The sequence below is a fragment of the Haliotis asinina genome, chromosome 2 (assembly GCF_037392515.1).
Source record: "Haliotis asinina isolate JCU_RB_2024 chromosome 2, JCU_Hal_asi_v2, whole genome shotgun sequence".
Lineage (NCBI taxonomy): Eukaryota > Metazoa > Mollusca > Gastropoda > Lepetellida > Haliotidae > Haliotis > Haliotis asinina.
Window position 1 is genome coordinate 92,878,818 of NC_090281.1, and position 576,716 is coordinate 93,455,533.

Here is a 576,716-nt window from a genome sequence, read left to right on the forward strand (position 1 = left end):
GCTTCCTATCGCATCGATTCTTTGTAATGAATTAGATATGTCGTGGGTATCTCCCCACATCCTTCATATGAAACACAGAAACTGTCAAATGAAAATTAATCCGTCGTATAACCAGTTTAAATTGACAGGGAAAACATTGTTCTTCCGAGTGTTATTACACAATGTATGTAATAAATGAATATTATATCCCCGACGTCGTCTTTATCAGACTGCAGGTGGATTGTGTTGTTCTGGAGTCAGGGCGATGAGTGCAGGGGATCAGTGAAGAGGGACTGACGATATGGACTTTAGATGAACTCGGGCGATTCATCATTACTCCACCAGACGGCGTTTCACGGATTCACCTCGTTTTATATCCTAGGTCCGAACAGGTCATCTTTGCTTTACGTATGACATAATGTGGCTATCGAGGGTCGAAAAGGATACCACGGACGGAATATTTAAGAATGGGTTCTACTGTCTCAGGTTTGACATCCCTCGGTGAAATGGATCTGTACGTTTTTTTTCCCTTTTTTTAGGATCTACAGTTTCAAGGATAACTGACCAGGTATGGGTCCTTGTGTGTCTCAGTCCTTGTTGTGACAGTCCTAGAGTGAACATGATCAAACATTGCTCTTTGTGTCTCTATGTTGTGACAGTCCTAGAGTGAACATGATCAATCATTGCTGTTTGTGTCTCTATGTTGTCACAGTCCTAGAGTGAACATGGTCAGTCATTGCTCTTTGTGCCTCTATGTTGTGACGGTCCTAGAGTGAACATGATCAATCATTGCTGTTTGTGTCTCTATGTTGTCACAGTCCTAGAGTGAACATGGTCAGTCATTGCTCTTTGTGCCTCTATTGTTGTGACAGTCCTAGAGTGAACATGATCAGTCATTGCTGTTTGTGCCTCTATGTTGTGACGGTCCTAGAGTGAACATGATCAATCATTGCTCTTTGTGTGTCTATGTTGTCACAGTCCTAGAGTGAACATGGTCAGTCATTGCTCTTTGTGCCTCTATTGTTGTGACAGTCTTAGAGTGAACATGATCAATCATTGCTGTTTGTGTGTCTATGTTGTCACAGTCCTAGAGTGAACACGATCAGTCATTGCTCATTGTGTGTCTGTGTTGTGACGGTCCTAGAGTGAACATGATCAATCAATGCTGTTTGTGTGTCTATGTTGTCACAATCCTAGAGTGAACATGGTCAGTCATTGCTCTTTGTGCCTCTATTGTTGTGACAGTCCTAGAGTGAACATGATCAATCATTGCTGTTTGTGTCTCTATCTTGTGACAGTCCTAGAGTGAACATGGTCAGTAATTGCTATGTTGTGACGGTCCTAGAGTGAACATGATCAATCATTGCTGTTTGTGTGTCTATGTTGTCACAGTCCTAGAGTGAACATGGTCAGTCATTGCTCTTTGTGCCTCTATTGTTGTGACAGTCCTAGAGTGAACATGATCAGTAATTGCTCTTTGTGTCTCTGTGTTGTGACAGTCCTAGAGTGAACATGATCAGCCATTGTTGTTTGTGTGTCTATGTTGTGACGGTCCTAGAGTGAACACGATCAGTCATTGCTCTTTGTGTGTCTATGTTGTGACGGTCCTAGAGTGAACACGATCAGTCATTGCTGTTTGTGTCTCTATTGTTGTGACAGTCCTAGAGTGAACACGATCAGTCATTGCTCTTTGTGTCTCTGTGTTGTGACAGTCCTAGAGTGAACATGATCAGCCATTGTTGTTTGTGTGTCTATGTTGTGACGGTCCTAGAGTGAACACGATCAGTCATTGCTCTTTGTGTGTCTATGTTGTGACAGTCCTAGAGTGAACATGGTCAGTCATTGCTCTTTGTGTCTCTATTGTTGTGACAGTCCTAGAGTGAACACGATCAGTCATTGCTGTTTGTGTGTCTGTGTTGTCACAGTCCTAGAGTGCACATGATCAAACATTGCTCTTTGTGTCTCTGTGTTGTGACAGTCCTAGAGTGAACATGATCAGCCATTGCTGTTTGTGTGTCTATGTTGTGACGGTCCTAGAGTGAACACGATCAGTCATTGCTGTTTCTGTGTCTGTGTTGTGACAGTCCTAGAGTGAACACGATCAGTCATTGCTCTTTGTGCCTCTATGTTGTGACAGTCCATATAGTGAACATGATCAGTTATTGCTCTTTGTGTCTCTATTGTTGTGACAGTCCTAGAGTGAACATGATCAATCATTGCTGTTTGTGTGTCTATGTTGTGACAGTCCTAGAGTGAACACGATCAGTCATTGCTCTTTGTGCCTCTATGTTGTGACAGTCCATATAGTGAACATGATCAGTCATTGCTCTTTGTGTCTCTATTGTTGTGACAGTCCTAGAGTGAACATGATCAATCATTGCTGTTTGTGTGTCTATGTTGTCACAGTCCTAGAGTGCACATGATCAGCCATTGCTCTTTGTGTCTCTGTGTTGTGACAGTCCTAGAGTGAACATGATCAGTCATTGCTCTTTGTGTCTCTGTGTTGTGACAGTCCTAGAGTGCACATGATCAGCCATTGCTCTTTGTGTCTCTGTGTTGTGACAGTCCTAGAGTGAACATGATCAATCATTGCTGTTTGTGTCTCTATGTTGTGACAGTCCTAGAGTGAACACGATCAGTCATTGCTCTTTGTGCCTCTATGTTGTGACAGTCCATATAGTGAACATGATCAGTTATTGCTCTTTGTGTCTCTATTGTTGTGACAGTCCTAGAGTGAACATGATCAATCATTGCTGTTTGTGTGTCTATGTTGTGACAGTCCTAGAGTGAACATGATCAGTCATTGCTCTTTGTGTCTCTGTGTTGTGACAGTCCTAGAGGGAACATGATCAGCCATTGCTCTTTGTGTCTCTGTGTTGTGACAGTCCTAGAGTGAACACGATCAGTCATTGCTCTTTGTGTTTCTGTGTTGTGACAGTCCTAGAGTGAACACGATCAGTCATTGCTCTTTGTGCCTCTATGTTGTGACAGTCCTAGAGTGAATATGATCAGCTATTGCTCTTTGTGTCTCTGTGTTGTGACAGTCCTAGAGTGAACATGATCAGCCATTGCTCTTTGTGTCTCGGTGTTGTGACAGTCCTAGAGTGCACATGACCAGCCATTGCTCTTTGTGTCTCTGTGTTTTGACAGTCCTAGAGTGAACACGATCAGTCATTGCTCTTTGTATGTCTATGTTGTGACGGTCTGTGAGTGAATATTATCAAACATGGGTCCATGTGTCTCACGTTTGACAGTTTGTAAGTGAAATATGATCACACATGGGCCCTTTTGGCCCTGGTGTTATAGTCCGTCTGTAAATATGATCAACATGAGACCATGTGTCTTTTGAGTCCTAGAGTTAACATGATCAAACATGGGTCCTTATGTCTCTGGTGTCACAGTCCGCGGGTGAAAATGATCAGGCAGGAGGCTATATTCTCTGGTGTGACAGTCCGTGACTGAATATGATCAAACATGAGTCCATGTGTCTCAGTTGTGACAGTCTGTGAGTGAATACGATCAAACATGGGTACATGTGTCTCCGGTTTGACAGTCTGTGACTGAACATGATCCAACACAAGTCCACGTGTCTTTGGTTTGACAGTCCGTGAGTGAATATTATCGGACATGGTTCAGTTGTCTCTGGTTTGACAGTCCGTGAGCGGGAAAGTCTAGATTACATAAGGTCCAAACTGAATTTAAGCTTTGTTCTAGGATGCATTTGGATTTAATTTTATAGCGTGTTCGTTCATTCAGTTTATCTTTCTGTCTGTCTACTAGCCACGCACAAAATTTAGCCACGCATAAAATGCTCTCTTTCATTTACTTAATTTTGTGCCTCGATCTCTTCAATTTAAATTACCGACCTGATGTCTAACATTGACATTGTCATACTTTATCCATAAAGTTTGGTCAGTTTTGTTCTTCCCAGCCTCTACAATGCCTCTCAAAGACGTGACATCACGTCTAGACAAAATAAACAATGATATTAGAAGTACAGAGAATATTAGTGTTGACTTGATTAGAAAATAAATCACAAACGCCATTAGTGGTTGTCGATGAATATCTAATTGGAAAGTGGAACTCCGGCATGGAAAAATTTAACGGAAGTAGCATTCACATATGGTAAGAATTTTTGTCTGTTTTAGGTATTGGGGAACTAGTCTTATTTTCTGTGGCCTTGTAGCAATCGAATGTTCATCTAAGCTCTGCTTTAAATTGTACAACTACAGACGCCAAGCAAGTCACCTCACAACCCCATCTTAACAGGTTCTGCTGGTATGCTTGTTATTGAAAGTGTCAGATTTTCCCATGGGGGAGACAATTTCATCTCTCTAATGGGGATCTATACATTCACATATAACCTCAAAATTCATCCATCTTTGAAAATGACAGCTTGGGCTTTTTATCATAAAAGTGTGTCTTTACTAAGATGTCACGACATGCCGCCATGTTGTCGCCAGCTTGCAGTAGCTAGGAACGTCTACCAAATGCCAACCCATTGTGTGTAAGGGTTGGCGATAGTAAACGGCCATAAGACCAGTATGTTACCCTAATGATGGAAGACCTAATTCAGAAGGCCAGTATCCCTATTCTTACATCGTTCGCTGACGTCTTTACGGCATTTAAGTTGCTTTCCTCTAAAATCTGACTGTCTCTCCATAACACCATTAACTTCAGTCTTCTTTGTCTTCCAACATGGTAGGAGGGCTTGTCGAACTATTTTGTACATACGTGTATTGATACCAACAATTTTGTCTAAATCTTTGAAACGTCTTCATTGACATCTGTGACAGTCGTGTCAGTTGTAGTGAATAATTCGGTGAAAATGACTGGACATGTCGCCTCGATGACTCCGTTACATACGTAAGCCGACAGAGCTCACATGGATGAGGGAGAAATGTCAGGTGACTGCTTCTTCACATGAGAAAGATGTTTCTCTGTTGGTTTGATGAAGCTGTGTAATTAGCCCTCAACACCGCCTCTGGCCAGGGCACGACCATCTTGGCGGCATGGACATTCTCCCTCCCTCTCTCTCTCTCTCTCTCTCTCTCTCTCTCTCCCTCTCTCTTTCTCCTCTCAATCTCCCTCTCTTTCTTTCTCTCTCCCTCTCCCCTTTCTTTCTCCCCTCTCTCTCTCCCTCTCCACCCTCTCTCTCTCCCTCTCCCCCTTTCTCCCCCCTCTCTCCCTCCCTCTCTCTCTTTCTCTCTCTCCACCTCTCTCTCCATCTCTCTCCACCTCTCTCTCCCTCTCTCTCCCTCTCTCCTCCCTCTCTCTCTCCCTCTCTCCCCCCCCCCCCCCCCCTCTCTCGCTCTCTCTCTTACCTAGATTAAATAGTGAAGAGGTCCTGGAGACTCTAGACATGTTTGTGTCCATTGTTTCGTTGAAAGCTGTCGGACGAGATCAAGGCTACGCGGGTCACCGCTTCTGATGCCTTATCATCAGGTATAGGTGGAACCTGTAAGGTTTTCATTTTAGGGAGGAAATTAGACCTGGATCTACCCTTGCCTGTTTCACTATTCTTAAACCACAATATTTTCACTTCTGTCTAGACCCTCCTGCAATGTTAAAGACCTAAAGGAAGCAAGTCTAGATTGTCCCAGGTTCAGGATCTCTGATCTCCCTGGTTCTCCTTTTCAGTTGAAATGGGTTTTATTATATGTTAAAATAAGAAATTATATATGTTCAGAGGCCTAGCGTTTGTCTTGGATCCATCAATGTGGTCCCGACAACAAAAAAGTACACGTAAAGAGGGAGCATGAGTTTTGCCTGACCAAGAAGTTAAAACCCTTACTCTTTGCCAAATTAGCATCAAAATCAGGCAATAGGATTAACCGTATCCCCACTGCTGTACATCTTGACTACAATGTATGTAGAACACTGGTGTTTGTCACACACACACACACACACACACACACACACACACACCACACACACCACACACACACCACACACACACCACACACACACACACACCACACACACCACACACACCACACACCACACACCACACACACCACACACACACCACACACACACCACACACACACACACACCACACACCACACACCACACACACCACACACACCACACACACCACACACCACACACCACACACCACACACCACACACCCTTTCTCATGAGATTACGTGGCTAATACTCATGCAGCTGGTCTATGGACATTTGGACACTGTTTCAACATTGGGTAAACCTTGTTTGGCTTTAGCAAACTGATATATTCTGTGGCTAGGCATCCAAGAACTTCTGCTGGGGTAGGACATGTCATACTAATTACTGGATAGCACTTTTACTGCTGCTGAGAGATCCTAAAAGACAGGGATTTGTCTAGCATTTGGCCTAGGATTTACCTGCCTGATCCACTTAAAAAGATATGACCATCTCGTGGATCAGCAAAGGCATTTACACCCATGTGTAGAATATTTTGTATTAAAACATCTTAATGGAAGAGTCTTTCAAGCTAAGGCAAGCTCCAATGTCGTGTCGTCGTCCGTTTCAGACAAAATAACTCCACACCAAACACTCGGTACTCCTCTCTGTAACGAAGACCACAGCACGGTTACTGGTTAAAAGTTGAGAAGGTTTAGAAGACCCACAAAAATACATGCTTTGGGGTTCACAATATGCTATGCTAATATCTGTTTCTCGTTTTCCGTACAACACTTTCATGTTGAAAATCATGTACTGTTCCTTGATGTAAATCCGTTGCGTCAGATCTATTTTCTGTTTCAGCTGATTCTGGCTTTACAGATAATATGGATCTGATACAGCGACCTTTCTTTGCTGACACGTGTAATCCTGGACACATAGACAGCTTCACGTACTGTTTACATGGAAATGCATGTTCAACAATAAGACATAAATCTCTATCAGTTTATTCCCCTGGTAGAGCCGACTGCTACCAATGATATATCGCCCTCTAGCACGAACGATGTGTAATACATGTGATAAAACTTCCATTCACCTTACGTGTATCGTATTAGTAGACTGTTGGGTGATTTGTGTATGAAGACAATGCGTCCAAGGTTGGACCATCATGTCCAGTATGTTAGACCTTGCTAATCTGTCATCATAAACAATATGTGAAAGACAATCAAGAACGTGAACCAGCTCTGTTCTATAACGGGGTAGGGGGTTGATGACGCCTAGGGTTAACCATTCGTATACTGGTTAAAATAGGCATAATACGAGAAAGCTCACTAGTCGAAGGACATTTTATACACCACATTTAAGTGCTGGATAATATCTTGACTAATATCTAGTCTAAAAAATGAACATATCTTTAAGAAAAAACCCGTTTTATGAATTATACATAAACTATCATAAACTATATTGAAAAGGTGACTTTCTAGACTTGCCACGCATTCTGTACTCGCACGTGTTGGCTATATCTGTTTCCGTTATCTGACCTACTGCCAAGCCCTCTTTGTACTGCTAGAGCACTAAATAAATTACATCAGTGTCCGATTTCCCATCTCACCGGGGCTCCCTTTCAGTTTAAATGGATTGAAACTATCACCATCAGATATCTTCAGAAACTAAGCGTTAGTCTATTCAGGGTCTGTATGACAGACTAGGCAGGACCGAACACGCTGCAATGTCAGAGCAAGCTGCCACCAGCATTACTTACTTCATGAGACCTTCTAACGTGTGTGGTATATTAATCACATTATCACATGATGCCATCACGTGAACGAGTGGATACCGTAGGTTCAAGAACCAAAATATCGATGAAACATTGTTCCAGTTCTAGTTTGTCTTAACACAACTCAAAACAAGATCGAACAATTCATATACGAAAAATGACTTGCGCACCTATGACACAGTCCCTGACAGCACTGTCGATGTAATTAAGCGTTCATACATGTGTTTAGTAGTTTGCAGTTTATACATGTTCGTACCATTCCTTACATCTCCTTATGAAGGAACCCGTCTCTCCCCTGTCATCCAATTTACGCTGTATCGGAGTGTGAGCGAAGCTGCTTCTGTACGGGGAGCTTTGGAAAGCGGTCCTTGAGGTACTTCAGCGATATTTAAAGATGATTAAACTGAATGGATTTCTTTAAAAACTTACGGGTCGTCTTTTCACATACTTTACAACGGATTATACTTTGGTATACGGAGAACCCTTTCTCCTTCTCCTTTCACGAGAACCAGGACTCAAGGCATTTTAGAATGGAACCTACGATGGACAAAATCACCGTTGTGTTTAAAGTCTTGAAAACCTGTGCGTGAGTGATGTGTTATGCCGCATTCGGCGATGTTACAGCTTTGTCTGTGTGGTCTGTAATGAATCAGGTTGGAATCAGCAGAACCAGTGGCTGACAGTCTGAGCAACAGTTCGGACAGTCCGAAACTAGAATGATACACATATTCCACCGGATCCTCGGTCTGATTCACTGTAGCGACACTCTGTACTGGAGACATCCTCTCATCCGGGGATCGGTGGGGTATATAGCCCAGCGGTTACGGTGTTCGCTTGTCTCGCTGAAGAACCGGGTTCGATTTGCAACAAGGTTAGAATGTGTGAAGCCCATTTTTGGTGTCCCCCTTTGTGATTGCTGGAATATTGCTGAAGCCGGCCTAAAACTAAACTGACTTCTGATCCGGAATTTCACCTGCAAACTGTCAAGACCTCCTGTAGCCTGGGAAGGGAGATGGATGATCACCCCGACAGGCTGGGGGAATGTGAATACACTCACACAGTGGGTTCATTGAGTGACATTTGACCACTGCAAAAACCAATGGAGCATACCGCATTCACTGTAATAAGCGAACGTCATAAACAAAAGCATAGACGAAGTCTGATTTATTGTTGGAGATCGAGCGGTAGGACATCGTCTGGTTAAAAAACCATGAAAATATGTGTCTTTGATTATTTTACGAGGTGTATGCTCTTTTCATTCTGCCAGTTATATGCGTAGATTGTCTAGTCAGTTATCAGGCTTAACACCATGGCCACTCACAGACTCCTCTATAAGTTGATCGTTTGCGCTTAATACGGTAAATTATGATCCATAATACCACAACTTGTCATTCATTAGTACACCGGTACTGCAGCATGAGGGAGCGAGTTTGATGTGAGGCCGTCCTAACAGTCTTACAGTTATAAAACGTTGTGTCCTTTTGGTGTTTGAAGTCCCGAAATGATGCAACTATCAGCTAAGTGAAACCCACGACACATGCACTGACAAACGTAAGAAACATATTAAAGACGAAGAAGGATCCGCGGCGAGCAGTACACAAGGGACGCAACTCTGCACAGTGAACTATGACGCCTCACAGACAAGCAGTTCCCTGGAGTCAGTACAAGAGTATAATAGTGAATAGATCATAATCATTATCAACAATCCATGACTATTGTCCGTAGCTCACTGATATATTGCCAACAGAGAATAATAATAGTCAACAGAACATCATTACTGTCATTAATAGGTGATAACATTGCGATATGAACTATATTCAGCGGCATATATTAATGGTCAAGACAGCTTATATGTACATGACGCGTTACTATAGCCCGGGGTTCACAATGACGATCTGTGGTTCACACCGTTGAGGGCAGTAAGATATCAATTGAACTTCACAATATCAGCTATGACCGCCCAGCGCATACCATCTACTGCCTAGACGAGAGGCTTAATGGCCGCATCTAAAGCGAACCCATCTCGGATAAAACTTCAAGTGTGTATAGTATATATTTCTTTTCGTTTCCCATGGCCCTTGTGCTTTTTATACTTTCTAATTTCCTGCCTTTGTCGTATGTGATGAAGAATTCACATATTCCATTACTCAGTCTGAAATAGCTTTTCTGTCGGGCTGGCCTGCCTACAACGGACGGAGCCGTGAGACACAACCGACGTGGTCAGCGGAGCGTGATCCAACGTTGTCTGCAGCTTCTGTGCAGGGCGAAAATGAAACTAAGATAGATTTATGAACGAGTTGGTCATAAATGATCATGTTTCGTCTATATGAGCCTTCACTAAGATAATATTGCTTTGCAGGCGCCCCGTGACGGGTTGTGGTCAAATCTTACGCTTCATTTCGGAATTTCAGGATCTTTTATTTTAGAACGCCCGGGTTTTGTAAAAACGTGACGTGTTTTGAACTATAGGCACGTCATATTGATTATTTTTGGGTAAATATGAAGTTGGAAGTTTCAAAATTATCAAGAAATGACTTGCTTTTATATAGGTTCAATTCTCCCGACTCGATTTTTATGTTAGTTTTTACAATCCGATTGAGGTTCTAGTGTCTCGGGTCGTATCCTTTTTAAAATTTATGTTGCCACGACGACCAGGGAACGACTCCCTGCGCTCTCATTGGTTGTCCTAAAGTTGATTCCGGGAGCGTGTGTGACGCCATTGCCAGAAATCGGCATCACGTTGCAGTTTATTGATAAAGATGATGTTTCATAAAAGCAATTTAACCATACCCTCGTGGACCATCCAAGGTGGTTACTATGGCACCGTAATGGGGATCAGTTGGTTACAATGTCCGACCTGAGTGATTGTGTGAAACTGTATATTCCCAAGTCGTGACTGATCCATTCTCATACTATCAACCAATGGATTATCTCGTTATCGCGAGGATTAACAAATTTCTGGAATGTCATCAACTAACTCACTCACTTCACCTCAACCTCACTAATTGAAGCCAGATATAAACTTCATGAGCTGAATCCTATTTGTTACTTCTCCCTCAACCGCTAAAAACAACATCTACCCTTTTCAAAGCATTGCGTAAAAACAATAGTTATCGGCAGTTTGGGTTACATCGAAAGTTAAACAGATGACAGTTATATCAAAACCCTTCAAAAGAAGTTGATATCGGTTAGGAAGAAAAATACCATGACCGCAAAGCGACTGACATATTTGTGATCACAAAAAAGTCCCAATTCGTCTAATCTTCGCAACATTCCGTAAGCAGTCAAAGTGAAATTTGATTGTTTTTTTTCTTTGAGATTGTCAAAGAACTATCAAGGGGGATAACTAAAAAGCTTAGATTCTGCGGAGAGCTCAATTGAAGTTGGGTTAGAAATTGAAACCAATGCATTTTAAGTGTAAAACTTATTTCTAAGAATAATCCCAAATGACAAAAATGATTAGGATAAAAGACACGGAAATATAAAAGACGAAATACTACGTAAAGCCATTAGTATATTGACCACGAGGTCGATATTTCATGACGTCAGTTGTTCCTTTACGTAATTCTAACAAATAATAGGATTGCATAAACAGAATCAGTCCGAATCATATTTCAAGACATAAATGGCTTTGACAAGCACTTGAATGATTGAAATAAAAAAATACCCAAGCGGTTTCAATGACAGTTCGATCGAAAAAAGAAAAGGATGTGGAAATTTGCGGTCTCAGGTGACAAGTATGCACTTGAACACAGATACGAAATTGAATATGAATTTCTTCCGTCAAAACGAAATTTATAAATCGAATCTGCATCCAGACAAGGTGCACGTGGTTACTTTCAGACCACAGACAACAAAGCCCAACGACTATCTGTCGCTGAGTTCAGATGATAGCTTTAGCAGATATTGCAGGACAAGGTTTAAGTCGATTACAGTCAAACACAACTGAACTCTGACGTGTCGAACATTGTCTCGAGGTAAAGCTTGATCCTTGTTTATTCCTTATGTAGTCATGGCTTTCGGTTTTGTCGAACTCCGGATAACTCGAAATATTGACGTGGATCATTTCAATGTCGACACAACGCTATTTGACTGAATTTGAAGCTGCCCAAAGTTTCGCTTCATGGTTCTTGTTCCTGGATTCCCACGACACGTGGTCTTTCACTTTCACCGACGCCAGCCATTTTCAAATCCCAGTTAAAGACACAATTGTTAAGAAAACCAAACATTTCTACTGATAGCTTTCCATTCCCATTGCTTCTATCGTGTGTGTCTCATGTAAATAATTCATACAGGATTTTGAGCAGATACTAAGTATTCGAGACTTTTACCGCAATAAAGATACACCTATTTATATCTGTTACCTTCCTACACATGACACAAAGTGTTGGTCCTTGACAAATAAGATAGCGTTTCTTTTTTCCTGGCCTGATAGTGTGCTTGATCTTAACCATCATTCAAGACCAAGGTAAGGTCTGTTAACTGTAGTCATGGTGCTCTCAAGAGTGTCTTTCATGACAGTCCTCACCCATATACTAGATGCCATCCTGTGTCTATTTAATTCTCAAAGTGGCATAAATCTCAACTCACTCACTCGCTCACTTACTAGACCCATATATGTACACCACACGCGCGCGTTCGCGCGTATTGCAGTATTCAGACAGAATAGAAGACTGTAGATTATCCCTGCTTTATTAGATGAGAAAAATAAAAATAATAGTTGTCTTGCATATTAACAAACAGTCATGGTATAGTTGTGAAAATAATGTTAACTTCTAACATTGTATTACTGGGCTTTGAATGTCATTTAGAAGTGAAAATACATAAGAATGAAGATTTTTATGGATATCAACTTCTTTATGAGAGAACACAACGTTTCGGAGTTAATGCTTACTCCTTCATCAGGTGATTGAGAAAGGGATACAGAGGTGTATTTATATGTACAGGTAAAACAATAACAAAGTAACAAGTGGAATGAGTTAACGAAAGCTAGTATAAACAAGCACTGATAGGAAGCCGATAGTTAAGATAACAATGATGGAAGCCAATGGTAATGCATTACAGTTGATTGGATATGTTTACATAACATGATTCTCAATCACCTGATGAAGGAGTAAGCATTAACTCCGAAACGTTGTGTTCTCTCATAAAGAAGTTGATATCCATAAAAATCTTCATTCTTATTGTATTACTGCCCGTAATGACGAAAGGTTTTCTTTTTATTTTATTCCGACAAAACCTCTGTGTACAGAGACAACGAGAGTACAAATAATACTGAGTCTAATTTAGTAGACTGGACAAAAAGTAAAAGCTAGTGTTCCACAATATCATCCTTAATGAAGTAGATTTGTTCTGATGGAACCATAGGGGTGGTGGGGTAGCGTAATGGTTAAGCGTCGACTTGTCACGCCGAAGACCAGGGTCCAATTCTCATGGGTACAAAGATGAAGCCCATTTCTGCTGTCCCTCACCGTGGTGTTGCTGGAACATTGATAAAAGCTGTGTAAAATCAAACTCACTCACCCACTAAATCGTATAATCATACACGAAATACGAGACAGGCTTTTGAAACTGTCCCTCGTCTCAATGTTACACGCATGGAACATGAGGGTCCTCATATTGATTTTATTCCAAGCGAGTCTATTAATATCACGGGTGTACATATTACACTATATGGCGCTCCACGTCACGTAATTGCTTCATTCCAGACATAAAGTAATCAATGATTATTATAATGACAGTGAATCGAATGAAACACGGATGTGGCCTGTAATTTCAACTAAAAATCTATATTTGAACAATGTACAGCCAAACACCCCTACAACAATAATAAACTCGTCCGTGCATGCTGTTTCTTGAAAGATTTCACAAGGTGAAATGTGCTCGAGAATTTGTGACGATTGTTTTCCTGTCATGTCAATATGACAGCTCATATTTGTGATGGGATATCTTTCCTAATTACCTGATTGAAGCCTCGCCGTGTTGCAAGTAAAATTTGATGTGTTCTCTACAATTTAAGGTAGGTTATGGAGCCGATTCCAAGTCCGCCATCAGCTCTTAACTCAGGATATTAACCATCGTCATTGTCACCACAGATTCCATAAGGAATAATTATTGGATGATTCTTGATAGTATTCTTGAAGACCAGTGGCATCTGTTCATTCATTGAAAATATATCTATAGTCCTCTGTCGATTATGAAATAATGGTGTATGATATGAAGCGTTCATGTTTTTAAATATTAAATGGTTGTCATCGGAAGTGGTATAAATCAAGGCCTGTCTACATCAGTGTGTTCGACGATGTGGGTAAGAAAGCAGAATAAATGTAATTGGATGGTTTGAGACACGATTTTAAGTTAATGCTCTGGTTCATGAAATCATGACCACAAAATGGCCTCCAGGGAATCTGGTTTAGAATTGGTGCTTAGGAACATGGGAATCAAGGCAGTGGATGTTGTGGGGAGGATCAGAGAGGTGGCAGATTGTGTGTCATTCATTAATTGTTGCTCCTAACATCAATCACTGACATGTCTGGCCTCGAGTTTGCTGCCATCATAAAACTGACCAGATATTACTGAATGTGGTATTAAACATATGAATAGAACAAATTACAGATGTGTTCTTATGAAAAACTATATAGTTAATACGGGAAAATTTAGCCAACAACAGTCGTATTTAAATCACTCTTTGCCTAAAAATAGGTAGGTTTTGTTTTTGATAGAAAGTGAACCCTAGCCTAACCTTAAGCCTACCATTATGTTGAATCTAAACCCTCAACCTATACCTGTACCCCTTAAATAATCCTAACAAATATAACACATTTCAAACGAGTTACAGGTGGAGCTCTTACCTTTAATATGCCCCCTTTTACATAATCTCCTTTGTTTTTGTTTAATGTTCCTGCCTCTGTTTTTGGGTGGTGGTGAGGTGGGTGTTTACTGATGCCATCAATGGCTAATCCACTCTCATTTTTCAATTAAACATGGTATTTCATACAATGTGCATTTGAATTTTAGTGTAAGTTAATAACAGTGTGACTTAATTCAAGTGGAAAAAGTCATTTTCAATTTGTGTCAGAACCTCACCTTAGCACATAGGTCTGAACCAAAATGAAATGGTCTATATTCATAAGTGTGTTTGTTGGACCAGTAGTGATTTGTTTGATTCGTTGATGGTCAAGTACTCACACTCCAACCCCAGCAACTCTAAGAGCTCTTTGGTTCTGGTATGTAGTCTTCTTGTTGAAGTGTTAGCTTGACCACAACCAGAGTTTATTTCTCAACAGTACTGCAACAAATAAACTTCATAAAACCTGTCTTTATCAGGTGAAGAGACAGGCAACCCCTGAAGATCAGGTTTAAAATTGGTCTTCAGCAACTCATGTTGTAAGAGGCAACTAACAAAATTGGGTGGTCAGGATTGCTGACTTAATGGACAGATATCATTGTATGCTAGGCTGCCCCATCTCCTCACATGCTGAAGGATGTCATATCCCCTTCAGCAGTTCCACCCACCAATGAAGATCCAGAACTTTAATCTTTTGCTTATCATGGAAGGTGACTGGCAGTATCAGTCAAACTCTCTGACTTGATTGATGCATGTCATTGCAGATCGATGCTCTTAATGTCAGTCATTGGATTGTTTGATCCGAATTGACTATTTGACAGAAACTCACTGATAGGATGAGTTGGAAATCAAAGCAAACCACCTCATTCATGTATTTTCATTGTGTGGAACCAATTCATGTTTTCCCCAAAATGCTGACATAAAAGATACAACTAATTTCCTTATAATTACTATCTGAGTGTAGAAAAGGGTTCCGTTCTGTTTTTCCCTAGGGTGTCTGTTGGTTATCTCCCTTTAGGTATAGCTTGATACACTCACTGTGTCAGGGTCCCAAGAAGACAGGGTAGCTGCTTATATATATATATATATAAGCAGACCAGACCAAGGATTAGATGGACACATGCATGCCCTTGATGACTTCTTATAACTCTGCCCTTCAGGGCTTGAGGTGGTGGCGTACCCAAGTCGTTGAATAGTTAGCTTTTCATGATGAAGGTCCAAGTTTGCTTCTCCTATGGGTACAGAGTATGAAGTCCTTATCTGTGTCCACTATTCTAAGCAGGATGAAACATCCCCACTTTCACAAGGGTCAGTAGTTTTACATGCCATGTCTGATGCAACTGGTTTGCTCGTTCTTCAAGTTTTGACCTGCTGAGGTATTCGTCCCGGATTTGGTGCCAACTTCTACTCAAGTGAATGCTCATGTTCTATTTTATTGTTAACCCAGTTAATGCATTAGTGTTTTATGTTCATCCTCGGGCCCACTGGGAGTTAAGTTAGTGCGGTATAAATGATCATGTTATGGCTTAGTAGAGGTGACTTGGATTTCACTGGACCAGGAAAGAGAAATCTTTAACTGAATTGAATGTAATCTTTAATGAAAATGTTGAAATACTTTGGAAGAGGAACAGTGAAAATCTTTTTGAGTGGGATATAAAGAAATTCTACTTAAGTGTAAGTGAAATTACTTTCGCCTATTTACTCACTGTGAACTCACTCACTCACTCACTCACTCACTCACTCACTCACTCACTCCAATTTTAGTCATAGTGCATTATTTGTAATGACATAAGCCCTCTGGTTTACATGCCTACCCAAAGTCCTTGCACCTTTACCATCAGAACATTAGTAAATAAATCAGTGTCTCAGGCTATCTGTAGTGCTGAATAATTCAATTCTGTATGACACTCGGATATTAAAAAGCCTAATATCGTCCAATAATTTAAGTCTTGGGACACCAGGAAATGTTCAGCCCTGATTGCTTGGCACATTGACTACATTGGCTGCGATATAAACCAATCAGCTAATTCAGTTTACTCAATCATCTAGTACTGATATATGCTCCTCATTCTAGCCATCGTTCATTGTGCGAAGATTCATATTTCTCTAACTCGATCGGAACTGACCAGTAGTGACCACTGTCTGGATTCGGATCTGATAAACGTGATTTAAGGAAACTTGATCAATGTTGATTCACAAAATCACAATCTTTGATCAGCTCAAATCTCACGAGACTTGGCCATAATCTCTCAGTCTGCTATAGATTGCTTGACCAGCACATGTTTCTTGATGACCATATTTGGAATCAAGAGATGTTGGTGATTGATAAATGGCAGCATCTTGTTTGATTGTACAGCCATGGTTTCAGAAAATGAAATCTTTATTCCACTTGCTGTAACTCCCACAGCTCTTGACTTGGCAATGTTCAATTCAGTTAATGATCAATAGTGTTGAACAAATGGCCAAATCAAATTACCACTTCTGCAAAACGTTATGCATTCATGTATGTTGAATGTCGCTGTACATAAAGCAAACTACATTTTCTTCCATCCTCATTCCCACTGATTGTATTGCCTAGGAATTTGAAAAACACAGAAATGGTTCATTCTCTTGATTTTTTCATTGAAAAGTTTGATAACTTGCCTGATTTTGTATTTTTTTAAGTTGTACATTTACAATAGGGCAAACGTTGAGGTAGTAAAGAATTCACTTCACTTCAACTTCGTTCCATGAAAGTTTTTTTGCCTGACAATTCAAGATTGTGTAAATCTGATCTTTTTTATGTTTGCTTGATTGTTGTGACATTGATTGATGCTGATGTTTTTATTGAAATCATTGTCAGTTTTCAATCCACACCTGTCTGTCTAGTTTTCTGCAAATAATTCTGTCATGAATAATAATGTCAGAACTCACTGTCTAAAATTGGAGGATGTCACAAGCATAACTTGAAGCATTGATTTATGAAATATAAATATCTTTGAGACACTATGTCTAAGTTCAAAACTGTTTGTCATGTTCTCAACTTATGGGCCTTTAACATTTCAAAGTTCATGGTTCAGAATATTCTTGTAGGTGATAGTGAATGGATGTTGTTAAGGAACTTATATTTATAAAGGATGTATTAGAAAATGTAAAACTTGTCTAATGGGAAATAAAAAATCTTATGTGAAATGTGTGTTTTAATGGCATTGATAAAGAAATAAGGACGAGTGTCTTTCAGTCAGTGTTTGCTGAAGGTTTTACAGTATGTAATGTGGGAATTGTTTGTGGAAAGAATGTGTGGGATGGTATCATTTGACAAATTATTTTGAAATCCTTCATCTCTCTGAGGATCAAGTTAGTATCTGTATTATGTGTTACAACTTTCGCAGTTATATTGACCCATGAAGGTCCCATGGTAGAATGGGCCTTTAGCAACCCAATGCTTGCCATAAAAGGTGACTATGCATGTGGTAAGAGGCGACTAACACGAGCAGATGGTCAGGCTCACTGACTTGATTGACATGTGTCATCGGTTCCCTATTGCTCATGTTGTTGGTCACTGGATTGTCTGTTCCAGACTCGATTATTTACAGACCGCCGCCATATAATTGGCATATTGCTGAGTGTGGCGTAAAATATTTTTTGCCATCTTGAAAATGTTTATTATACAGCAAAGGCTCCAGATAATAGTTGCTCTTGAACCTCCCTAATGTTCGACCGAGCTTCACCCTACTCCATTGTTCTGCCGACCTTTCTCTTCTCTAACCTTTCACAATGTTCTGGCCAGCTTCCCATCTATCAGGTGACCATCATTCCCACTCCTCTTCCTTTTCCTCTGTTCTGCTGTTCAGACTCCCCAGTGTTCTGGCCAGCTTCCCTTCTTCCATCTTTTGACCAGTATGTCCTGCTCTGGTGTTCAGCTGTTCAGACTCCCCAGTGTTCTGGCCAACTTCCCTTCTTCCATCTTTTGACCAGTATGTCCTGCTCTGGTGTTCAGCTGTTCAGACTCCCCAGTGTTCTGTCCAGCTTCCCTTCCTTCATCTCCTGTTCAGTATGTCCTGCTCTGGTGTTCTGCTGTTCAGACTCCCCAGTGTTCTGTCCAGCTTCCCTTCCCTCATCTCCTGTTCAGTATGTCCAGCTTCCCTTCTTCCATCGTCTGACCAGTATGTCCTGCTCTGGTGTTCTGTTCAGACTCCCCAATGTTCTGGCCAGCTTCCCTTCCCTCATCTCCTGTTCAGTATGTCCTGCTCTGGTATTCTGCTGTTCAGACTCCCCAGTGTTCTGTCCAGCTTCCCTTCCCTCATCTCCTGTTCAGTATGTCCCGCTCTGGTGTTCTGCTGTTCAGACTCCCCAGTGTTCTGGCCAGCTTCCCTTCCTTCATCTCCTGTTCAGTATGTCCTGCTCTGGTGTTCTGCTGTTCAGTCTCCCCAGTGTTCTGTCCAGCTTCCCTTCCCTCATCTCCTGTTCAGTATGTCCAGCTTCCCTTCTTCCATCGTCTGACCAGTATGTATTGCTCTGGTGTTCTGCTGTTCAGATTCTCCAGTGTTCTGTCCAGCTTCCCTTCCCTCATCTCCTGTTCAGTATGTCCTGCTCTGGTATTCTGCTGTTCAGACTCCCCAGTGTTCTGTCCAGCTTCCCTTCCCTCATCTCCTGTTCAGTATGTCCAGCTTTCCTTCTTCCATCGTCTGACCAGTATGTCCTGCTCTGGTGTTCTGCTGTTCAGACTCCCCAGTGTTCTGGCCAGCTTTCCTTCCCTTATCTCCTGTTCAGTATGTCCTGCTCTAGTGTACTGCTGCTGAGACTCCCCAGTGTTCTGTCCAGCTTCCCTTCCCTCATCTCCTGTTCAGTATGTCCAGCTTTCCTTCTTCCATCGTCTGACCAGTATGTCCTGCTCTGGTGTTCTGCTGTTCAGACTCCCCAGTGTTCTGGCCAGCTTTCCTTCCCTTATCTCCTGTTCAGTATGTCCTGCTCTAGTGTACTGCTGCTGAGACTCCCCAGTGTTCTGTCCAGCTTCCCTTCTTCCATCGTTTGACCAGTATTCCCTGCTCTGGTGTTCTGCTTTTCAGCCTCCCTAATGCTCTTACTAGTTTCCCTTCTCTGTGCTGCTGCCAGGCCATCATTCCCAAAGTTAGTGCTGTATCTGCCGTCCAGTAATCAGTCCTTACCAAACTAGATTATATGATGTAGGTGAAGATGACACAAGCCCCACTCAATCAGTATTTGTGAGAATACTTGTCGCCACCTTCATTACAATAAATCCCTTTTTTATGACGCATGTCGGTATGTTGTCAATTTCTATTTCTTCAATTTTCTCCACATGGCAGGCAAAGCATACAGTAGCCAATAACGGCATATTGGCCATTTCTCGATGTAAATATAGAGTGTATGTGATGTCAGTGAAGTGTTATGGGAACCAATCAGTAGACACTCAAATGGTAACCAAGCGCATAATGTTGTCAGTTTCAGTCTGTTCATATTGGCTTGATATGTCTCATTGATGCTGCAATAGACGACAGCGTCCAGGGGCAGAATAATGACTATTCCAACGAGGTTTGGTGGACTAGTCCCATCAGTAAATCGGGTGACCTCTTCAGTTCACTCACAGGTCATGTGCTCTCATATGCATTTGTAATCAGAAAGTTATGAATGATCATTGTGTGAGATTAACGTGATGGTATTATTTCAGCTGAGGCATTGCCATTACACCAGAATAACAACACATTGGTGGTTTATTTACACTTCTTTCAGCTCTCTGTGGTTCATCTAGGTTCCAAGGTTTCATTGTATCCTTTAAGCTTACACTTTTGACTAACCCTCTATAGGGTTTTGTTGGGGTTTTACTGCAAATGTTGATATTATACTGTTTGACTAACCTCTGTAGTTTGACTCACAAAATGACAGTTATATTTTTAGATGTTTTGGCTTCCTGTATGTGAGAGGTATTATAACTGAACTTGTATTGGTATTTATCTGAGTGCTCGGCTAATCCTATATTAATGCTATATTTGTTGCCATTAATTATTGTTACATTGAGAGGTGGGCTGCCCTCCTGTGGTGTTACATCGTGGGTTGGTCTGCTCCTTTATAGGGGTAACATGGTTTAGGTACCAGTAATCTGTCGTATATAGTGTTATATTGAGGGTTTGACTACTCTTGTATGTCATGTTGAGGGGTTCATTGTCAATGGGATTTTAGTTTCAGGGTAGCTAAGGCAATAATGTTCAGCATACATGTATTTAATAATCCATATGTTGTGCTGTTAACAGAACATTTACTAGGTGAAAAATTGTTGCAGAAATCCTGGAAGTTTGGTACATCATTCAAGGAGTCAAAAATTATTTTCCCTATGTATGGCCAGCTTGTCGTGGCTTGTAGAAGACAGGGATACAAACATTACACTGTGAACATTCTGTGTATCTCATTGTGTGTCAGGAAACCAATCAGCAGGGACCAGTTGTTTTCCCTCAATCATTAATTTCAGTGTAGTCATGACCTCTAGTCTAAAATGAGACATGGATCTTATTGTGTCTACCTTTGCAGACTGGAGTGTTTGAATAAAAGCATCAATAATCAATCTCTCATAGAACTGGAATGATCTAACATGGACCTCTTGTCTACAGATTCTTCATGTATCTTGTGGACAGATTCCATCCTTAAACCTGGCGTAACACATGTGTTTTTATATGTTTTCCCCAACCCCAGCACTGAAGAACCTTGGCTGTCCTCCGACAAGTCAGACAACTTACTTCAGGTTCTAATTGTATTTCACAGCAGATATAGCACTTGCTTTGAATTTTAAGAGAATCTATTTCATGGAAAAATCTGAAATGTGAATGTTGTGAACACATTTGACGATGATTGTCAGGACCACTAGAGAAATTTCAAAAGAAGATAATGAATGTGACAGTTGAATGCCAACAAGATCATAAAATAAATTGCGTCGTTAATTTCATTGTCAAATCATCTTTCTGCTTTCTGCGCTTACGCTTGTCACTTTAGCTATTTATTCATGACATGTTGCACGTGGTGTTTGGCTCTGGTCTGTTTCAGCCGCGACATGTGGGGGGTTTTCAGGAAAAATATAAAAAATTCATGTGCATAGGGAGTTGGCACAAATGTAGAGATTACTGTATAATGATAAAGGTAGCATATAGGACAGGACTCAAACATATGAAGTGCAGCAGGAATGTAATATTGTTGATTGTTGCAGGTCTCTGGTGGGATTCAGGGATTGACATGGTCAACTTCACCACTGAAGTGAATATGTAGACCGTGTGTCAGGGGAGTGTTTTATGCTGCTGCTCAATGTGTCCACCATGATTGTTAGAATGTTATGCTTGTACTTGGATGCAACTGTATCATATAAGGATCATGTTTGCTTTCCAATGTGATGTATTGAATAGAATTTCTCAAACATTTCATGTGTTGATCATTGTATTAGAATTTGATAATTTGTATTCACTGATGTACTCATGAAAGAATAAGAGTTTATGCAGGATTTCAAAGTGGTAGTGAGCTTTGTAGATAATTGGGAATCATACTCTTCAAAATTGGCTCATAAAAATGTGTATTGGTTTCATTAATTTTTATGAAGGTTTCATATAATGCAAAAAATACAGGAAATATGATCATCCTTTTTATACTGTTCTAATTATTCCTGTCATCAGTGAAATAATTGCTAGTCACTTTTGAAAAATTCATAACATTAGTTTGGTTTGACTGGCATTTTAGAAGTTGGTGGGTAACAAGAAAGGTAAGCTACTTCATGGATACCAAGTTTTTATTCTATTATGATGCATTATTTCAGTAGATGTTCTTAAACAAATGCCAAGCAAGAGTTCTTGCATAACTTTAGGTGTCAACATAATTTAAAAACTTTACCAGTTTTGGAGTTTTTGTTGCCAACATTATGCAGCTTGGCAGTTTATTGAATTTTTATTAGTCACTGCTTCCAACTGGAACAGCTACTCATCGTGTGAGCAGGTCTGGGTAAAACCCTGAAGAAGAATGGAAATCTGAAACATTTCAGTGGTTGTGTAGTTTTGGAAAGGGGCTGGTCTGATGGACATGACAGCTGGTGTCCTTGAAAAAAATGAAAATAGGGTTCATATCTCGTCGTCATAATGCAGTGTCAGGACACGGGTGCTCTGTACAAAGAAAACACATGAATCGTGTCATGAAGACCCTATTTGTATTCTGGGCTGGAGTATTGACCCAGCATACTGGTGGTCAAAAGATGTAACCAACTGGATTAGATGGTTTATCTTGGTGACATCATGCACTAAAGGCATGTATCATCGTTGAATCACTGGATTATCTAGTCCATCTTTGAAAGATTACAAGACTGAAATAATACTGGAATATGACAGTTTGTGCTGTTACAAAGCAAACACACAAAACACATGAAGTTTGAAGAAAGAACTTCGGTATTTTAGGTTTGGTGTTAATCTGTGTCAATTTGTTCACATACTGCCTGAAAGCTGCCACTCAGGAAAATGCACATCTAGTTGTTTTGGTTTTCAGCTGATTTGACAATTCTGTCCAGTGCTGATTGTGCCCAAAATACCATTGGTCATCATGGGACAAACATGGTATATTAGCCATGTTAGCAGAAAAGTAACAAGATGGATTGAATGATTTGTTTTTCCGTGCAATTTCTTGTGACTTAAGCCTGTGCTGCCCCAAAGCAGCCTCAAGCTATGGGACTGGGGTAAGTGTCAAATGCTATGTCACATTACTTTAACCTATCTCAAGTGTAAATATCCTCAGGATTTATTTCCATGTGGGCTGAGACAGAAAATATTCATCTCATCTCTTCTGTGTTTTTGTTCCTGGGAAATAATATTTCAACCTTTGCTTTCTTATTTGACAAATGTCATCAACATCTAAATTAGTCTTGCTCCAAGGGAGGTAACTCCAAATCACCAAATTCAATCAGAATATCCGAAAATGAACTTGCTCACCTCTCACAAATATCAAGGAGCAAGTACTTTCAAATGTATGAAAAACTCTTAACTCTACTCGGACCCCTGATAATAGGAAAACTATTTTCTAGATTGACTCACAGCCTCTGAGGGAAGGATGCCAAAAATGGTTAAAAACATCAATCTGTAAATCTTCCTATAACCACTATACCAGTGTTAGTCTAATTACTGTCAGATGTCATAGGTCTTTTTTCCTACAAATTGAATATAGTGAAATAGCGAGTATGTTATTAAGGTTGAAACATTGCAAAGAACCTCCAGAAGCTTTGAATGGTGATGTTCAGGACCACTACAAGTCACAAACTTTCAGTAAGCAAATCTGTTCTTTGCTTGTTTTCATGCAGCCATTTCTGATGTCACAGAGTCATGTTCATGATACACTAAAATATTGAAAAAAATTCATATGCACAGTTTTTAATTTTTTTAATGATTGTTTAAATGAAGTTTGGCTTTTAGATTTCTGATTTCTTCTTTTGCATTGTTTACGTTTGGAGTTATGTTTAAGTCTTTCTATGATATATAATGAAAGAATCATAATCGGTCCCCAGTTCATTCTGCCCTAGAACCCGTGAAAGTCCGGGTTAGACTATTGGTCTTCAGTAACCCATGGTTGTCGTAAGAGGCAACTGATGGGATCGGGTCAGGATTGCTGACTTGCTAGACACATTGTCATCGGTTCCCAATTGCACACATTGATGCTTATGCTGTTGTCTGGTCCAGACTCGATATTTTACAGATTGCCACCATATAGCTGGAATATTGCTGAGTGCTCACTCCCTCAGTTTCCCTAAACTTCAAGCATTGCATGTTGACTGAAAATGTCTTGAGACCATAGTAATTGTTCAGTGTGAGGAGCTGTCTGTACATCATTCCTTTCACAGTACAACAGATGTAGGGCACCAGGCAGGTTTCTTAAGGGATCAAGTTAATTCAGAGGCCCAGATAAGCTGTGTATACCAAAATACCCATAGGAAATTTGTAATTACACATTGAAAATTAATTGTTGTGTACCAGTTACACTTTTTTAATGCTAGGTATGTAAACAGTTTGAAACATATGCTTATGGAGTGAATTCATAACAATCTCTTGTATTGGAAAAGGCATGGACTGCTGTCATGTTGTACTGTTAGTTTCCTGTCAGTATAGGAGGAGTGAATGTTTGTGTATGAAATCATGTCCATTATACTTAGGGCAGTTTTGTTTAGGTATGACATAAGGCAGTACATGCCTGCATAGGAAACATACTCAAACATACACAATGACATTATCACTGACATACCCATATATTTGAAAGCAGTGGGTAACTGAAAATGAAATACCCACTCGACATTCATAATATCCACCTACAAAAGATACAGTGGGTACATGAGCTAAGTCTTATCTGGAGCTGTGTCAACTGATGGGTGATTTATTCAATGCATTCACCTTCCAATCAGTCTGACACTTGCTCAATTTTATTGTATTAATAAGAGGAATGTATTGTTAAGCTCACCTGACTGTCAAGTGAGCCTATGTCATGGTGTGTTTTCAGTCATAATATTTGCAGTTTAATCATCATTTCTAAATTTCAATGAAGCCCATTTTCTGGTGTCCCCAGCTGTGATATTGCTGGAATATTGCTGAAAGTGGCGTAAAACTTAACTCACTCTCTCTAAATTTCAAATACCTAAGACCAAAGGACTTTGTTTGAATTACTCTGGCAGTTCTGTTGAAGAAGGGCTCACAGGATTCACATCTCACTTTCAGCCTAATTAATGTGCAACTAATTAATGACCTGCCATTTCAGATGTTCATCATCTGTTTTGGTATGCCTACTGAATTGTAATCCGACTTTAAGCATTGTTTATTCTTGTCCAGGGCCCTTATTCTCGAAACTTTGATAGCCCTAAAAATTCTTGACTTCTTAACTCATAGCATGTGTGCTTAAGTTCGAAGGGCTACGAGCTAGGTGGACTGTACAGCCTCATTTCTCTATTTCAAGAGGTAGATTTCAGAATAAAGTGTTGACCATTGTTATGGCACAGGAATCAGAAAGACTTACTGTTAAATTTGGGACATGTTGCTGAAGTCTGAAACAAGACTAACCATTGAGGCATACATGCAATTTCACAGACACGATGCTTGGATTGAATTACAACAACATCCATGATTAGCTGTTGGGTTAGTGAGGGAACTAATGCTATTTTGAGGAAAGGTTCTATTATATATTCTGCTTATGTGTGGAAAGCCAGAAGAAAATGATTATATCTTGATAAGGGTGACTGTCTGTGGACAGATAGATTCAAACAAAGTTCATTGGAACACAGACATCATTGTCCTTTGTTTCCAAAGGTAAATGGCTGAAAAGGATAGTCATGAGACCTCTAGCATATTGGGTGTCTCGGGTTGTCCTTCTCTGGGTCCTGTCGGTGGAATTCTCAATGGTCGGTATCTCAACTCATCATGCAGGGCCACACACACTGACAGATTTCTGGATGGACCTTTAATGTAGATTCACCTGGGTTCATTTGATTGGCTGGCAGGTTGATGGAATTGTACCACTTAATATTTTTCCAAATGCTGGTGGTTGTTTGCCCCTACAGTGAATCTCCTCAAATGAATCACTATTTCTCTTTAAATTTTTAACTAAACATATTTTTTGTTTGTTTTGTTTTTCAAAGTCTTTACAATGGAAAGGCCATTCACCTTAGGCCTGGAAGCCAGGACAAAACCAGACCACAAAAAGAGTCACATTTAACCAAAAGGACATGAGAGACTTCTACTAACATATCTCGCACCTGCAAATAACGGGGAACATGACGCTAATTATAAAACTATTAAGATTAAACATCCATGATACTCTTGTCTTACTTTGCATGCCCACTAGCCTCCAACAATGGACAGTGATGGTGTTGATTACATGGATATGAATAAAACATAACACTGAAATGCCCAACAATGCTGTATGCACACGACCAATTTAAAATTATCCTATCTCATATGAAATATGCATGGCAAAAGTTTACCCAAGATCTCAGTTTATGATGATGTGATAACGGTGATTAATCGGTTTTCAGGTGATGTAATATATTATTAAGCTTGCAGTGGAGTCCCTGCTGTTACCAGGGTCTCTGAGGGCCTTGGCCTGTGTTTACCCAGAAAACAATAGCATATTGCAGGTTGATTGAATGAATAATGCAGGTTTATTGGGTCCACTTCGTACAGTGCAGAATCCCAATATCCTGGTGAATGTCTGTCGCCACTGCGCCTTGTGTGTATCATTGGTGGTGACTGATGCATGGTGTTAACAATGTAGGAGGTTCTGCACAGTGCAGTTGTGCATGGTAAACTACGTAATAACTTGATACTGGACCAGAACTGTATATCCGTCAGGGAACTGCCATGCAGTATGGCTAGGTTATATTGCCTTCATCACGTAAACTCATCAGGGGAGTTTTTGAATTGATTTACTCTTCATGTTCTCAACGATTAATGCTCTGAGCATATGCGTACTGAATGGTACATGGAAACTCTTTCCACTTTGTAAATACTGGCCTACTGTTACTATCGTGATGAAGGAGGCAGCATGCTGGCCCTGTGGGTAGTGTGTTTGTTACTGCTGGGATCAGTGTTTGATTCCCCGTGTGTTCAGTGAATGAAACTCTTGGATGTGGATATTTCCATGGTCACTTAAAACAGAAGGAATTTCAGGATCACTTTGTAATGAGATGCCTGAAGTGCCATACATAGTATCCCCTTTAGGTGAACTATTTCCTATTCTAGAAAAGTGAATGATATTCCAATAGTTAAAGTATTTCCCATATCATAACGCATTCAACATGGGGGGTCAAAGGTGGATAATTATAAAAATGAAATAGTAGGAACTAAAAACAAAACTCACTGAGATGGGTGCTCCTTCCATTGATGCCATGTATAGATGTACGAGTTTCAGAACGCGACCGACAAATCACAGAACAGAGCCGAGAAATCTCCGAAGATGACCAAGCGTGTTTCAAGTACTACCGACATTGCTTCCGATAGGGGCATTGTGTTTATGTTCTTACTGCTAAACTACCGATATCCTGCAGTTGTTTCGCGAGTGGGCTTACCCGTGAAGGTCCCGGGGTAGAATAGGCCTTCAGCAACCCATGCTTGCCATAAAAGGCGACTCAGCTTGTCGTAAGAGGTGACTAACGGGATCGGGTGGTCAGGCTCGCTGACTTGGTTGACGCGTGTCATCGGTTCCCAATTGCGCAGATCGATGCTCATGTTGTTGATCACTGGATTGTCTGGTCCAGACTCGATTATTTACAGACCGCCGCCATATAGCTGTAATATTGCTGAGGCGGCATAAAACTAAACTCACTCACTCACTCACTCGCGAGTGGGCTGCACTTGTTTACATTTGAGATGCAATTCCTTCAAATTTGCTGTAATTCCTTCAGTTACTTGGGGGGGCTTGAGTTGAACATCTTCAACTATGTTACATGTAAAGTATTTTCTTTATCATGTAGTTGAACATCTTCAACTATGTTACATTTAAAGTATTTCCACATCCTACAGTTGAACATCTTCAATTATATTACCTTTGAAGTATTTCCCATATAGTATAGTTGAATATCATTTACACTGTTACTTTTAAAGTATTTCTCATATCATACAGTTGGAAATCTATGTTACATTGGAGTATTTGTCATATCATGAAGTTGAAGATCATGTAGTTGAAGATCATGAAGTTGAAGATCATGTACACTGTTAGATCTGAAGTATTTCTGATATGATGTCTTTTAGTGACATTTAGAAGTTGTATAAATTACCAAGATCTTTATGGATAAATCTTCTTTTTAATTCTTTGAAACACAACATTTCAGCTGTCAGTTCAACTGATGAAAGAGTCTGAGATGACTCCGAAAGGTTGTGTTTCAAAGAATTGAAAAGATTTGTCCATAAAAGATCTTGGTCATATTTCTCATATGATGTAGTCATCACAGGCCCCCATAAGTAATTGAAGGAATTACAGCACATTTGAAGGAATTGCATCTCAAATGTAAACAAACGCAGCCCACTTGCGAAACAATTGCAGCGATATCGGTAGTTTAGTAATAATAGTAACACATCAGCACTATCGGAAGCAATGTCGGTAATACTGGAAACATGCTCGGCCATCTTCGGAGATTTTTCGGTCGCGAGCGGAAACTCACGCAGCAAAACATGGAGTTGTTGAAGAAACACCCGTCTCGGTGAGTTGTGTTTTTAGTTCCTACTATTACATTTTTTATACTTATCCATCTTTGACCACCCGTGTTGAATGCGTTTAGGTATGAGGTGTTGTCGGGACAATAGCTTATGTTTTTAGGAAAAGATTGTCACTGCAGAACAGTGTCACAAGTCATGCCCCTGGAGATTGTTTACATCTGAACATCGAAGTCGTGCCGATGATTACGAACATCATGAACGTGCGCCATGAAGAAGTTTATGAGCCATAATTGTTTTCTTTCTATGAAGTGCAATTGACAAATTTAAACACATTTTACCAAAAAAATGATGTTATATCTAGCGCACGTTCGTAATCATCGGCACGACTTCGATGTTCAGATGTAAACAATCTCCAGGGGCATGACTTGTGACACTCTTCTAGAGTGACTATCTTTTCCTAAAAACATAAGCTATTGCCCCGACAACACCTCATACCTAAACGCATTCAACACGGATGGTCAAAGATGGATAAGTATAAAAAATGTAATAGTAGGAACTAAAAACACAACTCACCGAGAAGGGTGTTTCTTCCAACGACTCCATGTTTTGCTGCGTGAGTTTCCGCTCGCGACCGAAAAATCTCCGAAGATGGCCGAGCATGTTTCCAGTATTACCGACATTGCTTCCGATAGTGCTGATGTGTTTCTGTTATTACCGCTAAACTACCGATATCGCTGCAATTGTTTCGCGAGTGGGCTGCGTTTGTTTACATTTGAGATGCAATTCCTTCAAATTTGCTGTAATTCCTTCAATTACTTAGGGGGGCCTGCATCATACACATCATCAGCTGTGTTACATTTGACGTGTTTCCCCATTCTTTAATATCACCTACTCTTACATTTGAAGTATTAATCATACAATATAACTGAAAATCATTTACTGTTACCTTTGAAGTATTTCCTATAATATGCGTCTTATATATTTTAATTATCTGTCATACATAACATTTCCCAGCAAGTTTACGTTTTTCTCTTTCTTCAACATGTTAAAGTAGAAAGTAGATGTTCAGATAACCACATCTTCTCCCAGCAGTGTTCAACCCTACCTCCAAATGCCAGAAATCCACATGGAGTGAGAATGTTCAGGAACATTTCTTCTGTTAGATCAGAGACCAGTTGTGATATGGTCTCTGGTTAGATCAACAATATTACAGATTTTGAAAGACATGAATGGTTTAAAGAAGGGTTATTTCCAAGCTGATTTTAATGTTATGTGCCATTCCAGAATTCTGATGTTTTTTAGCAACAAAAGAAAAATAATTAATGTCTTCATTTTTACATAATCCTTATGGCTTCGGCGATTAAATGTGAAAATGACTCATGCAACAGGGTTTCATTGACTCTGTTATGTCATAACATACCCTATTTGAAAATAGTGATGCAATTATTTCATTGGCAAGATCTATCGATTAACAGATTCAGCAAATACATGGAGTCTTTGCTCTGCTGAATCAGACCCCTCTGGAACTATTATCATAAAGTTTTGAACTATCGTTAAGCCTCGGAGTAGCACAACCAGTGATCTGCGTCCAACAAACCCGAGTTAGAGCTCCATAGCATAATAGCCAGCTGAGCCTCTGTTGAAACATATGTAATAAAATTGGAAAGAATTCTAGACGAGTGTTTTATTGTCCCAAGAGCTTTATTTACATAGTAAACACATAATGAGCATGATGTTTCAAGTAAAGCAAAGTACTTGTTTGTTGGTCGCGAGGGAGACTCAATGTCTCTTATACCTCTCAGTTAGAGGCTTCGGATTGTGAAATGTAATCCCCTTGATTTCATTATTCTTAATGCTTAACGTTCCTGTCAGTGAAATGTTATACACTCTACGCTGTGTGGCGTTTTTGAAATTTGAGTAAGATATATTCATTGCAGAACTTGTAATGCATTTTCAGATAAATTTAATTTTGTTTTCTGAAAATTGACCTGGCAACATGGCCTGCCCTTGCCATCTGGCTGATGAGGTAGTGGTCACTCACTGTGGTGATGTGGTCCTGGAAAGGTCAGTAAAGGGCACCTGCTATGTCAGCAGAGGGTACCTGCTGTCTCAGTTTACATGGGGTGGGTGGCTGGGGTAATTGAAAGGTTGACCACTTAGCTGACCTGCTCGTTTATCACAAGAGCTGTGAAACACAGCTCCATCTTGAGTGACCAGAAAATCTTGATACAACACATGGGGAGCCGATTTTAAATGGATCATGATCACATTGTTTTCTTTGATCTGAAATATTCAGTGATCGAAAAACGGAAATTGATTGCGGGTAACTTGACCTCATTATGTGTCCCACGTCCTTTGTTGTATAATCTGGTTAGATGGCATTGTTCCTTTACATTTGTCTGCAATTTTTACTTCAAACAATTTTCTCTGTTAAATATTCCACTGGGACATTGCTTCATACTGACATTTGTGTCTTGTATCAGAGACACAGAAAATACTTACTCATCCTCATTAATGCTCTACTCATAAAGTGACCCAGGTTCGACTTCCCCATATGGGCACACTTTGTGAAAACCATTCCTGGTGTCCTCTACCTTGATATTGCTGAAATATTACTAAAAGGGATGTGAAAACAAACTCACTCCCTAGTTATCCTCATTCGTGTACAATAGCAAGGATACTTTGACTAATTAGGTCTGACTTGGTTGGTTTTGACAGGATTAAGCTTCACTGGGTCTTTTTTGACAAGGTCCAGCTTAACAAGGTCCAGCTTCATTGGGTCTTTTTTGACAAGGTCCAGCTTCATTGGGTCTGTTTTGACAAGGTCCAGACTAAAGAGGTCCAGCTTCACTTGGTCTGTCTTGACAAGATTCGGTTTAACTGGTTCTAATTTGACAGGCTGTGGTTTCACTAGGTCTGTTTATACAAGGTTCAGCTTCACTGGGTGTTTTGACAAGATTCAGGTTCACTGGTTCTGATTTGACAGACTCTGGTTTCACTGGGTGTTTTGACAAGGTCCAGCTGCTCTGGATCTGTTTTGACAGAGTCCAACTTCACTAGATCTGTTTGTGACAAGGTCCAGCTTCAGGGGATGAGCAGACCAGATCCAGATTAAAGGGCCCCACAAAGAGGTCCATAGCCTGATGTAGGTGTGTTAGTGTATGACAATTTATTTCTGAATCATTTTTAGGCATTGTTTAAGTAACATTCTTAACAATTTTATTTCTCACAAATGCATGAACTGTATGCAACATACAACCTCTGAACTGGATGAGACTTGTTTGGGAATAAATTTACATGCATGCACTAGGATATATTCTCACTCAGATATGCACCAACAAATGTGAACACTCACTCACTCACTCACTCACTCACTCACTCACTCACTCACTCACTCACTCACTCACTCACTCACTCACTCACTCACTCACTCACTCCAGACTTGTCAAGATATGGGGTAGCCTTGTGGAAAAACTATTCGCTCATTACGCTGAAGAACCAGGTTCGATTTCCCATTGCTGGTGTCCCCTGCCTTGATATTGCTGGAATATTGCTAAAAGCAGTGAAAACTGAAGTCAGTTACTCAAACCACCAATCACACACACAGAACATGACTATTTCTCAAAGTCTTTTCACCATGATACATGATGGGTAATATTTTGCTGGTATTCTGAACAATTTGTTTCTTTCATCATGTGACCATCCCATCGATAGCTGCCTCTGGTGTCAAATACATGCATTGTGACATACATGCCACCAGATATTTTTTAACATCATCATGACAATTAATGTGACCTTTATTTTTAAGTTGTTGTCATGATTATTATAGAAATTCATGAAATAAGTGAACCATTTCTGTCATCAGCTGGTTTTGAAGCTCATTTCAAAGTTTGTTGGCAATAAAAAGTCGTGATTATAGTTATAATGAGTTATGAACCTCACACATGAAAAATTTAATAACATCTTCTTTGGGAAACACATTAAGATGACAGTGCTCATGTTTTTATGATCGGAGTAGAGATACTAATAGCCCAACAAAAAGCTAATTTAGAACATTGCCAGTGTGTTTGTAATTAGGCCTGGTAATCATGTCACCCAGTGCTAAGCATATATGTAAACAAGAAACAATGTGAGATGAAGGAGCCCTGATAATAGAGGTCAGGAGTTCTAGCTGCCTGATCATTCGCTGGAGTTTGCCGATGAATGCAAGAAAATAAATTCTTCAAGAAAAGAAATCCTGTTGGCAGTGTTAATTATTACTACACAGGGTGCATGTAAAATGAAATCATGGTGGAACTTACAGAAATAACAATACAATTAGGGATTGCTGCAAAACATATACATGCTGCTTGTTGTTTTCAGGTTCCTGATTTTGGGGTTTAAAGCAAACAATCTCCAGACTACCATTGGCTTGTTCAGTAGTTTCAGCAAATATTTATTTCACAAGATATTTCTTTTAAGAGGTTCTTTTCAAGTGCTGAATTCTTTCAGTAACTGGATCTGCCTGTATTTATGAATATATGCTGATATTCCACAGGACCTGTGAAGGTCCGAGGTAGAATAGACCTTCTGCAACCCATGCTTGCCATAAAAGGCTACTTTGCTCTTAAGAGGCTACTTACAGGGATCGGGTGGTCAGGCTCGCTGACTTAGTTGATACATGTCATTGGTTCCCATTTGCACACATCAGTACTCATACTGTTGAGCACAAGATTGTCTGGTCCAGACTCGATTATTTACAGACCGCCACCATATAGCTTGAATATTGCTAATATGTGAGTGAGTGAATTTAGTTTTACACAGCACTCTGCAATATTCCAGCTATATGGCGGCATTCTGTAAATAATTTAGTCTGGACCAGACAATCCAGTGATCAACATTAGCATTGATGACATGTGTCAACCAAGTCAGTGAGTCTGATTACCCGATCCCGTTAGACGCCTCTTACGACAAGCATAGTTGCCTTTCATGGCAAGCATGGGTTACAGAAGGCTTATTCTACCCCGGGACCTTCACAGGTAGCTATGGTGTGAAACAAGAGCAGCGAGCAAGTTTGGTTTAAATGGTCATGCCAAACTTCATGTTTATATTCATATTTCAGATATTTATCCAAATGTGTATTATGTATGTAAATATAAAATGTTAACATCAAAATAAGAACACAGTGTTATTTTTACCTGAAACAGGTTCCTTTAGAAGTAAGGGGCAAAGCCACAGTAATAATTGCAGAAATGGAGCAATGAAAATTAATCATGACACCATATTAGTTTTGCTCAAAGCGTTAGCGACGTGAGTAGCCCCACAAACTTCTTATGCACACTGTAAAAGATTGAATAAACTCACATTCTTTGTACCAATAACATGTGTCAACCAAGTCAGTGAGCCTGACCACCCAACCCTGCAAGTTGTCTCTTACCACATGCATGGGTTACTGGAGCTCAATTTTTAACACCAACCTTCAAGGGTGGTATACATTTGTAGCAGGGAGTGGAGTCATCCCACATATGACATCCTTACCTTGTCAGCTTGCTGACGGGGTTAACCTCTTTGGTCATGTGGACAAGGCGTCCGACTTCGGATCAGAAGGTCTGTCGTTCGAATCCCAGCACGGGACTCAGAAATTTTGTGGCCGCTACATTGGCGCCCAGCGTGGGGCTGAGCACATTCATATCAAATACAGTAGAACATGGATATAGCGAACAAACGGATATAGCAAACAAATTTAAAAGTCCCGTCAATGGTCCCTTTATAATATCATTAAAATTATACGTGAATAACAAACTTGTGAGTAGCGAATTAACGGTTATAGCGAACTGATTTCCTGACCCCAAGCCCAATTAATGACGTGAGAAGCGAACTCACTCAGTGTCAGCTCAGTGTCAACTCAGCGACTTAGCGGTATACATCAACCTTGTTGGCGGTGAATCAACATTGTTTAACCTTGTTGGCGGTGAATCAACATTGTTTGATAGTCATTAATTAATTAACAAAAGAAACACATCGTGTTTAAAAGCTTGACTGATACACAGATCTTCAGTTCGCTCTCGTCGCTATGGCAGGCAAACGTAAAGCTTTCACCTTTGACACAAAGCTTCAGATAATCCAGGCTGTAGGATCAGGAGTAAGATCGAAGACAAACATCGCTCTCGACTTTGGCATTCCGAAATCAACACTCAGTTCCATTATTAAGAATCGCGACTCGATACTGGCAAAATGTGTCTCTAGTGATTTCGGGCCCGCCCGCAAGAAGTTACGAACTGCAAATCACCAAGATGTGGAAGATGCGCTCTACAAATGGTTTCAAGGAGCGAGAAGTGAAAACATTCCCTTGAGTGGTCCCATGTTGCAGACTAAGGCAAATGAATTGGCATCCAAGTTAGGTCATTTAGATTTCAGTTGCAACAGTGCTTGGATTGACAGGTTCAAACAGAGGCGTGGTATCGTATGCAAATCAGCTCACGGGAAAAGTGCATCAGTTGACCCCAACCTAATCAATGATTGGCTGAAAGACCTACAGAAGACGAGATTGTGACGTCAGTCAGCCAACAGTTTGCCACGCCCACTGTCGCACCTGCTCCCGACTCGGAGACTGTGAAGATGATGAACCTCGTCCGAAGCCATCATTTGCTGAGGCCAATGCAGCATTAGAGACACTACGTCATCTGCTTGTGTGTGAAGGATCAGACAATTCTACTTTTGACTCTCTAGCAGATGTATGTGCAGCAGTCAACAAAATGAAATCGGCAGGACGTGACGTGCAGAGCAAAATTGTGGACTATGTTAAACGCAGTGAAGTGTTATATTGTTGAAATTGTTGTGATTGTTAAACATGTTCTAGATAATGTATTTGAACAATGAAATCAGAATTTTAATGTCAATGTACAAGAATAAAAATATGTAGCCCATGTATATACGTGTCTCCAATATGGCGGTCAAACGTGAATAACGAACAACGGATAAAGCGAACTAAATCCCTTGGTCCCTTGGAGTTCGTTATATCCGTGTTCTACTGTATGAGCAAAATAAGCCTCAGTACCCAACTATGCGGCCCGGGACGTGCCTTCTGATGATGGGGAGTATGTAGCAGGGTGTGGATTGAGTCATCCCAAAGATGACTATCCTTACCTTGTCAGCTTTCAAATCCCAGCAGACCCGGAAATTTTGTGGCCGCTACATTGGCGCGCAACGTGGGGCTGAGCACGTTCATATCAAATTTGAACAAAATAAAGCCTCAGTACCCAACTATGCGGCCCGGGACGTGCGTTCTGTTGACGGAGGAGTATGTAGCAGGGAGTGGAGTCATCGCACAGGTGACATCTTTACCTTGTCAGCTTGCTGATGGGGTTAACCTCTTTGGTCATGTGGACAAGGCGTCAGACTTTGGACCAGAAGGTCCGTCATTCGAATCCCAGCACGGGACTTGGAAATTTTGTGGACGCTACCCATTTATAAAAGACAAATACAGTAATTAGTGAATGAAATATCACTACCTAACAAACCACTGAATTTAAAGCAGACCTTACATTGATGATCACATGAAATACTGTAGGACAATGTATTACACATAATGACAATTAATCATGCCAGCTAGCTTCTAATATCCTGATTCAGTAAGTCATTGATTGTGCCTGGTTTGTCTGCTTCAGAAGAGTTTGTGGGTGGGTTGTCATGGGAAAACTGAAGACAGTGACGTTCACTCACTCAAGGTTTTTCTAATGGTGGTGTATTAAGTACAACTCAATTCATATCTCCTTATTAGGCATGAATGTATGTTTAACAAGTCATTCAAATGGTATGGGAATTATGACTGAATAGAAATTTTGTTAGCGCTAAAACAATTGATTTGAAATCTAGCCACCTCTTCATTCCTTTTCACTCAGTCTTGACATGATCTATTGCTGTGTTTCTTCAGACAGTGCAAAGAGCAAGTAAATGTCAAAATGACAATTTAATCTTTCAAATTATCTGATTATGAGATTATATCAATAATACTTATGCAGAAAAATGACTCTTTAAGGCCTGCCTGTTCAAGATCTTGCCGTCAAGGATATAATTAATCAAAGATGCAGTACATTTTTAATTTAATATTTTTTCATGTATTCCATCTTATGTCAGTGATAATTGTCTTTAAGCACATGGGTGAAAACCCTTGAGTTATAATGAATTGCACTTGTCATAAATAATTATTGCTGTTTTTGTTCCAGCCATGCATTATTGTCTAACTGCAGACACAGCTCTTCCTCTCACAGACATCCTTACTAACTGTCTCTCATTTTAAGTAGTATCCGAAAATGATACATTTGTGGTCAAGTACCAGTCTTCTCTAATGTTCGTGTGAAATTAGTGGTGTCACGCAAGAAGATGTAAGACGCCTTTTGTGTAAGAGGATTGGACTTGCATCAACATGCAGGATTCCATGTTTTGTAGTCAAGTTGCACATCAGCCTCTGTGGTGTGGTGGATAGACTGTCTGCCTAGGGACCTGCTCTCTGATCTGGTGGATAGATCATCAACCCTTCGACCTCCACTCTAGTCTAGTCGATAGAACATCTACCCAAAGACTGCATCTGTGGTGCTTTGGATATAACGTCTACCTTGAGACTGCCTCTGTGGTGTTTTAGATCGAACATCTTTCCAGAGACTGCTTCTGTGGTGTGGTAGACAGAACATCCACCCAGAGACTGCCTTTGTGGTTTTTTGGACAGAACATCTACCCAGAGACTGCCTCTGTGGTGTGGTAGATACAACATCTATCCTGAGACTGCCTCTGTGGTGTTTTGGACAGAATATCTACCCAGAGACTGCCTCTGTGGTGTGGTAGATAAAACATCTACCCAGAGACTGCCTCTGTGGTATGGTAAATAGAACATCTACCCAGAGACTGCCTCTGTGGTATGGTAAATAGAACATCTACCCAGAGACTGCCTCTGCATATGCCACACCACAGGGGCAGTCTCTGGGTAGATGTTCTATCTACCGCACCTCAGAGGCAGTCTCTGGGTAGATGTTCTATCTACCACACCACAGAGGTGTGTGCAAGTTGAAATTTCTCTCCAGCATGGCCAACCATCTTGACTGCACATTAGGAATATGGTACATACAAAATTCTTGGTTTGTTTTAGATTTGACACTGGAAATTATGATAAAACCTGATGTTTGTGTTGACTTTAAAAATGTCATGTTGGCAACATACTGATTGAGCTAATAATTGTTTTCTGTATCTGGTGTTATTCCCCTTGCATGAGCAATTATCTGGACTTTTTGTATGAATAACTGGTTGACTCAGGTTCCATTCCTAACATAACCAGTACTGCAACATATTGGTTACAAAATCCACAGCAACAATGCAGTTCAGTTGATACAGGAAGGATTACTTGTAAGTCTGTGCACACAAAAATAGATGCAACTTCTCCGACTGTGGAACTAATTGAGTTAATATTCACTAAATGTTCACAAAAACACTTGACGTGACATATGTTCTCAAGAGGCAGAGAGACAAGGGTTTTATGCTCTTCTTCGAACAGTTGTCTGTCTCTTATTTTCTCACCGACATTACAGTTTTATGATTAAACTAAATGAAGGGAAAGAAATCCAATTCAAAATTACGCTTTATGGCAGATACACGGTCATCCTAAAGCATTCACACCCTCAGCTCACACCCAAAACAATGCTCACTTACGCTTCGATGCACTTTCTAAAATTCACAGCTATGGGCATGTGCAAATCCACTTAGACTTGCCTTTGTCTGTGGAGTTTTCTGGTAAAGTTAGACGATGATGTCATAGCAGTTTTAAATTATAATGTGCCAGCTGCCAGTGTAGAGCTACATTCGTCAGGGAAACATACCCTCTATTGTAGGAGTCTGAATTAGTGATGACATGTCCGCTGTGCGTTTGGCCAAATGAATGCACATGGAATAACGTTCAGCAGTGCCTGCATACATCTACATCGAATTTCACCTTAGATGGAGGAATCTCCTGGAGGCAACACTGGAATACCCAATTAAAATTTGAATTTTTAATCCGTTTTTCTTTGATTAGGATCTTTTTTGTTAGCGCTTCTTTTAAGCTGCTGTTGATGAATGATCAAGTTAGGGACCCCAACCACAGTTCACGTTTTCTAATCTTCTGTTTCAGTGACCCGTCAAGATGGGCTCGAACGTTAACTTTTAATGAGTGTTTTTAAATGAATGTGAGACAAAATAAACATGCTGCATGCTGTTACTCATGCTATCCCATCCATGTTCAGCTGTTATTTTTTAAAATATTTTTCATATTTTTCATACCATTTTTATTCCAAAATGCTGGGTAGAGTTAAGGTCAATTTTGGTTCTACTGAGCATGTAGCAATGAAAATACGAAAGGAATAAGTTGTTGAACAGGTTGTAACATGCCAAAAGAATTTTTAGGAGGCATCAATTCTGGAGCTTATCATAGCTGCATATTTTGGGTAAATTGTAATACTGAGTAAGCTGTTTCAACATGAACTGAGAAGTTGACATATTGCTTGAAGATTAAGGTTAAGAATAATAGTTTTGATAAGGATGAGAATCACATTAATTGAGCCGTTATGTGTGCGACAGATTCCATGAAGAATTTGTTGTCTTGTGAAATTCAGACTGAAATCCAGTTTATCATTAAGCCTATGTTGGAGATTCTGCCATGTACGGGTAACCTTGCTACAAGCATGAAAGGTGAGGTGTTGTCTGAGCTATAGCTACACTGGTTATGGTCAATATAGTTCTTCTTAGTTCTTCTTAAGAGTCTACTTTATGTTGGCAGAATATGATGAAGTAGTTTGTATTGAAACCATTGGAGATGTGTATCCTTTGTACAGACGGGAATTATAGTTGTGTCAAGTATCTATATCCATTCCAATTTCATTTTCTAACATAACATTTTACTTTACGCGGTGTTGATTTGTTTTTGTTTCCAATAAAGCCCTGTAAAAAACTTAACTACCATTTTTGTGGTCCTGTCAGATGGTTGAAGATATATGGTTGCATTGGGTTTACTTTGTTGATGTTTTCAGAATTGATTTGTTTGCTTATAAAGAAAGCTGTAGCTGCACTAATGACTACGATAATCTATAAAATGAGGTTTTAGGTATTATCATTTAAAGGGTGATGGGGTAGGTGTGTGGTTGAAGTGTCAAACGTTGTACTGGGTTTGTTTCCAAGCATGTAGGTGCAGTGGCATAACCTTGGGGTTAAAGCATTGGCTTGTCACGCCAAAGACCTGGATTCGAATCCCCACATGGGTACAGTGTGTGAAGCCCTTTTGTGGTGTCCCTCACCATGATGTAGCTGGAATATTGCTAAAAGTGGCATAAAACCAAACTAAGTCAGTCCAAGCATCTGTATGCAAAAAGTAGCACTTCTTGCTACACTGCACAGTCATGTTTTAAGTGATGATAAGTCAGTTGTAACCACTAGTCTCTGATCATAACAAATTGTCTTGAGAATAGTGAGAAATGCTGCTTCATTTCTCCATAAATACTTAAACCTCCTATCCTCTCCCTGTCAGTGTGCTTACATGTCTATAAAAAGCTTAGGATATGTTTGTGATAAGTTCCTGAAAGAACAAAGTTCACAAACCATCGATACTGTGTAAAAACTAGGGAGGAAGCAGATCAGTCTGTGGTGGAAGAAAAACAATTATGTAGTAATATTCTATTTGGAAGTTTATGTCAGGAACACATCCTTCAATCTTGACGTGGGCATGAGTCACAAACTTAACCATGTCTTTTTCTTGCATTTTCTACAGGTTTGCAGAGTACAATAATATTTCGTTTGAAAAAAATCAGGTAATTTTTCTATGACAACAGCATAAAAAGTAGCCTTCACTTTTGATTCCCCTAATGGCATTTATTCTCGATTTGAAAATTTGGATTAGAATTTTTTGAAAGGATCACTTCAAGTGGTGTGATTGATAAAGGATTGTGTCAGACATATAAACAGTGTTTCATTGAAAATCCAGTTGTAAGTGGGGAGTCTTCAATCCCAAATGTAGTGTCCTTGGCTCCAGTGTTCAACATTATTCCAGGAACCATAGGTTCCTGGAAGCAATGGCGCCATGCAAGTTTGGTAATCAAGTCTGCCCTGACGCTCTCCACTGTCCTTCAAGGCTAACCAAGTGAGGTCTAAGTTAGTTTTGGACTCCTGATGGGACTTGGCAGTCTGATCATGTTGATAAGTATGATAGAATGGTACAATTAGATTATCTAGTAAACTACAGTGATGGAATCAGGCCACATAGGGTTCTGATGGTTTGGTCAGTGTGGAGACTGAGGTGTTTCCTCCTGGGATGTTTGGATGTGTACTGATGGAGGAAAGGTTGTATTGCAAGACATATCTTGACTGGCTGCCTTTGTCCTGACTGTACTGATAATGGTCTCTGCTCGTGATATTGAGTCACCTGCCAAATCTTGTGCAGCCACTTCAGAAGTTGCAATAATTGATCATGGCATGATTCTTTGAAATTGCTTCTTTCCTGTATTGGAAGGGGCTTGTCAGACGAACTGTTTGATACATACAGAAACATGCCACTGCAAGTAGTATCAGACTGGAAGAGATTTTTGGTTGTTTCAAGCAAGGGAAGCATTATCAGACTGTAGCAGATTGTTAAGGAAGTGCTTAGAGCCATGGTTTTGTGTTTGCTTGTTTTAAAACATTTGCTTTTTTAACCATTTTCAGGTTTCAGAAATAACCCATTGTTTACTCAAAATGTCATTTTTTAGTTGAAGAAGAATACGTAACCTTATTGCTTGAAATAAATCCAGAAGATTTTATAGGGTGTAGTTTATCTTCTTTACTAGAGATGCTGAACATAGAGTGCAATGAAAACCCAAAACATTTAAACATGAGTTTCATGTCTACCTTGTTATCCAATAAATCAAAATAATTTAAAATGAAAATAGCAGATACTGGACAAGGTACAATGCACAGCCAATCATAATGCTCACCACCTCCCTCCAACTACAAACATCTGAAAATGTGCTATAATGGATGGGAATGGCATCTTAAACATTGGTTGTAAGCTCTACTGCCATGAATTCTTGGTCATCTAATGCATATACAAGAAATTCCTTCAGTTAGATATTGAAGCATTGTCTGTTATGGAAATGATCAGTTTGAACTCAAGAAAGCTGTTCCGACTTGCTTCTGATTGTTTGTTGGTTGGTTAAAGTTCACTAAAGACTCTTCTGACTTGACCTGACCTATAATTGGATGTGTTCAGATCTTTGTTGTGAGAACTAAACAGAGGATATTATATGAGCGTCCATGTCACTCTATATATACGAGGACACAAGTACCTAAATGTATTTAGCAAGCAAGATCGAGGTATACTGCTGATTAGCCTCAAGCGTTGTAGACATATTGTGACATGGGATTTCATGTAATATTCTGTTAATCACCAGTGTTGTCAAATTAGGAAACAATACACCCAAATCTACTTTCAAATATGGACTGGCTAGCCATGCTCGGCACATATTGCAATTAGCATGCAACGTCATAGAAGGAATGTATGGGTGTGTTGTTTGAGAAGTTTACATCTTGAACAGTTTGACAATTCACATCTGAAGCTCCACATTTCCAGTTGCAAAAACATGATGAGATAAAACTGTGAAAGATTATCAAGTTTTCTGCAGCCATTCTCTTCCAAATAAGTATTTTTTTCATGATGAAATGTACAGAAATGAACAGGAGAGAATGTTTTTCTGGAAATAGTTTTTAAGTGTTTTTGTTTAACATGATATTGATCTTTTTGAAAATAGATATGGTGCATCTGTAAACCAAGAAATAAATACATAGTCGATGACAAGGATTTTAAAGAAATAGGAGCCAAATGAAGCCACTAGGAAGTACTGCAATGGCCACAACACTGACATGATTATTGCAGAACATCAGTGATGGTGGAAGTGGATGAGACACATACAGTTGTTTATTGGAACAAGGGGATTTCTTTTCTTCACGTTAGCCCTCATGAACAACTTTCTCACACCTTACATGCTTTAATTGTTTTAACGTTGATCATTAGGTGACAAACTGCGTATTTAGAAACAATGAAAGACATTTTGACAGACAGCAGGAAGATTGTATATTGTTACCTTTCCAGATTATCTGTGTTAGTGTAATGCTTAGTCTCAGAATATATATAGTTTTGATAGAAACAAACAGTTCCTTTTAAAACTTAAAAAGGAGCCCCACTGAGGAAGGAGATTCATAAGTGGGAGAAATACAGACTTGCCGTATTTAGGGCCCTATCATTGCAGAAAAGGAATGCAAAACAGCTATGTTCCTGAAATTGGGCAGCATGTACCTAAAATGTGATGAGGCGGTGGCTTTGTTTATTAGTACAAATATCGTATCTGTTAAACACCAAGGGCCTTTTTGTACATTGAACTGATACCCGAGTATGCTAGAAATGATGTTCAAATCAGTGTCTTAGCCAGCTGATTCTAAGTCAAATAGTGGTGGGACGGCCTAGTTGTTAAAGTGTTTCCTTGCCTACATTAAAGGTCCATGTTCAGTTCTTCACGTGGGTGCAGTTGGTACTAATGTGATATTGCTGACTGTGAGAAAATGATTTAGATACTGTTGTCTGTGACTGACCACCAGACTCAGGCTAGCCTGTATCAAACTTTTACAACATTAGTTATAAAACATAAAACTCTGTATACTTTAATGTATTTTATTTAGTGATGACTGAAAAACTTCACCACCATCTGAAACATTTCCGCATTGTTCCTATTAAGTGTTATTAAATGTAAGGTCATCCATAAATTGATGAGTTCCTTGTCTCCAGCCTCCAGACTTGGGTGTGCTTAAAAAATAAAGTACGGTTACAGTAATTGTGTAATTTATCTTTCATAATTCAAAATTTAGAACACTTTAAAATAGTCTTTAATTTTTTGTGTGATATAGATGAATTTGCTTGGAAAGTGAATTTTTGCAAAATTATAGATGAGGAAAGGTGAAACTAACTATATTTGTGGGTTTAGAGAGAAGGAGCATGTGATTTTATATCACATCATTGCATAACTTTCTACACTGAAACTTGGGTTCAGAATGCCATTGGTTAGTTATGTAGGATTGACGAAATAAGTAGATGGTAAACACAGAAATGAATATGAACCACCTTTTGGAAGAACACAGGAAAAGGGCAAGGTCGTCTTTCTTATGTCTTGATTCAAATGTGCTTAACTATGACGTAACTAAGAAGTTAATTTTCAGCCATGTTGCTTCCATTTGGTTTCCCCAAATGACGATATCAGTTGGATTTAACTTAGAGCAAAATAGATGTACAACTGATAGAAAGTACAAGTGAAACATATGGGTAACATTAGTTTGAACCAAGATTTAGAAAGGTTTATTTTGTCCATTTATATAGTCTGTTTACAGTGAAATTCTACTGATGAATTTCACTTTAAGCAAAAAAGTAAACCTGATAAAGTGAAATTAAGATTGTGAATCCTCCTGGTTTTACTTTGCCAGTTGAAAATTTAATTCTTAGAATTTTATTCAACTTAGAATAAAAGTTGTTTAACAAACAATCATGGCTTTGTTTCAAGTTTATCTCTCATGGCAAGTGAACAAGACTGCATGAAGATCTGATTGTGAATGACATTTTGATTTATGTTTCTTTCTGGTTAAATCAAAAGTAGTTTTGTGAGACAAAGAAAATTGGTTTCATTTATGACTTTGAGAACAGTAAGTCTGGTGCCATGTCCGATTCGTCTGTTAAGGACATCTGTGGTGTGCTGGAGTTGTATAATGTGCTTTGTTCTTACTTCCAATGCTTTTGTTGGATATGTGTGAATTCACTGAAGTGAAAAAAAACTGAAGAAACCATTGCCACAGCATCAATTACCACAATACATAAATCAAACATTTGTTGTCATGAAATTAGTTTTGTAACATTAAACAGTTCATTGTAAGAGTAATGGAACAAATTTGAAGGTTCCATGAACATGTCTGGGTCCAATTGTTTTTAGGACTATCACCAACAGATTCATAATTTACTTCTTTTTGATTAGTGATTAAATTACAGATGAGGTGAAGCGTAGATCGCTGGTCAGCTGGACAAGCTAATCACGTGTGTCTGTCGGGGTTGCCAATTCATGTTTGTCTGCCCAGGTTTATGATGCATTGATACGGAAGGTGGTGAGCGAGACTGATTCATCAGCAGGGGGCCCAAATACAAGGTCACATGCTTCAATGATTACCAGTTAACTGTTATTTTTAAATGTACTAATTACAGAGGCAATGAGGCTGTTAATTAAAGGTATGACATCAGTGTTTTGACTCGTATCCTTGGCAGAGTCCAGTGAGAATGAGTTGCTTGTGCTAATCCTGTATGGGACATTGTGGGATTTACTTCAGACTTGATGACCAGTTGATTGCCGTGGGATCCCGTAATGTATGGCTTAAGATTGACTGGCAGGTCACTGGCAATAATTATGACTAACGTAACTTTGATATAATGCTTGGTTAGAGATTAGAACGAGGAGTAAATGGATTCCAAGCACTAATCATCCTGTAATATTTCGTCATTATGTTCGACCAGTTAAGGGTTATTCTCCATGAAAATGTATTCAGACCAGATTGGTTTGAAGATTTGTGCGGAGATTTAGCGCTACCTTGATCGTAATTTCTGTTTCGGTTAGTATTTCCCCATCCCGGATCAACAGAGTGATTGTTTTTTTTCATGGCTGGTAAATGTTTCGTGAGGAGCAGAGTGGAGGCTATAATTACAATGGCAGGATGAAATGTGTTTAAGATCTGTTATCCATTTTAATGACAACATGGCTGGTGTAATTGAGCGTCAAATAGCCTGGTACTGTCAGTGAATTGTGACCTTTGAGGAAAATCATTAAAAGAGGTAAGCCGAAAAGGAGGGGTTGACTTTTCCTCGTGGTTGGGGCAGCAATTTAAGCAAGCAAAATGACTGTGATTAAATCAATTACTAAGTGGTCGTTGCATGTCTGGACTCCCAAATCAATTACCTTCATCATAACATGAAGTGTGTAGTCTTTTGAGTCTTGTGTTCACCATCCCAAAGACTGGTCACTCTCCTTGGAGGTCACACGTGGCTCCCAGAAACCCCAATACGATCCTGCCGCAGGCTGAATCCTTGCCGATCTAGACTTGTCTGCTTTGTTAAGCAGTGTTTGGTCATCGGCAGTTTTAATAAGCTCACATTGACTGGGTAATTAAACTGATTTCCCCCAGGGCAGGGATGGCAAACCCCTTTGCAACATGTTGTTGTTAAGCATGGACGACAAAATAACAGCGCTTACTCAACACGTTGGAAAAAAATCCAGGACAATTCGTCATGCTTTTGATGATCCCTGCAGGGCAGGTTCATCAGGATTTAATTTTGCTAAAAAGTTCCTGAGTAGCTCCTTAGGGACACAGGAGTCACTTTTGGACGCCTGTCTGTCGGTGTGTCCACTATGGTAACCATGGAGATGGCGAGTGCTGTCTGATGCCTCTGGTCATCTTGCCTCCCTGATTTAACAAGTTGCACAATGTCGCACCTGATAATGTTCACATGTGATTTGCTGCACATGGTGGTGGTTACAAAATTTGGCAAGATGACAAATTGGCAAGAAATGTTGATTTCTTTGGACCCTGAGTCTTGTTAAATCTTTCTCCTGCAGGATAGTCCATTTAGATGCACATTATGTGCAAATTTGGCAAACTTGAGGTTTGATGGGAAAATGTGGGGATAAAATCTAATAAGTTTACGACTTGCCATCCATATTGGAATTAAAGGAATAATTTGTTTCAGCCACGTGTTGATAAATTGATTTAGCCAGGATGGCTTTATTGCAAAGGTGCTGTGGTTGGATGGATCTTGCCTGGTACAGTGTCATCCTGGACCTAATTTACATGTGGAGAATTTTTGCGTGGCAGGATGCTGGTCACCTCCTGGTGTGCCCTACTAATCACCATCTTTATCGGTTCATGATTGCAGGAGGCTATGTCTATTTTCATGACCTCTGGCACAGAAGAGTAATGTTATGGTATCAACCACGATTTAGTGGCCATAGGGGAATACAGTGTTTCTTGTGTATTGTGCTCACTTGAATGTAACGTGCACCATCATTCTTTGGCAACAGTTTCATGAAAATTGCAGTTTTTGTGATCTGCTCTTCAGTTCTCTTACGATATTTGCCTAAATTAATGTACATTATATAGAGTAATATTCTGTATGAAATTAGTTTTGATGACAACTGCAAGTGAAGAAATACATTGTCCACTTCTTTCTGTTTTTGACCAGACAGTGCAATAACAGGATTGACATGCCTACTGAGAGTGTAATAATGGGATTGACATGCCTACTTTGGAAATGATTTGTTGACATGCTATTTCCTGTGTTGCATGCTCGCTCGCTGACAAAAAGCATAAGAATCTCCTTTAAACCAGAAAAATATAACACAGACAAGTCTGAAATGTTTCATAATATATTGAGCAAATGATGAGCAAGTTGCAATGAATCACAATACAGATTTCTAGCACTAAGCAATTGAGCACAACGCACAAATATCAAATATTAACTCACCTGAATCTTAGTTTTACAGAGAGACCTGATATACTGAATGGGGCTTGTTTACAATGAGAGAGTAGTCAGGAACAGAGTGTCAGTCTTGAATAATATAGAGATGTTGTTGATGGACAGACATTGATAGGCAGAGGCACACAACTCACCTATAATTCTGAATGTAAGTCCATGTGTGATCTCCCATCCACACAACAACCAGCCTTTATACATATATATACGTTACTGACACAGTGTAAGGAACATACCAGCAAAGCATAGCTTTATTGCCTTTTACTTAGAACTTTCTTGATAGCTGGAAGTCAACAAGACAAACCATTCAAGGGAGGCAACTCTGGAGCACCAGAAAATACTGTTGCCAAATACTGAACATGTATGATGCGAAATGTGACAAAGAAAAAAGAATGAAGAATGAAACACAAACCCTCTACGAATACGATAGGCTGTATTTGTCTTACATTTGATAGAATTGATGGGCATAAATTCAATAACAAATCCAGTGCTGTTAGTTTTTGGTTATTCAGAGGTCCTGAATAATAAACACCTCATGCACATTTGGTACACCTGTGAATGGACCATGCAATCTTTTATTGCATGGGGTTCAGTATATGTGACTTAACTACTATAGAGATTCCAAGTAGAGCATTTGAATAACAAACCCCGCTTCTAGCACATTATTTGTTATTCGAAAGATGAATACGGAAATACAAACCACTTACAAATACGACAGACATTTGATAGAATTGATGGGCATACATTGAATAACAAACCAAGTGCTGGTCAGTTTTTCATTATTCAGAGGTTCTGAATAATTAAACATCTCATTCACATTTGGTACACATGTGAATGGACCTCCAATCTTTTATCACACGATTTTCTTGGCATGACATCATTACTATGAAGATTACACCTAGAGCATTTGAATAATGAACCTGCTGTTAGTATGTTATTCGTTGTTTGAATAACGAGACACGAAGAACCTGCTGCTGACTTCAGGCTGCTAGTATTGTAAACTGGTATTGTGAGATGCACTCCAAGACTTACTGTATGCAGTATATTCCTCTCCGTTAAACTTTGTTTTTTTTAAATTCTGATTTCATAGACTCATTTTATTCTATTTCTATACGTATTGACCTCATACATTTTCTAGAGCACATTCAGTTACCTTTATCATCCAGTCCATGGAATACTGAGGGAGTGGAGGTTTCCCCTGCTTTTAGTAATATTCCAGCACAATTACAGCAGGGACACAAGACATGGGCTTCACAGATAGTAAACATGTGGGAAATCAACTTCAGGTCTTTGGCGTGACAACGAACCCTTTCGCAACAATGCCAAGCCATCGCCTCTATGTAGAGCAGCTGTCTGAACATGCTATTGTATAATCTAGATTGGTTTCTGTTTCATGAAATGCATCAATTTTTTGGTGTGAAACTAGAGCTCTCCCTCTCTTCATTGAGTCTAGTCTTTGCACTTTAAGATATTATTTTTATTACTTGTATAAAGATGTTTGATTAATAGCATATTTGGAAGTAGTTTGGTAAACTATATTTTAGTAATAGATTGAAAAATGCACATTTAAGTATAATCGATCCTTTCTATAATTCTGTTGACAATATACTGATGTCATAGTGCCATGAAAGACACAATATATGCTGTTGGGAAAAATGGGTTACTTCGAGCGAGAGTGAAACAGGCAATTTCTAATCCCTGACACCGAATTAACCACAAGTTTTTTAAAAATGAATTTGGTGATTGCATAAGATTAACCAGAAGTCTTTCATATGTAATGGTTGCAAGAGTGAAAGAAATGTTCATTCATTCCTTAAAACCATAATTCCAAAATAATTTTTGGGATACTATTTTTTAGGTAAAAGATTAAAACATGTACATTTACATAAAATGGATAACTACTTTAACTGTGACACTCTACTGATATCATAGTGTAAGGAAGTTGACGCAGTATATGCCGTAGCTCAAACAAGAAACTGTTTTATCAGACTTTCTCCACAAAGCAAACTATCTCCTACACCAGGCTTTATCCAGTGTCCTGACGTTTTACACCAGTCCTTCTCAATGATAGCCATTTTTTCCCATTAAATGAGAGCCTAATATTATATGACTCTGAAAATAGGGATAGATTTTGTTTAAAGTAATGTGAAATATTTAGAGTGCCCATGTAAATGGTGTAAATAACAGATGTTTACATCAAATTTGATGGCTTCATTGCCGGAGGTAAACCCACACCACAAAGAGAGATATCATACTTGAATGTTTCGTCCACACAAATCCATGATGATATGTGACACGCTTACTTTTGACTTGAAGCACAACCCATGAAAATGAGGCGCCAACATGTGCTTTAATTCTGATAACCCAGCAGAAACAAATCTAGGGACATTTTTTAAGGACTGAAGTGAAGACAATTTTTAGCTTCTGTGAACTCTTTCAACAGTGAAGTCTTTGTGGTGGAAACAATCAAACTTAGATGAAAAGAACCTTCATCTCAGATGTCCCTCAGTTTTCTGCGACTTTGATTTTGAGGTGGCTCGAGAGGTTAAGTGGGGCTTTGTGGTCACATGACCTAAAGCACCGCATGTTCCAGATGTGGTGAAGCTTGAGATGTGTATTTAACAGAGCGAAATTCTCAATTTAATTTTTTTACACAGTTTATGTGTTCTACATACCACCTATCTGACATGAGATATGATCTGTCTCTATTGGAGTCAAGACCACATAATCCAGTGATCAATAGCATGAGCATCGATCTGCACAACTGGGAACAGATGAGATGTGTCAAGCAAGTCAGTGAGCCAGACCACCTGATCCTGTAAGTATTCTCTCGTATGACAAGCATAGTGGCCTTTTGTGGCTATAGCATGGGTTGCTGAAGACCTATTCTACCCTGGGACCTTCACGGCTAGCATGGGTTGCTGAAGACCCATTCCAGCCCGGGACCTTCACGGCTAGCATGGGTTGCGGAAGACCTATTCTACCCCGGGACCTTCACGGCTAGCATGGGTTGCTGAAGACCTATTCTACCCCGGGACCTTCACGGCAAGCATGGGTTGTTGAAGACCTATTCTACCCGGGGACCTTCACGGCAAGCATGGGTTGCTGAAGACCTATTCTACCCGGGGACCTTCACGGCAAGCATGGGTTGCTGAAGACCTATTCTACCCCGGGACCTTCACGGCAAGCATGGGTTGCTGAAGACCTATTCTACCCGGGGACCTTCACGGCAAGCATGGGTTGTTGAAGACCTATTCTACCCGGGGACCTTCACGGCAAGCATGGGTTGCTGAAGACCTATTCTACCCGGGGACCTTCACGGCAAGCATGGGTTGCTGAAGACCTATTCTACCCCGGGACCTTCACGGCAAGCATGGGTTGCTGAAGACCTATTCTACCCCGGGACCTTCACGGCAAGCATGGGTTGCTGAAGACCTATTCTACCCGGGGACCTTCACGGCAAGCATGGGTTGCTGAAGACCTATTCTACCCGGGGACCTTCACGGCAAGCATGGGTTGCTGAAGACCTATTCTACCCGGGGACCTTCACGGCAAGCATGGGTTGCTGAAGACCTATTCTACCCCGGGACCTTCACGGCAAGCATGGGTTGCTGAAGACCTATTCTAGCTTGGATCTCCATGCTGAGTAAATGTGGCAGCAGTGGCACTGTAGAATTAACGTTGGAAAGAAATTATCATAAAAAGGTACAAATAAGTGAATATTGTGTTTCTTGGCATTTTGTAAAGGCTGAATTGCCAAAAGCTTATTTTTCTGGTCTTAAAAAGGTGAAACACTGCATCCGTGCTGAAATTAATTCCTTGGTACTCTTGCCATGCCTCTCAGGCCAGGGTTTTGTCAGTCACATCTTGAACATTTGTTACAATCAATGTTTCAACTTGATGACTTAAAATAGATGTTATGAACATGTTTCTCCAGCAAGCAGTTTCTCTTGAATTTGTTATGAAGTAGTATTCCTATGAAAATGTGGATTTTGATACATGTTCGGCAACCCCTGCTTGTCATGAGGGATGACTAATTGGATCATGTGGTCAGGCTCACTGACTTGGTTATCATGTCATTGTATTCTGATTGCTCATGATGAAAGTCGTTTGCTGGATTGTGTGGTCCTGATTATTTACAGACCACTGTTACAAAGCTGGATACCGGTAATATTGCTGAGTGTGGCATTAAACAACATACAACTATGAAAGTTTGATAGACAAAGGGTTTCAATGTAATTTCGTGTTTATATAAGAATTTCAATACATATCGTATCAGAAAACTGCAATTTGGAGCGATATTGACAGTGGTAATCATGAGTGTTTATCGTGCACACAAAATGAGTTTCATGCTGTCAGATATGATGACACCATCACAATATCATTCCTATGTCTCCATACAGTACCATGGTCATGCACGGCATCTACAGGTGCTCAAGAGAAGATGACCCATGCTTAGGTTCATGTATATGTTTACATGGATCGGGTTTATTTCCAAAATGTATTATTTCTGTTTCTGTTAGGTAATAACTTCTTGGGGAATAAATGAGGTTTGACTTTTGGAAATACAAGTCCTTCAAGACAAACAATGCCACAGACATCTTGTGTTGTTGTATTTGTTTAAGGTAATCATGTATTGTTGGAAGTGACTGCATGGCATGGAGGCAATGACTTGATGGCATCACCATCACTCCAGAAAGTATATATTTCAGAGTTAAGGAGGATGATAATGACTAGATGTGCCGTTCAGGAGCTCTGTTGCATCCAAAAGTATAAGACATAGGTAAGACGAGGGTTTGAAATTTGAGCACTGATGATCTTGTTAAAGTCATGATGTCCTTGTTATAGCAAGTTTTCAGTGCTGCTATTCTTTAGGGATCATTTGTAACATGAACATTAGACCTAGAGAATCTCACTTTCATGTCTGCTGTGATAAAACATAAAAGGAAGAATTGGTAAAATTTAGAATGTTAATGTAGGTTTTTATTATTTTATGCCACAACTGTTATATTGAGCTTGGGAAGACAAGGATGAGATTCTGTTGCTCATCCAGTGTCACTTTTTCTTTGTGTAGGAATAGACAGTATCTTGTGTGGAAAGTTACACAAGACTGTTCAGAAAGGTCTGTGATGTCATTTGATTGTGACATCATCTGATGATGTTGCAACTAGTATTGTCTACAAAGCATCACAATCAGTTTCAGTTTAGTAATAGCACCTGTAGGAGAACGCTTAATTGCAAATAAACATTGTTTTGAGGAAGATGGTGTTAGATGGAAAATTCACTTCTAAGAAGTGTTGGTTTATCAAATGTGCCACAGGGCACCTGTGAAGATATTTAGGTGTTCTTTGTGCAAATATAGTGTATATTCTAGAATGATAATCTTTATTCTCAGTAACTTGATATGACTAGATAATAAACATATATTTTGCCAGCTATTCTTGATTAATATTTTTTATTTCTGCATGCCCAAATATGTTGCTTTAATAATGTTATGCATCAGCTGTGTTCATATGTTCATCTGTTTCTGTCTGATTCTATTTATTTGTTTGTTTCTATAGGATGAATAATGGCACTAAGTATTGTTGTTAATGAAATATTATTTCAGAGTGTGCCCTTTGCGACCAGTAATTTTTAAACTATTCCAGTATGATCTTAACTTTGCCATAAATAATGCGTACATTTCAAACCCAGTTGGATCCGGTGCTGACAAGGTAAGGATGTGGTCTGTGGGATGACTCCATGTCCTGCTTCATACTCTCCTGTCAAGAGAAGGCACATCTCGAGAAGCAATGCACTGAGACTTATTTTGTTTAAATTTCATATGTACATGCATCACCCCACGTTGAGTGCCAATGTAGTGGCCATAAAATTTCCGACTCCAGTGCTGTGATTCAAACGAAGGACCACCTGTTCTAAAGCTTGATGCCTTGTCCATATGACCAAAGAGATAAAGCCTGTCAGCAGGCTGACAAGGTAAGGATGTAATCTGTGGGATGACTTCATGCCCAGCTACATGGACACAGAACCAGACGGTATAAAGACAGCATAAACCAAGAAACTAGGATTTCACAGTCTAAGTGCAAACAAGTTAGACAAACTTTCAAGACAGCAACTGTGTGTAATCTAGCTCATATTACAATTTGAAATGGATGAACATTCTTCTGTTTGAGGGTGGCCTTTGGTAGAATGGAAGTCTGTGTCTATCATTGAAATATGTGTGAGATGCTGGTAATGGTTTGTCTGTGCCGACTTGAACCTCAGAAGCAAAATCTAAACACCAAGAGTTTGGGAGTTGGGACCAAATCCACAAAGATTTGGTAGTTCAAAGACATTCGTAAGCCTATGATAAACTATAGACTTATGACCGGGGATATATACTTTTGGATCTGGGTCCTGTTGTGTATAATTATATATTCAGAGTTGTGCCCCTTGAGTATACCAGAATACTGTGATTGTGGGTTAGAGCGGCAGTATAATGTTCTTAGGTTCATCAATACAATACACCATGTGACAGTTCTATTCAAATTGTCTTAAAACCCACTAACTTTTTCTGTGTGCTGATAAAAAGATACTTTTGGTGTGCAAGCATTGGGCAGTTAGGTTTGTTACCTGAATATCTACTTACCAAACAGTTTGATGATAAAACAATGAAGCTGGCATCATGGCAGCCACATTTATTTCATCAGCCACTGAACCTTTATCCATGTATTGTTAATTTCAGGCCTGTCTTTCATTCATTTTCTGGTTCCCAGTGGGTTTGTTTTGACAGATGGATGAGACTGGTTGTTCTCAGGTGTTGATGTATTAGATTTACATTTACAGTGTTTTCATAATCTATGTTTCTTACACAATTTCCTTGAAAATGATTCCATGCCTGTTTTGTTAGTTCAGTTTGTATGACCAAGTATTTCCATTCAGTTAGAGTGACAGACAATTTTCAGATTATATTTTCATTCTTACTTTTATTTTGTGTGTGATCAGAATCCCTAACTATCTTCAGAAATACCTTGTGCATTGCCATACAAAAGGGACGAGGCAACAAAAAACTTTTCCATCTTTTTAGACTATTTAGCATTGTCAGTGATCTAAGTGAAAATATGCCTTAAATGAAAATGATTCAAGTGTTTGAGATTGTCCAAGAAGATTACATCAGTGTTTTTCAATCATGTTGGTATAAAAGAGCCAGCACTTGTGTCACAGTAATCATGGCATTCACCCTGGAAGGTGCTATTTTCCACACAACTGAATAATGTGAAGCCGGGGTAATTGCCAGTTGTCAGATGGATTGGGTAATATGTGAGGGTGGTTTACTGTTTGACATGATGGAGTCGACATCACTGCTCACCACAGCATCACAAGCTATTATACTTACCTGTAATTGACACACCTGTAATACACTTACGAGACACTGATAGACCGCCTTTGTCAAGCTTGCCTGGTGGGTACTCTTGACTGAAATTCAATGCCCTCAAATAAACTGATGTCACTTGCATCATGTCAGGCAGGAAATTCCACAGCAATAAACACGCCAGGTACATAATGTAGATTGCGGTGAAGTGTCTAATGTCTTTGTGCTGATGCTTCTCTCAAATGTTAAAGCATGCATGAGGAATGTGAAGGATAATCATGACCAGACTGGTGTCAGTCTTCTAGCGTATGTCTGCCTCTTATTAAACACATCTTGTTTGTCAACACTGACTTAGTTATGAGTTTGTTTGTTTGTTAATTTATGACTTGTTTAGTCAATCTACCTCTGTTCTTTCCTTCATTAGTTTGTTCATTTATTCATCAGCACATAAAGGGTGGTGCAGTAAAGCAGGTTTTAAAGTGTTCACTCGTCATGCTGAAGGTCTGGGTTGGATTCTCCGCATGGGTACAATGTGTGAAGCCTATTTCTGATGCAACCCTGGCTGAAATATTGCTAAAAGCAGTGAAAATCCGAATTTACTCACTTAACACATGAGTCTATCCATGTCATGTAACATTTAAACATTGATCCATCCACCCATGCAATTTTTTAGGACACCGTTTCAGATTTTGATCTAAGTTTTCATTACATATTTTGGAAATACAGGGACTTTCCAGAAGCAATTTTGCAATTCATCCATACAAACCTCTGTATGCAGGTTTAAGGCATTAAACAATGTGATTTTTTTTGTCCATCAATGTAGTGAAAGATAGTTGTGGTGATAGCTGTCGTGAAGATAACACTAAAGGTGTGTGTACCTTACACTGCTTAGTTACAGCATGGGGCAGAAACAGTTTCAAGCTGACTGACTCCCTCGCCAGCAATCCCCACCAAGTGTGTCTCAGGCCTCTTATTGTGATCGGTAGATACGACTAGGTGTTATATCTGTTGTTGATACCGACCAGTGGCGCCGGCTGTCATGGCGCCGACATCCCTGGCACCTGGCTGGCGACCACCTATCGTATAATGTGATGAACATGCCCCTTACAAGTTCTGGCAGTTTAAACAAAGGAGGAGAGTGTTTTTCAGTCATGACTTCTTGATCACCTTGCTGAAATGAATGACAATGAATCAATAATGTATGTATGATTCACACCTTGAATCAACCACCCACATGCTTTACTCTGTCAAAATGAAATTGTTACAGAGCTTTTAACATTGATGGATACCACATGTTTGTGGTCCCTGGTGTCCATTTAGGAGTGTCAGTTACATGTACCCAAATGACTGTGTTGTTTGTTGAGCAGAGCAAGACCTCGGGGTATGTCATATATGCTATCTTTGTGAATTTTACCATCTTTTCAAGGTATGTTTACCTACGTTAAAGTTTTGATTGGACAGATACATAAAAGCATTCTTTTGTTGTGCTGAAACGTTTTTCCGCTGAGGCAAGCTATTTTTTGAAAGGTCCTAGTCGTAATAAACAGAGCCTTCATACTCAGTGAATCAACTTTAACAAACTGTCTTTGTACCAGCTTCTTCTAACAATGCTTTGAGCATCAGCATAAAATATTGTACATTAAGGAATCCTGCTTGATTTAATTCTGGATAACTATTGATCAAAGAGGACCATTACATTTCTGATGACTGCTCTCACACTTGAAATATGAGATGCACTGGGGTAAATAGTACTTGCCTAAAGACTGATTCTAAGGCAATAATGATTTACATAGATTTTCAAAACTTGTATGATTTCAATTTTCCTACCCAGCGGGGTATGTCTATGATAATTTGACATCCATTGCAGCAGAGTTCACGGAGAGTCTAACCAGGATAATGATAGGATATTGTAGGCACTTGGACGTGTTCAGTAACGTTCAATTTCCTGTAATCATACTTGTCACACCACTTATTTTCATAATTAACTGTTAGAGGATTTCAACTGTGCTTCCCTTGGGGAACTGATCTCACTGTCTTTCAGTGTGGACATTTTGCCCAATTTGTAGACACATTATCATATAGTTTGTAAGGACAGGAGCTTTTAGATTAGCTGTCAGTAGGTCCTTTAGGACTGTTGTGTAGATGAACATCAGAATACCAGGATGTGAAGGATTGGCTTCAAAGCTGTGGCTGGTACAAATGACAGCACAAATCTGTTTTGTGTGATGGTATTGATGGGATGAAAGGGGCATTGAGATAGCCAATCAGTTGCGTGTTAATTTATAAAGTTGAAGCCCTGGAGTTCATTTCTCAACCTGGTTCAACATTAGAAACCTGCTTTCACACTCACTCACTCACTCACGAAGGTCTGGGTTAGAATATTGGCCTTCAATAACTCATTCTTGTGTAATAGGTGACTAATGGGATCTAATGATTTGGTTGACGCCTGTCATCGGTTCCCAAAGGCACAGATCAATGCTCATGCTGTTGATCACTGGATTTTCTGGCTGTGACTCCATTATTTACAGACTGCCGCAACATAGCCAGAAAAGCCCTGACCTACTACCTGTCCCCAGACTATTGAAAAGGGTTCATTGCCTCTATCTATTCCTTGGTAGTGATGTAAATATATACATATATAATCACCATGGGGCCTCCACCCTGGGTTCCGAGAAAATGGTTGTGATAAGATCAACCAATCACTCACTCATGGCCAGTCTCTAAAGTTTGGCACTGCTTACTTTTGATTTGTCATTTCCTTCATGTCCTCTAGGAGACCAAGGTCATATTGACTGAAGTGGAATGTTGTTTTACAAGAGGCTGTGTTTACATAAATCATGACTTACGATGATCCTTGCTCAAGTCCCCATGGTAAGGCATGATTGCATGTAGAGCCCTGATTTGTCAATGCATTTCTGCCACATAAGACAAACATCATAATTGTTTTGGCAGTAAAAGAACAGCATACGCCACCAGCGCTTTTATCTGATGTAGATTGTGGTTTTACCATGTTAACGTCAGTCGCCCATGCTAATATCCTCGGAGAAGCACATCACTGGCAACATATATCAGTATTGAATTGTACTTAGATGAGAGATTAACACAAAATCAATGAAGGGCGTATGGTCGTATATCGCAGTGTTCTGTGCAAATAGCACAGGGGCTTTGTTGATAGGACACTTCAAAGAGAAAAGGGCCTATCAGCATTGTTATCAGAAATGTATCAGGTTGTCGTTAGTGGCAGTTAAGCAGCGACTTTAATGATGCTTTCTTGTAGGTTAATGAAGGGATTTGGGGGAGTAATGTATGTAAACAGTTGTACATATATTGGGGATTGATCCAGTTTGTGGAATAACAAGTGTTAGAGCTAGTGCACATGGCTTTATATTTGAGAATATGGGTAACTTAATCAAGATGAATGCTATTGTATGAAGCTACTAGTTTTTTAGCAGCAATATGCTTCACTGGATGACGGAATAATATTGCTTTAGGCTACCACAGCATGCTGAGAATGTATCTGTCGCTTAGGAACTGCAGTTTCATTAGAGTGAGTGAGTTTTATACCACTGTTAGCAATATTCCTGCCATATTATGGCAGTGAATGAATACATGTGTACATACCTACGTATAGCTCCGATATCCAATACAACTAGTCAAAGGAGCTTTTGTTTACCTTTTAGCATTGGATGTCCATCACAACAGCACATCGTATTTTCAATGTCAACTCCCAGGGGATCATACAACACTTGCTGGTTGTGTACTCATAGGGGTTGTCACAACACTGAAAGAGTCTGTACAAAGTTGACTCAATGGTTTTTACACCCGTTCTCAGATGGGCTTGATTCCGGCACCTCCAAGGCTGCTGGATTACTAACCTGGCGCCTTATACAGCTCGCACACAGTGGACCAACAACCCATTTGGGGAATCGAACCTCTGTGTTCAGCATGAGGAGCACAAGCTATAACTGCTATGCTGCTCCCATTTCAATAAGAAATTATGTCTGAAATTGTTGTAACTTTATTGTATTTATCATGCCATGGTTGATTAACTATGTTCATATGAAATATCACATCTTTCGACTGCTTTTCTTTGTGACGTTTCAAATAGAAGTTATCTATTAATGTTTTGATGTATGCATATTTCATTTCTTGAATTTGATTATTATAATTTTGAATTTGTTTTGGGAAGCCTCTAACCATGGTTACAGATTGGAGCTTTCAAATTTGTGTTAGTTATATTTTTTGCTGTATATCAAATTGACATCATACTTTATGTTGCATGTCACATGTATTGATTACATTTTGTGTGGCAACCTGAGATTGTTTTGTGGTTTGTCATAAGTCAGTTTCATAAGTCAGAGGCCTGCATCACTTCCAGGAGGTGGGGTAGCCTAGTTGTTAAAGCATTGGCTTGTCGTGCTGAAGACCTGGGTTTGATTCCCCACATGGGTACAATGTATGATGCCTAGTTCTGATGTCAATGGGCATGATAGTGCCGAAATATTACTAAAAGAAACTCACTCCTTTCCATCACCTGATGTAGTGTTGATCCCATCTCCCTCCCTCACTCGGACGTTTTGTTATAGGTATGAAATATTTTCATATTCATGGTTCGAAATTAACGCTTTGACATAGCAAATTCACTATTTAAAATCCTATTTTGCTTCTTGATAGGAAAAGACAGTAGCAACAACTTGCTACCTGGTATTTTTTCAAGAAACCACTTACAATTATCAAATAGCTGTCATTTTCAAAGGATAGATCTCCACTTGACTGGAGATGTAGACTGCAGAAAGATAGCCTTGAAGATTTGATGAAAATCAATCTTGCAGACCCACAGAATTTTAGAGAATTTGATCCATTAGACCACAAGTGAACAGGTGACGGGGAAGTGGAGAGAGGATCAGGAGACAAGCTAAAAAAGTTGATTTCAAATACTGATATTGTTGTTCACTGTATGCATTGTCATTTGTATTGCAAACTGATATATGCAGTTGGCATGTTTAGTTTGTGATGTGAAGCTTATAGAAGGTCTACCTGAGATGGAGTAACTTATTTTTCTGTACACAGGACCGACATTTTTGCAAGAAGGAAAAAAAAGATACTGTGAAGATCAGAGTTAGAATTGATCTTTAATAACACATGGTTGCCATAACAGGAGGCTATCAGGATCAGGTGGTCATTCTCGCTAACTTGGTTGTTGCGTTGTATCCAAATTGTGTAGAATGATGCTCATGCTGTTGATCACAGAAGTGTCTGGTCCAGACTTGATTATTTACATACGGCTCTCATGTGAATGGAAGATTGCTGAGTGCAGGATAAAACTAATGTCAACTCTCTCATCATCATCATCATCATCATCATCATCATCATCCCTGTGAAGGTCTGGGGTAGCATAGGCCTTCAGCAGCCCATGCTTGCCATACAAGGTGACTAATGGGAACAGATGGTCAAGCTCGTTGACTCGGTTGACACATATCATCGGTTCCCAATTGCGCTTATACCGTTAATCACTGGATTGTCTAGTCCAGACTTTTTTATAGACTGCCGCCATATAGCTTGAAGATTGCTGAGTGTGGTGTAAATTAAACTCACTCACTCATTCACTCACTCATCATAGCCCATAGTGTAACTTCCCATTGACAAGAATGCACTTGTGGATGTTAAAATCAACTTGTAGAAGTATACTACATGGGTAAATTATACCATAAACAATGTAATCAGCACTGTCTGCTTAAAACTTATATACACACAAAGACAAAACAAATAGATATTACTTTTATTTTCTGACACCCTGAATTTTGCAGATGATCAGGCAGAAATTCTCCTCATGTAATTATAAACTTAAGCTCACTCACACTTTGTTCATGTATGCTCTTCATGTTATATTTATAAACACCATAGCTTTTGTAAGAAAGATTTGAAAATCATCAAAAGAAAACAATTCAAAATATAGCTGCGAGCAGCGATGAGGGCTTCTTGGATGTTATGCAATACAGCCACTTGCATCTGTGACGTACTTCCAATAGTAGTCATGGCTACAGATAATATAGACACATACTACTGGCAGTAATGGGAAATTCGTAATTCTTTATGTTTGAATTCATGTTGGGTTTGAAACAGATGCTACCTGCATTAGAACATCAAAAGAAAAAATAACTTGGTGGTTGTCCATTCAGTAATCAAAGAATGGATACGGCACAGCGATCTGTTCAAAATGTCCAAAACATAAAGCTATAGCCTACGCTGAATGTGATTCAATGCTGCTACATTCCAAGTCGGTTTACACAGTACAGACATACTTTGAAAAATACAATTTAGTCCACGTGCAATGAAAATATTTGTCAAAACGTCTTGAGAAAGAAGATATACACAGATATAGCACCCACATGATTGAATAACTCAACCTATTCATGGTATGTGATAAGTGAGTGGAAAGCTTTAATCTAACCTCTCCAAATGGACAAATACTAGTATATTACTCCAGGACCGGTGTTGTACAAAAGATATTAAAGCTATAGAATTCCACTAGAATTTCTACACCGCATCTATACTAAGAAGGAATTAATGTTTATGAACTAACGATGATATTTGCTCTTTATGTAAAACTGACCAGAAAGACTTGTCAATGTGAATATGTAAAACAATATGGGAGAGTTTGGAACTATTTTTGAATGCTCATATTCATATCGATATAACTTTGGATGCGAATCAGTTACTTTTGGCCATCCAGGCAAATATATCCTGCTGAATCACTTAATCCTACCGAACAAAAGGCATATTTTTGTATGCAATCTAATGGGCAGCACCTTATCAATGGTTAAAATTATAAATAACATAGACAATGTTATGCCATTGAAAAGTTGAAACAAACAACAACTATAATGCCTTTGAAAACAAATGGCCTCCAGTCACAAAAAGCTTACTTACAGATATTACATATCGTACTGTCTTTCGACAATAGTCGCTTGGTGTTAACAATGTACAATCCCTGAACTTTGCAGTTCACGCATACGTTACAACCTTAATCAGATGAATTATGTATGATTGTTGTAGACCAAACTGTCCCTGTGAAGACGTTATTAATTACAACGTGGAAAAGTTTATCACTCAATTTGAAATTAATGTATCTATGGAAAAGCAATTAATGAGCTTTGAGTTGAAAAGTACATGAACTTAGGCGCATTTATAGGAAGTCTGTTGTATTTAACCAAGTGAACATATTCATTTGTGATTTTGAAATAAATTTTTCAAGGTAAGACAGCAATCAGATTTTGTACCTAAAGGATAGATCTTTCGATCCATCTATCCTACACACACGATGCTCCGTTTTTCAGTGTCTCTTGAGTCAACAACCTTCCCGATAAAAAGCACCATGAAAGTGCTCCTCATAAAATAGGATTGAGACGCTAAACGTCGGTGTATGCCTTTCCGCATGTTGTGTGCCAGCTGAACTACTAACATCTGTAAACTCGTTAATAAAAAATATGAGTTTGAACTTGTAATAATACGAGCAAGTCAGCCTAACACACCGCTGCTTAGCCAGACGCTGAAGATTTGTTTACTCACGACTTGGAACGAATTTCACGTGCATTTCATGCTCATGCAGTGACAATGAGGGTGAAAAGGAGAGAGATGCAAGTAAACTGATTTTCAATAAGTCTTGATCTTGCAATTCATTCAAATGCACGTAAAAGTATTTAAAATATTGATAGAATACGGAAGCTCGACCGAAAATATTATATAAGTAATCATAAGTTACATTCATGGTTTCCTCGCTGCATCGTTAAATATCCACACTGTTTTAGGCAAGGAGACTCATCGGAGGCCCCACGCTTAGAACAGATGGGATATTGACCGATACGCGTCGGCCTTTGCTTGTTGATGAATTTACTTGTATGAATCCACGTATGCACTACAGAATACACAAAACCTTTATCTTTTTCGCATTTTCAGATAGTTTTCAGATATATTCATAAGCCTATAAAAGGAGTTTCAGCAAATAACTCTAACTGATTTCAATTGAAGCTCAGATCAAATGTATCTGCTAAGCGTTAGTACTTTTGACATACACAAAAGCAGGTTATACTTATATACACAGAACTCATACATATCGCCAACTTTGAACGAAACGACTGAACTTAGAGACAATAGTGAGTGCTGGTGTGCGGTCCTGTGAGACACATGTTTGAAGGAGCGGCCGTCATTGTCCTCCTGCTTTCCTTCAGATTTTCGTGCTCTTTCCAAGGGTTAAACGTTAAATGCTGCGCCAACTTTTGGCACATTCCGGCGCGTATTCATGGGCCGTCGGTGATAAAAAGAAGTGCGTATTTCTTTAATATGCAGAAATTAGGGGATTTTGATGGCTAGTATTGTTCAGGGTGATGTGTACATAGAAGCAAGCACTTTCGGTAGATATTAAAAGCGGTCTAAGCAGAAATATTAGTAAATTTGCTTCGCACTCTTTCCTTTCATTAGGGGGCACGTCTCAAACGCTGTGTCTTCGTTTTAGGTAATGCAGTGTGTATCACCGTCAAAACGGAGCATTTTAACAATGATGTCTTTGACGTTTTTGTAGTCAACTTTTGCCCCGAAGTAGCATCCAATATGGCGGCCATCGAATCCACATTGTCGCATTTGACGATGTCGTTGCGTAGGGAGGTGCCTAGAGACAAAGTATGGCAAGTTTGAAAGCGGTAGCTGTTGTAGTTGTAGTGCAGCAGATTTTGGGAGCAAAGTAGTCAGAATTGGGCTGAAAAACAGCAGCAAAAACTTCAATCGCAAATAGCGGCCAAACGGTGCATTTTAGCGACTCGACCCGTCCAGGCGAAATTGTAGCCATTTTGATTGCACATCTGCTCAAGAAGTTTGGTAGTCATTGCAGCAGTAGTTTTCGAGATATTTGCATTTCAAATTGAAAATTTCGAATTAATTTTGATTTATCTCCCCTTTGCTATTGGGCCCACAGCCTAGAGATTTTAATGGGGAATATCTACACCTCGGTGCGCATCTGCCTGATTTTTTTCAAGCGATTCTGTCCACTGGTGCTCTTTGTAGGGCTGGAACAAAATCCGGCGGAAAAATAAATAATAATAATAATAATAATAATAATAAAAACATCAGTAATTACAATAGGTCTTTTGCCTTATGGCAAGAAGCCCTAATAAGAAAATCGTTATTTTTGAGTTTTTCGGGGTTTTGACACTTGCATATGATAGCATGCCAAACAAACAATTTTTTTAGTCAAGGTCACCAAGGTCACGTGTCAAGGTCATTTAACTGGTTAGACACAAGAAAAAACACTTTTTTTCGCGAGCTAAGACGACATTGTTATGGCATCTAGGCTGAAAGAAATTAGTGTTTCTGTTTTGCCCGGACCCGCTGTATCATATGCGCTGGTTAGATTTTCTGACAAACTTGTCTGTTGTCTGTTCGTACGTCTGTCCGTCAAAATACTGTATCTCCATTATCTCGGAAACTATTCAACGTACAGAGCTGAGATTTTGCACACCGCATCCTCCTGACTGTGCGTAACAATGCTGTAAAAATCAAGTCATTCGGATTTCAACTTTCGTTGCTATGGATACCCCGATAAACGAAAAACTTCAATCCAAGATGGCGGCCAAACGGTTAGAGATATCGAATTTTGACCCCCGCCCAAAAATGTTCGCCTTCACATGACCAAGCCACATGCAAAATATGGAAGCGATTGGATCAATAGTAAGGGAGTTATATGCTGTTTTATGCCGTTTTAGACGCATATTAGATTTCTCCAATTTTCAAAGCCACATGGCCGCCAAACGATGCAACTTTTGATATACATGTAAGAATACGAAATGTTAAGCATCTCATGCTGATGCACTATGCCGATTTTCACGTCATTCTGTGTAAAACTCTAGTAGCTACAGCGTTTCAAATGTAGTGTCATGAGAATCTGAGGAAATCCAATATGGCGGCCAAACAATTCACATTTTGACATGCAGCAAAGAACAAAAAATGTTTAACACATCAAGTTACTGCACACTGCAAGATTGTAGCTGCGTAGCTGTAATAGTCATGGTGCTGCGATTTTTTGAAAATACATCTGAGTTGAAAATAAACAACAAAAGTAAACATCTCCATATGCGTAACTAAGCAAGATATCGCAACAAACGTTCACTTGCTACATATTTTAGGTAGGTATTCTATATCTGCAAAATTTCAATGTTCTGCTGGCAAAACTTTCAGAGTTATGGATTGCGGAAAATGCGTACTTCACAAAATCTGCAAATTTCCTTTCAACAGCTTCAATCCAATATGGCGGCCGCATCACGTGACTTTTGATATATGACTAAGAACAAAAAATGTTCACCAGCCAAAGGCAACTTCAGAACATGTATTTCTAGCGTTGTAGCTGCTAAGGTTGGCTTGCAAAAAAAATCACAGAGAAGCCTGTATACGTTTTTGAAGACAACTTTTGCCCCGAAGTAGCATCCAATATGGCGGCCATCGAATCCACATTGTCGCATTTGACGATGTCGTTGCGTAGGGAGGTGCCTAGAGACAAAGTATGGCAAGTTTGAAAGCGGTAGCTGTTGTAGTTGTAGTGCAGCAGATTTTGGGAGCAAAGTAGTCAGAATTGGGCTGAAAAACAGCAGCAAAAACTTCAATCGCAAATAGCGGCCAAACGGTGCATTTTAGCGACTCGACCCGTCCAGGCGAAATTGTAGCCATTTTGATTGCACATCTGCTCAAGAAGTTTGGTAGTCATTGCAGCAGTAGTTTTCGAGATATTTGCATTTCAAATTGAAAATTTCGAATTAATTTTGATTTATCTCCCCTTTGCTATTGGGCCCACAGCCTAGAGATTTTAATGGGGAATATCTACACCTCGGTGTGCATCTGCCTGATTTTTTTCAAGCGATTCTGTCCACTGGTGCTCTTTGTAGGGCTGGAACAAAATCCGGCGGAAAAATAAATAATAATAATAATAATAATAATAATAAAAACATCAGTAATTACAATAGGTCTTTTGCCTTATGGCAAGAAGCCCTAATTACTTGAAAGGTCGACAGAACAATGACAACTACAGTCTGGTTTCTGAGGGCTGCAGAACAAATGTCAGCCTGGATATGATGACAGTCAAGGTCCTTGTGGCTATGTAAGGCTTTTCTTACCATCTTCTGACAAGATCATACCTTTGCTGAGTGTGGGGAAAATGTCACAAAAAAAACCACAGACAAAATGTGTGAAATCAAAGTGACTTTGTGTGAAGTTGACAAATGTCAACATGTGGCTTATTAGCTGATCAGACTGACTTTGATAAGCAAACAGACAGTTTATATATACAACCTTGCTGTCATCCAGAAAAGTCTTTATGAAGTTCGACTATGTCTTATATATTTTCAGGTTTGCAGGTGATAGGGTGGCCTACTAATTATGGACTTCGCTCGTCAAACCCAAGGCCCGGGGTTCGATTCCCCACAAGGGTACAATGAGTTAAGCTTAGTTCTGTTGTCCCTCTGCTGTGATATTGCTATAATATTGGTAAAAGAAGGTAAAGCCCAGCTCACTCCTTGTCGACTTTTGGTGAAAACCGAGTAAACTCCGTTTCACAGCAATTTTGGTCACAATGGCAGTGTAAAACATTATACAATAAGAACCATTTTGCAAATATATAAATTTTATCAAAATATTTTTACACATTTATGTTCAGTGTAATAAAAGACTACCTCTTAATTAAGATTCTTAAATACATCACTGATTCTTTAATAGTGATCACTTTTGATGTATACAAGAAGTTAAACCTTACCTTCGACAGAGTTTTATTGTCACAGATGGCCATTTGTCTGAGAAATGCAGATATTTTCAGTATATTTTCAACATAATACCTATTATCTGAATTGAAATTTAAGATGTTTAATCTCTGATGGTGAGTCTTCATATTTAAATTACAAGCCCCAGTACAGACTGATAACAAGTTAATCCCTTGATGGTACATCATCTCAAGGATTCGACAGCCCTCTAGACGCGATCAATTTCAGTCGCAACAGACACATTTATCGCTAGTGTCTGTCTATATCACGTTGATTTCAAGAGTATGTACTATATATATATATCAGTTTCGCTGGTCTCCGGACAATATCACTGCAGAGTGACGTCGACTCACCAGGTAACACTTTTCTTATCACGCTATCTCTCTGAACAATGCCATTCTGTTTGCTATCTAACACTGACTAATGCTATCGAGTGGTTGTTGCAGCACCGTTGATATCGTTGTCAGTCTGTCAGTGATAGATTTCAATGCTTGACATCCCTTCTTCCTCACTTCCTAGATACTGTGTAGGTAGATTGCTGTGATAGTTGGTACGCCTCTCTTTATGTGTATGTGGGACAAATGTCGGTTTTGAAGTCATTCTATTGTCAGTAACCTATCTGTCCATGAGGTTTGTTATAGGGTTTGAATCATGAGAGAAAACTTCTTGGAGGTGATGGGGAATGGGTTTGAATTGTGTTTGTTGACTGTTCCAAAACTGGGTTGATGAAATGCATTGTGTCGATATGTATTGAAAGTATTTGTATTCATTTGGAGATCTGGGGTCTGGGTGTAAGTTCTGAAGCCCTGTACTGATGTGCCGTGATTGATGTAATTAGTGGACAACCTCCACTGACTGCCTTCTATGTGTTTCTACAGTTTGACCATCCATTTAGAATTGATCGATGAATTACTTTATTTGGTGTCAGAAGTGCTCAAGGTTTTTAGAAACATGACAGAGGGTGTTTATTAGACCACACACACACTGATTTAAGGTCTGTTTGCTGTGTGGTAGTGTGCATAGTGTTTCTGCAATAGTCATTTATTTACTCTTTGCTTTGTGCTTTCTGTAAAAAATCATTTCCATAGTATATGAAAGGCAAATATGGAACGTATACTTCTTTTTTTTCTAAAGTGCTCAAGTAAGGATAACTATCAGATTTGTCTGAACATTTTGTCTTCTTAGTTTCTTTTTTGGATGTTAACAATGTCTAGTGTGACAATGTTCACCAACCATTCTGACTGAAACAACTTGCATGGGAGGTGCAGAATTTTCTCTGGTATTTTGGTGTTGACACTCCCCACATTATTGTTTAGTGGGTGTTCAGATAAATGGGGTGTTGCTGTCCTTTGGAAGAGGCATATAACCCACCCACATTAGCGCCAGGGTTTAAGTGAGTTTCCTTTGTTAGATATTGTGTAATCAACAGTAAATGTGCATTGTCCAAAAAAGCCACAGCATTTCCTGCATCATGCTGCCCTGTCCATTACCATCTTTGTTTCAGCTCAGCCATGTATTCTCATCCCATGTCAGTATTGAGGGTTCCATTCCAGAATTTTGGTTTAACCTCAGAGATGTCTGTCTTTTTTAGGATCATTTTGTTAATGCCCCTTTGACTGGGTGAACTGTCCAGGTGCTGATTATTTCAGCTGCTGTTCTTCATCTTGTTAATAAGGCTTGTATATTCTTTACATTGTTCGTTGTACAAAGCGAACCTCATTCTGAGGGAGAAGTTACAAAATGGTGTAGAAGTACTGGGTATAATTCCATTTGTATGGTGATAATTTGATCTAGGATTCTCCTGTCACCAGTTAGGGTGGTAGTGTAGCCAAGTAAGGGGTTAAAGCATTTACTTGTAAGTGGCAATTTTTTGGTGTCTTTTCCCACCACCCCAACCCACACCCAACACCAGTTACAGCAACCAACATACACCAATTTACCCACAAGTATTTATATAACAACATAAAAACAAAGTTCAAACACAAAATAGTTACGTCAAAAAATGTAACATTTGTGGAAATATTAGTCACCAAACTATAATAGACAACATGTAGATTGTATTACAATGTCAGAAAAAATCATCCAATTTGTTTTTGTACATTATGATAAATGAATGTATTTTGTTATGATAACCTTTTGTTTACCAAGGTAAACACCTTCATTATTCATTCCCCACACAATGGTCATTGTATTGACTATCATTACTGAACGTCCCAGCTTATGTTTAACAATACAACATCTATTTCACCAATGTATTGATATTCATGTGAGGTAGGCTTGCTGAGCTCAGCCACCTCTGTGTAACCCTAGCCTCCAGACTCTCCAACACACACCCGTTAAAGTCCTACCCCAACAGCATGGGAGACCCAAACAGGCGGATTTTGTGTTACAAAGTGCTTTAACGCATGACCGTGTGGTGAACATTGGTCATATTATACTAAGCAAACAACGCAAGGGTTATCTACTTGAATCCCACTGGCTATCAAGGTGGCCGATGTTAAGAGTCCTTGAGACACCTATTGGACTAGGATGGACTCGAAACATGTGTCACCTGGGCCAGGGCTTTAGACGACAGCCAACACTCGACAGGTGTCGCGGGGTTAGGAAGGGCAGTGAATCGGAACAGCTGATGCTTCGAGCATTGATTGTATTGGCTATGAGGCAAATGGCTTTCGGATAGCTTGGCGGTCCATAGGGATAAATCGTGTTGCTGTGTGAGGATTGTGACTATTTATTGCTGTGGAATTGATAAGAATATCAAGGAAAGGTAGTAAAACCTTTATTTGATGGTTGTAAATATTGTGAAATGTGATTTATCCTGTTTGTGATCTTGGAGAAACATTGAACACATTTCTATTGCATGTGTCATCTTGGGATGGATCTTTATGATGTTTACAATACTGCTTCACTCAATACTGACAGACTCGTTCTTTGTGTGTGTCCTCTGCAGTATTTTCCATGTTAAAAATCATTGATTCTGGCTGTGTTTAATACTTTGCAAAGTCGTCCGCTCTACTTTTCAATTCATCTTTGTTATGTAATGCTGAACTGCATAATTTCATTTCACTGCATCCAGATACAAAATGACATATTGGAAATAAGCGCCTATACTCCTATTCTGGTTTTATTTAATTCCAATTCTCTGAGGCGTTGCTTGATTCAGATTTCCATCCTTGGAGACAGATTTGGTGAACAGTTTGGCTTTATCATGGATTGATAAAACCTGTTGCTGGAATACATTGTCAACACGCCAGGCTCTATTGTGTATTGGATGTTTTCGATAGCAATCTTGCTAACTCAATACAGTTACAGTGCTGTTTGAAGATTATGGAATATGATTGTGTTGGAAAATCAATACAATATGTTGCCAGCTTTGTTGGATGGGAGTTTCACCAATCACATGTTGTTATGCTATGTTGGTGGTATTCAATTGTTTGAGAGAGACTGGGATATTCTGCTTTGGAGAGCGAGTTTTTAAGGTAATGTGGCATAATGATCCTGACTATTTATTTACTTACTCTTGAATTTCATGTATGCTTGGTGGACAATGAAACACACTTCACAAGGCTACAATTAAGTGGTTATTTCTGAACTGGAATATGATGTTATGGACTGTTAAAATGCAGGAAACAATGAAATGAAAGAAAACTGTAATCTGTGATCATTAACAGATATGCTGCCAGGCTTGAATTTATGATGCTCAGCTGTTAAGGATGATGGTCAAAAGATGTGGTCCTTTACTAGATAGCTGATTCAGTGGTATTTTCCTTTGTGAGTTTATGATGTGTAAAATGTAAATGTCAAGTGGGTATGATATCAGTATTATACAGGATATTAGTCACAAGGTAGAAAGGTGTGGAGTTACAACTGATACTACACATGTGCATTTTAACAGTTATGATTGGTCAGCTGATGTGATGTATCATTGTTATTTTTGAGAACAGTATGACACTATATCATCCACTGTTGTGATGTTTCATTCCAAACATTTCATTTCTTTGTTCATATGGTTTGGGTATTGTATAGAACAAGCTGGAATCTGCAACCTTTTTTACAGCTTTACATGCTCCCTGCAAGAGCCTGAGGTAATCTGTTATTCTCAGTTTTTTTTCTCAGTGTTAATTGTCATTTTCTGGTTACTATGGCGAAAGTTGTCACATGTTTTTCAAAAACTTACCATGTTATTGTACTGTCATCTGTACAGTTGAACATGTTTGCCATTGTGCATAAAGAATGAGGTAGTGAAGCCCATTTTAAGAAGCCTTTGCCCTGAGTAGATATTTTTAAAAGTCATATAAATAAGCATCAAAAGCCTTTCAACATCCATAAACCATCTCTTCCGCTTGTGTTGTAAGCATGTGTTTATGAAGTACTAGTGATGGTGGTTTATCTCTGCACCTAGCAATGTTTCAGCTGGCAATATGCCTGCTGGCATCCAACACAAACACAAGGAAAGACTGGACAAATAGTGACATGATGGACTTGGTGAACATAGGTATTAGTTGGAATGAGGGTATTGCGCTAGACATCATTTTCGTCATTGATGCTTTAAACATCCTCTGCATGTCTTTCCTAAAATGTTTTGAAAACTTAACTTCTTTCTTGGAATTAAGTGTTGCTTAACTATGTTGTACGTAGGCAGGTAACTGTAATTACCCTTTATGTATCATGAAAACAGGTCTGCAGTGTTTGACTTTCTTTGCTGTAGTATGTCCAAATGGTCTACCTGTGAAAATTCACCTGAAACATTTACAAACCTTAAAGGTAGTATCATAGGGATTGTCATGGATGTCTGATTTGTATCTTTCTGTGTTCAACAGCTTGACACATGTATACTACCAGGCTACTGGGCTGAATTCTGCCTCCATGTGTCGCCATGCAAAAGTACATTCTTACTTTCACTTAGGAATCCTACTGATAATTCATTTATGCTGCCTGTTCAAAATGAAAACTGAAATGAGAAAAGAAGAAAGAAGTATAGGTATATATTTTTTTAACAAAACGATGAATAGCAGTATCTTGGCATTCTGCAACTTCTTTGTTGTTTATTCACTAGCTGAAGCACCAAGCTGGGAGCTGAATATTATTTATGCTATTTTCCAACAACTTGCATCAAATTTTAGACCAAGACTTCTACAAACAGATTTTTAAAATACTTCTGTAAATGTGTCATTGAGTAATATGATGAGTTCCGTGGTTGTCTCCAATAATTGTCTCACATTAATTGGTATCTTATTGCCATATCCTGAAGGTATTTCCTCTCTGTTTTAGCAGGAAAAAAGCATAAAATTTTGACCATTTTATGGTTTTGCAAAGATTGATGTTGGTGGTCCTTGCTGTTTATTGAAAATCATCTCCATGTCAGGCAGGAGCGAGTTTCAGAGTTGTTCGAAAGTGCTTGTAGTTAATAATACTAATTAAAATAGGTTGTAATTTCATCTTTTAGATGTTTGAGTATCATCCTTCAAAACTGCACATAATCATTAGATGTAAGAATTTGCCTGTCATGTGCTGGTGCTGTGCAGTGATGATCTATGCTCCATTATTGTGGTGTTTGTTGACTGCTGACGTTTATCGCTTCAGCTCTCCATCTTTGAAGTATGTGGCCAGTTTGACGATTTATCACTTCCAGATATGAGAGCTATTGAGCCATAGAATTGTGACTAGATGCCTGTTGGTCATAAGTCAAATTTAGACTTTATTATAATTTCTGTGATTTAACATGCCACCTTGTCGTTGTAGTTTAGTCAGACGTGAATATCCCTTGAGTGATGTTACCTCATTTAACATGATATATGTAGATAAGAGCCAAATGTACTCAAACACATTGCTTAGAAAATTCAAAGACTTGAGGCTGTCTAGCCTTGCCAAAGTATTCTAGACTTGACTTGGATTTAAGTTATATTATGTGTTTTAATGGGCATGGGAGAAGTCAGATGTCAAGATGTCAGGGTTTTTACCCTGTTGAACATTCGGATCTCCAGATAGATTTACCTAATGTGGGTACTGTACCTTATGCATTTTGTTGGAGTGGGTTTTATAAATGCTCTGTGGGGATTACCGTTACCCAGTCCTTTCAAATATGTGCCTTATGTCATACGTAATCAAAACCAACTTACATATAATGGAAATGATTTCAAAAGAAATCATTCATCCTATACTGACAGTACAACTCTAGTCCTATACTGACAGTACAACTCTAGTCTTATACTGACAGTACAACTCTAGTCCTATACTGACAGTACAACTCTAGTCCTGTACTGACAGTACAACACTAGTCCTATACTGACCGTACAACTCTAGTCCTATACTGACAGTACAACACTCATCCTATACTGACAGTACAACTCTAGTCCTATACTGACAGTACAACTCTAGTCCTGTACTGACAGTACAAGACTAATCCTATACTGACAGTACAACTCTAGTCCTATACTGACAGTACAACACTCATCCTATACTGACAGTACAACACTAGTCCTATACTGACAGTACAACTCTAGTCCTATACTGACAGTACAACACTAGTCCTATACTGACCGTACAACTCTAGTCCTATACTGACAGTACAACACTCATCCTATACTGACAGTACAACTCTAGTCCTATACTGACAGTACAACTCTAGTTCTGTACTGACAGTACAAGACTAATCCTATACTGACAGTACAACTCTAGTCCTATACTGACAGTACAACACTCATCCTATACTGACAGTACAACACTCATCCTATGCTGACAGTACAACTCTAGTCCTATGCTGACAGTACAACACTAGTCCTGTACTGACAGTACAACACTAGTCCTGTACTGACAGTACAACTCTAGTCCTATACTGACAGTACAACTCTAGTCCTGTACTGACAGTACAACACTAGTCCTATACTGGCAGTACAACTCTAGTCCTATACTGACAGTACAACACTAGTCCTATACTGACAGTACAACACTAGTCCTACACTGACAGTACAACGTGATAGCAGTCAGTGTCTTTATCATTACGCAAGTGTTTTTTGTAAATGTATTCCGTATGTATATGTTTTAAACTTTTTGTGTATATCTAACATTTTAAATGCATATTTGGTATGTAACAGTTATTTTTCAATGCGTGATTGGAAAATTTCTATGCATATTTTACTAGGATATACAGCTTTTCTGGGTCTCAGGCTCAATCAGTAATAGTAAGTGAGTGAATATGGTGTTAGGTCGTTTTTAGGTATAGCAATATTGTAACAATATCACAGCAGGGGAGTCTATCGCTTTGACCACACATTGTATCCACTTAGGGATTAGAACCCAGGTCTTTTGCTTGACAAGCAAACACTTTAACCACAAACCTATTCTGCCACTCTGAATCAGCAGTAAGTTTCATTCCTAGCTGAATGTGGTTTAGATATGATTTTAACTGACATTTTGGCCACTTGAGGGGTAATTACTGACAACAGCATAGCCAGTGGTCAGGCAAACCAGCCACTGACAGCTTGGGCAGGGTATTGCTTGTCAATGGCTGGTTTCTATCCATGAGTGAGTCCTTTCAGTTGTGTTTGTGAAGCTTGAAGATGATATCATACTGTCGGTCTGGACAATTGGTGATAAGCCTTGTCCAGAAGTGACCAGAAGTCAAAAATCCTCAACATATTGTTACAGTGGTTGCTGAAGCGTGAATCTGTGTACAGAACACTTCCATCTGATTGAAGCTCTTCTGTCTGGCTTTGAAAGCAGCAGTGTATGAACATGTTTTGTTTATTGAATTAAAGGACAGATTGGGGCTAGAAAGCATGATTTGTCTGATTAAGTATTGATCGTGATTTATATATTTTCTGTTTGGAGCTGTGAGTTTGTTGTATTGATCTCCAAGACTCTTATGATGGCTTTTGTGGATGGTGAAGTGAACGCATGTTGATTTCACAAAGTTAATGTTTTTCATGTCCATTGACCGAATTGACCGTGATACATTACTGTGTTTTTGTACATGTTTAATAACGTGTGCTTTGTGTGTGATCGGTTTGTTTAGGGCATCGACATGATTTAGCCATTTATCATTTCAAAGTAATACATCTCATCGCGCTGCTATTATTTTCACATCCGTAATGATATTTATGTGCTAATGATATTGCATAATCCTTTGATATTTGAATTTCCATATCCAAAATAGAATTTTTCAAATGGAATGCAAAAAATAGGAATTGATTGGACGGGAGGCTCATTCTGTTATAGTTGTGATGTCATCAGCTTGCAGTATTTCAGTCAACAATGTTACAATGGCACAATTCTCGTCTCTAAATCGAAATACACACAGAACATGAGACGATTTCGCTCAATTGAAATCATTCCAATGATGCAAAAAATTACCCAAATGGAAGAAACGAAGAGACGTGGAAATGGTGAAAAACCGACAAGCAGTCATTATTTTGGTTATTGATTGCATGGAAATCTGGTGAGGACCTTATTTTCCTTCTCAAAGGATTGGGCCATTACTGGGCAAGTGTAACATGTTGCTTGAGCAAGTGCCCAGAAACTAATGCAATTTCTCAGTTCAACTCCCTGGGACGAATCCTAGCCTACAGGGAATGAGTTGCTAGACTCCAGAAATAAATACAATTAAATATTGGTCTTCGGAAAGCTTGGTGTCACTGTCTCTCAGTCATGTTGCAGCTCTGATCTCAGCAATTGAATTAAAGAGTGGTCATCTCAGTGGCCAGCCACCACTTGAGTGAAGACACACGTGACAAGAAGGGAGACAATTAAGCAGGGGATGGACAGATCGACTGAGCAGGGGGATTACCATTGTGAGGAGTCTCTGTCTTCATATTTAGTAGAGCTTCACATTAATATCGGTAAATGGACATTTGTTACAGTGGACCTTTCTGATTTTGAGGTAAAGTGTTTTTTAGATATGATTCACACTGAAATATATAATTTTTAGCCAGCTCATTTCCTACTTACTTGTCTTTGTTTTGTCAGGATAATCTGATTTGGGGAATGTCCTATTCAAGCACTGATGTGGCTCCAAGGGCATGTTCTGGACAATGTCAACAGAGAACATCTCACTGTGTACATGTGCATGAGTCAGATAATTGGATTTCCAGTGGTGCTCCTTTAGAGAGTAAACCACTATAGTTGTTTATGGAGACTAATCAGGTGTACTTGTAACCTGTCAGCTCAAGTGCATTGTTCCCAGCAGCTAGAGGGTCATTGTTCCCCAACAACTAGCGGGTCATTGTTCCCCAACAACTAGAGGGTCATTGTTCCCCAACAACTAGAGGGTCATTATTCCCCAACTAGCAAGATAATAGTTATTCCCCAACAGCTAGATTGTCATCATTCCCCAACTAGCTAGATTGTCATCATTCCCCAACTAGCTAGATTGTCATCATTCCCTAACTAGCTAGATAGTAGTTATTCCCCAACTAGCTAGATAGTAGTTATTCCCCAACAGCTAGATTGTCATCATTCCCCAACAGCTAGATTGTCATCGAACCAACAGCTAGATTGTCATCGAACCAACAGCTAGATTGTCATCGTCCCCAACAGCTAGATTGTCATCGTCCCCAACAGCTAGATTGTCATCGTCCCCAACAGCCAGATTGTCATCGTCCCCAGCAGCTTGAGCATCATCAAATTTCGAGCGTGATCATTCTAACCAAGTGTTAATGTCACTGTTCATGTTCAGTTTGAACAAAATCATCCCATGGGTGTCAACTTCTTTTAGAATCCCATACTAATGAAGGAGTAAGCGTATACTCTGAAACATTGTGTTCCTCATAACAAACCACACTGACATTCGTAAAACTTTCCTCCTTACATGTGACAGTTCTAAATGTCACAGACCTAAAATCATCCCTGCTATCTTGATTGTCATGCACATTCACAGTGTACACAGACTCATGGTTCAAAATATTTCTGGAATACGGTGTAGATGAAAAGGCCCAGGGAGCCTTAAATCTTGAGGAACCAGTTACAGGCCACCGTAAGTAGTAGAAGGAATTACGACAAATTTGAAGGAATTGCATCTCAAATGTAAACAAACGCAGCCCACTCGCGAAACAATTGCAGCAATATCAGTAGTTTAGCGGTAACAACATAAACACAACGCCCCTATTGGAAGCAATGTTGGTAATACTTGAAAACGCTTGGCCATCTTCAGAGATTTTTCGGCTTCTTTCCATGATTTGTCAGTCGCGTCCTGAAACTCGCACATCAAAGCATGGCGTCACTGGAAGGAGCACCCGTCTCGGTGAATTTTGTTTTGGGTTTCTACTGTTTTCATTTTTATAATTATCCACCTTTTACCACCCGTGTTGAATACGTTTAGGTATGAGGTGCTGTCGGAGCTATAGATTATTTTTTTAGGAAAAGATTGTCACTGCAAAAGAACGTCATAAGTCATGCCCCTGGAGGTTATTTACGTATGTACCGAGAAATCTCCGAAGATGGCCAAGTGTGTTTCATGTATTACCGACATTGCTTCCGATAAGGGTGTTGTGTTTATGTTATTGCCGCTAAACTACCGATATTGCTGCAATTGTTTCGCAAGTGCGGTGTGTTTGTTTACATTTGAGATGCAATTCCTTCAAGTTTGCCCTAATTCCTTCAATTACTTAGGGGGGTCTGCAGTTACTGGGCTGATTTTCCATTCTTTGACCATTTTCCAAACATTTCTGAATCACTTTGTTTGGTGGAGATAGACATGTTGTTGCATGATGAATATATGCCTGACATTTTTTGGAATGACAGTTTAGAATATATAAAAAAAACAGTTTAAAATGTTTCAGAATAGTTATAAAAAGCACTAGCAAAAGACAAAATCGAAAGTTTTGTTTAGGGATCAAAGACCTAAGCATTTTTATATTTGCTATTATGGTGAGAGATGTTGGCTTTGTGCAGATTTGCGTTTTAATTTAAATATTTGTCATGATGGGAATTTGTAGTTTCATTGTTATATAAATCTGAATATATCTGATTTTGCCGATTAAAATAATATAGTTGTACATGCCCATTCGTTACGTGCTCATGTGTTGCCTTTGTTAAATTTCAAAATTTGGTTTCAAATAATGATTTTTGAGAATGACGTCCTTGTTTAAACACATGAATGATCGTAATGAGGTTTAATTATCCCAGGGAGAGATTTCACTCTACACTGAGTCCTTTGGGATCCTGCTTGAAACAATACATTGGAGTTCACCTGAAGGAAGTACAAAGTATTGTCACATGTATAATTGATTTCTACATCTGTGACTGTTATGCTTGCACTACCTGAACTAAATTGTGGGACAAAATGCCTCTAATTATGTGACCTTCTTTATGTGAAGCAAATAATAGCTTGGATATGAAAAATCTATCAGTCATTTCACTGATTTGTATAATGCTGTGTCCATATTGGAAGTATTTTTTTTACAGTTCATAATAATAATGATGGCTTTGAGACAATATCAGTCCCTGGTCAATATCAGTACCAGCCCCATTGTTGGTTTACTGAAAGCATGTGTTCCATGCTTGTTGGTTTCAGCACTTCAGCACTGGGTACTCACAGTCAGTCATGCATCTCTCACTTGAATCTCACATGCTTTGTTTTACCTGAAACAATTTATATACAAATATAGCTAACACTGCTATGAAACAGATTTCTTCCATGACTTATAGAAGAGAAGAAAGTCTCAGCTATGATGTTAATTGAGCGTTTTTGAACTGTACAATATGACCTCATGCAATAGAGGTGTCCTCCATGTTTCGGACATCATGTATAGGTGTCTGAAGGGATTTTTTGTCTGGCAGTATGTGTCAGACATACAGTAACAATTCCGTGAGTTTGGTTTGATGTAACTTGAGTGATTATTTTAATAAGGTAATGTGGTCGCTTAATATTGAAACTAAATTCCTAACAGGATGTCAATCTTAAAAAGTTTTCACTTTACGAAACAGAGGGGCATGGATGGCGTGGTCATCTAAGGTGCCACAATTGCTGTGCAGAGTCGCTTCCCTTGGGCCTGCCAGGATCCTCTGACAGTGGGTTTGAGCTTCAGTTTGCTCAACATATGATTCTTGGTGTGTCAGTAGGATACCTTTGCTCTTTCAGCAAAGTTCTAAATATCTGAAACAAGCATTGCAGAGCTGTCTGCTCACTTATTCAGCTGTTGTAATGAGATAAGTGTTAAACACAACCAATCGCCTCACTCAGCAGTGTCATGTCTTGGATTCATGTTTGATGGCAGTGAGCCCCGTGAAGGTCCCGGGGTAGAATAGGCCTTCAGCAACCCATGCTTGCCATAAAAGGCGACTCAGCTTGTCGTAAGAGGCGACTAACGGGATCGGTAGGTCAGACTCGCTGACTTGGTTGACACATGTCATCGGTTCCCAATTGCGCAGATCGATGCTCATGTTGTTGATCACTGGATTGTCTGGTCCAGACTCGATTATTTACAGACCGCCGCCATATAGCTGTAATATTGCTGAGTGCGGCGTAAAACTAAACTCACTCACTCACTCACTTGATGGCAGTGACTTCTGTGTTTCTTTATTCTGCTGGATATTTCATCGTGCTTCACTTCAAGGTTCAGTGAAGGCCTCTTCTCTAAAACAAAATGGCAGTTAAGTTCCCCAGTCTAGTGGTTGAGAGACAGATTATTGTAGTCATTGCCTGCTGTGATATTGATGTAATCCTGCCTGGAAGGTGCATTAAGCCTCACTAACTCTCTTCCTGACACACAGATGAACACACACCAGTAGCATGACCAGTTCCCCTGCTGTTTACAACTCAGATGGTGGCATTAATGTGGCTCACATCACAAAAACAGATGAAATAGCTCGTAGTTATGCTGACTAATTGATATTACAAAACTGACTAAAGCTGCTGCCGGATATGATTTTTGGTATTTTATCTCATGCCTAAATTTGGGCACAGTTTCAGAACCTGCTGCAATGTTGATGCTTTTGTATTGTATTTGTGACCACAACACAACACATGAAACCTCAACCCGCCACATCCCAACTGACAGCCACTACCTGCCATATGGCACTCTCTCACCACCTCTGTGGTAAGAGTGTCCTTCTAGATAGCAGAAAGTCATGGGTTCGATCCCCGGCAGGGTCATACCAAGAGATGTTAAGATAAGGTACGTGATGGTCCCTGCATGGTGCTTGGCATTAAGGGTTAAAACAAGGGCTGGTTGTCAGTATGATGTGTCTGAGTGGGGTATTGATACTGCTGTTTCATGGTATCTCAGTGATCAGCGTAAGTCTGGGCTAGTACAAGGAGCCACACCAGCATGCATGTCATCATAGGAGTGAAATATTCTTAAGTATCATGTGGAACCATATTTCGTTCAACTGACCTCACCTGACCTCACCTGACCTCACCTGACCTCACCAAAGACAGCCCTTGATTCCCTGATCTTGCCGTAACACCCCTTTAACCACCCCACCCCCACCCACCCACATCTTTGCTTTCTCTCAGACCCCCCCCCACCCCCCAACCCCAATGACATTTGGTCACATTCCAGTGGCACCATACACACTTTCACTTGGTTGCCTTCTGAAATACATAAATAAACCCCAAGCTTTCACAAAACAAAACAAGCTTTCAAAGTTGTCCAATTTGAGTGTTGTTTATGGGTATTATTAATTTGTAATGTGCTTTGTCAGTATTCCCTGGCAGTATAGCAAGCTAAGTTAATCATGCTGAGATTTAAGGCTGTACATTGCAGGAATATTTCATTCCCTACAATCAACCACGGTTGTTCTCCTGGAAGAATATGGCCCCTGGAAGTTAATTGCAATAGTGTGATCAAAATCTATTTGCATGAATTATGTTCTGTTATGCCAAATGTGTGGCGTAACCAACGTGACTAATTTGTACGTTTCTATAAATCTTGAGGATGTGTCTGTCCCTTTGTTCTGGTGTCTGTGGGGGTCATTAGCAAGCTGTTACAGTAATCCCAGACTCTGTAACGTCTTCATTCTGAAGCCCGGTGACATACCGCCACAGTGTCCCAAACCTTATTACTCTCAGGCTAGACAAAAGAAAACATTCATGCTTGAGGTAGCTGTGAAAAAATGACAAAAAAATAAGCATTGAAAGTGTGTCTGAAAAAACACTGGGAAGTCAACGACTCGAACATGAATCAGTTAGTGAAAAATGCGAGCATGAAAAATGAGCTTCCTCAGATGACATTTGGGCTGCAGAGACCGGGGAGGCGGCTCAGGTTCCTCTGTGACAGGCGCTGGGCAGGTCCATGATGGATGGGAGGATGGGAACAGAACAAGGAACCACTCAGGCATAGGAAATGTTGAGAGTGCCCACGTTCTGCAGGAGGGGGAGTGTGAACTGCAGTGCAGCTTGCACTTACTCCCCCAACATTGTGTTGTGATAGGGGCGGATAGGGAGGAGGACAGTCTGATGCCATGTATGAATTACCTCTACAGCTCCCACTTACTGTTCCAGCTCATTTACCCAAAACAAAAGTTTCCGTTGAGGCTACTTCGCAATTGCTTTATTTAAATTCACAGGAGCGTAAATTTGTCTAAATGACTCGAATGTTGGTGTAGAGACCCATCAAAAAATTAACATGGTTCCCCAAGAGACCTGTTTCTTGTGTACCTACCAATTTCGGATGCCTACAGCCTTCCTGGTTGATCTTGCCTCGGAGACAAAGCGATATGGTTCTGACTTTGAGAAATGACGTGATTCTAATGAGATTCAGTTGAGATTAGCCTTGATACTCAACTGAAAGTGCCCTCATAATACGTTAATGCAAAGGGGAAGAATGACTTTAATTCATTTTGAAAAACAATTGCAATAAATAGTAATTTTGCTGAAAGGGGATTTTATACTCATTCAGATAAAATGCCAGACAGGCACTTCATTGAATTAAAATTTAAGGAAATTTAATTGTTTTAGTCGTTACATTGACACTCAACTGAGGACAACCCACCAAAATCTCTTTACTGTAAGGCAAGTTTATGACTTTGCAGTGATAATATGTACGGGATTGTCTAGCATATTACCTGAACAGTTGGATCCAGTGACAAGCAACCGTCTTGTCTGTGATATAAACATGATTAATGATCCTTTAGCTTGATAGCAACCTTTCAGAAATTGATCTTTAATGCACATATACAGTTAGATCAGACCGATATTGGAAAACGGGGGATTTTTTCATCTATGAATGATGAGGTTCAATTAATTCTGGGAGATTTTTTCCTCATTTATTTTACCTTGCAATGTCTTCCCTATGTCTGAAGACATGGCGTCCATTAGTTGTAGATCATCACAGATGAGAGACGGTCAGACAGTAATCGGCATACAGAGATTTCACTTGTAGCCCTGATAAACATTGTTACGATTCATTTGTAATATTTCCCATGGGGAGTTCAAATAGTGAAATAGGACATGTTTTTTTTAGAAGCTGATATGAAAGGGGATTGGTTGTAATATTCCCCTTGGAAAGTTCAGGACAGAAGGGAAATACGACCTGTTTTCTTAGAAGTTGAAATGAAAGGGGATTGGTTGTAATATTTCCCTTGGAGAGTTCAGGACGGAAGGGTAATAGGACCTGGTTGTTTTAGAAGCTGATATGAAAGGGAATTGGTTGCAATATTTCCCTTGGAGAGTTCAGGACAGAAGGGAAATAGGAACTGTTTTTTTAGAAGATGATATGAAAGGGGACTAGTTGTAATATTTCCCTTGGAAAGTTTCGAGGAAGGGGGTAATATAGGGGCTGATTAGACATGAAATTGGTTGTAATTTTTTCTTTAGAGAGTTCAGGGTGGCAGGGATGCAGTATCAGAATAAGGGGATCAGAAAGAGGATGCACACATCACTTAACACATTGCTGCTGCATCACCCACTTCCTTGTCTTTTCTAAATTTTGTTGTCAAGCTGTCATCATTCATCTTGAATCTTTGTTGTAAAATTGCATAAACTTGCCAGCACAATGGACTAATTGAATAAATTCTGTTATCATTCCAGATAATTTGAAGACTACAAGATATTCCTTTCACTGTCCATTTGCACGGATTTCTGATTCCCAGGTAAGAATTTTGATGTTTGGATCATGTGAAGAATCTGGTTCACTGCAATGTCCCACTCTGTGGCCCTATGGCGTATGATTACATCCAATTTGGCGACAATTCATATTGGAAGTCTTCCGGAATTTTATGAAATGTTTCCTCTATAAGGGGTCAAAAGAGGGTGTTTTGGAAGGCATAAAATATTGTTGCAATCACCTGTATTTATTCTGAACTTAAAACTCACAATTTTATGCAAAGTTATGTTGGCGTCATTGGAGGCGCCACACTCCTACAGTCAAGTTATCCTAATTTTTGTCTCTGATGTCATTAAAAGAGAATGAAGATGGTTTTATAGTAATGTGGTGGAAATAATTGATTTGGTTATAAACCATGATAAATTATGGAAATTTTCATAATTCGATCATTTGTATCAAGCATGCAGCATTCATTGGCAAGGAGTAATGAGACAGCAGACTTTATTAATGGAACTCGTTACTCCGCAGCTAAAACACTTAAAGGAGACAGGTCGAAACACTGAATTCATTACTGTGAACCTTGAAAAAAATTGTACTACTCGCTTGGTGTCTGTGCACAAGTAGGTCACAAAGAGAGCTTCTATTGATGACCCCTGACCCTGATGATGTGAGAGTAAATAATGCGGTCACATTAGTACAAAAGAGAAGGGGGGTCGAGACTGTAATGATGACAATTTATGTGATTGGTGGTTCTCCCAACCTGTCCATAAGTCGTGTTAATTATCATATCTCCCGTTTGCATTGTTACGTTATCGGGACGTATTTGCGTGGTCCCAGATGTCCGTGTTTGCGAAGTGAATTAACATCACTACTCACAGTTGGATTTAAATTCCTGGCTACTGACAATTCTCATGATTAGTGTGCAAGTTGAACTTTCTTATTACCATGACTCCCACTGACTATTGTGAGCTCAGCTGTTTTGTCAGATTACAACTCCGATGAAGTCACCGACGACGCCGTGGTTTCAAGTCGGGCAAACACTATGTCTTTGATCGTCAGTTTGGTGTTAATATTGAAATGGACATTAGACTTAGGATTTTGTTAAAATCAGTAAAAGGAGATTTATATAGATGGATTATGTTGCTTGTGGGATAACCGTGATGCTATAAGTGATTGCTCAAAGTTTATTCTGTAAATGGTAATCAAGTGAAACTGGACATCTAATGAATTGAGTTAACACTGCCTTGAATGAATCGTAGAGATTACTTAAACAGGAATGACAACAATGAAAGTGTGTTTTGTCCTTACCTCACATCTCAGTTCACTGACAGGCAGTCCTGGATTACAGACACGAAACACCAAACAAGACTTGCCCAATCTTTCTGGGGTTTGTCATCTCAATCCCTCAGGAATGCTGTTCTGTTCAAGAGTAAAACTATAGCAATGAAAAAAATCAGGGTCAGTTCTTTAGTTTCAATGAAATTATTTCAAAGAATATAAAGAATAGACTGCTGTCCCAAGACTTACTTCTTTAAAGGATAGAATTACAGTACATCCATGGGCTCAGCAGTCATAAAGGATAGAATTACAGTACATCCATGGGCTCAGCAGTCAATGCAGTCTTGGAGCAAAGCTAACATGTGAAACCCATTTCTGGTGTTCTCTCTCTGGTCCCAAGCAAAACCATGAGATAGTACGTAGTCATACTCATTACATGTTAATTAAGTCCATATAAGGATCACAAACAATATTTGTATTTTGGAGACATTTCTTTGTAAGGCTGAAATGACAAGAAAATTGACATTTTCATGTCACTGCAAAGTTTCTCTGAACTCATGTTCACTTTAATTTCCTTGTCAAAAACAAACAATTAAGTGTTGCAGTAACTGAAAGCTGGTTATTCATAATGTCAATACTTGGGTGTTCATGACTGTGCATCAACTGCTTAAAATAAGGACATGTGTTCATGGAATTAGAGCTCGTAACTTGTGTACTTTTCCAGAGTTGGCAGAGAGGGGTTTAGTAATTGACCTGAATTGCCCATATGGTATGTTCATTTTCGAATACTTTTCCCATCTTGTTCTCTGGGTTAAAAATGTTAAAAACAGGACAAGATTGTAAGAGTTGACTTAAGGATGCTGATTGAAGTGAACAGCTGCCTTGTATGGCATCTGGTACATATCCCTGCAAACCTGGATGTTTTTAGCTGACAGAAGTGGGGAAAGCATAACCCTTTGAGGAAGGGAATGGTACAAGCTTTTTGCTTGACACATGACATGCTGAGTATTAATATACTGGAAGACAGCTTTAAATAACAGTGAGACTTTTTTACAAATTATTGTACACATTTTTGTTTTAAGTCAGAGATAATAAATAATCTGTGTGCATGAAGAGCATGTAGGATGATATATTTGATTATGATTTATGGTGGGCATTGTTAAAAATATTAAATATATGAAAAAAGGTTCAGTAGAATAACATGCTTTACTCCTGCTGTTTGTGAAGCACATGTGCTGTTTTTGAAGCACATTATATTTGCCATCATTCATGATTAGGAGGGGTCGCAGAGGTGATTTTATGTTTATTAGCCTCTTTTTGATAGGCTTCCTTTTTCTGTCATAAACATTACATGCATGGAGAAACTATTCTTGCATTGGTTTGAAAGTGTTTCTCCAGTAACTATGACAAATTATTCTCATTTAACTGTGACTTGTAGCTTTAAGGCTGCCAGATCTGTGCCCGATACCTGCCACTGCCCAACTTGAAATGAAAATTTATGGCAGATAAATTACCTGACAATAATGAACTTAAGTTCTATCTGTGTAATCACTGATGATGAAATACTAATTTGCCATAAAAAGTAATCACATGGGTTTTTTAAATCCTGACCCTAATTTCTTTCATGTCTGGCAATATTATGATAATTCCATGCTTTATGATTCATGTGATGATAGTTTTGTCGTAAAATTACCCATAGCTAACAGTGGCTAAAAAATTGGATGTCAGGACCTTCAAAAGTATGTAAATCATGGGAAAACATGGTTTGGAGTGATAACACTATTTTGTTCATTTTCTCGACTCAACAATGAGGATTCATGTCAGACGTAGTCATTCATTTTTACACGCTGTTGCATATTTCATTCCATAATAATTATTTTCATTCCACATTCCTGTTTTATCAAATTTTCTATGCAAGATGTGAATAATGTCTGGGAATTATTTAGGGGAGTCTTAAAAATTTCATGACACCAGTTAAAACAAAATTGGATCCTTAGTCATTTGTAAGTGCAGTCTGAGATCCTCTTAGACAAGTTGAGACAGTCCATGTGTTTGCAATGATCGTCTCAGTTCCTTGGCTCCTGGTTGATCTGACTCATGGCTTGCGTTATAAAACGATGGAGTTAAAAAGAAAGCCATTTTGATTTTTTAACTGGTGGTTTTGAAAATGACAAACCCCACTTGTGTTAATACCATCCTGTCACAGACACCGCGATTAGGATGGAGTAACAACATTTATGTTGCTGGAGTTGTCACATCAGCTTTCAAATGTTATTACTGCATGGGTATTGAGTAAATCGGATAGCTTTTTATTTTCTTTTAATTATGTTTTAGAACTGCTCAATTTGAAATGTGATCTGAGTTTGAAAATGAGAGGAGTCTTTGTCTCACCCTGTCTGCCTTTCACACAGGACATGCAACAAATAAATTGCAGCTATTCCCTTCTTGTCCTCTGCAACCCACAAGAAAGAGTAAGCCATTTTCTTCCTGGTTCCAGAGTCTTTAGCCTGTCCCAGTCTCTGCACTTGAGTCCCCACCCAAACCCCTGTTTGAAGCATCTCTCCATTCCACCAGTGTCTGCCAGTGTTGTGCTGCTGGGGTATCATAATGGCTGAAACATTCGGTCATCACACCGAGTAACAAGGTGTCAAGCCTGTTCTGGTGTCTTGTGATATTGCTGGAATGTTGCTACAAGTAGCGTGAAACAAAACGTGCTCACCACCAGTGTCCATCACTGGCATCCTTAAGTTTTTCCTTTATCTTCCCTGCTATCTTAAATCCCCAAGCAAGACCCTGATTAACTTTACTTTTCTATTGCTGCCTCCCCATTTCTATACATTGCTGGAATATCGCTCAAAGTGTCATAGAACCAACCATATGCATGCATTCATTCTCAGTAGTTACCCCAAATTACCACATCTATGAAATATGTTTTTATTTAAATCTGTTTGAAATAGATGACAGACCTCATTATAGAGGATATAATGGATGTGAATCACGTGCAGCGAACATACGTATGTGGGTCCCTGTTTCACAGGCTATGGAAAAAGCTGACATTAATGTGCAGGATGATTGGTATGCAAGAGTTCAATATTCCTACGTGGAATCAACATCAACCCCTCTCTTTTAAATCACCTTCCCCCAGGAAGTCATGGCATTTCAAGGACAGTGTATTGTCAATTAAAAAATATAAGTGCATCAGGCGCATTTAAAGAATCCAAATTTCTTCAAATTGAGAAAATATCAACACGTTTATTACTTGGTCCTCTCTACGGACTGGCGTATCACTGAAATGAACGCCTTGATGTATTTGGTTGTTTCTTGTACCATGTCACTCAGACACCAGTGTGGCTACAGCAGAGTATTTCTAACCCTTTTAGGAGTATCATCAATTGCCTTTATACCTCTGAGAGTCAACTAATTCAATCATCTCTTGAACGTTAAAAGACATATAGCTATTTTCACTTGTTTTTCCTTTCATTGGGAACTTTTTAACAGTGTTTGGCACGATTGATGCCCTGAAGTTTTTCCTGGTCCCAAGGGCTCTCACTAGGTGTGTTGCAGTGATTTCAGTCTTGCACAGAATGCAGCTATGTACACTTGCTTTTCCATGTGAGGTGGTACTGTGGTTGAGGTGTTTGCTTTCAAGCAAAAGACCATGGTTCACATCCCTCCACCATGAGGTGTGGAACAGATGTTAAGCTTACAGGACGTATTGCCCCAAAGACATTCACAATATGCAAGTTTGCTGAGTTTTGTTGCTATCTCAAGCCTAGTCATGCAGGCGTTCCAATGATTTACTTGACCACTGACTAGCCCACTTTGTGCACAAGCCTTCAAGACCACACCACCCTCCCATGCCACATACCGAGACACCTAGCTGTCCCTTATGGGGCACTCACTCATTCACTCACACACACTCTCATGCATTCACCAACCCAGCCAAAGTCTTGCACTCACCTACTCACTCACTCACCCTTATTTTACAGGAATATTTGTAGTTGCACCCCCGCACTTGTTAGGGGGGCACTTACTCACTCACTCACTCACACACACTCTCATGCATTCACCAACCCACCCAAAGTCTTGTACTACCCTTCACACTCACTCACACACACTCACACACACTCTCATGCACTCACCTTCTCACTCACTCACTCACCCTTATTTTACAAGAACATTTGTAGTTGCACCCCCTCTCTTGTTAGGGGGCACTTATTCACTCACTCACTCACACACACTCTCATGCACTCACCTCACTCACTCACTCACTCTCCCTTATTTTACAAGAACATTTGTAGTTGCACCCCCTCACTTGTTAGGGGGGCACTTACTCACTCACCTACTCACTCACTCTACAGGAATATTTGCAGTGTGACAAACATTCTTTGATGGATGGGTGTTTGATGTCCTTAGTCAAGAAAAGGTTCTGTGATGTATTATCACTTCTATGCCTTCAGATATCAGATTAGGCATGCCATTCCAAATCATTTTATCTGAAAAACAGGGATGATTATCATGTGATAAATATGTCTTCATGTCTTTTGAAATACAATACCTCAACATATAAAACAACACACACATTGCCTTACAGATTTACACCACTAAATTGATTTGTGTGCATATATTGGTCGTAAAAAAATGATGACCGCCTACATTGTGTCTGTATAAAGTATTGACCTTGTGAAGATCTCTGGATTGTAATCTGGATGTGTCACACTAAAAGATGGTTCTTCTCAGTGTGGTGTGTAAGCTGTCTAAGTCAGGTATCCTTGTTAAACTGTGGCATCGTAGCTCAGGGGGTCTGGGTTTGATTCCCACATGTATACAGTGTGTGAAGTCCATGTCTGGTGTTCCCAACTGGAATATTGCCAAAAGCAGTGTAAGACCATACTCACTTACTGATAGTTGTCTTACCCATGAAGGTCCCGGGGTAGAATAGGCCTTTAGCAACCCATGCTTGCCATAAAAGGTGACTCTGCTTGTAAGAGGCAACGAACGGGATCGGGTGGTCAGACACTCTGACTTGGGTGACACATGTCATCGGTTCCCAATTGCGCAAATCGATGCTCATGTTGTTGATCACTGGATTGTCTGGTCCAGACTTGATTGTTTACAGACCACTGCCATATAGCTGGAATATTGCTGAGTGCGGCGTAAAACTAAACTCACTCACTCACTACTAATAGTTCTCAGGGGGATGGCATAACAAAATCAGCTTTTATCCAAGCTTGGTCAGTGGAATAGCCTAGGCTAGTGGGTAAAGCATTCACTCATCACGTCAAAGGCATGTGTTCGATTCCACATGTCTCGCCTTTCCAGTTTATGGAACAAGGGTACACAACTTATTCTTTGCCATGCTTGAGAATCAGGGGCAGCAGTTGGTGCAGCAGGTGACATGATGTAGCCTTGTTCTGTTGGCCTTGAATGTTTCCAGTCATAAATATGATGTTATCCCCCACAGAAAGCTAGGAAATTGGCCACAAATCCTTATTGAAGTTTGGAGAGATTGGTCTGAGATAACCGTAAGCGATTCATCTGTGATTGGAGACATGGAGTCTCCGTTCCTTCGGCCCAATTTCTGTGGGATGTGTCACTGCAGGTTCACCCTAACACACCCACTGAGATGCATCGTTTGGGATGCACTGGCAGAGCCTAGGATTATGTCTAATAGCATGTTTAGAAACGGAATCAAGTTTTTTCAAATGTAACTTGATGGTTTAAAGTTTTTGAATTCAAGGAGTAATTTTCTCTTTGTGACAACTGTTTATTGCGTAGCGTAATTATTCTGTTCAGATGAACAAGAAGGATTTTTTCATTTTATTTTTTTTTTGTGCTTTTGATTAGAAAGTTCGCATAATGAAACCAGAAAAATTTTGAATGCAAACTAATGTGTGGCACTTTTTAAGAACTTGCAAGCTAGGTACAGAATATTTATTCAGTCAAGTCATAAAATTCTACAGTTTTTGTAGAACATTGAATTGGTGTCTAGCACTGCATTGTTGTCAAAATGATTAGATGGACAGTGATTAAGTGTAATGATAATGTTTGTGTCCTGTGACAATATTTTAGTCACATTGTTCGTATGTATTGTTCGCCTTTGGTTTTAAACATCTTTAACTCACATACACTGCTGTCAGTATTGTTATTTAAATGGGACTTGCAAATCCAAGACTGTCTTTAAAGGGGCTATAATCCATCATGCAGTGTTGGTTCCCTTGGTCTACCAGAGATCTATGATCTTAGGGTCGAAACCTAGAACTCCACAGATGAGGAGGTTATCCCCTGTCAAACTTTTGAAATTTGACAGAAATATATTTCAGATTGTGTGATGCAGCCTCTTGTTTATCCATCTCAGTTACTGAAGAAGAGTATCTCCAGTGGGACAAAAGAAACTGGTATAAAGTGTGCAGTACGTGAGGAAGCTGTTATGTATGTTTCATGGACCAAGAATTCAGTTCCACAATTCTACAACCTGATATGGGATGGTGGGATAGCCCAGTGGTTGAAGTGTTCACTTGTTACCCTGGTTCAATTCCCCACATAAGTAAAATTTGTGAAGCCCATTTCTGTTGTCCCCCACTGTGATTTTGCTGGAATATTGCGAAAAGCAGTATTAAACCAAACATTACCAATCACCTAACCTTGTCTCTCACATGTTCATACAATGTTATGATTAGTTACATGAACCATGTACCACTAGCATAGTGTGATTCTTGTCAGTGATTTACAATAACCAATAATTTATCAAAATACATTTTCTCTTTATTCAATTTTGCAGAAAAAATCTAAAAATCTTTAAGGAAATGAAAATTTGAAATGCAGCAGTCGTTGTGGGATACTCACCTAAGTTGATGGCGTCTTGTGTACCAGAAGCAAATCCAGACATTGTTCTTTCATTAGTGCACTAGCATGCATAATGTGTAATAGACAGAACTTGATTGCATGTTGATTTCCCAAAGACGTACTTCATTCCCTCGTCAGTTTCAGACATACACTAATTAGTGCCTTTGCTTGTTATCTGAGAACTTCTGAATCTGTCCTCCTTGCATGTTGATGGGACTTGATATATGTTTATTTTTCACTGACTTTAAATTATTGATTTGAAAAGTCTAGATGAGGGAAGATTAAAAAGACTGTCTACGAAGGGCATTAGTATACATTCCATAAATCCTTGAGGGCTTTAGGTTTTTTCCTTCTGACAGTTGCATAATGTTGATTTATGAGAATGTCGATACTGTTTAAGATGCCTAAGAAAATGTTGTTTCATGTAACATAAAGCTTACTTGCATATGTCATTTACAGAAGAATTTAATATATCTCTGATCATTGGTGTTTCTAGGGGATGAAGACCTTTCTACTTTGTCTCCTCTTTCACCATCAATCATGTGTCAGACAATTTCATGCAGTCCCTGGGGGTGATGGCTGTTGATGTCCTGTGGTATGGAGTCAGAGGGATGAGGTGTGGAGGGAGAGGGGTGGAGAGGCAGAGGGTAGGGGTTGAGGGAGAGGGGTGGAGAGACAGAGGGTAGGGGTGGAGGGAGAAGGGTAGAGAGACAGAGGGTAAGAATGGAGGGAGAGGGGTAGAGAGACTGGGTAGGGGTGGAGGGAGAGGGGTAGCGAGACAGGGTAGGAATGGAGGGAGAGGGGTAGAGAGACAGAGGGTAGGGTGGAGGGAGAGGGGTAGAGAGACAGAGGGTAGGGTGGAGGGAGAGGGGTAGAGAGACAGAGGGTAGGGTGGAGGGAGAGGGGTAGAGAGACAGAGGGTAGGAGTTGAGGGAGAGGGGTAGATAGACAGAGGGTAGGGGTGGAGGGAGAGGGGTAGATAGACAGAGGGTAGGAATGGAGGGAGAGGGGTAGAGAGACTGGGTAGGGGTGGAGGGAGAGGGGTAGAGAGACAGAGGGTAGGGTGGAGGCAGAGGGTAGAGAGACAGAGGGTAAGAATGGAAGGAAAGGGGTAGCGAGACAGGGTAGGAATGGAGGGAGAGGGGTAGAGAGACAGAGGGTAGGAATGGAGGGAGAGGGGTAGAGAGACAGGGTAGGGGTGGAGGAAGAGGGGTAGAGAGACAGAGGGTAGGAATGGAGAGAGAGGGGTAGAGAGACAGAGGGCAGGGGTGGAAGGAGAGGGGTAGAGAGACAGAGGGTAAGAATGGAGGGAGAGGGGTAGAGAGACTGAGGGTAGGGGTGGAGGGAGAGGGGTAGAGAGACAGAGGGTAAGAATGGAGGGAGAGGGGTAGAGAGACAGAGGGTAGGGGTGGAGGGAGAAGGGTAGAGAGGCAGAAGGTAAGGATGGAGGGAGAGGAAGGCAAGGCAGAGGGGTTGAGGGAGAGGGGTGGAGAGGCAGAGATACAAGGTGGATATAGGTGATGAGTGAGATATAGGGTAGGAAGATGAGATAAAGGATGGTTGTTGGGAGTGGAAGGTAAGATACAAGGTGGATATAGGTGATGAGTGAGATATACGGTAGGAAGATGAGATAAAGGATGGTTGTTGGGAGTGGAAGGTGAGATACAAGGTGGATGCAGGTGGTAGTTGGGAGTGGAAGGTGAGATACAAGGTGGATGCAGGTGGTAGTTGGGAGTGGAAGGTGAGATACAAGGTGGATGCAGGTGGTAGTTGGGAGTGGAAGGTGAGATACAAGGTGGATGCAGGTGGTAGTTGGGAGTGGAAGGTGAGATACAAGGTAGATGCAGGTGGTAGTTGCGAGTGGAAGGTGAGATACAAGGTGGATGCAGGTGGTAGTTGGGAATGGAGGAATGAAAGGAGTGACATTGAGTGTTTCAGTGTAGTTGATGGAGTAGCATGGATTTTACTGTTCATGGTGTATGTGTGATTCATTATCATTGGAGAAGGCTTTTACCCATTTGCTCATTGAAACTCAAACAAAATAAATGCTGTAGTTTGGTGGTAGATCTTATTGCATGACATAAAGTAAAGTTGTCTTTCTGGATGACTTCCACTGGCTTCATTGAAACCAATAATATTAAACTGTTCTATATTAAATGTAGAAATATTTAATTAAATATTAAGTCTACTTTGTCCTTTTTTAGAATTTATCAACTGAAAATGGTAACAGATGATGAAAATATTTTTCAATTGCTTACTTGAGCGTTGGACATGATTGTTCAGTAAATCACTACAAGCCATCATGGCACCTCTAAACAAGTGCTGAAAATATATCTCCTTTTATGCTATGTTTCTTTTTACTTATGTGGAATGATCTGTCTGGTTGGTATTCCTCCAGTGTAGACATATTTGTGTCAATAGTCACTTACTCACGGGGGAGATCTTGCGACTGTGCCGGGTGCATGACTCGCTCACCATTGAAATAGCTTTTATACACTGAATAGTGTCAATGGGACTGGAGATGGGATCTATTGGTGCCTATTGAAATATTCTGATGTGCAATGACAGTCGATATATGGTCATACATATCGACTGGCTCAATTACCGGCGTGTTCCTGATACTACAACCAGGGAAATTAGTTGGTAGAAATGATGGTCAAATACTGTCCTTCTAAGCAGGAAATTGGACTTTTAGCCAGAGTATACACGACAGATTTTTCCAATATAGATCTGTGCCAGATAGATTGAAATATTCGATCTGGCGGAGTACTGTTACTTGGAAATCAATTCGTAGTCAGGTACGATATCATTAGCAATGGATGTACTGTGCAAGAGGTTCGGTCACTGTCAACAGTTTGCAAATGAAACACGACCGATATGCAATATTCATGCAAATCTTAACAAATAAAACAAGATTCAAATCAAATTCTTTTAGGGGACAGGAAAGAGATTCCTGAGTTTTTATGATAATGGAGCCCTAAAGTGGAGTTCCTCGAATCTCAAGTTGGCCTCCTTGTGAATGGGGAAGAAGAGTCATTGTTCAAATGCTCCAAAAACCGACAAAAGCCATGGAAGATAGAGCCCTCAGCCGTGCCAAGTTTTACTTGTTTCATAATGAACTGGCCTGATTTCCTTGACATGCAAGTTTTAATTGCCTTGGTGCCAGACCCTCAGTAATCAATGCTCGTTCATTTCATCAAAGCTTTGTGTTGCTGATGATAAAGTATTGTGATTTGCAGGGAACAGAGGCAGCGATTGCCTGCCCCACACTAGTCTTAGAGAGCTTCCCCTTTGTAAGCCTATTTGAAAGCATTGTCTTGCTGAAGGACTGCCGATATCGCAATGAGTCCAAGACGGCGCTTCTCTGGCAAGGAAAACTGGCAATCTACTGGCTAATGAAATTTACCCAACTTGGGTGAAACTAACAGGATGAATTGCATGAAGCAGAGGTCTGATTGCAGCTAATGAATCCATTTATCCCTTCTCCGACTCCCCCATTCTTCTTCAATCGCTGTATATTGGGCCAGTATTTATTTTTTGCCCCATACTTAGTGCGGATCTCCATGACAAAGAGCCATATGGTGACATTGTCTGTGCTATGTGAATGCAGATTGTTGCATGGCTATATTGTACAGGCATTAGAGGCGAACAGCATCCTTTATGGCGATGTTTGCCCCCTGTCAGAAGAATACACAGTCTAATGTAGCGTGGATGATGTCAACAGACACACAATACAACACTCAACGACAAGTTTAAACTGCTCTGCTCCAAATTGCTCCCATTGTCACCTGATGAAACTACTAATTTCTTGTTTCTTGATTTGCAATCGAGCCCAATAACAGAGGGCAAATCAGGGGTGCTGTTTGAGGGCTAATTCTGCCCAATATTGAGTCTGCATGTTGCCCCCAGCCATCAGATGGCAATACACTTTCGGCTTCTTTCTGTATTGAGGAGTCTGGTCGAAGGGCAGACTGGAGGAGGTCAGATTACTTGGTCACCAGTACCACCACCTTGAGCCTTGCTTGACCTGAAGGTGTGGGTCAGTTTGGATGAGTAATGTCATCTCTATGACTTAATGCATGGGACTCTTCCGAGCATTATAGTGTTGTCTAGTACATGCAGCCACACATACACACACATGCATGTCATCATATTAGTGAAATATTCTTAAGTTTGACTGTAAGCATTTCACCTCACCTCATACCAAAAATGTGCTATTACAAAACCGCCTCCTCGGCATATTTGGATATATAGGATGAGTACAGAAAATGCCTGTTGTGCAGGACAGGAATTGGATGTCCATCTGTCTTTGCTGCTGTAGTCCTCTTTGTGAATTTGCATCCATATAACTTAAATTCATTTCAGAGCAGCTCTAAACTTAACTCACTTGCTCAATATTTAACTATATGTTAACCCTATCTCACCTCACGATGATGGAGAGGATGAACCTTTTACTCACTAGAGAGATGAAAACAGTGTCATTACTTTGATGAAGATATCAGGAGATATACTGCTCAGTGAATGATAGTTGTGCCTGACAGCACTTTAGTTTGCAATACCACTGTTGAGAGTTAAAATTTCTTTCATTACATTTGGCCCATTTGATGCATGTATATGAGCTTTGTGAAAGGTTTGGTTTTGCTATTAAAGATTAGAAGACAAGGGCTTAAAGTAATATTTCAGTAAATGTGCAAACTCTTAAAATGATGGTGATTCTGCTATTTTGGGGTTTTTTTTAATCAAGTCATTACAAACAAATTAATGAATAACAGAATCTGGCCTGTTTCAGAAATTAATTAGACAGTTATTTTGGTATTCTACCATGACTCAAGAAAATACTGGATTCTGATTGGTCATTCAGAAAAATCAGACGGCATCAATTCTGGATTGACGCTATCTGATTTTAGGCCGTTTCACCGTGCATTAACAAGTCTTATTGTGAGAACTACTTCCATTTGACCACAATGATGGCGGGTCACAACAACAACTCCATGGAATTTGACGCTAACTCTGGAATTTGCCACATATACAGTTCGAATTTTTGTATTGAACATGCGTCTGATTCTACTCATGCGGTGCTTCACTACGTATGTATATACAAGACTGCCGCACTACTTCAGCTTGATCACAAACATGACTGATATGAACACAACAGACGTGATGGAAATGCTGAAAAAAAACCCAAACCATTTATTCAAACTCAAAAAAATACAATTATATGATACTTCCTCCACAATTCTATGGGAATTTCACTATCATATTTCCTTCTATTATAAATACATTCAATTACAATACACAGCCCCTAACACAAAGAATATCTAACACATAAATCAGAATGCCTTGCCAAAATACACCCCTATCTGTACAAAATTGTGCAGCAAAAGGTTAGAAAACATTTACCTACCTGGAATATGGTATATTTGTTTCCATTTAGAATGGGAAATTCCCAAGATGACCAGATTTATACTGCTCATACTCCATGTCACAATAATATCTATATGTCAAAAATTGAACCACGAGAGTTCTGCTCTGCCACCATCCCCGCAAGGCAGTCACTGTCATGTTTGTACACTTTGAGAAAAGCTTGGCCTCAATCCATCCCCAAATGATGAAAACAAAGTTTCCAGGAATCCCAAGTTAGTCGCATGTACACACAATTTGACTAAACGGCACTGTCACTCTTTTGCCGCATGCCGGGGTGGAGGCAAGTACATGAAAGCTCAATCAACACTCGCCGAACGTGAAAATCAACAGTTTTTGATGAGATGCAGATCGTAGGTCTATCAGAAAAGAATTCTTTGATTCTGAAGGGTTCTGATTCGACATCCAGTCTAGTATTTTCCGCTTTCTCCTCAAATTTAAAACTTTCGCAAAATGTAAACACTGTCTCGTCCGCCATTTCAAACTGTTGCGCAACTCTTTTCCATGAAAATAAGTAGGTCAGACGATTCCATTATTGTGTAACCAAGGGGTAGAGTATCACGGCAAACAAAACAATAGGCTGGTTTCAGTTGTGTCGAGTTGGGATGATAAAAACAAGCTCTTGGGCATTACATTATTGCATTGAATTAACAGTTGTTTGTTTTCTTTAGACAGAATATTTTTTTATGTTGTTATGTTTAAATAATATGGAAGGCACCAACCACTCCCTTCACAGATGAGATTAACTCACCTCTCATCCCTTGCCGGATCACGCAGTGTCTTCCACAGAGCGCGGAAGTTCGATTTTAAATGGGTCATGGTAGAATGGAGATAAACCTACTGTGTTTGAAATTTAGTCGCCATAAATTCAGTACAGCATGTCTCTGATTTTCATACACAGTAGGTTTATCTCCTAAATATATTTTGTAAGAAAACCTGCTGTTATCACCGTGATTACGTAACAAACCCGAGTCAGTAGGTCATCTACGCCCATAGTTGTATTCTACCAGTGTTTTGACTGTTATGATTATGTGTACTCTAGGACTGTCAACAAAATAGTAATTTTGAAAGTTGCCATATATTTGATAATCTCACAGAGAGGCCACCTCATAAGATCGATAACGAAATGGCAAATCTCGTACATAATACAGTAATCATACAATGTCAAACTTAAAACAGGTGTGAAGTGAGTGAGTTAAGTGTTAATCCACTTTTAGCAATATTCCAGAAATAGCAGGACAGGGGACAACAGAAATCAGCTTCACACATTGTAGAGAATCGAACCCACAACATCATCGAATGCTTTTACCACTATGCAACCCCACTGCCAGGTGAGAAATAAAAGGTAATCATTTCTAGTAATCTTCAGTTGCGGATTTGACATATTTACTGTCGTTTTCTCTTCTTCATTCCTATGAAGCAATCACCACCAAAAAAAGCAAAAAAACAGTTTATTGAAATCATAACCATTTCAGGTCTTAACTTACAACCCACCTCTTTCACTCCGCACTCAGCTCGACTATCAGGATTGTGTGTTCATATTTGCATAGATTTGGTTTGTCATGACGCTATTGAGCACTTGTTGATGGATGCGAGGCACTTTAGAAATCAATATTTGTTGTTAATACTATTAATTATTAGATAAGCCGAACCCTTTTGGGGGATCCTTAAACTTTGTCATATATGATTTCATAGATAGTACTTCTAGAATAATCTTTGCAAGTAGTGGTGGTGAGGCAGCCAAATGGCTAAAGTAAAACTGAACCACTCACTCACTCATTTAATGCAAGGATGGTGATGTTCAGGTGTTATAGTTGTTTATATTTAGCTTCTGAAATTGGTTTGGGAGCTGTGCTCAGAGCTTTTTTTTCAGTGGCATAAAGACAAATAGATCCTGTCATATTCCACTGACGAATGCATTATGTCAAAACACTATAAATCTGATAAAATATCATCCCTATCAAGAGAAGTGTTATTACTTTTTTCTGTAATTGAAAGTCAGGATGACCTGTGAGATATTGAAATTCCCAAACTAAGTTGGCGTGATGTCTGCTGTCTAATCGGGACTCGCACAAAGCAGTCTTGCTGTATAACTGTGGTACAAGTCCTTAAGACTGCATTCTTAAACGCAAACCTTCACCTCCAACAGTGCTAGTGAGCATGTTTGGGCAATAGTTTGTGGCAAAGGAAATTGATTGCTTCCTTTGTGTAGTACATCTGTTGTGTAATAGCATCCCCAACAGCCACATTGTCTCTGATGGGTGTGCACACATAATATATACTGAGCAGAGCAAGTAAGGTATCGGGAATTAAAAAAAAAAATAGAATTTTCACATGAATTACTTCAGTATGTTTTTGAAAGAAGGGAAGTATCCAAGTGAGATGCAGATGCACACCTTGCCACAATCCATCATGGTTCGTTGATATAGTTATTCCTTATGATTCCATTTGGATTTTATGTCCAGTTTGGATTAGGGGTAAGTGTATGTGTAATACTTTCCAATCTGCCTTTGCCATAACGAAACCATTGAAGTTGCTAATGTCATAGCATGTTTTATGTTTTCAGTTTTCATACAAATGTATTCATTTCACAAAACAAATAGCGTTTTGGTATGAATTCCCCTGTAGGAATGTGATGAGGTTTTGTCATGTTTAATCATGCTTGTGAGATACAGGTGATGATTGTCTGAGAGCCTCATCCTTGTGATGCCTTTGTTCCTGGTTATGCAAATGAACTCACTGCAGATCATCAGAAGAACCATAATTATCATCAGAAAATCTCAGCTTGCAAGAACTAACGTCTAATTTTGATTTGAACAAAAAATAATTTCTTTGAATAATCCTTTGAAGCAACGATTACACTGATGATTCATCAATGGCCATGGCAGTGTGGTGACAGGACTCTTGGTGAAATAAAACTTCAATTTCTCCTCATATTAAAATTGTTGCAAAAGATGGCTCTTTCAGGATCAAGTGACCACAGGGGCTTTCTTAGACTGACATTTAAAAAATCTATGGTTAACAAAGAAGTGATGCTTCTTTCAATCCTACAGGTTGAGCCATGCGTTGGTATTTGGCTCTGAGGAATAATCAGATATTTGTCATCAAATCAGCAACTCTTTTATAGGTGGCAATTTGCTCTTTTTGAACTGCATAATCATATTTTCATTTCACTGAGCATTTTGAAATTCATTTCTGGCCAAAAGGGTGTTAGGAGCAGATTTGGAACCTGTTTGTTTCGAGTGCCCTCTTTTTTTCCTCTCTCTTGAGGATGGAGGTGCTGACATTAATTGTTATTCCTGATTGACTGTACGCTGACACAGGGTCAAGTTGATTAATGTAATAAAGTCCAAGACCTGGTTCCTGGAAGTCGGATATGGCCAGTGGTCAGGCCAGCTTGAAGGATTGTGTGTCTTTGTGGAAGTGCCATTGGTATAGAGCAAGGAAGAACACCCCCCCACCCTCCCAACTCCCCTCAGCTGTTTATCCTGACCCAGTCCTGTAGCTGAGTAGTTTAACCCAGCAATCAGGTGAACACCAGTTTATGGTTGGGATGTACAAGCTTTAGCAATCATGGTCAACAAGATTTGGCTAGGGAAATGAAATCAGGACTCAATTTGTGAAATAATGGAGATAAGCAGGTTGTTGAGAATCTTCATAATTGTACCAGTACTGTTTAGATCTGTGACTATCGATGTATCTGAGGTGTGATGGTACTGTTTGGATCTACAGAGAAGTGGTGTGTTAGAGACTGTACCATCTAGATCTTCGGCTATAGATGTATCTGTACATCTGAGGTGCAATGGTACTGTCTGGATCTACAAGGTATTGGTATGTTGGAGATGGTACTGTGTAGGTCCACAAATAAGGGTGGTGTGTATGTGGTGAGATGATACTGTCTGGATCTGTGATGTAGTACATGTATCTGATCAGATGTCTGGCGATACTACTGCGGTCCAGATCTGTAGAATGGTAGTCCACAGACAAGTGGTATATTTGAGGCAAGACAACACTATTGAGATTGAGAGACGAGTGATTTGTCTGAGGTGGGATGGTACTGTCTGGATCCACAGAAAAGTGAGTTATTTTGAGGTGAGATGGTACTGTCAAGATAGAGACAAGAGGTGTGTCGGTTGTGAGATGGTACTGTCTTGATCCACAGACAAATGGTGTAGCTGAATTGAGATAGTACTGTCTGGATTCATAGGCTCGTGTGTCTGAGGTGAGACAATACTGTTGAGATCGAGAAGCAAGTGATGTTTCGTTATGGAAGCAATATTGGATTATTATAAGACTATTGTGTGTGAAGACAAGCATATTGTGAAGTTGTGTGCGACAAGTCTGCTGTGGCATTGGGTGAGATAAGCCTGCTGTGGCATTGAATGAGATAAGCCTGTTGGGAAGTTGGGTGAGATAAGCCTACAGTGACATTAGGTGCGACAAGCCTGCTGTGGCATTGGGTGAGACAAGCCTGCTGTGGCATTGGGTGAGACAAGCCTGTTGGGAAGTTGGATGAGACAGGATTGTAGTAATTTGGGAGATGAGTGTATGTTTGGGAGAGTTAGGATTGTAATTACGTAGAATACGACTACAAGGCTGTAGAAAGACTGGTGAGACTAAAGTTTTATGACCTGTGTCCAGATGCCTTGTCTATCTTCCACCCATTCACGTTACCATTAGTACATGGACTTACTGTGATAATATTGGCACAGTTGAAACTTGTTAGTTTGTTTATCCAGTACTACCTTTTCAAGGAAAAGAATTTTCCCCGAATCTGTAGAATTGCATGTATTTGTTGGCACTTGTGTCATTCATGATGATTCAGCAGCATTAAACTCAACTCATTCATAAGCTGTGGTAAGGAACACAACTTACACTGACTTCAGCAGGTTTGCCAGGGGCAAGGTGGTGTTAAGCCAAAGTTTCACTATGGCTAGGTGTGGGTTTGGATCCTCGCTGTGGTCAACATTCATCATAAATTGTAATTGTCAATTAGGAGAACTTTTCGATTGTTCAAAGTCATGTTTTGTAGAAACTTAAGATATAATGAAAAAAAACAAAAACAAGTAGTTATGAATGATCACTCAGCTGGTAATAGAGGGAGTATTATACAGAGGCAAATGACAATGATTCATTCCAACTTTTCTTGAATTAAGCTTGATGAGCACACAATGAAGCCTTGAGCATGTTTCCTCTTTTCAACTGCTATGTTACATTATAAACAGTTTCTGGTCAGGGAAAAAATAATTGAATTTTTAAAATTAATTAACTATTTGAAAAGATGAATCATAATTAATACCTTAACCAACTTTTCAGCACTTAATTTCAGTGAGTCTAAGTCTTTTCATTAATGTGGGAAATTAATGCTTGAATCATTATCACCCCAGCATTGTTGCAGTGGCAATGGGTAAAGTTTGGCAGGAAGAGAACGTAGCAGGAGCAGTGCCGTCCAAACCAGTGATTCATCGTACAGGCAAAATTGCGAAATGATGACTCTGTTGTCGCTTGTAGGACAGAGCGCACAGGCAACCGTGAGGGGAATTATTTTCTTAAAATTCCATTTTGCAATTGTTTTCTCTTTCCTGAAAACTTCTAAAGGAATCAAATTTTGAAAAACATGACTCTGTGACTGGAATAGCAAATCTACCGGCGCTATTTGGCATCATTAATTCCAGACCACTAGCAATTATTGTGCTTCTGCTTTCTGTGGAATCTGGGGGAGGGTCAGAAGAGATGACCATCAATGAGTCCGTTTCAAGAAAATCTGCAGAATGAAAAAAAAAGGTTGTTTAATAATCTGATTGATAAGCTAATATTTACTTATGAAATTTCCTCTTGGTAATTTGGACGTCATGGTCGTAAAAATGAGTTTCATATTCAGTTAAGTATAAACCGTTTCTTGCAGCATGCTTCCAGAAGATCTATCCATGCATTCCACTCATCCTGCCTGGATCAGCATGCATAATTCATTGCCAAGCCTGTCCTGTGATGTAATCATTTCAAATGGATGTATTTCACAAATGCCATTGCATTGTCCGGAGTATCTAGCATCAAGACAATATCACTTGTCAAGGGATTTTTCATCATTTGTGTAATAGGTCTGATGCATTTGAAACAGCAAATAAATTTGACTTTTTAATGTTTTTTGGCATGGTAATTTCACGATTCTATTAGATGATTTTTCACACTCAAAAACAGTAATAGACTCTTACTTTTAATGGAATTGAAGCAAACGTGATACAGTATCAATAACGCAAAGATATTGATCTGATTTGTTCGTTATTATTTTGTGGACTTTTTATAGCGATTGTGATTCTCAATCTCTTTAAGGAAAGTCAGTCTGACAAATCTCGTAGCCCTCACATTAAAATAAATTGCTGTTTTTAATGGAATTGGATGATATGAGAAGATACATCCCTCCATTTGGAATAGAGCGTTATTGGAACCATGGAAAAAATATCTCTTGACACGGCACCATCATAATCTCTCTAATGAGCCCTTGTCCTCTCCACTCTATGGCGAAATCACGCATTACATGTTGTGTTCCGTCATGGGGTCCTGGACGAGAGTGGACCAGTAATGAAGACCCGGCTGCGAGAGCAATGTGTTTGATTCTGCAACATCCCTCCATCTGACATCCAGCTCACGTAACGTTGACTCGTCTATCATATTAGTTCTTGTTCTGTCATATGACTACATAGCACTCTTGTACTCAAGTGGATGTCAATTTGGCTGCTTGATATTGTAACTGGTTGAGGTTGCTGATGGCTGTGCTCCTATGAAGCTATGTGTTGACGCAGGAGCATCACACGGATGTATTGATCACCTCCTACGGCTGTTGTCGCCGTTGATGGTGCAGCCGTGCTACCAAACCTGATGCATAATTTAACATACATTTCCCCCTTGGCTGTCCAACTCCGTCTGCAGTGAATCAAATGTGTCTCTATAGGGTGTTTGGAAATCTTTGGACTTGTGAGATATTTGTCCATCTTTAACCCTTTGAAAAAGAAACAATGCTTGATGTGTATGTTGTGGTAAACTAAATTAGTGTGTGCTGGAGTGGGTGAGGAGGGGAGGGGACTTCATCATGATGACAGGAGATTGGGAACTTGAACACTTGAATCCTTGAAGATAAGAAAGGTCTTCTGTTGCAGGTTTGGACTCATTACATTAATTGCTCTGAAGGTTGTTCATAAGCAACATCATTTGACTCTAATGTGCTAATGTGAAGAAAACATCAAAATACGAAAATGTGCTGAACCCAAATGTCTTCAATGCAGAAATCTGTAATATGGGAAATCATTAACATCTTAATTTCTACATTGAAAATGTGCATGCTTTCAGATTTTTAACACCACCTTATTAGAGAGGTACATAAAATGACCAAGTGCTATCTTCATACTTGAAACATGGTCTGCCTGGTAGAGATCTGTGTAGAAGGAAATAACAGTGATATGAAAAGACATGCCATCATTCACACTTGCAGCAGTATCTGTGTCACCTGTGGAACAAAGAGGGACAGAAGATAATGTCATGGTAGGCAAGAACCATTGTTGGGAATGCACAGCCAGATAGGCGTATTTGACTGGCGTCCAGGAGGCTGCAAATACTATTTGTGTGTCCAGGATTTTTATTTTTTGTGACTACTACTTGTAGTACGTAAAGAGTACAGAGATTGGGACATTTCTTGTTTTTTGTCTGAAATTCACAACTGTCGTTGACAACTCACTTACACTGAATGTATGAGTAAAATTTCCCTGTGCATCTAATGTCAGTAGGCCGACAGTGTTGAAGAAGAGCTTTGGCCAGATGAAGTGGAGAGACTGCTGTGCTGACTAGCTGTGTGAAGTGGTGGTAGGTCGTCTAGTGGTTAAGGTGTTTACTCATCATCACCTAGACCTAGGTTTGACTCCACACATGGGAACAAGGTTTAAAGGTGCTATGATATTGCCAGAATAAATTTTTATTATTGTGAAGACCAGCTTTTATTGGGCGGAAGGGTTGATTTAGGCAAATAATTTAAGTATTCAATCATAATGACAAAGACCCAGGTTGTTGAGTTTCTTAGGCTTGGTCCTTTCCTACTTTTATGCATGTGCACATTGACACTTGCGGTCTTTCATTAGCCTTTTGACTTTGTGAGTCAGCTGTAAATGGGTACCTGGAAGGATGAAATCTTAACAGGACCTACTGGTTGCTCATAGGCAGCTTTAGTAAATACTTTCCTCAGAGATGAAGCAAAAATTCAAGCACATGTTCATCTGTTAACCAACTTTTGGCACGTATATGCCAGGGAAAGGGTCCACAAAAGGATTATTTTTGTTCTAAGTCTCTAAGAATTCCGTCAACACTTATGTTTATTGAATGATTACTAAATACGTGTTTGGAGTCAGTTAGAAACTCAGTGGACTCATTGCAAATCAGGCCACAGTAGAAGGTAAAGATTATACTCCATTGTCACCAGGAGTGAATTCTGAGTGTTACTTTTGTTAGAGATAGAACTGATTTTAGTGCATTGTTTTGTCAAGTTTTTGGAAGCATATGATTTAATAAGTACAACAAAATATTTTTCAAATCACTTATCACTTTCATGAATCGCTTTTATGTCACTACTCTCTTGTGCATGAATACAACCCTTGCATATTGGAGCAATACAAAATGTTTTCACATGCCAGACACTTTCTCCATGTTTGGGTCTCACAATAAACAAGGTGATTTATAGCCTTGTTTTAATGTGCTAGAATCACATGACACCAGATTAAGAAGAAAGAATTAAGATAAGGCTGGAGTCATGAGGGCTATATCATAGTGGGTCACTGCCAGGGTCATCTCCCTTGGATGAGAGACAATTTCAAGACTGAGCTCCATTTGCAAAAAAAACCATTACCATTTGTAACGGTCTTCCAAAATCTGTTTCTAAGCATGGGATGAATTTGAAGTACTCTCTGTGTCTCCTAGACTTAATCTAAACTGTTTTCTATAGCAATCGGCCGCCTACTACAATGATGGGTTGCATATCTAAACAGAAATTGATTGAAGTTGCAAGAAGTTATCTGACAATGCCATGGTTACACGATAGTAAATTATTGATCTTTTCCTCGCCACTGAATTAGCCCAGCAGGACTGGAGGGTAGATCAAGGTATCGTCCCGTTTAAGGTTTTAAGGAAGACACCATTATGCGTTTTATGACAGGCTCATGGTAAACATTTTTGCAATGGAAAGGTGGCATCTTGGGTCATAGCAAACCAGTACTTCACAGTATGGGTAACGATTTTCCGCTACCTTTAGAAAAACTCTAAACGGCTGCTGTTTTCTTGGAGTCTGGATTCTGTTGGTTGTGAGGACATATCCCCTGTTAGCTGGAAAATGGGTGCATACGCTTGTTTTGTATGTGCATGCATCTTTTATTGGATTTCCAGCTGCTGAGGTTAGTATTGTCAGCTTTGAAGAGTTTCATTGTGTTTGTTTTATCAAAGGGAGGTAATGAGTATTTGTTTCTGGCTTTTTGATGTTGCCAACAGTTACACCACTATGTACACTAACTGTTAAATAGGGAGAATAAAATATGTTATTGTTAGTACAGATACATCAATGATGATGAAGTGATTGATTGAATGATATTTTGAAGTTATGATTGATTCTCCTGAAGAAAACCTGTGACTACAACAGCAGGAATTTAAATTTGTGAGAAAAGTAAATCTTGATACAAATATGATGTAGATCGTGTACACTCTTGTTGCAGATAAGTGCTTCTGCTGCTGACCTTTTCTAAGGGAATTGTGCACTATTTCATGTGAATAGGGTGTTTTTCACTTGCGGCCTGAACGGTATGCTTGATCACTGTGGAAATTGCTTAAGAAGTGTTAACGAGACATTGATAATTTCCTGGGGTAACTTCAGGACACAAAGATTCACTGGCTGTGTGTGTTTCTTAGCGGACACGAAGCAGTGGGGTAGCCTAGTGGTTAAAGTGCTTACTCATCCCACCAAACACCTGGATTTGATTCCACACATATGTACAACGTGTGAAGCCCTTTTCTGGTGTTTCCTGACTTGATATTGCTGAAATATTGCTAAAAGCAGTTTCCTCTTTGTAGACATAAGTCATTCAAATTTGTTTCTTGGTCTTTGGTCGAGTTGACATCAAATTAAAAGTAGTCATTGGTTTCCAGCTTGTCCATGAAATTAGAACTTGATAGCCCAATGGTTGGTGTATTCACCTGCTGTGTGAGTTTGTTTCTGTGTTTGTAGAAACTGATAACACAGTCTTACCTATAGTCATGTGATTTCGTGGTTACATTGGGGCGGTGGGGTTACCTAGTGGTTAAAGCGTTTACTCGTCATGCCGAAGACCCGGGCTTGATTCCCCACATGGGTACAATGTGTGAGGCCCATTTTCTAGTGTCCCCCGCTGTGATATAGCTGGAATATTGCTAAAAGCGGCGTAAAACCAAACTCACTCACTCGTGGTTACATTGCTTTTATGATCTTATATGAATCTTTTTACACTTTTGCTAAAAGTGGTATAAAACTAAACTCACTCATGTCATATTTGCCATTTGAATTATTATAACCTTTAGCTTTGCACTTGGGTGTGCCATAGTTTTAGTCATGTACACATTCGAAACATGCACTGTATTTGACATTATGGCTAGAAAACTTTTAAATACTTATGATTGTGCGTGTTTGGAAATTTTGTCATTACTCATGTTCGTTTCAGTCATGTTTCTGCCTATGAATCTAAAATATTGCAATTATATAATCAATCCAGACAACTGCCATTATTTCTGTCTAGTCAACCCAGCGACTTGTCATTTCCAGCAAAATAGGTCAAATTTTATGCTTTTACATCCAACTAGAACGCTTCATATCTTTTTATTTTCAGAGACAATCTTGCATAATCAATAACATCATCGTGGTCGTTATCGCGAGTGCATGGTCAATAATGCATAACCCTCTTGGTCAGCTATTCTTGTCTCATCAGTGTCCTTGACAAGTTGACCTTGGAACCACTTGTGGTTTGATAACGATCCTAATTGAGATGACATCACCAAATGAGGCACAGTTTTACCCCTCAGGAGATCCACTTCATAGATACAGTTTCAGGATTTTTGACAGCGGTTTTAAATTTTCATCGATGACTGGAGAAAAATTAGCAGCAATTTGTGTCAGTTTGGGATTATTGTCCTCCCATTTTATGGTCAGCTGAAGCCAGCTATCAAGACAAAAAGATATTGGGATTATTCATTTTTTTGTGGAGATGGCAGGCCCCTGAATTTTGTGATCATTTAAGTGATTACAGAGAAAGATTGACTTGACAGCTGATGGTTGAAGATGGTTTAGACAATGAAGTCTGCAGAGCTGTATTGAAATATTTCTTTTTCCAGACATTCAGTTGGTCGTTTTAGAATTCTGATATTTTCTCGGGTTTTTTTATGTTATAAAAGTTTGTTGGTTGATGATGCACTCAGCAATATTCCAGCTTCAATTTAATCCCAGGCACCACCTTTTCACTCATGCCCTAGGTCAGCATGTAAAAGGAAATGTGTAAACCAACAAACAGAGCCTGTCCATAGGTCTCACTTGCCCACTCTCTCACTCAGCCCACACACTCACTCACTGATGATCAGATGTAGCCACACAAACCACTGATGCATCCCAACATCAGTTCACTCCTACACTGTCAGAATGGATGATAGATAAAAAACTGAAATATGATCACTTCAACATTCCAACACCAGTCTCAATGTATAATACCCTAATGTTTACAGATGAACTTGATTGGACATGTACAGGACCCCATCTTGCTTCAGCAGAGTATTCCATGACACCCCAGCATCACGGGGATCACTGTATGTTGTGTTATGTGCAGTTATTCCCCAGCCAAATCCCAAGGGATCTGGCAACAGTAAGACTTACAGGGAGCTGTCGGGAAATGTTTGACTTTCATGAAATGCTGAAGTTATTGGCTGACCTTCTGAGCATCAAGAATGTAGATATGATTTTATGGACTGTGAGGAGACATTAGGTCTGGTCAGTCAATTCTTTTTTGACTTTTTCCTCATTTGTCAGTCACTTTGACATTCTCCAGGGAAACGGTTGACTGAGGAAAGTTTAGAAGGTGTTAATGCTATTGTGTTGATGCAGAAGAAGGGGATGAGATTAGCCTGCTATTTGACAGAGAATTTAAGTCTGTTGTAATGTTTGCATTAGGGAATATAATAAAATCACCATTTTGAATAGATACTGAATTTTCACTGAATAACAGATCATGTTCCTTTACTTTATAAAATAGATTGCCGTGGACTCAAAGGGATTGTTCTTGAAAGTTTCTGAAATATTAAGAGCATGATTTGTCTTCGAAGAGAATTTGTTTAACAGCATTTCTGAAATAGATTTTGTTTGCATTTTCAGTCTGCTTTTATTTGTGGGTTTATGCTTTAAGAAGCTGTCAGTTTTTATCACTGATGACTAACACTTGAAACAGGATGGGGAGAAGGGTAATTATTGACAAGGTGACGAGTTGTAATGGCTGAATCATGATTTAGTTCAGTCTCACCTGGGTTATTATTTTTAAACCCAAAATCACCTGTCCTCCTTCTCATTTTACCTGGCCTCTAATTAACCTCCCTTAATTTCCCTCTTCCAAGTCTCCTTGACTGAAGCCTTAATTGTCATTGCCACGCTACTCGACAGGACCCCTATGGTGACAGCCACCGCTTTCCCCTGGCCATGTCTCTTTCCCCTGGCCATGTCTCGCTCTTCTCTTGTCCTCCCTCTCTTCTTTGTGCTATCCTGCTATATGAGTGATGATGCTCAAGGCTGGATGTTTTCTTTTCTTCCCTGCTCACTTGGTGTTGGTCTGATTCTGGTCTCTCTATGGTGGTGACGGTGATGTCTCTGTCTTAACATCCTAAACTGTACAGACTCTAGATTGTTGTAGGGACTCTTGTTGTGATGGTTTCAGCCTGTCATTATCACAGTGTTCTCATTTCAGCCCTCTTCACTACTGCTAACTCCAATGTTCTTGATGTCCTCTACGGTAGTTTAATGCTGAAACAGGCAACCACATGTAAATGTACAAAGTGCAGTGGTGAGAGGAGAGTTAAACCTGAAGAAAATGCTTCAATCAGACCTACTGCATGATAGTAGGCACTAAGGTAAGGCAGTTTAGTGGACAGGGACTGTGTAGTGGTTTAAGGATGGAGCAGGGTAAATGTATTGAGCATGTCTGAACTTTGGATGAGCGGTGGGGTAGCCTAGTGGTTAAAGCATTTGCTCACCATGCTGAAGACTTTAGTTTGATTCCCCATATGGGTACAATGTGTGATACCCTTTTCTGGTGTCCCCTGCCCTGATATTGCTGGATTATTGTTAAAAGTGGAATAAAACTTTGGATTGGATGAGTAGTCAGTAGTTGTATGAGAAATGTTTAACACCTTTACCACAACTACATGGATACCAATTGTTAATGTCACGTACATCACTGTTTTAAGATACACAGCATCCTTCTGCTCAAGACTACCAAGTTATGCTGGGGACAGGTAAAAGTCTGATTATGGTAGTCCCCGATGATGTTGCATTTTGCACAATGGAATTGAATGAAACGGACAGAATTTGTTAGCTGTAAAGACCAGTGAAATAACACTGAAACATGTCATTCTAGTTTGTTTAGCTCTGTGAATCTGTACCTCCCCAAATAGCCATGTTAAAGCAAAGGAAGAGTTATGCCCTTCTCCTTCCACCTGCTGTATGGCACTACAAGTAGTGTGGTTGAGTCGCCAACTCCTCCCTCCCACCCACAGTGAATCTGCACCTCCCAGAATAGCCATGTTAAACTAAAGGCAGCAGGACATTTGTTTGTATTTCCATTTCCTAGTTGTTAGTTCAGAGTATTGTTGACTAAGCCCTGTCATCAAGCCATTAACACTGACTCCAGTGAACTGAGCTGGTTAAAGCTGGCATATAATTTGCTGGGTGTCCTATCATTAGTCCACCAAGGCTCACCTGCTCTCATCCTCCAGGACTGGTGACTGTCCAGCTTCCCAGACACTTTGTGCTGGCGTTGCAGTTGTGGATGGCTTAGAGCTCACATGACACTCTACTAGAGAGGTAAGATGATGGATGTGTAGTCACAACAGTCTGGCTCTCAGACACAAATCAAAATTACAAAATGTTAAATGAAAATATCAGTCTAGTTCAAGTCTAAAATGCTGCAGCAAGGCCAGATGACGTCTCCTTCAGAAATTAAGTGTGTGGCTAGCAGTATTCGAGTATGAGGTGAAGGTCTGTAAATAATCAAGTCTCATCCATACAATCCAGTGATCAACAGCTTGAGCATCACTCTAATTTGGCATAAGATGACATGTGGGAACCGAGTCAGTGAGTCTGACCACCCAATCTGTTAGTCAGTTCTTAAGACAATCATGGGTTAAGAAATTAAGTAATGTATTTTTTTTGTTTTGCAGATATATAATGTAAAATATGATGACTATATTGTATGGTACTGCAGTACTCTAGAACTGCAAAGTCAGAGACTTCATCTGAAGGACACGTTAAAAATGTGGGTTCAAATTCCTTACTGTCTTTGCATTTGGGGACAATTTCATGTTTGAAATGAATTTGATATCTATCTGGCAGCTTGTGATATAGAACAGTTTTCATTCATTTGCCCAGCATTTCCATACCAGATTATGATGAGCATGGGTTTGAAGTTCACAACTGCCATGATGATGTTTGTAGGTTTATCAGAACCACATTTGTACTTAAAGAATTTCACCAAAGCAGATCACTGTAGGCTTTCCTCTTTCATGAATTGACATGCTGTGATATTGTTCCCACCTTCTACCCTGCACCTGTGTCCTTTCCACACCATCAACAATCAGCTGAACCAATATTCTGTCAATGTGAACTTCCATCTGTCTCCATGCAGCAGCAGCATCTGTAGATGTCAGGCTCTGCTGGTTCATCCCATATGTTCCTACCATTCCTTAAACTCCAAACTTTTCATGTATTAACTGTTGTCTTACAAAGAAGTTGAATGAACTTGTTCCACATCCTGAGGATGTCTGCATCAAATGGAATCCTTATCTCATCCTAGCTGCTCTTACAACTCTTGCAACTACTCCTCATGTACTGAATCTTGTAGATTGAGTTAAGCTAGTCATATACACAATGCCAAACTACCTCGCACTGCAGTGTAGTTCAGTAAATCGTACTCCTATCCTGTTTCTCCCTGCCGTACTGACATCAAGCAGTCCATCTAGACCCCATTATGTCCCAGTAGACTAAGTCCATGAAATCTTTCACAACACAATATATTTCTCTCATCATTTTTTCCAGTGCTGATTTTTTCTAATGCTGTCAAATGCAGTTGGCTAGGTTTACCTATTTTTATCATTATAATCTAGATTGGTTTTGATTATATTAGAAGCAAATATTCCACCGTTATGATACGTGAATTATCAAAATTAGATTAGAGTAGGTACCAACGGTTTCAGATCCTTCAAACCACTCACACAAAATTAAGTTTTTTCTCTCATTTGTCATCCTCATACAGCCAGACCCCAAATGTAATATCTTCTCTCATTCACTGTCCTCAAACTACAGACCTCAAATGTAGTATTTTCTCTCATTCACCATCTTCAAACAGCAGACCTCAAATGTAATATTTTCTCTCATTCACCATCCTCATACACCCACAGACAAAAAAAAATATGATGTATCTTGTCATTCACCATCCTCATTTACCCAGTTGTGTTGCTGCTGGAATACTGTTAACAATGATGTAGAACCTTTCTTCTACATTCTGTTCAGCTCTATGTTTCTCTTCCAAAAATTATTATTTCCTGACACCAGTTTCATAATATAAATATTATTAGTGCTTGCTGGACTTACTTGTTGTAATTTCTATCACTTTGGGTTAAAATAACGATGTTTAGATTCTGTAATCATGTCCAGTAAACTAGTAGTCTCCCTACTCACATCACCCCTCCCTGCCCAGCCACATCATCATGGCCTTTCCTCCATCCCCTCCACCATTCTCTCAGATGGCAAACTACCAGATGGTCGCTGTCCCGACTTAAGTTTACCCTCACACTCTTCACTTTCCTGCCTCACATAAATTCCACATCATAAACAAAGCTCAAAGGATCAGAACAGCCTATCCTTTGAAGACCAATATTGATGACAGTGTCACCCCAGCCACCCCTGACATCTCCGCTAGTCTGGGCTTTATCAGCGAGGTGGTTTTATGGCTCTTCATTGACTTTGGGAGCCTGTATACTGACTTTTCATTGGCCTTTCATGGGTTAAAGATACAATGGTATCTGTGGAATAGCTGTGTTACTATCAAAAGATAAGGTATCATGTGTTGTGTTTGTAATAGATTCTGTTCTTGTTCTGTGACATCCTGCACTTGTGATTTATCTTTGTAGAAGAATTAATCTGTTGGTCCCAGTTTTATAGAACATATCTTGTGGGTTGGGATGAAGTTCTTGGCACCCATCTTTAGACTTTAGGGCTTTGGAATAAATGTACAAGACCTCTGAGAGTTAGTAATCTTGTAGTGTGTCAAAATATAATAGATTATCTGATTTTATACATTATTCCCATGGCAACAAAATCAAATGATACCAAGTTGAGAAAGACTCCCCAGATAGCAATCAAATACAGTTTTCATAAACTTGCAGCTTGTCCTTTGTATGAATATAATCAGTGTCTTGTTCCCGATTCCCTGGATAGTATTTCTGGACAGAAACAATGTCACCAGAGATTGCAGCAATGCATGGAAATTTCCCTCGATGAAGAGTGTCTTGGCCATGCAATACAGTGGTATCCAGATTTGCACCAGCGAGTTGATTGGAACAACAACATTTGATAACAGTCGGGAAGTCTCTAAAAAAGCATCTGGCATTTGGAAATCTCTAATCACATTAGTTCAGCAGCTGGTGTTTCAGTTCTTCACAAGCTGTCTGGGTTTGACTCCAGTACACTGTGTGCTCAGCAGTATTTTCCTTGGAGAGGTGGGATAGCCCTGTGGTTAAAATGGTTTTTCGTCACCTCAAAGTCAACGGTTTGATTCCTCGCATGGGTACAGTGTGTGAAGCCCATTTCACTGTGTCCCCACCATGATGTTGCTGGAATATAGCTAATTATGGAAAATCATACTCACTCATTAGTTTTGTCAAAACGTTACTTCAAACAGTGAATGCCCCTAGTTCATAATATATGACAGTATGACATGGATAGTACAAAACCATATATTTATATAATATATGGATTAATGTATCTGATAAAATAATCCTTGACTTAGAGTGGGGCAGCCTTGTGGTTCATTTGTTGGCTCGTTACACTGAAGTCCCGAGTTCAATGCCCCGCATGTGTAAAATGTGTGAAACCCATTTCTGGTGTCTCCCTGCCATAATCTAGCTCTAATATTGATGAAAGCAGTGTTAAGTTATACTCACTCACTCACTTTACTTAGGGTCTTATTCAAGCATGCTTGCATTGCCTTAAGGGTCTATTTAAACATATATTATTTGTGTTTGGGACAGTTTACGTGGGAGGTAGAAAGAACTTTATAATGTGTTGATAACTGAAAATATATACCAGTTCTGGTGGCTACATGTTCTTCGTGACTGGCCATCTTGTACAGAGCATAATACTGTTGTATCGCAGCTCGTTGCAGCTAGTTTAAGCATAGACCATGGGGAATAAACATACATCTAACCATTGAGAGTACAACCATTGCTTGTCACAAGTCGAATTTGGAATATGTTGGAATAATTTTTTATGAACAATATTCATGCATCTCAAACCCAAATGTTTACAGTTCAATCACATGAAGAAACAGCTTATCATTTCATATTATAGTTTGGACTGTAAACTCTGTATCTTCAAAGAGAAAAAAGATTTGAGTCACAAGTTTCGGGAAAATGATAAAAAAAGGACACATCATGATGAAGGTGGTAGTTTTCCTGCCTTTGAGTGCATAGAACACCAATTCACTTGGTGCAGCTCTCTATTCTTCATCATGTAAAGTCAAAGTTACTGCATGGAACAAAGTAAAGTACATGGATTTGAGCAAGTGACTAATTACTTGTGTTGTTCTGATGTCTGTGTGTCCTGGTTTCAGGTATCTTGTGAAAGAAAGTGAACTCTGCGAGTGATTGTGATGTGAGTAATTAGCAGAGTATTTGAGTGGGAGATCTTCGGTTGTGATCAGGAGGCAGCCTAGCATGTCCCCACCCTTCCGTGTTGGCAGTGCTGAATATTTCATCATGCGCATGTTTCCCTGCACTCGGCATTGTGGGAAGGGATTTCTGACTGGGAAATTAGTCAGGGCTGTCATGAAATTTTAACTTGGTTAACTTTTTATTCATCATTGAACTTGTTAGCTTTCTTACATGGCGGTCATTTTGATTTGGATGGATTGGTTCAGTTTTTGGAGACTTTTCGTTACGAGTCTTGTGACTTTTTAGTTCTGCGAACAAGTGGAGTGTCAGATGCATGGTGTTTGTGTCAGATGGTATTACCCAGTATGCTGTGTTGCAAGTCTGCCATTAATGATAGATACAAGGAACTTCTCATTTCACTTTCAGATTGTCATGTAGGGTTGACTGTACAGAACATTCCTAACTGAAACAGTTTCATATATATTTATTTTCCAGTCTTCATTTATGAATATTCTTCTACATCCCAATGGTGAATTAAGTTATATTTTGGTATTTAGCTATATCATCCGATCATATACTGTGTTTATTGTGAGCCATCTGTTTAAACAAGCATCTGTCTCCATCAATGGACCCTTGGTGTGATAAGCAGGCTCATGATGTCAGCCATTGCTGTCTCTGGATTAGGCTGTGCTGCCATCATTTTTGTTGAATATTCAGAATGTGTCCTTTAACAATGAAGCCTATCTCATGTCATTTGGTCAAGCTGTGTCATTGCACAGTAAGTAGTTTGATGACTTCTTCAGTCTAATCTACTTACACATTCATCACCACTAATGTAGGTCAGCTGTAATCCTGCTATTTTTTATAAACAGTCCACCATTACTGTAACAACTGCAGTAACCATGGTAACATAATTGAATTCATTCCCGAACATCTCTTTCAAAATCACCTGTCCATGTGAAAGTTTGGACTGTTTTAACTCATTATCTTAAACTAACAAGACTTCTCGAATGACAATGAATATTGATTGTGGGATCAAACTACTCCCTCAAAGATACCTGAGGCTCATCTTTCATTTTCTTTTCAGTGATGCAATTTAAGCTTCATCTGTCTTGGTGTAACTATCCATGTTCTTTCCTCCAAGTCCTACCTGACAGGGACTCTCTTTGTTATGCAGATGATTAATGAACAGATGGTTTTATCTTCTGCATCAAATTAATTACGATGATTGCTTGGTTGGCGGCAATTAGCGACTGTTTACTGTGGGCACATATGCAGCATTGTTAGGGTGGGATGCTAATAGATCCAGCGGGTAGTTTAATGTGTCAGTTTATGACTGGTCAGAATGGATACACAGGGTAGACCATTAGAAGTACTAGGAAGCCAGTTTGTCTGTTAATCTTGAAATATTAGCGGTTGCTACTAGTTTATATTGTTTTGAAAAGTCTGCCATTTGGAAATGTTTTTGTTTTGCATTTAATCTATCCATAGTGTTTATGAAAACTGCTTCACTCTTTTTAAAACATTTAGTTTGTTTAAATGGTAAGTGCACAATGATCAAATGAAATTTTAACAAAACTTGAATTGGTATTATTTTGAAGGCCAGGTTGAGAGATGAATTTGTAAAATGACAATAAGATTTCATATTTTTGTGAACTGACGTACAGCTTGTTATTCAAAATGGGTTGGGAAGAAAGTAATATTTTTTGGTCTAAACAGAACACTTTTGATAACAGGCAGGGGTCTTGGTACTGGATGTTTTGGAAAATGTATCAATCAGAATGTGTCATTTTGTTGGATCCACTGGCACATCAGTCACATAGTAAATATTTCTCATGTCTCTGGGTAGTAGTGTATACAGGGCAGGCATCAGCTTCAAGCATACACTTGTCACTCTGAAAACTCACGTTTCATGTCCAGTGTGGTGTTGATCATTGCCCACAATATCAATGAGTGGATTCTCCTGTCCAGACATGACAATTTACAAACCACTCTCCTATAGCTTCGATTTGCTGAATGCATTGTCGATAGATAACAAGTGTTTGGAATTTTCTTATGCATATTTTGTGTCGAAGTCTAGCTACTGTAGACTGAGCACAGAGTGAAACTGACACATTGGCTATGTATATCTTGGTCATCATTAACTGGATTGATGAACATTGATGAGTCAGCAGAAAAAAATCAACATGATTTAATTGCTCGTCTGGCCAGTTGGACCAAGCCTGGTTCACCTGATAATGACTGATGGCTAGTTGGTGTTATACAACACAGGTATCTCATACTTTGTTTCAAGTTTGTATCTGGCAGTCTATACCTTGTTGCAGGACATGTTATTGCAGATTGCATCAAAACACAGATTGATTTGCTTTCTTGTTGTGGTTGGTGTTCTCTGTGAACCAGTAATTGCCCAGAGAATGAAGTGGAATGTCAATACAGTTTATTTCAAATTTGTGTCAGTGTTGTAGCCTAGTGGATAAGGTGATAACTTGTCGCTGAACACGGAGGTTTGACTCTCAGGATGACTACAACTTGAACCAGTGCTAGTCCTCATGCCTACAGTGAGTGTCAGAGTGAACGTGCATGGTGTTGTGTAACACCTGCCGCATAGTTAAGGGGCAAGGACCAGGTGGATAGTTGCTTGAGCAGCTACTCATTCTATCAAGGTAAAATGACTTGATCTCAGGTAAAGATGGTTCTGTGCTGAGAGAAGATGGTCAATCTGTGGTTGTGTACGGCTAAAAGCAGTAAAAAGTGGGATCCTTTCAGGATAAGAAATATAGATTCAACAAAGATATGTTTAGTTTTTCTTGAAGTTGTTACTAAGCTCGTGCCTCAGTAATATGTTGTTTCAAATGTGTATTTTAGTTGTATTCTATTTTATCAAAAGTTACATCAACAACCTGAATGTGCAACAGCAACTTAGTGCAACAAAGCGTAACATCACAACAGCAACTTGGCAAGTCAACAGCAGCTTGGCAAGTCAACAGCAATAGATACTAGAAATCACAACAGCAAACTTGACAGCTATAAGTGTTTTTCATATTGTAGCAGCACCCACTGTTTGAAATATGATTATGCATTTGCTTTTTGTTTTAGTTATAAAACAATTTGGACTGATTCAGTGATAAATTCTTCTTTGATGAGTACAGGACTTGTCCATGTATGTTTTGTCAGAGTAATGTATCGTGACCAGGTTGGTTGATATTGAGCCAGGAGTGAGATCTGTCCCATACAGCATTGATAATTTACAAAGTTGAAATTAATTGAAATAGACACTTTACCACCCACCGACCTACTGCTTAAAGTTTAATACGTTACATCAGTCTGCCATAATCATGTGACCATCGCGCGGCAGAAATCACCTAACAATTGACTAGATGATATTGGCATCAGTGGTTTGGGACAAAGGTGGGCAATGCCACTGCTTCTGTGATGATTTACAGCATTGTCTGCCCTGCGTCAGGTCTTTGATTAAACCAATATTGCCTAATTTAAAGCCTGTGAATTATTCACCTGAATTCCACCCGAATGGCCAGAAAGCTGTCTCCCAAGGAGAAAATGTCCCCAATCAATACAGTCGCTGTCTACCAAGTTGAGAGATGTCTTTCTTCCTTACCTATGCCCCTAACTGAGTCCAATATTGATCTGGAAAATGAGCCCTATATGCATCAAGGGGAGATAATTGCTGGCCAATTAGGGGATTATGTCACGAAGAGTCAGTGATGAGAGGTGTTCTTAGTGAAATGTTGGCGACTGTATACAAGATGGATGACTTGTGATCGCGCGAGAATCATTTTATTTTTTCATTGGCTATAGAATTGCAAATTGAGGATATTTTGCTGGATGGCATTAAGAATGCTGCCTCTTTTTGAATTAACCGTAGTAGACTGATGTTGCAGTGTGTGGTATCATATAAGTGCATTTTCTCATTTATTCATAATAGGTGGTGATGATGAATTTATTCTACTTAGTGCCTGTGTTGAATATTCCCTGTCTACTTGATATGGGTTATATACCCTAGGGTACCTTGTTGTATGAACAGGAGCTTATATTGATAGATTTTGGGTTTGACTCGAGTGCTGCTGTGTTCATACTACTTGTGATTATAGTTTCTGTCAGGATTTATTGATGTGGATTTGATTTTGACTGTTCTTGTCATTATGAACATTCAAGAAGTGGAAATGCATCATAAATGTGGTTTTCTTGAATGTAGTGGTCATTGTATGTTGATATTGCTGAACAGACTCAATTATTTACAGACTGCTACCACATGTAGGGGGATATTGCAGAGTGCAGCATGTGATTTAACTCACTCACTCACTCACTCACTCACTCACTCACTCACTCACTGATTCACTGATATTGCTGAAAGAGACTTAATACCAACAGGTGCTTGTGCTTTGTGTACCACAGGATCAATGGATTAGGAATCAAAAAAATAAAATAGGCTCCATACAAGCAACATGAAGCTTACCACACATTGTTTCAAGAAATTCAAGTTGTTTCTTTAGCCTTTTGTTTATGATGTCATATTTTCAGGAATCATTTCAATAGTATGCGTTGCCATAACTTCAACTAAACCTAAAACAGTCAAGTCCACCATGAGGATATTGGCGATAGGATTTTGAGTGTTGTATTGAATTATGTCTGGCTTTGACTCTCTGGACTAAAAGTCTATTTCTGACAGAATGAAAACATCACTTGTATGTACAGTTCAGACAGGACAGTAGCATCACAGTCATTTGAAGCTACAAAGTTTATTGAGATGCTAGGCGTTGTTATTGAGATGCTAGGCATGTTAATTTGTACTTACAGTGTTAATTATTTCTTATAATCTAAAGTTACTGGATTGTTTATTTTACCTGAGAGTTTGCTGCCGGAATATGGCCCTTCTGACACTCTAGTTGTGGCAGAAGGCTGTAGTGTTGGGGAATCTTCACATGCACTTCTAGATGGGTTTGCACTTCCTGGTACAAGTCCTCTTCTATCCTGGTTACATGTACTGTGGAATACATAGGGATGGCTGTAATAATCAGTGACTGGAAATATCACTGATAGGAAAAATTATTGATAATTATTGGTATGACAAGTTTGTTATTGATAATGTTGTACATTATCTTTGGTGAAAGAAAAAAAGTTGTAATTTTCTCACTCAGTATACAGATTTAGGACTGTATTGATGGCCTGCTTTAAATTGTGTTCAGAACATTGTTATGTTAGGATCAGTAAGCCATACATAATGATGTCACCACACTAACCACTGGCGGCATGCTGACATGCAACACTGACTCACCAACTTTGAAATATTGCCTACTAACACAGATGAAAGTGTGACAGAGGTCACAGGAAGTTCAACTAGATTGATGCCTCAAATTTGTGAAATATTGTCATTTATTGAATACTTGTTTGATTTGCCCTTTCTGTACAAATGATGATCTGTTTGGATGATTGCCATGTGACAAAAGCTGTGATTGCTATTAGGGCTAAATTTAAACCTATTTCAATACACATGGGCATTGCTTGTCCCACTGTGTCAATGTGGGACACTTGAAATAGTTTTATCAAAGACCACTTGATAGATATGAGGGTCAGAAATAAATATTTGGGATAGAAGCTAATTAGTAGCAGTGAATCTGTCATCTTTATCTGGGTGGGTGGTTGATGATAGGCTGCAGGAGAAAGGAGGGGTAGGTACCTTTTTCAAGAAGACTGAAGTTTATTCAGATATCTCCCAAGTAATCATTGTCACTTTTTATGTGCAGTGTATAAAGAGCGAACAAAATATAACAGTGATGCGACCCATGAAGGTCCAGGTTAGAATAGCTCTTAATCAACCCATGCTTGCCACAAAAGGCGACTACGCTTGTCATAAGAAGCAACTAACAGGATCAGGTGGTTAGGCTTCCTGACTTTCATAACACATGTCATCGGTTAGTAATTGCACATATTGATGCTCATGCTGTTGGCCACTGGATTGTCTGGTCCAGACTTGATTATTTACTGCTGCCATTCAGCTGGAATGTTGCTGAGTGTGGTACTAAACTCACTAGTAGTGGTGCACATGGTGTTTGGATCACATCAGGGACACATTAAGGACAAGCGTTTGACTGGAAATATTGTTTGATTGAGTTGATAATCTTCATTGTTGTAACTGACCCAAGCATTTTTGGGGTTTTTCTTTTTCTTATTTCTTGGAATTTGACAGTTAAAATTGTTATAGTATTGTTAAATATCATTACTCTTTTATGGCGATGATCATCTTCAGTGTAAATTTTGTTGTCAGCAGCAGCATACATCTTCACCATTTTCAATGTCATTGGCATCATCATCACCATCATGACATGTCATCGTTGTCGCCTTCATTGCACATCATCACCCTTCATCATACATTATCATCATCATCGTCATTACTGGAAGAATGGTAGGAAGCATGCCTGGAGGAGAGAAACTTGGCACCTTGTCTGACACGGGTAACAATGGCTGCGGTCAAGGGTAACAGCACCTTACACAGGAAGAAGGACCACTCTGCTCTATGTGGAAATAATTACTGACGTGGGAGGAGCTGTTTTTAGGGTAACATCGTTACAGGCAGGAAAAAATGTGTCTAGAGGGGATAAATGGTTAAAAGGAAAAGTTTGACTGTTGGCTACCCCAGCCTTGCTTGTGATAATTGCAGGCCCAGTTAGAGAGGAAATGAAGTGAGAAGCTCACGCTTTTGACCCTGCTTCGAGTTGTCAGGTTTGGGCTAAAAGCAATATTGGATTGTTTTGCCTTCCCCGTGAAGAGCATTGGCCCCGGAGAAGCTAACAATATCTTGTTTCAGTGAGACAGAACTCTATGCTAATTGCTCTGTGTTTGATGGAGGTCTCTGCTTTGGTCAGCAATGTAGTGCATCTCCATGATGACAAATCTTGACTCTCGCCACTTGAGAGAAATTCCTCGTGCAGATGTTAAGTTTTTGGGTATTTTGTTGCTAAAGTGTTGCTTTAATCAAGATAATTGTAGAATGAGGGATCCCATTGTTAGATGGGAGTGTAAAAGAGTTTGCTATCAGTTAATTAGCAAGCTTAATAAGATCATTGTAATATCGTTTTCATTGACAATGCTTGAGGGAAGGAGAGAATCGTTACTTTCACTGTAGCTTTTTCCTCAAAATTTGGATGATTTTGAAATTCATGGTTTGTTTCGTAGTTTCTGGACGGTTTCTTGTTTGCGTGTGTTTTGGATGATAATCTAGATGACCTGAAGATGTTTTTCCATTTGAGGAAGCATCTTTGATAGCTATTTTAGAAGAAATGTCTCAGAAAATCTGTGAAATTGTTCAGAAGTTGGACTTAATTTCCATTTCCTCAGTCTGCATGAAATTGCATTAGGCTAATTGACAGGCTTTGCTTTTCTTGCTGGGCCTGAATATGAAATTAAAATGTTTTGTAAAACACATTTAGCTTGTACTGAAGAATAAGGACCATGTGCTAAACTCTTTAGGATAAGTAACAAAAGTGACGAACATGCATTTTCAGGGGAACTATTTAACTTTTTCAAGATATTTTTAATCTGCATCAAGACATTATCATGTGAGATTTTCATGTTCTCTCAGCTTGACACATTTGATGGAATGATGGATCTGGTCTCACTTCAAGAGGTTAGTTCCTTGCGGAGAAGTGCGTATATTGCTGATACCTGTTGGGCACAACCAGGTACAGGTGCACACATAGTGAACTGATTCTCCTCAACAAGGGAGGTCAGCAAATGTACTCTCACTCACTTACTCACTCACTCACTCACTCACTCGCCTCACTCTGTTCAGCTGTTTCTGGGCTCAAAGATGTCAGTGTATTATTCACGCAGCTGAAAGAGACAAGTTTGATGTTTTACCTTTCTGACAAATTTGATATTTTAACTTTCTGTCATTGGTTGTCTGAACCAAACTGTAATTGAGGTTTCTGGACTGCTGCTGCTGCTGCTGCTGCTACTGCTACTACTACTACAACAACTACTACTACTAATGGGGGGTTGGTGGGGTAGGCTTGTGCTTAAAGAGTTCTCTCATCATCGATATATAACAATGCCCACACACTTATTTTTCTTCAGCAACCTGTACTTGCCATTTGAGATGAAACTTGGACCTGGTTGACACATCATATATGCTCATGATATTGATCTCTTGAATGATCACTGGATGCCTAAATTATTCACAGACCACTGCCATATGGCTTGAATGTTGCTGAGTCTGGCATCATGCAACAAAGTACTGTACTTATGCATTTCTAAAGTGCCGAAGTGAATGTCTTTCAGCAAGGCTATGTAGTATTATTTCCCCACTCAATGGATACATGTGTTATAACATCTTCCTGGGGAGTACACGACCTAAGGTACTTATGAGGCACAAGTAGGTTAACAGACACGATTACCATCTCATCCCACTTGGTACCCATTCATTGCAGGAGGTAAGTCATGTTGTGATGAAGTTGTCTGTGAAGAAAAAGCATGTATCACTGCTACTTCTCAGTATGGCAGGGCCAAACCCAAATATACTGGGCAATCAGCGTTACCTCACTTGGCCTGACCTCATGTCAGGCAGCACATGGAGAATATTACCAGTTTAAGGATCTTTCCAGGACTAACATCTAGTCTTGGAAATGAACATACATCACAGAAAAATGGTTCCTGAATTATATTCATAAATATATTAAACAGGAGCACGGAGACTTTCTTCATTTTCAGAAAGTGTTGAAATCAAAACTTATATATATCCTAGAGTTGTTGGTCTGTACTTGGTGTACTTGTTTCATTGTTTGTATGACTGACAAGGATGCCTCAAAGATGATGGATTCCTTCCATGCAACACCTCTGTGTTAGGACATAATTACACCTGAAAGTTCAAAAATGCAGTGCTGTGTGCTACTTTTAACACAATAGCTTGAAAAGCAACAATTTGCCAACAGCCAAGACTGAGTCCCAACAAACTGAAAAACATCTGTGAAGTGTACAGAATACATTCTGTTAATAAGTTTGAAGTTTTGGGTGTCCCTTCTATTGTGAATTCATTAAGTGAGTTTTGATGTTTTTGAAACTTGAGTGTAATTCATTTTTTTTTTGGCCATTTTTTGACTTGGCCAACCTTGCCATAATGAAACCCTCATGATATTTCAATAATACACTTTGACGTGATAACATTAACAACCACAACTTGATGCTGTGTGTGAATCTAATTGGACAAATTCTTGTAAGTATTCAATTAACCTTTTCTAAACTGTCTGAAATTATTGGCCCACTTTGATGTGAGTCTGAATTATGAAACATTTAAAGTTTGCTGTTCATTCGACCAGTGGGAGAGTATTTGAACCCAGTGTGAAATAGTGAAAGAGGGGATTAAGGAGAGATAATTGGTTTTGTTTCCATGCTGACCAGCCTCTCATTTGTTGATCCCAAGCTGTTATTACCACAGCACTCGTAGGACCCCTGTGATATAATCTAGACATGCTCACAACTCTGACGTAAGGTAGACTTGCTTTTGACCTCCATGACGTAAGATCCCACTCAAGGACAGTTCACCCTTGACCATTAGTGAGTGTGGCATTTATCTTTCCTCCCACTGAATAATGAAGAGTTTGAAGAAATTAAGGAAATGTCATTGTGCCTGTCTCAGTGTTAGAAGATAGTATCTATATCTACTTCAATAAGTAATGATACTATTTTTGCCAAATTTTTCATCACTAATCTGCTCATGGCTGCTTGACATTGTCAAATTTATGGTCTATTTTGTTTTTTGACCTTTTTGTAACTGTGTTACTTATTTACCATTGCTAATGTTTGTGACATTTTGAATATGAATTGATAAATATACTTACAAAATTAACATTTGTTTTTGAAGAGTGATCACTGCTTAATGTGGAGGATGTGTTTTCCATTTGGTGAAATATGATCAGGGCTGATGATGGATCAAAAGGCAATGTCAAACCAAGGTTAATTTATAAATCAGATAATACTAAAAGTACCATCCCATTTGTCCTTGATTGGAATTACAAACCTTTGGAAACATTCAGGATGAATGCCAGGATTTTGAGATGACAGTATCAATTTTATTGTGACATTAAGCTCTCTATAATGGTTTAATTGTGTCACCATGCACGTGCCAGACTGTTCCTGGTGGTACTGTTTTAGACACTGGTGTTCGTGTGTTGGTGTCAGTACAGTAATCCTCATAATCTACCCATTGTTTCGCCACCTGGTTTTATGTGCTGCTGGTATCGCCAGGAGCGATGTTGCACGAAACAGAAGCAATGCAAACGCTTTTTAGTAGCAGCCTCTCAAGTATAATGGGATCCCGTCATGCCTCATGCGTTAGTCAGATTACTACTAATTCCATTACGATGTTTGGAACACTAGACCAGCGTCCATTGCAGGTCCAGCATCCACTTACTGCATGGACGTGTGTCAAGTACTCACACAACCCTTCATTTGACCGTCCTAACGTCCATGTCAAAAATGCAAAACTTGAATGGCCCTTAATTCCATTACAACAGACACAAATGTAATGGGAAGGGTTGTTTGGTTTTGATTGACCACGCCAATGTTGATTTAGGCCAGTGACCCCTGCTTGTGGTGTAAAGAGCTGGTGGCAAGAGTTATGTAATGTGATATGACCCACTGATAGGCCTGGTCAGTGGTGGATAGTGACTCAGGGCAAGGGACTGGGTACACATGGCCTACTGATAAGATAGACAGGGTGTTCTCCTTGGACAGAGGATATACCACCACACAAGGACAGGTAGGACATGCTGTATTTCAAGGGAAATATTACAATGTGTCTTTCAACATCTTTTCCATGTTTTCCATACCAGGATGCAGTAAAAGGTTGCTTATTTCACAACAGATTCAAGTAATTGTGAAGTAACTTTATGGTCCTATATATTATTGCTTCACTGTTAGAGATAGGACAGATTTGCCCATGGAAAACAGTTGATGGTTTACTGTCATTACGGTGTCAAAGATGAAGGCCATGCTCTGCTTTAATCTCAACTTGATGACACTGTTCGGACTCTTGCTGCAGCAAGGAAAAACTAGAATATTATGCTGTCTCCAATACTTTCAAACTGAACTCTGTATGTCTTGACCAACTAGTTTGTTTTTATACCAGTCTTTAGAAGGTATCATGTGTATGTTTGTCAATAAGTTTGATCAGTATAGGTATTGTTTATTTAATGTATAATGTTAGTGTTCTTCAAACTGTGTTCAGTTGGGTGGATGGGTGGGGATTAGTTGAATTTTATGTTATTGTCAACTGCATATTTAAATCATGCATAGCTTTGAAATGTGTGGCTTGTATATTTCATTTCACACTGGACCCGTGAAGGTCCCGGGGTAGAATAGGCCTTCAGCAACCCAGGCTTGCCATAAAAGGCGACTCAGCTTGTCGTAAGAGGCGACTAACGGGATCGGGTGGTCAGGCTTGCTGACTTGGTGGACGCATGTCATTGGTTCCCAATTGCGCAGATCGATGCTCATGTTGTTGATCACTGGATTGTCTGGTCCAGACTCGATTATTTACAGACCGTTGCCACATAGCTGTAATATTGCTGAGTGTGGCGTAAAACTAAACTCACTCACTCATTTCACACTGTGCAGCTCCCTCATGTGTTAAGATTAGGTGAGACTTAAATAATATTGTCTGGTCATCGACCAGTGCTTTTAGCATTATGACTTGTTAAAATTTGTTTATATCTCAACACACTTATCACTGTGAAGGATTTGGGTCAATGTTTGTGATACCCAAATTTGATATCAGTGCACACAAGAAATATTGAAGTTTTTTTTTGTTTTTTTCAAGATGTACACTGCAATGGCTATCATGCTTTGTGATAGAGATCTGTAAATAACTGATTTTGGCACACACTGTTTTGTGATTGATGATATGAGCACTTATCTACACAGTGAAAATATGAAAACAAGCATCAACCATGTCAGTTTCCCCATCACATTAGTTCCTGTTACCACAAGTATGGGTTGCTGAAGATTTGTCAGAGATTACCCAGGTATCAATGTACCTCAACAGCGTGGCTAGTTGCTCGTGTTATTCGTCCCATGTCTGATTGTCCTAATCTCAATTACTTGTATATAGTTGTGGCACAGCAGGAATATTGCTGGCTGTGTCTTGAACAAAGAACACAGTCCCACCACATTTCAAAATGACATAAACATATGGCATATTTCAAGGATACTTGTCACTGTATGTTGCTGGTACTGTAACATCCCTGTGCCAAGTACATGTGTCCCTATCTCTCTCAGTCAATGCTTGTAGGTCTCAAGCTCTGGTCCCTGAATGAAACTGAACCTGCTGCTGTTTTAATTAAGGATTTTCTCGAATTGTGATCAGATTGATCTGAAGGAGGAAATTATACATTTTCTGTTTCTGTGTCAGATTTAGATTTGTTTAAGCAGGTCCTGCATGGAGCTGTTGCTGTACCAGCGAGAGTCTTTCTGTTGTCAGTTGTAGGTGGGTGGAGTTGAGAGGAATTGACTTGATCAAGTATTTATATTGGAGCATGGGACTCAGTGGTTCATGGTCTGTGGGGTAGCCAAGTGGTTAAAGTGTTGGCTCACGCTGAAGACTCAGGTTCAATTTTTCACATGAGTACAATATGTGAAGTCTATTTTTGGTTTCCCCTGCCATGGCATTGCCTTAATATTGCCAAAAGTGGTATGAAACCTCACTCACTCACTCACTCACTCACTCACTCACTCACTCACTCACTCACAGTTCATACATTACAAACAATGGAGCAGTTGAAAACAGATACAAGTGGTGGACAATGTTCATGATGATTATTTCATCAAAGGGTGTTAATTTCTTGTGTCTAAAAATTGAAACAAGCTATTTGGGTCCTAATGTATTTTCATAGGATCAATAGGGATTTTGTCTTAAAGTGTAAAAATTATTGGCAAGTTTGGACATTGTTAAAACAAAAAGGCACTAAGGTATTGATATTACTCATGTTCCTCTTTGCATGTTGGTACTGAGGTGGGTCATGAGGTAACAGCTAATGTGATATACATCTTCCATGTTTCACTATCACACGAAACGTCCATGGCTCCCCATAACTACTACTGTAAATGGCTGGACATACACATTTGGTGAGCAGTTCGAAGAGAGACTAAATTCCCTGGCCACAAACTCATTGCTAGGGTAGGTCCTACTGTGTGATTAAGTCAAGTAGTGAGCACTTTCACTCTTATGGCCCTGTTTGATTCATCTCTTTTGCATATTGTGAAAGCCCATTTCTGGTTGTCCTCCGCCAAGACGTTGCTGGATTTTTGCTAAAAAGTGTGTAAAAACTAACTCTTTGTATGTATGACACATTGTTGTATTGTGAGAAGAACAAAACTAATACTATTGCTTTTGTTTATCTCTCTATGAGACATTTTTGTACATCCTTTCTCACACTGCACAACCTCATGGTTGATTCTGCTTCAGGAGAATGTAGACATGACCATAAAATTCTGACATTGATTGATTTGTTTACTATTTACTGCAGAAATCCTAATGCTCTCAAGTGACTGAGACTCTGGCTATAAGAGTAAATGTCTTGGCTACACTGTCGTATTTTATTAGACCTATATATCAGCCACAATAAATAAATAACGTCCATGCAATCCTTCCTCCATTGTGTAGTGGGTGTTACGTAACTCCGATCTAAATCATCTTCTGGGAGAGATTAATTTGTCAATCCTCCCACCCAACCCCTTCATGCAGTGTCTTAGACTGTCTGTGATCTTTAATTGCTCTTGGTAGATACAAACCCAATATCATCCATAAACAAATTGAAATACACACGGAAAATGTCCATAGTTGCCATTCAGAGGCAAGGCTTTCATGTCCAGGAGTACTTCACAACTGATATTGACAATCTTTACGAGCAGAGCTGTCCGCTTAACTTGAATTCAAAGGTTAATTAGCTTGCCTTGAACACCTTATGACTGTTAAGCCCTTCTTTATGGCTCTCGCTAGATTGTTCCCAGTTCCTGCCCTGTAAATATTACAAAGCGAACTTCTTTAATGTTGTTGGTGGTGGGGTGTTGATTGAGAAGTAGACAGCATAGGCATTAGGAGGAAGATTAGTTAGTTGGTGATTGCACTGGTGAGGGAGTGGGGACATTGATGCCCCTGACAGAAGAAGATAGGGTGCACAGGGCATGGTTACATGGAGGCTTTATTAGAAAAACAGGCTTTCTTCCGAGACGTGTTTGTTTCCACTTGGGAGAATGTCTTTGTCTGGGAAATAACTTCCATTGCAGCAAACCATTTTTTAATGTCTTGCCTGACCTTTGTGTGTGAAACAGATGCGGAAGGTGCAGTGGAGACTTTGTGAGGGCCTAAATGTATGTGGACAGGTTCTTCAAAGTTCCACTGATGGAAGAACAACAGAAAACCCATTTTACTTGTGTGCATTTATGTCTGTAATATTCTTCATTTGTCCCTAATCTGTTGATTGAAAGGAACCGTTGATGGCACACTGGACATCCAGGGTTTTGGTCTGCCTGTGATCTGGAGGCTCGGTAATTCAATGGGAACAAGTGGCCTAGTAAGTTTGTGGACATGAGTGGCCCAGTCAGAGCACAGGAGAATTAAATGGAATTTCTATATGTTGACTTTATATGGATGGAATTTTGCCAAATAAACAGTAACAAATCACATCATCATACACCATTGTCACCCTTAAAGTCAGGTCTTCAGGATAAAGATCGATGCTTATGCCGTTAATAACTGGATTGTCTGGTCCAGACTCAATTATTTGCATACTGCCTTTATGTAGGTGGAATATTGCTGTAAGTGGCATAAAACTAAACTCACTCACTCTTCAGGATAAGTGTTGAGACTTCATTGAAAAGTTATACTAATCTCCAGTGTGTCCAATGCATCTTGCATTGTATTGATTTTGGTGAAACAATAAGTTCTGATACATTCCTTGTCTTAGATACATTGTAAAATGAAACCACATGGAAAATATGCAAGATGGTGATGTGCGAACTGTTTAATGGTTTTGCCTGCTCTGACCTAGCTGTATTTACCATCAGTGATGTATCTGTCACGTAAAGAGGCTGCAGTGGGGTATATTGCTGTCAATTCTCAACAGAGCAATTTTGAATAAAATATATGGATTTAATGTGTCTGGGAGAGAGTCTTATATTGAATGAAGCATTTCTGAAAAAAAAAATCTGCAAGTCATCAACTTCGGTAATGAAGTAATTTTTATGTTTTCCTTGAAAGACATGAATATTGAATAGAGCACAAACATGAATATTGAAAGATGGTTGACATGTCTGAAAACCACTTGACATTTTTACATTTTGTATTGAGTTATGCAGAAATAGAATCTCAAGTTTTGGATTCAACACTTTCAGATTTTCTTGAAAGCAGTTGTTCCTGTTATATGATCATCACCAGCAAAGAACTGGAAGTGAAGTAGCACCATGGTTAGTGTGTGTGTTTGCAGTCCATAACATCTGGGTTTGATTCTCTCTTGGATTTCTCATCTCGTGGTAGCTGGTATGAACAGAAACATGTTTGTTCTCAGCAGATCCTACATTCAGTCTGATCTTTGATCCAAAGTTACAAACATCTGTGATCTTCACGACTTTCTTTTCAATTTTTTGTGATTCGTGAATGATAATTATGTATTGTCTTCGTTCTTTTTCTGGATTATGGCATTTTCATAAAGTTATAATTCAATTCTACTCTTGAATGAAGTATCAGAAAATGTACTTGAGAAGGTAAAATAATTGCGAGTGTGAAGACAGTGAAATGTTTATGATTTTTTTCTGTATTATTGTGTACATATTACAAGCACATGTGTGATACTGCAAGAAAGCTTATTCCAGCTAGTTAGTGCTATATGTGAGTGTCATGTTCAGCCCATCGGGAGATGTAATGTGTCTGGGGCTTAATAATAGATGGTCCTCAAATGCCACCTAAAATCAGCGTGACACTGATCAGTGACAGTGACGTAGTGCAGAAAAAAGGTCAGTGATGTGAAATAAGATAGGCAGCTTGTAAGTGAAAGTGTGAGGCTATGTTACAGGACATCTTGACAGACTGTCACCACTGGACATGTCAGCCCCTTGGGGTGTGGACTTGATATAGTTTGTCAAGTTTGTAATCAGTGGACATTAGGACTGCACTGGTATTCAGGAAGTTAAAGTTTACCATATTAACTGAATTGAAGAATACATTTGGATGTTATCAAGTGTAATGACAAGGCAGATGTGTGTGAAGTTGTCAATATTTACATCTGCATTGTTATGTTGAGTTTGTGAGAAGTGATTCATTCCTGCATCCGGACTCAGTTTACAAATGGTCGTCATCAACCCAAGGACCTGATAAGAAGGATATTATACAGTTGTAAGTTACTTCAACATGGCATCAAGGTCACTACAAAGGTGTTGCTTGGATACGGTACGAACAAGTACCCAGTTACAACTTCGTTGAATATGACATCAAGGTCACTATTAGGATGGTGCTACTTGGATACATTCCCACCAGGTACCCAGTAACAACTTAGTCCAACATGTCATCAAGTTCACTACAAGGTACTTACCTGGATACAGTCCCACCAGGTACCCAGTAACAACTTAGTCCAACATGTCATCAAGTTCACTACAAGGTACTTTCCTGGATACAGTCCCACCAGGTACCCAGTAACAACTTAGTCCAACATGTCATCAAGTTCACTACAAGGTACTTACCTGGATACAGTCCCACCAGGTACCCAGTAACAACTTAGTCCAACATGTCATCAAGTTCACTACAAGGTACTTTCCTGGATACAGTCCCACCAGGTACCCAGTAACAACTTAGTCCAACATGTCATCAAGTTCACTACAAGGTACTTACCTGGATACAGTCCCACCAAGTATGCAATTACAACTTGAATTGGTTAAATATGACATTAACATGACTACAAGGATGTAACTTGGTTAAGTATGATGCTCTTAGGGGCAATTCAGTCCTACCAAAACTCAAGAGCAGTGATGGCGGTTTGTTACATATTACAGTTTCTCCAAGAAGATTGTATTGACCCTTGTCAGGTAGTCATTCTTCCACTGCCAGCATCCCATATGTTATTAATGACATACGTGCAGCTGTGCGTGTTGTGACCTACAAGACAAGTGACAGGTGCTCCCTAGGGATCCAAGTGTGGCTCACTAGGTCTGTTATTTTATGCAGTCACTTCTTGTAAGTACAATATTTTTTATGCTGATCTTTTGGATGTATGTTCTGAAAATTTATTTCCATTGGTAGTGAAGTGCATTAAAGTTTGATGCATATCGTATAAATTTTTCAGAGAGTTGTCTTTATATTTGTATCCTCCTCATTAGAGCATTGCACTGATGCTGTGGTTGAATAAGTAATTGCAACCTGGAGGGTGCACGAGTTGAGCAGATAAGAACTGCATTGAAAGTGGGTGGTTGATTGAGGGTCTTATGTTGGCATTGTTCATGTTAGACTTGAAGTTTGAAGATGCATGTTTAGAAGAAGGTTTTATGGATTCTATCCTAGGGACATAGTGGTTTTGGTGGTTGCTCTTGATGATACAGGAGGCTCCTCAGTGAGGCATTCTTGCTTTTTTGGGTCCTTGAATATCATTCACATTATGATCAGCACTCTGCCTTGACAGATGCCGTACCGGGGATGAATGTGTCATTTGACATTTCAAACTGTGAGCCAAGACAACATGGTTATGAACTGTGTGTCCCAAAGGGACACAGTCTGTTCATGTCCTTTCAAGTTGAGCAACCCAGTCTCTCCCTAATGTCCATAATGTGACTATGCTTGTCGTAAGGCGACTAACGGGATCGGATGGTCAGACTAGCTGACTTGGTTGACACATGTCATCGGTTCCCAATTGCGCAGATCAATGCTCATGTTGTTGATCACTGGATTGTCTGGTCCAGACTAAATTATTTACAGACCGTCGCCATATAGCTGTAATATTGCTAAGTGTGACGTAAAACTAAACTCACTCACTCACTCACTCTACATCTCAGTGTCTCTCTGATGTCCACCTTCTACAACCCAATGTCTGTCTGATGTCCTTTTTCTACACCCCAGTGTCTCCCTAATGTCCAGCCTCTACACCCCAGTCTTTCCCTGATGTCCAGCCTCTACACCCTAGTCTCTCCCTAATGTCCAGCCTCTTTGCCCCATTGTCTCACTGATGTCCAGCCTCTACGATCCAGTCTTTAAGTGATGTCAGTCTCTAAACCCCAGTGTCTCCCAGGTGTCTTCTCTCTACATCTCAATCTTTCTTTGAGTTAGTCCTCTTTCTCCACCCAGTCTCTTCACCCGTCTCTCCCCAATGTAATCATCTCTCTACACACCAGTGTCTGCCTGATGTCTTCTCTCTACACTGCAGTCTCACCATGGTGTCTTTCCATCTACACCACAATCTCTCCTTGATGTCATCTCTCTACAGCCCAATCTCACCTTGAAGTCTTCTCTTTATACCCAGGTTTCTTCCTGATGTCTTCTGTCTACAACCAAATCTCACCTTAATGTCTTCTCTCGACGGCCCAGTCTCAACCTTATGTCTTCTCTCTATACCCCAGTCTCACCTTGATGTCTTCTCTCTACACCTCAATCTCTACACCCAGTCTCTCCCTCACATAATCATCTCTCTACTCCCTGGTCTCTACTTCCCATCTCTCTACACCCCAGTGTCTGCCTGATATCATCTCTCTACATCCCAATCTCACCTAGAAGTTTTCTCTCTGTACCCCAGTCTCTTCCTCTCTCTACATCACAGTCTCACCTTGAAGACTTCTCCCTACACCCCAGTCTCACCCTGATGTCTTCTCTCTAAGGCCCAGTCTCTTCCTGATGTCTTCTATCTACACCCCATGCTCTACTTGATGTAGTCATCTCTCTACACCCCAGTCTTGGCCTGATGTCTTCTCTCTACACCCCAGTCTCTCCTTGATTTTTCTCTTCGCCCTAATCTTTGTGATGTCTTCTCTGTACACCTCAATCTCTCAGTGATGCAAACCTCTCTCAACACCCCAATTTCCCCAGCACTGCACAGATGCAGTGTCTACACCTGCTCTCCCAGCACTGCCTCTCATTGTCAGATTAACAGTAATGGAGTAGGAGCCTAAAATGCTGCAAAATACTTGATCTTTCTGAACTTTCTTTTTCTGTGCAGTGATGAAGACACAGAGCCTGTAGATGTACAATTAAAAGTGTGTGGTTCCCTAACATTATGATGGTTGAAGCTTACTTCTGTTGTTAGACCATCAATCAGCCATGATTCTTTGTTTGTGGTTGAACACATCTCGTGGGCGCAGTACTTGTGTAGCTGATTCAGTCAAGGGTTGTTTCCGTTCCTGCAGGTGCCAAAAGATTAAAGCTAGACATGCAGGTACACTGTGTAATTAGCCCACTATTTATGTTCCTTGATAATCCTCCTCGACCAACCTCTAAGAGTCATTGGATTGGACTTCCGCCCAATAAAGGCAGTTGTTAATCCAATGTAGTGAGAATTGTCTTTGACCTACCTCTCACCTGGTCCTTAATCACAATGCCAAAACAGACCTTTGAGTTGCAGCAATCTGGTTGAGGTCTATTTTTCTGTTAACCAAGTGGAAAAATGAATCTTTTGTAAAGGCATCTCGTGAAAGAGTGCAGAGACCCATGCCTTCCCTCACAGAGATTGCAAGTTGAAATCTGTCAATAAAACTGAGGAAGCAAGAGGCAAAAAATCAATGCGAATCGTTCTGTGGTTCAGCATAAGTATTTGGGGCAGGATATGGCCAGACGAACTACCATCGATAGCGGCTTGATTAAACCTTTATGGAGTGTTTGGTAAATCGTTGAATGTTGATCACAGAGAAATTTGACCCTGCAAAACGATAGTGGGCCTGCATTCCAGTGACGGAGGCACAGTACTCCCTCAGCGAAATTGCCTGCACAAGGCAAGTGACCCTTTTAATTACGAGAGCTACATTTTCCTCTAATATCCTACTGACCAAGACTGGCGTTTGATCCCTTACTCCCTATTGAAAGACAAGTGCAGGAGTAAACCTTTTGGCAGATTTAGCAACAAAATTAGCCCCACCAAAATCCAATTTGGTATGGCTAGAGTTGCCCTCGAGGTGTGGATCTTGTCAGGAAGGTACAGTTAGTGTTTTTCTAGCCTCACTTTAGATTTCAATGTAGTGTTCATTTTACATCATCTTGCTGTCTTACAGGCCTTTCCTTATCTCCGATCGTGTTTGACGTCTTTGACTTTGAAGTCTGAAGTATTTTAGTAAGACATGACAAGAAATTTGGTTTTGACACTTTCAGAAGTTTTGCCCAGTCTTATTTTAGGTTTTAGCCTGATATTGGATGTTGGGATAAAAGGCTATCATTGAGTCAGCATTTGGAGTTAGACTTTGCTTGGAGTGAATTCATTTCAAGTTGTAAATAATAGACTTAATTTACCAAGCCGTGGAAGCAAGTCAGTTTGATAGTTGTGAAGTTGTGACTGTCCTTGTCGGTGAGGATAAACTGAAGCCAGTAAGAACAGTCAGTAAATTCCCTTTGTATGCGTGTGTCAGGGAGAGAGAGAGAAATATTGAAAGCCTATTCTTGTATGTTGTCAAAGGGCACAGGTGCTTCAGTTCTGGGCAGTGCAGCACAGAGTTGCATCATTTGGGTACATACCTGGGTTGTGGGTTCAATTGTCACTTTTCCATGGTTTTGTTTTCAGGATTATAAGCACTGTACTGTAATTGTGGGAATCACCATGTGGATTCTCTGACATTACACTGACACACCGTGATATAACAGGAATACAGGTCTAGACAGGATTTATTCACTTATTCTTCAAGCCTCCCATTCATAGTCAGATGAAGTTACAGACAAATAGTTATTGTTGTAAGGACGTTCTTAAATAAACGTTATCTCAGACATCAAATTGTATGTGCGTTTTATTAGTCTTGTGCTTGTGACATCAGAGAACTGGCTCCACCGATTGTTGTGTCACTGTAATATGAGGCCACATGCAGCCCAGCTGTCAGATACACTGTAATTTAACATAGGTTGTCTCCCTTACGTGTACCAGACACCTATTATTAGGGTTCAGCATACCGGGTTATCCTTAATTGTTTCATGGTTTGTCAGCTCATGATCCCGGGCTTTACATCTGGTAACGTACAAAATAAATACATGATATTTATTGCACAAATGTTCCATGTAGAAACAGCAACAATAATGCTATGAACTAAAACATCTGGTAAGCATCTTGGGACTTCAGGCTCTCCTCCTGCATCAAGTAGACATGTTATGCTGTAAATGAAATGCTGTTCCATTGGGCATTAAACCCAGCTCACTCTGTGCCATTTTTCTTCATGGAAGTTTACTTATCCCAGCTGTTACCATGAGTTGGCCCTTCTCTTAATGTTATGTAATCATACTACCGGCAGTCAATAATAGCCTGTTACAGCCAGCAGAATGGGCCATCAAATATTGCAGCATTATTAGAATTCATATACTTAGTTGTTACAAGATAGGTGTCTGATTGCTAAGGTTTAAGTGTATCAGTGTGCCAGCCCATCTCCTCGGGTGACCTGGTGAGCCTAGGCTAATATCACTTGTAACCAAATATGATAAAAGAGTGCTTAGAAGTGACATACGCTATGCTTTGTGATTAATTGCGGCTGTCAGCTAATTGTGCATTTTGATAGCCTTCGGCAGGCTTTGTTAAAGACGCCTCATGCGAGTGCAGCCTTAAACCCCAGGCTTTATTAATTCATCATGCAATAGAGATGTATTTTTCCTTTATCCACGTCTATGGTGTGATGAGAGGGAATGCAATAAACGAGGGCTGGCTAGGAAGAGATCAAACTCTTGTCCATTCTGGTTTTCTCGAAATATGTGACATGCTTAGCACTGGGGGACTTGCTCTGTCTTCATCTTGTTTTCATGTGAGATGAGCTGGTTGAAGGATGACAAGAAACCTGCAGTGGCTGCTCACAGGGCTGGGTGCACTGAAGCTCAGGAGAAAGTGAACTGCCCCTTTTCTTATTAATCATTATGGCTGATTGTGTCAGTGTAGCAGCAGGGACATCTGACATGGTTTAATGCTATTTGTACAATGACTGATTCGCTGGTGCCATATCTCGCTGTGGGAATTGATCAATGAATTGGAGAAATTTCCTTTTAGTTTGATGCTTTTCGCTAGTGATCTTTGTTCAGATGACTTATTGTGAGAGGTTACCTTTGGGTAGAATAAAGGACTTGTTTTCAACATTTGATTTCAGGATGGGGGTGGTGAAACATAATCATTCAAATTTTGTCTTTAGTAGTTTTTAGGTAAATAGGATTTAGTCCATGTACAATTTAAGTTAATTTGTCAGCGTAGATTGTACTGATTGTAAATTATTATGTTCAGTGGCTGGGATTTGTTTAATTGCATAGTGACTTGTATGCATCAAAAGTCACCATTGACAATGGCTGTTCATCACAGGAAAAAGTAGATTTAGTGACTATGTGATTTTTATGCAAATCATTCTGGATTGTATTTTATTGAGCTTTAAAATGCAAATGACATCTTCATGGATTCTACAAAGCAATTGTCCGTTATTCTGCACTGTATGTTTCACTGTTCTCGAAGTAAGGTTACCACTTGAAAATAATAGGACCTCTTTTTCTCGTGCAAGGGCCATTGGCATATCTGAAAACCCATTCACTTCATCGATCGAGATACACAATGTGTAATGCAAATTCATGGGACCGATTAATCCATGATGACTCCAGCTTGCTGTAGGGGCGGAACTAACCCTCTCTCCATGTGTACGCATCTAGTACAAATGAGCAATGCCCCAAGGGCTCGACTTTTCACGACTGGACTTACGAGTTAAAATAAATTCAAATTTGCATTCCTGAACATTTGGTGTCCTTGAGCCATACATTGTATCTGGTTTGAGGCCATTCTTTAAACACTCATTTCAGGCTTAGTGACTTTTTCATCCTTTTTCTGAGAAACTTGAAATCGATTAGTTTCATATGATGATAGTTTAAATCTATCAGACGCTTGAACTTGATCAACAACATTGTATCGTCGACAACATTTAGGGCAACTTGGGAGTAATTGTTACGGTCATCTACATAAAACATAAAGGCAGTTTGGATTTGTTGGAATGTTCTTCCACACAATATTAAGATAATGTACAGAGAGAGATTGCTATAGTGTTGAGGTGTCAGGGAGAGATTGCTGTAGTATCCCACAGTGTTGAGGAACAGTCAGGGAGATATTGCTGTAGCACCTCACAGTGTTGAGGCATCAGGGAGAGATTGCTGTAGTATCCCACAGTGTTGAGGCATAGTCGAGGAGTGATTGCTGTAGTGTCCCACAGTGTTGAGGTGTCAGGGAGAGATTGCTGTAGTATCCCACAGTGTTGAGGTGTCAGGGAGAGATTGCTATAGTGTCCCACAGTGTTGAGGCATAGTCGAGGAGAGATTGCTATAGTATCCCACAGTGTTTAGGCATCAGGGAGAGATTGCTGTAGTATCCCACAGTGTTGAGGCATCAGGGAGAGATTGCTGTAGTATCCCACAGTGTTGAGGCATAGTCGAGGAGAGATTGCTGTAGTGTCCCACAGTGTTGAGGAACAGTCAGGGAGATATTGCTATAGTATCCCACAGTGTTGAGGTGTCAGGGAGAGATTGCTGTAGTATCCCACAGTGTTGAGGTGTGAGGGAGAGATTGCTCTAGTATCCCACAGTGTTGAGGTGTCAGGGAGAGATTGCTGTAGTATCCCACAGTGTTGAGGTGTCAGGGAGAGATTGCTGTAGTATCCCACAGTGTTGAGGTGTCAGGGAGAGATTGCTGTAGTATCCCACAGTGTCGAGGTGTGAGGGAGAGATTGCTGTAGTATCCCACAGTGTCGAGGTGTCAGGGAGAGATTGCTGTAGTATCCCACAGTGTTGAGGAACAGTCAGGGAGAGATTGCTGTAGTGTCCCATAGTGTTGAGGTGTCAGGGAGAGATTGCTGTAGTATCCCACAGTGTTGAGGCATAGTTGAGGAGAGATTGCTATCGTATCCCACAGTGTTGAGGTGTCAGGGAGAGATTGCTGTAGTATCCCACAGTGTTGAGGTGTGAGGGAGAGATTGCTATAGTATCCCACAGTGTTGAGGTGTCAGGGAGAGATTGCTGTAGTATCCCACAGTGTCGAGGTGTCAGGGAGAGATTGCTGTAGTATCCCACAGTGTTGAGGAACAGTCAGGGAGAGATTGCTGTAGTGTCCCATAGTGTTGAGGTGTCAGGGAGAGATTGCTGTAGTATCCCACAGTGTTGAGGCATAGTCGAGGAGAGATTGTTATCGTATCCCACAGTGTCGAGGTGTCAGGGAGAGATTGCTGTAGTATCCCACAGTGTTGAGGAACAGTCAGGGAGAGATTGCTGTAGTGTCCCATAGTGTTGAGGTGTCAGGGAGAGATTGCTGTAGTATCCCACAGTGTTGAGGCATAGTCGAGGAGAGATTGCTATCGTATCCCACAGTGTTGAGGTGTCAGGGAGAGATTGCTGTAGTATCCCACAGTGTTGAGGTGTGAGGGAGAGATTGCTATAGTATCCCACAGTGTTGAGGTGTCAGGGAGAGATTGCTGTAGTATCCCACAGTGTTGAGGAACAGTCAGGGAGAGATTGCTGTAGTGTCCCATAGTGTTGAGGTGTCAGGGAGAGATTGCTGTAGTATCCCACAGTGTTGAGGCATAGTCGAGGAGAGATTGCTATCGTATCCCACAGTGTTGAGGTGTCAGGGAGAGATTGCTGTAGTATCCCACAGTGTTGAGGTGTCAGGGAGAGATTGCTATAGTGTCCCACAGTGTTGAGGTGTCAGGGAGAGATTGCTGTAGTATCCCACAGTATTGACGAACATTCAGGGAGAGATGGCAATAGTATCCCACAGTGTTGAGGCATCAGGGAGAGATTGCTGTAGTATCCCACAGTGTTGAGGTGTGAGGGAGAGATTGCTATAGTATCCCACAGTGTTGAGGTGTCAGGGAGAGATTGCTGTGGTATCCCACAGTGTCGAGGTGTCAGGGAGAGATTGCTGTAGTATCCCACAGTGTTGAGGAACAGTCAGGGAGAGATTGCTGTAGTGTCCCATAGTGTTGAGGTGTCAGGGAGAGATTGCTGTAGTATCCCACAGTGTTGAGGCATAGTCGAGGAGAGATTGCTATCGTATCCCACAGTGTCGAGGTGTCAGGGAGAGATTGCTGTAGTATCCCACAGTGTTGAGGAACAGTCAGGGAGAGATTGCTGTAGTGTCCCATAGTGTTGAGGTGTCAGGGAGAGATTGCTGTAGTATCCCACAGTGTTGAGGCATAGTCGAGGAGAGATTGCTATCGTATCCCACAGTGTTGAGGTGTCAGGGAGAGATTGCTGTAGTATCCCACAGTGTTGAGGTGTGAGGGAGAGATTGCTATAGTATCCCACAGTGTTGAGGTGTCAGGGAGAGATTGCTGTAGTATCCCACAGTGTTGAGGAACAGTCAGGGAGAGATTGCTGTAGTGTCCCATAGTGTTGAGGTGTCAGGGAGAGATTGCTGTAGTATCCCACAGTGTTGAGGCATAGTCGAGGAGAGATTGCTATCGTATCCCACAGTGTTGAGGTGTCAGGGAGAGATTGCTGTAGTATCCCACAGTGTTGAGGTGTCAGGGAGAGATTGCTATAGTGTCCCACAGTGTTGAGGTGTCAGGGAGAGATTGCTGTAGTATCCCACAGTATTGAGGAACATTCAGGGAGAGATGGCAATAGTATCCCACAGTGTTGAGGCATCAGGGAGAGATTGCTGTAGTATCCCACAGTGTTGAGGTGTCAGGGAGAGATTGCTGTAGTATCCCACAGTGTTGAGGAACAGTCAGGGAGATATTGCTATTGTGTCCCACAGTGTTGAGGCACAGCTGGGAAGAGATTGGTATTGTCATCCACCCAGTTTTGAGACTAGTGTGGGAGAGTATATTGTCGAAAGAGACAACATGAGGTGGTCAGACTTGCTGACTTGATTGTCAGATGTCATTTAAACCGAACTAGGTTGATGCAGATGATGTTTATCACTAGATTCTGTGGTCCAGACTTGAATATTTACAGATTGCTGCGAAATATATAGAATATTGCTGATTACAGTATTACACAACAAACAAACCAAAGCAAAATCTCAAAATGGAACAGTTCCGTAACCACTTCAAGATAGAACGTATCTGTAAACCCCTCAAGATGGAACAGGTCTGTAACCACATCAAGGTGGAACTGATCTGTAACCACCTCAAGATGGAACGGGTCTGTAACTTCCTCGTGATAGAACAGATCTGTGACTGCAAAGTGAAATAGATCCATAACCGCCTTAATATGGAAAAGGTGGAGCAGGGCAGTTACCTCAGGGTGGAACAGATCTGTAATCCCAAGATTGAGTAGGTCTGTAACCTCCTCAAGATATAAACAGATCTGTAATCTGATGATAGAAAAGACCTGTCTGTGTACCCAAGATGTGCACGCTCCTTTATAACACTGCTTCCTGAATCTTCCTATCCTGACTGTTGTAACTGCATGATAATTTTAAGAATATCTTGTGAGACCTCTGGATTCCAGGCTTGTAATGATTTTAAATTCACCTATTAGCAGGAGAACAGTGTAATGCCTGAATAGAAATTAAAATTTAATTTGTTCATAAAATATCTCAGAACAAAGAAATGAGACCATTTTTTTTTCGACCTTGGTTTTACAACCTTGCTTTGGGCAGCAATTCCATTGCCCTAAGCATTAAACTTCCACATTCCCCTAGCATAAACACAATTAAAACAAAATTTCAAGGGATTTGTCTCAGGGTTTCAATTTTGTGGAGCATGACATTAACATGACAAAAGGGCAAAAGGATATGTAGAAATTACTATTGTATTGTGCTCTTTGGGTTCAAAGTTGGCACAACACTACTAAATCACACGATATTGCAGTGTTATCTTTTTGAACAATAGGATGATCACCAGCGCTAAAAAGTGGTCCCCTCCACAGAAGCAGCTGGTTAGAACACTGAAGGGGAATTTCTTTGATGGCCACTTTGAGTGCCTTGTTACTGCCTTTGTTAAATTTTATCTTGATCGGGGATGATCTTGGCTTATCCAGCATTGTCCGAGGTTTGTCTGTGGGACTGATTTATAGAACTGGTGAGTCGTTTCTCAGGTTTAGTGCATATCGTCACTGGCGGTTGTTTGTGTCGTTGGAACTGTAACTCAGGCTTACCCTCGTAATTTTGGTCAATCCACATATAAACAGGGTCCTCAGGGTATCTGGGTTGGTTTTTCTGACTCGCCTGATGTGTCTCTTGTTTCAAGCATTTGTGTTAAAGATTTAGTCAAATCTCCTGTTGGCTGACTCCAATTGGACAGATTGTAGTAGATTGTGCCTGACTGATATGAAGGGAATTCAACTGCAATTTCTTCAACATGGCTACTTGCAAATTTTAATGGCAACAGTTAAATTTGATTTATGAGTGTGGGGTGGCTTTAACGATGAAACCACTGGATATAATGTTCTTGTAACACTTCCTTTGGATGTAACTATGTCTTGGTTTAGAGGTTCAAAAATTTATGCTTTATTTAGAAAAATACCAACAAAATTAACAGGCTTTAAGTGACATTAACACTATCCTGTCAACATTAATCAAATGTAATGCAAGTAATTATGCTGCCTTGTGTAGGAAAAACGATACAATGAATTATAGCCTATGTGTTGGAGTTAGCTTCCATCACATCACAAATGTTTTTCACTGTGCAACTCTTTATAGCTTTCCTCGTATTTGGACCATGTTCTAGCATGCTTTGCCTTACGATGATTATTATTTTTACAGACTGCCAACATACACCTGGAATATTGCTCAGGGTGGCTTGAAGTAACACTCACTTGCTTAGAAAGCTTCATAGAACAGGGACCTGGTTGATAATTCTATTCTATATACATAGTGAACATAGATGATTGATAAGTATAGAACCAAACAGACTGGTCAGTTGGAGAATGGCTGACCACATGGTCATCAGAAGAAAGCGGATAGTTGAGACATTGTTGACCTTCTAGTTCATCATCAGGACAGCATAATATAAAATATTTATGTCACTTCCTCTTCTTGTAAAATTGATTTTCTTTTTCTATTAGCTGATAGTTTCTTGCTGAAATGGCAACTGAAATATGCTGATTTCTTCCATTGTTCCACAGTAACACACAGTGTCTTGCTTTTACCTGATGGACCCTATACCGTCATCAAACACCAATGACGGTCTGCTGACACTCAGAATATGCATTACAAGGCCTAATTGTTTGTGATCAAATACAAATAGGATTGGGAAGATGTCAACATTTAATTCTGTGGTATCACCCACATCAGTAGGCTTGCCAGTAGGCCTTCTGTCTCTAGACATCAGCACTGGTCACTTGTGTCCTTATCAAAGGGACATTAGTGTGATGAAGATCCCAGCCCACCTGACACCTGACTTGGGAGACTATTGACCAGTCTGTTCCCAGTTGGACATTATCAAACACAAGGAGAGCTTGTTATGATCTCAACACCTATCAAAATAGTCATTTAATTGGCTTGGCCTGTATGGTATTGCTGGGATATACATGGTCACGCGATGTGCTTTTGTTGGCAAGTGGTCAGGGCTTGAGTTGTCAGGTGTGAAGTGCTTCTCCGACATTGTCCAGCAACAACAGGTGAGGGATCAAGCCCAAGGGATTATCAAGTAATTACGCTGAGTGGTGTCAGTGGACTGACCAGCAATTATGCTGATCAACTACTTGTGCAAGTGAGTTCTTCTGTTGCAAGAACATGTAAATTCACTGAAGACTTGCTGGAATCTGAATGTAGATGGACTGTAGACTGGGAGTGTAGCCAGTAGTGTTGAGGATACTCAACCATATTTATTGTTTGAATTATTACAAATTCGATTTGATTAGTATGAGATAAATTGCTTATGATTGTACTGAATGGGCATATTATAAACTAAATGTTACTGCTCATAGACGAATAGCAATCGGGGCTATTATTCTGAACAGGTTCTTCATGCTTGAACTGCACAAAACTGACCTACAATAGATGCACAGGGAACAGTTTTCACCAGCTATACATACCGAGGAGCAGTGAAGTAAGGTTTTCACATTACCTCATCACTAGTATTTAAAAACAGCAGTTGGAATGTAGCTGTTTGGGTAATTCATTTAACTCTTTTGGTAGTTGTAAGCTACAGTTGAAGTATCGAGGAAGTAAACTGACAGTTGCTTCAATCAGCCTGAATGTGAATCTTGATGTCAAATTTGCTGTTGTAACTTCTTGGCAGTGAAGTTGATATATGTTAGGGTTGGGTATTGCCAAAATGTTCATATTGCGATATGTGTGTTGCAATGTGAACTGCAAGATGTTGTAAACATGTAACACATGGCTGAAGGTAATCACATCATCATTTCCTTTCTTTTGAAACAATGCAACTAGCTAGTGTCAGGTCTCAGGTGTCATTCAACAAGAGATCAGTTGAAAACGCTTCCAAATTGAAGACTTTGTTCTAAAGTCTGGAACTTAAGAAAAAGTGTCTGATGCAGCATCACCTGTTTTTGTTTGTTTATCCATGCAACAAACTTCAATGTACCTACAAGTACCAATGTCATTTTTTTATTCACATGGTTTGAAAGTGATGAAAATGCAACAAAATGACCAGTGAACATTCTCAAAACTGTTAATGTCAAATAATATAAAGGAATACATCATCAAGAAGGTTACATATCATGGTCAAGGAAATTGCCGAGTGTATTAAGTGAATTGCTTCCCAAGAAATATAACACAATGTATCGTAGTGTGAAGTTCAAATCGCAATATACGGATTAACCACCCCTTATATATGTAATACGGATTAACCACCCCTTATATATGTAATACGGATTAACCACCCCTTATATTTGTAATACGGATTAACCACCCCTTATATATGTAATACGGATTAACCACCCCTTATATATGTAATACGGATTAACCACCCCTTATATATGTAATGCTATTGGAAATTAGTATTCCTATATCATCAGCCATTTTATTCTGTCATTCATCCACCTGTTACCACGCCGACCTATTCACTCAGTCTCTCACATCACACATCACACTTAATTATCCAAGCACCCATCATGGCATCCACCATGTCTCAAACACACCCATCAAGGGATCTCCCATGTCATCCTGTATGTGACCAACCATGTGATCCAGAACATATCCACCATGGGATCCATCATGTGACCCATCAAGGAGTTCATCATGTGACCCAAATGAATAGACCTTGTGACCCAAAAAGAGATCCATCATATGACCCAGAAAAAGAGATCAACAGTGTGAACATCATGTGACTTACGAAGGAGTCCATTGTGTGATTCAGAAGAAGAGATACACCATGTGACCCAGAAGAAGAAATACACCATGTGACGAACCAAGGGATCAGTCCTGTGATCCATCAAGAGATTCACCATGTGACCCAGGAGAGGTCGTCCATCATGTGATCCATTAAGCGATCCAACTTGTGGCCCAGAAGAGATGCACCATGTGATCCATTAAGCGATCCAACTTGTGTCCCAGAAGAGATACACCATGTGACCCAGAAGAGATCCACCATGTGATCCATTAAGCGATCCAACTTGTGGCCCAGAAGAGATGCACCATGTGATCCATTAAGCGATCCAACTTGTGGCCCAGAAGAGATACACCATGTGACCCAGAAGAGATCCACCATGTGATCCATTAAGCGATCCAACTTGTGGCCCAGAAGAGATGCACCATGTGACCCAGAAGAGATCCACCATGTGATCCATTAAGCGATCCAACATGTGGCCCAGAAGAGATGCACCATGTGATCCAGAAGAGATCCACCATGTGATCCATTAAGCGATCCCACATGTGGCCCAGAAGAGATCCACCATGTGACCCAGAAGAGGTCGTCCATCATGTGATCCATTAAGCGATCCACCATGTGACCCAGAAGAGATCCACCATGTGATCCATTAAGCGATCCAACTTGTGGCCCAGAAGAGATACACCATGTGACCCAGAAGAGATCCACCATGTGATCCATTAAGCGATCCAACATGTGGCCCAGAAGAGATGCACCATGTGATCCAGAAGAGATCCACCATGTGATCCATTAAGCGATCCAACATGTGGCCCAGAAGAGATGCACCATGTGACCCAGGTGAGGTCCACCATGTGACCCAGAAGAGATCCACCATGTGATCCATTAAGCGATCCAACATGTGGCCCAGAAGAGATCCACCATGTGACCCAGAAGAGATCCACCATGTGATCCATTAAGCGATCCAACTTGTGGCCCAGAAGAGATACACCATGTGACCCAGAAGAGATCCACCATGTGATCCATTAAGCAATCCAACATGTGGCCCAGAAGAGATGCACCATGTGATCCAGAAGAGATCCACCATGTGATCCATTAAGCGATCCAACATGTGGCCCAGAAGAGATGCACCATGTGATCCAGGTGAGGTCCACCATGTGACCCAGAAGAGATCCACCATGTGACTCTGCAAGGGACCCATCATGTGACCCAGAACAAGAAATCCAACATGTGACCCACTGAATGATCCCAATTTAGGAAAATCTGTAAACCAATAAAACTAGATGTGAGGCTAAAGAAATAATTTGTGGATTATTGACCCGTCTCTGAATGACCTGAAGGTTATCCTGGCCACAGCCACTGGTAATGGGACCACTGTGAGAGGTCTTCCCCATTACTGTGGTCTGTTGAGATAGACCATGCCATTGATCATACGAACTGGTCACCTGCAGAAGGGGACGCTGGAACCATGGTGGTGTTTGGCTGTAGGGCTTAGCATCAACTGACCACCAGAGATCACCTCTCTTGACCCACATGCTGTCAAAGTGATTAGCGACTTTTGCTGATGGGACCTCTTCAAAGAAACAGACCCATTTGTCATGCTCTTAATTGTGTCATGAGGAATTCTATTTTGTTTTGGTTCATTGAATTGAATTGGTATTGTTTGAAATTTATGGCATTTTCACAGACAGAAGCAGTTATTTATGGCTTAGGGTTTTCTTTTGAAGGTTATATTTAGCTTGTCTGCTTACACAGCATAAAAGTGGGTGAGCTTTACTTTGAGGTAATGATCATAGAACTTGTCACTGTATTGTTTTGAAATTTTGTATTGGGAAAGGTGTTTGTTGGTCTGAATCATTTGATATTTATTGAAATTCATTGCAAGAAATGTTCTTTATTGAACAGAACACATTCCGACATTGTCACATGCAAATATTGAGGGTTGTCAGCTGTGGAAATACACAGTTATGACATTTCTTTGCCCACAGAGACGGAACAGTTTCTTGATAAAATTGTTTCAAGATGAAGAGTACAGTACATTATTAGCTGTGTGAGAAGTTATTGAAGAAGATTGCGAACCTTAGCGGAAGCACAGCAACGTTGGCGTCATGATATTGGAAATCTTACATCGCGAGAATCTGACTGTAGCCTCGGGTCACCCAAGCCAGACTATCAGAAGAAAAAAAATCCATTGGTAGTTGTGAATGTGTTGAGTTGTCAGAATTGGTAGACCTCTCTTAGTGTGCTTGATGGCAGGCCCAATCATGGTGCTTTGTACGATATCACAGGAAAGATGCTCTGGCGTAACTAGGTTACAGGAGGGAGTATTCAAACTTGATAGTGAAAACGCCAGTGTATAAAAACCTATTTCCATTAGGAAATTTCTAATTTAGCGTGTCCCAGATTGGCCTACCATATATTGAACGTAGTTTTATTGGCAGTTTGCCCCCACGCATCTTAAACACATGGTGAGGCGCTGTTGGTCCAGGGTAGATGGACCATCAGGAACTTTGTTTTCATCAGCAATTAGACCATGCACGGTAACATCAAATTGGCATAATGATAGCTTCATCATAAACCTGCAGAACGGTCCAGTGAATGACTACTTGTCACAAATTTCCATGATATTGATCTGCAAACCACCGACTCCCTCCCGTCATTTGCACCGACCAGTTTCCTAAGTTTCTCTCATTGACAAGAGGCAAGGAAAGCGTGGAGAATTGGAATGCTGTATACAAACAAGCCTACTGTGGCACAGGTTGTTTGATTTGCGTGGAGTGATTTAATATACCTCTGAGTGATAAGCTGTAATCAGGTTTAAAAATACAAGGATTTTGCTTGTGAGGGAGACACTCTCCCGCAGTGATTATCTTGGAAGAGGCCATTGAACAGGATTTTACTTTGGCGTCAGTGTCTGACACGTGGGGACTCACAAGGGACAGACCCTATTTTTGGCAGTATTAAGGTAGGCTACGGAAAACTCTTCAGTAAATTCTCTTTGAGCCCAATTCCAACATTGCAGTAATGTTTGGACATGGCACTTTCAGCCTAAAGACAACCTGGTAAATTGGAATAAATTTTTATTGCACCTTTTCGTGTAATTTGTCTAGAACGAATCTTTTTAGATGTAACTGACTTCAGTAATCTGTGCTCATTTCATTTGCATGGTGGTTCATCCATAATCACAGAAGATCTGTGTTTGTGAGGCAGGATGAGAACACCTTCCTTTAGGGTTAACTTGAGACTTGTCAACATTGTCATCGGTTAACACATATGTTGTCACTTTCATAATGGGATAATTCTGCTGGAACTTTCATGGACAAATTGTCTAAGTGTATAAACAAAGAAACCCTCAGTATACTTTTAACATGTAATACATTTGATAATTTTTATCCTAAAATTGTTTTGATGTGTAAGGTTAATTTGTGCAAAAAAATAATTGCCTTGATTGCCAAGGATGCAAAATATGCCATATTCATATGTCAGGTTGAATATAAATTTGCAACATTGTGATCAATGAAACTGTAATAGTCCATTGATCATGACATGTTCATTATACAATGGGAATTCATCTCCACCACCATGGAGGCTTGGTAAGGCCATCACCTCAGGGCTACAGTGAGTGGGAAGAGAGTATAGAGATTTACTGGAACATGTCAATGAAGAGGTCTATGATTACACTCTGTGTTTGTGGGATTTTCACCCTTCACTCTGTAAGCAATGATGACATGGGCCATGGCAGAAACTATTTAAAATAGACAATAAAACTCCAGGCCATATTGATTCTTCGGAGTCTTGAAGGCAGCAGCACCACCATGGAATTTGGTTTTATTGTCAAAATGGATAAGAAAAAGGGTTGTTTAGCATTGGTTAGAGCTCTTGACACTGTTTTGGAGACAATCATTTATTTGAGCTTGTAGTTTCAGTGTTAGGAGATAGTTGTTTTCAATAATACAAGCAATTGTTGTAAGGAATTTACAAATCAATTTCTGGATGTTCTTTGCGTGAGAGATTTGTGTTTTGTTTCTCGTTTATGGTCGTGATTTACCAGACTGGAATCGACTTGCATGCTGTGTTTTGGCTGGTATCGCACAAATGATTAAGATGTATTCCTCAAGACAGACATTACACCAGTGAGTTATAACCAAATGCAAGAGAGAGGGGGGAGAGGTGATGTAATAAATTACAGACAAATATCTCTTGACTGAGTTTTGTGTGGTGTTTATTTGAATTCCATCGTTTGAGTAATTCCAACATCTTGTTAATAGATGTTTTCAAGATCCAACTAAATCTTTAATGCAGGCTATGTTATGTTCATTTTTTTCAAAAGTTACGCATTCTATTGGTTCTTTCTTTTATATTTCACTTTTGTGGCCTACTTCAGAAAAGCTGCCGTTTTTCTGAAAACTGTTGCCATTTACTCACTTACTTAGATTTTTTTCCACTAACTTCCAAAAGATGTGGACTATAAATTTCTTTGCTTGTCAGCCGATCTGTAAAGAAACTGTACTAATCAAATCAGCTTCACTGAGGTGATCCGCGATCCATTATGCGTGGACAAATTCAAGGGAGGTAACTACTATACATCACAACTGGTAAAAAAATCCATCTCATCATGATGGGTAAAAAAATGTAATTGTACACAGACAAAGACTATTTCAGCAGGGCTTGTTCCATGCTTCATGCCTTCAGCAATGTTGACAGTAGTCGTTAATTACTGGAGTCGAGGTGACCCTCTACAGTCTCCACCTGAGCCAGTCATACCGAACCTGAAGAGTACCTGTATTCCGATCGAAGTTTAGCACTCGCCACCAATTTATTTCATCTTGTTTTCAGTGCAGTGTAAGTGGAAGCTTGCCACAGTCTTAGGCAGCATTGATCGAAGATAAATGATGTATGGCTGAGCTTGGGGGACCTCATCCTGCCACAATACCTTTACGCCTGATTGGCTACCACTGACAGACCTATTGCTCCGTGGGATGTACACATTAAATATTTCTGTATTTATACAGATTGCAGGGAATTAAATGCAGAGAGATCAATGTTGTTGTGTAGTGTTGTCAAAGTGTCATTTAACCATTATGAGTTTACTGCTCTATAATGAGAGGTTTTGTCAGGGAAGTAGTACATATTCGTGTAAGACCAGTCCATTTTATCCAGTTCCTTGTCATTGATCTGCCTAGAAATACTGCTTCTTTCTTACCTTGTGCCATTTGACACATTGGTATTGACAGAGCGGTGCTGATGTCAAGGTTAAAAAACAGTTTCATATCGCAGAAGTTGATATGGACAGCATGCAAGAACTGTATATTTTGATATTAGAGCTGCTGTATAAAATTTGAACCTTATGTTAATTTTCATTTAAGAAGACCCTGGTTTCTTACACAATGTGACAACCCAATTTGAAATAGAGGTCTTAATTATCTGGTATGTTTCATAACCACTTCATGTCAGTGGGGCTTTTATTTTGGACCCTGTAAGTTGCTTCCTGATTCGGGGTCTTGGGGACACATGAAACCTGTCATTATTTATTTACAGGATTATATAGGACAGAATGTATTGACGTATTATCCTGAAATAAGTAACTGGATTTATAATATCTGTTTTGGGATTTGGGTGAAGGTATTATTATGGGAAATAAATCTTTTGGTGGTATGCGTGTCCTTGGTGATGATACGAGAATTGATTATGATGAGATTTGAATATGCCTTCATTAGTACGGTGGAACAAACTGGATGTCGCATGTGCCTAATTTGAGCGTTCTTGTTGAAAATTGATAGTAAGGGAGGAGTTTTATGAGAGGGATCTATATCACTGACCTTGACTATTCCAGTGAAATTGATTTAAGAGATATGAAGCTGATTTAAACTGTATGTGTCTTGTACAGCATCTATGAAGCCAATTTCCATGGCTATGAAGTGAATTCAAGATATATATATATCAAACTAATACCAGCTCTATGACCTGAATCCTGTACTCTTGAAGCTGGTTCAACATTTATGAAGTTAATGCAGCATCTATGATCAAATGTCTTTGAAACAGAAGAGATTGGCCTGATGATAAGGAAATGAATAATATATGAGAAATAGAATATCAATGAAGTACAAAATGCTTCTCTGATGTATATTTCAGGCTAGAATTACACAGGACTTCGGCTGAAAATGTTTCAGGTTTTCGTATGTAGTAAATTATTGTGATCAGGAGGAGATTCATATACACATGGAGAAAATGATCCAAGATTAAAATTCAAAACCCAATCAAGTGGAAGCTAAATCAGATACACACATAGATTCCTGCGCGACGCAACATTCAGGCAGCCATTGTTCGTATTGATCTGCAAGAAATGGTAGCTGGAATTTGATGACTAGCTCATAGGATCTATCTTTCACTGTGACTCCAGTAGCTGAGAATAGAATTTGACTAGATTTATATGTTGTTAGCATTCAGTGTGTAAAGCAAGGGACCTGATTTGATGTATTAGTGACACTGCAAGTCTCATGTCCCAAATCAACTCCCTTGGTCTGTGCGTTAGAGTGGTAGGATATGTCCAACCTCAAGAGACAGTCAAGTTGGTGTATTATAGCAGATATTGCCTATTCACATGAACAATATTGTTCATTACCTGTGTCCAAGGGTTATGCTCTCTCATATCTGGCTGCATTTGATTTGGTTACATTGGGAGTTAAGTGGATCTGTATCACTGGGGTAGGTCTACTTACAAACAGTAGCATGACTTCCAAGATTCTAGAGTGAATTATGAGTGCATAGGTTTATGGAGTGCAGCGAATATTGGAAATGGGATTCTCTTAACACTTCAACAGCCATTGATTAAACTCTCAGCTTTCTTAGGGTAGCTTTGTAGGTAGAGTGTTTGCTGGTATGAGCTGAATGCATGAGTTTGAATTATAATCTAAATAGTCTGTAAAGCCATTGTTGGTATCTCTGGTTTTGGAGGCTTGGAATTTGAAGGAAAACATTACAACAGCATTGGCTGTTTTCTTTTCTTAATTTGGCTGGAGGACTGCAAAAACAACCCCCACTCGGTCTAACTCTTTATCTTTTGTGCATTGTAACATGGACTCTGCGTTTGTTGCATTTCCTTATCTTCCTTTCTTTCTGTTGCTTCTGAGATGAGTTTAGAACAAAAATATTTTTGGTAACTGCTAACATGGTAATAAACATTTGTCACTCAGTGAGACCATGAGAAGATCAGTCTGACGAGGGACCCAGTGCTTCAATGTCATAAAAAGCATTTTTAACGAGAATCATTTCACCAAGTCAGTTGTGAGAGTGCAGGAAAATGCTCAGATGGCTGTCCACAAGGGGAGACAACTCATAGACAACTTACATGCGCTTGGACAAGCATTCTGAAGGAGGCTTAAACTGTCTAGAAGATGGAGTATTTTGTGAACTGCTTGTGTATCATTCTCCTTTCCACTGAATGCTGGTATGGAATGGCAGAATGATACCATGCATGTAATTTATTTATCCAGTGTTGATTCTGTAAGAGTATGGGTCGCCAGTGCCACTTGCTTCTCTGTGAGATGTGTCTCAAGTGAGTCTGCTGGTCAGGCTGTAGGGCTTGTTGACTTGCATAGCTTTGCTACTAGTTCAATGCTGAGTCACTGCTGCAGGTTATTTACAGAGTTTTGATGCAAAAGGAACACATCATATCCCACTATTCAACGTCACTTATTCGCAAACTCGCTCCAAATTACTTGAAAGTCTTGCATGGTTGCTTCATCATCATTGTAGCCATATCGAGATGTAGCGTGTCGCTGGTGAACCAAGTACGGGTGTGACACATGTAGGTGCCCAGAACAGGCAGAGTTACATTGTTTGTACATGAAGGTTACATTATTATACCATGCTTGTGAATATTAATATACCACAGGGGTTGTTGACATGTTGCTTACATGGGTGCTTACATGGTTATTACGCAGTTGCTTACAGGTTATTACACTGTTGCTTAAATGGCTATTACACTGTTGTTATTGTTATATTGTTAATACTGCTTTGTCCCTTTTGGGCTGGTTCTAGTGATCTTTTGATAATGTTAGAAATTTCTGACTTTCAAAAGTAAATATTTTCTGTATTCAGAGAAATATGATCGTATCTGATACCTTTTTGTGAGAATTCATCAATGGAAGCAAGAAAGAAGGGTAAAAATTTATTCAAGAAATAATATCTAATCCACAGGAATGAGGGATGTTTTAGCCATGCACACCACCAGAGGTCAGTTTTTATTGAAAATAGTTGCTTCATTTGCATAAGAATGGCCCCACTGATATTGATGTTGTTCCAGTCAGGTGGTGGCAGAAGTGTTGACATGGTGCACATGCATATGAGATAATGTACCTCCATCACAGCGCGGGCTACTTCTCTTACAGCAAACACAAGAATTATGAATACACTTTATTATTTTGATTGGCTGACCATTGTCGGCAGACATTTATAATTGCTATTTAACACAGGCCATCAGAAACTTATTGATACTGTGTCGCAAGCCAAACTTAATAAAAGTCGCCGTTGATTATGTTTATTGAATCCTTGGTTATAATCGTCTCAACAAATTCAGTCTTGAAAAACAGTGTAATTGCATTATTGACTAGTTACATTGTAAAGAAGTCTCCTGAGTTGACACTGTCGACGGATTAAATCAAAACACGGTCCGTGTGAGTCATACCTAAAGAAATCCAGCGGAATTAGACTGCATTGATCCTTCGGTTAAGATTTTAAATTGAAAGGTGAAAATTTAATGTAATAATTGATAAGAATTAATCTGAGGTCTTAACGTGCTATTGACACCAGTCTCGTTTATTTCAGAGCCCCTAGCAGGAAGTGAAAGTATTAGCAGTGTTTGGCAGCATTGACAGCATACAGCCAACTCTTATATGGTAAGACATCCATGAGGCTCTACACAGGGGTGCTGAGGGAGGAGGCAAAGCTATTTTTTTAAGGTCATATTATTGTATCAGATCATATATTTCTGAATATTTTTATTAGCGGTTTTTACATACATCTCACATGGTGTCATTAGAAATATTATTTTTTCATTTTAAAAGTATTGATAAATTTTTTTTGTTAAAAACAAATAATTAGCATCCTCATCTGTATTGTTTTGCAGTATCCTAAGATGAAACCTGTTTGACATATATTTCATTATTCAGTGTGTTTTCAGGATTTTTTTTATTCCTGTGATGTCAGAGACATTTGTTATTTCCTGCAGTAGATATGGCATATTTTGTAACTGTGAAACTGGGTCATATTGATTTTTTGCATTGATCTTTCCTAAAGGTCACATGCTCTGTGTTCAGTAACATGGCAAACCAAATATAAATCTGGCATTAAACATTCTGTTTTTGTTAAAGTCTAAATACTCGGTAATTTCATACTTTTTTCAAAGGTAAAAGATGACCTTCACGTTATCTAGTGAAGGCAAGGTGTTGGGTAATACAAAGGAATGTGAGCTAATTAGTCAGGTGATGGAACTATGCAGTTCTCACAGTGCACCTGTCACTGAAATGCTCTCTAATAAACCAGCAGTGAACCAACCTCACTCACTCATGTAAATTGTATTCCTGAAGAAGGCAATGTGGAGCTTATTGTGTTTTATGTTTGTATAAGACTGTAGGGTAAAAGGTAGACAGGAAATGGGAGCCACAGGTCCCTTGTGTTTGCCCTTAAGTAGCAAATGATGTTTTTGACTTTACTGAAAACTGCAGCATATAAGGCAGGTTTTTCTACCTTGAATTAGATAGGTTTAATGTTGCCTCATATCCTGGGTAACAGAACATGCATTATTCTAGCTGAATCAGTCTCAAGTTCCAGTAACGGTGTCAGTTGTTGTCCAGCAGTCAGTGATGTTGTTTGACAAAAAACTTTCACATTTCATTTCTGGTAACTGTTCCAAATTACCAAGGTCACTTTACAGACATAGATCTATGGTAATGGCTGTCACCAAACAGGTGCCCCTGGTTTCACATTTATGGACTACATCTATCTGACTTTTCCTACCTAATTATGCTGATGACGACGATGATGATGTTCCGATACACCCTAAACACCCTCTAAACATGTTCCCCATTCATTGGGTCAGTTCTCAGCTCCCTTGGAATGATACAAACCAAGATGTCTGTGACATGGTGGAAGGTTAACAGTCATACTACTAAGTACCCATTTAACTTTTGAACTCTGAGGTGACACTACAAATGCTACATGTTTAGGTGGGGACAAAACTGCAGCCAAAAAACCTCCCAGGAGGTGTGCTACCATATGCAGTCACCCATGCACCTGCTTTCTGACTTCACCCATCTCCCTACTCTTCACAACCAAGACCCATGAAGGCTCAGGTTGTTGATCTTCAGTAACCCATAACAGTTTGTCATAACAGGTGACTGATGGGATCAGGTAATCAGGCTCACTGACTTGGTTGACACATGGCATTGTATCCCAGTTGTGTAGGTTGATGCTCATGCTGTTGCTAAGAGGATTGACTGTTCCAGACTCGATTATTTACCGACCACCACCAGATAGCTGTAATATTGCTGAGTACAGCGTTAGACAGCAAACAAACGACCACCACTACCAATTTTGAGGCCTACAAAAATGAAGAATCAGGAATATAACCTGTGCATCTCCAGTGACATAAATTCAACAAATGACTTCCTTACTCCACAGGGAGAATGTTGATGGGCTGGCATAAAACGAGATGCACTTACTTGCACTGTTTCATGTTGCAGAAGAACTTCCAGTGATATGATAATGACAAATCCCTTTATCTGTCCACCACACCATGATGTGGTAGATCTGCTGCTGGGTCATCCAAGTTGAATAAGAGTAACTTTCCAAGCAATTAACAACCAAGCACTATAATCTATGATAAGTCATCATTTCTGACGTAACTTGTTACTGAGATGAGACTTACGACAGACGTACGGTAACTGGCAACTTTTTTACGAGGCCTGTTGTCAGGGTAATGCCCGCCTTGTTCAGATGATCAATTTCATTAGACTTGATTGAATTCTTAGAATTTGGCAGCAACAGCGATAGATGTTTTTGGTCGATCGTGTAGATACTTTTTTGAGTAAGTCAGCAGACAGTTGGATGTAGAAAGGACACAGATGCATCAGGGGACTGTTTTTAGTGATGTCTAAACATCAATTTCCCCCGATTTGGCCACTTTGATGGTGAAGAAAGTGATGTATGGTGTTTGTGCCTGATCCACAGGAGGTCTTGAAACTCGCTAGTATGACAGAACACTCTCAGCTCCTGATGTATGCCAATCTCACACGCGTGAGAAAACATTTCTCACATTGGAGGACCTTCTCATATGAGAAGCTGAGGCATAAAAATCTTTGATCTCGCAATGTTTGAAAAGAGCACGACTTACTCCGTGGAACTTTCTCAGACGATTTAGTCCCCGAGTGATCCGTTGGCCATTGGTGCTGCTGCTTTATTATCCGATACCAATAACCTAAGTGTTGATCTCACTATCAGCCAAGTGTAAATCACACTGGTAATGATCCCAGCTTTCATTATGTGTTTACTGGTGATCTGCAAACGGCTTGTGCAAGTCTGCAAGCCTTGCTCTCAATATATGCTGGTCAGCCTGCCAGGAAGCCATTAACTTGCTGATTTACTAGTGTACATTCGTCCATCAGTGGCTAGGTGCTGTGTCCGTGGCGCACCAACATTAGCAAAGATGGTGGCAGGAAATTAGATTTTATTGGCCTATATTGATAGGTAGAGCAGGCAGACGGATTCAAGATTAATTCACTCATCTTTTCCAAGCTAATGTCTTCAGAAATAACAAATTGCTCAACTGGCTTGTGCGAGTTGCCATCTTGGACATCCAATTAGATAACATTATCTTCTGAATCTAGAATGATGAGGCTTCATGCTCTGAGAAGGGTATTTACTTACAATGAGCAGTGATATCATATGATATTGGTGGTCAGTTGGGGACACAGCATTAATATTGATTTCTCAAGCATTTTCGTGAAAAATTTCAGGTAGTGAATGGTTTCAGATGGGCAGTTTTGTAAGATAGTAAAAAGTGCAGGGATTGTATTATGGCAAAATGATTTGTTTGGGAGCTGTAATATATTCAATATCTTTTTACATGGAAAATTGGTGATTTGCATGATATTTTTCTTTGTTTTGATTTGATTTGATTCAGTTTGATTTGGAAATGGGATTTCTCAATCTCCTTCTTTCCCACTTTAGGAGTGGTTGCCTAGTGGGAATCATTAAGTGGTGTCAACATAATGTTCAACTTCTCAATGTGTTTTAAGTGCAAATTGAAAAGTTCAGATTTTTGCTGTGGTGATTTTACCAGATAATGACTGTTTTTATGAGAAAATAATTCATTTTATATCCTGTTGTGGTAAACATTTGTATTGTCCTGGTTTGAGTATTTATAATACGACTGGATGTAACAAAATCAAAAGCTATGAACACAATCATGGCTTTGACAGAGCTTCAAAAAGTGGGATGGAATTCAATTTCGCCTTTACAATTCAATTAAATGCAGTACAATTGCTTACATAAATTTGATGTGTATCTAGATAAGTTAATCCTTGTGTGATAAGGACAGTGCCAAATTGTCTAAGATGAGTTAAATCAAATAATGTTGAATTGCAGTGACTGTACTCTGATGACATTACAGTCTTGGAGAAGCAATTACAGCTGTCGGTGCAGGGGCCTTATCGCTTATTGGTTATTTCCCTCTCAATAAGTGAAGCTAGGCTTGGTGACTATGTCCACGACAACTCATTCATGTCCACACTTATACAACCTTCATTTTTGGATTCTGTAATAAAAGGAGTGGACTATACCTAAGTATATATACATTTATACAATTGACATGTCAGTTCCTTCATCATGTCGCACAGAAATGCTCGCTGCTCCTCTACAGAGTTCATTTGTACAAAGATGGGTAAAAAGAGTGAAATAGACAGAAAAGTGAAGTGGATGAGTATTATTATATTGTCAGTATACTGTCTATCTTGTATGATTGACACTAACTCAGTGGCTGAGAATTTAATGAGTCTCAGTTTCTTGAAAAGTACCATTGGCAAATCGGCACTTTCAAATAATTGCAATGAGTTTAAGTAGAGTCCTTATTCAAAGAGGCAATGCCGATGGCCTGTTAATGCAAATGCATAAGTGATCAATCAAATTCTAATTTTATGTATGGGGTAAACCCTTGTGCATTAAGTCATTCAAGGGACATAACTTTGCAGTGACCCGTAAAGTTTCCCATTTGAAACTAACGGCTCCATATTGTCTGGAGATGTCATGGTGTAATAGTTTGAGGAGATAAAGAAGCCAAGATTATCTATGTTTGTGAAATGAAGGGGCCATCAGTGAAGTAGAAATGATTAGTTTAAATATTCCCTATGTAAACCAACCACTGAGGCTTGAAAAATGCTCTTAAAGGGATTCAAACTGATACATTCCGTGGAAGTTTATTAGCAGAATCACTTCGTTTTATATTGCTGACATGAAATGGACACAGACGATGGGATTGTGAGAATTTATTCTACCCTTGTAATGTCCTTCTTGCTTCTAAGTCCTTACTGATCCTTCCAATAGGAAAGTCTTCAATTGTCTCGGAAACTTATTCAGGCATCTTGACTGATATTAAACAGTTTTATTTTTCTGATTTGAGAGTGTGTGAAAGTAAACAACAGCTCAGTTTTAAAGCTTTTAGGTTTATGTCAAAGATGCTTATACAGGAAATAAAGTCGAGAGACTTCCAGAAACTTGATCCATAGGTTAAGGAATTTTGGACAGGTCAGGAGAATATTATTCTGATTTCTAGTCTGGTATTCTCAAATTGGTGATCAGAGGATGGTTGTCAGGAAAGCAGCATGGAACTTGTATCCAGTTTCCAATTAAAGCACAGTGCTCAAGGGACAAAGGTTAGATTTGGAGATAGTAAATACAGACTCTAGGGCCTATCTCTGCTATGATAAAATCATGTTTTTGATTCCCCTGTTTTCAGTAAGTGTTCTGAGATTCTGGCACTGGTTTGTGGTCAGTGTTTGCCTAGGTTGCCTGACCACTACTGCCAGGCTGGTCATTTGGATTCCATCTGTGTTCCAAAGAAGGACCATCTCAGAAGTCTGCAGAGGCATTAATTACCATAAGTGAGGAATAAGGGAAAGCATTGAAAATGAATTGAAGGAGAAATAATAAGTTTGTGCTCGAGTGTGATAAAGATATTGTTTGTAGAATACATACTCATAGTTGTAGTTTATAGAATATTGCCACTGTTTCTTCATGGAATGCTATGCTGTAAAATATCTTATCTTATCTATATTACCATTCAAGTTTGTTGTGAAAGATTGTTGTTAATTTGTAATCCAAAGGTTGATGTTACGGATGTTGACTCAAACATTTCTGTTACGTGCACACATACTCCCAGTGGTAATAATGGGAGTTAGGCTGTAACTTGTTATTCCACTTCTGCAAGTTGGTTCTCATGGACCAGGAATGTTCTGGCTGGAATTCCAGGCTGGATAAGATCACAAACAGCTTGGTTGTGTTTGAGATAACCCCCAGATAATGACCACGGGGTGAAGGGGGTGCTGTCAAAACAACAGGCACAGTAGCACCAATAGTAAGCACCAATGGTAAGTGCCAGTAGCCAGAGTTAATGGTACTGAAGACATCCAGATGACACGACAGTGTTGACTTATCTCAACAGCAGCACAATACTGTGTTATGTTGGCAGAGTTCTCCAACACTCCTTTCCAGTCTCAACAGAGGACGTCTAGCTACCCTTGGTTGTGCCTTTTGACTGTGGAATACATGATGCTCTATTTGTCTATTTACCATACTAAAACAGAGGTTTTATGAAATCATCAGTGAACCTCTTTCGGGGGGGGGGGGGGGGGGGGGGAATTGAAAGTGATAAAATCTTTTTCATAATCATAACCTCAGTTAAGAGCTCTATCATAAGTTATGTACGTACTGGTGCCACCAATACCAAACATATTCAAATATAAAGTCAGTGGCTGACAGCCATCGTAGGTTACCAAGTTAGTAACAGCTAGTCTCAGAAATGAACATATCTTAGGGAAAAAAGGCTCATAGTAAAAAAATAATCTAAAATAAAAAGGAGCCATGAGACTTTCTTTTTCCTGAAGCTGTGGAAGTCTAGACTTAACACATTTTCTAGACTTGCATCAGCTTTCTTGGATATATTTGGTTCAGGGTTTGGGAACAATCACTGTAAGTCGGATTATGGAGTTCTGTGATATTTGTTACAAGAATGTATTAAGTAAGACAAGAATGTATTAAGTAAGACAAGAATGTATTAAGTGAGACAAGAATGTATTAAGTAAGACAAGAATGTATTTTCAGAACAGCATTATTGGTCTTGTCCAGTCCAAGTCTGCACTCCCTTGGTTGCCAGGGATCAGTGATTCTTGGTTGGTTGATAACTACCCACAGGTGTCTGTGAAGTCTTCTATTGCTCCATAATTCTGATTTCTTTAAAAAGAAGGATTTATTCATCAAGGTTCCAAGATTATAGCTTTAAATGGTAAATTATAGATGAATGCTAAGATATATTCAGATTATACAAAGAAGAATTTACTGATTTTTTTTAGTAGGATGTGTCACATCTAAAACACTGATATGGAACTATGCCTGACATCAATGTTGAGCATCTTTTATTCAACAGAACCTCCCTCAAGATATCTATTGGCAGACGGCATCTTTTATGTAGGAATGTGTCTTTCATGAAGACCTGTGTGGATGGAGGTTAAACAAGTTGTTGTGATTGTCCTCACTGGTCTTCCATACTGATGGAGGTTAAACAAATTGTTGTGATTGTCCTCACTGGTCTTCCTTACTGATGGAGGTTAAACAAGTTGTTGTGATTGTCCTCACTGGTCTTCCATACTGATGGAGGTTAAACAAGTTGTTGTGATTGTCCTCACTGGTCTTCCTTACTGATGGAGGTTAAACAAGTTGTTGTGATTGTCCTCACTGGTCTTCCTTACTGATGGAGGTTAAACAAGTTGTTGTGATTGTCCTCACTGGTCTTCCATACTGATGGAGGTTAAACAAATTGTTGTGATTGTCCTCACTGGTCTTCCTTACTGATGGAGGTTAAACAAGTTGTTGTGATTGTCCTCACTGGTCTTCCTTACTGATGGAGGTTAAACAAATTGTTGTGATTGTCCTCACTGGTCTTCCATACTGATGGAGGTTAAACAAGTTGTTGTGATTGTCCTCACTGGTCTTCCTTACTGATGGAGGTTAAACAAGTTGTTGTGATTGTCCTCACTGGTCTTCCATACTGATGGAGGTTAAACAAGTTGTTGTGATTGTCCTCACTGGTCTTCCATACTGATGGAGGTTAAACAAGTTGTTGTGATTGTCCTCACTGGTCTTCCTTACTGATGGAGGTTAAACAAGTTGTTGTGATTGTCCTCACTGGTCTTCCATACTGATGGAGGTTAAACAAATTGTTGTGATTGTCCTCACTGGTCTTCCATACTGATGGAGGTTAAACAAGTTGTTGTGATTGTCCTCACTGGTCTTCCATACTGATGGAGGTTAAACAAGTTGTTGTGATTGTCCTCACTGGTCTTCCTTACTGATGGAGGTTAAACAAGTTGTTGTGATTGTCCTCACTGGTCTTCCATACTGATGGAGGTTAAACAAATTGTTGTGATTGTCCTCACTGGTCTTCCTTACTGATGGAGGTTAAACAAGTTGTTGTGATTGTCCTCACTGGTCTTCCTTACTGATGGAGGTTAAACAAGTTGTTGTGATTGTCCTCACTGGTCTTCCTTACTGATGGAGGTTAAACAAGTTGTTGTGATTGTCCTCACTGGTCTTCCTTACTGATGGAGGTTAAACAAGTTGTTGTGATTGTCCTCACTGGTCTTCCATACTGATGGAGGTTAAACAAGTTGTTGTGATTGTCCTCACTGGTCTTCCATACTGATGGAGGTTAAACAAATTGTTGTGATTGTCCTCACTGGTCTTCCTTACTGATGGAGGTTAAACAAGTTGTTGTGATTGTCCTCACTGGTCTTCCTTACTGATGGAGGTTAAACAAGTTGTTGTGATTGTCCTCACTGGTCTTCCTTACTGATGGAGGTTAAACAAGTTGTTGTGATTGTCCTCACTGGTCTTCCTTACTGATGGAGGTTAAACAGGTTGTTGTGATTGTCCTCACTGGTCTTCCTTACTGATGGAGGTTAAACAAGTTGTTGTGATTGTCCTCACTGGTCTTCCTTACTGATGGAGGTTAAACAAATTGTTGTGATTGTCCTCACTGGTCTTCCATACTGATGGAGGTTAAACAAGTTGTTGTGATTGTCCTCACTGGTCTTCCTTACTGATGGAGGTTAAACAAATTGTTGTGATTGTCCTCACTGGTCTTCCATACTGATGGAGGTTAAACAAGTTGTTGTGATTGTCCTCACTGGTCTTCCTTACTGATGGAGGTTAAACAAGTTGTTGTGATTGTCCTCACTGGTCTTCCATACTGATGGAGGTTAAACAAGTTGTTGTGATTGTCCTCACTGGTCTTCCATACTGATGGAGGTTAAACAAGTTGTTGTGATTGTCCTCACTGGTCTTCCTTACTGATGGAGGTTAAACAAGTTGTTGTGATTGTCCTCACTGGTCTTCCATACTGATGGAGGTTAAACAAGTTGTTGTGATTGTCCTCACTGGTCTTCCATACTGATGGAGGTTAAACAAGTTGTTGTGATTGTCCTCACTGGTCTTCCATACTGATGGAGGTTAAACAAATTGTTGTGATTGTCCTCACTGGTCTTCCTTACTGATGGAGGTTAAACAAGTTGTTGTGATTGTCCTCACTGGTCTTCCTTACTGATGGAGGTTAAACAAGTTGTTGTGATTGTCCTCACTGGTCTTCCATACTGATGGAGGTTAAACAAGTTGTTGTGATTGTCCTCACTGGTCTTCCTTACTGATGGAGGTTAAACAAATTGTTGTGATTGTCCTCACTGGTCTTCCTTACTGATGGAGGTTAAACAAGTTGTTGTGATTGTCCTCACTGGTCTTCCATACTGATGGAGGTTAAACAAGTTGTTGTGATTGTCCTCACTGGTCTTCCATACTGATGGAGGTTAAACAAGTTGTTGTGATTGTCCTCACTGGTCTTCCTTACTGATGGAGGTTAAACAAATTGTTGTGATTGTCCTCACTGGTCTTCCATACTGATGGAGGTTAAACAAGTTGTTGTGATTGTCCTCACTGGTCTTCCATACTGATGGAGGTTAAACAAGTTGTTGTGATTGTCCTCACTGGTCTTCCATACTGATGGAGGTTAAACAAATTGTTGTGATTGTCCTCACTGGTCTTCCATACTGATGGAGGTTAAACAAGTTGTTGTGATTGTCCTCACTGGTCTTCCATACTGATGGAGGTTAAACAAGTTGTTGTGATTGTCCTCACTGGTCTTCCATACTGATGGAGGTTAAACAAGTTGTTGTGATTGTCCTCACTGGTCTTCCATACTGATGGAGGTTAAACAAGTTGTTGTGATTGTCCTCACTGGTCTTCCTTACTGATGGAGGTTAAACAAATTGTTGTGATTGTCCTCACTGGTCTTCCTTACTGATGGAGGTTAAACAAGTTGTTGTGATTGTCCTCACTGGTCTTCCATACTGATGGAGGTTAAACAAGTTCTTGTGATTGTCCTCACTGGTCTTCCTTACTGATGGAGGTTAAACAAGTTGTTGTGATTGTCCTCACTGGTCTTCCATACTGATGGAGGTTAAACAAGTTGTTGTGATTGTCCTCACTGGTCTTCCTTACTGATGGAGGTTAAACAAGTTGTTGTGATTGTCCTCACTGGTCTTCCTTACTGATGGAGGTTAAACAAGTTGTTGTGATTGTCCTCACTGGTCTTCCTTACTGATGGAGGTTAAACAAGTTGTTGTGATTGTCCTCACTGGTCTTCCATACTGATGGAGGTTAAACAAGTTGTTGTGATTGTCCTCACTGGTCTTCCATACTGATCCTGAACCAAGTATATCCAAGAAAACCCATGTAAGTCTAGAATATGTGGCAAGTTGTAAGGTATTTATGTATGACTACTTGTTAGTCTTTACTTATTTGTTCTTGGGACAATACAGTCTGTTACTAAGGTATTGCACAGTTGTGGTGGCGGTGTAGCACAGTAGTGAAAGTGTTAGCTTGTCTCCCTGTATGCCTGAGTTCCATTCCCCACATGGATACAATGTGTCAATCCCATTGTTGGTGTCCCTTGTTGTGATATTTGCATTAATATTGTTATTAGCGGAATAAAACCCAATCCACACACTGTGCAGTTGTCAGTATTAGCCAACAGTGTTAAGACATTAAGAAAGATGGACTTTAGATTATCGCATTCTATATCTGACCTTTCTTGCTTCTGAGTTGCTGCTTTAAAAATAATTTTTAAATTTTGGACATTTTAACATAGAATTATCTCAAACCATGAGATGGTGAGGATAACTTCATGTCAGCCATCAACAGCCATTCCCTATACTTTGCACTTCCTGATTCACATTGCTTTTCATGTAAATCTGACTGTTTTTGTAATAGCTCCTATTCATGTACAGATAAAATCGTTTACACTTGAGCCAACACAAGACTTTTTTCATGTCTGGATTGAAACAAGTCTCGTGTATCATAGAAAACTAGCATGAAGCCCTGCATGTAATACCCTCCATGTGTAGACATGTTCGGTGTTAACCCCACTTACGTGATGTCAGCCAGTAAATTGGTGAACATTTGATACGATTGATGAACACTAATAAATTCAAATAAGTTGCTGATCATAAGCACCTAGCATCACCTGCCAACACAGTGCATTCCATCTCCAGCTTGTATCAAGTTGTTTTCACATAAATAAGATTTCATTTGTTAATAGAATGATCATTATGAATAAAATTACCGTCTTTGTCATGAAAATTTGTTTCTGATTTCAATAAGTCTGCGACTACAGCCGTTCATTTAGGGTTTGATTTTCTTATGAAATATTTGAATATAATATTGTTTTCCCTTAAAACTAGCTGTAAAATTACAGATTTTGCTTTATTATTGCTACATGTGATAACTGACCAAATGAACTTTTACCAATGTATGTTTTTTTTTCCATTTTTTGTAAATATTTGTAAGTGTGATGAATTAATCAGTTGACCAATGAGATTGATGTACTGTATACTGTCGATAAACTGCTGATGTAGCAAATTTGTTATAAAATGTCTCAGTAGCACAAAGTGGGTGATTCTGTATTGTGATATTGCAGTGATTAATAACGTTAATGTAATTGTTTACCTGTTCCGATTTGAATGATGGATAGTTTATTTAGGAGACGTGTGTATGACTATAGTCATTATCTATGTGGATTGATCATTGATGTTTAATGTCGTAATCTGGTCTTTTCTGTCAGCATAAACACCTGTTTAGCTGTCTGGCTTTTATCATTATGAATTAACAGTATCAGATTGCTCTAAGTGTTTCTGGAGATCATGTTTCCGCAGCTTCATTTAGACATAATACAGCAAGCAGTAAATGAAGAACTCGTATTGATTTCCATTCATACATTAAGGGATTGTGTCATAAATATTTCCACTGTTTATGTTTTATTAATGAATAATTATGTCCATGAAGAAGGCAAATGCATTTGATTGTTTGGTGATTCATATGAGCCTGACAGTTAGGGACTAAATATAATATAACAGAATGGCGCTTTCCAATTTGTGGAATTATTACTGAATTAATTATTGAAATGACCACTGTACTGACATTCACCCAAATAGGAACATGGTAAGTTTTTTCACATCCCTGGAAACCAAAGCTAGATATTGCTGTATGAATAACATATTAGCATGTAGTAAGAATAAAGTGCATTTTGGAATTAAAAGTGGAAAACAAAGTACTTTCAACTTGTAACATAATGAGCATATGCAACCAACTAACTAAATGTAAAAAAACTGTCGGAAGATGTAATCTCGTTACTGTAATCTTATTTCTAGAGGTTACTTCATTTTGGCATGTGATGGTAATTATCTCCCTTGGGAGGACATTGGGAGAGCATTTTGTAGTTTTTACACCATACGATAATAGACAGATTCCGCAATCCGGGGATGAGATTATAGGAAGCTCCCTCGTTGCGTGATAATTTTGTAACCATTATGTGCGTGTAACGGATGTTGGCGTAGTTAGCAAACATCCTGCATCTACCCGGTATATGCAGCCTCATCAGTCATTCAATACTTAGTAGTACATATAGTTATATTGCTGTGTCATTGTTGATTGTGTTTTCTTTATATGCATGTTCCCAATTGTATTTTGTCAGGAAAATCAATGATATACAGTTGCTCTCAGAAATATGTAGTGACTGGAATTGGTATCACTGTGTGGATATAGTGCCAGAACACACCTGTATATATTACTGACTGACTGCAGCAAACCTTTTGTGTGCAGTTACAAGCTGCCTTCTTAAGGAAACTGTGTTCAGTCATGGGTAATGTAAGATATGGAAGAGAAGATAATACCCTTGCATGATTTACTGGATATGTGAATATCCTAAAATAAATATTGGCTAAATGATCAGAAAGTGGTATTAATTAGTTCTCGTTTTGCTTCTTCTTAGGCCTTGCTGAGATTAAGGTGGGAAAGAGAGATCAGGTGTTATTTAATGATACAAATAGCAGAAGAATGATACAAAGTAACTAGGGGTAGTAGATGTATCTCTTATTTTCTTTTTAATTTTTTTTTTAAAGTTGAAATCATAAGAATTCGCTACAAAATCTTCCCATGTTTGTGGTATTAAACATGTTTTCAAACAGTATTTTATCATTTTATCATGAAAATCGTATAATGATTATTTGAACAGTGGACTCGGTGATGAAAGTTAAGAGTATTTTGGCCTGGTGTTAGAATTTTTATATCTTTCAGCCTTCTTCAGTGAATTTTTGCCGTTTGTGAGTAATAAGTCTGATGAAGATGTGTCAGTGAGATAGCTTTCCCCAAGTTGTTGTTGCCATTTGGCTTGTTGAAATTATCAAGTGAATGCTCTCCTCATGACTGTGACACCGCACACAGTGGCAGTAACAGCACTTGGCCAACAGTGCAACAGCCATACATCTATAAACCAACCACTGCCTCTCCTGTGTTAACAATAGATGCCTCACTTAACTTCTCCAATATCCACATGAAGTAATTACACTGTATCCACGACACAGTAAGTGGCAGGTCCTGAGACTAAATTATCAAACTACCTACACAGCAGCTCATAAAAATGGCCAACCTACGATTAGCCTTGACAGTTTTGTATACCCATCTACCTCCAGACATTGGCCATTCCTGCCTAATGGAAGATTACCGAGAAGTAAGTCCCAATCCCACGTAGCTGATGGACTAGGAGATGTGACACAGTGATGAACAAGTTACACTGGCCTGTGTGTGTTACCTATTTTGTAGGATATCTTATGATAACTCAGACTCACTGTAATGTAGTTGTTCCAAAGGGATGTGATAGCTGACAATCCTGCGTTTGTTGCGGGGGCTTGGCATGGCTCGGGAGGGGAGGACAGATGAACGGGGGATAAGTTCCTCAAGAAATCCAAATCCAGTTTCGCCAAATTTCATCAAGGGAAAGACAGCTCTTGGTGCCTGAAATTTAATTTTCAAGTTTCTCTGTCAAAATATTTTCTCTTTGATCATTTGATAGGAAAAGTCCTCGAAAAGATAAACTGTGTCATGTTGACAGAACAAAATTAGATATTATAGGAAAAACTCTGATGTTGATCAGTGTAAGGTGTGTCATGTTTTTAAGGTTGGGGGATTGAGTTTTAAGTTGTATTGAGTAATATTCCAGCTTGATCACGATAGATGACTGAGTAACCGAATATCTGTGGAATAAGGTGATGAAGCACTGAGACAGTCTTTTCTCTTCAAGACAAATCCTGAAAGTTATAATATCAAGAGTGGAGGTGAAATGGACCTCATGTTTCCGATTACTCCACTTACATAGCTTCATGTCTCCCTCTCTCTCTCTCTCTATCCACAGTGCCAGTCCAGACAAAATACACACAATGCAGCAGTTTACCATGAATATCCACCTGCAATGTTGTATACTGAAAGCCTGTTCTTACTTCCCTCTAATACTGAGAATCCAACAAGGAAACAAGAAGTGATATCAACGTATTTAATAGAAACACATATGGTGATTGGACCTGCTTTTCACTCTACTGAATGACATTCTATCCATGAAACCTTAATTCATTTGTAATATCAAGGCGAAAACCCTCAAGTACAACACAGCCTTTACATCAGGATTTGTTTGTTGTTTCTTTGTCTGACATTGACAGATGTATGTTTTCATTGCACTCAGTGTTCAAAGAGGATTTTGAGAATGACAAAAATTGTCCTTCTTTTAAAAATCAAAAGTTTTGACTTTTTCAGTATTCAGTCTTTGAAAGTAACCTTTCCCAGGCACTGATGAAGGTTTGAAAAAGGTTGTTTGATGAATATTACTGAGTTACCTTTATAACAATCCCTTGAGGTAATTTCTGTAAGCCTAGTCGTGAAAGGTTTATAAAGAAATCAGTTTACTGATGGCCAGTATCAAGCCGCCATACCATCAGTTCTTGAATACATGATAAACAAACTCTGCGTGCTTGCAGATGCTTGTATACAAATCTCGAAGTGACATTTATTGAGAGTATACAATGGCGTAATGCATACCTAGACCTGTATACATGTGGTAATATTAGATAAGACCCAGGCTCAGATAACATTGAGCTGTTTGTTTATCCCCAATTTCACCCCTCCCGACATTGGCCGATCCTCTCACTGGTGTGCCATGATAATTCCCAAGTTTGACAGTGATAAATCTTGTACATTACAACGGTGTCTTTCGGCCCCTTCTGCCCCAGCCTTCATCTATTGTGAGGCAGGAGACCCACCTATCAGACTGGTGCTAATTGTCATCATCGCCTGTTTCACCTTCATCTCTGGTAGAGTCCAAAATGGCTAGTTTTATTTGTGGAACCAGCGAGGCCGGCTTCTGATGTATTGTTTACAATAGAAAATGCAGAACCAGGGGATTCTCCAGTTACTGATGCTGCTGATGATGCCTCAGTCGCCACTTCGTTTATCAACCTTCCTGCAAATGACTCTGCCAATAGGTGCCATCTCGGCCTCTGAGTAGTGTATCCTGTCCAAATTAAGGTCAGAGGTCATAATTGAAAGGACCGTTGTGATTGGCTGAATGTGGACTGAGTGGGAAAGCATCCCTTGGCATGGATAGAGATGAGGTTTATGACATTGTAGGCTAATGCTTCCATCACTTAGCTGTGAGCTGATTTTACTTGGTGACATTGATGACAATTTGCAGTCAGTAGAGTGATTGATATCTCCACCATCATCTCATGCGGACATTTTTTTGTAAACTTGATCCCAGGATCTGGTGTGTGGATTTTGTGATGCCATGTTTCTGGCTGTTAGAGGATTGTTTACCTTTGTGGCAATGTGAAGGCGCTACACCTATTTCCTCAGTAAATGCGTCTATTTCAAGCCAGTGACGCACATAACAGCTCGCTCATTTACCTTCGTTCGTGTAAGTACAGCTCCATCTCCCTTGCCCATTGCCCTGGGTAAGTGTAAAACCAATATTGCTTTAACAAATCATCCTTGCCATCTAATGTGTCAAAGCAATTATGCCTATAACCAAAATATGTTTCAATCCCAGCCAAGGTGCTATTTTGGCTCCAACAATAAGATTGGTGCCAATTTCCCTTTCACTGCTAATATATGACCCAGATTCTTTCTTTCAGTCATAATTAATCCCTGTTTGAAGACAGTGATAGGTAACTGATAAAGGCTGATCTTCTTCTAATCAAACTCATAATAGTGTGTAAGAAAAGGAAACACAATACAGTTCAAGGAAAACATTATGGTCTCTTAGGCTGTAATGATGAATGGAAGTAGACGGTTAGCTTGGATTTGAAAGATGAATTAGGGTTGTTAGGGAAATAGGTTCTTGCAATGTACATGCTATCAGCATGACTGATGATATGTATGAGATATTGACATTTCTAGATATGATATGTACATGGGTTACTGACAAATGCACGTAGTGAGTTAGAAATCCATGTAATTGAGGCTGTTTATGAGATACATGTGATGTGATGTTTCCAAGCTTTGGGGAATGAGTTACAGATCTCTGACACATTTGGGAAATACCTGAATGTTATCTTGAATCATCGCTTTGAGACAACAGGTATTTCAGTGTGTTATGTGGCCAGGGAAAAGATAAGACTGTTCCTTTGCATGATTTAATAGTTCATCCTTGGACATACTGATGATATGCAGACTAAGTTGTTTGTATTTGAGGGCTGTTTTGATGGTGATGACATATTGAAATATGTTGTTTTTTCTTGTTCTTTGTGGACAAAATTTTAGTCTCTCATGGATGTCTATTCTCGGCAAAACATTTTACCTGGGGCTATATTTATGGTATTATTTTTGATAAGCGATATGTTTATTTTTGTTTCTCCTTGAAAACCAAGACTTTTCATAACCTGGTCCTCACTGGAAATGTCAGCCTCGCTGTTCCATTCTTTTCCTTCCCCTTGGGTGGTGTCAAGTAACCTTCTTTCCCCCTGTCTCTTTCTGTTTCTCAAAACAACCCCCTTGTTTTGTAAAACTTCCCTGGTACCTGGCTATCATGCTGCCAATCTGCTCCAAGCAGGGTCCTCCTCCTGGAGAGGCTGGGACAGGCCAAAACACTGGCACTGGATGATGACAGGGGCACCATCTCTCCCTGGTCTGCATCAGCTACACTGTTTATTTAAGAAGTTTGGTTGTATATTGCCCTGTTGTTAGGGGAGTACTGGAGAGGGGTGGAGGGTGATATGGAGGGCAGGGATGATGAGTGGGGGTGATAATGAGGTGTGGGGACTGGGGGTGTTCAGCTTGGGCTTGTTAATGATGCATTAATAATGGGTGTATGTCATGGAGGATTTCATTTCAAAAACATTGTTTCGAATTTGCAGTATTTCTGAAAAGCATGAAAACAAAGGTTAACAGACACTGCCTTTGAGGCATGTTCTCTTTGTTTGTTGTTGACTGCTTAGCGCTCAGCTAAGCGCCAGGAATATGCTGCATTCAGGAAATGATTCAGCATGGACAACACTATCCAGTGATTAAGGTAATTTGGACCCAACGCAAACACCCAATCCTTAAGTAAGCGGACGTCATGATCACCTGTTTTGTACCATGTTTTCACTGGTAGCATGTTCTGTTAGCATGTTTGCTTTAGTTATGTCTCATATTTCACATCATCTCATGTTTATAATTTTTTCAACCATCTTCATGTTAGTGAAATTGTTACTGTATATAGAAACTAATTATGTAAAATGTGCGGTTACAAACATACGGCAATTGATTGTATAATAATGACTTTGGAAAGAGTTCATGAGTTTATGAACACTTATGTTTATTACGAGGGAAGGGTTAGTGAAGGGCTTATATAATGTATTCTGTCAGTGTTTTTGAAAGAAAAACTTCTCAGTATGATTTATGCAATGACAAACATCAGTTTTAGTTTTACAAAATCTGAATAAAGTACATGAATGTGTTATTTATATTTTCATGTGATTATGGACTTCCAGCAATGTATTTAGATGCATTTAGCAATACCTACAAATAAATATAGACTATTCTGATATCGTCAAAGAAACATTTGTCATTATATGAATTCTGTTGACTTAATACACAGACTCCTTTGAAGTCCATTAGAAGGAACGCTGGTTTCCTAATCCTAGAATATCAGACATATATACGCTTCTATCAAGCCAACAATTTTCTGATATTACTAAGATTAAAGGAAGCCTCTTAAGTATCTAATTGAATGTTTGAAAGTGTTAAGATGAAAGGAATGGAAATTAATTTTATTTTGTGCGTAGCATAAAAAAAGGATGCCATCAGCTGTTTCATGTATATTTTGTAGCTTGCATGTCTTATCGTGATCGGCATATACAGGGATCAGCTTGTGTGTTTCAGCTCTGTGTGGGCTCCTGTTGTGGTGCTTGAATGGGCCCTTTTATTAGATTGCAGTCATCATTAAAGTGTCAAACTTTCACATGTTTCTAAATAGGGTTTATGTACTGTGGAGCTGGTTTTTATAATTGGCCATTGTTTCAGCTACGCCCACAGAGCGTGGTACTGGTAATGTGTTGGTTCAGCAATTTGACATCAACTTAAAAGGCAAGGAATTACTTTTAAGGAATATGAATTATGCAATGATTTCTTGGGCCGTGGAAATATAGAGGTTTGTTTTTTAGACTTTTGTTCTGGGAATTGCTCAATCAGCAAGCTCATGTTCGGGGAATTTGTACAATTTATCCAATAAGAAAAATTGAAAAAATATAATAAATTTTGAAATTACAAATGTTTTTACAAAGTGCACAAAATAACAAAGTATTGGATTTAAGACACATGAATAAGGACATTTTGGGGATTTTCTGTCTTTACTTGAAATTGCAAATTCGTAACATTTTGTGAATTTATGGTACTAATTCTATTGATTGTGATATTGTGATTTCAGAGGATCTGTGTTATGAATGCCATATTTCGGAAAATTATTATTCCTTTTTTTTTTTTTTTTTTTTGAACTGACACATGGACAGTGACAGATATTATTGTTCCTGTTCTATCGTTCCTAAAACTGGAGGGGTATTAGGACGTTTACACGGATATTTAAGATTTAGGTACAGATACATCCTGCTGTACAAGTGTCATTGTTTACTGATGAATAATTACTAATATTTTACTCTGCAGTACATGGAACTTCAATAAGTAAATATTTTTCATCTTATTTTCATAAATGCTGAAACAGCTGTGTAATGGTATACCTAAATCCTGGTATTTCATATCTGAATATTGATCAAGTTTGTCATTATTGCTATGGATATTTAATGAACGCAGCACAGAAAATATCTGAATTTTAGGGATCATATTTCCCCTAACAATTTCACTTAAACTGTTTATCACTTACTTTTACCAAGCAACAGTTTGTAAAAAATACAATCTTATCAAAATATTACGTTTGTGATTATTTGTCCATGTTTTTTTCAATTGTCATTTAAAGTGTATTCCAAGATAGGTAAGTTGAGGTAACGAGAAAATAATATGCAAATTGTGTAACACGTGTTGACGTTGTATGTTTTGCATATGTTGCCAGCTCTAAGTCCACTTATCCCAAGGGCTCAAGAGCCAATTTCCTATATGAATGATAATGACATGCATATTTAGACGTCCGAAGCGCCCCAGGTGGAGTTGATGCAGCCCCAGACGGTGTTGCGAGGCCAGCTTGTTCCTAACATGGTTATTTCCGGTTTTTGAATAATATAACACAATTTTCTAGTGCTTGGCAATTAGCACAAGTTGTGAATGGGGCATGGAAACAGCTACTCAAGCAATTGTGTGAGTATGTTTTAATAATGTTAAGGTTTAGGTGGGTCATTTACATTGGATATTGCCATTATGGATGAGGGAGTATTTGTTTGTAGATGGGTAATGGGTCTATACTGTACTACTTGGTGAGGTAGGATGTTGTGTCTTGTGAAACATTGAGTACAACACCCAGTCACATATTAAGAATATATGCCTTTGGGGAGTATAATACACATTTCATATTTCTGCTGTATACATGAAATGCAATATCCCATGAGTGTTGTAATTTATTAAACTTTTGATCGATTTTTTAAAATAGTTCCAAGTTAAAGACATATTTTCTTTCACTAAGTCATTTTGGTAATAATATTGGACTACATTCCCGATGGGATGCCTGAAATTATCACTGCAAAGTTAATTGCAGCAATTTTTGCAATATAGCATCATTAAATCCAAACCTTCTTGAAGGTTTGCAAAGATTTTCAAGTGAAAAGGCATCACATAAACAGTACAGTGAAAGTATATCCTGCAAGTTGGTCAGCTTAGCACATGTACCAAATCTAATACCTAGTTTAACAGATTGGTTTCCAGCATCGACAACAATGAGGATTGTTTTGTTAGTGATGTTCGGCCTCTGCAAGATGTACACTGTGAAGCAAGTGGTTATTTCATGATGTTGATGATGCTGATGATAACGACTCTTAGTCATCATAATGATGAAGAGAGTGAAGACAAGTGATTAGATGATGATGATGATGATGATGATGATGATGATGATGATGATCAAATGATGATCGTATGAGAGGCCATTGTTTCTATGGCAAGTGGAAGTTTGTATGTCTGTAATGAATATAACAGCTTGATTCATGATGTTCTTGATAAAGATTGTAGTAATAAACAATATGCTTAATTGATACTTAAAACGGTAACAAACTAAACGGTGAAGTGTGATAGCTGTGCCGATAGCTGATTTGATGATGATCATTACAGGAGAGGGATGCCGACAATGGCAATAACTTTGTGAGGTTATGTATTTGAAGGAGGTCAGTAATAGGCTTCGACATACTCACAGTTGGGTTTAAGATGAGAGTAGTCCCTTTAAAAAGACAAATATCTCACATGGTCAGCAAGTTCATTGTGATACTGAAATGTGTGAGTCCTTTATACACAATTGCAAATACTTGCAGACCATTGTCATTCTCCCAGACTAAATGGTCCTTTGTTTATCCTGGGTTTGAAGTTGCTCTTGTAGACTGTGAGTGAAACGTCCACAGCTCAGATCTAAATGTGTGATAGATTGTCAGAATAATGGGATAATGGAGTGATAATTGGGCAAAGGTGTTAGAGGAATTAATCAAAGAAATGGATTGCCATGGTAATGAGGTGATAATGTGTTAATGGTAATTTGTTGGTATTACAAGACGGACAGCTGACCTCCACATAAGTCATCATGTGGTATTGTAAATGCAGGGAAGGTACTCGCAGACATATGGTCCATTGAATGATGTATGTCTGAAAAAATCTTAAAAAACTCTTTTCTTTCATAGTGATAATTATGCAGTTTCAGACTTGTGATCAAAACAAGAGACATTACTAAAGCATTGAAAAAGGTTGTTGTTTGTTTGAGTGAAGGCAGGGTAGGCATTTTTTTGGTCATTCATTCATCATAAAGAAAGGCAGGGTTTGTTTCCAATTACAGGTACATAGTGTCCCTCACCTTGGTATTGCTGGAATACTGCTGAAGGTGGCAGAAAATCATACTGTCATCTGTGTGGAGCTGATAAACAGCAGGAGAATCCTCTCCATGTTGAAGGTCTAGCTTCACTTCCTACCTAGCATAGGCAGCCAGGTAGTCCAGTGGTTAAAGTGTTTGCTCATCATGCCGAAAATCAGAAATCGATTTCCCGCATGGGTACAATATGTAAGGCCCATTTCTGGTGTCCCTGCCATGACTTTGTTGAAAGCAGCATAAAACTTACTCCCTCACTCCGACTGGCATATTTCTGGTGTTCAGGGGGTGATGTACGTGGACTTTTGCTGAAAGCGACATAAAATTATACTTGTGCAATCTTGAGGTTGCTTTCATTGTCATGATCAGGTCAACATTTCAGAAGTTATTATGGATAAGAAATGTACTTTGTGACAAATTGGATGAAAAAATGGCTCATGTAATCTATGGCGATTACAAGTTCCAGAGTATCATTTGCATTGGTTAAAGACACTGGACGGATGGGCAAGGTCTTCTTTTAAGAGCAGTCCAAGTGGATGCTGTGTCTGAACAGGACTCTTGAGATGACAGAAAGTGCTCCATGTTTCTATACTTGCAAAAAATAGTTTGCAATATATGTAAATTTTGAAGTTATGCATAATGATCTACTTAGTCCTTGACTATCTGATGAAATATCTATCATAGAAATACCAATATGCCGAAATTATTTTGTCTAATATACATAATGCCTTCATTTGTACAAGATGCCAAACAGTGGGGCATGGTTTCTCTTTAGATCTGTCTCACCAATCCCAGTAAGATCTCTGCCTAAACAGAACCAGAAGGTGACAGAACAGGTTCTGTAACAAGCCTCTCAAGTACTGACTGCATGTCTTTCATGTTCATCTCACATGAAGCCTCTACTTACAGATCATTGTTGTTGTGTAATGTACAGCAAGCATGTGCTTGTGATTTGTTTAGCTTTCCCCTCTGCAGGATGTTTTTAATGTGGATTGGCTCTGTAATGTGTTTTCTTGCAAGCCAAGTCTTCCTTGACTCTCATGGGTGATATTTATTTCCTCATGGGAGAGTTTAGGTAGTGCATCCTTCGCAGACTGGGAATAGATTCCCCATGCCTTTTCTATGGTGTTCAGGAATTACCTAGTCACTTGGAAAATTCCCCTTAGTCTGCGATGGATGAGATAAATGCGGAAAATTTGGACAATTTGGGCGAATCTGGTTTGTAAAGAATAATGTAATGTCTGGTCGTGTTATGTAGACGAGATGATGGATTTTTGGACAGGGCGGAATTGACGATTAGGGAGGATTGTACGGCTGGTAAACTTGTGTCTTGGAACAAATGTTTATTACGTATTGTCTGGTTTCCAGGAAATTCATGAACAGATGTGGTTGTAGTGTGTGATGTAGATGTTGTCTATATACTTCTGGTCACCATCACTGGAGACCACTGACAGACACGACTGAAACAAGAACACTGAAGTTTGACTGAAATTTCTGTTTGACAGTTTTGCTTCTGATGCAACACTGTTACTGTTGGTAACACATTTGAAATACATTCTGTTTAACTCTTAAACCATATAGGATTTTCATTTCAATATAGATAATTCTCAGTTAGTATCTCAATGACTTATTCAACTATGGGCAAGGTGATCCATGGCACTCAAAAAACAAATATTCTCAGCAGCCAGCAGACCTGCCATGACTTACTACATGATGTTGTACAGTTAGCTGTGAGGCAGACAAATAAAGCAGTCACAGAGGATTCAAAAAGTTGAAATGAAATCAGAACAGTACACTGTACTCTTCCATTGTTGACACTGTTTCAAGGTTACAGCTAGAACTTGCTGCTGCAAATATTTGGGTTGACTTTCAGTCATCAACATCAGCATTTTAGGGTCAGTGTTCTAGCTTCATGGTTAAAGTGTTCACCCATCATCTTGAAGACCTGTGTTCGATTCCCCACGTACATACAATGTGTGAAGCCTATTCATGTTGTCTCACACCATATTATTGCCAGAATATTGCTGAAAGCACTGTAAACTCGTATTCATACACTCACTCAATCAATCATTGTTTGGCGTTATCCTGTGTAAATGAAACTGATTTGTATTTGGGTCCAGGGGTATCACAAGTCAGGCATTATCATTGATTTTCCACACCCCTGATACTCTGTATCAGACTTTGCCATAGGAAGCTTTGTTGAAGTACCTCTATTAACCATCTACACCTGGTGCCAGATAAAAGACAACCTACATTGACTGTGTATATGATCACATGGTTTGTCTTCTTCCATCTTTGTTGGAACAGCCTCGCTGGGTTCTCATTGATTCCTGTCTTGTAGGAATTATACCACATTCCCTACTTGTAACATTTCATAGTATTGATAAATGTAAGGCCTGACATAGGTCATGGCAGTGTGTGATGATTTTTTTGGAAAAAACACTTGTCATAAGTGCATGGTAGTTTGTTTTGATGTGAATGTGTTAGCTTCATCTGATCTGCTTATATTGTGGAGCGTGTAAATTATTTCCACGATGTGATGAGGATCAGTAGGAGTGTAATGCAAAGTTGTCTCCCTTGTTGTGTATGTAATTTCAGGTCAGTGTTAAGTATTAGTATGCCATTTGTCACTTTAAAGTCACCCCCCTTCCCTTCCCTCCCCAAATGTGGAACCAAAACGTTTAAAATCTTTCTCTCTCTCTCTCTCACTCACTCACTCATTTGTCAGTCACACCTGCACGCTGCATAGTTTGCATGTGCACCATCAGATTGTGGTGCATGCAGCCATTGACATGATCGGGTCTCAAAGGATCTGATTTTTTTTTCAGAACCCTGCGTTGTCATGTTTTCTCAAAACACCTCTAAAATATTCATAACAAGAAAACCCTTTTTGTTTCACCTTCCTTTAATGCTGAACATGGGAGTTCACCATTCCCAGGAAAACCAGCTGAGCGTGAGAAAAAATATATTCACCACTGAAGGAAAACTTTTAAAGAAATAATTGCAATTGATGGCTGGCTCCCTGCGAGTAATGTCTTGGCACTTCTAAGGGTGTGACCTAGCTGTGTAACAGCTGATTAATCAAGCGAGCAACCTATGACAATGAGATCAGTGTTGACAACAATTCTACCGTTGTTGATGACAATGCATTCTTAACTGTTTAATAGCATCTTCATCGAGGGGAGGCATAAATGACGATAAATGAAACTTTCACACCACGCACTAACGCCTTTGTCCCATTTGCTTGTTACAACAGCAGCTTTGTTGTGATTGATTGAAATAAGCAATCAGTTGACATGCTGGTAGGAAAATGGATTAATTGTGCAGAATGTTGACTTTTCGTGGAATATTTATGGACTGTTGTTACCCAATTCGATACCGATCTCTATTTGAAACATATTCTTTGATTAGGAACTGTTGTAAGTCATGTTTTATTGTCAGAAGTGTTTTGTCTGAAATGATGCTTTGAGAGTGTTTTAATATTTAATGTAAACTGATGAGCTTTAGGAGGTCTTTTTGGAAGGGGAATAATGATATCACACGTATAGAAAACATCATTTATTTCATCATGTATAATACAATATTGACCTATGATACACTCTAGTTGTTTACAAAATTTACTTTGGTTCTAATTAAGGGGCAATATCTTGAATCAACAGAGGTAACTTCCTTTTACTATTATTGATGATTATCAACATTATTGCTGTTGAGCTTAATGGCATTGGAGGTGAGTTTTGATAACGAGATGTGTTTGAAATTTCTGCAGAAGACTGGTCATTCATATCATGAGCCAATCTTGTTCTGACTATTGACTTTCATGTAAATGCTTGAGTGCAAAGTTTCCAGGCCTTGCTTTTTTGAAACTCATGTTAGGGAGGAGAGGAGTATAACTGCTAATTGTTATCTGTTGTAGTTGTTCTTTTATCTTTTGTTTTATATGTATGTTGCTATCCCTAAGAGATGTAAATTGATTTGTTTCAGGGATTGCCAGACATGGTTGTATCAAGTTTTGAATGATTATGTGTGATGTGTTTATAAGTGGTGCTGAAATAAACTAATGCTGAAGAAATTTCATGAAACATCTGTAGGCTATGATGTCACGCAGATTTGATTAAAAAGCGAAACTCAAATATTCACTGCCATGATTGAAGTCATACTGGGACAGGTTACATATGGCTTTAGGATTTCCCCCAGTTGCGAGACAAGTAAAATTTTCATAACAGATTTCTTTATTTCCAGTTGGTTTTCGTTTTATCAGCACTGTGTATTATTCAGTTATTCCACATAAGCCACTGTGTGATCAATATACCAAGTGCTTTCTAAAATGTCAGATGTATAGAACACCCTGTCAGTGTAAATATGGCTGTGGAATGAAATATATATAAGATTATGATTGTTTTCAAGGGATATATTTGGTCTGCTTTTCACAGAGAGTATAGCTGTACAGAGTTGCTTCCCTTTGGCATGTCAGGATCAGGTGGCCTTTGGTTTGAATGACAGATTAATCATGGTTGTCATTAAATAGAGTTGCATAAACCAGTCCAGACTTGTTTCATATTCCTAGCCCCTCCAAAAAGCATCCTGCAGTTTAATGTGGACACCCAACCCAGTCGTAGTGTTCTGACTCTCTGCCAGTGTTTGACCCCTCATATAGAGAGAGGTGGGGTAGCCTTGTGGTTAAGGCATTGCTCATCACACTGAAGACCCTGGTTCCATTCCTCACATATGTAAAATATGTGAGGCCTATTTCCTATGTCCCTGCTGTAATATTACTGGAATATTGCAAAAAGCAGTGTAAAACTAAATTCACTCAATCACTCTCCCTCTCATGCTGGCTTGCAGACTGGGTAATACCAAGTACAGTCTTGGTTTTACACAGCCCATCTCTTTAGACACTCTGTTACCTTGATCATGGAGAAGGTCTGTTTGGAATGAAGTTGACCAGGATCAAACCACTGACCGTTCTGGCAAAAACGCTTTCTGCTTGACCACAGAGGCAGCTTTCTTGCCCTAACAGTTCAGAGGTTCTAGGTGCCATCAGTATGCCATATCTGGTTGATAGGTCCAACTATTGGCCTCCCTCCCTCCTGAAACAGATACACTGTAGCACTGAACTCCTGTACAGCGTGTGTCTGGAGAAATGGGGCTTGCATCCTTTCTTGTTCCAGTCTTATAAACAGCTCTTGCATGCATGGTTTCGTCCATTTGAGTTGGAGTAATCAAACTCTCCCTTTGCCCTTCCAATCAATGAACTTTTAATGTTTAAAGCTGGGTTATGACCATCACTCCTCGTTTAAACCCAGTTGACTGTGTCCTCCAGTCTACACTGTCGCCAGCCAGCACAGTTTATGTCCTCAGATAAGAGGGTTTACTTTAACAAGAGTTCACGGGCAGTGTTTATGGTCAGCTTGAAAGAGATCCAAGTCTGAGGTCTGAATCATGTCATGGTTGGACAGATTTGTGATCATGCATAAATAAACAGGAGCCATGTCCACTGTGGTCAACTGCTGTGATGTCATGACCAGATGGGGTGGTCTAAACATGGGTGTCTGGCTCACGCTGGTTTGTATATGGCTGTGTACGCCTCATAAACATCTGGAGTGGTCATCTAAGTGGGAGGGGACAAGGGGGATGGAGGGTGACCATTGGCCTTGAGTTGACCAGACAGCTCAATAAACCAACACTGTCATACGGACAAGTGGTCAGGCCTTCCAAAATTGTTATTAGATTGGATTCTAGAGGTTTTAATTATATGGATATTCATCTTGCAGATAGAGATTTGGAGAGTTCTGAGAGGTTGAATTATAAAGAATGTTTATCTGATTGAAACTGGATAGGTTTTGTTGAGTCTGTGTAATCACAGACTGTCGATTATTGAAGTTGATTGCTGGTATTTGAGACAAGGCAATATCAGCCTGATCTAGCATAAACAGGTAATTATAGTCAGTACCTATGACTATTCATGAGCCATACCTTCAATATTTGTGTCGACTGACCTTCCAAATATCACCTAGCCTTGCTCCTGTTCATGATATTTAATGTCTGCTGACATTTGCGTCTGACCACTTGGAGGATTGAAGAGTTCCCCTGACCAGCCGACCAATAGACTAGTCTGGACAGGTGAAGGAACAGGCGATGACCACATGTGTTGATGACAACTAGGTGCAACTGGAGCAAAAGGCTTGTAGAGGAAGCATCAGTCACGTCCAGTGCTGTCCAGTAAGTAGATATTACCAACATTGATGGAGCGGCTACAGACCAAGCGGATGGTCAGTGTAGGAAGTCGCCAAGTGGACATTGAATTAGCTTGTGTCTGGCTTAGATTGTAGAGGAAGTGGCCTGCAAACGCAACAGAGTGGTTCCAAACGGAAAGAGAGAGATTGGATTGATCACTAACTGACCAGACTAATCGGAGTAGAGGAGTGAGACTGGCCACAAGTAGATGCAGGCTGGTCAAGTCATGTGTGGTGTGTGTGACCAGTGAGAAGGATGCCCTAATTGGCAGCATTGTGGAGGCTGTTTGTTGGACTACATGCAGACATATCCACATCAGCTTAAGGATTACTTGACCTATTCTGTGAGTTAGGGATATTGAGTTGCCCATTTTTCTTCATTTGAATAAGCTGCCACATCAAATAATCTGAGAGTTTTATATGTAATTTTTATTTTTAATTTTCATGAGTGAATAATTTAGTGTGTATATTTTGGAGGCCATAGGAGACAAAGTTGTTGTTTTTGCTGTTCAGGACTACCCTGTGATCTAGAGGTTGGTTTGTTGTTTAAGGCTGCATTCAGCAGTATTACAGCTATATGACAGCAGTTTGTAAATAGTTGAGTCTGGACCAAACAATCTAGTGATCTACAGTATTGATCTACACAAATGGCACATAATGGTTTTTGTTAAACGACTGAGCAAGCCTGACCACCCGATGTGTGTGCGTGTGCATGCCAAGTAGCTGTGCAGTAAAAGTGTTTTCTCCTCAGCATTGAATCTCTGTACTAGTTAAAGTGTATAAGTGTGTCCCCACTGTTACTGCAATCTTTCTGAAAGTGCCATGATTTCTGACCTTTTGATGCTAAAATTTTGTCCAATACTGTTATTTGAAGAGCCTTTTCAATCATTATTGATTAATGATAATACCTTTGATGTAAATTGTATTGTTTTAGTTGTGTTATTCTGAGAATTCACTAACTTCCCATACCTACAACCTTACCCAACCTCCTGCTGTGGAAGACTGGAGCCAAATACTGAGTGTAATCAATGCACTATGAAGACCAGCCACCATTTAATGGTTAATGGTACCCTTGGGGAGAAAAGGGTGATTCCATTCAGGCCATATGCTTCTTTGCGTTTTTGTAACTTAATGATGCAAATTCTTTCCCATCAGATAAATGCAACATGTAACATTACATCGTCATGGCAATTCATTCGTTTTGAATTAATATCCTCAGTCTGTTGAACATTGTCCCAGACATGGCCAGCTGTGCCAGTGGGTTTTAATGAGTTTGTTCGGAAAATGTATGTATTATATTTGCAATTTTGAGGCAGTCATGCATGACAGGCAGACATTCTGACACAGGAGGGCATATTGGCAGCCATCCCACATGAATGGGTGCTCGTGTAAATGGCATCAAAATGCAGAACACATGGATGTACTGCCTAGAATATGATATAGATGGCACACTGATTCTGAGCACTGTATACCAGGAGATAAATGCAGTGGGATGAGGTAGGACATAGCTGAATTCTATTGGCATGGTGTAAAGGAATATCTAGGTGTTATATCACATGATGGTGATGTATGTAGATCATATATTAGAATGATTAATTCATATGAAGTATCCCGAAGTGTACCCTGAACATTTGACTGTTGAATCCTGATGTGGCTCAATGCATTTCATGGTTTGTGAGAACTGTACCTGTGTTTGTGGTTCCCATGTAAGGATTCATGTATGTTGTGTAATGAGTACAATTGTATGCAGTAAGGTAATTACGTGCTAGTACTACCATCTTGGGATGAGACTTGGTCCGTGGAAGACAATGTCAAGTGCATGTTACTGAGTATGACCAAGGTGATCAGGCCCCGATTTCTCGAAACAAACTTAAGTCTGAGTTTTGACTTAAGTCTGAGATTTTACTCAAATTTGAGAAAACGCATGTCTCAGTATGAACTGTAATCAGCACAAAACTCAAACTGTAGGAAACAATTTGAGTTTCGTGAATAGATTACTTAATTTGTTTGGGTTTTATATGTCAAAAATGCAGTTGAGTTAAAAATTCAGCTGTTTCAAATTGTGAAACTCAGTTTGAGATTTGAGTAAAAACTTAAGTTTGTTTCGAGAAATCGGGGCCAGGAGTACTTCTGTAGGAAAACAAATGTATCTTTGTGAATGATGAAGATGTATGTTACAGTACAATAGAGCAGACTGTCTCATGTTATGGATGAAGTTACCGGTACATCTGATATTGTATGTGAGTTAATGGTATGGCTAATGTGACAGCTGGAGCAGGAACCACAGCTCATGTTATGGCTGTACTTGATGGTATATGTCATGTCATATCTTGAGTTGATGGCGTATTGCATGTTGTGTTGTGTTATATCTAGTGGTATATCTAGTGGTATATCTAGTGGTATATCCTGGTGGAAGAATACACTTGCCCATCATTAATGCACTCAGTTGAAGTGATGATGTATGTCTCCAGTATAATACATTTGTGTCTCGTCATAATGACCAGATGATGACTCTAACTTTCAAATAAGAAGTATGGCCAAGTGATGTGTCTGTGATAGATTGACACCATCTTCATGCAGCCAGCACCATCCTCATCAAACCTGAAAGTTGTCTGGGAGTCATCAGCACCAGCTGTTAGGGAACAGAGTTGGGTTTTAATTATGTTTCTGCCATGGTTTACTATGGATGCAGTCAGGTTGTACAGACTGTTGTCTGGTTATACACTCAGTTGTGCACATTATTGTAAGGTTGTACATGCTCTTGTTAAGTTGTACATGCTAATATCAGGTTGTAGATGATCATCGAACTAATATCTGGTTGTTATGTTGATATCAGGTTGTACATGCTCTTGTCAGGTTGTAGATGCTCTTGTTAGGGTGTACATGCTCTTGTCAGGTTAAACATATGTTCTCCTTTCTCTGTGTATGCTTGTGTCACTTACAGCTTGGCATGACAGGGAGGTTTTTAATTGCAACCTTCCTGTTGTTCTGTTGACAAATCACCTGTCACTTGTTGAAATAGATCGCTCTGTGTGTTTTTGCTATGTCTAGGTAATGGATTCTATTCTTTGTAGCTCAGCTCAACAGTATGCCTGTGGCATTGTTGAAATTGGTTGAAGTTTTTGCGATATATGGACAGGTGTAAATGTGTTAGAAAAACACATGCATCTGCATGTACAATGTTGTGTAACATTGTCTCTTGATAAGCAAGTAATGGACTGGGAAGGAGATATGGAGAGTGTTGACATGATCTCTTTGCCAGAATCGTCAGGAATACAGACAGTTACACTGGACACACATCTTCCCATCAGGCAACATGGGTTGCCCAAACATTTTTGGATGCTGCTATTCACCATGATGGGATGCTTGTGATGGGCATACTGTACACCTGTAATTGTGGGTTCAAATCCTGGTTGCCCTGATGATGGTGCTAAGTTTGCCTGCACTGTAGCCATCTTCATGGGTTTGCCAAAAGTGGTGAGAGTTTTGTTTTATGCTGCACACCGCAATATTCCAGCAATAAGGCGATGGTCTGTAAATACTTGAGTTTGGACCAGACAACACAGTGATCAACAGCATGCACATCAATGGTCGTGTCTGAAACATGTATCATTTTGGAATTTTTTGCCAAATTTCTGACACATTGTTATATACCTGGAATACTGATTACAGGTGTTAGGCCAATATATTTACCTGTCTGATATATTTGTGAAGTCACTTTGTTTTACAGAGTAATGTAATGTTTGTTTCTCCAATGGATACCTCTTGGTATTTGTGGATCTTTCAAAAATATACCCTGCTACATCTTACAATGTATGATAAATGCAAATATATATTTTTAGAATGTCAGTCTGAAGCGTATCTGTCAAACATGAGTTCAGTGTGGAAATCCTAAACACAACACCTTCCATCCACTAGTGTTCCCTTAACTAATAGTGCTCTTTGAAATCAATATTTCTGTGATACATTACACTTTAGTCAATTTCATGCTGAACCACGAAATGCAATCAATCAAGATATACACCCTGTCCAGCATCTGTCTTGCAACACGCAATAAGTTCATACCTATTACCTTTAGTCCAGTGAACATGTGTCAAGATTGTCTAGGACAATTGGCCAGCTCCTGGATTACATGTCTGGTCACACTGAGTAGAGCAAATTGACAGACTACTTGCAACTGTTGGTCAGTTGTTACTGTGGCCTGGTAACTCTAATGACCAATGGAGACTACCCAGAATTTCATGGAATTATTAACATAGAATGTTTTTTAATGAAATGGTGTCACTGAACTGTTTCACAGTAGATCATGACTAAATTCTGGAAATTTATCAGATTATGTTGAAGAAAGATGATCATATTAATTTTTTTTTTTTTTTTTTTCATTCTGAATATCATCAGTTTTGTTGATCATGAATATTAACATATTAAACTCAGGGAGTTGAATGATAATTGTACATTCTGTGATCTGTCAGTGTTAACCTGGATGCTGGGACTATGTCAGTGAAGTAAGTTGTCAAGGTTCTCATTGTGATGTGTAGAACATGTCTGAAACTGGTGGTACCCATGCCTGTAGTGTGCTCATGAACACCTGGTATCATGAATCAAATAAAGGACACTGCTTTTAGAGATTCATTCTGATAAATTTGAGAATATTTTCTGTTTTATCCAATGATTACTAGGTTTACCAGTTGATAATGGAGGGATGATTAATTATTAATTGGTTTATATCTCATTGAATCTATTCTTACAGACTTTCTGCACAGGACACATCACAAGAATCTCTTTCAGTTTTAGGTTGTCTGACTGTAAGCGTCAGTGTACAATCTCAACATCTAACTCTTCCTCAGCACGTAATGGAGGTTACCCAAAAACTCTTGAGATTTGTTTTGCACTCTGTGATTAGTCTCTTATGAAATACGTTGTTGTAAGTTTACTGATCTAATGCAAAAACAGTTCATGCAAGGTCATGGTGAACCTTGGTGAAGATGATTCATGCACTCTGTAACCCATTCTTTCCTTCTGGTCAAACAATCAGCTCATCACATGTTCTGATGCAGTTCCCAGTGCCCACCAGATGCCATAATGTTACCTAGAAGAGATTCTCAGTCTCCATTAGATACGATGATGTTACCAGTTTGAGGTTCTCAGTCTTTATCAGGTATCATGATGTTACCTAGAAGAGATTCTCAGTCTCCATTAGATACGATGATGTTACCAGTTTGAGGTTCTCAGTCTTTATCAGGTATCATGATGTTACCTAGAAGAGATTCTCAGTCTCCATTAGATACGATGATGTTACCAGTATGAGGTTCTCAGTCTTTATCAGGTATCATGATGAAATTCTCAATGTCCAACAGATACCATGATGTGACCAAAAAGAGGTTCCCAATTCCTTCAAGATGTCATGATTTTACAAGAAAACATTCTCAATATCTGTTATGCTACCAAGAAGGTGTTCCCAATCCTCATTAGATGTCATCTTGTTCCTAATCCATATCAAATGCCAGAGTACTGATGAGAAGTGATTCTGACTGTCCCTTCAGTGCCATAATACAGCCTTGAAGAGGTTCAAAATCCTCATTAAGGTGCCATGATGCTTCCGACAAGACATACCCAATCCCGATAAAGGTGTCATGATGCCATGGAGAAGCACTTCCTCCCTAGAACTCATGGTGGTACAGAGGAAATTAGAATGTCCTGCTTGCTGTGTCATGGTGGAGGCCCCTGACAAGGCCTTACAGGGCTGCACAGACATATTAATCTAGTGTTTGCTGAGACAGATAGGTAATCATGGCCACTATAGACAGAGTGTAATTGACCAAGTAGGAGACAGCTTCAGTTTGTGCTAGACTAATTTTGAAGAGTGTTGGGTAAAACTGTCATAGTGTTATCATCTAACGTCGTTCATATCATGTCAGTTTGTACAGATGCAGCAAGACTTGATCCTATTTTCAGACATGTCTACTGCTATTGTAGTTTTATCTTCAAATAACTTTATCAATCTGATATTTAGCTTAATTGAATACAATCTTAAGACACTGTCTGATGAAGAATATATTCTTCTCCATCAGCTGGTTGAGCTTGTTTGAGACTTCTTGAGGTAGTTATGATCTTGACTACAGGCACCCTCTTATTGACATTTACTTCAGCATTTTTGACATATGTAATTGGTAAGACGATTAACGAGATGTTACTGTGAACTTTCTATATCCTAAATTCCCATGGCTTGGCATCCCAACAAACACTGAGATATAACGAATTAAAGGATACTACAGGGGCTATGTTGCATTGTTTCCAAGACTAGGTTTGACCTGTGTTCAACTTTATTTATCCGTTAATGGGGAGCATGTCCATATTAAACTCGTAATAAATGGTTATTGCCATTCTGGTGGCGCCCTGATGGGAATTTCTGGTGCTATTGCAGTGAAAAACCATGGCCACTCATTTTTTTCCTGTTTACTTTAAATTATGAACAGTGATGGTCTTGTGCCATGACTTGATAGTGTTGAAGACTGTGCCTGCATCCTGTCATGTGCTATTTGGTACATCCAGTCACCATGCTGCAGTGGTAGATATGATGTCATTGATCTCGAGAAACCTAGAGGTATGTTTAAATCCTTTTTTCCCAAATGTTTGTGGTGGAGGAACAAGTGTAGCTAAAAAAATCAGTGCTTGTCTACAGAAAAGTTCCCGATGGATGTTGGGTTCAGACATACTTCCTCTTGTATTGGTTTGAGATATTGACAAAACCATGGCTACAAAAGCCTTGGGATTTGCTTGAATTATGAAGCAACTGCTGTGAAGGGCTGAAGTACGTAACACACTTCTGGTGCAGCAGCAACTGTCCACTTTTATTGAGGTTTAATTCACAAGACATTCTCCATCTCACCTTTAGTGTTGAGATGGCTGTAGAAATTGAACATATAGTGTGGATTTATTTTCCTTAGCTAACAAAGACATATTGCAGGTTCTATCACCTTTCTGGAATTACTGGTTAACCCAGGAAACAGATCCCTACTCCAATTTGTTTGTGTCTGTTTTCCTGCGATAATGGACATGCAGGGTAGACATACCAGCGCATACATCTTGATATAGACAAGTGTCTATTACACTTGATGGAAGAGGCTATACGTAACGTGATATAGGATACTGTGATATAGGATACCGTATTCTCAGGATAAAGCACGGAGCATGAAATCTATCAAGGCATATTGAAGACTAACTGTTTAATTTTCTATCTTTTTTAACTTATCTTCTGAATATTTTATTGTGATATAAAGAACCTAAATGCCGTGGGAAGGTTTGTAGCTTGGAGCAGTGTTGGTCACATGTTTATGTGAGCAGAAGCAGGGCTTGCTCTTGTCTATTATGGTACTTCCTCCACAGATGTAGCTCAGTACTTTACTTTTATCATTGTAGTGTGAAATTCATTTCCATGATTACATGGAAATGGTTTTAAAAAATCAAAGATGTGATCCATCAAAAAGAAACTAAAACTATGAAAGATGCACAAAAAGTATTTCGTCCCTTTTATAACATACAAGGTAGCTGAAGACCAGTAATTTACCAAAGTGATTACATGTGTTGTCTTGAGAATCAAATATGTATGAGAATGGTACAGCTTACATGAAAGGCGGTTGGTGGATATTGACAACGTTTCTCCCCTTACAAGAGTGACAGTTGTATAAATATCATGAGTGTGGCTGAATCTGATTTTCCTTGAACCTTGAGAGTATCTTATGTCTTGCACTCTATAAACTCCCCAGACTGTGTATGAGCATACTGTATGAGAGGTGGGCGGCAGCTGGCAGCAGCCAGTGACACAGGTGCCCCTTCATCCAAGTACTATACTCTGGAGCCCCTTGTTGACAGTTGATTACCTTCTGAATGTCTTTCTCTATGACTAGGGATTGCCATAGGTCTTCTATTTGGCTATATCTACTATAGCTAGAACACTGTCTTCATGTTCCTGCTAGCGGAAGATAGTCCATCCTCTTTATTATATATTTTTGTTTGAGACATATTTTGAAAGTGATCATGTGTTGTAAGAGTTGTGTTTCATGAGTGGTAAATTTTAAACTTTCAATCTGGTTGGTTCATGTTTTATTGTGTAATGGTTAATTTATAAATGTTTAATTTACAGATGGCTAATTGTTGAATGTTTTAGTTTGCACACAATCTAGTGGTTAATTTGTTAATGTATTATTTCTGACAGTGTGATTGTTCAGTCATGAATGGTAAGGTATGTTGTTAACGGGATGTGTGAAGTGTGTATCACTTCCTTTGCCTCCTGTGACACTTATGTCAAGGTCATGCTGGTGATAAGACAAGGGACAATTAACCTACTTCCTGTTTATAAGAAACCAAGAGAAAATGTCTTTATGAGACTTGATGGTTTACCAGTAGAAAGTCGACAGTAGACAGTAGACAATATGCCATGTTATGAATACCCATTTGTTTCATGTGGGTTCTGTAGTGTTGTTGTTGCGGCCTGCATCAAGAAATATCTGTCTCATTCCGAGACTGTTTACTTTGTGGATTGCATACAATCCAGTTATTTATCCGATACAGTTATGTGTTCATAACTTACAAAAGTGGTATGTAATCCTGAAAGTGTGTAGTTGTAGTTTGCATGTGAAATACATCTCATGATTTCACGATAAGTTGTCATTATGACAGCGACATGGACACTGTTCATAAACATTCTCAGTCTTGCCAAATAATTGTATGTTTGAAATAATACTATTTCTTATATTTTTGTATCATAAAAACATTTATCAAAACATTAGAGCTTATTGGAACCACTGTCTAGAATTCTGCCACATGTCATATGTATAACTAGTAATTGATACTTATTTTCCATTGAAAAAAACCCAGCTGTGATTGGTTTTAAAAAGAATTGTACCAGCTAAAAAATGCAAGAAGTGAGCACCTGACATACATGGGAACAATCTAATTGCAGGCAAAGATGAATATGCTTTATCAGGAGGAGAAAATACAATCAGAGAGAATCATGGTGCAGGTTGCAATGTCCCCCTTGGTGTTATGTTCATTACAGAGGAAATGAAATGTACAATGTTAGACAGCATGTTTCCAGTTTCTGGTGGACAGCCACATAATGGCTAGAGGGCCCTGTCCAACAATGCAAGGATATACAACCTGTCATTTGCCATAGAATTTTCAATGGAAATGTAGGCATGTGGGACTGTTTTGGTTGCTAAGTAACAGAATAATGTCTTGGAGCTGGTGTGAGTAGCATATTTGTCCTCACTGCTGTATATGAATTGGTTTACATCAGAGATAATGTTTTGTTAATGTGTAATTCTTGAATTTAAAGTTGATGTTACTGGAGTGACATGTTTCATGAATGTGAAATCAGCTTGCTGTGTGTGAAATGAACAAAGCCCTTGCTTGTTCCCAACACAGTACATCAATGCTATAAACAGTGCTTATGTCATATATGTACATGAAGAAATATTACCTAAACATGTGATACGTAGAACTGTTACAACCCTTGCAACTCTTAAAGCACTTGCTGGGGACAATGACAGGACAGTACAAGTTTGGATCATTGAACCAATGAGATGTGATTATGACACATTGTTGATAGCAATTAGTTTTCTTGCATGGCAAGCTATAATTAGGCACACATGTGTATTTAAAGCAAGTTTCCCAATTAAGGCTTGGGCGTCTTTTATTGAAATACCTCCAGCCTGTCATATCTGCCAATGCTTTCCACAAACGTCAGCGACAGTGTCCTATTAAGTTGATAGGCTTTGTTTTAAAGCTGAACTTGCCAGCTGGTTATCAGCATATATTGATTTTTTAGAAAAAAAAAACATACATTATTTAGTATTTGTAGCATATTGGCAAGTAATGTAGTTCAGTGAACATTTAATTTGATATAAAGTTCTCAAAGCGTATATCTTATTTAGTATTGGAAACATTTTTTTTTGTATTTCAATTCCATGAACTTTTCTTGAGTTATTCAGGTTTTTAGATATTTGTATGTTAGTATAAGATAAAATAAGGGACAAGATAAGATATTTATTGCATAGCATTCCATCAAGAAACTATAAATATGAACGCAGTAATTACAAACATAGAAATATAGATACTTTAATGATGTACATAACAACAGTTTATCATAAGCAGTATAATCTCATGGAAGCAATATGAGGCAATACTCAGAATTCATTTAAGATTGTAAATATCATGACATATTTTAGTAACATATCATTAAGATACTGATATTTACGATGTTTCCCTTTCAACCAATTCCTGACTGTGGAGAATGACAATTGAAAGTCACCATACAGAACTGAATCCTGTATATCTGTATCCATATACAACCAATATACAACAAGTGCATCTCTACCTTAACAATGTGATCCAAATACACCCCCGTCCCCCTTAAGCTCTGCAGTAGGATAAAAAAACAAAACAGAAATAAAATTTAACCATTTTACTTAAAAGAAACTGGTGAAGGGATGTTTGTATGACAGTTCCAAAGGCACCATTGCCAAGATTACTTCATACATACAACTCTTGTCTTCCAAACATTAAACGCGCATCTTTGAACAGTTTCTTTTTGCTTATTGACTCCAAAGAGTTCCACACAAGGGAAGGTAACTGTTGACAGATGTATTGCTTAAATGTCTCTATTGAGGAAATTCTAGTGTCATGTTGATTTATTGGGTGGCATTTGGCATTATTCTGTAAGGGAGGGTGATTTATGGAGGCATACAGCTTTTTTTTAAAGTGAAAACTGTTATAGGTCTACATGTGCAAGTGTATTAGGAGTAACCCTGTTCTTTCATGCAGAAACCAGAAGGTTGATGACACATGTACTTTCACAGAATGTATAAATTTCTTTTCTTAATTGATATGATAAATATTTTGATGATGATGATTATGATGATGGTGATGATGATGATTCATAATGAAGGAACTTCGAAAAGAATAAAGGAACACATATACTGTCATATGTTCCCCTATTTGTTTGGGTCAGTGGACTGTGGGATGTAAGTGTGGCTAGTTAAGAGGTTCATTCTCACGCTTTAAGAACTATATAAACACTTGACAGGTATTGATTGCCCTCTGGAGTTAGGGTTTTAGTAGATCTGCTCACATGCTGAATAGAATCAACTGAGTTAGTGTCATGTGTTTTGCTAATGTCATAAATTCTGCTTATTTCATGTATTCTGGTAATTGTCATGTGTGTTATTCAAGGTCATGTAAAAAGTTAATGTCATATTCTGGTAATGTCTTTTTTTCTCATCAAGTCAAATTTTCTGGCTGTGTCAGGCTCTTGTATTTTTGAGTGTCGTGATAATATCATGTGTTCTGGCCACATCATGTGTTCTCACAGTGTCATATGTTTTGGTAATGTCATGTGTTATAATTCGTGCTATCCAAATGTCATGTGTTTGAGATAATGCCATGTGTTTGGGTAATATTATGAATTCTGGCAATGCTATGTCTTCTGATCATGTCATTTATCCTGATAAAGTTGTAACACTGTCATTGGGTTACAGCTAGTCCTAACACACTGCTTCTGCTTCAAGAGGACTTGTGGTTAAACTCTGTGGCAAGAAGATTGCTCATGATATCAATCACTGGTTCAGTTGGTCCTCACACCATCTGATACAGCTCACTGACATACAGCTGGATCACAGCTGAATGTGATCACCAGTGTCGTGACAAATGTCATGGCTTCAAATTATGTCATGGCTATGTGAGAGTCAAGTAATGAGTGGCCTGTTACCACTTCCATATCCACACCACTCACAAGTCCTGTATAAATTTGAACTTGACAACAACAAGACTCTTGTGCCAACAGTTCTGTTCCGGATGATTTAGTCATATAAAAAGAATCAGCTCCTGTGTTCTGTGACAGTGTCGATTTAGCAGATGGTCATGGAATCTTCAAAACCTGAAACTTTGCCTCTGTTTATGTATGTTGACTTATTATCAAACTTATCTTAAGAGAACCCAGAAACTATTTTCATAGTATCCTTTTCAGCTAATGAGACATCAGCCAGTGGATGCCGCCTTAAAGGTCAAAAGTGGCGAGCATCACAGCCAGTTTCTCCTTCCAGAGCCTGCCTTATCTAAGTGTGTGTGGTATTTAGTTAGACCGATCACATCAGGTTTGTTTGTTGGGCAGGTTAATCTTGGTACTACTCCGATATACGTTACAGTATCACACACCTCCAGTCACTGATGGCAAGAAGTGCAGCACTCGAGTAGCGGATGCAATAGAGCAGTGACCGGAACTTAGTAAGAGTACGATGGTCATCACCATGATTAAGACTGCTACTTATATGTAGATTTGTGGGAGAAATGGGAAGGGGATTCTTAAGGTGATTAGTTATTATGATGGTTTGGATCAAGTGTTTATGGCAATTGAAATTGATTAAGTGGGAATGTGCTGGATTTTCATGATGGAATCACATTCCTGGCATGGGTTCATTCTATCTCAAATTATGTAGTTTCTTTGTAATTCAGTAATTAGAATTTAATACTGTGAAGGATTTTTTTTTTCAACTGCTTGAAGTGTCACCTTGAATATTTTTTTTGCATGTGCACAAAATGGCTGAAAGAATTATTAAAGTTTAATATTTCAAACATCCCATAATCTTTGAAGAAAAAATTAGGTTAGCATTGTCAAGAGGAGAAATTAATCCGCTGCTAAGACTGTGGGCTGTCAACGTCTGCCTCTGCCGCCACCACGTCCCCTTCGGCTCTCTACCTGTGACAAGCTCCCTGATAGCTGCAGCGTGGGGTGATCTCTACAATAGGATTGTGGCATGACTGCTGCTCTCTGCTGAGGGTATCACGCGCCTTTAGCCACTTGCAATCCCTTGAAAGTATCTTCATGCAGTGTACACTCGCGTCCTGAGGTCTGGATAGCTTTGATGCTGCCGAAGGTAGAGCAAACCCTGATCTCGGGCCTTCTAGAGTTGGAGAAGATCGATGTGGCATCAAGGGGCTTAGTTTCTTCACATCAGTTAATTAGCTTGTTGCCCATTAGACAATTGCAAAGGTAGCCCCCATTTCCTTCAGGCATTTGTGCAGTGTTTTAAAGAAGACTTTTTGAAAATTGAAAATTTCAAGCCTGATCAAATACGCTTTTCTAAAATTCTTTCCAAGGCCTCTAGAACACTGAGGTGTTAAGAACGGAAGTCCTATCTTTTTCTCAAAATTTGAAAAAAACGTGTTAGTTGTGCCTTTGTAATTTTTAATACTATTTATCTTGTGAGTTAATAATTGTATTTCACACTATGGTGTAGTGTTTGTCAAGATATCTTTAGAAGTTTTGGAAAATTAGACAAGATTAATACACTTGGGTGTAATTTATGTGTGTAAGTTTGGTTTTATCTGATTAGCTTCTACTTAGCTACACAAAAACATGGGACACAAGTATGAAACTAAAGACACTATGCATCATGTAGAACTGAACCCAGGTCCTCTGCTATGAGCAGACATGTTACCCCACCAGCCAGACCTATATAGAGAGAGATAGATTGATAGTGGTATTGTTTGACTAGCTCTTCATTTACAGCAGACAGTCAATAAGGATCCAGTAATCATATTGTAGCTGATCCAGAGTACTCTCACATCCAGTTCCAGGATCCTGAATGTGCCTTATGTTTCAAGGGCTGTGTGTTTGTCACAACTAAGCCAGACATAAGGTGCAGAGAAGAGCACCACCTATTGTGAGGGTCACACCCGAGCTGTCGGCAATCTTTACAATGATGGGTACCATTGATGGCGGGGAAATTACAAAGACGTTTGGATAACCTTTTCCTGCTATCTACTCCGGAAAATTGGAAATGTACAGTGTTGTCCAAGCGCGTGATGGCTTGTTGTGACAGGCATGCTGGGAAAATTGGCCACGGCTGCACATCCTGGTGTTGTTTTGCTAGCACTCACCAAAATTGCCTGTTAGCCTGTGTTTTGACATGGGTCTGAAATGATGCAGGACCATTTAAGTATACAGGAGTCTGATGCCCCAATGCAACCGCTAGTTGTTGGTGCGTTTGTGTGTTGACTTTCTCTTGTGGACATTGATTACCGATTGTGACTCGATGGAGGACCTTCTGTGTCCTCCCGATGAGGTCGCCAGTCCCGCTAAGCTGGCCATTACGACAGCCAAATAATTGATTCTTTGTTGGAAGCACTACCTCTCCATCTTCATTGCTTGCTTTGCGCCAATAACCGGTCACCATACCTGACAACCTTCAATACTGCTCCACTTGCCCCTGAGCTTGGCCAGCATCAAGCTAGAACCATTATGTCAGATTAATACCTTTGTCCGGCTGTGTTAATGGGTTTCTACAGGTCTTACATCACCAGGTCTTGTTCCTAACCTGACTTTACCGTTCATCAAGTCCTGAAATAACACAGGCAGTCACGGACCTCTTCGAACCATTGTCGTTGGTTTTTATATGTCATTCCTTCTAAGGTGCATTCTTCGTTTTCTTTTGGCTTTTCGTCCCTGGCTTTGTTGTGTTTCAAAGTGTCTGAAAATAAACATATTGGAATGGTTATTGTGTAAGATGGTGTTGAGAAAAATACACGTTTGATCACACTAAGCCTGCATTACCGATGTTGGCATACAGGCTGATGACGTGTGCTGTGGATCTGACTTGTTTACTGTTTGCTGTGGATCCAGGCATAATTTGATGAGGGTCCTGATTATTTTGTGGGTGTTGGTGCCCAGTCTGGGCTCAGTTACCTGCTTGGACCACAAGTAGTTTACATTGAAGGAGGTTTTAGCTTGGCCTGTTTAGAGATAGTTGTCCATGTGTTGTCTTGTGATCATTACAGTTTGAATTACTATCAAAGTTTGTGAAGTTCATTCTTTCTATTCTGTGCTGCATTATAAGTTGTTCACTGGTCACGAGGGGGCCATGGGCTCATGTACCCTTGAGGTTTGTTCATGTTCCCCAAGCCCACATCAACAAACCTCAAGGGTACATGAGCTCATGGACCCCGAGGGACTAGTGAACAACATATTTATCTTACTGAACACCTGAATTTTAATTTTGAACTGTTTGAAGCACTTTTGTTGAATGCGAGGCGAATCGCTATTTTGCAGACAACGCAATGTAAACAGATTTAGAGTTATCTCCCTTCCATCAATTTTCAATCGCAAAACATCGGTAATTTCCATGCCTCATGGGTGATTCAATGGTATTTGAGGCAAAGAAGTATTACCATGAAGCACCAGAAGAGTTCTTAATTCCCAGCGGTGTGCATTGAAAATAATACATCACCTGTAAGCAGGTTACATTGAAAATAATAGAATAGCGCTTAGCCAATCAGAAAGTGACGTTCCTGTGTGAGGTAAGATAAAAGTTCATGTCTATTTACAAGCCCAGTAACTCCAAATTCCTCTGCAAGGAGAACATACAGAGTTACTCTGACTGGGGCAAGAAACTCTGAAACTTGTTGTTAAGAGTTGTGCTCCTTACCAGGATCTGGTGTTGATAGGTTTGAATCCAATTTGTCCTGTTAGAACCATGTCTGTGTTCAGCGTTTTAAGGCCTAATTTCCTTTTGGTAATTGTGAATTACAATTCAAGCAGCATTAGTTAACTAGTTAGACATAGACATCATGATGGATATAGATGTTGGTTAAAGTTGCTGCTCCATGATTCCTATGGTTAACTACAATCAGCGGTCAGTTTCGTGAGTGTCAGTAATTGTAGCCACAAGACATCACTATATCAGACCATGGAGATATAGCTTGACCTTGGTGGTTCTCACATCGTCCTTGGCCAGAGAAGTAATGTTGATATTGGCCATTCAGCAGACATGCCAGTGTTAATGATGCAGCATTATGGAATTCTTTCAGAGCCAACTTTGTTGAATAATTCACCAAAATGTCCACATCATGTTTCCTGTATTTTGTGAGGTACAAAGAGTGACCTTGATGAAAGCCTTGACTGACTTGTCAGTACAGCATAATGCTAGTGTGAACCTGGTTAGTGTAAACGATCATATTACCAATTTCATAGAGGGCACCTGACCAAATGAGGCATTAAATTAATATTGATTCACTTGTACCTACGGACTAGCCAAGCAATGCTTAGGCTGGAAGCACTTCCATATGCACTCGAGCCTCCTGGGTCCTTTGAGACTTCAGAAGGACTGTGGAACTAAGTAACCCTTCTTTGAATAACCAGGAACAGGTTTCAGACTAGATAAGGACTAGCCAGGGACAGAAGTAGGGTCCAGTAAGGTCACACTGCGCTGCAGCCTGATTAAAAGTCAGATGCAGGTCCTAAGGATGTGGCATTGGTGCTTAAGGTGTGTTAGGGATTGGAGGCAGATTTGGCTCTTTTAGAGCTTAGAGAATGGGCCATTATCATAGTCTTTGTGAGCAGGATCTTGTTATTTGATCAAGAAGTTTAAATTCTTTGACTTTGCTAGAGGGTGATAGGATTATTAGAGGTGTATTGGGTTAAAGGAAGGCCATTATATTAATACACAAATCAGGAGTGGGATTTTGGCTTGTTCAGTGTCACTGGAAATGTCTTGGTATAAAAGGATTCTCTTCATGTTTTACGGGGCTTTGGGCCTCTTTATATCATGTTATCTGCTAACATTGATGTTTTCATGTGGGTTAAGTAGCTTTAGCTTGTTTGCATGGCAGCTAGACTTGTATTTGCTCATCACATATGAGCAAGGTTTGAATCTCTCTGTGTACCTTTTGAACCTTCATTAGAGCTAGTAGTGGTCACTTAGTTAGAATGTTGGCTTGTCATGTTCAGTGCCCTGTTTCACAAAACCCGTGTAAGCCTAAAATCTCGTAACTTTTCTCGTAGCATTCGTTCCTAGGTGTTACAGTATAGGGGTCACAAATGCTACGAGGAAAGTTGAGATCTTAGACTTACAAGAGCTTTGTGATGCAGGCCCCGTGGTCTGTGTTCAATTCCCAACGAAATGAAGGCATTTTTATTATCATTCAGCTTTTTCCTTGTCAGTTGTCCAAAATAGTTGAAAACTGAATTCCTGAAACATGCATGCAGGTCATCAATTTTGTCTAATTATCTTAGCTAAGTCTAAATTGTATATTTTCATGTCATAAGGTGACATGAAACTATCTTTAGAAAACACGGTCAGATTCTTTGAAGTTGGTTTCTTAAATCGATATGTTGTGATTATGCAAAGTAAAGATTCTTGGTTAAGGATATTTTTATGGCTGAGTGTGAATCTCCTCTGCTGCAGCTGATCTCTCAAGATTTCCTTGACCAACCTCTGTTCTATTTTTATGAAAGCAGTTTTAACTGTAGTGATATTTCTCTCTCTCTGCTGACAGGGTTATTTAGCCCATTGATATAGTGGGGCCCTAGCAACCAAACAAGTTGGCTTCAGAAATCCTCTGGGAATCTTTTCGTTCTGATAAGGGTTTAGTTTATGAGTTTGGGTTAATTCTAGTAACAATTGTTTTCTGTTGTTGGGCTTGTTTTGTAAAATATGAACAGGTCTGCAGATAAAGGAACCCTGAGAGGACTTGAGTGCACACTGGGAGTGATATGGAGTCCAATTCATGCCATCAAATCGATCAGCAAGCTAATGGTTTCATACAGTTCCAACTCATGTTGATAAGATGATACGATTTTAGGGGGTAAATTTCATCAAGAGCAGTTTTAAATATAGAGTGTGGCATATTGTTTGAAAGGAAATTGGCAGGTTGTGTCAGTGAGTAGTTACAATTAGCAGTTTCTTATGAAAAATGACGTCTTTGACCATTGTCCAACTGTGAAATTGTGTGGACAGCAGGCATGAAGGATAAATCACAGATAATGGTCGTTGATGACATTGTGGAGCGGAAGCTTGCAGTCACTTTAATTAGTTTCTATGGTCGTGCTCCCATCACAGCCCTGATAATGAGACATTTTCCAACACGAATTGATGATTGTTCTCAGTTGCTGTTTTTCTTTGAACGATATTTTCATGAGAAGTGCTGGACTGTTTGGATTGCTATTGCATTCCTAGGATAATAGTATGACGTGAAGTAATATTTTATCATGAATGATTTTGAGTCCATATATGTCTTTGGAACTCTCAATTGCAGTGGTAGTTTCAGTTGTGCATTTGGGATTACAGGTACTGCACATAAAATCTTGGTTTTCATGAGGCAGGTTTTCACCTACTCAAGATTCAAATCTGTAGAAATGTCGTGAGAAACCTGAATTCATTGTAACTGAAGCATATTGTGTATTTGAGTTTCTTGAGGGTTAAGATTAATCTTCCCCATGTTGTTTTATCAGACATAATATAAATTCATCAATAGTGATATGTGCACAAATATATAATGTATGAAATGTTGATTTTCATGTTAAGAGAACAAAAACTTTTATCAGTGTACCGTTAAAAAATTATCTCAAAAAGAATATCAGGATCAGAATATCAAAATACATTTGTACTTAGACATATTTGACATCGATAGTTTACTGCTCTACGGTTCTTTAAATAAAGAATTAAACTGCTGTGTCCCTCTAAACATTAATAACCTTGGCGTATTGTTGAAAGATATATATATATATATATATATATATATATACTGAAGGTTCCATGGATTCCTGGTCCACTAGGAGTGATGGTTACTATCTGTGCAGCACTTTTCAGGAATTTTGCTGAAAGCAGTGTAAAATCATATTCACTTACTCACATACTTTTGGTCTGGTGGATAGAGTATTGACATTGAAGTTTGAAAATCTGTGGTTTGAACACAATGTACACACTTTTTTTTTAAATGTGGTTTTCTGTTACCCTGGATGGCACTAGGTATTGTGGGAATAAAAGGTGTATACCCTACTGTGGGTATTGAGTGAGTTTAATTTTATGCCACTTTTAGCAATATTCCAGTAGTATGACAAGGGACACCACAGATGGACTTCACACTTTGTATCCATGTGGAGAATCAAACCTGGATCTATAGTGATGAGCCACTAGTTAACCACTGGGCTACCCCACCACCCCTACACATCTTTAACTGAGGCATGTTATCTGTGGCCAGGCACAGCGTATTGCAGTGGTACAGTCTATTGAGTAGGGCCAGCTTCACATGAGTGCATTCATGTTTTAAATACAACATTAAACCCTGTTTCACCTCACTTTGATACTACAGTTAAACCATTCAGGATCGCTGATTCCCATCATTTATGTAGTGATAAATCCATGTCAGTATATATATTTGTTGTTTGTATTAACATAAATGGTGGGTTTGTCTGAACATACTGTCATGTCCATGAAGATATTTCAGTAAATCATGGCATGTACCATGACATGCACCATGACACATGACTCGCATTCCCATTGAGGGCATCACAGACATTACCATGTAGCCCTGATGACGGATAATGATAATGTTTGTAAATGACTGTTGGACAGGGACCATGCATGGCGTCTAGCTTATCAGCCCTAATGAAGGATACTTACCATTTTTAGGTTAAACTCCAGATATCATGGTGTCATATGTGTTATGAGTCTGTACATTTCAGTGAAATGTTCAAGCACATAAACATGATTAGTGTTACACCATTTCTGTGACATTACAAATGGCTGTAATTAGCTCTGAATTGCTTTTTAAAGATTTTCTTTCGTGGATAAATTTAACTAATGAAAATATTACTAGGAGGTATAGTTTTTGGTATGCCATCAATGAGGTCACATGTCCTGGAGAACATAATTAACAGACCCGCAATCCTCGTATACCACAATCTTTTCAGCCACTTCTTTCACGCATTGCTGTGTAGAGATCAGGTATTGACTGGTACAAAGCCAGTACGCCTCCATGGATAGTTTTCTCAGTGCGCACACGTTTTTTCACTAGGAGATACTTTTTCATGGCATTGAAGTGTAAAGTGAAGGGCGGATCTGACTGAGGATATGGCCCTAGCTTTCTATTTTTGAATTAAGGTGTATTCAGTACGATGTGTATCTCGGTATTGTGATTTTTTAGGGTTTTATGGTGTTTAGTTTGTTGTACATTGAGAGGAAGATCTGTGGTGAGTGATCAGCTGCAACATAATGGGATGAAGGAGGTGCATCTAATGTAGTCCACATATGTGACACTTGCAATGATGGTGGACTAGTATGCATGTCAAATGTTTGTCAGTGGTGTAGGTGTCAGCCTAGTGTTTAGGCTGTAAGTCTGCCTAGGCCTGTCCATGCTGTGAAGTAGGGACGTTTCCTTCATCCAATATCGTTGGTATGATCCTTCATGAAAGACACAGTCCATGTTTTGAAGTCTGTCAGGTCCTGATCCGTTTCCACAACCATCAACCTTCTATATCTACTGTAACTCTCTGGTTTTGGTTGTTTTGGGGAACATGGCCCTTGTGTGGCTGAGTTGAAAAGCCATCTGAAAAGTAAGGTTTGAATGAAAGGAACTCAATCTATTGTTCCAGCCAGTGGAACAGCATTTCCAGTCATGCTTCTGTTGTCTAAGGTGCAGGTGTTGGCATCCATGTGTAATTACTTCCAGAGTATCACAATGTGACAGCCCGTTACATTCACCGTCACTCTTCCCCCTAATGCAACACACACGCACAGACTGCTGTTTATATGGTGTTCCTGTAGTGGCAAGTGGATCCATCATGTTCCTGGTGACATTCCGCAGATACAGATACCTTGAAACAAGCCTGCATCAGTGCAGATAATGTCGCAACACTAATGCACATGAAATATACGTCACTGGAGGAGAGATGTACTTATGTAGCTGGTGATGTATGATCATCTAATGTCCTCACTCCCAGGAATGCTTTGTTCAGGCTGTCGCAACTTCTGTTTTGTTCCATGCCATTGTTTACATCGGAAATATGGTGATCACATTGTAGCTCTAATTGAAATGTGAGATCTGCTTTTTGATTAAAATTCACATCCTTATCATATGTGTCAACCCCATATGGTTCCAGTTGTTTAGCACAATTATTCCAAAGCTTGTCATGTTTGTGTTGTTATACATGAGTGATGTTCGTGTCTGACTGTGTATAGCTGTATTCCCAGTAAAACATTTCAGCAGCGTCCTGTGGTTGGACAGATACGTTGTAACACTGGAACAGCTAGTTTCTTAATTAATTCACAAGTTGAATTTACTGATGTATGGTTTTGTATAGTGGTGAAAGTGTTTGCTTATCACTCCAAGGCATGAATAGGTTTGATTCTTGGTAAAGAGATGGTTTTGTTGGAGTTGTGATGAAAGAATTTTCTTTGCTTAGTCTCATTAGTAATCAATTTACTGTTAGCATGGTCAATGGTGACCCAGCAACTGCAAACTCCTATCTGATAACTCATCTGTTCTGAGTTTGAATCTTAGTTTCTGATTCTGGGAATTTTTCCTCCATGTTTTCTTTGTTGGTTTCAGGTATTCACACCTGATAGTGTGTGCTTGACTTTCTGAATTCTTACAATGTGTGATTTCTTGAGTATTGTTACAGGTCACCTAGCACTATGCCATGAATGAATAGTGAACATCTTTGAACTGTGTTACTTTCAACTTGGTGTTAATAATCTTATCAAACTGAATCAGATAGATTAGTTTTATGCCACTTTTAGCAATATTCCAGCAATTTCATGTCAGGGAACACCAGAAATGGGCTTCACACATTGTAAATATGTAGGGAATCAAACCCAGGTCTTCGGCGTCATAAGTGAACGCAATCTCATGACAAGTAACTCTAGTCTTGATATAGGAAAATGTAGATAAATCAACTCACTCGCTCTTAAAGTATCTGTGATTTGTTAATGGAAGGCAGAGTGTTCATCAAGTTGATCCAGTGATTCTGAGCATTAAGTTATCGTTGTTGTTGAAGATCATAAGAATGTCTTCAATGATTAATATCTTATGATCAGTTTCATTAAATTTGTGAATGAATTGGATTTAGAATGCCATTAACATGTGTCATATCAAACCAGTGGTATTAACCCTACCTCCACAGCCATCCAACGTGGCCTGATTCTGAGACAGATAACTCCCACAGATGTGGGGAACTGTAGCAACAAAGGAATTACATCTGATAATGGTGGATATTATTTCAGAGACAGGAATTGCATTTGACTTGATATGGTTGTTGTGGGCTTGATTGTGTTTTTATGTAAAGCACATATCTAATGTTCATCCGTTCGAGATGATGATCTGATCAGATAAGAGCATCCATGAAATAGCTGTCTGTAACACTGGATGTTGATTAAAAATGGAATCTTTGATAGGCTTCAGTTACAAATAATTGCTTGGGTATTTTTTTCTTTTCGTTTTTCACAGAGTGGTAAAAATTATTACATCAAATGTCTGTTTTCATGTTGCAACTGTGAGACTTCGTTCAGCGTTCATGTAAAAAAACTGGATGGTTTTGGAAAGGAATTCTTTTGTGCATTCAGACTTGAATACCTCATCAAGGCATTTTGATGTTTTTATTTTGGTCGTTAGTAACTTTCCTCACATCAATAAAATGTTTTGATAAATTTCATTATTTTTGTATTCGACAAAATGAAGTTAAACATGTTGTTTATTTCTGATGAGGATAATGAAATTTCAGATGCATGACTTTGCAAATTTGAAAATTGCTTTCATCAACATGATGAACAGCTTTTCAGGTCTATTTTGTCTATGTGAAACATATTTTGTTTTCTAACTGAGAAGAATTTGAAGGTTTGATCAATGGTGTATCTGTGATCTCACGATAACTTTCCTAGTCCATATTTAAACTGAATATTACCTCCATCTGACTGGACAACGGGTCATTATGGAATAATGAAAGTTGTCCCACTTGTATGTAATATGATGCAAGATAATCGTTTCCCCTGGTAACTGACTTCACAATGGCCAAGATAGACAAGTACAACAATTTCCCCATTTTGTGTCACCAAGGCTGTAATCACCCCCAGCTGTATGTCATGTTTGGCCAGAACGTGCCAATAAGGACTGTACCATGGGATTCCATCTGGGTCTATCTTCACTGCTTGTGTCACTGATGAAGTGCTCCTTGATCAGGTAATTACGACAGTGTCACTTTCCTGGAAGAGTTTGGTCATTGTAGTGTCAAAAAGTACATGTCTCTATCTCTCATGTTTATCATCAGAATCAAGGTTATATGAAGATCAGGTGGTTACATTCTGTGCATGAGTGTGTTGGAATGTTGTTTGATGGTGACTGGTGATGGTTGCATTGGTTGTTTCGGTCGTGGTTGCAATATTGTGTGGTGGTCAGTCGGTTGGTCAATCTGTCGGTCAGTTAATCGAGTTTTACATTTTAGCTAAATTCCAGCAATATGATGGCAGTGGATAGCAGATATGGACTTTACACATTGTACTTATGTCAGGAATCAAACCTGGGCCTTTGGCAAGACAAACCAATGCTTGAACCACAAGGTTCACTTAAACTGAGCATACGAGACAGCAGCATTATTCCGTTTGAAAGCTTGAATTAAATGTCATAGTTTTCATGTTCATGTTTGGAAAGCAAGGAATGAGGAACTAAAGCTTTCAAATCAATGTCAAGTTACAGCTACAGGTGTTCATGGATGGACGAGCATGATGGATTGAGGAATTCCTGCAAAAATATCATTTGAATATGCTGAACTCTGAAACGAAGAAAAACATGTATTTTGTCATTTGGGATAGAGCAGAAGATTACCCCAGATCACCACCCAATGATAGGACCCGGACAGACCGTGTTCAATAGCGATGGGAAAGGGTTAATGGCTATTGTAAGGTATTAACAGTCAAGGGACATCTGAAAAGTTTAGATTTGGGAAAACTTAAGGTGGGTTTTCATTCTCTTCATGAGGCATGAAGGATGGCACGAAACATGCAATGATCAGCACGGCCAGGACAACACATACATCACTCTAATTTACTGCGGCTCCGCTTTGCATTTTTTCTCTTGGTTACATTATTCATTCATTTCTCTTTAGAATTTGTTTTTCACCTTTTGGGGACAAAAAACAGGGACATCAAACAGTTGTGTAGCTTTGATGATTGATTTGGCTTAAGTTTGTAGGGTTTTTAGGAGTCTAAAGTTCAGTGTGCCATTTAAAACGGCTCATTTTTCTTTAGTTGATTGTTTAGTCAATATTGAAGAAAGGGTATAGAAGGAAGCCCAAACCCTTGCATTTAACCTAGAAGGTCATGAAGTAAAAGTGCTTCAACTGGCCAACTGTTGCATTTGTGATCATGGCTTCAGTAATGCTGCTCTGACTTAATTTATTTGAAGATTTCAGTGAAGAAAAATTCCGTTGCTGATTATAAGATATTAGGTTTTGTTTTGTTTTTTTTTTGTTGTTTTTTTTCAATATGTTACAGACATTTTCCTGTCACTAGTTTAAAGTAATGCTCAAAAGAATTATATTGTTTATGATTACATTCCAAGCACAGATAAATGTTGTTATCAGCAATATGAAGATGCTTCATCCGTGTTTCATCACAAATAGATGACACAACTGTTTTCCAAACCATTCTTGCAGACAAATTTTAAGTGCACACATCAGCAAACTGGGAATGAGGATCAACAGTTCTCTCGGATATGGAATGCTTCATAAATCACAGGGGAGGAAATTGTATGGTTGGTATCTGTTTCCTTCTAGTTAACAACCTTGTGTCTGATCCTGCTCAGTCATGTGCTGTAATGTCTACTTGGATATCATCTTCAAAATACAAGTGAGATGGGTGGCTAGCCCTATGGTTAAAGTGTTTATTCTTCAGACTAAAGCCCAGTTTCGAGTCTGCAAATGGGAAAAGCAGAGTAAAACCATATTCACTCACTTATTCAAAATACAATTAACCTGCTTCAAACTTTTTATTGAATAAATGTTCAGCTGTCTTAAATGTTGGATGATTTCATCCAGTCACTTTAGTCTTCACAAAACAAAAGCTCTATAGCTGATTTCATTAGTTGTTATAGCAACAAGATCATTGTTAGACTGAGACAGTGGTCTCTTTGGATTTCAGGAGAGTGCTGCAATTATATTCCTGCTTGAGTTTGTTTTGAATTTTCATCAGAATGGCCTACTTCCCTGGTGAATAATTACCTGAACCATTGGTGACGTAAAAACATTTGGTTCAAATTATCTGCCTGGAAGGCAACAATTCTTTTTTACCATGATTTTTTCGATATCCAATTTTAAAATTCTTGTCGCTGGAATCACATTTTGTCCAGCCATACAGTACAGAAATGTGAATGCACAGTTAGGTGAGTGGACAACAGCACTGACTGATGTTACAAGCTGTGGCTGGAGGTCAGGCATGAAGATGCTCAGAGGAAGCAATTTGTCCTTGATGTACATTCACATGCACTGCCAGATCTACTCACTGTTGGCCATTCATAGAGACTAGCTCCATTGCATGACATGCTGGCCACAAGAGTGGGTTCATCTTGGGGGTGCTTTCTGTTAATGTGGGGCAGATTTAGTAGACACCAAGCTGCATGATTCCTTAAAGGAGAATTTGGAACTGGGGGTGAATCCTTATTGTTATGGGACATTTTAGTAGAGTTCAGGATACCTGATTCCTTAAGTGGGAAGCTGGAATTTGGGGTGAAAGCTCACAATCAAGTTGGAGAATGTTTGAACGTGTTTGGGGTGAAAGTGAAACCATATTGGAATGGTTGAGTTAATGGGGAGAAACCCTTCTGGAAGAAGATAGGTGATTGGGAACACAGGGGTAAGGTGTTGGTTACAGGATCAGGCCTGCCATACAAACGGTCAAAAAATCATCAAAACTGAACTCATATCCACCAAAACAGGACAAAAATCACCAGAAACTGCCACAATATCCTCTAAAACCAAAACAAACCCCCTGTAACGGAAAACTAATCGTTTAAAATGAAAACAAAACTCACAAATCAGCTACAACAATGCCCAAGAACGGTCCCTGATTGCACAAAACGGCAGTCACAGCATCCAAAAGCGCAACCATAGCATCCTGAAACGGCATAAATATCATCAAAGGTGGCGGTGAGGGGAGACGAACAGGCTGTAGTCAATCATGTTTTTCGTCACCATGAATCTAATCTTGAAAATTTGATATGGGGATGTAGCGCATCAACCCCCTATTGCAGTAAGCTTCAAATCTATGTTCATACTTCCCAGTGTCAGGCTTGCGATTCTGCTTAATTTGGTGCCCTGTTCGGCTGAAACGCTTTTATACTTTGTTGTCGACAATGTGTTGTGTTGATGTTTTTCTTTTTGCTTTTCTTATAAAGTATTCATAGAGTCACATTCAACGTTAATATATTTTGGTGATTTAAAACGTTGATCACTATCTGTGAATTGTATATTTAAGTGTCATTTTGACTTTCACAATAAAGTGATCGAGTGCAAACTTCTTCTGTTTCAAATCCACAGGAAGCAACATATTGAGACTTACAAGAACTAAGATGGACGAATGTTTGTACCACAATTTTAGTGTTATTTTATTGTATTTATTGTAAAATGATGTAAAAATATTTGGATGTATGAAAAATTTTGAAGAACATGGTGATGATAACATTGCAGAATGGAAAACCATCCTGACACACACTTCAGATTTGAAGTTATTAGGAAGTTTTTGTTACCTTCTCTGACTGTAAGACCCGTGAAGGTCCCGGGGAAGAATAGGCCTTACCATAAAAGGCCACTATGCTTATCATAGGAGGCGACTAACGGGATCGGGTGACTAACTGACTTGGTTGACACATGTCATCGGTTCCCAATTGCGCAGATCGATGCTCATGTTGTTGATCACTGGATTGTCTGGTCCAGACTCGATTGTATACAGATCGCTGCCAATATAGCTAGAATATTGCTGAGTGCGGAATAAAACTAAACTCTCACATTCACTCATTCTTGGATGGTAATGCAATGTTGTCTGAGTTTTACTTCTTTTTACACTAAATATACACTCAGACATTTTCAGAGCAAGCCCTACTCAGTCGAACGGTGGACCAAATTGTGCAGAATCGCAAGCCTGACTCTGAGAAGTCTGAACTTAGGTTTGAAGCTTACTACAATGGGGGGTTGCTGCGCTACATCTCAATGTCAGATATTCAAGATTAGACTCATGGTGACGAAAAACATTATTGACTACAGCCTGTTTGTCTCCCCTCACCGCCATCTTTGATGATATTTATGCCGTTTCAGGATGCTGTGGGTTTTGGATGCTGTGACTGCCGTTTTGTGTGCTTGGTGACCATCCTCAGGCGCTGTTGTAGCTGATTTGCGAGTTTTGTTTCCATTTTAAACGATTAGTTTTCCGTTACAGGGGTTTGTTTTGGTTTTAGAGGATATTGTGGCAGTTTCTGGTGATTTTTGTTCTGTTTTGGTGGATATGAGTTCAGTTTTGGTGTACATGAGTTCAGTTTTGGTGTACATGAGTTCAGTTTTGATGATTTGTTGACTGTTTGTATTTCAGGCCTGAGGATAATTCACCAGTATTTCCCATCCTCTTCACACACCAGTGATGCTGGTCAAGTGAGGCTCCAACTGGAGTAATTAAAGTCCAAGTGTAGCGAGGACATTTCAGTCTTGAACACTGCAAATGATGAGATAAGGTTTTAATTGCATATCATTCCATGGAGAAACAGTGTCAGTATTCTTCAAAATACAGATATAGGCACAGTGCACACCACGTACAGGTGGGGTACATCGTAATAATATTAATTTAAAACAAATGTAAAGTCTCAGTGAATATCATTGTTTCGATCCCAGTTTTCATAACCAATTTGGAGACAGAACATGTCTCACAACTGTAGTCAAGTTGTGTTTTGATGCTACTGAGAAAACTTAATGTGAGAATCTGTTAACTGTTCCTTTCTATCACTAGTACCAATAACTTCTAGGTTGGTCCTTAAATACGTGTCCAGTCAGTCCAGCAATTTGTTTATGCTGCACATTCCTCCAGTTAATTGCTGAAACCATATCAGGATCAATCCAGCATATGCTGTCTGTTTTGTCTGCCATAAAGTGTCCAAGGTAGCCTGGGGTGAAACAGCTGCCATGATAGCTCCAGGCAGCAAGTCAGGTCCCTCTTTACCTAGAACTAGTCACGGTCACCTGATGGCATCAAAACAACTGGCCCTATCAAAACATGTAGACTGGTGGGGTCAGTACCAGCAGCAAAGACTTGAATTAGCCTGAAGAACAGGAAGCGGTGATGACATGGACAGCTGCTTCTGCTGGAACATGGTGATGGCCATTTAAATTCAGTTTGAAGTTCATTGGCAAGGTTATAAATAAATAATATTGCTTTTTAAGGATCTACTGTCTATTTTATAAGCTTGTTGAGGACGGCCTTTCTTATTTGAACTCATTTCTTCTCTGAGTTGTATAAATTAGTTCTGCACTGCAGCACTAAACGCATTCAGAATGTGACTGGGGAAAATGCTTTTCCAAATGTAGCCATGACCAATATTGAGAGTATAGTTACACATTTTCTCACTTTTGAAGATGTTGAGGGATTTTTGGTATTGTATTTTGTGCATACTAGGTGCCTGTAAAAGAATGAGATGTTTTGTATTTATTGCCTAATGAAGGAAAGTAGAGATGAGGATGGCACTGTCATACTGTCATTGTATAGAAGGTGAGAACAAGAGTGAACAGGAGCATTTAGGGTATCTGTTGCTTTAATTTTAAGCTTGTGTCGTTAATATATACAACTGTGATGGCATAATACTGATCTATGTCACTCACTCACTTACCCACTCACTCACTCACAGACCACCCCACTCACTGACGGAAGACTCTAGAACACCCACAAGCTACATTTTATCATTAATGTATTCAGCAATCTTTCTACTTTTTTTACTTTTCATGAACTCAGGGTAATTGTTTCATGAGGCTGTCATCACTATTGCACATCAAATCATGTCAGCATAATCCATTCTTTTCTTGCTTAAAAGAACACAACAAAGTCACATATCCATGTTTCTACTTCCATCACATACAAATAACAGTTTACAGTACATTAGCACAACTGACGGGGCACGCAATGAAGCCAGGTTGGGATGACTGACCCCTTTAATCCCCCAGACTGTCCAGCAAGCACCTGCAGCCATATATAGATGGTGTGGTCAGCTGAGAGAGGTAATTACCCTGGCATCCCTCAAGGTATTGAACTGGACAAAGTTAGCATGGTCAGTGTTTGTGTGGAGAAAGGTGGACGTCCAGCGGACACTCACACATGGTAACCTTCTGTAGCCAGGGCAGATATTGTCTACTTCTCTGGTCAGCTGCTTGTAATGAGATTGGACTATATTTACAGTTTATTCAGATAGCCGGGGCTAAGTGTAATGGACTACTGTCATGACAAGCTTTTTTTGTTGATGTTGTGTTCCCCACCCCCACCCCCCCTCTCCCCGGCTACAAAGTATCCCTCACTCACTCTAGAGATTCAGGGTTAGGACATGTCCCTTCCCCTCACCTCTTCCCCCAATTCATCCTAGTTAGTATAGTTGTGGTAGTCTTGAAGGTGAACATTCCCACCAACTCCTCATCTCTGAGAATGTCATATTCCAGAGCTGTGACCACCACGCCAAACCATGAAACCACAAACATGTTCACATGTCACTCTTCCTCCAGGATAATCAGCACCAACAACCAATCCTGAAACCACAATCATGGCCTACCTCCTCAACACCCAGCTGATACATATCCTGATCACAGACTAGATAAACAGAAACCTGCCACACACACACACACCTTCGGTCACCTGCCACATACAAGCAGCACACTTTCACACACACCTTCTCAGGGCCCTTGCCCACTCCCTGAGCCACACCCACTCTAATCCAGACACCAACACCAACACTCACAAGTCTTATCATCACGCAGGTCTAAAGTTCAGTGTAATGTTGAGAATAATTCTTAGTCTCTTAAAATTTACAATTTTACAGTGAGTGAGTGAGTCAGTTTAGTTCAGTTTACAGTACATTATTATGGCAAGAACTGGGTGGACGTACTTCACTGAAGTAATGTAGTTGAGAAACATGGCTTTATGGAGCCTGAAAATCTTTGTATCTCTGCTGTTCCACATATAATTGCTGTACCGGATTTGATCGGCACACACTCGCACTCGCACTCTCACGCTCAGTCACTCACTCACTCATTCCTTCATGTGAAGTGAATCTGTATGTTTCTATATCCTTGTATCTACTGTATTGATATTTGTAGATTATATAATAAGATATTTTATTGCATAGCGTTCCTTGAAAAAACAGTGACAATATTCTATAGCCTACAAATGTATTGCTACTGTTCCTTCATGGAATGCTGTACAATAAATATCATATCTTACACTGGTGGAGTGTGCAGCCTGTTGATTGTTGTCCTGATTCATAGCCTGCCTATAAACACCTGCAATGGCCGCTATAGAACAACCATTTCTGTCAGTCATCCTGGTGTTTTCCTTCATTAAGCAGATCAAAGTGATATCTAAGGCCAACAGATGAACAATCCTGGGTAATGCATGGTTGTCATACCCAATATATTTGATATTTGTTAGCCATTTTGTCAGTTATTTTATATAAATTGTGTTGAATTAATACATAATTTAAGTTAATTGATATTTTCCCATCAAGATATTGATGTAAAGTCTTTGCATTGCTGCTGCTTTTTAACATTTTTATGTGGAATGTAGTCAGTCATTGTTGATATTTAATGTATTTCCACGTTCCCCACAAATAATTTTTGGAGTTTATATGTACCCTAAGAGTATTGTGATTCTATCACATTGACATGGAAGAAGTATTGGTGAGGTCAAGCACACTCATACTGTATCACAAATGGGTTGCGCAGCATAGAGAAAATCACCAGTCTTCTTCCATGCAAGTGAAACGAGCAAAGGTTGGCAATATACTTTCCTTTATTCGGTTCCAAAAATATTTGTCATATCAAAATAACATATCGCCACCATATTTACTGGGTTGTGCTCTCACATTTCCAACCCCATGTTGAACAACTTTTGTTTTTCCATGGAACATTTTGGTGTTAGTCTAATGGAGGGATGGGCTTTGTTTCCGGAGCAGAACTTAAAAACAGTTCAAGATTTTTCTGCAAAACTTGGTAGATATATCAATCATAACCTAAAGTGGTGCCTTTTGCTATGTACAGGTTTTTGTGATTTATTATTTTCTCAGTTTCCATCTAAGCATTTTTTACTCAGTATCAAAAGTGAGAGGTGTGTTTCATTTCCGGAGCAGAACTCAAAAACTTCTTAATATCTGTCGGTAAAACATGGCAGATATGTGTTGCAGATCCCAAAGTGGTGCGTTTTGGTTTTTAAAGGTTTTTGTGATGTATTATTTTCTTGGTTTCCATGGAAACGTTTGGGACTTAGTCTCAAGATGGAGGGATGGGCTTCGAGAGCACAACTCGAAAACCATTTCATATCTTTCAACAGATCTTGGCCGATATATAAGACAGATCTTGAAATTGTGACTTTGCCGATTCCAGATATGTGGGATTTATAATTTTCATGAATTCCATGGAAACAATTCAAACTTAGTCTAAAAAATAAATGAGTAACTGTCAGATGATTTGTCCTTTCAAACATGTGGGGGCCGGGGGTATATGTTCTGATGACTCTTGTTTATGAAGTGGTGTGGCTCTTATGCTTGGAAAGTGGCCTGATGTGAACACATTATTGAACAGTTTGCAGAAGTGATCTATTATTATGGGACTGATTGATTTCAGGAATTCATTACTAATATAGTCAAGGTCTGTGCTCTTGTTGCATTTAAGTTCATTTATGCAAGTCTTAACCTGATTGTCGTATTTAAGGGACTGTTGTTACGCTTAGTACAATATTCTGGAGTCGTGGTATTTAGGGCCGATTTTGAATTATAAAGTGTTTTAAAATTATCATATTCTCTATGCTGTGCAACCCCATTTGTGCTTAAGTTTGCCTGTGGGTCAAGTGAATCTGTCCATCACGGCTGGTTACACTGATGGTGAGCACCCATCTGGACTGGTCATTACCCTAAGTATGGCCACACCATGGTCCAGTCTCCAGATTCCTGGAGCAACCCATGGTAAATATCTGGTATCTTGACATCAGAAGACAGACCAGTCCATCTTGTTAGAATCTTGGGAAGCAGCCTCAGATTGAAGATAACATTCTCAGGACATAACTTCCTGTCAGGCCAAGTGTAGGTCTTTCAGTTGTTTATTGTGGAAGTGACACTTCCCACATACCAGAATGGCCAGTTAGAGACAAATGGACTTCTAGCAGTGAATCTTGTGCTTGACCTGTCCACTTTAAATCCATCTTGGTAAGTGTACATCTGTCAACTGGTGAGTTGAGCGTCCCATATGGACCTGATCTGGGTAGTTTGTGGGATGACTGATGGGCAACAATGACATGCAGTGTACACATACAAATTTCATAGATTAGATATCCAGTGTTAATTGGCATGACTTATGTTATGCTGTCTAAATGTGTTACAGGTGCAGATCCTTGCATATCTTTGTTGATCCAGAACACATTCTACCTAATCAGAACAATATGAAGCCAATGGTGAACAAAAATTATGACAATTGTATAAATTTATGAGGAATATATGGAAATTCCACTTGGTTGTATTAAGCGAAGACATTCTTTGTATTCTTGCATTATTTTAGTGATTGTTTGTGTTCTGATTTTAATTATTCAATAAATCTTGAAAAATAGCTATTTGCAAAACTTTTAAACACATTTTGACCAAATCCTTCCATTCCTACTGACGTATGAATTAAAAATCCATGAATTCAATTATGCTCTCATAAATAAACTTCTCTGGATTATTGTTTCTATGCAAAGTGGTGTTAATTGCAGGATATGCTTTATCATGAAATGAGACATGAAGCCTGTGTGGAGCAGTATTTTACAATTAATTTTAATGTCACCTTTATGAGAATGTTTATCTTTTTGTATCAGGACATAACTTTCAGTTCAATATTTGTATTAAACAGCAAGGTTTGGTGACACGTTGAGCATGAATTGTAGCTTTACATTTTATCATGAGATAGTGATTAACTGTTTCCTTGTTCAACAACATGAAGTTAGGATAAGCAGACTGATCTGCAACCTTCTTCTGATGATCATTCCCTCATTTGAATTCCAACTAATTATTACCCACAAACCCTCCACCATGTCAGGGTGTCATCCCCGCCCCAGAAGTATGGCATATTGTGCTTCCCAGATGTCGTCTGCTCCTCAACCAACAGACGGGACAGCAATGTTCATGCAGTAGCATCTACCGCTGTGTGCGGGATTTACAGCGACATTGGAAGAGAATCGTCTTTTGTCTCTGCATTGTAGCGTAAATGTCACAAGTGGGTTCTGGTCACATGGTAATCGTCAAGGCTTGTCTATCCTGGTGTTATATGGGGACCCTAATTATTGAAATTAATTTGCTGTTTGGATCATGATGTCTGTTTGATGGTGTTAGTGTCATGTGTCATGTGCAAACAATAGGCATGTGTTGGGACTGGAGAGTTTGGTTGCTGCTTATTGCTGGTATATGGTATGAAGTTTGAAATCTGATGATTACAGAGGTAATGTTTGTGATTATGATGTTGGTTTTTATCATTTTATGTTGGTGTTTATTATGATTGGATAAAAGTAGTTTTGGAACATGGGGTGGACATCATGTTCAGGGCAGTCAGGAAAAGGCATTATATAATCATATTACAAACTTGTAATGAACATTAAGTTTACTTTATTGGAACTATGATCTCTCTACACAGTTTAGTTACCTTTCTTGCATGAAATTTAGTGGTGACAACATGGCTGAAATAATGCTGATCTGGCGGAAAGCCCAACTGAACTGTTGAACTGTGCAAATTTCTTACACATCATTCATGACATATATTTTTCTTATGTAAAGTTTAATATTTTAAAAGATGATTTTCTGGGATGTATTTTGTGTATTATTTTATTTATTGAGAGTAGTTTTTTTAAAGTTAAGTGAGTGAGAGTGTGTACATCCAGGTACAGTTTCTGGTGATTTAACTGAAGTGTTTGTGATAATGGGCATCTTGCTCTCCCACATTGGGCTGTTAATGTTACAGGTTTTTCATCTGAACAAGCTGTAGACATACTATTTCATCTGAACAAGCTGTAGACATACTATTTCATCTGAACAAGCTGTAGACATACTATTTCATCTGAACAAGCTGTAGACATACTATTTCATCTGAACAAGCTATACTATTTCATCTGGACAAGCTGTAGACATACTATTTCATCTGACCAAGCTGTAGACATACTATGTCCACTCTCAGGTAATCTGACCACAGATTAAAAACCTGTCAGTTTTATTTGGAATTGAGTACTTTATATGTTATTAGTGGTGTTATGACATAGCTTTGATCGTATTTGATAGACTGCTGTGACAATGTGTTTGTTCAGAGTACTCATGAGGAAATTGTGTAAAGTGGTAATTGGTGGTTGTTATGTCTGTGCATTGATATGTGTGTTACTGACAGATTCATGTGTTCATATACATGTTTTTGTGAAAAGATTAGTAAATGTGGGGTTTCTTTTGGAATCAGATGTTTGTTTAAAGTCATCTTAGTAATCAGAATCAATACTTGTTGTGGCAGAATTTTCTAAGTCCCTCCCTATCCTGTCAATGTGGTATGCTTGCTGATAGCTTATTCTGTTAGTTATGAAATGAAATATAACAGATGTTCACAGTAGGGTATGGTGTCTTAGAACGAAACAGCCATCATGGATTTACATGATGCAATAATGTGAATGTTCAGAGAATCAAGAATATTTAGATTCCACGACTGAATTTACACTGGATATAGAAAATGAAGATTGGCCAGTTCAACAGCATCTCGGGACATTACTTCCTGTCATCTTTTGTGGTAGAATATATGACAACACACCTTCATAGGTATAAGACGTGACAACATGCCTTCATTGGTATAAGACATGACAACATGCCTTCTTTGGTATAAGACGTGACAACATGCCTTCATTGGTATAAGACGTGACAACATACCTTCATAGGTATAAGACGTGACAACATGCCTTCATAGGTATAAGACATGACAACATGCCTTCATAGGTATAAGATGTGACAACATGCCTTCATTGGCATAAGATGTGACAACATGCCTTCATAGGTATAAGACATGACAACATGCCTTCATTGGTATAAGACGTGACAACATGCTTTCATAGGTATCAGACATGACAACATGCCTTCATTGGTATAAGACATGTCAACACCTCTTCATTGGTATAACACATGACAACACAACTTCGGTCATAAAATACATGACAACATCTTTGGTGGTATAATGCATGATAATACATGGCACCACACCTTCAGAATACAGCCAAAAAGGTAATGAATGGCAGGTGTATTGTACAGATTTGCTTTGGCTGGGAGCCAGTGCTTATCCTCTGTAACATATAGTTGTACTGAGTGTGTAGGTGATGGGTGAGGTGTGCAGTTTAGAATAGTCGATAAGAAATCCATCACATGATGTTCAAGTCAGCTACTGGTGTTTGACATGGAGCATCTCCCCTTGCCTGCATGTATATAGCAAATATAGGTTCAGAGTATCACTGCTGATATTGTTGGCAAGCTAACTGTTGTTATACGTTATCTGATAGAATTGTTTCGTCTGTTGAAACATGGGAGCGCTGTATCTTACATCACCATATGTCAGCTGGAATGTGCTTTTCGATTGGTCAAGGCTGAGGTCATGTGACCCTGTGAATGATTCCTTTGGATCCTGTGCTTTGGGCAATGGGTCGTGTGGTTTTCAATCTGTATGAAATTGACAATAATTGACAGGTTGTCGGTTTCACCTTCCCATCATTGCTTGATATGTCTATCAGCCTCAGCTGAACCCCTTTGATCTAATTACAAAATATGTAACGGTAACCTGGAACTGTGGATAGAAGCGTGTGGGATTTCTGGTTCAGATTATCACAGACACAGGACACCAGAATAGCCAAGGGGATCCGTCTGCTGCCCAGACATGCCCACGGAGATTCAGACTGGGAATGAGGCTTAGGCATGGATGTCAAAGGTCATTTGGGCTAAGATGAAAGAACATCAATATGGAATATTTGCGCAGGTGTGATTCTTACCCCAGGAGGTTTCTTTGCCATGCAGGAAGCCAGAGCTCGACATTCCACGACCTACCTATTGTGTTGCTTCTCAAAGCACCCCCTAAGGGAATGATAAAACACTAGCTGGGGATAACCAATCGCTGGCATTTGATCTGTAGCAGTGTGTAGACATTGAGTGAATTCATTAAGCTTTGGCACCAATGGTCCCTCCAAACTTAGCTGATTGGGGTAATTGTGCTATGGGTGATATTTTGGTCAGACAAGTGACGTTCTTTGGATGGGACATGACCTGATGCCATTTTTTTTAAGTTGGCATCGTCTGATGACTTACTTATTTTGTTAGATTGAGTGATGTTGATTGTGATGTGATATTCTTGGTAATTATTGTTGATTTTGTTTCATTGCAGATTGCAGATATAAAGGATGAAGATATTGTTGAGTTCCAGGTCAGTTTTTAGTTTGTTTCTGTAGATAATGAAATAGGTGTACAGATATCCTGTTTACTGATCCTATCACTGATGTTATGTGACATGGCTTCTGATAAAATCTATACCATGTGAAACGTTCTCCAGATGCATATGATCGACATGGGATTGTCATAAACTGAAAAACAAAACTCAACAAAATGTTTCTTGTGTTATATGGAAGACCTCATTGTTTTTAGCCATTACTGACAGGAATTGTGAGCACTGAGTCTTTGGAGATCTTCGAGCCAAATTGTACAAATAATCAGCATTTTTGCAGCACAAGAAAGTGTATGAGACCAGGCGTAGTGCCATACCAGTGACATTCCTAGCTGGAAATTGTAATAATACATGCTTTTTTATGGTTATTGTTATTTACAGAAACAGTCCCCCATCTTGAACCATTATGGGATGGCTAGCATTGATTCATATGGGAGATTGCCCATAGAACAGTCTTTTTCTGTGACATAGAGACCACATTGGACCATTTCAATAGTCTCTCCTCAGACCATAATGCAAGAAATATTTGATATAAGAGTGACAATGACCATGCATTCAGATAAACAATGAAACCTGGGACATTATTTTGTCATCTACACCAATCATGACTATGATATGGACAATATCGAGAGCTTCACTGCTAAATGATGAGCATGCTTATCCTGATGTGATCACTAATGGACAGTGCATTGGGGATATTTGGTGTCTGAGACAACACAATCACTACATGGCCTGGAGACCTGGTGTCACATGTAGGTCTCTAACACTGCAAGGAATCAGAGTCAACTGCAGATCAAAGAAGACTATAGATATTAGTTCAAATGGCGTAGTGGAATCGTATCGTCTGTTTTCATAGTCGCACATCACAGATGGTTTTGCAGAGTATATCGATTCTGAAACGTTTTCGCAAGACATCTGCTGTTGGTATGAGATTCAGAGAAAACAATAACGTCATCTTGCTGGCTTCTTTTGCTCTTTTTCTCTCAGTGCACTGTTTTCTTTTGGAAGCAGACTGCTCTTGACTATCAGCTGTGAAAATGTTCTTCAGAATTGACCCAAAAGTTTTCGTTAGGTGACTAATTGCATGTTTGCCGTCATTATTTGGACAGACCTTTCTGAGTATTTCAATTAGAATCGTCAATCTAACTGTCAGCGATCTAAAGAAGATGCATCTAAATGGTTAGAGTTATTGTTTGATACTTCGATTTATGTTTTTCATTGTATCCGCTTGAAGGTTAAAGCTAATTGTTTACTTGTTCTTGAGAATTGCCCATCTCCTCTCTGAAATATTTTTCAATTTAGGGTTAATAGAGTGTGATGTTATAAACTTTTGGCATGACTATATCTTACATATAATACCCACAACATTCAGTGTGGCAAGCTTGTTAGAAAGAAAACAATAAATAGCTTATGTAATGGTTTTATACAGAATATCTTACATTAATGAATTACCCCAAAATTAAAGTATTTAAGATGTTTGATTCATGAAGGTTTAAGGCTGCTTACAATAAAAACATTTTCTGGGAACTCCCACTTTTGATGTGGCAGTGTAGCTAAGATAATGCTGCTTGATGTTAAATATTTACTTGATAGCTTGTTCGACTTGTGTAAATTGCGGTGAAATTGTTGATGCAGCAGAAAGCAGTGTTGGCTCATTCATTCAGTTTTGAACAATCAACAAGGTATGAAGTTCTTATCATTGACTTGATTAATGATGAAGAACTTGCTTTTGGATAGAGAGGCTGCATATGGCTACAAGTTATGGTGCCTATCTTAATGGATGAATAACATAGAAATCTGGTCTCATTCATGGTTCACATCGGTAAGTTGAAATTAGTTTTGGGGGCAACTCCTCCTCCAACCTTATGTGTATTTAATTGCATTCTGTGTTCTGTAAAATTTGAACCTCTAGTCTTTCAACCATCTGATGAATGTAGTTGTTGTTATGTTTATCTTCAAGCAAAATAGTGTGTTTCTGTTTTGATGTCTGTAAACATCCTATTATTTTCAAGGTCAGGCTGATATACGTCAGGTTAGCTCCGTTTAAGGTCATGTATAATCATTACACATAAAACTTACAAGAAAGATAAATAGCAAGAACTTTGCTGTGTATTTCGAATTCCTTGATATTTATAAACTTTTCACAATGTTTTTTTGTCAGTGAAATAAAATACCGGTAGCATGCCGTTAAACACCTGTTTCGCATACCTCTATTAATATGAAAGAATTGGTAGTTCAGTGTACACAATTTTTGAAAGTATTTAGTGTATAAGTATCACTGAAGGATGTAACTTTATGCATGACAGCGTCTTGTATTGTGTATAGAGCGACAATGCAGTGTAGTTTTACACCTTTATTAATGTCTGGATTGTAACAACTCTAAGTGTAAATGAAATTCAATATGACATTTATTTGTTTCAGTGGCTTGTATTAAGATCGTATTGTATGATGTTAGATGTCGTTATTCGGAGCACAAACTAGTGGTGTAGTGGTTAGGGAAGACACCAAATATATGTGACCTAGGTGTCATACTGTGTTGTGTCTATGGGCAGGGCGCTTTGTCTAGATGGCACTCACTCCACCCTGTTGTTTAAAATGGGTACCTGAGAAGTGGATATATGGACTTATATAGAAGCACTTAACAGTTTGTAGCAGCTTTGGAAGTACAATTCCGTAACAATGTAATGCCAGAGAGCAGCAGCATGTTGGATTCTAGATGCAAAAATTAGCATTATTATTATTTTTGTTATTTGTTAGTTTATCAGATAGCTTGATGTCTGGCATTTTCTGGTGTTAGACTAACAACTAGTCAATGAAATATGTAACAGAAAAAAGATTCATTGTCAAAATCATAAAATATGATGAAATGGAGACCTGAGATTTTCTTAATGTGAGAAGCTGTGGAAATCTTCACATACCAAATTTTCCAGACTTGTGTCAGCTTTCTTGGATATATTTGCTTCAGGGTCTGTATGACTGGTGTGTGAGAAACCTGTGATCAGGATCAAATGAGCTAGTATACCTGTATGGCTGGCATTGATTTCATCATGTTCACCATTGACCTAGTGCATTTATCAAAGCTCTGGCCCATCTGTAAGAGGTTTGACATTAGGTTGATTCATGCTCTGTCCTAGAAGGGAGTTGGTCTTGAAAGAACACTTCTTGCTTCATATTAAAAGTCCTTGACTTGATTCTTGTCAACCGTTTCTGTATCTTTTGTTCCTGAAAGAATTCCTCTGATCTCTAGTCTCAAGATAGGTTTAACATATCTTCCCTTGATGTGTACATTTGAAATGGAAATCCAAGCATCGCTTTGCTGTGCATAACCAAAAGTCCGACATGCCCTGTCAGGTGGTGACACGCCAGTACACACACCTTACTGCCTTGAGTGGCCTTAATGACATGTTAACTACAATGCAAGTTATGACAACATTGTTGTTCAACGGAAGAAGGCTCTACACAAGGACAATTCAGTGACCTTGACCCTAGTTGGTTGGTTCTGGTTTGTGTTATATGACATTCAGATTTGGAGATGATCTGAATATGAGAAGTTATTCCCGATTTTTTGCTGCACAGGAGCAGTATATAGATCATTATTCCTGATTATTTCTTCTTCATTTATATTCAACGTCTAATTTGACAGCAGTATTTATGTATCAACTGCTGTTGTGAGGATCTTGGGCAGTTCAGTTCACAGAAGTGAGTATGGATAAATGAAGGCATCAAAACCCTTCCAGAATCACAAAAACCTTAACCATGTCAACTGTAGTAATATTTCAGTGCCACCTGTTTCACCTGCAGTGATGGAAATTGAGTATGTACCTGTGCCCATTTGTATGGTGCTGTGTCCACACACTAGTGTATGCTCATGGCTCCCAGTATATAAGCTGTGAGTGGAAGACCAGTAGAAAGATCTTGGGGGCTCCACTTTCCAACAGATGTCTGTTACCTTGTCTGCTGCTCACAGTTACATTTTCCAAATGAGATCTATCTGTTTAATTACTATACCGCAGAACACAAACAAGTACGCAGAATACAGGTAATTAAAAAACTTTGGCAAAGTGAAAAAAAATCAAGCATTAAAATGAATCAAATGTAACTGACAAGAATAACTGCATGGCACATATTCTGAAAATGCAAAATGAATGTGATGTTTTGTCATGGATGTTTTACTCAGATTTCGGTGAATTCTTTGATGATTTGTTTGTTTTGTTTTTTCCATAGTTTTAGCCCAAAGGCTTAAAACCCATAATCATCCATTAAAGAAATATTAAAAACTTCCGATCTGTTTGTTTGCATGGAGCATTGATAGATTCTAATGAAGCAGTCCGATTACACTGAAAGTCCATTCACTTAAACATATAGCAAATATTATAGTAATCTTCCTCTCCTTCAAAATGCATGATTAATTATGGGAGAAATGGATTAAAATGATTAATTGCTTGGGTAAACAGCGGAGGAGTGTTTGTGCACTGTAGGCTATGGAAGACAATGGTAGGGTAATTGAAGCAAGTACTTATTGACTTCCATCAGTGGTCTCATTAGGTAAAGTGATATAATGAATGGCAACTCCATACAGATTAATTGTTGATTGGAATATTGTATTGATGGCTATTGTGATGTATTGATCTTGGTTTCTGTCAATCATTAGCGGTATGTATGGAAGCTCTCAGTTAAAGCAAGGAGGTCGGACGGATCCTAATGAGGCGTTGAACGGTGTGTTGGACGGACATGTTTGGATGATTTGTAGACAATTTGGTTCAGCTTCCCGAGATATGGTGGAAGTTTTCACGGTCAGATGCTGGAAAATAATAAAGGCATTATTAATTAAATGTGAAAGAAACAATGAAAATAAATTTATCAAACACAAACATAATAGGCTGTGACAAGTGGAAGGAATATATGAATAAATTATAAACCTATGGGTATGATTGTTATGACAAACTGATTCATTGGATGATATGTAAAATAATCTCGAAGAAATGTTTGTTAGTGTGTGAAAGAAGAAATAGATATTATCTGATGAGTTGTTACATGCTCTTATGACCGGATGTAATGACAATATTTCGTGAGAAATTTGGCACTTTTACTTATATGCAACATTGTTTGGTTGAGTAAGTGAGTTGAATGTAGGACAAAAAGTCATCTTTATCGGGCAAGTGTTGCCTCATCCTGGCATAAAAGTCTTCACAGATTATCCTAGTGGACAGTTCACACTTCCAAAGGTCAGCATGACCACATACAGAGCTGATAAATCAAGATACATAATCTGCGATTTGATCTCATTCCAGAATTCAGGTACTGCAAAAAGTTATCCCAATGCTAAAGCTGTTGTCACCTCTGTTTAATTGGTGCTCAGTCAGACCCCTCTGCTAGTCATAAGAGGCAAACAAACTGTGCCATGGGTGAATGTGCGTTGTATGGCCACATTATAGAAGAATTAAGGTTGCTCATGTCATCAGTCACTAGATGGTGTGGACCAGAATACTTACAGTCGTCATGTAGGTGACATGCTATCAAATTCAAACAACAAAGGCAGTGATGTCGCATGAGCTGCACCATGTCTTAAGGGGAATTACTTGACAAGTTCTAATGACTTGTGATATTTGTGTCTTCCACAAACACATTAGACAAAATCCTTTACTTACCCAGGAGCATGGCAAACTTCTTTTTAGCATTTCTGTATATGACATTTTCACACCCTTAAATAAGGGTCTTGATTCCTGTGTAGCTGGAAGATGCATACATCATAGATTTCTAATTTGTAAAATGTCACATTTATACACATCAGGGAATTGGTGGATGTAGAAAGTGGGGAAAATCTCATTCAATTAATCTGCTGGTTTGAATGTGGCAGATATTTTAAATTGTTTCAATTAGATTATGTCTGCTCTTGGACTTACATTCAGTCACATTTGATATAAAGTAATTAGAAGTTGATATAAAGAATATTTCACACTACAGAAGGGACGTGGAGGTTTTGTGCGTGGCTGCCTCCCTACCATGTTTCACTGCTAACTACTCTGTCATGGTGGCTCCATGTGAGACAGCTTTAGCCATTAGGGACACTTAAAGAGCTTATTTCAAATGAAAGAAGGTGAATAATTTGACTGTCGTGTCAGTTTCAGTAAAATATGGAATGAAAGGAAAGATATTGCCTCTGTGATGTGTTTTTGAATTTTCTGTCAGTTTGAATTGCACATTGTTGGATTTGAAATACGCATGATTTTGCATGTCGAAATGACAAGCAGCACACTCGTACATCAAATATCGTGCTATTGTTGCGTCAGCCTCACTACAACTGGAAGCTAGGTTATAAATATGTGATCATGTACTTGAATAGTTTCAATGTGTGTAAGGGTCAGCTCCAGGCTTCAGCCACATGGAGAGGTTGTAATGAAGGCCCCCGTCTTTTCTGTCTGGCACGCTCAGCTGTAATCTATCCAGGTGTTGTCAATAGCGCTGGTTATTGCCAGTCAATCAGTGGCAACTGACCGCCCTAAATAAACACTGGTCATTATATAGCCTAATGACTGACTCGCTACACTACTGAACATCTATATCTACTTTTACTTACAGGAAGTATGATGATGTGTTGTGGAGGTAATGGTTTGAAATTAGCGTGTGTGTATTGACATGCAAGATGATTGATTGAAATCATTGTGGAAATAGATTTCAGTTTGTGTTGAATGTTTGATGAGAACTTCAAAGTACAGAGTGTAGCAGGTAAGTCTGTTGTGTGTACGTCAGTGACATGTCCTTCCGAGGTAACAATGGGGTCATTTCTCATTGGCCAATTTCTCATGCACCACACTTGTTCTTACAAGGTAAACCAGTAAATGAGGATGTTGACTTGTTTACTAGCAAGAACCTTCAGCACCGATTTTCCTTGTCACGATCAAGCTATGTGTATACACAATGCCTAATTAGGAAATATGCATGTCAACTAGTGTTGAAGTATGGGTTAGTCAACAACCCGTGCTTGTTGAAAGAGGCAACTAACAGGATTGGGTACTGTAAACAGCCAAATTTTCACGTATTTCACATCAGACTTCATGATGTGAGAATAGAAACATGCGATAATATAGATATATCAGTCACTTTATTCAGATCAGTCCACAACATAAAAACAATACATGTGTCCCTGCTCAATCACGTGTCACCGCTGGACTAACCTGGATTAACATAGTTCAATCACGTGTCACTTACTGATCCTCTGACACACAATTAAGAAGGATTAGTTTTGAAATCAATTACATTTGTTTTTAGATCACTACGCAAATCTGTTAATCTTATAACAACTCAATGGTCATGCACCTGCGTGTTATGTAAAAACATTCAGAGACGCCCTCTGTAACAAGATCACATTCTCATCACAAGACCGAGCTGTTTCCTGGCTAACGCTAAGATAATTTCTGATATATGTCAGCTAGCACCTCGTGAAAATAAGAAGACGCGGAAAGGTTTAGTGACCATCACTTGCGAAAATTGAAAGGCACGGAAATAAGACAGTTTACAGTATTCAGACTCACTGACTTGGTTGACACATCATTGTATTCTAATTGTGTAGATCGATCCTCATGCAGTTCATCTCTAGATCGTCTGGACCAGATAATATTATTTACAAACCGCTGCCATATAGCTTGAATATTAATGAGTACAGTGTTAAACAACCAACCAACTAAATGTTTTTATGAGAGACACCTGTGACTGATACTACCAATGGTTCCTGTACAGCATGAGCCGATGTTCCATATTAGGCTGCTGTGTAGTGATAGAACTGACGATGTTCCCTATTAGGCTGCTGTGTAGTGATAGAACTGACAATGTTCCATATTAGGCTGCTGTGTAGTGATAGAACTGACGATGTTCCCTATTAGGCTGCTGTGTAGTGATAGAACTCAGGATGAGTGAGTTGGGTAAGACACCAGGTGCTTGACCAAGCCCCTCAGCTGAATACCATTCCAACAGGACTGTGACACAAGTGTCAAACCAAATTTACAAAGCCTGTAAACAGCTTCCCGAGTTATTAACTCTATTGTCAATTTGAAGGAAACCTGCACACACAAAAAATATGTACACTGTGATGGTTGAAAAGACATATTCTTGAAATATTCAAAACTGAAGTAAGCTTATCTTGATGAAGTCATTTGCTAAATACCATTACTCTAAAATCTAACCTTCATCATTAGCAGAATGCTATTATCCTAACATCTAACCGTTGTTCTTCTGTTTTAGCAACTCTCTTAAAGCTTCACTTAAAAGGAAAACTCAAGACATGTTGACAAATAAGATTTCTTGTGACTTCAAAGAGAACAGAAGTGAACACAATAATGCCTTCAAGGAGATTGACCTTGATCAGCCAATATGGAATGTAGTTCACAAAATTGCTTTTCTGTAGTAATACTGTAAGAAGGTTGGAAAGAAGTTCATTGGTGTGGAAAATAGTATTTGGCAAGAGACCAGTTCTGAATCCTTGTCAAGTGAGTGGGTATTTTTAGTTCAAAACATAAGTCTTGAACAAGTTTCCTGTTTCCAACCTATCAGAGTATGTTTCCTTGTAGATTTGCTGTTTATAAATAGACTTCAGTTTAAATTATTTAGTGCCTGAGAGCATGAATTTTATCCACAATCCAGCAGTCTCAGTGACTGACCGTAGCAATGATAGCTAGAATGCAGTTTGGAAAAAATGAATAAAAACTGATAAGGATAAGTATACCCACATTACCCTCTGTTATCTGGGTTGGGTAATAGTCTTCATTTTGGCATGCATCTAAACCATTTGGCATGATTTACCATTTATAGACATGTACATACCAGCCAGCAAAAACTGAGTCTTCCTTCTGAAGGGAATGTATGTTGCCGGTAGATACTTTGCCACTTATTATTCGTGCAAATAGGATTTTACTGCTTTTGTGGATATGTCAGTAAAACTTTGATGATTGCAGGGAAAAAGCTTTACTTATTTTTGGTTTTGGGTTTTTTTAGCTGCATCCAACATGAAATCAAGCAAGTCCTATAATATGGCCCTGGGCTGTGTAGTAATATCTGCAGTGATTATTTTGCAGTGTTATATTTTTACAGACCATGTGGGGGAAGCTTCCAAATGTCATACCAAATATCTTGTCTGATGACGTCATCGTTGGCTACAACTTACAGCACACTGGTCTTGAAATGAAGTCAGCGTGAACTATTAAACATGTATGACATTTTAGATGATTCTGCATTTAGAAATAGATCTGTCTGGGACATTCTGATTGGAAATGTGCTTGAAGTTTCTTCTAATGTATGAGACTTCAAAGTATGTTGTTTGCCAGTCACCAGCTTTGGAAACATTTCACTAAATATTTTTCTTTTTTTTGCCAACTGTTTCTGTAGGAGTTTGTTTCTGTACATTTACTGGCTCAACATGTGAGAGACATCTCTCCATGGTCTCTCCACACATCTGAGATGTTAACCACTTACTTTCCACACAGTTGAGACATGAACCATAGTTTCTCCACACATGAGACATGAACTGTTGTTTCTCAACCCACATGTAACATTCACTGTATTTTCATAGAAAAGTGGTTTTAAAAATACTTTCTGATGTATACCATGTGTGATACAGAGCTAATGAGTAGGAATACTGTGCAAAAAAAAAAGCATAGCGTTAAGCCATTGCCCAGTATTCCACCTTGCGCTGCGAGTGGAAAAATGTGGACAACAAAAATGGACTTGCTTACCACTTATTACACTTTTCACTTAATCTGGGGCAGTGGGATAGCCAAGCGGTTAAAACACACTGAAGACCCTGGTCTGATTCCCTACTTGGGTACAATCTGTGAAGCTGATTTCTGGTGTCCCCTGCTGTGATATTGCTAAAAGCAACAGAAACCCAACTCACTCACTCTGTCTCACTTGTACTTTGTGCCTCAGACCTACGGTTCAGAAAATATAGAAATATATATACATGAACATTGCTACCATAACTTTCCTCACTTCAAGAAGTTAGTACACAAGCATGGGGAAAACACAGTCAGCTGGTTAGAATTAAGAAATCTACCAGTCCACAGACTGTTACCTCTGGCTCTAGAATATTGCTTTGTGGGAATGAAACATCAAATATATTAAGGGGTTAGGGCTTTATGAAATATTGTACACATATTCTTTATGAAATCTTCTGGCTAGACAACTTCTGAAAGTGTGAAGTGAATTGATCTCATGTTTGATATCCTAAAGTCTGTGGCGAGGAAGGTTACTATGGAAATGTAGACCGTTTTAATAGAGAGGAGCATAGCTACATAACTGACAGAGAACCCAGGATATTTTAATGACGAAATAGACTCTAATTGATTTGCCTTAAAACCTTGGAGTTGCAGTGGATGATCAGTTAGATACATTAGATACACATAGTTGCTGTTAATATTGTATACCGATAACTAGGCACGAAGGCCTTTGGTCTTTGATCTGATGATCATGGGTTTGATTGTATCAGCAGTGGCAAGGTGCTTATCAATGAGTCTATGATATGATATATAGAATTGGTCCAGCAAAGCAGAAAAACATCATTGATTTTGCTTCTCATCTGTCATTTCCTGATCAATTTGCCTATCTACAACTTGTAGGATTTATTACAGCATTCCCTGCGACAAATGGACTTTTATTGTATTTTCCAACATTTCTCGATGACCCAATACTTTATTGATGTTAAAAGTAAACCTAGTACTAACATTGGTGATGCTATATCCGGACGTCTAACTACATTCAGGTTTTATATGTTGATATTTCATTTAGTATCAATCAATCAATTGCATTCTGCCTCAGTAAATTCATTGTTTTTTCCCAAGCTGGATCTCCTTCACAGATTTGCTAGAGTGAATTTCTATGGATTCTGTCTCTCTTAGGTGACATTAATTCAAAATGAGATAATCCAACGTAAGTGTGATGCTACGTCATTTCTGGCCATCTCACTTTGATTTAATTTCCTTTTTCCACTGCCGCCTGGCCCGTGGAAGCTTCATCTCAAAGATAGCTCATTAACAGAGCTTAGTTTTGTTCCTATTTGTGATCATGTGTCGGAGTGATATTAATATTTTTATTTCTGTATTTATTAGTCTTTTTCTTCAGTTGATTGTGTAAAGTTTTGGTCAAACTCATACGTGACACAGAACCATTTACAGTATTTTGTTATGTCATTTATGGTTTGGTTCTAGGATTGTGCCACAGACCTATGTCCCTTAGCTGTAGTAGTATGTGCTAGTCACAGATAAAGAACCGTATTGTTGTATAATCCTTGGTCTTTTGGTGAAACTGCATCAGGGTCCTTGACCTTTCATCTGACATGAACTATAAATAATATGATGTTTAATGTGGCTTTATGCCCTTCATTTCTCACTCACTCACTCACTCACTCGCTCGCCTTGATCTTCAGTGCAGTCTACAGATGGGATTAATATGTCTGCCCTCTAACTGGGGAACTGTCATTTGTGAATTAGAAATGCAAGTGCAAGGAGAATCACATTGTGACAGCTGTGGTGAAATTTGATGACATGCGCAAGTCTCTGTCATGCAAGGATGCACAGGTTATTTCATGTGCATCACCATAGCAACACGCAGCTATCTGCATACTGCGCAGATGTGCAGGACTGCTATGTTTTATGTTGGTCTCGTCATGCAGGTTGACCTTCTTGTACTGTTTAACCACGTCATGGAGGATGTCCTTGTGGAGCGGGTTCACCATGTCTTGTGGGTTGACCTTGTGTGGACCAATCTCAATGTTTACGCTAATCATGCATTTCAACTGGCAAGCTTGGGTGGCACTGTAGTTGAAATCACCACAACTCAATGTACAGAGTAATGTCCCTTTCATGTGCCAAGACCCTGCAAACAGGGTTTCATGTATGGATTTTCCACGATCCTTTTGTTCACAACCATTTTGCTTGGATTTTTCAACTTGGTAAGGGACTAAGGTGTGAATCAGTGTTGGGCTTCAGGAATAGCATTCAGAAGGGCATTATGAGTTGTGCATTGGTCATGAAGGAAACATGGGCTGATTTACCCTTGATGTTTGTTTATGTTCGCCTCGCCCAGGCAACTTAACAAACTGCAACCCATGGGCCCCAAGGAACCAGTGAACAATGTGTTTATTATATCAAACACCTCAGTGTTAATTTTGAATTATTTGAAGCACAGGTTTTTGTAACCATCGCTAGATTTTGCAGACGACAAGAGGTACAAATTTAGAGTTCTCTCCCTTCCATAGATTTGCATTCACAAAACATCGATAACTTCCATACATCATACGTGATTCAGTGCCATCTGAGATAAAGAATTATTACCATGAAGTAGCAGATGGGTCCAGGATTTCAAGCAGTGTGCATAGATATGTTATTCACATATAGGATACATTGAAAGTAGCAGATGAGTCCAGGATTTCAGGCAGTGTGCATAGATATGTTATTCACATATAGGATACATTGAAAGTAGCAGATGAGTCCAGGATTTCAGGCAGTGTGCATAGATATGTTATTCACATATAGGATACATTGAAAGTAGCAGATGAGTCCAGGATTTCAGGCAGTGTGCATAGATATGTTATTCACATATAGGATACATTGAAAGTAGCAGATGAGTCCAGGATTTCAAGCAGTGTGCATAGATATGTTATTCACATATAGGATACATTGAAAGTAGCAGATGAGTCCAGGATTTCAAGCAGTGTGCATAGATATGTTATTCACATATAGGATACATTGAAAGTAGCAGATGAGTCCAGGATTTCAAGCAGTGTGCATAGATATGTTATTCACATATAGGATACATTGAAAGTAGCAGATGAGTCCAGGATTTCAGGCAGTGTGCATAGATATGTTATTCACATATAGGATACATTGAAAGTAGCAGATGAGTCCAGGATTTCAAGCAGTGTGCATAGATATGTTATTCACATATAGGATACATTGAAAGTAGCAGATGAGTCCAGGATTTCAAGCAGTGTGCATAGATATGTTATTCACATATAGGATACATTGAAAGTAGCAGATGAGTCCAGGATTTCAAGCAGTGTGCATAGATATGTTATTCACATATAGGATACATTGAAAGTAGCAGATGAGTCCAGGATTTCAAGCAGTGTGCATAGATATGTTATTCACATATAGGATACATTGAAAGTAGCAGATGAGTCCAGGATTTCAAGCAGTGTGCATAGATATGTTATTCACATATAGGATACATTGAAAGTAGCAGATGAGTCCAGGATTTCAAGCAGTGTGCATAGATATGTTATTCACATATAGGATACATTGAAAGTAGCAGATGAGTCCAGGATTTCAAGCAGTGTGCATAGATATGTTATTCACATATAGGATACATTGAAAGTAGCAGATGAGTCCAGGATTTCAAGCAGTGTGCATAGATATGTTATTCACATATAGGATACATTGAAAGTAGCAGATGAGTCCAGGATTTCAAGCAGTGTGCATAGATATGTTATTCACATATAGGATACATTGAAAGTAGCAGATGAGTCCAGGATTTCAAGCAGTGTGCATAGATATGTTATTCACATATAGGATACATTGAAAGTAGCAGATGAGTCCAGGATTTCAAGCAGTGTGCATAGATATGTTATTCACATATAGGATACATTGAAAGTAGCAGATGAGTCCAGGATTTCAAGCAGTGTGCATAGATATGTTATTCACATATAGGATACATTGAAAGTAGCAGATGAGTCCAGGATTTCAAGCAGTGTGCATAGATATGTTATTCACATATAGGATACATTGAAAGTAGCAGATGAGTCCAGGATTTCAAGCAGTGTGCATAGATATGTTATTCACATATAGGATACATTGAAAGTAGCAGATGAGTCCAGGATTTCAAGCAGTGTGCATAGATATGTTATTCACATATAGGATACATTGAAAGTAGCAGATGGGTCCAGGATTTCAAGCAGTGTGCATAGATATGTTATTCACATATAGGATACATTGAAAGTAGCAGATGGGTCCAGGATTTCAAGCAGTGTGCATAGATATGTTATTCACATATAGGATACATTGAAAGTAGCAGATGAGTCCAGGATTTCAAGCAGTGTGCATAGATATGTTATTCACATATAGGATACATTGAAAGTAGCAGATGAGTCCAGGATTTCAAGCAGTGTGCATAGATATGTTATTCACATATAGGATACATTGAAAGTAGCAGATGAGTCCAGGATTTCAAGCAGTGTGCATAGATATGTTATTCACATATAGGATACATTGAAAGTAGCAGATGAGTCCAGGATTTCAAGCAGTGTGCATAGATATGTTATTCACATATAGGATACATTGAAAGTAGCAGATGGGTCCAGGATTTCAAGCAGTGTGCATAGATATGTTATTCACATATAGGATACATTGAAAGTAGCAGATGAGTCCAGGATTTCAAGCAGTGTGCATAGATATGTTATTCACATATAGGATACATTGAAAGTAGCAGATGAGTCCAGGATTTCAAGCAGTGTGCATAGATATGTTATTCACATATAGGATACATTGAAAGTAGCAGATGGGTCCAGGATTTCAAGCAGTGTGCATAGATATGTTATTCACATATAGGATACATTGAAAGTAGCAGATGAGTCCAGGATTTCAAGCAGTGTGCATAGATATGTTATTCACATATAGGATACATTGAAAGTAGCAGATGAGTCCAGGATTTCAAGCAGTGTGCATAGATATGTTATTCACATATAGGATACATTGAAAGTAGCAGATGAGTCCAGGATTTCAAGCAGTGTGCATAGATATGTTATTCACATATAGGATACATTGAAAGTAGCAGATGGGTCCAGGATTTCAAGCAGTGTGCATAGATATGTTATTCACATATAGGATACATTGAAAGTAGCAGATGGGTCCAGGATTTCAAGCAGTGTGCATAGATATGTTATTCACATATAGGATACATTGAAAGTAGCAGATGAGTCCAGGATTTCAAGCAGTGTGCATAGATATGTTATTCACATATAGGATACATTGAAAGTAGCAGATGGGTCCAGGATTTCAAGCAGTGTGCATAGATATGTTATTCACATATAGGATACATTGAAAGTAGCAGATGAGTCCAGGATTTCAAGCAGTGTGCATAGATATGTTATTCACATATAGGATACATTGAAAGTAGCAGATGAGTCCAGGATTTCAAGCAGTGTGCATAGATATGTTATTCACATATAGGATACATTGAAAGTAGCAGATGAGTCCAGGATTTCAAGCAGTGTGCATAGATATGTTATTCACATATAGGATACATTGAAAGTAGCAGATGAGTCCAGGATTTCAAGCAGTGTGCATAGATATGTTATTCACATATAGGATACATTGAAAGTAGCAGATGAGTCCAGGATTTCAAGCAGTGTGCATAGATATGTTATTCACATATAGGATACATTGAAAGTAGCAGATGAGTCCAGGATTTCAAGCAGTGTGCATAGATATGTTATTCACATATAGGATACATTGAAAGTAGCAGATGAGTCCAGGATTTCAAGCAGTGTGCATAGATATGTTATTCACATATAGGATACATTGAAAGTAGCAGATGAGTCCAGGATTTCAAGCAGTGTGCATAGATATGTTATTCACATATAGGATACATTGAAAGTAGCAGATGAGTCCAGGATTTCAAGCAGTGTGCATAGATATGTTATTCACATATAGGATACATTGAAAGTAGCAGATGAGTCCAGGATTTCAAGCAGTGTGCATAGATATGTTATTCACATATAGGATACATTGAAAGTAGCAGATGAGTCCAGGATTTCAAGCAGTGTGCATAGATATGTTATTCACATATAGGATACATTGAAAGTAGCAGAAAAGCGCTTAGTCAGTCAGAAAGCGACATTTGTATGTGAGGTAAGGCATGAAGGAGAGCCACCAGCTAATGTGGAGTCCTTAGTCTGATCATGGTGAAGACTAATGAAGACTGAGGACGTTTCCTGCTTTTTAAGGGTTTTAACTTTTCATAATGTGACACTCAGTTACTATGAATCAAATTATGTATATTGTGAGGAATAGTTTGTCAGCTGTTGTCAAGTACCGTAAGTCTTGGTAAACCTTAGGGATAGCCCCAGCTCTCCACCCACGCTGACTTGGAGTAACAGTGGTGGCAAAAGGCCTGATAACTGCCCACAATTACCTGTCAGTCAGTTGAGAGTTTTGGTGACACTGGGATCACATTTTGGTGTGAAAGTAAACAAAAGAAGCCCATGGCAGTCATTATGATGATGCCAACCATTTGGTATTTCTGATTATTTCATTTTGCTGCCCTGTGGTATTCCCAGTTGAATATCCTCAACTTACACCTTTGGAAATATAGCATCACACAGGAGAGTTTTCTTGGTAAGAGAGCAATACAAACCTTCTCGTGCCTCCAGATGACTTTATGCTTTTAGCAAGATTGTTGTAACAGCATTAATGGACAGTGGGATCAGAGTTGTTTTAGTTATGCGTAACACAAACAGGGAAGAGCAAAGATAATGAAACATCTGCCGCTTATGCTTCAAGGAACTACAAACCTGTGGCAAATTCACAACACAAACAACCAGAATCATTGGTCACATCTCCCTCGGAAGTTTAATTGAAGAAACAAGATTATGCAGAGGATCTGGACAGTGCCGGTTGTCCAAAAATGCACTGACCTGACATGGAAATCTGTTATTGGAAATAGAGCCCATGTGTCATGAGGGGGGTTCTCAGGTCCTCTGTGTATTAGTCCAGGGATATTAATGTAGTGAATGTTTAAATAATACATGGACCATGGCATATTATCAGCTCTCAGATTACATACTAATGTATTAATTGATATCTCTTGTGGAAAGGTTGTCGCCATGGATCTGATGCAACGCACACACATACAAGGGCTTGAATTTATAAATTTGACAGGCTTTGAATGTAACTCATCAGGCTGAAAGACTGACTGTGTGGATAATATCAGAATCTTGCCATTGCTGACTGAGGATAAATACAGTAATGAATTAATAATGTCCATAGAGTTATTTACTCATACTCTCAAAAGACACCAAGCATTTGCCATCTACAGCTTAGTGATTGGCTAGTGGAACTTTTGTCAAGGGACTCAGTTGTTTATTTTGCTTAGTGAATTGTTCAATGGTGTCCTTTTACTTTTAATGGACTGTTAAGCCGTAATATTCTAGCCAATCCATCTTTGTATTAAAGGCTTAATTGTGTCAGTGTTGTGGGACCCTTAGGGTCCTCTTGTGCTGAACTGTTGTAACGTAATGGCTTGTTACCTTAGCTGAAGGGGATTTCATAGGTTTAGTGTTTATGGGGATATTTATTAAATATTTGTTGCCTTCATGGTGATGGCTATCATTCATGAGATGTTCCTTCTGGACAATAACACTGGTCATTTTCATCAACTGCATCAGTCAAATTGTAGGACTGCAAAAATGAATATGTCTGAGACAAGATGTTTTCTTTCTACATTAGGTTGTATATATGTTTGAATGTGTTGGAAACTCATAGTTATTGTAAGCTGAAAATCTACACTGTTGAAAAGCACCACATGAATAGCACAGTCTTTCAAAATTGTGCATTTTTGTCGGGTTCTTTGGTCTTCTGGGGAACTAAATTTTGGGTCCAGCTGTAGTCTTGAAAAGAGATCACTTGAATAAAGCACCACAATTTCCTCTATTTCTGTATAAATTGTGAGAATGGGTTGTCTTATGGACACACTCCTACCATGGATATGCTGGTGATGGGTTTGAAACGTACTTATCAAGTGATTGTTCGTTATTTTGCTGACACTGAAGGACCACTAATCAGCAGAGTCAGAAGTTGAGCCCTGGTTTTAAATGTTTTTGAAACTGTTTTCCTGGTGGCAAGTCTAATGGTTGTTGGCTTGAGGAATCACCATTCACGACTTGATGATCAAGTATGCAGAGGTAAAAAATCATACAAATTCCAAACTCACAGACACATGTGCTGGAAACATTGCATCATGACCCTGGTTTGCAAACACTCAAAGAATGCTTTCAGAGCATCCATTCCTTTCTGATAAAGAAGCTTACATTCTAAGTGTGATGGTTGTGGAACTGCTCCTACATGATGGTGTGTCTGAGCAGAGTATGACTGTGGTGGGGAGGACAACAGCAGGGATTAATAAGGCAGTTATAGTGAATGAGATTTATGATGTAATTCATTGCTCTAAGATAGTTGTACAAGTATAGGCAACACAGATTGATTTGTGCATGTCAGGAAGGCTCGCCAACGCCCAACAGCCACATGACAAAAGGGACACAGATCAAGCAATGTTTCTGGCATAGGATCTATTTCTACCTGTTTACTTTGAGGTTCGCAAGGATCAAACGAAGCTGAAAGTGTGTTATGTCATCATCTGTTGCCTTGTCTAACAAGATGATGCCAGGTAAGCTTCTACTGCATGGAAAACAAAAAACTGAGGCTTGATTTGTCAAAACGTATATCCGTGCCATCATTGTGATAGATTGATTATGAATGATGCTTTTCTAGGAGCTGGTATTTATTTGGGGCTATTTGCTATTATGTTCTTAGAAAATCCAGCTTGTAACTTAGGAAGTGATGGTGTGTGTGGTACTCTAAAGTGCCAGTTGTTGCTCATGGTATTAATCCTGGGTTAAATTGTCAGGATTTTATCATTTACAGACTGTCATTAAATGGCTATTAATATTGATATACATGTTCATATCAAAAATAGAAAAAAGTCTTTGATAGAATTGAGTAGAAGCAAATAAATAATCAAATTGGGGTGAAGCAAAATATATTTTCTTTGTAAGCTGTTGTCATGGTAACTGTAGTTACAGCAACAGCAGCTGATATGTGATACAATATATGATCCCAGAGGCCGTTCAATAAACCTGAACAAATCATGTCTTTATGCTCTTTGTCACATTGTATCAATATTTAGACTGATATAAAGGACATCCATAGCTTTCAAGTCAATTTCCTCTAGACAATCCAGTTGGTTACTTCTCTTTGAAAGTATATTTCATTATCGGTGTATATATCTAGCCATTCAATCAGTGCCAGTTGCTGTACAATAAGTGAGATGGGATCCCTATCTCCGTATCATGGCCATCATTTAATCGTTCGGAATCCAGAACCCGCAATTAGAGAATTAATCACTGTCCATATCACAATGTCCACCCAGGAACTAACCATCTCCATGTGCTATTACAGCTGATATGCTAAAGCACTTACTTGATAAATGCATTTACTTGATTGATGTTGGAGAAAGTTTGGCAGACTCGGACTGCTGGTCATGCCTAATGCAGAAATGGATGGATTTGTGCATTATTTCAACACGCGTAGCGATGCCGGAATCGCATATTGCACGAGGACAAGATCATATTTCTCAGGTTGTATATTTTATACCAAGGGATATACAATACATGAAAATCAATATGTGGATGGAGAAAAAGAGCCAGTACACTGTATGGGGATAGTTTAACTACATTTTTGTAGTGGGAATCCAGCATTGCTTCTCTTGTAAATATGCATTATGTTACGTAATAATTGTAGATCAAGTGTGAGAAGGTTTATTGTGGGTAGGTTGTGTGGAACTTTATGAACTGGTGTGATGCAATAATGGGTTTTAGTCTCAAGCGGATCAGTTCGTTTAATTACAGAGTAAAGCTCTGCTTGGTGTCTGGTTAGATAAAAAAAAGTGGGTGATAAATACCCATGGTGGGACCAATTCAACATGGCTGCCAAATCTCGGTAGGTGTCCTTGATGTGCAAGGTCGCTGCTGTGTTGATGTTTCATTGCATGGAATGGACATTACATGCCAGTCTGACATAAAAAGATTGGAAACAGCATGGTCTTTGTTTATATAGATATCAAAGAGACATCAAAGAAGAAGTGAAGAACGTGCAGATCACCTGATTATAGGAGAAAAATAATAGTAATACCTAGAATTACAATTGTTTTGAAAAAGAATTGATTCTTTAGGAATATGAGTTTTTTTGCTTTATGATCTTGAGTTGACTGGAAATGATATCTTATGAGTAAAACATAGGGGTCTTGTTATATAGGAAAAATGATCCCATACAGTTGACAGAATAGGTTAGATTTGGCATTTGTCATGGGATATTCAGAGTTGTTGTTTTCCATGCCAGTTGTACAGGGTGGATGTTTGGATCTGTTTTGTAAATGCCAAAGAGAAATAAAGGTATATATATTTCACTGTGTAGAGCTGTGGAGAATTGAAACCATCTGACAGATCAAACAGTTTAAATTTTAATGCACTTTCTCACTCAAATTGTTAATACCTTTCATTTAGCAAAATATTATTGTTGTGAAATGTTTGACTCTCAGATGCTTTAATTATGTACCTTAAGAAATCTGATAAGCAGAAATAAAATGTTGTGTGTTTGATATGTCAATCTACTGTTTAAAAGAAACGTCCCCCATTCACATACGTTATGTACATGAGGACTTCAATAACAGGATTATGGTGCTGTAATAGACAGACGTAACAGTAAACTACCAATAAACAAGAACTGACGAAGTAAAATACATGAAATGAGTTACATGGTGTTAAGAGGTAAATGTAGATGAAAATATAAAATGAATACACGTTTTTGTGTTTTATTAGATCTCACCAAAAGCTGAAGAAGGTGCACATGCAGGTTTTGGAGTTGCTTTTCCAACAATCCTTTTTTAAGTTCAGTAAATTAGAAATATGTGTGATAATGATCATGCTGTCTTTTTTTCTCTAGCCCAAATTGTTTCACTGATGAAAGATATATATATATCTTTGGCAAGAACACAAAAGAACTATTTCAGTTTGTATTTCATTTTATTTTTCAATGTCAGGTTGAACTGCCACCATTCTCCAGAACACAGGTGTGAAGTAATAACCTATCAAGTGGCAGGCTGAAATTCTTTTTGTTATTTGGAGTTCTATCTAGGTGTGTTACTAAGTAAATCAATTTAAATGTATAAGAAACTGCAATATATCAAGTTAGACAAAAGAACTATTTTGCTCACAAGATTTGTAAATTCTTAAATGTCAGTCTCCGCCCTTTAAAGTGTTAGCTAAGTTTAACCATATTTTGTTGTCCAGGGAGACAAAAGGAATGGTCACACGTGAAACACTTATTCTTGTCTTCTGGAACCAAAGTGCTATGCATCAATAATGGATATTGTTGAATTACCATAAATTTAAACATTACATTTGCACAGAACAGAAAGAGGCGGTATTTTGAAAATTTGCATTTGAATTTTCAAATTGAAAATCTCTGTGGCCATTTTTCAACGCACATGGGCTCCAGTACTGTTCCAGTCCTTCTTTGATTAATAGCAAGCATTTGATGAAATGTGATGACATGACATACTCGTGTAGAACTGGCCTGGTCTTCAGAAGTAAAACTGAATACTGGATATAACATCCAGGAAATAGTGATTCAATATTTTCAGGAATTTATCTTGAAAAGTGTAGACGTACAGTAAGTATTGTTCAGGAGAATTCTGAGTTTTCAGTAATTAGGTAGTCACATTTGATGTGTGAATCCATGTGTGGATGCAACAAAATATTACCTGTTTACACATGATACAGGTCATTGTATGTATGCATCATGATTCATATTGACAGTATACAGTATTGCAATAAACATCAGTGTGATACAGTATCTTCTTTGGGACTGCATCCTTGTTTGATTTCAGTTTGAAAATTAGTGACATGATTGTTCTGCTTGAATCTGATTTGTTCACTGTCAATTTTACAGGTTTATGATTTTACTTTGGTTGGTGTTGGGGGAGTGGATGAATAGTGATAATTCTTTAATACTCTTTGGTTGTAGAAACAATTGGCATTCTCTGTGGAATATGGTAAAAATGCTACATGGCTGTTAGAGACAGTATTGGAACTTAACCGTAAATGAATCTTCTGACGTGATATCTCCTTATAGGCTATTGATGGTGTGAACAGTTCACTACGAGAACTTAATTGACATTTTCTAGAATTTAGATTGAACACAAATATGTGATATAAAGTTGGATAAAAGCATTGAATTGTGAAAGGTTAACATTAGCCCAGTGGTAAGTGTGTTTGCTTTGTGGTCCAAGTTTGATTCCTGAACGAGTACAACCTGTACACATGGATGGTCATGTCTGTATATGCTTTTCCATAAAACATTTACCTTCACATTCATGCACTAATTCTTTCAAATTGTCACTAACACATTCAAGCAATGATTGTTTAATGATTTGAATTTATTTGATATCAGTTGTGTACTTTCAGATAACATTGTTTAGGTCATATTGATTCTGAATCATAAATCCTTCCAGACAGATAAAATTCATATTGATCATATCAAGACAATTCTGGCAATTGTATTTTGCCATGCAATGCATTATTATAAATAATGTGTTTCAGTTTATGCTGATACAATCTCTGTATCATAAACAAGTGTCAGTGATAATTTCATCAAGTACAATCCATGGGCTTGAATTCCTACTTTGTGATGGTGCTTGATTACACTTATCATCCATAATCATATCAATGTATCATTACTGGAACAACGATGACACAAATGTTTCCTGACAGACATATGATTATGTGTTTTACCACTTATCATAGCTCGTAATGCCACAAATAATGCTTTGTGGATCAAGACACACATTATCTTCATGGAAGGCTTGGGTGGCTTAGTGGTGTAGGAACTCACTGTAAGTCCCATTGTCAGTGGGGTCTGCAGGCTGTGGGTTTGAATCCAAAAGCTGGCCAGATAGCTACGTGTGGAGTAGTGAGGCTGTGCGACTGGCAGATTGTGTGTTATTTAACTGTCATGGTGTGGATTATTCCCTGTGATTTGTGTCTCTGATTTGGCCAGACAGGACACCATGATGAGAGTGAGCTGGTCCTTCGTGTGACAGGCATTGTACTCAGCACCATTGTCCTTTGTGGTCAGGCCAACATGTCGGATATGGAGGACTTGGTGCCTCCTCAAAACTAAGCTCCTTTATAACACTGATATAATTTTGTGTTTCCCCTTTGCTCGCTCACTCTTTCAATGACTCAGTCAGTCACTCAGTGAAAGCTACCTAAAAAGCTTCACACTCCCTCACCCACTCCCTGTGAAAATCACTCACTCACTACTCAACTACTCATAAACTTGCTCAGAGACACAAACCTCTATCTCTGAAACTCCCTCACCACTTCTATGGGTCATTCTGTCAGGCTGATCTGCCATCCACCAATGTGTTGGTCCCTAGGCTTGTAACAACACCATGTTGCTGTATGTGTGTCTCAATCTCTAACACCATAATAATTCAGAATGAAAATGGGTCACAAGAGAATTAATTCCTCAGAATCTCTAATCCGATATTTCCTTATCAGCTTTCACATCCAAGATATCTTGTTGAACTCACAGAATTTGTCGGTCTTGTTGTTTTCTCAGTGTATAACTGATGGAATAACTGTATGTAAATGGATGTGTGCGTTCTGATTCAGACTCGTTAAAATTCCTTCCCAAACTTTATTCCCGGTCTAAGCCTATAGGTGCATTGATCTGCCATTGCTATGATATGATCTAGATATTGAAACTAGTTTTTTGATGACAGTTTTTATGATTGGTTCTAGGAGAGCTATGCTGTTATTTCATGCCGTCAGTAGTTGCCGATTTTGATATTGATCACATGACGTGGGGATAATGATGGGTTATTTATATCATAGTTGTTGCCTCGTCATTCCGAGAGATATTGCCGCAGGGACATGTGCTGTTTAAAATGAACAGTTTGAGCATAAGAGGCTGTCTTTTTCTGTGTGTGACAGGAATTCAGAAAAGATATGATCCATTGTCTTTTTTTATGTCTGATAGGCCACATCAGTGTTTGGCGTACATTATGTTGCTCTTACAGTGAAACTTTAGTCATTACCCCAGTGAGTTCACTATTTGCCTGTTGTGCATATGACCATCTTAGGCTGCTCAACCAGATTGTTGATGAATTCTTACATGAAACTAATAATCAACCAGACCATGGTTCTTCCAGTGGCTAGTTTTCCACAGCTGCCAGCTCTTATGACAGCCATCTTTGTGGACTGCTGGGTATTTTGTTGTAAAACAGTTTCTTCTGGGCCATATAACTTGTTGTGTCTTGGGCAACTAGGGTGGATATTGGGGTCATGATGGCTGTTCATAAAGGATAGATGGATGGGCAATGATGATCACAAGCAAGGCTTGATGTCACACCCTGAGTACAGACATGGCTAGATGGTCACACCCTGCATACAGGCATGGCTAGATGGCCACACCCTGCTTACAGGCATGGCTAGATGGCCACACCCTGCATACAGGCATGGCTAGATGGTCACACCCTGCATACAGGCATGGCTAGATGGTCACACCCTGCTTACAGACATGGCTAGATGGTCACACCCTGCATACAGGCATGGCTAGATGGTCACACCCTGCTTACAGGCATGGCTAGATGGTCACACCCCCAGCAGACAAGGCTAGTTGGTCTCACCCACACTGATTCACATTAGCTCTCACTGAAGACATTTCTCCCACATATACAAACCACTGTGGTTTGACACATAAAGAACCAAGACTTTTGGTTTTGTCCATATTTTCATTTTCAAGATGAAAATTCTGAATATTCAATGTTGTATATGAAACTGACAGCAGATAACAATTCTATTGCTCCCTGAAAACCTGTCCCAGTCTTTATGCCTCATAAATATGTGAAACCAAAAAAGAACTTTTGTATTATAGCATAAATCAATAATGCTGTGCATGTGTTGAATGCTCGAAAATGTATGGATATCATTTTCATTTGTTTTACAACAAAGATAGTTTTGCCATTTTAAAACCTCGCCATTTTTAAAACTGTTATCTTCAAAGCTGATACTGAAGGCAGAACAATGCTGAAGTCAGTTTTGCCTGCCACAAAACTTTGTTTGAAAGATGATCTTTGTTAATTTTTAAAAAAAACAAAAACATTAAAATTTAAGAGTTTTCCCACTCCCTAATAATCATAATTCAAATATTAATAATTTTCACTTTTAAATTTGATCGTCTGATAATGTTAAAATTTCTCATCTGCTGAACGATGTGCTCTGGGGTTTTAAAGTTGGTATGAAATTGATTCTAATTTGTATTTTTTATCACAATATTTTTAATGCTTTTTTAGAATTAAAAAAAATTATAATGGAAATTATCTCCCCAGTTAGGAAATAAACTATTATCTGAAACGTTGATGACACTTTTCAAAGTCAGTCAGCATGAAGATTGCTCAGAATCCCTATTAAAGCTGTAAACTTTCACTGCTAAAAATGAAAAACTTTAGCACCAAGAAATGCATTTTTCAAATTTCAAATTTCAAATTTCACAATTTTTGACTCATTTTCCAAACGTGTTAAATTTTGATGAGAACGTCAGTGTCAGATGTCCTTAAAAACAGCCAATCTTGATGCCCACAGATCCTGCAGTAAACTTTATACAAACATTTTCCTGGTCGGATTGTACAATCAATACGAAATGGTGCTATGGAACCAGTGTTGGAATCACTAGACTCTTGCTCCAGCCTGCTGCCAGGAAACTGGGAGTGGGGGCAGGTGAAGGCTTTAATTCCACTCCCTACCACCAGAGGGAGCCACAGGTCACAACTAATCAAAATTGTAATGTTGATTTTGGCCTGGTCAGTAGAGAGCAGCTTGGACTTAGCCCTGCGGGTGAGCTGAGAGAGGCTGGAACATTGCTGCTGCCATCACCATCGATGCTCACAGAGACTGCCCTGTGTTAGTTCTAATGTTTACTTACACTTAGTGTTCCGACAGTGTGATTAATTTTCATTATGTTAATTAGTGGCCTGCAATACATGAACACAACTTTGTTGATTTGTTTTGGCTTTACAGGTATGTGACTTGTCTGGATGTATCAGGCAAGGTGTTTGTTGGATAGATGAACACTTGAAGCGAATGGGGAAGGTGTCCATTGGGTAGATGGACACTAGGAGAATGCTTTTAGGGGCCGATAGGTCATTGTTTGTAAGTACTCATATGTGGGAATAATAATATTCTTGATCAGAAAAGATCCTCGAATAACTCATACAGGTTGTCTGTGTCAGTTCTGGCTTGCAGTGAGCGAGTATAGCTTAATGCTGCTTTTAGCAGTGTTCCAGCCATATCACGGCTGGTGACACCAGAAGTAGGCTTTTCACATTGTACCCATGTGGGGAATTGGATCGGGATCTTAAACCACCAGGCTACCTCACCCCCTTTCTGGCTTAGAGTAAGACCCTAGTAGCTTGTGCTGGCTGTTATGGGTGGTTAAGTGTTTGGGATTGTCAGACTGTATGATGCGATGCTGTGTGTCTTCCTAACCCAGCATCAGGGAAAGTTACTCATGACATCAGTCACCAGACAGATGGATGGATACAGTCTATGTAAGTGTTGAGAAATGAATAAACTGACAAGTATCAAGTAGAACTATTTACAGAAGGTAGTAGATGCTGGAAACTGGACAGAATACTGCAGCATGGACAAATGAAGAGATACATTGTCTGAAATATCAGTGTCAACAACAGGCTATATAGTATTGTATATCTAATGCTATCAAAGCCGCTAGTTGAAGGCGTATGTTACACATGTAAACATGATCCATTCTCATTGGTTCCTGAGGTAATTAATACAAGCGTATGTGATTTGAATGGAATTTTTAGTATATAATCAATGTCTTGGTGAATGTTAAATGCCTATAAACCCAGGTTGATGGTTGTGTGATTTTCAACCGTATGGAAATTGGGAAGAGATGTGCAAGGCTGAGTTGATGTTGATATTGAAAATGCATGTTTAATGGACATAGAGGTGATACCAGGGATTCTGACTTGGCCGGGGAGGGGACATGTTTCTCCACAGTCATTGCTTACTCACCTTGAATGAAAAAAAGACATGATTAGCATAGAAACTGTCTTCAATATACAATGATGTCAATGTTGACAAGAGTTGTCTGTAGGTAGGTAGTCTTGCAGTCCATTGAACCACATATTATTTTCTCTACTGCCTGACTTATCTGCAGTGCTAAAGCCCTAAATGAAGTTTGTCTAGATTTCCACAGGTTCTTCTGATTCTCTGGTCTCCCGCGGGCTCCTTTTGAATATAGAGTATATTTGTTATACAATCAAAATATTCAGGGTCTAAGAACTAGTCTAGTGTGTAGGTTGTGAATCAGAACAGGCCACTGAAGAAGAAGAGGGTTTGGTAGTATGAGGGTCAGGCATTTGAAAATTGGACAGGTTTGGAGTGATCGAAAAAATTACCCTATAGAATAGGTTGTGAAAACAATTTGCCTCTTTTCCTATAGTGAAATTGAAATTGTGTCATAAGGAGCTTTTATTTAATTTCTTTTTATATTATACAAATTCAGTCGATATTTGCTAGGATTGCTAAGATGGAGTGAGAGACTATTGATCATTTTGTTTAAAAAATGCATGTCACAAAGCAAGGTAATCTCACTTCTGTATGAGTTCAGTATTGTTTTTCAGCAGTCTCAAATTCCCTATGTCATTTCTAACCTTTTCCCAGTCCACCTGTCCGTTCCATGACATTTCGGTATTATAGAGGAATGTCTGCGGCCTATATGATGTACATTATTGCAAGTGGCTTCAAGGGTCCTGGGAGCAAGACCCCACAAACGCCACACAGTCCAGTGACCCATGGGTTGCAATGAACCTTGACCTCTTGCCCCTGTGGGACCTGTACACTGTGCCTTACATCAGTGAGAGGGTCTGTCATGGATGGTTTTATGAAGTGCCTGGAAGTCTGCTGCATGCTCTCTCTCGTTGGCTCCTCTGATCAGTGGGCCTCGGCCGGCTGGTGTGTTGGGTTGGGAAATCATCAATAAGCCAGCAGTCAGTCGTGGAGTAAGGAGGTGGAAGCCTCTCGCTCGCTCAGTCTCTCGTTCTCCATTCGTGTTCTCTAGCGAGGAGGATCTAATCAATGGGAGAAGAAGCATGGTAGCGGAGGCTGTTGCTCTTCTGTCTGCAATGGATGCTTGTGGAAAATGCAGCGTTTGTGGATAAACAATAACTGTGCCAGACTTTGGAATATTCCCTACAAGGAGACATACTTGTATAGCAGCTGATGGATGTTCATGGTATGACTGCAACTGCTTGTGTTTTGATGGAGAATTGGTCGAGCTGATGCAGGTTGTGTATACTGGAATCACCAACACCAGGTGATGGGTCTGCTAATGTAACAGTAGAGGTACTTTTCATGGGATTCCTATTATTCTCCTGTGTGGAATCGGTTTCTGTACCTGGATGGACCTCTGTCCCTGACTGTAGGATTAGTGGTGATTATTGGCCATGCTGTAGGTATGTGAACACTTAGGTCAGTGGAGTTTCAAGGCAACATGCCAGGTCCCTCCCTGCTAGTCGTGGTAGTCTCTGTACCATCACTAGATCTCACACTAGATGAACACAGGTCTCTACTTAGCTCCCAAAATAGATATGCAACCTCAAATCAACTAACTGGTTTTGATCTACCATTTAGGACTGATGAGGTAACCTTAAAGATAAGTCCGTGTCCTAAGTTGAACTCAAAATATGTTTCAAAATGGTATGTGTATATATACATACATATAAATAGAATGTAAATTACTAAGTTAATTTTTTCCAGAAAAAAAAGTTTGGATATTTTAATATTACTACTACTACTAAAGCTGATACTATTGTTATTATTATTTTGATGTTATTTACTAGTACTGCTGCTGCTGCTACTACCACTACCACTCCCACTACCACTACCACTACCACTACCACTACCACTACCACTACCACCACTTCGACCACACTAGACCCGGGGCAGAATAGGTTTTCAGCAAGCCATGCTTGCCACGAAAGACGATTGTGTTTGTTGTAAGAGGCGACGAAGGGGATCAGGTGGTCAGACTGATTGAGATTGATGCTCATGCTGTTGATCACTGAATTGTCTTGTCCAGACAAACAGCTGTACAAACCGCCACCATATGTATAGCTGTAATATTGCTGAGTGCAGCATAAAACTATACTCTCTCACTTGGAGCACACAACTTCTCATTTTGTCATAAATATTTTTTGTAGGATTTTTATATTTTTTATTTTTTTATTTTATATATATATATTTTTTTTGTTAGTAGCAGTCATTCTCAGTCTTGACTTCCTTCTGTTGAGTCAATGCTGTGCCTAGCCTCGAAATACGTAGTGCTTATCACATGATTGGTTAGGGTCTTTGCCAAAATGTACAGCGGTATGTACTTCCTATGGTTTGTTTACCATCCTCAAATTCAGCATGCAAATGGTATCAATGCTAACCACATACCCTGCTCATAGCCATGTGCATTAGGCATAAGGTGGTAATGTACAGCTGACGCAGCTCAAGCCATCTCCACTCCAGGTCGCTGTGTCGCCCCACAGGAACACTGTGTTGGGAGGGCTTCCCTTTCACACATGGATTCAATGCCTAATAGCATGGCTAGTCCAATACAGACCTGTTTAGTCATATCCTTCAGAGACAGGTAGATTTACAGCTGTTTGTGTTTAGGTTTTGGTACCGGTGATTCATTAAGCTCACACTGAGATGGATTTTGTTGGTTATGGAATACCACCATGAATAATCATTGGTTTCTTCTGGGTCTGGTAGCCTAATTGAAAGGAATTTTGGTTTGGTTTGATCTTGGAAGAACATCAGTTGTAATTAGTCTCGAGGACATCAGTACAGTTGTTGAGTTTTATGGTATGAGTTAAAGGTGTTGTGTACAACAGCTGATTAGAGGGCTTTTGGTGCTGATGCTAGTGCATGTGACAAGTGTCGGATGCACACGCAGCACTGATGATAGGACATAGAACCAGTACCTATACAGATAGTAGCCTGTATTTGCATACAGATCAGAATTTATTTGTATTTTCCTAACACATTTTTGAGCCAAAGTGAATCAAACTGAAGCATGCATAGTTTTCTTTTTACAATAAAGGAGGAAAGGTTCTAGTAACAAAAAATATGTCCTACTTATTTTAAAGAAATGTTTTCGAGTTTAAGAGTATATCCAAATCCAGCAGTATCAGTTACAAGTTAGGTTACTACAGGGACGAGAGTGTTGGGAGAGCTGCATGGTGTGGGGTTCATTCTCGTGTGACATTTGCCTCGGTCTTATTGGTGCTGCATGATGCAGCAGAGTTTACTGCTCTACCAAAGTGGACCACGCTATCACAGGAATTAAAAATAACAGTAGATATCCTTTTCAACTGCTAATGACTTGATCATGATGGATCCTTGTACATGGCTGGTGCTGCAGTTACACCAGAGATGTTAGATACAGGATGTGTGTAGTGGCTGTATCGCGGAACACATGGACTCGGTGGGGATAAGCTGCTCCCTATCTTATCTCTCGTAAATTTGTCTGTTTCACATAACCTGCATCAAGTGATAGGATCCGGATGTAAGTTTATGAGCTGCAAGGTGTTTGTGTTAACATTTCATGAACCAAATTAAAAATAAACCTTCCTTAGTTTTTTGTTTTCATACACATGTGAGGTTTAAGTTTCAAAATTATATATTTTAGACTGTCTAGATTTGGAATCCATTTAGCATAGTATTAATTAGAAAAAATTCAGGAAGTGTGTTAATGTAAATAGTTTTGCCCTGATCAGGTGAACAAATATTCCTTTCACAGAAACTGTATCCAGGGAGGACGATAAGTTGTAAGAGCTTTGGTGTAAGGAGTTAATACTTGATGTCAAATGTCTATACCCTTAGGCCATCCTTTTATTCAATGGCCACACATCACCGACCCAGAAACCATTGTGGCACCAAATAAAGCATATAAAGATATATATGGTAATTGTCTGTCCATCTAGACGTGTTCGTCTGGGGTACACAAGAGGGACTTGTATCTCTGTCTGAAGATTATTTGGTGATGTGTCTGATAGCCGTTTATTCACGTCTCATGGTTAATACGTGTGAGGAGTGATGTTCCCTCAGAGAATAGCTGCTACGGCTGAATATGAACATCGACAGGTGCATTAGCCTGTGTGGACATTGTGTGCTGAAAAGATTTGTGCTGGAATCAGTCATGGAGGTAAATACAGCGCCAGTAAGTTTGACGTATGTGTGGACCCAGTCTCTGAAACATCTGTTATATAATGAATTGAGTCAACAAGGAGGTTCTGTGACTGTCAACATTGTGTAGATAGTCCTGGTGAGGGGAAGGGATTACAAGGGTATTGAGGTGACAAGTAGTGTGGTGGGCCAGTGTCACAGATGGGCTGAGGGTGTGTTTGAGGTGGGTAGATCTCAGTGAAGCAGGGTGACGGGACACTGCTGGAGATAGGTCAGTAAAGCAGGGTTCAGGTGACACTGGTCATAGAGTTAGTGATGGAACTATCAACAGACAATTACTGGTGTTAGATGTAGATCTGACAAAAGCAGAATTAGTGGACATTGATCAGTGAGATAATGACAGGACCATCAACAGACAATGACTATTAAATGTAGGTTTGAGAGAGTCTGGTTGAGGGACATTTAGAGCTTTAAGGTTACAGTGAGGGCTGGACTGAAAGGAGAACAATGTGGTTCAGGGATTGTGCGACAGACTAGATGCAGGTCTGAGATGGTTTATAGGGGGCCAATAGCAGGATCTCAAGGTGATGATTTTGAGCCTGTAAGCAGGCATTTTGATTTTGATGCCCCTGGTGGGAGATCGGGGCAATTTGCTCTAGGAGATGCTCACTGTCCAGTTTTGTGAGGGTTTTGTCTCAAAATGTTGGTCAAGATATGTCTTCTGGCAAATGGTTTGTGCTGGTGGGTGGCAAGGAGGCAAAGATGATATGGATTAGGATGCAAAGAGGTGGTGTGTGTGATGCATGGAATTAATTACCAACAACTGTCTTGTATTGGAGGGTCATTAGGGTGGAAGTACCATATGGTAGGAAGGGGTCACTATGTTGTCATTGACAGGATGAGTGACGATAGACTTTTATCACTGTGCATGGCTGGAAGAGGATTAGACTAAGGTAAGCATTAAGGTGACAAAAACCTTGAGTTGTGTTTGACTTGTGTTGTAAGCAGGGTTAAGGAAGAGGACCTCATGGTTTGTGTAACAGAGAAGGGGGTAATTTGCTTGGTGTACGAGAACCATAGACTCAGTGTAACAGTGGATTTGGAGGGGTCCATCGGCTGAGGCCAGTGTCTACTGGACAAGTCTGTGAATAAAGAAAAGTTGCAGTTTAAAGCGTAAGCTATTGAGAAGTGTGCCAGACTTGCCTGGGATCAGATAGTTCTACATGGTGGACCAAGAGGACAGGAAATCCCCACACAGGACGGTTGGATGTGAGTCTGATAGATATGAAGAATGTCAGGACTGTTCAGGACAGGTGGTGTGTGGGAGGAAGGTGTAATTAACTCAGCAGTACAGGTGGTGGTGAAGGAAATGAGGTTTTTAGACAGAATATTTCAGGTCAATATACAAGAGGGACAGTGTAGGGAAGTTGATGGGTATACCTGCTGTAGGAGCTGGTGAGGTACCACATGCCAAGTATGTAGAGTCTCCTATAAGGAGAAAACACGGGTGATATACTCTCTTGACTGCTAGATTAAATGTATGTAGTGGATTTATCACTTTGTCCATTATAATAACCTCAATTACAGGACACTATGCCTAAGTCAGAATTCTTCAACATCCAGACATGGTCAGATTGGGCACCCTATTACACTGTATTTGCTCTCTTCAATATGTAATGTTCTGCTGGTATTTGAGAAAGTGTGGCAAAACATTCATATCACCTCTCATTAATGTCATATGTTGGCTAATTACTTTGTAAGTCTGTTTTGATTATGCCTGCTAATTAACTTAGCAGCAGAAATGGCAGCTTTGAACACAGTCTAGAAATAAGTCAGTCTGCTGGGTTTAGGTGAAAAACATTTTCAAGAGTTCATGTTTTGTTTTGTTTTTGTTAATGGTCTCAGATATTCAGACCACCTCATGCCGTGGTGTATTGGTTAGAGCATCTACACAGAAAGTGGAAGGGTAGGGGTTCAAACCCCCACCACATCAGATGTCAAAATATTGTAAGTGTTGATCCCTGCCTGACGCTTGGCATTAATGGGTACAACAAGGACTGGTGGGTTCAGGGTCATTAAAATGTGTCTGAGTGACGCATTCATGCTTAACTGTGGCATGTTATCTAAGTGACGACTTCTGGTGTAAAGAATATCAAGGGTCATTCTTATTGTTACTTTCTAGTAATGATAGTCAATGAGATTCAGCAGAATGGGGCATTCCTCTGATACCATATTCTGTGTCTGTAAATGACCATGAAAAGTAGCTTGTGATAGTGTGGATTACTCTCTAAACGTCATAGTTCTCCCACTGAGAAGTTCAAGTTATTATACCAGTGAAAAAATGTCTGGAATCGAGTGATGGGGTTTAAACCATGTACCGCCAATCAAACAGTGCTATCATGTCAGCAAGATAGCAAGGTACAGGCGGCATCTGTGGGATGACATTGAATAGAATCAGTGTCAAGTTTGTGTTTAATTTGTTTTAATATATATTGATTTGTTTTGAAACTGGTTCTAATGTATTTGAAGAGGTTAATAAGAAACCTGAAGTAACCCACTGCATGATTCATTATGGTTATGAATTAATTCAATTTGAATCCAAATAAGATTTCATCTGCCTTCAGCTAGCTACCTTTCCTCAGGTTGGTGATCAACTGGGAGTGTTTGATTACCTGAGGTTCACCTGTAATGAGCAGGTGTCACTTCACAAATGGACGATTGACACCTCAGGTGAAACAGGTGTGAAATACACACCAATGTTGGACAGGGATGTAGTGAGATATCGTCTTGATGGATACTATTTGGAGATTCTGGTGCTAATGGGTTTTGAATTTTTTAATTGAAATTGAATTTCACAGGAAAGTGAATCTAGTCCTCAGATATTAAATTGTGGTGGCATTTAACATTGTTTGAATTTTTTATAAGGCAAGATTGAAGTTGTTTGGCTTTTTAATAGGAAATTATTAAATTGATTTTCTTATTCGGTTGCTAGTCTTAAATTTCATTTTATTGCCAAAATATTTTTTTTATTTCAAAATGCATCTGTCTTTGATCAGTGACATGTGGTGACGTCTACAGAGACAAACCCTCCCCACTATATTATCATAGCTTCCATTATTCATATATTGAGAAACTTTCCAACAGCTTTGAAAGCAGGGTTGTGCAGGTATGATGTAAAGGAAATTGTCACTTGACACCACACAACTGTCAGCTCTAAGAAGAAGACATTGCTTTTGATGTCCATCATTTCTTCATTCCGAACTATAAATAAAAGAGCCAATGCTTCATGAATAAATAAGAAGGAAATTATACTTTTCAACTGCCAGTAATCAGAGAAAGCAATGAGGTACAATTTCATTTTCAATTGAAAAATGTAGCTGATATTGTCATTGTGGTCGTAACATCCCAATATACAACTTCAGGACATTCATAATCATGTACAGTTCTGGAAAGCAGGACACTTAACACCTATTAACGCATAGATCTTTTCTTTGCTGTAACAAGCCCCACGAATCAATACTGTTAGTTGTGGGGCTCTGATCTTCGGTTGGATTCGCTGACTTCAAAAGCTCTTGAGTGGCTGGAGCATGGTAAGAGCTATCTTTGAATAGACTATTGCCGTCATCAGGATGCATAATGCTTGATGAAACTGTAAGATGGCCGCTGATTTAAAATGACATACAAGTTTAGATTGAGTTTTTGTGAGCATTTAAAACCAGATATGTTTTTTTAAACCCGAATGGGATGATTTTCCAACCATTTGTAGTTAATGGTTGCTGGACTGAAATTTAATATGCTGGTGTGAGGTTCATGTGCAACTTTCATAGGCGATTTATTTAATGATTAATGAATTTCGAAACAAGTTGTCAAAGTTCTGGTCATAGCGAAGAGAAAATGTTAAGTAACTACATGTATTTATTTACGCATGTCATTTCCGAATGTTTCGTCCACTCAATTCTTTGACTTCTTGTCACTTATGGTATTTTACAACCTTAGATGCATCTGCGTTTTGTTTTTGTCAAAGTTGTGGGTATTATATATCACTTTAGTTTACCCCAAGAACAGTTACATCTCCCAGATGCAGAGATGCGTAGATGCACAGGTACTTGCCTAGAATGTGTCCCTGCTGGAATGCATGGTGGCTCAGTTGAATAGCTACAATTTGTATTATTGCCTCTATTGGGAAAGCTGACATTTGTGATTGTGTGGTTAAAACCCAAGTTTTCTTCTGATTGTATTTGTACACAGTAAACAAAGGAGACCTATATCAGTTGGGGCTCTCTTCCTTCACTCACTCACTCACTCACTCACTCACTCATTCACTCACTGATAAATCTGCAGCCATTACTTTTGGGGTAAATGGCATTTCCAAACTGCATCTTTTATCTGGAAGTATTATCCAGAAAATTAGATGCTTTCTCAAGATAAATTCGTGAAATAGAAGGTCTCCGTAGTTCTTGACATTTTGTAATCTGACATCATGAAAAGAATTAGGATTCTAAAAGCAAGCATGGGGCTAAATGTCAAAGTGTGACTTTATTATAATGGTAGAAAACACTCCCTGCACAGCATGCTGGCAATTGCACAATAATTGAGTTAGCAAGCAACATTAGTTGTCTGGTGACCAGCATCACAGTAGATCTACCCAATACATAGTATTGAGGTCGTCAGAATTACATTACACCAGCTCAGCTTCATTAATTGGTAGCTGACCGATCATGGCTTGCAGGGTCAGTGACTGTAATGGCCAGCAGTCTTCTTGATCAGTGCTTAACGGGCAATAAACAAATGGTACTGGGCTATCAGCTCTAGATTTCATGTGAAATTCAAAACCTTCATCAGAGAGGTAGGACGGTTGCAGTAAGTGCAGACACCCTCATTATCGGATTGCTTCATAACAATGTCATGTGCCATGATTTATTCATATATACATTGATATGATAGGATATGCAAAACGCAGTAAAGAATCCAACTGTCATGGATCTTCACAATGTGGAGGCTGTTAATCTGAAATAAACTGTTCTGCTGTAACAATATTATGAAATAGCCCATGAATTGTGTAAGACTAAAACTTGAGTAATGTAGATAACTCATTTTTTTATGTGGATAATGAGGTGTCATTCTAAATGTGTTGTTTTGCATTAATGAGATGTTTTAATTACACATGTACTATATATACTATGATGGTTAAAGATTGAAAAGCATTTTACGCAATTCTTGCTTTCTTATATTTGACTGAAATGACAACCAAGTTTATTAATACAGTTGCTAAGAAAATCTGTTTAAATATATTAAAGAATGAATTGTGTTTTACACTACTTCTTGTTTGTTCATTCTTATATTTGAGTGGAATAACATCCAAAGATCAGGAAGGTGGCTTAATGACTGGCCAGATATATAATAAGGTATTGTATTGTCTTGTTGGGAACTGTTAGGTGGCTAAATGACTGGCCAGATATATAATAAGGTATTGTATTGTCTTGTTGGGAACTGTTAGGTGGCTAAATGACTGGCCAGATATATAATAAGGTATTGTATTGTCTTGTTGGGAACTGTTAGGTGGCTAAATGACTGGCCAGATATATAATAAGGTATTGTATTGTCTTGTTGGGAACTGTTAGGTAACTTAATGACTAGCCAGATATATAATAAGGTATTGTATTGTCTTGTTGGGAACTGTTAGGTAACTTAATGACTGGCCAGATATATAATAAGGTATTGTATTGTCTTGTTGGGAACTGTTAGGTGGCTTAATGACTGGCTAGAGTGGGGTATTGTCTTGATTGAGAAATGGTAGGAAGGAAAATGACTGGACTGGATCCATCTTTTGCTGTATCAGTGTAGAATATACAAGGACAGAGGCATATTTAGAAATCATAAATAGATATCACCATAAATGTGTGATTGGTAGACATATAATGTAAATTTAGTTAATCTGTATCAAGTGAAGCCTCCTTTGGGAATTTGAGATAAAATAAATTTGCTAAGTTTATTGACTGGTTGCTCTGTTTGGTATCAAACCAGTGCTGCTTAGAAAAATGTGATTGCCTAAAATTTTATGAATTAGAATCTGTGTCTTCTTTATCAGAGCAAGGACTGAAACAAATTGCCCATTAACCTGTCACGCTGTATCTGTAATTGCAATCAGTGACAGTTTGAATGATAAGCAGTCTTACACAAGTAGTGTTTATAGCAGTTTGACTGAACAGCAATGGCAGGAACCTGCCCAGGTGATAATGATAGGGGCTCCGATTGTTACAGATACTCAGATGTATGGCAGTCCACAGTGGTCATTGTTCCGTCTGTGGCTGACCATTGTGTGGACAGGGATGGGGGAGGACTCCAGTAGATATTCCTCATTGTTAGTTCCTCCTTGTTGCCACAAACCTGGCCTGGCTTGAAGATGATGGTAACTTGGATAACTATAGATCAGTGGTTTAACTGCTATTGCAGGAATATCCTGTATAGTGGATTGTTGCTTATTTGGAAAAGATATCTGTTTGCCAGAAGGCGTATTTACTGAAGGATTCTTTGTTGGTTCGTAGTATATTTGTTTTTGATGTGTTAAGATTTTCCTAATGTTTTGCTTCAGATTTCTTTGGACTGTCACTGACAGTCTTTTCTTCAAATTGAATGTTGCTTTTTACATCTGATACTAATGAAGGTTAAAAGTCATTCCTGGAAAGGTTGATTTCGTCATGATGTGTTATTGGATATTTTCTATTCTTTGTCTAGCCAGACTGAAAGACATGCAGCTTGTCATAGCTGTCAGTTACAATCTTCCCCTAATTTACAAAGAGCTCCAAATTACAGCAGTTAATGATTTAAAAGGGTATCCCTCGCCCCAGTGGATTTACGACTCTTTCCCTGCCATTGATAGAGAATAGCATGGTTGGTGGTGACACCTCATCTCAGCATGTGATCTAGATGTAGGCTTGTGTATAGGGACAGTTCCAGGAACTCCCTCCTCCTATCTTCTACCTTCACCCAGGGATTATGGTCATGTTCTATGTACATCTAAAGAGCTGCCAGGTCTACAGAGACTTGATTACTGCTAATCCTGTTTTACTGCTCTGACATCTGAGGGTGTGCATGGCATTACGCTTGTCTGGAGACATGATATCAACACCATTGCATCAGTCTTGATGATAACCATGTGATAAGCTGTTCCTGAATGCTTGTTTTAAACAGTTGTACATGACTTCAAACTCTCAGTTTTTAAATCTTTATTGTATGTCTTCTTTCATTATGACACCATGTCATATATAGGGTGTTCTCAGCTACATACACAGGGACAGGTTTGTGGTGGTGATCATCTGTTGTCAGGAAAATATGTATTTTATTGAAATTCAGGTTGTTATGAAAACGTCAGTGGATGGATTAAGAAACTATTTATAGATATTTGTTATTTAATATTGATAGGTAAATTGAAGTAAAACAACATGCACAAACGGTGTGGATGTAAGATTTGGCCTCTGGTAACAAGGTCAGGTTAAATGGCATGTAGTGAAACTTTCAAGATTATTTCTTTTACACTGGTGTTTGTGCAAATGTGTCACTCGCTTGCTTATTCATTTGCTCATTCATTCTTGTTAAGTCACTATCTCTATAACCCCTTCATGCACTTTTCTTTTCTCATTTGTAGTTTATAGAATATTACTTTTCTACTCTTATATTTAGTTTATAGAATATTACTCTTCTACTCTTATATTTAGTTTATAGAACATTATTCTTCTACTTTCATATTTAGTTTATAGAATATAACTCTTCTACTGTTATATTTAGTTTATAGAATATTACTCTTCTACTCTTATTTGTAGTTAGAATATTACACTGTTTCTTAATACAGTGCTATGCAACTTTATATCTTATCTTCCCCACTTTCTCAGTCTCTTTTTCACTTTCTTTTTCACTCACTCATTCTTTCTGTCATTCCCTCACTGTGATTTCAACTCTGGACATGTGTTTTCTCATGGACACCTAGTGTTTTAACATCTCTGGATATGATGCCACCAACTTTCCACTCTGTCCTCAAGACCACACACTCAGCCTTTCTTGTAACTGAATGATGTGTGGACTTAATATGTGTGTGTCCATGAAGATAGTGTTGCCTACAAGGGCGGAGTGACACAGCCTGCTTACCAGGAATAATATACATGACCTGACTGGATATTGTTATTCCACATTACTGGTGACATTTGATTTTTTATCAGTCACAGCAACACATGTTTTCAGTATAATGTCATTTTGTAGCATGCTGGGTAAATACCATGCCATGTTGGATCTCTAGAAGAAATTAGGTCTGAACATATTCACAAATCGTTTTGATGCAGTATGATTGGATTTCAAAATTATGAGCAGTTTTTCATCTGATGAATGCATTTATCTCCTGAAGTTATTAAATTTCAACTCACAATGTTTTACCTTCTATTATTTCCCTTTGGAACAAACATGATTGATAAGCTCTTCAGATTTTCTTTTGCCAGTTGTAAGGATGTAGAATTGATGACTTCATTTTGCAGGCTAAGTTCACATATTATGGTAGTCACTGGAGGACCTTGTGCGTTTATTACCAGAGGCAATGGGTTTATTTCCTGGCAGAATTCCCATAGGAATAACTGCCCTTGCTTGAAGTGTCTGCTAGATGACATTACAAGTATGTGTTTTGTCCAAAATACATTGTCATACTGATAGTTGCTCCACAAACACTCATAAACAAATCTTTACTGTCATGGGAGAAAATGAAGACGCAGATCGCAAGATTTAATCATAGCTTTAAAGAATTACTTGTGTCAGAAAACTAGATTGTTTCTTAGAAAGATTGAGGTCTATATGCAATATTTCACCCAAGTGACTGTTATGTACTGAAAGAACACAAGTGAAATAAACTTTAGAACTTTCTAAACTTTTCAGATAAGTTGTTGATAAGTTTCAAAAGACACAAAATGAGAATATATTTCATCCAAATTAATTCTTCCTGACTTCAGTTCCTAGACACTTATGACCAGTGTCTTATATCTGGAATGTACCTGTTGCTGACCTCTCAGATTGAGAGATAACTGATCTTAGTGGATTGTCATATCTCATGTGGAACCCAGTTTGGGATGGGGAAATATTGTTCTGCAAAATTATAACTAGACTTTTTTGCTGTTTTCCTTAAAGCTATTTTTTTTCCAGGCTTGGTTATGTTTCCTGTCATTGTTGCTTAGGGACAGGTCCCACAGATAGATGGGAAGCATGTATCTTTGAAACAAGGCTAGTATACACTGACTGTGAGGTCACTGTGAAGAAACTGTTGTAATAAGCTACGTGAGGAAAGATTTTAGAAGAGATTTATTCCATTTCAGCAATATTCTGTCAATAGGAGGGAAATAGACTTCACACACTGTTGGAATTAAAGTTGGTGTTAAAAACTAATATTTATGTATGCCCTCTTACCAACCTTGGATATCACTGACGGAACTAAAAAGGGTTATATAACCGATGTTCATTAAGGAATTAAAACAAATGACAATTTTTGGTCTTTGTGATGAGATGAATGTCATGTTCATTTTGGTGATAGTTGGAAGTTTCCATGTAGAAGGTGAAGTTGACAGAGGCAGTTTTTAGATTACCAGCTGCCTACAATCAGCAAATGATATGGCATGGAGATCATCATTTTGTGGAATTCTTCATCACAATGTCCACTCTGGGAAGGTCAGGGTTCCTTATGCCTTGTTTGTGTTTCCTGAAGAAATATCTGATTGCAGTGTCATTTGTGGGAGGGCTGGACATTGACCGTTGGGATGACCATCTCCCTTTACCACTTATCTCCCTTGGTATGATAACACATTCACTAGTTCTTCTATATTGCATGTAGTATTCAAAGTGGGAAAGTAGCCCAGTGGCTGCTTCACTTGTCATGGCCTTATTTTATGACATTTATTGAGCCCTCACAGTGAAATGCCTGTAATATTGTTTGGAGTGCTATGACAAGAAATCTGTGACAAAGGCTTTTCATTAGACTGACAAGCTGTTCTATTACTGAAGATCTGTTAAAAACTCACATGAGGCCTTAATCTACAGCTAGTGTATATGCTAATGATAGTTTGCTTCATTTTTGTACCATGATTTTCATGTACCAGACTTAAACCAGTTTCCTGCACTCTCTCAGTAAAGTACTGTGGTTACCACAAACACACTCAGTCGTGGGTAGAATGCTGCCAACAGAGTTTTTCTTGATTACACAGCCTGTTTTTGGAGCTGTAGACGGACGTATTGATCCGAGTTCTATATTGTCAGATCTATCATGGTGATTCATGGGTAATTCATGAGTCGATGGCAGCGTTTGATTATGTAATAGCAAGCCAAAGAGGTGGGTTGGACCGTCGTCACACGTGAATGTTTTTCTGTTACAAAAGCTGCTTTTGTTTGGTGTTCTTTTGTTAACAAATAACCTGCTAACAACCCTCGCCTGTCATTGTTGCTGGCTACTGACACCAGTAAGTTAATGGCATGTAAAATGATACAGTTAAGTGTTTGTCGACAGTTCACGATTTGTCATCCTTTAAGATGATGCTGTACATCAGTAACTGGGTATTGATGCAACATTGATTACAGTCTGAAAAAAAATTGTTGCTTTTTAATGTGGCCATGCTTCAGTTACTGGGTAATTAAAATGTTGAAATCATCAGCGAAGTGAATTCTTAAAGGGACAAATAAACCACATGACACCACACATGTCCAGATCACGTCATAATGTTTTGTCAATAACCAGGAAAATGCTCTGACAAGTGTTTCTAATGAGTCTGTAGATGAAACATGGAACCGCTGCAGCCAAAATCTCACTGGTCAGAGAGCAAAGAAGAGTGACTTTTGAAGTCTGATTGCAATATTGACTCTCATAATTTGAGTGAATCATAATTCATTTCATTTTTTTATCTGAGTTTTTAATGTTTGATTACAGTGAGATGAAGTGACCACTGCATATGCGGGATGGACCGTATCAAGCAACAACCGCGGAATCAGCGGCGCACTCGCATGAAAAATCGCGGAAGTCAAACATGTAGCTCCTCTGATGAAGACTTCCACTCAGACGATAATCTGCGTCCTTACGAAGAAGTCAAGATTGCCCACCACGATAAAAAATTAGCGGGACTAGGTAAGTTGGAAATTTCAGAACTTGGCATGTGATCTTCTTTATTCACTGACACTTTGTCACTTAACAGCACTGAGGCAGTGGTCTTGGAGCATCGAGAACTGTCTTGACTCTGTTGTCACCTAACAGCACTGAGGTAGAAGTCATGGAACATCCTGAACACCAGGTGTTGAGTTCTGGTATCAGTTTCATCCTGGTTCAGTTAGAGGAGCCAATGTTTTGTCTTATCTTGCACCAGTATGTCGTTAACTATTTAATATCTCCTGGGTTATGCAATCAGTTTTGTGATGTTGTATGTTCAGTTGGGCAATGCTATATAGTGATGTTGTGGGGCCAGTAAAGTGGTGTTTTTAGTCAATTTGGTGATGTTGCAGATCAAGTTGGATCATGTTTTATAGCCAATTTGCAATGTTGTGTATCCAGTTAAACAGTGTTTGAAGTCAGTATGGTGGTGTTAAGTATGGTAATGTTGAACAGACACATATTGATGTCATTCATTTTGTTTGCTTAAGTTATATTGTGATTTAGGTGATCTTAAGTATCTAGTTGAGCAGTGTTTATGGTAAGTTTGGTGATGATATACATTTAGTTAGGCAATATTATTTAGCAATTTAGGTGATAAAGCTTAGCAATGGTTATCGTCACTTCAGTGATATTATGGTTAACTGAGGCAGTGTTGCATAGCTGTCTGGGTGATGTTATATAGTCAGCTGGATTGTGATGATACATGTACCCAGTTTAGGTGATGTTTAGCAGTGTCCATCGTCACCTCAGTGATATTATGGTTAACTGAGGCAGTGTTACATAGCTGTCTGGGTGATGTTGTATAGTCAGCTGGATTGTGATGTTATATGTACCAAGTTAGGTGATGTTTTATAACCAGTTTGAGTATGTTTATAATCAGAAGGGGAATGTTAATGGTAAGCTGGATATTGAATACATCTTCTGTCTCGTTCTTCATCTTGGACATCATCCAAGAGGAATATCGTTCTGTTAATGTTCATATTTTTGGTGGATATTGAGCACCAATGCAAAACATTAATAACGATGGCACAGCATTGCCGTCTGTTGGCTGGACGTGGTGGTTACAGCTTGGTTACAGCTCCAGCTTGATTACAAGGATGAGGAATGTTGCTAGGTACAGTGTAATAAAGTGTTGTGGATACCACACTAAAACACACATGCAATCCACGGCCAGGAGATGCTGCTCTCATTAAAGGGGCAAATTGCTCTCTGTCCAGGAATTATGGAAAAGGCCACCAGTGCGGTGTGATTTCTTAGGACCACCTGTTTGTCAACCTCACTTGTAGTGGATTAATGGAATTCAGTACTGCAATTCTTGTATTCAAATCATCTCTGAATTGTCCCACTTTCTGGACATTTTGACTTACTTTAGATATTTTTCATGTGCCATTTTGATGGAAGTAACTTTAATTATGTGGGAATTAGTAATCAGTATGGGGAATATGATCAATGTACAAACTGATAGCCTTGTGGGTGATGGTTTCACAGTTGATCAAGATTGGATGTTTCAAAGGGAACAAATCACAAACACACTTGCTGGAAAGGAGGAAATGCTTCCTTTGAAATGTGTATTTTGTTCCGCTGTTCCTGTTTTCAGTAAGATTCGACAAGTGTTTGTGAAAATTGATTCATCACTGCAATACATTGGAAAAGAGGGCATCATTTCGTTGGTTTGTCAAAATGAGGATTGAATTCCTGCAATGGTTCTTTTATGATTCTGAATGATGTATTGGCCAAAGACAAATAAGATGAAAAAAGACTGTCAGCGTACCTTGACTTAAGAATCAATGTAACTATATTGGGTTTGGGTAAGCTGGATGTATGTACAGTTGCCAGCCATGAGAGGGATAGGCACCTCCCTTACAAATCTCTACAGAAGCCTCCATTCCCCAACAGCCGAACTGTACCAAGTAGATTGTTTTGGAACAGTTGCCAGGGTTAGTTTGTTTTGAGTACTACAAGAAAAGTATTATTTTCACCATTCTGTCGTCCTTTGAGGCATGGAAGCGAACCAGGGCAATGATGGGTTCTGTTGATTCATTATTATTTCACAGAAAGTAAGCAGGTTTTTCCTCTTGGGATTTGGGAATATATTCACCGTTATTGTTCAATTTCACATTACACAAGGGCATTGAGATCCAGAATACATTAATCGCTGATGGTAGTTTGAAAAACTGGCCAGCAGAATCCATCTCCTCATTGTTACTTTGTCAGTCACAGACCTGGGGATGATTGTTCCTTATGTAAACACACCTCAGGTTATGTTTCATTATGTCCTGGGGTCTCTGTGGAAATATATTGTGTAGGGGTCATGTGACATCGCAGCAGAGATTTTATTGGTGAAGTCAGAAAAAATGGATCATGAATTGTTGTCAGCTTTTCTTTCTAGAATCATCCCATTGTATACCATTATTAAAATAACTGTATGCGCATATTATAGATGTAATAAAATTCACTATAGTTCTTTTTGTAACATAAACATAGCCATGGTTCTCTGCCTAGTCCATCATGGTGGTATTCACAAATAGAAATCTAGGCAATATTTAATTTATGACTTTTCATGATTTTGTATCACCTGATCCCGAGTCCACCCTGAATGTTAAATTTACATAATAGAGCATCTGCTACATTCTACTTCCCTGTCTAACACAGTACAGTAGTAAACACATTTTCATTTTCATTATCTTTAAATAATCCACATGTTATTGAACAAGGTATACTTTCTGTTATAGATATGGAATATTCTAAATATCTAACACATTATGACTAAATATTGTTGTACTTTATAGAATATTGCTAATGCTTTCTTTGTGGAATGCTATGCAGTAAATATCTTACCTTGTGAATACAATTATTATTTGAATGACATGCTCCAATTTTGGCCGCCTTTTGCATCAAATGCCATCTGAGAGAATGTGATTACCAAAGGATCTTTAAAAAGGATGGCGACATGTTCAGAAACACATGATATTTGCCTATGATTCTTTGCTTTGATGATTAAAATTCACACTACAGGCATGACAGAACAAGTTAGGATGATGGCCAGCAGAGTGTCTGCTTACTTGTCAGGCATTCCTATTGGTTGACAGTGGCTCCTGTGATTTAAGCTTGGGTGTGATTGGTTAGTAATGGGACACTTTTTGGTGGAGTTAAGCTAGTTAAGCGGGATTGGTATTTCTAGGCATGTCTTGAATTAGTGCACTTGAAATCTTTATCTTTTTGTTCTGCTAGTAAAAAATCACAAAGTTGTTTTAGCTGTGAAAATAAATGGAAAAGTTCAATCCTGTGGGAAATTTAAATGCCTGTTTTCACTCAGGTTGAAATTTCAATTTAAATTTGGAAAACAAAAACCAGTTTCCCCCAAACCAGAAGGTTTACTGACTTTCGAAGTGCATGATTAGACTGAAAAGGTTTCTGCATGAAGTTATCCACACAATTAAAAAGCAAGTATTGTTTGAAGTGAGTGAATATGCTTTAACAGTGCTTTTAGCAATTGTCATGGAAAAGTAACATCGGAAATGGTCTTCAGATATTGAGCCTTTGTTGGGAACTGAACCCTTGGGTATGACCGGCAAACTTTTTGACATTCGTCCTACCCCACCGCCAATTTGGAACCAGCAGGCAAACATATCATCAAAACTATAATCATAATATTTTCTAAATTCTTCGTTGGGAATTTGTGTTGGGAACGTAGATATTCAGAACTTGTAAAAAATCCGGAAGTCTGTCCAGACGTTTCCTGTTTTGTATATCCTTATTTTAAAAGGTTCTGATTAAAGTTTCAGATTTGTAGGTTTGAATAATAGATATACAAATAGTTTTGATTGAAGCAAGATGAATTAACTGGAATTAAGAAATTTTCAGATAAAATACCATGTTTGCATAAATGATCAGTTTGTTTACACAGTTTTCCATGAATTGTATTACTTCAATAAACTGCATTAATTTAGTCATTTCCTTGACTTAAATTAGATCAAATAAATTTGTATAATTGAATGACAATTGGAGAATTTCACAAGTGAGTGTGTTACAAGTTGAAATATGTGAAGTCTTTCATTTGCAGTGATCTAGTGACTAAGGTTTAAATGACCGTATCTTTACTGGCTGCTCAAACTCATCAATTGATGGAATCTGTTTTTCTTGTCCAAATGATGAAGAAACGGTGACACAGTGATGAATACTCCATGCCCCATGCTGGTTAGCTGGTTTCAAACAAACGTGACCCTTCAACCAACTGACGATTTGTTATAGAGAATTCCAATGTTGAGCAGGATTGAAATCTCACAATGTCTCCCTGAACACAGGGGACACAACAAACGAATTGGCATCAGGCAAACTCTGATTGGAACATATTTCTGATGTGGCGTCTTCCATCGCTGCTTCAAGAAGTGTTCTGGGTACAGGAAACGAAGTGGTTAGGAGCAGTAATCTGCTAGGAATGCTGACATGCAAGCAGATTCTTCCATATTGTTCTGACTAAATCTGTTTCGCTGGTACTTGTCCATTTTAGGCCAGGATATCAGACCATTTCCTAACCACGTTTTTTCATCAGTCATTCAATCATTGCCCCTCAGGGGAAAAATATTTCCATTGCGTGCTGCACTAGATGAGACTGGGGCTTGGAATGACATAGCTTTTAATTTTGATTTTGGAGTTTATAGCAGTGGATTGTTTGATTTATTGAAGTTTTTAGATGTATGGTAGATGCAGGGACAGTAGTAATGTGAAGGATCCGAGGGTAACAGCTGGAGGCAGCACGAAAAAATGGCAAGGTCTGTACGAGGGGCCTTCAGACGAGTACAATATAAGTGGACATATTGATAATATTCATGAAAACAAAGCATTTCGGCATCAAAATGAGCTTCATGAAATACTGAAAAACAAATTGGAGGTGCACAGATTTATGGGTATAAGACAAGTACAGTGGGCTTGAGGTTGTATTACATCTCAGTGGGGGCATCATGAGCACTGGCACCTTAGCTATAAACCAGGCTTTAGTCTGCACGAGTGCAATCAGCTCCCCCAACACATAGACAAGTACATTGTTTGTGAAGTAACCTTGTACATGTCATCCTTGCTGAAAACAGACACGACATCCTGGTATGTTCTACTGCCCAGTAAGCCCAGTCCATGTCATGGAACCTGACTGATGATAACACTGAGGGAATCACTGGACAAGCCCATAAAAAGTTTGCTGCATTTTAAAATCTTTTCATAAAAGTAGACATAATTGAATTCACATTAATGGGTTTAACCTTTCATAACCGAGAAAGGATATTAATTTTGTTGAAACTTTGTTTGTATTCCAGTCTTTAGATGACTGATGTCTATTTAGGGGTCATGATTGGTATTTCTTTTCTGCTCTCTCATTACACATCAAGATTATGTTCACATGGGTTGTCTCATTTTCCCAACATTTTGTTTAAATGTACACAATGAGAAAGCAAAGACCTCTGGGGTTCTGTGTTTGTGCAGTGTGTATGATGGTGGTAATAAATCTGATCAGTACAGAATCTGATGTTGTGCTGACGAGTATACAGCATATATTTAAGCATGTTTTGAGATAGGAATATATAATAACATTATAATAACATTCCCACTTAATTGTGAATGCAAATTTTCTTTAAACCGTGTCAACACTATGCAATTACTAAGACATTTGTTGTATGTCTTGTGACTGAAATACCTCGTTCCTCTTACTCAATTTCATCTCTGATTACATTGAACATTTATGTCAACTTTTCACATAGTTTTATCTTTCTGTGAATGGCAGACAATTAAGTTTTCTAACATATGGAAGGGAAATAATAGAACTCCCTTAAAGAGTCCTACTGGATAATGGTTTCACAATGACCAACATTCACTTGTCGTCATTGATTGATATTTTCCTGACAACATCATTTGGTTATTGTTCTTTAGTGGTAAATGAAATCTCAAATATATTTGCTGGTTTTGAGTACACACTCATTCTCCTTCACTGTCTAATGCATCTATTGAACCTGTGCAATGCTATGTGTGTGTTGTTAGGTAATTTTGTAGTGTACAGAACTTTTCACTTTGGCTTTCTAATAGGATTCGGACATAAACTGTAGACAGTAGCTTACCACTACCATGTGGGTTTGAGGACTAACATATCTAAGAGAATGGACTAGTGCATGTAAATTCTAATTTGGTCCAATGAAAATAAATGCCATTTGACTGTTAATAAGTTGTAAATGTGAGGTTTAGTGTTGACTTGGGCCCGAGGTCTTGCTTTAGATCACACGTGGGATCGTAGGCCACATTCAGTGTTTCAATACAGACTTGGGCCCGGAAATTCAGACCAATTGTACATGATATTTCAATTGCTGTGGCATACATCGGTTTTGAAATAGATAATTATGCTCTTCCCCAATAGGAAGTGTTTCAGGTTTAGTGTGCTATTTTCTACAGGTATGTATGAGGACAATTATCTCAAATTCATCTCAGGTTCACAGGCAAGTGTCACTCATTGTGGGAAATCCGGCCATGGAAACTGACATTGGTGCTCTGCTTGTGTCAACAGTTGCAAGTGTAATTTAGAACTTTAGAGGTGAAATTAACATGGTTGGCTGTTTATTTCACAAAGGGAAATTGCCCATGGGTTGAGGTGAAAATAACTGCCTTCCTACCTGAGGGGCCATTTAGTGAACATGGACTTTATTGGTAAATTACTCATGATTCTATAGCATTTGCCTGATCTGGTTATGACACATTCTGTGTGTCATCAAAAACACCATTTATTTCAATAACTTAGTTTCCAGGATTTGTAACAAGAAGAGGAAGGAGGTTGGTTGTGAAGGAGAATGTTGAAGTTTTTTGTTTAATATTCCAGTCATTTTAGGATATTATTTGAGGAAAGTTGTTTCACTGTAATGAAAAAAACTGATTTCACGTCAGGAACATAATTATTAGTTGTCAGGAAAAGCATAGTAACAGTAAGTTCATGTTGAAATATGTGTGTGGTGGAAAGGAATTTTAAGAATCTTCCAAAGTTAGTAATTTATTATTTATGAATATGGAATATATTTAATCAAATGTAGTTTGTGTTTAGTAAATCATGATTTCAATTTGTAGTTAAATTTCACAGTTCAGTGATAAATACATATTTAGAAATAATGTGAATGAGGAAATGTTTGAGCTATTTTTCAGCTGGTAAACCTGCTAGCATAGGCCTAGTCAGTATGGCTGTATACTGTTTGTACTCATGTGTACACAGATGTTAGATTTCAGTTAATGTACGCCTCAGTAATTGTGATCAGTTCATCCTGTAGTTACTTGCTCAAGTTGATGGACACAAATACTAGTTAGTTGTCAGTGATGAACAAAAATAGGCAATTTAGTCCGTAGACCTAGGTTTAGGCAAAGGTTGATGGTGTAATGGGCACTGGCCTGGTAGTCTCTACACCTGCAGTGAAACAGAGGTACCCTTGATGCTTGTCACATTCCTAGATATAATTATCACCAGCCGGAGGCTTGACAACACCAACAAGTGTTACCAGGTGATTTAGGGGAACAATCCACTATTGTAAGGGCGTGTAACTCTGACTTTCAACATTTGGTAGTACTTTCCTTCCAACACTTAACACTTCAAACACTTGAATAAACTTGGAATCGGCAGATGTCACAGTCATATCTTGTGTTCAGCTATTTGAAGAGAATCAGGATTTGTATTAATCTCTTCTAATGTTTTTCAAGATTTCATGTATTTTCGAAATTGGTTTGATGTCAAAGACCATGTTAATAAAGTGTCAAAATATGTAATTAGGTTTATGATTACATTAACACAACAACCACTTGAAAACTACCACAACACTCATATGTAGTGTGCATAATCACCAATAGATGAACGAGGCATTTCATTCAGTTGGACATACATCTTCTCGTCGAACAAGTGATATATCTGTAAACGTAATATCACCAAATGTTCGACCCCATGATTGGTAATGTCTGCAAACTTTGGCTCATTAAAGACATTTATAGGTTTCTGATTAGCATCATTTAGCTGGAGTTGCAATACTGTCACTCAGTTCATGGTGCAGCCTATGTTTTTCTGAAGAAAAGTTCTGGTTTCAGCTTCTGTGACTATTTGATTACAAGATATTTCAGCAGTGTTTTGTAACATGGCACCTTGTCTTTGAAGGATCTTTGAGAGTCTGATTACTTCAGTATGAAATGTGTTTCCTTGTTGTTTTTGTTGGTTCTTTTCTCAAAATAAGACAGCATCGTTTATCATGCAATGAAATCAAATAAAAATATCTGAAATGCCATCCATAAGAGATTCCAGATTCTGCCATTATTAGTTTGCCAAGATTTTTTTAAGGTTTATGTAGAAAGATATGTTTTCTAATATCTTTAAAAGTAACAAACACAGGAGATTTAAGGCCATTTTTCCGCTGTTAGAAATATCTGACCATAAATGTATACATGGTTTAGATGTCTGTAAACATGTTGATCAATTATGTTTCATTTGTATGTCCTTAAAAAACCTTTTACATTTGTGTCTGCTTATGATAGGAAAGTGTTGTTGTTTCTTTGCATTATTATTATTACAAGTCACAGAAAAATAATATTCAGAGACCATTACACCTGCACAATGTCAAAAGATAAACAATCATAAAAACCAGAAGAATACAATTAGGTTAAGTGTTTGGGGAACTGCCCCTAAAATGACTGAAAAACTTAATAAGGGCTGGTTTGGAGACATACATTGTTTGCTTAAGCAGTTGAGGTTTGAATTGAGAGCATAAGAGGGGACATATTCCTCAAGGCTTTCAATAGCTCAAGTTTTTTTAAGAATCTCGAATGAAGGGCCCCTGCCTACAGGCTTGTAACAACTTATTAAGGTCCAGGAGAGTACTTGTTAAGGCTAAATGTCAGTAACAACTTGACAGGCTGGCACAAAAAGGGCTAAAGAAACCTGTCTTAAGAGTCAGGTTGATAAAAGGGGCTATTTACTTTTAATATATTGTGCAGGAAAGCTTCATGCAGCTATGAGAGGTAAGAGCCATGAATAAGTTTGCTTTTGAATTTTGGAGTGCATTTTAGGAAATGTGTTTCTCACAGAAAATTCATGTGAATTTTGTTCATCAAAGGTGGTTGAATGTAACCAGCAAAGATGGTTAAATGATTCATGGTGGGTTATGTCACTGTTCAAACTTTATGAAGGAGTGTTATAGATGTAATGTTTAATATTAGATTGAGGTAATCCTTCAGGATGGTGAAGATAAATGTAAGCAGTTTGAAATGTTTTACAATTTTTCTTTTAGGGATTTTTGCTTCCTTTGTTTAGACTGGTGATATTAAAGTCAGGGGAATAGTGCTTAGGAAGTGTCATTTATGTGGGGTGTTAAACCAGGAACTACCTCTCCCTCCCTTCCTCTCTCCCATACTCATAGGTGATAAAATGTTTGTGTGTACTCATGCTTTTTGTGTGTTTGAATCTGTCTACGCTATGCATCCCTAACTGTAACTTCAGTGCTGCAGAGTGAGTGAGTACGGTTTTACACAACTGTTATCAGTATCACAGAAGCATCACTTTGGGGGACACCAGAAATGTGCTTCTACATTGTGTCCATGTGGGGAATTGAACCAGGGTCTTGCATGACAAGCAGATACTTTAACCATCATGCTACCCCACTGGCCCCCAATGCAGTGCAGGTTTTGGAAACTAGTGTCGCCATCTTGTGACAAAGATTGGAGCAGGGCTAGATGCCATGTCGATATCGTCTACTCCCCATTATTGAATTACGGTCATGGGTGGAGGTAGGATATTACGTGTGCACTAGACAAAGACTGTTGAATTAATTCATCATCATGAATTGTCCTAATCATGGGTATTATGGTTTACTTTGAGCAAAGAACCTGGGTCACATAGGCTGAGTGATTGGGTGGAGTTTGAAATCCCTCAAGACTTAAAGTTGTTGATGGTTTATCTTGTCAATGAGGTTTAAATTAACGAAAGTGTTTTGTAATCAAGAACGCTTCTGCATTTGACTGTCCGAATCAGATTGCACCCTGTGAATTTTCAACCAATCCACCAAAGGCCACTTTGTCAGTCGATTTCTTGTCTGCGTAATGTTTTCATTAGTGTTTGGGGATCTTCCGTGTACAATGTGTCATTATAATCGTGTTTTGGGGAGTATGCAATGTATCAGATGGTCATTCTGTCAGATTGCAGTGATAAAAGCAATTCCTATGAAGATCAATTCAATGACAACGAAAATTACTTAAAGTCTCATGGGGAAATAAATTCTGGTGATCTGTGGTGGTATTTGGCCCAATGAGAGGTAGAACTTCACACCATTTTCTCCGAAAGATGGGCCCAAATCTCAGACGGTATAAGTCATGTCCTGATCAACTCAATCTCAGTACATTGAGGGAAGGAAGCACTGCCATGATGGTGTCCTCAAGCCAACACTTCCTGGAGCTGTCGCAGACCATCACTGCAGATTCTCCAATGAAATATCACACTCAGTATAACCACACTGTGGTCATATCTGTGGTCAGATAAAATGGTGAAAATTGACTATTTTTTCACATTTCACATTCAAGAGGACGCCCTGTCTGTGTCTCATCTAATTGCTTGAGTGAGTGAGTTTAGTTTTACGCCACACTCAGCAATATTCCAGCCATATGGCGGCGGTCTGTAAATAATCGAGTCTGGACCAGACAATCCAGTGATCAACACATGAGCATCAATCTGCACAATTGCGAACCGATGACGTGTTAACCAAGTCAGCGAGACTGACCACCCGATCCTGTTAGTCACCTCTTACGACAAGCACAGTTGCCTTTTATGGCAAGCATGGGTTAATGAAGGACTATTCTACCCCAGGACCTTCACGGGTCTCTAATTGCTTGAGGAATTATTATGAGAGTCTTAAGTTATTCAGCATTTGACTTTAGGATCACTTCCTTTGAAAAAGATTGTTTCACATATTTCTCTGTTTTTGATTTGCCTTGTATGTTACTTAGTGGTGAATCAGTAAATGCCCCTGTTATTGGACATGCAGAATATATTCATGATGATTGAAAATGTGTCTACTGTCTGTATTTCTTTCTGACTACAGTTGTATTTGTAACATTGTTGAATTTTATTTTAGAATGCTACCATTTCCCACAGTGTTGTTGCTCAAAGGTGCAGGTGTCATGTTTTTTTATGTGATCTGTTGTAGAAAGGATTCCAGTACTGAATTACCTGATATCACGACAAGGGGTGTAATGTGGTTACGATACCCAAGTTGGATGGCTTTGTCACCATTCTCGGACTGTTCACTCTGTTATTGTTGCAGCAAAATGCTGATTTTCAAGGAACATGCTTTAACTGAAATCTTGAATGTTATGGATACCTGACTTCCCTCCAAGTGGTGACTGCCTCCAGCCACATGTTGCATGCTTTAATCATGTTCTCATGCTTCTGTTGTCAATATCTCCACCTTTCAATCAGCTGATTGAGATTGATAGGTGTCTAACTGGGCTGTATGTTTAATTACCTGTCAGTCAATTATTAACAACCACTATCACAGTGTCTTCTTCTCCTCATTTCACACTTTTTTGTAGCCCTTCTTGCCTACTTGAAGTTGCACCTGTGTTCAATTTGCTTTGCTTGATTGAATCAGTAGATAATTGCTTTTAATCAATTTTTGTATGTTGTCAGTGAAACACATTGCTTCTCAAACTTGAATTATTTACATGTACATGTTTTAAGGTGTTGAATGGGTCTATTTTAAGCTTGCTTTTATTCTGTCTTACTCAAGCATCTCTCATGCCAATGTATCTGACTGTTCCTGTGAATGTGGCTGCATTGGTTCTATCATTTGAAATTTGTTATCTTATGTCAGAATTAAATATTCATTAATCTTTCTACAAATGACAATACATCCTGATTTTCACAGCTAAAAGCAAAGTGTCATTAGAATTTCTGACCTGTTGGTCATGTTTTGGTACCAATGCAACAGCAACCAGTGGAGCATTGAGGCCTTGCAGGGGATACTTTAATGTACCAAAAATCTGTTAAACCATTATCAAAGTTGAAAAAAATTGACTTGAACCAGACAACAGTTGATGGCATTTTCAGCCATCACAGCTGGCAATTAACTTCAAAATGACCTCAGCACATGTAAGTCGAGTATGGACAATCTATTATTTACAACATAACTAAATATAAGGTACCCCCTGTAGACCCTCTGTGATGATGTGTATAAAGGGCTCAACCCTTTTTCTCGATGTATATAAATTCTGTCATTACAGCGTAGCATAAACATGCTTTTACTGCTTCATGTTGTTTAAGTGGTCAGTGCTAAATGAACATGTTTATTTCATTCAAAGTTTACATCTTGGATGTCTTTCATCCCACATATTAAATTGTGTTTAATTGCTGATTTGTAAAGAAATGTTGTGCATCTAGCTAGTGATGTTTTCATTTGCACCTAGGTTTAACGCCTAATGAGCATGCAGTTTCCCCGCTCGGAGGCAACCCAGTCGGACATGCTCGCGCCTATAGTTACATGAGTGGGTCTGATGATGAAATTGAGCATGCCCCACCCTCCACTCTCCCGTTGGGCAGTGTGTACCATCCTGGCCTCAGGCCTGGCACAGTTGTTTATGCCCAGCCACCCGAGGATATTAATATGCCCAATCAATACCGACATAGATTGCACATGTCTGAATCAGATGAAGATAACCGACTACCAATGCGGCAAAATAGTCGGACAGGTAACTTTTGAATTCTGATCTTCACATTTCATCTTCATCCTCATCATAGATCTCATCCATTTGTGAAAAAATGTGATCTGTAGCAAACTGAAATCTTTGTATCCAGAATTATCTTCAAAATTGCTTTCTTGCATGTTGTTTCGAAGATTGTCTGTCATTCTCTTGTGGTTATCTCCCCTTTTACTACCAACACTGAGATGTAATTATTGATATCTCCCCTTTTGAAAACTTATCTACCCTTTTGACAGATTCAGATAACATACTACCTGTTACAGAGCTAAGTTTTGAGTCCTCAGTGAAGGATTAGTTTTATGCTGGGCTTATCTTATTGTGCTTTCTATTCAGTCTGATTTAGGTCATCAGTCATCACGTTCTTTCTGTTCAGATGAAAGTGTACTTGATCATGACGTGAATTTAATATAGTCTCACAAGTGTGTCTTTCGGTGTCAATAACATTCTCTGATTGCCGTTTGTGATACTATATGGTTCTTCTGCCATGGTAAAGTGTTGTTGTGTGACTGTGTTGTCATGGAGATATTGCTTTCCATATTGTTGCATGCTTTAGATATCACTGTTTATTGGATGTTTATTTCAGGCTTGCTTCCAGCTGCAGCAGCAGATTGTGCTTTTGATCTCATGATTGTTATTGTCATTCATTGATGTGATGATTTTATACCAATATTAATGCAGTATGTCATTGTGATGTTAAAATGAATATATCATGAAATGTTTTTAGGTCACAAGAATTGTTAATTTTGCTTTAGTCCAAATGGTAACTCAACTAATTTGTATATTTAACTATTCATTTAATCTTTCAGATAAGAGTGATTTTCAGTAGGAAAACATTTGGTTATTTTACAAACTTGGGTAGTCATAAACGATGAGTTAATCATGTGGGACACCTACCCCAAACTAGGAGTTAGTGAGTGAGTTTGAACAATATTCCTGTTAATATTAGCTTGATGTGGTAGGAAAGGTTGACGTCCTTTAGGAGTTTCCTGAAAGCTATGAGTGTACGTCTGGTGGAGACAGACCTGGAAACATTACTGGTTAAACCAAGAATCAAACCCCAAAGTTTCTGGTGTGCTGCTCTGAAACACCATGAAACACCCAGGGCAACCACCACCATCTGTAATATGATAGGATGAAAGATTTATCTTTTATTCTTTTATCTGATGGAGGCTGGCCATTGTTGGGTAGCTGTTCCTGTTTCAGTCAAGGTGACAGTTGTCTGAGATGCAGTTGTTAAACCTCTCTGGCATGTCAGTACCCAGGTTTGTGGGATAAAATCCCTGATTTACCATGACTGGATTTGTCATAGTCATACCTGTGTTATCACCTTTTTGGTAGACATTTACATCATCACTTCACACTGCATCCTGCAAGATGATCTTCTGCGACTCAAATACTTTGGAGGGCAGCATTGAACCTCACTCACTCACTCACACATACTCAAATTCAAGAGACTAATGGAAAGCCTGTCATTGTAAACTAATGTGTACAATAAACATTTTAGCCTGAATGTTTCTGGCTAAAGTTCTTAGACAACACTTATGTGTTAATGTGAACTCTGTGATTATTGTAAGTACGTAGACCGGTAAATTCTGACATTGCAGAACATTCATCATTGTTTGACTGTCAGCTGTGCAAGTGCTGTCTAATGTATTATTGAAAACTTATCATTTTGAATGATTCTTCCACCAACATAACAATCAGGATGTGTTATTGATTTATTGATTAATTTGATTCAAACTTGTTTCTTTATCTATAGATGATAAAAATGTAATTACATAAATTTTCAAACTATTCATCAGATAGATTTGCTATTTCCTATGGGTAAACATGCATTTAGGTATTCTGTAAACGCTAATAATTGACTCATACTTTATTTGATGATTTGTCATTTCCCATTCAGTGAGATGTTATCGGTAGAGAACGATCAGTTCGAGAAAGGAAGTAACAGAAGCGTGTTTTGCGCAATCACTGACTCGTACATACGGCTAATCCCAATAGACAAGATATTGTGGGCTGGGAATCGCTGATCACTCAGGCTCAACGTGTGATAACTCATGCTTGATCCTCAAGTCAACATACACCACCATTTCTAGTTACCCGAGATCTTGGTATTAGAGAGTAATAACACCTATCTGTTTAAGTCATACGTTTAGCCAGTAGTACAAAGCTTTAGCCGAAACAGCATGTAGTCAGTAAAGTCGGCAAAACATGGCAGAATCGTACTAATTGGCATCTATATGCTCATTCTGCCTTCCCTCTAGCTCGGCAGTAAACCCCACTCTGTTTTCTTGCCATTCAAGAATGTTCAATTTCACAGACACGTCTGCTTTGAAGTTTTCTCTGGCTTTTTTGGAAGGCTAAAACATGGTGATGATCGGATCCTGATCTCATTGCGCTGGAGCAGATCTTGTGATAGGTTTTTGCTTTTTCCAGTTGCTGGAAGAATGTAGGAAAACAGAAAACATCCTTCAGCCTTTTAGCCCCAGTATCCTTGTTGTTTCTGGGTATTTTTGTTAAGGGCTTCCCTTTCCATCCAACACTCACTGTTCCACTATCACCTTCTCGACCAGAGGGTAATTGTTCAGTGAAACGTTAAATTGAATTTACAAGGTAAATAACATTATGTCTGTATTTATAGAGTCAAGTCTTCATTTGCTTTCTGCTCTCTTGACCCGGCATTATGACTGATGGAGGAAATTTGATTACATGTCTGTTATCTTTGAGCACAATTTCTTTACGAAAAGGATGACTGTTGCTCTCTACAATTTCACGCCTATCGTTGTGTACCTGTTAAAGAGTATTGCATGTTTCTGTTCATTGTACAAGACATGTCTGATCAAGTAGGGACCATTTTAGTTGAAGCTGCTGCTCTTGAAAGGCACATTTGTATCGGGTATGAAGGAGGTATGGTTTGTGTTTGTTCAGAGGTGAGACACTTCAATTTCTGCTGGAAATAGAGAGCAAAATGTCTGCTTATGGTAGCTAAGTGGTTAAGGTGTTGATTTGTTTGGTCAGATTCCCAGGTTTGAATCCATATTTAGAGATACTTGGTCTTAATTCTGAAATCATGAAACACAAGGTTTCTGTATGGATGCTAAGATTGGGTAATAGTTGAAGTGATCTGAATATTCAGATGGTTTGAAATTAATCTCTCTGGATGAAAAATCAGACATGACAACTGCACTGGAAGCACCCATCAGAGATTCAAATACCCAGGGTTTGAAACTATTCTTTCAGTTTTTTCATGTTTTTCTAGGTATTTTCATGCTACTAGAGAATATTTTACAGGGCTGCTCTTTTTAGTTTACCTTAGCTGAACACTATTGAAGGGTGTTTTTAAATTTGGAACCTAGATTTAATATGAGTCAGAGGTTTCTCTTTCAATGTGCCTCTGATGTAGAAAGTTCATTCCAACACATAGTCGGCCTGGGAGTAGCAGGTGACAGTGCAAAAATGTAATGAGAAAGTGCGCAATGGGTCCGGGTGATCTTGTGTATCTTGTGTTACAGCCTTACATGTGTAGTGGAACAGCCTTGCAGCTGTTAACAGTTTTCACATCATACAATTACTACACCATTCATGACCTGAAAATAGTTCCACAAGGATTCATTTCAACTAATGCAACACTATTGCCAAGCTTGAAATTACACCTTAAGAATATATTTTTTCAATTTGTCTAATTTTTAAATCTGTAGGGTGATGCATCACAAAATCATAGTTTATCTCTCTTAATTATCCATTAAAGATGTGAATCAATGAAAAATACATGTAGCTTACTCATCTGTCTAGATTTATCATTGATAAATGTAGTTTAATATCTTTTTCATCAGTTTAGTTCAGAATATAAAGTATTCTTTTCACTCCCAACATGTAATTCCATGAAAGCGATAGGAGATAGATTCATTTAGATTTTAGGAAGAGATCTCTCTTGTCTCTTATCCCACTGCCGCCTACGTTGTAGCTACTGAAACATGCAACATGGATTAACTACTGGGGAACTGCCTTGACCCTCACAACAAAATGATGGGTTTCACATCACAAAACATGCAGAACCTTTTTGAAAACAGATGGTTTAAGGAATCAGTTCATCAGAGAGAGCAGAACCTTTTTGAAAACAGATGATTTTAAGGAATCAGTTCATCAGAGAGAAAATGCAATTCTGGAGGCTATGAGTACCCAGTTGCCCAATCTCAGTGAAACAGTTTATGGCCTGTGCCTTATGTGGAGATCTAAGATGACAATAACATCACTAAGTCACACATGTGTGTGGTTTCAAAGTAACAGGTGTTTGATGTGGTGTTGGTATGGAACCTATTAGGCACTGGTTGAGGTTGTTGCAGTTGAGCTTGAGAGAAGTGATTGGTCTTCCTGTGAACATTCAGAGCCCTTGTGACAGTTTCATCCCTGACAGAGTTTCGTTTTGACATTGCTACTGGTAATTTAGAGTGGAAAGTTATGTCAGCTGTTAAGGAGGTGGAAATGTTTTTCAAATCCGTTTGATCGGATGCTTTGAATTATCATTACAACAATTTTTATGAAATAAAATTTCATGTGGAAGATTGGAATAATGTTTTTCACAAAATTGTATGTGATTTTTGGTGAAAAGGAAATAAGAACTTTCATTAAATTAAATAATGGGACATTATTTAGTGCTATGCCTTGTAATGGGTCACTGAAAAGCTTTCCATAAACTCAATGTTCTATGCTTAAATGTCTACAGCATAACATATTTGAATTGGCAGGTATTGCTTTCCACATGTGTTGGGTCAATACATGTGTACCTTTGTCATGTGTACTCAGCTTTGCTCTCTGCATCAACTCTGCCATAGGTGGCCCACCCATCATAAGTGCCACAATCCACCCTGCAGAATTGAGTTGCCTTGGCTTGACAGAAACCTCAGATTGTTTGTTCCAGGCTCAATGTTTTTGATATTTTTCTTGGTTTGTCACTTGTGTTTTTTCACCATGGTTGGACACCCCTTGCATTACCTTTAATGTCCCTCCCCTTAAAGCTGATACACTTGAATACAGTTTCAAAACGGCATTAAACACAGCTCACTCACTTGCTCAATATCTTCCAGAATGGCAGTGTAAACGTATGTCTTCCTGAGAGACATGATGGAAGAAAATAAAAAGGAATCAGACTCAGTCTGGAACGATTGTGCAAGTTGAGAGTGCCCCAGTTCTTGGAGTGAAGCATTGTTCAGGGCTCCATTTCGATTTCATTTTTAAATTTTGTAGAGAAATTTTTAAATAAAGATAAGGTTAGTGTTGGTTTGGGTCTAGACATACATGTGCACTTCAGACATAGCCGGTGCTCGTTGACAGGCTCAGTTCGTAATGCTTTCCTGCGCTTTCTTTCCAGGACCTGTCAGAGTTGCTTATTTATATACATTATTTTCGCGTTGCTCAAGAGCCGTCATGTTGCAGAGGCCGTCTCTTACTCTAGCCAACATAAAGTCTAAATGGTCTCAATTTCAAAAACAACATTTCCTTTGTAGCAAGTTGCTTTGTCTCAGAGAATTACTTGTTACCATGGCAAGGTCAAGGACTTAACAGAGAGAAAGAGTGACCTGCTGCTGTCGTGCTCATTGTGCCCAACAAGGCCAAACTGAAATGAGAACATCAAGTGCGGTAATAGTTTATATGATTGATCAATGGTGACACTCATGAAATTAGAATGCTTTAGTATCCATCATGTGTAATAATATAGAAATATGGGAATAATTCATATTTGCTTTTTATCTATTCACAATATATGACATTTAATTCACTGAACATGCTTAATTGTACTTAATATCACAATAACATAATGAGACATGTGTAATGGCTTTCAAAATAAGTGTTTTCAGTCCCCAAAGAATGGAAGTTTATGTTCTTTTATTCTACTGTTTGTGCAAAACCTCAAATATCTACTGACCAGCAAATGGAGGCAAGGAGAAATTGATGACTGGTTACAATAAGACTCACGTCAGACATTTAAAGTGTGAACCCCATTTGTTAGTTCTGTGATATGGCTGGAATATTGCTAATAATGAGATACAACAGATCATTTATTGTACATGAGTACCCTAAACAGAGTAGATCTTATTTGATATACCCCTTGACAAGCCTGTGATAGCTGTGAAGTCAAGGGGTAACTGATAACTGCTGAAACCTATGTTTCATTTTGATATGTGAAACCCATTTATGAACTCAGTTCTGTGATATGGCGATAATATTGGCTATAATGATAAATAAGATAGTGTATTGTACAAATCCACCCTGAACAAATGGATACTATCAATACAATCCTTATGCTTCTGTAATACAGGGCTGCAAAATTTGAATAGCTGTGTTGTGACCCAACAAGTATTTCCCCCACGAAGACAATGATAGTACCACTGGCCTGTCAGCATTCTACAATTAGATTTGACCCTGTGTCTGATAGAGACCAGCATGGCATCTCCTTCAATCGCCTGTCACCAAGTCATGGTCAAATCAGATTTGGTCAGCCTGGATCAAGCCATGATCATAATCAATTGGTGCAAAATTTGAATCAATGAAAAAGGAATTATTATTTAAACTTGTTTGGTCTAAAATTTCAGGTTTGAGGCCTTTCCTCGACAGGCCCTTCTTCAGCCTGTACTACCATTACTGAACCTTCTTGGCGTTATGGCATTGATTTCTCCCAGCTAAACTGATTTTTGATGTTTCATGGATTTAAGATGCAGTCAAACTTGTGATAACTGGGCAGAATTTTAGCCTGGATAGAGGCACAATGTCGAGGATGAATTGTGTGCCTTAGCTGTGCTGGATTGACAGAGATTCTGTCGTTAGGAATGCTTTATATTTCACTGATGGGGTTTAAGGGAAAAGGCAGATTTTAAGAATGCTTATTCAAAACTGCCCCCAGTATGTAGAGCCAGGATGCTACAATTTGCGGAGATCGCTATTGATTGTGCTGATCATAACAGTCCAGCTTCCGTGTAGCACTCAGTTAGGACGTAATTGCTATCCTGATAAATAATGGTCTTGAACTGGTTATGGCGATCCATCTTGTAGTTTGGCAGCTTTATACTCCTATCGGCCAGGGTGTAGTATCCATGAGGTTTCAGAGACACCAAGTCGCCTTTTTCGTGCCTGTAGAAAATTTTAAGTCTGCAGGCGACTTGGGATCCTCCTTCTTTTTCTCATTGACAGGAAATTGGGGTCGTGCAAGTAATCTTAGTCCCATGGTATAATATAGACGTAATTACACTGTTACCTTGACAACATGCTATCATTTGCTGGAGCCAGCTTGTGATATCAAAAAACACCCAAACTGCATCCATGATGAAACATTTCCCAACAACAACTGGTCCTTCCATGTGACAGTGCCACTCTTAATGACTTGGCTTGTTATGATTGGTTGATGTTAATATTTGTTTCACTGTATGTAGATTTTATATCTGTGAATGTCTGAAAATCTCCTATATCTTAAATGTCTCTTTCAAAGTAGTTCCCTGAATTATGTCTCATAAGCTGAATTATTCACTGTTTGAATAAATCCTGTCAAATAGATATATCTTAAAAATTTAGCGATTATTCATTTTAAAGTATCATTGATTTATTTAAACCTTCAATCCTTATTTCTGGTGATAAAGAATATACTGCATCTGTTTTCTGTGCCGATTGGTTTTGAGATTTCTAGGTGTAAAAACTGACAAAATGATTTGTGATAAGCAAAGATAAATTTAGTCACTGTGTCTCACTAACCACATATCCTTTGAAGTTTGTATATGTATTGGGTTTTCTTTTTTCTTTGTTGTGTGGGAAAATGTGTTTCATGTACCCTTTGAATATTGAATAAAAATAATTATCACAAACAAGCCTGTAACTCTCAGATACTCTTCACTCAGCACATAGTCAATATGCTGTTTTCATCAAGAATAATTAACTCGTCATCCACTGTGTTTTTAATCTTACATTATTTATTCATTTTCCTCCATGAGATTAGAGAAAATGGGAAACCACATGAGAAATATGTGGTTTTGGTGTCTTAGTCAATTGAGCCAGGTTCCCCCCCCCACCCTCCGCTTGGAATAAGAAGTCATCAAACCCAAATCTCCATCACACTGAAGAATGCTTGATATTCGCGAGAGCTTACCCAGAAAGCCTGTTATTTTCTTGAGTAGGTTGGTCTAAACCAAGAGGAAATATCTGTTATTTTGGGAAATGTTTTATATTCTGTCTAACGTTAATGAGCCAGATCCATGACAGGTACCACTTTGTGTAGACTCTTATGTTGTTGCAGTTCTTGAAGCTCACCTGGACTATGTGCTGCTAGAAAAATAGACTCAGCTTAGTATCAGTTCTTTCTTTTTTTCAAGCTGCAGTTGAAAGCTGGTGATAATCTAATTCTTTTGAAGCCCGATGAGAGCTTTAAGTTCCTTCTGTCATGTCAAACATACAAAAAACTATGAAGCCATTGATATAGATTCAGTCCCTTCTGTTCTTCAGTCCAGCATGCTGTCATTTGTAAACATCCAAGACAAGCATCACTCTGCCCACATCCTGCTGACACTTCTAGAATACCAAAGTCTTATTAAACTGACTCACTCACTCATTCCTTTCGTTGTTCAATTCCTGCACTCATTAAACTGTGCTGACTTACATTACAGTCCTATCATTCATATCAGGGGAAATTCTGCTCTCATCAATTCATAGGTAACTAACTAAGTCTACATCTATGCACATGCCAGTAATTGTTTAGGTTTTTAAGATTAAGAAAGAAGAATTCATTAAACCCACAGTCAGTCATTTTATGATCTCTATGTCTGTCTTTGATCCTTCTAGGACGAAATGATCTATAAGGTGAAGTCAAATATGTTTCCTGTGGAGTTCCATTTTGTATCAGTTTTTAATTGATAACAGAGCTGTCCTCTTCATGCAGGTAGAGAAATTAGATCAATAATTGTAAATGAGGCCACTTTCTTCTGTGTTTATCGTTTGAAAAGACAACTGCTTGAGAAGACGGCATCAAAAGCCACAATGGAATTGATAAGGCTGTTACACAGAGTAGTCTTATGCGACAGCAATAATTATCATTATTGACAACTTTATTTTGTTTTAGAGCGATTTAGGTGATAGCTTTCTATCAAATGGATTGATATGGTGTTATAGATTTTTTCTGGCTATAGATTGCCTGCTAACACATTATATGCGCACTGTAAGAAGGCCTGGCCAGAGCAAGGCCATATTGCTGAATGTCCTCTGCTGGCATGATCTTCACTCATCAATCCACTGACAATGTCAGCTTTGTTACATCGTGAAGCTTTCATGTCTACCCAAAATACTGATTGGGGAGATAGAAACTTTTAAAATCTTTTGAATTGTAAATGAGATGAAGCAGTAGAGATATTGCACAGAATCGGTCAGTGCCAAAGCAGACTAAGGAATTATAGAGTGGTTTCACTTATCCGTGGCAGGATTTGGTGATCATGTTTTCACAACTCAAATTTCCCCTGATTATGATGCTAAATCTATAGTTCTGGCTCTGAATAAGATGGTGTGGTATCATGTAGAACTATCTCATGCTGAAGTGCTACATGTATGTGTACAGTTTTTTCCGTTGACCATGGAGGGATCCTGAGATTGAGGGCATTAGGTTGTCCCTGGTTATGAAGCTCATTCACCTGTACATGTGGGTTTCAGATACACAGGTACAATCTACCTCAGGTATGGTGACCTCCATCATCAACTCATTGTGATGTTTATGTTTTAAACATTTTGGGAACATCTGATCCAGGTGTACCCATGAAGATTCTGGTTAGAATTGATCTCCAGTAACCTATGCTTGTCATAAAAGGTAATTATGGGGTGGTCAGACTCGTTGTTGTGGTCTACACAAGTAATGTCCATTGTATCCCAGTTTTCTATATTGATGCTTGATCATTGGTTGTCTGGTCCAGACTCAATAAATTTACAGACTGCAGCCATATGCGGCAACAGAATTGCTGAGTATGGTGTAAAATATATATTCACCCTCTCACTCATCCACGTGTCCTATGACCCGTGAAGGTCCCGGGGTAGAATAGGCCTTCAGCAACCCCTGCTTGCCATAAAAGGCGACTCAGCTTGTCGTAAGAGGCGACTAATGGGATCGGGTGGTCAGGCTCACTGACTTGGTTGACACATGTCATCGGTTCCCAATTGCGCAGATCGATGCTCATGTTGTTGATCACTGGATTGTCTGGTCCAGACTCGATTATTTACAGACCGCCGCCATATGGCTGTAATATTGCTGAGTGCGGCGTAAAACTAAATTCACTCACTCACTCCACGTGTCCTATAAGTAAGACTAGGCCCTTGTAGGCATTAGAACAACTGCTTTTTTAGAATATCAAATAAGAATGAATTTGAAATTTTCTTACTTGAAACTACCTTTATTAAAAGCATTCCAAGTTAAATTGATCATTTTGTTATTAGGAGACATGAATATCCAAACATTCTGATGGACTGAAATCATAAGCCCATTTACAAAAAAAAAAGAAACAATAAAAACAATTCCAAACTAACTGCTTCTTCTCACCCAGTTGTCTCTTCTGTGTCATATCAACTCTACTGTATCAATGCTTGAAATTTTAATCACAGCTGAAATCATTTTGAGTACAATTATATTGATTTTTGCTTCAGCGATTAAAAAAAAATATTTAGAAGATAAGTTTTTCAGTTTGTTGAACATTTGGGACAGATGAACTGAAATATGTATCATGAGTTCAGTATCTTAACACTTTACATGGAAGCAATGAATTCAATAAGTGCTATTGATATTTGTCTATGCAACACTAAGTGAGTTCCGAAAATTCTTTTAATATTTTTTTATGAATAACATGATGAATTTGGCATACCACAGGGGGAGAGCATCTACTTCTGTATGTACATATCGGCATCCTGGGCTTGATTTGGAAGGCAGTGTAGCGGTAATAGAAGATGGCATCTGTAGTAGAGGGAGTTCCCCATGGAGCAGGGAGCAAGATGGTTGTTGGTGAACTCTCTACCATAGCTAGATTTAATGCAAGGAAGGAATTTCAGAATCTGGAAATGTCTTCCCAGGGGGCTTCCTGCCATGCTCTAATGATATTTGGTTGATTTCTGTATATCATTTAAATTGATGAGGCTAGGGAAACAGGGTGAATATGTCAATTTGATGGGAATTCCTTTGTTGTTTCTTCTGTGTGCGGTATGTAACGTTGGGCGGATTCAGCGACATTAACAACGCTCCATCTTGAAATTTGCTTAATGACTTTCTCAACAGTGCTGCAAGTTATTGATCTGATGTAACACCCTGTGGTAGCACTTTGTGATATATGTGTGTTGGGCCAGCCATCACAAATCTCCTGAGATGACCACTGGCCAATTCCTTGACCAAGGTGCAAAGATATCTTGACACCTCATATTATGAGCTGCTAGGAGCTTATGATTGTTGGCAAGGGTCATCAAGATGTGCGCTGCAGATGAAGTTGATTGATTGTACATTTCGAAGGAAAAAATAAATGTGATGAGTTGATGACAGCTTGAAATCTCTCACAAGTAATCAAATTTCGGTCTGCAAAACGTGGGTCACTGCTTGACTAAGTGACCATATTTCCCCTGCCTTCTGTCAATTTAACCTGTGTTCCGATGCCAAGCTGTCCGCAATTACACAAACTCCAGTGCCTCGTCTATTTCACCGAGTTTCACGCCTATTTCACCATTGGCTTCAGTCCCTTCTCCGTGTGTATTCGTCTGGACAACTTTGATGAATATTTTCCCATCAGCACTGGAAATCTGCCCATTTCCTGTGCTAATTTATCATGAATAATTCTCTCACATTGAAATAAACTAAAAAATCGTTAATTGTGATGATTTCCAATATGAGCTGACATTACCAAGTTTGAGTCTCCTATCAATTCTAAGAAGCCACAGCATTTATACTTTAGGCTTGAACGCTTCCAGCACAATGGGCACCTGAGTACCAATAGGAATGTTTTGCAATCAGGTGTGCTCAAGGACCTTGAACTGGAGGCTATATGATACTTCAGGATAAAACACCTATTTGAAAATGTTTAAACTTATCCTCCACATTTCAATTTGCAGCTCCTGTTTACTTCTGTTTACTTTCAGAGAATACAAGTCAGCAGATCTGTGATTGTGTGATTTGAAGGACTTGCTGGTCAGATGATCATGTATGAAAAATTGACTTGAAACACATTGTGTCGGTTACACTAACAATGGATTGAGAAGTGTTGAATTTACCCATATAGGGAGTAGTATCACATCATTGATGTTCCCATTATTACGTAATGGATTAAACAAAGACTCCTTGCACTGAACTGTCTCCATGTCACAAAGCAATATTAGAGCAAAGCTGATCCTATTTGTACTTTAACATAGACAGTAATTGTGGTGTTAGATTGTTTCGTGCAATTAAGCCCTGGAAATATGCTATCTCTGACATGAAAGTTCATTTATGACAGATGGTTTTAACTATTTATGGTTACTAATGGCTGAAGTGGACAACTATTTTTTCTGTAATTTGTTTCTCAAAGTTAGTTGTGAACAATTATGATACATAGATTTACATTACCCTGAAGAAACACTTGGCTCTCTGTTGTCAGCTGAATTAGGTTCTTGCTTGGAGATCATATGTTTCACTGCAGCAGTGTATGTCAAAATTTTTCAGTGAATGAAGAAATTCAAGCCAAACATCTTAATCATGTTTGCCATGGAATATAATTGGGTAAAATGATACGAAAGATCTGAGTATCCCACAAAAAGAGTTATCCCCCTTAGGTTTTTTATGACAACACATCATAAGTAAAATTATCATTAATATCTAGTTCTTTGATTTTGAATCCATCTTAAAAATGCATTTGGTATATATTTTTTCTTTAGCCCCATTCTGGTATATCCTGCAGGAGTTTGAGGGTTGAATGTGTTGATTTCAGGAGATGATTGATAAGCTTAAGAAAACATTAAAATTCATGCTTTCAAATTTGATGGATTTTCTTAGCTGAGTTTAGCTTGGGAAATGTTTTTGAAAAATATTTCTTCATTAAATTTGTTTAATGGGCTCTTTTTCTTTAAAAAAAGCCTAGCAACCTTAATTAAACCTTTCCACTTTTACCTTTGGTGAAATGTGGTGAGTTAGTTTAGTTTTGGAGTTAGTTTCACTAGAGGCAATATTGTTGCAGTGGGTATATGATGATGAATATTATGATTTATGAGTCATGGGTTTGAATAATTCTCATTGTTTTATTGTGAGAGGATTAATTTAGGGGTAAAGTGTATGCAGTCCTTCATGTCATGTTCCCATCATCACCGTGCTGAAAGAGAGTTGTCAAAAAAGTTGTGAAATCAATTACAAAATGAGTCCTCAGAGAAAATATCCACTTGCAATTTTGACGGATATTGTTCATATTTTATGTATCAAACTGGAAGAGAATGGTGTCATGCCTGCGTGGGGGTCATGTCACCCGTGAACAAAATGGACGACTTGCCTCCCCGTTTCTCATTGTCTGCGATGACTCATGCAGAGTGAAGGCACGCATGAAATTTGCTCATCAAATCAAACACTTGAAAGATTTTGAAACATTACATGATGGACACAGGTGGTAGCGGGAGATGGAGAGTCGGTTAGCCGCTGGGTAATCTGTCCATCAGCCGTGTTGCCATCGGTGACGATGACTTTAGTACCTCCTGGTCATTCATTGCTTGTCTATTGCAGATGCGCTTCTGTAAAGCTCTTGTGATTGATTACTTAGGACACTTCAGAATAGTGTTCTTGATAATTATTTCAACCATATCTGTGTTTCCTAAATTTAATCAACAAATATTGATAATGCCGCTTACCTTTATTTGTGTGATAATTATTTGTAATGTTGTAAAAAATCTGAAAAGAAAATAATTCTTGGACACACCATACATCTGTTGCATAGCCACTCTTAATCTGCACAGATTTCAACTCAAGGTCTCCTTTCTATCAATATAAACTGTCCATTAGTATCTGTACTGCATTGGTGCTGTTATTGTTTTCACCAAACATTCATAAATATGCCTTACCTTTTTATTTGTCTTTATCTTTATCATGTAAGTTGTCACAAATGGGGAATGTTATCTGCAAAAACGTTGTTCTGTTAGTTTGGATGAGTGGAATATCTCTGCGTGTTATTCTCATTGATGATGCACTTAACCTTAGCGTGCAATAAGCCATTTTCACATTTCTGACATTAAAAAATCATTTAAAGAAAACATTACAGTACCTTCCTACTCAGAACACAAAGAGAAAGAAGCCTGCACCAACACCCAACCGGCTTTACACGTCTCTGTTCTGGTTTTGTATTGGGATACAAGACCATGCTAATGATCATTATTGCCCACTTCACAGAGAAATGAAAACCATCCAGGCTTACCTTTCTGAGAACCATCGTGTGTTTATAGACCATTCTCTCGCCTAACTTCCAGAAAGGCTTTCCCGAACATATGGTATCCCATGATGCACCTTGCAGGTGTTAATGTTAACATGTAACTTCTACCGACTTCAAAGTCTCGGAAGGCATGTATCAAGCACCTCACCTGAATGTCAGAATTGTAATCTCTCTCTCCATGTAATTCTCTCATAGGTGATGTGGCACTGTAACATTTGTCCTGCACTGGTGTATGTTACACCTTAATTGCCATCAGCAAGAGAAACATTAGAAAGCCCCTTTGGCTCATTTGAATGAATGAATGAATGAATGAATGATGTAGTTATATCTTGTGTGTCATCTTGGTACGTTTTTGAAGACAATCTACCAATTAGCCTTGGTACAGCCTGGTCTGCTATTTGGTCTCACATCAGCACTTGTGTCAGATGGATGACTCAGCCCAGAGTTAAGCTTTTCATATTCATTGACAAAGAAGAAATTTTTAATAAACCTAATCAAACTTAGACAGAGGTCAGTGGGAAAGGAGCTATAACAATGCTGATTATTTGATAGAAGAATGGAAGAACTGAGGTTTATTTACTGACAATTTTTTAGGATTAAGGATGGATAAATACATGGCCTAATGAACAGTTCAAATGCACAGAAATAACTCTGGTGATACGATGATTCCAGAGGAGTACCAAAGCAATAAACAAAGATATTTGTGTTTATTTTTCCAGTTACTGATATGAAGATGCTGATGGAAGTCCGGTGATGGCTTGTTCTTTATTTACTTAACAACAGCATCTCGGTGTTAGATGTCTCACTTTCACATGTTCTGTTGCAGGTTCCGTACCCCTACCTCCCCCAACACTACCCCCACCACCACCACCACCCATCGAAGACATTCCACAACGCAGTCCTGGACTGCCTCGTCAGAAATCCTTTGGCCCCTCACAGAGGGGAAACTACTCTGATATAGACACCTGCTGTCGGCGCCAACAGTTCTCCGACGGAGAGGGAGACCCTGACCTTCCATATATGGTCCAAAATACACCTGGTGGTGTATTTGCACCTGGTATGTATATATGGGTGTTGAGTTTTAAGTTTTCATGGGATTGGTGATGCTGATTGTACATATGGAAATGTTTGTATTTTCTGAAGACTCCTTGCTGGAGCTAATGTAATTGTGGTATTTGTACTTCAATATATTCTTTGTGATAAGACATCCGTACCAAAAAATGAATTTGGAGGTAAGTTGGCACCATCCAGACGTCAACATGATCTTTTTGCTAACTTGATGCCATTCATGATGCAAACTTGTCTGCGTGACATGTTGGCGCTGTTGGTAATTCCACATGTCAAAATGATCTTAGTGCTAAGTTGGTGCTGTAACTCAATATGTTCTTAGTGTGATGTTGGTGTCAGTCATGCCTGTCAGTAACTCAAATTGTCTTAGTGCTAAGTTGGACCTGCCATTACCTCAAATGTGCCAAGTTGGTCCTGTCATTACCTCAAATGATCTTAGTGCTAAATAGGTGCTGTCAGTACCTCAAATGTGCCAAGTTGGACCTGCCATTACCTCAAATGATCTTAGTGCTAAATAGGTGCTGTCAGTACCTCAAATGTGCCAAGTTGGTCCTGTCATTACCTCAAGTGTTCTTAGTGCGAAGTTGATGGTATCTGTACTTTAAGTGATATAACTGATGCTTTTGGACACCTCAATGGTGAGAGCACTGACATAGTCCTGAGATGAATATGAGTTATGAAGACCTGTTTATTGTCATTCTTTTCTGGATCAGTTAAATTTTGGAGTTAACTATTTTTACTGTGGGCAGAAAAACTGGAACACCACAGAGAATGTTTCCAGTCATTAGTGTCTAACTCAGAAAAGAACAGACAAGCAAGTGTCTTGATCTGAGCTACTTTGAATGGACTTTCAGTAATTGATTTTTGTCTCACTTGTAAACTGTGTAGAAAACAACTTTGTTTTCCATTATAATCCCCAAACAGATTGTTAAAAAATGAACCAAAAAAATCACCCTTACTGCAATAATAAATTTACTCACAGTCCATTTTGTAGGAACACTTTCTGCTGCCTGTATATACCCTCTGAAGTTCCTGATTAGAAACTTCTGCAGCAAACAGAGGCGACTAAGGCCACTGGATAAACTCACAAACTTCACACATTTCAACATTTCCAGTTAGTTACCTAATATGGTTATAATATCTAACCTGGGAGGTGAAAATTGTTCTACCAGTTTTGTAGCCTTGTTCCAAGTTCATAAGATGAACATTGTGTGCTGATTTCATCCTAAAGCTACTGCCTTAGAAATTTGTTCAAGTTTATAAAGGCTGTTCCATGGCCTGTTAATTGTGAGATTTGGGGCTTATCCAGTATATTCAAGATATGTTCTCAAGATCTCAATAATACTGAGAGGGTGAATTAGTATCAAGGAGTGAAAATATATGGAAACCTGACCATGGTAATGATAGCGTTGAAATGGACAAACATTAAAATCTCTCATTCAGGAGAAATATGCTTGCTGGTAGGAACTAAACATGGATGTTGATAACAAGGTTGTGGAAAAGTCACTGGGTTAATCATAACTTAAGCGTTCTCTTTGAAGCAGTTCACATCTGAAGATAATAACTTTGTGACAAAGAAATATCATTAAGAGGTTAATGACGTGTTGTGATGTTTGTCAGTTTCATTCAGATATGAGATTGCCATTGTACATTCCACTGAAGTTCTCGGACACAAATCTCCACTTCTCTCAAGTGCATTACACTTTTCTGAAATTAAATTCTCCACTTGGCCAAATTTGAAGAGTTAGTCCATTATTTGGAGAAAAAGCACAGTTGGAAGTGCAAAATGAATTTGGCCTTTATTGCTGCAAAACTGAGAATTCTCATTTTGAACACCGTCAGTGTACATGTAGTTTTACAAATGATGGTTAAGAAAGGGAAATAACCATATTTGATCAAGGTAGAGAAAAACATCGGTTCCGATCCTAAGCATTTCATAAAGTATTCTGACAAAACCTTCATTCTGATCTTGTGAAGTATCAGATAGTGTTAAGTGCAGAAAATAATGTTTTTCATATGGGAACCATTGGTTTCAATTACAAAGTTAAATTGATTGTCCAAGGGAATAAATAACTATACTTCAAGAATCATAATACCAAGTGTGAATACGTTTTAGTAGAACTTTCATTGTGGAAATCCGAGTGCTGTGAAATCCTGCAAACCATAAATCATTCAGTAGACAAAAAAACACATTTGACTGATGAGGCTGGCAATGTTTCTTTAAAACTTCTTGGAAATTAATGTTTTCTGGATGTTCTACAATCAAAACTCAATTTAGAATCAAATCTAAAAAGCTGTTGGTGCCAATATTATGAGGTATTACTCCCTTGCTTGGTAATAAATGTCGATTACAGGACCTCTAGTATTGATCAGCGTCGATTTCACCATGAAATATTTGTTGTCGTTGATATTAATATTCCTTGTACGTTTTCACTCTTGCAGCGTATTTGGATGCAAGTGAGTACCTCGTCCTTTATAGCTTGTTGCTGTTTGATGTCCCAAAATCACATCATGCACTTTTTTCTGTGGTCGGAGTTAATTTCCTGATATTGACATGTTCTGTCATGATCTCACTCACTGTCAAAACCTTTCATGTTTTTTCAAACAACCACGAGTATTGAATATTGTAATAATTTGTTTTAGAAGTTTGGAAGATTTACAGATAGATATTGAATTTAAGAGTTTTATCACCAACATTTTTTAGAGATACATCTTTGGATTGTGAAAGATATTAATTTTGTGTTTTTCTTCAAAAATGAAGTGTTTCATGATCTCACTGTAACAGCCATTTTGATTGTATAAAAAGTCAGATTATCTGCTGGAGACTATATGCGATTAATGTTTGAAGATTTCTTTGCAAGGATATTCTGCTTTGCTCCTAAAGTGGAGAATTATGATAAGCTACAGGTGCAAAGTTGTTTTATACAGTTGTCATTGACCTTCTCTTGCTGCAGAGGGCCCTAAGGCTTCACTAGTGGTAGCGCCCAAGATGATTGTAGCTCACTGATGTAATGTAGACTTGCTAGAGATAAGACTACTGTGGTGACAAGGATCTCTGTTACTCTCTAGTGTGTAGCACATTGTTCATATCTTCCCTCTCTGGCTGCATTGTGGTTATGCACATGGTCCCTCACTCCCTCACTCACTCAACAGCCGTGAGAATGACTTGCAGATGGGAATATTGTTCTGGTTTTGTTTCATCCGTGGATTTTCTTTTCTTTTCTTCAACCACCTTTCAGTGTTCTTGTCTTGCCTGTCACACAACAGCCTGTCACAGTTCCCTCTGCAGAGTTACATACACTAGCTGTTCAAGGATTCAGTGGTTATGGGTTTGAATCCAAGAATGGTTATGCTTGTGATTCCAGGTTTGGACTTATATCCCACATAACACTGAAAATAATCAATCAATCAATCAATCACTGACTAAAGGCTTCAGGTCCGGTTTAATCATTGTGCCAAGGTCATTAAGTACACTGACAGTTTGATATTCTGAACAAAACTTCTTCAAAAGTTCTGATTATTTATCAACTGCCCCAGCTCACTCACTCACTCACTCATTCACCATCACACTTTTGAAGACATCATAGTTAATCTGTTGTTTCAAAAAGAATTGGTAATATTCTATTTTATACAATTTTATTTTATCAGAGAAGCATGAAGTTGTGACCTTGGAGATCAGTGATTCCCCATCCTGTCTGAACTGTTCGTTATGTCTATCCAGCTCCCTGATCACATTCTTGATTAAGTAGAAAAAAGGTGTGACTACAAGTAGAAATATAATTATGTGGCATTAAGGAATGTACTTTTTCTACATTACTGTTGTAGTTTTTGTATGGAATCAATGTTTTAAATCCGTGTCGAATTACAGGATCTGCTTGTGAGATCTAATTTTTCATTCAATTTAAACCGAAGTTAAGTTACATTCCCTTCCTCAATTTAATTTAGAAGGTTTCTCCAACTTTCTCATTGTGTCTGTATTTACGGGTTAAAAGTCAATCATGTCACCATGATAGAAAAGTCATTAAACTCAGTGCCTACTGAGTATTCAATAAATCACCTGGGAGGGGTTTATAATGCTCAGTGATAGCTAAGTTTTATTTCCAATCAATTCTGATTTGGAAAATCAATAAGCAAAGCTGAGAATTGCAAGTTAAAAATTCCAAGCAATCTGTATTGGAGATCAGGCATGGAATGTAGGTTTCTTTACATTTCACACCAGAGGAAATCAACATATTTTTTTACATTTTTTTTTTCAGTCATTAGTATTAAGAATGGCTTGATTGGCAATATACACCTGATCTGTTCCAACTGGTTTGAGAAATTTCCAACTGTAATTGAAAATTGTGAATGAGCACCAAGTTTCTTGCAAACTACCTTTTTATGCCATGCAATCATTGGTGCCCAGTTCGTATTGTAATAATGGCACCGAATCAATTCCTTTGTTTCCCAGAATACCCCAAGCATTATCACTGACCCTCCAAAGATTTCCCCCTCACCACTGTTCTCCATTATGTACATGCTTTTTCTTGACACTGATACCCCCTTTGAGGCTTCAGAAATTCTCAGGAATAATAGTTTGAGAAAGCTGGTTCCAAACTTATCCATGTCTCATCCTATTGACCTCTAGTGAGATTCCAAATATGCACAAAAGACATGCTTCGGCTGTTGTCTGGCCCAATGGTGTGTCTGCCGTTTGTAACATAAGATTAAAGTATTCCATCTTGTAGTCCAAAATAACCACAGCAGTGCACAGTTTGTGCTTTTGAAGACTGGTCTGTATATTATGAAGACATGGTCTTTGCTGGCATTTCAGTCTTGTTGAATTGTGACTGGCGTCTAGGTGTTGGGGCCAGCTACATTGTATGACTGTCGGAGTGGAGATAATTGCGAAATAACGACGAAAAACTTGAGACCTTTTCTTTATTGCAAAACTGTAAGGCTGCTGCGGTTGTGATGTGGATGACTCGGAGAATGTCTCCACTAGCACCAACTTCTACTGCCATCTGTTGGCTCTCTCAAGATTTTAGTACTATGAAAGTATTCAGCATAGTTTTGTTGGCCTTTTTAGGTTTTATCTCACATCTTACAAAAATCAGCAATGCTTTCAGGAAATAGTGTTACTTTGTCCTTAACCTTTGGCCTTGGTAGCCAGAACCATGTAGTAGCCATGTGGTTTGGTGTTTGATTGTCAAGCTTCAGACCTTGGTTCAGTTCTTTACATAGTAACTGCAGAAAATCATGCTTGGTGTTCTGCACAGCAACGTTTCTGTCATATGGTGTAAAGCATGCTGATTTGACTGAACCCATGGAGATCCAGCTTTATCCTTGTCTTCAGCAGCTAATACTTGTCCTAAGAGGTAACTATCATGATTGAATGTCAGGTTGACTGACATGGTTGACACATAATTCATCACAGTTACTTTGATATATGCTTATGCTGTTGATCACTGGATTTTCCGGCCCAGATTCTATTATATACAGGCAGTCACCAAGTAGTTTGAATATTGATGAGTGTTTTGTTAAGCATCAACTGAACAGCATTATAATCTGATATTGAAAATAGGAATTATATTTTTATTACAGTCATCAGTAGTACGGAACTCTTTATACAGGGATAGTACGATGTATAGCTGTTTAAATAATTATGTGAAGGATTAGGTGGTCAGTTGTGTAAAGTGAAAACAAAAAAAATATCCTAATCAGAAGTAGAATAGTATACTTGAAAATGATAATTCGGGGAAAAAAGACTGAAAAAAGACTTCCAATGCACAAATTGTCTAGTGCATAAGTCTAGTTATGTAGATGTTTACCATTGATACAGTTGATCTGTAAACAGCCAATACCTAGCTATCTCAACTCTCCTTACACACCCGAGGAACCATACAGGAAGATTGCTATAAGTGGCATGATTGTTTTCTGTCTTCGTCCAATGCCAGGTCATGAATACTGCTGTAGGAATAGGCTGAAATTGAGGTTTAATCCTGATGAAATATTTCAGCGATATCTCTATCCAGAAATATGACCAATTTTCTGTTTGTTGGTAGTGATGGTGAGATTTATGGCACATTAACGTGTCCAATTAGAGGAAAAGAAACGAGTTTGTTTGCTTGTTGACACGTAATTCCTATTCTGCTCTGGCAGCGAGAGATAGATTTTTTGATAAAACACCAGTTACTACTGCAAATTGAAACTAACGGCATGATGTACACTATGTATCTCGGATTTATCAAAGGATTGTTGGAATTGTAACTAGCGCCATCTCTCCCCACCAGGTGACCTTGACTATTGATTTACAATTTGTTTAAAGATAGAATGGAAATGGACTCGACAAATAGTTTGCAATGACCTTAATCTACTGCTGAGGAGGTTCTTTGAATTATTAGTGCAAAGAAAATAAGTAATTTTTTTGCGTTTAAAATCCTGACCGTCAATGAGTTGAAAGTTTAGGATTGGCAGGAGTTCATTGGTGGACTTCTATTCTATTTGTGTTTCTGTATGCTCCTGAAGGCAATAAGAGTTGTGGTGGACTGGTGCTCATGTGTCATGCACAAGATCGGTTGTCACTGGTTTGAGGGATACCCGTACCATTCTGTTAACACCTTGTCTGCTTGTTAATTGTTGTGATTCTGGAACACATGTTAATGATCTGGTCAGACTACTTCGATGGACACTGCTTTTGATTGGGACCTTAGGATCATGGAAATGGTTTTGGTGTTTTTTTTCATTCTTTACTAGTAGAAGGGTGTTCAAACTTTCACACTTTATTTGCTTGGTTTGGTTCTGTCGATGCAGCCATATTAAAACTTTGTAGTGCTATGTTTCTGCTATGGAACAATGATAATTCTGAAATGACCTTTGTCATTATCTCATATTAAAGTTGGGACAGAAAGTTGACATTTCATTACATTTTCTTGGTTCACAAAAAGACAATTATAATGTTACATTTGGGATTAACTTTCCAAGTAAAGTACAAGTTCTAGATTGCCTTTGCGTACCACACTTGCAGCAGCAAATATTTGGCGTTAAGATGAATATGGAAGAAGGTTTGTTACAAGTGTCTCCCACCTGATACCTACATGCATGGATATGATGCAGACAAACCAAGAAACATTCTGATATAAACCCTTAGTCATAGGATTCTGGTATATTCAAAGGGGACAACTCTACAAAACAGAATTCCAAAACCTAAGATCACTCAGCACCTGTACCTCAAGTGTTTTTGAATGGTTTCTGCACGTTTCTGCACTGTTTGTAAATTTTGTGAAGGACAATAAATGTAGAATGAGTGTGTTGTATAAGAACATTACTGTGTGAGGGATTCATGACTATTTACAGGAACCAATAAACAGTTGATAATGGAAGAAGGCTACTGCTGTGTTTCTGCTAGGCCCTGTCTATGAAGGTTGTTAGAAGATAAGATGGCGCCTGGTTTGGTTGTCACTGATAATGATAGCTATGACACCCAAATTACCCTGTGTCAGAATGGCTCATCTTGGCAATATGCTCAGAAAGATGACATATGGACAATTTAGAGGATTTAGATGTTAGAGAAGAAACTTTAGACTTGGCATGTGATGCATGTGACCAAGTATCATTTACAGGGTCATGCGTGTCATTCATGCCCTAACAGTAGTGTCTGGTAGGTCATGCCAGATGTAGCAGTCACTTACTACATATACCCTTCTGCATGTTTCTTATACCTTGTGTGATAGTAAAAAATAATTGGTTATTGCCGGCATAATCTAGCCATAGTGATAAGTGTCTTGTGTGAACCACAGACATTGTCTGTGTGGTTTGTGGTATGGCTTAATGTTGGGTTGTTAAATATGTTATATACTTGGAACTTGCAGACAGGTGTTATTTTTTTATTATTATTATAAGTGTTCTTGTATAGCTCACAAATCAAACTGCAAGGCAATTTCTCTAGGCGCTAGGTATTTTTCCCTCGATCACCGGATGTCAATCTCAACAGCACATCATATTTCAATCTCAGCTCCCTGGGGAGTATACAACTCTTGCTGCCACTAGGCGCACCAAGTTTATTGTGGCTCTCTCATCCTAACGAGGTACCCAATTGACAGCTGGGTGGACTGGGACACATAGTCACAGCACTTTGTCCAGGTTTACTGCACGTTGCTGTACCTGCAACTAGGTGTATGCACGTGTTCATGTGGCCACCATCTGGTCATATACCAACGGATTCGTGGGTTCTTTTAAGTGCACAGGGTTGTGTACTGTACAGTAGGGTTTGTGACAACACTGAAAGAGTCTGCACACAAAGTTGACTCCAAGGTTTTTTACACCCGGTCACAGGTGGGCTCGATCCCGAAACCGAAACCTCGCTGGATCACTAGCCTGGCACCTTAGCCAGCTCGCCCACCATTTCATGGACTTTCTTCATACAGAAAGGCATGACATGGACAGGAAACCTTCATAGTTGAATTGTTCACTTCAGGGAAACCCAAATTTGCTAAAGTATTTAAATTTACTCTTTGTTAAAATCATGATGTCTGTATATGTGAACGATAACAAGTTGCCATAATTATTAATTGTCTTTTATTGCTTATAATAAGGATTGAGATACAATACGTCCATGGACATATTGTTCAGTACAGACTGTGACCATGGCTATTTGAGACCTGACTTTCTCAATTGTTGTGAAAAGATGCTTGCCTCAGTGTCATGTCTTAGCTATTTCTATAATCATAATATTTATGTAGTATCAATATGAGGAGACAAAACTTTACTTGATTGTTAAGAACCCTCTGCATGAAACAGTCCTATGTATCATTCTGACAGTGATTAGGAGCTGTGGGCTAGCCTGGCAGTTAAAGCGTTTATTCATGACATCCTGGTTTAATATACTGCATGGATACAATGTGTGAAGCCAATTTCTTGTGTCTCCCAATGTGATATTGTTGGAACATTTCCAAAAACGACATAAAGCCATACTCACTCACTCACTCACTCACTCACTCACTCACTCTTTCACTCTTTCACTGTTATGGTGATCAAGGAAGGTGTACAAAAACAGGATTATACCCTTTACCAACTGGATGGCACTGATGATAAAGACATGCCAAGGCATGTAAGATATTCAGTGAGTTAAGGATGTGGAGCATGAAGGTTGTCAAACACTTGCTACAAATTCCCACAAAAGTATGTTTATTTGAAAAGACATTTAAACTATTTAAGGGTTTGTAGGGTATCCCAGTGATTGAAGCACAGTAGATGGTGAGGCCATAGTTTCCTATGTGCATGTGCCATGTTAAACTGGAATATAGCTGCAAACAGCATAATCCCACACTCACAGCTTTGACTGGATACTGACTGACACCTGTCTGGCTCGGATTACAGAAATCAGACTGATGGAATATGTAATATTGAGAAGTGAAGTGTTGAACATCAAAGTAACAGAAGCAGGCTTGGATCTATATGTGTGCAATATTTTCTAATTGAATGTGTGGTTCTCAGTTATTAACTAAGTCAGATGGCAGTTTTGATGTTGATCAAAGTTATTCCAAACTATCCACAAATCATTTTTGAGTCATTGTTGGATTATTTTGGAGAAAATGTCTTTTCACACAACTGGATGGTATTACTGAAACTGTCTTCACTCCTAATCAGATCTGTCTACTTTCTGTACTGAAAATGTTTCATCATCACTCTTGTTTTGATGGTGTTGTTGCCATGGTTTGACTTCCAATGTTTTGACCACAAACAAGTTCATGATAATTTGATAGTGACAGTGAATTATTTATGAAGGACAACAGTTTATGATACATAGAAATGTGCAACAATTTGCATATTGTTTCACCAAGTTATGTTGATGAAGAAAGGGTTGAGGAATTGGAGTTTTTTTACTTCCCTCGTGAATCACAATCAAATTGATCATAGAAGTGAACCCGTCTATTTCTGTCAATCAGTAGCTCATATTTCATTATTTCTGGGCAGTTAAATCAATTATTGATGAAAACCTCCCAGCGCGATGATATGTGACGACAGTTGTCTTTATCAAAGAGAATTGTCAATTTCATTACTTGGGTGGTCTTGTTGTAACTTGGAAATGCTTAGCTCTTAATTGAAGACTACTTTGCATATATGATGTACATAATGAAGTAATTGGCGTTTATTTCAAAGAATATTTCCCAATCATATTCAGTCAGCATGCTTTGATTGGATTTGATGTCTCATTTCTACTGATGAGACTGAAGGAAAATGTATTTCAAGCTTACAGTTCATGTGAACTTTATATTGTTCCCTGTGAAATTTAACAGTTTGATATAATTAGCCATCCCTTCTAACTATTACATTCTGTTAATTTCTTGTAAAACTGGTAGCTTCATATTTCCAACAGAATTGTCTGAAGATGATAATCTTGCCCATTTAAATCAAAGGCATACCAAATTGTCAAGTTTAAAAGAATAATTATGCTTGTTGAAAGTGTTGATAGAGTTTACCAAGTTAGAGCTGCCAGTTGAAGTAATTGGCTCATCTATATGGAAACCCTTATGTGAAAAATCTTCTTAACGTGGTTGAAGTGTCCGCAGGATCGGGGACGATAATTGTGCTTAACTTGTGGTGCTGTGAAGAAATCAAGTTTTAAGTAATGGGCTAGAATCAAGGAATGATTTCCCCCCTTGAGTTGCCGATTCGGCATGCCTATTAAAGCATGTGTAATAAGACGGACGACAGTGCAGCAGTGAGTGGCTTACAGATTAAATACAGATTGATTGATTGATTGATTTGCCTCTGTCAAAAAAGGTCAAATAGCCACTTTCGTGTCCTATTGATAAAGCGTTTATGATGCTCGTTTTCAGGCGACATGCAGCCACGATTCCCGCGCACCGTTCCAAGGTCAGGGTCAGTGCCGAGCACTCGTGGTTTGGACATGGCCAGTCCGCACAGTCGCAGCGGACTCTCGGACACCTACTCGACTCGCAACTACCCCAACGGGGAACAGCAGATGTTAGCTCACAACAATATAGAGAGGTAGGCGTCGATTTGTACTTAGCACTAACAATATAGAGAAGTTCTTTCATTTTTGTTAATGTTCAGAACAATTTTTTTCTTAGATTTTAGTATTTGTGTGTCCTTGTTGAATGTTGGCTTTTACACCGCAATGGCACGTATTTTTTTTTTACTTTTTTAATTTTTTTAATTTTGTTCTCTTTATATGGATGCATATAGTTTGTATGGTTTAGGACACACTGATCAAATTTTCAACTTGGTATTGTTGAAGTCTTTATATTACCATTAATGAAGTGTTGCATGTTCCCACCTAGCACCAGTCAACACAACAGGTGGATCATGCAGGGAAGGTAGTGTCTCCATTTGGGGCAGCATCCTCCCCGGTTGGTCAGTGTTTAGTTCTTTGTTTTAAAGATACAGATGAAGGGGTCACTGACCAGGGTAGAGCTTTTGCAGAGTTGTATTCCTTCACTGATAGACTGTGTTAGTTATCGGCTTTGGTCCAGGTCGGTGAATGATATTGTGTATGGGAACCCGTGTAGCTGTAACTGTCTCCCACCTCACCATGGCACTGATATGATTGGAGAGATTTTTAAAGGCATCTGGGAACCCCAACTTTGGCACCAGTTAAGAGTGGGAATTTGAAACTTGTGTCAGGTTTTCAAGTAGTTAAAGATATGATCATGGCACGAAGTTAAACAATTTATTTTTGTTTGAACTTGATCTTTGACATGGGATGTGAGCAGTTTGCCATGTCAAGTGCTGGTATTTGAGCTGCCTCCATGGAGCTAGGCCTGGTCAAGTGTTAGGATGGAGGTGGTGTGGGCTGACTCACCCCGCTGCCAACACATTCCTGCAAGTCTTGTGATGGCAGAGAAGGTCCATGAAGTCATCTTACACATAAACACATGCCTCCCAGCTCTCCCTCCTTGTCTCCCTCACCCTCTTTCCTTCCCCTCCCTCTAGCCTTCTCTCAGAACCATCTTTCTCTAGCCCACCTTCCTTCCCTCCCAACCCTTTCTCTGTAACCCTCCCTGTCTCTCTTTCCCTCCCTCCTTCCTTTCCTTTCCTTTCTCTATCCTTCCTTCCCTCTCTTGCCAGTCCTCCCCTCCCTCTCTAGGACACCTTCCTTCCCTCTCTAGCCTTCCTTTCCTCCCTCTGTCTCTTTCTTGCCCTCCCTCCCTCCGTCAATCCCTTCCTCTATCCTTCTTCCCTCTCTCCCTTTCTGTAGCCCTCCTTCCCCCTCTCTCCAGCCTTCTTTCCCTCCCTTTCTAGCTTTCCTTTCCTCATTCTCTCTTGAAGCCTTCTTTCCCTTTCTCTAGCCTTCCTTCCCTCTCTCTCCAGTTCTTCTTCCCTACCACTCTCTAGCTCTCCTTCCCCCTCTAGCTAGAGTACCCTCCTTCCTTCCATTTTTCTATCCCTTTCCCTTCTCTCCTCTATCCCTTCTTGACCCGTGAAGGTCCCGGGGTAGAATAGGCAACCCGTGCTTGCCATAAAAGGCGACTCAGCTTGTCGTAAGAGGCGACTAACGGGATCGGGTGGTCAGGCTTGCTGACTTGGTTGACGCATGTCATCGGTTCCCAATTGCGCAGATCGATGCTCATGTTGTTGATCACTGGATTGTCTGGTCCAGACTCGATTATTTACAGACCGCCGCCATATAGCTGGAATATTGCTGAGTGCGGCGTAAAACTAAACTCACTCACTCACTCACTCACTATCCCTTCTTCCCTCTCCCTCCAGACCTTCTTCCCTCCTCTATCCCTCCTTCCCTCTCCCTCCAGACCTTCTTCCCTCCTCTATCCCTCCTTCCCTCTCCCTCCAGACTTTCTTCCCTCCCTCTAGCCCTCCTTCCATCCCTCTCTCACATACACACACCACCACACACTGTTCACATTTACACATCCCTCCCTCTCTCGCATACTCACTCACTCTGCCACACACTGCTCACATTTACATATCCCTCCCTCTCTCGCATACTCACACTGCCACACACTGTTCACATTTACACATCCCTCCCTCTCTCGCATACACACTCACACTGCCACACACTGCTCACATTTATGCATCTCTCTCTCTCTCTCTCTCTCACACTCACACACACACACACACATTTAGAATGGTTTGTTAATATGTATATATGTTTGCTGGTCACACTGAAGAGATTAACCCCATCAATGGTGTCACCCTGGTATGTCTTGAAAATTGCTGAAAATGACCAGAAACCATATTGACTTACTGTAAACTATGTCGGTGCTAATGTCTGACCAAATGCTCCTTTCCTTCCACTTATTACCTCCATTGTGAACACTAGGGGAAAGTAATTAGAGTTTCTGATAATCATCTGATTTAACAAAGGCAAGATTCTCATCAATGGCTGCATTGCTGTTTTCTCATCAGCATCTTCAACTAACGATTGTTTCCAACTGTCAGACCCTGGCTTGCGAGTCAAGTTTCGGGGAGACATGTTAGTCATTTTGGTGTGGGAAAGTGCCCACTCCTCACCATGGTTAAATAACACTAACACTACTTGGGCCAACACTGTACATGGAATAATCTTTTTACAATTTTGAGGTGTTGGCTGAATTCATTGGTCAATAGCATCTTAATTGGTCATCTCAGACAGCATTAGCGACTTGTTAGCCCGCATTGAACTTTCTCTGGGCCTCTTCAGTTTCCATTGTTACGAAGTATTTCACTGGCAGCTGCCTAAGTCTCATGGTATTGTTGGCTGCGTCTTTAAGAAGGACCAACCTGACTTAATCGCCCACTGGTCATCAAGTTGCATTTTTATTGATGTCTGCATGCCTTCGTTGGACGAGATTCCAGCACTGGGTCCCTCCATCGTATCGATTAACACAATCTATTTACTAATCTGTATTGCGTCTCTCAGGTTGGTGCACGCGAAAAAACAGGGCGAGAATAGTTATTAGTCGTATGAATGACAAGACGTTTTTATTGAAAAGGAAACCTTTTGCCAGCCAAAAAATTTAATTCACGATTTGGTGTAAGGATTTGTGGGCGCTTTTAGGATTGTGACAATTGCAAACTGTTGGACGAAAGAAATCGTGAGTATGTGATTGAGTTAGGAGGAAGGTGGTTAGAAGTGGTGGCGTCAGCATGCGTTAGATCAACATAAATGTAGGAACAGTGTGGCAATCTCTTCCCAGTGCTCTGCCCTAACTTGTCACTTCAAACAGTTGGAAGCCCACAGTGGTCAATGACGGAAACTCAACAGCAGGCAAACTGATTTTGTTTAATTTGAGTTTATTTCTGCAAAAAACTTATTTCTGACATTTTCTCAAAATTTGAACATGGAACTGTCATTATTTGACAGGACTCTAGGCCTTATTAACAATTTAGAGTTGCAAATGATTATACAATGGAAGTGCAAACATCTCATTGTCTCACATGAAAAAAAACAACAATCCGTCACTTACGAAAATACACGAAAAACATTCAGAAGCTGCTGTGACATTGTTTTGTTTTCCTTCCTGTGTGTTACAATACTGTAAAATGTATGGGGGTAATTATCTCTGCTTGTAACAATCTATTGGAATGTTCAAGTATTTGTTATTTTTTTCCTTTGGAAGATTTCAGCTCATATGAAAAACGAAAGCTTCTATTTTGCTTGACTTACTTTTAAAGAAGACTTTATATCTAAACCTAGTTTTCTTTGTAGTGAGTTTTGTGTCAGATGTCAGGTTACAAACTTGCTTTTGTGGATGGTAAAAATAATACATTCAGAAAAAAAGTTGATTGTATTTCATCATGAATTCTGTGAAAATGTTGTTTGTCAAACTTTCATAAATGATCATCTGCTTGGGACATTTTCAGGTCTCAAGATTTGAAATAATATTGATCTGGGGCATAATTTTTTTTTTTTTAAAAGTTGACGGGGTAATATTCTGAGTCTTTCTGGGGAAGATCATTGCTCTAATCCTGGGCAATAATGTCAATCTGGTTTTCTCTCCATATTTATTTCCAATTTCTGCCAAATCTCCAAAGACGTTTGTCTTCGTTTCAAATTAATTTTAAAAACCAAATCTGACCTTTAGACCAGAAAGTGCCTTCTAACAGAAAGTGTTGAGGTCATCCCGACCTGTAGAACTTTAATGACAAAGATTGTGGAGTTTGTTGGGATTAATCTGTGAAGAGTTGGTGGGTCTGGTGCTGAGATGGTTTTTGTGTTTTCTCAAGTGCTTCTCAATGGAGCTCAGGTTGGATTACCAAGGTAAGAAGCTCTTTTGGGGAGTGTTTAATATTTGTATGCCAGTTAGATTTTGGTGCTCGAGTGAATTTTGTTGGATAATCAGGTTATGAAATTTGTTTTGTTGGTATGGTTGTTATTTTAAACTGATTTGGTTTTGGAGAGGCTTGTCAAGTTTGGATGGCACTGCAGTGAAATAGCAGGATGTGAAGCATTGTTATTTGTCAGGCCTCAGTTGGGTTTATTGGGATATTTGTGATTTAAGTATTCAATTAAATGTTTCATGTACAGGGTGGCACAGCAGTTGATGTGTCTGCTTGTCATGGTTTGGTGCTTTGTCCATTTGGCATGATGCCTTTACTTGTTTAATTGGGTGGAGTGAGATAGTCTGAGGTTAGTGTTTACTCATCATACTTATTTCCTAGGTTCAGTTCCCATCTTGGTTAAAGGGGCTGAAACCCATTTCTAGTACCTCCTGCAATGATTCAGCTGGATTATTGCTGAAGGCTGCTAAAAATGTGCTTACTCTCCCACTCAGATATTATTCTCAGGAAAATGGATGGCTTTGGTTCCAAGAGATTTAATGGGTTCTTGACTGTCCATGTCGATATTGATCTGTATATGGTGGTTAAGAAAGATGTTTTGGCCACGATAACCAGGAAGCTGTTTGTGTGTCTGCCCCGTTGTATGGTGGATTCTCTCCCTGGAACAAAATGTCCTTTATGGCTGTTCCACTTTAGAGAGATGCTTCCAATAAATCCACCAAGCCATTCATCAACTAGAGTTTCAAACTTCACGCAACAACAATTTTTGTTGTTGACTCTGTCGATGGAGAGACTCTTGTGTTGCATTACCAGATTTCGAATTAGATTGACTTTCGATCTTAAATGAACATTTTCATGCAGTTTTTTCCATTTTCTATAAAACTAGAGGGTTTTTGACATTTGCATATTTTTGAACAATTGACTTTTAGGGGTATTTGGATGATTTTGAGAACTGTTGAGTTGATGGTGTGTTTACCATCTGTAGAATATTAGAGTGACGGAATTTGCACATTGATATTGGATGGCTGTCTGTCTGTGTGTCTGCCCTGCTGAACATTGGTCATGACTGTTTAAAGAAGAGGAGAAATATAATATTTGCAAGGATTTGGCCATCTTGAGACAAAGTTTATCCTTGTGAGAGCAGTGGAGGAGGTGGGGATTGGTGATTTAATGGAATTTGATGAAACATTGGGAGACAGGAACCCAGAGAGGAAAGTGTGTATGGCTTGGAATATTGATGCCAAGAAGACGGGTGACAGTCGCAGGGCTCTCTGGGACTGGCCAAAGTCGGACCAAGTGATTGGTGTTTGCTCAACTTGGAAAGTCTCGGAAATCAAACACACCCAAGCAAGAAGATCACATCCCAAATGTAAATAGTTTGAGTGCACGGATATTAAATCAATAAGTTGGCCCTGAGTTCTGGTTACCTCTGTTTGACTACCATAACTTGGAAATCACGCCGGAAGATTAATCTCGAAATTGGCGATTACTTTTAGTTTGATGTCGGACATAGGTGTAATTACTGCATGCACAACGACAGGCACTGTGGAATTTAATCACTTGCCAATGTTGATCTACTTGTAGAGTTAGGTCTGTAGTCATCCATCAAACAACTTGGCTCCCATATCGACACCCGGAGACATTTTAATATTTCAAGGTGCCATTGCCACTCTGTAAATCTATGTTCTACACAGGTTAGGAAATATTTACTCAAGTTGGACGGATTGATAAACTTTGCCGGAAGTCAGTGACTTGCGTTTGTCTTTGTCAGACTGTGTACACAACTCCAGTCCACTGATCAAGTCCTAAAAGTCATCCATCATGAAATATGAAGGATATGATTCCCACATTTGTTTACCTGTTTGTTTCATGAAATGATTACTGTGTTTGTTAAAATACCCAATATTGTTTTTTTCAAGCAGGAATATTCATTTATTTTTGTTTCAATTTGATTTCAGACCAGTTGATTTCTTATGGACAAGTTGGGGTATTTTTATTGTTTTTTTTCTGTTTTTGGTTTTGGTTGAAATTTCAAAGTGTTTGCCAATATTTACTGCTCACATTGTCAGAGGGAATTTACTCTGATCACACTCTCACCATATCCTCCGAATTCCCAAGAACCGTTTCCTGAGTTCTCTATCAACTGAAAAGCCAATCAAATGGAGCGTTCCAAGGCACTAATGGCCAGAGTTCTCTGTGAACTGAAAAGCCAGTTTACTTACTTTGTGTGCTGGCGATTAGGTGCCTGACTCTGAGGGTGCGGGTTCAAATCCCGAATGGGCCTCTACCAAAAAAGTACTAGAATTTGTACTTTACTAAGAAAGTGAAATCCCAAATATGACATGTTGCATGATGATATTTTTTACCATTTACCACCATATTTGATCCACTTTCAAAGTATTGAAAAGTGTAACTATACCTGTTATATCGCATTTGTTATCAGGGTTAGATAACTGAGTAGCAAGTGTCCAAATGTGTGTGTGTTTGCAGAACAGGAGTTTTACAAAATTGAGTAAAAAAATTGACAATTTTTGTTTATTTGTTTTTCTGGGAGTCCTACATAACTTTCATCTTTTACATTGGATTTACATTTACAATTACATTGGCTATTTCCTCAGGTGTAGGCAGCTTTAGTTTGTCAGGATAATAGTTGACCCACAATTTTTCCAATTCCGTCTTCAACTTCCTACCATAAGAGAGTAATAGTATCAAGACGATGGGGCAAGGAGTTTGCTTGTTCTCATTTGAGACAATAGCAGTTTATTCTGTATTTATGATAATTGTTACATTTGAGGCTATCTCTGTAATAAATGTCTTCTATTCTGCAAATTGAGACCCAACATGACACTAAGTGCTTTCTGTCCATTGTCTTTAAAAACACAAGCAAGCACAGCCATTGTTTTGCTGATGTACCACTGGGGGGTTGCAATGAGCGTGTGTTTATTTCATCATAAAACAAATAATTGTTCCAAATTGCAATGAGGTTTGGGAATGATACAGAGATAATTACAGACAGCCCCGACTTGAGGGCTATTGTTTTGTGGGGGTGAGCAGAGCGCAAGTGTTTAATCACACATAACATGGGTCAGGGATGTGAAGAAGCGGACGTGTATTACGACACTCCCGATTGAAATTCAGTTGATACTGGTTCAAAATCGGACATAAAATCTTTGTGGATGTGGCTGTGTCAGCTTTTGTTATTTGCCAGCACATCCTTTTTCTTCACAATTCAGGAATCTAACTGAGTTTCAGAATTAATTTTTGAAAAAGTTACGATGTTGCCTTGGCATGTCACATGGTTTAAATGTCTTATTTTCTCAGTATTGATGTCACTATTAGATGATACTCTCCCTCGTACTCTGCGTAATCACATTAGCGGCAGTTCCTTCTTGCTTCTTATGAGACAGAGCCCGAAAAACATGACCAATTCCAAAGATTGAACGATAACCATGACTCCTACAGATTTTATTGCATGGTCTTTGTAACACCAGTTAGGCTGTTCAATTCCTTCTGTAAGATATACGATGCAAAGGGTCAGTCTTCATTCTGGTCAGCGTGGATGAGAAGTAATAGATCTGTCAGCTCAACGGAAATGAGTATGTTGGGTGAAGTAGCAATCAACATGGGAATATTGTTTTTGCAATACACTTGATAGCAGGCAGAATTTTCAATCACATATTATGTACCACTCTATTACTCTAACTGAACCTCAGCTTGTCTAAGATGCATGATATTAGCACAGTTATTAAAGTGATTGCTCATCACTCCAGTGTCTGGGTTTGATTCTCCACATGGGTACATCTACTGCTGGGATATATGCAGGAAACACTTCTCTGATTGTGTTCTTGGCCTGCACCTCTTCTGCCCCATCATGTCTGTTACGATCTGGGTTAGAATTGGTCTTCAGTAACCCATCTTTGTCGTATGAGGCCACAAACGGGATCATGGTAGTCAGACTCGCTGACTTGGTTTGGACATGGCAAGATATCCCGATTGCTTAGATTGATCCTCGTGATACTTCTGATTGGATTGTTTAGTCCAGACTCTATCATTTACAGCCCGCTTATATAGACCACATATAGCTGGAATATTGCTGAGTATGGCATTCAACAACAAACAATCATCTGACCAACTATGCCATGCTTGAAATCCTGCCGAACCTGACATGTATCCGTGGATGACCATTTCCATGTTCATCACTGCTGAAAAAAATAACAGAAAAACAATTATTTAAGATAATTTTTCTACTCACACTCTTTAAATATCTGATGCTACCATAAAGTGGTGAAAAAATAATCAGTTCAATAGATCTCTGTATGCTGTACAGCATATCAGAATTTTCCAATTCCCTGTCGCATAATTTGGTTATATATTTGTAACGCTTCGTGATTTCAACAAGTCAGCAATCATATTACAAGAGATCTTGAGGAATCTGAGCTTTGCACCACATCCCATGTCAGTTCTGTACGTCTTCTCCAAGATGTCAGGACTTGGCAATGGCTTTTATATTGAAAATGAAAAATAATCGATTTCAGTTTAGACGACATTGAAATAAGAAAACATATTGTTTGAGTGATCAGAGCTGTGGTGAGTTCTGATGATATAGAAATCAATGAGACTAAAGCGCGCAGCTCGCCCAGGTCTTGTAGCCCCTCATCTGCCAACGATTTGGCTCTTGACAAGACTAGCGATGGCAAATCATCCAGATATCTTTGAAGCAGATGACCCTTGTCCAGCCTCCCTTTATGTGTTCATTTTGAAAGAGGGTCTTTGAAGTTCCTGTAAAATTATCATAAAACTTACGTAACTCAATAAACGGATAAAACCCATTAGAACGTAATAATATAAAATCACAGGCGACGCATGTTTAAAATTCCTACAGAGAGAATGGTATCACTGGCTTGGGGCGGACAGAGTATGGATCTGTTGTCTCATCTGTTGGATGTTTATGTCCAGCTTTCAGACTCTCAGGAGTCATTGTTGTTGGAATAAGACGTCACGGTGCACCTTTCTGCTCAAATCGATATTTTGAATATGTGTCTTCCAACCCACCTTGGTCATATTTTAGAGGGAAATCTTAAAAAAATCTATATTTTTGAAATGGCTGTCCAATATTTCTGAATGATATTTCCACATTTATCCAAAGTGTCAGTTTTGCTGATGTTCATGTTTTGGCTTTAGTAGATTTTCCTGAAGGTTTTCTTTTGAGTTTTTATTTGTTGTCACCTTGCTGCACTTCCCAAGGTCATGACATTACTTGGATGTCGTTGCGGGTTGATCTTTTTGTGATTTAAAACTCTAATTACTGACACAGTAGTAATCGTTTTCATAAGGAGATCCTGTTTGGATTCATTTGTTCCAATGTTGGGATCAATTTTGTTTCACTCAAGGAATACCATGCCACTCATATGAGTTGAAATAATAAAATCTTCTTTCACAGCAGGGATCCTTCTGGTTTCACTGAAGGTTTCAATGTCTGGTTTCAGTGTATACTTACTTCCCCACAAGAGCACTGTGGGACACATTGAGAAGACATAAAGAAAGCTTCTCTAGTAAGATGTGTTAAAGAAGCTCAATACCCAGCCATGTAACTGATCAAATATCCAGTTTTCATCTAGTTATCATCAATGTATGTGGCACTGGCTAACGACAACCTTGTTGTTGTTGCAGGCAAGCCTTCACTTTTCCTCAGTTTGGTGTGGCCAGCATTCCAATGGGGACGTACCCCCCTTCACAAGACTACGGTTACTATTCCAAGTTCAGTAGTGCCAGTCATAGAATGAAGAAACAGTTGAAACAGAGATGCACGTGGAAGTGCACCGCCCTCATCCTTCTCATCATGTGTGTGGCCTTACTGGCGTGTACCGTATACTTCGCAGGTAAGTCTTGCCATTCTGAGTTCTTTGTTTGTTTGTTTGTTTGTTTGTCTGCATCACTCTAAGCAATGTTTCAGCTGTCTCTGGGCAGACGATCACATCTGGACCATACAATCTGTTGACAAACACGATGAACATTGATCAAAGCAATTAGGATGTGATGATGTTCATCACCCAAGTCACAGAACTTGCCCACATGATTGTTTTTGTCGTTACTAAAAGCCGATTTCTGAACTGCAACTTCACACTGTTGATCTGTCAGTTGGGTCTACACCCATGATAGCTAAATGCTTTTTTTGGTTAGTATGCTAAGACCTGGCTTGGGAACTGAACTCACCACATCATGATCCAAAATACTCTGACTACTAGGCTACCAGTGACCCTTTAGTTATATACTCATGGAAACAAATAAGGGGACACATGCAGGTACAAGCGCTCCTTTGTTTGATACCAAAATTTCACCCACAGTGCAATACATACCTTGTGAAGAAACCAGGAAAAGAATAAAGGAACACTCATACTTTTATGTGTTCCTTATTTGTTTCTATGAGTATATTATGGTGCAGTAAAATTTGTTTATTCTGTAACTTGGGACATGTACCTTTAAGTTTCTCCAGATAATGCTACAAGCCTTGCCATCTAACCGACTGCCCTTTCCATCTTAAAAAACGTCTATTACGAAAGGTTTTATAAACCCCATCGAGTGCCTGGCAAATCATTATCTGATTCTCGACAGTTGTGTTAGGACGTTGGGACAGGGTTTTAACCTTGTGTCCTAGCACAGTAAGCACTGAATAAGACTATAGCCTCGATAAGAGACCATAGACCGATCGGATAACTGATCTCCCTATGTTGACAATAGCATCTATAACAAATGTCAGTGGTACTGACAGGACCTGTCGCAATCAGGAAGTGATCATGAGAATGTTCATTTTGCCAGTCATGAAATCCACAAGTAGGTGACAGAATTCATTTCACCTCTTAATCATACAGGCTATGAAAAAAACGACATCCATTTATCAAGACCAGTGAGTTTGCATCAATTTCTGAAAAATGTCAGATTTCTGAATATGGGGTCAAACCATAAAGCTCAAACTGGGAGATAAATGTGGCCCAGTAATAGGATTTTAAACCCATCTTTCAAAGCACTCCTTCGCTCCATGCCAAATTTATCTGGGTTATTTATGGATGATTTTGATTACACACTTGTAGTCTGTTAATGTCTGAGGGATGAATACCATCATTATTGCAAAATTCCTCTGATGTAATCTTGTAGTCATCTTGCTCAAATTTTCCTTGCATTTTTCCCTTTGATTGAAATAGCTTGCACCTTGCTTTGATTATTTTCGTCATCATGAAATATCTCCCTGAGACAGTGCAATCACTCTTGAGGTATATGTATGTTGATTTCATCAAAGGCTTCACTGAAATATTGATATTTTAGAAACATAGCTTAACAGTTAGTTTTCATGTTAGCTATTTTTAAAAAAATATTGATCCGAACTGAATATTTCTTTATGAGTAGAAAGGTTTAGAGGCATGGTTATAAATGTTATGTTGAAATCATGGATTCAAACCAACTGAATCTAACATTCCTTAAGTCTGAAGTTTCATTCAACATACAATTTGTCTCTGAAATGAAGATATTTTACAGAAAAAATAAAAGTTTCAAAAATCATCTTAAAGTGTAATGCAAAGTACCAGATAGACTGTTCTTTTCAAACTGAACCAGCAGGAGGCTCGACTTACCTACAATTACAGACTTTATGCTTATCAGTGTGTGTGTGACGGAATAAATACATGTTTATGTAGGTATAGATAATACTCGGAAGAACTCATGGAACTGTTTATGAAGTCAATTTATAATTTATTTAATGATGCTTTCAAGTCATTAAAACTGTTAGCCTTTAAGTATGGAAGGTAATTAGATAAGTTCCAGTAGGGTAATAATTATGATGATGTCATCATTGACATTGTAGCCAGGGGATCAGAGAAAACATGCTGAGACTTAAGTCTTGCTGCCGAGTATAAGGAATATCAAGAGAATCCAGAGTGTAGGTGATGCTGGTGAGTTAATCAGACCTTTGTCTCACTGCTTGGTCTCTACTGAGTTCAGGTCTTTTTTAGTGTGTTGTTGACTTATGAATTGACCAGTTGAGTCACACTGAATAATAGCTAGGATACTGGTTCAAACCATTGCTTGTGATAATTTGAATGTTTGGATGACACAAGCATTACCTGTTTGTTCACATTTAATATGATATAGACATCTTGTAATGAACAGCATAAGTAATAATGGATAACAGTAATGGGGTACTCACAGCAATAACATTTCACCTGATGTTAGTGACAGGTATTATTGCTTGTATCCCGTTACCCAGGCTGGTGTTGAGCTGGGGCATGAAATATTAGTTTGTGAAACTGCTCGGAGGCAACCTTGATAGTGTTAATGTCATACAATCATTAGTATTATCATCACTGTGTTGTACTATTGTCTTTAGAGTCTAAGCCTAATGTCTACTGGCTCACGTTTCCTATATTGTTGAATGTGAATCTGATCAGGTAGCAGCAGTTGGACTGGTGGTCTTCATGTGTCTAACCTCAACGTTGTCAGGTTTCAAATACCAGTTGCTTGCTTCATATACCACTTGGAATAAGTTAAGGAACACTGGAGTCTTTCATATGATTGTAGTTACCTGTTACCAAGGATTCATAGAAAATGGGTTGTGAGTATTCTTTCCTGGTGCTTCAGCAATATTGCAGCAATATCACGGCTCAAAGAAATCAAAGATCCCAGTAATCTCACATGACAAGTGCAATGACAGATTAGCTGTCATATGAAAGAATCAGATATTCTTCTATTTCTTCTAAGTTGTGCATATCTTCTATCATGCAGCACATGTTTGACAGATGATGGAGTTTGATTGACCAGTACTGGCGACTTTAAATTGAAGTTTCTGGGATATGTACATAGTATCATTTTCCAGATGAGGGATTAATTTTGCCATATTTTTAACACATGTTCCCAAACCTCAGTTTTTCTATTAACCTTGATCAGTTTACTTGTTTTCTTTTTCACTTGCATAGCTTGTAATTTACCAATCATATTTGGGCATATGCACTTCATGTGTACAGGTTCAGTTACAGCCTTCCATCTTGTGTCTGGTTTTCATGTGTTCTGCAAACAATTGAAACTCTAGGTGCCCAAAAGTCAGATTTATGAAAGATAGGATTTGGCTGCATGTGGTTTAGCTTACCATGCAGTTTGTCTCAAGATTACTCTTTCACCATTATGGCAGTACATGTCGATGGGTCACTAATCGTGTAAATTGCTTGTAGAAGACATAAGGCTGCATGAAATGGAAATTTCAAGACTTCCCAAAATAATTTTTTCTTTGCTTATGGGTCAGCTACCTTAAGGTCATTGAAAATTCAAGACGTCCAAAAATAATTTGTTACTTCTTGTGGGTCAGTATCATGTTGTAGTTGAAAAAGGACTATAACAGAAATAACTTGCTGCCTTTCAGTTTGGTTTCATTGATATACGTTTGATTGGCCAGTGTCTCTGGCAGTCAGTTGATCTTGTTCTCCGCTTGTTGCCTGCTTCCCTGGGTATTCAATACAACACCAAATGAATGTTCAAGTCCCAATGGAACTGTGTGAACAGTTACTGCCAGCTAAATCGCCTTTTGATCCTGCCTTGATGAATGTTTTCATGTCTTATTAGCCTCACTCTCTTTCCAATACAGCTTTGAAATACACAATTGATAGTGTTGTCTGTGAGGCATAATAGAAGTGCGCAGCCCACTTTACCACTGGGTGGACACATTGGGCAGAGAGCTCCACACATCGGAGCAATAGAAGGAATCTTCATCAGTTGTCAGGGAAATGGTAACAAGGTCGCTGTGGTCAATTGTAATAATGTGAAATAGAATGTTCGTTGTGTTTAATAGTTTTGTAGGATTCTGATTTGTGGTTGACTGCTTCATGTATATGACCACCTATATTGAACTACAAAAGAAACGTACATGTATGTATTTGAAACTGTTGTATTTATACGGAAACATATTTGTTATTTAAGGTTGAAATTGAAGGATCTGTTTTGTCTCGTTGATGAATGAGTACTCCTGAAACAAGTCTGACAACACATGATGAGGTCATGCCCTTGACATTCAGGGTTGAAGTCAGTAGTGTATGTGGCCACCAATTGCATTGATAACTGCCCCTTCAACGTCTGTACATGGAGTGTATCAAGTGGTTGATGAAGGCCATGGGGATACCATTCCACACTCATTCAATCCAATGCCACCCCAATCCATGATGCTTGGTTCTCCCCGCGAGTCCTTCTCCATGTAACATGCATCAGTGTAACCGTTTACCCCTCTATCTCCAAACTCTAGCTCTGCCATCTGCCACGGATATGCAGTAACGACTCTCGTCTGAAAAGATGACAGTCCTCCACTGCTGATAGTGCCAGTTCTGATGTTGTTGGGCCCACAGAAGATGTTCCCAACAATGTCGAACTGTCAGGACAGCACCCTTAGCAGGACGTCGACAGACCAGGTTGAAAGTTCTCAGCCGACGATGAACAGTTGCAGCAGAATGAGTCTCTTGTGGGTGCCAATAGTCATTCGAGCCGATTCTGTTGCTCTGCGGAAGCGATCCTGCAAGTGCTCCCTGAAGATCATGATCTAGATAGATGTGCTGTTGTTACCCAGGGGTGGCTACTGCACCGACAATCGTTGGTGCGGTTGGTTGCATTGTAGCACTCCCACAGTTTCTCGATTGTCCAAACACTGTGGTTGGAAGTCGTTGGCAATGACCCATGGACGTTGACGAACATGAAGATGTCCGATGGCTTGTTCCCTCTGATTTCGAGTCAGACGTGGCATGGTGACAGTGATCAGGAATCGAATGACAGGATGATTGTTTGTGATCCCTTTTGTACCCACTGGACCAGGGATTTGCACATGCATCATGCTTTTCAGAAAGTTGCGTTTGAGAGCATTACCCATGTTCACAGAAAGGGTATGAGTATGAATCCTACACAGTAATCTCATTTCTTTCGGATGATGTGTTATGAACGGTCAGAGCCATATTTGTAATGTTACAATAGCATAAACTGTGAGTAAACCTATCAAATTCAAATATATGGTGGGAGCAAGTGTGATGTTTCTTTTATAGTTCAGTGTATTTGAAGTATTGTAACAACACAGTTCGTGTAACATCTTGTTGGTGATTTGATAAGACAGAAGTATCATTTTATGTGATATCATAGGAAAGGCATTATTATTGATATTATTGTTGTACAAGTCTTTGTCTTGTACATTGGAATTGTTTTGAATGATTGTCTTTGTGAGACCCGGAGCACTGTTTTAGTTGCCATCTTTGAGTTTGTCAAAACCTATGATAGCATGGTATTGTTATGTTACACTGAGCAAGCACGAATCTCTTAGACTGAAGAATTTATGGCCAAATGGAAATCCTTGTTATAAGATAACCAAATGTTATACATACCTAAATTTTGGAATAAGCTTAAAATCTGAAGCATCAATTTCCAGAGAGAAATCATCCTTGCCTAATCATTCCATTGCCAGTATTCCTGCTGACAAATCTGCAAACCGAGTTTGGTCTTTCTACTGTGACATACTTTCATAACCTTGGAATCACTTCAGAAGAAGAAACTGAAAGACTAATAGTTTTTCTGAAATATTTTTTCATATTTGTGTCTGAAAGACATGATTCTACACAGTGCACATATTCATGTGTGTCTGCTCTTTCAATCAAATGGTAGTACTTCATGGAATCTTAACTTTCCCCAACAATGTAGATTTGGCTGTGGTTATGTGTCAGTTTAAAAAGCCTTTCATCACCCATGCTTATAAATATTGTAAGAAAACAGTGAAACAGCAGCCGTCGTGACAATGGCTGTGTAAAGAGGTCTAGCGGTGATGCACGGAAATGTTTATGTTTTTACAAATCTGCCATAAACACCGCCAACATCAACCCAGGATTTGCGTTTTGCTGTTTGTCTGATGATGATGAGTATAGAATCAGCAGACACGTAATCAGTATTTGTATCCGACAGTCTTGCAGTGAAGGTGGTGTATTGATATTTGAAGCCAACTAGCTAAATATGAGTCCTCATTATTCTACCAACCAATTTCCACGACACATGGAATGCATTATTTGTATATTTTTATACATCCAGAAGGAGTTGTAGAGCAGCAACGAATTGGGCAAAAAACACCTAAATGAATTTGTAGTTTAGGTATATATCTCATTAGCAAGGAACAGCTAGAAAAGTGAGCTTATGTTTTAAATACATGTAGTGTTGACTTTGTTAGGAGCATGGCTGTTCCATGGAAATGTTACACTGTGGCAATGTCAGTGTGGGTTTGCTAATGACTGTAGTAGCTTTATGGGGGTTGTTTGTAGATATGGCCTGTCATCATCCACCAATAGGCACAGCCATGTTTCTTTTCCACGCCATGTTGTTTTACTCAGTCTCACATTCTTTGTGGGCAAACTTGCAAAAAATGTCAAATTCGCTGCTAAGCAAACCAGGTTTCTCTGGGATAATTAGTTTGCCAGTCATTAAGATTTTGTATCTTTTCGAGACTACCCTGATTTTAGATTTCTGTTGTACCGTCTCTGATCATTTTGGCAGACCATTTGACCAGATATGTGTTATGTGAATTATTGGTCTCATGAATTTGAATTTGACTATTATCAGGTTTTTTAACCTATTCTTTCTTAAATAGGAATACAAAAAAAAATTGAAATCAAGTTTACAGTTTTTAATGGTTAAGTTTGTTTTTAGGTTTTCATTCACATTAATTTTAAATGTGTGTGTTCTCATCCTGAATTCTGAACCTAACCCTGATTTAATGTCAACTGAATGATCAATTTTCTTGTTACCTGCATCTATGGTAACAGACCATGGTAACGTGCAAAACGATAAGTTTAGTTATTAAGCAAAGTACAGCTTCAGCAGTAAGTTTATTAGTTTGTTTGAAACATTCATAGATTTAATTTATAACTGACTAAAGACTAGTATCCTTAAGCATAATACTGATGCATGTGGAATTATTGAGGTATCATCAGCAGGAAAGTTTACTTGTGCCTGGACAACTCTCTCCTTCTTTGAACAGTAACGTCAGTGAAACATCATGATCAGTGTTTGTAAAGAGTAGATGGTGCTCATTAGCAAGTATCATGTGGCATCAAACCAGTAGTATGTAGCATCAATAGGTGATAGAAGTTTATGAATAATCTTTTTCACAGTCATCCATACCCTACTTTGAGAGATAATGACACTGGCAATAACAGGGTTTTAATTCAAACCACCACTGATAGCATAAATACTGACATATTCCATGTTCTTCAAAAAGTCTAATTCATACTTGCAATTACGTAGGCTGGAAGTAAAGAAGTGTATTGTGTAAGGCTTGGACTTGAAAATTGGACGTTATTAAGATAATGCATTTTCTTCAAGCTCAAAAAATGACTTTTGATGCACATAGATCCTCATTACCTATGTCAGGGAGTTGTTCGAAGAAGGTATCAGTTCCATGTGTCTGTTGTACATCACAGGAACTTGACAGTAGCTCAGAAAAGCTGAACTCCAAGATCAAAGTGGGACATTGAGAACATCTATTTCACAGCTGACTTATGCAAAGGAATAGCTTTCTGTTGTTTTTTATACTGGGAAAATGTCAAATTTTGCTCATGGTCAGCATTGGCTGATGTGATTTTTGAAAAGAGGTGATGAAGAAAATCATTAAAGAAATACAAAATAAAGTTTTATGCAAGTGTCAGATGAAAGGGACAAACACTCTTGAATGTAATCAGCTTGGATAGAGAGCAGCGTGAAGAGGGGTAGAAATTCTTTAATAACTGTGAGAGGCTTAGGCGGCGTTATTTCTGCGCGAGTTGCTCAACGTCCCGAGAGGGCATTGACTAACTACAACTGTTGCCTAACCAATCTCAGGCCTTCCGCCTGATTACTTACATGACACCTCTATATAATCATCCTCATCATGCACAGCTCATGGAAGTCTCACTGGTAGGGTGTTCATTTCGCCACAGACTCGTCAGTTGCAATATTGACGCACATTTCAGTTGAGATGGCGTTTGTGTCTGCATGGTTTATTGGCCATATTCATAGACTGCCCAGTGTGGTTGGTACAAGGTCGTCAGTACGAGTGATGTTAATTTCAGATGAAATAGACACTTGTCTGATGAAATGGGGCTCTGGAACTAATGGGACCATTTTGATTTTTTGGGATTGCATGCATTCAAAGTTGATTTTTATTTACCAATGGATGTGAAGACACTTGAGGAAAATAATGAAGCTGGGAGTTTCAGATATTTCATCATTCAGAATAAACCTTGATTTCATGCGTTTGAAAATGTAAAAAAGGGAATTAATAGACGATGTTTGCCTGAATCCAGTCCTGGAGACTCCAAGAGTATTTATTTGCATAAACCTACAGTAATGCTACTTACGAGTCTGTTTCATGAACAATTCCTGAGAGAATATTTCTGAGGTCAATGCAGTTTGCAAACAAAAAAATACATTCTTCCTTTTTTTGGTAACTTTTCCCCCTATAATTACAATCCTCTCACATAAACCAGCCATTTTACTCAAGTGTTGTGTTTTTCTGAAGCTATTATTGCTAGAGTCTCAGCATTTAATGACTAGTTGTTCATTTCAAATGAAAATGATGCCCAACTTCCAATCTTCTCTACTCGTAGGTAATTTCAGAGGGACGTAATACATTTCTTCTCATGCAAGAAATATCACTTGCGTGCACACGCATGTCAAACTGCTGCATCGTACACTGCTGCCTTCAGAGTCTAAGTATACACGGTTACACAAATAGTATGTATTAGGTTTGCCGATAAAGTAAATTACGACAGCGCAACAGAACAATTTAATTACGAAGATAGAAACTGTGCACTGTGTAGGTTCCAATGTATGCATCATGCATGGCTGTTTGACTCAGAGCCTTAATTATTGCTATCTCTCCTCGTACATGGACCTATGTTTGTTTTGACTTAATTTCCTCGGGAAATCAATTCTGTCTGTGATGTATTTCACCTGAAATTGCTGCTGGTTAATAGTAATTTGGGAAGGGTGCCCATTGCTAGTTACGACATAGTGAGCGCACAACCTCCCCCCATGAGACTCTTGCTGACGTTGTAAATAAACATTGTCCAAGATTGCTGGCTCCCAAAATGAAGCTTGCTGTTTTGTTTGAGTGAAAGGAAGATGCGGTCTGGGTGTGTCCATGAAATATGCATTGTATTTGATTTCCCAGTGTAATATGTGCACTGAAACTTATCAAGGTGAATAGTCAGCTGTCAAATTCTGTTAGGATTTAATACTTGGGAGTAGATGGAGATGGCTGAAGCTGGGTGACCTTTGAGACATTCAACAATGAAATATGCCCGATAGAATTGAAATGTATTGGCCTTTCACTTCCTGAAATGGCCAGGGCCTAGATTGTTGAAGCTCTCTTAGCGCTAAGACAGTTGTAAGTCAGTGTTAATGTATGGCACTTATGACTATCTTAGCCCTGAGACAGCTTTGAAAATCTATGTCCAGGAGCAGTGAAACAATAGTCCAAATCATCTTAATTTTCATTTAAATTGCATTTCAGAACGACTTGAGCAATTTTACCTCTATATCTTAATGTCAAGCTGGTCTAGGGTCTATAGAAAACAGAGTCAGTACATGATGGTTTGAACATTGATTAACATATCCGATATTGTTTCAAATATGTTGATAGATAGTTATAGATAAATTGAGCATTGACTGTAAATGGAGGTTGATGATTTGAGCAATATTTCCTAAGGGAGTTTGATTATTTCAGAATTATTTCCAACCAGTCGTTGCTGATATGAGCATGTTTTTCAAACAGTGGTTAATAATTTGAGCATTGTTTCCAACCACTTGTTGATGACTCCAGTTTTAATTCATATAAACATCATTTCACAGCCTGTTGTGCCATCAAATCAGGATTGATTCATGGTGCCGACTACCACTGAAACATACAGTTGTTTTCTAGGTGACAATACTTCCACTTTCCATACATAAATATCTTTGTTGTAGAAATCAGATAAGTAATAAGCACCTTTTAAGTACCAGAATATTTAGACAGCGCCATCGTCTGACACTCAGTCCAGACCTTGCTATAGTCATGGTGACCTTTCCGTCAGCAGTCTAGAGATCTAAAATATTCAGTATCATTTATATTCAGTATCGTTTATATCTGTGCTGTGGATGACTTCAGGAAAGGTTTCTGTATGAATAGTTCAGATTTCACCTGAGATGTTAATTTTAGATGTGAGAATTAAGTAGCAGCATGTCCATTCCTCTGTTATTGTATTCTGTTTGATCTGTTCCTAGTGTCAGTGCTTACCAAGGTAATAGATAGTGCGAGTAAGAAGGAATTAGTGTATATTGCTGAGTGCTAAACAATGAAGAAATAAATCAGGTTCCAACTGTGTAGATTTATGCTTATTCCCATCACTTGATTGTATGGCTCATACACGATTACATAAGGATTTTCATCGTGTGTTTGGAATATTTCTCACTGTAACATCAAACAAACAAATTCTGCTGCTTCAGCAGTATCACCATTATTCTGGGCAGCCGCATAAGCTTTACGTCTAGTTCAATTAAATCGCACCATATCACCATACACAATTGTTTTTGAGACGTAATGCACAGTTGAAATGTCAATAAAGATCAAGGACTGTTTTGTTCGGTTGCCATTAGCAACACTGTACTTAATCACCAGATCTCCACAAATCCAACAGATACACCAATGCTTATGGTATTTCGGCAATGGCTGACTGGATAAGTGAGGTCACCTTGCATAAACTGATTTTCTTGCCATGTTTTTTTTTTTGTGAGACATGATGTGGCAGTGTTTATTTAGCCCACCAGTTTACAACAAAAAGACAATAGATACCCTTTACACAACATCATACTGACAGAAATTACTGTTCACAGCACAATATATGCAATAAACATACTCCCAACCCATGTGTCAGCTGGCCATATTTACGTCATTTATTGTACACCAGCTACCATCCTGTCTACCACCATCATCACTTTTCTATTCTTTTAATAATAAGAAAAACATATAATACCTTGGGCAACTGGTGTGTTTGAGGAGTGGATAGATATCATTCGTCTAATTACTTCTAGAGGTTCTGAAGATAGAAAACAAAAAAAGCTACAAAAACTGTGCAATGATTAACCTTTGTAAGCTTACCTTCCTTGCACTGGATACCGTTGAAGATTTGTTCAAAACACCATGTGTCTAGTTTTGTATTTAATGATCTGTTTGACATTTTCCCCTTTTTGTAATGTGGTTTACTGATTTTGACCCATGAGCATGTACAAGGAGAATATAGACATTTAGAGGCAGTAATGTTGGGCTTGTAAGTGTAAGTCTCATTTATTGACGTGGTTACTGGCATGTTTTACCTTGACTGCATGGAATGTTGCTGCCAGTATCAATCACTGGATTGTTTGACTAGCACTTAGTTTCTTTTCAGGCAAGGCATCAGACCTACTCTTTGGGGGTTAACAAAAAATCAGTTTGACTGAGATGATTTACAGAACATTAAACTTATACTGGTGGGTTTCACAAGGAATCACAGTTCTACTGAAACAGTTCACAAGATGTGAAAGCTGTCCTTTTGGGCTTGGGACCGATCTTCCTTGTAAAGCTGATAGTGTGCTGTCTCTGAAAAGCTTTATGGTGTACTGTCACTAACGTTAAACCCAACATACTCACTAACTCAAAGTGTTTGCACACTTGCCTTGACGTTTCCTTCAGTTAAAGCCTCTTTGTTCTATTTTGGTCAAAAGACAATTAAGTGGAGGTATATCATTACCTTAGGTGGTATTTAACTCCAGGAACGTAGACAACGTTGTATGTTATATGCTGCCAGACTGTCAGCGTTATATTTCTTATTACTTTGCCAATTTGGCATATGTCGTATATTTTAACGAGATCTACATTGAGCATTTGACATTTATACCCTGACTAATATGACAAGAAATGTATTGATTCTGTGGAATTCATTTCCTATGTCCAAGAGGATTCAACTGTGTGATTTATTGTTATTAGTCTGAACAATTATGCTTGGAGTACCCAGTACATGGAGACCAACCTAGGGATCATTTGGGTAGAGTATTCTTCTGGCTCAGTCTTTCTAGGGATTGTACCTACTTTGATGCCATTCCTCACTGGTATCTTACCATTAATACATTCATAAGCCTGTGTTAAGGTCTAGGAGTTAAGAACATCTTAGAACTAGGATTGTTATAAGTCTGTATTACAGTCTAGGACTGAAGATCATCTTAGAACTAGGATTGTTATAAGTCTGTATTACAGTCTAGGATTGAAGATCATCTTAGAACTAGGATTGTTATAAGTCTGTATTACAGTCTAGGACTGAAGATCATCTTAGAACTAGGATTGTCATAAGTCTGTATTACAGTATAGGACTGAAGATCATCTTAGAACTAGGATTGTTATAAGTCTGTATTACAGTCTAGGACTGAAGATCATCTTAGAACTAGGATTGTCATAAGTCTGTGTTAAGGTCAACTATCTGACATTGTAGTGTTTATATCAATTTGTAAAACAGCATCCTATACACTGGGATCATAATGACCACTGACTAAGAGGCTGCCATGATCTCTGTGAACCAATAATCATAGCTGTAGAACAACCAGTAGCTTCAAACTTCTGAAAGTTTGAATCGTGTGTGGGCAAACATTGGTCCATCTGAACCACCCTTCTCCGAAGCTGAGAGTGTGATCCACACTTATTGATATTACAGGTCACACTCCTTAATCCTACTGCCAAGCCATTAGATCAGTGTGAGGTTTGATGTTCTTAATGCTTTCTGAATGCTTTACAAAACACCATAGGGGCACACATATAAAAAGCTTTTCCATGTATTTTTTTCCTCCAATCCATATCTTGTTCAGATGTTGTGACTTGGGGAATGTTGATATCATGGACGACTTCACTATCTATATTCTATTGATCTTACAGAGGGAATGCCAGGCTAATAGCAAGCCCCCTGTTGTTTTTAGGGGCTAGATTTTATCAGCCCTCCTTCTATCAATTTGCAAATTTCCTGGCTCTGGTAGGACAGAAAATGGATTGTGACAAATTTATTTGATGAACGGCCTCTCTCGATCTGCTGATATGGAAAACAGTCATATAAACAACACTGGTCAATCTCGGCTTCACCAGAATCTAGCAAGGGGTAAAAAATTGTATGGGTACAAGTGCAGAGGCGTGAACACGTAGCGACAAGTTTGTGTTGGCAATCAATAAATATGGATGAAGGACTGTCCGGACTGCATGTACATCACACTGTAACTCCATTGTGCCAAACTGATAACAGATTGATTTCCAGTTGACGAGGATTCATTATTGTCAATTTCAGTGGACAAGAGAGGCTGTTTTAAGTGAGGTTGTGGCAGTATTTTCGTTAAGGTTGAAAGTGGGCTCCAAGTCGTTTGATATACTTCGATACAACACTCCTCAGTGCCCTGAAAAGCCATTGAATACCACCAAATAACACTTGATTGCGAACTAAAGGAGGTGGGGACGTAATTTGCCGTCATTCAGCCCCATATGTGGCATGCTGCAAAGTGTAACCATGTTGAACAGAGGTTTTTAACCTCTTTGGAGGAGTAATTCCAGTTTATTTCTCCTGATTCTCATGGTTATAGAAATATTACACTTTCATCTTGGATTTATAGAACTCAGTTGCAATGAATGTAATGTCGATGTCGTCAATTTCGCTACTTACGACATGCTCATAAACTCAAATTGTATTTTTCAAACAGCCTTTCTTGGCTTTTCGTGTAAGAGCTATCTCTTGCTCCCAATTATAAGCGCCTGTAATTTTGCATTTTTGTTTTTGTAACAGTTACCATTCATAAATTTTGTTCAGTACAAGGTGTGTATCCCTCAGAAAACTACAGTCCCCTTCAAATAATACAGGGGAATGAAATTGATTTTGAAATTGACGTTTTCCTTGATAAAAACACATGAAAGTGAACTTGACCTGAAATTTGACATTTGAGCCTTTGATTTCTTTCTGTGGTTAACTTTTGATTTTTCTCCTTGTGTAGATGCATGTGCAATCTCACCGTGTCAGATATTTCAACAGTTAACTAAAGTTAACATACCAGGAGCCAAAGGAATATGTATAATTCCCACAAGGCTTTCTTTCTCAAGCAATGGGCACATTGTCAAAAACAGCTAAAAACATGAAATGAGAAAAATATGCTGGTTTAGGAATGATGAATTAGAGAAGCTGGTTATGAAAGAGATTTTGGACAGGCTTGTCTCTGGTGGCATAGGTCTATGGAGATGGAGAGGCCTGCCCAAAGTAAAGGACTTGAAACACGAACATTACTATCAGCTAGGAAGTATTTATAAATATGAACAGTAGGTTTGGAAGAATCCATGGAAATATGATCAGGTGGAATCTGTGGTTTGAACCCCACATGGGTACATCTTGGCACTTTCTTGTGTCTTCCATGATGGTGGCAAACAAGGGTAATTTACACACACAAAGAATCACGACAAGGTGGGGGAAAGTAAGCAAGACTATCAGCCAGGTACACAGGTATGTGGTAGTTGGAAGACCACAAAGAGGATGAAAGCATCAAATATTTTCAAACAGCCAGGCCACCAGGTATACATCATTTCAGCCTCAGAAGAAAACTGACGAAAACACAAGGAAGGTAATATTGTGAAAGAAAAACAGTGACAGAAGATTAAAAAAGGGATGAGGAACACCACAGAGAAGAAACATCAGCTGAGAGCGTTCCACTGAACAGATTTGTATTTCAGCTATGCATCACAAATGAAGAGGAGAGTGCCCCACACAAGTGCAAGGTTTCAGAAGTGCCAACTGTCGTCCACACATGTTTGCCATAGTTTTACAACCTCTGTCAGTGTGGTATCATGTGCTTGGCAGTGAAAAAGAAAACAGTTGGAGAAGGACAATTTCAAGTAGAACTTCCATATTGAAACATTTCAAATTCCAAATACCAGTGAGAATTTAAAGAACATTTTTGCAGCCCAAATCTTAGGGATATAACAAGTATGCTGCTGTTAACCTGCACACCACCTGGTGTCTGTTAGATACCCACATATATCGCATATCAGTATAACATGCAATGGTTGGAGAGGTCAGAGTGGAATGGTTGTCTTTTTTGGCAGAAACTCCAGTCTTCATTTCTTGTGATGTGATGACAGCCTTGCCTCTCATAAGAAGCGTCGGAACATGCTAGAATAAAGATTCCTGTAATTTGGGCTTTAACATGTTTACCATTGATCCAAGACATTTGAGCAGTGAGGTCTTGGAATAATATTCCTTGGTTACTGGAAATGGTTTTGCCAAAATGTTGCTTGAGATTTGGTAATGAATGTTTATGAAAGTGTGTTCATTGTGGGCACGAATTGCTTTAACCTCCATTGCTTAGATTATTCCATGTTTGGTTTAAGCCTTCATGTGATCATTTTGTGCTTTGAATTAGATAATGCCATCATCTGAACATTGGAGACTTCCCGTCTTTTTTATTTCGTTGTTGTTGGAAAATAATGCAAAATATATTTCAGTATTTACATTTAACTATAGTGTAAAAGGTATGTGAAAAGTAAGAAGTAAACATCTGGCAAACTAAGGAAATCGGTTTTACAAAGCAGAACTCCTTAACAAGTGAGATCACAGGGAATTAACTTCAGAAACTCATTTTTCTGAAGATTTGTACAGATACTAGTCCAGTGGACCAGAACATACCTAATTACATGGTCCTAAGAGTATCTAGCTAGTCAGGATGGAACAACACATAAATGTTTACTGTCTTGAAAATACTCTCTATTTTATGCAGTTCTGAATTGATGGAAAAGTGAAGCATTAAGAACTTGTGTGTAATTGTAGCCCCCAAATGATACCAGTCCACAAAGACTACCCTCACTGAAGTTGTGCTTGTTCACAGCACAATGCAGAAGGCTGCGTTCGTTTGAATTGATCGTGCAACTGAATGTGGAACTCTATGATCCTATCATTTATCAAGCAGAACTGGTCTATTATGTGTAGACCACAGTCTTTCTGTAACCACAGATATTCCAGCAAGGACGGTATCGTCTGGTACTAACAAATCTTAAAATCCTTTCTCTGGTTCTGTCATAGTCCGAGCAGTTTCTCATTTCTGGAAGTCGATTACCAATAAGCTGTAGAAGCGGTGAAGCAGATAGTGGAAGATTGGCTCTCGTGTTTGTTTAGTCCAGTTGGTTAACCCATCACCGCCCTGCCAGAAAATCATATCATATACATTGCCATCCCAGTGAAACTCATCCCTTCTTAATGACAATTTGATTGGGTTTGGTTTCAACAATTACTGAGCCGAAGTATAAGTAAAGCATTGAGACAGGTCTCTTGAGAGATGCTAATTTCACATTGATAGCAGAGGGTCTCAACAGGGGGTACTGACTTTTGAACTCAAATCAAATTAATCATGCAATCAAATGTCAAGTGACACTATAAAAGGTATTAAAATATAAGAAAAATAACTTTTTCATGTTTAGTGATTGTTTTGAGTTTGTTTGAGGAAGAATATTAAATGTTTAAGTATTAAATCTTCACTCCTCCCCCCTTTAGATTCTCATCAGCTGATATCCCACCGAGAGCTCTAATTTATAGGTAGGTTTAGCTTGTCAGGCAGGTGATTCTGCTCCATTTCTCAGCCCTCATTACAAACGCGGGCAGGTTAGCAATATGTTTGTTTTAAATGTTAAGGTTGATTGAAGGGTCATTGGCCCTGTGTTGAATGATAGTGTTGAATGATCTGTAGAAGATCTGATTTCACATGTGACCTGTGTTGGCCCAGCAGAGAAGAGAACGAGCCAGCTGACAGTGAAATGTATGTTCATGAGTGCTGAGTGGTAAATACATGCTCGTTAATTGGTTTTCCAAAGCAAATTGTTGGAACTAACTTGGTTAGCTCTTTTCAAAGGGAACAACACAAAGGTCAGATGTGATTGAGCATACTGATTGGCATAAGTGTGGTTTTTTGTGTGTAACTGTACTGCGGAGATTTGATGCTGATGGTGGTGTAATAATTGCACCAAGGGTAAATCCCCTGGTATGTTAACGGCTGACTATGGTATCCAAGCTGCAAACAGCTCATGTTTCAGTTTAACAAGTTTGAAATGAACATTTTTAAAATTAAATTAGTTTTTTTATTTAGAATAAAATACAATAAAAAGAAGCCCGGAGACTTTCTTCAGGCCCTGAAATACATGTACCCAATATAGCCCGTGAAGTCTGGAATGCATGGCAAGACTGGATTTCCTGTGTTTCAGAAAATGAAGAAAATCTTTGAGCTCCTTTTTATTTTGTTATTTTATTTTAATTTTTACTGTAAAATATGTTCATTTCAGAGACTACCTCTTAGTCTTCTTGTTCAACATAGCACACAACAGTGTTTCAGTTCCATGAAGGTTATCTAGTGATTGATCGTTTGAGCAATGATTAAGGGTTAGCAACATGCCACATTTTTAAGCTGACCAGGAAGATCAGTAGAATAAGCTGATGGTTGTGTTCCATAATGAGGCATATGCCTTGTGTTTTGTCACATTGGCTTTAGGGAGACATTTTGCTGAAAATATTGATGTATTTGGCTGCTGGACCTGGTTATGTGATTCCCAAATTGCCTTTCATACAGACTTGAAACTGATTATGAGTGATATTACCTAGAGGTCTGCAATAATATGCTTCATTTTCTTAAAATTAGGGAATCTCTTGATGCCTTTCTTTTATATCAAACAGAAATTTAATGAAATGTCTGTATTTATTTCATTGACAAAATGTCAGAAATTAATTAACTTAATCTTTAACCCTTTATGTAGCATGGTAGAAATTGTTCACTGATAACGTTCTTGATCTTTTGCAGCTATGTCGATGTTCGAGGAAGGTGAGAAGGTGGCACAGGACTCGGACCCCACCTTGCAGCACGTCAACTGTGCCTTCAACTTCTCCCGCAACGGATATTCAACATTACGGCCAGGTAATCTATATGGATTTTCTTACTTAGGGGTCCAGTATCCCTGGACAGTATTGCATGTTTAGGAGGATCTCATGTATCCTGTCATATTGGATGTATCAAGTAATCATGCTGGTATTGAAGGTCCAGGGGATCCTCACTAGCCTTTTCTCATATTGTGGGTTTAGGAGGATCTCCAGGTTAGCACTGGACAAGGAAAACCAAGTTCTATGGAAAGTCAACTTCTTTATTGCAATGGTTGCAGTGTTTAGATGCAGGTACTTCCACTGTTATCAAGCAAGTGATGGACAGTTATGTAAGTACCCATGTTGTGCTGGTCTCAGGGGATCTCCAGAACTCAGTTGCATGTAGAAATCTCATCGGTACAGCTATTTTTGTATGGGAGTAGGTACAGGCTCAGCACTTCATGCAAGAGGGTTCTGTATCCCATGCTGATGTTCAGGGGCAGAAGGTCAGACATCGACAAGAGTTCTTGACTGTTGCTTTGGGTGCTCTTCGAGATGATTTGGAAAGTGACTATAGTACCAGCCAGAATATTGCACCCCTATGAAATGTTTCACTAAACCTCACCCTCACCTAAAAACTCATCTATAAAACTCATTTTTCAAAATCTTTTTTTTTTATGTTATTGATATGTAAACACTTTGTCAGGAAGATCAAAACTACTTTACATCTGTCATTATTATATCTTAAACATTCAGTAGGTTGTTTGTTGAGATAAAACCACCATTTGTGTCTGATTACTGCAACAGTTTTTATATCGCTGATAAAATGGATTCAACTAGTTTATCAGTGAGAAAGGAGAGTTCTTCAGTGACAACAGATATAAGATGTAAAGAAAACACTTGATTTTTTTCTTTCAATTTTCAAAATTGGCAAGATAAAAGTGATGTAAACAAGCCTTCAAGGCCTCCAACACAAGTTATCAAAGGTCACATGACTCACCAGTGTCGGTGACAACAAGCCGCTAGAACGCGACTTGTGTTACATGGAACATTTTCAGAGGCGGCCCTTGTGGTGCTCATTGCTACAAGGTCAAGTGATCCCAAGGGAAAGCAACACAGGCCCTGCTCACTGGGGTTGGCAGTCACGCCCTTTCCTCACTGTTATTGACATGGCATCTCAAGGGAGAAAGAGGATGGGTGGGTTCAGATACATTGGAGGCCATCATTTATAATGTATCTTTTTATGTTGTGAAGGAGACCTTTGGGGTCTGGTTCTGGGGAGGACATGGGTTGGGTACCTTGGGTTCACTTGATGATGATATGGCATGGGTTCCATGGGATGTCTCGATGATCCGAAACCACACTTCGTCATACAGAGTTGACTCCCTTACCTGGACCAGGATGAATTGATCACAATTTTGATTTCCAGATTTCTTCTTATTATGATTTTACCTGAATGTAATAGTTTGTTTAGTAAATTCATTACTTTGGGTCTTGTATCCAGGATTATCTACCAAGAACAGGGATAAAAAAGTGACCTACAGTGTTATGTAACTTTTGCATGTCAGAAACACATGATCATGGGTGCCAGTCTTAGTTCATCTTCGTTTAAGGTTTACCATAACCCTGCTTATGGGCTTTACCTATGTGAATAAACCTTTGGGTTTTCTGCCCTCATGAATCTAATGCATCATGATGTAAGGGAAATGCTCAGGATTAAACCCACCTACCTCACTCACTCACTCACTCACTCACTCACTCACTCACTCACTCACTCACTCACTCACTCACTCACTCACTCACTCACTCACTCACTCACTCACTCACAATCCCACCACAATGTGAAATGTTGAAAATCAAGCAGCTGCTTGCCACACAATCTGCCCAGCAGCTGAGTCTCAAGAAACCTTTCATGCCACTTCTGATCTTTTGATTGTGTGATGGGTGTTATGTGGGTCTTGGCTCGACACATACCACCTGTGTTGTTGCTGCATGTTCTCTTGGCTTATCATGCTGAGTGTAACAAGGTTTTTGTGAGAAACAAAGCCACCCTATGACTCTGGTTGCTGTAACCTCCTTACAGCCTCACACAACAACAATGGCAGTCTGAAGCCTGGACTCTGGAAGGTGGTGCAGTGGGGGAGCCTATTGGTTAAAGTGCCTGTCTATTACACTGAAGGTCTATGTTTGACTCCCAACATGGGTACATTGTAAAGTCTATTTCTGATGTTCCCCACTGTGACATTGCTGAAATAGTGATGGCTTGAGACATCAATCAATCAATCAATCAATCACTTCATATTTATAGCATACTTTCTTGAAAAAATTTCGTCTGTTAATTTTTATAAGATGGTATTAAATATGTTAACCATTTCATCAGATTAAAAACTTGTGTCTGATTGTAATCATTTCGTGAAACTGTACAAATGTTGCATCTCGCCATTGGGCATTAAACACATTCACTAACTGTCTGAAACTTGGCAGTCATGAACTAGCGCATATTAAATTGTTTTCTCCAAAGCTGTTAAAGAACATGTGAATTTTTTGTATGCCTGTCTTTGTTGACAAATTGGCTATGGTTACACAGAAGATGTGAGTGTTCTTTTCTCCTTCGGAGTCGTATAAAGTGTTAACTTGTTTATAAACTTCTGTAATTGTTGCTTACACACAACCGTCTGTAAGTGCACATCAATAAAGTCGCTCATTTCCACACAGAAGGGGAAAGAAATCATCAACAAATGACACTGTTATCGCCATTCCGCAGGGGCTGTGTGGAATCTGCAGGTCATGATGCCTCTGATTATATAAGCTACAGGGCCAGTGGTTGTAGGTCTCGGCCAAGCCATGCAGATTGTTTTCGGATTCATCCGAGTTTGTAGGCCGACATTAAGTAATATGAGAGCAACGATGGATCAGGAGGTATTAGGTAATGTGATTTTAAGGTCTCTGTTTTCCTGAGATAAGAACTCTCCATCGCTCAGAGGGAAATTCAAAGAGCAGAGCTTGTGCAGTTGTAGATTTGGTTGTAAGATAATCTCATCCATCAAACCGATTTGGACACGACTTTGGGAGGAAATGCGTGTTGGATCTTCCAAGATGTTCAGGAGGTTTTTGCTTCAAGATGTCGAAATGCATAGATTGATCATGGCTCTAAACCTTTAGTAGGAGTCTTGCAGGTTTTTGAAACTTGTTTAATTGCATGCATAATAAAAATACTAAAGTAGCTGGAGAGTAATGGCCTGATGATGAATCTGAAGGTGACTGTTTTATGATGTATTGTCATCTGACCTGTCAGGAGGCTTGCACATGACAAAGTGTTATTGCTGTAACACGTAGATTGTGCAAAAAAAAATAAATTATTCTTCACACTGTTGCCCGTTTATTCAAAATATTCAAAAGTTCTCCGCGGTGGTTTAATTGGAAATGCAGAATTTTGGGCATTCCCTTGAGGTTAGCAGTTTGTCAAATCTATTGGTCATATTTTATGCTCAAAGGGACAAATTTCACAGTTTTGCTTTTTTGATGTGTATTTTATTCCAGGGAGCATCAGGTCGTAGTTTAGGCAGATCAAATGTCTTTTTGGCTGTTGACGATGACGAGACAGATTGAATTTGAAAGGCCAAGCTTGTGCACATGCGTGACTCACAAGTGTACATTTCATTGTCTTTGTTGAGATTGACTGATGAGTTTTAAGTTGAATCTCACTTGTTTACTTTTCACAAAATTGATTGATTTGGAGTGAAATTAGTGTTGCCATGGTAACCATGAAGACTTTAATACAATTTTGGTGATAAATTTCAGACTTAAACATTTCTTTAATATCATTAGGCCCTGTCTTTGTTTCATCAGCCAAGTCATGTTTTGTGCAATGGCTGACATCAGTGGCAACAATTGTCTATAACTCCGGATTATTTCACTGGAGACTGCTGTTGATGAAATCAAATATGGTCAGTGGCATAAAATTTTGCTGTTGTTGAATAATGAAAGAAATACGACCCAAATGCTTAGTCACTGTGAAACTAAGAATGGACGCTTCATAATGTCATTTGCAACTTAAGACTTGAAAAATTACTGGGTACAATTGAATTAATTCTATTGGCATTGATAAACTGAGAAACACTCAAGTTACAAGAAATAGTAAGAGCTTGCGGCATTACACTGTCATTATTCCTGGTTCTAGTTTCCTTGGTTTAAAGTGAAGGGTAATGTGGTGGATGATAGAATTTTCGATGTTTATGTGTCAGTTGAGATTATTTTTATGTTTAACACAGTAAAACATTAAACTTAATGCACTCATGGCAGTTTCCTGTAGTGTCATTGTACTGTGCGGGTTAATTTTGTTTGAGTTTAACTAAACTTTACTGCATTTCAGGCTCCCATGGCAACCAGTGGGGAACACCAACGCCATTACCCATTCCAAAGTTAGTGATGTTCGGTCAGCCTCTAACAGAACAGATTCCACCAAAGTCTTTCTGGCAGAGCCAGTTCGGACAGGACAGAGCAGGGTTTATTCAGTTCAACTTCAGTCTTTCGGCAACAGCCATATTGGGTGTTTATGGAAGACGGAGTGCCCCACCCACCCACATCCAGTACGACTTCATGAAGAGATTGGAAGGAAACCGAGTTGAATCATCACGGTCAAAAAGGGCTTTGTCGAAGGTCAGCATAAAAACAAAAATAAATGTTTCCTAGTATTCAGATGTCAGAATGTTTTATGATATGCTTTGGTAAACACTATATTTGTCTTCTTTCATCAGCAATGTAACCTTTTTGGAACTGGGATCTTTTATCCCAATGACCTCTGCTGTGACCTTTGACCCCTGTTGCAGATGAATGCAGGCAGGATGAGGCTGGTAGAGTTCTTGACGTCTGGAGATTGGTACCTGGGTATCTATAATGACAATGATGAACCACAGACTGTCACGCTGGAAGCTGACAATATCAGTAAGCACACATCTGTTTCTGCAAAACACTTAGCTGGTCAAAACTACACCAAATACTGGTAGTCATTTGAAACCCATTAGAAACTAGTTTTGAGTAGCATATATGCTATATGTAATAGTAATTACGTAACTGTCATGGAATATTGTTAGACCAGATCTTAACATAATCTTAGATTTTTCCATACATTCACAGTTTTGACAAACTTCACTTTACTGGAAGAGCCCACTAATGGGCTTCAACCATTGTGGGGAATCAAACCTGGTGCTTCAGCATTATGAGTGAACGCTTTAACCACTACCCCTCTGTTCATCAAGTCGTTAACAAAGTGGCAGATCAGTTAATGTTGTTTTTGAGTCTGTTACAACATGAAACTCTGTAATGTCTGTCTACCAAGATAAAGTCAGAGCATTATTGTCTGGGAATGTGTGTCTGCTGTCAATATGTGCACGGAAAATGTCTTATCCTTCTGAGCTTCCGCATCATATTTGAAATTACCGATGTTTGAGCTATATAAGTAAAGTGTCTTGCTATGTTATCAGTCCCAGTAGCAATTAGGCTGGCCAGCCTCCACATTGACATTTGGAAAGCGAGACTGTCGATGGCAAGTGTGGATTTTATGGTCATTTCTGGCAGTGGCTAGTCTTTCAGAGGCACTTATATCTACGTCTGATGTAGAAGTGTGATTTGTACAAGTGTAACCTCTCCAGAGTATACAGACGACTTTTGCTGATGTTCTTATCGGCCAGACTAGTTGATATTATCAGATGAGCATTAATTGTCAGCGTGGTACTTCCAGACATCTCTGACCTACACCCCTTCGGCAGTCTTCATCTTCACTGAATGTCAGTTGTCTGGACAGTATTATGTTAACATTTAGGTGACAAAAATGTTCGTCTGGCAAAATTCTGTCTGTATTAATTGTTTAAGAATTGTTAATATTTTTTCCGATTTTCAGGAATGCATAGTGGTTGTCCAGGTGATTGCCATGGTAATGGGCGTTGTGTTGGCGGCAGGTGTCAGTGTTTTCCCGGTTACCAAGGAGAAGACTGTGCTGAAAGTGAGTTTGGCAAAAAAAAAAAGTATTTAAAAAGTATTAAATAGCAAACTTCTCACTGAGATATCAGGTCGATGTAGATTAGGGTTATGGTGAATACACACTTGATCTCTCCTGCCCACAGACAATCATCGTCAGAGGCAGTATGATGAGTATGATCATGATTATTCTGGCATTTGTCTTACACCCCATTCTGTCCCTCACCAGACAGGAATGACTTTCCTTACTTAATAAATTAGGCTGCTCACTATTCTTTTTTTGTCAAAATTGAAAAAAAGCATTACAACTTCTTTGCACATTATTAGGCTGAGCCAGGTCTTTCAACAAGCAGTTAAATTAGATTAGGCCATGATTTTGTCCCCCTTGATGGTGCTGCAGTGAATACCCCTACATCTAACACTGCACGCAAAATTCATCATACCACAAATTAAATAATGTGTGTTTGATCACTTACTGTCAGTTGTGCCTCTGGATTGCTAAGCAAATAAACACAGGCCCATTGTAAGTGATACAAATGGTTATCAGAGCCTGGACAACTCAACTTTGGGGAATTCCAGTGAGCGATGTTATTAATGGCCCAACTTGAAGGAGGAATGGAGCAAACAGATATTATTCAGAATGGCTGACTCACCGTGCCTCTGTCCTCTAATTATTTTGCTGTCCCCATCGTGTCTGCATGGACGTCCATGCAAGAATGGACGTCCTCTCTCACACACGGTAATTCATTGTCGGTATAATCCGCCAACTTTATGGTGTCGAGACAGGATGGTAATGAGGTTAAAACTCATATTTTCTTGTAAAATTTATCATTAACCTCGACGGGGAGACAGGATTATCATGGCTGACACCACTGCGAGGTTGCAGATACGGGACACGGAACACAGAGCACAAATAAATGCCTTTTTCCACAAGATCAACTCCAAAAGTGATCGGATTCGTAATTGGTTTAAGCGATGGAATTGACATCACAGGAAATGCTGGACAAAACGTGAAAACAAATGCATTTTTTGGCAGATGGCCCAAAAACCTGTGGGGTTTTCAGCCCCTTGAACTGTCGAAATGAGACTTGCTTGGGCATCTGTGACAAATTCAAAATAAATGACATTTGTCCAGAAGAATGCTCTGAAACTTTGTTAGTGTAGCTATTGTGTCTGTTGATGATGCCCGCTAACAGTTGGCTGCTCTGAGTTGGGCCAGGATCTCCTGGAAGAATTACGAAGAACGAGCTGACGCGCTCAGATTAATCAAAGTGTCACCAAGGGGTATTAGACCTTTAGAATCAAAAGCCAGAATTAAGTGAAACTTCCTCCTAGATCCATCTCTTTCCTCCCTCTCCTTGCTTCTTGGAACGGCAATAACAGCACAAGCAAGGGTCATGTGAAGCCATTGTTCTGGCATAGATGATTCAGTCAGCAGGACTTGCTCTCACCATTTCTCCAATTGAAAACTGCATCCGAAATTGAAACATTTTCCTTTCACGTGTCCAGCGTCCAGGCAAAAAGTTTCCTCAAGCTTTCAAACATGTTCCTCACGCATTCACACTTTAATCAATGGCAGCCACTATTGTCAAAAATATGTTTGAACATTGAAATTGAACTAGTCTCTCTGTCTCTCCAAACATTAGTGAATTTTACCGACTTGATGCAGATAATGGTATGAATTACTTAATAGTAATGACCATTGAAAAATAAATATTGTCTTTTATTCAAATTGAATTTCAATAATCTAAACATACCATTGTCATGGAGGTGGATACTGGTTTTCAAAAGAAGTCAAGTTGGTTTATTTTCATTTCCTGTTTTTCCGGGGATGTGGAGTATCAAGTGGTATTGTATGTCTCCTGTGTCATCGAGGGGTAGGAACTGTGTTTTTTTTAAACCTCGGGAAGAATTAATAGGTTTTTTTTCACTGGTGAAATGGAGAAGGATTTTGTGTCCCATTTCAATCAATTTAATCATCACAAAATGTCTGGACTTCATTTTCCTCAATTTCCAAGTATCAACATATCATAGCTTCACTTTGGAAACTTGATTATTTTGAGAATTTTAGATAACCAAGAGATGAATTTTCAGTAAAAAAATTGTCATTCCAAAATGAAATTGTCTCATTTAGGGAATCCGTCCCAATTTCCCCCAGATAACATCATGGGCATGCCCAAATCCCCTGTGACCACTCATGTTCAAAGGCCATATTCAGTCAGTCAAATTATTATTTTCAAATGTCAAAAAATCAATATGGCAGTCTAATTGTTTGTGAGAAGGACCTTAGGCACAACGGCCCCTCCGTGATATTTTCCTATTATGGGGTCGCGCCACTGCAGCGAGAAATACCCCTGTGTCGTCTAACGAACAAAGCCCACAGTCGAAATGTTACCATTCCTAGCAGACCTGTGACTGTCTTGTATGAAGACAAAAGGACCTGTACTAATCAAATATCGGCACTTCTGTTTCTCTTTCATGGACATTGACGACATTTACAATGAATAAAGGAAGTCCATTTCCTCATTTGTTGTTGTAATTGGAGCGCGTCACTTTCGTTTCTAACATTTGCAAACTTTGGGGTCAAATTATATGCTATTGTCTGTTGATTAACTGACTACCCAACCCCATTGATAGAGAAACATGAAATGAAATGTAAACAGTTGTTCGTGGAAGGAATTAATATCAATATTTGGAAAATTATACTGATTGTTTCACATGTCATTGTACGTTTGGTTAGATCATATGCAGGCACAGATAAGTTGACAGAATTAATATCGTTGTCACAGGGGCATCAAGTTTGCAAAATAAGGAGATGGACATTGCACAATACTAGAAGAATCTCTTTTTGTTTAAGATAAAGAAAAAATGTTACCTTCAATTTTGAATATTTATTTGAATAGTTTCTGTCATATGGGTCAACATGAAAGGACAGGTTTAGCCTTTGCAAACAGATTATGTGTTGTGATGGTGGCTGTAGACAGTGATAAGTGGCCATTTTGAATGGGCCAAGACTTCATACCAGTGTTCAGAGGGTGATAATAGTTCTGAGAAAGTATCTTGCTGTCGACCATTGGTTGTCAAGATTGTTAGTAGCAGCCTGTTGTGGTAATGTGGTGATTACACTCTGAAGTAACAATCCCTGTTCCACAGATAGCTTCACACTACCAGTCAGTGTTTACTTACTTCAGTCCAAGTTCTCCATCTTGCAGGTTTCAGGTTTTGCAAAAAAGGCTTCAAATGCTAATACACAATGCATTGTAGTGACTAATAACTATATTTTTCTTACAGCATTGCAAGGCTTTTTTGTGCCTTCAAAGAAGGTGCAACTTAAGGCCCTGAAACACCATATTCAAAAGAAAGACAAGTTGTTATTCATTAAGAAAAGTCTAATGTATCCATGTTCTTCCAGCATAACGCCTGTTTGAGACTTGGTTTTATTCTGTTGTTTTTGATTCCAGACAAATGTCCAATTCTGTGCAGCGGCAATGGTTTGTATGCTCACGGTGTGTGCAAGTGCCACATGAACTGGAAGGGACGAGAATGCGAGTATCCTGAAAATGAATGCCAAGTCCCCAACTGTAACGGAAATGGACATTGTATCAATGGGCAGTGCGTCTGCTTCCAAGGGTTCCAAGGACCAGATTGTGGAATTGGTAAGTTCTGTTTTTCTCATGCCTTTCACCCGCCTGGGTTAATGGTAGACCCACTCATATGTTGCAACATTGTTGGCAGCATCTTCCATTTATGATTCAGAGGTATGCCTAATGTCCTAAAAGAGCAAACTGAAGGAACTGTGTTATTGGGAGACCTGGCTGGAAAACCTATGGGATTCGTATTGACATATGAGACTTGTCCCTTAAGACTGAGGAATAAACAGTACCAGCATGTAGAAAAGTCTTCTTTTAATGTTTGACAATTCCTTTTCTGTCACAGAAGTTCCAGAAAGAAATACACTTACAAAAGTCTCAGAACTTTGTTGAAAGAAAGCCAATAAATATAATGGAATGTTGTCAGCAAAGAAACTCTCTTATCTATAAAAAGAGAAAGAAAAGAAAATTCATTTTGATTTTTTTTTTCTTCTCCAAAGTTAATAAGAAAACTGAGTGTCATGGTTGGTACTTTGAATTAGATTCATTTCAAATAAGGGTTGTGCAGTAAAACATTTCAAGCTAATGCTTAAGGGTGGTTAGTTCAGAACTACACAATATTGTTAAAGATGGTGGCTAAAGCCTTGTCTGTGACAGATAAGAATAGTCAGGAAGAAGTAGTTTCTTTCTCTAGAACTCTGTAACAGTGTCTTCTTTCTTCTGTAGAGATCACTGTTCTAGAAAATATATTACCTTGCTTAGTAAATGCTTCTATAGTTAAAGGAAGGACAAAGATGAATATTTTCTGAAAGTGAAAGTATATAATGACTGTAACATGTGTTATTATCAGCACTAGTTTGCTGTGTTTATAACATGTAAATAATGAGTGAGCGAGTGAGTGAGTATATCAATGCTGCTGTAAACAATAATCTAGTTATATCACACTGTGTCAGCTTGACCTGGGAAGAAAGCCTGGAGTGATGGTAGTCTCAGAGATTTACCATTTTGATGGAACTCATGAGTATGATAATGGTGCTGAGCGTGTTTGGTGTGAACCAAGATTCAGAACCATAGCCGTACATGTTACATCAGGTTTTGGTGTGCCCAAGGGATGCAGCTCCCTACAGTGACTTGCACCTGAGATAAGCGCCACCTATGCCAATATACTGAATGTTTGGTTTGTTAAGTAAGCTGAAGAATTAATTGATTGATGATAACAGAATTCAAACCTACAATGCAATGTCTCATATGTATACATGTATCCTGTAATTTCATCACACGTTTGATAATTAATTTCTTTTTTCTTATTTTCTGCTGTAATGCTTTTCCAACTTTGTGTAACATATATGATTTCATGTCTCAAAACTAGACCATCACAAAGTTCTTGTGAAAACCTATTACTGTTGGTGGTGGATGTATTTCTTAGTGGTATATACTCTGTGATGGTTTTGTTCCTGAGACTGTCGTGTCTGTGGAGAAATGATGTGATGTTGATGTGGTTGTCATGTGTTTATAGGTCCAAGGGATGGGGAAAAAGACAATGAGATACTTTCAAACTGTTCCTCTTTCTTGATAATTTCTTGACCTTGCCTTCCCCACCCACCTTCTTTGCCCCCTACATGTTCCCTTTCCTGACCCTCCCTGGTGCCCACCAAACCGACAGCAGCTACTCCTGCCCTCTTCCTCCCAAACTCTGGTGAAGAACAAAGACAATACATTCATAGACTACTCCCTCAGTTAGTACTCCTCTAATTATCAGTCTTACTGTCCAAGGTTTTGTAATAACCTTGACAACTGTCATAATTGTTTCCACTAAGAGGTTCAAGTGTTAAATATGTTGACAGTTAATGTGGACAAGCCAATGAACAGTCTACAGTGTTAACAGTGGTAAGAAACAGGGTTTCATAATTAACCAATCAGCATTAATTAAGCAGTCCACTGCCATTTCAGTTGCCATTGACAGCAAGCTGTTCAAAAAGACATCAGGGGGTAGTTTAGTTTACCATGTTTTCCAACACACATCTGGAACTGCAGTGCCAGGGTGTTTTTTCTTCCCCAAGTATGTAAACAAGAAGGGCAAGGGAACTGTGTGTTTAGATTACAACTCATGCTGTTGGTTGGTCCCCCAAAATACTCAGCTGCTTGTCCCAAACTGAACTCATTCTGCTCAGTGCCAGGAGAAAGCAGATGGCGACAACGTCTTGCCATACTTTGCTGTTAACATAAAATATCTAATATAGCACACAGATGTTCAGAGTAAAATATTGATTGAATGCAAAATGGAAAAATTATCACCCTGTTGCTTTAGAAAATTTGGGGTGAAAAAAATGCTTGTGTAGGCTAGAAACTAATTCTGTATTTCAAAAGATGAATTTGTGGCACTCAGCTACCCTGAAGGCAGTTGACGAATAACGTACGCGAATCAACATGCTGTGTGACTGATCATGATCAGGAATAGATCTTAGAAAAAGGGAGGGTTTTTGTACAGGCTAACGGTGAATGATTTGGCAGAGTTACCTCCCTTTCACAAGTTATGAATCACTTCAAGTCTTTTTTCACACCAGCACTGGTTTCCTTCAGTGTGAAATATTGGGGAATGATGAAGCAATGTGACCAGTCAGAAAAATTTTTCTGTTGCGTATGGAAATGGAAGAGTAAAAAATGGGAAATATTCTGAAAAAAAATCAGCAAATTTGCATTTGAAATGGAATTTTGCTGCTGATTTAAAATACTATTAAAACAGCTGAAGATTGATACAAAATGGCTATGGAGCTGACTTGGTTTGGGTAAAGATGAGATTTGTATAGTGTGATATGTGTGGTGGTGGGAATAAGGTGCTTTACACTGCATTTGTTTATCAATTTATTTCAAGGCTGTTTTGGTTATCTCAATTTGTATCATAGATATGATATCAGCTGTTTGAGTTGAGTCACAGACGGGGGTAATTGTGTTCCACACATCTCGTAGCACTCTGACGATGAGCATCACATCATTTCTGTTTAGACCAACTTGATCAGATGGGAAGTGTATCGTGTTCAGTATCACAAAATATACTAACTTCTGCATACAAAAATGGCTCCGATTTGACGCTTTGCCAACACACAATTCTGTATAATTTCACGCATAATTCAGTGTGTGTTCACATTATTCATTTTTTTCTCAGAATTCTGTGATGTGATTACATGAATCGAAGCAATTCTATCCTGATAAATGATGCAATGAATATTTGGTGTAACTGACTGAGGGTAATGAGAGCCAAAGAGCAATCTGATCAAGTCTGGAGAATGTAATGAATAAGACTGTGCAAGAAGTTGTCCATGTCAGATAAAAATCTTGAGAATGGGTAAAAAGTAACTGACATCAACAGATACCCATATCTTAACAATATGCAGTATGCAATTTCCTGAAAAATATGATGAATATTAACGTCCACGAAAAAAAGGGTAATCTTTCTCGTATCATTTGTTTTGGTTCAAAGTTGAATAAATTCTCTGGACATATTCACAATTTTGCATCAGAGCTTAAATTTATGGTTTGAGATATTATGTTTCAAAAGTGATTTTGGAAGATAAGAGCTCTTAGACAAGTCAAGTAAAAGTTTGGAGTAGCACTTAATTGGATTCTAGAATGTGAGTAGCGAAATGATGGCTGTCATCTTAACCTCTTGCACATGTCTTTCTGTTGTACAGCCTATTTCTGTATAAGTCTCTGTGTTAGTGTGCTTGCTTTCATCTGTGCACTCTTTCTGTTGCTTTCTCAGTTGACTGTGTTATGTCCAATTGCTCTGGTAACGGGGTGTGCATCCACGGCCAGTGTATGTGTTTCAAGGGCTATAGAGGGAATGCGTGTAGCGTACCCGACAAAATAAATGTGACGCAAATATGCGCTAAAGACTGCTCAAGCCATGGAGTATATGATGTGGAGACTCATCGCTGCATATGCGAGCGCCATTTCACAGGCGAGGACTGTGAAACAGGTAATGCATCTTGGGAAGGAATGCCATTTCAGTCGAATGTAATCATTCATAATCGGCTTTTGCCACCAGCTTCACCTGTAGCCTCTAACCCATTCCGTAGCACTAACGTTCAATTACTACTACCACTTGTAATGCAAGGAGGAGTCGTGATTAATAGCGTGGCAGTCAAAGAGGTGTCCACAATGCATCAAAACTGTCGGCCATTGCTACAAAACTGTCCCCAATTCACACTGTGTGGTTTGCCCATGCTTTGAACTTCCAACCCTCTCCTATCTACAATTGAACAAGACTGCAATGGAATTGCATTTGGGGAATTTAATTACACTGTGTTCTCTTTCATCCACCTTTAAGCTCATGTATCATGTGAGGGACCATAAATGACTTGCTACTATCATTGTTGATAAGTTGGATATGAACATTACAACACTCTAATCAGCATGACGCCAGCAAAACTCGTTTATGTTTCATTACATTTTGGGAGGTATAATTAATGTTCTTGTTGCTGCATGATTCTTGTGTTTTTTAACGTTAGTGGTCTTTTTGTTGTTGTTATGTTTTTTCACTTCCATTGCATGTAAATAAATGCCACTTGTCACATCAGACACTCACAAATGTTTAACAGAGCGCTAATTTTATTTGACATGTTGATAAGGGTTATTCTTTAGGGAATAATTGCAGGGCGTAGTTTCATTAATCCATTTAGATGCGTGGGATCAAGGGGAGATAACTGCTTGTCAGAGACAGATCACCCGAATGGTCAAGGGATTTGGAACTTGAGAACTTTTAACATAATCATTAGAGGTCACTTTCTTTTGACTGGATCACCCATCACTCCTAATGGGAACAGTAGACTGGTCCTAATGAATTAGTGGGTCAGTCAATGGGAGAGTGTCTTGGTTTTCATCATATTCTGTATGTTATATGATCATATATATTGTCTTTTGGTCTATGATTTTTATCAGTGTCTCCTCATGCATGTGTCATACTATTGATATGATCTCAATTCCATATGTGCATAGAATATGATTTTGGAAGATTTTATTAACTTTTTTTCTTTTATATGAAGAAGTCCTTTAAGTTACCACATCCTAAAAAATGAAACATTTTAATGAATTAAATCATTGCTAAATGCCATTTTCTGGTATTCTTTGGCAAGTAAGTTTTGCCACTGAAGCCATTTTAGTCATGGCAAAGAATATGTGTTCTGTCACAGCTTGGGGCATGGTTGCTATAACTCTGACTCAGGTTTGCCATCCATCCACACAATGAGAGCATTAGACATAAGGCATCGTGTCCTCATATTCTCTGTGTTTTGTTATCAAACAAGCCCTGAATGGCACATAAGTTGACTGTTTTTTGCACCACTACCATCCGTCTGTGGAAAATAAACATTGTACAACATGGAGCCTTGCTGAGTTAATTATCAGCTGTTGAAATTGATGATTGATCAATTATATCCCTTGTTGCTGGTATCCAGAAGGCTTGGTTTTCCTGGCACTGTGGGTAGCCCTTAGTACAACAAACAAGTATGGGTGTGATATACCAACCTATTTTCTAAAGGCTAACAAAGGTCAGAACACACTTGGAATGCTTGGAAGCTCGTTGGCTGATTTATTAATTTCAGCATGATTTTATCATTTTCATGATTTGATATTCATTATTTTGTGGTGAAGCATTTGTTTAATAATTTGTGTACTAAAACAGTTCATAATTTGTCATGTTTCTTCGTCATGGAAGTCGTTGCCAAGATTTTATGCATACAGTTGTAAATTAAAATACAAAATAAAATTAACTTTAAATCCTGTCTAAAAGCCAGCTATTAAGAGGTTTATCATGTTGGAAATACCATGAAATAGTTCTAATTCTGACTCTCTAACACCATCAAATTTGGTTTATAAAGCCTTACTGTTCCTATTAAATCTGAACTACAATCAAGATATTTTTCAGAGAAGATTGTGTACTAAATGAACTCCTGTCTGCTTGAGAGATGATATACAATTTCAGTTAAAGTAAATATTTCCTCTTCAATGAGTTAACATATTCGTAATTGATTTTCAATCAAAGCCACACTAGCTATTGAGAACCTGTTGTGAATCCTTCACCCTGACTGTCTCGATGATGGTTGAATGATGGTGCCTTACTCCTACGCAGCCTGCCTGTTACGTCTACTCAATACCTTAGCCGTTGTTGGGGCTGCTAGTTATCCATATTTACTTTTTGTTTTGCAGAAATTTGTCGACTTGAGTGCTTTCATGGCTTCTGCAAAAATCAACGATGTGAGTGCGACGAGGGTTTTACTGGTGCCCTCTGTGATCAGCTTAAATGTGACCATCGATGTGAATTGCACGGATACTGCAACAATGGAACCTGCACATGCCAAAATGGTTGGAATGGAAAGCACTGCACAATTGGTGAGAAGGGGGATAACTCTTTGGCAAGGGGAGATAATGTTGTTATTATTATTGGTCGATAAAATTTGAGAATGGATGCAATAAATTTAAGAGTTAAATGGTATAAAATATATTAATTTTTTCTTGTTATATTGATATGGGCTTTTGTCATTAGTTGACAAATGTGTACTTGAAAATTGAAATCTATGATTATACTGGACTTGTTAACATATTTTCTTATCATTGTTTCAAATTATCTGATCATTTCCATTTAATTTTCTTTGAGGTAATAAGCAAGTTAATTTGTTTAGCTAAACGATAAACTTTAATGCAATGCAGCATTTGTCAAAGAAGATACTGCAGAAATCAATGCAGTCAACATTGTTTAAAATAAACCAGAGACCAATGATTTTTGTTTATATAACTGTAGTTTAATATCCATAATTAAGACTGTAGGTCTTACGGTCAGTTCATTGTTAGTATGCTCATGTCATATATAGCTGACTGCATATAGAACTTGTGGGGGAAGGCAGTATTGAAGTAGGTTTTTGCTGATGTTTAAATCTCACCTCCTGTTGAGTTGACCTTTGTTTTGGCGAATGGCTTTGAGGTCATACAATAAAGGTAGCGATACGGGACCTTTTCTCCTGACATTTTGTAACTATTATGGGATATTATTCTCAGGCCACTCATAATTGCACACTTTGAATATAGACTGTGAAATTGATCCAATTACATGGAGATGAATGACAAAATGAACAACGGAATCGTGTCAGGCGGTCATGTGATAGGAAATTGATTTGTGCTGTTTTAATTGCGCTGTTATAAAACAGTTCCAGCTATTATTTACTGGGAAATGTTGCAGTGGGGTCTTACAGAATCGGAAATCTATGTTTTATGATGGGATTAAATTTTACATTTCTCTGCAAATGGGAAATAAGAGCAATGTTGCGGTCATAAAGAAAATATTGAGAATTCTATCCCTGCAGCCACAAACTAACGTAATAGCACTTACTCACTTGGGAAGTGACTCTTTTTGCATCTGGGTATTTACAATGAGGAGATTACTCCCAAGGAAACAGTACTGTGTGATTGAAATTTCAACCATTTATCTGATGTTGAATTGATTCTTAAGCTTTTTGACTGGCTGTACAAAGTATGAATAATTACATACAGAGGAAAGTGCTGGATATGTCTTGTATTACCCATCAGAAATTGCCTCAAGAAATGTATCAAGATGTGCAATATATAAGATGACAAAGTTGATTGCTTTAGTGAACACAGGGGAATAATAAAAGTTATTGCATCTCTTACATTATACCACTCAGCATTTCATAAGGACCACACCTTTTGATAAAAAGTTTTAACAGATGTTGACCTGTTATTTAAAGGAGTGGCAAAACTGTGGACTGTTAGTTTGAAGTAATGTAGTTCTTTAGTTTGTTAAATTGTATTTTGTACACATTTCAATACTTTGGAAGTGAGACTACAGAATCTCTTCCTGTAACTGAAGACTTGCTGAAATACTGCTGACGATTACAAATGTAATATGAAATGAAACTTTTTCATCAAATGTATTTTTAGTGGGTTTTTGAGTGAGATTAGCATTAATTTTTAAACATGAAAATGTACTTAATGGGATGAATGTAAAGATGAAACACTATATCACACAAACACAGAGTGCTCTGTTACTGTCATAAAACATAATGTGTTACATTTAAGGGACAAAAACTGTCCACATCATTGCATGAAACACTGATTTGATGAATTTAGGTATCAAAGGAAGATTTAAAAGAAGTGGCTTTGTTTGATGGGAGTGATTGGCAGGTGTCATCGTGTGACCATATATGGAAGCTGATCCAATAACTTGTCAATTACACTTGGCACGCCATTTACATTTCCCAATCTGTCCGGTTGAATGGGTTGGTATCATGAAGCCTTCGATGCATTCAGTTTTACTTTCAGTCCATTTAATCATGATATGCTGGCTAAAGACAAAAACGTTAAACTTGAAAGGGACAAAACAGCTTGAATTTATTGAATTATTTCACAGGAGTTAGGTATGTGTTTCATGAGGAGAGGTTCTTTGGAGTATCATTCTGGTAAAACCTGTGGGTAATGTGAAATTCATTGTGATTAGTGATCTGAGAAAAATCAAACTAGTAATTTTTAGCAATGTTGAATAGTTTTGTTGAGCCATTTTGCCCAGTAAGGGGAATTGTCCAGTATGGCTGGTCACTCAGTCTGTGTTGAAGTGCTGGCAGCAGCTATCAGTGAAATGCTATATTACAGAGAGAGGCTAAAGAACAAGTAGTTCTTCCATATGTCTCTACTCTGTCAAACTATCACAGATCAATCATAGTTCTGAATAATTAGGGGCATTGAGATATCAGAGTTGATAAGGCATTCGGGCTCGATTTCCCATACGGCTACAACATATGAAGCCCATTTCTCGCGTCCTCCTGCCACGATATCCTGGAATATTGCTAAAAGCAGAGGAAAACATCACACACTCACTCGAAATAGATGTTCTTAACTTCTTTTGACCAGGATATAAATTTCTGCCTCTATTTGTTCAAGATCAGAATGTGTTATGTTCTAACATGTGCTATTTCCTTGTGGGCAGGGTACTATGTAATATTGCTGACTCCAGCACAAAAACCAGGCTCGCTCACCAAACATCAAATAAATCATTTCATCCATTCTGATGTGGAACCCTATGCAAGTCACTGTAAAACTATTTGTATTAATTTGAAAATACTGAGATGCATTATTATTTCTAGGAATTATTTCATCTGAGATATGATATCGGAAGATAAATACTTTGATTAGGCAGTAGTTCGTGTTCTAGAGAATTATTTAACAGTTACGTCCTTTCAGAAACTTTCAAACAATGGGAATATTTGTTTTAATTAAAGAATGCTAATGTTTATTTAAAGCCTTCTGGCCAGATCTGACAAAGTGAATTACGTGTCCATTGGCATTCTTTCGTAGCTGCACAACAATTTACATTCCCATGAGAACCAATTTAAAAGCTTTTGTGTAAATTCTTAAATATTGTATTATCCTTTGTTAGAATGTTGGAACTCCATATGGAAAGTTATTCCTCTGGAGCATTGTTGTCATAATCACAGAGAAGCATTTGTTCATGAAAGGGAGACGATTACCACAGTGACCATGACACCAGCGTTCTGTTTCTCGGGTGCCATTCATATCAGTTTCAACATTTTATTGTATTAAAATATTATACTGACGAGAAGGATGCCATAATAATTAAAGGCCGTCTGTCCACCTTTTTTCATCGTTAGTTTCAATTAAGAAATTATCATTAGGCATTTTTAGGCAGATGGCCCATATTGCTTGGGCCGGCCCATCAATCAGAGAGTATTAGGGCAGTATTATGCAGAAAATATAATATGTTTTTGACATGGTGCTAGTCTGTCTGGGATTTTAGCCCTATCAGGTGGCAGACGCAGCCTTTGTAGAGACATTTTGAAAAATGTGTCCATTTGCTTCAATCGGATTGTATTCTGACACATGTAATTGTACAGTGAGGTGGTTGATAATGAGATTTGACTCATGTTAAGCATCATACTCATTATTCATGCAGTGTGTGATTATGTTCGAATATTATTTGGGGGTTACATTGCTGAAAGTCTTCATTAATTATGAACTATTGTTTTAAATCGATGTTTAGATATTTAATGTTTCAGTTTTATATAACAAATATGGAAAGTTGTATTTTGGGGTTTTTAACAATGCTCCTCTCCCCTACCTAAAAAAACAAACCAAAACAAAACAAAAACATTGGTGACCCGTAGAAAATTGTATTGAGTGTTGAACACATCATCAAAACTATTGCTTGAATTGACAGTCATCCATACTTGAAAATGCTCTATTAGTGGGCAAAAAAAGGTAATTATATTTTGACAAGGTTTAATGGGTATAATCTTTGAAAAAGAGTGTTTGTATTGTTCAGTGGTTCAGCCTATCTGCTTCTGTTGTGACGTGTCCATCTCAGGGGATATGGTGATAATATTCTCTGGAAGACAATCTCCAGCAGGTTATCTCTACATGAAACAATTTTCAGATAATTGTTAAATCATAGGAGTTCACTGAGTGCATGTTGAGTCCCATTCCATAGTGACCGATATAAGACTGAAGAAGTAAATTTGATAGCTGTTGTTGGAACAGATGAAGCTGAAAAATGCTTAACGGACGTATAAATGTGCTTTGTCTTTTGAAGGAAGATGTATAAGTGTCTGCAGTGTCCATTTGCCGATTACTCTCCTTATTCGACAGTGGTCCTGATCTCACTGATGTAATTTGATCGCAGCACTTTCACATTAACAGATTGATGTTAGGTTGGGTTTTTTTCACAAATCCCTTTTTTTTGTACAACAGACGGCTGCCCTGATGATTGTAGCAACCATGGCGATTGTAAAAGATTCCGAGAAGGATGGAATTGCACTTGCAGTGAAGGATGGAAGGGCTTGGCGTGCAACATTGCGAAGGAAACCAAATGCGACGATATGGCTGACAATGACAATGGTATGCAGTCACGTACATTACACACACTCTCGACAACAGACGGCCCACAATCCTCACTTTCGCTATGAATCACACACTTTGATTCTGCAACATTACACAAATCGCTTTCGTCTTGGTCATGCAGTGGCACGAGAAGCCAGGATTGTTTAATTAATTGATACGTTCCAATGACTAACTTGCTGTGCAGTCGTCACATGGTACTGGGTCGGACATGTTGTCATTGATGTCGTCATTGATGCCAGTCTATCTCACAGATTGTCTGTCAGAACTCTCTTTCTCCGAGACATGTTTGCAGATGGAGTCAACATGACTCAAAGGTGTATCAGTAATGAAAATGATAAGACGTCTGCTGCCATTTGGTTAAATTGGAAGAAAATCACGAACTTACGTTGAATACGATAAGTTAAGTACCAGTGGTCATTAATAAAACTGACCCAAGTCACATTTGAATTTTGCAGTTAGCGAGTAAATCATGTTTACTGTATATTTCTGTGTAACAGGGAGATTCTTGATGTGCAATGTCTGAGTCATGCTCCTAGTTATATGGTGGAGGGGTTTGCCAGGAATGGTTTTTATTTGATTACTAGTCACAAAAATGAAATATATAATGTATCAGACTGAGAAAAACTAATGTGTATAACAAATAGAACCAGTTTAGATTGCTTTATTTACCTCTAGGAGTGGTAGTCCACTATGTGAAGCTGTCGCCCTTGTACTGAAATCCTGGTTTGATTCTCCTTATTGTTACAGTATATTGGGCCAATATTGTGGTGTTTTATGCAGTATGCGGCTAAAATAACAGTAAAATAATTTTCCAAAACCATTTTTCTCTTGCAAATGTGAATATCTTTTTTGTAGGGTTAAGATGTTTTGCATTTTTTTTTTTTCCCCTTATAGATGGACTGTTGGATTGCCTAGACCCAGACTGTTGTTCAACTGCGTCCTGCAGTAATGACCAGTATTGCAAGGTGTCGCCAGATCCCAAGGATGTCCTCCTTAGCAAACAACCTCCTAGTACCACAGCATCCTTCTTTGACAAGATGCGTTTCCTCATTGAGGAAGACAGCGTACAGACACACGCCACTCGCAACGCCTTCAATGAAAGGTGAGGGTCGCTACCATATCTTAATTACTGTTACAACGATCAGGGTGAAACACTGTTGCTTTGTTAACTGCTGTTGAGACAAGTCTCGTCACAGAATCGGAGACTTGATTCAGACTCACAATTTCTCAAGTCAACTGCTGCACACAAAGCCTTCTAAGGTATGGCTGTATGACTTTGGTCCAGGGGGTAGTTAAGTGGTTGAAGCATTCACTCGTCATGCCGAGTGCCCGGGTTCAATTCCACGTGTGGGTACAATGTGTGAAGCCCATTTCTGGTGCCCCCCCAGTGTCATGTTGCTGGAATATTGCTAAAAGCAGTGTAAAACCATACTTCCTCGCTCACTTTATAACTTCACATGTGACATTTATATACTTCTGTGATGAACAACACCAGGTTACTTTCTGCTTTGATGTGGGTCCCTGGGTCTACAGTAATTAGGTGCATAGCAAGGGTCTTATTATTGGATAGACTCATGAAGGGCCCATAGTAGAATAGGCCTTCAGCATCCCATGCTTGCCGTAAAAGGAGACTGTGCTTGTCATAAGAGGCAACTAACGGGATCAGGTGATCAGGCTTGCTGACTTGGTTGATACATGTCATCAGTTCCCAATTGCACAGATCGATGCTCATGTTGTTGATCACTGGAGTGTCTGATCCAGACTCAATAATTTACAGACCACCGCCATATAGCTGGAGTGCAGCATAAAACAAAACTCACGCACTTTTATTGGAGATGGATGTAGATAGCTGAAAGCCATGGAAGGGTTGGATGCTTGCATTGTTTTTCATTTATTTGGTTCATAATGCACTCAGCCATAGTCCAGCTAAATGACAGCTGTGTTTAACTACTTGCATATGACAATCCAGTGTTTGACGTCATGAACATCCTAGTTCATTCGAGTTCTATCTTGCAACAAGCATGGATTGCTAAGAACACTTCTATCTCTGATCTTTGTGAGAGTTGTGTTACAATATGTTAGTGGAAGATAGAGACAGACTGGTGTCAAGTTGACCTCATGAATCTATTTGAAGTTTACTGATCTAAATATTATTTTTACTGTTGCTACACATTTCTTAACAGTGTAGATATTATTGGATTCACCGGATATCAGAAATCTTAGATTGAAAATTTAATATTATTACTTAGTTCACATGTGTTTGTTTTTCAACCTATATTTGTTGTGGTTAATTGATTTTGTGGATGGGTCTTTTTCAAACTGGAGCTTATGGACAATGGCTAGCAGTAGAGTTGGGTCAGAGATGAAGTAACGTAATGTGTGGAATAATTCACCACAGCGCCACATTTCAGAGGTTAATGTTGGCCATCTTGACAAAGGACAGAGTCGTTTTTTGTAACCCAAATTTCATAAGACCGCCCTAGATCCTCGTGACATCTCACCTCCTGAGAATAAGTGGCGATTACGTTGATATTTTTTTTCAACAAATTAAGTCAATTGTACCCACAACAAACGCTGCAGTTCAGCTTAATTTGAAAATATATGCATCATTTGTGCAGTTTTCTCTCTTTTTTATGAAATGAAACCAAATTAGAGGGTCCTTTACCAAATCACTTGCCTTGACATCGGTATGAGTCAGCTCAAGGTTGTCTCCCCTGAAAAAATCCCCCAAATGTAATTGATGTGCTGTCAAAGAGTCAGAGATTTTTTCACCAATATTTGAGTTCCAGACACTGGCACTGAGAACTACAACGACCTCAAGAAACATCAAACACTTGAGATGTCGATTTAGATATATTTAGACCCCACTATATAACTTCATGCCATCATATTGGGATTTTAATGTTAACCCTTTAGGGCAAAGGTATATTTTTTGGAGAAACACATATTTCTTTGTGAATGATAATATTAATAAAAAGTTTCATATTTGAATTTAGTTGTTGAAGACGTGGTGCTGGTTCTTCTTTTTGTTGTGTGTTGGGCTTGGTGAAATAATGTCAATTTTCAAAGAAGGTTGGAATTTCTGGGTTCAAATTTGAACACAGTTATAAAGAATTAAATCCAGTTAAACGTCATTCAGCAAGATCAGCGGTTGTGTTTCATGTCATAGTCATAATTTCTGCTCAGAGACAACCTGATGTTATTTTTTCTTTGATGGAAATTTATATTTTTTTAAAATTCCTAAGATGTGACGCTTCTTTTAAAAGTGTGAAAAGATATCTGTCAGATTTAAGACCATGTGGGCAAGTTTACTGCAAATTGTGACATTGAATTTTTCAAGATTGAATTGCTGTTATTAAATTTAATTTTCAGTTTTCTTCCCAGCCTGTGCTTGGGCTCAAGGGTTAAGCTCCTTCATTTCTCTGTGATCTGGTCTCAGTCGGCACGAGACAGCAGCACAGAAATGTTGAGGTCCCAAAGTTATCACATGACTCCCCACCCAAATGCCATCCCTAGATTTCAGCACATTGGCAAAACTCGACAGAAGTTCAATAATCCCTAATGTGTTAGATTTTGTGCCTGAATCAGACAATTACACTGATTTAATCTTCATTTAAAACATTCCTCCCATATCTGTTCTCTGTCGAGACTTTTCCCTCCATTTTTGGCGTTCCATCCCACATTCCCCAAAGTCAACGGAGACAGGTTTTACTCCAATAAGATTCCCGCTTTACCCTTTGGAGTCATAATGGTTTTGCGCAATCCCACAAGGTGGCTTATTTGGAAAAATTGTTTCATTGTTCCAACTGAATGATGGCAATTTTGAAATTACTGCCACTTTCTTTGTTCGACCTTTTTAAACCTTTTTCATTCTCTCGACAAGATAGGCCATTTATGAGGATTACCAGATTTCAAACTTAACTCTTCCATAATTGTTAATCACCATTCTCATGCCATAGACAAGCTGTTTTCGAATCTGAATCTCATTAAGTTCATTGTCGCCAGAAATGTAAAATCATAAAGAGAAAAAAAAGCGACAAATGTGTTTAAGCAAAACAAATGAGAAATTAGAATTACCATGTTCACTAGAACAATGAAAGACAAAAGCAGGTCACTTGGTGTTGCTAGAAGTGGCTGACAAACAATAGGCAATGTTTTCATATTGCATCTGTGTTAAGGCAGGTTTCAATTAAACTTTGTGATGCTATCTGCTAAGTGGAAAAGCATGTTAATGTCTTCAGAACATGACCTTCGATAATTGCAATATTCCACACCTGGGATTCACCTCCACTCTGTCCCAGGTTTTCGTATTGGTTTGGTGAACATTATCTCAAAATTGCTGTTTAGCCATTTAAAATGGAAACTGACAGATCAGTGTAACCTGAGGTTGTAATGGATGTTCCATTTTACTGATAGTTGCCACCATGGTGATAACACAATTGATATCACAAAATCTCTGCATAGGCTGTATCATATTGCATACACTATTTGATTTTAACAAAGAAATGTGGTCCAGTGTTGGCCTTCATATTTGTCACAGTTCAGATGATGAGGTGCTCATGTCATATTGTCTAGGGTTACTGTGTCATCACTCATGGTTATGGACTCTACAGGAAAATACTGGCGCCAGTGTAACAGGACTAATTTTGGTGAAATCTTCTGCCATGAATAATTCTGGAGGGAATTTCTTAGACCAGCTGAGGAAATAGCTTGGAATTCTTTTGATGCCAAAATTTGTTTCAGTTGGACTTTACATTAAACTTTTGACTGGTGCACAATAACATGGTAGCTGGTTTCATGTAACTGGAGACTTCAGGCTTTGATGATATGTCCCTGGGCAGAGTTCACTGACACACCATGCATATCACCTCAGGAGGATCTTCAGTGTCCCCGACTTGTGTCCCCGACTTGTGTCCTCTCAGACTGCAGTATCCTGGGATTATCTCCTATGGGTTTTCCAGTATCTTATGCTGGTTGTTAGGGTTTCTTGGATTCTGTGTTTGTCTCTGAAATTACTTGTGACTTAGTTGACTCATCAAAATATCCCAATTATATGGATAGATAATTGTTATGTTGATCACTGGATTATGAAGTCCAAACAAAACTGAAGTTTCCTGTTTGTGATCTCAGTATCTTGTTCATTTCGTATTGGTTTCTAGTATCCGTGTTTTCAGTGTCTAGTGATTGACACAAGAGGTCTCTACTATTCTAGTATCCTGTCCTTTCTGTGTCTAGTGCTTGAAACCAGAGGTCTCTAGTATCCTGTCTTTTCAGTGTCTAGTGATTGACACAAGAGGTCTCTACTATTCTAGTATCCTGTCCTTTCTGTGTCTAGTGATTGAAACCAGAGGTCTCTAGTATCCCATGCTGGTGTTGCTTGAGTCTCCACTGCTTGTCAAGGGGGACATATGCTCAGTGGATAGGGTTGATCTCACTGCTGTACTCACTGCTTTCTGTTAACTAACCTCTGGTTCAATTGCTGAGCAATTTAGTGTCCACTGAAATGTCATTACATACTTTATAAAATGTATTAGTTTTAGGGTTTGGAGGGCAAAACACTTAGCAGACAGTACTTGAAGAAAGAGCCCCCAAAAGATTCATGATCCTTTAACTGTTTTTGCTGTGTACATATTTATTACATTCCTTCATATGTTAATTTGGTTTATTTCAAAACACACAAATCATTTCTAAAGTGTGAACATAGTTCGAGAAGGAAGGTATTTTCGAAGAAGCAGAGGAGCAAGTTTTGAGGCTAATTGCCAAGATTTAAGAGAAGAGAATTGGGTGCAGTTGGGAGTTCTGTTTCCTTCAACAACTTTCTGCCTGACTTGAACTCGCATTCCATATCTTTCTCTTACCAGAAGAGTTTTTTTCACCAATCTTTCTTGCATTGTTAGTCTGTAAGACTTCCACTTTGTACACATGCCAGGAGCATTTCAAGTGTCAAAGCATCCCCTGCTTTCTGTCTTCCGTGTAAACTAAGAAAGCTTTTTAGGAGGGGCCCTGTTAATCCCAGCGATATATTATACTTTTCTTACTGTTACCTGGCAACTTTTTCGAAATATGCAGACGTCAGGTAAAGGAAGCCAGAACGCTTGTTCTGAAACAACTGTTCTCAAAACAGTTCTTAGTGTTTGTGTTGTCAGTATTACATACAGACTCACTTGCAGGCACACATGCAGAACACTTGGTACAGTTTGGAGTTAGGCTGCTCAGTATGCACTGTTTGTAATTGTCAATATCATTTACTGTTTACATTTCACTTGTGTCATTTCCCAGCGAGAATCATTTTCTGCTTCTCTCGTCTGTTGGTGCAAAAGTCACATTGTTATACCGTCATTTAAAAATGGGGACATTGATTAGCATCTTCTTCATGCATCTGTCTGTGGTACGTTTTTCATCACGAGTAGAACCTAAGTGTTCGGTAGCTATTTTAAAACTTGCTATGCAGATCAGGCTGGTGGTGAAGTAATTCAGTTGTTACAAAATCAACCTTTCTGTGTTGTGAATATATTAACTCTCAGTCTCTGAATGTATATGATTTTTATAGAAACATATAATTCCATTTATACTGAAAAGGAGCGCTATTGATATTCAGTCCTGAAACTGATGAAATCTAAACTTTCTCCTCTTCGAGGTTCAGAAGAAAGGGTTGAGTTAGAAGGGAAAGCGATGTGGTTCAGGGATTGAGCAATGTACTATGTACACAACTACCTTGACCAAACTGACCGGTTTCGACTATATCCAAGACCTGACTACTCAGATCTGAACCTGTAACATAGGTGCTATTGAACCCACCTCACCACCCATCATACAAGTTTTAACACTTCTATTCTTTTAAGTGCAGTAACCTGACATGTCACACACATGAAAATGATAAAGAAAATTCCAATCAGATTTGCACAGATTGTACCTCATCATGATCTATAAAACAATGCGAGAATGTTGAATAACATGTCATATCATTTTTCCTATTCAAACGTCCATAGGTTAAGGATAAGGTCCCTTTGGCTAGTAATTTACGTTGTATTCTTAACAAGTAACCCTGATTATTCCTTCAGTGGTCTTAGACTTGTTCTTATGACAGGTTCTCGTCATAGTCCCCTGCGACGCAATTAAGAAACGTTTCCCAAATCGTTCCCATTACTTCAAAGCTATGGATGAAGTCCGCAAGCTATTGTGTTATTCCAGTCTCCTTGGAGTTTTGTTAAATCTCTTGCAACGTGCAATCTAATATCTGTCAATGTAATTACCCCAAAAACCCACATCCTCTGCACAGGATGAAAGTGGGATTGTCCTTCTGTTCGCTGCAGCTTGGTATCTGTCAAAATTTAAACATATTATCTCAGTGTACATAGTATCACCTTTGTGAAAAGAAAACTTGAAAGGTCCTATCTGGGTTTTGATCTGTGGAAATTGATTTTGATCATAATAGGAAAAAGTCTGATACTTCAGACCTTAAACTGAATTTGGATGGAAAATTAAATCAGATTATGTTTGGCCCGATTGGATAGGTGAAACATGGCTTATCTTTGAACTTGTCTGTTTTCTTTACGGATGAAGTTGGTGTAATTCATGTGATATTTGGTTTTTAACCCTGCCTGAAACATACTGGTGCAAAGTTGGTTGTGTTTGCTGTTATCGTTATCTGTGAAATCAGTGGACCGCCCAAGTCGGTGTAGGAGATTACATGTGTTTATAAATTTGTGCCATGGGCAGCTTGCTAACTATCACATATTTTCACACGAACTGAGTGTTCCTAGATCTTGTTTCAGTGTTACCAGGTTCACCTTCTTCATGTTGTGTGTTGTTCTTCACTGAGTTCACTGTGTCCTCAGATCATGCGGTCATGTAACACAATCGGAAAGCAACGGGGATTTGCAGAATGTTAAAACATAGTTGTCATGGAAATAACCAGTTGACCTTCATTGATTGTCATATTTACTGCTTGATGATGTAAAGAAGATTTATGTTGATTTTGGACTTGTACCAACATCTGTGTGATTTTGGTTTTCAGTCTTGTGATAGAAATATTATTCAGGACAATTGTATTGATAACTAAGTAGGAATATGATCATGCGACACAGGCAGAATTTAGTTTTGTCATGAACGTCAATGCAAGGGAGATAATCCATATTTTTCTGTCTCTTCAGTGTTTGCATTGTTAGTTGTCAGCTGGCTCTTTACATGGGTTCCATCTCTTTGTTTGTGATATATTATTTGTATTATTTATGTTTGGATATTGGTTTTGCATTTAATGTATATATGTGACAGAAATGTTATTTTGAGAATGTTGTTTTGTTTTAGCCAAGTGTCGGTAATCCGTGGAAGAGTGACCACTAAAGATGGAACACCACTGATTGGAGTTAAGGTTGAAATTGTTGCACAGCCTCTTTATGGGTTCACCCTCACAAGAAAGGAAGGCGTGTAAGTTTGTGTGTTCATACTCAGCATCATTCCTGTCATGTGACGTTATTCTGTAAATATACAAAGTGGAGCTGACAATTCCATGGTTTGTTTATGCATTGTTGGGTTTCAATGTGGTTCTGTCAATAAAGTGACTGAGTCTGATGATCAAACCCACATTGTCACCTTTTAGGACCCATATTATTTTGATGAGAATACAGAAATCTGATCTAGGCTGGAGTGGAGCCATATTTGCTGATCCAACTCATTCAGCTCATGGGATTCGTGCAACATTCTATTTCAAGGTGTATCTCTTTCTTTGCAGATTTGACATCCTTGTTAATGGTGGCGGTTCAGTTGAGCTTGAGTTCATCAGACAGCCATTTGTGACCAAGTCTGCAAGTGTTCTGACTCCATGGAACCAGATCATCACCATGGATACCGTCATCATGACGCTTTCCAAAGAGGAGCCTGATCATTTGTTCCCCGAGGACTGCAGCACGGAGCACCAGCACTACCTCCTGAAACCTGTGGTTCTGTCCACCTGGCAACACACACAGCTGGGAGCCTGCCCAGAGAAAAGCACCATCATTCCAGAATCACAGGTGGGTGAAAGCAGGACTATCTGAAAATCATATGTTCAATCATTGTCAATTCTTAGCTGTGGACTGTTGATGTCCTACATGTGACAGACTTACTCTTCCACAAAAAGTCCCTCCTGTCTAACATCTGATTCATATGTTCTTCACAGACAGTCAGTACTTTCCAACAGATAGCTGACTCACCTTACATTCAAGTCCCTCCTTTACAAAAAATGTCCAACTTACATTGCAGGTCCTTCAAGAGAGCCTTGATCTACCTGGAACCAAAGTGCACCTGGTGTACCACAGCAGCGAGTCCTTGGGGTACATGTCTCTCATCCTGATCCAGATGACCCCCACCACCATCCCAGAAAACCTCTCCCTCGTCCACCTTAGGGTGTCTGTTGAAGGTGTGGTCTTGGAGAAAACCTTCGAGGCTGATCCTCTTCTCAAGTACACCTTCTCCTGGAACAGACGGAATGCATTCAACCAGAAGGTCTATGGGATAGTGACGGCTAGAGGTGAGTGTACTTTCCATCAATTGGGTTGTGGCTCGGCCATTAGTTTGCTTGGATGTGACCTTACTATTTACGTATAGGAGAAAACATGTCTATGAGGTTTTGGTGGTTTTGGTAGACAATGTAAAACCGGAAAGGGAGGGATTTCCACACCCTGTTTTACATTGTCTACCAAAACCGAGCAGGAGTGTTTTCTCTATCATATATACCGTCAACGATGGGTAATTACAGTGTAGATGATCATTTAATGAAGCTACATAACAATAACTGAAGCGTGCGTAAAAACAATTTCATGACAGTAACTATAAGTAGATAATTTAACCCCAACACCCTCGTCGGTCCGGTGGCCATGCAGTAGAGAGTCTGCCTGCAGATGAGAGAATTGCAGCACCAATCCCGCTTCCAAAAACCTTTGTATTGTGAGTTTAATCTTGAAAGATATTTTTCAGTTGATTTCAAACACTCATGTATAATTTGAATGTTGATGTTCATATAAAGTTTGGAAAAGTAAACCCTGGGAAGCGTTCTTACTAACGAAAAGTAAAACCTGGGAAGCGGTGTTACTTACGAAATGTAAAACCTGTCCCGCCAAAACAAAAACCTCAAATGCAGTTATTCTGGCTAAACAAGAAATGACCTAGTATATAGTGAGAAGCACGCTTTAGGTTTATGTAAGCTGGTAATGTAACTGGTATTCTCAGCATAGCCTTATGACTCACCTTTGTCTTTGTATTTCAGTGTATGTTGGTTATCAGTATCAGGAATGTGAGTACATCTTCTGGGAGACTAGGAGCACCACGGTCAATGGGTTTGACCTGACCTCCTCAGAAATCGGTGGCTGGAACCTTGACATCCACCACACTTATAATTTCCAAGAGGGTATCCTCCACAAGGGTGACGGCACCAACATCTACCTCAAGGAGAAACCCAAACGCATCATCAACATCCTCGGTAATGGCAACCGACGCAACCTGTATTGTGATGCCTGCAACGGCAAAGCTCAGGAGAACCGACTTCTGGCACCAGTGGCGCTGGCAAGTGGGCTGGATGGTAGTCTGTATGTGGGAGATTACAACTTCATACGGAAGCTATCACCAGACCGAGAGGAGATTGCCAGCATACTGGAGATGAGGTAAGTTTGTATTGGAAGTCACCGAATATGGCCATGCCTAGGCCTGATGCTGTCAGAAGATGACCAGGGCTTGGTTTCATAGCAGAATAACATTCCCTTTATTTACTTTGATGTAAACTGCTTAACATAGTTGTTTCCCTGATTCTGTCTTTCTGTGATTCACATTTTCCTGAACCATGGTGTCTGAATGTTCCTCCAGCACACAGTCAGTTCCCTACAAGTTCTACATGACTGTGAGTCCTGTGGATGGACGTCTGTACATCTCAGACTTCATGAGCCATAAGGTGATCCGAGTGAAGACCATGGGTCCAGTGCGTGACCTCAAGGACAACCTGGAAGCTGTGGCCGGCAATGGGGAGGAATGCACCCCTGGTGAGGCCGACCTCTGTGGTGACGGTCAGATGGCCATACAGGCCCGGCTCAGACATCCTAAAGGTAAAACACCAGCTTTAGCTATATTTGAGACATGATCATATGATTGGTTAACAAATAAGAAGATAATGAGGCTCATTGTCTTGAATAATGATGTCATCCTGCCTCCAGGTGTATATCACAAGACAAATCTCTTCCTTGCCTTTTCACCATTATTTAGTCAGAATATTGCTGCCTTGGCATTTAAATTACTCAAGCAACAAAATTTGTACCATCGTGATAGTCATGAAGTTGTTTTCTTTGAAGATTTTGTTGTGGCATGTGGAAGTTCGTGCTTACTGAGTATTTTTCTGTTTTAGGTATTGCCATCAACAAGGAAGGGGTTATCTATGTTGCCGATGGCCCCAATATTCGGAAGATAACGGCTGATGGCTACATCACCACCTTAATTGGCACCCAGGAGCAACTGAGGGAATGGACACCCATGCCTTGTGATGACATTCTGTCTGCAGAGAGGGTATATCTATACACAGCAATTTATACTGTATATACTTTCATAATGTTTGATTTATTTCTGGACTTAAGAATTGAAAAAAATAATCTCTTTTTTAATTTATTAATTTCTTTTCATAGTTACATTTTTGGGGAGACTAGATTTATAACTAATCTGTGGTCTAAACTTGATGCTTCCCAATGTTTCAGGTTAGTCTGCGATGGCCAACAGCTCTTGCAATTGACCCACTGGATGACACCCTGCACATTCTTGATCACAGCATTGTGTTGAAACTGACCAAGGACTACAAACTAGTCACAGTGGCCGGTCGTCCAGCCTACTGCCCTCCTCGGCAAACAAACTTCTTTCCGGCTGGTGTCTTATCTGATGATGAACAAGCAACAAGTATAGCTGATCACGTGACTCTTGTGTCACCAGAGTCCATCACCTTTTCACCACATGGCGACCTCTACATTGTTGAGAGTGACACACATCATATCAACCGGGTACGTGTTGTCACAACTGATGGATTGATACATCACTTTGCTGGAGCAAAATCTAAGTGTGATTGCCAGAAGAAGACCTGTCCATGTTATGTGATGAAAGAACGTCTTGCCGCCCAGGCTCTGTTCAACACACCCAAATCCATCACTGTGACTCCAGACGGCATCATGCACATTGCTGACATGGGAAATCTCCGTGTTTTCTCCATTGTGTCTGAGCTTCCTGAACGCAGTGTGAATCAACAGTATGAAGTTGTCTCCCCAGAAACCCAGGAAATCTTCATCTTCAACCGCTACGGCCAACACCAGCACACCATCAGCATTATGACCAATCAGTACATGTACAACTTCACCTACAACGTTAACTCATTCTACGGCAAGGTAAAATCTGTAATTGACAGTGCGGGCAACAGTCTGATAATTGTCCGTGGGTATGACACACATGCTAAAGAAATCATCACCCCAAATAATGCCAAGTGTGAACTCTTGATGGACAACGAACGCCACCTCTATCGCTTCACGGCCCCAAACAACATGACAGCCACCTTCACCTACATGATGAGCACAGATCTCTTGGAATCAAAACACACTTCCGATGGCCAGACCTTCAAATACGAGTACGATGATATGGGTCGACTTCTCACCATAAGCCAACCAACAGGGGAGATAACTCGTCTGCACACCGACGTGAACACAACAGGTTCCATTGTTCATGTCACTACAGATAGCAGTGATGTGGTTGCTATGGCGACCTATGGGAGCGTGCAATCTGTCATGCATGGCAAGTGCTTGCATTCCACCTATGATATACACAAATAAACAGCAGTTGCTGGCTACCAATAGGATGACAGTGCTCAATCTCATCATACATTTTCACGAACAATTTCAGAAAGCGAGATCTCTGTAAAAGGGACATTGTTACAAATTCAACACTTTCACAAATGGCATATTTCTTGTTTTTGTTTTATTTGTTTGCTTGGTTTTTTTGTCCAAATTTCAAATAATTGTATTAGAGAGGGTATCATAACTTCACATTTAGAATAGTCCTTATAATTAGATGTCATATAACATGTTGGAGACACATGTCTGATCTACTCAAAACTATAATCATGAAAGTATATATCCACATTAAATTGATTTCATGGTGAAAAACTAAGTGATTTTAAGAGTTTTGAAAAGAGTTCAATCTGCAAGATCCTAGATTGAGCACTGTCCAACCTTCCCCACAACTAATTACAGTCATCAGTATCACACATAAATGATTTGAACCTATCTGAACTATTCCCAAGATTCATGTGAGGAAAGCTACATGATATGTTTTATAATGACAATGTATAAATCCCATCTCATTATTCTAGGAAATGAAGATGGCAAACACTCCAGGTTGTGGGGTAAAGGTTTAGATTAGCAAAATATGATTTTGCTGTAAACTTTTGTTTTATTTTAATAGAAAATGTTTGATTTCTATTAAAACTTGTATAATCAGTAGACAACACAGAAACCTATTTTGACCATTTTGATGTTTTCTCAAATTTTAAAATTATGTCTGTTTTTCTTATTCTAACTACTTATGGTGTGCATGCCTTCTGAATATCACCCACCAAAGCTTACAAATTGTAACAATCTTTGAACTCTGAATGACAGTATAGTCTGCATCTTCCTAGTCAGTCTCGCACTGTCACTCTGTACTGCGACTTGTTTCTTGTTTCAATTCTTGTTTCACAAAGCTCAGTTTCAATATTCAATTAGCTGATGAGATTTCTATAGTATGAATAATAATCGTGGACAACTGATGATTAATATTTTATCAACATGATATAATCTGCAAATGTTGTCATGTCCATTCATGCATCCCTGCTTGATGTTTATATCTGTTACATATGGGTACACCACTTGCATTGTAGTTGTTAAATATGGGTAAATACTTACGTTTTATATTTGTTATGTGAATTGGTATATAACTTGTTCTGTTATCAGGCTTTGATCAACCTGCATCTCAACTCTTTTTGCATGCTTTCTATTTTAAATATTGAGTGTCTGTTCCCATTTTATCCATAAAAATTTGGTTTCTGTTTAGTGAGAGGTACTCACTCACAATTAGTAATTGTTTATACTGTCAGCTGATTGCTGTAAAGTGCACATTTAGAAATTTATATGAGCTTTGTGGAACATAAGCTGAATGATACAGTGCAGCATGTAGCATGATTGGTTCTCAAGCATCAATCTGTTGTCCTCCATTTCAGCTCATATAGAGCCTTGTAGTCGTAGAGCATTTTTGCCATATATTCTCTGCAAATTTCACTGCATGCCCCAAACTGGTCACTCTCTACACATTCCACAGGTTCTTTAGTTTCATTCTTAAAGACAAGCTAAGATGTTTCTATTTAGTTTGATTTGTTATAAATATTCACTCATGCCCAAAACTCTCACTGAATAACGTGTATGTTTCTAAGCATGAGCAAAGCCTTCTACTGCCTGTTGCGTTTAGTTGATAAGAGAAGATTTATTTTTGAGTTACCTCCTCTTGTATCACTGTTCCACCTCTAGGGCGTGAATGTATCTCCCTCTACAGAAGTGTTAGCACTGCCTTAAGTCAGATAGCGCGACGTAGTTATGGCCGAAATCTACGTGGCTTCTCTCACGCCCTCTCTCGTCAAGTCTATGTTGTGCATTTGTTTTCTTTTCGCTAAAAACTACAACAGGCTGCTGTTGATCTCTCCTCTTAAAAACCTAATTGTGTCTGAGGATTGTCAAAACTCACATTGTAGAACACTATTTTTTTTAATGATGTCCTCACACGATGTCCTGTTTTAGTAAAACCAGGTTTGGATTTTTCAGGATCAACCCAGACCAAAGTGACATACCTGCCTGGAGGAGCTGTTGTGGTGCTGTTCCCTAGCAACCTGACTGTTGCTATAGAAACTGGAGGGCATCCAATCATGGAGAATGAGCATCGCATGCATTACAAACGGAAGGTGATCATACCGGGGGCGTACATTCACCGGCTGGAATGGCGCTTCTATTTACGTCGCAAGGGTAGGAGTCGGCAGAGTCGAATCATCGAAAAGATTGGTCAACGATTGAGGGTAGGATCCCCGTTTTCACGGCATGCGCACATGCATGATTGGCATGAGGATGGAATCAAGGAAAAAGCTCTCTTGGTATGTTTTTACATCTCGTGCGTAATCATTAACACACAGAATCAACAGTGATAACCTTTTACCTCTGTACCATTTCTAGATATTTTGTTTTATGTTTTGTAACATCATTTTTCTACTTTAAATTGTTCATTAATTATTATTTTTATTGGTATTACAGAAATGCCCTTTCACAATTTCTATAAATGATTTTTTTTAATTAATTTTATTAAGTTTGACAGTTTATTAAGTTAGTGTTAATGGTATGAGTTCAGACAAGACAAGACCTTGTGATTTCGATGTCATTTTGCCAATTTGTTTATATAATAATTATGTGGGATTTTTGGTATTATCACTGTTGGTACTGAGTGTTCTATTTTCTGGTGCACAAGCAAATTGCTGTGTATGGCAACTGTGCCATCGGGCTTGAACACCAGAAAATTGAGTCCTTTGCTGCAGGTTGCACTCTTTCCCCCCCTATCTGTCAATGGTAGCTTCCACACAATGGAACAGTCCATAGCTGTATATGGTTGTGAAAGAGTTGTACAGTAATAAAAAATGATAAATCTGTCGATAACATAGCCTTGACTAACTCTCCTTGCCTTTAGCCTTTCTTTGTCATAATCCAAAATTTCCTATTCCTGTAACTCAGTGACCCAACTATCTCCTAAAGGAGATTGGTCTGTGCATTGGCAAGGACATCAGATGTATACGTGGCTATGTTACAGACAGATTACAGGGTGATATATCTGATATCGTCTGATTCAGTCTATTGTGCTTTGGTTGACAACGTCAGTCTGTGTTGAAATTTCTGATTGGATGTTTAGTGTTGTTTTCCCGCGCATATTGTCTCCGTGACACAGGCTTCATGTATGTTGCCATGGTAACTGTAGTATTGTAGTTCCAAATCGCAACCCTGTTTCTAACAGTTTTTGGAACCTCATATGCTTGAGATGTTGATTTTGAAAAAGAAGCTGGCGATATTGTGCCTGTTTTCCTCAGGGATCTATAGACAGCTGTGTGAGAGCTATGTCTGTTGAAACCCTCACTGTGGAAAATCTCAACCTGCAAGTTGTTTTTGTTAAGTTTTGTGAAGTATGTGGGCTTTGTAACTGTTGGTGGTAAAACATGTTTGACTTCAACGTGTGAAAACTTGCAGCCATTGGTTCCAAGGATGGACATATTTGTAAGTGGAACATTCGTACACCATTAATATTATCATGCTTCTCTCATATCATGAATAGTTCTTGTTGACCTTGAAACACAAACACAGACTGACCTTGGTGGAAGCAAAAGCAGAATGGCTGGTCAGGGGAGATAATTTGAAGATTTACCTGCATCAACGGAGACTTACGTGTTAGCTCCAACTAATGAAATCTCCGTACAAATGTCTACCCCCTTTCCACAAGCATGAGGTAGTACAAAACAGCATATAGTTGAAACCTGTATTGTTAGATTCTCTGACAGTTAAAAAGGTTGGGTCTCATGTTGAAGATTTTATTCTCGTTTGTTCTAAGTTGTGTATGCATGCTGATTATTATAATTATTTCATATTACAAGTTTCAAATTTTATTTGATGTGTAAAGTAATGTTTGTTTCACAAACTTTAATTTGTTTTCATGAAACAGGTATTTCAGTTAAGATTCTAACGGTTTTATTGTTATACTTTTTCTCATTTTTGATAGATGTTTAATATTCTATATAATCTCAGGGAATGAAAATGAACCTTCTTTTCACCTGCTGGTTATATCTTTATTTTGTGTGTTTGACTTTTTTAAGACATGAGACCTGAACAAATCATGATGTAGACATTAAGACAGTGTAAAAGGTTGCATAGTTGGACAGTCCTCCCATTAGAAGAGGCATGGTATATTCTGTAACCAACACTCTCCACGGCCTCCATTCATATTCTGGCTATACTCCAGTGTAAAAAAAGCATGATATCACATGATGGAATCAATTCTGAGATACAAATAATCCCAACAGCACTCGTATATGGAACTAACATTTCTGGACTATTTTCAAGGAAGAAGTTGTGTGTAAACTTTACATTGTCTCCTAACAAATAGATATCTGTAGATGTGTGTATCGTTAACAACCAGCTTTACTGTCCACAAGATGTTGAGTGCAGATCATTTGTTGTCTATTAACCTCACACTGTCAGTTGTCTCTTGCCAAATTTGGACTGCACCATAATACCAAGCCAAATGACATCTCAAGTATTGTTTGTGAAACTCAGCAAATAATGGTCAGTGATACTCCCCCCTCAGTGCTAAACTAAATAGAAGATAAAGACCCCTAGCATATTCATATGAATCCACTGGGTGGTCTTTAACAAAGTAGGTTTGTGGCAGATACAGAAAGGGAGGCCTTGTTCCCAGGTATGGAGACATATGTACATATCATGCCCAAAATATTTTGATGATATACAAATATTCTTGCCTGAAAATGTAAGTCCAAATGATTTAAGTTCACTCGACTTGAGCACATAAAGGCTGATGTTGGCTAAAGAGCACATGTGCTAAAGTATATTGCCATGGTTACATGATATATTTGGAGTTAAGGAGATAGCAAGAACATAGGGCTGATCGTTTTGTTTCAGATCAATGGGGAGAATCTGTTGACAATGGAGTATGACAGAAAAACCCACATGGAGACTATCATGGACAAGACTCTGCGCGAGATTCTCACGATTGTTTATGACAGTTCCGGCCTGCCATCACACTTCCTGCCAGCCACAGGTCACCACGCCATGAACATCACATACAGCCCCCGTGGCGACATCACCCAGTGGCAATATGGGGAACTGCGAGAAACCCGTCAGTATGACAAGGGGGTGCTGACTGAGAGGACATCCACAAACGGGGCACAATTCCGTTACTTTTACAGATATGGATCTAAGAAGGTTAGTAGGAATTAGGGAGGGGTCACTCAGCAACAAGGATAGAGGTGTGTTGTCCATGTATTTGATACACCTCTTGAACTTTTATCAAGTGTCAGGTTTTCTTTATTCTTTGAGGTGATTGGCTCTCTGAAACACCATGATGTATTGCTGTACTGTTGATAAAAATGATGATGGAAATATTATCAATGCCATAACATTACAGTACAGTATAAATAAATAACATAACACTGCAAAATACTGGCATAGGTGTTTAACTGTTTACTTGTATTTTTGGCCAGTGATATTTGATCAAGAAAAGCTTCAAGTGACACTCTTTCCTGAAGTAGCTTCTTCATATTTACTTTTAACATCTGAACTTTCTATCCCCACTCGTCCAGCCCACTGATATCATCCTCCCAAGTGGCAAGCAGTACCTGTTTGAACATGACACAGAGGGACACTTGGCTGCAGTCACCACTCCAGTCCTTGGCAAGCACCTGTTCCACAGAGTTCTCTCCCTTGGTATTCAACGCTACTTGTACCAGCCACCAGGGATGGACCTGCCCTTCATCATGGACTATGACACCAATGGTAAACTGAAACATGTGCGTCATCCTGGTGAGCAGAGGTGTGTGTATTACCGATACAACAACCACTTCCAGAAATCAGAGATTCTGTTTGACAAGACAAGTATTAAATTTCTGTACAATCCAGATGTACAGAGACTTGCCAGCACCTCGCTCAAGATGTCTGGCTACGGCTATGTTGCCAACTACACCTACATCAGCTCTCTGGTGAAGACCATGACTGTGAGCTTCCCATACGACGGAAATCTACTAGGAGTTAATTTTACTCACGATTATGACAACAACTTTAGACTTATAGCAACAGTAGCCATCTTCACCAACAATGTCACATTGATCAGCAACAACACCTACAGTGACATCAATGGCAAGCTGTCTAAGGTCAAGACCGTTGATATTAAGTGGGCTGCCCAAGACAAGGAGGTGCTCAATATTGGCAGTATCAATATCATTCGAGAGTATGATAGTTATGGGAGAATGAGAGACATTCAATTCAAATTTGCAGAAAATGTTCGCTTCACATTGCAAATCAATTATGATCAGTTGAACAGAATTCATCAGTGGCGACGCAGGATTGGTCAGACTGACCAAAAGGCAATCGAGTACATATATGACATTGACAACAACATGAAGGATGTGTTACTGGAAGGACAGTCGGCTTGGCAATATGGATATGATGCCAATGGCAACATCTTCAAGATCACAGAACACAAGAAGATAAAGGACTTGGAATTCGATGTTGGGGACAGGATTGAAAAGTTTGGAGAAATGTGGTACAAGTTTGACCAGGATGGATTTATGGCTCAAAGAGGCAAGGAACATCTCCTGTTTGACTCACTCGGTAATCTCATCTCTGTCTCCAAGAGGGACAAGTACAGGTTCTCCTTCTACTATGACTCTGAAGGAAGACTGTCAGTCCAGAAAGACATGTATGGAAGGACGGTGCAGTTCTTCTATTCCAACGTCCAGGACCCCAAGCAGGTCACCCATACCTACAACCATACTTCAGCCGAGGTCACTCTCTACCTGTATGACAGCGATCAGAGGCTGCTGGCCATGGAACGCAACAACAAAGTGTACTACATTGCCTCAGATCCCAATGGCAGCCCGCTAGTGGTATTTGACGACCAAGGCTACACAATCAAGCAGTGCAGCTATACACCCCTTGGCTTGGTGGAACAGGACACTAACCCTAACTTTGAACTAGTGTTTGGCTTTCAGGGCGCAATCTATAACCCTGTCACACTGCTGGCCCACTTCCCAAAGAGAGTCTACGACACACAGATCGGGCGTTGGCTGTCTCCGGATTATGCAGGCATGTTCAATAAACTTGAAGATGTCATTTCACTGCCAGAGATCCTCAACTTGTACCAGTTCCGTAATTTCATCAACCTCCATATGGCCAAGGAGAGGTTGCCCCGCACAGGTGAGTTAAATGTTCACTGTAGTGAGTAGATAGTGGGACATAGGTACCACATATTCAGTATTACTTGGTAAGTTACAAATCCGCAGCAAGACTTGTAGTCATGGTAGGACTTGGATCAATGTTAACTTTGGTGGTGAGACTTGCATCATTAGTGGGATTTAGATTCATTGTAAGACTTGGGTTCATGGAAAGATTTGGATTTGGATCCTTTACGTCAGAGCAGTTCATGCTGGGACTTCCTTCAGTGTTTCGGCTGGCTGATCCATGGTAAGATTTAGATCCAAGGCAAGACACACACACCGTTACATGTAAGTAATAGTGTGATAATAGTGTCCGGAAAGTGCTCAGCCTCACCTGAACAATTATAAAAATGCAAATGTTTTTATGTTTAATGTTTCTACATATTATCTGTCAAGCTCAAGCAAATTGCTTTTGCCATGTTCCAGCCTCACAATCCCCGTTTTATCTTTTTATCTTGGTACCATCCAACCAAGCAAAATTGGCAATAAATGCATCACTAACTTCAGGAAACAAAATATGAAAGAAACATTTTGTGTGTTTGAGATAAGCAGAAGTCCTCTAGAATCAAACTTAGATATTAAAGTGCCTTGTCAAAGGCAACTCTGCTCGTCCTAAGAGGCGACTAACGGGATCAGGTGTACAGGCTCGTTGACTTGGTTAACACGTCATCGGTTTCCAATTGCGCAGATCGATGCACTTGTTGTTGATCACTGGATCAACTCAGTCACTCACATGAGGTATGTTGATGAAAAAGGGTTTAATTATAGGATTAACAGGCATTATCCTTTGGCAGAGATGAGAGTTTCTTTTAAAAAATATTGAAAGTTAGCCAAGAGTCTCAGAGACTGTTATTCTGTTTATATTGTAATGGCATGTATTACAAATGTGACCCTTGATGTTGTTATGTCAACAAATTCTCAAGACTTTTTATGGGTAAGATGTGTTGGTGGTGTGTCACCTGAAAACCTGATAGCCTGATAACCTGATAACCTCAGAATAGGCAGATCTCACCATGCAGGCAGCAGCATGCAGTAACAGAACTCACTCACTCACTAACTCTTTTGTGTTTACAGACCTCACCAGCTGGCTGTCAGTGTTGGGCTATGATATCAAGAGCATGGCTCCCGATGTGTCCTACACCGGAATTCTCCACCCAGAGCCCTCCACCACTAACTACCAACTTCTCCCAAGTTCTTCGGCATTTGAATGCACCTTTGATCGTGATATGCTGAACCTCCTTACCATATCAACCGTTCCTAAGTCCAAGATTACACCCCTTCAAAATCTGCCAAGCGAGAAACCAGCACCTCTACTTGCCATATTTGGTGAGGGAGTAACCATCTCCATCGTTGGTGGCAAGGCTGTTATCAACGTGGCAGATATTGCCTCTGAATGGGCCCGGAAGCTTGCAACAGTGCTCCTGAACAAATCACAGATGGTCAACCTGCACTACACAATTCATTCAAAGGATGTTCATTACTTCATCAAGTCGAGTTACACGCAGGCAGAGGATGATCTTCGCACACTGGGCATCACCACTGATCTCGTCACTCTTGATAATGGCATAAATATTTCTGTGCATAAGAATCAGAGAAGTCATGGCTTTGGACGAGGTCGAGATGAGATAGATGTTCGTATCCATGGCAATCACACTGTGATAAATATCCGCTACGGCACCAACATTGATCATGAGATGAACCGAATCTTGCACCATGCTAAGGAACGTGCTGTGGCTTCAGCCTGGCACTCAGAAAAGTACTTGATACAGAACAGTCTACCAACAAGGTTTGAATGGGAGGACGAAGATGCCAAAGAGCTTCAAGCCAATGGCCATGTTAATGGATGGGAAGGAGAGTACATCCGCTCTCCCCTGGATTATCCAGAGCTCTCAGATGACGCAAACAATATAAGATTTATCAAACATGCCAGGTAGGACTGGAAAATTAGGTTTTAGTTGTGTTTTATTTCTGAAAAAATGGCTGTTAGACCAAGTGAACAAACTAGCTGATAATGCTTCAGCAGGTCAAGGTCAAGCTATAAAGGGCAGAGAATGGCATCAGAGACAGTTGGTGCTTCCTTTCAGGGAGGATGAAAGGTGTTTTAATTGGGTGGCTGCCACCCCCACCCCCATGCATACAGTGTGCTATGTTCTCTTATACTATGGTTGGAGATTCAGATGGCAAGTGAAACGTTATGGGTGCTTTGTTTGTTTTGCCCAGTGCTTGTCTTTCTACCAGCCCCCATTGGAAAGGGGGACATGAAGTGTGCTGTCCTTCCCCCCCCCCCTCGACCTCCCCTCTCTGCCCAAAGGGGGGCCTGGACAGCACTGAGTGTTCTGTGATGGTGCTATATTAGGTGTACACACGATTATACTACCACAAATACAGAGTAAAGACTGCTTCTAGTCACGACAAAGCGACCCGGTCTCGACCGACCGACCATACTGTATTCTTGTTTGAAAACATTCATAGATATTTGTACAGATAGCTAAACCATGACTTGCTGTTTTGTTGGACAAAGAGAGTTGAGGTCAACTGTGTCGTGTATTCTGCACTTGGGTCATGTGGACCTGCAACTCTGGTCAAGGTGACTGTGCATTATGAACTTACAAGCACAATCTTATAGTGACTCATGGTGTTCCAGTGACAGTGATTACAGACTGTATGCTAGTAGGCAGGGAGCGATGTAAGAAATTCTCGGTGATTCTAAATATTACCAAAATCATTCATAAAGAAAAAAGTGCGTCATTTCAGTGTTCTGTGAGTATCATTACGAGGCTTCATGTGTAACAGAGTTTCTTCCACCTAGAAGCCCGATTGTGTTATACCAGGTGCTACACAGGCTTCACCATCCCTTGGTGTAACAGACAGCCACAGCTACAAGGTGAAGGACCCTAAGTGTTTCCTGCAAGATTACCTGCATCTTCTTGGAATGTCTGGTCCAGGAAGGCGCTCAATTATATATGTTGTCATGGAGATGTTATGCCCATATACGGTGTTAAGATTGTTATCAGTGAAGAAGTAAAGTACTGCTAAAAAAATAAACCAAATATTCAACATCTGCTGTATATAATGACAACTACATTCTGATTGTTGAAGTTAACATTAGAAGGAATACTGTGTTACTTAAATTTATTAAAATATGCAGGTATTTAAGAATGTATTGAAATTTATGTCTGAAGTATGTGTCTTGAAATGGTCTTAAATTTTAAGTAATTAAAAGATAACAAAGTTTTAATTCATTTTAATGCTTTTCAGTAATGTGAGGGTATTTTAGTTTGATCTATCGCCAGATGGTCTGTGACGTGTGAAAATGTTTCACAGGAACAAGTGATGCCAACATGCCGCCAATGTTCGTACATATCCATCATGTCAGTCAGTGTGTAATTTCACTCGCCTATTTCACAGTGGGCTTGTATGATAAGCAGCTTTGTGAAATGTTGTACATTTGTAGACAAACTGGTATTGGCACCAACTGTGATCCAGTGCATGTACCTACCTATCATTTCACTGACAACATTCATCTATGTGTTGGTAGATCAGAAGTATCAGGAACCGTTACCATGGTTAAAGGTGTCTGTGAGATACACCAATTTATCACATACTGTTACATCTGACTGGATGTGAGATAATATATTTCTGATGCTGACATTTATGAGCTCATTACATTATGGTCTCATCAGTATGAAAGATATGACAGTAGTTTTCATTTAGATGTTATAATGAGCACTGAAGAAATATATTTAACAATGATTTTTATGAAACATATTTGTTTGGGTTGGATGTTTTACATTATTTATAACTTACCCTTTATTTCAAGCTTAAAAGACTCAGCTTAGGGTTCCATATGTTGATCATGAAAATTGCTTTTGTACTAAATGGTGGAGACTAGATACAAAAAAGATATGGAAATAGAATATATACAGAATATAGTATGTTTAACCATGAAATCTGGTCTACCAACACTGAGGTTAAACTCATAAACTTGATATGCAATAACTAACTGCCATTATAGTTTCAAAGTGGTCTATGCTGATTACAATCTTAGTTTTTAGTAAGTCTTAATTATCCTGTTTGTCAACTGCATAAATTTGGGTTACCTAAATGTGCAATACAGTAATCTGTTGTGTTCACTCAAATCTAAATTTGAATTTTAAGATATAAAGATATTTTTAGTATTTATAGACATATCTTTTCTCAAACAGATATTTGAGAATAAAATGTTTCTTAAATACTTCTCATTTACAAAAGAAAACAAATAAAAACAAATATTTATTCAAAACAAATCCACTAAATTCAATTTTAATGTTAAGTGACTATCCTACTTTGTTTTATTAAATGCCAAGGTTTCCTTTCAACACTTTTTACCTGTAGTGAGAGTTTACTTAAAAGAAAGCTGCATAGAAAATAGAAATATTCGGTATTACTTTTCAGCATTTTGTGTGAAATGTTAGTCAGTATTATGCAGATATCTTAATCAAAGGATGGATAATTATATGATTGTTTCTATCAAGAGTGGAAGTTTCACGGATGTTGATTGAAATATGTACAATGTTCAAGTTTTAAATGTTTCATTAAGATTATGTTTATCATTTCATCAACTCATCCTTTTAGTTTATACAGTCCAGTTATAAAATAACACCATTCATCAATTTCCAGTTTTGTTTCTGTCAGTGTGGCATTTGACATCAAACTATGGCATCCTTCCTTCAATTATGCAATGTCTTAAACCTGTTTGTGTTAATATCTCATTGATTCCTTGCTGCATAAATCTGTGTGTTCCTCTAGCGTATGTAGTGCTCTATGTGCCAAATGTCCATTTTGTTCCAGTCTAGGATATAATCAGTTTGCATGACACGCCCCTGTTTCTATACCTCATACTTCACTCACTCACTCACTCATCCAATCATCCACTTGAAGTCAGTGTAAGATTATGTAAATCAAAATACTATTTTGAACTCATGGCTATCCCCCTGCATCCATGCTGCTTGAACTTTGTGTTGGGGACTGAGTGAAGCTGATGTCGTTCATGTGTCAAGAAATTCCGCGGCGAGCACAGAGAGATGTCAGCTCATCTCGTCTTATCATGTATGTACAAATGCAATATTTAAGGCGAATGCAACATTATTCTGTTTTGTATTTTAAAGGAAATAAAAATGCATAACTATCGAATCATGAAAACAGAGTTTTAGTTGTGTTCTTGCTGACAAGCATTAGGTTGAATGCTCGGTAGGAAGAAGCTGCTTATGCACAAGCAGCCGGTGACATGGTGGTGATGAATATTTCACCTGTCTTCAGGCTGACATTTGTTAGTATTGCCAGTGTGTGCACAAATAGAGAACACCTTAGGCCAACTTTGCTATCTTTCAGAGCTTACCATAGTCACTATACCATTACACATTCAGAGATGCCTACCCTTACAACTTCTTCGTAATTATTACATTTTTTCTGAGTGTCAAAAATTCAAAATTACTTGCAAGTAAAACTTTAATATAAAACAATTTGCAACAATCCATGAAGTGTACTCCTGTTACTGCACTTCCTGTAATCAAGTGCAATAATTATTTCTGGAATGCGTCATGAGGTAAGATCGTTTGCAAAGATCGTGTAAATCCGAATGAGCTGAATGAACTACCTCATAACACCTAGGCTAGTTTCTGATTGGTTGTTAAAGTAGGTTGACAAAGATTGTATATTTCCACTATGCAAATGAAAATTACTGAAAAATTTGTATTTCCCATCACTTATTACTGATGGGGCACTTATAGGGTAGGCACCTCTACACATATCACCCATTAAACGGCCTGCAACATCTGTTAGCTCATTAAGTATAGGAGAAAACACTTCTCCTCAGTTTTGGTAGACAATGTAAAACCGGAGGGGCTCTGCCCCTGGGGATTTCCTGACCCCGGTGGTTTTACATTGTCTACCAAAACTGAGAAGTGTTTTGATGACGCTGATCCACTTAATATGTTTTTAGGATTAGAGCATGCAACAATTCAATTACTCTCAATTGCGCAAAAGTCTTGATTTATAGAAAATACTGTTCTAGGAAATAAAATTAATGAATTAATAAGAAAATGAAGATATTCAAGGCATTTTTTGTTTTCTACAGCAACAATGGTTCTTCTTGAGCATGTACGCCCCTCATCCCCAGCCCCCACACAGATCAATTCTTACCAATGAAGCTACAAAAATACTTTCTAAATTAAGCTCCGAATGCATTAAGTATCTAGACAGTACAGATGTTTCCAGAACCAAACCAATTAGTGGGAGGCCTCCTTGACTTTGGATTTATGGCATGGACCATCAACAGGCAAGACTTACAGTTCACTAAAATTTGTGAAAAAATGCACTGAACCTCCAAAACATTTGTACAGAAATGGTTTTGTGTTTATATCATTTAATATAGTTATGTAAGAAATATATAAAAAAATCCTCCCTTGGATACTGATGCTAAGTGGCAAAAACTACGGTCCATCTGTACAAAACAGGGAATGTACTCTATCCACTTCTCCACAAACAAAAATGCTTCATGGAATTCAATGACATATACATAGGCTTTCTTGGGACTCTACAGGTTTTTTTTCTTAAGTTCAGAGACATTTTAACTTTGGTATATTTTGCTGAATTTCTCTATGATGATAAAAATCAATAAAATACAAAAACAATATGAGAAGCACACCATTCAAATCCCAAGAAAGACCATTTATAACTTCATTGAATTCCATAAAGTAGCTTTTGAGGAGAAGTGGATAACATAAAAAACCCCTTTGTCCCATATTACACTATCATCATAAATAAATTCTGCAAAATGTAAATAAGTCTATTCACTTCTCCACAAAAACTACTCAACAGAATTGAATGACCTATGTTTTTCGTCGGGACTCTAAAGGTGTTCATTTCATAATTTTTTATGCAATTTCTTACTTTTGTTATTTTTACAGATGTTTGAACTTAGTTGAATTTTGTTCTATACAACATGTTCATTCCTGCCAACAGTGGGATGTACGTTATCCACTTCTCCTACAAAACTGATTTATGGAATGCATTTTGATGAGAAATATGCTTCATAGGGACTCTAAAGGCATGCATCTCAAATTTTGATTCTGTATTTTATTTTTGCAATTTTAATGCTGTTTGAACTTGCATAAATTTTGTTGAATTCTCTCTGAATATAGTGTTACAGGGGATGAAGTCTATCCACTTCTCCACAAAAGCTGATGAACAGAATTGATGTAGCTTCTACATGTGTTTCATTGGGACGCTGAAAGTGTGCATCTCATATCTTGTTCATACAATTTCTTAATTTTGTCACTTCTACAGATGTTTGAACTTAGCTGAATTTGTTTCTATTCATCCTGTTTGTCCCATACTACAGAGGGTGTACTATATCCACTTCTCAAAAAACAGCACAAAACTCAGCTTACATATGTCTTATATATGTACATCTCATATTTTTTTATGTTTAAAGACATTTGAACTTAGATAATTTCGTGGAATTTCTCTCTGATGATAGAGAAATAGGGATTAAGTCTATCCACTTCTCCACAAAAACTGCTCAACAGAGTTGATTCACCTTTACATGTGTTTCACTGGGACCCAACTTTTTACCCCACAAATAGGACTTAGCATCTTATTTCAAGGGAGGACTTTATAGTGCTGATTAGTTATTACTTAAACATATTGAAAACATGATCATTTCTGTATGACTTCGGGGGAGGTTTAGTCACATTCTGACCAGACTATTAATCAGATTGAGAGGGTTTAGTGGGTCAGGCTATTCAAGAAGGAAAAGACATTGTAGAACAGCTTCATTGAGAGATATATTCACGGAGTCTGTGGACAAATATGCAGAGAGGATTATTCATATTAAGGTCATTCATGCCCAGATATTTAACACAAGTAAATACACTGATGTCCTAGCACTGATGAGTTGGTATGTAAATACAGTCACATGCTACACAGAAGTCTGATCAGTTGGCTTTCGCCATGGGTCTCATGTCTAGCCATGGTTGAAGCATGATGCAACACACAGCTAGTCAGACCATGGCTTGCTCCACAAGGACAGCCAGTCCATGGATGGAATATGATACTACACAAGGGTAGCCAATCCATGGATGGAATATGATACTACACTAGGGCAGCCAATCCGGGTAGCCAGTCCATGGATGGAATATGATACTACACTCGGGCAGCCAATCCATGGATGGAATATGATACTACACAAGAGCATCCAGCCCATGGTTGGCGTTTGATGAATGGCTGAAGTAGAATGCTAGTCCAGGGCAGCTAGTCCATGGATAAGGTGTGATACTACACAAGGGCAACCACACCAAAGATGGAGAATGATGCTGCACCAGGACAGCCCTAGCATTCTATCAATATATCAGATACCCCATAATAATAACTTGTGAGCAGGTTTCAATATTTATTTCAAGAATAGTACATGTACATGAACAAGAACTGACTACAATAACAACTGGATTCAATAATGAGCACCATTAGAAATATTACCAGTGTGGTACAAAATTACTTCTTTCTCGGTTGTCAGCAATACTGTGTTTGATAACGCAGAAGTCTCCTTTGGTACAGAGAATGAAGTAAAGATTAGCACTACATGTAATGGAATATCACAACTCAAACCAGCATTAGGTAATGTGAACTCAAGTGCTGAAAGTCAGCACAAATGAATGCTTCAAGCACTTGGTTAAGTTGCTTCCCCTTTAATAGTTAATAGAACTACAAGTATCCTCTGAAGCACTGTTCAATCTCTCATAATGAGATAACACAACATATTAATACATCCGTAAGCTTAAAACACCTACAAAACAGTGTGAAAATAAATCACAACAAACCAAAATACTCTTTCTGTAGCTTGAATTATTTTCATATACATTTTCATAAGACCTTTAAATGGAAGAATTGTGATTGTTAGTATCACAATCATTTCAAACCATATCAAAATGCATGAGAAGCTATTATTTCTCACTGATAATCTGCACACAAGACCCCCAAATGAATCCATGACATCAGCGAGTGAGTGAGTATAATTTTATGTCACTTGAGCAATATTCCGGCATCATGGCTGTGGACACCAGAGATGGACTTCACACATTGTACCCAATAGGGGAATTGAACTCAAGTCTTTCTGTTAAAGACAAACACTTTAACAACAACGCTACTCCACTGCCCCTCAACACATCACCCCAAAACCCAAGAAGCCATGAATTTGAACATGTCACTCTGAGGTAATGCAGACCGCTTACTAACCAGTTCGTACCCCAACAGTTAAGGTTGGCCAGGGAGGGTATCAATAAGTACAATTATTTCATGTCTTTTTCTGTGATTAGAAAGGGATTGAATATCCGTCTTTTTTGCCCTCTAAGTAGTTCTATTCACAACAGAGGCAATCATCTTTGTGTAAGAATAGAATGTAAGAGCACTGAAGCTGTCAGAGAATCAAATCACACTCTCTAGCCAGAGAAATTCTGTGGAATGTTACTGCAGAGGAATAGAAAGAATGATTCATCATTACCTTAATTCTGGTGTTATTGTTTCAGGGATAGTACCAGACAGTCACAATTCAGTGGACTCAAGGATGTCTGGTATCCAAGCCACTATCTTTAGCTTCAGACCATCCTCCCAGGACAAGGCAGTTAAATGTCTTCAGAAGTCCATTTACAGCTGATTAACTTCTTAGTTTCAGGAAGTTGAAGACAGATTGAGATAAATGAAATACTACCTAAATATTAGCTTTGACCCATGATATTTCACTTTACAAGTAGGTGGAATTGTTAATTAAGTAATACAGGAGGTTTTCTGTTATACCCTTCTGTAGCAACTGATTCCTGGAATCTTATCAAAATATGTGTGAAATCCTGACTACATTCCCATATATGAAATCTATAAGGCAGTGCTTCACTTTCCAGACTCTCCGTCCAGCTTGAAAAGAGGAAAAGAGCTTACTTAACCTGACAAGGCATTTGTTCGCCCTTCAGACCAGTAAGGATGTTTCTTGCTGTGAGTTCGGACATGCCAGCCCGAGACTTGTCTGTGGCACTGCCAATGTGTGGCAGCACGGTACAGTTGTCCAGCGAAAGAAGTGGGCTGTTGGTTGGCAACGGTTCTGGGACGGTCACATCAAGTCCAGCAGCTAAAATTGTGTGCGACTTCAGAGCTTCATAGAGATCCTCTTGGTTTACGACTCCTCCACGACTTGTGTTGATGAATATTGCATTCTTCTTCATCTTCGAAAAGGCTGATTTGTTAAACATACCCTTTGTTTCTGGGGTAAGTGCACAACAGGCAATGATATAGTCCGATCTTGAAAGAACTTCATCAATGGACGCTAACTCTGCACCAACCTCACCTTCAGCAGGGTTTCGGACTGCATCAGAATACAGGATTTTTTCAACTCCAAACGGTACAAGACGTTTTGCTACAGCGAACCCTATCCTCCCGAAGCCAACAATACCAACAGTAGCGCCATCTAGGCCCGGCCCGCACAGCCATAGCGGTTTCCAGGTACCCCATGTACCGTTCTCTACTGCACGGATACCTGTAACACACATGACAAGTGGCTACATATTTGGGTCTCAAGTCTCAGGAAGGGCAATAATTCTCAAAATACTGTTGGAACGAGTTAATGACAGGTGTGAAAGGTTGGTGAGTAAAAGGAGCTTGTTACATGTAATGATGTTATTTTAGATTGCGGGGACGACAGGAATGGATCCAGGGGTTAGAACGAGAGCCCTGGAAACAAATAGGTTGCTTGTATGAATAGAATGAATATCTCTTTCCTAAGGTGCGGCTACCACAGATTTTCTCCTACCTTCTCTGATCCTCCTGGAGGTGGCCAGCAGAAGAGTGACTGTCAGTTCTGCGGTGGCGTTGGTCAGGACGCCTGCAGTGAAGCCCACTGAGATGTTCCGCTTCCTACACGCATCTACGTCAACATGATCATACCCCACAGACATTGTGGCCACCACCTTCAGTTGAGGGCCTGCATACCAGCAGATTATAAAATTACATTTTCACGGATAATCTGGCCAAACTGAAGAAATTAGCTTGTAATTTTTGTTGCAAACCAAAAAATGTACAAATCTGAAACACACATAATGATCATAATTACTAAATCACTACATTTAGGCAGAACAATACAAAATACATTCTATTACTTAAACTTCAGTTAGATAACTTGTCGCTGTGAGCTCACGTTCAATATTTTGATAGAACAGAAATCTGTAAGAAGCAGCTATAAAATATCTCTAATATTCCACAATGGCAGGCAACAAGTCCTTTCTTCAAAAGAAACCTTTGTTTCACTTTGTTAATACAATGTTGATTATTGTTTCACTGATTTTGTCACTTACTGGTTATTGTTTAAGAATAACGTGCATATAAACCACTGCTTAGTACACATATTTAAACTGTTCCACACACTGCTGATGACAATCAAGCAATATCATAGTATATTCCTCTTCAGATGTTTGGTAGAGGATCAAGTCACTCTCTTTCAAACTTGTGTTTATGCACTCAGTAAGAACACAAACAAGTTCCTTTTCCTGCATATGTAAAGTCCATTGTAGGACTCTGCCAGTATTGTAAATGAATGTTCATGAGTTACTACCAAATAGTCAAAAAGGAAGGAATACCCTGCCCCAACGGTGGCATCCATAACAAACACATGCAAAGGCAAGGAAATCAGGAAAAATCTTTGCATTTGAAATAAATGAAACAATACACATACTTATGTTGTGATAGAGCCACTATGATCACTGGGTTGTATTTCTCATGGCTCAATTTAGACTACACATGATATACTGTTAACAAATCAGAAAAAACGCATTGTTCTTTACAAAGTAATACGGCTGTCTGACAGCTAACTGAGTCTCCATGTATACCTGCAGCATCCAACACTTCATCATCAATCTTCTCGGTCAGGAGGCAGAATAGAGCATCTTTGCCTGCAACTTGCTTCAGTAACTCAACACGAGGTACAGGATCATCCTTGTTCCACTGAGTGACATCACATGACTCTCCCAGAAGCCTTGGTCCAACCTCTGGCACACGTCTGGTAATGTAAACCTGGAGGACAAAACAAGAAACATATTACTTTCATCACCTAGAGTCGATAATGACACCCAAATTCAATCCTGTTGAGTAGTAACAGATTACTCTCATGGAAAGGAAAGAGAATGGAAAGCAGACTTCAAAATCAAATACACTTTTCACTCTCTTCAAACTGTCCATTCTTTTAAGAGAATATTTCATAAAGCTATCTGTATATATATTAGTATTGGTCCCCAGCACCAAACTGCTTGTCATCAATGTAGTCTAAATGGGTGGTAGGTAATGCTGGTAAACTCTCATGACATGCAGTTTGACAATCAGAGTTCAGTAAATGATAACTAATCAGATGTGATCATACACCAAACCACAACTCTTAGGAGGGCAACAGTGAGACAAACATAATATTGTGCAAACAAACAGGCGCTGATTTATACTACAATCAGCATGATCAAGGATACACAAGAATGTTGGTTACACTGCAGTTTTGTGAGTCAGATAACTGGGTCAGTTGTTTATGTTTTGGTTTGAGAACTATAACAAGAAGAAACATTTCTAAACATTCATTTGATGTTTCATTGTTGTCAATACTGTTTAGTCTCTGAGCCCATCGATAATTGTTGACACAAGCCAGAGCAACTGACCTTATGAATCCCTCCAGCACTAGAGGTCAGTCAGTTGCATGTAATTATACCTATGCCATAGGTCGTATACACACTGTCATATTAATCGCTGGTTTCTCGCAACTATATAGAATCTTCCCTGATTACTTATGTCATTATATACCATTATAAACTGCATCATACTGCCATAAATAAGATACCATATTTCCTCTCATAAGCACCCAGGTGCTTAATTTTTCAACTGAGTTCCAGACCAGCACTTATTAGTGCTCCTGCGTATTTGTGTTTACTAGGTCTAATTGCCATAACTGCTGGTGTAACATTGTACATATTACAGGAAATATGGTACATGTTGCTATTCACTGATGACTTTTGATACAATGACATTCATAAAACAAAAAGTAACAAAAGGAGGTTCCACATGGGTTGTCACAATAACACAGGGTGTGTGTGTGTGTGTGTGTTTGGGGGGGAAGGGGGGGGGTCTGTGTCTGTGTGTGTGCTAGAATATTCTAGAGGTCCAGACAATTAAACAAAAACTTTGGTAACTGATAGGTCACTCAACATACCGATCCCTTCCCAACTGCTTATATGTGTAAAATATTTCATCATTAACGCACAGCAATAATACATGGCAGTGACACACTAATTCTTATCCCCATAACCTTGTACTATATACATACAACCGAATTAATAAAACAATCTGTTGGCCTATGAATCTGTTGGCCTATTTAGGTAACTATTAACTGTTTACAGTTCAATTATTTGAAAGCAAAATCTCCACTAACCTTGGGTCTCGACATGGTTGTGATGTAGCGTGCTAGTGCTCCTCCTGACCTTGTATCTGTTTCCAGAAGACCCCGGGATATGGAGAGATAACGACACGTTGTGACCACGCGCACGGTACACAGATGAGATAGCAGACGACTCAAGGACAGCTTCATGTCGCTTGGTTCAGTTTTCGTGCGGACGACAGTCCGTCAACGAACATGAAATACTACTGCCACACCTGGCATTTGTTCTGCATAAAGATTGAAAATATACTCAAATATATACTAATATTGTCTCGGCAACGACACGTACAAGTGTTATATAATTATTTGTTAAATGAATCAATCAATAATTAAACAACACCTTGCTTCGTAAACATACCCCGGGAACCAGGCTGAGAAACATCAAGAAAGACAACTCTTGCATGTAAGGATGCTGAATGTGTGAACCGACCAGACGGTAAATCACTCAGAAGCAATATCTATGCAGCAATTATTTGTATCACATGTTGTTGCCTTGATGAAATGTAGCAAACGTACTTTAGTTTTAAGGTATAAAAACATACGACAATTTGTTTATTATTATTGTTTTATTATTTATCAATTATCAACTCAGCAGACTTTTCCGGCTGTATATCTTCCGACGATAAGTGAGGTACACGGAAAGATCAAACAACTGCGAAGGGTGATAGGGGTTGTATTTATTATCATTTTGCAAATTCCTTCAAAATCTTGGCGAGGACGCTAGAAAGAGGCTTCATAAATCGCATGTGAGGTCCTGGGCGTGACGAACAAACGGCTTGAAACACTTTTTCCACCCAACTAAAAGCGAAGACCAGGGAGACTATAATGAGTGAGTGAGTGAGTGAGTGAGTGAGTTCAGTTTTATGCCGCACTCAGCAATATTCCAGCTATATGGCGGCGGTCTGTAAATAATCGAGTCTGGACCAGACAATCCAGTGATCACTAGCATGAGCATCAATCTGCGCAATTGGGAGCTGATGACATGTGTCAACCAAGTTAGCGAGCCTGACCACCCGATCCCGTTAGTCGCCTCTTACGACAAGCATAGTCGCCTTTTATGGCAAGCATGGGTTGCTGAAGGCCTATTCTACCCCGGACCTTCACGGGTCAGGGAGACTATAAGACGTTGTAGATCCCTGGTAATACTATACGAACACAGCTGTTCTGAGACTATATTAAATCGGTGTTAATATATAGTCTGGTTCATAATTATTGAGAATTTTTCTTCTTACTTTGAGCTATCCTAACACCTCAACTGATTCACTGATACTTAAAACTAAGTAATGGTATAAGGGAGGTAACTCATCTTGGCCTACTGAGTATAGTACAATTAGAGTTACCTCCCCTGAATTTGTAGCAGACGTCATTTTCCTCAGCACTGTCAACAATGTCTGCTGAAGATAAAAGAAGGTTGATTTTTGAGTTGTGTAATCAAGGAATTGATGATGTAAATACATTGGCAGAAAGAACAGGAACTCCTCTTTCTACTGTGTATAGGATTAGGAAGAATTTTAAAGAGGAAAAGGATTTTGGGCACCAGAAAGGAGCAGGGAGACCCAGAAAATTGGACTTCTCAGATCGCGTCCGGCTGGGAATTTTAGCGTCTAAAAAGCAAAGGGCAAGCATCTCCAACATCAGGTATGAAATGATAGAAAGGGGATCAACAGTTGTATCAAAATCTACAGTTAGAAGAAATTTGATTGATCTTGGATGGGAGAAAGAGACTAGAATTCCTTCTCCTCTCATGAAACAAGAACATAAAGACAGGCGTGTTGAGTGGTGTTTGGCACATGAAAACTTTGACTGGGAAAATGTGATTTTTACTGATGAAAGCTCAATATGGGTATATCCCAATAATGTGAAAATATGGACAAAGTCTGCGTCAGCACCGTTGTATCAACGACCTAAATACAGCCCAAAGTTTCATGTATGGGGAGGGATATCCTTATTAGGAACGACCCCGCTGTGTGTGTTCGAGGGAAATCTGACAAGTCAACGCTACACTAACATATTAGATAATTTTCTCCTTCCAAGTGCACATGTGTTTTATGGAAATGACTGGATTTTGCAGCAAGATAATGATCCTAAACACACCGCAAAACATGCCAAGCAGTGGTTTCAGGAGAAAAATGTGACTGCATTACCATTTCCTGCATATAGTCCTGACTTAAATCCCATTGAGAACATTTGGGGGATGATGAAGGAATGTGTGAATCAGAAGGGGTTGACAAAAATTGAAGACATGAAGAGAGAAGTGGTCCGATACTGGGACAGCATAACTCACGAGACACTAACCTCTCTGATAGGAAGTATGCCTATCCGTCTTAGACTGTGCCGTGAAGCTCAAGGAGACTTGATAAAATATTAAATTGTTACCTACACAACATGAAAAGGTCAGTTCACTTTAACAATACATTCAATTTTATCTGATTTGTTCTCGTTTAATAATATGAAATGCTTTAGCTATTCTCAATAATTTTGAACCATACTGTACATAGTGATAAGTCCCTAGAATGTATGAAATAAAATCATAATACGCTATGATGTTCGTATATATTTTGTTACATCATTACATTCTATGACGTCACCTCACATTACAGCAACAATGGAGATTGCAATACAACGTCAGTGTTGGATGCCGAATTAAAATAATATTTACTTCATGACAATAGAAAACTGAAATAATTCTGTATGAACCGGACGTGAATCATATATAGCACCCCGTATACAAAATGGTAGACGTAATTAAGATTTTTTACACAATAATATAATACGGACATCTGCGACGCATGTTTCATGACGTCGACGTCATCACAGTAATGACATCACAAAACATCATTGAGTGCAGTAAATCTATATGATAACTGATACCCACAGACCAGTCATCTGAGTGTTAGTCGACATTAATTACAGGGACAATAAACAAAATTGGAAAGGCGGCGTCAGAACAGATGTGTAATCTTACAAGCAAAAAGAAACATTTATACGTCATAATCCTAACAATTACGTAAAGAATTTGTAACTCAAACGTTAACGTCTCTTTTGTCCCTGCCGATATTGACACTGTAAAGAACTGCGCTCCTTAAAGTGGGTGTTTCCTTTGGGACTGAGCAGAAATAAAACAGGCCTAACCCTACTTACTGTCCGGACCGATGAAAGGACCAGTCAGTCACTGAATTTCACTCTGCGAGAAGTGTTTATTTGTTTGTCTGTTTGTTGTTTAACGCTGTTAACTGACGATGGCCATTAAATAATTGACTATGGACCAAGTGTCCACAGTCCAAAGCCGCTGGAGTCTGATGAAACGCAATCAAACAAGGGAACAGACTGGCCACCGCCTTGTGACGTTGTCTCTTTTCATATGCATGTTTTAGTTGCTGGAGTCCTTTTCTGAACGGGGAGCACTTAAATTGAGGGTTTGTAGATTTACGCCGATTCGGTGAGTGAGTTAATGACATTTTACGCCGCCTTCAGTGACTGAATGGGATTTAGCATTTATCCAAAGGAGGACACCCAAAATTGACTTATGACTTATGTGGCGAATTGAACTTTAGACACTCGGTGTCACCACGGTCTTATGCCGCGTTTTGCATTTATTATAGTCCACAGGGTGTCGTTCAAAACCTGAGCGCTACCCTGCCGCTAAGACTGCCTAATGTCTATGCTCAGCTATGGGAATTACGGTCACCTTTGCGCTAAGACGACACGACTTTGTACAACGGAACTCAGATATAGAGGCATGGTCTTCACCAGTTGTAAATGACCAAGTGGCGAATAAACATGACGTTCCAAGTTCAATGACCGCTGGGCTATCGTATGGACTTGTCGATGATGGGGTCTGAGGTTTTCATAACGACAGCCTTTTCAAAACAGTTTTATGGAACCCGGGTGTAAGTCCCAGCGAGACAAATAAATGAAAAATTTCTTTTAAATCGCCAAACGAATCCTTCGGCATGTAATTACATTGTTCTTCAAACAGGTCCGAATGGATGTTACGAACACTAAGTTAGCGTTGTAGCCATGTACAACTGGCCGTTTTGTAGGTTTTCTAAAGACTGTAATGAAAGATATTATTTACAGGGTGCAAAGATTACAATAACTAAGACACTCCACAGAAATCATATGCTTTGGTGCACAGGAACTATTAAAACAAGTCACGCATTATACTAGCCGTGGGCCGCGACCCGGTCCTACAGTCAGCGTGGGGTCATGCCTTGATTGTAAGAACCCTACGCTGTTTGCAGTTTACGTGGTACTACCTTTTCGTGTTTATTGATTTAATTTTACCGTATCAAATACTGTCCGGTGAAAAAAATTGATAACTGACATTTCTTAACTACATGTATCTCGCAACATGTGAATGAAATTGTCAACGGATTTAGCCTCGGCTGCAAGCGTTTCCTAGTTACCTCCCGTGAGCATCCGCAATTTGTGACCTCTAACCTCAGCACGACGAAAGACAACAACAGGTGCGATACCAAACAATGAAACGCCAATCACTCGCGTGGACAAACAACAGGATGAGTTAGTGCGGACATTTTACTAATTGGAAAATCTAACATAGGGATGTTCCGAGCCTAGGATACAACTGACCGGCTCAGGTAAGTCTGGGCGAATGTACCTAACGAGCTAGAACGCAGTAACAACAGAGCGCCAGTGGTATAGGCAGGAGCGCCTTGTCAAGTTTCATAAGTTACGCGAACAGTTATAAGAAGACGGCAGTTATTTGGAGACTTCTGTAGTTCCAGTCGGAATAATTTCACTTACTGTGCGGTGTTATTGGGCACGAGTTCTGTGAAAAGTTGGCTGTTACAGACTTGGATACAAACTTGTTCGCAGCTGGTCTCTTCAGTGGATGTGCTCACTAGTGCTCTAGTGTATGTAAGCAGCTGACAAACGTCTACTGTATATATGTATGTATGTATATATACGAGATGTTTGTTAAAAGTTATGTACGAGCATTCATTGAACTGTTTATTGTGGAGGATCGTTTTCATTTCTCTGGATGAAGTTGACATGTGTAAGGGAATGCTTGTGTTACTTATTTTCATATATTGTATTTGAATTAACGATTTGAATTAATTATTGATTTTCATATTTCAGACTTAATAATTAGCAGTAATTGTTACACATGTAAGTGAATGCTTGTTTTACTATGTTCACCTTTTCCATTTATGCTAAGCATCATTACTAATTTTAATAATCCAATACTATTAATTGCTAGTACTGGTTAGGTTAAATATATCAGTGTCATCTGTGGTCTGTCATACAGACCCAGTAACAGCTGAAACAAACATATCCAAGACATCCCATGCAAGTGTAGATTATGTGGTAAGTCTAGATTTCCACAGTTTCTCAAAAAGAAGAAAGTCAAAGGGCTGTGTATATATATTAATTATGCACTTTTTTTCTGTAAAATGTGTTCATATCAGAGATTAGTTGTTGGTTCGTGTAATCTGCTGGGTTGCTCCTTAGTGATCATCTTGAATTATGTACGTTGAATTTTTATTTTAGTAGCTATAGTTAAATGATAGAAATATGCCAAATATAGCACAAGAATTTCCATTGGAACTTTAAGTTTTCATATTATATTCACAGGATGATATCCTCTTGGACAATTACTTTGTTGTTTTTAATGATATTTGAACTGCAGTCATACACATGCAGTGTTGAAAACATTTTCAGAAATTTTGTAGTATTCTCCAAAAAAGAAAATAGAATATTTATATAATTTCAGTGAAAGGGGCAAAAACATTTAGTGTTTAGAGCTGAATGAATAATCATCTCCAGGATGGTTTGGCAGTTATAAATGAGAAGTCCCTCACCCATGTTGTTTATCCCAAATAACACTTACCCAACCAGAAAAAAATGTATAATTTTTATTTGTTTTTGTTGGTTTGTCTGGCAGCAGCCGATTGGCATCGTTAAAGTGAAATTATCTCCAGATTTCTCAAGGGCAATATTAGAAAGTGACAGCTTTCATTCCCATCAAGTATTTCAGTAAAGCCTTTATCATATTATCTTAGCTGCTCCTCTGTTGACGAATGCTGAAAACTTACATAACAAGTATAGATCCATGAAAAAATGCATTGTAGTATTTCTTTTTCCATATGTTTTGAGTTTTTTTACAATTGATAAACGGAATAATTGTGACCTGATATTATTAATAAGGACAAGTGCTCCAACCTTTGAACATGTTATAAACACTCCTAGTCTGTGTTTCAAACTAGAAAACCACATGCCTAAGAGCTAATGGCAGTCTAAAGCACTCCTTACGACAAGTGTTGTTTTGTTAATGAGGTTGATGATATGTGAATTCCCCTTTGCTATACATTCAGCTTTACTGCAGCTGTGAACATATATTTGAGAGTCAATTTGTGTTCCAGTACTTGAACCAAGAGTAAGGTCATGTTGAAGTATAGAGCATCATGATAGACAGAAGATATAGACTTGTTAAATGGGGCTTTGGGGTAGCCAACTGGCTTAAGCATTCATTCATCACACCAAAGACCTGGGTTTGGTTCCCCATATGGATACAGTGGGTGAAGTTCATCATCACCACCATGATATTTAGAGTGGTTAAAAAACTGGTTTGAATAATTTACAGCATATTTTAGTGAAAGAAATTCCAAATGCCTAGCCTGTTTTGGGATGGGCAAGAATGGGAAACACATATTATTCAGCAGAAGTACTCTGATTCTCATTTTCACTCTAACCGGAGCTTATCTTAATCAAGTACTCATAAAATAATTTATTTTATAGGAAACTCACATAACAGAAAGATTCACCCACTAACACATAATTGAGAAAAATGTATTACTGGAAAAAAATGCCAACTTGCTGACCCCCAATTTGAGAGTACATTAATCAAAGTTTCACTTTATCTTTCTCAGACTAAACCAAGTCAAAATCATCAGGTGCAGTAGCCATTCATCTGGAGGAGTTTGTAACAGCATGTAGTGCACACATTTGTTTTAATTATGTAATTAAATCTGACACCTTGCCTGTTTTTCATTGTATCAGAGATTGAGGAAGAGCTTCCTACAAAGACATGTAAAGATAAGATAGAAGTCTGATCCTGGGAGCTGTTGCATCTGATACACCATGAACTTCCTATTTGCACAGAGGTTTTAGTGAAGGATGTTTTTTAAATCTTTTTTTTTTAAACCACTGTTAATGTTGTGTTTGTTTGATGAGGGATTTATTGTAGATGAGGATGTTGTTTTATTTGTAGCTCACTTGATTGAAAGTCAGATAGGAATGTCATGGTATATTTATTGTCTGTAGTTATGTTTTCAATTTTTTTATCTTCTCTGAAACTATGTCATGACAGCCATTTTTAAAATGCAGTTTTTACTGGTCACTCAGACTTTTGATTGTAGAATTAATTATGAAGTATGCAGTGTCAGTTTTACTTCTATTTTTGTCACTTTATATGTTTTATCAAAGTACAACCCATGACCTTTGTGTAGTTCTATTTGTCAGTTGTACTCGTGTATTTTCAACATTACTGTGGTACTATGTGAAGCATTGTAAGAATGATACCAACTTTAAAGTTGATACAGAATCCATTTCTAACATGATCACCATCATTTGTTCATAATTCGAGTGGCTTGTGGGTCTACATTTTGTGAGAAAAAAGTATGATTTTCAATAGTTCAATAGTCCTATAACACGGGGGATTCATGCATTAAACTATGTGTGAATGGTGATGAATGTAAAAATGTCCAAGGTCTGTTTAGTGCATCAGCATCCTTGACTTAAACAATATAAGAAAGATACATCTTTTACATTTCTAAAAAACTTTGCAGATGTATTCATTATCAGTATTTGAAAATGTGGTCAGCCAATTTCAAGAAAATGTATCATATCTTACCTTAGTGACAACACTTCTTCTGTAAAGTGTAGATTTGAGTACTTTGTGTTGAGTTCCATACAGGATTCAAACTCATTCTCTCAGTGTGGTACCATAATCACCAGCACTCAATGTCAGCCATCTTACCCTGTCAACCTCTGTGGCTGCCAACAAAATGGAAGACTGACAACTGGTAGTCCAGATGACTTCGTGTACCCCTCTAACCAATGTTAATGATGATGACTCCCAAGCCCGAACTCTTCACAATGCCATTAAGTTAACTGATTTAGAAATTGATCAGACATCATGTTACATTTGGGATTGCACTCTCTCAGTGAAGTACATATTCTAGTACTCAGCCTAATTTACATAGTACTAGACTTGAACAGAATTTAAGTTTTAAGTTTTAGAACATAAATTCAGTTCAAGTCTTTTTGTACCAAGTGTAGATGCTCATATTTCATCTGAAATCAAGCGTTGTTATTAGTGTTAACCAAGTCAGCCCTGAAAGGATGCCTGTGAGGTAACACAGAGATTTGCCAGGCTTGTGTTCGTTACAGATGTCAAATCACTGGGTGCAATTGTTCAGAAACCTCCAGCTCTCTATAGATGTGGATTTCAATGGCTGACAGAAGAAAAAACACCAGTCCTCTTGAATGTACAGCACTTCCACCTGAAATGTCAGTTGTATGTAACGTGTAATTTTGATTTGGTTATAACTATTTAAACAGCCTCCTTTTTGCATCACCATGGCAATGTTGAATAGTTTCAGAAATGACAACCCATAGTGCTTGCCCTGTAAATTGTTTTGCACCTCTATGACTTGAAATGTAAATTATTCTGCAGTCCCAGAACTGGCAATGTAAGTTATTTTGAATCTGTTCTTTATTTGTATGTGATTAGGAATGAATATTTTAAATCCAGTGAAATCTTGGCTTAAATAATTACTCTAAGCCAGCTTGACTACCCAATGCCCTCTGCGTCTGGCAGGTATTGGTTCCTTAGATGAAACTGCCCCATGTTGACTCTGTGTTGGAACATGTCACAGTGAGGGCTGACAAGGGCCAGGGGTTCAGGCTTGGTTGGTTTGTATGTCATGAAGACTCTATGCTCATAACATCAGTCACTTGATTGTCTGGTCTGGACTTGATTAGTTACATACTGTGGTCATTCAGCTGGAGTATTACTGGTAGTGACATGCAAACAGACAGATGAAAACTGTTCTGTTGTATGTAATGGGAAATTGAAGAAGAACGTGTAGTGAAATTCTGATTATTACAGTGAATGTTCTTTTAAAATGTAATAGTATTTATTAACAACAGTCTGCGGTAAAAACCTAATTCATGCCAATTAGAGTGAGTGAGTTTGGTTTTACATCACTTTGAGCAATACTGCAGCAATATCATAGCACGGGACACCAGAAAGGGACTTCACACATTGTACATGTGGGGAATCAAACCTGGGTCTTCAGGGTGACAAGCAAATGCTTTAACCACTCGGCTACCCCTCTAGCCGACATCATGTCAAACAGAAGTAAGCCCTGCAGCAAATGAGATATTGAAGCACCTCCTTCTGAGTGTATATAATGTCACCATGTAATATGAAAATGAACAGAAGGCAACAGCACACTTTAACAACTCCCAGCTGTGAAATGAACTGTTCTAGTAAAGATGATATGAACTTGCTAACCACTTCAAATAATCAGTTGCACTTGTAACTTCCAGCACCAGTGAAGTTAAACTAGGTGTTGTGTGAAGTACAGTACTTTGTAGCTGTTTATCATAGCTGTCAGTACAACACTTTGAAGCAATTATTTCTCCTGTTGACTTGGCCATCACAGAGAGACATAGTGAAAACATTGGCACTGCTGATCAAATTTCTTCACTTTGGAAAAGACATTTTGTGAGTGCGCTAGCCAAATTTAATGTGAGGCAGTCAAATATGGCTGAGCCTCGTTTTGAAACTTGATATACAACGGACAGGGATATAGAGCAACAGACACAGATAGAATCTTGTAGTAGTTACATACAATTTATGTCTTAGGAAGGTAAGCTTTACTTGACTACTCTAACCCAGATTTCTTGTAACTTCGGTTGTGAGTAGATAGTGACAAACACAACACAAAACACAAATACTTGTATCTTTGTGAAGATTCTGAATACATTTTGCTGTTTATCTTGACTTAAAGTTTTTGGATAGTTATTGTTGCTATTTTCATATGATACTCAAGTTTAGCTATTTGTTTCTTGGGGACTTTATATCTGAACATCAAATCTCACCATGGGTTAGAACTAGTTATCAACTGTCTACTGTAATGATGATTATTTTGTGCTCATAATATCCACCACTGGATTTTCTGGACTAGATTTAATTATTTACAGACATAGTTCCTATGAGTGCATGCAGAAATACGATTCTGTACATTTAGTCCAAATCCTTTCTCCATGAAATTTTCATTACAACCCTGAATTGTCCATTGTTTTTTTCATATGTTGCTGTTTTAAGGAAACATGCACACAAAATACTGTTTGCATGTTTTTTGTGTGAAAAACACAGGATTCTGCTTTTACTCGAACACTGCAAGTGTCGTAAGCAAAAAGAAACAATATTAAGTTATGTGACATAAATCTATGTACTGTTTCACCTTGTTACTATATCTACAGACTGGCTACTCTCATCTGTCAGAACTGATAAACAACTTTGTTAATGCTTCTGTGAAATGTTTTGATTTTACATTATATACAGGTACTATATTGGCTTACTTTGATCACATGTAGCTATGGTCACAAAGGCAGGATGTGTTATAAGTTATATATATGTACCACAGCTGCAAGTTGGATCAGCTCTGATATGCAGTTTATCACACACACACCTTCTTGATATATCTAACATCATGCATACATATGCATTATCTCCTAACATCTCAGAACATACAGCTGATTCATCATTTTGATGATAGCTTAGTATGGAAGACAGAATTGTATCACAGAAATCTAATTTTACCCAATCTTCTAATGACTGAGTTAAATGTACATGTTCTTTCATCGCTGACATTTATCTACGGCCTAATTTTACACTTGTAACTGAAACTGGCGACAGATGTATTATATGCAGCTCAAATGTGTTTTGCAGGCGAGGTGTTGTCAAATGTTTTCACGAGACTGAGATGCACTTGTTCAGAGTGAGGAAGGGAAGTCTAGCGTGACCCTGACTGCAAGCAGCGAGAGACAGGAAATATGTCTCCAACACTTTCCTGTAGCCAAACAGAAGTCCCAGTGAGCTAGACTCACTTCAACAACATCACTCAAGCAGTGTGGGGACCGCCTAGAGAAACATATACTTCAACAGTCACGAACATAAAGTGCAGTAGTTCACAGGCTGGGAATGGATTTACCTATGTTCATTACTAGGTGAGATTGATTCATAATTATCATTTTACAACTGACATATTGTTAATTGAAGTATAGAACAGAAATGTTGAACACCAGTTATGAAGTTGGGATGTAATGTGCGAAAGTTAGGTGGGAAAATACTCGTGTGTTTAACTTATATCCGAATGATGTATGGTTTCTTAAAGAATTTGTTATATTTATTTTATTTATTTGTCATTGTTGTGGTGTTTTATTTATTTTTTTAGTTTATTATGATAGAAACAGAAAGATATCTTATCTTCATTAATCTGTTGTCGATTATGGGCTGTCTGTTTAAACCTTGTGAAGATCAGGAAATAGACATGAGCCTTCAGGAGTCTCTCTCACTAAACACATAACAGCTTAGTATACGAAAAGTTGCACTATGGGAGAAAGGAACTTATATACAACAGACTTGCTGTGGAACTCGTACACTGTTGTAAATATCAATTGTTATATAATTTCACATTTAAAGTCATCAGAGAAAGCAGATGTCCACTTCAGAGTCAAGTGCAAGTAACCATACGTGTATCACACAGTTTCTACTTGCGGTTCTCAGATGGGTTTGAAAACCTCCCATTAGGTTGAAACTCTGTAAACAGGATAATTACAGCTAAGAACCTCTGTGTACTTGAAGCTGTTACTGACAATCTTTACATTTATGGGAAAATGTAAATGCCCTTGCTTGCTTAAGTAAATTTAAACATACATAAATGTAAACATACTGGAATACAGTGTGCTAAATAGCCACTTGACTGTTAGCCTGTGGCCTTTATAAATACAATAAATCCAGCAAATCTCCACAGTTGCAGACCCAACTGGCAAGTGAATTTTCATGTGGTCATTTGTTTTTTTATAGTATTATAATCTTTTGCTTAGTCTCTGTGTTCATATTTCGTGCCAGTGAATTATTTTGTGTGCTAGAAATTGGCAAGCAAGGCTTGCCCAACTGTAGCAAAATTTGGAAACTATTTTGCACACTGCTGGAATATATTGTCATGTCTCGCTGTGCACGGGTCCAGACAATGACATGACAAGTCTCCCAGTGTAACTTGAGGTTTTTGACATTCTCCTCAGCAAGTCTAGTGTCATTGTGGTCAGGTTAACACAAGTTGATCATGCTGTTATGATGTTCACCAACTGTGTCTTGTGGTGTCTTTCTGCTTGGTAACTTTGTTGAATCATCAGCTCAACTCTTACGTCAGCCATGGTGAATACGTGCTATAGCACCTACTTGTGTACCAGTGCTTGGATCATACTGTCTGTATTGTTGATGAAGGAGGGCTGTTCACATTTTGGTGCATTTTCAGCCTGGGTTTGACATTCATGTGAAGCTGATGATGCATTAATTCTGTCTTTTACAGTATTCTTATTCTTAATTGTCACGGTCCTCAGCTGGTCATATGAGGGAATATAAAAATGTCTAGTTATCACCAAGACTCATTAAGGGTTAAAGACTGTATTTTGCTTTCGTGTCCTTATGACTTCTCTACATAGCCACCATCCTGAGTTACACATTTATCCCACAGTTCTTGAGCTTGCAGTTGGTTATGAATGATGTTCCATAAGTCAAATTGGTCTCATGCTTAACCATTTCTATTGTTACATGACGATATTCTTCAACTAGTGTCTCGTCTTTGTTCACAACATCGACCGATATCATCAGTCAGAGAGGGGCGTCCACTTCTTGACTCATCTTTAATAAACATTCACCGGGTTGGAAATTCCTTGTCCATCTCTCCACAATATCATAGGATATCATCGCCATAAACAGATTTCATCTCATCGTGAATTTGTCGTGCAGTGCAGCCCTTTAAGTGCAGGAAACTTAATTACACTGTGTGTCCCAATCTTCTCTATATGCGGGGGTACTGGTACTGGTGTACTGGGTATAGTAAGGTAGATATTTCTTGGTCCATTAACTAGACAAGAATCACTGATGTTACTGTCAAAATTTCATCCTGAGTGCTCAGTAAGTTCTTGTTGACAGCTGAAATTTTTTGATACCCCCTCACCAGGCTGATCAAGATGATAGGTTTATTGTATTTCACAGTACCCTGACAGATGGGTTGTTGCTCACGACAGTGATCACTGGATTGTATGGTCTGGTACAGTGATGGTGTTGATTCTGTCCACCATCAACAGCTGGGTTAATACAACCTAACAATAATAATTGCAACACAAGTTCTTGTTTCGAAATATGAGATTCTTATATTGATTTCACAAGCATTGCTAGACAATGGTATAAACTCAGTTAAATTTTGATTAATTAGATTTGATATGAATATATAATTACACAGGCATGGTGCATGAATAACTGGTATTTATGGATTTCAATGTCTATTATTTGCAATATTGCTATATGCTTTGTTAATGATAAATGTACAAGTATCTGTACTGATATGTCCCAGTGATGACAACTCCTTACACATTGCTTGTAGCTGGAAGCCATCACATCTCCTCACCCTGAGCCACACAGTTACTCTTCGTAAACATCTGATGTAAACTTGGCAGTGTATCTGTGAAACTCTGCAGAGACCTGATGGAGGAGAAAGGACCTTGTTGTGTTTTCGAATGTATAAACAATGATGAAGATAAACATGCAGTTTGTGAGTTACACTTCAAAGCAGTTGATCATTTTCTCATGTTGTAGTTGCCCTTTACATCCAGTATGTTGTAAGACATTGTAAGTGCTCACTGCTCAGTTGAAGTGAAGTTTTTTTGGTGAAACAGTGGTTGTCAGAGTTACTATTGTGTGATTAAGATCGTTAACATTTTCATTTCTAAATAAAGACATCTCTTAGCTGACTTAGTCACTGTTCACTGGATTTTGACTGAAACAGTTATTTGTTCTAATTCTGTACAGTTGGTGCAGATTTGTTAGAAATGATGGAAATACATACAATACACACATTCCATAAATTTATTAACATTAGATATATTAAAATAAATACATATAATAAATATATTGCAGAATTAAATTTTTATATTTTGTAACCATGGTTAGTGAGAATGGTTTTACGTGACTTTAGCAATATTCTAGCAATGTCATGTTGGGGGGTACCAGGGATGTGCTTCACATGTTGTACCAAAGTGAGGAATTGAACCTGTCTTCAGTGTGACAACTGGATGCTTTGACTATTAGGCTACTCCATGGTCCCTTATCACCATGAATTCACTAGAGTAGGGCCTGATGGGTGTAGAAGGAGTTCGTTTGCAGTCTGTAATGGTTCTAATTTTGTTCATTTGTAGCAAATTTGTCAATTGAATAAATAACATCAGCTACATTCCTATATATACATAAGGGAATATTTTCCAGGATTAAATTTTTACAATTTATAACCATGGATTGATTAGAGAGGGGTCTGATGGGCAGTTACCTATGGGGCCAGAAATAATCATGCAGAGTTGCGTCCATTACATATTCAATGAACCGCTGATGGTGGGTTCAGATCCCATATTCTCCTTCATTGTGATATAGTTATGTCAACATTATAACTGTACTTGAAGACAGTGTTTATTCCTGACAATACCTACAAATAGTTTGACCTACTCTTCTCCATTCACACACTACAAAGAAAAAGTCATGAATCCCATGGAGAGATCATATCAGCAGGTGATAAACAGTGATGATTACTTTCTCATAGGAAAAAAAAAGAGCAACACAGAATTCCCATCAGTTTCAAACATACAGACTGCCAACAATGCACAGCGGTCTGCTCTCGCCCACCTCAATCTGAACAACAGTACAAACAATCTTTTGTGATGTCGGTGAAGTTGAAATGCATGAGGGGTCACATAGCTTGAAGTTGTTATTATAGAATCTGATGGCGAAATACTACCAGCATGGTGTTAATCTATTTATGGCTGAAGTGTGTAGGATAAGCATTAATCATAGATTACAGACAGAGGCTTGCCAGCCAGGTCCTACATTTCCGTGAAGGCTCCTTCACCAACTTTTAGCGTAATAGTGGGTGCTTATTCACTGTTCAAAACCCACTTTATTGTCAAGCCCTTTTATTGCTCTAATATCAGTTAATTAATTTCGACTTGCATGAGTTGAGTTCAGCTGTTGCTCACATACCTTTCATGTGGACAGGCAGATATTTTATACCTAATAGAGCAAAGATGATTGTGAGCAGAGCTACATTGCAAAAGGAATATCATGTATTATTACTGTCTCAGACATCTAATTTTCAAAAAGAGTTTAAAAAGTGCATACATAATGTACATTCTGCAGTAATATATTTTCTAGATAATCCTTTTTTTCCTTTTTGAAAAGGAATTTATTATACCTTTAAAAAAGAAGGACATATTCCATTTTGCCAGTATACCACTAGCCTGTGCCAGTGCATATGAGAAAAGGTAATATATATCATATAAATGAAATATATCCAAAGGAATGGAATAAATTTCATGTAAATTTCCCTTGATTTCTCTTCATCAACTGTTTCCTCTACGGCTTCATCAGTTGCATTTGATCAATCTTGTAGATCCCATATCCCCTACTTTTTTTTAATGGTATATTAGAATTGCTGCTGTATTTGTGTATGATGCAATGCAATGAGATATATCCTCTTTATAGTGGAAGACAGGTGTCTGGTTTACTTCCATTGTGTGTGGTGCTGGCGACTACCCTGGGCTCATGGCCCACATACCTACAACTTAATCAGAAATGAAGAGTATTACGTTTGACCCATCTGAGATGTGCTCAAGTTCCAAAGGAATTTTGTTTGGGTATGGAGCATGTTTGATGAGTGTGTAGACTTCTGTGAGGTATTCTGTAATTTGGGTGAGGCTTGTAGGAAGATTTATAATCCTTCTGTCTAATTAACCCTTCCTTTAGCCAGATGGTGTAGGTGATGTCTGCGACTGGTAAACCCATCTCGTCAGTGGTGTTGTATTTGTAGGTATATTGATGTACATTCACACCAGAACCTAGATTCAGCTCTGTGCTGCAGTGTTTTAACTGTCAAATCTGAAGTTGATGGAATGACAGTAGCTAATAGTAATATATTAAAGTCAGTTCAGTCAGTAATTAATGCTGTATTCTTATGGTTCCAACCTGTAAATAATAACCGTAACGTTAATGAAAGATCATGTAACAAAATTGCTGAGCAATTAAATTATAATGACATTAGATATATGAGGATGACCATAGTAAGATGACCAGTCAACCATCTTGGCCTCACTGGGTGGGCAGTAGGCCTTCAGTAGATCACATGATACATGTTTTAGGTTGGTTTCACTGCACTGTGTTCACAAAGCTACAAAGCCTTCCCATGCCCCCCACGGTTGAGGAATGTCGTGATGTATGTACATGTGTATGTGTCTGCAATTGATAAGACAGAACTTCCTCTCTCAAATATGTCAAAACTGCCATTTATTTTCTTTTCTGCTATGTGATTAGGAAGATCAGGATAGCCGTGTGGTTAAACATTTGCCAGTCATGTCCTGAAATCTACTTACCATAAGGTGCAGTTAACCTCCATCAGACCACAATAACTTCATTATTAGATTGTCATGCAGTTGTTTGGAAAATCTTATAAGAGGAAGGATTTGATTTTTCTTCAAGCTGTTCAAGGCATCTGTTTATGCTAATGGAATTGTTTCACATTAAGCATGACTGCATGTTTAGTCTGAGGTCTATTGTATAGTATGTTATATCATGTTTTATACATGATAGCATTATGTGCAGTATGAAGGTATTTAAATCTAAGAAGGGAATATATGCATTTTAGTGATTTTGTCTTCTTATTGATTATTTGAAGCCATATGATTTCTTCATTGTTGAGAAAAATCTAGTATGACATCATCGTTTGTCTGTCACATCACAAGCTGAATAGATTTTGTCATCTGAACAAAATGCTGCCTTCAGTGAATGTTTCTCTGTCAGATTTTATCATCATTGTACAAAATGGTATCTCCGTGGCATCTATATAGGTGTGGCAGTGTTGTATATGTCGTTCTGGTTCATCTGACTCTATTTACCAGCCTCTGAGAGGTAATTAATATCTAAACCTTAATGAAGGATAAGAGCTGAATTTGAGAGGGGAGCGAAGTCATTGTAATTCTGGCACAGACAATTTCTTGAGTAGTTGAACTGAATTCAGTTATTTCAGTTTCAACAGCCTGCTTCCCTCTGTGGATGATGATTTAGGACAGGCTGTATCCGAGATATGACCTTCTGGGCTGAAGCCAGGCAGTTGTGGAAATAATCGTTGGGTAGAGGGATGAGGTAATGATAATATGATGCTCGATAGTGCTGGGTTTGTGACTCACAGCTTAACTTCTAGTGTGAACATCTGCAGGTTTGGCTTGCTGACAGCTGACAGACAGTTCTGCTAAATGATATGGAACCCATTACAAGACAAAACTAAAACTCAAAACCAGGAAGAACCCCTGCTTTCAGATGGGTTTGTGATTCGGAAACTACATTTCACTGATGCTCTAAAATCTGAGCCTTTGTTGTGACTGATAGTGTAGGTCTCTACCATGCCTTCGGGCTGGTGAAGCTACCTTAGGATAGAAAATAATTGTATTTGGTTTCTTTTAATATTTGATGTATACTTTTGATAGAGGTGATGATCTGGGAGGGAACAGTTTTCTGTGTTTAGTTGCTTAATTACCTTTTTTGCTCCACACTATATATGCTCAATAAGTAGGTGCTGATTCCATGACATTTCAGCAGTATCTAAACAGTTTAAAAACTGGACCAAGCAGACCAGTAGTTGACTGTGTTCTGAAATGAACTACTAAAGGCCTGAAGATCAGACAGGGAGGCCAAGATGGTTGATGTCATGTTGTCATGACATTATATGGCCCATGTCATTCACATGAATGCGCTTGCATGCATGTCAGTTTGTGTGCCCAGCGGCCCACAGTATGTGAATGAACAAGTGAGTGAGTATGGTTTTACTTCACTGTAGCAAAACAGATAAAGTTACATATCTTATATTTGGGATTACATGTTCTCAGTAAAGTAATCCCAAATATCCCAGATATGTTACATTTGGCCACTTTCTAAATGGCAGTGCGTTGTCATGATAACTAGAGATATGGCCAGTATACAACTTGCTGTGTTTTACTCCACCCAGCTACTACTAGGAGCAGCACACAGCAGCTGACTTCCTCTCCCCAATCTTAATACAGGAAACAGCTTTCACACCGAAAAGTCATCTTGTTTGATGACATGTATCAAGAGCTTGCATGTAATTATGAAGATGCAGTTTTGAAATTAGGTCAGTACAGCACACCAGTTGATAATTCACGGACTGAAAGCAAGTGCTTCCATTGAGCTATATGGGTCGATGATAGTGACAAATAAACCCATAAAAAACGACAAGGAACCGCTGAACCTGGTTAGATCTGTACTTGCTTCATTTTAGGGCTTTATCATTGTAGGGAGGACTAGACAGTATGGAAAATAATGTGATTCAGGGACTGTGAGACAATCTAACATAGCTTCTTCTAAAAGAAGTGTTGGACGTGAGTTAGACTAAGGCTTAGTCTCTGAATACTTGTGTGTATATATATTTTTGATAGAAACAAACAAACAAACAAACAAACCCATTTTGATTGAAAAGGATTCCCAGGGAGACCAGAAATTAAGAACCTGAACCTGAGGAAATCTAGACTTGCTTCATTTAATGCTTTAGTAGGGAGGGCTTGGCATTAGGCAAAATAATGTGGTTAAGTAATGTGAGACAGAGTAGAGGTGAGTCGTCCAGGGTATTCAGTTTTGCACACAGAATGGAGATATGATGCACTTGATAACTGAGGATAGGATGTCTATAACGTTGATATTTCAGTCAGCCGTACATCTTTATATTTTATACACAATGTTCAAAAGTTCTATGGGAAGAGAATATAGTGTAAGTAAACATAATCAAACTAATGTATCTCACTTTTGTATGAAAAGAGCTATATTTACTCACATTGCGTACATCAACACTTGACAGAAGTGGCTTTCAAGGTGCCTAGTCAGCCAGTACATTGTCCATGAATAAATATTACAGCAAAATGGATGCCTTTCACACAGCTGCATCGTTCAGTTTTTACTGCAACAGTACACATTTTGAGGTCAAAACAGTTAAAATTCTTAACCCATTTTGAAGATACCCATCTTCTGAGTTTTGAGGCTGTGCAACATGGTGGTTATTGTGTTTGTCTGTTGTGTACAAGTCTGAGTTTGACTCCCTTTCTGTGTCCAGCTAGTGGTGTTTCAGATGAGACTGTAAACCTGTAGGTGTAACACTTTAGTCATGATGAATGCTGAACATTTTCTGCCTTAGAACAGGGCCCTAGATTTTTGTAAAAGTGACCAGGTTGTATTGGCTGGTCACAGCTTGCTGTGATGTACTTTGAATATTGCTGATTGGCATAAAACAACATTCACTGATGTACCACTTAAATATGCAGCTGAAAGTTACAGAACTGGGATATGTCAGGCCCCAGAGTTTCGGTGAGTTTTATATCTGCTAATCTGTAAGGAACAAATTTACAATTCATGTTTGTTATTTAGGAAAGTCAAAGTTTTGATAAGTGCACCAGTACTAATGTACCACTTAGTGAATGTCATTCTCTTCCCACAGAGGTCACTCTGTCATATCATCTTATGTAGCCTCTGTTCTAATATGGCCATATTTCCAGTTTTTCATAAAATCCCCTAACAGCCCAAAATTGAGACACAAATTATCTCCCTTCTTTCTAGCCAATGCAATCACGTGTTACGTTGACTTAGATCCGGTATGGCGGCCACCATGAAATTAGACGAACAACTTCTTAAGGATATTTTCATTATTTCATGTTAAACTGAAACATAGAAACTAGCACTAAATAAAGTGCAGGAATCAATTGACAAGATGTTTTTGTAGATGTGACACTTGACACTTAGTGCTTAGTTTGTCCTTTGTTAAAGAGGGACATGGAGATGCCATTGATCCACTATTACATGACTGGGTTTCTATCTAGACAAAATGTGCATCACTGCTGGGGAAGAGGTTCAAGATTTTCCGAAGCATACAGAGGCTTCAGAATGATCGCTTTTGAGACAACATTGCTGATTGCACAACTAAATCTGATTGCAGCCTATCACGAATTTAAGAAGACTTGCACTATGAAAGGTCCATATTAGAACAGAGGTTACATGGGAAGATATGACAGGAGTAATCTCTGTGAGGGGTGAATGGGTGATTGTCTCTCTTGAGGTGAATGACCTTTATCGTGTAAATCTGCTCCATCAAGGGAATGTCTTCTGTTTTGTGAATGTCCTCCATTAGGTGAATGCTGTATGGAGATGTGTATGAGTATACTGTATACATGCTTGTTGAATGTCCTGTGTGCAATGAATGCTGTATGTAGATCTGTATGAGTATACTGTATACAAACTTGTTGAATGTCCTGTGTGCAGTGAATGCCATTATAGATCTGTATGAGTATACTGTATACAAGCTTGTTGAATGTCCTCGATGAGATGAATGCTGTACAGATCAGCATGGGTATTCTGAATACTTTGAACCTGCCCTGTGCGATGAATGCTATATGTAGATCTGTATGGATATACTGTATACAAACTTGTTGAATGTCCTCCATGAGGTGTCAGCTGCATGTAAAGTGCTGTGTGTGTGATAACTGTATACAAGCTTGTTGAATGTCCTCCACGAGGAGTCAGTTGCATGAAAAGTGCTGTGTCAGCTTTGTGTCAGGTGCTGTGTATGTAATAACTGTATACAAGCTTGAAGTAAGTCAACAGTGCAGATGTCTTTGTCAGCCGATGTCCTGGTTCATGTCAGTTGTTGTCTTGTAATCTGTCTGTCCAGCACAGTGTCTGTCGCTTAACCAACAAGGACTGTGAAACTGAAACTGGCACAGGGAATGCCAGCTGTGTGTCATCAAATGCGGCTCAGTTTAAAACAAATAGCTGTGACAGTAGCCATCTTGAAACCATCCATGTGGGACTTTGTTATAAATCACACTCTGCTGCATGTTAATGAAAAACTTTAAAGTATGTGATATGTGTAGAAACATATTTTACATTTTGGTGCATATTTTTGTTCTGAACTTTACTCCACATATCCGTCTTTGCTTTATTGTCTAATGTTACCGCATTGCAATTTCATCTGTAAACATTCCCAGCTATCATGCAAAACATCTCTGTCATGCTATCTTCTTTTCTATATTTATAATCTCATTTATTTTTCCAGTGATAACAAAAATGTTATTTAGCTTTCAGAACCCTGAAAAATTTAGAACGAGGAAAAGGTTCATATAAAAAATGAGGTTTGACAAAAACTGCATTTGAAACAACATAATCAGATGTCTCTTTTTGTGAGCACAGTTAAAATCTTGATTGTGGTGTGTTAACAGATGTAGAGACAAGTAGTGATAAGGAAGGGACTTTATGTCTCCTGGATAGTTTCATGATTTCTCTAATTACTTGAAATTTAATTGTCATAGGAATTAATTGCTAAGAGCATCTTACTGAATTCGAAGTACCATTGTTTCAGATAGCACCAGCTTAAGTAATAATTCTTAGTGTTAGACCATGTTGTGGACGTATGGTTTTATGGTTGTTTGTCCAAATTGTCAACACGTACTACTGGGCTGTTGACAATAATAGTGATGAAGTTAAAGTTAATACATTAGAGAGATGGAGTTGGTAATTGTTGAGGCACAACCCTTGCAATAGAGTGGTAGAAGTGTCAATACCTCGTACCACTTTCTGTTCCAGCTCCTCTACTAGTCAGTCTCGCCACAGGGATAGTGTTTGTCTATGGATAGTGGTACACAGTCCTTACAGCAAAGGAACATAGACTTAAACTGTTATGTGTTCTTGTGAGTAGTAATATATAGAAACAGTTATGAATGAGTGATAGCAAACATGAAGCGTGTGAGTGAGTGAGTGAGTGAGTGAGATATGTTATACGCTGCACTCAGCAATATTCCAGCTATATGACGGCAGTCTGTAAATAATCGTGTCTGGACCAGACAGTCCAGTGATCAACAGCATGAGCATCGATCTGCGCAATAGGCAACTGATGACGTGTCAACCAAGTCAGCAAGCCTGACCACCTGATCCCGTTAGTCAGCTCTTACAACAATCCTAGTCGCCTTTTTTGGCAAGCATGGGTTGCTGAAGGCCTATTCTATCTTCACTGATATATTCTTTATGTGATAACAATTCAATGAAGATATAATGTACTTAATTATGGTTGCATGGACACAAATCAAGTGTGCAGCTTCCAAAAATATTTGATAGCGATACTGTAACATGCATTCAGTTTTGGATTACACTCACTCTGTGAAGGATAATACTTTGTCAGTAAAGGATTGCACATCTCAGTAAAGGATTGCACATCTCAGTAAAGGATTGCACATCTCAGTAAAGGATTGCACATCTCAGTAAAGAACAAATTCTAGTACTGTCGTTGGGGTTGAGTCCCATCCAGGATTCAAACCCATACTCTCAGTGTGGCACCCCATCCCCAGCAATCAAAGTCAGCAATACTGTAGTGCATGTTGTGAAATAATGATATTGTTCACTTTGATCAGCACTGAAAGTAATTTCCTAGTCACTGGTGAAATACATTCCCACAAAGAAACAAAAAAGATTCTTATGTGAAAGTAGTCCTTGGTCCTGAATAAGAACTCACTGAGGCAGTAAATGACAACTGTAATGTCTCAGTCATGTGATTAAACACGGAATGTGTCTTGCACCAAGTTTACCCATGAAAAAAGAAACCCTCTCTGAGGTGTGTAGTGATTTCATTGTAGAAACTAGAGTCATGGGGCCCCTCTGTCAACATGCGTTCTTCAAAGTAGATTTACAGTGTGTGAGTTTTAAGCACGCTGTAATTAACCAGACAACAGACACTTGTGCTAGATATATTTTTTTATTGGATTCTTCAGTAAAGAGGTCCGAGAAATGCAAGAAAGTTGATCACTTGCTTGTCAAGTGGTTTTAGCTGTGATATTCAGATGCAGTGTAAACCATGGGTACAAGCCTCTAGAGAAATCTAAACGTTTAGCTGCAGATGTTTACATGGGTGGAGTCATTTACCAAATGTGAGACAAGATTTATTTTTCTAAGGCTTAGTTTGTGCATGTGTTGCAAAAAGATATGGCTGCTGGGGGATATATAAATGAAAGCATTCATGGAGTGTAAAAAAGTGTGTTATGAAATGTCATCCTACATAAATGATACTGAGTCAAAACCACCACCCAGTAGATCTGAGTTCAGATTGTAACTGTATATCCAGTTTAACAGTTATGTGATAGATGCACAGTGCTGAGTTGATCGATGTTTTAAAACTGCCGGTACTGCCTGTCATTACTATAGAGCAACCTAGTTTACTGACAGAATTTACTCATCTATCAGCATCGACCATTAAGTGTCACTTTTTAGAAAGTGGTCAAATACAACAAATGTTTTAGTTGGGATTAAACTTTCTCAGTGAAGTAAAGATTCTAGTTATTTTGGGTTTAGTCCCTTCCATTTTTCAATTCCACAGTCTCAGAGGAATGCACCTGATCTCTCGCCTGACGTTGATCAGCAATTTTGTGTGCTGATGAGACACAGTGAGAATGTGGGTTCAAGTTCTGGATGGGACTCAACCCACAAAAGTAACTGAATCTGTGTTTTATTGTAAAAGTGTAATCCCAAATGTAACAGATGTGTGACCAATTTGGGTACAAAATGTAGAGAATGAACAAGTTTTAAGGACAAGAGAGCTGAATGTCACTGTTCTTCGGTATCTGAATGTGACATTGTATCTCTTGCATCAACGTGGTGACTAAATAGAGCCATGTGTTGTTGAACTAAACCTTACTGAATTCAGTTTCAGTGTTAACACGGTTGAATCAACAGGTATACTTGGAAGACACCCATGGTTGTTTCTGTATTCTGCTAAGACATTTTGTCCATGAACAGAAATAGATGACAACACAAGAAATGGTTGCATTCTCAGTTGTGACAATTCCAAATATCTGCCCTGACAGCAGTTTCCAGTGGTGGAGGTGGCTGTTAGGAGGGTAACTTGGGTTTAGCATAGTGTTAATGTTTCGCAAACTAACCATAAAAGGCCACTGAGGTGAAGTTTTATTGTCAAGACACTTCCACTTAAAAAGCAGCATGAGTGCATTAGTGATGTACCCATCAGGGAAGTAGCTAGTTCCATGTACTGTTGAGCCTGCTGAACTGTCATGCTAGAGTTAAACAACATGCGGACCAGTCTTTGACTTTTCTCTCAGTGCTGATCTACATGCAGGGTACAAATAAGTACGTTTTTCAGTAAGATTGAAAGGCAGAGATTCTGTTCACTCTGCCATTGACATAGTGTAGTACTTTATTAACATAAGTAACTGCTAGACAGCAAAGGATGTCACTCAAAACACACACTGCCTAGGAATGGTCAAGAGTGACAGTTCATTAAGCCACTGACACAAGTGTATGTTGGGGCAAACAAATGGTAACGATCTCAGAAATATTTCCAAGAATTTCTTCTTGGAGTCAGTGGTTATCATAGCCTGTGGTTATCCCAGGTCTGCATATGCCTACTTTATGAAATCAAGTATCTGTTGGACAACAAATGGTGTCATTCACAACAGACAAATTTGAACAGAAATGGCCAAAAGTGACAGTGACACAAATATATGTTGGGACAACAAATGGTAACAGTCTCAGAAATATTTCGAAGAATTTCCCCTTTGAGCCCATGGTTATCACAGGTCAGTATATGTGTGCCATCCATACCCCTGCATGGAATATGGTTGCACTGACAGACTGCAACAGGAACGTCCTTTGTGGTGTCCTCCTCCTGTTTAAGATGTACATTGAGATAACACAGCAGTCTAAACAATGTCTGTTTCACAAGTTCCCACTGGTGTTTACAGCCAGCACATGTTGGTAGCAAACAAGGAGAAGGCATGTGGAAGTGGTTGGCTGAGGGGGGACATCATACACTGGCAGTACTAAGGTATTGGATTTATCTTACTGAACACATGTCAGGGTTTGTTTTCAATTTTTAAGTTTTCTGATACTGTGACAACTTATCATTGATGTCTTGCTAATGGGTATTGCGGCTGTTGTTGAGATTAGCAAGTGTTTCATGGGTACAGTGATAGGTGTAGTGTGGCACAGACTGCTGGTGCATCAGCGATTTATTTTGCGGTCACTGTGGTTGTTGATGTCGTGCTTGTTTTTGTACTTCAAATAGGTTTGTATGTTTTACAATTGCAAATTGGACTTCAGTGATATTTTGTTGTGTTTGTACAAGGGTGAGACTTGGACTTCTTACAAACAGGTAAAGTTTTCATAATGTTTCTGTTCTTTTTAATGCACAAATTATAGTATTCTTGCATCTGATATGTAATTTCTGTCATCAGGAAAATTTTGAATTTAATATGTAAAGATGGTGTTAAAATCATGTTTATACTGTTTTCATGAAGAACAGCAGGTTTGCTGTCTGACGAACAGTGAATGCTTTTGTGTGGAGTGTTGCAGCATTCCAGCGACATCATGAAAATGAGTAAATAATGAAATCTGGATCAAACCAGTGGTTGACAGCATGAGCCATAAACAATCTGTAAAGTCACAAATGGAAACCACCTGGATGTCCTCTGAGTTTACATTTGGAGGAGCAAGTTTCATTTAGGATTGGTTCCACCCTATAACCCCTACAAGGAGATAGTGAAGCATTTATAGCACCTGTTCTGTCCCTTGTCACCACAGTTAGACAATCCAGCATGGAGCCAGTTTAGACAAACACTTAGTGTCTGAATGCAGGAATATAGTTTTGACAGTGACAAACATATTCAAATTGAAAAGGAGCACCAGTGAATTGGAAAATTCAGAACCAGAGGAAGTATGCACTTGCTTCATTTAGGGCTTTAGAATTGCAGGAAGGGCTAGACAGCTGGGATATCATGTGGCTCAGGGACTTTGAGAAGTGTTAGGATCTTTTCTGCCAGTAGGGATATGACCATGTGGTACTTGGGCCTGTCCTGCCCTATAACCCATTCTGTTGACCTAGTTTGTCCCAGTGTAAATGATTACATACGTGTCTTTGAAACTGTTGCTTATGGATATGAGAGGATGTATTTATATGTTTGTTGATGGAGGAGTCTGTAAATGAAAAGTATTTGTGTAGATACATCTGTTTGGTGTAAGAGTTACCAGAAAGTAGGCCTGATGGGGGACACTTCTACACCTACATAGCTACATGGGAGATCAAAGACTTTATTGATGTAGTTGCTTTGGTGGAGTGTTTTTCAGCATAATCTTAAGGCTTATGTAAGGAGCAAGACTCACCTGAAAGGTTTTCAAAAATATATGCGTCTCCAAAGGAGTTAAAGATCACCATTTATATTGAACTTTAGTTAATCTGTCAATTTTGGTAAAAAAGATATGACCTAGATAGGGATTTATTAAAGTACTATATTTTCTGTAATTAGTGCCAGGTCATGAGTAAGAGCAGGGCCTCTAATAAGAGCTGGGGATAAAGCAGTGACAGCTTGCTGACAATTACAGTAATTAGACCTAGTAAGTGCTAAAGGCCATGGGTTCTGATAAATGATGGGTCTGGAACTCCTGGAACTGGGTGTATATTAGAGGAAATATGGTATTTCTTTCTGTTTGGTTTATCATGGAATTCCACATCTTTTTCTGAGCATTTGTGGCTGTTCACTTTTGTTCTCCTTCAGTATTTTAATCAACTGCCTAACACAAGTCTTCAACATCGTTAGCAGTCACAATCTGCAGATTGCAATTCTTAAATCCTCTGAGAAATATGATCACCCCTTGCTCTGGTTAATGAGGTAGGTTTTATGGGCAGGGGAAATGATGTAAAAGTATAGATTTCAAGGAATAATTTCTTTATTTCACCTCCTGATTTCTAATTTGTGTTTTGAAATGTTGTTTTGGAATGAGAACAGTATAATATTTCTGTAGATGTCTCGTAAATCATATTTTATACCCATATAAAGCAGTGATGTTCTGGTTGGCTTTAATGGAGAAATATCAGTTACAAGAAATAACGAAGTCATAGTTGTTCTATGTTTGTTTTTAAAATCTGTTTCAAATTATCCCAGATATTTGCTTTGTATGACTAATAAAAGAAATGTTGTTTTTTTTTCATCAATTCAGATATCAGTTACAAAGTAAAATTACAACAATTCATAGCTCTAACTGAAAACTTTCCCTGCCGTTCTGATGTTTCAAAGGAAAATATTTGTTTCTAACATTTGTTATCAGTGTTATTTTTTTGTGAGAGAAATTCATGAAAGATTTTTAGGGTTAGCAGTTTTAATTCTCTTGTTTGCAGATATTTGCCAGTCAGAGGAAATGACAGAGAGAGCACAGAAACATAGACAAGTGTTTGGAAGAAAGTATGCATTTTCAAACATAGTCTTATAGAAAAATTTAGTTTGGTAAAACCATGACAGGAGAATCATGTGTGACTCATTCTTTAGGCATAAACAGTATTCATTTCAACAAGTATTCTTTAAATTTACATATTCTGCATCTTGTAGCAACTGTTAACCATATGGAGTTACATGAACGGGAGGAATTGTCTTTGTAGAAAATAGAATGTTCATGAGAAACAGTAATTCAACATGATCTCTGCCCCGCCTCCCAGACAGATCCCTGTTGGTTCTCTGACAAGGTGCTTTATCAACAGATCCCACTATGAAATATTTGAGGCTGTGACGCTATGTTGTTTTGAGAGAGTAGGGGACCATATCTCTTGTCTCTGGGTGTAGAGCTAGAGGTGTGAAGGCTGACAGTGTGCTCACACATGGACACTGGCAGGGTGTGAAGTGTAGATATACACATATACAGAAATCTTGTGGTTGAAGGATGATACTGGAGCTGGTGTGTTGACAATAGGGACACAGAAGAAGAGGAAAGGAAGTAGCCTGGGGATTAGAGGGATTGAGGGGTTGAGAGGTCACTGTGACATTCTGTGTGGACACAGGGACTATTTGGAGTGCCTGAAAATCATAATACTATACTTTTAGATGTTATTATATTATTACAATAAGTTGAGTATGTAGATTGATAGAAATATTTACTGCACAAACCTTCCAACAAACTACAGACTGATACAAATATGTATAATTGCCAAGGACAATCTTGAGATTTGTTTAAAATTGTACATATGGTAGCTGATTATTTTCATACTATTTGGTTCATTGTTTGTAAACAGGAGTAAGGATTTGAGGGTTATTAATTTGAGAGGAAAGGGTGTTAAATGACAGGTGTTTGTCCTAGACTAAATACATTGATCTTTCATGATGATATTCCAGTAAAACTAGCAATACAACTGTTTGGGGTATAGGTTTTACAATGTGAAATATTTTGACACACTGCTTCCAGAAAAACTACACATTCAGTTTTGTAAATCAATGTTCAGAGAAGGCAAGCAAACACATAAGTGGTCCTGTCATGCATAATTAATTACAAGATCCATATAGATAACACAACAAATATAATACATAAAGATGTCTTGGAAGCAAATATCAATCCCTGTTATCTCAATATAGGCTGGGTTTACAAAGTTAATAAATAGAGTGACCTTTTGAAATAGTGAACATGACTAAATATAATGTATCTGTCATGAATATACTCCAGTCCAAAGACATGTTCAAGCACTCATAAAGTGATGCTCCCTCATGAAGTAACAAATTAAGAACATGCGGATTGGCCCAGTCATCTGTAAAACTGGAGAAGTATTTCATTATAAAAACAAAACTCGACGGTCACATTTTACAGTTAAGTAATCATAAACTCAAAAATTGAAACCAGAAAATATACAAAACCTGCAGCCCCACGAGAACAATGTCTCAGGGAAATGTGAATGTCCTAGAAGATGAACAACACTACATGATATCTTGTACCAAGTATGGCAAAGAAAGGGAATCACTTCTACAACCATTGCTTTTTCATAATTTGAAATAAATTGCAACACACTTTAAAAAAGATCAATTCTTCACAATTCTTTCAAACAGAAATCCTGAAACTATGTCTAAAATATGTCAAGACATTTTCAACTTTAAATGAATTTTGTGTATTACATATGTCATATTGTTTCCATGTGATAATACTACATATTATTTTTAAAACTGTTAATGTACATCATTGATGTATCTGTACTTCTAGATGTTTGTAACTAATGTGTTGATATTTGCAATTGATAGAATATTGCTACTATTTCTTGATGGAATGCTATGCAATAAATATCTTATGGAGAGTCTCACATGTGAATATTTTGTAGGAAAAAACAAAATAGTGTTCTTCATCCACAATGACTGAGCTTTGATCACAGAGACCGTTCTCTGTAGTTGGAGTGAGTGGGTGGGTGAGTTAAGTTTTACGCCGGTTTTAGCAATATTCCAGCAATATCACGGGGGGGGGGGGGGGGACACCAGAAAATGGGCTTCACACATTGTACCCATGTGGGGAATCGAACCCGGGCTGTAGTTGGACATTTGTAGTTTTACAATTTAGGGAGAATAATCCTTTTGCATTCATAATTTTATGTAAGAAACTTTATCAGAAATAATCTTTTTTTTTTCACTTGAGATAAATTTGTTGTAATGTTAATTATAAATTCATTATGTGACTCAAATGCTAAATTTAACTAAATGGTTAAAACCTGTTGACAAACAAAAACTTTCACATTTTCTGTGAAATTGAGATGCATAATGGCAGGTTTGTGATATATGTTATATTTGGGGGATTACACTTTCTCGATAAAGTACAGATTGTTGTACTTTTAGTTAGTTGACTCCTATCCAGAATATGAACTCTCACTCCTGATGTCAGGGACCGAATTGGCAGCACACAAAGTCAGCCACCTATTTCACTCAGTCACTGCAATGAAAGATATGTGTCTTATTACGATCATGGTTGATCAAGGCAATAGATTTGAAAAAAATATAAATATCTTATGAATGTCATCATTTAGACTGTATATTATTATAATGACCAGACTGTTTCCATTTCCCTTAGATATGTAACATTTCCATTTATGTAACATTGTGTCGTGCAGTCAGGACCTTCCTACAAATACAACAAGTGGAAACACTTGTGAAACAGAAACTACCCCATAGCAGTTTAATGAAGAACTTCCTAACCAGTCATGAGTTTGATTCATACAAAATTGGACTGTCGTGATTTCTCGTCAGTGTATAGCTTGATATGCATCTTTTCCATTTTGGCTGATGTATTATGGGAACTTGGGGAGTTTTCGTGAGTAGCTGCTGGAGCTCCTTGAGCGTCGCCAAACATATCTAAGGGTGGCAAGTGTGGTAATTTGAATTCTATATACTGTTTTATTGAGATCAGTCAGAGGATTGTACCCAATCTTGATGTGAAATTAACATGGTGATATCTTAAACTATGTGTTGGTTTGTTTACAAGGAAGCTCATTCTTATACACTGACTTGAAATGTGGGGAGTATATTCCAAATTATTATGTCTGTCTGTCGATCTGAAAATGTTTTTGTTCAAACAATAACTAGAAAACTAGAATTTGGATTGTTTTCAAATGTGGGGACTTGTACTTGTCTGAAGGAGAGCTGCAGTGCACATTTGGACTCTGATTATTCATGCTTTTTTTTTTTTAATTTTGTTGTTGAATTACAGCAATGTACAAATATGAACTTAGGTTGTTCAACCAGTGACGTGAATAGTATTGATGTTAATTTTTTCAGATTTAGAAAATTGTTTCTTTGTATTAAGTATCAAGGTGCAGTTCAAAGTTTGGTTCAAATTTTGGTTGCGTCAGTGCAAAGTTTGTAAATCTTGTGTATCTGTCAGGAATAACCGCTAACAACTGTTGTTCAGCTGAAGTTGGTAGTCACATCAGTCACACCCTGATTGTATTGCCTGGTTTGTCAGCACCACACCAGTACTCCGTGGCTTCACCATAGTGGGAGACTTCTGAACCCTGCTTCCCCTTGGACTTCCCCCACACTGACATGACTGGTATCCTGATCAAAGTAGAGTTATACCCAGATTATATGCTCACCACACACCATGTTAATTCATACCAACCCAAACTGCTGATGCCAGTGATTGATGATCATGGTGGCAAATAATAAAACAGCTTTTCTGATCTATGCCATGGGTTTGGTTCCATGGGCACAGTGTGTGAAGCCCATATCTGGTGTCCTCCGCTGTGATATTGCTGAAATATTTCTAAAACCTGCATAAAACTAAACTCACTCACTCACTCTCCGCTTTATGTCAAGGTTCACAGATGGTTGTTTATGGTCATATTGTATTAACTCATTTGCAGTTGCTGGTCATCTCTCCTGACTGAATTAATGTTGAAAGTTCTTCAAAATGTGTAAAACTTACAAAATAGTGTCACTAGGGACAAAGTTTTATGCTTATTTACACATTATTGATTGTTTCTGTATCGTGTAAGTGCAGTATCATGTCTGAATCGAGTACATTGAGTGTCTGCCTGGTGTATGAAAGGTTGGTATTATGATACTCTAATGTTTCATGGCAAAGCATGTTGAAAGATAGTACGTGTTTTCTTACTTTTGGTTGGCATTTATGGGATGAAACAAGGGGATGTACAAGCAAGCTTGGGTGTCAGTTTACTATGTCAGAAGTGGATAACCATTTGAGGACGGGTAGTTTTTAGGGAACCTTTGATGTAGGTTGTAAATTTTGCTTTAAAAACATTATTTCCTCAGAGTCCAGTGGACAGAGAATCAAAACTAGTGATGAAACCCTGATTTGATCAACATGGTCAAATGTGATTTCAATATGGCCTCTATAGCAGACATTTGTTCATGGCCTTTACTTGGACTTTTTGGACTAAACTGAATGAAGTTTGGTATGTCTGAATTATCTGTATTATTTGGAATCATCATATCTTTGAGGATTTCTCTGATATTACAGATGAAAATATAAATTTAAGACGTGTTCATTAGCTCTGAGATGTGGGTCAGTGTTAACTCATATCATTAAGAAAAAGCAAAGAAAGTGTTTCGTTGCTACCATGTAGTCACTTAATGCTCGCTTTTTCATCAATACCTGGTACAAGCATTATTTCATAGTGATTCATGAATACAGAATAATACAACCCTTGTCTCTTATAGCAGAGACTTTGTCGTATTGTGGAAATGATATTGTCCTATTCTTTATAAGCTTATATTAAGCATATTTTTAAAAGTAGGTCATCAGTGCATTGCCACTGAACAATGAACACTCCTGTACTAAACCAATAATTATGTACCTCATATACCAAGTGAATATAAAGATAAACACATCAGTGACTGCTTAGTAATCAAGAAATGGTGGTTTGTTTTACGAACCGTTTGTATTTTATTGAATTTCCTAATTATGGCATGTGTCATTAGTGAGTGAGTGAGTGAGTGAGTTTAGTTTTACGTCGCACTTAGCAATATTCCAGCTATATGGCGACGGTCTGTAAATAATCGAGTCTGGACCAGACAATCCAGTGATCAATAACATGAGCATCGATCTGCGCAATGGAGAACCGATGACATGTGTCAACCAAGTCAGCTAGTCTGACCACCCGATCCCGTTAATCGCCTCTTACGACAAGCATAGTCACCTTTTATGGCAAGCATGGGTTGCTGAAGGCCTATTCTACCCCGGGACCTTCACGGGTCATGTGTCATTAGATTTAAATTTATAAGTAATGTTTACCTTGGGGTGAAATGGCTGCGTATAATTCTAGGAGATGCTCAGTGTATTGTGAGCATGTAGGCAGGGTATGGTTGTTGGTTAGTTGACAGAAAACCATATCTATATCCCTGTACTCAGGGATGACTCAGTCACGAAAAGCCTCTGATTCAATGTCCTGTCCTGACTACCTGTCCAGTCAGTCTGATCAAGAATCAGGTATGAATCTCCACGGAGTGAGTACATATTTTGTGCTGAGTGAGTGAGTAGGTTTACACCACATTTAGCAATATTCCAGCAATATCAAGGGAGGGGACACCAGAAATGGGTTTCAGACATTACATTCATGTGATTAATCAAACCTGGATCCTTAGTGTGGCAAACAAATGCTTTAACCACAAACCTACCGTACTACCCTTCATATTGTGCTGAATCATTACAATCAACCATGCTCAAGGCATAAAGCATTACGTTATTATTCCAGTCAGTGTACTTTCCATTTCTATTCTTAGCTTCCTGGGGAGTATGCAATACAAGCTGTCTGAAGTGCTAGAATGTTATCTGTCTCATTTTCATCTCATCAAATGGGGGAAAAAGTCTCTTGATAAAGATGCACCACAAGCATAGTAGGGTGACTCTGATAATACATAGTGTGGTAGATTAAAACCCTGCTATAGAAAAGCAGGGTAGCGAAATTATTAATATTCTATCATTTGTAGAAACTTGAGACCTCGATCAGCTGAACCACTATTTTCTGACAAAATGGTGCACAATTAATGTTTGTTTTTGAGTCTCTTGGAACTCTTATAGGTGAAGGCTTTTCTCATCTCAGAGCTGTCAGTATTGGTTTACCAATTAAGAACAGAACATTGTCATGGGCACAAGGCTGCCTTTCTTACTACAAGGGAAACACATATGTCAATAAATACATGGACGCAATTTGTTCATCACTGATGTAGTACAGACTATTAGTCATGGAATTGAAAACTGTGCTTTTCCTCTGATAAACCTTTAATAGGGATAATCAGATATTTCATTCTTTGAAAGGGTGTAGGGGTAGGGTAGTGGTTACATCATCATGAAAAGGCACAGGTTTGATTCCGAATGGGTACAATGCGTGAAGCACATTTCTGGTGTTCAGAGCTATGATGTTGCTAAAAGTGACATAAAACCCAACTCACTCACTCACTCATTCTTTGTAAATACATGTTCATGCAGTTCATTGTTCACAGCAGTTTGTTTGCGAAACCATCTACAGCTGAAGGGGGTGTGGGTTGAGGTGGTGTCATAATGGTTTGGCCAAAGACAACAACATGGCTATATCAAACTTAAATATGGCATCTTCATTGGAGGGATGAAAATGTTTACCAACCTCCCAGTGACTGAAAGGAGGACATGAAACAAAGTATTGGTAATTCCACAATTGCACAAATGAAACCAAACTATTCTTCCTTCATCATCAAGGAAATATTTACAGTGTTCAAATTTAAAGTATTGTCAATACAGCCAGGGTAGATACCCTTAGATGGCCACTAGAAACGCAGATATACATTATTTCCATTTTCTGGTTTGCAAATCGTTTTTGTGATTTTGCTATTTCAGGTTACAGATGTTAGGTGAACAGTGGTTCACTCATACAGTCAGTTCCATCTCTCTGCAAAGTTTTATTATCAGTATTAAACTACACTCATCCAGTTTCTCAAGTATTCAAGCATGGATTGAGTTTAGATTTAGTACATAACAGAGGTAGATAACTTTTTCACCTCTCTTACGGTTGTCGCTGACTCAGAAGACAAAAAAGATTGTCATATGACCCCTCTCTCTCTCTTTCTCTCTCTCTCTCTCTTTCTCTCTCTCAGTTGATGTGAATATATGGAAAGTTTTAGTGAAATGTGTTTTCATTTCAGTCTCCTTCAAGAGACAGTTGTTTGATTGTCAGTTAAAGACATATTCACCTTTTTAATAGTTGTGGACATGCACTAGGGCGATAATGGGACAACAGGCCCTGTGCCCTGTGTTTGTTGTGTTATTTGTTTATTTTGGGGGGGTGAAATGGAGGGGGGGGGTGTGACTGATGTTTGTGCAAACCTCTCTCACCCCCCCACCCCCTTTGGAAGCTTACTGAACATTTATGCATGGTGAGTTTAGTGTGTGAGATGTTATGTGAATAAACGCATTGCCTGTCTTAGACAAACTGACTTTCAGAGCTCAAACCGATTTCATGCTGATTTCCTATGGGCAAGAGGACCCATGTTAGGTTCCTCAATTCAAAGTGAAGAGTTGCTTCCCCTGGTCATCATGGATTCAAGTCTCTGTTTGACCCGAAAGTCGGTATCATACTCACAAGATGGGTTTCACCAAACATGCGAGACCTGCAGGACTTCTGACTTTCTTCTCACATTAATATGACATGTCTTGATGTAAGTGTACATTATTTGAACCAGCACTGGGGTGGTTGGGTAGCCTAGTAGTGAAAGTGTGCGAAAACACTTGTTCGATTCTCCACATGCGTTCGATATGTGAAGCCCATTTATGGTGTACCCTGCCATAATGTTGCTGGAATTTTGCTATAAGCGCTTTAACTCCATATTCACTCAGTCACATCAACGTTAATCTTACTCACTCCTGCTATCAGAGGACAATAACCAATCAAAATAATGACTTGCAAACACATTAACAAATGAACATCTCTCTCATCAGACATCTGTCAAACATGTCTGTGATATGTATCTGAATTATCTGCTCCTGACAGGAGACCTATTTGGCCAACTGCCACTCCACTCAGCTGCTCCAGGAAGCAGATACACAGAACCTGTTTTGTAGGTGTTCAAATTAGTGGAGGCTGATGCAGAAAAAGTGTGTTTAATTCCCTGTGAGATGTGAGCAACCATTCTTAGCTGCAAGTCCTCCAGTTTCAAGGAATTTATTTTTGGAAACAGATAATTGGTGCTATATAATTGCACACCCATTTGATCCTTGTTGAGAGGGGCAGTCATTGCTGTATCTGTATGGCAGCCATTAGTACTGTTTGTTTATTTTGATGAATTTTCTGAGTTAAGTTATTGTTGCTATGTAGCCATTAGACATGTTGTATACATCGTCCATATGCACACAGATAATAACTTAGAATGAAATGGCTGTTGGAATATTGATACGCTTAGCATTGTAAAACCACTCACTCACTCACTAACTCACTTAAAAAGTGGCTCTACAGAAAGTAGTTGTGAAATGAAATATGATTAAAATAATTTTCTTATATTTCGAAAATAGGATTACGTCCCTTGATTCATCAATCTGTTTATAATGTTGTCAAGTCAAATTGCAATATAATTATTCTCAATAATCACTATGTTTGATACAGTGCTTATTACCTAGAGAGTGATATGAATTCACAACAACACAACTCATGGGTCAGTACTTGACATAGCTGGACCTGGTGAAGTCATTCTGAGTCATGGTAGGGCCAGTGGGCTAGTTAAACTGGTTAACGTGTGCACTTGTAACGCTGAGGACCTACGTTCAATTCCCCACATGGATACAATGTCTGAAGCCCAGTTCTGGTGTTCTTTGCCAAGATATTGCTAAAAGCATCATAGAACCATACCCACTCACTCACTCAAGGCATCTTACCTTGAGCAGTAATAACAGGTCGTATTCCAGGGATAAACCTGGCTCAGAAAACATGTGAGATAAAATCTCACATGGGATCAAAAGCATGAGATTTTTTAAAGTCTTATGAGATTTAACTGTTCATGATCGTTCAGAAGAAAAAGATAACGAGACAAATAAAACATTGTCATAATCAATTTCAAGTCAAGCAATCCTGAATTGCAATGAATTAAAAGTCTGTAGATCTACTAGCATCACCATTGGTGTCTGCATTCTGGTTGTCATCAAGGTCAACGACTTAACTCTTTCAACACCAGTCAACCAGCGGCATAAACTGCCATGACACCGAGTTCCTAGCAACTCTGAGGTCATAGATGAAGTTTATGTTTATCAAGAGAAAATATCAACTTATAAATCATTATTGCTACTGCATATCATACACCAGTTGAAAGGACTAATCTTACTGTTTGTAAATCTGAAAGTTATTTTTATCATATGTTTCACGTAATACGACTACAACTTAAATAAGTTAATTTGTAATGAAAATGCAGGCATAGACATTTGTATGTCTAGATGAACCACGGAGGAACAAAAACCTGGAGCGTTTTTTCTGTTTGTAACAAGTCATGACATCCCCTTCACTTTTTCTTTCATATGTTCATTTATACACGATCAGAAAATTATTCTAGAAAGATTTCAGAAGTAATATGTATGGTCGTGTATTTCCCGATATCAGTGGCAATTCGCTTGGTAACGTGATACAACAGCGTGAAAAACCTCCGTTTTAAAATCTTTGTCTGATAATGAAGAACATGTGAGGCGATTCGTTTGATGGCGGGTATCATTCGAAAGCTCTGAACATCAACAAAATGACGGTATCCTTGCCTAGAGTATTTTCATAGTTGTAAGAAGCGCGTTTATTGGATAAACATTGGTTTCTAATGACGCTTTTTAGCCTCAGCCTGCAGTAAGGATCGTGATCGGTCAAATTCAGACAAGTGACCTAAGTCAGCCAATCAGATAACAGCAATGGATACTGTTCCCCTTCCCCCACCCCCCCAACGAGAAAGAATGACATGACACGATCGCACAATAACGTTTGAAATAGTAAGTTATAATGTTCTTAGACAATTTTTATGATTACTGTTGTTGCTTTTATTCTTCAGTTTATGTGATTTGTTTAATTATATCCTCTACGCATTGTTGATTTGCTCACTGAGAACTCGGATGTGGACCCGTTGCCGAAGCATGTGTGTGAGAATAGTTTTTTTTAAAAATAACATTACGGAAAAAGAAAATAGTTTTCAATTCTAACCTTGTCGATAAATATGGCTATCTTAAATGTAATAAGTGTTGACAGGCATTATGAAGAGTGATAGATTTGATAAATGAATCATATGTTAGTTAGGTTCCGAAAAGTATAAATCATTTTGATGCAACTACTGACTGGTCGTTTTTTCGACCTACAGCTCCTGGGGACTGGCGATGTCTTGGCCAATTTTTCGGCCTACGGTGTTGAATGGGTCAATTTGTTTCTTCGTTTTCATTCGTAGTCTTTAAGAATTTAAAGATTTTTATATCGAATAAGATGGTTTCGTTAGAAGCTGCCCTTTGTGTGACGTTGCAGAACACAACTTCCAAATGCGAACTCTGTACACCGTCGCACTGTGCATAAACAACACAGTACTGCGGGGTTCAGAGTTTGCCATACTCCTTGCAGCGCAGCTCATTTTGTGCAGCACTGTGTAACGATGTTCGGTGTTCCATACCAGAAGTTATGTTTCGAAGATTAAAATTAGGTTGAAAGCAACGGGAATATCTTTGACAGGACAAAATAACGACAAATCCTTTCTCAGTAAAACAGATTTAAAAACTTCCTATCATACAGGTAAGCAGGATGCGATTTTAAATCGCTGCAGGTAGATTTGAGTGCGATTTTAAAGCAACTGGTGCGAGAAAATCGCGATATCGCGGCCCAAGTCAATCCCTGGTATTCACTGGTCATAGCATGCAAGGGTTGTGGACAGGTTCTAGATGTAGGATGCACATCTCCTTGTTCAAAGTTTTAAACTTGCATGCATTTACACATTTTATTGGTGGATTATGTACTTACAGTAAACAATGTGTAACATAACTGGAATAATAGCCCCAACAACAACTGATAAAGGATGACTGCCTTATCATAACCCCTCAGCTCCCACATACTTCTCCATTACTGTTCCATTTATGGTGTTATTATTAAAGGAGGGTATTAATTATGTTGATATTTTTATGAAAACTCCCATCACCAGTCATTGTTTCCGGCAAGAGTTTAAGAGTGTAATATTTCACTGATAAGGAATTCAGTCTCAGGCCTTAAAGCAGAAATTTCCTGTTGAACTGCTTTCATACAATTTAGAGAGGTGTTTTATTTGATTACTGAGTGGATTGTCAAATCCAAAATATGAAGTAAAATGTATAAAACAGTCTTGCCACCTATTCTGTTACCCAGTTTCAATAGTGAAAAGCAGTTTGAAGGTAGTACTACATGACAGAAGTCCATGGAACTTCTGCTTCCATGTCACGGTTTCTGTATGTACCAAGGGTGATTGGGGTAATTCAGTGGTTAAAGACTTCACTTGTCATGCCAACTGCTGGGTTCGATTCCAGCAAAGGTGAATGTATCAAGCCCATTTCTGATGTCCCTGTCTGTGATAGCACTTGAATATTTCATAAATCAGTGTAAATCACTATTGTCCAACTCACCCACTCATTTCAGCAAATTGACTATACTTTCAAAAGATGGCTTTGGAAAACACTTGTTTATCTTCATTTAAGATTCTGATGGTTTGGACATAATAATAATAAACCAGGTAATAATGAAAGCAGTCTGAATGTGACCAATCACATTTTGAATTCAAGGCATTGCTAATAGAATATTAGATAGACAGTATGCAACTGCCAGGTTGTTCGATGAAAACTTCACTTCACTGCAAGACATTTGTGAGCATTACGGGTTACTAACATGGACTCTCTGTCCTAATTCATCTTTTCTGGATCAAACATAAAACTGTTCAATATTTCTTTGCCCCAAAATGGCACATAGATAGGTCTGGTGCCTTTTGGTAGTTTTGGATTTCTGAATAAAATATGTTTTTTTTTTCATTTCCATGGCAACAATTTTGATTTTGAGTGAATTTGGTTGTGGTGCTAATGGGGCAGAGCTTGAAAACCTTTCAGTACTCTCCTTCCGCTTTGCTATATAGTCTTTGTCTTTGCACATGTCATTGTGTCCCAGATTCAGAGATTGATGCTCATGCTGTTGATCACTTGATTGTCAGGTCCAGATCTGATTATTTATAGACTGCCATCATATGACTGGAATATTACTGAGTGAAGCATAAAACTCACTTACTCACTGTTATATACATGTATATCTAAAACCATTTGACAGCCATATTTAGTTGACATATTAATGAAGAGTATGTTGCCATTGCAGGGCATATTGATGATTTTGTCTTCTTGTTTTCTTGTCAGTAATACCATATTTTCTTTTAGTAATTTTACATTGTCACTATTGAAACAGTAAGTGTGTCACAAATACAGTTGATTGAATTAAGGATCATAACAGCTTGTAATTCAATTTTGCAGGAAATGAGGGGCGCATCCTGCAAAAGTTACACAAGATGACAACTGCTGGATCAAGAGGGTCAGAGGTCATGCCGACAGCCCATCTGTCTCCATCGGCCTCTGTGACCTCATACCAGGTGCCGGCACAAAGCGATGGACTTACAAATGTCAGTCCCACTTCCTTTATGGATGTCGCGTCGACCCAGGCTCAATTTGCAAACCAAAATGTATCAAAGTTACAGTCTCCATATATCAGTATTAGAGCAACATCATCAACCTCACAGGATGAGAGTGTGTACATATCAAGGACAGGCTTGGATAGCAGCATTGTTCCTCCCTTAGCAGATGTGGTTCCAACAGCCCAAACCATGCCACCATCTTGGACTCCATCTTCTTCTTCTCTGAATCCAAGCACTGAATACTCATCAGGGTTTTCAAGAAGTGTTTCCATCACTCCCAGCCTTCCTCTCACAGCAGCTCAGTCACAGACTGATGTAATCATTCCATCAATTTCTGAACAGTCCCCAGGTTCCAGCATGGCATCTACATTAGCAGACGCCCTTGACTCGTACACCACCATCCAAACATCCCAGTCTACACCTCTCAAAGTGCCTACTGCACCCAAGACAAATAATATTGTGCCTTCGGATACGGCAGTGAAAACCAAGCCAACAAAACATTTGCAACCAACAACATGGTCACACATGACTACAGCACCACCTGTGATGGCCACAAGTTCCATAGGTGCTGGGGTGTTTTCAGGGGAGACAACTCCTGGACGGAAAGGCGAAAACAAAACTGGTGCTACTGAGCCATCTTCAGGTTTGTCTATTTTCTGTTCAGTATTTTGATAGATTTCTTGACTCAGTATCTATGTATATGTATGTTACAATTCACAAGAAACCCATGATTCTGAGTTTGAATCCTGGCTCGCATTCTTTATGCTTCTGGGTTTTTAGTACCACGTCTGTAATAGGTAAAGTACAATGATCTTGAATGACAAGTAGGTCACCTTTTATCTCACATCAGAACAATTGAGAACTCTCAACAGGGGATCACTTGTATCCAGTAAGGGGCTATTACTCTGTTGATTGCACCACTTTCATTGTCTGAAAACACAAGCAACTCACAAAAATTTAAAGAATACTTCTTTAGGGTTTGGGGGGTTTTGTTTTGCAAGTTTCACATCTTTAAAGGAAGATTAGTATGTTAGGAACATAAATTGCTTGGAGTCTTAAAGGCAAATTCAGTCATGACTTGGAACAAACTTGTAGCGCTTATGAAATGTAAATTTAAAGATGCACACAAAACCAGCCTTGTGAAAGATATTTTTAATGCAAACAAGTGTTTCAAAATTGGTGTTTTGATTAGTAGAAAACATTATTGATTGATTGAGTGATTGGTTGTTTAGTCACTGTGTCTGATCTTTGATTATTTCAATCAATCGGCCCACCACTATCTAAGACTGACAAAAGTCTAAGTTTCCTACAACTTTAAGTTAAACATTTTAACTGAACTTAAAGGCTGTTCAAAGCATTGTCAAGCCCTCAACTGATTTAATCACTACATTAGGCAGCACTGGCTAAACCTGCCCAGTCATTGTGTCGTCAAGTTCATGGAAAAAATTACAATCACTCAAACAAAAATAGCAGCCAGTGAACAGCTCAGGACAGATTTCCAATTAGATCTATTATTTAGAAATTGCCTTGAAAACACACAGAATGTATTTTGATCGTTTTGTCCCATGTAATGCTATGTGCTAGTAGTGCAGTTCAAAGTGGAACAGTTTTGATGTGAAATAAAATGTCTCGCCACAGTCTGGCCTCTGCAAGGTTAAAGGTCATGGGTAATAATGGTTAAATGTGCTTGTTATTGTGTGCAATCATGAGAAACCAAAGAGGAAGCACCTAGCATAGGAAGCAGGTGGGCATTCATACTACATCATGATGCTGCCCTAAAAGTACAACTTATTATATGAAATATCTCATTACTGCTCTTGCCTATGATTCTTCACCAGATTTTATGTTGTATTGTTCAAACTAGAAATCAAATTTGCAAAATGAATACTAGATTTAAATTCTTTTCTGTGATATTCTAGTTGCTTTGCTGTCCTGCATTGACAGATTTTTATGATATAATTGTGTAATACCGTAAAGTTGAAAGGTCACAATGTGGCTGCAATATTGCTGATGTGACTCATAATCTTAAAAATCACTCACTCACTCACTCACCCACCCACCCACCCACTCACTCACTCACCCACCCACCCACCCACTCACTCACTCACTCACTCACTCACCCACCCAAACACTTAAAAATCACTCACTCAGTCACTCACCCACCCACTCACTCACTCACCCACCCAAACACTTAAAAATCACTCACTCAGTCACTCACCCACCCACTCACTCACTCACCCACCCAAACACTTAAAAATCACTCACTCAGTCACCCACCCACCCACTCACTCACTCATTCACTCACTCACTCACCCACCCAAACACTTAAAAATCACTCACTCAGTCACTCACCCACCCACTCACTCACTCACCCACCCAAACACTTAAAAATCACTCACTCAGTCACCCACCCACCCACTCACTCACTCATTCACTCACTCACTCACCCACCCAAACACTTAAAAATCACTCACTCAGTCACTCACCCACCCACTCACTCACTCACCCACCCAAACACTTAAAAATCACTCACTCACCCACCCACCCACCCACTCACTCACTCACTCACTCACTCACTCACCCACCCAAACACTTAAAAATCACTCACTCAGTCACTCACCCACCCACTCACTCACTCACCCACCCAAACACTTAAAAATCACTCACTCAGTCACTCACCCACCCACTCACTCACTCACCCACCCAAACACTTAAAAATCACTCACTCACTCACCCACCCACCCACCCACTCACTCACTCACTCACTCACTCATTCACTCACTCACTCACTATGGTGCTCTCCACAGATCCATATTTTGGTGACACCTTTGTTGGGTTTCATGCCATTATGATTTTGTTGTTATTTCAGTTTATGACTTTACAAAGACAAAGTTAACAGTTTTGGGAAAATGTAACAATGAAAATGTTCAAAAGTACTGTATATTCTGATGTAGCATGTAAATTGCTTGCAGATAAACAAGACATCCTGGACGAACACTGTAGGGAGCTCATAATTAATATTACATGCATACTCTAATTTCCGTTTTCTCTCACATGCCAGTTGAGGGAGCAAGTGAAAATATTCTGAATGTAGATTACATACTCTGGATACAAGTACATTTAAAAATGTTAGTTTTTTTATTGGACCAGTGGATTAGCCTTGTGGTTATAGCATCCTGCTCGTCTGTACAAAGACCTGGGCTTGATTCGCCACATACGTACAATGTATGAAACCAATTTCTGGTGTATCCTCCTGGTTACAAACAGTTGACTAGCATACTATTTCATGTGGTTACACCCGTGAAGGTGTTGGGGTAGAATACCTGTGAAGGTCCGGGGTAGAATAGGCCTTCAGCAACCCATGCTTGCCATAAAAGGTGACTGTGCTTGTCGTAAGAGGCGACTAACATGATTGAGTGGTCAGGCTTGCTGACTTGGTTGACACATGTCATCGGTTCCCAATTAATAATATGCACTTATAACAAAGCTACCATATAAAGAAACATTTTCAGACTATTTCTAAAGCTGCCACAAGTTTCACAAGTAAGATCAACATAATTGTAAAATAACATAGAAAACAACATAGACTATTGCATGTGTTACATAAGTGTGTCACTTATGTAATTACTTTCCTTCATTTGTGTCTTGATAAGGTCTTAGCAGCAGCCAGTCTGTGCCCTTTTGATGCTGAAGCAGACTACTTCAATGTGACATCATTAATAGTTTCTGAGTGGGAGAAGTGCTTGGACACTTGAGAAGATGAAACTGTTGATTGTGGACAGTATGATTGTGTAAAGCCAGCAAAGTCTGGAGCATTACTTTCCCTTTTGATAGATTGGTTGATGCCCTGAATAATTGTCCTACAGCCATTTATGACATAGATGACATCAACTCACTCATTTAATCCCTCACCTTCCTTTCTGCCTCCCTTGCTCACTCTCCTTCACTCCTTCACTCCTTCACTCCCTCCTTCCTTCATTCACTCACTGGGACAGTTGGGTAGCCTAATGGTTAAAGTGTGGGTCAGATTCATCACAAGGATTCAATGTGTCCATTTCCAATGTCCCATGCCATGATGTTGCTGAAATATTGCTATAAAACCATACCTACTCTTTCACTTTCTTTTGGGAGTGGTGACGTAGCCTAGTGGTTAAAGCATTCGCTCATCATGATGAAGAACCAGGTTTGATTCCCCACATGGGTACAATGTGTGAAGCCCATTTCTGGTGTCCCTCACTGTGATATTGCTGGAATATTGCTAAACATGGTGTAAACTCAAACTCACTCACTTTCTTTTTCTCCGTTTCTCCTTCCCTCACCTTCACAGAGTCACAGCTGTGAATCAGACAACTTAGCATAGGACTTTCATGCACACCAGGCACCTGTGTTACAGAAGGTTTTAGATGGACTGAAGTGAAACTGATGCCCCTCCTCCAGTGACTGTCACTGGGACTAAGGCAGCCATATAAACCACATGTTGCTTCTGGTTGCAGGCATGCCAAAAGAAACAATTCTCATCATCCTCGTACCTGTCTGTGTTGTGGTCCTGCTTATCTTTGCAGTCGTCTTGGTTACCTGCATCAAGCGCAGGAAGAATGCGAAAAAGGTAAACTTGGGTTTAAGAAAAAGTATGATAAGGTTTCCTTGGCAACCAATGTGAGCACACACCAGTAGTAATTGTGTGTAAGATTCTCCACCTCCTGTTGGTAGAGGGTTAGAAGAAGGTTGTGGTCTGATTAATGGATCTACATGGCAACAAGTAAATAAACTTTGTGGGGAAATTTAAACAATTTATGTTAAATCTAATACCCTGGCATTTCCATCATTTTGTTTTCTCTTTGTTTGGTGGCTGCTGTACTTAATGCTCAAAGGATACAGGTTCTTACGCCTGTCTCCATGAGCGTATTGATTGGTACATGTATTTCTACCCAATTTTTCATGATAGATTTCCTTTTCATAACATTTCTTTTACTGCCTTCTAATAACTAACGTTACTTAGTAGTCCAGCTTCTATATGCCTCTTAGGCCATACCAACTTTATTTCTTGTCTTACAGATTCTTGTCCTCAGAAAACCTATAGGCTGAAGGGTACAAATAATCACCATTTAGTGTAATATTTCTGTAGCAAAATACAAATAGTGTTTTACATTTTGCAATTAATGAAGTGTGTGTGGAACAGAAAATGAAAAAAAATTAGATTTTTTTTAAATTTCCTGGTTCTGTATCCTGGTAGTTGTGTTAGAAAATGTTGTTATGATATTTAGATAAATATATAGGCTAGACACTTCAAAGCTAGATCACTAGAGGTAAGAATGTTTGTTATGTTTAAGAGTTTGAAACTCATGGACAGCTGTGTTTTTTTGATTCAATGCAGTGAGCATCATGTTTTTATACACACATCATGATATGTTGATTGTATTGCTTTCAGCAAACTGTTGCCCAGAATCCAGACCTGTGGGTTAATACACGAGCAGAGATATCCCTGGTGCCCCAAACGCCCTCTGCATTAGAGACACCCATAGATACAGTCCCTGGATTTAAGCCAGGTGAGTTAACATACTGTATACATGGTGCCACAGACCCCCTCTGCATTAGAGACACCCATGGAGACATTCCCTGGATTTAAGCCAGGCTGACACACTGTATACCTGGTACCCCAGACCCCCTCCCTGGTACCCCCTCTGTCTGTCCCTTATTTGTTTAATGTAATGAATCAGATGACCAATGCATCACTGATCCAGTATACCTTCTTGGTTACATCTGGCTTCACATTTTTTTGTGAAATAAGAATATATATTTTAGAGATTGTATTTTTTGTTCGTTTGAATTACAGTGTAATACAAACAAAATATGTGTAGAAAACACACAATTTTATCCTAAATCTGGAGCAGACTTTTTCTGTAATCAAGACTACATTCTTGCTGTGAAACTACAGGCTGACATATGTGTAGGGGTTTATTGGTACACCTTTTAGGATAAGTACTCGGTTCCCTTTTCAGTTTAGAGTGGATAAATCTCCAAGTAACCTTGTTGAAATGTTGATAACACTGCATTCTTAAGAAGTGAACTGTCAGAAACAAAAGTTTGATGCACAATTTTAAGACCATATTGGTGGTTCATGTTACTGATAATTCTAGTCAATTATTTCTCTATTATGTATCATAATGTTATGTTTCTTGTGTGGCTTCCACCAATGTACAGCAGTTTGAATCCTAAACACAACACTGACTGATTTTTGCTCTGATATTTTGAAATAGGAGACAGAGTCTATCGTGTTGTGTATGGCTTCACTGCACAACTTGATGGTCAGATGACAATCACAGAGAAGGAACTGGTGAAGGTCATGGAGATGGCTGACAATGGATGGTGGCGGGGTGTGTCAGAGAATGGGATGAGATCAGGGTGGTTTCCTGGATGTTATGTGGAGGAGATCAAGAAAAGTGAGTCTTTACCATGTCTCATTTGAGTGGGTCATGAGATGTGAGAGCCAAGACTAGTCACAGGGGCAGGTTCCATTTGTGAGGGGTCAGGTTGGGTCATGAGAGTTGGTTCCATTGTGAGGTGTCAGGTTTGGTCTTCAAGGTGGGTTCCATTAGTGTTGGGTCATCAGGGTGGGTTCCATTGGAGATGGGTCAAGTTGGGTCATGAGAGTGGGTTCCATTGGTGAGGGGTCAGGTTGGGTCATGAGAGTTGGTTCCATAGTGAGGTGTCAGGTTTGGTCTTCAAGGTGGGTTCCATTAGTGTTGGGTCGTGAAGGTGGTTCCCATTGGTGTCATGAGGATGGGCTCTATTGGTAGTGGGTAAGGTTGGGTCACGAGGGTGGGTTCCATTGGTGATGGGTCAGGTTGGATCATGAAGATGGGTTCCACTGATGTTGGGTCATGAGGATGGGCACCAGTGGTAGTGGATCAGGTAGGGTCACAAGGGTTGGTTCCTTTGGTTAGGGATCAGGTTGGATCACAAGGGTGAGTTCCATTGGTTAGGAGTAAGGTTGGGTCACAAGGGTGAAACAGATGAGAATTGGAGCAAATGTTGACATTTATGTCCTGAGTTGTGTAAGGTGATAATAATGTAAAGTAGCATTAATTCCTTGGCCTGTAAGGTGACATTTATATCCTGCCTGTAAGGTGACATTTATATCCTGACTGTAAGGTGACATTTATATCCTGACTGTAAGGTGACATTTATATCCTGACTGTAAGGTGACATTTATGACCTGACTTTATGGTGACATTTCTATCCTGACTGTATGGTGACATTTATATCCTGACTGTAAGGTGACACTTATATCCTGACTGTAAGGTGACATTTATGACCTGACTTTATGGTGACATTTCTATCCTGACTGTATGGTGACATTTATGTCCTGACTGCATGGTGACATTTATATCCTGACTGTATGGTGACATTTATGTCCTGACTGTATGGTGACATTTATATCCTGACTGTAAGGTGACATTTATATCCTGACTGTAAGGTCGACATTTTTGACCTGACTTTATGGTGACATTTCTATCCTGACTGTATGGTGACATTTATGTCCTGACTGCATGGTGACATTTATATCCTGACTGTATGGTGACATTTATGTCCTGACTGTATGGTGACATTTATATCCTGACTGTATACTGACATTTATATCCCGACTGTAAGGTAACATTTATGTCCTGACTGTATGGTGACATTCCCTGACCTGTGGAGTTATCATTGAAAGACATTAATACTATGTCCTGTAAGATGACATTACTTAGGTGTCCATGACTTCCCTCCAGCTGAAGATGCAGAAGAAGGGTCACAGACCAAGAGGTCAAGGGTCAGTTCATTCATGCTGAAGAAGCGAGAACGCAACCGGAAGAAGTCTGCAACATCGGTGTCCCCCTATGTCCAGTCACCTGACTATCCCGTGAGTAACATGGAGGAAATATTCCATCATACTTTGAAGGTCACTGATTGATTGATGAAGATCACAACTCTGAGACTTTGCATTCATAAAATACTATGGACTATCAGCATCAAAACCAGTGGACCCTTTTTGACAAGTTGGCCAGAATGTGACAGAGGAGCACATTGCCATCAACACATTGCTTCACATTCCAACATAGGAATCTTCAGAAAGCCTGGATAAGATGCTGCGCAATCCTGGGCCAGCAAATGATGATTGCTACAGATTTTCTGTTCTTTATATATTATTACAATAACATTATGTCATTTTCATTAATTTCACAAATTCATACATTTTGCAATAGATAAGAAATTGTAGCTTATCTTCAGTGTCTGACCTTCATGTTTATGTTTCAAGTGAGATACATATTGTTGCCATGCTCTGTAGAACATGAAAACAATTATTAGACTGATCAAACCATGACACTGTGTCCGTCTGTTGCAGGAGCCCCCCCTGTATGCTAGTACATCAGCCCTCCCCAGCCTCAACTCGGCCGATATTAGCAGGTTTAATGATGGTGAGGCCCAGTGACAGTTGTTATTGTATTGGGCTTGGAGTTTCAAATATGTGCAGGCCCTATTGGCCTTCAGTAAATTATTTGTCAATTATTTTTCATCTGGAATGTTTCCCCTTTTTTTCTTTATTAACATTCGGGAATCATCCACGATCCATCATGTTATGACAACCTACAGTCTCACTACCTGGTATTTCAGTGCTTTTCCTGAGGAATGTCAACACCAGTCTAACAAATTAATACTCCTCTGTGTGCCATAGGCTTCTTTGACTTTGCAGAAACCATGTGAAACTGTGTACATTGTAGTGTATTATGTATTTATTGGTTTTACTGTAACAAATGGTCCTGCAGATTTCATTCTGAGCCTGTAGACATTAAAGCATGCAGGTAGCAGCAGGCACTGATGGCCAGCTGGACGATTAAAGTATTGCAAACACTGCTCACTCACTTACTAGTTGAAGTTATTTTGCGTACCATTCAGCGTAAAAGGGGGTTAAAACAAGATGTGATGGGCGTGCTTTCAGTACACAGTGTGTAAGGCAAGTGTCCATGTTAAGCTACAACATGGTAGCTTAGAAGGCTTGCACTCTGAAAACAGCATTAGTCTGTGTACTGGCAGACACAATCACATTCTCGAACACATCCATGCACATGCGAACATGAAATTTAACCAACCCTCACCTCACCTTACGAGTTACATAGATATCAATGATCAACTTCTGTATTATGAGGAACACAATGTTTCAGAGCATAACCGTATAATAATTCACTCAAGGATCTCATCTGATGTCAGTGTGAGTACATTCAGGAATTCATCTTCCACAACTCCTTTCAGTGAAAGTTGCGAACACTATTTCAGTGTTAATCATTGTTGCAACTGTTGATTCTTAAGTAATACATAAAAGAAGTGCTTTTTACGAAAAAAGTGTAGTCAACATGCACAACGTGTCCAACCATACTTTTGATATGATCATAAGCAAATGGTGTTTAAATATGTTAGTCACTAGAGAAACCACCCTACAGTTTTGGAAAACCCTTCAGTCCACAAGTACTGAATATGAGAAAGTGTTAAGTGTCATCTACTGTTGCAGGGAAGCTATACCGAGCACTGTTTGCCTACCAGGCTTCCTCCAAGGGGGAACTCTCCATACAGGAAGGGGACATTCTTCGGGCATGGGAGAAGGACCGCAATGGGTGGATGCATGGGAGGAAGGAGGCTGACAGAGAGGAAGGGTGGTTCCCTGCTGTATATGTTGATGAGGTCAGTCATAACATCCTATATTATATATGTTTCAGAACTGATGTTTTCTTGGCACTAAGTGTCAGAGATTGCTTTTAATATGTCCAATGTTACTTGGATAAGAAACAAATATGTTTTTTCTTAAGAAATTGGTTCCCATGTAATTGTTGCTGTGTTTTTAAAGAAATGTTGATGAAGTTATAGGCATTGCTTATACAGCCATTATCATGTGTTATTTATGAAAACTTGTGGGTTGAAAAGAAAATATGCTTAGTTATATCAGGATTGTTGCTATTCATAGGCAAAAGTGGGTGAAGGTGTGACGAAAATATGTATACATTGTGTCATTTACATAATGTCTTGTCTCACAGATTACATCTGATACGGCATCCATATCAGGGGAGAGCACTCATTCCTGTCCCATCATCTATGATCAGCTGGCACCCAACAAAACTAGATCATCAGATCAGGAGTGGCTAGGAATAGGTTTGTCCCTGTTTTGCCATAAACATCCTTCATCAGCTTGAAATGTCTCTGGTTGGATATAAATTGAGAAATGTATCATCCAGCCTGTCATTATCTGCTGCAGATATGTCCATGGCTTTGACACATGTGCATCATCATATATGTCAGACTTGTAGATTGCACCAAAAATATGCTATATGATTGACTGGGTTCAAATCCTGGTTCACCTTAATCATGTGTCAAGGTTTGCCTGCACCATACACATGCCTGTGGATTTCATGCATCTCTTTGAGATTCGTCCCACATTGATGCAGTGATAAAACTGGAATATTCTCACATATGTATCCATGATCAACATTGTCTACTGTGGGTCAGGATCTCACTATCATCATATTGAAAAACAGGTAAACATGAGGATTGTGGAAACTTGATACAGATGTAAATGTGATGCATCTGGCTTCAGAACACCGTGCCATTCATCCCTACCCAGGCCATTCTGAGACAGATCTGACCTTCGACTCTGGTGACATCATCATCATCTACGAGACGTTGGACAATGGCTGGTGGTTGGGAAGTCGCGGGGAGGAGGTCGGATGGCTGCCTGGATCATATCTCGAAGTCAGTAGATGTCAACCTGTAGATAACCACACTGACATGTGCAAGAAACAGTAGGCTGTGAAACCCTGTCTAGTGCTGTTTCTTGTAGAATCTAGTATAATATAAGATTCACCTACAGTACAATATAAGGGAATGATTATTTGCTGAAAATGCTACATTGGACCATTGACATCTTTGAGATCATACACCTTCAATAATTCTGATTGGTGTCTTCTATCCATAAGTTTGACCTAAAAAACAAACGAACTGATACACCTCAAATACAATGTTAACATTTGATCACTATCCACTGGAAAACTTTGGTCTTGACTTGCTTTATTGACCAGCAGGGTGATACATAGAATCTTTGATATGCCTTTTGAACATCATGAATCAGTGGGATGCAGCAATATGGGAGATGACGTAAGTTTAATACACTGGTCACAACACAATATATATTTTAAGGAGCTAGCTATTCATGATTTTAGTTGTGCAATAATATTAACACAAAGGCCATGTACTGAAAAGGATTTCCAATACAAAAGTTAATAACTGGACAGTCACTTGATTAACAACTTTTTAATCCCATCCATTACAGAAGCAAGTCATTACCCAGATGAACATGCACAGCTCCTTCACTCTTGCCTGTGTATTTCAGATACTGGACAACAGCAAGGATGATGATAGTAAATCAGATGTGTCTAGTGTCCTTAGTTCAGGAGAAGACCGAAGTCGAGTGAACGAGGAGGACACATCCGATATCACCAGCAACAACAGCATTAGTACCACTTTGAACTCCACGTTTAGTGATCCTAAACCAAAACCAGCACGCAGAGCTCCACCCCCTCCAAAACCCAAACCACTTAAACCTCTCAAAATACCTGATCGCCAACACAACCTCCAGGCAACCTCCAGCTTCAAGAGTGAACTTCACAATGTCTTGTTGAATACTCAAGGGAAGGATCAAGCAAATCACAGCAATAAGGTGCCCAGTCCAAGTTTGATGGCAGCACCTTCTAACTCCAGGCCTAAACGACCAGCGCCTGCTCCTCCTAAGCGTAACAACAGTCAGAAATCTCCCATCACTAGTCAGCCAGGATCCCCTTTGCAAGAACTGGTACCCACAACTATTGCCACTTCCTCAGTATCTCCTTCAGAAAACAAGCTCAAACCTGGAGAGAAACCTGCTTTACCCAGAAGATTTGCCAAACCTAAAGTTATCCGAATACCCCGCCAGTCATCACGACTTCAAAACCTGGTTATAAACTCAAGACCGTCATCTCGGCCTGCTCCACCAAGGCCACCACCTCCCAAGATTAATATGCATGGTAACACTGCTAGCAGAGTGCAATCCTCTAACAGTATTTCAGGGAAATACCTCAAAAAGACAGATACTGAACTTAGGAGGTCACCTTCTAATCCTGTAAATATTACGAAGAGTGACAACAGCCTTCAAACGGCTGGTATCTATCCAGGTGACCATACGCAACACCTGACCCCAAGGAAGGTTCCACCTGTGGTGCTGCCTCCCAAAGCTATTAGTCACATGCGTAACCCATCAATTGACCGACCAGTATCATGCCCAGGAGAAATGGTCCCAAACAAACCTGTAAAAATAGTTCCAATACCAAGTCCTCGAGAAAAAACACCAGAGAGGGCACCAGATGATCTGTCAGTAGTGCCAACTGTTAATACTCAGTCAGAAAACACTCCAAGTGCTACATCAGACTCCAGATCTACTGCTCATCCTTCAGGGGAGACGTCTCCCTTCCCAGACAGTCCTGTGTATTATGTTGAAACAGGGCCTTCACTTTCACCACCTGTTGTTGATTCCCCGGTAATTCCAGCTGCACCCCCAGTACAGAGACCTGTGGATGATGCTCCTATATACCAGGTGATAAATAAGGAGGCAAAGAGTAGAGCACCTGCTGTTCCAAGAGTGCAGGAAACAGGGGGAGATCTTTCTTCTGTTCAAACAGAACTTGAGCAAGGTCAACATGGAGAAGAAGCCCCTGCTCCATCTGTGCCCACAGGTTCTGAGAACAAAGATACAGATAAAGTTATCAGTCCTATATCAGCCACATCACCAACTGACAACTCAAATCCCATTGCAGATAAAGCTGTTTCCAGTCCTGTTCTAAGTGCAAAGCCCACAAAGAACTTAGATATAGGTAAAGATAAGGATATTTCCAGTCCTGATTTGAGTCCAACAGCCTTGAATAGCTTAGACCCTGGTGCAGATACCGATATTTCCAGTCCCATCTTAGGTTCATCACCGACAAGTAACACCGATAATAATATGGTTAATGATCCAATAAGCAATCTTGTTGCCAAGAAACCAACTCCTCAAAAACCACAAAGAATTCCCCCACCAACACTTCCCAAGCCAAAAATAATCAGTCCACCCACAGCGATAGATGTTCCCCCTGAAGGTGTTAGTGGTAGGGTGTCTCATATCATCAGAGAGATAGATAAGTTTTCCTCTCAGAAAGACATGTCAGTTTCTCCGCCAGTAGCACCAGATTTTTGTGGTCCTGTAAAGGAGACAACACAACATCCAGAGACTGCATCTGCTGTTGATAATGTGAATGTGAGTCCTTTGTGTGAAGAAAGTGATGCACACTTAGGTAGAACTAGTCCTGTAGAGGTTGCAGCCAGTTCAGGACCTAACAGTGATGAACACCTGCAAACTCATGATGCACAAAGTACTGATATTGCTGAAAAGGTTGGAGAGAATTGTGATACTCGTCTGACAAATGGTGACATAAGTGATGATTCTGACAAGATCATCTTGGGACTTGATATTGGTGAGAGTGATGACCTGGAACTAGGCACCCAAGCCAGTGCTAATGGAGATGTTGAGGATGTGAATTCAGGTCAGGGCAATCCTCCACAGTCTGCAGAACCAGCTCCTGAATCAGACTTTGATGGTGGCTTGTCAGAACCCTACAGTGGCCAGCTGGAATTCACACAACCAGTAAATAGTGATGCAGAGTCTTCTGCTGACAACTCTGAACCTTCTAATGGTCTGCCAGAACCTCGACATGCTCAAATAGAACCTCTGGGAAGTGATGCAGATGACAGTTTCTCAGAACAATCAGCAACATCTCCAACTGAACCTTTGGCACCATCTAATGGTCTTCCAGAAGTTCCCAATGGTCATCCAGAAACCTCACCTGAGCAACCTGAGACTACCAGCATGGATGGTCAACCTCCTGTGCCAGTGCCACCAAAACCAACACCACCTGTTAAAAAGCCACGTTCTCCCAGGAAGGAACGGTCTCCTGTTCCTCCTGCAAGACCACTGTCCCCTAAATCCCCACCTCCCCGGACACAGATGGGGAATCCCGATGGAGGGTAAGTGTTATTTGTTTATGTTTGACATATTCCACATTCCATTATACACTACCCAGTTAACTAGACAAACCTGTGATTGATATTGTGAGCAATGGGACATGCCAGTGGGGTCTGTTGACATACTATTATTAAGCCTGACCAGCAGATACAGTAAATTTGCTGTGTACAGCAAGCACAGACTGCAGGTGAAGCTAACTCAGAATCCCGAAGGAGAGCATGAATATTATGTGACAGTGGTATTAAATTATTTACAGGCTCAAGAGCACAAGGACACTGACATGTTAATTTGTCAGTCAAAATCTGCACAGTACCTACCAGGGCTGTAGAATTTCTCATTCTCATCTATGCAAAATTGATACCGTGTTTGTATGCAATACCTGTTAAGTTGATATGCCTAAGAATGAACAGAAAACAACAAGTATTGGAATTGTAATTTTCATCTAGAATTCAAAAGAAAATATGTTCCATCCTTAACATATCATTCAAGCTAATTTTGGTAACATTTCTGGCACCTGGCAGGGGTGGCAATAAGAAGACCTTAAGGAGAGCTGTGAAGAGCCATGTGCCCCAGGGCAAGGGGGAGTTAACCTTTGAAGAAGGAAGTTTTATCAAGGAAATGAGCAAAGTAAGTAGTGTGAGAAAACACAGTAGTCTAGAGTGACAAGCATCAAACAACTGAATTCCGTGGTAAATTCCAAGTGATGTCAAACAGTTGATTGCACTGACATCAGAGCATTGTAAATTTACATACATACAGTCATGTGCCATAATTATGTCATAAAATGGCTGCCAGCTGGCAGTGGCCAGTAGGTTGGGTAAATTAAATTGTCTGGTGTGCCATATATACAAAATAATAGGGTCCCAAATTTTTAAGGGTACATTTTCAGAGATCACAGGTCACCTAAGGCGATTAACTCATCTGCTGCATATAAACAATGTCAAGGTCATGTTTGAAAAGTGAAACAAATTGGTGCAAAGTAATTTTTAGTGATGAGGATCAAGTGGTCCTTGGAAAAAATAACAAAATTTCTGTGTGGAGAACACCTGGAAAGGAGTGTAGACCCTCTTGTGTTGGCGCCAGGTATGCTGATTTCCAGCACAGAGGTGGACTGTCGGTGATGATTTGGGGGTGTATTTCCTATCATTAAGCTGGTACATTGGTTCAAATTGATTGAACTATTAACAGTGAGCAGTATGTTTCTATTTTAGATGACAATTTATTTCCTGTTCTTACCAAACACTTCCAAAATGGTAATTTCTTTTCCAAGATGACAGTGCTCCATGTCATGAATCTCGATTCACTAAAGAATGGAAAACAACCAACAATATCAAGTGTTTACCATGGCCATCACAATCACCAGACTTGAACATTATTGAAAATTTGTGGTTATTGGTCAAAATCAGGTTGCAGCGAGTTGCCAACACCATCAAAACAAAAGAGGAACTTTTTCAGCAGATTGCCAGGATTTGGCAAGCCATACCTCTCCATCATAGCCAGGCACTGTATCTGTCTATTCTTCGAAGGACAAGAGCTGTGAGGATTAATAAGGGTCATACCACTAAATATTAACCAACCAAACTTTCTTGTGTAGGGTAGGTAACCCTTATTTTTTAACTTTTCTTAAACGCTCTGCCAAAATTGCCGTCAAAGATGGCTGCCATTTTATGACATAATTATGGCACATCACTGTAGTGTTTTTTGCTTGTTTATATCAGTTTTCGTATATATTTGTATATACAGGAGCAAGTTTGATTGAATAGAAAAGGTTGTGATATGTTACTAGTTGCAGTGCACTACTTCTTACTTTGACAAACTATATTTCAGGCCATAGGTCGTCCAGGCTGGTGTATTGGGATGTTGGCGGATGGTACAACTGGCCTGTATCCCCAGAGTCATGTAGTGGATGCATCCAGCAGACAGTCAGTTGTGTAGACAGGTCAGCTGGACAGTCCTTTGTTGAGATGTATCTGTCAACAGCACCCTGTATATCTGAAGATCTGTTGCTGCAAACTGACGGTCTATCACGTAGACAGGTTGGAAAGACAGTCTTTGGTCTGGATAAATGTCAAAAGGGTCTGGTCATATGCTGAACGGTCCTTTCTATATATATATATATGTATGAATCTGACTGAGTGTCTTGCCCACTGAACCTGAGGATGACAGTGTTCCCATTGGAATCATAATGACGAGCTTATTTCTGGTTTACAGAGTGAAGTCACTTTGTATAACCATAGAGTTCCCAGTATTGTGTGGAATGTGAGATATATGGATTTCAATGTATACAGGTTGCTACAGCAAGGATCGTGCTGAGGGACAGAACACTACCACTCAAGGTTACAATCTTGGTTTGTGCTGGTGTTGTCTACTGGTCTGACAAACTTGCTGTGTCAAGTCGTGTGGATTACAGAACCCTTCCAGATATTTTACTGGATTTGTAATGGAACAACACAGTTCAGTATAGCCTTCTCATTTTAAGCAGTTAGGGTTCTGACATGGAACACATCAGTATCCATGTATTTGACAATGATATTAGAGGAACTGATTTACCACTTTCTTGGTTGCAACTTTAACAATCTTTTAGTTTGAATCTCACTGTACAAGTTATCATAACATGCACCTGAGTCTTGAGGAAGCAAGGTGTGACCTGATATATACTCTTCCCTGAGTAGTATTTGAGATATAAATTTTAGAATTCATGTTTGTGAAAGATGGCTGTGCTATGAATGGAATGCATATACTTTTAGTATATTCTGGCTTCTGGTAGACTTACCAAAACAGCCATAATGAGTGCCTTTGTGTGCTTAGAAACTAACAAAGGAGGTGCTTAATAATACTAACGCGTTAACATGCATTAATCTAAAATGTTTGAGATAACAGTCCTAAATACTTTGTCTACACACCAGAAAACACAAAAAAATAACTTGGCAGAATTTGGTTTGGTAGCTTATGATGGCAAATTTGATTAGTGAAATGTTTTCTCAACTGTTATAATCCCAGTGCAGGTCTCAAAAGTTTGTAGCAACTTCTGTTCACAGAGTGGACATTGAACGTTTGGTAGGTAGGTGTATCAAGTATCTCATTAGGATGACAAAGCCACATGAACTCAGTGCACCTAATGGCAGCAAGAGTTGTATACTCCCCAGGAGGTTGAGATTGATAGTATGACATTTCTTGAGATTGATTGAGGGAAAAACAAAGCTCCTTTGAGCAGCAGAGCTATATATGGACAGTATACAAATGTTAGTGGATGTGCGTGTGTGCGTGCATGCATGTGTGTGGTCTAGATAATAGTGTCAGTATACCACAAGAGCATTGTTTGTATGTTCATGGTGTCCACCATTGTTTTGTTTTTTTTCGTGGCAGAGGGTTGTATGTTTTTACAGCCTGATGTGATACTGGGTCCTGATCCACAAAGCATTCTTACCTGTCATAGTTCTACAGTTCACAATAGGAACATTGTAATTCTTTGAACAGGTCATACCTCAACAGTTCACTGTAGGAACATTTTAATTCTTTTAACACTGTGTGGATTGGGACCCTGCTGTGGTAAGCATTCACTCTTAGAGGGTTGTATACAGGGTTCTGAAGTTGAAATGAACTATATCTAGTTGAACTAATAAACTATGAACTGTTTCATTACTGTGATAGCATAGGACATGGATGGCAACAGGGAAATCGGTTTTCAGCTGAAAACTTATGATTGTGTCATTGAATAGAGGTTCAGACGATTCACAAAATTGATCAGTTTGAAATAAAATAAGCAGAAATCAATTGCCATCCATGATAGGCGCATCGTGTGTGAATGTGTGCGTGCATGTCTGCGCAAGTGTGCATTCCCCCTTTTGTCCTGAAAGTTTCTTAAATGACATTGAAACTCAGTTCCTAGCAATGATGGTTTATCCACTTCTCGCAGTAAGTGGTTTATCTGGTTCAGTTATTTTTAGATGTCATATAGTTGAAATATTACCAACTGCAGAATGAGGCAAAAGGCAACTTGAGTTGAACCGATGAGTGTGGGTTTGAATCCTGTGTTGCCATGGTTTTAAGGTTTGAAACGAGAGTGGGTGATGTTTAATGATCTGTGTCTCTTCATGTTTTTATCCAGGAGGGAGTATTGAATGTTATTATCTGAGTGTAGAGGAGAATATAGGTGTAAATACACTTTGTGTTTGTGTGAATGTACGGTTTTAATAGTTTTTAACTGGACATTTACTGTTTTTAATAGGATCTGTTCAAATCCATTTTAAATCTTGGATCTGTTTTACACCACCATATAACGTTTGCACACCTTGTTGCCAAAGAAATGCATTTTACCCATGTCAAGTTATCCTATGTAGCTGTGTATACTCTGTGCCAAAACACTGCTTAGAATGCATATATAATACTGACAATGTTATTGCATCATCACATGCCTAATATTTATATGTTCATCTTCCGAAGTGCCTTCATATTTTTGTACAAAGCTAATCTACAGTTGTGCCACCACCACTATATACTCATAGTACCAGCACAACACAACACGGTCTGGAAGACTGTATCAGCTGTAACAGGATGGCTGATCACCATATTGTTGAGACCTAGTTTTGAGGTGATGTAAAATGAGGATTTAACCTCCATGTCAGATAGCTGCATCTGTATAGTGACATACCAGTACTTGCACGTATTTGATTGTATTACCCCAGACAAATAACAATTTTATATTTTGATCTGATAACCTTGATTAAACATGAATGGTCCACCTAGAAACACTATACTGACTCGGAGATGGTCAGTCTTTTATGCCTGACAGGGAAAAAAACAAAAAGCATCTGTAATGCGTTTTAGTATGATGTGGGCATGGATTAAACCCCAACACACCAGTCTCTATGCTGGCTTTCTATCTGCTACATATTTGGGTGTATAGTTGCACTTCATGACAGTCTAGTACATGTACACTCTATAGTCAGCTTAAGATCCAGGGCCCTCTTTCACAACACTCTAATAAACCTTTAGTCTCAGTACTTTTCGTTACACTCCATTACCGAGTCTTACAAAGCCTTGTTGGAGGTCGCATCAGGTAACCTTTGAGATTGACCAATCAGAACACAGCTTACCAAATCACGAAAGTGGACATTTGCATATACCCTTTGAACTTTTACCTCGGAAAAGTTTGTTCATGAACGATTCTGATTGCTATTTTCCATATGAGCGCTTCCGGGTAATGCAGATGGAGCACGCTACAATACTGTCAACAGTGAGCAAACAGTTAAATAGTGAAAATAGTGTTTTTTTTGTCAATATTAAAGGATGTCAGTTTGTGGATATATTAGCTAATGGTAACCACATCAAAAAGCACTTAGCGTATATACTGCTGACCAAATATCTGTGTTTTATACAGATTTCCATTTAATGAGGTATCAGTGTCAGTGACTAGCAAAGTCCCACCAAACATTAAACAGTAGCCATTGTCCGATTTGTTAAATCCATGGGGCCCACTTGCATTTGATTGGATGGTCATAGGTCACTCAAAGGTTACCTGGCACAACCTCCTACTAAGTTTATTTAAGACTCAGTAGTTGAGTGTAACAAAAAGTACTGAGATTAAGTTTACTTAATGTGTTTCACAACACTATCATAGCGCTGCATAAAGTCTATGGTACAGTATAGGAGGTATGACAGTATGATAGCTTGGTGAAACAGGGCCCAGGTTATAATTGGTCCTGAGCCACCCTTCAATGTGATTTTGGATTGTCTAGTACAGACAGCCATCTTTGCTTCTTTCATACATCAGACAAAACATCCTGGTCTGTTGATTACTGTAGGATGTGCTTGTGGTATTGTTCAAAGGACAAGGAAGCTAGAGGATGGTCTCGGACAAAACATATGTTCAAAGGTTTCCTTTCTCTGCTCTTTCAAAGGATAAGAGTCACACAAGAATAGGTTGCCATAGTTACCTAGATGACTGAAGCAGTTTAGATCAAACAAACTGAGCACTGATCAAATGGTTATATATTGCAAAAGCCCCTTGATGGCTTGAAGGCAAGACAATTTAGTCTGGTGCTGTATTTATTGATTCATAATGATCTGGTTGAGACAAGGCAAGTATGTGTACAGTCAGCAATTGTGTCAACGTTCACGCAGACTAGGATATTGTTGTACCACCTTGAATATTGCTCATTAAGGAATAATCCCCAGAAGTATTGATGATCATGGACTAAGTTGCTGAAATACTATCTTATTGAAACATGCATCATGTGACCGATTTGAGACCTCAGATTGCATAGTATTAACCATATTTCGCCATAGAAACTGTAAATAGTATTAACACTTTTCAACAGTTCTTACATAGTGCTTTCCACTTTTTAAATACAAATACAGTGTACTCATTACATTGATAGCAATATTTTCTTATTGAATCATACTGTTTATTTTTTGTAATTTTTATTCAGTCTGATGAATCCAATTTTTAATCAATGAATAATGATAGGTTAGTTTAAAAGAAGAGTTAATAGAATACACAATGATAGATCTATATCCCACTCAAAGAATATAGAAAACCTAATTCTTATTACCATAATTAATATATCATGCAATGACAGAATAGCCATACTACTGTAGTCCAAGAGAAATGGAGTTGTCTTCACATGACCTTGATGTCCCGAACATGACAACTAGCTAGACTTTGTGTACTCTTTTAATGAGATGCATTTTGTATACTATGTACAAATGGTGCCTGTCACCATGACGCTGACTTCCATACCAATCTGTGCAATGCTTCAAATCATACTCATATTTAATGGTTGATATTGTATACAAACACAGTTTTTAAGTAAATCATTACTGAAAATTGAATTTGTTGAGTTATGTATTTTTTCACAGCAATCACAACCAATTCAGCTGTGTACATGTATGCACAGCAATATCTGACAGCCTGTACCTACAGACACCAGACGTGTTTGATAAGCTGTCGTACATAATAATCATTCATGGTCCATACTACTCTGTGAGTGAGGATGGTTTCATGCAGCCTTAGTAATGTGCCAACAACATCTGAGCAGATCAGAAATGGGCTTTACACATCCATGGATTGTCTTCAGCATGACGAGTGAACATTTAACCACTAATCCATACAGTCGCATATCAACACAAATGTGCCCCAAAACGTCCACTGTGGCAATACAGGTTCATGGTGTGTTTATACAGGTTCACACACCATGACATGTCAAGGAGCATCTGTCCCATGCACTTCCGTATACCAGAGAACTAAGACAGATTGATCATCATGTGACTGAGACAGGGCGTGTGTATACTCGTAGCTTGTTCCGCAGCAGGCTGATGGTGACAGGCATTGCCTCGAAGGCCTCCCCGTCGATGTTGAACCACTGACCTTCACACTGGAAAGGAGGAGAGCACAACATGGGGGAAACACAGATTATTTTGTGTAATGTTCAAGGAAAGGCCAGTACAATATTGTCATACCTACTTTAATAGTGGATCCAGGCATGGTAAAGTGAAATGACTCAAAACAAGCTATGGTGACTATAACCAAACCTGACCCTATTATTTTACACGTTATAACATTTTACCTGTTGTTTCATTTCAAATGTCACTGACCAGCATTCAAGGGTTACTTGAATGTTTCAGTTAGTTAATGTGGAGTACAAGGGGATTAGTATGAATGGCTACAACTGACAACACAAGGATCAATGCTATGTATATATTAGTATTTCTGATTTTTCATGAAATTAGTTCTGCTAACATACCTTGCACATGTGTTTACTTCAAGATACTGTGTCATGATTCATTTTCAAACAAAAAGTTAGAAACAATATGAACAAAGGCACAGTTTATGATCAACTTCCTTTCTTATTTTTTCCAATATGGACTTCTCTGGCAAGTATCTTATGACACAAACAATACATAACTTACAGTTTCTTGATCAGGCACAAGTCGCATAGACTTCACATGAATCTGTTCATTAGCATCAGCACCTAGAGAGAGAGTTGTCTCCCTCTCCTTGACTCTCCGCCATCTGATGAAACAGACAATACCAAGGTACACTGGGTTGTATAGCTGGTTGTAAAAATTATACTTTAAATCATACCCTTTGTCTGGACCTAAATTTATTTGACAATACTTTACTTTACTTCAAATAAAGTAAAATAACAAACGCATTGAAATGTATTGTCACAGTCAGCCAAAATGAGGAATACTCTATCCTATACTCTATCTGGTCTTATTTGTTTACTGTAATGCATACAGAGAGCTGGAACCTGGCTGTGTAAAAACATTGATGTACATATTTCAAATGACATACCCTTCCGATATTAACTCGTGTCGACCAGGTTCTGCAGGGCCAATGCCAACTGCTAAAGATGGAACTGTATTCTGAAATATCAATACTATGTCAGAAAATACTCTGATATGTGAGGGGCACTGATCAGTGACACATACATTCTTCTCAGATGTATAGAGACCATAGTGGGGAAATGAACCCCGACCAAGGCCTGACAGGAAAACCAGTAAATGTAAATGTGCCAGATCTGTTAGGAGGAACATCCTGGCAAAGGGGAGGTAACTCGTTGCATATGCACTCCACATCAATGAGATAGAACATGTGCTCCACAATGGTCTGCCATCTTACACAATAAACTATAGGTAACAGTTCTTGACAAATTTTAGAACTTAGTCAAAGCTTGTGACTACAACAGTAAATCTGATGTGATGGCGTTACCTCATTCTTGTAATTTGAAGACATGACCGTAAGCTCAACTGCAGCAATATCTCGTTCTTGTTCTGCATCCGTAGAGCTGTCCATGACAAAGTCATTTGCGGACACTGGCAAAGCAGAGAGTGAATGGATTCATAGATTAACCTAAAAGCCACACTGTAATTGTGATATATGTTCAATTTGGGTTTGGAGATTGAGAGTGACAAAGGTGCCTCACTTTAAGAATGTTGGTTCCCATCCCAGATACTACTTACCCCCAAAGTACTCGAGTCATTACTTTTCTTAGAGAGTGTAATCCTGAGAACAGTTACTGACCTAATATGATTTTCATCGGATATCAGAACACATCTGTCGGCAAATTTCTGATTTGTCAGACCTATTGGCCAACTTCCGCTATCCTTGTCCTCAACCCAGACATCACATACCAGCAGGTTTAGGTGACTGGTTGTACAGCAGCCCCAGCCAACTCCATGTCCTGGATTTGGGAGGAGCTTCAACTTTGGGAGCCACAAGTTTGGTGTTTTCTGGTGTTGCCTCCACAAAATTCATCTTCCCTTTAAAGTTTGCCGGCCAGTCGCTCCTCAGCGTGGTTCGGATGTATGTCCAGTAGTGCTTCAGTGGGCCAAAATACCAGTTCCTGTAATGCAGTTGAGATCCCCTACTTCAAGCCAGCAAGTTCATAAGAATGGGAAGTGTTGACAGGAGAATCATGCTGTATTTCATTACGTGTTATTTGTTCATAGTGTTTGCAGAGCCTTATTGCTCAGAGACACAGTCACCTACTTGAACTTCCTCTGTTCAGCATCTCGGTACAGTCCTGCCTCCAGGCCAGACACTGCATATGTGGTCTTCCCCTCCTCTCCCTAGGTCCACAAACAACATGATGTTAATACTCATAAACAGAACCACTGTGCTACATCCCTCATGGTTTATTCCTACAGTGTACAAGAAACAACTTCCAGTTCACTATTTATTAGAGTTTGAGCACAATGTTTCCCATTTATTGGTTAGTTTTCTGTTTATCGCCACCCTCAGAATATTCCTACTATCTGGACCACACAATTCAGTGATCAACATCATGAGCAGATCGACTGGTTGGTTTGTTGTTAAATGCCACACTCAGCAACATTCCAGCTGTGTGGAAACAGTCTGTAAATAATTAAGTCTGGATCAGACAGTCCAGTGATCAACATCATGACCATCTATCTACACAACAGAATGTTTCAGAGGATTATGATATTTAAAATATAAGAATATTCAACATATTCCCCCACCTCTATCTTCATCACATCAAACTGGCTGGTGTCTCCCCTTATGATTGCCATGGCAGACTCCGCAATAAGTCTGGAAACAAATGAAAAGATAACTTGCACATTAATATCTACCATCTCTTAAATTGTACATACAAGGAAACACTTGGAAGATTCTGAAAACATCTTGGTTGAACCATTCCCGAGGAAGTTTTCCATCAACAAAGTATAGCATTGTTCTATTATCTTTCCTCATACTGTGACCACTGTTACCTCTCAGAATTTATACAAACCTGTAGAGGCTATGAATTCTTTGAAGAATGTCCTCCTTGGGGTACATATATAGCATTAAAATGTCCATTTTAAAATGCCTACGACAGTTGTAACAATATTCCAATGAATATTTTACAAAACAAAAACTTTTTTTGTCTTGTGAGACCACCCCTGCAGGGCCCCTTCCTGGGCCCCCAACAGCCAAGAGCAGGTAACTCTCGCCGTCTACCTCGTACCTCCTTTTTCATGCTGACCTTGTCAGACAGAATGTGGGGAGGTGGGTGGCCATACCCCAAGGAGGCCCTTCTTCAAAGAATTCATAACCTCTACAGGTTTGTACAATTCTTTTTCAGAAGAAGTCCTCCTTGGGGTAATTATACAGCATAAGACTCCCAACGAACATGAGTCACCAAGAGGCATTCTGTCTGCTAACGTGTACCCTCCACACACTCTCCTCTCATACACTGCTGAAGCTGCAAGAGATAGAGAAAAACACTTACCCAATCACTGAGACTGCTGACATCAATCAAGCGGGGGCGTGGCAAATGCGGGTAATAAGCCAATCAAATGAGGAGCTCAGGAGAGAACGGACATATGCCCACGCCCTATACTCTACACTGAAGGTCCCCAAACCAGCGAAAACAGTGCTGGGAATAACAGTGCATAAAAAATATTGAAAGTTTTATGGACATCTAAGACATGCGCACGCTAAAGTGAGGTACTGGACAGGGGAGGCTGCGTGAGCATAGGTAGCTCGATAGGTGCTGTAACATGAAAAGTGCCTGCGATCTTAGGACGCGGGTAAGAATCCAGCTGTCTAATGCTGACTCTGTCTTTATGAAAAACAGTCAGAGCAGGATCTGACAATGTTTTAATGTCGCCTACCCGCCTGCCAGACATTACAGCCACAAGAAAGGCAGCCTTCCAAGTTAACAGCTGGAGGGAAAGAGATGACAGCTCATGAAAAAGAGGACCAGACAGCCAGTCAAGAACGACTGACAAGTCCCACTAGGGACTAATCCGCCGGACAGTCGGACAGATCCTATCCACACCTGCTAGAAAGTGCTGCACAAGAGGGTGCTGCTCCAAGACACCATCGACAGGAATATGAAAGGCTGAGATAGCTGTGGAATAGCTTCGGATAGTGGACGCGGCTAAACCAGTCTCAAACCGAGACTGTAAAAATTCCAACACTTCAACTAAAGTTGAAGAAAGGGGATCGAGAATCCCCCTGTCGACACACCAGCGTGCATAACAGATCCATCTATCCTCATACTGAACATTAGTCGAATCCCTCCGCGAAACCAGAATTGTGTCTGCAACTGGTGCAGGAATTCCGCTCGCCTGGAGGCAATTCCTGACAGTGGCCAAGCCACCTACTGAATGCTGTGATTTGGGTGCGGCCCTCCGTTCTGGGATAGTAAGTCCAGTTGAAAGGGTAATAGGACAGGAGGCAGAGCCAGAAACCTGAGAATTACCGGAAACCAGCTTTGAGATGACCAAAGAAGCACTAGCAGCCGAGCAGGTTGGGTGGCAAGCTGAGAGAGGACCTTGGGAATCAGCTGTAGAGGCAGGAATGCCCACAATACCCTGTCCATCCAATCCAGTTGGAAAGCGTCCTGGGCGATGGCTCTCGGATCCGGTATCCGAAAACACCTGAATCTGGTTTGACCCCCCAGATCCCCCTGGAACGACCCAAACAACCGGGAGATTGAACATTGTCCACCCCCAGGAGAAAAATGGTACACACCCACACATTGAACTGGTCGCACCACAGCAAAAACTGCCAAGCCTCCTGTAGGAGGTACGGAGACACCGTACTGCCCTGTTTCAAGATATAGGTCATTGCTGTCTGGTTATCCATCTCCAGACGCACCACACAGCCACAAACCATCTCCTGAAAGTGTTGGAACACTAACCGGACTGCTCTCAATTCTAGCACATTGATGTGCAGGCATGTTTCGCTCTGTGACCACTGGTCCGAAACTGATTGACCGCCCATTACACCCTCCCCACCCTGTGAGGGAAGCTTCTGTCTGGATTGAGAGATCTGGTGAAGGAATGTCCAGGGGCAGACCCCGGGATAGATTCCCTACCACTGTCCACCACCGTAAATGAATTAATCATCCCTGAATGTGGAGAATAATCTCTGAGACCACATCCAAGCCTAGGCGTACTGAATGGGTTGCATCCTCAACCGCGCTCTCCACTGTCCACTGTCCCCGCCATGAGCCAAGTCCGAGCCGAGGCTGACGGGGACTCGAGAAATTGTGAAACAATTCTCTGAACTTTGGAGATTTGATCCGGAGACAGGGAGACCCAGCCTCGCCAATCATGCCCCGAAGAAGATCAGATCCTGTGTGGGAACTAGGTCTGATTTCTTGAGATTGATAATCCAGAGAATGCACATAACTGCAAACGTCGTTTCTCGACTCAAGTGAGACAGCACCTGCCCTGTGACCTGGCCACTTGTGGGATTAGCATAAGTTTGGTGAACACCTTCAGAGTTGTAGCGATGCCGAAGGGAAGCACCCGAAACTGATAGCATACCATGTCGAAAGAAAATCGAAGGTACATCCTGAACTTGGGATGCATGAGAACAAGCAGGTATGCGTCTTTCAGGTCGATGGATGCAAGCCAGCTGCCTCTTTCTACAGATGAGATCACTGACCGTAGTGTCTCCATCTTGAATGATGGTACCTGCAACATCCTGTTCAGTCCTTTCAGATTTAGAATAGGTCTGAACCCTCCATCCTTTTTGGTGACTAGGAAATAAGTGGAATAAAATCCCTCTTGTTCCTGTCCCCTTGGAACCACCTCGATGGCCGCCTTGAAGAGTAATGACTGGACCTCAGCGCTGAGCACCTCGGCTTTCTCCGGAACCGCCAGTACTGGAGTGCAACAGATCCCGGAAAAGGGAGGTGGGTCTCACTTCCACAGTGGTAAGTGGCCATCCCTGAGTGTGGATAGGACCCAGGGATTGGATGTAACCTTTTCCCATTCCGGCAGGAAGTGAGAAAGGCGGCCACCCACAGGGATGTGCGGTAACAGGCAGTGAATCCCCGACTTTGGCAGTACTCCGACTGCCTGATTCGGGGTCAACAAGGGCTACAGAGGACATATTATTGGGAAGCCAGGGCCGACTTCCCTTTCCTCTGAAAAGGCTGCCGGGTCCGGCAGCCTTGCCCTTACTCTTACCCTTACCCTTGCCTTTATGTGCCTGCAATGGCTGCGCCCATTTAGCAGACTCCTTGGCCAGAACTGAAGGGTACGAGACGAATGAGGCTGTTTCAGCAAGGGTTTTGAATTTTTGAACGTTGAGACAGCCTCCATGGCCTCTCGGACTACCATTGCTGCTCCCGAAAAAAGGGTACATCCCATCCGGTAGGGCAACGCTAGGAGAGCTTGCTGAGTGGCCGGTGAATACCTCGCCACCGACAACCAAAGCCTACTGAGAGCCATAACAGCCGACATCATCTGGCATGCAGAGGCAACGACTACCTGAGGCAGGACCGTAGCCATGCGCTCCCATACCTGCCTCAACAAAGCGCCGAGCGAGATGGAAGATTCGCACGGCCCACCCCGACCCTCTCCCTCCTCCATAGTTTCCTCGACACGATCCCCCAGCAGCGACGTCTCTGAATCAAGAGACAGCTCTGGAGGATCGGTTGAGGGACCCGAGAGTGAGAGAGGCTCGACGGAGTCCGGGTGGCGGATAGCCCGTAACGCTTACAGAGACGTGACAGGTGCTGCACAGAGTGGCCGGCACACCCCCTACGGAAGTCCCCACACCAACACCAGAGGCTTGGTTGGGGACTCCTTTGGACGCCATATTTGTAGACCCACTCAATTCCAGACGGATGCCAATCTCCTGGCGGAGACCAGACATTGCGTCCGAAATGAGTGTGTGAACAGATGCCATATGCTGCTGTAAAAGAGAGGAGATTAGATCCAATGTTAAGGGTTGCGGGGTTTCAGAGGGAGGTGCAGAGGATGTGGAAGCCACCGCCAGGGTGGGGACTGAAGTATTCTTCACTGGTTTGGAAGATTCCCCGCCCCCCCAAAACTGAAACTGAGGATGAACCCTTCTTTTCACTCAACTCCTTTTTAGCTTTTTTGGAGGGTGGCTCTCGAGCCCATATATCACCCCACCCCTCTCTCCCGCCTGAATAAGGGACTGATAGAACATGAGGTCCGCATGTCTAGATTTGAACCCCCCATCGAAAAAGCCTGGCATATTACAGCCCTGCTCATCGTGAGCATCCTCAGCCAGGCATCTAAGACATGACACAGGTCGGTCTTGAGGGGGCAGCATTGCACTACATGTTGCGCATCCTTTAAACTGGAAAAAACAGAGTCTAGCTATGACTACACACAAAATGCACATGAATATTAACAGAAACAATAGAACGCACGGGCGGTATTTAACTGTTATAAACTGAAAGCTTTTATACCTTTACTGTATAATTAGCAGACATGTGCGTAAGTAGAGAAGCCATAAAGGATACTGTATAAAGTAACGCAATGACAAATTAAAAACATCTCACTTTTTCATACATAATAAAATAAAAAAGTAAGCATGTTTAATTTTACTCTCGTAGCCTTATTTTTTTATCCATGCCTATAGTCATGACAAGACTGGAAAAAATTAACCATGAGGAACGTACCGACCGCCATCTTACCGGCCACATGGCTGGAAGCAACAGACACCACGTAGAGTTACAACATTTCATGAATGAAAAGGAGTGACTTATGAATTCCTGATAGCGCCCGTGCGTTAAAAAGGAACCATACATACAGAATTGGGTGCTTTCTCACTCATATTCACTTCACTTTGTAAGCTTTGCAGTATTTGAAGAGCTGTTGAATGGACAACTGCCTTGAATGACAACAGCATGAAAAGTGAGGTACGAGGTAGACAGCGAGAGCTACCTGCTCTTGGCTGTTGGGGGCCCAGGAAGGGGCCCTGTAAGGGTGGTCTCACAAGACAAAAAAAGTTTTTCTTTGTAAAATATTTATTGGAATATTGTTACAACTGTCATAGGCATTTTAAAATGGACGTTTTAATGCTATATATGTACCCCAAGGACGACTTCTTCTGAAAAAGAATAATTAATTACAGGCACTCATGATAATCCAGAAACTTAAAAATTTAAATGGTGCCCTCATATTTGGTGGAATACTGAAGAATGGAGCATTAAACAGGAAACTAACTCTCAGAAATAATCAACGCTACACCATCCAAACCAAGTTGAGATCTACATCAAAGTACAAACTGGGATATCAAACGACATAAGTCCCCATAAGAAGTATTCAACGACAGATTTCACAAAAACATGTGAGGACTATATGGAAATATGGGGAGGACTCTACCACCCCAGTAGTCATCCCTTCCCTTCAGTTCCCTGCCTCAACAATCAGCTGTTTCCTCCCATGCCTGACACACTCTGTGCATTGAGAGCTCTGAATGAACAAAAAACTGATTGTGAAGTTGCTTTAAAGGTTAGGCTGCAGCACGTGACACTTAAGCAACAAGAGTACAATAAATTAGTCAGTGTTCTGTGTTATAAGGTTGGTTAAAGGATCAAATATCTGGATGCCTAAAGATGGCAAAACAGTTTAAATACAATGGAGTTATGCCATCTCTGATATGTGTTTTGTAGACATAAGAATAAATGTCTTATGCCTACAGTCTCGATATACAGGACAAGCTGTTTACCTGACTTGATTCAAATCTGTTCCAAACAGCAGCTTGGCAAACCGATTTGTCTTGCCAAGGGGGATAATTCCAATAGGTATGTTGTTCCGGAAGTTCTGCAAAACAAACAGACAATAATGTGTGAAATACAGAAAATGTATAACGTCACAACAGCTCTGCTTCAACCACAACTTGAACATTTTGACCATGAATAGCTAATAACTGAATTCACAGGAAGAAGTTCAATTCACAATAATAAGTAACAGGAGATTTAAATGCTTTCATCACTGATTTTAAGAGATGAAAAGAAATTTGCTCCTTCTGGTGATATTGTTGTGTGGTAAAATGTGTAACAAATGAGATTACATGACATAAATCAGGTTGATTAACGCTGTATTAGCGTTGCTGCTGGGCAGGATTATGTGCACACAGTGGATAACGTAGAGTCAGAAATGGACAATTCACTTCTTCAACTGAGAAGTACAGAAAAACACTGGTATATTTATGAGGTGAATTATGACACACATGTATCCTGGTATTCCATTCCATATGACTGACAATTCATCTTTCAGCCCATTGCAGTGATGTGAACATGTGACCTGTCTCTAGGACAACCAAAGAGACAACATTTTGTACAGTGAGGCAATAAAGGTGTCATCCTGACAAGACAACTGATGCCTGAATGTTACATGAGAATTATTTCTGTTGTTTGTCACTTACCTTGTCTTCTTTCCTCATCAAGCCTGTCACAGCCTGCCAACAGGAAGAGCATGTCCGAGAAAACAAACTCTCATTCTACAAACCAAACTTACTGCTAAGATGACCATATCTCCCATACATTAATGCTGGCTTACAAACACTGTCACTGTAAGACTACACTGGCACATGGTTAAAAACATTCAGCTATGAACTGTAATCCATGAAAGACCAGACCTTAAATATTCCTATTTTATTTTGATAATTTACAATGAAGAGAAAATTTCAACAGTCAAAGATATAGATTAGTTTCAATGAACAAATGAATGTTTTCACAAACACTGGCGCACATACCTCCAAGAGAGTGCCATCACCACCGGCGATGACAATGGCGTCAGTGTCCTGGGACTCCAAGACCTTGATAAACTCCTTCACTTGGCCTTCATACTCCGTCTAGAAACATATGAAGTCTGCCAGGTTAACACAAAAGGTAAACACTGCCTTGTTACAAAGCAACATAATCTTTACCAGATCTTGAAACAATGCCACATTATGATCTACATACACAGACCTCTCCTGCTGTACCCAGTCTGTCTGTCTGAACCACTGAAACAGCATTTCACAGCAAATGCAACATATGTCATATTTGGGATTTCACTTTCTTAGTAAAGTACAAATTCTAGTACGGTGCGGGTTCGAATCCCGGATGGGACTCAACCGAAAAAAGTACTAGAATTTGTACTTTACTAAGAAAGTGAAATCCCAAATATGACATGTTGCATTTGACCACTTTCTAAATGGCATCATGTAATCATCTCACATCAAAGTCCAGTCTAACTGAGGAGTGAGTGAGTGAGTGAGTGAGTGAGTGAGTAAGAGTAGTTCTACGCTGTGCAGATATAACAGATATAAGCTTGTTCGCTGATAGGGAATTGAACCCTGGTGTTCGCCATGATGAGCGAAGACTTAAACCACTTGGCTACCGGACTGGATACTATTCCAGACAGAAAAATCTTTTCAATAATGCCCTAAACACATATCACATGAACCAGATGAACCACAATAAGAGACAGCTGATCTCAGACACACTCAGTTCAGTTCCACCATGACACAGAGTGCCAATCATCTCTATTTACCATAATAACAAAGTTTTAAGCATGTCATTTTGAGTAATAGCACTACCTGTCTTGGAAAACACAGTGATAGACACAGCCATACAACAAGAGTAAAGAAAATCTTCAGGACAATTCAGTTTCTAAGAGGTGTAGGAGTGAGAAAACCCAGTACACTGGTGAGAGAGTTCTAACTGAACCAACACATGTAGGTGATCCCCGTGGAATGAAAGCCGGTGAACATATTGCTGATGGAAAAGTCAGTGAATGCAGCACAATACCTTCACAACATTCATCTCCGTCCCCGACAGGTACAAGATAGGGGCTGCAGCACAATACCTTCACAACATTCACCTCCATCCCCGACAGATACAAGATAGGGGCTGCAGCACAATACCTTCACAACATTCATCTCCATCCCCGACAGGTACAAGATAGGGGCTGCAGCACAATACCTTCACAACATTCATCTCTATCCCCGACAGATACAAGATAGGGGCTGCAGCACAATACCTTCACAACATTCATCTCCATCCCCGACAGATACAAGATAGGGGCTGCAGCACAATACCTTCACAACATTCATCTCCATCCCCGACAGGTACAAGATAGGGGCTGCAGCACAATACCTTCACAACATTCATCTCCATCCCCGACAGATACAAGATAGGGGCTGCAGCACAATACCTTCACAACATTCATCTCCGTCCCCGACAGGTACAAGATAGGGGCTGCAGCACAATACCTTCACAACGTTCACCTCCATCCCCGACAGTTACAAGATAGGGGCTGCAGCACAATACCTTCACAACATTCACCTCCATCCCAGGCAGGTGCAAGATAGGGGCTGCAGCACAATACCTTCACAACATTCACCTCCATCCCAGACAGATACAAGATAGGGGCTGAAGCACAATACCTTCACAACATTCACCTCCATCCCAGACAGATACAAGATAGGGGCTGAAGCACAATACCTTCACAACATTCACCTCCATCCCCGACAGATACAAGATAGGGGCTGCAGCACAATACCTTCACAACATTCACCTCCATCCCGGACAGATACAAGATAGGGGCTGCAGCACAATACCTTCACAACATTCACCTCCATCCCAGACAGATACAAGATAGGGGCTGCAGCACAATACCTTCACAACATTCACCTCCATCCCAGGCAGGTACAAGATAGGGGCTGCAGCACAATACCTTCACAACATTCACCTCCATCCCCGACAGATACAAGATAGGGGCTGCAGCACAATACCTTCACAACATTCACCTCTATCCCAGACAGGTACAAGATAGGGGCTGCAGCACAATACCTTCACAACATTCATCTCCGTCCCCGACAGGTACAAGATAGGGGCTGCAGCACAATACCTTCACAACATTCACCTCCATCAAAGACAGGTACAACATAGGGGCTGCAGCACAATACCTTCACAACATTCACCTCCATCCCAGACAGATACAAGATGAGGGCTGCAGCACAATACCTTCACAACATTCACCTCCATCCCCGACAGATACATGATAGGGGCTGCAGCACAATACCTTCACAACATTCACCTCCATCAAAGACAGGTACAAGATAGGGGCTGCAGCACAATACCTTCACAACATTCACCTCCATCAAAGACAGGTACAAGATGAGGGCTGCAGCACAATACCTTCACAACATTCACCTCCATCCCCGACAGTTACGAGATAGAAGCTGCAGCACAATATCTTCACAACATTCACCTCCATCCCCGACAGTTACGAGATAGGGGCTGCGGCACAATACCTTCACAACATTCACCTCAATCAACGACAGGTACAATATGAGGGCTGCAGCACAATACCTTCACAACATTCACCTCCATCCCCGACAGTTACGAGATAGGGGCTGCGGCACAATACCTTCACAACATTCACCTCCATCCCCGACAGATACAAGATAGGGGCTGCGGCACAATACCTTCACAACATTCACCTCCATCCCTGACAGTTACGAGATAGGGGCTGCAGCACAATACCTTCACAACATTCACCTCCATCCCAGGCAGATACAAGATAGGGGCTGCAGCACAATACCTTCACAACATTCACCTCCATCCCCGACAGTTACAAGATAGGGGCTGCAGCACAATACCTTCACAACATTCACCTCCATCCCCGACAGATACAAGATAGGGGCTGCAGCACAATACCTTCACAACATTCACCTCCATCCCCGACAGTTACAAGATAGGGGCTGCAGCACAATACCTTCACAACATTCACCTCCATCCCCGACAGATACAAGATAGGGGCTGCAGTCTTGGTGAACAGTTTGGTCCCTTTTCTGTTAACAAACAAAAAAAACATATTTGAGAAAAGAACACCGCAGAAAGAATCCATGAAATCATAACCACACAGACATGTTAAAATCACAGTACATGGGTTCCACCTTCGGGAACAGATTTCAGCAATATCACAGTGTGTCAAGTATGTCATGATAGGAATACCCCAAACCAGCCAGAAATGTTTCCCACTTTGTTGGAATCTATGAATATAGTGCAGGCAGAGGGACAGTCATGACTGCAGCTGTTCTTGGATCCAAATCCACAGCCTCTCTCTCTGACTGAATGAGTTCAGTTTATGCCACTCTTCCAGTAATATCATGACAAGGGACACCAGGAATGGGCTTCACATATTGTACCCATGTGGGGTCATCTGTGTGAAGAGCACACCAGAAATGGCCTTCACATATCATACCCATGTGGGGTCTTCTGTGTGAAGAGCAAATGCTTTAACCTCTAAGCTGCTCCACCGCCCCTCTTCATATATATGTTATACCTAAAGGATCCACAGCAAATGTTGCTCCCACTGACAGCTGTGTTGCTGGTTATGTAGAGTGCCAGTACGGCAGCTTCTTGATGTGCATACATACCCTCCTTGAACTGCTGGATTTAGGAAGACAGTCACTCGACGTGGTTTCTCATTATACTGCAGGATCTTACTGCCATATCCCTACACAAACAGAGTCAATTGTTGACTTGGATCATTTTATTAATAAAACTCTAGTATACTGGATTTGTATTCTTGCAATATATCATCTATTGTATGTATTCAATTTGATTGACAATTCTGATTATGCCTATCACAAGTTATATGAACATCATACCACTGCTTCTGCACAGAACTCCCTCCTGATCAACTCCTCTCTGAAGCAAATTAAACACAAACATGCATTAACGATAACTGTAACTAAGAATGAATATTTTATACAAACACCTTCATACAATATACATCCAGATTTCTTCATGGTAATCATATTCACTGAGTGTAGAGCGCGTACATAGTCAAATAACAGAGCAAAGTCTACTTTGGCTGGCCTCCTCGTCTCCATGGCGAGTAAAAGTTGGTATCAAATTTCAGCCATATATATGTTCCCTTGGAAATTCCATCGCGGTAGATACATGGAATAGATTTATTTTGGAAAAACAGCCAGATTCGCGAAAGTGTCAGTCGTCAGCACATGGGTATGTTGAAGGGGCGTGCAAGTATTTATTTATTTCCATATTTGCTCAGCGTCCAGTAGTGAAGACTAGCATGATCGAAAACAGAACAAAATGTGCGTTAATGTTATGTGTTCATAGACAAGAGGTACTTACGCTCTTTTTTCATTACTAAATTTTACACCATACATCAGCAGACATGCACCGAATGTTGATTTCTTCCAGTGCGTCCGAAGAGTTTTCGCTGACTTAATGATGAAAGCCATGTCATGTTTCAATCACTTGTAGCACATGTAACTTCAAGGTAGATAACTCAGGAAAACTAAGTGAACATACCGCCAACATAATTATTGTCAAATGAGACATTCCTTCCATATTGTTTCGCTCTGATGGTAGTTTCACATTTAGACAAATGGGTATATCCATCAATGGCAGTTTAAAGTAATTTTTGAACGATTACATTACTCAAAACTGATTATTCATTAATCACATATTTTAAGTATGAAAACTTATAAATCTCTTTGTAATACTCTTCGGCTGAATAGCGAGCTCTATGTATGTAATTTGCTTAGAAAATCTTGTTGACGTAAGCTGTAAAATGTTTGATGGATAACTGAATAAGACTACATTGCACTGTTTTATGATTTTATCAGTATTTGCAGAATCCCTCAACTTATGTTTAGGTCATATCAGAGACCATATAATAATCTATTATATGGTCTCTGGTCATATAAAGAAGGAAATTCTATAAAATATGGGTTTGCTGCATAGCTCTTATTATTTTGTAGTCAGAGGGAGTGTACACTGCAGTTAAATGAAGGTGTTATAGATTTCATTTTCATTTTAATTCGAGACGGTAACCTACGCATTTTGTAAACACGCTATGATAACCCATTGTTTCTGGTTAAAACACTCAGCAAAGGGAAATCGTAGTTAGCCTAAACTTTAGGCATCACAAAATCATGATTGACAGAAGGCATTATTACTTTGCATGGTCGGCCTTTATTCTTGAGAAATTAGACGCTTGGCAGTCAGAACCTTCGACAGCTTGTTTGCCCAAATTGTGTCTCGACGATGATTTGGAGGTTAAACGTTCACGTGACAAGTTGCGTATTTTGCACACGGGCCCGCCGTATGAATCAGGGAGGCTGTGTACAGATGTAGATTATCCATGTATGACTATGAATTAAGGAAATTGCAAGGAGGCAGCGAAAGTACGGGGTTGTTGCCCCCAACTTTGTGTTTGTTGTTTTGTCTCAGGTTTCGTGTATTTTATTGGTACCAGCTATAGTGTGCTGTGCGGGATTCAATATTGCACGTAGACCGGCAGCTTTGATCAGAATTTTACCTGGGGCTTTGAAGTTGTGGGAGTTATTTAGAGGGTTTTGGGGGTGTTGTTTTTGTTTGTGTGTGTTAGGGATACTCTACAACTTGCTTTCTTTACCATTTGTACTAATTAACGTGTGCCTCGTCATGCTCCAACGCACACAGTGACTTGGCTCGTTCCCAACGCTACGTCAGCTGTGTTTAACAGAACTTCAGCCAGTTCATTGTATCAGTCGGAATTTTACAATGAATGAATGAGTGAATGAATGAATAAATTATAGGAAGAATTACGAGCAAGAATTATGTGAATGAATGTAAGAAAGAAACACAATAAAAGAAAGAAGTATATATGTGAATGAATGAAAGAATAAATGATACACCTCGGCCTTCCCTCCCAAAACATGTTAAAGAAAGAAAAAGTGTCGCGAGAACACATGTGTTAACTCCAGCTGTTCTTTTTAAAAAATCTACTTTGAGACATTTTTGTTTACATTTATAATTAATTCATATATCTTAATGCATGTGGGGAATGGAATGGGCATTAACAGAATGTCACCCCAAAAGTGTAAAACTGTCACAAAGCGTCCTAAACACTTTTCCAGTTTTGTCAAATAATAAGATCAACAAGAAAGAAAGCAGTTATGGAACTGTAACCCTCAAGCATCACAAGCATCAATGGCGGATCAGATCGGATCGGAGATATGTCATATTTTTCACACACCTCAAATACACCCTAACATTTTGTTTTAGATTATGAAACTATCACTATTACTTGCAAACACATTTCACCTGAATGTATATTGCCCTCATAAGAATTAAAGGTGTACGTGAAAGATGTTTCTGAGGAAATAACGAGGAATACTCAAACAACGGCGTACAACATTTCAATGGCGGATCAGAACAGATCGGCGATATATCATATTTTTCACACACTTCAAACACACCCTAACATTTTTTTTAGATTATGAAACTATCACTATTACTTGCAAACACATTTCACCTGATAGTATGTTTCGATCACAAGAATTAAAGGTGTATGTGAAAGATGTTTTTCAAGAAATAACTCAAACAACGGCGTGTAGCATTTCAATGGCGGATCAGAACAGATCGGCGATATGTCAATTTTTCACACACCTTAATTACTCCCTAACAATTTTTTAAGTCATAAAACTATTACTATTACTTGCAAATACCTTTCAACTAAAGGTATGTTTCCCTTCTAAAAATTAAACGAATGTGTGAAAGAAGTTCATATCGGCACAATTTAGTCTACCTTCGCGGTGAATCGAGAATAGAAACCAATAACTTTACTACAAATCTACTGTCCCAATACTGACACTAATACCAATTATTTGACTTAAACTGAAGTGACGAAATAGTTAACTTATCTTCTACATGCAGGATTTCAGTTGTTACAACACTCAGCGAATTTAATCAGCTGCTGAAAATTAAGCGGGCTTAATGTTAAATACTAAGCTGCTGCCATATTGGCTACACTGATTACGTAACGACCGAGGCATACGTTCAGGGGCTTTTCGGGGAGTTTCTTCTCCCCTATATATTGTCTCCTTGGTTAGATGTCCAGTGTACACTATTCTGTGTTAGAGATGCGTGTCATGTAGTAAGACATGGTCGGACGTTTCTGTTGCGTTGAAATGTGTGCATTTGCCCGTTTGGTGTTTCCAGACGGTGTGTGAGAATTTAGTTTTGTGCAGTGTATTTAAACTAAGTCTCTGTCTTACTCATTTCTATCCTCTACATAGAGTAGAAGTGTAACTAATAATACTTAGACTAACGCTACTTAGACTGGGGGCCCTATGATCTTTACCTTCTTACGGAAGACGTGTACATCCCGAGTGCATAATTACACCCGATGAGAGTATTACGGAAAGGCAAACATTATTTTGATTTATTTGAAGTTAAATATGTTAATAACTGATATTTCTATGATCAGACTTGTTTTAATATTGCAAGAAAATCATTCCCCACTGGAACAGCAAATAGCACGTTTCAAACATATTTTGGGGGCACATGCTAACAAAGTGACAGAGTGGGCAAAATGAAATTCACTGTCAATAAGGTGTATGCCCATCACTGATGAATGTTTGACACATGCGTCTCTTAGAGACATACAGTCGCAAGAAGTCTTGTTGGAATGACATTCCATATGTGTGGAAACAGCTGGCAGAGTTCCTAAAGCGAGACTCGCTTTCGTCGCAGACGTGTTGTACAAGGACCAGGAACGTAAGTTAACATTCTGCTGCGCCAAGAACTGATGCCCCACTCTGGAGACCTGAGGTCTGACGTTGTCCTGCTGGAGACCATTCCTGGACCAGTCTGCTGAAGAACAACAGGATTAACAATTTTGTCTTTGTACCTGAGACCTGCATAAGATAGATTTCCATTGATGACAGGCAAAGGTGCACGTCCAGCTCGTATTATCCCACCTCGAACCATCACTCCACCACTAACGTTCCAAACATAACTCTCACCACTTCACAGACAAACTCGGTTTCGACCACTATCGCGATGCAAGAGGAATCTGGATTCTTCAGTGAAAGGAATATGTCTCCACTCACGCGCTCTCCACCGCAGAAGTTCTCTGCACCACTGCAGTCGCAGATGTTGGTGACGTAATGTGGCAGGCGTCGGTGAATGGTCTTTGACAATATCCTGCTGACACTAGAATCTCTTCGGGCTGTCAGTGAGTCTGGCTGGAATCTTTGGCGTAAAATCCAACGATTTTTGCGTGGCGTGGCGTGGCGTGGCGTGGCGTGGCGTGGCGTGGCGTGGTTACAGGTGGACGGTCTGCAACGACTGCGTTGATAATGTTCGTGTGCTCCTGTGCACGTAAAAGTTGCGCTGGGGGTTCCAGTTTCAATCGCTTGGCACCTTTCATAATTTGTTAGCCGTGGCAAAGAGAACTGCAAGCAAATTCTTCCAATTTGTGTTTTTTCCTGGACCCATGGACGTCTGAGACGTCTAAACAACGATTTGGATGACAATGATTCGAGACTGAGAATCACGCTTAAAGGGCATGTTTCGTGCCTTTTTGACTCCACTCAGCCTGCTGAGTAAGTCTGTAAGGAGTTTGGATCCTCTGTTGGTATTTATGAAATGTGTGATTACGGTTGATTGGATGGTTGGATGGTTGGATGGTTGGATGGTTTAATGTTTAACGCCATACTCGGCAATGTTCTATCTACATGGCGGCGGTCTGTAAATAATGGAGTCTGGACCAGACAACTCAGTGATCGACAACATAAGTATCAGTCTACACAACTGCGATATGATTACATGTCTCAACTAAGTCAACGAGCCTGACCACCCGATCATGTTAGTCAACAAGCGTGGGTTGTTGAAGATCTGTTTGATTAAGGGGTTTGTTTGGGTTGATGGTCAGACGTTAATGCTTAACTGTTCTCGTATTAATTCCAATGGAATTTCGCTGTTATTGTTTGAAATGAAATCGACAAGGTTTTCTCCTAGCAGTGCAAGAGCCTGTTTTTGACAATGCCTTCCTTAGTTTTAGGCAATTTCAAACAGACGAGGGAAATGGGCTTGTCACGCCAACGTCTAGCTTTACTGTCAGCACGCATGTCCAGTTCATGACTCACTGGTCAGTTTGGTTTGACAGTCATTATGCACAACCAGTTCAAACAATGATGTGTATGACACGTTCATGGCTTGACTGTCGCCTCGTTTAATGAGGACCTTACTTCACACTTAGCATGCAGGTAATGTTGAAACAAGAAATACTGATTGATTGTCAGGTTCATGGTACGTTTTTATGGGCCCTTTGAATAACAATTTATCTTGCAAGTAATAATATATGTCACCGTCTGGAAGTTTTTTTTCTGCCAGACAATGGACTACTGAGAATAACATCTGAATCTGTGGAAGAACTAACGAAACATCAGATAACACATTTCTTTTTATTCATGTTATTTGAACATTCACAATGAAAGGCACAAAATACATGTAACAATATATATGAGTATTATTTCCATTAGCAATACTTTATACATATGATGTTATTTGCTATATACACCAGTTGATTTTATAACATAGATATAAGTGAATGTTAGAAAGTAAATAACATCAGGTAGATATAGGAACAAGACATAAGAGATCTGCATAGTCATGTCATGGAATACATTTTGGTTTGGACGGAATATACAGTATCACACATACACAAAATATACTGTATACATAGCAGATGGCAGTGTCATACATCACATCAGTGGAAAATACATATGTCTGTATATATATATAGATATATGTGTCTATGGGTTTTAGTTTACAGAACAAGGGAGCTAATTCTGACCAATGAACAATACTTGACACATAAACTTTAGCCATCATTCATATGTGTTGAGTCCCAGGTTGTCATTTCATCCACAGTTGTTTGTTTGGACTAATAATAATTGAAACTGGTATAAGTTTGTGTCCTAGGAGATATCTTTTGATTTCTCCTGTGGAACAGAGTTTTGGATGATTAACATAAAAATGTGTCTATGGGTTTTAGCTTTCAGAACATGGGAGCTAACTGTGGCCAGTAATGCATCCCTTATCCATCTTGTTCCATACATGTCCAGTCCCTATAGTCTGGTTACAAAATACCCTGGCTTCACTTTATTTATCGGCATAAATGATCCATAAGTATTCATCATGCTAGCACTGAATATATGGAATCGTGTTACAGGTTATGACAAAGATTGCTGTGATCATTGACACCTTCTACATGCAGTGTCATAAAACTTGCAATGCTTGGTTAAATACTACTTAGAAAATCAGATCAGTTCTATGTTGTTACGAAGAACACTGCTTCCTCAATGTTGTGCAGTTACTTATGTTCCAATATATTTAAAACATGGTGAAACTTCAACTTCTTCATTTGGTTTCATCATACAGTTTTTCAACTTACAGAACTGATTTCTTGGTAACAGGAATTGCGAAAGTGCTATAAAATGAAGAAATTAAAAAAGAAGCTATAGAGGAAAAAATACAAATATTTCCCTTTGCTATATTTTCCATCTCCCAAATCTATGTCAAGCCAGTGTCCAGTGACAAAGTTTCAGGCATTGATGTTTTACCCTGGAGTGACAAGCATACAAGTCAAACATGGTTTGAACAGATAAGACACTGCTAAGCCTGGAGTAGTACTGACGCTGAGAACCTCTTCATTACATTGTGAAGGAACAAGGGAGATCTTGGCCTGTAAGAGACCAAAGAGGTCCTCTCCTGGGTCATAAACACAGTGGTTGCATAGAACAGATACATTCATAACGTACAAGGGCAAAAATATTGGGGTTCATATTTATCATATGATGCCCTGGGTAAAATACCACTTTGTCATCATGATGTGATGTCGTGAATAATGCTTTTGATGTGACGTTTCTTCTATGACGTAGCGTTCTATATGCGTCAATGGTGGTAGCCAGCCTATGTTTGAAAGTACATTTGGTTAATTTTCCTCAATAGAATATCATATTTGTGCCCATATCATACTATGTTTATGACACTTGTGTCTGAATATACATATATCCTTTGTTCTTGCTCATGAAATACCAACATTGATGCACTTGTAAACATAGTATGACATGGGCACTCCTATTATATCCTCTATGTATGTCTGCTGAAGTCTGGTGAAGTACTCATGTATGACAATGCTGAAGTTGGTGCCTGGATACATCGCATCATCTCTCAGACAACATATCATCAATATCGCCCCTATGTTGCCTGGAAGATCCATTTGTGTGACCATTAGAAATGTCAGCCATTCGGAGACTTTCTGCTAATCTGCCACTGTGACTCAGGTTTGAAATATTCTGTCCCCTGGAAAAGAAATAAAATGAATAAATGTATCAAAAACAAACAGTGAATGATGTGCAGTCCCCAATACTACATTTACACCAAGACTGTGTCCAGTATTTCAATCTGTGACAAATTAATAGTTGACAGAATATACAAAGATCAATACTTTTCTAGTACAAAGGCATAAAGTCAGCAAAGCCTCACAAAGTAACACCTGGATTATCTACCCCTGAATGTGAAACTACATATTCACGCAAATACCATCTAGAAAGTTTGCTGTAAAATAACTGGAAACATAATTTGTATACATGTAGTATTCCTACAGAACCTTAAGTAGTATTAATAACAGCCCTTTCCCCTTAAAATGAATGAATACCTGTTTTTACCTCCAAAGTATCACTGTTTACCAGGAGTTTCATATGGCATTAATAGATCCTCTTAATCACAAACAGATGGGCAAGTGTCATAGGGCATCAATGCCACAGTTGTCAGGACCTTGTCACCATAGACATTCCTCCAGTTTGGATGATATGCCTTGATACCAATTAACAAAAATTGAGAAGAATATAGAATCTATTTCAGTGGTAAATATGTGTTTGCAGTACATTTAAAACCAAGAATGTGTTTATGCAGCATCTCCTGTAATACTGTGTTTATTGTTCCACGGAAACATGTAACAGTTATTATCTGTCTTTTGATTCAGTTCATGGTACATTTCTATGGTACCCAAGAACAGCCCTCAGTGATTCTTTGTGATGTGCTGTCATCTGCTCAACAAGTTTGCACAGCCTTTCTTGTGTGTTACCTAGGAGATCTGTTTGTTTCTCTCTGGCTGCGACTGAGTTCATGCAGAAGGCTCTCTCTTTCACTTGCCATCTGCCTCTCACGTACCATATGATGAGATAACTGAAAACAGACATACACACACAGAGTATATTCATATCAAAAACATCAAGTGTTTCTTTTTGTCTCACATGTCTGCTGATGTCCAGCATTTTTTTAAAGTACTGGTAGATATCAAAGCTCACCTCTGTTGTGCTACATAATTACCTTGTCATCACAAATGAAATGGCAATCAATTTATCCCCCCTACTCCAAACACACTCATCTCCTCACCTTCCTGGTGGCCTCCGCTGCTCTCTGCTCTGATTCTCGCACACGGTCCTCCATCCTCCTCACATTCTTTGTGTACTCACTGATCACACGCTCTGCCTGTACAAACACACAATATAAGGAATATTAACCTTTGAATCTCTGTTCCACCACTTTACATTTATGACAGACTGACTTTAATACACTCCCATACATACAGCACAATTTATCATCCAAAATTCTGTTCCACAGGAAATATCGCTTGTGTGAGATCATATCCTAGGAAAGATTATGTTGAAAACACAATGCCCTAACATCATAATGTCACGATACTCAGACATCACTGCACTGCAAGTCTAATGGTAGTACAGTGTTGAGAGATGGACATTTTTCTTTAGAATACTATGACGAATGATTTTTGATGAGAATAGAACACTCATTGATAAAAGTAAAAATATCCTTGGCAAGCCTCAGATATTTATAACTTTATCAATTTGTGTTGTTATCATTGAAATCGGTAGACACTTAGGTGAGATTCCAGTTGGCATGCTTTGTCCAATAAAAAGCAAAGTTGTATATAATCTGCTGCTTGTTTTCACATCTATCAAATGTGAGTGGTTACGGTTATGTGGTTATTTTACAAGTTTTCAATAATATTATGACAGGCAAACCTTAATATTGAAGAACTGCCCTGTTATCTAAGTGACACAGGTCTAGTAGTATAGGGAATGACAGTTCTAAAACACTTTCAAGAAAAGTCTCTACAAAGCCTTATTTACTAAATAAGGCTTTGGTTGGGCCCTAAGCTCTTGCTACTATTACCCCTACTACTTAACGTGTGTTGGAGGTAACACTGTGCCGTACGGTACGATCAATAATTCTTCTCTTACAAACCCCCTACCCGGCCCATCCCTCAAGTAGTACAAGTTAGGTGTCGTCGGCTTTCATATCCACTTTATCTATGTTGTAAGTTTTGACTGACCATATAGGATCGGTGGCCCGCTTACGGCTATCACCCTCGTGTTCCCCCGGCTGGTATAGATACCTCACTAGGGCCCTATCTGGTATCTGTTTCTCCTTCCCACGCAATGGAGCGGCCGACTCTGCAACTATTGATTTTAGTTTGATAGCGTCTGCCGGTTTCTTACCGGTGAGACGGGTGACTTCATGGTTGATTGCCGACACCACCTTGGGTAACCTCGTGACCCATTCAGTCGATCGTTTTCCAGGGGTGGCCATCTCCCTAGCATACTGATGGCCGAACAAGCGCTCAGCCAAAGTCCTATTAAATCTCTCAACTATGGCTTGGCTGCGATGGGCTCCAGCCGTGCCACGCCTGACCTTTGTATCGTGTTTGGCTAGCAGTTGTGACACGGCACCCATGAACTCCCGTCCGGGGTCAACTTGCAGCTCTGTTGGCCACGTCAGCGGACTGCGTTTGTATATACATTCGAATCCTCTGGCTACCTGGGCCGAATCTTTCGTGGTCAAGGGTTCGGCTTCCTTGTAACGACTGGCTACGTCCACTACGGTTAAGGCATACTTGTACCTCTTGTCGTGGGGTAGGAACAGTAGGTCTGCCTGGTGAACGCTATTAGGTATGTTAATACCGAACCTCCTTCTAGGCACGTAGCGTGGTGCCGGCAAATAGATCTGCCACAGGGCTTGTTTTTCAAGCCACGCTTTGGCTTCCTCCGGGGGTACTCGCGCTATTTTAGCTAGTTTATCTACTGCGCTAGCTCCTTTCCAGTACCCACGCGGGCTGTAGTAAATAGCCTCAAATTTTTTCATGTCCATACGCGTATGTGTTTATCCCATCAATAGCTATCCAACGTTTCGTGTCCATAGGCGACAGGGACGTCTTGTTTATAGTCAGTCCGTATATCTTATGTCCATCACTTCTAAGTGTGTTCATTTTATGTCTAAAGGTACGGGTCTTGAACAGGGCTTCCTTGAATCTGGCGTGTTTGATGTGTTGTTTCACCACATACTTCTTAACCCCCTTAGCCTTCCGGATCTCACTATTGTCGGCTTTCAGTATGGAGTACATCTTAGGTCTCAAACCTATGTACTCGGCTATGGGCGTGCCAGCACACTCGTCCTTCATCTTACCTAGGACCTTTTTATTTACCGTACTGTGTATGGCATGGGTCTTAGGGTAGTCGCTGGTGTCGTATAAATCGAGGTGTTTTTTCATGTCCTCGTACACGTCCTCGGTTCGAATCTTCATCAGCAGGGAATCCGTGTCAGTGTACAGCACTTCACACCTGTCACCGTACTGTTTCTTGAGCTCGTTGTAGTAAAAGTCGTACATCAGGTGTTTGGATAAATCGAGGATGCTCATCCCCACGTAAACAGGCCGGTTGAATTTTATGTGGCTTTTCTTCATGTGTAGGGCAACCAGGTTGTCTGTGAATATCTTACTACGGTTGAATGCCGGACTGGCTATCAATCTCCTGAGCTTGTCTTCCTCACTCGACCGAACCAGCTTCACGGTCACGCGTTTCCTCAGGTTCTCCATAGTCTTACCAAACACCGAGTTGTTCATGAGCTTGTAGAGATTTTTCTCAAAATCACTGGTGGCTTTTTTTCGTAGGTCTGTGTTCATTCTGATGTAGGGCTCCATCCATGGGCTCTGGTCGAACATGAGCACCCTGTGTATTTTGGTCAGCCTCATACCCAACGACAGGTACAGCTGTAGGTTGCGATAGTGAACGATGTACTTGGTCTTATTCATTAAGTTAGGCACGAGTTTTTCAACGTCTGTCACACGCCCACCTAACAAGTTATGTTGGTACTCAGACATCCAGTCTGGGTTAACCCTCATACGTTCGGGGGCCAGGGGGTAGCTGTTGTGCGATGTGTGTAATTCCTTGGTATACTCTAAGTCAACCTCGAGGATATAACCTTTGTTCGAATCTGGTGCAACCCCCATAACATCAACGTGGGGTACCCATTCGAATCCCCCTGTAGGTAGATACTGACTCATGGCCCAGCCGTACAGGTTGTTTGCGTCGAGGTAGAGAATGTGATTGGTTGGCTTGTTAGGATCGTAACCTTTCACGTATTGATTATTTGCTTTCGCGTATCGTTTGGATGCCATGGAAATCCCACCTCGCAAGCCTTTCTCAATGAATAGGTGCATGTTGTAATCTGTGAGCAATTCCAAATTAACTCCGGTCTTTTTAAGCAAGGCGTCCCACGACAGACCTGGGCTGGTGTAATACCATGCGGGGTCGAGTTTATACTGCTTTAAACACGTCCGCCTAAACGTCTCAAACACGTCGGCTAACAGCAGTACATCTGTCCTCAAGTACAGGTCGTGATAATCACCCAGGTTCTTACAACCCAGTTTATTCCATACGTTAGTCGCATGCGAGTAATCATCTCGTGAGACGGACGCCTCATTCAGCTTGCTATAAAAGCAGTCAATAGGGGGTAGTCTGGTCTCGGTGAACTTGACCCAACTATCCATGTACTCATAGGGGTACACACCCTTCCTCATAAGCAGGGGTCTAGTCTCGGCGTCTGTGTATCGATCGGTGATAGGGAAGGTATTGTTGGCCTTGACCAGACTGTCGAGTGACGACAGGAGGAACTGAAACGAGTCAATGAACCTAAGTCTGTTTAAGCTGAAGGAGATGTATCTCTCCATGTTGTTGGGGATGCACGTTATATTACCATCGATTTTCGCGATGGCCTGCATGATCAAGTGTGAGTCGTACCCTCTCAAGTTGTGAAAGACAACGGGGATGTTTATTGTCTTAGGGTTGATTTTAAGCTTGAGGTTGCACACGTTGTGAGCGGCGCCTCTATACTTACCAGTTATGTGGCAGTGATCTCTCACCGAATCACCGTTAAGTGGTGAGTCACACACGTGACATTTAGTGCTACGCTTGTGAGCTAAGTTGTCGTCTTGGGTCAGACGCATGGGAGCGATTTTATACAATGCATTCCTAATAATTTTTTCTTCCTCCTGTAAACACTTTAGAAACCTTTCAGCCGCGTCAGGGCCCCTATACACTACCGGAGCTTTCGTTTCCCCGTCACAACGGACGACAATGTATCCAAACCCACAGGCTTTATGCTCTTGTGTCTTGTGGGTGAAGGGAGCCTCGCCGGCGGCACCACTGGGGGAATCCCCACCCACAACCAAGGCTTCGAAGTCGGCGTATATGATATAAGGCATAGACATTTGGTTCTTGTGGTTACTGAATTTTAGGATTTTGTTATCTTCCTTAGGCATGTCGACTCGTATAGCCGTCTGCCCCACACCTTGGCAATCCTCCCGGTGGGATTCTAATAAATCAGCTCGACTGAAACCGTGTAGGCATCGTACACAAAAGTGTTTTTCCCCCATCGTGTTTCGACTGGTCGTGCAACAACCGGCTGAGATGTTTTATCCACGTGTAGTGATACTTGTCACCTCGTTGGATCATGAATATATTGATAACTTGGCGATCCTTCACCGGGCTGACCCTGTGTACTATTGTTTTGTTACCTTCGTGCCCAAAGACATTTATAGCCATATTATTCTGTTTTTCTACTTTAGTGATCTGGGATATGGGGGTGGGTTCATCTATACCATCCCAGTTGAGCCCATCATCCTGAGGATAATTAGAAGGCCTGTTCGGATTAGTGTCAGCTGGAAATAAGGCTGACCTGATAGCTAACCTCAGGCAATCGTTTCCTCTATTCTTAACGTTTACTATGGCATGTTTGTTCCTATAGTAGGGAGGCAAGGCTAGGTATGACCCGCCTCTGAACGGCACGTAGTTAGCTATGTCTAGATAGACATTATCGATTTTATCTACAGCCCACCCGGACCCCAAGTGTGTGTAGCGTTCTAGGTATTCTCGTATCTGCTGAAAACTGGCATCGATTGATGTGTCAATGGTCTCTGTATGTGTGGCGACCTCTTGTTGACCTCGGAAGTAAGGCTGAACATACTCAGTGGTACTCCCAACCTGCTTATCGAGCGACATTTTCACTGTGATCTGAAACTTGATACTTCCTAGGTTATTTAGTTCCTGGTTGACCTTATCAGCTATCAGAGGCTTGATATCTGTAATGTCTATGTTTCTATCAACATGCATGCGCCAACCTCTCAAATAGTTGCCTACAGCGCGCTCAGTGCGCACGAACTGTAGGTCAATAGCTCTATTCTGTCGTAATAATTCTACAAGCTGTGGTTTTCTCATACGGGAATACCCGACTAAACCCAAATCGTGTGCCTCGGCTTTCAGTTGTTTTACAGTGGGACGTGCTACGGGGGCATGTGATAACAATGCTGTTAACCCGGCTCTCCCCAGGTTTGAATAACCCGTGTATCCAAGCTGTTTTGCTTGAGCTTTTAATTGTGTTACCGTAGGAGGGGCTTCTAAACCTAGTAATCTCAACAATGCTGACTTCCGCATTCGAGAATACCCGATCACACCTCTCTGTTTTGCGACCCGCTTCAGCTCGCGCACAGTAGTCATAGTGTTTACACCTAAGAGAACCAATGTCTAATTGGTTCACAGTAAAGGGAGGTAACCCTTAAGTGGCTGTTTCACGCACTGGAGTCTATCTTGAGCAGTCGCCTACGTTCTTTTATGTAGCCTTTTTTATTCTCGTAGATGAGTTGATGTCTGACTACGTTCGCTCCGTGAGCTTTACATAGACAGTAGTGTCCTTTAACCCCGATACCACACACAGAACACGTGTAGTTAGGACTTCCCATATGGAAACAACAGAACCCCTGATTCCTGCATTTCCTACCACAGGCCTCGGTCTTCCCCATAAGTATGTATTCGCATCGGTATGGAGCGGGTCTCATGTTTACTTATATAGGTATTTTAATTTAATTGCTTAGCAACCAACGTAGTAGCTGCTATACCCAACACTATGAAGCCCAGTTCACGATTCATTTGTCCCTTGGATGGTGTGTAGTACTGAGCGAGTGTGGGTTTATTGAGCGGTTCCAATTGTTTACCAGTTAGTAGGTAGTATTCTTTCATTGCTTCATCGACATCGTTGAATGTTTGAACGGCATGGTTTTCACGCTGGAGTTGTTCGTTAATAAAATCGATCCTCTGGAGACGTTTTTTAGCGTACTCGGCCTGTGCCTTTTGTAAGTTCTCAGTAGCGAGATCGTGCCGCTTCCTTTCTTCCTGTATTTCAGCCGCGTGATCATCTCGTAGTTTCGAGAAGAGGAAATTACTCCCGGAAAATGCAAGGGCATTCACTAACGCCCCACCGACCATCATAGCTATCGTGGCCATCCCTATATTTATTTCATTATATTATCAGGTATGATCCCTTGTTTTACTAGGATGTCTTTTGTGGCCATCGCCATACCAAGGTTCATTATGAGCATACCCATATCCTGCAGGTTGAAATCTAGCTTGATAGTTGGTTGTTTAAGCACCATTTTAGTCAACCGAGCGTACCCTACGGCTAGACTGGCGACCACTGTGGCGTGGTATGCGTCGTTGACGAACGTTTTCCCCTCAGACATTATGTATATATAAAAATATTTTAAATTATAACATGATATGCGGGTCGACAGTGGGGGTTACCACCTCACGGTAAGGGTTTCCCTCACGTGTATATAACCACGAGATAGCCAAGGCAGCAGTTACGCCTACAGCCAACAACAGTCGGGGGTTGGTCACTTTATGTTGGTTACACCACCGTTTTTTACCGGCAGCTACTCTCTTAGGATTCTTCTGTCTGGTTACTGTGGGGGGTACCCCCACTGAAGGGGTCACTTCCCTCACTGGTTCCTGTGTCACTTCCCTCACCTCGGGAGGGGTTTCCCTCACTGGTTCCTGTGTCACTTCCCTCACCTCGGGAGCAGCATCCATCTATACTATTATAATTATTTTTTCTCTCAAATTGACAATGCTTTGCTGTGATAATCGCCGCCGTCACTGGAGCCAACAACATACCATATTTGTGGTATAGCCCGCAGCTGATAGAACTCACGGCGTGTTCGATAAAAGGATCTTTCTCGAGGTCCTCCCACAGGTAAAGTCGGCGCTCTGGTGGAATGGGAAGGAAGTATGACACAATACCGGTGTATATCTGGGTCATAGCCGATCCTATTGTCTTTGTCATTTCTGCTCCGAGCCGGGACTCGTATCTAGCGTACAGCTTATCGATTTCTTCGGCTGACATTTTGTGAATTTTATCCGGAGTGTAGTCTCCAAAGTAATGTTTGGCTTTGCCGCCAACAGTCAACGCCACCAGTTTCTCTCGCTTGGGGGAATCCCCCACACCCCCAGGTACTAACTGTTCGAGCAATTCCTCACACTCCATCTTATAATATAACAAGTAAGATTTAGTTTTAACTATATAATACCCGATGCAGACAAAACACAGTGAAATGAAGGTTAAGTTGCACACGACAAACACTTCAAATATCATAGCTATATGCTTAGCTTTGCTTAGCTTTGCTTAGCTTTGCTTAGCTTTGCTTAGCACACTCTATATGCTACTGGTTGGTCGGTCTTTAGCACGAGCTTAGCGTGTTTAGTTTCAGCGAGCTGTTTCTTCACCCGTTCCCGTTCTAATTTGCTCATCACATCGTTCTCTCTCAAACACTCCTCGAACGAATCCCTGTCCTTGCAGTGAAATAAGGCCACCCATCGCGTCTGCTCCCTGAGGTCTTTCAACACCGAGTTGAACTTCTGCGTTAGCACCCAGACGCTGTGATTTGCATGCCGGCCGGAGAAGGCCAGGTACGATAGCATGTCTCTCTTTTTTGTTATCTCGCGATTAGCGCTGCAGTCGTCCAGTATGAACAGCGTCCGTTCCCCTTTAAATTTCTCGTGAAGAGCTTTCAACCAGTCCTGCAGGCGTGTTCCAGGGTCGATTTTGTGTACGTCCGGGTCCGTCATCACCCAAGGTCGCGCGTACGTTTTATTCATGCTCAGAGTAGGGCACATGATAACGATGTTATCGAACACATCCTTGTAGTAACCCTCCAACATATCCAACACGAAAACGGTCTTCCCACAGCCAGTCTGCCCGCACACTATGGCGCAGTGTGGGTCAGTGGGTAGTTGGGGGTGTGGTGGTGTCCCCCACTCAGTAGATGGCTTGCACGAATCTCCCATTGTCTATATTAAGTTGCGCGTCCATAATAACGTACAGATATAATTTCAACTTACCAGCGGGTTGAGCCTTCTTAGTAATCTGGATGGTTATCCCTTCGCTGCCGTTATCTATACGGCGCCCGCTACCGTGCAGTTTATCATCATCCGTGGATCGCATGTCCAACCATAGGGCGTACTTGGTGGTTAGGTATTCACCGATCTGCACGGAGCCTAGGTCCAGGTCCTTTGTTATATAATGTTGGGTCCCCCCAACTGTCACTGGTAGCTTTTTTATCTCATCCCACTGCTGGTGTGGTCTCATACCATGACTGAACAGCTGGTTGGGCACGCCCTCGATGGTCACTTCCACCTTTTCAATCTCGGGGTTGAAAAACTTCTCGCTGTCCCTCCGGAATGGCTCGTAATCCTCCACGGGGACGACCAGGATACCTTTCATCGATCGCGCCGGCACGTTCAGGTTGATATTCCACACAGTGTCGCTCTTATCTCGCACGACTGATCTATGCCTCAGTACGCGATCGTACAGGATAGCCATCTTCCCAGAGTACTGGCTTCGAACCTGCCTGGCCAGCTCCGGGCTAGTGACCATGTCGAACTCCAGAGAGATGTTGTCTATGGTATAACTGGCCTCATCACCGTTCGGCGTACGCACTACTTTGCTATAGTCGTTAAACGTGAGCTCGTATTCGAGCCTATCACCCAGCGCGGCCTGGTAAAACGGCGCGTGTCCCGTGAGCAACTCGAAGTCGAGCGGCACGCAGAATCGATTCCCGTATGCTCGAGCGATGGCCTTTTCACCGTCCGATAGCTTGTCTAGCTGGTCTGGCGTGAAGGCATACCCTATGCGCGACCGGGTTGATTTGCTGATACCCTGGTACACATCATTGACTCGTTCTCCCTCGCTTTTCCAGAGATCCCCGTAGCAGTGAAACACGTCGCTGTCGTCGATACTCAGCACCTCGTTACCGCTGATCTTGACGGTCGTTTTCTTGATGATAGCTCGACCCACGTTCCGCACTAGCTCGCGTTTGTCGTTGTCGGAGGTCAACGTGATATTAAACGCCAGTCGAACAGTGCCTGGTACAATGAGGTCATTCTCACCAAGGTTTGGAAATCTAACCAGCAGAGTTTGATTCTGGTCTATCTTGCTGGGATTGTTGGTGATGGTCACCGACTGGCGCACGGCTCTGGCTCCTAATGGCTCTCTCAATCTTCTGAAAGGATCTAATTTTCTGCCGTACATTGTTATATAAATGAAATATATTTTTAATACTAATGGATGAAGACATAGATATGACGGAGATGCCGGGCGATAGTGCCCAGGCATTCGATGATGATCAGGAGACCTCATTCAGTACTGGCCTACAGCTGGATGCCGAACTCCTTAAGGGCGCTGTCGACGGATTTTATGAAGGTTTAAAAAAGGATAAACATTACGTAGAGCCGTTGTGGCGAGACTATGACAAGTTTACCCTCATCGATGGCGCGCTGCGTTTGAAGTTTCGCCCGGATGCCGATCTCGTGACAAAACGCAAGAGAGAACCGCTTGCTTTATCAACACTGAGCAGTCGATATGGGATTGACTTTGTCCAAAAGGAACTAGGTTTCAGAGATTACAGTGGCGCGCGACCTAAGATTCCTCCGAAGTTAGTTCAAGGTCTGGAAGGCATCAGGGACGCCCCATCGGATCAAAACATGACTTATGATATTAATAAGTTGTTGGTTGACTACGAGAACAAGCCCTTCCCGGGTCTCGAATTTACCGTTCGGGAACTGCGCCGGTTGGACCGTTTGATGCAAACCATTCGTGGTCAGCTATGGAAAAGCACGGCCAGAATTAGTGAGATAAACGACAAAATCGCCTATGAAAAGAAAGAACTCGGTAAAGCTGAGGACGAGGCTCTGAAAGCCCACATCGAGAAAGAAATACGTAAGTTGGAAGATGAAAGGCAGGCCTGGCTGGAGACAGCGTCCGGCTACAAAGAAGAGCTTAGATCCCAGGTCAGCCGTATACGGGACACCATCAATCAAGTCCTCCACCGAGACACCACGTTAGCAGACAGGATTCGGATATTGTTCCGGGAGCAAGGGATCACCATCGCCAGCATTCTGACTGCATTGGGTTTCATCATATCAACCCTGGTGGTGTCACTGACAGGGGGTACCCCTGTTGGGCCTGCCGGCGGGGGAACTCCCACACCTGCCGGTGGTGGGGTTAAAGACTGGATAAAAAAACTCGGGGAAGGCCTAGCTAAACTGGCTGGTAAAGCCGCCGAAGCCCTCCCAGGCATCCTGGGTAGCATCGTCTCGTGGTTGTTGGGCGCTCTGGCTAAAACTGCCATGTGGCTCAGTCAAAACATGTGGGCAGCCATCGTCGCCGTGGTGGGTCTGGTGTACGTAGCGGCTAAGAAATCTTTAACCAAATAAGTCCCAAAGCTACCCCACCAACCACCAGGGCCGTTTTACTATCGATATGCTGCTGATAGGGGGGTACCCCCACATGAATATGGGGGTGTGTGGGGGGCACATGAACTTTAGGCTCCGGGGGCGGCGCCACTATACCCGTTTCACGTGGTGGGATGTGTGGGATATAGGGGGTGTTAATATCGGGGTTGATACCCAACTTTTGATCCGCCGTGGCTATGACTATTTTATTGTTATAACCCAACACTTTTTTTACTCTCAGTTGCATATCACTCGGAGCCATGTACAGCCCCACGCCGAACACGTAATTGACTTTCGATCTGGCGTATTCTAACACGTTTTGGTAACGGTCGATGGCCCGCGAGAGATCAACTGGAGAATTGATAGCATCCTCAACGTTGGAAACGAACTGTGTCTGAGCGTCGTAAGCAGTTCCCTTACCTAGGATGTTGGAACGCGTCATCGACTGCGCACCCAACAGCGCCCACACGTACGTTCGAATCGAGTCGTTCAACCTGACTACCCCGGCACGAGTGAATCCTTTCGACGTGTCCAGCATGAACATTTTCCACCCGTCTGAGGTTGACTGCTCCACTGTCTGGACTGTGAAAGCAACCCCACCTTTAAAGTTCATACGATCATCCCTCCATTCATTACTCGACAAAGCAAAGTCCTGGCGTAGTATATCTCGTTTCAGTAAATCATCACTGACTTCTTTCACTGGTCGCCCCCCATCATAAGGAATACCCAACCCGTGGTTCGGGCCCGGCAAACGCCAATCCGTCTTCGGGTTTATTTCGAATTCATTGCAAATACGTTCGTAGGCCCGTCTTTTGTACCCGTTGTTTATTGCTTTCCACCCACTGTCTTGTGGGAGGGGGACGCTGATCTCTTTAAGGATACGTCTGACCTGGTAGTACACGTGGAATTTGAACACAGACTGACTCAGCGGTCCACGCCGAGTGTCGGTCAATGTCACACCACACCCCGTTGTAGCGCACCACACGGCAAAGTTTAATTGATTCTGCCAGAACTGCATAGGGTTGTTGAACCAAGCGTGGACTGCCTCAATGTTAGTCACCGAAAGCTTATACTGATCGAACACATCTAAAAACTGGACATTGAAATACAACCCAGGAGCAACCACGATCTTCATTGGGGAGAAATCTACATCCAGTTTAGGGTAAAACACACCAGGGGAATACATTTTAAAACTATTATATAATGAGCATATATACTCTAACATGTACATAACACTTCCAGGAATAACGAGCGGTGAGGCCGTTCAGCTGACGCACGCGATCGATAACACGTCAGGCCAACTCGAAGTCGCACTCTGCGATATCACCTACCTACTGCAATGGACTAACATCAACGCCAGCAACAATAAGCTGTTCGTCAGTGGGGCTCGCAGTCAGATAACTGACGGCTACTACAGCGTGTGCTCTCTAAACGACGAGGTCTTCAAACCCCTGGGAGCCGAACTCAAGATGAACGACTCAAACGGCACAGTGGTGTTAATCAACAATGGAAGAACCTCCTTGAGGCTCGGCCGACCATTAGCGAGGATACTCGGTATGTCTCCTGACGAGATAAAACCAACAACAACCTTCACAGGCACGAAGTTACCCGACCTAGTACCGTACCGAGAGCTGTACATTCATCTCGGTCAGGTTAGCACAACGTACAACATTCAAGGAGGTCACCCTTCCACTATACTGAGAGCAGTGCCGGTGAAAACTGAGAAATACAACGACGGTAGAACCGAGTCGTTTTCACCACGGCAGTATAAGAGATTAACCCAGGGCAACATATCTGAGCTGATAATATCGGTGTTAGATATAAATCATAATCCTGTAAATATAGGATACCTCAGCTTAACGCTTCATGTAAAATGACCAGCGCACAAGGGCCCGGAGTGAAAAAATGCGTCAATATCGGCCTCTCCGACCTCGGAGACACGCGCGGTTTCGACGCTCCCGGAGTAGATGGTAAATCGTACGCCTTGCAACTGAAAAACAACATTTACAAACGCGTTGAAGTCTCCGGTGGAACCCTAAGTGATATAGTAGATACCACAAGAGCAACAGTCAACACTAAGTACACCCTTGTCAACACCGGTGATAACTGGATAATATACTCATCGTTCGGGGGTAAACTGTTCGACTTAGACGATGTTGAGAGCACTACCGTCGCCCGAAACAAGCCATATATACTCGTCTTCACCGAAGATGACAAGTGGGTGTTGTTACCCGATAACGACGACTGGTTTCTCAATATTAGACTCGTCTCTCCCTACGTGTTCACGGATAACAAAGACAACCACCTAAACAAAGTCGTGAACAATGGAACCCTGCTCGTGGCTTACGTCCCAACTCAGAGACGTAGCGTAGTCGTCAGCCCAGTCAACACTATAGCAGCCCACATGCTATCGAGTAAACCGACCATACAAAACGTGAAATTGCAGTTGGTGTCTGAATTCGAAGGCGTGGTCACTATACTAGAGAGTCTACCGGCAAACTCAACACTGATCATCAAAGTCTACCTAGGGGAACCATCGGGGAATGATGTCGAGATCGTGAAGGGGATCAAACTCGGGTGGGGTAAACAACATCAGTATCAAGTTTGCAATGTTTACGTGCGGGTGGGTTCCAACTCCAACACCAGTCTGCAGGGGGTCAACGTGATCGTGGAAAACAAGATATCACTAACCAATATCTTCCTGCCTGCCAACATACACTTCATGGGTATGAAGTTCACCCCTGAACTATTATAAAAAAACCAGTTGGAAATTATATCGTAATAGTATAATAATGACCAGTCATCGTCCCAACACTACGCTTAACGACCTAGGAGATACGGAGGGATTCGATCAGCCTGGTGAGGAAGATGAATTATACATCCTGCACTTCAAAGACAACGTGTACAGACGGGTGCCGTTACCAGATTTAAAAGAGCCCAAATGGCTGATCAACTTAACATTCACCTCACCTTATATCACATTAAATAATGGGTTTGTCTCTAAGATTAAGAACAACGGTATCTGGGCCGGGGATTTCATTCCGGAGAATGCATTAGTACACATAGCATCTACTGGTTACGAAAAAAAGGGGTTAAGTGCTTATCCAAACAATAAATTAACATTTAGCAGTAATCTTGATAGAATATCCTCCCCTTTCACCCTCATCATAGAAGTCTTCTTTACGTCTTTATTCCATGGAACCCCCCCAATAGTACACCAAATTTTACCCGGGGTGTCAATATGCTGGTCTTACATAGACCAATATTGTCGTATTGTTATACAACGGGATACCACGGGTCCTATAAACCACTTAATAAGCCTCCGTGGGGTTTCTATTACAACAGGAAATTCTATTAGCCTCTCACCTATTGCCCTGACTAGTAGTCTAGAACTTGTAGACTTCAAATTCATTGATAGATTTTTAACTGAAACCCAATTAAAATATCTTTCAAAATATACATTATAGGATGGGTCTGTACCCAGTCGTAGAGGAAGTAGCGAAGACGTTGGAAACCGTAGATGGGTTCCGCTTGAGGCAGTTATGTGATGTGAAACGTCAACTAGAACAAGACCGTGACACGCGGAAAGCACTATGTAAGAAGTACAATAGAGCTTTCAATATCGTGGACGGGGCTGACACTACCCTTATGGCAACCAGCATGGGACTAGGGGCGGCAGGCGTTGGGTTGTTGGCTACCATCGTGGCTGCACCTATAGTGCTAGGTTTTGAAATAACAGCTGGGGTGGCAGGGGTGTTAGGGTTGGCGCTTAAGTTAGTATCACGCAGACTTCATCGTAAGGCATTGAAACACGACGAGATCAGGGTTCTGGCCGAAGCAAAGCTGAACACAGTGAGTGAGCGTATTTCCACGGCACTCTCTGACAGTAAGATCTCAGAAGAGGAGTTTCGTTTAATCCTCTCTGAACTCAAAAAATATAACGGAATGAAACAAGATATTCGATCCAAGTCTCGTAAGTCTGCTATCAGCGAGGACGAGAAAAAAAAGTACATAGAACAGGGGATACAAAAAGCCCAGCAAGCCTTTATTACGAACACCAAAGTGATCGTAGGCGGTTCACATTAAACTGTTTCATCGATATAAACGTGACATAGGCCGCCAACTTTTTTATAGTGTGAGGTATCTATACCAGCCGGGGGAACACGAGGGTGATAGCCGTAAGCGGGCCACCGATCCTATATGGTCAGTCAAAACTTACAACATAGATAAAGTGGATATGAAAGCCGACGAACCTAACTTGTACTACTTGAGGGATGGGCCGGGTAGGGGGTTTGTAAGAGAAGAATTATTGATCGTACCGTACGGCACAGTGTTACCTCCAACACACGTTAAGTAGTAGGGGTAATAGTAGCAAGAGCTAAGGGCCCAACCAAAGCCTTATTTAGTAAATAAGGCTTTGTAGAGACTTTTCTTGAAAGTGTTTTAGAACTGTCATTCCCTATACTACTGGTCTCAAACCAATATCTATGCGGTGTATGTACACTGTGGAAAGATCAAGGATCATTATCAGGTAGAGTCTGGAATCCAAACCCAAAGCTAGTACATCCAGTTTACTAAAGGAATGAAATGCTCATAAACTCTTAAAAATGTTAAATGAACATGATGGTAATGATTTTTATCATCCTAGGGATAGAGAATTATTATAGTATATATTAAAATCTCAGCATAATCAGAATTTTCACATGACAATCTGACCAACCTCAATTGTCTTCTCTTGACTCTCCTTCAGCAGTGATGTTAACTCTTCATTTCGCCGTTTTAACATGCTGACCTCTGACCTCAGATCTGTGACCTTGACCTCAAATTTCTGCGTAATAGTATTGCATTCCTCTTTCCACCTGAAGTTACAATGTTTTGAAGTGGACCTTTTTTTTCAAAATCTCAACAACAATTAAACATACGTCTTGACTCATAGAACAGTGATCCACCATAGATCAGAACAACAGTTAAAACCAGGATGAGACTTTGGTAGATGCCATTTCCTGTGTATCCATTCTGTATCCTTGTACCAGTGGCATGTAACAATCATTGTAAAGTCCCTGTCATTTACAAATGTTCCTGGCTGAGGCAAATGAGTTAGATTCTTACGCTGCTTTTAGCAATATTCCAGCAATATCACAGCAGGGGATCTAAAAAATGGACTTCTCACATTGCACCCATGTTGGGAATCGAATCCAGGCTTTCTACGTCAAGATCCAACATTTTAACCACTAAGCTACACCTCCTGAGTAAATTAAACCATTACCTAGCACTCATTCTCTGCTGGGCATTGAGGAGTTTGCGGAGCTCCACCATGGTCTGTCTGTTGGCATCCTCTGTTGACTGCAGCTTCACCTCGTAGTCCCGCATCTTAAGCTGCTGTCCCTGCTCCATCATCACTGACTGCACAGGATAATACAACAGCTACAGTTGCATTTGCTATACTATCACATTGTTAGTGTGAGTGTGTGTGATGCAAATATCCTTCCTTTGAAGCATAGTCATTGTTTACTGTTATTTTAGTAAAAACAAAGTGAATTGGTAAGAATCTGGCTTATGTGCTTATGTAAATCTTAACATAAATTTACCACCCATGAACTACCTGATGGTGCATTAGGAAAAGAATGCAGTACGCTCATCCTGACAGCTCACCTGCTTGTTGTACTTCCTCTGAGCAGCTTCCTTATCCTGCTGGGCAGTCTGGAGCTGACGCTTCAGCTTGTCGATCTCATCAAGGTAGCGGACACGATCGTCGTTTAGGTTCTCAAACTCCAGCTCCATGGCCATCAGGCGTTCCCTCATCCCACTGAGCTGAGACTCCAGCTGGTTCTTCAGCTGTTCAGAGCTGTACAGGGAGACAGGTGGGTGAGTGGCTTTGGTGCTGACCTAACTATTATAGTTGGGTTGAACCCACAGATTTTGTATGGTGCTCACGAACCAATGAACTCAATCGGTGTGAACCAACAAGTTTTATATCTTAATAACTGGGGGAAACCATAGACTTGGTATACAGTGACCAATCAACATCCTAATCTTGGGAACCCACAACCAACAATACAGGCAAGATTCTGAGACAACAGTTTCCAAAGTGACAATAACAAATACATATCTAAATTGAAATTCAGTGTCTTCACAGTGGAAAGGATACTGTAAAGACATAAATGATCATTCCATGCAGATGAGAGAAAGATAATGATCAGCAAATAAAGATGAAGTAGAGCATTTGATCAAATACATGGTAGGTCACTTTGACCAGATGACAATTCTCACTTCATGGATTCCCGCTTGAGTGTAGACTCCAGTGTGTCCGCCTTCAGTTCGGCCTCATCTCGCCGTCTCTCGGCATCAATAGCTCGCCGGTTCAGGTCCTCGTATGCACTGTGTTGTTTGGATCCCTGCACTATACCATCCTTGTAGATCTGTAACATGTAAAAGAGGACACAAAAATGTTGTTGACCTAAGATGCTTCTTCAAAGACTGGAACGTCATTCTGACCAGACTCTGGGTACAGGCCAAGGGTAAATTTGAAGTAAGGGCACAGGCATGTACGGACAAGCATAATTGCAGGGAAGGGGTGATAGTATGTACTGGGAATAGGGTTGAGAGACAGGCCAGTGTAAGGGCAATGCTAGATGCTAGGGTAGTCACCTTGGTAAAGATCAGGTAGGGACCAGGGTAAAGGTCAGGTTTGGTCAGGTTTAATATTGTAGGATCTGAATCAAGTTCAATGCTCACTGTATAATCCTTGATTTCCTTTTGAACTTTACAAAGGTTGTTGAGTAATAAAGTAAATACACACTAATGGGTCCTGAGTCATTGCTTCTCTACAACCTGAGTTTCTGAATTGGGAGGTAATTGTTCTGAGGAATGAGTAACATTACTAACCTTTTCTAACTCGGACTCCACCGATCTCTTCTCCCTCACAAGTCTCTCAATCTGGGCCTCGCGCTCAGCTCCTTCCTGGAATGTCATCATGCTACTTACAGACTTGTTGATGCCCATCATTAACACCCAACTTCAGGTGATACAGATGTACTGTTTGAAAAGCATACACAGAAATTCTGAACTCCAAATGATATACTGTTTACATTGTTCCTGTAATAAGTTGTATGCTTCTCTCAGTTGTAGTACGATATGATGTACATAGCAGTGTCACCTCAGGCTGACGGATTTCACATCAATCAAAAGCTACAGCAAAACTTGTACCATATAAACTGAGGACAAGACAAAACACAGGGTGTACAACATGTCAGACTCACCATCTCCAGGGAGTGGACTTCATCTGTAAGTTTGCCAATTCTCTCATTGCACTGTTTCCTCACTGCATCAACCTGAGAAGAGAAGGGAGAATATGTAGGCATCAGTTAGACACTGGCACTGCTAAGAGTACTAACATGATCACAAAACACTAACAGCTCTGATTAACAAAATGTGATGTGGTGGCATTCACATTGTACATGCTTCTGTATAAAACTCATCACCACCCCGTAGCCGTAAGTAGTGTTTCCTCCAGACCACAAAAAGGGCAGGGTGAAGATTCTACAGAAAAGGGCACTCTAGTTTGAAAAGGGCACAAACCACAATAAAAACCAAAACAAAATGATCAGATTGAGTCTCATGTATCATTAACCTACAGTCTCCTTTGCTTTTTTCTCCGGTCTTTCACAACAGCTTCCAAGTCGAAGTCATTGTGGCTGTCAGTGTTTAGGCTGATCATTATATGCTTGTTACAGTTGCGGACTTTCAGTCTGTTCCTGTGCTCCGTCACAACTAGCAAGTACCGGGCAGAGCGCATTAAAAAGGGGCAGGGCGCCAGAAGAAAGGGCAGGGCGCCAGAAGAAAAGGGCAGGGCGCCAGAAGAAAAGGGCAGGGCGCAGCGCCCTTCTAAAACGCTCTGGAGGAAACACTAATAAGTTTAATGGTAATGATGAAGGCACATCACTGAAACTGTTGATCTGTTTTCAACCCCACTCACACATTCATACTACTGCCTGGTCGAGATAACGATTAACACAGTTTCTTACCTCTTGTCGTGTCCGGACTCCGGCTTCGTTAATGAGTTTGCCGATGACACCCTGTATCTGTTCAATCTCATTGTCTTTCTGCCGACTCTGCACCTCAGCCTGGAACATGACGTGTGGAACTTCGTTATGTGACTCTAAATCACATAGACTATCGACGACCCAGGCTTATTTCCTAAAACGGTAATAGAACTATGTCTGTTCTATCTTCACACACCCACAGCTTCAGCAACAGATTACATTAGCTGCACCTTGTACAATGTATCATACACATAAAAACATTGAAACACTTTACGTCACGCCCCAACTATTTGTTATAATAATTCAGTGTGCATACACACTACACTTAACTTCATTCACCTTGTGATTTCACATGACTGACTACCCAATCAGTTGGGTGGACATAGGAATATGAGTACAGGGTCAATGGCTTAGATGGTTTTAATCCTTTCAACACGTTGACCTCTGACTTACCTGATCTTTCTCCAGCATGGCGTTCTCCACCATCTGTACTGCTTCCTGCACCCTAATAATGGCTTCAGTTTCCTTCTTCTCCAGATCATAACTGTAACAATAAACACCACACTCAGATGGATACCATGCATCACCCTCAACTGGGTACCACACATCACTCTCACAGCATACTACACATCACCCTCAACTGGGTACCACACATCACTGTCACAGAGTACTACACATCACCCTCAACTGGGTACCACACATCACTCTCACAGTGTACTACACATCACCCTCAACTGGGTACCACACATCACTGTCACAGCATACTACACATCACCCTCAGCTGGGTACCACACATCACTGTCACAGCGTACTACACATCACCCTCAGCTGGGTACCACACATCACTGTCACAGCGTACTACACATCACCCTCAACTGGGTACCACACATCACTGTCACAGCGTACTACACATCACCCTCAACTGGGTACCACACATCACTGTCACAGCATACTACACATCACCCTCAACTGGGTACCACACATCACTCTCACAGCGTACTACACATCACCCTCAACTGGGTACCACACATCACTGTCACAGAGTACTACACATCACCCTCAACTGGGTACCACACATCACTGTCACAGAGTACTACACATCACCCTCAACTGGGTACCACACATCACTGTCACAGCATACTACACATCACCCTCAACTGGGTACCACACATCACTCTCACAGCGTACTACACATCACCCTCAACTGGGTACCACACATCACTCTCACGGCATACTACACATCACCCTCAACTGGGTACCACACATCACTCTCACAGCGTACTACACATCACCCTCAACTGGGTACCACACATCACTCTCACAGAGTACTACACATCACCCTCAACTGGGTACCACACATCACTCTCACAGAGTACTACACATCACCCTCAACTGGGTACCACACATCACTCTCACAGAGTACTACACATCACCCTCAACTGGGTACCACACATCACTCTCACAGCGTACTACACATCACCCTCAACTGGGTACCACACATCACTGTCACAGCGTACTACACATCACCCTCAACTGGGTACCACACATCACTGTCACAGCATACTACACATCACCCTCAACTGGGTACCACACATCACTCTCACAGCATACTACACATCACCCTCAACTGGGTACCACACATCACTCTCACGGCATACTACACATCACCCTCAACTGGGTACCACACATCACTCTCACAGCATACTACACATCACCCTCAACTGGGTACCACACATCACTGTCACAGCATACTACACATCACCCTCAACTGGGTACCACACATCACTCTCACGGCATACTACACATCACCCTCAACTGGGTACCACACATCACTGTCACAGCTTACTACACATCACCCTCAACTGGGTACCACACATCACTGTCACAGAGTACTACACATCACCCTCAACTGGGTACCACACATCACTCTCACAGCGTACTACACATCACCCTCAACTGGGTACCACACATCACTGTCACAGAGTACTACACATCACCCTCAACTGGGTACCACACATCACTGTCACAGAGTACTACACATCACCCTCAACTGGGTACCACACATCACTCTCACAGCATACTACACATCACCCTCAACTGGGTACCACACATCACTGTCACAGAGTACTACACATCACCCTCAACTGGGTACCACACATCACTCTCACAGAGTACTACACATCACCCTCAACTGGGTACCACACATCACTGTCACAGAGTACTACACATCACCCTCAACTGGGTACCACACATCACTCTCACAGCATACTACACATCACCCTCAACTGGGTACCACACATCACTCTCACAGCGTACTACACATCACCCTCAGCTGGGTCACATATCGTGATGGGAAATTAAGGGCTGCAGAATCAAAGTAGGATTCATCACACTCATTCATAGTTCTGGTCCTTTTAATCTTTTCAATAGCCTGAACAGGTTTTGTTTTTATTTATTATTCCTGAATCCAGGCTTACAGGGAATAACATGAAGTGACCATCACTGTATAGCTTCCATAAGTCTGTGTCAAGGTATATAAGCCACAACTATTATATCGTAGAAAGACACAGTGATACAAATCTGCTCACAGGAAAAAGACCCGTGAGGCCATTCTGACCCAGTTTACCTAATTTTGACATCAAGTGTTTAATGTGCATTTAGCAAAATGAGGAAAACTCACTTTCTCTTCTGAAGTTCAGAGACTCTTGTCTCCATAGCAGTCTTGTCTCGCTTCAGCTCTCCGTTTTCTCTACTGGCCAGTGACAGTCTGCAATAGAAATCCATTAATCAAAAAGAATGTGACATTTATTTCCTGGTTTACACAATCCACATCACATCCACACTCATCCACATCAAAATCTACATTCACACTCACATTCAAACCCACCTAAACACAGACACCTACATTCACACTCACACACATACACTACCCACATCCACACCCACATCCATACCTACATTCACACTCATATACATACCCACATTTGCATGCACACTCATCAACACCCACACCTCCATCTACACCTACATTCACACCCACACCTACATTCACATCCATACCCACATAAACATCCATATCCACATGCACAGCCACATTCACATAAACTCATATTAAACATATTAATCCACATTTACACCAACATTCACACCAACATCCATACTCTCATTAACATTCACATTCACACCAACATCCATACTCTCACCCACATTCACATTCACACCAACATCCACACTCTCATCCACATTTACAAGATAGATCTACTTACTGGTGTTTGAGATCTTCCATAATTTTTTTCAGTTCTATGAGCTTTGTGTCAGTGATGCCTTCCTTGAATATTACCTCTGCTCTCTCCTGGTCCTGACAAAACACCAACAGTTCACTTGTTCAGTCAGGTCAAGGCTTGTACATTAACATCACTTGAACATATGATCATACATACAGTACATTCCATTACAAGGTCATTTTCTCTGAAGACATTTGAATGAATAAAGAACCTGTTTGTAAATGATCTTACACAGTTTTTCTAGCATTTCCTCACTGGTGGTAATGCTCACCTTCCACATGAGTACATGATCGCTCCTTCCCTGAAGAACATGATCCCATTTTCAAAGGGGGAATGGTGGGGTAGCCCAGTGGTTAAAGTGTTCGCTTGTCACACCCAAAACCCATCTGCTTGTGTACATAATCTCACTTTCCTCCAGTGTACAGGATTTCACTTTCCCTGTAGTTCACAATTTCACCTTACTGGTGTACATGATCTTACCTTACTGGTGTACATGATCTTACCTTACTGGTGTACATGATCTTACCTTACTGGTGTACACAATCTAACCTTACTGGTGTACATGATTTTACCTTACTGGTGTACATGATCTCATCTTACTGGTGTACATGATCTCACCTTACTGGTGTACATGACCTCATCTTAATGGTGTACATTATCTCACCTTACTGGTGTACATGATCTTACCCTACTGGTGTACATGATCTTACTGTACTGGTGTACATGATTTCACCTTACTGGTGTACATGACATCTCACCTTACTGGTGTACATGATCTTACCTTACTGGTGTACATGATCTCACCTTACTGGTGTACATGATCTCACCTTACTGGTGTACATGATATCTCTCCTTACTGGTGTACATGATCTTACTGTACTGGTGTACATGATCTCACCTTACTGGTGTACATGATCTCACCTTACTGGTGTACATGATCCTCCTTTCCTGGTGTACATAATCTTACCTTACTGGTGTCCATAATCTCACCTTACTGGTGTACATGATCTCACCTTACTGGTGTACATGCTCTTACCTTACTGGTGTACATAATCTTACCTTACTGGTGTACATCACCTTACCTTACTGGTGCACATGATCTCACCTTACTGGTGTACATGATCCTACCTTACTGGTGTATATGATCTTACCTTACTGGTGTACATCATCTTACCATACTGGTGTACATGATCTTACCTTACTGGTGTACATGATCTTACCTTACTGGTGTACATGATCTTACCTTAATCACTGAACATTTTATTACTTCACCGTCACCAGTGTAAATGATCTCACTTTTCCATGATGTACATCATTTAACCACAGTGTATAAGAACTCACCTTCCATGACAGCTGTGACTGGAGGTCAGCTATTGTCCTCTTCTGGTCCTTGATCAGCTGTTCCGAGGTCACCAACTCTGTTCTGGCTAGCCTGGAACAGAGTATTGTCACCTTTCTAATGTGTTTAAGAGTGCTGCCAACCTTTAAACAGGCCACCATTGTTGAGAGAACATGTATTACCAGTGTGTGATTTTAGACATAAGTCTAGATCCTCTATCCAGCTAATAATAAGGGATTAAGGGCACAAATCCTAAATCTATGAAACAAATGTTACTACCACAAGCGAGGCATGAAAACAAAATAAGTACCATCTTTTAATGTAGTTTGGTATGACAAGGACAGGGATTAAACCACAATCCATGGGTGTTGTCCTTAGATGAGTAATGGGTGGGACAGAGCAGTTCAAGTGTAACACTTCTTAGGGTGAGAAACATATCTGATGATGGAACAAGAGCTGGAAACCCAATGTAAATATATACTATTGAAACAGTGATGCTTGGAGTCTGACATTTTAATAATGAAAATAGATGTGAAATGAAATAAAGTATTTATGTACTTACAAACCAGTCATACTGAGTCCAAAATTCAGACTGTATGTTCATAATCAAGGCTGAATTTGTTTGTCAACTGTAACTACCACTGCCATGGTTCAATTATATCACAGTGCTAGTGCCTAGAAAGTTTCTGCATTTGTCTGAGTTGATTAAAGGAATATGGAGGTCAGGTTCACTGACTTGGTTGTACCATGATGCTCATGAAGCTGATCACTAGATAATCTGGTCCAGACTTGATTGTTTACAGACTGCCACCATTTTGCTGGAATATTGATGAGTGTGCGTTTACCAACAACCAACCAACACAGCTGTGAAAAACCGTTTGAGTTAAATCACAGTGCCGATGTCAACAAGGTTTTGAATACAAGTGAGTGAATGATGTTTAATGCAACAGTCAGTTGTACGCTAGACAGAAAACAGGATTCTCTAGATAATCAGTCAGAAGCATGGACCAATGATACACTATCAAACAAGTCATGGAGTCTCACAAGCAAATGCTATATAGCTAGTGTTCATGTGCAGGGATGAGAACGGTGGGGGAGGGTGAGTGAAAAATGAGGAAAATGAATTGGGGATTTTGGGATTGACTCCAGTGTGATCAAATCCGTGAAATTTTGTGGAAAATTCTCATCTGTTTCTCACCTGGCTGTACTAAATATCTGTAATGTTGTGGGTATTGTATCCCTTGAGAGTGTACCATACAGTTAAAATGGTCATGGCAGTGAGGTGATATGGGGCTCTGTTCTAGGACTGTGAGGAGTAGGAGCATCACACTATCCATGTCTCAAAATCAAACAAGGCCTGAGAATTACATTGTAATATGACACACAACTAACACTTTGTTGTTTTCTCTCTATACGATATGTGCAAGAACTTGTCCAGATACTGCACCACTTCCCCGTTTGCAGCACTGGCTTCAGAAGTCAACTATGAGTTATTTCCCTTTGTTATGTCCTCACGTCCATCTGTAATCAACCATTTGCCTGGACAGATACCAGAGCTCTGGAATCCTACAGGAGTTATAACCGGTCACAACCAGCACCAAGCACTGACCTATTGTTGAATCCTGCTCACCTGAGTTCCTTCTGCAGTGTTTCCACCTGGGCTGTGACCGAAGCCATACTCTGCATGTACTGCTCCTTGACCTAGGAAACATTCAGTACAGAGTTTAACAGGACAGCTTATCACTCAGCTTGTCCTCAAGGTTCTTTATCCTCTTTATCCTCAAGTAAAGCAGCAAATATTTCATGAATTGTAACAAGAGATTTGCTATAAAACAATCCATATCTAAAATGCCTTCAAATGTCAAAAATGTATAAAAAAATGCATTAATTCAAAGAATACTTCCATGTGGCCTTAGCAGATCTTTGTCATGTGCTGCATGTAGGCATTTCTCACTGTACCTGGTGTGCTTGTTGTTCCACCACCCTCCACTGATGGGATTCCTTCTCAGCCTGGAACAAAGCATCCAGAATTTTTCATAAAAAATGTAGAATACATGTATCTAAATGCAATCAATGACAGTTTAACCAGCGACATGGTCTGGTTCAAACCAATGAATATCTGGTCCACAAGGAATTACAGCATGTATTCAACTACTTGAGTGACCTTGACTGACCTCTAGCTCTTTTTCCAGACGGTCGATCTCCTGAGATGCTGCTCTCCATTTCTGCTCAGCTGATTCCTTCTCCTGTGGAAAAGATGAAACACATTAATATAATGAATGTGTGATTGATAATTTTGTGCTATTATTTCGCTTTTGTTTATTATCGAAACTGTGGTTACTCTTATTGACACATACTTGATAACATGCCATCACTGCTCTTTGGCTATACAGTCGTCACTCCCTCTCCCTCCTCTCTCACCTGGGCAGCCATTTTGAGCTGTTCCTGGAAGTTTAGCAGCATCTGGTCATCATCCAGTGCAGGTGTTCCTTCCTCCACCCCAGATAGTCCCACCATCCCCAAACCTGATGACAGCTGATCTTCCACATTCTTACGAAGTTCGCCACTCAGTCTGAAACAGTCCACTAACAATAACAGACAACAAGTGTATCACATAATAACAATTAAGGAGTTTGCAGGGTAGAGCCAGTAAACAGTGTATTGATTCAGCATGTTTAAATACGGACCCTCTTGTCTTTTTGGGGCACTTGTACAATATAAAGGACAATGTGACTCAACATCATGCCTATCTAACAGAGCTAAAGAAGAGAGCATCATGTGCATGTGGTGTAGAAGTCCAGGAGAATCCAATAGCAAGTTACACTGCTGACTGGGTGCCACTGATCAGGCAACAGTTTTCATCCTTTGAACTAACAACCTTTTCATGCATTTTCACTACATGTCAGCATGCATGACACACCAAAATTAGTAACAATGGTACTTGTCACCGAACACCCAGTCAGCAGCTGCTATTTAGACAGGATGTTATGATCAAACCACATTCGTTACCCAACTTAAGGGTGTGTTATGATGATTATTGTGCTCCTGATGAGAAATATGCTTTGGAATTTGAAAAAAAACCCAATTATTGCTAATCTAAGTGTCATCTACTGTCCTGATAAAGAGCAATTTGATTTATTGAACTGGGTTCATATGCAGAAAGCCATCTTACTCTTAGTGACAAGATTATTGTAAATGTTATAACTGAAACATGAACATGGAACAGTCTTTGCTTTATGCAAATATCTGAGGTGAGATATACTTTCTTTTAGGGCTTCATAATATCAACAGGTTCATCGGTATTTACCAGTTCAGATATGAAAACGATACATATTGCGATATGCTGATCGAAAAACGGCACATTGATTTAGATTCAGAAAACGCTCGGAAATCTTTGTATATTTCCTTGTTTCATTGGTGCCAAAGATTATTTACATCTATATTTTCTCAAAAGTTGTTATTAAAGGTTAATCGAGCATAGTGATTTTGTTGTGTTTTAGCTTTATAAATCAAGCATAAACTCAGTTGTAAGTAGTTTATGTTTTATGTATTTAAGTAGTTTTATGTTATTTATTTACATTTGTTTATACAGCGCCAATATCCAGATCACCGCCTCAAAGGTGCCTTGTTTTCCCCTCGATCATTGGATGTCAGTCTCAAACGGCACAATTATCAATCTCAACTCTTGCAGCCACTAGGCACACAATGTGAAAATTCTCTGCAATACACACATCTGCTTTCTTTGAACAAAGAAACTAGCATGTAATTGACAGAGAAGTAATTAAAAACACAACCTCACCTTTCATTTTCTGAGAGTAATTCTTCAGTAGTCTGCCTTAGTTTATGCAGCTCAGCCTGAAGAAAAAATAACACAACTAAGGCACCGACTTTCCCCTTCAAGGATCACAGACAACTTCTCAAATCACTGGTGTTCATAAAGGGCTGACAAATATGATATGGAATACATTACCTGAAATGTGTAAAGCACAAAGTAACTTTAACTAGGAAAAGGCAGCATGTAAATGTGTTGTTTTGAACATCTACGTCAGTGTAGAATCAGGTTTATTGATTTTATACCTTTTGATTACTTATTTCAGCTTCTTGTGCATGAATGATTCCATCATACTCGATCAGCAGTGGAGTCAGGAGACTGAAACAAACCAGATTTCAACACCAATATTTCCCATGAAAAGTCAATCACTAAGTCAGGTAACAGAGAGTAATTGAACTGAGTATAATGCCACTTCAGACGGTATTGAGAAGAGTCTGAGATGATGTTGTCCCACAATTATGGATATGGTGCTGAAAACCTAGAAACATCATCAGGGTAAACATAAAATTGGAATCCATGATTCTCCATATCTAGCAATGGCATGTCCACAAAGAAAATCGATAATAAAGGATTTTCTTCCTGGAAACATCATCCCCTCAGCATGCTCAGTAAGCCCTGAAGAAGACACCATTAAGGTAAATGTGTGCCCTAAGAAAAGAGTTATCTGAGAATCAACATGAAACCACAACAAAACAAGCAGCATCCCTTGTCAACATCACATCAAGTCAATGTCAAGATGGAATGACACCTTGTATGCCAATCTTATTGCAGCTGACAAGCTGTAGCCTTAAATATACCATATGGAACCTAAATATTACAAAGTACATTACCTCCTGTTTGTGGTGCTTGGTACAAGAGAACTACCTTGAGCCTGTTGACAGAAGGAAGAAAAAGCAATAACAAGTTTGAAAATGAATGAATGGATCTACAACTAGACTGCAGTGATGATAGTTCTCCAAATGACTTTGAGTCAGTATGAAAGTTTTTGAAACGGATCCCAGAATCTGCACACCATCCAGAGTATGTTAATCACTAGATAGGGTCTGTCGTGACCAATGTGGGTGCTGATATGCTAGATTCTGGTTGGATGAAAGGTTGTCCTGAACTGACCAGTAATGCAATAAATGTCCCAAGATCTCTGTTCAGTGCATGAGCATTAAGATTTAAACTTGATGTACAGATTGTATAGTTATCTTAGAGCTCCCTCACCTCTGGTGTGTATGAAGGATACTTCCTCTGATAGCTGGCCAACAGAGAATTTAGCCGAACAACTGTAAAGTAAAACAAACAATGACAAATAAACAATGAAAACTTACACATATCTCAAACAAACTACAATAATGATTTAATATTCAGTCACTTTATCATCAACTTCATATCATGTCTAATTATCTAGAAACAAAACTTTTAGCAAAAGAACTGTAATGTTATTTCTATATTGTTAGGTGACTGGTGCTCAGAGTTTCAGATAGGTAATTATTCTAAGAAAATGACTGGTCATGTAAACTATGTATTACGTATATGACTAGTGTATAAAGTAGTAGCAGAAACAATCACTGCGTTTATAGGCATGGCTCATAGGATTCACCCTCAAAATTAACCATCAGTCAACGCCATAAATACACATAGAAATTCATAACAGCATCTGGCAACCTCATCCGTAATATGAATTGCTATGCCATCAGGTCTTTGAAATATTTCATGCATCATTGATCCTCTGTCTCATTAGGATCTTGTGCACATCACAAATAGAGGTGCATACTTTCATAAACATGCATGTCATTTTTGCAACGGAATTTCGATAATTTGGATGTAAATATGAAAATGGAAAGGATGCTTAGAACGTGGGGGACAACAAATAATCATGAAATTAGCTGGGGCATGAACATGATGTATGATCTGAAATTGTTGATATAGTCATACCAATAACAAAAAGCATTTTTGTTTATTTCATATGATAGTTACATTATGGACACAGTTTATTTGTACTTTGTAGAGATTAACAAATAATTGACTATTATTTATTGAAACGTTATTCATACTTCATAATAGATAAAGAAGATAAAAATCAGAAATGTGTGTTTTACTCGGCTATGTTAACATGTTGAAACACGAGCAATAATGCTCGTTGGACAAAAACTTGCCTTGATCATTTAAAAATACGAGGTCTTGGTTGGCCATTTTGGTTGCATGTGAATGTGTTTGATGCGACTCGAGGGTGACAAAGTATTAGAAATATCAAAGACAATCGCCAGAATCGTAAACTTGAAAAGTTCTCTCGACATTTACACGACGGTTGTATTTCGCCGCCATATTTGTTTACATGTAAGCCCGCACTTCGAATTTCAAAGTAAACAAATAGACAGTTGCCCCAAAATATGAACATTGCACAGATAAAGATTATATTGTCAAATTCATCTGATACACATTTTGTTCTGTTTTTGTATTATTACCGAGCGAGGTTTTCATCCAATATAAATACACCACATTCTGATTCCGAGCTATAAAAGTCACATGATTGGCCAAGATGGAGGAGGTGGATAACATCATTATCCATTCCTTGAAATCTATTGACTGGTAATTATTGTGAAAGTGATTTTGTGCATATATGATAGGAATCAAATCGTCATTTGAATTCCCTGTAACACCTGTCATTGTTTAATGATATTTTATTTTCAAACGCGCTAACATCTGAAAATGAAAGCCGTAAACTTTCACAAAAAACAGTGCCAGTAAACAAGTGTATACTTTACAAATCAGGTGCAAGATATCTTGTTAATATATACTGGGGAGTAGTGCACTTTACCGGGCGCAATTTTTCCGATTTTTTTTTCGGATGGATATACTCGCACCAAAGGTAAGCCTTTGGTAACCTTTATTCACTAACCCTAAGGATTTAGGGGGGTGCCCAAGGGCAAAGAATCTAGAAGGGGGATGCCCAAGGGCTAAGGATACAGCAGCGCGCTCATTAGCAAGTCCCCAGGTCGCGCACCCGGTAAACTTCACTCTAGCCTATACTGTAAATAATTATTAATTCATTGTCATTTTAATCATATCAGTAGGTACCTTTTGCATGCAAATCGTTACATGCATTCATGTTGTCGCTGTAGACAGTATGACAATGCCGACACCATTAAAACTGCATTGTGACAGTGCATAATCATTTGCTAAAAAGATGAAACAATCTACATCCATCCATGTTTTATAACAGTCGTTGGCATGTGAACTTTAACACCTAGATATGTATCTACTTGAAAACTCTGTCCACATTCATTAACATTTATCATGCCATCATATAAGGTTTATTCTAAAATATCACAGGAATATAATGTCACTGAACAAAAACAGTGCCAAGTGGCATTAATTGAACCCAAACAAGAATGAATATCATTGCAAAGCAAAAACATCATCATTTTATGCAGTTTTTGTAATGGTGACATTTGCCTATGTGTCATTTTGGCCTGTATAATATTTGAATACATTTCTATGTAAAAGTCTGTGTGATTACATATTTCATGTTGTATGTAAAGACCATTTGTACATCTTTTGGAAAATATACTCTACAGAACGACAAACATACATAGCCTATTATGCATTACTTCCTAAATGATTTTATTTACATTTCATATTATATTTTGTAAGTGAGTTAACTGTATCTGATGTTATATATATTATATTTCTGGTTTCAGTGACATTGATGATGACATTGTCAGTCTGAAACAGTTTAACACAGAGCTTATTGTCTCAACCATTGTGAGTTGCATCAAGTTCATCAACAATGAGATTGACTTGCCAAACACACTCCCACCGGGCATGTCTGCTCGCTTCAGAATGGGAGCCAGTCTGGCCAACTGTATTCAGGTCAGTTGCAAGCAATCCAGCAGATAAAGTGAAAGCTGCTTCATGTTCTTTCTCAGTATATGTTCAGGGTTGGTAAATACGTTTGGAAAGAAGGCATCTGTGCAAACAGTATATTGCTGTGTATGCAGCAACTCCATGTACAAGGTAATAACCGTGTACAAACCTTCAAAATCAGTGCTAATACTTACCATGACTGTAACATGACCCTGATTGACATTATCAGAACGTTCGTGATTCCTGAATTTGTTGTAGCATATTTGTGTCTCTACATATATGTAGTATACATTGGCAGGGTGTAGACATAGTGCAACACCATATTGTTGATAGTAAACCATTCTGCTCATTTAAGTACTGAAGTAAGTTTGAGGAAGACATTCTACTTCCTGTAATTTAATATATAACTACATGTATCTGTTTTGTAAGATAGTATCCATTTGTGGGTATTGTGGTGGTCCATGGTTGTCTGTTAGAGGCAACCCTACCTTGAGCGTAGGCTCCTTGATGGGTCCTGCCTCTGGTGGAGTGCTTAATCCAAGCCTCGGCCTCTCCACCAGTATAGCTGCATTTGACCCTTGGTCCTTTGGGTCACGTACCATTGGCATCCGGCACACAAGCTGTGGGTACTTGAAAGTTGGCGCTTCCTGTTACCTTGGTGCTTTCCAGTGTCCTGGGAAATCCTGTTTCGACAGGCACTTCCCTAGGGTCTTGGTGTCTGGGATGGGGCTCAAGGCAAGGGTTGGTTGGGCCAGGAACATCGTCTCTCCTGGATCGGTTTATTTTTTCAAAGTACATTTTGTTATATATAAAAATATTCAGATATACTGTCAAATTGTGTTATTCTTATATAACATTTGAATTGGTGTAATTAGCAAAATAGTGTATGGAAGGACAGCATAAAATTTTGTTGGGTTTGCATTAGCCTTTTAGAGAATGCTGTGTATGTGATCTCTTTATTTTAGTTAAGCATTTCCTTCTGAAGCACTTTAAAATCTGGCTTTATATTATTTCAGCTAATTTCATAAGTTATATACTTGGTAACATTTGTTCGTAACATTTGCATGTTAGTTTTAGATCATTCTAATAAAACAATTACGTGTCTCATCAGGTAAGGAAAGATGTGAACCTACTGTGACCACACATTCCAGTATAGCACTTCAAGCTAAAATACTTAGTCAGAAGGGAAAGAAAATCTAATGTTCATTTTCAACTCTTCTAGCTGACACTCATCTGATTTGTTAATACTGTTTGGCCACATTTTTCAGGACCTTGGGTACCGTGGAGACCTGGGCTACCAAACATTCCTGTATTCCAATGAGAGTGAAATCAGGAAGATATTTATGTTCCTGGTTGAGAAACTGCCCAAAGATACCTTGCAGACAGCTGAGGAACCGCTAGGTAGGAGATTCTGGTCTTCCTTCCAGTTTGAGAGTTGCTAGGATTTGTGTAACTGGATCTGAATTGTAATCACCTGTAACTTAAATAGTCAATTATTACTTGAGGTCTGAACTCCTCCAATTCTATAAATCTGTACTCTGATAGCGAGCATGCCATGTATCAAGCAAACAGTCTCAAAGAGTAAACCAAACCAAATTTGTATTAAAGGCAATGTAATAACAACACACACATAATATAATGAAACAGTTGTTGAAAGCCGGCAAGTTTCACGCAAGGTGAACCGTAAGCCCAAAATTAAGCCTAAATGCTCTTCTGGTACTGAGATCATACAGATGCAGGCCCCACAGGTAAAGCTAGCTTAAAACTACAGCTGTAACTCGCAGCTAATAGAAATTTAAGTATTGCTTGGCCTTTTGAATGCTAAGACATAATACAGGACAATGTACATGCAGTATTCTTAGTCATCGTGTTTGTGTTTTATCCAGGGTCTTCGGTGCTGTTGCAGAGAGCAATCTCAGCTGTTATTTCTCGGCAGATGCAGTCACCATGGACACCTCCATATTTGAAAAATAAAGGTGTTACATGGCGGGGGAAACCTCCTGCTTGGCAGAGAGAGGTATGCCCAACATGGCCATGTTATAATTTGATTTGATGCAGTAGTGATTCTGATAGAATAACTAGTTTTACAGTTGATATTTATTCTCATATTCAGTTTGAAGTTACTAGGAGATAACAATGTAAAACATGTCTACCCAGTTTCCTGACCAGAGTACTGTGTATTTTAAATAATGTCTGTTTATCACAAACACAGTGACCACATACATTTAGGTTGGGATTGCAGCACCTGGCCAAATTTACAAAGAAATGTATGATGTACATGTAATTGCAACTTTGACATGTACTCCACAGGGTGCATGTTGCATGCATAACTTCCATGCATCACACCTGACTGCACCGGAGGGAATAGCTGATCTCAGCAAGAAAGTATCGAAAGGTAGGATATTACATGTTTCTTGTGTCAACTTTGAATTATCACATTCTGAAAGGATTGGAAAAAATGAAATGTTGAAATGTTTGCATTTGAATCATACTGAGCTATTGTTGGTGAGTTCATGTAGTTAACGTATGTGTGATGTGTCTTGTGGCTTGTGACCATCCTTGTCACGGTAATGCTGTGTTCATTATTACTGTCATTTCTGGAACAACCTTTCTTCTATCCAGAGCTGCGAGCCTACTACACTCAGAACCTACCGTTTGTGACAAAGCAGACATTGCACCATTTTGACACTGCACCGTCTGTGATTGAACAGAACTCGTGTGAAGTTGTGGCGCACCAAGAATGGGAGACTGAGTGGAACCAGTCGGGTCTGGCATCCAGGCTGTCCCAGCAGGTAGGTACTAGTCACCATAGCAACAACATTCATCCAGGCTGTACCAACAGGTAGGTACTAGTTGTCACCATAGCAACAACATTCATCCAGGCTGTCCCAGCAGGTAGGTACTAGTTGTCACCATAGCAACAACATTCATCCAGGCTGTCCCAGCAGGTAGGTACTAGTTGTCACCATAGCAACAACATTCATCCAGGCTGACCCAGCAGGTAGGTGCTAGTTGTCGCCATAGCAACAACATTTACCCAGGCTGCACAATCCAGCAGGTGTGAATTATTTCATAGGTGCATTCAAACAGGCTGTTTGAACAGTTGTATGCTTGTTGTTATAGCAACATTTGAAAATTGTCGCAGTGTGTAAGTCATGCAGACAAATCATCATATGAAGACTTCTACTTTTGTTATTATTTTGCATAGAATTTTCTTTGTATAAGAAATGGATTATGAATTTCATTTATGACTCTTTGCTATACAGCTAGGTATGTGAATTAAGAAGAAAAGATGGGTCTCAGTTACTTATGTACCTTCTTTATAGGAATTCCGAGCCAAGAAGAAAATGAAGATACAGCGAATGATATCTGACCGTCTGCGTCAGGATGCACAGAGGCGAGAAGGAGCTCGGGAAACAGACATGCTCCGTGATCTTCAACAAGTCATTTCCTCTATCAGCAATCGAGCCAAGTCGGGGGTCAAGACAAAAGGCTCACGGTTTGCACATACAGAAAAACTTATGTTTGGAAAGGTAAAAATTTTGGTTGAGTGATATTAAGTGAATGTGTCCCAGGACATGGAATAATATACATAGCTGCACTGCTGAATACATCATACAAAATATGTCATCTTTACGCAGTGAATTTGAATTAACATGACTTTTCATTAATTTTCTACCATCATATATATTAATTCTTTGATTACCTATATTTGCTCTTTACAAGAAGAGGCGGTATGCAATATTGCCAGTGTGACTTTAAATCTTCACTCACTCACTCTCACTCTCACTCACTCACTCACTCACTCACTCACTCACTCACTCACTCACTCTCACTCACTCACTCACTCACTCTCACTCTCACTCACTCACTCACTCACTCACTCACTCACTCACTCACTCTCACTCACTCACTCACTCACTCACTCACTCACTCACTCACTCACTCACTCACTCACTCACTCACTCACTCACTCACTCACTCACTCACTCACTCACTCACTCTTTAGAAGTAGATACCATGTATGAACCCAATGTGACATGTATTTTGTTTTGATCAGGATGAGGAAAAGACCATGGCCCAGATTGGCGGAGAAGTACCCACCAAAGATACAGAAGAGGTGAGGTGCTGATAAACAGGGCTAAAGAAATTGCTTGTGCTATTTTGTTTTCATCATAACATTCAACTACCACCTATTGCCAGCCCGTTGTCAAGTGTTCATATGAATAATGAGATGAGTGATGTGAATTGTGGAGAGCTGATGGGTGTATCGCAATTTTTACTCCAGGGCATTTCTAAGGTTACTGATCTCACCCATACTACAGGACTAGGAGTCAATGCATTAGGTTCTTTCTGGCAAGTGACTTGGTTCAAAGCATATCTCTGTTCACCCAGCAGCAAATGGGTAGCCAGTAGGTTGAGACAGTAATGTGTCTCCTGGCACCTTTCACTCAGGGTGAGACAGTAATATGTCTCCTGACACCATTCACTCAGGGTGAGAAAGTAATGTGTCTCCTAGCACCTTTCACTCAGTTAGTGTGAGACAGTAATGTGTCACCTGACACCTTACACTCAGTAAGGGTGAGATAGTCATGTCTCCCCTGGTACCTTTCACTCTGTTAGGGTGAGATAGTAATGTGTCTCCTGGCACCTTTCTCTCCGCTTAAACTCAAGTGCACTCGGATTCATTTTCTGGGATGATAGTGGTCAGTTGGCGTGAGCATGCATTTGGTAGATGATATCTGACACAAAATATTTTGGTTTGCGCCTTTTATTGTAAATGAAAGAAAATCTTTTTATGACCTCCCTAGCTGTGACCTCCATGCTGAAGTTTTGAGCTGTGAACTATAATTGTAACAGCTGTAACCTACCTGATTGTTGCATGTTTCCAGGAGCAGAAACAGAAGCGAGAGGAGGAGGTCGAGTCTTTGCGTGCAGAGTTGGGGGAGCTGGCATCACGACTTGAGCAGCTAGACACAGAGAACCGCAAGTTTGCAGCTAGTCAGCAGCAGATGCAGGATGCAATTAGTACGGAGACTCGCAAGATGGATGACAAGGAACAAGCGTACAGGGTCAAGAAAAGGACACTAGATCTGCTGCCTGATGCTGAGAATAACATAGCCAAATTACAGGTGAGTATCAAGAAAGTACACTGTGCTACCTGATGCTGAAAATAGCTTGAAAATATTTTAACAAAATTGGAAATTTTAACTATAAATTGTATATTTATATACTTATCCTATCTCACGATTTGCACTTTTCTCTCTTGCTTCGACGCTGAGTGGAACGAATTAGAACTTTCCTGTAGGCCTCTCTTGTCCATATGCCCGTGTTCCCCAGGCTGCTCTCCTTACAGGACGGGTCCCTTAGCCCATGCAGAGCATGCAGCATGCTCCCCTATCTACCCACGTGACTACCTCAGAGAGATCATTCTTTCTTGGAGCCCACGTCTAAATCTGTGTAGTGGGGAGGCTGGGTGGGCATACATCGCTTGAGATAGGATAAGTATATAAATATACAATTTATAGTTAAAATTTCCAAATTTTTAAACTTATCCTATCTCACGATTTGCACTTATCCCACGGTTGGACGGCGGGTAGCAGATTACCCTATGTCTCAAAGCACTGACAGTATTACTGTATATGCTAATGACAACCGTAGGTAGCAATGAACAAGAGAGGTCGCATCCAACTAGCATAGAACCTATCCTAGTGGTGGGTTCTCCTGAACCCCTTGGCTTACTAGGCGCCATCGCTCCCAAGGAGTGGGTACTCCTGAGCAATGTGGTGTTCGGCCGCAACCCTCGCATATGCAAGGAGACGAAACTAGGCGAGTCATGTCACTTCGTTGCGATTTATCAGAGTACCCCCGTAATTAAAGTCTTATGACTAGTAATCGGGCCCGTACCTGCTTCGAGACAGCCCCCCAGACCCCATCACAAAGAGGGGGAAAGGAAACTGAATCGGAAAGCTCACAAGTTTAACGTTCAGTACCAAAACAACACCACATGGCTTCCACTACTTACCACAGTAAGACCACAAAGGTGTGCTAAGGAACTTAGGAGCTATGAACACTATGAAATCCGTAAAGGAAATCAGGAAGGACTCACTACACTGACGTGATTGCTCCAAGGAGTAGAGGTCAGCAAGCGAGATTGTTGAACTCTTCTACATCGAAAAAACAGGATCTAGCTACTGTAGATCCGTATGGACACTAATAGCAATCACCCAATAAATTGAGTAAAGAGTTCAATTCCCAGAAGAATTCAGAACAAAACTCAGAAACAAAGTTCAAAATTTTGTTCAGTATGTACACGAGAAAGAAAGCATAAACGCACTCTTCCTCATCTGCGTTGACGGGCCAATGACAGCAGCTGGGCCAAGACAAGGGGTCCGAACTGGTGAAGACCTTGGACATCAATGACCGACAAATCCCTCAGATAATGCGAAGAAAACACTGTATCAGAGCGCCAAAAGCAACCCTCCATGATGGACGTCAAGGAACAGTTGCTGTGTAGAGCCATCGTAGAGGCTGCTGGGGGTGGCAGTGCAGCAAAAGCATATGCCCTCAGTATAGTAGCACGCATCCAAAAAGATAAGGTTGTCCGTGAAACCTCAACCTTGGATGTAGATGACAGCGGTACTAAAGGTTTGTCCATAACAACTACCCTAGAGCCGGCCTGAGACGTTGAGCCAGGTGAAGAATGCGTCCCCAAAAGCTTCCGAACATCTTCCGAAAGGTAAGAATCTCGGAGAGCGGGGATTTCAAACGACGAGGGGTGAGGGTAGGACGATCCTGGCGTGGTTTCTTGGTAGGGGTGGGGCCTTGGTCAGCAGATGCATTCCTAGCTCTGTCTGCAATCCTACGAGCACAAACCCGCTTATAAGCCTTGAAATCTTCTGTTGATAAACCTGCACACATTCTCACAACGTTTCTCCCAAGAACATTGACCCACACAATCAACACACGATATGTGTGGGTCCAAAGTCGAAAACATAGTTTTACACTGAGCGCAAAACTTACGCTTCTTGTTTGGAGGATCTGTTTTCCTCATAATACAAAACAACTCAAACTCTATACAAGAACTAAGATACGTCCACTCTGTCGTGCGACAAGAAGAAGAATGATCTCTCTGAGGTAGTCACGTGGGTAGATAGGGGAGCATGCTGCATGCTCTGCATGGGCTAAGGGACCCGTCCTGTAAGGAGAGCAGCCTGGGGAACACGGGCATATGGACAAGAGAGGCCTACAGGAAAGTTCTAATTCGTTCCACTCAGCGTTGAAGCAAGAGAGAGAAGTGCAAATCGTGAGATAGGATAAGTTTAAAAATTTTATCTGAACATGTTCAGGTGTCCATGCTTTGTTTAATTAAGTTTTGGATATATGTACATCAAAATATCAATGACCAAATTGTGTAGTCCAGTCTTTATGATATATCATTGTCATATGATTTTTTGTATCAAGCACTAAGTAGACACTGATTATAGAGTGTAGCGGTAGTTGTACTGTCAATTATGTTACTGGTGTCACAATGTGTGATGGGAGATGATGGGATTATTCCCACCAACCAGTGCTGTTTATGCAAGTCTGTGTGTGTTGCAGGAACTGGTGGACAACAGTGGCAGGAAGCTGATCCTCCTGGCCAACAAGTGGGAAGAGCACAGAGCGCCACTCATCGACCAGTACCGAGAACTCCGGGACCTCAACTCAAAGAAAGAGGTGGGACAGATTTGTAGCATGGCTTCAGTTGACAAGATATTTCCAAGAGTGACTGCTCCCCACAGTGTTATTGTAAAGGAATGTTGCTGTCACTTTGGGGTATCTGGGTGCATGACAGTGTTAAGTGATCACATTGATAGATATTTAGCAAAGAAGTGACTTTTGTTCCTTATGTTTTCGGGAGGAATGTAGTGATGAATGTATGTATAAAAGAAGGAAGTATTTTTGCCCATGAATAATTTGCTCTTATATTCTAGATGGTAAACATGCCGCTGTACAGATGTATCAAGTCTATCCTTTCTCCGGTGTCTTTTGGTGTATATCATAAACCCATTTGCCTCTTGCCTCATGTTCTTGTTTAGACCAGTTTGTATGACAGTATAGCGCTTTAGTCAAAGTGACATTGTCATATTTGCGATAGGGTTCCTGCCAATGCGGTATATATACCTATTGTTTTCAGTCTGAGGCCCAGAAGAAACTGGAGGAGATCAAGGCATTCCGTGCTCGAATGAAGGAGGTTGCTGATGACACTCGTCACAAAGAGGAGCTTCACAAACAACTGGTCAGTCCTCCCTTATATCAACCAGGGTGTGGTCAGTCGTTCCTAATATCAGCCTTGGTGTGGTCAGTCCTCCTTTGTATCAGCCAGGTTGTAGTCAATCCTCCCTTATATCAACCTGGGTGTGGTCAGTCCTCCTTTATATCAACCAGGTTGTGGTCAATCCTCCCTTATATCAATGTGGGTATGGTCAGTCCTCCCTTATATCAAGCTGGGTGTGGTCAGTCGTCCTTTATATCAACCAGATTGTGGTCAGTCCTCCTTTATATCAAGCAGGTTGTGGTCAGTCCTCCTTTATATCAAGCAGGTTTTTTTCAATTGCATAGAACTTTCAGTTATAAGATTTCTTCATCTTGTACAAGCACAAAAATCTCAATTTGAGTTTACAGTCCAAATTTGGCATTTTTGTAAATGTTCATGAAGGGAACAAATGAAAAGTTTAAAATTTCTGAACATGTTATACATTTGATTTCATCTTACAGCTCTTTAATATCTATTTGAGGGTTTAAATATTCCCCCCTCTTAGAGATGTGACTGTCAAATGTCTTTCTTACAGCCATCAGACAGTGTGTGAGCAATGAAAGCTGCGAATGTGGTGTTTAACTATTGATGTGTGTTTTGTTTCAGCAATCAGAGTATGAAAGGATGACTAAAGATGTAAACAGATCAGCATATACACGGAAAATTATGGAAATTGTAGGGAATATAAAGAAACAAAAACAAGAGATAGACAAGGTTTGTGGTCAGTTTGTTTATTGTTGTGTGCTAAGACTGTTTCACTTAAGTAACCGCTTGTTTGTGTCTTTCAACAGTCCAGTCTCATGTCAGGTTTATGGTGCTAGTCACTCAGACACAATATTCTGATTCTGAGCCTGCTAGTGCACATATGTGCGCCTTTGAATGCAAGTCATACATTATCCTGACTCTGAGGTGGCTTGCCCCCTGTGTAGGGAAACAGCAATTCCAGTATTTCAATATATATATTTATGTATCTGTTCACTATCTGTCAGTCACTATCTATCTCTGGAAAACATAGAGGCAGTCTGTTAGGATTTGAAAGAGGTGCAGTATAGGTTGAGTTTTTATATGTTATCAACCTGTAAATATTCTTTACTCCATTAAGATGTGGTTATGAGTTTTAGTAATTTGTCTTATTCCATTCACAGGTATTAGTGGATACAAGAGAAATCCAAAAGGAAATTAATTCATTATCAGGAAAAATTGATAGAACGTTTATTGTCACCGATGAGTTGATATTTAAGGTACGTAATACTGTAACATTTCTTATGGTTTCATTCCTTGATTCCTTCCCACATTAACACAAACACCATGAAGTATCTGGGATACTGTTTAAAGCAGCTTAAAAAACATCCCTCTCTCTCTCTCTCTTTGTGTCTCTCTGTCTCTCACTCTGTCTCTTTCTCTCTATCCTTTTCCCCCTGTGTCTCTCCCTCCCTCTGTCTCTGGCTCTCTCACTGACTCTCTCTCTCTCTCTCTATCCCTCTCTCTCCCTCTGTGTCTCTCCCTCCCTCTGTGTCTCTGGATCTCTCACTGACTCTGTCTCTCTCTCTATCCCCCTCTCACTCTGTCTCTGGCTCTCTCACTCTGTGTCTCTCTCTCTATCCCTCTCTCTCCCTCTGTGTCTCTGACTGACTCTTTCTCTCTCTCTCTCTCTATCCCTCCTTCCTCTCCCACATCTCTCTCTCAACTCTGCTGATTACCCTAGGGTGGTCAGCTCTGTACCCTTGGAGCTACACAAACATCCTGTAGCACATATTAAGGTGACACACCAGGACACAATTAACACAGTGTTCCAGTACATTCCCAGTGGACTCAACATCTCACTCTCCATTTCAGGATGCCAAGAGGGATGAGGCAGTGAAGAAGGCCTACAGATTTCTAGCTGCTCTCCATGAAGTAAGTGACCCTTGAGTACATGTACTGATTGTCTTACTCCGCAAGAGGTGTATTGGACCATTTACTGGCGTGTGCAGATGTGTGCAGGTGTGTCGTGGCAGTTCAGGTATGTACTTAATCTACGATAATCCGTGATTTGTTATTCCAGAACTGTGACCATCTGATCAAGACTGTGGAGGAGACAGGAGTCATCATGAGGGAAATCCGAGATCTGGAGGACCAGGTGAGTTGAACTCACCAATAAATAACATCTAGTGCAAATCTTGGTCAGAACTCCCAAGCTCTAGCAAACCCAGGTCATTCCAGGACATTCCAGGGTGTCCCTGCTTGTTGTAAGAGGCATCACAGGTTGTTAGGCTCCTGGTAAATTGGTGACATTGGTGTATGTCATCATTCTCAGTCATTATACAGGTTATTGCCTGCTTAATGGCGCTTTACGGAACGATTACACAATGATTAGAAACAGTAATGCTTGAAAAACACAGTAAAAGCTAAGATGCTGAATGTGGGGGCATCAAGGATTCAAAGCCAAAATGTTACATGAAAAGGTGTGTTTTAATTTTTTTCTTGATTCAGCATAAAACAATATTCACTCTCCTCTCAACAGTCACCAAGTCCACAGTGATGCTGACTCTGTGAATCATGGGTGCTTTGACCATTTAGCACTGTTGTTGACTTGTGGAATTGGGTCCAGCTTCTGATAGGGTGTTTTAATGCGATGATGGGACAAGAGAGAATGGAGCGTGAATGTGTTGTCATGGCCACAGTTTAAGTATTGGTCGATGGGTTGGGCAGCAGCTAGCCAATTAATCATTTCCTAAAATTGTCATGATGTAACTTATGGTTGTTGAAGATTTTCTGCTCCTTGATTATTATCAAAACATGTTTTTCTTTTCAGATTGAAAATGAGAGTAAGAATAAGGTGCTAGCTAACTTAGAGAAGATCACAGCTGACTTCCAGCAAATGAAGAAGGAGAACTCTGCCATGATTGCGAAAATAAAACAACAGGCATAATTAATTTCTTCCAAAGATTTGTTCATAATAATTATCTTAAAAATAGCTGATGCTCCTTTCAGGAGGCAAAAGAGGGCTTGATGATTTGCCATGAGGAATGTGTGGGCTAGTTTCAGTTTGAGACTAACTCATGATTCCCTTATGACACTTTATCAATACTCGGTTATGTTCAAATATGCTGTTCATATTCACCAAAGATGATGAACTAGTGGCAGCCAGAGTTTGTGACTTAGATTTGATCTGAAGATGTGTAACATACACTCACGTGTTATAGAGTTGTCTATTAGAATTTGATGGCATTGATGGCATTGATGGCAGGTAAATATATAGATTGTCTTCGGCAGGTTTGACTCAAAATTCATGCTGTGGATATGCCATTCACAAACAAAAATACATTTCTCCAGGAAGTTATTTATACACTGAAAGATATTTGTTGAATACTATTGACATTTCCATACAGGTTCCACTTAGACTCCAAGATACATATATTCGCAGACATTCTAATCTATTAAAGGTCAGGAAAGACAAATCTGGGTCACAAATGTCAGGAATCAGACTTGTGCTTCCATTGACAATATTTCTTGTCAGTAATTTGTATAAAATATTTGTTGTCTATGTCAGTGATCAGGTGCTAATGTTAGGATGTTCTTTGCTAAAGCAGCACCAGCAGATGCCCCTGCTGTAGCCTCAAGCTAATGCTTGACATGTAGAGGTGACACTTTGAGTGGTTCCAGTGGTGCTTTGCAGATTTGGTTTTGCACTTTTAGTCAATGTGCAGTGTAAAAGAAAATGTACATGTATACAGTGGAAGCTGTCTAATTCGGACTCGACTGGGACCGACTTTTGTGTCCAAATTACGAGGAGTCTGAATTGGACTGGTGAGAGTCAAGAGTTAGCTCCCTTGATCAGGAGATGCACAAGCACAGTAGTTTCATGATGAAAGACACAACTAAATGAATAAATGAACAAATGAACAAGTAAACATGTACTGTATTGATTACTTTATATATTCAATGGTTTGATTGACAGCATGGTATGCTTTACTTGCGAAAATAGTCCCTCAGGTCGGTTTGTTTGTGTTGTGCAAACCACCGATTCAGTAGAGAGAAGAGAGAAATTACTGGAGTATCGTCTTTGTATAACAAAATCGCATACCATCAAAATGACACTGAGTGAGTTGTGTTAGCTTGCTGTACTGCTATGTTAATTCCTTTTGTTAATTGGTTATCATCACACCTGATAATCCATTTGAAGTCGGTAATCTTCTAACTACAAAGCACTTCCGCCTCAGGCAGTCCCGCTAGTCTGAGTTAATTAGCGATGTTTTCATAGTAAATTACCTTGAAGGGCGGAGATTTCAGTCCGAAATCCGAGTTACATGAAGTCCGAATTAGCCTATATGTAATGATAACTTAGTTAACTTCTGCTGGGACCAACAATTTGGTCCGAATTATATAGAAAACCGAGTTACTTAGGCTCCGAGTAAGATAGCTTCCACTGTAAATCCATTTGTAGATGCACATGCATGGGAATATTAAGAACGAAAAATCAATACTGATGCATGAGTATTACATCATAAACATGAGTTTTGCATGATAAACATGAGTATTGCATGATAAACCTGAGTAGTGCATGATAAACTTGACAACAAACGTCTCTGCAGATGTGTGATTTGGACAGTAAGTTTATTTCACAATTATAGTCAACTATTTTAGTTGTCTTTCATTCAGAGGACCAGTGAATGATTTTTTTCATGATTACTCCCTATTTAATGTTCATTTGAAGAAACTCTAATTTTATCATTGTATGTTTGCAAAAGGCAAATGTTTTCTCTGATTGTGGTCATTTTTAAAACATTAAGTATATTATATTACAGTGTGGTCTGGATGCATCTATCCTCAATACACCAATGAGGAGTCTCAGTATTTATAGATGTGAAGTAGCACGGATAACAGTAACTGTGGCATTAAACAATATTCACTCACTCTTCTTGGAAATGTAAAACCAGCCAATCGATGAAGTTATCCAAAAGCTGCTGTGTATCAAAGTATCATGATATTTAATATATCTTTTGTTTTTTATCATGTCTTGTTCTCTTTTATATAATGTTTATGTATCGCTTCATGATCCACTGCCAGATACATAATAGACGATGTGATACGTTATACAGTGTTGTCATGGACTGGAAAAGACCATGTGATACGTTATACAGTGTTGTCATGGACTGGGCAAGACCATGTGATATGTTATACAGTGTTGTCATGGACTGGGCAAGACCATGTGATACGTTATACAGTGTTGTCATGGACTGGAAAAGACCATGTGATACGTTATACAGTGTTGTCATGGACCTTTGCAAGACCATGTGATACGTTGTTAAGTGTTATCATGGCCTGGGCAAGACCATGTGATATGTTGTAAAGTGTTGTCGTGAACTGGGCAAGACCATGTGATACGCTATACAGTGTTGTCATGGACTGGAAAAGACCATGTGATACATGTACATTGTACAGTGTTGTCTTGGACTGGGCAAGATCATGTGATACGCTATACAGTGTTGTCATGGACTGGGCAAGACCATGTGATATGTTGTACAGTGTTGTCATGGACTGGGCAAGACCATGTGATTCGCTATACAGCGTTGTCATGGACTGGGCAAGACCATGTGATACGCTATACAGTGTTGTCATGGACAGGGCAAGACCATGTGATACGCTATACAGCGTTGTCATGGACTGGCCAAGATTTACTGTCTGTGAATATTATCCCAGTGCCAGGAAGTGACTGTCTCAGTTATCTCATGGAACAGATTCCACTGGGTGTTGGAGAGGAATATCATATGAAAGGATCATTTAAAATCAATGATGAGAAGGGGAAGATTGTCTACAGTTCAAACTTATTACCCTCACTGGAAAGTAACTGATTGATCTAATGCTAGACAGATTGTTTAACTTTCTTAGATCAACTTCACAAATAGTTACAGGTTAATTGAGGTCATTAACTGACTAGATTTACATGTGATCAAAGGGGAGATGCTAGTCATGAAGATACCAGTGTTCTAACCTCTATAACAGTGTATGAAGGCATGTCTTTATTATTTGTACCTGTGTCATTTAAATGCAGGAGTCGATTCTACAAAGCAGTTTTTGTGCTGTTTTTATCGTAAGACTGTATTTATTTGTATGGGAGTTTTGGTAGTGTGAGCTGCAAGATTGTTTTGCAGAATTATTGCTCAAATCCCAGAGATTAACTGAATGAAGGCTATGACCAAATTTTCAATGAGTTAAAGTATTTCGTTTATGAACTGATGCCGCTTGCCCAAATCTGTTCTGATACCAACCCGATTTCTTTAAGAAACTAAGTTTTTACAAATTTCAAACTGACTTCAAACTGATGTCGGGACCTGAAGTCAACTGAAAGTGGTTGTGAGTTAAAATCCCAATGCTTCTTGATGTGTCTATACTACAGCGCTCGGCTTGTTCAGTTCATTAGTCTACATGCTTATAACCGGTATCACTGTGGCGTTCATGTCACACTGATGTGCAATAACATTTACTGACTATAGCAGAATCAGGAAACTGAACAATTCAATGATTACACGATGCCATTTAGAAAGTGGTCAAATGCAACATATGTCATATTTGGGATTTCACTTTCTTAGTGAAGTACAAATTCTAGTACTTTTTTCGGTTGAGTCCCATCCGGGATTCGAACCCGCACCCTCAGAGTCAGGCACCTAATCTCCAGCACACAAAGTCAGCCGCCTAGCCCGCTCAGCCACCGCGACTTCTGAGGGTGCGGGTTCGAATCCCGGATGGGACTCAACCGAAAAAAGTACTAGAATTTGTACTTCACTAAGAAAGTGAAATCCCAAATATGACATATGTTGAACAATTCAATGTATATTTACATGACAACACTTCAGACAATTATATTTAATGGCCAGTGAACAAGTGTACAAGCTTGCCTATTGATTGTATAAAGATAATCATATGCAAAACACTTGTTTGTTGTCATAAGATCCATTTACAGGACAGGTATACTCCTCAGGGAGTTGAGAATGAAATATGACCACACACTGATACATTGACTTGGATACACCGTTGCACCATCAGCAATCACTTTGTAAATGAAATCACGTACGCCGTAATGGATGGTGTTATTTTCATCTCTGCCAGAGTGATTGATTTCAAACTGTTCACAGCACTCTGTATCATGTTACCATGTTCACCATGATACATTACCAGCATACCAGTCTCTAATTCAATCACCTCCACTCAAGACATGTTTCTCTATGTTGGGCTAGTCAATCATACAGTCAATGCCCGGACTCATCACACCAAAGGCACAGGCTTTACAACAGCACAAGGTGCACATTCATGAAGCCATTTCTAGTGTCACAGGGCCCTGATATTTATAACAGCAACATAAAACCATTCACTCTCTGATAAACTCACCCACTTGATTGGGTTCCTTTCCATGGACTGTAACCACTTGAGGAATCATTTGTGCTTGTATCATTTCTACCAAATGCTTGACAAAGTGCCATCATTTCAGTTCTTTTCTCATTTAGTTCCCCACTCCACATTCATCACTTGATTGTCTGGTCCAGACTTGATTATTTAAGACCACACTATATGCCTGGAATATTGCTGAAGTGCAGCATTAAAGTAAAACTACACTTACTCACTTCACACTGAATGCTTGTGTTGTATATCATTTGCAATAGGCTAAATCCATGACTAGGCATGATGAAAGGTAAGATGGGACAGACCACTTGGTCACTGGAACCTGGCATGGTTAAGGGAGGTGAGTCTGCCTTGAATCACATGCTGATGTATGTGGCTGCACATCTGTCGAGAGAGTCCCAGACACTCAGTTGTATGGCGACCTCACAGTTAAGTACAAATGCTTGTTTAGCACATGAAACAAAAACACTGAAAAATGTGGAAGTTATATAATTATTTATAAGGCAGTATTAGCAAATATTTACAGTGCCATCATTAAACTATATACATGTGTCACTATTTACATCACAATTATCACATAGGTTCACAAGCTATTTACATCACAAATATCACATACTATTAAGATTTTAAAGGAAATAAAGTAATCCTCCAATTTGTAGTCATAACATCATGATATACCTATACAGGCTTTGCGGAGTCTGTTATCAGTATTACAGAAGGTAGTTACAAATGAGCTCAGACCATCACTGTCAGAGGTAGGAATTCTTCAAAAGAATTCTGTGTTTGCATGTGCTCCAAACAGTACAAATATTTACATTAGTAAGTTCCAAATGTCACAGAGAAGAAAGTTCACAATACCCTAGTTTATTCAGCAGGACCTGACTTGCCCTCCACACCAAAATACAAACTGAATATTTTTCCACATTTATGTTCTTCAAGAAACTCGTAGAACTTCCCTAAATCCATATGGTATTCTCTCCCTTTACCCCCTCGAACATCAAACCCGACCTCTTCAAAAGTTGAAAATTTTCGAAAATATGTTATATTTTTTTTCCCCATCTCTTCATCTTCTTTTTCCTTTATTGCAATTTTCTTCCAATTTAATCGTCTAAGTCGATACCAGAACTCATCAACCTCACTACTATAGCCTTCAATACAGATAACACCTGGCTTCCCAGGCATACAGAACCCAGTCACCTTGAGCTCACTAGCCCACGCTAAAATATCCCGACGCTTAAATTTACTGAATATATGGTGACTGTAGATCCAGAGTCGGGTGAACACAGTGTCTTCTTTAGACAGAGCCTTCTTCTCCTGCTGGACTGGCGTGTCTTGTATTTGAGCATAGTGAGGCAGGTTCTCCTGTAACCACTCAATCAGAGAACCAATACATATTTCTCCTCGGTCCAGTGTTGTGAGGAACTCGTTGAGGTCTTCATTAAGTTGTGTGTGGGTTTCTCTGTTCAGATGGTGGGATCGGAGGAACACCTCTGGGGATGCGTGGGGGTAATCGTGAGGGAGGTGACATACCAGTTCTGCTGTTTTCTTCTGGAAAAAGATACATTTGAAATTATACATACCATAGATCAGCATGCACAAGCTCCCAATGTATAACTATCTTACCATAATTAGGAATGTGTCTGTGTGTGAGAGTTAGTGAGTGAGTGTGTTTGAGTATATGGTACAGAACCAAATGACATGTATCTATATTGTTTAAATGCCTATTGTCTCATACAGTGTGTAAAGCCCATTTCTTGTGTTCCCCACCATGATATGGTTGGAAAATTGCAAAAAGCGTTTAGAAACCACGCTTTATCACTCAACTAGAAACACAAAAGATGCTATATGTTGATGACACCCATCCCTCCTCTGTATTGATGTTATTCGTCAGTAATCTACCCACATATGTAAATAGGGGTAAATAGAAGGTAATAGTTTCAGATTAGCCCAAGTAGCCTAAGTAAACTTAGTCTCAGTGTATTTCAATACACATCACCACTGAGTCTAACAAAACCTAGTAGAAGGTCGCGTCAGGTAACCTTTGAGCGACCAATGACCGTCCAATCAAACGCAAGATGGTTAAATAGATTTAACCAATCAGACAACAGCTATTATTTAGGGATCAGAGGGACTTTCAAAATATTCAGGTCACTGACACAGATCTCTCCACAAACAAAAATCCGCATATAACACAGTTATTTGACCTGCAGTATATACGCTTTGGGGTTTCTGTTGATATGGGTACCATTAGCAAATATTTCCGCAAGATGACAGCCTTGAATATTGCCCAAAAAACCATTTTCAGCAACTGTTTACTCACCGATGTCATGGTTGTATGTACGCCATGTTCTCATTGGTCAGTCTCAAAGGCTACCTGACGCGACCTCCTATAAGGTTTTGTTGGACTCAGTAGTGGAGTGTAACGAAAAGCACTGAGGATAAGTTTACTTAGACTGCCCAAGTAGCTGGCCAGGATATGGTATACTATAAAACATTGGATGGTGCAATACTGAAAGTAATGCTGCTACTAACACTAGTTGTGATCTTGACAATGAAGCCAATGCGACTCTCCAGGAACTCAGCTCTCATCTTGTTGTCAAGGAAAGCCTGTATTTCCTCCAGGGATTCAGGTCCGTCTTCCATCTTGAACTCCCCTGGGTTGGGAAACATGCTCTGCAACATCTCCACCTCCGACAACTGCAGCTCCAGGGTTTCCTGATAACGACAACAACAATGCATAGTCTCACCATACACAAAGTCACAGCCTTAGTCACTGTCGGAGTCATAGTCACAGTCAGATCCATAGTCGCAGCCATAGTCACAGTTGGAGCCATAGTCACAGTCGCAGCCACAGTCACAGTCGCAGCCAAAGTCACAGTCAGAGCCATAGTCACAGTCACAGCCATACTTACAGTCGCAGCCAAAGTCACAGTCGCAGCCATAGTCACAGTCAGAGCCATAGTCACAGTCACAACCATACTTAGAGTCGCAGCCAAAGTCACTGTCGCAGTCATAGTCACAGTCGCAGCCAAAGTCACAGTCGCAGCCAACGTCACAGTCGCAGCCAACGTCACAGTCAGAGCCATAGTCACAGCCGCAGCCAAAGTCACAGTCTGAGCCATAGTTACAGTCAGAGCCATAGTCACAATCGCAGCCAAAGTCACAGTCAGAGCCATAGCCACAGTTGGAGTCTTAGGCACAGTCGCAGCCATAGTCACAGACTCTGCTATAGTCACAGTCGGAGCCTAACTCGCAGTCTCTGCCATAGTTACAGTTTCAGCCACAGTCAAGGCAATAGTTCCAGTTACAACAAGAGTGAGTGAGTGAGTTTTGTTTTATACCACACTCAGCAATATTCAGCTATAATACCAAAATTGGCAGGGGTCTGTATGTAATCAAGTCTGGACCAGATAATCTGGTGAGCAACGGCTTGAGTATCATTCTAAGCAACTAGGATAGGATGACATGAGTCAACCAGCTAGCTTAACCACCCGATCCAGTCATTCGTGAGTTGTGACAAGCATGAGTTACTGTTCACAGAGACCATATTAGATGGTCTCTACTGTTCACGACCATTTGTAACCTGAATCTTAGCGGGTAGTCAGAACAAGAAGTATGTGAATTTGAGATAACGGAAAAGCCCCCTGATACGGTGAGCTGGTGCGAGTAAATGGCACCAAAAGAACTAAGCTGGAAGTTATACAGTACAGTATGCATATCTTAAGAAATATGGAAAGAAGAAACAGGAAGTTACCTACCTTCAAATCTACACTGCTGGGATCTTCGTTTTCCATTATTAAGGCCATTGCAATTGGCATTTCTCAGAACTTGGTCACAACTATACCTCGTTTGTGTAGAATGCTCAACAAATTCAGTACAAATACAAACACGTACACTTTCAAAGTGAAACAAAAAGTTGACAACAAAGTATAACAATTGTTTGTTGACAACCGTAGGGAAAATATCTACGTCGGCGTTCCTGTTGATGTAGTAAACTGTATCACCTAAAGCTGATGAAATCCATGAGGACGTTTTCACTTGACAGACACGTGATCTGGAACAATGTCAAAGTCAATTCTTTCAGGCAGCTAACGACAAAGATAAGCATTCGTGTCAGAGTGACAAAATATCTAAGGGAGATAACTCTAACCCATAGTCCTTCATTAAAGCCCACTACAAAATGGTGTTGACTTGGAGTCACTATCGAACCGGAAACAAGCATGAGCATAATGGTATTTAAAAAGACAACAAAAGCTAACGAAATTGAAGGTGAAGTGATTTGTTTGGGCCAAATATACAAATATTCTGGTTTCTCATTACAGTCCGACCCAAAGATTCGACCCGACCCTTGTGTTTTAAATGCTTATCCAACACAAAAACAGTTTTGACGCTCAAAACGTGCCTGATATTTTTCACACTTCTAAGTTTTGATTTTTATCGGAGAAATATTGCAGTAGAAATAAAGTAAAGGTGTTTGGGACATAATATAAAACGTGAAAACAAAAGCCTCTCGCCCAACCCATATTAATGCTTTAGTGATGAGAAACAAGAATATTTCTTAGTCGATACGGAACGTTTTGAAAGCTGTTCAGTTGATAAAAAAAGCTACTAAAGGTTAAACCTGACCCCAATTCAAACTAATAGGTATAAACTAACAGCACAAATCTTTCTGAAGGAATACAGAAAGATTCAACATACTTACCCATCCAAATTTTGAAGGCTTCAAGAACATTCTCTTTTTTTCTTCTAAAATGTACGGAAATATTTGAAAAGGGAAACAGACCGTGTTAAGCAAACTCTACCATTAGTTAATTCCGATACAATTGTACAGCTTATCAAGATTCAAATGGCCGATGTTCTGATTTGGAAATAACAATTTATAGGACATGGCAAATATATATATAATGTATTAACGCTTTGTCTCATATCTACTTCACAAATCATGGGTTATTCTCCAGAAATGAATCTGAAGTTACCTCTACGCGAATATTTGTCGAGATCAGTCAGGCGGATATCTTACTAGATCCGGCCAGAAGCAGGTCGCCGTCAAAGCAGGACTAATTAAATGTTCACCAAATGGATTGTTTTATTCCACAGGAAGATGGTGATTTTATGGCAGTGTCACGCTTTGTACAGCATTTAAAATTCTACAATGTCTTGTAGATGTATACAATGCGTCAATGTTTTCAATCAGTGTCTCGATGTGACAGTGGAAACACGACTTCTTTGAGCAGAATAATTATTTACAGAAAAATTGGAAGCAAGAACAATATTTTGAAAATTAAAGACGCTAAAGCACAAAGAAAACATAAGTATATGAACCACTACTCACGGGAGTAAATATGTCCTTATGTCTACATTCCAGTGAATGAATCTGGTCAACGGGTCCACCTTGCGGGTAGCTCTGTAGGATGAAAATGTTGACAGGATCAAAGCATTTTACATGGTATTTTACATGGCATTTTACATGGAATGTGACATTCAGCCCATTATTCGGAACAGTGAGTCACAATGCACAGACCATTGTGTATGGTGCTCTTTGTCCTGTGTCATAACAGCTAGTACATGTGCAGCGAATCATTGTTGCAGTCCATGCATTACCACATTTGGAGTACAGGTCATATTTTGCTAATATCACCTTCATCGTTCAGAATAATAGAAATGATAGAGATAGAATATGATAGAAATCTCACTTTCTGTTTTATGAGTTTTTCTTCCGAATGCCTACTTCACCCATATTAACATTTTTCACAGTTTACTTTCTCACAAAGCAAAATCAAAACATAATGTAAATTATGACCATCATTTTAGATATATACGAGGATACGTATCTTGCAAACCTATTCATTTCGTTGAAATAACTATACGTGCGTCATTTTGTACCCAGCCTAATTCACACTTTGTGCTCTTAAAATGCTCCAATTCAGCAATCTCACCAGTGTTTTCTGCTGTGCAGATTCTCATACAGTGAGGTCTATGTCCTGTTAATACACCGTTTCACCGACTCTAATCTTTTCAACTTATTATAGGGTTAAGAAGAATCCGCCGGTTCCAAGACATCGTGGAAAACCAATTGTAGGCTTCAGAAATCCTCGACGATATCAACGCCAATCTGGAAATATGGCTTGTCAGACGACCTCCCGAAATATATACAAATGTAGTTATAACTACAGGTTTAACAACTTACTAACATCCTACCGGCGGCGGTGTAGTCTAATGGTTAAAGGGTGTGCTCGTCACGCTGAAGACCCGATTTCGACGGGTGGTATTGAACAATATTTGCTGCCCAGAAAGTTGTAAAAGTTCCCAGTCGATTCCGCATTGTGATGGAATACCGGATAATGCACCCCAGAGTCATTCATGTGGTATTAAAACACGATCTGCGTCGTTTCTATTCTTGTTATCCATTAAAGGACTGTTGCTGAATGATTGCTTTTTACAATAAAACATTTAATGTTACCATATTTTGTTTAAGTTTTGTTTCAGACCAGGAAACATATTTGGTGGCGTTTCTTTTTGGAAGCTCGTTATCCCACCCCTCATCCTGGAGAAGACGGAGCAGACAGGTTAGTGGTCAACAACGTTTTTGGATATTTTATTACACCAAAGACTGACCACACAATTTCATAAAAAATATCTTGCTTTTATTGGTCAGTATATATCTCGCTTTAGATATTCCTTCAAACACAATTCGGATAAAGTACACAATGTGTACAAAGTTATGCTCTAATTAGTAGTGTGTTCCTATCTCACGCTAATCTGAGCAAACGAGTTGTCATATTGTAAACTTCTGTGGGTATGTGTATAATTAACTTTACCATCACCTACGACACAACAAAAACAAATTCTGTTCATGTACTTTTCTTAAGAAAAATGAAAGCACATACACATTCGACCACAGTAGGTTGTACCGTTCGGACTAGTCTTGCTCTAAGACTGAACCGATGGATGTACATGTAATTCTATCCTTTAAAGCTGCAAGTGTAGATAAGCGGACGGCAAAAGGACGCCAGTTATTTGGAGGGATAGTTACATACTCTATAAATTATTATTTAAACTATTGGAGACTAAGTTATATGTCTGTATCATGTATTCACGAATCAATCCCATATAGGGACCGTTCATAATTTATGGCTAGGGGTGGTGGTGATGATTTTAAGAGGGTAGGGTGAGGGTATCACCCATTAGAATTGGTGACATAAATTTTGTACACTTATTTTGGAGTGTGTGTGTGTGTGTGTGTGTGTGTGTGTGTGTGTGTGTGTGTGTGTGTGTGTGTGTGTGTGTGTGTGTGTGTGTGTGTGTGTGTGTGTGTGTGTGTGTGTGTGTGTGTCGGGGGAGTCATTGATATTGTGCACGACAAGCATGGGGTGGGGGGGTGGTGGGGGGGTGTCATTCAAAATTGTACATTGTAAATTATGAACGGTCCCTAGTGTTGCCAGATGTGAACGGGAAAGGGAAGCGTATCTTGCCGTACCGATGAAACCCGTCACATACACATTGAAACTCCTCATAAACACACGCAAGAGCGTGTAAAAACCCTCCAAACATCCATGAAATTAGAAAATCACCGACACATATTGTAACACAATCGTGAAAAATAGGAAAGTATATAATACTATTCACAAATGTTTCACTGTGATATAATAAAGAACACTGAGAACGTACAAAACACCTGCACAAAGTTTCCCAATTGTTTCACTGACATAACCGTTGTTATTTAGAAATTATTATAAACTGTGTTAAGCGTATATGAGACACTTGCTAAATCCAAATGAACGGTACAACTTCATGACTCCGACTCTGTAACAACAATAAATCTGATTAGTCGCATTAGTACTTTACTTAGTATAACAATACTCGTAATTCACGTGCCCACTTAACGCTATGGAGCCACGGTGCCATCCAGTAACTAACAAAGTATCAGAGGATTAGGATTAATATCCTAGAGACCAGTTTCAGTCTCAGTGCGAGGTGTACGCAAAAATCAACATGGCTGCTAGCGAGGTGCGGAGCAGACGGCAGTAGCGGCAGCGCGGAAAACGCTGCTACAACAAATTTTTTCGGTGTAAACAGTAATGACATAAACGATATCTATATATATATAAAGAACGTTGTCTGATGTCATGTTACAGACGTGTTGGGAAAATGTATATTTCAATGAAAATATTTCTCTCTGTATCCACGTTTCTGGTTCTCGCCAACAAATCAGGTAAGTTTTTCTATTTATATTCATTCATATACCGTCATACTATGATTAATGTCGGAGATATTTGTATTCATCAATGTTGATGTTACGTTGTTGCAATAAATCGTATTTTCAATTGGTACAGCCAAACATATACAAAATGAATTAACGGTCGGTTTAATGTCAAGTGTCGATGCCATATGTTTCATATGTAGTATAACATTGATGAATGCCGTAAGAAATTTCTAGAGAGGAAAAGAATTGCATGTAACGTAGACACAAAAATGTTTGTTAAACCTTTTACACGATAAATATCTGCTGCTGTCACAAGGATATACGGGGCGGTGGGGTAGCCTAATGGTCAAAGCGTCCACTCGTCACGCTGTAGACCCGGGTTCGATTCCCCACTTGGGTACAACTTGTGAAGCCCATTTGTGGTGTTCCCCGCCGTGATATTGCTGGAATATTGCTAAAAGCGGCGTAAAACCAGGCTCACACACACACTCACTCACCCACTAGGATACACAGACATCCCCTCTTCCCTTCTTGACAGTGATTAGAGAATGACTGAGGTACCACTCTATATAAATACTAACGTGTAGGGGACAATGGTCGTTAATATAGGGGACAATGGCCGATGCATCTATGGATGTCCTTAGCCGATGTCCTACTAGCACATAACTAGCTAGCCAGACATAATAATACTGTAATGCTATAATACTATATATAATACAACCTATACTAGCTTGCTTCGTATATAATGACTTAAAACACCAAATAAAACGTAACAATAATGTACAAGGTACATATATTCTTCCTAATATGCGAAGCACATTTCCTAATTCAGATGAGTTAATCAACGTTTATTGATTAATGTAAGTTTGTATATCTTTTACATGGGGACTAGCCATGAGATCAGTCTAAATCAATCAGCACCGCTTACGCCATAGTCAAAGGGCGGTATATCTTGACTGTTTAGCACGTTTCATTATGGCAAACATCCCAACACTTATACTGATGATTCTACTTCACTGTAAGAAAAATGAGTGTATATATTAAGTGTTTCACATAAGGATAAACAAAATGTATTCGTATCCAATTTTGACACAAACTTATTTTCGCGAGTGCTTTAAGCGCCCACGTGAAGTAACGATGTACATGTAATTCTTAACATTTCAATATGCTTCCACTTAAGCATGAATAGGCTTCGTTGGTTCAGTTTGGATTAACGCTACTGTCAGCCTTTTGTCTGCTATACCACTGACCATCCTCGATACGAAAAATGTAATGATTATGTATTTTAATCATACACCCTTCAGATGGCTGCACTTTCCCCTCTGACCTCACTGGCAATTGGGTCACAAGTAGCCGGAGTACCTTGACCTTTACTTCAACGACCTTCACACCGTGGACCCTGCCCTCTCTGGGGACCTTCACCTTCACCTGTCTGCAGAATAATGGTTCAATCTACATAAGCAAGTACGCCCAACCGGAAGGACAAACGCAAATCATTCTGATCTTAACTCAGATTCATTAAACACTTATGTGATTCGTAACCGAGGCCACGGTTCATGAGCATTAAATAAAGTCTGTGTATGCATGATATAGGGAGGACCGGCAAAACTGAGACACGGTTTCACTTTCCTATGGCCGTACAATGTTCGCTATATTCCAGTTATGTGATCTCAGTAATTACCATCCAGTAGAATGTCATGTGACAAGGAGGTGGAGAGGTATAAAATATCTGACGCATCAGTAAAAAATATGATGTCCGATGCAATACCTATTTCGACATTTACTATACCTTCGTGAATGGCGGGTGGATGTGTGCATGACGGGTTCTTCTACGTTTCCGTTTGGCGTATACTTAGCATGTCACCACGTGCCCATTGCTCGTTGCTCATGCGTTCAGTCACTGGTTTGCCTGGTCCTGTGTTATTTATAGTAGTGTTATTGACTGATTTGCATATTGCGGTGCGAAACCTCACACACTCACTCCGCTAGCGTATAGCTGCAGTTTTGTCGTTTATTTGTCTTCAGATCGGGGAGTTACTCCTATGTCGGCCTTACCTGGTATGCCTATCTATGCATGGACCTCAACGCTATCAACTCCAACGCCTTCTACTACAACCTGTGGTCAAGTAAGACGTTTACTTTGTGTTCACACTAATGTGTTTATGACTAGAGATAATGTGGATAATTCAGCACTAAAACCACGGTAAATTCCCCACATTTCAATGTCGTTTAGGTAGTGCGGATTCATTCCTAATCTAAACTGTTCCAAATAATTACAGCAAGTTTATTGGCAAGTGGGTGCTGGTTGAACCAAATACTTTTACGATAGAAATTTGTGTGTTTATGAATAACGACTATTATTCTGATCTAGCTCCGGAGGCAGGTGCGGGTAATAACAAGGTGAAGATCTTCGCCGATGGGACAACAATCACACAAGACCTGATCTGTGACGACGTCAGCAACACTGCCGGCACATACGACGTCATGGTCAAAAGCGGTATGTATTTTTTCAGGTGCTTTTGAAAACTGCCCAATTCATCAATCGTGTTGGGCTGGGAGTTCTATGTTCTTACACTTAAAGTGCATGCATGCATGGATCTGCACGTGCGTGCGTGTGTAAATGTTACAGCAGACATCATGGTGACTCGAAGACAAGCAGTTGTTTTATTTCATCAATGCTGGGAACCACGACGGGGATTGGTCCACCGATGGTACTCTCTATAGACAGGTGCTCTAACCTCTAGACCATGCAGGCGGTGATTGTATCTTCCATCAGCCATGAGTATATATTATTCTGACTCATAGTCTAACATTTCTTAAAGAATACTTTAATGAATCGCTAATGTCCTTCAGAGGCTGTGTTTAGTTCTTAGAGGACAGCGTGTCTCTGTTAGAGAAGAGGGCGGGTGACCCCATAAATTAATATCAAGTATCAACAGGAGTAGATCCAGGCCAGTTTAGAATAGCGACGAGTCACTCTAATCATAACATGAGTGAATGATGGATGGATGGAATTTGGGAGGAGGAAGGGTTGATTTGACATTGCTGATGGTTCCGGTGAGAGTACCTTTGGGGCTCATCGTGAATATAAGACCCGTGAAGATGATGGGGTAAACCTGCACTCCAGCGACCCATCGTTCTTGAAAAAGGTGACTTCCGATGGCCTAGTTGATGATTGCCATTGTAACCCAAATGCGTCGATCGATGCCTCACGAAGCTAATCATAGGATTGTCTGTTATCTGACTGAATACTTACTCCATACAGCTGCGGTGTTTCATAAAAAGGCACACATTCTTCTTTCTGATCTGCTTTCCCCACGGTGTCCCTGCACTTGTACCTTCACAAAACCTCACAATGCACCATAATGACATGATACTGTTTCTAGGTGCGGCCTCTAGCGCCGCCAGCACCTGCCCAACAGCCCTGCAGTCCAAGTGGATGTATTCATTCGATGCTGGAAGTGGTGACACGTGCGCATCCGGGTCCTACCTAGACGTGTGCACTGACACCAAAGCGATGACCTTTAACTACACTTCCTGTAGCACAAACGTCGCTCACTCGGGTCAGTGCAATGTAACTTGTGAAATATAGCTTTGTAATAACTGACAATATGCAAGCCACATTTATTTCGGAATGGTTAACGGTATGTGACATATCTGATAATGTTCATGTGATGTTTTGCTATCGTTCCTTTCCTCCTGGGTATTGTTAATTATGAATTGGTGTGTACGAGACCCACAGTTTGTCTGTGACTAGTCTGGCATATTTGACAATTGTTTGAGACAGTATTCTGTGTCGGTCATTGCCTTCACGAACGTTGGAGCCATACAAAATCTACAGTGGCTTAAATAAGGAAATCTGCTGTGGCAAGACTAAGACAAAATATGTATCTTTTTTGCTAATTATCCCCGCTGCACCATGTTCTGTAGTGGCTTCGCATAATTGTACACTATCCGTTTCAAACCTGTCGCGTCTTATGACACCATTGTTGTCTGGTTATAGCTGGAGGCAGTCTCTACTGCATATACAGCACCACAAGCGGCAACAACACATACCTCACCCTCTATAACAACGACGCCACGACTGATGAGTCAACGACGTACAGATTCACATGCATGGTAGTATGGAGCACACTTCACGGTTATTCCGCCAGTTACTACGTCAGTTATTGACGGTGGTGGTGGTGATGATGATGATGATGATGATGATGATGATGCAGCTGATGATGGCCTTCGAAAATGATATTGTACCATATCATGTATATTGTACCATATCATGTTTTGACCAATTCAAAACAGAACGTTTACTTGTTTTCGTCTAAATATCATGTAATGGAGTTCGGTCTGATTTCAGTAGTGGCTTAAAGATGGTTGTATTCAATGGACTACTTCGACAATCGGTTGTCTACTGTGTCGGAAGCCTACACCTGTTGTCTGGTGAATGTTTCAGGTTCTGAGTACTTCCGGCAGCCAGGTGTACATGACGCAGTACCCACAACAATGTTTGTCCAACCAGACGTCTACATCAGTTGTCTCCCCTGGCGCCATTCTCGTTCTCGAGAATTCCAGTACGTATGCACATACACAGATATAGAAGGGACGGTATTCTAGACTAAATGTTTTAGGTGTCATCTTATCTAAGGTGTTTCATGCGATTGTTGTTTGAAGCATATTGTTCTTTCCATCCCATCCACCATCTTCGTTGATGCAGGGTATTTTATCTCCATTTTGTTATTATAAATACTCTGTACCGTTTGAGCTAGTTACCTTACTTCCGGAACGAAGCTTTTGATGGCGGTTTGTTCCAGGTTATTTAAAGAAAACACATGCACGAGGATGCGTCTTCTAATTAGACTTTTGCAACTTTCCAGTCTAAACTATGTAAAGTAGTAAACGAAAAAAACCCTCGACATTTGTATTAAATACGACAAATATGTGAATGTTTAACACAACTATTGATATATCATACTGTCCTGTTTCAGCATCCTGCAACCGTAAGTATTCAGATTAATCACGTGGTACATATCAAGATACTTAATGTGTGAATTATTTATGGAGAATCAAGAAGATACTGATGCATGCCCGTATTTTATCACCGGTATTATGGGGAATTGTATGTAAAGTCTCCAGTCAACAGTCTCTGATGTAAATATACTACGCTTAATATCCATATATTTGCTAAGAATATCTGGAATTTCTTCTTGACATAATTTGGCCATGTGACAACGATTGTATGCCTCATACATACTAGTACTTAGTAACAAGGTGTTGCTTCCTCGTAATACCCTGTTTAGCAGCCACGAAATACAATGGGTAAATACTAAGACATAAGCGTTCACATATATAATTATGGCCCACAGCTACCACCGCAGCACCAGAGACCAGTACGGCTACACCTGTGTCATCTGCTCTCGCCGTCGGACTGGGCGTGTTCTTTGCTCTGCTGCTAATCCTGGCGGCTGCTATCGTCATCATCTGGTGTTTCTGGAACAAGAACAAGCAGAATTCAAAGATACGGGGAGATAAGGATGTTGAGAGTGCACCACAGGAGGGGGAGAAGGGACTGGACAAGCAGGACGGAGACGTTCCTCCGGATGTCCTTCCAACTGTTCCAGACAAACCGCAGAGTCCAGTCCAGGAAAATGGACGCCCAACAACCAGCGGATCCATCCACGTGTCCTTGGGCTCTGTTGACGAGGGAGAGCGGGATAGTAAACTGTCTGATTTAATCATAGAGGAGCACAATTCTCCCCCAACAGGGTACAATGTAGTGGGGGTGCATCCAGCTCTAGAGGACGAAGTGACCGTATTGGATCCTACGCCAGTGAAGACATTTGCTCCTCAGAAAGGCGTGGTGCCAAAAGGGGCCGTGTCTTTGAGTAATGGCAACAAGCCTCGGCCAAAGGTTGGGAAGCGTACGAAGCTACCCCCGGTCGAAGGGAAGCCCTTGCCTCCGATCAAAGAAGACATCACTCCCAGGGGGACCCGTAGATCAAGTCAAACCAGTTTACGGAGGAAGTTTGGCCAGAAGGGCACAGTCGGGGTAGAGGAGCTTAGTACGGAGAGCGGGGTAAGAGTTGTTGGGAGAGAGAGAGAGAGAGAGAGAGAGAGAGAGAGAGAGAGAGAGAGAGAGAGAGAGAGAGAGAGAGAGAGAGAGAGAGAGAGAGAGAGAGAGAGAGAGAGAGAGAGAGAGAGAGAGAGAGAGAGAGAGAGAGAGAGAGAGAGAGAGAGAGAGAGAGAGAGAGAGAGAGAGAGAGAGGTTTGCTGGATAGCTCACAGAGAACAGCCTTGCACAAAACGAACGTGTTTCATATTCGTAATGAGCAAAGTTACTAACCTCTAGGCTAACCTTTAATGCTCGGACATTTTGGTCAAGTCATCACTGACAGTGCCTATCTGACAAGTGCCCGTTTGGGTCCACTGAATCAGTCACTTTTAGGAATAGACTGTTCAACAGCATATGTATAAAAATATACAACCACGACGGTAAAATGTAAAGGTATGGTTATCATGCATTAAACATCGATAGCGGCTTTAGAAAAGAATCTTTGTGGAGAGTAAGTGACCACTCTTCTGTTTTAGCACATATAGACGAAAACAGAGTGATGTATAAGGTATAAACATCTTTTTCGTTCACGATTCTCTTTTCTCTTGGTCAGTTTAAAGTCTAGATCCCATCTAAAGTATTTTATTGTAATCAGTCAATTTACTATGATAGTAATAATCTTAGTTGAATTTAGAATGGCTCAGAGCAGGTAACCTGCTTTGTTATTTATTATTTGGAAGCAGTTGTCAAGAAACTGATTTGATACGTGGAATACCACTACCAGATTTGATGAGAGAAAAATCTTGTCACGCAGTATCTCGTGATGCGGCGATGCATGAGTCAACCCAGGAGAAACAAGCGGTTTGGGGTTAAACGTGGTGAAACAGTCTATGGATGTACTGTATATATTAGTGTGATATACACAAGGGCACTTCTTCTTGAAGGAGGAGTTGCCTGGTCAGCCTCAGACTCGCGCGGCGGTCAAACTCCGGCCGGTCAAGATGCAGCGAGGAGGAAAGAAACCTGCCCCAGAGAAACCAGAGAAGAAGGTTCGAACCCGGAGCTTCAGGGACCCGAAAGATTCCGTAAGTTTTTGATATGTAGTCGTGTTGTAGTATATACTAGTGTTAACTGAACTAACAGAATCGGGTTGTCACTCACGCTGAGTTGGTTAGAGGATGTTACCATATCCTAATTCGAATGTCGATGCTTAATCACTAGACAATCTGGTCCAGATTCGACCATAACTGAGTGCGGCGTTAAACAAATAAGCAAACGAGTGTATAAATCGAGGTCGTTTGGACCTTTTCAATTACACCGTTAACCTTTGTAACGTTCAAGCCCTAACCCATTTTTCGAGGTCTGCCCGTATGACGTCTTAGGCTGTTATCAGCGTTGTGCCCCTTGTGGTTATAGTACGAAAGACAGATTCGGTCTGGTAATGGTCCTTTTTGATACCATTCCCCTTCCTGTGAAAGGTGTACCTGTTGACAAATGTTTCACACATCCGTCTTCCCATTGAACGTATACTAGTTATGTAACTGAAACTCACACTCAACCTTCTCTCTTTCCCACAGTCTGTTGACGATGATGAGTACGTCCCGCCATCCACACCAATCAAAGTGACCAGAGTGGACATCCCAAGTCTGTCCAGAGAGGATTCGAAGAAGACCAGGAGCAACAAATCTGACCTGAAAATTGTCGACATGGATGACGAAGGTGAAAAGCATGTAAGTAAGGATGACATACGAGGAATGTCTCCTGAACCGAGTTACAATCCTTCATCACTGTACCTCAGAGGGTTTCCCCCAGACATACAGAGCGTTGCCCACGCAGCTCCCATCGGTATGGAAGTGGGTCCTGATAGAGGCAGGAGGATGTTGAGAGATAAGCCCATGTCCTCCACAGAGAGATCTAGATCTTTCAGGGAGGATGTTATCGACAGGAGGTCACCAGAACAACGTGCTGAGTTAGCAAGGTCGGCGTCTTATAGAGATGGCAGGTACAGTGGGGAAGTAAATCGAGACGGGTCTTTCTCGCCTATTTCGTCAAGTGACGTCTTAAGAAGAACCTCTGTTTCTCCTGACCATGACGCTCGCTCGAGGAGCAGGTCAAGGTCAGCGGGGCGAGGTCGAAAGAAGAAAGGTAAACATTTAGTGAGATCGCAGAGCGAAATAAGGCCAGCTTCAGCGCCTGCATACGCCCCCCGTTCGATAATGCTAGATGTTGAGGAACTGCCACAAGATGGCAGTTCGGAAGATAAGGTACTGGCGGCCAGGTCGCTCGCTATAGATATGGAACAAGTTAATGTCAACCAAAATGGTCAGCCAGTGGAAAAGGATGGCACAAAGAGGGGTAGGGATGTCAGGCCCAAATCCAGGACCAGGGCAAAGACTGCTTTGAGCAGAACAACCTCATCCGCTGTCGACAACACATTGAGGTTTTGGGTGTTCTTCAGCAAACCCATCATCCTTCTAACCCGACAGTTTCGACCCAGCGCCTTTATGCGCAGACGGCAGGAGGCTATAGCAGACGACACAGTCGAAGACTGGAGTCTTAGGAGCCCCCGTTCTCCCAGACGCGTGTCAACTGTGTCATCTCAACTTAGAAGAAACCCAGTCAAAATCGAGTTCGGCACTGCAGATATGTCCCGAATGAGGGACTTAAACTAAGGATTGGATGGTATTGTTTGTGCATGGAACAATTGTCATAGCTTCTTTGTCCAATTTACAATTTCTATCTGGTTTGCTGTGTTGAAGTGCAGTTTAACGGACGGGTACAATCGAAGTCACATTCACGTACCAATGTGTTTGTATATTACGCCCATCGAGTCTACAAGGAAATCTGTTTCAAAATTCAAACCAGACCAATTGTAAATTTGATAAAAAGCCGTTATTGTAATTGAGACATTTAATGGAACCAGTTTTATCCGGAAAACCCTCCAGTAACGTCTTCCAATTTCCTTGTAGGTTCTCCCGGGCGCAACCCTAGAAGAAAACCCAGACTATCCTTTCACGTCCCCTCGCAAGCGCTCGTGGCTTCAAGACTCAATCCCAGACGACCAGCTGGAGGTGTGGGGAAGGGTGTCTACCCTGTGGAAACTGGGCCAGGTGTGGTCGGACAAGGTGCACATGTGAAGCAAAGGTCACGCGTCAAGCAGAAGTCATCTGAAGTCACACGTGACGAAAAGACCATCAAGTCTATCGTGAGGCAAAGCTCATCTACGATCACATATGTATCAGAGGCCAACTAATGTTACACTTTCGGAACCTTTCGTTGAAAAGTATGCTACGCTGCCTCGAATATGATGGCGATAAAATTGATTTTGTATTTACAAGTGTAACTAAAGAAGACTCATAGTGTGGTTTATGTTATGTTCACTGGAGGTACAAGATGACTGATATTAGTACATGTACGAACCATTTACAAAGTTGGCCACCTGGCAATGTAGAGATTAACAATGTTTCGTGAAGAGCCTGGCACCATAAGTTGTTAACGTCCTGCTATTGGTGTACTCGTAGTTTTTCGATGACATAACTGTCAACCATTTGCATAGCATCACACTGCCTTTGCTGCAGTTGAGGTTTAACAAATATTTTCAGTGATCATGAAACTGCTGCAGATACATTTCAGCATGCAAAATTCTAGAGAACGTCTAGAAGACTTAAGAAACTTAACAGAGAAATCTGTTGACTCTAGTAGCCAGTTGGGAGCGATGAGTCAAAACTTCCGGTATCAACAGAATTTCTTCATAGTATTTCCGTTACGGATGTACAGAGAAACCTAGTTTAAGTTATTTGTCTCTGGGCATTGGAACAGAACAAAGACGGAAGTGTTCAGTCATTTCAGCGTTCAGTTGGTCCCTTGAAGAGGTCATGACTACAGCATGACAGCACAGGGACACACCTAATGCACATATATGTTGTATAGTGATGAGAATTTGTGTTAGACGAACCGCAAGGCAGGAAAAATAGATCAATCATGAGCTAGCGGAACATTGCAAATGACCCCAAGGGATCGTCCACCACCCCGATTTTGCAACGAAGGTCACATTTGCTTAGAAATTATAGTACCTCGTACAAATTTTCGTAAGTTACATATATACGAGTGTATAATGTATTTGAATGGGTTTACCGTTACTTACTACATTTTGCTTAACTCCATCGATACAGATTGTATGCTTTTCGGCATGTTATATTTTCGTAAAACTTCTAATAATTTATGTATTTCTAATAATTATAACATTATTTATTTATTGTATGATGTGCTAGTTTATGTCTTGAGTCGACTACAATGCATGTTGAAAGCATTGCCCTATCCCTTTCTTAAGTAAAAGCCAGTGCAGGGGAGCGTCTGTTTGTTTATTTTGTGAGCACTACAATATCTTCGGACCTAGGGCTATGTAAAAATGTGCGCATTGAACATATTGACCAAGGTTTACAAGATCAATGATGTTATGTTTGTGTGAATCTTTTCGCATGTGATGTTTTGAAATAAAATTTATCGTAATGTCAATGTTGTGTTTTATGTAACACGGACAGGTGCCTGAAGAACTTCTCTGAGTATCGTTTTAATCTCTTGCGATTGTTTACCTTATTTAGTCACAATTTCCTGGTCTTGAAGTTCTCTTTTAGAACATGTTTATTCACCGCAGATTTAGCAATCCGTAGGTAAATCAGGAGCCGCTGCTACGGGTTCGAATCTAATTTCGGACCCGGTTATGATCCTTGGATTAAACACCTACTATGTCTCTACGAAATTACTTTGTATCCAGCATGTCGCATCGCTTTGATAATTCTTAAAGGTCACATGCAACGTAAAACACAACTCTACAGATTCTGGTACATTTCGGTATGCACTTACCGAAACAAATCATAAAAAAATGCCAATTCAACCTATAAAGTTGAAAAAAAGCGATGAAAGAAAGTCCGCGAAATCGGAGTTGAAACGTTTCACTAAATTTCCCCCAGCGCTGAGGGGAAAACTGGTTTCAACAGCTGTGCTGCGGTGCGTCCATAACGCATGCGCAGTGAATAGGTTCGCGGAGCTTGAAACAGTATGCATGCCCAGAGTCTGAGGTCGTGAGCAGTAGTCAAATCTTGGTTGTGTACACAAACAAGTAAATAATCTACTCGTTACGTAAAAACGAGTAGATTGATTGTGGTAAGCAGTCTCTGTCTCAGAGAAAGCTCAGTGTCTGGTTTATTCACGCCTATATGTCTTCCTGTCTGTTTGCTAAATGCAGTACACAACTTCAATTATTGACCACGTGCAATTTGAACGTAACACCTATCAGACTATACGACATAAAGAAAATAAATTGATTTATGACTCGTGCACCCGAGTCCCGTCTCTGCCACATTATGTAATTAGGCAGGTGTAATACAGATTTGTTTGATTGGCATTACTAGAAGCTGGTAAGCGATAAGAGAGTAAGATTCTTTATGGATAACAACTTCTTTATTGCATATGATGCAATAAAGAAGTTGTTATCCATAAAGAATCTTACCCTCTTAAGCGTAATACACATGGCATGTTTTTATGTCTGTGGTTTGCAAACATTAATTCTTTTCGGATGAGTGGATCTGACAGAAACTGGTGCAAACTCTTGTCAGTTTGTACTTGTCCTGCTTTGTACTTGGACGAATGACAGATTCCAGCCACGCAGTAGTTTACCATCTCTACTGAGATGATTTTTGATTGGATCAATTCAAAGAACATGTATTTTCAAAATCTAACATCTCTATATACATTCTTCATGGATAACAGCTTCTTTTAGTGTATATGATTTTTTGTTTGACAACAGTATATGAATCCATACTGAAACGACGCATCAAGTACACAAAAAGAAGTTGTTATCCATAAAGAATCTTACTTTCTTGTGATTCACCATACTTCTAAAATGTCCATGAAACAGAGCATCTTTCTGTACACACAATGAACCCTCAGCATATCAACAAATGAAACAGCCAATCGGAAGCCGTCGTTACACTTGAATGCAGATCCAGCCGCTACGACTGGGTTCGGTCTCCCGAGGGCTTCGTTTCGAGGGAAGTAAGCCCAAGTACAAAATATTGCACTTTTGAATCGCGATTGTACGCTTATAATTTTGTTTATTTGCTTTTGTTTTATAGCAGCAATGTATATTATATGTCATGAATAAGTGATAAATGTGTTTTAGGTATGTTTGATTTTTTGGTTGCATGTGACCTTTAAATAATGATCAAAGAGCCACAAACATATGTTTTTCGAGAAATAGGGAGTCGTTCTACCATATAATCTAAGTTCTGGGGGATCGTAACTCCCACACGTTATCACAAACCTACGAACGTGGTGCTGGTATGTAAGAATGTGGAGATGATAAAGAACATGACTTCTCATCCTCATTCAGCTTAATTGACTCCCGTCCCTTCTAAGTAGTAAATCTCACTGGATTCGTGATTATATTGTTAACTTTGTACATCCACGCATCCCGTGTTGAACACATACGCACGCACGCACGCACGCACACACACACATGGGGTACGTATTCCCTGTACCTGTATCGACAGCACCTCTCCGACAGTATTGAATACCTTTACTGATCCCAGTTTTCGTCTGTTCAAGACGAAACCCCAGACGGTTTCGAAATCTTGGGTTGTAACATCAGTCATGTTTTGTTAATTCTTACCAAATAAGAACAGCTGATGATTCGATTTCGTGTTTTCCTCACAAGGTAGAGCGGTGAATTAACACTGAATGTCACATCTTTCATCGCTAGGAACGCGGTCCGCATTCAGCCCATGGTTGCGGCACTATCGGGCTCAGGGAAATAAGCTTAAACGGTTTTCAAATAGGCCAGTGGAAACTCTTGCCTCACGAAAATAATCCGATGCGGGAAACATTACAAAAATATTTTGACAAAATTTTTGTCTTTAAATATGCAAATTGAATAGATCAAATCATATGCTATGCCTTAAAAAATAGAACATAACCATAATGCTGAATTTGTAAGGAGTAGTAAAACAAGAGTCATCCCCTGCAAATCATTGCTATATACGGGCTTTTCATGTACGATTCTCTCACCCAGACTGCAGGTCGTGTATCTAATTTGAGAAGGGTATCGGACAACAGTCCGTCTGGGTAAAAACGGACAAAACTGATAACATAAAATACTCAGTGAAGCGTTGGCCACAATCAAAACATCTGATCAACTTTGCGGATTTTTTGCGGAATTTTTGTCCTAAACATTAAAACGTTTGTGGTAAACAACAAACGTTATTTAGCTAATCATCATTAAAATATTGACACAGTTCACTATTTGTTACGAGGGAGGATTGCAGAGAAAAGGACATGCACTCAATGAGCACGTGCACAAGTGTCGACAAAGTCATTGATGTATTAACTCGTGGTGTGCAGTCTCCATCCTGTCTCGCACACCTGGCTGTCCCATTCGTTGCACTACTCCCAGGTAACAAATAGTGAACTTTGCCAACACTTCAATGACAGTCTGTTAAACAACTTTTTTCATTTTCAAGGCTTAAAGCCCAAAGAGTTAGTCTGATGTTTTGCTTATCAGCGTTTAATCGAGTAACATGTGTTTTATTAGTTTTCGAGATAGACTGTAATTCATCAGTCTGCTTTTGAAGCAAACGGACTGAAGACAATCAGGGATCGTCTGTGAGAGGTCAGAAATTAGACCGGAAGACTGGTATGAACCGTTATTATTGTATCAAGGGCAATGTATGCGTCACAGCAACACCGTTCAGTCATGGCATCTGAGAAAATCAACTGTGGCTCTAGTTCAGTGGTGAGTTACGATTTTTTCTCATATGCCAATGGAAGCCATGTCCTGTCTATCGGCGCCCGAAAGTTGCGTTCGACAAGTCAGCAGATTTGCAGGCGAAAGTGTGATGGTACGGGAAGACCTATCCTGCACTCTGAGATCTGACTTTGTGGTGCTTCAGGGGAGTCTGACAGTAAATCGGTACAATGCGCTAAACGGTCATCTTCAACGGTCCAGTTTTCAACAGAGAGTTGATTCTACATGACAAGGCCACTCTACACCCAACTGATGATTTTCTTACTAAATATTACATCAATGTTTAGCTATGACCTTTCAGGTGTCCGCATCTGAATCTGACAAAGCATTTGTGGGATGAATTCAACAGAATTCAACAGAGACACGTGGCATGATTCGAGGTTGCCGGATTCATCCATTCCGACCCTCCACTGGAACATGTAATCATGAGGACCATAACTATTAGCGACACTCAGCGTGATTTACTGTCAGGATCCACTGAAAATACATGTATGTCTTATCATTAGTTGCAAATTCCCTTTATATTCAGAGATTGTACATATTTACGGAAACCCAGTAGGGCCGCGATGTAATTTGTTTTAGTCTCATTATCTCCTACATAGGTCAGTGAGACCAGATAGTTTTCACCTTGGCCCTACCACGCTCCCGTACATATTCCATAGTCTGGGAACATTTCGTTGACTTTTCTTTGGCTGGATGGGTACTGATAGAGTGAGTGAGTTAATGAGTGAATTTAACGCTGCTTTGAACAGGGTTTAAGATATCATGGTGTGTACAGCTAATTTGGGGGACGGTTCGAAATATGGAAGTCTCGGATTTTAGTTATCCACTGTGGAGAAACCCCGTTTTCGGCTATGAATGCTGATAAACAGCATGATGAACCCTGTTGTGATTGCACAAAAAAGACTTGTGGTGTATGAAAGGAAAAAAAGAAGCTGCGTCCAAGATCGGAGGTTTTATAATATATGTAAAAATATCCAGGTTCTGCTTGGAACGTTCAGTAGAGAATTCCTTCGTCATGGTTAACTGCTAAAGGTGATCTGTTGCCCAAAATATCTTTCTTTGTTATGAGCGAGGAATACTGCAGACAGTGGCACTAAACAACAACTTATTGGAGACGTAGGGAAGGGGTAGGGGGACACGGTCTATGTGTGGTGTTTCTTCGAGGGAGATGGCGTATGTGTTGTTTGCACAATCCCGCATTCTCCCCCTGGATCCGTCCTTGAACTTCCACACATAATCAAAATATATTTGGTCATTGTCCTAACGTTCCTTTTTATTCGACCTCGACACAGCACGCCTACTTAAATATTAAATATGTACAAACAGCAGCAAAATAAGGTTAAATATGATTATAACATGTCACATGTACATCGTCATTACCAGTACATTAATACTGTACAGAATAATTAATATTAAATAAGAGGAGTATATATAGTGGACATACATTATACTGACAGGGATCAATGCACATATACAACACTGAAACATCATCTGCCAGAGACGTTCCAATATTTGTGGGAAACTTCAGAAAAAATTACAACATACGAATGCACTCCTGCTGCAGGAAGGCAAATGTCTTAGTATTTCCGTCAAAAATATGTAGGACTCGTTTAGTTCAGTTTCACCATCAGGAAGGCTCATCGACACCTTAACAAACATTCTAAATTAACGAAACTGCATACAGACAATTTCATTCAACTTACAAAAAGACTATATCAAACATGGAGGCAACAGAGTGATGTATTACTCCCATCCATAGTCCACAGTCGACAATGACACTGTGCTCGACATATTTTCGGTACTGGTAGAATAGAGACGTCACGAATCACTCAGAGAATTTGCCCGAAATCATTTTAATAAAGTATCTATTGAGCTATTTAGACTGTTCTCCGCAGTCATTTTGTTGAAGGTCATGAAGCTAGTCATGAGACGGAGACTTATTTCATGTTTTCCACGAGCCAGTCGCCCATTTCGACTTTATCAAAACCTGTCCATATTAATGAAAAGCGGACCAGTATACGTTGGCACCATCATGACAGTTCAATACAGCTATCTGTCATTTCACAAAGTTGTATCTCTGTATATAGTTGGGCTGAGCAGGCTCCTTGACCTTGACACTTGGGCGCTGTTTGCACTTCGACCCTTCTTACGCATGGAGCGTGACCTCTTGGCAGGCGTGTTTGGTCTGACGAGTGGTTCTGTCTTCTTCCAGTAGAGCGCTCGGTCATACAGATAGTCCAACCCATCGTCTGCTTTATGCCGCAGCGTGCTCTCAGTTCTCGTGCTTGTGGCTGTCAGAAACGAGAGAGAAACAAAGGTGAAATCATTTATAGAGATACAGTAAGCGAGAAATAAACATAGTGTAGAATGCTGTGCATCAATCCTGCCATCAAACACAGTGTGCCCACAACTACACTCTGAGACACTGGCTATGGAATCCTCTTGGAATCTACCAGTAAATGGGCATGGCGGATTATTTTGTCTATTCTACCCCGCTCATTAATATTCCAGGCGATTGTTTCTAAATATTCAAGACCGAACACGATAATCCAGTGATTCGTTTCACACGCATCAGCGAAGAGCCTAAGTCACATTGTGCATAGTTCAAAGGCTACCTTAAGTCTATGTTAAGGAAAGGGCCCCCGGGGTTACTGTGCCCATAACCCTAATATCGCGTTGTACAACAGGACCCTGACGCAAGTTGCCCCTTACGACAAACACATGGGCTAAGTACTAGTTGTTGCCCAAACCATCACGGGTTACGCTGTTTCTGAACAGACATCACAGACTGTTTCTAAAATACAGGTTCATCCAGGTTTATATATCTACGAGAACTCGGAACTCTTAGTGATATGTTTGGGGGGAAAGATAGGAGATGGTGTCATTGGCAGTAAATGGTTTAGGCAATGCAACCATTGTGCTGGCTGACAGTATAACATCATCTGTTCCTCACGCTCAATATAGATGGCATTTACGTTACGGAACAGTCGTCATCGTGGTGAACATCTAACACGGACTGTCCGTACACTGACACTAATTCTTAGATAAACAAATACAAAAGACACTTTAAGAAACAATGACAACCTTTCCTAAGACCCGGACGTTTAGGCGCCTGTCTGTTCCTATTTGTTATGCATACAGTATGACAGCTGAAAAACGTGTTCTTGTGACATATACCTTTTGCATAGTCGAAGTAGAGTTTGTCTGGGTATATCTCTTCCAGATACTTTCCCCAGTCTTCATCCCCGGCACTGCGTCTCAGGCCACCAGTCGTCACCCTCGCTGTCTCGATGTCCGGCATCGCCAGGCTGGCAGGTGGCTTACGGTGTATCCGGCCCAGATAACTCTTGCTGTGCCGGACCTTGGTGCTCACGGGCTCCCGACGGAACTTCATGTTAGGAGTTACCTCCCTTCCACTCACAGTGTACACCTTAGCTGCATCCTAAAGCAGAAGATGTTGTGAGAATAGGTTTTTATTTGTTTCCATTTGCTGACTGCGGTGATATGTGTAAGACAAGCCACTGAATCAAACAAATGCTTTGAAACCCAGTCCCACCGAAAGCATTTCTGGACACGTGCAAAAGGCGTGAGAACGTTCTGATTTACAATCCATGAAAGACGTTCAACAAGTCACCCACGTATGCATCGTTAATCAGTGATTCGATACTTGTTGTCGTATAAAGTGATACACGGTGTTAGTTCTTCTTACAGACCAAAAAGCAGGGCTGGGAGGAGTTGGAGAAAAAGTTAGCACGCGTGTTAGAATAACCTGCCCTTGTCATTACAGACTTCTCTCACTTTCCGGGTAATCGATTCCTTGAAATATGACTCTATTCCAGCTGTACCCGACCCGGATTCGAGTACCCGTGCCAACCCTACCCCACAGCATATCCACCCACATCAACGTTCAGCACCTTACCCCCTGACTTACCCAGCAGTCTGTTGTCACTCCTGCTGTTGAAGCTCCTTGCACTATGTGGTTAAGGCTTTAGCAAATTCCAACAATGGCTTAGGCGGTCAGTAGAAGCTGGCTTCACACAAAGTACCCAGGAGGGTAATGAGTTGGCCCCGGGTAAAATATTTAATATGTCTTTATTACAAAGGGTTGTATTGTTTTTGACGATTTTAACATAATTATGCAATCACCTGTTTTGAATATAATACATGATAAGATATTGAAAACCTCGAAATTGTAGCTTCCGAGCTGAGGAATATACTGAAAGTTCTTACAAATTTGATGTCAGGAATTAACATAATGGGTATCCGGGTAGGGTAGGGTAATAGTGGGGTGGGGTAACCGGGTAGAAAATTTGGACCCTCCCCAGCCCTACAAGAGGGGAATCGTGCCCATGTGCTCCGAGTGGCGAGAAAATCTGTTAAGCAATTGCTAATATACAGCGTATAATATTGCAGACATGGAGAGAACACTCCTAAACTTGATACATCAGTGATCAAAAAGGTTTCCTTACTCTGACTTATTGTTTGATCGACATTCGCGTTGGTGAGTCACAAAGCCTACAGCTTTATGGATGACAGTTTCTTTCTTTTGCTTTTTTGTTTATAGGGTCTATAGCTTGGTTAATTCTTCACAGGCTGATGGTATGTAGCTCTTTGCAATTAACAAGACGCTGTCATTCATAAAGTTCCATGCTTCATTTTCCATTGTGAATTTCTTCACATGCTCGCGTGTGTCTTCATGTAGGTGCTTGTGTTTCCAGTGCACAGTGCATATGTTTGTGATATGTGATATCGTCACGATGTTGCGAACTCATAACGGCCCTATACATATACGTAAAAGGTGACCTGCCACGACATGTCCTCGGATCTTTATTTAGGTGCGAGAACTAGCATCTGATTTAAAAAGATTGTAGATGCCTCTACCTCGGCTCTTTCAGGACTCCCCATGGCGCTGGTGTGTTCAAGGTCCTCCACGACCACGTCGTCCTTGACCTTCCCACCATCGGCGATCGTCACAGCCTTGAACATACAAAAGAAATAACATGCTTGGTTTTCATTCAGTTCGTTCTCAGGAAACCTTACATGAGCATATTAGGATACTGGAATGAACTGTACATATGACATATGATAAATGGCATATACCTCTGAACCACATGCACGTCTCTACTGTCGGCCAATGAGTCCATAGTTACACATAACGTACACATACAATTAAACATTCTACACTGTACATTAAAAACACGCTGTTTACCAGAAATAGTTCAACTCACATTAGTGCCTCCATCGTGCATTCGGCTTTCCAGAACAGTAATACACAAATTAGAACTTGGGGATACACTTTAAATACAAACACATAATCATTTATTCTGAATAATGTAAACCCACGGGCGACTTGAGTCGCCAACAGTATTGTTTCCGCTGCTGTCGCGTCACCGGGTTTGTAGATACGAACGCGCACGTTATCAAAACATACCACCAAAACACAGCACGTTTGGAATGAAGGCGCCCCTGGAGTACGGAGTCTCAGTCAAGATACCAATACACAGAATACTGTACGGGAGTGGTAAAACAATATGGCGACCAGTCCGAAAACGTCATCCTGATTTTTTACATTTTAGGATCTAACGGAACATACGTACTCTGAGGAAATTGATCAAGGAAGGGTGTCTTATAAGTTATAATTAATTGGAGATGAAGATGTGCAATGTAACTACTACTGGAACACCACTTATTGCGCTGTACAACAACATGTATTTTCAACATACCCCATGTTCTGCCGCCTATTACAACTTGGATGGTGTCACAAAATACCTGTGAGTGTGTCTACGTGCATGCGTAGTGTTTTACCTTGGGTCTCCGATCATCTCCGCGGGTTGTCTCGGTGGCAAAAGGGGGTAGGGCTGTGTAGGCAAGGAGCTGTGATACGTCCAGTTGTGTGGGGACACCCTCATCACTAGCTTGCGATCCCATGTCCTCGTCCTTTTCCACCAATTCATTAGCCTCGTTCTGGTTTGCTTCATTTGTCTTTCCAGGATCAATGGCGCTGCTCTGAACCGCGCCAGACGTCCTTCGTCGTTTTCGCGCCATTTTCTTGATCTTACCTACAAGGTTTATTCCAGCTGAGCTCATCAAGGCTTTTTCATCTTTGAATCCCTTTCGGCCGTGAATTTTCATGAATCGTTTCTCCTCCGGCTGAAATGATTAACACAAACACATAAGTTATTATATTTTCGATATGTTTATTAGATCCAGGTTAGACCTGATCTACAGTAGCCCATGTTGGTTGTGAGAGGCGACTAACGGGATCGGGTGGTAAGGCCCGCTGACTTGGTTGATACATCGTCATCGTATCCCGACTGCCTCCGTTATCACGCTGTTGATCACTGGATTGTCTGGTCCAGACTCGATTATTTACGGACCGCCACCATATAGCTGGAATATTACTGAATAGGCGTAAAACTACACTCACTCACTCATTACAAAGACCCAAACTCATCAAAATGTCCTGAGATTATGCTGACTTAGAAATGAATTTCTGAATCAAAGCAAATACAACATCAAATATTTTGCTATACAATTTTACATTTATTCCAGTATAAGTCAAACATAAAGTTGAGATCATGTTAAAGTGAACAGTTTTAACACAACTGACAGAGTATATACCATAGAGCCGTAATAGAGTTGTCGCAATACTTATATTTCCTCACAATTTTAGCCCTCTCCTTCTCCTTCTCGCGCTGTTCGTCGTGGAGGGTGATGAGTCTCTTCATAAAGTCGCTCACCTAGGACAACAAACAAACAGGTCACCAGCTAATTTCCACTTGTTCGAAATTATTCTCAATTCTAACGAAATCTATATCCAAATCCTCAGACAGTTCAGGGTATCTGATTGATGTTATACTTTATTCGAACTATTCGACAGACACACACATACTCCATCAGGTGGAAGATTCTCAGGCCTGAAGAATATGTGAAATGAAAGCAGTTCATTATTTTAATGTTAGAGCTAGTGAGACGGCGTTTCTATATGTTTAATATCTTGGTTATATGACGGCGGGTGAAAAAATCGGTCTTTAACGTTTAAGCCATTTATGTGGAATCCGGAAGAATGGCAAATGGCGAGCACCGTTGTGTCGAACTCTGATAACTCGATATCTCGGTTGTCTCGATACAGCGAATTCCTTCATAAATTATTAGTTAGTTTCTTTTAACTCGATACGGACATCTTGATATTTTTTCTTGGTTCCATGAATATCGAGACAACGGTGCCCGACTGTATATGGACTCATGTACTGCAGTTGTTAACGTACCGGTCTTGCTCTCTGTGACCTCAACATTGGATAACCGTCATCTTCCTAAAAGAATGAAAAGGAACAATTTACAGTAGACCCATTTCACTGTTGACAAGCTACAGATGACTCAGAACCTTGTCCGCACAAGGGCCATGAGACCACACACACACACTATCAAGTGTACAAGTCGTCAGTATTTCACGGGTTGGTGTGCAACCTTCCTACATCATCGGGCCATGGAAGAACGTGGCGCATATTTACGGTGGCGTAACCTCGGTGTTTTTAACTGGTTGTCTGTGTTCATGCCTTGTGCCACATATAGTAAAGCAGGGATATAAGAGTATAACTGGAATTTCTATATCCTTGTTTGACAAAGTCAGTTCAGTGACACGATAATTCTACTATTTTTTTTACACAGAGCTACGAGGATGTTGGGGTAGCCTAATGTTCGCTCGCACGCCGAAGAACCCGGTTGATTCTCCACATGGGTACAATGTATGAAGCCCATTTCTGGTGTCCCCTCGCCATGATGTTGCTGGAATAGTGCTAAAGGCGGCGTAAGATACAGTCACTGACATAGAGCTATGTTAGATATGACAGAAAGATGGTGTAAAGCATATGATGTGTATTCCACTTTAGTTTCATTACTTACATCCATTCCAAGGGCACTGTCGGGTGATTCTGTCTCCCTGACGGAAATACCCGAAGGTGATAGAGGTCTGTCGTCATCATCCTTGACAAGTCTGGTTCTGTCGCCTTTGTGCTTCCGGATGTTGAGAAGTATGCGACGAGTGTAGTCTGGGAAGGTGAACTTGACGCTAGGTGGCGCTTGACCTCTCTCCTCATACTTCTCATCAGTTGCTCGATGTTCGTCATCAGCCGCGCGGCAGTCGATGATCTTCCGCTGTTGGGCGTCCATTACTTTCTTGTAGTTGTAACAGCAATAGACATATGCGGCGATGACGAGGCCGAGGAAGACGAGGATGCCGATGACCACTCCCGCAACCCAGTCTAACGAAGCGCTTGCTGTCCCCGGTGCAGAAGTTGTTGATGTCGTAGTGCTGGTGGTCGACTCATCTATATACAGAACACGGTGCATTTCCATAAGTAATGTCAATGAGAGGCTGGCCACACCATTTTAGGTATACTTTGCATACGTTCGCTCAGGCACGCACACACATATCCGCACGGCGCACGGCGTCGCACGCACACGCACACGCACACGCACACGCACACGCACACTTCTTGATATATGAATAAACACAAAGTCCTCGCTGAGATTTGAAGGATTTAAGTCTCGAGGCGTTATTTTGCCACCAACAGATGATATAATGATTCGCATCTTGTCCAAGCAGGACTCACCACTATAATGACTTACGTTTAGTTTACACTAGTCAGCTGTACTAGGAACGAATTTCGATGCCTGGTATCTCTTTGCACATTTGCCGTAATTGGCTTAAAAATGTTTTCATATAACTAATTGGCGGATGAATTATCTCCCTTTACAATATTCAAGAGGCAGGATACTTACAGCAGCTGGCTGAAATATGAAGAGAAAAATACATTAATTCCTGTTATATGCGTGCTGTCTATACTGGGGTACATGCATATTTAATATTTTGATAAAGCATACAACAACGTATTGACGGAGTAATTAGGCACAATGTATTTGTTTTGCAGGTACTGCACAATATTTATGCATACATAAAGAAACACCCAAGACCCCAAAACAGGTTAAACCTAACCTGAAAATATTAAATCAGTAAGAAGAATAAGATGTATTTGTTAGCTTTCCGTTGACCTGGCTTGACAATGTGAAGTCAATGTGTAAGAGCAGTAAGCGTGTAGCATCTCACCCAGTTGAGTTGGTCAACGTCTTTCAAATGGTGACGGAATGAATTGACCGTAAACACGTATGCCACAGAATGATTAAAGAAATTAAATTGCTGAAATGACTATATAACATCAAAACAATCTAATTGTGCAGGAATAACACCTCAGTGTGAGTGTGTGCGTTGAATTTAGTTTTCTTTGATAATCTTAACATGGCACTGGAAGATTGGTGTGTTTGGAATGCATTATTGTTGTAAAATATGAGGCCATACTCTTCACACTGACTTAACACACACTTTAGATCTGTGGCCAAACTCTTCAGTCGATAAATGTGAAAAAGTGTGGCGTTTGATAAATTTCTTAAGTGAAAATTTAAATAATTTCTACACACTGACTTAACATACACATTAGATCTGTTAGTGTTAGACATTATCAGTTCTTGCATTTTTCCGTAACCACGAATGCAGGTCGGCTAGTATCGGAACTTTTCGAGCTGGTCACCCATGAGAGTGGAACTCACCGTTGAAAGTGAAGACGAGGAGATTGCCAGGAGATTGGACGGATGTGGAAGTCTGGTTGACTTGACATGTCCTAGGGTACTGACTGGCGGAGATGGCCGTGGAACTGCTCAGATCCAGGACCTGGAAGATTAATGGTGACAACATACAGGCAAATCAATTAGTCAATCTTTAATCAGGTACTGTAGGCACTACACTCATTCTTCATACCGATAAATAACTTCGACCGAGTTGTTTCTATGCCCGTTTGACGTCTTCGACTTCAATCAAAACATCCAAATGCACAAATGTGATGTTCTTTATTCATTACATACCCTCGTATCTTGCCTTAATCTGTTCTAATGATCTTTGAAGAAAGTAGAACCGGAGGAGTTCAGTCTAGGGTGCAATACTAAATTTGACCAAGTCATCCTCATTGCAGCCCTGGCTGTACTACTAGTCTAAGTTTACATGGGTATATGATAATGTACGCGAAAGTGACATGTGCGGTAATTGGAACTATAACTTGCTCACTGGGTAAACTAGTCACCCTGAAAGAAGTTGAACCCTTACCGTATATTTCCATATGAAAGCGCAGCTTTCTGAAAACGTTTACTGTATAATATCTATCAGTACAAAGTGACATGGATCTATACAAATTATATTATTTCCCGGAAATGATTGAAAATATGATGTATATGCTTCAGACTAAAGACATATCGTTTGCCACAAACATTAAACTATCCCATGAACATTTATTTTTACAGTCCAGGTTGAATCCTGTAATAGTTCCTGTGTAAAGACAGTATTGTTTGTCTTTAGACATGTCAAACACGGTCTTTCACTTACCAGGCACGTGAACCTGTAGGTACTGGTACCGTCGACACTGTAGTCAGCGTTGTACGTCGTCAGATAGGTCGTGGACCCGGACGTCTGGTTGTACAGACAATTGACGGAACCACCACCTGCAACGGTAAGTGCGTTAGTGAGTTTGGTTTCACCAGTTTTAGACATTATATAACATATTACAACCTGTCAATATGATGTGTTATACACGTTTACCCTTGTTATTCACCCCACGAGTGTAACGGTAATGTTCTAACACAAGGATCCTGGAAGGAGTGAAACAAAAATTCAAATGCGGAACCGCCGATCCTAATACGGTTAAGAGACGTAGGTCTCACTTCACTCGTGACTCTTAAACAACGGTTAACGTGGAGCACATGTACCGGAACTGTGAAAAGAAACGCCTCTGCAAACGAATTGCAGCCACCTTGCAGCAACCATTAGCACATTAGTTTCTGATAGATCATCTGACGTTATCGGACAATCAATTTCAGACGAGGTACAATCCAGCTGACGTGGATACTTGCGGCCTTTTCAGGATCCCACAATCCACACATTCCAACTATTGTTTTTTCCAATCTTTAACGTGCGGAGATGTAGCCTAGTTGTTAAAGCGATCGCTCGTCTCACAAAAGACCCGATTTCGATTCCCCTAATTAGTACAATGTGTGAAGAGCATTTCTGGTATCTGGGTATCATTTCAAAGGGATATCCGTTTTGCAAATCTGCGTACTTGAATACATGACGTAAGAGCTACAGAGGGTGTAGTTGAAGGTGAAGGCCGTGGTGTCGAGGCAACCGTTGAGCTGCGTCTCATTGGAGGAACACGTGTCTGCGCTGCCGTTGCTGATGCTGTAAGTCCAGTAGTTTTCGAACTGATAGGGACAGGCCACCTTGGAGCTCGAAATAGTGTCTAAGAAACAGGAGGGACAAATACAAAGGGTGAGATAAAATGGTGTGTCCGCGTGTGCACATGTTTAGGGAGGTTAGAACGAGTTTCACGTGTATACAGAATACAGACACACCCGTCCTTGGGTAATCATTTAAGTCATGGGCACCAGCAAGAGCAACAACAAATAACACCCTTTAACGCCTTTTCATTTTATGGCATTTAGGGCGTGAAAGGACATCAGGAAAAACTTACAGGGTGTGGTTCAGACATAAACTAGAAAGACATTGATCACTGGGATCTCTCTTTGTTAGTCCTTGGTAAACATCCGGATAATCTGACAAGGGACACGTTTAGGGTTTACACATGCAGTTAACATAGGTATTAATAATCAAGCAAGGAAGACGTTGACGCATCAATGCGATGTCGAATATCACATCATTTCAATACATTAAAGTCTCTCTGTGTTGTTTAACTCCTGCATAATCTCACCATTCCTCATGAGGAACCTGTACGTCCCAGTGTCGTAGGAGGTCGTAGTACAGATGTCGCTGTAGACGGGGGAGGCGCCACTGATGTACATCTTCACATTCTCCCCGCCAGCATCCGATAACGCAGCTGTGGAAACAGACAAAATAGTAGTTCTCGAAATCGCAAAATAGATCTCCAATATATATCTCCTTTCACTTTAGGTGAGTGAAAAATCTCGAGAAAAGAAAATGAGATACACATTTGACTTGGCTAATTATTAGAATGCCAGTTTTCACGTTTGTATGACGCGTGACAGTTGACAAGTGTCTTTGAGGCAAAAACACACATCGACGCGCATGATTTTGTACTGAAATATCTAGGGGTAAATAAGATTGCGGACTCATTTCATGTTATGAATTTAACAGACCTGTGGATTCGTAGAAGTAGAACTTGTCTGAGGAGATCTCTGTCAGGTCCCAGCACATGTAGGCGTCCCAGTTAAGACTGAAGTAGGAGAAGCTGGTGGCCGACCTGGGGGCGGATATACGGTCATGGATATACTGGATATATGTCAACGTGTCGTCAGTCATAGATATACTGGACATATGGGAACGTGTCGTCAGGGACAGATATACTGGCTATATGTCAACGTGTCTTCAAGCACAGATATACTGAACATATGTTAACGAGTCGGCATTTAGAAATATACTGGAAATATGTCAACCTGTCGTCAGGCACAGACATACTGGAGTCGTCTTAGGATCATGATCCTGCCACAGCTTGCGGACCATGATGCAGGCACCAAGACTAGTTACAACTGCCCCTTTCGCTTCCCCTCCGCATGCCGAGAAGCAGAGCCTAATATTTAATCATTGCAGGAATAAAGTGTGGCATCTCTGTGCAGTAAAACACGAGAAACTATGGGTGTTCCAAGTTAAATGTGTGTCTAAAGTGTAATTGTAGTCTATGGCGATATTGACCTACTTTAGAATGTACTGTGTTGAGGAGTATTTGTGTTCGCAGTTGAAGTCAAGAGTGCCGAACGTGTGCAGGGCGTAGGACGTCATCTGACCGGAAGTGAAGGACAGTACCCCTTTAACACTCTCGTCGAACGTCCCGGATAGATGACTCGGAAACGTGCAAGCTCCATCTGAAAATTGGGAGGTGTGTCTTTAAATGTTGCCTGGAAACACTACGAAAGTTAACTCGGTCAGGATGTCATCATTATTACAGCGTATGAGGTCGAGTCACCATCAGCACGATTTACTGTAGCACCACGTCTTGTCTGCCATTTGCAAATGACGAGGCGATTAAAAACTGGTCAAGTGTGAAAGCTGTATGATTTGTTTCTATGAAATAAAAAGTTTTGGGACTTGTGTCAACCCTCATATTTTCATGTGTCCTATTTCGACCAAACTGTCTGGAACATAAAGTATACACTTGAAAGTTTGATTTGATCACAAAGTTACAAACTGTTTCCAAACAAAGGGGAAATGAGTCACCGAGACACTGACGTTTTCGCTGTATCAAATATAGCAACAGCAAATAACACGTACGTGTTTGTTTACAACTACCAAACTTCTTACATGTTTATGTTTTGAACTTCATACTTTAAGTCCGTCTTCTGAAAGGATTTCTACTTAAAGACAGTCAATGTCATGAAACTTTGCTCCATGTTACATTCCCTCCCTCATTGTATGGTGCATTGTGTGGCCTTCACTGGTAATTAATCAGTAATAACATTAGATTCTCATTTCGCCAGTAATTGATAACAATCAACGTGACTGTGTGTATAGATTTGATTAAATCTGATTTATAGATGAAAACTCTTCCAAAATGCATGACACATTATTCTGTCAGTCAGTCAAAGTAAACTCTGTATTATTCGTTACGATTCGTTGCTGTAATGGAGCTGTGTAACGAATAATACCGAGCCTACGTTTACTCAGACTGTATGTCCATCGATGTGATATTAGAAATGACAGGGATACCTCTATGTTATACTGTCATATTACTGACACTGCTACAGCCGTCAACTGGTTTGTCGTTCACTGTGGCGTTAAATAACACCCGAACAATAAATACATAAAGCACGGAAAATGGAACGGTCCTATTTAGAGGTGTCTGCGCTGATACCCATTGAGCATAAATAGGCGACTTCACAGGTAGATAGAATTTCCGGACAGACAAGATAGACTAATTTTATATTTGAAAATGAAATATACTGCTTTAGATAAATAGTGACCGAAAATATGCCTGCATTGAGTCCAAAAGTGATACAGTAACAACAGAAATCTCGTTAAGAAATATATTACTTGCTTGGTAGTAAATATTGTTAAATAATGTAGATCCTGTAATTTTAGGGTATATACAATTTTCAATTTCAAATGAATACTTACTGAAACTGTTGCCATATGTTTTACCATCGGTCAAACACTTACCTTGTCCAGGTATAATCACACCAATTGCTGTGCAGATCAACATCACTACCTTCAGCTCCATTTCTTATATTCGCTTATGTCACTCAGGTTAAAATTTGTCCATTACTAATTCCTTGTATAGTTTTAACTAGTGTTGCTCGAACGTCTTGTACAGCACCAGTTTCAATTTACGTCTTAAGTCGAATAAATCTGTCTATGCACTTCCATCGTATTCAGTTCCAGATCTCCAGGATATCGGAATCACTTTTTTACGGTGCGATACTATCTGTATCACACTTTTGCTGATATTGTCTATATCACACTGGTCATCCTGGGGTCAGCTGTTGCCCATGTCACTGCCCCCTGAGGCAAACAGTTTGTTTCTAAGGGTGTCCTCCCAATCCTTCACCCTAGTCAAGTCGATTAAAGACTGGCCGCTCTGCAGCTTGGACGGAAGCCCAGACTCCGCCTAATCCGTAACACTGGTTTTAACGTAATCTGATTGGGCTCATACCAGCGCTATATTGTTAAGGTGATTGTATTAGCACTCTGAAAATGGCAGATTTGGGACACTTATACGTAGGTGCACTTAAACTACTCAGAAACCGATTGAGTATGGTATTCGAAATGGTTGCATAATTATGTGCAACCCTTGTAATTATTGATAACATATTTGCAAGGGATTATGGTGGGAAATGAAACCATTGGACTTGTCTTTGTTATTAATGTTGTTTATCAAACACATGAATTAAAAGCCATTTGAAATTTGGATTTGAAAAACCCCACACCCATTAGGAACTGTCCCTGAACTACTGTAAACATACATTACAAACACTATGATTTCAGCATGAAATATTTCACCTTGTAATAAACATTCCCCGGTGGTATTATCTTTAGCCATCGTTTAACTAAGGTGTGTATAGTCCTCGACCCGGCAGACTACGTGTCCTGTCGTATTTTCAATGATATCAAATGATTATGAAACGAGCCTCTTCCTCTCTGTTCCTAAATAGTTTGTGCATATAATAAAAAGTATTGTGTTTCATCAGTCGAGCAATGATACTTTGTAGCCTTGTTAACTGGAGACACAGAGACCGTCCATTGTGTGTGGAGTCATCCGTATTTCGACACAGACGGAGTAACGATATAGTAAGTAGCTCATGTCAGTAAGGATGCTGAGTGACTGGAGCTCAGTGTTCTTAAATAACACATTGTTTGTTTGTTTGTTTAACGAAGCACTCAGCAATAAATTACGACCTCCTGTAAATAGTCGAGTCTGGACCAGACATTCTAATGATTAATAAGATATAGAGTTACTAAGGCTGGTGTTAAAGACTAGTATGACGATTCATGTTTTCAGCTACCAAAACAACTCCATGAAAACAGAATTTACACTTTCGTACAACTTCATATTGCACAGACTTATTATTTATATTATTCATTGATTGTTTGCTCAAGAGTTCTTATGATCATGGACTAACATCAGCAATCGATACCATTTATTGATGTTATGCAAGACGATCTAAAATTCTAAGCTCTAAGACGTATCAGCATCCACAAGAAACTTGGGTGTAGAATGAACAATTATTTTCTACCCATGAATCACCACTGAATCAGTACCAGGTGTATCCACCCCATTAACGTGTGACATTCGTCAAGAATACCCTTATACAGCTGATCGGACCGAGCTTTACGTCATGACGAGGAAGGAGCGACTTTACACAAACACGATCGCTCAGTCCAAACATATTTCATAAAAAATGTGTCATATTTGAAGCCAAACCAAAAAAGGACTTTTATCTATTTTAGTTTTGAAAGATAATAAATGTCATCACTTAGACCTTTATGAAAACTTGTCGATATCGGTAGTGTTGAATGACCCAACATGACAACAAATATGGAACTGCTTACCTCCCGGACAACCGGGTGTTGTGTAAGCAAATCACGGCTTAGGGAATCAGAAACAATGACTTGGACTGTGTACACCCCGGGTGGAACGAACCAGCCATGAACATAAGCCTGAAAAGCGATTACGATGACCGACTTTGGAACCAAGGATTACCGTGGGATTGGTCGTTGCATAGTTTGCGTTAGCGCGCACTAGTAGCGACGCCATTTTCCTTTCTGGAGTTGAAAGAAAACAACAGAAACATTTGTACAGGAAACTGCAAAACAGGAAAAAAAACGGAAGTAATAGAAACAGAAGTTCAATAATCGTTATCTGAAATTTGACAAGAAACTGAGCGTGAAGTTTTTACTTTGTTTCGGCGCATAGAAGATGGAGTAAAGCGCGAATAAACACTTCACGATAGTTCAGAGGGTGTATCTGGTTGTAAGATGTCAAGCAACACGAGGACTGTGAGGAGAAGCAATGTACTGGCTGTTATTGCCATTGTTGTTGTAGCTGCACTACAAGGTGAGTTGTCATTGTTCCCGTGTTCCTGTGTTTCTGTGTTCCTGTGGTGTGTTTGTGAATAGAAAATGTCGAAATCTTTTTATAAGAGACAAACGCATTTTGAAAACGCAGGATAAACAATCTATGATATCGAAGCGTGACAGTTTCAAATAAATCTCCAACTTCAATTTCCAAAACAATCTGCTGGGCCTAACAATATGTACAGGATGTATACAAACTATGAAACAAACTTGCTTAAGGTGGTTATTCGAGAATGATGTGTTCCATAGAGGCCTTGACACTTACGACTGCCTTGTGTTGCTTTTAGGAAAGTATGGTTTGATAAGAGTGTATTTCAAATCCTATTTTCAAGTGTGATCGGCATTTAAATCTTTGAAACAGATATAATTCACCTGTTCTTATTTCATTCTTGAAAATATGTTTTTTAGGTTTGTTAATTTCAAGATAATCATGTTTGTAGTTAAAATGTTTAAAATTATGTTAATTGTTGACGTTTTGCTCTGTGATGTATACTGAGCTACACACAAGATACTGTTGTCAGTGCCTGAAAGAAACCAAATTTCGGTTCCATCGTTTTTGCGTTAATTCGATCTGAACTGTTTCACAATGTCTGTTACTATTGCTGTGTTTATATTTTGTTATTTGTGAAATGCACTCACTTTTACCTGTTTGATATGTAATTTGTGTGTGTAAATATACTTTGATTGTAATTTTGTTCTCGACAAGTGAATATTCTTGTTAGTAGTAGTAAACTAGGAAGTGTATATTTACTGTTATTCTTAACGCAGACTGTGACGGCTCTTGTACCTACCCCAGCGCTCTCGACGGCGTCTTCTACAGCTCTCATGACGGCTACATTACGTGGAACTCCACGGCATTCGGCACATATACAGTGGTCACCTTCAGCCAGACCTTTTCTGACCTCGAGTACGAGTGTCACCTGAATGACGGCAATTACTACGTCGGCAGGTACGTGTTCAGCTGTAACGACATTCACGGCGTTACAGCTATGATGCTCGTTACACCATACGGTACCAAGGCAGTAAACCTCTACGGCCTGAGCCCACTTGCACAAAGCGATCTCAGCAACACAAGGATTGTAATTGCCATTCTCCAATATACGCTTAAAATAGTCGTAGACCAAGATCGCTTTGTACATGTAGGCTCTGCCTAACACGGTTGGATACCAGATGAAGTTGAAATGTTATCTAAAGCGCCACTAAAACAAAGTCACTCACCCACTCACTGGTTGTTCGTTATCCTTGTGGTATTATGGCGATAGTGTAGAGAGCTCCTGGATGTGGGGTTGAGGGGTGGGCCGCACACATGGGCCATCGACATCTATATCCACACACATACCGAGAATTACTGAATCCTGTACTGACTGGGGAGCCACCTGAGATACGGGGTACATGCTTCCTCAAGGGAGACACGTGGGGACATACAGGTGAGACTTAGTCTAGATCTACCTTGAAAAGGGAGAGATACATGGGGTATGGAAGTTCTGCTCTGCCCATTAAGGCAACATAGGACACTGTGTCCGATCACTCTGTACAGTATCTACTGACTATGGTGACCTTGTTCTTCAGGTCTGAGGCGTTCACCATCTTCACTGGCCCCTTCTACGCCTACATGTGCTTGGAGCTGCACAAGGTCTCGGACAACCTTTTCTATTACTACTATGCCACTAGTAAGTCCAGCAAACAAGGTTCTATATTAATGAACGCAACAACTAAACACAGCTTCTCGGCAACATTCAAGGTCAGAAATAACGCTGAGGTGACGTCCACGTAAAAAATGTATTTCATGTTAATTTTATACGTAGCTTTTTATTTTTCATGATTGCATATTTGTTGTTATAAAAATGTCGATATGTGACTATCATTTGTCAAATATGAATACTGTGATGTCAAATTCAACTGTAATCAAATATAACAGTCAAATAAACAGCTGGACAAAAGAGACAATTGAAAACTGGATTTGCCCCCAAATGAACTACCCACTTGTTGAAAAATAAATCATACTGTGCTTTAGTGCAGGTATACTCTGTACCTTCAGAGCTGAGAGTCACACTGCAATAAATTATGGACGGTGTTTCAATGCATTCCGGTCGTACACTATATTACTATCCTGTGCTGTAGTGAAGGTACGTCATACTCCATTGCTTCCCCAGCTGAACTGAGTGGCGCTGGGGGTGCCCGTGTGAAGATCCTGCCAACAAGCACCAGCGTTACATCTGTCTCCACCATCTGTGACGAACCAACTCCCTACGCCGACGGCACTTTTAGCATCCTATACAGAAATGGTGAGGTGCTTTGTGGGTATTAGTAAGAGGTTCAAAACAAAAGCCTGAATTCGATTCCCACATTCAGTGTGGTTACTTTTTCATTTTGGCCAACATCAAGTCCACATTCATGGGTTCCATCAAAGTTGAACGTCAGAAGAACGTCAAATATTTTCCTTCAGCATAAAGCTAACTATACACTAAAATACTAAATCAAACTGACTTTTAACGACCATCCTATTGCCACAAAAGAGGTTCAAATTACGTTTTTGTTCACTTTTTGTATGCAGGTTGGAAAGAGCATTCGTACCATGAGTTAACGACATGTGTAGTATCTCGGCAAGACTGCAAGTCATATTTATCAAGATTATTGTATTTGTTAAAGATTACCGTGGTATATTATTGATAAAGAAACACTCCATAAACTCGGGGGTAACTAGCAGTTGAACAAATGTTTGATTAAGTTCCCAACTGTCACAAAACATGTTTCAATGTGTAAGTGTAGTTTGTAATACTTGATCTGACATCTAACTTTGCAACGGCACTCTTACAAATAACATATCTGGTCGACTATGAAGCATCACAATTATGATTGTATGAAGCTAATGTCGAACACAGGCACCAGCATATCGACAGAGGCAAGTACGTGTCCAACTGACCTACAAGGCTACTTTTTATACACCCTGAACGACGGCACTACGACTCACTGTAGCGGGAGCAGCTACCTCGACGTGTGTACTAACACGAAGCTTCTCTCTTTCAACTACACCCTGTGCAACAGCACCAACGCATTGTATTCTGGTGAGCTAAATAGAACTATTCTTATGAAAATTTTATGAAAATTTGTCAGATGGTTATTAAGGTGATACGTTTCATATCCTGTGTGAGTGGGTATGCGGTTACAATATTCCTGCAAAATCACGGCAGTTGACAAAAGAAGTGGGTTTCGCACATTGTACCTATTTGGGGAATCGAACCCGGATCTTCAGCGTGACGAGCAAACACTTTGACCACAAGGCTACCAATCTGATATTGCTGTTGCTGATATAACGATTGACACAAAAACGGTTGCCACTGATATGTCTGGGACATCGTTCACAAGCCACGCCAACACCAGCCAGTAAATAAACAAAAGTCATCGTGTGGGTGTGGCCTAAGGTTATAGATCTATGGAAACATTAATGAACAAAACGTAGATTTATAAGTGTGATTAGAAAAGTAACCATTCATAATATATTTTTTAGGTTTGATCATTGTCCTATATCTTGTCACTTTCCAGAATTGCGTCTCTAAGCTTACAATTTCTGTGGTTTCTTGGTAGCCGATCGATACAGTCTAAGTAAACTTAGTCTCCACTACTGAGTGGTGGAGTGTAACAAAAAGTACTTTGGATAAGTTTACTTAGACTGCCGATCAATACATCGAAATCGTGATGTGCGCATCTTCCATCACTCACATTGTTCTGTCGCTCCTGTTGTAGCCGGCGGGCAACTGTACTGTCTGTACAGTCAGAACACAAGCTCCACACACTACACGATCCTGTACAACGCTGACGCGAGTGTTGATGGCAGCACAACCTACCAGACTGTCTGCATGGTGAGACTGGTGTTATTATAATTAACAACTAAAACAGGACGAGCCGGTGTCTTGGTGGGCCTCAGGTTGGCTCATGCTATCAACCTTGCATGGTGGCAATAATATTGTTACAGGTTCAGGGATATATTCGCGCCAAACACACTCAGTAGTACTTACACCAAAACACTATACTGAGACATCAGGGGGGAAAAATTCATTTGGCCTTGTACCCAAATGTATATCAATAATAGTAACGTGCCATTTATATACCGCCGAACTCCACACAAGGTATTGTCATAGTATTAACAATCAAAGCACAGCACATTATTACCCAGGATACCTCAGGCTGCTTGTTAGACCTTAGACGGTTAAAGTCACATGATTTATTCTACCGAGTACTATTTTTTTCTGGGGAACAGACACGATTCTGAACAAATTCGCGTGCCTAGGGTGAAACCACGTGTACTTTTGTGGGCAGGACTGAAGTCTCAGGGGTCAAGCTACTCAACACGGTCACCCATCCAAGTACCCAAAGTTGGGTAACTTCACTTGATGGTGACCTGAGGCATATGAACGGGACCACACACCACCAATAATTTGGCTATCATCAGCTTCAAGTACAATAGTACTAACTGTGAACTTGCGAGCCCTTGAACTCTAATGTTATTATCCACAGAACATTTAGCAAAGTAGCGCTCAGGTGGTGACTTCCAACACCTTTAGAAACGAACGCTCTAAGCATGCCACAATTGCTCACAACATATCGATGATGATTTCGATGTAAACAATTTCAAAATCTGTACGGTTCTATCGATAGAATCGATAATAATGTAAGAACAAAAGGAATTAATTGACCTGTGAGTTCGACCTACTGACACAAGTTATACAGAAACAATTTGACCAGTTGTATCATTCATTACTGAACTGAGAGCAAAAACTGGTAAGACTGAATTATAAGTGATGCACTTCAAAATTGGATTTAGTCAGGAAGTTACGTAACAAGCGGTTTGAATATTTAAGAAAGCCATAAAGGATCGCCAGATCAATATCAATTTCGCAAAATTAATTTGAAAATGTCAAGAAAATGTACATATTTCTGAGACCCCTGCTTGTCGTATGTGCTGCCAGACACATACTGAGAGTGGATTGGTTTGGCCGCTCGGTGGTGTCCCAGTCGCATGACACTGACACTGAACTAATGAAGCAAAGTAGAGTGTTAATGACATAGCAAACGCAATTCAGCAGAGGGGTTTGTATCACGTAGTTTCATGTGATTCCTGTAGGTCCTGGAGAAATCCAGCAGCGGTACCGTGTACGCCACCCAATATCCCAAAGAATGTGAGAACGCCACCGTCATGAATTCCACAGCAGTTGCCTCCCCTGGCGCAAGTTTGGTCCTAACGCTCAATGGTAATTCAGTTATTTGTGTGTTCGTGTATGTGTGCTTAATGCGTCGCGAAGTTGATAATTAGTCTTCAGCAACTATGCTTGTTGTTAGAGGCGACTGACAGGGTCGGGTGGTCAGGCTCATTTATTTGGTTGACACGTTGTAACCCAAATGTGAAGGTTGATGCTCACTGGATTGTCTGGTCCAGACTCGGTTATTCACAGACCCACGCCATATAGCCGGAATATTGCTGGTTGCAAGAGAACAAGAGAAACTAAAGCATCTGTGCTAAGAGTGGCAGAACGATTCTGAGCCTGCCTCTGACGAATGGCGATGATAGAGTTGGTTGCTTGTTAAGTATTCTTTACGCAAATCTGGGAAGTATCAGTAGACGATGCCATCACTTTTTTCCACCTTTGGGACTTATGAATTTAGTTTGCTTTGAACTGCTACAAACAACATATGTAGTTGTACTGATTTGGTTCTATTCTTGTCTTTTCAGATTCCTGTCGTAAGTAAACCCATCTCGAATTATAGACGTTACGATGAGCGGTGCATCTCACACCAGATCGCCAAAGTGCAATATCCTTGGCCTAGATAGCCGCAATGTTAATGTATGGCACTTATGGCTATCTTAGCCTTAGGAGAGCTTTGGTATGTGGTACTGATACTAGTCTGTGGTACAGACCCTGAAGTATATATATCCAAGAAAGAGCACGCTAGTCTAGAAAATGTGGCAAGTCTAGATTTCCATAGCTTCAAATGAAAAAGGTCTCAGGGCTTCATTTCATTATATTATTTGATTTCAAGTGAACGTTTTTTCAGTAAAATATGTTCATTTCAGAGACTAGTTGTTAGTCTATACTGATACTTGATGTAGCCGATGTCGGGTAAAGTATTGTCTTTGGCCAGTGTAAACGTATGTGATCTAGCAAGTCTTTTGGTGAGGTAAATGTCAGAAATACACAATGGGTTTAGCGAACCTTGGTCACAGTAATAACGAAATACCACTTTGATCATACTGACGTGCCGATTTTTGCTTTCATTAGAATACATATCGGCATTTAATCGCAAAACTAATAGTGGAAGGAATTGTGTAGAAAAGGTAGCCCAGCTTGTCGTAAGAGGCGATGCATGTCAAAGTATCCTAATTGCGTGGATGTGTGGATACTCACAGTGTTGATCACTGGATTGTCTGGTCCAGGCTCGATTATTTACAGACCACCACCACATAGCTTGAATATTGCCGAGTTCCGGGACAAACAACAAACAAACATGTTGACTGACATTTTTCCCTAGCTGTCACCGTCACGGCTGCGACTCAACAAACAAACACAGCCTCTGTAATCGGGGGAACTCTCGGGACGATTATCATCATCGCTGCCGGTGTCGTTATCCTCCTAGGCGTCTTGTGGTGGTTGAAGAATAGGAAGTCGTCGTCAAAGGTGGACAAGAAGGAGGAAGACAAAGAAGTCATCATACCTCAAGGTAAAGGCGACATCAACTCAAGGACGTTGTTCACACCGACTAACAAGATCCCACTTCAAAACGAGAGCGAGGTCCTTTCACAACGTCAGATCCGCACCAGCTTCGACGACACAGACGGCACGACTGGGGGAGAGGGAGAAAGCATTACAAACGAGTACGGCGAGATCCAAGCTGACGAGATCATGATCGTTTCTGAAGGCAGGACTATGAGCAACGACCAGCTGACAGAAGCCAGTCTTCCAGTGTCTAGCGAGGGAGGGGAGACACCTCAGCCCACCGAGGTCACACCACCCGGAGTGGTCAACGACAACGTTGAGAGTGCCCCGACCACCGCACGTACTCCCCGGACTTGAACGTCATGACTAGCGTTAACGCTGAATCATAGATGCATAAGACTGATTAGACACCTGGAACAACAGATAGTGTTTTCGGAAATAAATCATGCTTCAGGGGGAATGGGTGTGTTTCCACCAGGTATCTCAATGCCAGGACCATAGTAAATCACGTGTCTTCTTTTCTTCGAGGACGGTGAAGTAGCCGAGTTGTAATTGCTTTCGCTCACTATATATAAGGCTTTGTTCGATTCCGCTCATTAGTACAATGTGTGTAGCCCGTTTCTGTTGTTCCCGGTACTATGTTGCTTATAGCGATGTGAAAATATACTCATTCTCCAACTCGTGTATAAACCTTTTTCATATTTCCTACAAGTCAACCTGTTAGTCGTTTTCACAGTGCTTCGTTCGAATAGTTTTAGACGTTGAAGGGAAGCACACATAAAATAGTTATACATGTGACATTTGTGAGACATTTACAGTGTAAATGGATTATTTGTTGACTGGTATATTGATATACAAGATGTTGATACATGCTGGCAAACAGGTTTAAGATAGACTGGCGTAGAGAACGAGTTTTACCGCAATGAGCCAACCCCTCTGGTTTTTGGAAGGGAGATGTACACAGATGTAGTCTAGTGTACGTGCAGTGCATGGTGATGAAATGATTTCAGCGCATATATGCACACGCCTTGCTGATAAAACTCTCACGTGGTCTGGGTGGCAAGTAAGTAATACTATAATCTGTAGCCCCTTTGCTCACAATGGCAAGCGCCACTGGGTGGTATTCAAATATATTAACACGGGTCAGTTGTCAAGTCGGTGCTCAACTTATCTTTGTTTGCCAGTAAATACCTTTGCATCACCAGACTCAAAAGATAAGTAGCAGTCTAGTCCACAATAAAGATGTCATATGTTATACTGATAGACACAAGTACGGGAACACATGAAAGTGCAAATGTTGAATATATATTCTTTTCTATGTTTCTTCACATATTACACATGGAAACATATTTCCATTACTAGATATGGTGAAAGGTGAAGGTCACCAGACCAGCCGTCAGTCGTTTATAATGGCTACTTTTTAAAAAACAATGAGTCATGACACTAGTATGTTCTGCTTATATGTGCAACTATTACATTCAAGTATAGATGATCCTGCACATCATTGAATACCTACTAATGCTGCGATGATAAACATTTGTTTCTGTGGTATTCCAAAACATTGACATGCACATATTTTGCATATTACCGTTTTATTTTTCACAGTGTTCATGTCATGACTGGTTACACAGTTGTATTGAATTATAGTTGATTTGTCTATGCTTTAGTAATCAAAATGTGTCTTCACGTTTCATGAGAACTGATATGTACTACAGTGGAAACTGTCTACACTGGCACTCATTGGGACTGAAGAAACAGTCCGGTTTGGACAATGTGCTGGATTGTAGAGCTGATAATAAATGTACAAGCCATGGATGGGACTGAGATTTTATGCCTGTGTTGTCAAATACGGGTTTTGACAGCTTCCACTGTATTGTATAATGTCATGTATACGTATTATGTAGGATATGATTCTTCACATTCCAGAATGATCTGCTGAGATCTGCTGCCTTTCAATAAACAAAAGATCTCACTCAGAAGTTGTTGATTGTGATATTCTGCTTCACTTTTTCTCAAGCATAAACAGCTAGCTTATGGGATCTTAAAGCTCACTGTTGCTATCCAAAATTTCACAGTGAGTTTAGTTTTACGCCACTTCTAGCACTGTTCCAGCAATATCATGATGAGAGACACCAGAAATTGGCTTCACACATTAAACCCATGTGGGGAATCGAACCCCAGTCTTCGGCATGATCAGCAGACACCTTCACCACTAGGCTACCCTGTTATGCAATGCCTCACAGTAGTAACTGAGATCTTATTTGACGAAGCTTTTATCATCAGTTGCCTGATGTTAATGTGAAGTTTCACAAAGAGTCCTGAACTGAGTGATGACGCGTTCTCAATCCTACCTCATCTAACTTGATTCAGTTTTAACATGCAATTGTCCAGTTAGTGTGAATATGTTCTTTTTTCAAAATATTTTGTATTTTGAAAACCAATCACCTCATCTGGCTCTATGCATACCACATGTTGCCTGGTGCACTCCAACTATACATCTGTAGGGAAGATCTGAGTTAGAACTGGTCCTCTGAAGCCCATGGTTGTGACCAGAGGCAACTGCTGGGATCGAATGACTCATACGATTGATTATGTTATCATACCCCAACTGTACAGACCAATGTTCAAGGTGTCAATCACTGGATTGACTAGTCAGGACTTAATTATTTGTAGACTGTAATACTGATGATTGGGGATACGGCATCTATACAACAAATTACACTATTCATGAAACTTGCTCATCTTTCCCTTGCAACAACAAAGTTAATAAAGCCAGCTTTAATCCACTTCACCAATATTCTGGCAATTCTGGGGCCGCCAAAATTGGGCTTCACACACTGCCCCAATGTGGGGAATCTAACCTGGTCTTTGGCATGATGAGTGAACCACCAGGCAACCCCACCACCCTGGCAATAACAAAGAAAACTCATTTCCACATACAAGCTTTAATCCAGTGACCAGAATACAGATAACATGCCATGGCAACAATCGCAGGAGATTCACAATCAACAATATATGACATGGATTCATATAGCAGTATGACATATGACACTTCATTTGGTGGAGAAAACTAACTCTGATATCAGCATAAGAATCCTATTTTCAACTAAGGAAGTAAGTTAAATGGTCTGCATTAGCTGCTAAAGAATGAAATAAAAAGGTACAATACAAATATCATTCATAATAATACCAACAGAATACCTACAAATATACTCTTTGTTTTTGAAAAATATCACATTCTGAAAAATCAAGATGATTACAATCAACAATACATATTTTCATGACCTAACAATGTCCTACCTGGTACAAACTGACTAAATAAGGCTCCTGTTATACCCACTCCTTTCCAGAAACGTTGGTGGACACATGAAGACGTTTTAATCCTAGTTTTTTCTTTTTGTAGGAACTTGTCATGGATGAAGAGACAAGTCATATGACTTGGACTTCACACAATTGTGAGTCAGTATTATATGCAGTCGTATTTATGGAAACGGATGTATGTTTACCATTTTGGCAAACATTGTTTTTCACTGAAAGTACATTTTCTGTGCCTGATTCATTTGCATGATCCTGACATAACTAAGGGAAGTAACTCAAACTCCACAGCAGACAGTGGGGTTTAGATCCTGTCACAGCTAAGGGAAGGAACTCAAGCTCCACAACAGACTGTGTGGCTTAGCTGATTTAACCACCCATGCATTCTGGTACGAGGGAGATGAGGAAACGAAATGGACATTAACAAAAGAGTGTACCATGTAGTGGAGTGAGTCACTATGTTTTAAGGTCATGAAATACATGCATTAATGACAACTGATCTCACTATTGTTCTCAGCACAACAGGATGCAAAAAATATTTGTGCATCGAAATGTAATGAAAACAATGCATGGCAAGACCGCACAAAAATGCACCTGGCTATGAACAGTTTGTTGCTGACAAGCAGAAGCATGCTGCACGTAACCCAACAACAAAACCATAACAGGCAATATGACATAAAATACAATACAGGGATCAAATATGTTCAAAATCAGTGAATAAATTAATACTGTCCAAACCCCAAATCTCAGCACACAGGGGAACAGAAGAAAGCTGATATTCCCACAACACAGATGGATTGATCCAGAATGCAGGTGGGTTGATCCAGGAAGACAATCAGGATGAACTCGCACCCATCTATGGTGCCAGTGAACCCCTTATTGACAGAGAATGGGGTAGCATTCATATGGATATTGCTAAAAGTGTATTAAACAATTAGCATTCTTCCATATTTGTCACAGAGCTTACTCTGGAAGCACACAAACTTATATCCTATGTAAATCCCATCACCCATGTGAAATTGTGTAAACACACCTGTAATCATACATGTTTCCAACAAACTTAAAAAATATCACATGACTCTTCATAAGATAACAAATAGACAAATGAATCAAAATCTGCACCAGAATTCACTTTCAAATATTACTTCAAAACTTAACAGCCAATAATAGATATTATTTATGTACTTACAGTCACTAATAAGACTTGAACAAAATTGAACATTATGCCAAGAGAGCCAAAGCCATGCTCTAAATACATAGATTTCTCAAACAAATAAAGTAGTTTAGATAATAAATATTTCGTGACGTCTGAGGTAGCAACTACACATATGTTTTCAAGATGAGGATCAGCTGTAAGACACTTTTTAAAAGAATAACACATAAATAGTTGGGAAACATATTAGTAAGAACATAACTACACAAATTACCATGGTATTCCAGGCAATTTTTATTCCTTTTCATATCACCTCAGGAGTCTTGATTGTTATGCGTAAAAGTGTTATATGATTATTAAATCTTCTTTGGAAATGATGTATAAACATGATCAAAATAGGTGACACTCAAAATTGTGAAAATAGGAAAGGTAATTGAGCATGACAACTGATATAGAACAATTTTCGAGTATTTCTGTAACATTATCTTGAGCATAACTGTTTCATTTATTTGGTGAATACCTACATAAAGTCATAAACTCCTAGATAAGTGAGGACATTTTTGTCCCCACAAAGTCTGTTAACTAATGTTTACAGGGAAATACTGTGATGACACACAATGGGATAAAAACAAACCAAACAACAAAACAGTTCAAACAGGGTCTTGAGCACCAGTTAGTACGGATTTAAGAGTACAGGAGGATGTTACGCTCCGATATCTAGTGGCTACATCATATGAAATATATCTTCTAAACACCAAATCCAAAACTTGATATCAAGCCTGCCCCACAAACGCAGGCATTCCGACACACTTCAAGCAAAAATGTGCATTACATGAGAGATTCCATTTTTCCTTACTTTAATAAGACTGATGCAACCTCACGGTTTTCCAACACATTAAAAAAGGACTATGAAAGAAACAGGAAAGGTGTAATTATTTTGGCATAGTATTGTTGCTTATCTACCATTTCCTACCATCTGATTGTCGCACACATTAGTGTATATAATTTACAAAGCACCCACAATATCACACTATCAGGAAAACACAAACAGGTTGTTATCTTTGCTCCTGAAGAGATTCCAAAACAAACATCTGAATACGTCATTGCTACATCATGTTTCATCAAAGTGGTATGATCTGACTGCAAATGAAGCGTTTGAAAATGGTCAATGTTCATAACCTTCTAGCAATTTGCAAGAAACAAATAAAATCAACATAAATGAGTTGAAAGTCAAATACATTTGCATAAATATTTGCATTTATGTTGTTGCATCTACACATGGTAACATGGTAAAAACCTGGAATGCTTTGTGACAAACTTTGGTACATATAAAGGCCTCGTGTATTGTCCAGTTAAAACTTGGTACATAAACTTGGGGGGTGGGGGAATTCAAATTGTACATCAGCATCCCATCTTGCCATAACTAATGAACGGTCCCCTAGCCCAAAATACAAACCTTGTCTTACAATATTTTGCATCAATTTGGTTGCCAATTATCAACACTTTTCTGCAAAATAAAACTGAATAAATTGTGGAGAAGTATGAATGCCACAATCCTGTCAGTCCTTGACCTTGCTGATGACCAAGGATGGGCTAGCGGGATTCTCCCACACCAGCTCTCCAGCAATGTAGGTGGCCAGGGGTTCCAGGTTGTCGTTGATGACAATAAAGTCAGCATCTGTGTTGAACTCAAGTGTCCCTTTCTGTGCTGTAATCCCCATCATCTTTGCAGGGTGCAGAGAGGCAGCTTCCAGTGCCAGGACTTGGCCGCAATCTGTCAGAGCAGAATGATTACTATCACTCTTGTTTATATTTCTTAAACTCATAGCACTTATGAAGAAACAATAAAAAATTAAAAAACACATTTCAAGGAAGTAAGAAAAAATATGTAACTTCATCTTTCAGTGACTTACTTGTAGATTTGATGAAGTGCCTCACACAGTTGTCCAGAGTTGATATACTGAAACAGAAAAGACAAACTAACATAAGATCTTGTGATATGTCTTGTTACCAAAAGCACCATAAATGTATTACAGGGTTGACAGACAGTGGTGGTATGATGGCCTTGATGTTAAGGGATGCCTCCTCTTGGATTGGACAATCCCAGCCGGCAACAATTTAACAGAGACATGCCATCTCAGTCTCCCACATAACAGTGACAATCTCATCAAAGCAGATTTTAGTTTTCTAGCTCCTGCTCAACAAAGACATGCAAACATCCCATATTCTATCACATCAGAATGACTTTTAATCCACCTGATCACAGCTTTGCTGACCAGACTGAGAAAGTGATGGCAATCTAACCACACAAAAGTTAACATAGGCTATACCGCACAACAGCTCATCACTGTCTGTCATTTGTTTCAGTGGGATAAACATCTGAAATGGAGTGAGGGAATTTGGTTTTACGCTCCTTTTAGCAATATTCCAGCAATATCATGGTGGGGGACACCAGAAATGGGCTTCACACATTGTACCCATATGGGCAATCAAACCGGAGTGTTCGGCTTGATGAACAAACACTTTAAGTACTACACTACCCCACCACACCCAGAACAGACTTTTGATAACTTGTAGGAAGTACCGCCACACCATCTTGGTGATCTGTTAGGCAATAGGATAACTTTGTGGATAACAACTTCTATTATTTAGTGAGTACAATGTAGTGTTGTACAGGTTCTTGTAGTGTTGTAAAGTAGATTCACAATGGCACAAGAATTTGTATCTCAGTATGCTCAGAACCACTACTTGGAAGTGGTACTAATGGTTAACTAACTCATTTCATTCCCTTCCACACTCACTCACCTTCCACAAAGTGTATCTGTCCCAGCCAACACTGCTCTCTTTCCTTTGATTTCAATCTCCTGCTCCCCAAACACATAGAAGCCCTCTGGTAGACCCATCGCCTGGATCGCATCCGTAACCAGCACTAATCCTGTACAACACAAGCACAACAGGGATATCACATGGTCCAGTACAACACAGGTATACCTGGGATATTACATGATCCTGTTCCACACGGGTGTAACAGGGATATCACATGGTCCAGTACAACACAGGTATACCTGGGATATTACATGATCCTGTTCCACACGGGTGTAACAGGGATATCACATGGTCCAGTACAACACAGGTATACCTGGGATATTACATGATCCTGTTCCACACGGGTGTAACAGGGATATCACATGGTCCAGTACAACACAGATATACCTGGGATAATACATGATCCTGTTCCACACGGGTGTAACAGTGATATCACATGGTCCAGTACAACACAGATATACCTGGGATATTACATGATCCTGTTCCACACAGGTGTAACAGGGATATCACATGGTCCAGTACAACACAGATATACCTGGGATATTACATGATCCTGTTCCACACGGGTGTAACAGGGATATCACATGGTCCAGTACAACACAGGTATACCTGGGATATTACATGATCCTGTTCCACACGGGTGTAACAGGGATATCACATGGTCCAGTACAACAGATATACCTGGGATATTACATGATCCTGTTCCACACGGGTGTAACAGGGATATCACATGGTCCAGTACAACACAGATATACCTGGGATATTACATGATCCTGTTCCACACAGGTGTAACAGGGATATCACATGGTCCAGTACAACACAGATATACCTGGGATATTACATGATCCTGTTCCACACGGGTGTAACAGGGATATCACATGGTCCAGTACAACACAGGTATACCTGGGATATTACATGATCCTGTTCCACACAGGTGTAACAGGGATATCACATGGTCCAGTACAACACAAGTATAACAGGGATATCACAGGTACCTGTACAATACAAGCATAAGAGGGATATCACAGCTGCCTATGCAACACAAGTATAACAGGGATATCACAGGTCTCTGTTCAACACAAGTATAACAGGGATATCACAGGTCCCTGTTCAACACAAGCTTAACTGGGATGTCACAGGTCCCTGTTCAACACAAGCTTAACTGGGATGTCACAGGTCCCTGTTCAACACAAGCTTAACTGGGATGTCACAGGTCCCTGTTCAACACAAGTATAACAGGGATATCACAGGTCCCTGTTCAACACAAGCTTAACTGGGATGTCACAGGTCCCTGTTCAACACAAGCTTAACTGGGATGTCACAGGTCCCTGTTCAACACAAGCTTAACTGGGATGTCACAGGTGCCTGTTCAACACAAGTATAAAAGGGGTACCACATGGCCCTGTACAACACAAGTATAACTGGGATATCACAGCTGCCTGTACAACACAATTTTAGCAGGGATATCACAGGTACCTGTTCAACATGAGTATAAAAGGGGTATCACAGGTACCTGTTCAATGCAGACTTACCAGGGATATCACAGGTGCCTGTTCAACATGAGTATAAAAGGGGTATCACATGGCCCAGTACAAAACACACATATAAGAGGGATATCATAGGTCTCAGTACATAACAGTAGGTTAAGGGTGTATCTACTGACCTTGAGGGTGTACTCTGTGAGCAATACGGAGTGCTGCTGGATGGGTATGGATGCCATCAGAGATAAGGCCATAATATATCGTCCTGTCTTTGGGTAGCCTCTCACTGGCCAGGAGACCCACAAGGTGAGGGTCACGGTGATGGAACTGTGGGTAGAACCAACTTCATGAAACATACAACCACAAACAGTTTTCAGTAACAAACTGATGGTTCACACATGGTGTCAGGGAGGGGCAGTTCACACATGGTGACAGGGAGTGGCAGTTCACACATGGTGTCAGGGAGAGGCAGTTCACACATACGTTCTTTCTAAGAATTGACAACTGGTTGATAAAGAGGGACAATATGTATTCACTCTCGTGGTCAGTGTAGGACTCGGTGATGGCCATAATCTGAGCTGCACCAAATGGACACCTCGAAAATATTGTGGCCCTAGTGGCACGAATAGAGTGATTTTTGTACACTGTGGATAGATTGCTCTTGCTTAGTCACGGCATGAGTTTCTGGAAAGTATTCACTCCAACAGGAACATTTCAACACCAAACTGCATGGTCTAGTGTTGTTTCCAAACTAGGGAGATAACTCTTGACAACATGATGTTACTAGGGATGCGTGTAGTCCAGTTTAACATAAAAAAAATATACCTTTGGCAAATTACTGGTTTTGTCCAATGGGTAGCCAACACTGGTGTGTAAGTAGGGATAAAACCTTGTAACCTGGCCTTAATATTATCCAGCTAGTCTGCAGGCTCATGGCTACTGACTTGTGCTCTGGGCAGGTCAGTGAGTGAGTTAAGTTTACGCTGGACTCGGCAATATTTCATCAGTATTTTCAGCGCTTGGGGCGAGTAGAATCCAATTATGGTAGTCATTGGTGATTTGTAGTATCTGAGAGCTGTAATTTTGTAACCAACATCACATAGACGAGTGACATAATCATGGTAACTTACTGGCAACATGGCATTGAAGAGGTGAGTGACGTAATCACGGTAACTTACTGGCAACATGGCATTGAAGAGGTGAGTGACGTAATCACGGTAACTTACTGGCAACATGGCGTTGAAGAGGTGAGTGATGTAATCATGGTAACTTACTGCCAACATGGCGTTGAAGAGCTGAGTGACGTAATCACGGTAACTTACTGGCAACATGGCATTGAAGAGGTGAGTAATGTAATCATGGTAACTTACTGGCAACATGGCGTTGAAGAGCTGAGTGATGTAATCATGGTAACTTACTGCCAACATGGCGTTGAAGAGGTGAGTGATGTAATCACGGTAACTTACTGGCAACATGGCGTTGAAGAGGTGAGTGATATAACAAGCCCCTTGGTTCACAGCCTCCTCGCCTTGGACCAGATTACTTTGTGAATGGCCTGCAGACACAGATGAAGGTACAGATGAGCCATCACTGCTACATCATCATCTACCCATGTTATACATGGGGATTCTGAAGAAACTGATGCACATTTAGGACAACATGAAATGAGTGAGTTTAGTTTTACGCCGTACTCTGCAATATTCCAGCTATATGGCAGCGGTCTGTAAATAATCAAGTATGGACCAGACAATCCGGTGACCAACAACATGAGCATCAATCTGCGCAATTGGGAACCAATGACATGTGTCAACTATGTCAGCGAATCTGACCACCCGATCCCGTTAGTCGCCTCATACGACAAGTCGCCTTTTATGGCAAGCATGGGTTGCTGAAGGCCTATTCTACCCCGTGACTTTCACGGGTCTCACAACATGAAATGTTCATATGACTTAATAAATTTAATAAAATCATCTTTACCTAGACTGACCACGATTCCTCTTTTGATGAACTCCTCAATGACCATTTTAGAATTCTTCAACTCAGGTGCTAGTGTAACTATGGCAACATCACTAACTGAGCCAAATGTTTCTATGACATCTTGGAAGCCATTGTCAAAGGTGCGGATGTGTTCAGGTGGATGGGCTCCCTTCTTCTCCGGACTGATGAACGGCCCCTCCACATGGGCACCTGTACACATGGAAGCATGAGATGACAGACACAGTCAGGGTCATCTGTGTTGATGTAGCTGTTGTTTGCGTGGCTGGACCCAGTAATAGACCATAAGGACCAATTTCCAGAGGAGGTAAAGTGAGATGAAACAACACAATTTATATCAAATCCAAATGGTGATGCAACATCCTTTACTGTCAAGCACCGGCTAAATATTCAAAAGTCTAAACTGCAATCCCTAGGACGTCAGTTTTATATTTGGAAGGCAACATATATTAATATTCAAGTTTATCATGTCTGAGGCAACAAAATATAGATATTCCATCGAAAAGCTTCAGTTTGTCAACTCACCTAAAACACCAGCTCCTTCTTTTGTGCCTGGGGACTTCTTGATGTGAGGCAGGATCTGCAGGTAGTAACACATTCTTGTTTCTACAGGTTACCATAAAACCACATTCATATCAAGAAACACTGAATAACTTTCTATGGTGGAAATTTCACCTGATAAAGGGGCAAGAAGAGGCCAGGAATGTTGTGTTTCAAATATGAAAGAAGTGTAATGTCACACCATTTGTTGTAATGTTACATTTCAACTTCTAAATGCCAATCAAGCATCTGACGTTTTGTACATATACCCGAAAAAACAAAAGTGCAGTTTTTTTCTAAATCTGGTACAAATCTTTAGATTCAAATTCATGATACTGTTTATGGTAATTATTATGTCTTATTGCGAAAGGTTTAGAAATATTGACCGATTTCACTGTTATTTACAGACTGGTTCTGGGATAAAACACTAATTCCAGGCTGTCTCCATCCTCAATATCTCCAGGGCATACATTCCGATGAATCTCTCCACTATACCCTGGAAGCATCTATAGGTCAGGTAATTTTATTACGTCTCTTTGCAGGCTCTGCAGTCTCACAGTAGCAAATCAGCTAGGCCACCGCTACAACCAAGCTTGCCAGTGTCAACAAAGAAAGCGGTCAGCGCTCCGAAAGTGTTTTCGCAGTGCGACTCAAATATTGGGAAAATCATACAAACTGACAGGTCCGAAACGTTAAAAACATGTATGCAAGAATCACTTGTACCTCTTTCAGAGAACCTCTGCATGGCTTGTGTTGCCAAGAGTAATCAGCTAGATAATTTAAAAAACGAAAGTGAGTTGTTATTGCTACGCTCATCTTCCCAGTGTAGACACCCGACTGACTAAAAAGGAAACCAAGGGAGGTAACAAATTCATCCTTAGATGCCTACAGGGTATAGATTGGAACGTCTACCCTGGAGATATTGTGGGATAAGCTGTCTCCTGCTGAAGCAAGTAGCATACTAATAAATGACAGTCAACTTAACAACTGTATTGTATATTTATGGTTACAATATCACTACAACTTACTACAGACCAGTAGACACCCTGAATGCTTAATCCTGCTGTGACACCAGTGATTTCATATAAAGTTTTGGGGTGTCATTCACATTGTACATGTTTCTTCATAAAAATCATCACCCACTTTGCCATATATAATTTATGGTCTTTAAATTGGAACTTTAAGAGAACCATATAACGGACTGTTCATATGGCTTGGAGGGTGTCTAGGTAAGGGAGGGTCATCAATTTTGTACAGATGTTCTGGAGGGGGTATTCATTGATTTTGTACATGATAAGCAGAGGGAGTCAATTACTTTGCACATAAATTTAAGGAGGGTGGGTCATTCCTATTGTAAATGCAACGCCACTAAAATCATTATCACAATGACAACCTCCCTCCCCCACCGCCCAGCCATAAATTATGCCCGGTCCCCAAACAGATATACATGCAACCGAACTCTTAAGCAGACAAATCATTGCTGAATAGCCTCAAATTCCTTAACACCACATCCTGAATCACTGAATCAAATCATTTTCTAAAGACAGGATGAAAGTGAAACAGACAAAACAATGACTGTAACCTTGTGATATGTGCTTGGAGGGGAGGTAATCACAGTTGGGCAAAATGATGTCACTCCGTGAGCTAGAAGGCCTTTGGCTACTTTGAGCACACCTTCTTCTATTGTTCCCTTGTCAGGCACCTGGGAGAAGTCTACACCAAATGCACCTGCGTAACACAAACTCATTGTAACACAGAATAGGATATCAAGTACAATTTTGTATGTCCTAATACCAATTAGACCATGGATCTTGGCATGACACATTTCCAAAGTCATTTCTTATCTTTGACTACCAGACAATTTCCAATAATGAGTGAAACAGATGAACTGAATGCCTAGAGTTGTGCTTCTAGAGTTGAAGTTAAACAAAATTATAATTTGACCTAAGCACATGTGAAACAAAACACATCCAGAAAATGTGGAGTTGTTACTACAAAATTAATTGCCTCCTGCTTGTAAACCATGGAAGTATTGTACAGAATATGGCTGGGAGAAATACTGGAAAATACCTGTGATTTCTTTGTTTTTCAAAATGTGACATCAATGAAGAGTGATCATGACAGCAGTATTATTCCATTTGTAACTCAAGATATATAACAAAATTATTGAATGACCTAAGAACAAGAGTCAGCTGAAACTTTTTCACAATTATCAAGCATTTCTAGCATTCCATGAATGAAGACTGTGAACACCATGTTTTGTCTATAAATCAACAAGCCACAAATACATACCAGCATCTAACACTGTGTCATATAATTTGATCTTGGCTGGATGGAAGGTGATTAATTGTTATTGTTGTGAAATGAACAAATTCTGTCACCACGTTAACATGTGGATGCAAAACTCAAAATATTACATGGACAATGAAGGTTCAACATGCTGAATATCACTGAAACAACTGATGAATATATGAAAAGAAAGAAAAGTTTAATTTAACACCATTGATCTGTGTCTCGATGAACCCTGCACAGATAATAGCTCCATTACAGTCAATCTGAATGTCAGCATAGGATTTTTCCTCAAAGAACAGTATCTCAGGGTTGACAATCTTGCCATCTCGGACCCACAGGTCATCCTTGTAAATGCTGTGGTTCCTTAGAAGTCGGCAATTTCGGTACTGATACAGTACCCCATGTGAGGACTTGGAGGGCATACTTCTCAACTGTCCTGAAAAAAACATATTCATGTAAACATACTCACAGCAGAATCATGTAATTTAGTACTTTTAATGTGCTATAATTAGGATAAGAAAAATAACATAATGTTGGAGACCAGAAAAAAAAAAATACATTAAAATTTCAAATTTCAGATCAATTTCCTTACTAACTACATTGTTGGATATATGTTTTCAAGCATCAAATATTTTATGACATCATCTTTTCCTCCTGCTATAACCTTAACACACTGTGGTCAGTCTCACTAACATTGTAAAAACGTAGATGTCTTGTTCTGATTTTGATCAATTTTCATAACATCTAATTTTCCTCTAACCAATGATGGAACATGACTGTATAATTACATAGGACTGCACTGCAGCTCTGCATGTACAACTGTATCTTAGTCAAACATTTTTTTAAAATAGATTTCTTAAAATCATTATTTCTAATAATGATACATTGCACTTAATATTTCAAAGATAATACATATAACACAAAGCATGTTACAGTTGACGAATTATTGATGCCATTATTAATATGTAACTTGTAATGAGGATGGGGCAAGAGACAGACAAGGGGGTTAGTCAACATACAAAAATTTAGGCCTCTGCTCATTGCAATGACATTTTTATGCACATACTGGTCATGCATACAAAACCGCATGAATGAGGACGTGAGTGTATTTGTAATCAGCTATGGTACTAATCGCCTGATAAGTTTGTCATGTCGTTTTTACCATTGTCAGATTAAATGTCGCTATATCGTTTACTTAGTCTGAAGGATTTAATGGAAGCTTTTTATTGAAGTGATTTGATAATATCAAGAATAAAAGCTTGTACTGAATGATTGCTCGAAATACGACATAAGATGGCTGACAAGAGGTTATATCGATCATACATTCTGTTGTGTAAAAGACGTCAGTCGGAGTCCGGCAACTGCTACGTAAAAAGTTTGCTACTTTTTCTCAAACTAAAAATAATGTCACTGCCTGTATACCAGTAGATGTGAAAATGCATTATCAAGGACATGTGTTAAACATGAAGTTATACTTGGCAAGGTTTGCCATACTTACGCAGTTGTCTCAACTGTATGTAGGAAACAGCTGATTGTTGTCTTGTGACCTCAGAAATGAGGACATGCCCGGTCATAAATATTTTATGGGCGCTGCCATGTTTGTTTTGGTTTGATCCAAACGACTGTTCATTGGTCCGTTTTTCATGTCATTAATCCAATAGACGTAAGGTTTACATTTTCACAGAACTGAAACTTGATTGGTTAATTAATATCCCGGACAATTTTAATAGAATTGTGTAATAAGGGAACAAATATGTCGTGGTAAATCACATGGACGTGCTAAGTCTTCTACAACCGTATTTTATTCAAATAAGAGGCATATATTTATCATGAGCGTTTAATGCCAACCTAAGAGCATCATTTCGGCCTTGAGTGTATTTATATGGTAGTGTCCGGCGCGGTTTTATCTTCAAGGTGAAGGTCAATCAGTATTGGCTCCGGTCAGAAGTTGGAGAAATTTGTGTGGCTGTATCAGAAACCAAAATCGCCTATGTGTCGAACTTGAACAATGACATCCAGATATTACAGATTTCCTATTTTATTTGGTGGTGTAGTGGGTGTACTCTATTTCGGGTTCTCAATGAGGTAATCGGTGTCCGCAGTGCTGCAAACTAACTTCAGTCTGAATTGTAGGGCCAGTGATTTCTATTAAAACTCAGGTAAAACAAGTGAGAACAAGAAAACTCCAAAACCCTATTGCAGTTAGTCAAAGGCGTTGATATAATCGAACTTATTGTTATGTAATAAATGGCGCGACATATTTGAAGTAATCACGTGTGAGCGAGTGTCGTGATTTCACTAGGACGTCTGAACGCCCTAACATTAATAAACTAGAAGGGTAATACCTACGCCCCTAACCCCCAAAAATTTAAGAATGAGGAAAAATTTCTTTGAATGGCATATTTTACAGGTCGAGTATGTTTCAGAATGTTCAGGTACAAGTAAAATATAACTCTTAAAACTCTTCCGTACAAGATGAGGAATACGTACTCTAGTGACATGATTTGACTAGAATGAAAGTGAAGTCTTTCCATTTCACAAATAAGATTCCTTGAAAATGTGGTGAAACATGATGTCTTAAATAGAAAATACTAAAACACTTAGGACAGGAATTGGAACATGTATGCTATTCAGGGCATTTCATTTTTTTATAAATGCTTGTGTTATTTTAGGAAGCGAATATTTGCCGATGGAGTCGAAGCTGCAAGAAGAAAGAATTATGAGGACACTCATTTCAGTGAAGAAGCAAAGGCTTTGGGGAAGACAATACAAGAGGTAGAGAAGAGGGCAAAACCTAGGACTTGAACTTGTTTGTGTGTGATTGTGAACTGTTACACTGCAGTGGTGACGTACATAGATGTTGAATGACAATGGTACATAATCAAGTCATGGATTACTGTGATCAGGATTTAATTCAGTATTCTACCCTTTCTTTTGAAAACTGGAATTCCTTGGGTTTCTTTTATTTTAAAGGATTAAGACATATTTAAACCATACCTTTGGTGCAATGAAATAAAGGTCCTTTCACCACCTTTCTTTTTGGGGTGTGTGAGAAAAACAAGTAACCTCTACAAAGTGAAACTATAATTACATGAGCTTGGAGGTGTTAAGGACCAAAGTTGGAATTATTGACATTTGCTGGAGATCAGAGCTGAATATCAGCCTTAGTGGAGATAGATATCATGTAATGTATTACTGTGATTACAATGTGTATGATGCCAGATATGTCAAGACTCTTGCCTCTATAATGTATCGATATAGTGTCTTATCAGAATTGTAGCTGTGTGCTGCAAAAATATTTATGTTGTCATATGGTTGTTCATGTGTGCTGTGCATTGTTTAGTATTAGAAATCATGTCATATTTATGATATAAGATAGTAAAGTACCCCCCACTGGAGGAGATCTCACATTATTTGAAGTGCAAGTTTAAGAAATTCTAGAAATCAGTCTAAGTAAACTTAGTCTCAGTGTATTTAGTTACACTCCACCACTGAGTCTAACAAAATCTAGTAGAAGGTCGCGTTGGGTAACGTTTGAGCGACCAATGACCATCCAATCAAATGCGAGACCGTTAAATAGATTTAAGCAGTCAGACAATGGCTACTATTTAGGAATCAGAGGGACTTTCAAAATATTCAGCTCACTGACACAGATCTCGCCACAAACAAAAATCCGCATATAAAACAGTTATTTGACCTGCCGTATTTACGCTTTTGGGGTTTCTGTTGACATGGTTACCATTAGCTAATATTTCCGCAAGATTACATCCTTGGATATTGCCAAAAACACTATTTTCAGTGACTGTTTACTCACTGTTGTCATGGTATGCATGCCGTGTGCATCACCCAGAAGCAAGTGTATGCTAAATAGCATTCGGAATCGTTTGGGTATGAACCTTTTCAAGATAAAAAGTTCAAAAGGTATGTGCGAATGTCCACTTTCACAATTTGGTAAGCTGTGTTCTGATTGGTCAATCTCAAAGGTTACCTGATGTGACCTCCCATAATGTTTTGTTAGACTCACTACTGGAGCGTAACAAAAAGTACTGAGGATAAGTTTACTTAGACTGTTCTAGAAATAGGATTGATGGTGGATAGCACAATAGTCTCAGTAATGAGAGTTTGAATCACAAATGGAATTCAACCCCATAACAGTACGAGAATCTGTACTTTACTGAGAAATTCAATCCCAAAGGTTTCATATTACACAAGCCTGTCTCTCTGAGCCACACTTTTTTCCTTACTGCCTAGCCCTCCCTAAATGAAGCAAGTCTAGAATCTTCCTTTTCAACTTAAAATTGTTCATTTGTTACTCTCAAAATTATATATACTGATTATATATGTATATATATATATTATATATGTATTCAGTGACTAAGTGTTAGTCTACATGTCTAGAATGTGAAGTCTGTATATGGTCTTTCATGCAAGGGTGAAACTAATGATCTTCGGACAATTGCTGTTCATGATAATGTTGATGACGTATGATGTAAGAGCCTCTTTTCATAGTCTAAATTCCATCCAGAATATTCTGTACTGTGCTGGATAGTCAGGTTACACTTGATGCCAACAGTATCTCAATAAACATGAATTTCTTTACCACTGCTTACATTAGATAGTAATACATTCCTGGCAACTATAGTGTTTGTATGACAGTAAAATATGTTAAAAATATAAGCTACATATACCAGCACTGGCATGGCATGGGGCTATTTCCAGCTCCAACATGTTTAAATCATTTTGTTTTGAACATTCTTTGTTTGACTGCTAACACAAACCTATATTCTACTCACAAAGTATGCCAAGATAATTTCTGAAGTTCCTGCATATCATCAAGATCAGAGAAGGTCATGAAATAGGGACTATACTGCTGAGAATTATCTCCCCTCCTACCATTCAAACAATGCATTTATCATTTACATTTTTGATACATGTCAAGAGTTTATGCTGACATTTTTTATGCCATGTAAGTCAGAATATGTTATATCTGACCAGCAATTGTCGTGGATATTAAGGCCTCCATTTTGAAAAGTATTGTTTTGATGAGCAAACATCCAAAGTAATATAGAGTAATAAAATTATCGGGTCGACCCGGAGATGCCTCCAGGGTATAGTGGAGACTTATTGGAAGGTATGCCCTGGAGATATCGAGGATGGATGATATACTGTTTAAATCTAAATTTATATGTTTTCACAAAGATGACAAAGCTTCAGTGTGTTTATGCACTGGTAAACAAGACAATGTTATGATCTTTGTTGCTGTATGTTTGTCTTCATGCTATTTATTGTATCAGGGATAATATCAGTTTTGCCTGATGCTGTGTATATCATATTCTTTATAATATTTGTGAAAATAAACATATGAGCAGGGGTTCAAAAATCCCATCGCCCGATGCCCGGGACAAGGCAGATTTCATTTCGGGCGTATAAATAATGATATCTTACTTGCCCGTGGGCTACCTGATAATTACTGCAATGCTTACGGTTCCAACAGGTAAATGTGAGACGATACGAGAGCAAAATGAGGGAACTTTCGCAATGATAATAAACTAGAGTTATCTTTCTTTGCTGTTTATCCCTCCCCGATCGGGGCCTCGCAGTAAAGCTATTGGAAACCGAAGCGAGCATTTTTATAAATAACTGACCAATCACTGACAAGAGAGCCGGCAGGCACGTTTGAGTGAACTGTCAGACCGCGGCTGAATAGCAGACGACTGCCTCGTGTTTTAAGGGGAAAAAACATGTCACAGAAACTGATGGACAGTTTTTTACAATCGGACACAGGGGTGAAAAGGAAGGCCTTGGGTGATGACACCGAAGCCGAGGTTTGCACCAAACAATCTAAAGATAAAAAGTACGACAACGAGAAACGGTGTAGACAGTTTCAGAAGTCTTGGTGTTCAAAATGGCCGTGGTTACTTTACAACGAAGAAAAAGACATTATGGCTTGTGAATATTGTGCGCGATTTCCGTCTGTATCCACGAGACATGGGGTAAAGAACACTTTTGTCAGTGGGTGTTCAAAATTCAGAGTAGAATATCTGAAAATCCATGACAGTTCAGCTGTTCATGCCGAGTGTTTGTCATATTATATTCATAGCGGTGAAAC

At 39.6% G+C, this 576,716-nt stretch overlaps 11 protein-coding genes across 23 annotated transcripts; 5 read left to right on the top strand and 6 right to left on the bottom strand.

The window, feature by feature from the left end:
• Positions 1-69,079: 69,079 nt before the first annotated feature.
• On the top strand, positions 69,080-372,807 carry LOC137274609 (teneurin-m-like). Of its 10 annotated transcripts, none has more exons than XM_067807895.1 (30): positions 69,080-69,121; positions 82,322-82,383; positions 153,300-153,370; positions 217,363-217,401; positions 259,446-259,640; positions 272,115-272,396; positions 287,667-287,897; positions 290,351-290,365; positions 298,729-298,900; positions 308,804-309,012; positions 327,029-327,142; positions 331,457-331,743; positions 331,914-332,028; positions 332,984-333,085; positions 336,522-336,716; positions 340,411-340,626; positions 342,855-343,037; positions 347,421-347,567; positions 348,465-348,672; positions 355,878-355,997; positions 356,302-356,581; positions 356,811-357,078; positions 357,814-358,207; positions 358,407-358,642; positions 358,939-359,096; positions 359,282-360,356; positions 362,414-362,736; positions 365,315-365,617; positions 365,995-367,606; positions 368,701-372,807. In XM_067807895.1, exons 5-30 carry the CDS (start codon positions 259,475-259,477, stop codon positions 369,558-369,560), a joined length of 8,271 nt encoding a protein of 2,756 aa, XP_067663996.1. In that variant the 5' UTR covers positions 69,080-69,121; positions 82,322-82,383; positions 153,300-153,370; positions 217,363-217,401; positions 259,446-259,474; the 3' UTR covers positions 369,561-372,807. The 10 variants fall into 10 exon arrangements, with proteins under 10 accessions (XP_067663996.1, XP_067663990.1, XP_067663998.1 ...); XM_067807889.1 differs by having other exon boundaries at positions 259,446-259,636; positions 272,111-272,396; XM_067807897.1 differs by having other exon boundaries at positions 259,446-259,636; positions 272,111-272,396; positions 362,414-362,661.
• Positions 372,808-376,044: 3,237 nt separating this feature from the next.
• LOC137274613 (glyoxylate reductase/hydroxypyruvate reductase-like) lies at positions 376,045-389,075 on the bottom strand. Of its 4 annotated transcripts, none has more exons than XM_067807906.1 (5): positions 388,992-389,075; positions 381,110-381,342; positions 379,533-379,716; positions 378,461-378,631; positions 376,045-378,187 (listed from the first exon to the last, which is right to left on the bottom strand). In XM_067807906.1, exons 2-5 carry the CDS (start codon positions 381,263-381,265, stop codon positions 377,592-377,594), a joined length of 1,107 nt encoding a protein of 368 aa, XP_067664007.1. In that variant the 5' UTR covers positions 381,266-381,342; positions 388,992-389,075; the 3' UTR covers positions 376,045-377,591. The 4 variants fall into 4 exon arrangements, with proteins under 4 accessions (XP_067664007.1, XP_067664006.1, XP_067664004.1 ...); XM_067807905.1 differs by lacking the exon at positions 388,992-389,075 and adding an exon at positions 385,883-386,017; XM_067807903.1 differs by lacking the exon at positions 388,992-389,075 and adding an exon at positions 381,456-381,523.
• A 3,032-nt stretch (positions 389,076-392,107) lies between these two features.
• On the top strand, positions 392,108-439,753 carry LOC137274610 (serine-rich adhesin for platelets-like). Its single transcript, XM_067807901.1, has 13 exons — positions 392,108-392,380; positions 421,290-422,090; positions 425,941-426,053; positions 426,876-426,993; positions 427,705-427,887; positions 429,220-429,350; positions 429,834-429,906; positions 430,995-431,164; positions 431,515-431,629; positions 432,072-432,226; positions 432,864-435,562; positions 436,082-436,187; positions 437,388-439,753. The coding sequence occupies exons 2-13, from the start codon at positions 421,325-421,327 to the stop codon at positions 437,493-437,495; spliced, it is 4,737 nt and encodes a 1,578-aa protein (XP_067664002.1). The 5' UTR covers positions 392,108-392,380; positions 421,290-421,324; the 3' UTR covers positions 437,496-439,753.
• Positions 439,754-442,220: 2,467 nt separating this feature from the next.
• Positions 442,221-457,111, bottom strand: LOC137274611 (acylglycerol kinase, mitochondrial-like). The gene is made up of 14 exons (XM_067807902.1): positions 456,944-457,111; positions 456,454-456,493; positions 456,220-456,299; positions 455,556-455,631; positions 452,545-452,643; positions 452,215-452,247; positions 451,516-451,610; positions 445,548-445,617; positions 445,057-445,136; positions 444,699-444,910; positions 444,277-444,380; positions 443,860-443,930; positions 443,472-443,574; positions 442,221-442,936 (listed from the first exon to the last, which is right to left on the bottom strand). Exons 1-14 carry the CDS (start codon positions 457,051-457,053, stop codon positions 442,823-442,825), a joined length of 1,287 nt encoding a protein of 428 aa, XP_067664003.1. The 5' UTR covers positions 457,054-457,111; the 3' UTR covers positions 442,221-442,822.
• A 4,920-nt stretch (positions 457,112-462,031) lies between these two features.
• On the bottom strand, positions 462,032-494,391 carry LOC137273029 (sodium channel and clathrin linker 1-like). Its single transcript, XM_067805471.1, has 23 exons — positions 494,211-494,391; positions 493,276-493,337; positions 492,897-492,937; positions 492,312-492,384; positions 492,034-492,089; positions 490,656-490,806; positions 490,409-490,480; positions 490,194-490,244; positions 489,865-489,935; positions 488,237-488,327; positions 486,878-486,969; positions 486,292-486,378; positions 484,065-484,155; positions 483,594-483,692; positions 482,829-482,900; positions 482,455-482,529; positions 481,840-481,988; positions 481,222-481,414; positions 480,836-480,972; positions 480,290-480,428; positions 465,047-465,142; positions 464,736-464,836; positions 462,032-463,951 (listed from the first exon to the last, which is right to left on the bottom strand). Exons 1-23 carry the CDS (start codon positions 494,245-494,247, stop codon positions 463,813-463,815), a joined length of 2,175 nt encoding a protein of 724 aa, XP_067661572.1. The 5' UTR covers positions 494,248-494,391; the 3' UTR covers positions 462,032-463,812.
• Positions 494,392-494,569: 178 nt separating this feature from the next.
• Positions 494,570-508,085, top strand: LOC137274614 (coiled-coil domain-containing protein 22 homolog). The gene is made up of 16 exons (XM_067807908.1): positions 494,570-494,643; positions 495,756-495,927; positions 497,190-497,322; positions 497,808-497,938; positions 498,232-498,316; positions 498,544-498,713; positions 499,248-499,454; positions 499,982-500,041; positions 500,814-501,053; positions 503,524-503,640; positions 504,101-504,202; positions 504,827-504,934; positions 505,366-505,461; positions 506,057-506,116; positions 506,265-506,339; positions 507,015-508,085. Exons 1-16 carry the CDS (start codon positions 494,594-494,596, stop codon positions 507,129-507,131), a joined length of 1,923 nt encoding a protein of 640 aa, XP_067664009.1. The 5' UTR covers positions 494,570-494,593; the 3' UTR covers positions 507,132-508,085.
• A 3,989-nt stretch (positions 508,086-512,074) lies between these two features.
• LOC137273030 (RWD domain-containing protein 2B-like) lies at positions 512,075-515,747 on the bottom strand. Its single transcript, XM_067805472.1, has 3 exons — positions 515,359-515,747; positions 514,133-514,315; positions 512,075-513,148 (listed from the first exon to the last, which is right to left on the bottom strand). Exons 1-3 carry the CDS (start codon positions 515,416-515,418, stop codon positions 512,465-512,467), a joined length of 927 nt encoding a protein of 308 aa, XP_067661573.1. The 5' UTR covers positions 515,419-515,747; the 3' UTR covers positions 512,075-512,464.
• A 4,001-nt stretch (positions 515,748-519,748) lies between these two features.
• LOC137272116 (uncharacterized) lies at positions 519,749-528,521 on the top strand. The gene is made up of 11 exons (XM_067804473.1): positions 519,749-519,812; positions 521,108-521,267; positions 521,829-521,929; positions 522,175-522,300; positions 523,190-523,366; positions 523,807-523,922; positions 524,254-524,371; positions 524,786-524,797; positions 525,164-525,873; positions 526,794-526,934; positions 527,427-528,521. Exons 1-11 carry the CDS (start codon positions 519,749-519,751, stop codon positions 528,519-528,521), a joined length of 2,820 nt encoding a protein of 939 aa, XP_067660574.1.
• Positions 528,522-535,697: 7,176 nt separating this feature from the next.
• LOC137272117 (uncharacterized) lies at positions 535,698-547,941 on the bottom strand. Its single transcript, XM_067804474.1, has 15 exons — positions 547,881-547,941; positions 546,424-546,589; positions 545,867-545,970; positions 545,461-545,586; positions 544,813-544,992; positions 544,083-544,198; positions 543,257-543,377; positions 542,435-542,443; positions 541,556-541,980; positions 540,922-540,966; positions 540,319-540,393; positions 539,459-539,803; positions 538,535-538,630; positions 536,831-537,095; positions 535,698-535,944 (listed from the first exon to the last, which is right to left on the bottom strand). Exons 1-15 carry the CDS (start codon positions 547,939-547,941, stop codon positions 535,715-535,717), a joined length of 2,364 nt encoding a protein of 787 aa, XP_067660575.1. The 3' UTR covers positions 535,698-535,714.
• A 2,255-nt stretch (positions 547,942-550,196) lies between these two features.
• Positions 550,197-557,362, top strand: LOC137272118 (uncharacterized). Its single transcript, XM_067804475.1, has 9 exons — positions 550,197-550,275; positions 551,064-551,244; positions 551,865-551,965; positions 552,449-552,580; positions 553,178-553,360; positions 554,040-554,155; positions 555,418-555,544; positions 556,024-556,032; positions 556,821-557,362. Exons 1-9 carry the CDS (start codon positions 550,197-550,199, stop codon positions 557,360-557,362), a joined length of 1,470 nt encoding a protein of 489 aa, XP_067660576.1.
• Positions 557,363-559,934: 2,572 nt separating this feature from the next.
• On the bottom strand, positions 559,935-572,220 carry LOC137274615 (N-acetylglucosamine-6-phosphate deacetylase-like). Its single transcript, XM_067807909.1, has 10 exons — positions 572,106-572,220; positions 570,816-571,043; positions 569,898-570,043; positions 568,301-568,355; positions 567,758-567,967; positions 567,247-567,335; positions 565,963-566,107; positions 564,279-564,408; positions 563,387-563,433; positions 559,935-563,247 (listed from the first exon to the last, which is right to left on the bottom strand). Exons 1-10 carry the CDS (start codon positions 572,179-572,181, stop codon positions 563,033-563,035), a joined length of 1,341 nt encoding a protein of 446 aa, XP_067664010.1. The 5' UTR covers positions 572,182-572,220; the 3' UTR covers positions 559,935-563,032.
• Between the last annotated feature and the right edge of the window lie 4,496 nt (positions 572,221-576,716).

Coding starts and splice junctions, on each gene's coding strand:
- LOC137274613 (XM_067807906.1), bottom strand. CDS start 381,265: ATGAAGCTGTCCTTGAGTCGTCTGCTATCTCATCTGTGTACCGTGCGC. Junction 378,632..379,532: donor TGAAGTGTTGGATGCTGCAG/GTATACATGGAG, acceptor GCTGGTATGCAG/GCCCTCAACTGAAGGTGGTG. Junction 378,188..378,460: donor CTCCAGGAGGATCAGAGAAG/GTAGGAGAAAAT, acceptor TGTGTGTTACAG/GTATCCGTGCAGTAGAGAAC.
- LOC137273030 (XM_067805472.1), bottom strand. CDS start 515,418: ATGCCAATTGCAATGGCCTTAATAATGGAAAACGAAGATCCCAGCAGT. Junction 514,316..515,358: donor CCAGCAGTGTAGATTTGAAG/GTAGGTAACTTC, acceptor TGTCGTTATCAG/GAAACCCTGGAGCTGCAGTT. Junction 513,149..514,132: donor TTGTCAAGATCACAACTAGT/GTTAGTAGCAGC, acceptor ATCTTTTTCCAG/AAGAAAACAGCAGAACTGGT.
- LOC137274609 (XM_067807895.1), top strand. CDS start 259,475: ATGGACCGTATCAAGCAACAACCGCGGAATCAGCGGCGCACTCGCATG. Junction 358,208..358,406: donor GCCAGCATACTGGAGATGAG/GTAAGTTTGTAT, acceptor ATGTTCCTCCAG/CACACAGTCAGTTCCCTACA. Junction 367,607..368,700: donor GGAGAGGTTGCCCCGCACAG/GTGAGTTAAATG, acceptor TTGTGTTTACAG/ACCTCACCAGCTGGCTGTCA.
- LOC137274610 (XM_067807901.1), top strand. CDS start 421,325: ATGACAACTGCTGGATCAAGAGGGTCAGAGGTCATGCCGACAGCCCAT. Junction 426,054..426,875: donor GCAGGAAGAATGCGAAAAAG/GTAAACTTGGGT, acceptor TATTGCTTTCAG/CAAACTGTTGCCCAGAATCC. Junction 431,630..432,071: donor TCAGGAGTGGCTAGGAATAG/GTTTGTCCCTGT, acceptor ATCTGGCTTCAG/AACACCGTGCCATTCATCCC.
- LOC137272116 (XM_067804473.1), top strand. CDS start 519,749: ATGTATATTTCAATGAAAATATTTCTCTCTGTATCCACGTTTCTGGTT. Junction 519,813..521,107: donor GGTTCTCGCCAACAAATCAG/GTAAGTTTTTCT, acceptor TACACCCTTCAG/ATGGCTGCACTTTCCCCTCT. Junction 525,874..526,793: donor AGCTTAGTACGGAGAGCGGG/GTAAGAGTTGTT, acceptor TTCTTCTTGAAG/GAGGAGTTGCCTGGTCAGCC.
- LOC137274611 (XM_067807902.1), bottom strand. CDS start 457,053: ATGGCTTTCATCATTAAGTCAGCGAAAACTCTTCGGACGCACTGGAAG. Junction 456,300..456,453: donor AGTTCTGTGCAGAAGCAGTG/GTATGATGTTCA, acceptor CTGTTTGTGTAG/GGATATGGCAGTAAGATCCT. Junction 452,248..452,544: donor GTGATGGCACTCTCTTGGAG/GTATGTGCGCCA, acceptor TCCTGTTGGCAG/GCTGTGACAGGCTTGATGAG.
- LOC137273029 (XM_067805471.1), bottom strand. CDS start 494,247: ATGGCCAACCAAGACCTCGTATTTTTAAATGATCAAG. Junction 488,328..489,864: donor ACACTGCAGAAGGAACTCAG/GTGAGCAGGATT, acceptor ACTCTGTTCCAG/GCTAGCCAGAACAGAGTTGG. Junction 463,952..464,735: donor GAAACAAACAGATCTCCTAG/GTAACACACAAG, acceptor TTTCTTTTCCAG/GGGACAGAATATTTCAAACC.
- LOC137274614 (XM_067807908.1), top strand. CDS start 494,594: ATGGAGGAGGTGGATAACATCATTATCCATTCCTTGAAATCTATTGAC. Junction 497,939..498,231: donor CTCCTGCTTGGCAGAGAGAG/GTATGCCCAACA, acceptor TGTACTCCACAG/GGTGCATGTTGCATGCATAA. Junction 499,455..499,981: donor AAAAACTTATGTTTGGAAAG/GTAAAAATTTTG, acceptor TGTTTTGATCAG/GATGAGGAAAAGACCATGGC.
- LOC137272118 (XM_067804475.1), top strand. CDS start 550,197: ATGTCAAGCAACACGAGGACTGTGAGGAGAAGCAATGTACTGGCTGTT. Junction 551,966..552,448: donor CTATTACTACTATGCCACTA/GTAAGTCCAGCA, acceptor TTGCTTCCCCAG/CTGAACTGAGTGGCGCTGGG. Junction 553,361..554,039: donor CACCAACGCATTGTATTCTG/GTGAGCTAAATA, acceptor CTCCTGTTGTAG/CCGGCGGGCAACTGTACTGT.
- LOC137274615 (XM_067807909.1), bottom strand. CDS start 572,181: ATGACCGGGCATGTCCTCATTTCTGAGGTCACAAGACAACAATCAGCT. Junction 568,356..569,897: donor CTCCAAGCACATATCACAAG/GTTACAGTCATT, acceptor TACTACCTGCAG/ATCCTGCCTCACATCAAGAA. Junction 564,409..565,962: donor TCACAGAGTACACCCTCAAG/GTCAGTAGATAC, acceptor TGTGTTGTACAG/GATTAGTGCTGGTTACGGAT.
- LOC137272117 (XM_067804474.1), bottom strand. CDS start 547,941: ATGGAGCTGAAGGTAGTGATGTTGATCTGCACAGCAATTGGTGTGATT. Junction 545,971..546,423: donor TCAACACAGTACATTCTAAA/GTAGGTCAATAT, acceptor ATCCGCCCCCAG/GTCGGCCACCAGCTTCTCCT. Junction 539,804..540,318: donor AGAAGGAGAGGGCTAAAATT/GTGAGGAAATAT, acceptor TAATCATTTCAG/CCGGAGGAGAAACGATTCAT.